This window comes from Cydia fagiglandana, chromosome 24 (assembly GCF_963556715.1).
Source record: "Cydia fagiglandana chromosome 24, ilCydFagi1.1, whole genome shotgun sequence".
In the NCBI taxonomy this organism is placed as follows: Eukaryota; Metazoa; Arthropoda; class Insecta; order Lepidoptera; family Tortricidae; genus Cydia; species Cydia fagiglandana.
Window position 1 is genome coordinate 71,796 of NC_085955.1, and position 472,321 is coordinate 544,116.

Sequence of the window (472,321 nt, forward strand, 5' to 3'; positions counted from 1 at the left end):
AGAACCCCATTTTCAAAATAATAGGTAGCCGTTTTCTTTTTAAAATGTGCTTCATAAATGGTATCCAATATAATAATTCAGTTGCCAAAAAAATATTTGGTACCTGCCTAAAAATAAACAAAAGCCGTAACGCCATTAAAATGTTGTCTCATATTGTAAATTTTGAGGCTCTGTTTTTGTTGCCAATCTATTAATTTTAGTATTTAACCCATTTCTAGTTTTTTAAACTGCTTATATATATTAATTAATAATAATAGTTGACCGGTTAAATACGTGCTTTAACAATTTTCTATGGTATTTTCACGGAAACACACGAACGTGTCTTGCTTTTTCAGTCAGTTTCGGTACAAAAATACTGACGTGGACTGATGTAGCACGACAAATACGAACGTTTCCGAGAAAATACAATTGAGAACATTTATGCACCTACATATCGTTTCTGTATTGGTATAATTTCCATTGGTGTTCTCAAAGTAATAGTTATGTTGATATAGAAGTATTTAGTCACCCATAAATAATGTTATGATGCATGCCATACCATACAGCTGTTTTTGACGAAATAACGTGGCCGCAATTTCAAAGCTTTTTTTTTTGCAGACGGTGGGCAGGTGGCCACCGACGAGCCTTCCAACAGTCCAAATAGCGTGGCTGCAATCCAAAATCGGTCCGTGAATGTCAAAAACGTACAATGTTTAATTTAGGATGCCGTCCATTTGGATGAATCCATTGTACCTAAGGGCATCCATTTGGAAGGCTCGTCAGTGGCCTGCTCTCTTCAATCTTGAGAGTTTGCCGATGCCCGTATCTTTAAGATATTTTTAAACAGTTTTAAGCTTCCACATTAGAACGGTTCTCGTGACCTCTCCTCTCTGTAAGATTTCGTGACTCAGCGGACCGTCATGTTCTTAATCGGTATCTCTCAGGAAATAATCTGTGAAAATTTCAACTGTCTAGGTATCATGGTTCGTGAGATACAGCCTGGTGACAGACGGACGGACGGACGGACGGACGGACAGCGAAGTCTTAATAATAGGGTCCCGTTTTACCCTTTGGGTACGGAACCCTAAAAAAGGCAAAAAAAAAACGGTCACCCATCCAAGTACAGTCAAGGAATTTAAATTCCGACCCATTTCGTACTTTGTCACAGTGACAATCAATATGAAAGCCGCTAGAGACCTCATACGGTTGTCACTGTGACAAAGTACGAAATGGGTCGGAATTTAAATTCCTTGACTGTACTTTCCCCGCCCGACGTTGCTTAACTTCGGTCAAAAATCACGTTTGTTGTATGGGAGCCCCACTTAAATCTTTATTTTATTCTGTTTGTAGTATTTGTTGTTATAGCGGCAACAGAAATACATCATCTGCGAAAATTTCAACTGTCTAGCTATCACGGTTCGTGAGATACAGCCTGGTGACAGACGGACGGACGGACGGACGGACGGACCTACGTACAGCAGAGTCTTAGTAATAGGGTCCCGTTTTACCCTTTGGGTACGGAACCCTAAAAAAGGACGCATAGGTACATATTATTAACAGACCTTTAGCTCTAACCCGCTTCCATAAAATCTTCCATTATCTTCGCTTTTTGCCATGGAGAATTATTTAAGTAGTACTGGAGAAATTACATACAGTTTAACGACGTTGGACATAATTTTTAAGAGAAATAAAATAATCCAATGCCTACGAAATTTACTAGAGTAATTGACATATAGCGGGTGTGGCCTGTACGTAACACGAGCAAATAATTAAAACAAAGATTGTACTCCCTCCTCAAACGGTGACACTTTTGTTCAACAACTTTTAAAAATTATGAATTATTTAGACTCCCTATTTTTCATGCAAAATAAATATTATCTTCAATGGACGCCATCGCAACGCCAAATCATTGTGATTGACGTTGCTTGTCAGTGTCACGCCTTAAAAATAACAAAATTCGCAATTCATTGCGTCTTAGAATAACTTTAAAGTGTATTAAAAATCAAACCACAACTTATTTTTAAAAGTCGCTGAATAAATGTTGGTCAGTATGAGGAGTACAGCCTACAGTTTAATTTTTTGCTCATATTACAGGCCACACCCGGTATATATATGTTAGGGCTCGGCTTACTTTTGAGCGCTAATCGTGGTAACTCGTAGTAGGAGGGCTGAGGTCTTCGTTGTAGAAAAGAAACTTCGTTGTAAAATACTCATATTTATCGTTTATTTATAACTTTACACAGCACACTTTTAAAACTATCAGCATTTTAACTATTTATAGTAATATTAATAGCACCATCGTACAATAAATAATAAAAATACACTTTTAGGGCACTTTTTGTCAGCATAGGCTGTTAAGGTCTTACTCCTAAGGCTGCTCAGATAATAATCGTCGCTTTAATGAGGTGCAAGGCCTTTTATTAGACCATCGCCCCTCCAATCTCGACCACTTCCACCTGTCCGTCAAGTGAGGGTGGGCTGACCGGTAGTGACGTCACAATTGTTTAATTATTTTAACTAAAGTAAAATTGCCAAGTTCAATCACCTTACTTTTTATAAATGAACACAAGTAAATAAAAATGCGGTATTATTACTCTTATTTTTGGAAAGCCGCTAACACGGCCATACTGACCAGTGGCTCGTGCTCAGAGACACTTAAAGTGTTCGTATTAATTAAGTTTTAATTAATAAAAGTACAGATTGATTTAAAACAATTACAACAGATCAATGAGTTTACTGCTTGATTTTTATGTCAGATACAGCAGGTATCATATTGTTATTTTTTTTTCTAATGAATTATCGATAATTTTAACTTATGTTAACAAAGATTCAACATAATTAATGTTTCTGTCTTATGTACGATCATGATTTGTTCTTATGATTTTAGATTAATGCTACATTTAACTGTAAATGAATTATACTTTGAAATAAAAATTAAATGTATTTTAAACAGTCTAATAAAATTATTGATTAGTTCCCGCTAACACGGCTATTTATGACTGCTTTGCTTCGGTCATTCTGACATCAAGTGATAATTTAATAATAGAATTGATCCTGGGGGTTTGAATGTTTTAATTATTTTTAATCCATTTTAATTCACAAGTACTTTAAAAAATAAATTTACTTGCTTGAACCTTTAAATTAATGTTCATCATCATTATCATCTCAGCCATAACACGTCCACTGCTAAACATAGGCCTCCCCCTTGGACCTCCATATGTGCCGGTTGGAAGCAACCCGCATCCAGCGTCTTCCGGCGACCTTAACAAGGTCGTCTATCCATGTCTGTTAAATTAATGTTGTTTTTTTTTTTTAATATTTTTTTGTATGTTTTTATTTTTGCCAAAGGAAAAATCAGTTTACCGACGCTTCGGAAAGGCTCTGGTGGAAAAAAAAGCGCCAAGAAAAACCTCCAGGTTGCCTTCTTTTATAATGCATTTAGTTAAATTTTTATGAAAGTGTAGTTAATTATGTTTTGACATATTTTGTTGGTTAATACCGATTATTGTGATTGATTAAATTTGATGAATTGTAAATCTTGGGTTTACTTATATTTAGTGACATTACGCAGCATACTTTTTATTTACGAAAGGTAAGTGAAATTCTATTAAAATTAGTTCTTTGGTATCTGAAGTGATTAAATGATCATAATTTGATTATGGAATTTTATTTATGGACATTATTGATTCAATATAACTCTTTAATATATATGAGAACCAACCATGAAGTTTAACGCTTCTAAACAAAGATTAGGTAAGCATCATAAGCTTAACATAAGATGAGAATTCAAAAAAAAAAATAGTGGTTTTAAGTCTCCACCTTATCCAAAAAGCGTTAGTAATATTTTGAAATCAATTGACTAGACGAAACTAATGATCAATTAAAAAAAATAAGAAAAGGAACACATGGGATTTTCACGATGGGGTAGTTTACGTGCTTTTAATTTAATATTATATTATCATAAAAGCTATTTTTAATAATTTCTAATAGATGCTGTTATTAATTTGTTTAAGTTCAAATGAAAGCTATAGTATTTCTTTGATGTTTGAAATGATAGATTGTTCGTATTATTGTTTATGCTATTTAAATTTCTGGACTTTATTTCTTAACTCATATTAAACACATGAAAACCAAACACGAAGTTGAACCTGTCTTGACCGTTGTTAAACATAGATTAATTTGAATTTAGGATGAGGAGGATCAATTGATGACCCGAAACTCGTGCTCGAGTAATCGGTTTAAAAATAAGGAATGCAGTTGTTGTACTAAATCTGTATGACCGATCCAAACAAGTGGCAGATAAAATAAAGTCTGAGCTTAGGGAACCAGTTAGTTGGACGGCCCAGTCACTGAAGCCCTTCAGATTCATTACAGCAAGTGGCCGGCAGACTATGGTTCCCATTTATTGAACGGCCCAGTTATTGGATTAATTCCTCTGAACCATCCATATAAGTGGCAACTTTTATCCTTTTAATGGCCCAGTTGTTGGAGTAGTCCCTCTGAACCATCCAAACAAGTGGCAACTGTTTATACTTTCAAATCTTTCAATAGCCCAGTTACTAGACTAGATCCTTCTGATGAATCTAAGTAAGTGGCACACACATTACTTAACGTGGTTGTTTTTATAGATAGTTGTTAGCGCAGGATCTTAAATTGAATTTGCAAAAAATATGCAATAGGTAGTAAACGTTCAAAAAGTGGTATTCACTCAATCACTCTGTTCGGATTTTTATTTTGGGTGGAATTTTCATATTTTCATTCATGGCAACCTAAATAACCAATAATAATAATGAATTAATATTACCTAACGGCTCGATTCGGAAAATGAATTAGATATCTACTAGACTTCAACAAGTTACGATATGGATAATTTAAAGATATTTGTAAGATAAATATGTCACATTTGACGTTTCCGTTATTCTGGAGGTCCTTTTGAACGATTTTGACAAGTTATGACTTGTAATAAACGGTGTTCTTCATTAAATGGTCTCTACATTTTTTTTGTAATAAGTCTCATTATAGCAAAAGATTGCGTGTTTTAAAGAGATGACAATATTGTGGTTTTGTACTTTGTCCTTAATGAATCGATTTTTGATTTGTCATTTTGAGTTACCACGTAAAGGACGTCTGTCAGATTTCGATTGGCTTCATGATAATTTGTAACTTGATAAGTACTACTATTGTAACTTAGTACCTAGTGTAGTTGAATAATACGAGATAAGTACATAATCACAAATCACAAGTACAACATATCATTATGTCTCCTCTGATTACTTGAATCATTGCTCCTTAAATACGTACTTACATAACGTTAATTTTAAACACTCGTAAATTAATGTCTCTTTTGCGTCTTTGTATTTAAATCGGCTTCCTTCTGTTGTAAATCCTGTGTGTTAGAATCCAAAAGCAGGGCGGCGCCACAACAACACGTACTTCTACAACAAAACACAGAAAGCTGAGGCTACTATTTATCACACATGTTATTTCTGTTAATAAAATATTAATTATTTACTTAAGGTACAACTAATGTTATTACCGTACATACAAATAAAGTATGATTAATACTGATTACAGGTATATACATTTTAGAAATTTTGTATTCTTATATATTTTTATATGAATGAAATTAATGATATTCATAACATTGCCATATATCAAAGTAAAAGTATTTGGACTTGATAACTTTCAACAACAGTACAGCTACTTACAGCGTGAAATGAATCGTAGTTCAGCAAAATGAAATAAGCAGAATTTTGACATTTCTACGTACGTTTTGGTTGTACCGTTTTATTTAAACGTTTGACTTTCAAGCTGTATTCTGATGGATTTTACTGGGAGATATTGATTTACGCGGTATAATAAATATGTATCAGTTATGTAATTTGATATTATGTTACTTTTTGTGGATTCATTTTCAAAATTCATACTTAATAAATTGATTCGAAAATATGCGAAAAAATTTCATAATTATGCAATGATTTCGCTCGTAAAGTATGGCGAATTACTAATAAACGTAATATAATATTAATTCACGTAGAATAAATATTTTGTTAGCGTTGTATAGAATAAATGATATTTATTAACAAGAAAATATGTTTAATTTCTTCATCACCCTCATCATAAAAACTGGATTCGAAATAAATATTTAAAAGTTGTCCGTTAAATTATCTTAATGTCATTCATAAAAAAAAATCAAAAAGCTTGTAATCACGGTTACAATTAAGATTGATTAGGTATTACTTTACTATTATCATTCAAGTTAGCAATTCTAGGATCATGTGGGTAGATAACTTGTTTGCGCTATGTGCCTTCATAATTCCATGTTAAATGTTTACTTAAATGTGAGTGGCTGGCGATGTAGTGATATAAAGTTACATTATCTCTTTTTATCATTAAATAACTGTTTGAAAGATTTTGATTGCTTTTATTACTCGATGACTTTTTGTGTGTATACGGAATTTAGAATGCATTACAAGAATAACAACCACTGGCTATGATTTTAGTAAGTTTTCTTTGTGTAGATAAGTATTTAGATGTCCTAGGACCATTTTTGTGGTTACTTTAAGTATATTTAATCAAAACGCTCATTGCACATGCATTATTTTCTTCTAAAATAAATCAATTCAAACTTAAATTTTGTCAAAATGAAAGCGTCTCACCAGATAATATTGTGTACAAAAACGTTTACTAAAACGTTCTCCAAATGATGAGTAACTGCTCGTGTCGAAAATTGGCCACCGATAATTGGCAACACGTTGATTCTTCTTCGGTTGTTGAATTGTGTTTTAATGTATGCAGCAAATATAACTTGTTGCTCATCCAATCCACATGGCGTTTCAGGTTCTCTTGCGCACTTCTGATGTTAGGGCTCGGCTTACTTTTGAGCGCTAATCGTGGTAACTCGTAGTAGGAGGGCTGAGGTCTTCGTTGTAGAAAAGAAACTTCGTTGTAAAATACTCATATTTATCGTTTATTTATAACTTTACACAGCACACTTTTAAAACTATCAGCATTTTAACTATTTATAGTAATATTAATAGCACCATCGTACAATAAATAATAAAAATACACTTTTAGGGCACTTTTTGTCAGCATAGGCTGTTAAGGTCTTACTCCTAAGGCTGCTCAGATAATAATCGTCGCTTTAATGAGGTGCAAGGCCTTTTATTAGACCATCGCCCCTCCAATCTCGACCACTTCCACCTGTCCGTCAAGTGAGGGTGGGCTGACCGGTAGTGACGTCACAATTGTTTAATTATTTTAACTAAAGTAAAATTGCCAAGTTCAATCACCTTACTTTTTATAAATGAACACAAGTAAATAAAAATGCGGTATTATTACTCTTATTTTTGGAAAGCCGCTAACATATATATAACGTAATTCTAATAACCGTTCCATTTATACCTAATTAAATCCTAATGCCGATGCGGAACGAAGTCTAGACAAAGTTGTACACGAATTTTAGAATTACATTATAAAAAGACATTTTGTTGGCCAATTCCGCGATTCAATTTGATTTACTGAATACGTAATAAGGAGGTTATATAGGTTAACTAACATATGTATGTCCACGTCACTAGACACAGGGGTTTGCCGTTGTCGACATCCTTATTGCATTGCCACAAGGCTTACTTTCACTTAAACGCTGAGGTTTTTCAAAAAAAAAACTTATTATAAGAAAAAAAGTCCAATTTACAACATATATTTAGCATAATCTACATTTATATAGATTGCTAGCTAAGGTATTAAAAGTTTTATTTTTAAAAATATGTAATTACATGACGGTTAATTTTTATCACTTATTTAATTTAATTTTCACCACATCAGCTGGTAAAGGCTTTCTTCATTGTCCAAAACTGATAATAAAGTTGCATTTTATTCACATGCGAAGCAAAATAATCAAATGCAAATGTTTAGTTGTTTTATGTTTCGTTTGAATCGACTTTTAAATGATGACTTTGAATGTTACATAATATATTTAATATCATTAATTTTGAATATATTTGCTGATGTTTGATAGGTATTATACAGTTACCTAGTAGGTATTTGTGTTGTCGTGGTGAAAAATGTTGTGTTTCACTCTGTGGCAAAATTTGTTTAACCCTCGTGCCTTGAAACCCTCGCAACGCTCAAGATTCCATTTTTCGAAGAACTCGGTCGTGGTTCAATACTTTAATATTTCGCTTCATCATCATCATCTCAGCCATAAGACGGCCATCTTCTCTGCGCACAATGTGGCCTGCCCATTGCCACTTCAGCTTGCTAATCCGGTGGGCTATGTCGGTGACTTTAGTTCGTTTACGGATCTCCTCATTCGATCACGCAGAGAAACTCCGAACATAGCCTTCTCCATAGCTCGTTGAGCGACTTTGAATTTTGAGATGAGGCCGATAGTGAAAGACCACGTTTCGGAGCCGTAAGTCATCACTGGTAACACACATTGATTAAAGACTTTCGTCTTGAGGCACTGAGGTATTTCGGACGAAAAGACATTACGTAGTTTCCCGAACTATATTTCGAACGAAATATTTCGCTTGACTATTACTTATTTTATTTTACTTTTAAGATTTAGATGTGCTCAAAATAGGCAGCATCATACTCCTTTTATGTACAACGAAACGCCTCCATCTTCTTCAATCTGTCAAATATTGGCAAGCCACGACACGACCACCTTATATCTGCGCCTTATCTCGTTGTTGGAACAAGTGTTACAAATCGTCAGTTAATCAATCTGTGCACGTCATTAAAAATTACAATGAACTATACTATATTTATACACACTACATGTTAAATTCGATTATATCTTATCTAATCTGTTTATTTATTCATATTTATATAACGGGGATCTCGGAAACGGCTCTAACGATTTCGAAGAAATTTGCTATATGGGGGTTTTCGGGGGCTAAAAATCAATCTAGCTAGGTCTTATCTCTGGGAAAACGCGCATTTTTAAGTATTTATATGTTTTTCGAGCAAAGCTCGGTTTCCTATTATTTTCTTTTAAAAAGCTGCATGCGCTTAATTTTACACATAATATATTTTTCATATTATAGTATTATGATTTCGTTTATATATTTTTTTCTTGTTGGTTCTAGTTTTTACAAGGTTTTTACCTAGGTACAAGCTTGCCCTGTTAATATTTATGTGAGTCAAATGTCCCATTTCCCGATTTCTAATTTAGCTGAAATTTTGGTATGCAATATGTCAATCGGATGACAATTAGATATTATGCTGACATTGGAGCTGATCTGATGATGGAGACTCCTGTGGGCACGGGAACTCTGTGATAAAACGACGCAAAATAATTGAAAGCGAAATAGTAGGTAATTAACAAAATAAATAAACATTAAACATTAAAATTAAAACTAAACTCTAACAACTATATGTATATACACATATTTAAAAGTAAAAAATGGGAGCTAGCTCGGCACCGGATGGTAGGGTGCCCAGGAGGCTGGTAGCATTGCTGATGGCAAAGAAGTAACCAGCCCGCTGGTCACCCGTAGCATCAGTGAGACGCTTCGCTAGCTCACTATAGTTATTTGTTTTACAAGGGGGCAAAGTTGTTGTTTAACCGCTCGTGCTATTATTGATACCCGAGCAAGCGAAAGATTCCAAAATTGAACCACGAGCGTAGCGAGTGGTTCGAAAAATGGAATCTTGAGCGTTGCGAGGGTTTCAAAGCACGAGGGTTAAACAAAATTTGCCCCCGAGTGAAACACAAAATTTTTCACCACACCAACCCGAAGCAAATATTAAAAATGTAAAATATCAAACAAAATCAACCCAATCCAAACCCAAATGAATGTTATTAAATATTTATCATCCACAATCATCATTTAAAAGTCAATTCTACCAGCAAACATAAGAAAACAACTCAAAATTTGCATTTGATTACTTTGCCTCACATGTGGATAAAATGCAACTTTGCTATTCGTTTTTGAAGTGCAAAGTAATTATTTCCGAGCTGGTGTGGTGAAAAATAATATACAATGTGCTCCGGATCCCCAAGGCCCGAGGATCTCCACCCCGGCTCGAACATGGAACCAGAATCATTGGCTGCATATTTGCGCCGCTTGAGATGCTCGGCCGTTGCGGCGGCCGTCCCGGCCTTGGTCGAGGTACCTGGGAGGTGGGACGACGCAGAGTGTCGACACACGTGGCGTCCCAGAGTAGGGGCGGGCCCAGCTTCCGTATACCGTCGTCCCTGGTCAGGCCTGTGGGTTCCAGGACGGCTGGTGCTCCGGCACTGGTAAAGGCCCGGCGCAGAATGTCGTTGATGCTGGCGTGGCGTGCGATGCGGCCCGCGCTTCTGCTGCAAGACAGACCATGCAGGCCCTTTGTGTTTAGGGTTGTTAGAATTGTCTCGATGAGTTTACCTAGTTGCCTGTGAAAAGAAAAGTAAAGTCGGCTTATACCAAAAATATTTCTTTGCCTAAAACTTATTTGTGATGGTGTCACGTGCGCCGGGGCACAGGAGAGAGGAGAGATCTCACAGGAGAGTGGGAACGCAGGGTGATCAAAAGATGATGATTTATTTTTAGAATTTCTATGATCTGTACACACTTCCCTTAGCGCTGGAAATTACATTTTATTTATTAATATATTATTTAAACTTTATTTCTTCCTACATCTAATATTACGAACAGTATATAGATCTCAACGACGCTCGAGTGACTACTTTAGAATAGCCGGCTCCCCTGCTATTATAAATGGGTAAACGTATTTCCACGGCAATCATATATATAATTCGAACAATTTAATTGTAGTCGATCTAATCGAACCGTGGGCACTCCGCGTGTAAGTATATAAAAGTTTGACAACCGTTGACTATGCGCCATAATAAATGTATGTATGCATGTATGTAGGAACCCTAAGTAGTGCACGCACTGCACGACAACCGCTCGCGACTCTCGACGGCGCGGTCGGGACTTGAGGTGCAAGGAAATTACGACCTTGTTCTCCAACAAATAACGTTCATATTAAAATGTAAGTATACAATATGGGAACAAATCAAATTATTTTAATAAAATATTTTGACTTGTTTTTTAAGCAGTTCCACTGCTATACACTTATACAGTACTGTGTTTACACAGGGGGTCCGAAGACTAATCAAATCAACTCAAAATCAAAATTATTTATTTCATGTGATTTAGGTACACACATAGTTAGCAATACACAACAATAAACTTACAAGATTTACACATAAACACAAGATATACAGTGGTAGCCAAACTCTCAATTTTACCACTGTATCACACTTGTAGGGGAATGTAGCCCCTCACAGTGGAGCATTATGGGACAGTCTAGTTTTTCCAATATGGGGCGTCAAGGAAAAGTACCTTAAATATCATAGATAGGCTATTTTGCTGAAAGAAGACATTATTTTAATATAGAAAACAATTTAAACTGCATTCATAGATTTTTAAATGATTACATAGTTGAACCGGAAATCGAACCCGCTACACGAGAAAAAAAATAAGGCTCATCATAAGGATTATTTTTTGCAAAATAACAGTGTCAGAAATAAAGAGAAGACCACAAATTTTAACATTTTTAATTCAAAATTACCTAATCAATTTAATTTATCAAATGCTCATTCAGTTGCATACAAAGTCGCACTCTTTTATTCTTTCGCAAAATTTCAGATCAAATGTTAAAATTTATGGTCTTCCTTTTATTTCTGACACTATGTTATTTAGCAAAAAATAATCCTTAATGATGAAGCCCTTCGATCGGTATGATAAAGCTACAGGTTAAATTTTTTTCTCGTGTAGCGGGTTCAATTCCCAGTTCTTCAACCATGTAATTATTTAAAATTCTATGAATGAAGTTTAAATTGTTTTTTGAATTATAATACCTAATGTCTTCTTTTAGTAAAATATCGTCGCCATAGCGATATCTGTCTTAATTTCTCGACCTTATGCCAAAAATATAAATTAATTAATAATCGTAGGCATTTACACTTTTCATTTTTAAACTTATTCGTAAATGCAATAAATGCTGGATGCATTTATTGCTGAAATTTTTACTTTTATTTGTTTCTTATAGTACTAAATAATATGTTGACGGCATGATATAAATTCTTTTAAGGACCTACCTATTACGTAGTTATGTATTTTGGTTTGCCAAAAATCACCAATATTTCACTCTCTCTTATAGTAATAAATTATTACAATAAAGGGTTATTAGACTTATAGACCTACAGTTTCCTTAATAAGAATATATAACCATACAACTTACATAAGTAGTACTAAAACTAAATGGAATTTCAAAGTTGAAATGAAATTAAAGTTACAAAAATACTCAATGGAATTTCAATTTATTCTTTTAGAAATGTGCAAAAGGGATCTGTTTAATTTTAATTAAGTATTTATGAACAAACATAACCTACCACTATTCAGAATAATAATTATGTTGAATAATAAAAGTGAAAAAACCAGATAATATGCAACTTACTGAACGTTCTTAAATTTGATTTCTTTAACAGGAAAATTACGAAACAAGAAAAGTAAGTATTTATCTAATATACAAAATATAAAATAATCCCATTATGTATTGACCTATATGTTATGTTATGTTATGAATAATAAATTTCATTTCATTTCGAATGCAAGCGTCATATCATTTGATAAATAGGTAACTTTTACAAAGTAACCTACCTAACATTATTAATGACCGTAACGTTAATTATGAAGACAACAACTTCACTTAGCCGTTTCTTTGGTATTATATTTTTATTTCAAAATTACACATGTGTTTAATTAGTGATTTAATAAGGTACACATTTCGTCCTGGGAGCTCGACGTAAAGCACATGGTTTGAACGAAATTTACCCAATCCTCTCGAGTAACAATAACGACTACTGACAAATACTACAAGAAAAATTACGGTTTGCGAACAAGACAATATCACACAAAAAAAATCGTACTATGTAAACAGCAATTACACATGATTCGTATAGCGAAACATCTGGACATCGTCTAAGCATATCTTTTCCTTTAAAATGAGTTTAGGATCTGTGCATGGTGGCCTTTTCGAGAATATGGCATGCTGGCATGTTACTTAAGACATCCTGACTTTGACATCTAATATATAACTATCATGGAGCGTTTCTATCGACCTGCTCTAGCGATGGATCAACACCATGAATGTCCGTTAAGCTTTGGTTTTAAGCTTATTCTTCTAGCTGTCTCCGTCATTTCGCTTGCATCAGACGTTGAAGGAAAACCAAGGCGTAGAGTAAAAAATCGCTTTTAAGTAAAAATATAAATTCACCACATTTATTCCGCAGCTGCTCAATTGAACAATCATGAAGAGGATACTTAGATAACATGGTTTGGCAGCTTATTAACCTGTTGTTACTTTTAATCATACCAAAGTGTCAGTGAAATAGTCTCAAATTCAGCTCGATAGGCTTGTCCAGACCGTATTTGCTATACGGTATTAAAAGCATCATAAAGTCCCTAAAATAAAAAAATGACAACCTTCTTAAATCAGATTCAGCTTAAAAATACCCTTAGATCAAACTCTTACAACATAGTAATACAAAATAAAAAATAATACACATGCCAACAGTTAGTCTAGGTTTTATTTCAAATACAAATACAAATGTTTAGGTTTTATTTGTCCCTATAAGGGCCCCCCCACATCTGGCGTCTTTCGAGCGTCGGCAGCTACAACTCTATGGCCGCTGCTCGACGCAACGTCGACGCCGCGTCGACGCAACTGCGCAGCGACGTCATTTTCCATAGCGCTGACCAGACGCCGACAGACGCCGACGCTCGAAAGACGCTGGATGTGGGGGGGCCCTAATTAACGACACGGTCTTTAGCATGCTGTACAAATGAAATCAAAATGTGATTGAGAATTAGTTTTTGGGTTTTTTATCATTGACGCGGAGTCTTAATTAAATAAATAATAAATTATTTAATTAGCTTAAATTGCTTCTCTAGTAGTCTCACCCAACTCTACCTTTTCTATTGTTAACCTAAATGGGGACTAAAAAATAAAACAAATATATAATACAAAAACCGGTCAAGTGCGAGTCGGACTCACGTTCCAAGGGTTCCGTACATAAGTCCGACTCACGCTTGACTGCACTAAAAAGAAACAATAAAAATGTGTAGGTATATAAAAAACTAAATTACTACATTTTTTTAGCGGACTGATTCCGCCAGAAAGTAATTAAATGATAAACAATAAAATAATAAAGTAAGTATAAGTCCAAATGCCTGCTGTGCAATGTTGCCAACTTGGCATAAATGATGCCAGATATGGCATATTTTCACTCGCTTTGGCACCAAAATTTTCCATTTAGCATCTGGCATATTTTTAAGCATAATTTAGTCTAAGCCAATTAAAACCAAAATATTACTTTGCTAATCCGCGTAAAAACTTTTACGCGGATTAGCAAAGTAATATTTTGGTTTTAATTAATATGGATTTCCGCAAAGTAACGCCTGATTCTATTCACTATTAGTCTAAGCCAAGTTTGCACCAACTTGGCAGCAACAATCGCTTGCAAATGCGCCATCGCCTTATGTGGTTCATATTTTCATATGAATTTTGACTTTTGTGGACGGATGGACGTCGACGGTCTATATAAAGTTGGTCAAGCAGATCTTGTCAGTAGAAAAAGGTGAAAAATTTTAAAAATGTATGTGTTTTAAGTGTATAATTTCAAGTGACATTTTAGCATTTTTTTTAGCATAATATATCAAAAATATTTGGCATAATTTTGGCATAATCTAGACATTAGTCTGGCATTTTTTCAAAATCCCAGTTGGCAACACTGCTGCTGCGACCGGTTCATGGGTGTCATTGTTGCGCCAGTGGACGGGTTCCAGCAGGCGTCCTACATTAAAGCTCTCCATGGGGCCTCTACGTGTTGGATCTTTATCCTCATGAACGCAAGCCTATCAAGAGGTCGGGATCGGGATTTATACGCCCATGAACTCCAAGAAAAATAAAATATATCTTTAAACGAGCAATTCTGGTTTATTTTTTCGAGGATCTCGGAAACGGCTCTAACGATTTCGATGTGCTATATGAGGGTTTTCGGGGGTGATAAATCGATCTGGCTAAGCGTTATCTATTGTTAAAAACACGCATTTTTGAGTTTTCATACGTTTTCCGAGCAAAGCTGGGTTTCCCAAATATTTAATAATAAATGTGGGTTAATTTTAGGGTTCCGTACATCAAAAGGAGTAGGAACCCTTATAGGATCACTCGTGCGTCTGTCTGTCTGTCTATCCAACCATTCCCCCCTTTATCTCTGAAACTACTGGGCCTAAAATTTAAAAATAATAAACAAAAAATAGTACTTTACCTATAGATGACAGGAAAACCTATTAGATATACGGACTAATTACTTAGTTTTTGATCCGACTCCTACTAGTTTTTTAAAGGCAATTCACTCGCGTTGCACGTATAATTAATACATTGTTAAAATGGGCTGGGCCTATGCCAGCAGTGGGACGTTTATAGGCTGAACTATTATTACATAATCAAATTAATTTTGTATCAAGCCGAAACGTCTGGGAACGGTGCTATTAATCTTAGTAAGTAGTAGTAACTCACTTAATGTACAAAAATCAAAACAAAACAGGAAAAATAACATTTGTCATTAGTACACAGGCGAACTTATCCCTTTAAGGGATCTCTTCCAGTTAACCTTTGAGCAATTGAGGGAGAATTGAAGAGGGTAGACATCCGTACTGAACCAACAGCGTAAATAAAAGAAAAAGCAAAAGAAAATAACAATATACACGAAAAGTTTAGAAACAATAAAAAAGTGGAGAAATTCACTGTATTGAGTAGTTCAGATGGCAGTCACTGGGCTAGCGATCCAGTGGTCGTGGGTTCAAGTCCCACCAAAGACAGTGAATTTTTCCACTTTAAATTTGTTTTATTATCAAGTTCGAGTAACGGTTTTAGCGTACCTACCTATACTTATGATGAAGGCCATGCGATGCGATGCGCATTCGTTTCAAATAATTAAGTTGTTTTTTAACTATTTGCGTAATTAGAGTACGTATATTCCACTGGCTGTCTGTGACCCTTGCCCCTTGCCCCTTGCACAATGAAATTTTAAGTCGGAAATTATCGGAAGTGCCAATCAGATATCGGATGCCGGGTGGATGAGAAATACAGATGTAAGAGAGTGCCCTATAGCACGTAGTCCGCCTTTTTAGGGTTCCGTACCCAAAGGGTAAAACGGGGCCCTATTACTAAGACTTCGCTGTCCGTCCGTCCGTCCGTCCGTCTGTCACCAGGCTGTATCTCACGAACCGTGATAGCTAGACAGTTGAAATTTTTCACAGATGATGTATTTCTGTTGCCGCTATAACAACAAATACTAAAAACAGAATAAAATAAAGATTTAAATGGGGTTCCCATACAACAAACGTGATTTTTGACCAAAGTTAAGCAACGTCGGGAGTGTTCAGTACTTGGATGGGTGACCGTTTTTTTTTTTTGCTTTTTTTTTGTTTTTTTTTTGCATTATGGTACGGAACCCTTCGTGCGCGAGTCCGACTCGCACTTGCCCGGTTTTTTGGGTTGTTTTCTTGCGGATTTTTCAAATGAATAAATAAATACAAAAACACACAATCACTGGTTATTTTATACTATAATTACGGCTATAGTATGCGGGTAACGATATACAACTGAAAATAAATAAAAATAAGACATGTTCTCGTATTACGTATCTCGTATTTATTTATTTTCACAATAAACGTGACTTTTTTCTATCACTTCAAGACAAATTTAACATCTTATGGTTTTGCTTAGTCTGCCCTCGAAAATATAGTTTAGTTTCCCAATGAATATTTTCATGGCATTCATTCATTGCCCTCGATTAAAACGCGTAAAAATCAGTATAAAAATACAATTTAGTGTACCACCTCTTCATATAACTATATTACCTATTCCTCCTTAGAAAGATCGGCATTGCCCCGTAACAGCAAGCGCTCAAGCAGCCATGTTGTGGTGGCTTCTCCTCGTGGCGGCGGCCATCGCGGTCGCGCTGTACATGCGACAGAGGCGACCTCTGTACGAGTTCAGCAAAGCTTACCCTATCGATTTGGCGAGCTACCCTCTCATCGGCCAGTCGTATATATTCTGGGGCACGGATGAAGGTAAGACGAGATTATTTGGATAAGTTTACGGCCCATTTAGATGGTGCGAGTTTCTCAGCTCGACCATACGATTATCGTAGCACGAGAAAAAATATACGTAGTATCATGTAAACTATATATACGTACGATATCGTACGAGAAGGATTGATAATCGCCTCACCCTTGGATATTGGATTGGATGTCTCCGGTAAACAAATTCGTTCTCGTATGACATTTTTTCACGTACGTGCGAGTATCGCGCGAATCGATTCGAACGAATTTTCATACGAGTTTTACCATTCATTCAATTTACGTGATTATTTGCTAAAATCATTACCACTATACTGTCTATATTTAAAATTATTTTTTCTTGTTTCTCACGTTAGTTTTAAGAAACTCGCACCATATTTAAGTAAGTAAATGGACCTTTACTTTCTCGGGCAAGATCTCTCGTATATTGATATTGATATTTATTGAAATTAAATTTTACAGCATTACAGCTGACACCAATGCACTGTAAAATTAAGTAGTAAAATTAAGTACCTAAGTAATAATAGAGCGATATATACGTCGCCCCGTATATGTTTATACGGGGCAACGTACGACACTCGGACTATACAAACTATAATAGATTCAATCCTGCGCTGCCGACCTTTTGTAAGTGGGATATGTGTACAAAGGCAAGTGTTAAAAGTGACGAAATAGCTTGTAGACGGTCTTCTCCACATTGTCTTTATGATACAATTATTACAATAGGTTCCTACTAAGGTGCACCATTAGGTACAGTCAGCTCTTAGCTTTACTCCCCTGCATATGCAATTGTAGACATTAATCGCTTGTCACTCTTTCCAGACCGAATGAACGCATTAATAAAAATGGGCGACGAGTCACTCAAAAACGGAGGTATCTCAACGATGTGGATGGGGACCAAGCCATACGCAAGTAAGTTAATGTACACCATTTGAGGTAATAGGTAACTCATGCTTTTCGTAATAAGTGATTAACTTTGAGCATTTCGGCAGGCATTAGCGACCCTGAGCTGCTGGAGGTGGTGGCCAAGGCGTGTCTGGAGAAGGACGCCACAACCATGAAGTACCTGAGGTTAGTCCTCGGCAACGGACTCATATTCGCACCGAGTAAGTAACACCCTTTGTGGCCTTTGTAGCCACCCCACAGTAAGTATATAGCGTCCTCTTTTGAGCGTCAGTGTCTAGTCAGCGCTATGGAAAATGGCGTCGCTGCGCAACGCCAACGTGCGTCCAACAGCCACAGACTTTGACTAGACGCCGGCGCTCAAGTATGGAATGGCCCTTGACATCCTATACACGGTCTGCAATTAAGAAATTTGAATCTCTATGACCATGGAATAAGTTCAGAGGAGAGGATTTTTTGTCTGCGGTAAGGTGTGGCTAGCCGTGACATTGGAGTTTTTTACGCAATGATTATTTATCGCGAATTCATTGCCACTAAATGCAAGTATATGTTCCTCCAACCTATCTACCTTCACCTGAACAAGAAGTACAAAAATACAGAACCTTCCAAAAATGCACTTGCGGCTAAGACGAGGTACCCCTAATTTTGAATGTAAGTAATAAAATCCAAACTTTCTTTTTTCCTTTTTGCCAAGTCATACACCCATACGGAGTGCGCCTTGTCTGCGTACCACTCTTACGTTCAAGCCTGGTTACGCTATGGCATCACCCATACAACCATTTCCAGTCGCCGTTACGACGCGGTGTAGACACATCTTGTGTCGACACCGTCTGTTTCGGTCACAATTCCAGTCGCAGAGTCGTCGCCGTGTCGACACAGTTACCAGAAATGGGGAAGGGTCGACACATGACACAAAGTGACATAAAGTGTGGTCGCCGTGTGCACACATTGTTTCGAGTTTGCGACTACTTTATGCCAATATCATTCGTTCATTCGTTCATTTTGTTCCTGTCAAATGGAAACTGTCAGATGGAAAAATAGTTAAATAAAAATAAGTGACATTAATACGCCATCTCTAAAACGGATTACAAGACGTAATTATATATTGTTTGCATTTATATTACAATAGGACTTAAATTATAATGGGGAATTAAACTGCTCGAGTGATTTGATAAACTAAGTGTAATATAATCAACGCGCCACCACATTGTTTTAGTTTAGCCGGAAATGAAATTGTTTACTTCTCAGTGCCTGTGTTCATAAATATATTATTTGATGCATTTTTAGTACTTCGATGCGTATACTATACTTAAATAACAGAAATAACGCTTTACATACTACGAAACTTGTTAATTATGATGTATAAATATGGTTTAAGGCTGAGAAATATTGCAGTCACAAAGTAGTCGCAAATGTTTCGACTTTGTGTCGACTCTGTGTAGACACATGACACGCGCTGTCAAAAGTAATAACAAAGTTACTGGATTTGCAAAATGGCTCCTTGTGTTCATTTGTTTTCAGATATTCTCAAAGTGTAAAAATGCCGTGGTCAGAGATGGGACTTAATAGATTAACTGTTTATTCGACTAATTAATGGAATAAAAAAGTTAATCCTCAAATTTTAATCGCGATTAGTTTAGTCGACCTAACATATATTGAAATTGAATTAATCTGAATATTAATCGAATAAATTATCGATTAAATCTCGGTTGGAAGTTGACAGGGGGCCATTTTTGTACGTAAAAATAATAGAAATGTCTTGCATGCAGATGGTAGCCAAACAGTTTGTCATAAAAGTCGAGATAGGTGTCGATTTATAGGTTTTAGGGAGTGCCGATTTCGAAAATGATGACCATTTTGGAATCCAAAATGGCGACCATGCACTGTGTCATAAAAGTCGTCATGGATGTCGTTTTATACGTTTTAGGGGGCCCCAATTTTGAAAATGATGACCATTTTGTAATCCAAAATGGCGGCCATGCACTATGCCATAAAAGTCGTCATGGGTGTCGTTTTATAGGTTTTAGGAGGCGCAGATTTAAAAAATGATGACCATTTTGGATTCCAAGATGGCGGCCATGCACTATGTCATAAAAGTCGTCATGGATGTCGTTTTATAGGTTTTAGGGGGCCCCGATTTAGAAAATGATGACCATTTTGAAATCCAAAATGGCGGCCATGCACTATGTCATAAAAGTCGTCACGGGTGTCGTTTTATAGGTTTTGGGGGGCGCAGATTTAGAAAATGATGACCATTTTGGATTCCAAAATGGTGGCCATGCACTATGTCATAAAAGTCGTCATGGGTGTCGTTTTATAGGTTTTAGGGGGCGCAGATTTCGAAAACGATGACCATTTTGGATTCCAAGATGGCGGCCATGCACTATGTCATAAAAGTCGTCATGGATGTCGTTTTATAGGTTTTAGGGGGCCCCGCTTTCGAAAATGATGACCATTTTGGAATCCAGAATGGCGGCCATGCACTATGTCATAAAAGTCGTCATGGGGGTCGTTTTATAGGTTTTGGGGGGCGCAGATTTCGAAAATGATAACCATTTTTGATTCCAAAATGGCGGCCATGCACTATGTCATAAAAGTCGTCATGGATGTCGTTTTATGGGTTTTAGGGGGCCCCTATTTAGAAAATGATGACCATTTTGAAATCCAAAATGGCGGCTATGCACTATATCATAAAAGTTGTCATGGGTGTCGTTTTTTAGGTTTTGGGGGGCGCAGATTTAGAAAATGATGACCATTTTGGATTCCAAAATGGTGGCCATGCACTATGTCATAAAAGTCGTCATGGGTGTCGTTTTATAGGTTTTAGGGGGCGCAGATTTCGAAAACGATGACCATTTTGGATTCCAAGATGGCGGCCATGCACTATGTCATAAAAGTCGTCATGGATGTCGTTTTATAGGTTTTAGGGGGCCCGCTTTCGAAAATGATGACCATTTTATAATCCAGAATGGCGGCCATGCACTATGTCATAAAAGTCGTCATGGGTGTCGTTTTATAGGTTTTGGGGGGCGCAGATTTCGAAAATAATAACTATTTTGGAATCCAAGATGGCGGCCATGCACTATGTTAAAAGTCGACATGGATGTCGTTTTATTGGTCATGGTCATCATTTTCGAAATCTGCTCTTCCTAACACCTATAAATCAACATCTATGACGGCTTATATGACAAAGTGCACGGCAGACATCTTGGAATCCAAAATGGTCATCATTTTCGAATTCTGCACTCCCTAAAACCTATAAAACGATATCCATGACGACTTTTATGACAAAGTGCACGGCACACATCTTGGATTCCAAACTGGTCATCATTTTCGAAATCGGCACTTCCTAAAACCTATAAAACGATATTCATGACGACTTTTATGACAAAATACGTAGCCGCCATCTTGGATTATAAAATGATCATCGTTTTCGAATTCTGCACTCCCTAAAACCTATAAATCGACATCCGTGACGACGCAAGTTATCTTTATTTTCAGATCTAACAAATTGCTACAGAATACAAAGGACAAAAAAAGAAGCGAGGAGGTAATGAAACAATCAAAAATACAGATGATTCCTCGACGCAATTGTATGCTTCTTAAATTGTGTCCAGATTTTTTTGTCATAAAAGTTTTTATTTTTCACATATTACTCTCACAAGTTCCGTGGCATTTCGACCTTGTAATTTTTAAGTAAATGTTTTTGTTTATCTATGAGGATCTCACTAGAATAATATAATCAAGCTATGTTTATATTTGATGATTGAAATAGTAACGCAAAAATAAAAATTATATTTGTGTCTTTTATTCCTGCCGAAGACTTTTATTTTTCCTTTTCCTTCTACACAAGTTTGGCCAAGTAATAAGAATTTAGGGCTCTCAATTTTATTTTGACTTCTACAACAGTAAAGCTACGAGGCCATGTTTGGTATCATTTTCGTATAAATTCGCAGTACCAAATTTAGTTATGGTATCACATTGACACCATTCCAAATTAAAAACATATAAACTTATTAAAATACTTTCTTCTAAACTCCTCTTCACGCTTAAACTGCTGAACAGTTTTAATTTAAATTTAGTACGCACATATATTTTGAGTCCCGAGACAGGACATAAAAAGTTATCTCAAAAATCATCTTTTAAAGGTGTGAAATGAGGTGTAGGGGGGAATTCAGAATTGACTTCTTGAAGTTAATACTGTTTAAGTTTAGGTTTGAAGTCATGTTTTTTTTATAATTTTTAACTAAATCAAAGATGTAGACCATCCCAAATTTAATATAAATCGGTTTAGCGGTTATTGATTTCCCGTACAAATTTCCACGCCACTTTTCACACCTTCAAAAGATGATTTTGGTTATAAGATCTATCCTATGTCCTGTTCCGGGACGCAAACTATTTCTATACCAAATTTCAACGAAATCGGTTCAGCGGTTAAGCGTCAAGAGGAGTTTAAAAAAAACCGGCCAAGTGCGAGTCGGACTCGCGTATTAAGGGTTCCGTACATTAAGTCCGACTCGCGCTTGACTGCACATTTCTAATAGGTTTTCCTGTCATCTATAGGTAAAGAACTATTTTGTGTATTCAGACGAATAGACATACAGACGCACGAGTGATCCTATAAGGATTCCGTTTTTTGTTTGAGGTACGGAACCCTAAAAAGATTTTTTTTAATTTTGTGGAATGGTGTCAATGTGATACCTTAAATGGATTCAGCAACCCAGATTTATGCGAAAACGATACCATACACGGCCTAGCACTTTCACTGATGTAGATATATCAAGATAAAATTGAGAGTCCTAAATAAACTTTCAAGAGGGGATATCTCAAAAACTATTCAACATATCGAAAAAATTGACTGAATAAACTTGTAACAAATTAAATTAACTTTCATTTTGTATAAGTGGCCATGTCGCTAAGATGCATAGTTTCCGAGATATAATCGAAAAACCGGAAAATGGGACCTTCAAAGCCCCCTCTCTTCCCCCCGCTCAAGGGCTACGGCCGGGGACTTTTGATATGTTCACCTCCTAACTTGTACTAACCAAGTTACAGAGTCAAAAATTGTGTTCCGAGCATTTCCCTCTACAACTTTTTGGAGCATTCGTTGGCTGACCTAAGTAGCTTATTGCATTTCTTTAAAAAAAAATCTGTAAAAGGTTGACGGTCGTTGGGTGTTTATATGGTTTTGGTCGATTATTATCATTTGCATCGCCCATGATGACTTACTAGAATTACTTACGAGCACACGAGACACTAATAGTAGTTTGACAAACCTTGGTTTTCAAGAGGTATTTTATATTGACATTTGCTGTCACAAATTTGCTGTCAGATTTAGTCGCAAACCGCACGCAAAGTGCACACAAATGTGTCGACACCTTGTTACGGAAAAGTGTACACACGGCGACGACACTTTGTTTCGAAACAATTCTAGACACATTGTGTGGACTCTGTTACGACACATCTGACATTTAGTTACCACTTTGATGATTCTGCGACTGGAATGGTTATATGGGCACCTATGGGGACCTGCTGCTTCCTACAGTTCATGCATCCCTACCTTTTTCCCGGCCTTTATACTTATAATGTAATCTTGCACAGCTAAGATCTGGCGTCCCCGCCGCAAGGTAATGGCGCCGACGTTCAACATGAAGAATCTGCAAGAGTTCGTGACGGTGTTCGACAAGCAGAGCAGCATCATGGTGGCGCAGCTGCGCGCGCATGACGGCGGGGGGGACTTCTCCTTCTGGGAGTTCATTACTGCCTACACCTTCGACGCTATTTGCGGTAAATCATTCAATCAAGCAATTCCTTTAGAGGGCCTTCCGCGAACGCCTTTGTTTGTTTGTTCATCTATTTGCTGTCCACACAAGCTAAGGTTTGCCAATTAAAAGTAAGCACGATAGCAAGGCAGATGATTTTTTTGTTGTATGACTTTGAGATTCCAAAAACTGATGATTTCTACTGCGGTTGCCTCTAGGATTTAAACGTTTGCCGACCCCTGTTCTAGACGGTACTCGGTTTTCAGAGACAGTCCTAGGCATGGAGCTGAACGCGCAGAAGGAGCGGCACCACCTGTTCATCGAGGCCTTCGACGTGCTCGTCCAGATCCTCGCCAAGCGCATGCTGTCGCCCTGGCTCTACTGGGACTGGGTCTTCAGGCTCACGCCCCACTACAAACCTTTCATCACGCAGAGAAAAATAGGCTTCGACTTCTTTGATAAGGTCGGATATTTTTTTTTCTAAAATTATTCTCATGGACCTCATGGTGGTGTAAAGTCTACTTGACAAAACTTCCTATTATTAATGCTGGCAAAGACACGATTCCTTTCATTAGAGGACTTGACTTGGGACTTAAATGACTCTGAAGTTTTTTAGGGCAGTCTCGTAAAACTGGTCAAGTTCTTTAGACGAGATGTTTAGACTCAAAATACACAAGTTCCTACCAACAATACCTATCACCGTAATGGCAAATTTGTGTTTGTTGTAGGTTATACTTGACAGAAGAAAAGAACTGGCAGAACGAGGGGCTGATGACGGTGAGTGATTGAGTTCTAAAGATGAATAAGATCGTCTGGTCTTTTTTCTGTGCATTAAGCCGCGTGTTGCTATTTCTATTGCACCCGCATAATTATATTGCTGTTCCGTTTGCACAATTATATTGACGGCCGGCATCATGGGTGGGTCGGCAGTGTACGAACTTCCTAGAACTAAGCGCTTCGTAAATTTTGCCACCTTTTTCTACCGGCTTAAATTTCCACTGTATTTAATTTAATTTTGCATGCACTTCTTAGATCTCAAGGACCGCAAGTCGTTCCTCGACATGATGATCGTGGCTAGCGGAAGAGGCCGGGGCTACACGAACATCGAGCTGCGCGAGGAGATTATCTCCATCGTGTCGGCCGGCACGGACACCTCGGCCGTTGGCACCGCCTTCGTCGCGCTCATGCTGTCCAGGCATCCCAGGGTTCAGGACAAGGTCTACGAAGAGTAAGTATCTTTGTCATTTTTAGCAAATGTTCACAAAACTATCTGTCATTTAATGTAATGTAAAATTATAAAATGTGACTAGATTGAAGGAGGTGTTCGGCGGGTCGGACCGGCCGGTAACGTGGCAGGACCTGCCGCGGCTGAGGTACATGGAGGCCGTCATCAAGGAGACCCTGCGGCTGTACCCGCCCGCGCCCGTCGTCGTCAGGGATGTGCATGAGACGGTTGTATTACGTGCGTATCAAATTCAATTTCAATATTGCAACACATCTCTACAATAAACTGTAAAGTTCCGCTGGCGAATCCAAAGAAGCAACCTAACAGCCAGTGTGCTCGACTCCCCTCTCTGCGTCCGAAAGACAGTGTATATAAAGAAATCGGTACCCTAACACACATCCGAACCAATTACGTGGGAAACTCGGATGCAATAAGGTAATAAGACTTGCAGTTTATGGTACTATATCAATCACAACAAAGTCACTCCGCCCCCCTAAAGTCCAACAAGACTTGCCACCGATGTTGGTAAAAAGGAAGGCGCAAGTCTTCCCAACTTGAAACCAAAGACTCCTTAAACATCTCCCATTATCAGCACTAGACGAAGGATAATACTCACTAGGGTGTGAACCCGAATAACGGGATTTGATATATTTTTAGTTTACTTCTGTGTTTCCAGCAAACGGCGCGACCCTACGCCCCGGGATGGGCCTGGTGCTGCACTTCTGGGCCACGCACCGCAACACCAAGTACTGGGGCGATGACGTGGAAGAGTTCAGGCCTGAGAGGTTCCTGGAAGGGCCGCTGAAGCACCCCGCGCAGTTCGCGGCCTTCAGCTACTCGCTAAGGAACTGCATCGGTGCGTACATGTTGGTCTCTTGCACCGCAACACCAAGTATCGCAGACGACGTGGAGCTCCAGAAAACCGATAACCAACAGAAATTTATATCACATACCGTTATACCATAACTTTATCATGCTAAATATCGACTTCTTAGCTCTATCAGAAGTGATAAAAAATTATAAAAAGATGGGGGCCCATCTCCATTTGTCGGATGATGTAAGTAGCTTAAGGGCAGCAATTGGAATTTGGAATACATCGGTAGTTCTTCGACTCTACAATTTAGTTAACGCAGGAGTTGAGAACAGCTACTTGCGTGCCGCATGCAGCTCTTCAAGTCACTCAAAATATTAACTGAAGTTTCCACACCAAGGAAACAACGTTTGCGGCTCTTTGAGGTTCCTAGAACTAGTGAATTCTATTGCGGTTGGCTCTTCTTTTTAAAAGTTTCCTGAGCTAGAGCATGAGATCATTTGAGAGTAGGCCTTTGCCCAATAGTGGAGCGTATAGGTACTTGATGGTGGAGCCTTCGAAAGAGATCGGTGGTTCATACATGTCGTTGGTGTTGCGAACGCGTAGGTAAATGATAATTTAAATTATTAGTAACTGTGACAATTTCAGGAGGTAACTACGCCATAATGTCAACGAAGACGAACCTGTCGAACCTGCTGCGCCGCTACGAAGTGCTGCCGCCGCTGAGCGTGCCGCCCGACCAGCTGCTGGCGCCCTTCAGGGTGAAGTTCGACGTCATGATGAAGCACTGCGACAACTTCGAGCTCAGGATACGGAGCAGACACAACGGACGAGGGAAAAAGTGATCCAGCAAAACAAAGTGCGCAAGAATGAGGGTCTGTGATGGATGTGCTTTTATAGTCTGTGCAAATAAGTGCCATTTTAAAGAAGTAGAGAGAGTGCACACTAGACAACACACAATTGGCAATAAAAGGGCAGCCATCCTTGAGCCATCCTATCCTCGAGGGTAAAATGACTATGTAGCGTTCGGTAAAAGTTTTGAATAGGCTGCAGTAAAAGTTACTATTTTACCGGTTGAGGACCTGTAACACGAGCAATAAATTAAACAGTAGATTGTACTCCTCATACTGACCAACATTTGTTCAGCGACTTTTAAAAATAACTTGTGTTTTGATTTTTAGCACACTTTAAAGTTTATTCTAAGACGCAATGTATACGGAGGGCTGGCAGCTACCTCGGCCAGAGGATAAGCCTGGCCATCCAAAAAGGTAACGCTGCCAGCCTTCTGGGCACCATAAAGCATGAAGGTGACCTGGGGAGCATTTATTATTTATAAGTTTAGTTTATTCACTGATTTCACGACGCTTACAAAGAGATTCTATGTATGTATAGGGAGTATTTACTGCAATGTTCTGCCGCCAGAGTGCAGCTCTAATTTCATAATTTGTTTAGTAAACCATAGAGTAACTTATACACCGTGAAATTTTAGTGGTTGTTTTCCCGCAACGAAATGATTCTGCTATCGATATACAGTCGATGTGTAATCTTTTACTTATTTAAATAATGTTAAGAAATGCCAGATTTATAAATATGTCGAACGAAACTCGAAAGTGACCTAACACCAGTAGTAGCACTGCAGTAGTACCCATAGAGTTATATATTTGACAGAGGTAATGTCACTGAAGACAAACTGTGACACTGCAATGGCGGACGGTTTGAAGGTGTGCGTGTAGACGAGTGATACCATGTAACACAAATTCTCCCCTAATGCGGAAACAAATATTTTCAATATCGTCCTTGTTTTTAAATATTAAAATAGGGCAGTTTTACGTTACACAAAAAAAAGTGTGTACCTAACTGATTTTATAGGTCTTGAAAATGCACATTGTTGCACAATTACTTTGCGGAAATATTATTTTAAATACCTAATGATATTTAACTTGTAACATATCTGGTTTTAAACAAAAAATAAAGGTAAATTTACTAGTGCTCGACATGTTAATGCCCAATAGATGACACTTTGCTGTCACCTCTATTGACAATGACTTAAGACTAGTTTTAAGATGACATGTATGGGACTGGGACCGCGTCGAGCACCATGAATATGTTTATCTTACATAACAAATAAACTTTAACTATCAAACATTACTCATGTTACCGTCCTTAATCTCCTTATTATCGGGAAATTACCATACGGACCTAGTTTGAAATGCAAAATCAATAATTTAGCTATTTAACTAAATATCATAATGATCTCTTATATACATAATGATTTAATAAGAAGGGCATCAATTATCCTACTTTCGGGAAATTACCCTATTCAACTTACTGGTCACACTCCTGTTTCGCATTTATAAACAATGAAATATGGAGATTTTATGTACTATACCGTGATAATTGGTAAAATTATCTATGAAAAGTTATTCCGTCACTTTTTTTCTTTCGATCAGTACAATTCTTGCAGGATTTAACTACGCATGCCGGCATATTTTATATTTTTCTTGGACAAATTTACTTTACTGACGTTTCGATATGTCTGACGGCAAATTGGTGGATGAGGGCATTGAGATAACTGTCAATGTGTGTGTGTCACGCGTAAATACTAGGAAATTGGTGGATGATGGAATCACAGTTTTTGTCTTAGCAAAACTACGTCCGTAGTATTCTAGGTCCATGGTAGTACCTACCTAATTCTTTTGAGTGAATGGAACAAAATAACCTAAAAAGTAGTTCCATTTATTTTTCCTTCACACATTTTACGTGCAGTTAGTTTGCAGATCCTTAAAAGTAAACATAACAAGTTAAGATCAAGCTTTTAATGATCAAAAACTTAAACAAACACTTAAACTTCCCGATACCGCAATAATTGTTCGAACTGCAATCCGCCACGTTCAACGTACGACGTACACAATCACCTCTGCCCTGTGCATGCTGTGCTGGCGTTGAAACTGCCCGTGGTTAAGCAGCCGCTGTGTTGCGGCGACAATTGTTCGTCCGTGTGGAACTTGGGGGTTTAAAATCCCCCGAAGACGCAGCGACTGTAAATGGTCCGGTTCCGCGTAAAGTCGCCGGGCGGCGTGGGAGTCGTAGTTAGCCCTAGCGTACAGCTGCACCATCGCGACGTACTCTGAATTAGAATATTCGTAATGTCGATCCATTTTACTAGAAATAGCAGTGATGACATTGACAGGATCTGTTATCATATCAAGCGAAGAGGATGTAATTATTCGATTTACCAAAGTTGACACAACGTAATGGCAATCATCAAGCTAATAAAAAGGTTTTATTTCAACTGTTAATCGTGAAGGAACAGTCTAAGTAAATTTTAATTTCAGTTGTCAAACAGTAAAGGACTCTAGCCTGTTACACAGTTTAAAAAAGTAACATGTGCTTGTTTATTTGTTTATTTGTTTACAATATCGGGAACTGTCGTCGACTTGCAGTTTTAGTGTGTTACTATTGTTTTTCGCTTGTTCGAGTTTAGGTAATTTTTTTGTAATTTTTTTTTTTTGGAAAACTTTATTTATTTGTTTGTCTATCATAATTCGAAAGTACTACCGATAGCAAATCGCCCTGCCGCGGGAAAACAACCACTAAAATTTCACGGTGTATATACTAGGCCTAAAACAGTTTTTTTAAGTTTTCACTATGACATTGATGCATCAAGGCGATTTGTATACAGGTGGCCTACCGCGAAAGGCGAAAATCGAAATTTCTTTATCTGCCTCTCTACCGATCGAATAGGCAAGAGTGGCAGAGAGGCAGAGGGCCTACCGCGAACCACGTTCGAAGTGTTGCCTCCCTGTCAACCTTACGGACAAATTTACAAGTGCGATAGAGGGGCAACACGTCAGCCCTCAGAAACCGAATTTTCGACTGTCGTGTTTCACGGTAGGCCATGTGATTGACCTAGTGACGCCCTCTACGCAGAGTTTTGCGTGATATTCCCTATTGCGAGTTTCGTTGTATGTTAAGGCGTGACAAGCAACATCAATATAGATGATGGCGTACATTGAAGATAATATTTATTTTGTATGAAAAATGGACTGCGCGTCATTCAATTTTATAGTTTTTAATTTTAATCTTTTAATAATCAATGAATTTTATTATTACCTATCAATTAATTGACAAGTTATTTTATACATTATCTTATTTTTATCGTAAATGATTATGTTGTCTAGAAAAAATGATTTATTATATTTAAAAAAGTCATTGAACAAAAGTTCCACCGTTTGAGGAGTACAATCCAAGTTTCCATTACTTGCTCGTGTTACAGGCTACACCCGGTAGGTATAAGATCGCACAGGGGGCCGATGTTTTAAATTTCGTCTGCTTGATTTCGTATATTTCAATCAATAAATTCTCCACTACTAGGCATTAAAATTCTACTAATAGAATTGAAAACGAGCGGTTAATACTACTGAATTCCCAATTTCTATCGCTCGTATTTCAAAAATTAGCACTTCGCCGTTTTCCACCGATTTACGAGTGACGAAATCGAGTGCTCGAAATTCAAAAATCGGCCCCCAGGCAGCTTACAGCTGGTATGTATGTCACATCAATGTCCACTTGTGTTTTGTCCATTTGCAGATTAGAATAATGTTTATATGTACACGAATATGCCCAGTAATTAATGAAGAAAGTAAAAGTTTCTTGGTCTTCGAGATAACCGAACTTTCAATCAATCTTTTCATACCTAGCACCTCACGTAACTTTAGTCACCATATTTTTTAGCATTAGAAAGAACTTAAAAGAAGGTAAGAGATCTTGAAATGTCTTTTAATTGGAAAACCCTTTTTTAAAATCAGTAACTATTAATTATGAAAGCAGAAGAGTATAAATTATAGTATTAGATTCATAATTGTTACATATTTGCCATAACTTATTTTTAAAATGTGTTTTTCAATTAAAAGACACATTAAGATTGTTTACTTTATTTCTAATGATAAAAAAAACGAACTATAGGCCATATCTTTGTAAAGATGTAATATTTTACAGCATATGTTACTGATGTTTAACCTACCTCTGGTTTAACTCGCATCAGTCTCCACTTCCTAAATGGGAAGGGCAGGATTTGCATTCAGCACGCGCTTGCTGCCCGCAACTGCTGTAGTTAGTTATGTACCTATGCGAGGTTTATCATTATACAACTTACTTGCACATGCCATACAATAAAATTGAGACGAAAATGAATTGCTCAGTTTAAAACTAACCTGATATTCTTGCATATTGAAACCTATTTGATTTCAATTCTGCAACTTGCAACAAAAATGGTAATTTTAATTAAAACTTAAAACAATTAAAGACAACCTAAATATTCTATTAATATTGACTAGGACAACAAAAATTGACAAATTAATTAAAACCCAAAGAAAATCAAATTAAACAAAAACTAATTAAAAATTCAATAAACATAAATCTATTATACCGATAATTATTCCGATATTTATTCTGTCTAATTATATAAATTAATTTCAGAAAGAAAAATAATAGTATTTAATAAATCTGCTAACTGCATGGTATCCTAACAGCCTTAGCTCTTATATGAGGGTTCGAAAATAATATAAAACGCGTCCAGAAAAGATAGATAGTGCCCTTCGCCTTGTGTTGGCTGGGGCACGGCCGTGCCTAGGTACCTCACACTCACACTGTGATTTGATTACTTACATAATTGCCTGCAACACTTCTAATACACATAATCTGTAGTGCATAATTGTTTTCCATTGTATTTTCTCGGAAACGTTCGTATTAGTCATGATTCAGTCAACTTAGGTACTTTTTGTACCGATACTGACTGAAATAGCAAGACACGTTCGTACATTTCCGTTAAAATTCGATGGAAAATAATTATGAACTACATCGGTACTCCGTTTTTGCGCCAATTTTTAACGTTTAAGAGATGCACCATATTTCTTAATAAGTATACTCTTAATAAATCTAAATCTATGATCCAGACTTGAACAGGTACCGCAGATGTAAGGGGCCTAGATGACAATCACCGACAACCGCCAAATGAAAAGAAAATGTATCAGGATGACAGATGCTGGGAAAAGTCACGAGACAATTGGCACATTATATGTATAATTACAGCATGGTGATGAACGAAGGTCTTACGTTGCTCTGCGCATTCAGCTCAAACGAATTAAGTTGTTTTTTAACTATGTATTTGCGTAATTAGGGTAGGTATTCCATTGACCGCCTGTGACCCCGGCCAACGAATACACTCTGCAGAGAAGCGACATTTCTAACACATCGGAGAGACGTACCATCATCATAGTCTGTTCGAGATCCTGAAAACGGTGAAAAATAAAGATACTACTGCTAAAAATACGTGTGATACCTCATTAGATTCGTCATGATGTCTAGAAAAATGTATTCGAAGCGTGTATTAGCACACAAAAAATATCAAAAGTTATAAACAAAAAAGGAGGGAAAAAGTAGTTATTTTTTATTTCCCCTATATCTCAAATAGTATTAATATTTAAGAAACCAAAATTAATATTATAAAAGAGGAGGATACACGCTTTCAATACATTTTTCTAGACACCATGACGAATCGAATGAGGTATCACACGTATTTTTAGGAGTAGTATCTTTATTTTTCACCGTTATCAAGATCTCGAACAGACTAATCAGCCGTAACAGTGCATGACGAATTTATCAATGAATTCATTCATAATTTATGGATGCCATTTCGCAGCTCACTGTATACCAGTGGCGGCGCGTCCATAAAAGCCGATTCCCACCGGCTTGCCTGTTTTTGGACGGTTGAGCAGAGTTGTAAAGGAAATATGTAAGCCAAATAAGCCCCGGCTTGCCTATGGATATGTTTGACGCGCCGCCACTGCTGTATACCCCATCACTACTCCTATTGTTTACGCCTAATGACCGTTTCAAGTGCAATCCCGCAATTGATTATGAAATGGGGATGGGGTATATAGTAGGGTCAGTAAGGTCATTTAGCATGCACTTTAGTCTCAGGCGATGCCGCTTGGCACGATTGTTCCTTAGGTCAAACAAAGTTGATCTGGCCCGGTAGACAGGAGATCGTACCATGCAGACCCCCCAAAAAGGGGGGGTGAAAGGGTCGGCTCCCCAGGTCCAATCTATGCTATTTTCCTTCCTAGTTTTAGCAACTAGGTCAAATTATATATCATTTTCGCATAAATTAGGGACGAGGAATTCATTTTTGAAAGAATTATTATGCCTTTCCATACAAAAAAAAATATTTTCGTATAAAACATGAAAATGTTATGTAATTTTTTGTGACAATTTTGGATGGTACAATCACAATGTGACGATTTGCAATAATAAAAAATTGGACGATGTAGCCCATGTATTCTTTATTCTGGAAAATATCACTTTAAAGTAGGCATTCATACATTTTTTTGTAGTAAAAAAATAATTTATAGCGCGTGGCGGTAACGATTTCCATACAAATGGAACTATGCCCAAAGTCAAAGATTAAAAATGTTTACTAAAACACTGAATTTGACATTTTAAAAGTTTAAATATAATGTTTGAATAATTTTTCCATGCGTTTTTGCCCTTTTTTGGTACAAATTTGTTGTTTTTATTTTTCTTCCATACAAACTTTCTCCCCCCGATTTCCCCCCTTAAGGGTAGATATTACGTAACATTTTCATGTTTTGTACAAAAATCATTTTTTTTTTGTATGGAAAGGCATAATAATTATTTCAAAAATGAATTCCTCGTCCCTAATTTATACGAAAATGATATATAACTTGCCCTAGTTGCTAAGACTAGGAAGGAATATAGCATAGATTGGACCTGGGAGCCGACCCTTTCACCCCCCCCCCCCCCTTTTTGGGGGTCTGCATGGTACGATCTCCTGGCTACCGGGCCAGATCAACTTTGTTTGACCTAAGGAACAATCGTGCCAAGCGGCATCGCCTGAGACTAAAGTGCATGCACTTCCATACATTTGTGTTCCTTACTAACCCTACTACATACAATGTAATGTGTAGTGCATTGGGGTAATTGTGACAAGACGTTAATTTTTAACCAAGATACATTGATTGAGTATGATGCGTAAAATCTAAGATATCGTGCTTCGAATTTGAAAAGTTAACGAGATGGCGCTGTACAGCTCCATACATTATGCGGTAACTCTGAATGTCAAAAGTTGACGTTTGACAATTCACGAGCCGCGTGCTTGTTGCCCCCATTCTATAAAAAAGTGTCACGCCTTTCCAAATAATCTATGTCGAAAATGGTGCGTCGATGGTAACTGGCGTATATTCCACAGTGACGTTTTCTTCGTCTCATTACACTTGCGTCTTTAGTGGAGTTTTTGACAGCTGTGGAAAAGCACGTCTCATTGTTTTGTGAAATCAATGTAAGTGGCCTATCTATTACCAAAGATCTAAGAAGTGTATAAGATAAATAATGTCTAAGAAAAAAACGTGCCTCGGAAAATCAAGACAAATTTATGCTCGAGGAGATGGCGCCATATCTTTGGCCTATTCTCGTGTAGATGGCGACACCGCTTGGTCTTTAACAATTTTAACACATATCAATAAAATAACATGGGACAAAATCATATGGCGTTCTAAAAGTTTTAATCCTGTGTCGAAAGATGGCAGTAAATTTATTGTGACTAGCAAATTTACTATGACAATAAGCCTCTACACCTACTCAATTCTCTTTGGTATTGGTATGTGGTGCATGTAACGTAAGAGGTGTAATAGTAAGCAAGATGCATCGGTGAGCGTTACTGTAGTGTAAGGGTTGCCAAAGTATATGTAAAGAATGACTTACGCTAGACCGGGCCAGGGCCCACGTAACCACCGATCTGCCGTCATAGAAAATGATGTCAGGCGCCTCGATCCGGGCCCAGCCCGGTCTAGTGTGAGTCATCCTTAATGTGTAAGTGCTTCTGGGGGCCTAGCCAAGATGCAAATCTTTTGCGCGACGCCGACGAAACGCGTCTTATCTCTCTATCACTCTTACATATTAGTGCGAGAGACAGATAGCGTTTCCTTGTGATTTTCCAAATTACCTCGCTTTCGAACTTACCCTAATGCACAGCTTTTGCAACTTACTCCTTTGTAATACGGCGAAAGATGTAAATATATTCGACGACGACTGTACACCAATTTGTAGTACAAAAGTACAAACGTCACTGGTATTTGGTATCCAGAATCTAAGGTACCTAAGCGTCGTAAACTGATTTAACCTTATGTGTGTGCTGGTCAAATGAGTAGCTAGGTCTCGGTTGCCTGGTTGCCTTGGTTGTGCCATGTAGAGAATAGTGCAGAAAAAATCGTTATCGAGAAAATGCAAAAAGATGACTGAGAATTCGGTCAGGCACCTCATCATACAGGTGAGAAGTTAAAAACGAATATGAATCTCTCCTGTGTGAAATAGTAAGTGTAATATACTACACCGTATAGTCAACCGATTTGATTCGTGGGTCACTATAGAAACATTAGAACCTTTTCGCTTTAACTACTAGATACATGACATACATACGAGTATATGTATATATATCACTCAAGAAGGACTGTGGTAGAAAATAACAAATTGATTCATTTATGACATGGTAATATAGTGGCCTAGGAATCAAATTGGTCGACTGTACCACACGAAGGGTTCTAGCTATAGTCCGTTTTTTTTAGCATTAGAAAAAACTTCGCAGAAGTAAGCTTGTGGTTCCAAATCCGGCACTTTTAGCGGTAATAATTTGAAGTAAATTACATCTATTGACCATGCTACATTAGACAATTCAATAATTATTAACAATTAAAAAGCCTGATAAATTTGCACGCTTGCTTCTGTGGAGTTCTTTCTAATGCTAAAAAAAACGAACTATAAATTGGACATTCCATAGCGCAAGCTAGGAACCAATTTAGCTAGGAACCTAAATGGCATAACAATCAACAATCGTGGAGCGGGTTGGTACCTAGTGTTTAGTCATTAGCCATTTTGTATAGTGGGAAGTAATAAGGTAGGTCATACTGAGCAACTATTAGCCTAATGAACGACCTAGTCTAGTCGGTAGTGACGACCCTGTCTACGAAGCAAGAGGTTCCGGGTTCAAATCCTGGTACGAGCAATCATTTGTGTGTTCAACACAGATAATTATTCCTGAATCGAGATTTATTATTAAAACAGATATAAAAGAATTAACAAAATAATTAAACTAAAAATTAAAATTAAAACTAAAACTAAACTCTAACAACTATATACACATATTTACAGATAAAAAATGGGCGCTAGCTCGGCGCCGGATGGTAGGGTGCCCAGAAGGCTGGTGGCATTGCCGCGCTGAATGGCAATGCCTGAATTATGTTTTTTTTTCTATACACGGTGGCAAAAAAATAACAGCATTCCCGTTGCCAGGGAGGTTTTGGGATTATACGGAGCAACTTTTATCATGGGACCAACCCCGAAATCGCGCAAAAAACTTTTACCCTGAACCTCTTCAACTCCCTCCCATACCTCCCATAGAAATGGACCAACCAAAATGTATGAAACAGCCAAATTTTTTTTTGCGTTTTCGGGTTTGGTCCCATAGTAAAAGTTTCTCAGTATAGTCCCGAAACCTCCCTGGCAAGGGGAATGCAGTAATTTTTAGCCATCCTGTATACCGTGTGTGGCCTGTATAACGTGTGTGTATACGAGCAAAAAATTTAACTGTAGGCTTTACTCCTCAATCTCCTCATACTGGCCAACATTTGTTCAGCAACTTTTAAAAATAACTTGTGGTTTGATTTTTAATACACTTTAAAATTTATTCTAAGACGCAATGTATTGCGAATTTTGTTATGTTTAAGGTGGTTCTCCTTGCTCGATTTTCATACAACTTTCTTGGCACCCTAGCTCCTATTATATAGGGTTTCTTCACTTGTATATGTAATGTTTGGGTAGTATATATATTTCTGTTTTCGCTTAACGTAAAAAAATACTAGATTTTGATTACAATTATTAAGAAAAAAGCCTTTGAATATTGGTAAAATTTTGCCTCATTGCTTGTTTGTGTGAGTGATGCTTATAGTATCGGTGTAATTCTAACATGGCGACTTCATTTGACAAGCAATCATTTTTAATTTGTCAAAGGTGTAACAGATGGCACTTTAAAACCGCAACACAGATTACCTGTGTATTTTGTTTTATTTTCACTCAATAGAGGGAGGTATATTTAATGCACAAAGCATGTTACGAGTATACCTACTCATTTAAGAATCTCCTTTCTGATATAATTTCATTCCCAGATTTAATATAACTTAATAATTATTATGATTATTACACAATAAAATACATTTATATATTTATAGAAAGGTCAGTCCAAACAATTATTCGCGTTACGGTCGTCCACCGAAAACCCTTGTGAATTCTGCTTTCGTTTCGGTAAATGTTCTCTGGAAACGCCTATATTTATTGTAACAATGATTTTTAAACTAAAATACCTAGCTATACATATTTTTCTCAAAAATATATAGGTATGTGGAGAAAAATGTCATCTTCTTGTAAATAAACAAGATTCTATAATATCTTCTGCTTGTGCATAACAATAACATTAGTAGATGATATTTTTAGGGTTCCGTACCCAAAGGGTAAAACGGGACCCTATTACTAAGACTTCGCTGTCCGTCCGTCTGACCGTCTGTCTGTCACCAGGCTGTATCTCACGAACCGTGATAGCTAGAAAGTTGAAATTTTCACAGATGATGTATTTCTGTTGCCGCTATAACAACAAATACTAAAAACAGAATAAAATAAAGATTTAAATGGGGCTCCCATACAACAAACGTGATTTTTGACCAAAGTTAAGCAACGTCGGGAGTGGTCAGTACTTGGATGGGTGACCGTTTTTTTTTGCATTATGGTACGGAACCCTTCGTCCGCGAGTCCGACTCGCACTTGCCTGGTTTTTTTCAAAAATGCTGCCTTTCACCCGAGTTAAAACACTCTACTTTTCATTTCGCATACGAGGAAAGTAAAATGCATGTGTTTTTTTAAATACATTTTTATAGTAGGCATTTTTGAGAGTAGGTATTTTCAATTAACAATTTGGCCAAAAGTAATTTATGGAATGGGGAGTCAAATATCAGAATGGAAATTGTATAACAAATCCATTTATACCCAAATTTCAATTGCTTATTGTAAAAAGAATAATAAAATCGTACTTGGAATTGGAACCTAAACTGCTCTAGTGCAGAAACGTATCATTTCCTGCACACCTTTTACAACAACAATGACCAACAACTTTCATATATTCGGTCAAATTGTGCTTTTTGAAAAACTAATTATATCCAGCCTTTTATGAATGTAGTATGATACCTTAGGGTATGGTGCTTTACGCACACTAGCGTCCCTTCCCCTCCCCCTGACGCAACCCCCCCTTTTTGCATGAAATATGTCCCGGTTCACAGTTTTTTACATTTTTTGAGGAAAGTATACATTTTAGGAAAAAAGTGTCAATGAAAGAAATAATTTTGCTGGTTGCTACTATGGGATTTAGTCTAAATATCCTTATTGATATGTCAAAAAGTGACAAGTAACACTTTGCAAAAACTAAGTTTTACGAAAAAAAAACCATTTTAAGTGACAAGTTTACCAATAGCATTTAATTTTTATATACAAATTCATTCATAAAATTAAAAAAAAAACCAAACAAAATTTTTTTTTGGCGAAATTGACCTAAACACATATTACATCTTTTCCTTTTTTTTGACCTCATGTATACATTTTAGGATAAAAGTGTCAATGAAAGAAATAGTTCCTTATTAAATTCTTAGTAAAAAAGGTTATATTCATTTTGTAACACTTATTATACAAGGTGTCCTCAAGAAATGCGAAAGATTTTATTTCTGAGGTCAAATTAAAAGGAGGAAAAAATGTTTGTATGAGTTTAGGTCAATTTCGCCGAAAACAATTTTTTTTATTGTTTTTAGGGTTCCGTACCTCAAAAGGAAAAAACGGAACCCTTATAGGATCACTCGTGCGTCTGTCTGTCTGTCCGTCTGTCACAGCCGATTTTCTCCGGAACTACTGGACCAATCAAGTTGAAATCTGGTACACATATGTAAGTTTGTAAACAAATGAATTTTAAACATGGGGGCCACTTTTGGGGGGTAAATGAAAAAATTAAAAAATTAAAATTTTCAAACTATATCATGTTACATATCAAATGAAAGAGCTTATTGTAAGGATCTCAAATATATATTTTTTATAATTTTCGAATAAACAGTTTAGAAGTTATTCAAGAAAATAGGCAAAAAATGACTATTCCCCCCTCCCCCTTTATCTCCGAAACTACTAGGTTTAAAATTTTGAAAAAATACATAAAATAGGTCTATACCTATAGATGACAGGAAAACCTATTAGAAATGTACAGTCAAGCGTGAGTCGGACTTAATTACAGTTTTTGATCCGACTCCTACGGATTTTTTAAAGATTTCACTCACGTTTCGCATAAATAATGTTTAGTTTTAAGTTTATAAAATACATATGTATGTTAGTCTGTAAGGTATTTGTAATATGGGCCTTGTTCCCTGAATTAAATATCTAAATAAATAAAATAAAAAATACATTGTTAAAAATTGTGTAATATACGGAATCCTTTGAACGCGAGTCCGACTCGCACTTGGCCGCCATTTTTAAATTTTTTGAATATATATGTATGTACATAAAAAGTAAATGTTATTGGTAAACTTGTCAGTTAACATGGATTTTTACTTTTTTTTCGTAAAACATAGTTTTTGCAACGTGTTACTTAATTGTCACTTTTTGACATATCAATAAGGATATTTAGACTAAATCCCATAGTAACAACATCGCCATCAAAAAGGCGTTTTGAACTATGTAACAATAAAAACTTGTTTTATTTTTTTAAATTGGTATTAACTCTGAAACTAGCCGCATTTCAAAAAAGTTTATAGGACATTTTTGTCTCTAAATATGATCAGGAATACGCTGTCAAAATTATTCGGTTTCCTCGTGTTACACCGTGTATAATAAATGAGTTTCGAATCCTAAGTAAAAACCATGTTATTTCGAATTTTAACAAGCTAATACATGAATGTGCATCATGTAAAAAAATCAATATGACCTTTTTTAGTAAGAATTTATTAAGGATTATTTCTTTCAATGACACTTTTTTCCTAAAATATATTCTTTCCTCAAAAAATGTAAAAAACTGTGAACAGGGACATATTTCATGCAAAAAGGGGGGGTTGCGTCAGGGGGAGGGGAAGGGACGCTAGTAAAAGTAAAGCACCATACCCTATGGTATCATACTACATTCATAAAAGGCTGGCTATAATTAGTTTGTCTTCCCCATACATTAGAACACAATTTAACCGAATCAATAGCATGAGAAATGAAACGGATATTTCTTGTTTTCTTTGCATTAGCATTTTTCTCTCGATAATTTAATCAATTTGCAACATAAGTAGAAGAATCCTCATATATCCATAAATATCAAAATATAAAAGGACATACATTTTCAGAAGAATTCCCCGTGCGACGTTGCCAAATGGTTTAAAGTACAACATGCTCGCAACGTTTGGATGTCAATAAGTTGACAATGAAAAATTATATTTCAAATCAATTCAAACTTGATATTTTTGACAGTAATAGGTTACTTAAATAAGAAAGCATTTTTCGCCCGGGTCTACTATGGTCAAATGGTCTAGTGGCTTTAAGCTACTGAGTATAAGTCTAACAAGTTGAATAGCATGACAGGGTTCAAACCACGAACAAAGACTCATTTCTTTTTGTATTTATTTATTTATTTTGTTTCATCTTTTTGGTAATTTTATATGCCTTATTTTAAGTAAATGTGTTGTATTTGATTATTTCATGTAGGTATATCATTTCAATAAAATTTTGGAAACTTTTATTTTATACCTGGTCAAGCAAATCTTGTCAGTAAAAAAACCGGGCAAGTGCGAGTCGGACTCGCGCACGAAGGGTTCCGTACCATAATGCAAAAAAAAAACGGTCACCCATCCAAGTACTGACCACTCCCGACGTTGCTTAACTTTGGTCAAAAATCACGTTTGTTGTATGGGAGCCCCATTTAAATCTTTATTTTATTCTGTTTTTAGTATTTGTTGTTATAGCGGCAACAGAAATACATCATCTGTAAAAATTTCAACTGTTCTAGCTACCTACTAGCTATCACGGTTCGTGAGATACAGCCTGGTGACAGACGGACGGACGGACGGACAGCGAAGTCTTAGTAATAGGGTCCCGTTTTACCCTTTGGGTACGGAACCCTAAAAAGGCGCGAAATCCAAATGTTCTATGAACGATATCCCTTCGCGCCTACATTTTTCAAATTTGCCGCCTTTTTCTACTGACAAGATCTGCTTGACCAGCTATACTTCGTCGATAGTTGACTTCTTATGTACCTATTCTGCGATCCTAATTAGCCTCATGCATGACTTTTTTTTAATTATTTTAATCATATCCTTTGAAAACCGGAAAATAAAAATACTTTTATAAATCTTCCCATAATATTATTAAAAAATAATTAAAATACTGAAAATGTTTTACTCACGTAAATTTAGTTTCGAAGAATAACATACGCTTAAAATTATTCAAAAGAGAATGCTAAAATTATAAAATAAAAAAAAACTGGCATTGTCGGGGTTTGAACCATGTATCTTAGCTACAATCAGATTTTTTTCAAAATAGAGGCTACGGGTGCCACGAGCACATGACAGTTGATGGTCGAAAACATTAGTTGCTTCTGAATGCCTTGTAATTCTTAATCGTTGCTCAAACAAGAATTTATTATTTAATTTCCAATCTTTTTTCAACAATAAACATTTCATCCGCTGCGCCCTCTAGGTTACTTTACTGTAACATTACGAATCTGCTGACATTTGACACTGACTAATCTCAATGGATGTCTGTCAGTTCTGGAGTGCCTCAGGGCTCTCACTTAGGTCCTTTGCTTTTTACTCTTTATGTGAATGACATGACTAATCACATCCAGAACTCTAAAGTATTACTTTACGCAGATGACACAAAGATTTTTAGGATAGTTAAAAATATTAGCGATTGCGAAAAATTGCAAGATGATTTAAACAACTTAGTTAGCTACTGTGAAATAAATAACCTGTTTCTTAACTTAGATAAATGCAATGTCATCACTTTCTCAAAAAAGAAAAATGTAATTAATTATTCCTACACTCTATCCGGTAAAACCTTAAACAGAGTAACCGAAATCAGAGATCTCGGTGTGATTATGGATAGCAAACTCACTTTTATCCCACACATTGACAAAATGCTAGCAAAATCATACAAACAGTTAGGATTCATTATGCGTGTTGGCAAACCATTTAAAAGCCGCCTAACATATAAAATTCTTTACAATAGTTTTGTTCGAAGTCACCTTGAATTTTGTAGCTCAGTATGGAAACCTTTTTACAAAGTACACATTGACAGAATTGAGCGACTCCAGAAAAGATTTATTAAATCACTGGCCTTCAGGACTGGACTAACCTATACCGCTGACTATACTGATACTTGTAAACGTCTAAATATACAAACTCTTAGTGACCGTCGTGATGCTAATGATTCCGTTTTGCTCTTCAAAATTTTCCGTTCACAATTAGATGCCCCTATTCTTTTACATAAAATCTGTTTTAGAGTTCCGCGAAGACGAGAGCGCCGTTGTCGTAAAAGAAACTTATTTTCTATACCATTCTGCAGGACTGGCTACGGTAGAAACGTATTCATTAAACGCGCATGTAAACTATTTAATGAAAACCTTAAACTTAATGATGTAGACTTCTTTCACTGTACACTAACACAACTTAAGAATGCATTTAAATATTGAATTTAACTAAATTTATAACTTGCTTAACGCACTTAAAATGTATTTTTTGACAAAGTATCAAATCATAGATTTACAAATTTCTAGTATATAGTAATTGCAATAATACAAATTAAGTTTTTCTCTTATATAGTTAATAGCCACGGACCTATTTATATGTTTTTCTGTTATGAAACTATAGGTCTATTCTTATTGTCTTTAAAATATGTTCATAATCCATGTATGACTGTTTGTTTCTGAATAAATAATAAAAAAAATATAAAAAAAAGACTTTAAGGTGACTTTAAGTACGTAAGTGTGCGTGAATGCAAGAAATTGCAATATTTTGCAGTTGGATTCCGGTAATAACGAAATGAGACAATGTTGAGTTGAACATGTCTCGATTTGGATGTAGTATTTTTTATAGTTTTCGCACATATCAACACATCTTATGAAACTTTGTATTTTGGGAGAAATAGTGAAAATCCACAATTCGTGCACAGTGACGCCATCTTTTGGCTGATAATCGGCATCCCATCCCTAGACATCCACCTTAAGGCGTGACAAGCAACGTCAATCACAAATGATCTGATATGGCATGGCGATGGCGTCCATTGAAGATAATATTTATTCTGTATTGAAAATAGGACGTCTAAATAAGTACTTCATAATTTTTGAAAGTTGTTGAACAAAAGTGTCAATTATTTGCTCGTGTTACAGGCCACACCCGGTATATATATCTATCTAATAAGAGCCTTTCTGGACTAAGTATTACATTGTGTAGTGAATTTTCGTACTAAGTTGCGCAATCTTTAGTTAATTAGTGGATGACCCCTAGCTACTCTAGCGACCCGTCCTCATTATCATACGGATCATGGAATACATACATTAATTATACTCACGCACGCACGCACGCACATATTCATTAAATCTACGAAGGCTGTCAGTAATAAGCAAAACAATTGGAATTTGTAAAATAATTGATTGTTACTATGTAGATGTTTTCTATGAACCTCAGACAAATATTTGTATACAGAGCAAACTGAGGTGTTATGTAATTTGTAACACTGAGTAGCGTTAGTTTTACTCGTGGTAGTTCCGCCAAGGCGTCACAGAGCGCGCTGTCATCACAGTAGAAATATGACATCGAATGGTGTATTACCATTTGTCCCCGCTCCATGTGAGCTCCACCATACATGGGAATGATTTATATGAAGCGCCTATTCCCATCTATGCCCGGAGACAAATTAATGAATGTAGTCATTGATCACCATGCACTTTTGCGGCTGATGGTACATGGTACGATAGAAAATGCTCTATAAAATTGTATTATGAATGTATTTTGTCCGTAGATCGTCATCGCCCTGCGACAATAAGCCGCCATGTTTTGGCCGCTGCTCCTCCTAGCCGCGGCCATTGCGCTCGCGCAGTACGCGTGGCGGAGGCGGCCGCTTTACGAATTCGCCAGGAAGTACCCTCTCGGCATACCGACATATCCTCTCATCGGCCAGTCGTACATATTCGCGGGAACGGATGAAGGTAAGATGAAATCTATTTGATTTATTGTATCTATATAATGGAATCTTTACACTGAACAAAAGTTGCCGAATTCATTGAGTAATTAAAAAAATTAATGGACTCAGGAAACAAACCCTTTTTGACTATCGACTTCCATAAACGAAGTAATTTAAGAATGATCGTTCAGATTCCGTTTTAATGTTATTTATACGACATTATATTAATACTTTTACTTTAACCCGGTTAAATCAATTTGTAGGTTGTTAATTTTTAGGTTTAGATTATGTACATATTTAAATTATTTGGTGTTATTTCTTACTTTTTCAGACCGAATGAACGCATTTATAAAAATGGGCTACAAGGCCCTTCAAAACGGAGGTACCTCTTCGTTGTGGCTGGGGCCGAAGTTGTATGCAGGCAAGTTGTAAACAAACCTTAATACCAAAACACAATTATTGTACACGATACGACGACGGCGACGCGTCGTCGCGCGATGCGACGTCATTGGCAACGTTGCGACGTCGTGTCGGAAGCCGGTGTTGCTCGAAGCGTTGCGACGTCGTGTCGGAAGCCGGTGTTGCTCGAAGCGTTGCGACGTCGTGTCGGAAGCCGGTGTTGCTCGAAGCGTTGCGACGTCGTGTCGTGGCACGATACCGATCAAAAAGTTTAATAATATTGGGCGAAAAATAGTAGTGTCAGTTTATATAGACCACGAGCTCTGTAAAATTATTAGATTAGATAATTTATATCTTGTTAATAATTGCATGATATTTTACAAATGTCACAATGTACCTAAGCTTAATAAAGTGAAATCCAACAGCGCTTGGCAATAAACGTGCAGGAAAAGATCTAGAATTTTCCATGAGAATTTTGCATATTTTTTAAATTCTCTTTGACGCATTGCTAGCTCAGCCATACATTTTAATGTAAGGTTAAAGGTGGACCGCAGTTCTCGGTGAATAATACCCATAATATTTATAATGAAGGTGTTAAGGTTTATGCGAGGTCCCAGATAATTATCTCTCATTCCGAGGTCGACCCCTTTTTAGGGTGCGGTACCCAAAGGATAAAAACGGGACCCTATTACTAAGACTCCACTGTCCATCTGGCCGTCTGTCCGTCCGTCTGTCTATCAACAGGCTGGATCTGATGAACCGCCAGTGGCGTGCAGTGGAGATAAGACTTAAATCGGGCTCTAGAAGAGTCATTCTTGAAGGAATGTAACGCAAACTATAAAAATCGGCAACTTTTTTTTTGGTCATTTTGTATGGACTGCCTACCCTAGTGCCTACCTTTTTTTGTATGCACTGCACGCCACTGTGAACCGCGATAGCTAGACAGTTGTTCACATATGATGTATTTTTCTGTTGCCGCTATAACAACAAATACAAAAAACAGTATAATATAAATATTTAAGTGAGAAAGATACAACAAACGTGATTTTTTGCCGTTATTTGCGTACCTAAATGGCGCGAGCCCTTTCCCATATAACCATTCCAGTCGCAGAATCATCAAAGTGGTAACTAAATGTCAGATGTGTCGTAACAGAGTCCACACAATGTGTCTAGAATTGTTTCGAAACAAAGTGTCGTCGCCGTGTCTACACTTTTCCGTAACAAGGTGTCGACACATTTGTGTGCACTTTGCGTGCGGTTTGCGACTAAATCTGACAGCAAATTTGTGACAGCAAATGTCAATATAAAATACCTCTTGAAAACCAAGGTTTGTCAAACTACTATTAGTGTCTCGTGTGCTCGTAATTCTAGTAAGTCATCATGGGCGATGCGAATGATAAAAATCGACCAAAACCATATAAACACCCAACACCCGTCAACCTTTTACAGAAAAGTTTTTAAAGAAATGCAATACGCTACTAGGTCAGGCAACGAATGCTCAATAAAGTTGTAGAGGGAAATGCTCAGAACACAATTTTTGGCTCCTTAACTTGGTTTGGACAAGTTAGGAGGTGAACATATCAAAAGTCCTCGGCCGTAGCCTTTGAGCGGGGGGGAGAGAGGGGGCTTTGAAGGTCCCATTTTCCGGTTTTTCGATTATATCTCGGAAACTATGCATCGTAGCGACATGGCCACTTATAGAAAATGAAAGTTAATTTAATTTGTTACAAGTTTATTTAGTCAATTTTTTCCATATATTGAATAGTTTTTGAGATATCCGCTCTTGAAACTTTATTTAGGGCTCTCAATTTTATCTTGATCTCTACATCAGTGAAGGTGCTAGGCCGTGTTCCACAAAATTTAAAAACAATTTTTTTAGGGTTCCGTACCTCAAAAGGAAAAAATTGAACCCTTATAGGATCACTCGTGCGTCTGTATGTCTGTCCGTCTGTCACAGCCTATTTTCTCGGAAACTACTGGACCAATTAAGTTGAAATTTGGTACATATATGTAAATTAGAGACCCAAAGACGGACATATAACGTAAACAAATTGATTTTACACCCAAAAAATGACCATTGCCCCCCCCCCCCTTTATCTCCGAAACTACTAGGTCATAAATTTTGAAAAAAATACACAAAATAGTCCTTTACCTATCACGATTATTAAGATGACAGGAAAACCTATTAGAAATGTGCAGCCAAGCGCGAGGCGGACTTAATGTACGGAACCCTTAATACGCGAGTCCGGCTCGCACTTGGCCGGTATTTTTTAAACTCCTCTTGACGCTTAACCGCTGAACCGATTTCGTTGAAATTTGGTATAGAAATAGTTTGCGTCCCGGAACAGGACATAGGATAGATCTTATGACCAAAATCATCTTTTGAAGGTGTGAAAAGTGGCGTGAAAATTTGTACGGACAATCAATAACCGCTGAACCGATTTATATGAAATTTGGGATGGTCTACAATTCTACATCTTTGATTTAGTTGAAAATGATAAAAAACATGACTTCAAACCTAAACTTAAACAGTAAGTATTAACTTCAAGAATTCAATTCTGAATTCCGCCCTGCACCACATTTCACACCTTTAAAGGATGATTTTTGACATAACTTATCATGTCCTGTCTCGGGACTCAAAATATATGTGTACCTTTAAATTAAAACTGTTCAGCAGTTTAAGCGTGAAGAGGAGTTTAAAAGAAAGTATTTTAATAAGTTTATATGTTTTTACTTCGGAATGGTGTCAATGTGATACCATAACTAAATTTGGTACTGTGAATTTATACGAAAACGATACCAAACATGGCCTCGTAGCTTTACTGATGTAGAAGTCAAGATAAAATTGAGAGCCCTAAATTCTTATTACTTGGCCTAACTTGTGTAGAAGGAAAAGGAAAAATAAAAGTCTTCGGCAGGAATATAAGACACAAATATAATTTTTAGAGTTACTATTTCAACCATCAAACATAAACATACCTTGATTATATTATTCTAGTGAGATACGCATATATAAACAAAAACATTAAAAAAATTACAAGGTCGAAATGTCACGGAGCTTGTGTGAGTTATATGTGAAAAATAAAAACTTTTATGACAAGAAAATCTGGACACAATTTAAGAATCATCCAATTGCGTCGAGGAATCATCAGTATTTTTGCTTGTTTCATTACCTCCTTGCTTCTTTTTTTGTCCTTTGTATTCTGTAGCAATTGGTTAGATCTGAAAATAAAGATAACTTGCGTCGTCACGGATGTCGATTTATAGGTTTTAGGGAGTGCAGAATTCGAAAATGATGACCATTTTATAATCCAAGATGGCGGCTACGCATGTTGTCATAAAAGTCGTCATGAATATTGTATTATAGGTTTTAGGACGTGACAGGTCCAACAATAGGGTATATTACTGCAATGTTCTGCCGCCAGAGTGCAGCACTACCGACTCAGTAAATTCATAGACTAACTTATACATACTGTGCCTTAAACTGTTTTTTGACAAGTTTTCAAAGACAATAAAATATGACATTGATGCATCAAGGCGGTTTGTTAACAAGTGCCTACCGGTAAACGCGAAAATCGAAATTTAGTTATGCGCCTCTTTATCGCTCGAATATGCGAGAGTGATAGAGAGGCAGAAACCGAACCCTCGATTGTCGTGTTTCACGATAGGCGATATGTGAGTGACATAGTGACGCATGTTTGTTTACTGTATGTGTACTACTAGTGCCACCTACGCAGAGCTTTGCCTAATATTCCCTATTGTCTACATCACTGTAATTGAAGTCACAGGCCTCCATGGGCTACGGTAAACGCTTACCATCAGACGGGCGGTGTGGTTGTTTGCCACCAACATGTTAATTAAAAAAAAACTCCACCATATCGCCAGTTAATAAGTACTTATTTTGCGAAGCTAATGACATTTGTCACAAGAAATACGACAATTGTCACGAAATTCCGACACAGAACTCAAGAATTACCGAAAGTTCTTTGAAATCTTGTGACAATTTCCATCATTATCATCATAAACATCGCAAAAGAAATACATGTTTTTGCCGATATAATAAAGTTTTTAAAAATAATACAATGATGGTGACAAACAGGAATACGGCCCGCCCGATGGTAAGCGATAACCGTAGCCCATGGATGCCTGTGACGTCAGCAACAATGAGACTTGTCGAAATGTCGCACCTGTCACGTTACGTCACATTGTCACGCCAGGGAGTACATCTGAAAATTGTGTGTTCCCATTTGTCCCCATACCGATAAGGTGGGAAAAAATGGGAAATATTTACATGCAAATCCTATTCCATCTGTTCCCTACGGAGATAAATGGGAATACATCCGAAAATTGTGTGTTCCCATTTGTCCCCACCCCGATAAGGTGGAAAAAATGGGAAATATTTACATGCAAATCCTATTCCATCTGTTCCCTGCGAGGATAAATGGGATTACATCCGAAAATTGTGTGTTCCCATTTGTCCCCACCCCGATAAGGTGGGAAAAAATGGGAAATATTTACATGCAAATACTATTCCATCTGTTCCCTGCGGGGATAAATGGGATTACATCTGAAAATTGTGTGTTCCCATTTGTCCCCACCCCGAAAAGGTGGGAAAATTGGGAAATATTTACATGCAAATCCTATTCCATCTGTTCCCAACGGGGATAAATGGGAATACATCCGAAAATTGTGTGTTCCCATTTGTCCCCACCCCGATAAGGTGGAAAAAATGGGAAATATTTACATGCAAATCCTATTCCATCTGTTCCCTACGGAGATAAATGGGAATACATCCGAAAATTGTGTGTTCCCATTTGTCCCCACCCTGATAAGGTGGAAAAAATGGGAAATATTTACATGCAAATCCTATTCCATCTGTTCCCTGCGATGATAAATGGGATTACATCCGAAAATTGTGTGTTCCCATTTGTCCCCACCCCGATAAGGTGGGAAAAAATGGGAAATATTTACATGCAAATACTATTCCATCTGTTCCCTGCGGGGATAAATGGGATTACATCTGAAAATTGTGTGTTCCCATTTGTCCCCACCCCGAAAAGGTGGGAAAATTGGGAAATATTTACATGCAAATCCTATTCCATCTGTTCCCAACGGGGATAAATGGGAATACATCCGAAAATTGTGTGTTCCCATTTGTCCCCACCCCGATAAGGTGGAAAAAATGGGAAATATTTACATGCAAATCCTATTCCATCTGTTCCCTACGGAGATAAATGGGAATACATCCGAAAATTGTGTGTTCCCATTTGTCCCCACCCTGATAAGGTGGAAAAAATGGGAAATATTTACATGCAAATCCTATTCCATCTGTTCCCTGCGATGATAAATGGGATTACATCCGAAAATTGTGTGTTCCCATTTGTCCCCACCCCGATAAGGTGGGAAAAAATGGGAAATATTTACATGCAAATACTATTCCATCTGTTCCCTGCGGGGATAAATGGGATTACATCTGAAAATTGTGTGTTCCCATTTGTCCCCACCCCGAAAAGGTGGGAAAATTGGGAAATATTTACCTGCAAAGCCTATTCCATCTGTTCCCTGCGGGGATAAATGGGATTACATCTGAAAATTGTGTGTTCCCATTTGTCCCCACCCCGAAAAGGTGGGAAAATTGGGAAATATTTACATGCAAAGCCTATTCCATCTGTTCCCTACGGGGATAAATGGGAATACATCCGAAAATTGTGTGTTCCCATTTGTCCCCACCCCGATAAGGTGGAAAAAATGGTAAATATTTACATGCAAATCCTATTCCATCTGTTCCCTACGGAGATAAATGGGAATACATCCGAAAATTGTGTGTTCCCATTTGTCCCCACCCTGATAAGGTGGAAAAAATGGGAAATATTTACATGCAAATCCTATTCCATCTGTTCCCTGCGAGGATAAATGGGATTACGTCCGAAAATTGTGTGTTCCCATTTGTCCCCACCCCGATAAGGTGGGAAAAAATGGGAAATATTTACATGCAAATACTATTCCATTTGTTCCCTGTGTGGATAAATGGGATTACATCTGAAAATTGTATGTTCCCATTTGTCCCCACCCCGAAAAGGTGGGAAAATTGGGAAATATTTACATGCAAATCCTATTCCATCTGTTCCCTACGGGGATAAATGGGAATACATCTGAAAATTGTGTGTTCCCATTTGTCCCCACCCCGATAAGGTGGAATAAATGGGAAATATTTACATGCAAATCTTATTCCATCTGTTTCCTGCGAGGATAAATGATAAATGGGATTACATCCGAAAATTGTGTGTTCCCATTTGTCCCCAGCCCGATAAGGGGGGGAAAATGGGAAATATTTACTTTCAAATCCTATTCCATCTGTTCCCTGCGGGAATAAATGGGAATACATCCAAAAATTGTGTGTTCCCATTTGTCCCCGCCCCGAAAAGGTGGGAAATATTTACATGCAAATCCTATTCCATTTACGTACAAAAATGTCCCCCTGTCAACTTTCAATCGAGATTTAATCGATAATTTATTCGATTAATATTCAGATTAATGCAATTTCAATCTATGTTAGGTCGACTAAATTAATCGCGATTAAAATATGAGGATTAACTTTTTTTTATTCCACGGCATGGCTCTTACACTTTGAGAATATCTGAAAACGAATGAACACAAGGAGCCATTTTGCAAATCCAGTAACTTTGTTATTACTTTTGACAGCGCGTGTCATGTGTCAACACAGAGTCGACACAAAGTCGAAACATTTGCGACTACTTTGTGACTGCAATATTTCTCAGCCTTAAACCATATTTATACATCATAATTAACAAGTTTCGTAGTATATAAGGCGTTATTTCTGTTATTTAAGTATAGTATACGCATCGAAGTACTAAAAATGCATCAAATAATATAGTTATGAACACAGGCACTGAGAAGTAAACAATTTCATTTCCGGCTAAACTAAAACAATGTGGTGGCGCGTTGATTATATTACACTTAGTTTATCAAATCACTCGAGCAGTTTAATTCCCCATAATAATTTAAGTCCTATTGTAATATAAATGCAAACAATATATAATTACGTCTTGTAATCCGTTTTAGAGATGGCGTATTAATGTCACTTATTTTTATTTAAGCATTTTTCCATCTGACAGTTTCCATTTGACAGGAACGAAATGAACGAATGAACGAATGATTTTGGCATAAAGTAGTCGCAAACCCGAAACAATGTGTGCACACGGCGACCACACTTTATGTCACTTTGTGTCATGTGTCGACCCTTCCCCATTTCTGGTAACTGTGTCGACACGGCGACGACTCTGCGACTGGAATTGTGACCGAAACAGACGGTGTCGACACAAGATGTGTCAACACCGCGTCGTAACGGCGACTAGAAATGGTTGTATGGGTTGTGCGCCAGGCCGACTCAAACTTGGCCAGTTTTTTTTTCGATCACTGAAGCATGAAGTAAAAATCGCATGCGAACACATTTTTAGCCACTAAACGTTTTCACATTGTCCGATCCGAAATCGGCTGTCGGATACGACTACGGCGAAGCAAAAAGTAAACAGTGCAGTCAGTGTATTAACCAGCAGCCATTTTTCTTGAAAGGTCATACGACATCCGATATCGGATCGGACAATCTGAAAAAGCTCATATCGGCTTACACTTAACAAAATTGCAAACTCGAGTCTTTCATTCAATTTATTTATTTTATTTATTTAATCGTATGGTAAAATATATTTGATTTTAAAAATAGAAACAAATATGAAACAAATATAATCAAATGTCCATATCACCATACCAAGACCATTCAGCCACTTTATGGCTTCGTCGCTCATGGTGATTAGTGTCTTCGGGAGGACCGGCGACATAGCGCGTTATAGGGCACTCTTGGATAATATGCTGGATGGTTTGGGCTTCCGCACCGCAGCCGCAGGCCGGGGAGTCCACCCACCCACAGCGGTGTTTGTAATAGGCGCATCGACCGTGGCCAGTACGGAGTCTGTTCAGTTTGCACCAGTCTCGTCAAGCGAGGTCCGAACCCATTATTCTGGAGCCCGGCGCAATTTCACAACCTAGTTTCCCTGCCATTAACAAGCCCCAAGATTTCGTCCACTCGTTCATTCAATTTATAGACTCGACATTATTTCACTTACCCCACTCGTTGCATTATGTCGGTACTGCATTACTGTAAGTACTATTGTATTGAATGTGAACTTGTCGGCAGTGATCAGCGAGCCCGAGCTGCTGGAGGTGGTCTCCAAGACGTGTCTGGAGAAGGACTCCATGACTATGAAGTTCCTGAGGCTGATTCTAGGGAACGGACTCATATTTGCTCCGGGTAAGTCAACCCTTACATATACCTCGTCGTCCGTGAGCGCTCTGAGCAGACGTGTCGCAAAATTTATTTAAAATTGAATAAATCGTAATCAATCTAAAATCAACTAAGTGTGACGAGCATAAGTTATAATTTACCTTATTTACAACGACGCTTATACGCTGTATCAACTGTGCGTAACTTCGCTAATCACCTCGAGAAAAAAGGACAGGTTGTTATTTTTTATCCCTCTCCCTCGCCGGTAGCTGCGTGTAAGTGCATCCGATATTATACCCTAACTACTCAAAAACGAAGAATGTCTGGAAGAAATTCGCCCGCTTTAACTACAAACAGCACGTCGAACCCCGAACTCTCGAAGTTGACGGATGACGAAGGCAAGTTAACTGCACTTAGAAAACGTAAGACGCCACCAGGTCCGGACTGTGAATGCCAAAAAGAACTATCATTAATACGGCAAGATATAAGAGACATGCTTAAGGAATTCACTAATAACCAAAACCAATTCTTTAGTTCGATGCGTGAAGACGTGTCTCAAATAAAATCAAAAATAGAAAATATAGAATTAGCAACGCAACAGCTTACTTCTGAAAATGAGTTGATACGTGCTGAGATATCACAACTCAAACAACACAATACTGCTACAGAAGAGAAAATGCAACACCTAGAGAGTGACATAAATCAATTAATTAACGGATCAACAAGTGCTTCTGCTGAACCTCAACCTTTAAATGAACACTTAATCCGCGAAATACGAGATCGAGCTGAACGTGAAAAGAACTTAATTATGTACGGTGTCACGGAATCTACTGATGAAGAGCAAGCAATGAGACGAGAATACGACAAAAATAAGGTTATCGAGATAATTCAAGCTGCAATCAATAACTTACCAGATCCTGTAGCTGTGATAAGACTAGGGAAACCGAGCACCGGAAAAAATAGACCAATCAAATTATGTTTCGCCTCTCCAGAAATTGCTAAACAAGTGTTAAGAAACAAGAGCCGAATTGACAAAGATGGAATAAAAATATTTTCCGACTTAACAGTCTCTCAACAGTCTTACTTAAAGAAATTACGTGAAGAGCTTCAGCGACGGCATGATAATGGTGAAACGAATCTCACAATAAAATATATTAAAGGTACCCCAACAATAATAGAAAAGAGTTCGCCGCCAAAAAACTAAAACATTTTGCTACAAACCACAAAGCCCATGTACAGACTGACACTGACGTCAAGTTTCAGTTATTAAGCTCATATGAAGACTTAAAATTAAATGCAAATTCCTTAAATTTCTTCTATACTAATATTCGCAGTATAGTTACACCTGGCAAGCTAGAAGAACTAAAGTGTATATTAAAATCGACTGGCAATAAAATTCACTTGATCGTTTTGACAGAAACATGGATTAAATCTGAACAAGAGGCACTATCTATACAAATACCAAACTACACTCATCATTTTAATTATCGCACAGATGCAAGAGGAGGTGGAGTATCCATATTTGTACGGAATGATTTAAAACATGACGTGAAAGAAGAAAAATATGCAAATGGGAATAACTACTTATGGATTCATTTAACTAAACCGGCTTTCGACATTGGCGTTACATATAAACCAGGTGATACAAACTTTAATAATTTTTTAGAGGACTTTGAACACCAGTTATTACAAAATCATCGAGCAATTGTTTTTGGAGACTTTAACATAAATCTGTTAACACCGTTGGATGCAAAGACTGAAAAATATACAACTATGTTGCATGAAGTCGGATATTATACCCTCAACCAAATTGACGATAAATATTCTACACGAACAACGACTACAACGAAAACTATCTTAGACCACATCCACACCAACATAATGAATATCAACTACAATTTATCTTTATTGGATTCCTCACTATCTGATCACGCACAAATGTTCCTAGAAATACAGAAACAGAAACCTAAAACAATCCAGCGCACACAGTATGAGACTCTTGATTATGAAAATTTGAATAAATCAGCAGAGACATGTGACTTCCAATCTTCTGCGCAGGATTATTTGAAGCTGAAGACGACGATAAAAAACATAATTGGTAATAATACAATAAAGAAGACAAAGATTTTAAATGCTCCTCGCAGAGACTGGATTAACAAAAATATAATCACTGACATAAACAAAAGGAATAGCTTATGGCAACTAGCGAAGAAAAATCCAAGAAATGAAGATTTACAGGAAAAACTTAGGCAGAAAAGGAACGAAGTAACTCAGCTTATAACAAAAACAAAGGACAAATACTACTACGAACTGTTTACCAAGTGCAAAAACAACCCTAAGAAAACCTGGAATTTAATAAACGAGTTGTCCCAAAATAAAATAAAATGTAACCGTGCCCCTCCAAAGATCTTGACACAAACCGGTCTAATTACTGATGGCCATGAGGTATGCGAATATTTTAATAATTTCTTTGCAAATATAGGATCACAATTGGCAAATCAAATACCAGCTCAATATCATAACAACAAAACTTATACACTTATCCACACTCAAGTCACAAATAAACTACAGATTTTTCCCCCATGTTCTGAAAATGAAATTTGTAAAATAATTGATGATTTGGATCCTAATTCTAGTGTTGGTATTGATTCTATAAGTACAAAAGCATTGAAATGTTTGAAAAACCATATTGTCAAAAGTCTTACCATCTGTATTAATAATCATCTATCAAATGGCACCTTTCCAGACGATCTTAAAGTTGCAAAGGTTAGTCCAATTTATAAATCTGGCGTCAAAAATGATCCTAGTAATTATCGACCGATTTCAGTTTTGCCAGTAATCTCAAAGGTATTTGAGAAAATCATTTATATTAGACTTAATAACTATTTAACTGAAATTAATTTCTTATTCGGGCGACAATATGGCTTTCGTAAACAATCTAGTACTCTTTCGGCCACAATTGATTTAGTAACTAAAATTAAATCCAACATCGACTCTAAAAACGTTGGCCTTGGAATATTTATAGATCTAAAAAAGGCATTTGACACGGTCAGCCACTCTATACTATTAAACAAACTAGAAGACATTGGAATTACTGGCAAAGCTCATGAACTGATTAAATCGTATCTAACAAATAGGCGTCAAATAGTCAAGATAGGAAGCTACCAAAGCACATCACAACTCTTGAATTACGGCGTTCCGCAAGGATCTATACTGGGGCCATTATTATACTTAATTTACGTTAATAATATCAGTGAACTCAAACTACACGGTGAAATTTCATTATACGCAGACGACACGTGCATTTTCTACTTTGGTCATTCGCTGGAAAACATTTTAGCACTCGCTCAAGAAGACCTTGATAATATACACAGATGGTTCCAGTGCAATTTACTTACAGTTAATATATCTAAAACTTCTTATATCATATTTAAATCCAAAAACAAGAAAATTAATAGCCATGTAGATTTAAGCATAAATAATACCAAACTAAAACATTCTTCTGAAGAAAAATATCTAGGATTGATTTTGGATAGTAATCTCACATGGAAACCTCACATCGCCAAAATTCGATCAAAGTTATCATCCCTCTTGGGATCACTTCGTGGTATTGTGAAATGTCTTCCGCGCCAAATTAGATACAATATTTATAATTCACTTGTCAAATCTCATCTAGATCATTTAATCGAAATATGGGGACACGCTGCGAAAACGACTCTAAAGGATCTTCAAGTCATACAAAATAAGATTGTCAAGGTACTTTTCCACTACGATTTTCTTACACCTACTAAAAAAGTATACGAAGAAACTAAGATCCTATCTCTTAACCAAATATATAATTTTAATACATGTATGTTAATAAGAAAAATAATTAAAAAACAGATACACAGTGAAACTGTTTTTTTCACTAACAGAGAAAAAGGACGGTGTAGGCTTCGCAACGCAGACCATCTAGTAGTACAGTTTCCCCGCACAAAAAATTTTGGCACCAAAAATATAAAATTTGAAGGGGCACGGATGTATAATAAGTTACCGAAACATATAAAAGAATCTCACACCATGAGCACTTTCAAAACTAACCTGAAAACTTATATTGTAAATAACATCCCTATAATCCAAACCTAAATGCGGCCCTGGCGAGTTACCGCTGACCATTACTTAGTGCAGTTGTACAGCGGTGCGCGTATGAATTTAACTTAAGTATGTATTTAAACTTACTTCTACCCACTTATACTGTAACTCAAAACAACTTTTGGTATTTAGTTATTGTTACTTACTATTACTTACCTACTTGTATATACTTACTAACTACTTAGTGTAATAAATTTAAAAATTGTAAATAGAATCAAATTGTCGCTCACGGGCGCAAACTAACAAATTAGCATAGAATATTATTAGTGCATGTATCTCATTAAGTGAAATGTAAATTTCTTTTGAGATGAATAAAAAATTCTTTAACCACATACCTACTAAATTATGTCGCACGAATTTTCAGATTTTTTCAAATTATTTATTTTTATCTCCATTTTGGATTTCACAGGCCTATTAATCCCGGTCTTTTGATAGACTTGCGTGGGGATATCCAACTACCTTTGGAAAGCTTTAATGTCATGTAGAACGCCTGCTGAGACCCGTTCGCAGGCGCAACAATTAGACACCCATGAAACGGTCTCAGTAGGCATTGGGACTATTGTAGTAAGTGAACAGTATACCGGTCTATGGATTGTAGTTTTATTTTATCATCTTAATACGATACGATATAGGCCTGGACGGGCCTTTACGATTTTAAAATTGGAATAGGCTGACACCAGTTTGAAATGTTGCTTCACAGTCAAGATCTGGCGCCCCCGCCGCAAGATAATGGCGCCGACGTTTAGCATGAAGAACCTGCACGAGTTCGTGACGGTGTTCGACAAGCAGAGCCGCTTTATGGTGTCGCAGCTGCGAGCGCACGACGGCGGCGGGGACTTCTCCTTCTGGGAGTACGTCACTTCCTACACGTTTGATGCTATCTGCGGTGAGTCAAGATATTTTTCAACAACGCCTAGTCTTACTAAGGGCCATAAGGGGAACCGGTTAGTCTGAAGTTACCATGGGAACAATTTTACACTGGATTAACGGTTTAACCGGTTAACCTCGGGTTAGTGGGATGGTGCAAGTGCTGCTAAAATGGCATATTGCGAAGAACACCTGGGAAACGGAAGCCCTTAAATGAGTAAACCTTTCACATGGCGGCGTAGCGAAGCAAGACGAAGTCTGGCTCGATGAATTAAAGCAGAAAAGACTTCGGGCTGCACAGAAACCATCAACAGATTCGCGTTTCACCTGCGATCTTTGTGGCAGGAAGTGCCGTGCGGCGATTGGACTGTGCAGCCACAGGAAAAGATGTGCCGCACCTCCGATCTCCAACGCCGCACAGACCTCTGCATGAAGGTTCCGCCGTCGCGGGGTGGCCTGGGGATTCAAGGCGTTAGCTAAAGACGCCGATTCGAATCTTTTTCTATAATATATCGTCAAGACAAAGTTTACCGCCACGTTAGGGCATTTTATAATCCGGATAAGAATTGTTGATGGAGTCGCCATTGCCGGATACGGCAAGGGAAGGAAGGCTAGAATAATATGACATCTATTTGAGTTTATAAATGATCTGCGTTGTAAAATTCCAGAGACAGTCCTGGGCATGGAGCTGAACGCGCAGAAGGAGCGGCACCACCTGTTCATCGAAGCCTTCGACGTGATCATCCAGATCCTCTCCAAGCGCATGCTGTCGCCCTGGCTCTACTGGGACTGGGTCTTCAGGCTCACCTCCAACTACAAGCCCTTCATCGAGCAGAGGACGAAAGGTTACGCCTTTTTTGACAAGGTACACTTTTAGAACAATACCTATTATAGTTAAGCTAAGCCAGCAGTACTGTTATGGCCCTATGCTCTAGTGTCTAGTATCATAATGTAATGTGTCATGATTGAAAATCTACCCCACTTTTAACAAGCTATTAGTAATGGCTAATTTGTGTTTGTTACAGATTATAAGTGATAGAAGAAGAGAATTGGCAGAACAAGGGACTGACTACGGTAAGCAATTGAGAATAGTTGAGTTCACAAAAATCTTTACAGTACTACATTCAAAATAGTAGATTGTGTCACAAGGGAACAAAATTACATATTTAGTGGGCGTACCTACATTGAATCCTGAACGAAGCGACGGATTCTAAATTCCCAAGGTTAGCGCCCCAGGTTGAAATAATTTTGCTACCATCTGAAACCTATGAGGAAATTATCAAACAGCTGCAACTTCAAACAGCTGCAGGATCTTTTTGATCTCGAGAGACGTTAACTCCTCCGGTCGCAATATGTATCCGCCCAGGATTAAGTCAAGAGTACGCATTAGGCAAGGGCACTCTGCGAGGATGTGCAAGGGCGTCTCCTCTGCCTTCATACAGAGTCTGCACCGCCCCATGTCACGTACGTTTCCCCATAGTGTAGTTTCCCCACGTTTCACCCTTACCAAGTTGCGCAGTTGGTTCCTAGACAGCGCTAAGGCATTCGAAGACGCCTTTTTGCTGAAGGGGTTGATAAGCGCTTTAGAATGGTTCAAACCTGCTGTTTCTCTCCAGAGTTTAATGGTTTTGTAGTGACAGTATTAGGTCTTTAGTGTGAGCCGCGTTAGGCTTTTGGGAATACCACAAAACGGCTCAGGACTGTAGTTCTTCCCCTTAGCCCCTGCTCGCGCGAGTTCGTCGGCCTTCTCGTTTCCTACGATACCCGCATGCCCCGGGACCCAACGTAGAACAACCTTGTTCCTAGCTCCAAGGTTGTTCAATAGTTGCCTGCAATAGTTTGCCCACCTTTGTCTACCTACAATTGCCTAATATATATATTTAATTCTTTGCGAACTTTTCAGATCCCAAGGACCGCAACAGAACGTTCCTGGACATGATGATATTGGCTCCCGGCGGCTACACGGACATCGAGCTGAGGGAAGAGATCATCTCCATCGTGTGTGCCGGCACGGACACCTCGGCCGTCGGCACCGCCTTCGTCGCGCTCATGCTGTCCAGGTATCCCCGGGTGCAGGACAAGGTCTACGAAGAGTAAGTATCTTTGTAATTTTTAACAAATGTTCACAAAACTAACTGTCATTTAATGTAATATAATATTATAATATATTGTCACTAGATTGCAGGAGGTGTTCGGCGGGTCAGACCGGCCGGTGACGTGGCAGGACCTCCCGCGGCTGAAGTACATGGAGGCCGTCATCAAGGAGACCCTTCGGCTGTACCCGCCCGCGCCCGTCGTCGTCAGGGACGTGCACGAGACGGTTGCTCTGCGTGCGTATTCAAACAATCAATCAAATGGGTTAAAAAATTAACGTAGTTAAAAAATTGTGTCAGTGGTGCCAATCTTTGAGATTGTTTTTTATTTAGATAACCAGGATCCACATATTGTAACTACATTGACTCAGGCTTCATTCGCACGAGAGATTAAAAAGTGTCGCGTTAGAAACTGACGTTAGAAGTTCTACGATAAATTCGGTTTAATGGCCAACAAAGTCGAAAATCCAATAACGCTCTATAAAAATTCGCCACTGCCATCGATCGTGTGAATAAATATACCTACACTTGTATCCATTTGTGTCATGCAACACTTTTTTTAACGCGCGTTGTAAAAGCGCTCATGCATGAGCCGAGGCGTTACATATAATAGCGGTTGAGTTTGTCCTTGTATGTTTCCAGCAAACGGCGCGACGCTACGCCCCGGGATGGCCCTGATCCTGCACTTCTGGGCCGCGCACCGCGACACCAAGTACTGGGGCGACGACGTGGAGCAGTTCCGGCCCGAGAGGTTCCTGGAAGGGCCGCTGAAGCACCCCGCGCAGTTCGTGGCCTTCAGCTACTCGCAGCGGAACTGCATCGGTACGTATCTATTGGCCTCCTGCACCGCAACACCATGTATTATTATTAGTAGTAGCGTCGTGGAGGAGTTTTGGCCCGAGAGGTTCCTGGAAGGACCCCTAAAGCACTCGCTGAGGACCTGCATTGATAACCAATGACCTCATATTGCTTGCACCTAAAACATGAAAGCTTGGCAAGATTCTGTTTGACCTTCAGTCGCGTATTAGTCAAATAAACGGTCTTGCCAACCAAAACACTTATATACCGGTCCTCTCCTTGACCTTAACTGCAACCGTTAATTTCAGGAGGCAACTACGCCATAATGTCAACGAAGACGAACCTTTCGAACCTGCTGCGCCGCTACGAAGTGCTGCCGCCGCTGAGCGTGCCGCCCGACCAGCTGCTGGCGCCCTTCAGGGTGAAGTTCGACGTCATGATGAAGCACTGCGACAACTTCGAGCTCAGGATACGGAGCAGACACAACGGACAACGGAAAAAGTGATCCACCAAAATAGTGCGCGCGAATGAGGGTCTAAGATGGATGTGCTTTTACCGGCATTTATAAAACGGGCGAGAGCGTTCGCGTGTTGCTAATTACAAAAATTTGCCTCGATCCAGTGAGCTCAGCTCCGGCCCCTCACACAGATAATCAATTATTTAAGATTCCTTATCTTAATATTGAAAAACTATGAAAAGGCTAAAGGCAGGCGATGAGACAAACAACAGGTAGTAAGGTCATTTTATTGGTTGTTTGGGCTTTCTTATTGGTTATCTGTATGAGGAGGCGAAGTTTCCTCCTCATACAGATGCATTTGGGATTCCTCATCTTAGTTTGTAAATACTCTAGATTGCATCCTCATTGGTTACCTGTATGGGGGTTTAACTTTAAGGAACGAGGCTAATTTTTTCGCCGTCAACGCTCCCGATGGTACGTAAGCAAGAGAGTGCATACTATTACGTAGATGATAAACCTGTGTTCGCGTCTTTCCTGTAGACATACCCAAAAGTTAAGGGCTATAAAAGTTAATTTTCTTATTTTACCCTTATCCAGATGAAGAGGTACCTTTTATTTGGATAAGTATGATAAAATCATTACCTACACGCCCAAAAGCTGTCACAGGAGAGAAAACTTGTGTGTTCGTCCGAACTGTACAGTTTTCTGATAATATTACGCAAAACTCTGCGTAGAGGGCGTCACTAGCGCAATCACAGGGCCTACCGCGAAACACGAAAATCGAAAGTTCGGTTTCTGCCTCTCTATCACTCTTGCCTATTCCATCAATAGAGAGATTTTCGCGTTTCGCTGTAACCATGTAAACAAACCACCTTGATGTGTCAATGTCATAGTCAAAATTTTATCAAAAACTGTTTAAAGTCAGACCAAGAATAGTCTGCAGCGGATTTGATAGCCCACGCAGTGAAAGTGTTATTTTAAACTATGACGAACTATGAAACGACTTCTATGAAATTATGACGTATTTTAAATGACACTTGCACTGCGTGAGCTATTAAATCCGCTGCAGATTTTTTTTGGTTCGACTCTAATTCCTAGTATGTATAAGTTACTCTATGGTTTACATGTGCACTAGTGCTGCACTCCGGCGGCAGAACATTGAAGTATAAATTTTAAGATTTAAGTGTATAATTGTATAAGGAATAATTCAATTCTAAAATAAGATTTATAATATTTATATCTTTATTCATAGGCTAGGGTTTTTATAATATGAATATAAAAATAAAATATAAAAACACTTACAAAACAATAAAAAATACATATAAGCACATTATAAAAAACCTAACCTAGGGTGCCGCCGGCAGCGGGGCAGGGCCCAAGCTGCCGGTGGTCAGGGCTGCAGAGTGAGGAACCGACGTACTATACGCGCCGTGTCCAAAATTACCGCCTTCTGCATTATTATATTATTATTTTCTTTATTTATTTTTCGACTTAAGTTAGGTTTGTTATAATATGAATATAAAAGTAAAATACAAAATTAAAAACACTTACAAAACAATAAAAATTAACATTATTAAAAATATTTTGACAGTTTGTTGTATATCAACCAAAGCTATGCCCGTCGTACGCCTGATTTTTTCGAATATTGAATTATTAGGTAGGTACTTATAAGAGTTAGGAGCATTTAATATGAAATCTGTTTTTCGCTCCTAATTTTTACAGAAATAAAAAAATCAAAATAAGTCAATCATAGGGGCATGGATAGCCATAGGGATTAACCATAGGGTTAATATACATCAAAATACGTTAAAACATTTTCTATAATGTCAATATCCAGAGAGGAAAATGGGAAATACGTTTGTATGGAGAATCGGCCGGAGTGCATCTTGTTAACTGCGGTGTGGACGCATCTTTAAGCGCCACTTGCATCATCTCACTAACCAGGGGTTAACCGGTTAAACCTGGAGTTACCATGGTTACCCTCACAATTTCACACTGGGTTGACGGTTAAGCCGTTTAACCCCGGGTTAGTGGGACGGTGCTAGTGGCCCTAAGTGTTTAATTATGTGGTAATATAAACCGAAGAGTCCAAAGAGGATTATCAGTTGTATTACTAAAGTTAATGTACTGACTGGCGATTGGTCGCCCTTGTACAGTTTCATCAAGGGTCACATACGGTCAGTTAACAATGTCGAAGATAGATAGAGTTTTAGACCGTAAAAAGTCTGCAGCGATTTTGCTAGGCCACGCAGTGCAAGTGTCATTTTAAACGTTAAACTTCTATGAAATTATGACGTATAAATAACACTTACACTGCGTGGGCTATCAAATCCGCTGCAGACTTTTATTGGTGCGACTATAGTAATTGTTTGTTCAATAAATAAAAATCTTTGTACATAAAACGCGACTTTTATTTTTGTCAAATTTACCCTCCCCCGTAAAAAACGAACAAGCCAAAATGTATAAAACAGCTAATTATATTTCGCGATTTCGGAGTGGGTATAAAAGTTGTTCAACATAATCCCAAAACCTCCCTGGCAACGGAAATGCACTTATTTTTAGCCATCCTGTATAAAACTTCTGTTAGTCTTCACGAACGACTGCATTCTAAAATTTTCAATTTTAATTTATTTCCATTTGAATTAGTCAAGTCACTTATAAAATCTCCAAAATCCACTGAACTATGATTACTACGTATAGAACCGGCACAGAGAACCAGTATTTTGCGCCATGAGTCGATATTGTTATGACGTCAAACCATAGAAGCGGAGCGTGAAGCTCGCGACCTAAACGCGTAAGCGACATAAATTTAACGGCACTTACGACGTTTCAGTCGCGTGGTACAAGTAGCGATTGCGACAATCTCATGGCTTCTCTATGGTAATAACACCTCAATGCTAAAATCTGACAAATCTGTAGTTATTCTTAAAAGTATTAACCTTTTCGACGCCGTGCCAAACACAAAAGCCGTCACTCGGACGCCACGTCACCGAAGTGTCAAAACTGAAATTGAGCTTTATGCATATGCACGTAGGTCTATGTCGCTCTGTGGCCTGTGACGCATTAATCTGTCTTCGGCGTTGGATCTGCGGGGCGGATATATCCGTCATTGGCATTGAAAAGGTTTAGGTTTTCCCCGAAGAACGAAACAGGGCATATGACGTACGAAACATCTTTGAAATGCAATTAAACATAAGTACAATTTATAGCAAATATATTGAGCTACTAAAGAGGGATAAAATTAAATAAAAAAATTTGCCTTTGTTTTATTTTTTATTTGAAAACTTCATTTTTATTTCGTAAAAGTTTGAATAAAATCTTTTAGCTCACTATCGTAAGCAGATAATTACAGGATTTACAGGCTATAGTGGCATCGACACGGCATTCAATTAAAACCTTCGTGATTTGTTAAAAGAACATTTTATTCACACTCCAACAGTTTTACCTCGTGTGAGTTCGTTTATGCCTTCTTAGACCGCTCAATTCCCTAAAGTCTTTATTACATAAATCACACACGTAAGGCTTTTCACCGGTATGGATTCGTAAATGATCCTTTAAACTACTCGTTTGCCTGAACTCCTTATGGCAAATCTCGCACGAATACGGCTTCTCCCCTGTGTGAACTAGTTTATGCCTGTGATAACTGCTCGAGCCCGTAAACTCTTTTTTACAGATTTCACATGAGTACGGCTTTTCACCAGTGTGTATTCGCCGATGCTTTTTTAAATCACTGGAATTAGTAAACTCTTTTTGACAGACTTCACAGCAGTACAGTTTTTCGCCTGTGTGAATTCGTTCATGTCGCTTCAAAGTATTCGGTCGTGTAAACTCCTTGTCGCATGTTCCGCACACGTAGGGTCTGTCACCCGTGTGTATACGGACATGTATTTGTAGATCTCCCTGTAGCACAAACTGCTTGCTACAAAAACCACAGGCGTATGGTTTTTCTTCCATGTGAACTCTTTTATGTTTAGTTAACATACTCGATAACCGGAACTCTCTTCTACATATTTCGCACGAATACGGCTTTTCACCAGTGTGAATACGCTCATGTTTTTTCAAACTACTCGTCTCCGCAAATTCTTTATTGCATATTTTACAGGAGTGTGGTTTGTCGCCCGTGTGTGTCCGCTCGTGTGTCTTTAAATTTCCCAATTGTGAAAATACTTTTTTACAGATCTTACACATGTAGGGTTTTTCCCCGGTGTGCGTCCGTTCGTGTGTCTTCAGGTCGCGCGGCGTCATGAAGCGTTTGTCGCACATATCGCAGGCGTAGGGTTTGTCGCCGCTGTGTATTCTCATGTGAGCCTTGATGTTGTAGGATTGCTTGAACTCCTTGCCGCAGATCTCGCACGAGTTGGGCCCGCGGCTCACATGACCGTGATTGGTCGGTTGCGAGTCGCGCGCTTGCTCTTGTGCTTGACCAGACTCTGGAACAAGCGTCACACATCAGCTTCCAGTACTGCTTTTAAACGCCATTTTTATTCAAGCCAGATCAAATCGTAAAAGTGAGTGCATAATAACTGAGAAGCCACACTGTACACTATACAGGGTGATACATAAGACGTGAGCAAGACGAATCCTGCACACTCAGTAACTGTTAAGTTAATTGATCGGTCACCAACATTTCGTATTTATGTGAAAGAACCACACTTCATCCTATTTTTTAATATTTGGTGAGAACAAACAATCTTTCTCTACAATCATGGTCACCCTACAACACTTAAGTAATAATCATAAAAACCCCTTTAACCGTAAGGGGCTGTCCATAAATTACGTCATCGATTTTTATCGATTTTTGACCCCCTAAAATCATGCTTTGAATGATCCCGTTTCCTCCTACGTTATACCATCATCCGAAGTCCAGACATAGGGTAATTCGCCAGTAACTGGCCACTGTTAGTAATTGGCCACCAAATGAATTCTATTAAACAGAGATCATTTTAGTATAGGGTTTCAATAACTGGTCAGCCTTCAATAACTAGCCGCCTTATACTAAAATCAATTCTGTTTATAGGTGAATAGAATTCATTTTTAGGGTTCCGTAGTCAAATGGCAAAAAACGGAACCCTTATTCGTCATGTCTGTCCGTCTGTCTGTCTGTCTGTCTATCTGTCCGTGTATGTCACAGCCACTTTTTTCTGAACTATAATGTATAAACTTGGTAAGTAGATGTATTCTGTGAACCACATTAAGATATTCACATAAATGTAGAAAAAAAACAAAAAATTTTCGGGGTTCCCCATACTTAGAACTGAAACTCTAATTTTATTTTTTCATCGAACCCCTACGTTTCTAATATCATATTTTTCTAAACTAAATAGTTTGCGCGAGACACACTTCCAAAGTGGTAAAATGTGAGCCCCCCCCCCCTTGTAACTTCTAAAATAAGAGAATGATAAAAATAAAAAAAATATATGATGTACATTAACATGAAAACTTCCACCGAAAATTGGTTTGAACGAGATCTAGTAAGTAGTTTTTTTAATACGTCATAAATCGTAAACCGCAATTTTATTATGTTACTTGCTGCTACGGAACCCTTCATGGGCGAGTCCGACTCGCACTTGGCCGCTTTTTTTAGTTTAGGGCGGCCAGTTACTAAAACCGGCCAGTTCCTGGCGAATGACCCTAATTTACTAATAATTTAATAATAAACTACGTATGTTCCTCTTACCCTACCTGACAAGTTTAATATTTACCTTGCGGTGTTTGTGTCCCTTCCTGCGCGGTCTCCTTCTCGCCCTCGCTGGCTGTCCGGCTCCCACCCTCCGCCTCCTCCCCCTGCCCCTCTCCCTCCCCCGCGGACTCCCGCTTCACACACTCCACTTCAATCTTGACTCGAACTGGAACAACAGGCAAGTACAGTCGCCATCAGATATATCGGAGCGGCCAAGGTGTTCAGATATTTGTGAGCACCTTGGCCGCTCCGATATATCTGATGGCGACTGTACCACTACCTACACTGAGGACAATTTCATTTTTGGTACAAGTTTTCATCGCTGATCATCCAGTAATTACGTCACACGAATTTCTAGGTTTTTTGACCCCTCCCCCCCTCCTTGTCACACTTGATCACATTTTGCAAATCCCTCCCCACCTGGTGTGACGTCACATTTTAGGCAATTTTGTTTTCAACGAAATCGGCAATACTAACTTGGCATTATTTTTTTAATAAAAAAATATTATTGGTAAAAGAAATATTAGTAATTTTATAACATAAAACCAATTAGGAACGAAAATTACCTACTTCCAAAACCTCATTATTTAAATGTACAGTGAATAAAAAAAATATAAATTACTTTTCGGTTACTGATGAATAGTGATGAAGTTAAAATGACGTCACAATGCTTGTGACTCCCCCCTCCCCCATGTCACAACATGTCACATTTTCTTGACCCCCCCCCCCCCTAAACGTGTGACGTAATTAATGGATGACCCCAGACAACTATTAATGCCTAGATAAAGTGCAATGGCAATCATATGCCTACATCAGTTATAAGGTGGTGCATCAATTATCTCTCTTCCACCCCACTTTTCACCCTCTTAAGGGATGGTTCCTGGGATAAAATCTATTACGAGTATATGTCCTTCCCCATGATTAAAACTATCTCTGTACCAAATTTTTACTAAATCGGTTCAGCAGTTTAAGCGTGAAGAGGTAACATACGGACAGACACACTTTCGCATTAAAATATGGATAGTATGGAAGTATGGATTGATTGGATTGCTTACCGTGTTCCTGAACCAGCTCATCCTGTGGCTGCACTCCACACTGGGCCTCGCCGGGCTCGCCTGTGGCGTCCTCTGATACGGGCTCCTGCTTTACTGACACGATTCCAGACTCCGGCTGTGGGGCGGCTGCAACATCGTCTGCAAATAATGTACATTTATAGTGATCAAGTGATCCATTTAAGTATTGCAACACCACCCAACTCTGGTCCAATACTACAATTGCTATACTATAGCTTAGAGTAATATAAGCATAGAGAAAAAAGTACAAGAGTGCTCACTCCATACATCAGTTTTGGACTGTACCAAAAATATTAGTATTTTCGTCAACATCTAGCATCGAGTAGCGAAATTATCAGTACTGCTACTTGACAATAGATGTAGCGGCGACCGAAAAGTCTAATGCTCAACAATTTTCAGCTAATATTTTAAACGGACTAACCGGAACTCTATTTTCAACTCCTTCTGCTTCTAATATTAGTTGTAAATTGTTGTTCAATACCATTTTCGTTGGTCGCCACTCGAGAGACATCTAGTATCGAGTAGCAGTACTGACAATTCCGCTACTCGATGCTAGATGTCGACTATGAAAATACTAATATTTTTGGTACCAAAACTGATGTATGGAGTGAGCACTCTTGTCTTACTATATTTCTCAATGATATAAGTAAAGACAGAGTGGTAGCTCTATACATCAAGTTTCTTACCAAAACGCGAGTTATTTCGGTGAACACTTTGGTGGCAGATGCTGGAGTCAAATACAGCTTATGTGGCTAGTATGATACTTTTTATGATTTAAAGTTACTTTTATTTATGTGATGCCATACCATCTCAATCATTATTTTACTCCTAATAGTCCTAATTCTGAATATTAATTATAAAAATGTAATGAATGTGTCTCATGACAATGTAATGCGACTCACCATGCGGGGCTGGGTTCTCTGCGCGTCCCGGGGAGCCCTCGGGCTCCGCCGCGGCTTCCCACAGAGGCTCCTCCTTCACCCACACCATCTCCATGCTGAGGATAGTCAGTTTCAGGCTACTGCATTATTGTGAAGATTGCCACGGATATGATACAATACATTAACAAAAGGTATATTCATAAATGAAACTAACGATAAACTGAATAAAAGCTGAGTAATCAGAGAACCAAGGACAATAACATAATAATTATTAATATTATAACGAGCTCAGGGACTTCCAGTAGTTCCAGTTCAAGCTATTGATTGACAGTTGAAAGTGACGTTTTCAGTGTGACCGGCTTAGCAATTTATAATAAAATCTAAAAATTGGTTATTAAATTTGTGTATTCTATAAAATAGCATATTATTATAGCACATGGGCGCTAGATTAGGCCAAGCGCGCACCACGACTTTTTGTCGCGCCATAATTTAGTCGCAGAAATGTAACGTATGTGTTTATATGGCAGTGCGCGCATAAGCTACAAAAAAATCGCAGCGATTTTAAAATTGTGATTTGTCACATTTTTCCGCGATTGCTCGCGACGCGATTGTCGCAAAGTGAATTGCAGCATGTGGAGTTGTATGGCCCCGCGCGCACTGCGATAATAAAATCGCACTCCGGCCGGACCTCAGTCGGCATTTCGCTCTCCAAGCCTCAACATCTCGGCACCTGCTTCTCCAATGGAGTCTCATAATGAGACGCTAGATGTTGACCATTTCATTATGGAAATAGACGGGGATCACTTTTGTGTTATAAATGCTCCAAGTCATACAGCGATCGCATATCACGACAAGCAACTGGTACGAAATCCATGTTGAGAATGAACAAATCGTCGACTTTTTCATCGCAGTGCGCGCAGTGAATTTTCTGCGATGTATTACAGCGCGATTCTAAAATCGTGTCGCAAAAATTAAAATCGTGGTGCGCGCTTGGCCTTAAAGCCGTAACGTGAGAGCGAGAAAGAGATATTTCTTTCTCGCTCTCACTTATGGGTGCAGCGCACTAAGGTCGCGGTGCGGTGCGTTAGTCTGTTACGGTTTTTAGATTGACGCCAATAAATTTTCTGATCAAATCAGCCGATTTGATCATCCCGTCTGAACTGGCCATTCGCCGTACATCCGTTAAGGACGCAGCTATGAATGAAAGCGAGAAAAAGAAAAGCAGACCAAATCAAGGTCGTGGTCCGGTTCGCCCGTCTTTTGCACTATTATGAATACCTTCAAGAGTATTTTCTTTCTTATCTGTGACATCTCCACTCATCTGACATTGACTTGGATTTGACACTTGACAGTGACAAAATGACAATCCGAATACTGCCAAGTGTCGTATAATCGTATACTAAGCGCCCTGTAAAATTTTATTTTCATTATTTGTTTCATGAAAAATAATTTCAAGTTTTATACATTGACATAGATATAACATTTATTTAGTTGACTCGCGATTTACGATAAGTTGTGGCAAATAAAAGGAAGACGTAGCGGAATGTCGCTGGAGCTGGAATGTCGCATCAAGCAGGAGCCTGGTCTTGAGCCCGACCACCAGGGTAAGTGGTCGCCCGTCAGAGCGTTGCCACATTGCGGATGTAGTGTCCACAATGTCTGGGCGCGTCTCGCTTCAGCGACACCCTACCTTGTATTTTTGCACCTAACTCCGACTTGTTTGCCGACGAAAGTCATAAACTTTTTAAAGATTTTTTACGTTTTTGCGAATCAAACATGCAATAGGTAGCTTATTAATCGCTTTATTATTACTTAGGTACTTAATTTTACAGTGCATTGGTGTTAACTGTAATGCTGTAAAATTTGATTTCAATAAATATCAAATATCAATGTATCACTTGTCATGCCATGTCGTTGCTTTGCAACTGGTAGCTACAAGTACATCCGTCCCACACCAATTTTGGTGGCTAGCCATAAGCCGCGCGTGGTGCTGTCGCCACCTGGCGGTTATATCTGTCCTAATCGTAACAGACGCGTTTTGTTAGAAAGTGAGTCTTCTGTACCTAGTACTATTATTTATTCTGTGACACTTAGGGTTGCCAACTTTTTTTTTGGTGGAATATAGTATTTTCCAGAATAAGGCATCAAAAATATAGTACATTTCAAAAAAATATAGTACTTTTCCCACCCACAAGATGGACGGACGACCTTGTTAAGGCCACCGGAAGACGCTGGATGCGGGTCGCTTCCAACCGATGCAAATGGAGGTCCAAGGGGGAGGCCTATGTTCAGCAGTGGACGTCTTATGGCTGAGATGATGATGATGATGATAGTACTTTTAGATAAAATACTAAACATGAGTGTAATATACGTTTAATCGGAAATATAGTATTTTAAGAATAAGAATAAGAATAAGAATAAGAATGGTTTATTGCCACATACATGAAAATAACATAGAGTTAGAATTACTTACATAATAAAATACAACCGTTAAATTATCAAATTATACAGAGCAAAAGGTGAGAAGATTTTTGTATTAGGCAAAGGGTTCCAGTCTCAGCGTGTGCCAGGCCTAGATGCCCGGCGCTGGTTTTCAGACCGGTCCCAGACTAAGGACGGTCGGAGAATGTTACATAATTTATGAGTTTTATGACAAATTCAGTACTTTGGTGCTCGTTTAAATTTTACTACTAACATTTAAAATTTTACTACTAACATTTCGAATGTATTTAACATTACCTATTGATTTTAGCAGATAAGTTACAAGTTAACAGTAATATATTAAAAAATATTAAAAAGTTGAATTGACATGAGAGAAAAAATGATACGCTTGCTTACATTGTACACTTAGAAGTAACAGTCATACTATATTGCAACACTGGATTTATAATAAATGGAAAATAATATTATGAGAATACACATGCTCGCGATTATGTTTGTATGTCGGCGTGTGTGTGTGTGTGTGTGTGTGTGTGTGCGTGTGTGTGTGTGTGTGTGTGTGTGTGTGTGTGTGTGTGTGTGTGTGTGTGTATAATATTTATATTTATATATATATATATATATGCCTGTGTGTGGAGGCGGGGATTGTACGTTTGTCTATGTGTATGTGATGTGTGGACACTTACGTGGTTAAAAACTTTAGTAGGGAGGGAAAGTTCCACTCTGTTTGTCTAATAAGTGAGCGTGTACTAAACATTTGTATTTAAACAGCGGCATAGGCTCACGGAGAGGTGGAGGCAAGTCATTCCACACTTTGGCAGCAGCAAATTTAAAACTCCCTCTAAAGAATGCTGTTTTATGTTTAGGGATAGCAAGTTTAGTGCAGCTTCTTAGCGACCTAGTGCGTGTGTCTTTTATCCATTTTAGCTTTTCATATAGATAGTAGGGCTCCTGGAGATCCAAAACCTTTCTAACTGTATAAGCCAAATGTTGATGCCTACGGTTCTCCATGTTTAGTAGTTTCTTGTCATTAAGAAATGGGGTGATGTGTGCTCGTTTAGGCACCTCATAACAGAAGCGAATACATGCATTTTGTACGCGTTGTATAGCTTTTTTAGTTTCTGCTAACAGTCTTGGCCCGTACACCACATCTGCGTAGTTAAAATGAGAGAGTACCAGCGATTCCACTAGTATCTCTCTCACTTTGACTGATAGGTATTTCCGGATATTATATAGTACCTTGAGTCGGTAGTAGGCATTACGGATTTTTAAATTAACATGCTCTACATAACGCAGCTCGCCGTCCAAAACGAGACCCAGATTTTTTGTACTTTCGACTTGGGTGATAGGCTCGTTACCAATTTGTACGCTTGGGTTCTGTTCTTTAATAGCTGCGCGCTGCCATTTATTTCCTAGAACTATATACTGTGACTTCGATGGGTTTAACACAAGATTGTTTTTCTGCGACCACTTTGCTATAGCTAGTAAGTCTTCGTTTATCTTATTAAGGGACTCATTCAGATTTTTTGGATCAAATGAATGATATAATTGCGTGTCATCTGCGTATAAGTGTACGTTGCAGTGTTTTAGGTTACTAATCATATCAGCTGTGTACAGAATGAAGAGCAACGGACTCAAAATTGATCCCTGCGGTGTGCCGCGGTTGATTATTTCCGTTCTCGATTTTATCAACTTGCCTTGTTCCGTTGGTATTTCTACGTACTGTTTTCGACCTGTGAGGAATGATTGAAACCATGTACATGAAGATGCGCTCACGCCATAGTAATCCATTTTAGAGAGCAGCAGTGTCGGGTTAAGGCAGTCAAATGCGCGGGAAAAATCCAGTAGGACGAGGACAGATCCCATACCCCTGTCTGTCGCTGTAATGATGTCATCTGTGACCTTGGCCAATGCCGTGGCCGTTCCGTGTTTGCTCCGAAAACCTGACTGCGTACACGGTAGTAGATTGTTTACCTCCAAGTACTTTGTGAGTTGATCGCAGACTGCTTTTTCAATAATTTTTGAAAGTACCGGGAGGATACTAATCGGGCGTAAATCTTTATAGTCTTCGGTTCTATTCGATTTGGGTATTGGCTTTACCCGAGCAAGCTTCCAAGCCTCCGGAAAGGTACTAGATGCAATAGATGCATTGATTATATGTGTTATTATTGGCAGGGTAACATGCAGCGTGAGGCGGATCATTTCTATTGTAATATTATCAAAGCCACTAGCGTTTGTTTTTATTGAGTTAATAATTTTGAGGATTTGGTCTTCGGTACAGCTTTTTAATATAAATACATTTTCCTGATTATTATGCTCAAACAACGCTTGCATGTCACGGTCCGTCTCGGGAGTTCCTGGGAGTGTTAAAAAGAAATTATTGATCTTGTCAGCGTCGCATAGATGTGGAGGAATTGAGTGTGCTTCGGTTTCACCTATAATTAAGGAGCTTCTTAGGTAGTTCCACATTTGTTTTGGGTGTGACTTGTTTTTATTGACGTAAAAGGTGAAGTACGCCGTTTTTTCACGTTCCAGGGCCCCCGTAGTGAAATTTCGTAAGTCTTTATAGTGGTTATAGTGCGATTCTTTTTTAGTTCGTTGAGCTCTCTTTAAGGCGTTATCACGGAGACGCATCATAGTTTTAATTGTGTCGGTAACCCAGGGAAGAGATCCACGATTGACCTGAGTTCGGCGAACCGGGGCATGCTTGTCGAATATACTCGTGACAAGACAATTAAAACGGTTGACCTTACAATTGATATTCATCAATTCCCTAATTTCCCACCAAGGCATATTTTCCAGATCTACTTTAAATTTAGTCATATCTATTTGGTTCAGACGTCGTTTATATATGTATTGAGGATGTTTCTTTGGTTTTTTTATTAACAACTCTACCAATATCATCGCATGATCACTAAGCTTAGGGTTGTGATGTACCTGGATGGTTTTACAAACTTCAGGGCAGTCTGTTATTACCAAGTCCAAAATGGTTGAACTTTCTGGTGTAATCCTCGTTGGCTCATTCACGAGTTGCACAAGGCTACGGTGTGATAAGAAAGTTGTTAATTTTTTTACGTTAGTTTTATCCTTCAATTGTACATCAATATTGAAATCGGTTAATATAAACAAGTTCTTACAAGACGCAAACAAGTCTAGTGAATCGTTAAGCGCGTCGACTGCACTTTCGACCGATACCGACTCTGGTCTGTATGCCGTGCCGATAGCAAACCGACCTACACCTAGGACGTGCAATTCCAACCACATTTGCTCTAAAGATGAGGCAGGGTGCTGTCTTACCCGGGTTCGCAAGGTTTTTCGTATATAAAAACCAACACCACCTCCCTTGGCACCGTTTGGGCGCGGGTTGCTTTTCAGAGTGTAACCTGGTATTTTTGGTATATATTTGTCTTCATTCTCACGAAGCCATGTTTCATTTAAAGCCAAGATATCAGGGTTATACCTGTCCAAAGCTGCCACCAGCTCGTCCCGGCCGGTATTTAAGGAGCGCACGTTCAATAGACCTAAAGTTAAATTATATGTTTTTTTGCGATTCATTTCGGTTTGTATATATAAATACAACGCAGGAGGTGCAGGTTGAAACGGGAGACAGGAGAAGGATTGTATAATTTGTATATCAAGGTCGACAGTTTCAATTCAAGTAGGACATTAGGTATCATACTCCATAAAATACTAAAGGCACCAAGATGATGGCTATATTTGATGTAAACTAGCCCACTACATAAATGCGTAACGTGATCGTAGAAATGTTTACTTCTATTTACATAAAATAATACGTGTGTTAAATGTATGTTGAAATATGTCATATGGAAAAAAGTATTGTTTTGTGTAAGAGTATTGAAGTAATGCATGTGTATGTGTTCGCGGCAGTAATTTAAAATTGATATTAGTAACATTAATAAAACTATAATACTTATAAGGTGACTATACCAAATAAACATAACGCTATCCTTATGGATTAGGATGGATTTTGGCGTACTATATATTTTTTCAAAAGTATATAGTACAGAGAGCCAAAATATAATACAATACTATATAATATAGTACGGTTGGCAACCCTAGTGACACTACCTATAGCAAACATTACCTATACCTATAGCCTACACAATTATACATATCTTTATATTTATTTATTTAATATATTGTGTTCATCATCATTTATTTAAGAGTTACTCTTATTGGTGGAGCGATTTTTCCATTTTCCATGCATGTCGGTCCTCTGCCTGCCTTATTGTGTTGCAAATAAATAAATAATGGTTACTCATTCAGTTGTCAATGGCCGAGTACTCGTGAAGCATGAATTGGTGGTGTACATAAAGGAGGAGCCCCAATGCTCGGCCAGCGAGGGCTCAGTTGTCTCGCTAACTAGCCGTCAGAACAACCTTCCAGTCAAGGAGCTAATGGCAGGATCAGGAACCCTACAGCAATCAGGTGATGGACTCTGTGGTAAGTCATTTAGTTTATAGGCTGGTTTATTAGGGTTCCATACCCAAGGGGTAAAAACGGGACCCTATTACTAAGACTCCGCTGTCCGTCTGTCTGTCACTAAACTGTATCTCATGAACTGTGATAGCTAGACAGTTGAAATTTTCGCAGATGATGTATTTCTGTTGCTGCTATAACAACAAACATTAAAAACAAAATAAAATAAATAGTATATATAAGTGGGGCTCCCATACAATGTGATTTTTTAATCGGTTTTTGCGCAATGGTATAGAACTTCGTGCGCCAGTCCGACTCGCACTTGACCGGTTTTTATAATTTTTTTATAAAATGGGTTCTGTCCATTGGGACAATTTCGCCAGTAGCAAGGTAGAGCAAAATCAAAAGAGTGGTCGTAAGGCCCCAGTACACAGTAGCTAACGATGGACCATGCAGAGCCACTACCATGGGCGACCGTGTGAACACCACAGGCCATGTTCCAAGTTTCAAAGAATCCGACAACTTCCCGATTGCTCACCACCATAGAAAACTGATGGTCAGTCATCCGCCATTGTATACCATTGCTCCTTATACATAATGACGATGGCTTTGTCAGGGATATTTATTATTTATAATTTATTTGTTGATGTTTCATTTAAGCGGACACCAGAGAAGCTAAACCGGAGATCGCCACAGTTCGCGTCAAGCAAGAGCTGATCGATCAGGGGGACTTAAAGCAGGAGATATCGCCAGACGTAGTCTATCAGATCAAAGTTGAGCGCATAGACGACGCCGGAGAGGGATGCCAGCTGGAGATACCTGTGGAGCAAGGTGGACTGGATACAAGCCCTGATGTGAAGGTTTTTGGAACAGATACAAGCCCTGGTGTGAAGGTCATTGGAACGGATACAAGCCCTGGTGTGAAGGTCATAGGACTGAATACTAGCCCTGATATGAAGGTTGTTGGACCGGATTCAAGCCCTGGTGTGAAGGTCATTGAAACGGATACAAGCCCTGGTGTGAAGCAGGTCATGAGACCGGATTCAAGTTCTGGTGTGAGGATCACTGGAACGGATACAAACCCTGTGAAGGTCGTGCAACCCACACAGGGGAGCATGCAGGGAAAGCAGGCCCGCACTCAATTCAAAGGTAAATTATCTCTTCTCTTACCAGCATCCACATGGTTATTTTTTTCTAGCTATTCGATTCTCACCAAAAAATTTAACAGTTTGTTATAAACCTGTGTTAAATATTGTCCCTGTGACGAAATGACGGATAGGTAATGACTAACGATTATCAATTAGAGTTGACAGACGTTTTTGAATAACGCCAGTAACACTGACACTAAGGTCAGTTAAGGCAGACAACAGTTAAGGTAATTCTACCAGCCAACATAAAGAAACAACTCGAAATTGGCATCAACTTGCTTTGCCGCTCTTCTGGATAAAATGTAACTTTTTATTATTATGTATTTGTTATGTTAGTGTGTAAATCAGCTTTTTTTGTCTAGTGCGTGATAATTCCGCTGCGAAGGCGTCTCCCGAGCGACGGCAGAAAACAAAAGAAAACGGTGAAGCGTCTACAAAGAAACGAATAAAAAGGCAACCCGGGCCTCACCTGTGTGACGTATGTAACAAGGAGTTCAAGAAAGCGAACAAGTTAGTAATACACAAGCGAACACACACAGGGGAGAGGCCCTACGCCTGCAACATATGCCACAAACAGTTCTCGTATTCGAACGGTTTGAAAGTACACTTAAGAACACACACCGGGGAAAAGCCACACGTGTGCCAAACGTGCAACAAAAGATTTGGGCAGTGGAGCTCTTTGAAAGCCCACGAAAGAATTCACACAGGTGAGAAACCATATTCATGCGAAATCTGTAAAAAAGAATTTGCGCAACTGAATAACCTGAACAAACATCAGCTCGTTCACACTGAAATAAAGCAATATTCGTGCGAAGTATGTAAAAAAGAGTTCAAAGATAATAATAGTTTAAAAAGACATGAACCGATTCACATAGATGAAAAACTTTTTCCATGTGGGAAATGTAATAAACACTTTGCAACGGCGCGCCATTTAAGGGACCATGAGCGGGCGCACACAAGGAAGAGAAGACGCCATTCTAGCGGGACGAGTTAACATGTTGTTATTATCCATCTGTTATATGAACATGGGAGAGAAACCATTCTTGCAAAATATGTAATTTACAGAGAAAATAACTAACTTATGCCAAAGAAGTAGATGACGATTGAGAGTAAACACTGAATAACCGTCTTTTTATTTCATTCAATAATATCTCCACTACTATGCATTTAAATTCTACTAATAGAATTGAAAACGTGGTCAATACCACTCGATTCCCAATTTCTATCGCTCGTATTTCTAAAATTAGCATTTTGCCGTTTTCCGAGTGACGAATTCGGCACCCAGATCGGCCTTCGCTGCGTTACACAACGAATACATACCCTTTTTTACATTTTCATAAAAAAAAACATCATTATTAAAAATTACGTTATTTTTTGCGAACCTGAATCTGCTCTGAAATATGGCGAGAAGTGTTATCATACACCTTATCTGTCTGTATGTTCGCGATAAACTCAAAAACTACTGATAACCCTTTTCCATAGTACGATTTATCGACCACATACGCGTCAATAGAACTTCAACTTTGGCATTATCCGAATGCTTAAGGTTTAAATTCGATTGTACAAATCCCTCCTGCCACAGAATAAATAATAGTACTAGGTACAGAAGTCTCACTCTCTAACAAAACGCGTCTGATACGATCAGCACAGATATGGCCGCTAGGTGGCGACAGCGCCACGCGCGGCTTATGGCAAACCCCAAAATTGGAGCCGAATGCACTTTTAGCTACTTGTAGCAAAGCGACGAAATCGCGGAGTGAGACACGCCTGCTCCTGCCAATACAAGAGGGGAAAGCCATAAAAAAAATACTTTCTAGGAATGAACCTTGGCTTCAATTACATCCATATAGGTGGACGTTTAAAATAAAAATAATTATAATATATTTGTTGAGCATAACTTCGGCCAATCTATATACCGTTTGTGCCGTGTCCGATATTGGGTTGCTGAGAATGTGTATAATTTCTGGAGATATGGTATCGTCTTGGGTCGTCCCATTCGTTTTTCGTCAAGTTCTTAAATCGTCACTCATTCTTCATTGAAAGCCACCGACGATTGTGACGAATGTAGAATGAGTGACGAAAGCAGAATAGGACTAATTTAAGAACTTGACGAAAAACGAATGGGACGACCCAAGACGATACCAATGTAGCGGATATGATAGGGCCGATGTATACAAGGGTATAAAGGCCCTGTAAAATAATAAATTAAAAAAAAACACAAGTAAACAACAAGTTTAGTCAAAAATTTCATTTTTAATACAAACTTGTATCACTGACTGTACCACAGAATAAATAATAGTACTACCATACAGAAGGGAAAGTTCCTACAACACCGAAGTTTAGCAGCGGTTCAGGGTATTCATGCAATTTTCAGCTTAATTGGAAGTCGGGAAGTGGGTCTTTAGCCGCCCATACGTCAAACCTTGCCAAGCAAATATAAATTTTATTTTGACAACACAAAGTTCAAATTAGAATGGAACTGGAGACCTTTTTATAGGTCTCTGGGCGGCTAGAGGTTAACTTGCAAGATTTGACCCGTACACAATTGTAAGGTGAGTCGGGACAAGGCATACGAAAGGTTAAAGGCCTGTGCACACCGGCTTGCGTGTGATGTGCGCGTGCGCTAAAATGTTGGAGCCGCACACGCACACGGCACGCAAGCGGTGCATGTGCCATCTCTCGTAATCTGTATACTACAACGCCGCACGCGCACATCACTCACAAGCAGTCGGTGTGCACAGGCCTTAATCTTTTGGATGCCAATGACCGATATATCCGCACCGTAGGTCCATCGCCAGACGGATTAATCGGTCACAGACCACAGAGCAACATAGACCTACGTGCATATGTATAAAGTATTTCAATTTTGACACTTCGGTGACGTGGCGTCCGACTGACAGCTTTTGTTTGACACGGCGTCGAAAAGGTTAATAATTGTGACGTTCCACGGCAAAAGGTACCTTACGGCGGCTGGCGCTTACGTCGCAATAATATTGGAGCGGCGTTAATAATAGCGTAAGCGCCAACCGCCATAAGGTACCTTTCCCGTGGGACGTCACAATTAGGGTTAAATAGAAACAACACCCCTCGTCGTGATGAACTTTTATTACCGTTTTCATTCAACGATCAACTACTTACATTATCGCAGCCATCAAATAAACGGAAATACATAAATAAATAAAAATATAATTTATTTAACAATAAATTAACATGATCGTTCACTTATACTGCAGAATGGTAATTAATTATAATCACATCGGGTCTATTAATACAGTGTGTGGTACGGAATCCTCGGCGCGATGATTTTTAATTAGCTGCAGTAAACTTACTGTTTAAAAGAATTCACGGACCGTTTCTAAAAAGTTCCCGAACACTTCAGGTAAATTTCACTAGAAATGGAAAATTTCGGTCCCCATACAAAAATGAGATTTTTCTGAAATCATACCATGTGGAAATGTCGCATTTTCCAACGGCACAGTAGGCACGGACATATATATAATATAACATTAAATTTACTTCAGCTAATAAAACATATTATCATTCATCGATTGGCGAGGCTACCCTAGAGTACTAAAGTCTTGTCCATAATTTAGTACAGTGGGCGGTGTGTGGTTTAGTTGAGTTTGCCCTCGGCCTCGAGCCGCTTGCGCATGGACTCGGGCATCTCGGCGGGCGGCGGCCTCGGCATGCGCAGCCACACCTGCAAGATGAAGTTTTAGTTAGTATTTGTTGGGGAAATGTTGTAAATATAAATATGAGTCGTAGAAGAGTACTCATAGTAATGTTGTCCACAGAATTGTCGGTAGGAACAATTGGGTAAATTTATTAATCATTGAAATAACTGGAGTTAGGTTATAGTTAGTTTTTTTTTTGGGGTTCCGTACCCAAAGGGTAAAACGGGACCCTATTACTAAGACTTCGCTGTCCGTCCGTCCGTCCGTCTGTCACCAGGCTGTATCTCACGAACCGTGATAGCTAGACAGTTGAAATTTTCACAGATGATGTATTTCTGTTGCCGCTATAACAACAAATACTAAAAACAGAATAAAATAATGATTTAAATGGGGCTCCCATACAACAAACGTGATTTTTGACCAAAGTTAAGCAACGTCGGGAGGGGTCAGTACTTGGATGGGTGACCGTTTTTTTTTTGCTTTTTTTTTTGTTTTTTTTTGCATTATGGTACGGAACCCTTCGTGCGCGAGTCCAACTCGCACTTGCCCGGTTTTTTTAGCACTAGAAATATGATAAACAATCTTGATGTGTCTTTTTATTGAAAAACACATTTTAAAAATAAATTTCGGCAAATATGTAACAGTTCTGAATCTAATACGATCATTTATATTCTTCTGCTTTTATAAGTAAAAGTTTTTGATTATTAAAAAGCGTTTTTCAATTAAAAGACATGTCAAGATCGCTTACCTTCTAGCAAGTTCTTTCTAATGCTAAAAAAAACTAACTATAGTTAGTTTTTTTTAGCATTAGAAAGAACTTGCTAGAAGGTAAGGTAAGCGCTATAGCGCCAATGTTTTTTAAAGGTTGCGTTTTCACCAAAGATGTACGAGGATGCGTAGCGAGAGTTGTTTGTTAAGAACCAATAGAATCATTTTATCTCGACAAACACATCTCTGGTGCAAACGCAGCCTTAGGCACTGGTCCCACCGCGAGCTAGTAAGCTATGAGCTATTGGCTATAAACACGAACAAAAGATAAGCACTCCCGTGTAAATAAAAGAGACACGGCGATATTTATAGTTACTCGCCCAGCGGTGAGCTATAAATATCGCCGTGTCTCTTTTATTTACACGGGAGTGTTTATCTTTTGTTCGTGTTTATAGCCGATAGCTCATAGCTTACTAGCTCGCGGTAGGACCAGTGCCTTAAGCAGCGATACTGTCGACGCTTTAGTGAATTCGGGAACAAATAAGTAATTTTTATTATGCAATTTGCTGCGAGATTGCGAGTTTGAGGCTCTTGAGATACCCGCTTCAAGTTGCCGACGAGAATCCAGCAGAATCTAGAAGATCCAGCTCTTAACACATTCAACACCAAGAACCCGACTGTCGGGTACACTGTTCGTAGCGACTACGCGCTACATACGACGAAACCGTGGCTACGCGCTACGAGCGTAACCCGTAGCACTTAGTAGTATTGAATGTATTAATAGAAAAAAAAAATGAGTTGCCGTCTGCATACACAACTTCCTTTATGGAATTTGACTGTATGAAATTTGACAAACTATTCGTAGGCCATGTAGTAGTTCTGTTGGATGACCTGACTTGCACCATCCTACTAACCCGGAGTTACCGGTTAAACCATTAACCTAGTGTCAAATTGTGCTGGTAACCATGGTAACTCCAGATTTAACCAGTTAACCCCGGGTTAGTGAATGGTGCAAGTGGCCCTTAACTGATAAGTTATGTTTACCTTGACGGCGTCGTAGATGAACCACTGCAGCGCGGTGAGGGTACCGATCATGATGATCCTGGGGCCGAGACCCTTCCACACTCCGGCGAAGCCGAGCTTGCTCACGATGGAGCCGACGGTAGCGGTCTTGTCCTGTCAAAGTAACATAACACGTCAGTTCATGTAAGGAGATCATATCATAATACGTCAGTTCATGTAAGGAGATCATATCATAATACCTCAGTTCATGTAAGGAGATCATATCATAACACGTCAGTTCATGTAAGGAGATCATATCATAATACGTCAGTTCATGTAAGGAGATCATATCATAACACGTCAGTTCATGTAAGGAGATCATATCATAATACCTTGTAGCGATGCTACGTATTTGCCTAGGATAAATACATGTTTTTCCATACAAGATAACCGGTACAACATGACTGTCGCATTTCCAACAAAATAACATACACCATTCTTGTTGGCAAAGGGGCGAGAGATGATGACGGATGGCATGCTGCATTCCATTAGGGGCGGTATTCCAAATTCGTTAGACGACCTCCAAATTTCCAACCGGTCCGACAGAGCAACTGCTCTCAACGAGATGGCAGATATTTTCCAGCGCGTCACTGATGCTTTGACCAAAGCGTACAAACAAAACGCGGTACGATATAACCTGCGCCGTAAGGAACTGCGGCTAAGCGTAGGCGATATCGTATGGAGGCGTAATTTTGTACAGTCAAATGCAGCACACTTCTTCTCCGCAAAATTGGCACCGCGCTTCCTGAAATGCAAAGTCATTAAGAAGCATTCGGATGTCGTATATGATCTTCAGGAGATAGACACGGGTAAAATTGGAAAGTATCATGTCAAGGACATAATTAAAGTCCCACAAGGTGTATGTCACACGTAACAATTTATTTTATATTATTAGGGCATATTAAGATTTAGCCCATTCTTTTTTTTCAAGCATACATGCTTCTTTGACCCAACTGGTCAACATTTGTTCCAAGCATTTCCTAGGAAATCAAATTTTATAAGTAACTACATACCCTAAGGGCCCAGGGTGACTCAATTATGGTGGATATAATACACTAAGTAGGACATGGAAAAGGAAACCAAGTTTTTTCTTTTTCAATTAATGCAAGCCCATTGGCTGCATATAGGAGTTTGATTTAAGTGCGGGTTACAAGTAACTTCCACTATTGCTAGTATAAGTAATAAATAAGAACTACCAACTAGTAACCACATTATATTAAGGTACTAGTGGCTTTGTATTTGTAGGAATATAGGCATAGTAGAGCATGCTATAGTAAAACATAACTATTAGTATATCAATAGGTAGCATTACATTAGGAATAGAAATACATGTAATATACTAATTAATTAGAATAAATTAGCCTAATCAAAGATAACTAATATTTTTGTTAGCATTAAAAGATATCAATTAGCCTCAAAATGAGAGTTAACTCATTATTAACTATAGCGACTACATTATACAACTTAAGACTATTTCAAAGGAAATCTAGGTTATATTTTTTAGTTGAGTAGCAGAAACCACAGTGTGGTGGCCACACGCTGTGATTTCTAATGTGAAACACGTGATAGTCATGATCTGACCACAGCATAGTGTTAAGAGGTATACGTCTACGTTATAGTTCTAGAACATAATATAGGTAAATCAAAGATAAATATTAAGTAGCATACTAAATAAATAAATATAGGTTTAGTGTCAAACGATAATAAATATGGAGCGCATGTGTATGTCCGCATGTATAGTTAACGTCCTACTGGACCAGATGATTTTTTGGGAAAAGATTTTTTTTTCTCCGGTTACCCCGGCTGCCTCGGTTAAGCGGCGCTTAACCTCTTTGCCGAGAGAGGGGATATTGTAGCGATGCTACGTATTTGCCTAGGATAAATACATGTTTTTCCATACAAGATAACCGGTACAACATGACTGTCGCATTTCCAACAAAATAACATACACCAGAGTATGACACTTAGGTAAAACTATAATGTACCTTCTCAGCTGTAGGTTGGTTGGCGTATCCTGCCTCCTGGTTAACTGGTTTCGAAGAAACAAGGCTAAAGAGTATGCCACTTGAACGGAACTTGTCACCCAGATTGCGCGGAGATTGGTGAACCAAACCTGGCTTCATGCGTATCAAAATGATCCCCCTGGTCTACCCCAACTGCTCAAATAGGTCACTTCCTAATTTAATTAGTATTTTAGAATCATTTTCGGAATTTTTATGAAACATAAATAGTGAATATGAAGGTGTGAAAAGGTTGAAATTTTGACAGGAGAACTGTCAGAGAGTAGACTATGCGTTTAGTTACCGCATCGGAAAGAAGGTATTCTGAATGAAACAAGGTAGGAAACGTACGATAGAAATATAATTATTAGTAATTATTATTAACCACTTAAAATATTACAAGTATTAATGAGCATTAATATTTTTTAGAGAGTCATATGATTTGGAAAAGGTTTAAGTTGGTTTGACGTTTGATGCGTCGATATGGATCGAAACGGAGGGCTGGGGATTTTGCTAGAATTGACGATGGATGGGGAGTTGGTACTGGGGCACGCTAGCATTTATACAGCTCCTAATTGAATATCGAAATAAACCGCCTCGCCCCCTTCCGCCGCCTGCCCTGGCCGGTGGAAGATTGGGATATATGTAAAGTGCGCCGTGTGTGTGTGTGTTGTGCGCGAAAAGGGCGTAGCCCACCGAGTGCTTTCCGTGCCGCCGGCGAGCGCAAGCATGGCCGACGGTCGCGTTGCTCCGAGCGCCGTTGCGCGCTCCCTGATGTGCTGAGCGTCGTGGGGACGCTGGTTTTCACCGCAGGGCGCAGTTTCCAAGGCCTGTGGACTGCGTGCCGCCTGGCGATCCCGAGGTGCTTCACACAGGCCTCCCCTTCACTTGCGTGGCCTGTCGACTCCGAGGCGCGACACGTTGGCGCCACCATCAAGCCGTAGGGCACGGCCTTGACCCGCGAGCCGTGTTTCGGACAGCCTTGCCGCGGTCCGACGACCCCAAGGTCTCATCGCGCGGGTCCTTCTTGTGGAACTCCTGAGCGCCGCGGGTTGTTCTCGCCCGGGCTTGCCAAAGCCGGAGCTTGAGGAACGCCCGCCGCCCACCGTCAGCGATCCGCCTGCTGCGTTAAATACCAGCGGGCCTGTGGATGAAAGCTACGTTCGGTACCCGTGAGTGCACTAGACTTTTATCCCAGGTTTTGGCCAAAACCCCGCGTCTCGTTCATCTCGCGATCGTAGATTAAGGTTTACTATAGTGTCACCCCATAACCGCCGACAGTTTAGAGAAACCGATTGTATTCCGAGCAGCGCCCGCCCTAAAGCGGAGTGCATTGTAGTAGTTAGCGAATTGTATTAAATTGCATGTCATATATTTGGTCTTATCTTTTCAATATCCTATCAAGTTCCCATTAACCAGGTTAGAGTAACAAGAGGACCCTTGCACTCCAAAGGTGAAATGTTTTACTGCGGATCTTATCCGGGGCATCACTTCCATTAATCATTTAGACATCTTAAAAACCTTATTATTTCTTAACAACAACAACATTATTTTTTATATACGACAACCTCAGTTCATGTAAGGAGATCATATCATAACACGTCAGTTCATGTAAGGAGATCATATAATACGTCAGTTCATGTAAGAAGATCATATCATAACACGTCAGTTCATGTAAGGAGATCATATCATAATACCTCAGTTCATGTAAGGAGATCATATCATAACACGTCAGTTCATGTAAGGAGATCATATCATAATACGTCAGTTCATGTAAGAAGATCATATCATAACACGTCAGTTCATGTAAGGAGATCATATCATAATACGTCAGTTCATGTAAGGAGATCATATCATAATATTTCAGTTCATGTAAGGAGATCATATCATAATACGTCAGTTTATGTAATTAGATCATATCATAATACGTCAGTTCATGTAAGGAGATCATATCATAATATTTCAGTTCATGTAAGGAGATCATATCATAATACGTCAGTTCATGTAAGGAGATCATATCATAATATTTCAGTTCATGTAAGGAGATCATATCATAATACGTCAGTTTATGTAATTAGATCATATCATAATACGTCAGTTCATGTAAGGAGATCATATCATAATATTTCAGTTCATGTAAGGAGATCATATCATAATACGTCAGTTCATGTAAGGAGATCATATCATAATACCTCAGTTCATGTAAGGAGATCATATCATAACACGTCAGTTCATGTAAGGAGATCATATCATAATGCGTCAGTTCATGTAAGAAGATCATATCATAACACGTCAGTTCATGTAAGGAGATCATATCATAATACCTCAGTTCATGTAAGGAGATCATATCATAACACGTCAGTTCATGTAAGGAGATCATATCATAATACGTCAGTTCATGTAAGAAGATCATATCATAACACGTCAGTTCATGTAAGGAGATCATATCATAACACGTCAGTTCATGTAAGGAGATCATATCATAACACGTCAGTTCATGTAAGGAGATCATATCATAATACCTCAGTTCATGTAAGGAGATCATATCATAATACGTCAGTTTATGTAAGGAGATCATATCATAATACGTCAGTTCATGTAAGGAGATCATATCATAACACGTCAGTTCATGTAAGGAGATCATATCATAATACCTCAGTTCATGTAAGGAGATCATATCATAATACGTCAGTTTATGTAAGGAGATCATATCATAATATTTCAGTTCATGTAAGGAGATCATATCATAATACGCCAGTTCATGTAAGGAGATCATATCATAATACGTCAGTTTATGTAATTAGATCATATCATAATACATACGTCAGTTCATGTAAGGAGATCATATCATAATACGTCAGTTTATGTAATTAGATCATATCATAATACATACGTCAGTTCATGTAAGGAGATCATATCATAATATTTCAGTTCATGTAAGGAGATCATATCATAATACGTCAGTTCATGTAAGGAGATCATATCATGATACGTCAGTTCATGTAAGGAGATCATATCATAATATTTCAGTTCATGTAAGGAGATCATATCATAATACGCCAGTTCATGTAAGGAGATCATATCATAATACGTCAGTTCATGTAAGGAGAAAACTTTTAGATCATACCTAAGATACATTGGTTGGGTCGGAAAATCTAAAACAATGTCGTGTTTTGAATTCGACAGGTAAACGAGGTGGCGCTGCACAGCTCCATACATTTTGCGGTAACTCTGATTGTCTAAATTTTACGTAATAGGGAGTATTACTGCAATGTTCTGCCGCCAGAGTGCAGCACTAATTTGTTTAGTAAACCATAGAGTAACTTATACATACTAGGCCTTCAGTTTTTTGACAAGTTTTCACTATGAAATTGATGCATCGAGGCGGTTTAGAGGTGGCCTACCGCGAAACGCGAAACCGAAATTTCTTTATCTGCCAGTCTATCGATCGAATTGGCAAGAGTGATAAAGTTGTACCAAGAAAAGTCTGCAGCCGATTTTGATAGCCCACGCAGTGTAAGTGTTATTTATACGTCATAATTCATAGAAGTTTGACGGTTAAAATGACACTTGCACTGCGTGGGCTATCAAAACCGCTGCAGACTTTTCACGGTCTGACTCTCAGAGAGTCAGAAACCAAACTTTCGACTGTCGTGTTTCACGGTAGGCCATGTGATTGACCTAGTGACGCCCTCTACGCTTAGTACCGAAAACGCTGGCAGCATTTCCACACATACTTAGGTATGTACAGACCTGGTTGAGCTTGGAGACGACCGTGTCGGCGGGGTGGGAGACGATGGCGCAGAACACGCCGGCGATGTATCCGGCCGCGAACGTCACCACCAGCTGCTCGCCCTTCGAGCACGCAGCGCGGGGCTTCGGCACCACATACTGGAACACATAACGATTAGTATTTAGATCGATCATTTAAGATCTTAAGTACGCAAACTAAACCTGATTACTGACACCTGTTTTCCTCAAATATTGCTTTTGACTGGTTTGACTAGGCATAGTTTTTATTAATTTATACGCATGAAGGGGCTGTCCATAAATTACGTCATCGATTTGTCCCAAAAATCATGCTTCAAATGACCCCATTTCCTCCTACTTCACGCTACCGTCATCCGATGTCCAGACCCCCCCCCCCCCCCTAATTTGAAATGACGTAAGTTTTGAATAGCCCCCAAGTACAAAGTAGGGACAGGGACAGTAATAAAAATGTTCCTAATGGTTCCAGATGCAATGCTGGCTTTTGTTCCGAAAGATTCTTTTTTTTTTTTTTTTTATTATGAATGGGCTTACTCATGGCCACAGACTAGCCGAGGCGTAGACGTGGCCTACGATGGAGCGAGCGATATTCTGTATTAAATACCTTATAGAGCAGCTCCACAGTCTTCTCGAAGCAGGCGAACTTCATCATGGTGTAGGGGATCTGCCGGCCCCACAGCGGGGCCAGGCCCTTGTAGAAGGTCCCGTAGCCCTCGTTCTGGACCATCTTGGGCCACGCCTCGCGGAGCGTGTTGGCGAAGCCGGGCATAGTCTGGATGCGGACCTACACAGTACACACAAACATACATTATTATGCTTGTATTTTTAGCCAATATGAGGTGGTGGTACTAGTGCTCGACATGCTAATGCCCAATAGATGACACTCTGCTGTCACTTCTGTTGACAATGACTTAAGTTTCAAGATGACATGTACTGGGACCGCGTTGAGCACCAGTACCACCAGACCACCACCTTAAGTGTATGAGTTTTTTTTACTTTTTAATTACATACTTACTAAAATACCATATAGGCCCCGTGTATGAACTATAGGGGGCAGCATAGGAGCCGTCACATTTTCGGCGCGGGGCGTAAATGTGACGTTTATGCTTCCGATGTTACTCACAAAATGGCAGAACCTACTATGCACAAGGAAACGTACCGACGAGAACGGTAGATGGTAGCACTTGCTTTGGCAATGTACATGTGCACATATACTTAAGTTGGGCTTAAGTCGAGAACCTCGTAACTCCATTTTAAGGAAATTAGTAATTGCTACCTTGGACACAGTGGCGGATTTGCAGTCTTTGCCGCCCTAGGCCCCAGGCCCTGTAGCCGCCCCTTCCTCAGCACCCATCATATTGACTACATTTTGAGTTATTTCTTATTATCATCAGCGAATTTTGTGTCACAATTTGCCGCCCCTAATATCTTGCTGCCCTAGGCCCGGGCCTACTTGGCCTTAGGGCAAATCCGCCACTGCTTGGACAACAATACTTACAAGTCGTAAACCTCGTAACTCCCCCGGAGGAGTTCCGAGGTTTACGACTTAAGCCGACGACATGTTTCCGATTCAGGCCACAAGATGGCAGACCTTCCAACGCGCACGGTCCCTACTGCAAAAGTTATATTATTATACCTTAGCGGCCTCTAGGGGCGAGAGCGCGATGTCGGCGAAGAACTCGGCCGACGCCGAAGCGGCGAGGTAGACGAACGTGCGGTAGGTGTAGGCGGTCTCCTCGTCCAGCAGGTTGTTGTACCCGACCTTGAAGACCTCGTACAGACCGAACTTGCACAGACCCTGGAAGGAAGAGGGGTGTTAGAGGGGGGTTGCGGTGGGGGGTGTCACGTTACGTATGAACACACTCATAGAAAGTTTGTCTACATGGTTCTTCAGTAGGAACAATTGGTATTTTATTTTAATCACTGTATGTATGTACTGTATTAAATGGGGTTGGCAACTGTCAAAGGTTTGCATAGATGGCGCCATCATAGCTTGCCCCTTTTTCTATGAGATTTGGCTTAAAGAGCTGGCATCCAGGGTATTAAAAAAACAAAAATTTGACACAATTCTAGGGATTGACAGGGCAAGCTATGATGGCGCCATCTGCTAAAAACTTCCACCGGCCAACCCCATTGAGTAAATATGAAAACAGTGTATTGACCTCGACCTCAGGCGAGTTTCGAACCCAAATCTCTGTAAAGTAGCGATTCCCAAGTTTCAAGTTTGCAGATTGGTATTGCACTTTTCATTTAGATACCCAGATCATCGTCTGGGCTGGGTCTGGTTAATCTCACAGGACATACATTACGGCACAGAATAAATAATAGTACTAGGTACAGAAGACTCACTCTAACAAAACGCGTCTGTTACGATCAGGACAGATATGGCCGATAGGTGGCGACAGTGCCACGCGCGGCTTATGGCAAACCCCAAAATTGGGGTCGAACGGATGTACTTTTAGCTACCTGTAGCAAAGCGACGAAATCGCGTAGTGAGCCACGCCTGATTACGGTGAGTAAACAGATAGATTATGCTGAACCTGAACAACTTTATTCTCTGAGGAATCTAAAATGTTTGATGTGCGAGGGATGTGTTTATTGAGAACCAGCACACATCTCTGGTGGAAACGAAGCCTTAACCGATTCGTTGCTGATGACCCGCCTGCCGTGTCATCAATGTTTTTTACGTGTGGCGCATGACACGGGAGGAGTGTCATCATATTCTATGGCGCATGGCACGGGTGCCATGTCATGAAATGATTGTTCCGCGCCACAGCTTAAAGGTTTCGAAAATGGAACACGCAACGAATCGGTTATCGCCCTATTCCCATCCCCTCGCAGTGAGCTTTCAATGCGAGCTGTATTTAAGGGTTGAATTCAAATGATCTCTTATCAAGCCACCAAACTAACTCAACTAACGCTTAAGATCTCCAACCATCCCCTTTCCATACTTCATCAGGCGTGGCTCACTCCGCGATTTCGTCGCGTCGCAACAAGTAGCTACAAGTATATCGGTTCCACACCAATTTTGGTTGCTACTGTTGCTAGCCATAAGCCGCGTGTGGCGCTTGCGCCACCTAGCAGTCATATCTGTCGTGATCGTAACAGACGCGTTTTGTTAGAGTGAGTTTTCTGTACCTATAGTTCGTTTTTTTAGCATTAGAAATAAGGTAAACAATCTTGATGTGTCTTTTAATTGAAAAACAAATTAGGGCAAATATGTAACAATTATGAATTTAATACGATCATTTATATTCTTCTGTGTTCATAAGTAATAGTTACTGATATTAAAAAAGCGTTTTTCTATTAAAAGACATGTCAAGATCGCTTACCTTCTTGCAAGTTCTTTCTAATGCTAAAAAAAACGAACTATAGTACTATTATTTATTCTGTGACTTCATATCATCTTTATTTCGTTCCTTATAAGAGGAATAACAAAGACTGGCACTGTACCTGCAGGGAGTATCCGATGAAGGTGGGCGCCCAGCCCTTGGCCAGCCCTCTCATGCCCTCCTCCCGCACGGAGACCTTGAACCCGTGCACCACATTCTTGTATTTATCGGCGTCCACCTGCAGCCGACACTTGACCAGGTCGAGCGGCACCACGGCCGTGTGGGTGATGCCTGCGGACAGACGGGTGTTGTTAGTGATGTTTGGTAGAGAATGGTTGAGGTGAGAGGGAAGGGGGCTCATAAGATGTGTGTCTACATGGTCGTTCGGTAGGAACAATTGGTATTTATTATAATCATTGAAAATGATTTTTTATAATGCGGACTGACAAATTGAATTGTCAATTTAGTATCTGGCATATAACTGCCAAAAAATGTTTATGACCACTCTGAGTGTACTTCTGTAATGAGCCTAAGCTTGATGTGTTTGTGTATTTACATCAAGGAGTTCCGTTTGCTTCCAATTGCGACATCAGATCAGCTCCATGTTAGCATATTATCGCATTGTCATCAGAATAAATTAAATACTCCAAATTTCAACTGAATTAGGTACATATATACGCGCAGTGTGTAAAAACAAACTTTAGTTCTAAACAGTTGACAGATTACATTGCCCAAATTTACAGAAGTCTGTAGATAACGTATCTATGTCTGTAGATGACCTTGCCAGTGATTGAGCGCGGGATTATTTCTATCCGGTTATCGCCACACGTTCTTATCGGCCATTATCGGGGAACAAGTGACTAGTGAGTATGCAGTGCACGAAAATTATCCACTGATAATACTATCCTGATTATATTTACATTGCATTGAATTTCTTAAGGTAATTGCAATTGATTAAATTGGTTGCATGGAATTGATTCAATTATCTCCTTGGCTCAGATTGAACTGGGTATTTAACAATGATAATATTGATAATATAGCTATTTGAAATGGAATGCAAAATAGGCTTTGACACATTTTTTTATGAATTAAAGTAATTTGAATCTTAAATTTAAGTAATAAAATTAATTTGTAACCAAAAATTCAATTTTTTCTTCCCTTTAAGACTGCCTGTTATGTATATTAATACTTTTTTTCTATAGATGCTTATATGACATCATTATTGTGAGTTTGAAACAACATGAACGCATATATTATGTGTAGTGGGCCAGTATCAGTAAGACAATGTTTGCCTAGTGAGATAAATTGCCATACGTAATATATTATACGCATCGTAAATAATACAATACAATACAAATACTCTTTATTGCACACCTCATAATAATACCTCATAATACTAAGTGCCAGTTGGCTATGTTGGCTCGTGTAAAGCATTATACACATTTCTTAGATAAAACTACAGAACTAGAAGTACTGTCGCCATCAGATGTATTGGAGCGGCCAAGGTGCTCACAAATATCTGAACACGCCTACAGCCCAATATCAACCTTGGTGCATTCCGCCAAGGTTTACAATGACGCGCCGCGCGCGATAGGCGGGGCGTTCAAAGTGTTAATGTATATGTCGGCGGCCGATCGTAAGATCAGGCATATCGTGAAATTCCTAGGCATATCGTGAAACGTGAAAATCTTTGACTCGTTCCCTGAGTCGACGGAGCCCCGCTACGCGGAGCTCCTATTTCTGGGCAGTTTGCCCTTCGGGCATATGAAGCAACCTAACGAACCTAGATAGGTTAAACCAATATACAGGGCGTCCCACGGCGATGCCACATGGAGGGAAAGTACCTTAAATATCATAGATAGCATATTTTGCTGAAAGAAGACTTCATTTTATTTTTAAAACTTAGTAAAGTTGCATTCATACTTTTTTAATTTTTTTTGAAAAAAAATGTATGGAAAAAAATTATCGCGTCATTGGAGGAAAAGTACCTTAATTATTGTAAATGAACATCTTACTGAAAGAAGACATTATTTCGATTTAAAAAAACAAGTTGAATTGCATTTTAAATAATTTCATGGTTAAACCGGGAATCGAACCCGCTACACGAGAAAAAAAAATACCTGAAATACCTGAAAAATACCTATAAGATACCTATATATTGGTTTAATGTGACTATCCTCAAAACAATACACAGGAACATTACGATGTGCCCGATCTTACGATCGGCCGCCGACATGTATATATTTTTGTGCAACCTAGCTGCTCTGATATACCTGATAGCGACTATATTCACAAAGCAAGCCTTGTTCAGCTATGGGTATAAGTCGATTAATGTAATACTTTTCCATCACTATGTACACCTTAAAAAACAAAGACCGCACCGCGTCTGCCTGTTTGTGTGTTTGTCCGCGATAAACTCAAAAACTACTGAACGGATTTTCATGCGGTTTTCACCTATCAATAGAGTGATTCTTGAGGGTTTAGGTGTATAATTTAACCCGTGCGAAGCCGGGGCGGGTCACTAGTTTATTTATAAAGTTAGATATCATCATCATCATTTCAGCCTATATACGTCCCACTGCTGAGCACAGGCCTCCTCTCATGCGCGAGAGGGCTTGGGCTGTAGTCCCCACGCTAGCCCAATGGAGCATTCCACGGGCTGTCCCGTACAAACGCATTTTATTTCCTGTGTTGCGACTTTTTTCTCGGCATTTAAAGCAGGCAATTATTTTTCTGTGCATATTTTTGACCATTTGTCATAGAAAAGGAACCTCTTATACCTTTAAATCTTCAGAAATTTCGCGTTTGTACGGGACAACGGTAGACAATTTCATGGAATGCTCCAATGCGGATTGGATTGGAGTTAGATATTACTCTATCGTATTTGCAAGGCCAAATAACTTCCAAGTTCCATTGGCTATTATATTGTCTCGTGTATCATTATCCGCATTGCTTAGCTACAAAACCTAACTACAAGTACATCGTAGTTGTCAGTGACTTTGTACCACTAACATCATTGAATGATGGCAGCCGCCCAAAAGTTCACGGCCGCATACCGTTACGTGAGCGTCGCGTGAACGTTGCGTCACACTTGTACGATACTAAAATAGCTGGACGTAACCGCCACACGATTAAGACGCCATTGATTAGACGTGTTTACCCCTTTGATTGCCGTCTGACGCGCGCGGACACCCCAATATCAACCGACCATTCCTACAAGGTTCACGATTACCGCGCACGATAGGCGGGGCGTTCAGCGGGTTAAGTGTTAACAAAGACATATGTAACTCCATTTTAGATTAGGTGCAAAAACGTGCCTCGGAAAATCGTGGAAAACTTATGCTCCATGCCTTTAGTCTATACTCGTGTAGATGGCGACACCGTTTGATATTTAACAATTTTAACACATATCAGTAAAAAAAACGTGGGTCAAGGTCATATGGCGTTCTACAAATAATAATTAAAAATTAAAAATCATTTATGTATACATTTTTTATACATTTTCATTTTTAGTTTTATTCCTGTGTCGATAAATGGCGGTAAATTTAGTGTGACTACAAAATTTATTATGACAATAACCCTCAGCCATTCTAGACCTGTGATTAGACTTTAACAACTGATGCTCGTCAGTCTCATGATTCATTAGTTAATAGACATAACATCGAGACAGCGGCCGCGTATCACCCGCTTGGACATTAACCTTATGAACTAAGCGAAAGTTGTGTTGAGATTGTCGAGAACCGTACAATACCGTAAAATGTGTCTACTTTGCTCCACAATTCGAAAATTTTGATTATTTAATTTTTTTCCCTAGCCTATTTGAGTGTCCCACTGCTGGGCAAAGGCATCTCCCCTTAATTTCCATGACTCCCGATTTGGTGTATCCTCCTCCGGCCAGTTATTCAGGAAGCTGTCCAGGTCATCCCGCCATCTCCGTTTGGGCCTGTCGCGTCCACCTCCCTCTACCGGCATCCACTTGGTGGCTAAGCTAGCCCACCTTTCCGGATGCTTGCGGTAAACGTGGCCTAGTCCCATTTGAGCCTAGCGGTTTTCCCGCCTACGTCAGCTACCGGGTTTTAGAGCGCAGCGTGGTGAATTGAAAATTTAAAATTATTATACTGTGGTAAGTATGTTGATACATATGATAATTTAGCTCTTTGAAAGCCACGCCTATCGTGCGCGGCGCGTCATCGTGAATTTTGTCGGAATGCACGAGCGTGTCAGTTTCTTTTCTTGTCAAATACGTTTTTGGATTTTTTTTGTAATGGTAACCAATGGGAGTTCGTAGGGTCATCTTCAGCTTACAGAGCCACTATTGTTGTATTAAATAAAGGCCTCACCGCAGGACAGGATGCCTCCGAGGCCGCAGAGCGCGAAGTACTTCATGGAGCCGAACTCGCAGGAGTCACCCAGCTCCGCCGCCGCGTTGGCGGCCATGGCCTGCCAACATCACAAAACATTTATTACTACAAATAATTAAATTTAAGTGAGTTTTCTTGTATTTTCTTAACGAAAAATACATACGCAATTATACATAGTGTTGCTTTAAGCATGGTCCACATGGAGTACTGGAGTCAGTTATGTAACGCTGCCATACATGACCCAAAATTTTTTTATTAAGCTATGAGCTTCACCACATCTGATATTTGAGTAATTCTAAGCATTTCTAGCCTGAAGTGGGGGGGAGGGTGGGGTGCAAAGACGGCCGCCATCCGTCATCTTTAAAAAAAATCTACTCTGATCCTGGTGGGTACTAGGGCAAGTTTGGTATCATTTTCGTATAAACCAAAGACGTAGAATTCATTGCTGATATTTGTTTTTTCAATTTCATAGTAATTTTACAAGAAAAACGTAAAAAGGTGAAAAATTTGGTTGGAGGTTTTTGCTACGCGGAGCCGAAACTACAAAAGATATAAAGTTGAAATTTGCACACTAGATTACATTTATAAAGTGTACAAGAGATAAGAAGCGATTTTGCGAAATTCAACCCCTAAGGGGGTTAAAAAGGGGATGAAAGTTTGTATGGGGTTCAAGTTTTATTTTAAGCTAGGAATTTGAAACTTCTTAAAACGATATATTATAAAAATACAAGAAAACTAATTTCAGCGTTTTTGAAAATTCATCCCCTAAGGTGGTGAAAAAGGAGTTGAAAGTTTGTATGGATTACAAAAAAATTTTCGAACGCGGGACTTGAATCTTTGTATTTGGGGATATTATTAAAAGACAGGAAAAGTAATTTCAGCGTTTTGTAAAATTCATCCCCTAACAGGGTTAAAAAGGGGTTGAAAGTTTGAATCCATTACAAATCCGAGTAGACACACATTTCTTATTGCCTCCCAGGCTTGAAATGCTTAGAATTACTCAAGGAACATATGTGATGAAGCTCATAGCTTAATAAAAAATTTTTGGGTCAACTTTATAACTGCTTCCGCTAGAGCCAACAATGTGGGCCGTAAATAGGGTAGATATTCGCTGAGGGTCGAATGGATTTACCAGAGTTTGAAGTTAAGCAACACACGTATGACCCACTGAACGCAACAACATTTACACTGGCGTTTAAAAGTGCATGGAGATTTTTCAATTGTAATATGAAGGCATTAAGATCGACATCTATCCATACACTTTTGAACGCCACTGTACAATAGTCACATTATTATAAGCTAGCCCTCAGCTCTCATAATCATTGGTCACGGGGCCTCTCGCCGCGCCGCGCCCCGAGCTCGGCTCGGTGTGCGGGCGAGAGACAGTAGAGACAGACTCCAGAAGAAATGAGACCACGACAAGAGACGCGGCGGGCGGCGCCGAGCGCGGCCGAGCGGCGCGGCGCTGGCCCTCTGGCATGACTTCTCATCATCGGGCCACTGGTTAACACTTAGGGTCACCCCACATTTAGCGTCTTTCGAGCGTCGGTAGTCAGCGCTATGGAAAATGACGTCGCTGCGCAGTTGCGTCGACGTTGCGTCGAGCAGCGGCCATAGAATTGTAGACGCCGACGCTCGAAAGACTAAATGTGGGGTGGCCCTTATTATTTTCCTAATGAGATTCCATTCAATTTGAGGATATAAACTTTTAAAAAAGGTGTGCATTTAGGGTACAACTACAATCTACATAAGTAAACTTCAACAATTATTTTTTGTTTAGGTATAAGTGACATTTCTAAAGGCTAAATACTAAAAAATACTTAGAACTTATAACAAAACAAATTATTCATCATCCTCCTCGCGTTATCCCGGCATTTAATAATCCCAAGAATTGGCGTAGGCACTAGTTTTCAAAACTGTCACTGTCAGCAGTTTCAGCCTGTTCAATCTAATCTTAAAGCAACAGTGTTGTCTTTCCAACAAAAATAATTACCAATGATAGTTATTTTTAAATTAACTCGCATTTATAAACGGGTCTAACGCGAATTTTATTCAATTACCTTTATTTACCGGCGTGTGCGTGCGTGTGTGTTCAAAACGCGAAAGTTTTAAGTATTAATTACCTTAGGCCCACTTGCACCATTCCGCTAACCCGGGATTAATCAGTTAAACCATTAACCTAATGTCAAATTCTACTGGTAACCAAGGTAACGCCAAGTTTAACCGGTTAACGGGTTAGTGGAATAGTGCAAGTGGGCCTTACAGTTACAAACCTTATAGCAAAGACATAAAGTCCAATAGTCAGTTACGGATGTTGCTGTTAGTATGAATATACAGTACACACCTGTGAGGGGGCGGCGATGGCATCACATTTAGCAGGAGTGAGCGGGCCGTGGAACGGCGAGCTGCGCGCCGCCTCCAGCAGTGAGGAGAACATTATTCTGGAACACCAACCAACACTTCTAAATCACAGTTCAACATCTATCAACTTACATCTGTATGTACCACGTCAGTTTCTAAATACAGTGTAAACTCCAACTTCACTCAATATAATGTTTCACTCCCTATGACATCAACATTATTGGTGCTAGTTGGTCAACTTTAATATTAATTTCTCTCTGATGATGATGATGATGTATTCCTGTTATCCCTCAATACTGACATAGGGCTCTCAGAAGAATTCTATTTTGTAATTTCTCTCTATTAACGAAAATTTCCCATATCATCAATAAGAGTCTTGAGTGCCACTATAGAGTTAACACAAAAAATAAATGCCATATCTAAATTCTTAAATACCATATAGATAACTAAGTTAAAACCTGCTTTTAGTGTAGATATACAAAGCTACTCTGCCCTATCTTGTATAACCACTCTATTTTTTGTGAATAGGTATGGTAAATAATTGTTGTGAATTTCTAATAATTGCATTACTTGAACCATATTTTTGCAAGAATTCTTTAAAGCTACGAGTGTTGACTATAATTGCAAGCACCACTTGTAACTAAACATGACAAATCTGGACTTTGGAATTATTATCTACTGTCTAAAATTGAAATGTAAATCTCTAAATAAATTATTTTTACAAAGGCTTTTCCTCTTGCAATTTTATCTGTAGGCATTTTAAATGTGTGTTTTAGAAACTGTTTCATTTACTATGACTTGCTTAGTGGTTCCATTTCATTACAATGTAAATAAACATTATTGACACCTTTAGTTTAGTACCTAAGTCACATGGTACCTATTTCCTACACAGATACTGTGGTAAGCCTAGTTTCTTCTTCTATGTAATTTTATTTATGTATTGAATACTTTAATTACAACATTATGAGTACTAAGAACTACTATATGCATCACCGTACAATATCCTGCCTCTACGAGACTCCACAAATAGTCATGAAATCGATTTGACACACTAACATTGAAGGAAACCTTTCGTGTCGTCACCGTAAAGACATTCTGTCAAAATGTTAGGTAATTAGAATAAGTAACCTTCTTTTGTTAATATTAACTTATACGTATTTCACTAAAACACTGTTTAAAGCTTGGTGATTCATTTCCCGAACTCAATTGGTTAAGTAATGTGATTAAAAAAGAAAAACTTATGAGAAAAAAATATTGGCGTTAAATCAATACTGCTTGTAACCGGGTCGAGCCAGTGACCGTCTAGATATTGCGCCAATTGAAGACATTGACCGTCAAATCATTTAAAGGTATTTTATAAAAATAGTTACAATATTAAAATTAATAAAACCCTAAAATATAGGGCAAGGTCACGTGAGAATAAGTCCATTTACACATTACGTAAGGAAAAACTCAAGTTTACACTAAAAATACCTCAATCACTGACTTAAACTTGATCCCGTGCTATTCTCAGACTTGCCACGCAATAAAAATAAAGGAAATTTCGTTACTTACATGTCTTAAAATCCTATTTTCACCGTTCAACACTCCACACCGCGCCTGACGCACAGTGCTAAAGGAAATGCAGGGGCGAAGCGAGCGCCATTGACGGAAGTTATGTAATCACGTGGAACCATTTTGACGTTTAGTTATGGATGCGTTCAATATCAAGATAAAATACAATAAGGAGAAAATATTAAATACGCTTACTAAATATAATAATTATCTCATTGAATAAATAATAAGATGTCATTTAAAAACACGAAATTAAAATTTTGCTAAAATATAAAATATTTTGAACACATGTGAAATATTTGACAATTCTGACATCTGTTGGCGAGTAGCAGTACTACAGTGTCGGAAAGCCCATATTAGTCTACTGCACAACGCCATCTAGTCGCGAATTGAATAACTTAATTTCAACAAACGTTTCTTGTGATACAGACTCGCAGAGTAAATTATTAAAAAAAAAAAATAGGGTGTTTTTTTTGGCACACCAGCCCGTAGAGGCTCTTTATTCTACATAAAGTAATGATGAAGTAGCATTTTATCCACAAGAGTGTCAAAGTAATTTAAAGCTAATTCAGAAGTTTCCTCGTGTTGGCTGGTGAAATTGTTAAAAGTCAATTATGATTTATATTGATAAATACTTGTGTTGCAAAGTTTGTTTAACCCTGTTGCCTTGAAGCCCCCGCAACGCTCAAGATTCCATTATACGAAACACTCGCTACGCTCTTGGTTTAATTTTGGAGTCTTGCGCTTGCTCGAGTATAAATAGTAGCTCGATAAGAACAACACCTTTGCTCCCTTGTAAAACAAATAACATTTTTTGATTTATTTATGAAAGTAGTTTCTTAAAAAGAGAGCCATTGTTACGAGCGGGTCTGATGAAAAATGAAATCTGGTTTATCTATTTCTATTTTCGATTTTTTTTCTCGAGGATATTTTTAATGCCTTTTATGTTGAGAATAAAACCAAAATTACGAACATAAATGGATTATTCAAATATAAACATACGTTACGTTCACACTATAATATATTTTTCTTATGCAAATTCAACATAATAATTGTACGAATTAAACACAATTTAATACAGAATACAAAATGTTTATATTGCTATTTCATAGTATCTTAGTACAGTATGTTCAGCGCTACATTTTTCATCTTTATATTTTAAAACTAAATTTTATCGTGTTTCAACCGTGGTACCACGGCTTTTGTACCACAGGGGACCACGGGTAATTTTTTTCCCCGTAGACCCACTGCACCAAAATGGGACTACGGGTAATTGAAAAGAACTGTCTCTTACCCGTGGACCACCGTTGTCATATTTGGAAGGTTATATAGGTAGGTAGGTTTAATTATTACATTCTCTTACATTTAATTATTACAAACGGCGTCGTCATTTTACAAACGTGAAACGTTATGTAAATTGCCGTAAGCAAATTGCAAATTTAGTGTTTCTTCTCCAAAAACATTGTCTTAACAACGTAACTAGACGGAGCCCCGCTTCGCGGGCTTTTCGGGCATCTGAAGCTACCTAACGAACCAACCTAACCTACCTACTCGTACCTACCAACCTACGCTTAAAAAATTGAAGTGGGTCTATGGGGAAATAAATTATCTGAGGAATGACCCGTGGGCCCACGGAAAGTTTCGTATTCAAAAAGATAACTTAAAACTGGAGCCTAACCTAAAAAATTACCCGTGGTCCCCTGTGGTACAAAAGCCGTGGTACCACGGTTAAAACACGAATTTTATGTACAGAGGCAAATCCATATGGTACGTCAGGCACATGCAATAGTTATTTACGATACAAGTGCGGAAAAGAGGAAATTCGAATTATCTATTCGCACGTGTATCGTACATCGTTTTACAGTACATATTATGGCCCTGTAAACTTTTGACATACGCACGAAAAGTGCTATTTCACGCACTAGTGCGGGAAAATAGGACCATATGTACTGTAAAAATAGTTTTTAGGGTAATACTGCGTGGGATGATGATGAAAGAGTGATAAAAACTATTCTAAGTCCTTCCCCGGGCTTCAAACTAGCTCCATACAAAATTTCATCGAAATCTGTTCAGCGGAATGAGTGAATTTATGATATTAGTAAGGATAGGTGATGTTAGTATAAAGTATATTTAACAATCAGTCTTGTGAATAAATTTAAAAGTGGAAAAATTACTGTCTTGGGTGAGACTTGAACTCACGGCCTCTGGATCGATACTCCAGCGCTCTGCCATCTGAGCCACCAAGACCTCATCCCTAGCCAGCAAATCTTTCCACCATATTATAGGTCAAGGGGACCCTTATCGATCCAGAGGCCGTGAGTTCAAGTCTCACCCAAGACAGTAATTTTTCCACTTTTAAATTTATTCTAAGCTTAATAGCATCGTTCGCAGACGTTTCTGCTTGTTAAAAATTAAAATCAGTCTTGTGGTCGTAGCTTATATCTTCCGCTTAAGTTTATATCACTAACTTCTAAAATCTAAACTAATATGTATGTATGTGGGTATGTTATGGCCGTGTGTACCACCGTAGCCAAAATTACTGTACCAATTTGGGTACGGTACCATACGACGAAAGAATGAGTGACCAAGGTCTCCAGTACCTTAGACTGGAAATGAACCTGCATATTACCATATAGTAACAGTAATAACTTGTAGTAAATTTCGTCAGTCATCGTATTCCGGGCGGTAACCTCTGAAGTTAAGGGTGATGCGTAATGACTTCTCGTGGACGTCAGCTGCCGCTCCGTCGGTGAGTCGAGGTCGCGGAAGGCAGTTTTTGTACCGCAGTGTAGTATAGCATGTTTTGTCGTGTAGTCGTTTGCGTGTGTATGTGTGTGCGTTACATGATGAACAGGTCGTCCTCCGGCTTCTTGTTCTTCAGATATTTGAATACTTTCCTGCAATTAGAAAAATAAATAGAGTTAGTCCTGTAATTAATTTCATATTAATGAATACACGGTGTAACATGAGGAAACCGAATAACCTTAACCACGCGTTTCTGAGGTCAAAAGAAGGAAAAAATGTAATATGGGTTTAGGTCAATTTCGCCAAAAAAAAATTTTTTTTTGTTTAGTTTTTTAAATTTTTTGAATGTACATAAAAAATAAATGTTATTGGTAAAGTTGTCCCTTAAAATTGATTTTTACATTTTTTTTTCGTAATACCTACTTTTTGCAAAGTGTTACTTGTCACTTTTTGACATCTATCAATAAGGATATGTAGACTATGTCGCATAGCAGCAACATCACCCTCAAAAAGGCCTTTTACACTATGTAACAATAAAAACTTGATTTTTTTTTAAATCAATATTATCTCTGAAACTAGGCGAATTTCAAAAAAGTTTATAGGACATTTCTTGGCTCTAAATATGATCAGGGATACGTTGTTTAAATTATTCGGTTTCCTCATGTTACACCGTGTATAATGGCCAGAGATGTGACTTATTTGAAATACTTGTATTTAAAATGCAAATACAAAATGCAACGGCCAGCACGGGCGTGTGTGTGTGTGTGTGGACGGTACCATATGGTGCGCGGCACGTGTCCCCAGTCCTCGGGCACGGCGGCGAGCAGCGCGCGCAGCTCGGCGGGGGTGGGGGTGGGGGGGAGGGCGGCCAGCACGGGCGTGTGTGTGTGTGTGTGTTGACGGTACCATATGGTGCGCGGCACGTGTCCCCAGTCCTCGGGCACGGCGGCGAGCAGCGCGCGCAGCTCGGCGGGGGTGGGGGTGGGGGGGAGGGCGGCCAGCACGGGCGTGTGTGTGTGTGTGTGGACGGTACCATATGGTGCGCGGCACGTGTCCCCAGTCCTCGGGCACGGCGGCGAGCAGCGCGCGCAGCTCGGCGGGGGTGGGGGTGGGGGGAGGGCGGCCAGCACGGGCGTGTGTGTGTGTGTGTGTGTGGACGGTACCATATGGTGCGCGGCACGTGTCCCCAGTCCTCGGGCACGGCGGCGAGCAGCGCGCGCAGCTCGGCGGGGGTGGGGGTGGGGGGGAGGGCGGCCAGCACGGGCGTGTGTGTGTGTGTGTGTGGACGGTACCATATGGTGCGCGGCACGTGTCCCCAGTCCTCGGGCACGGCGGCGAGCAGCGCGCGCAGCTCGGCGGGGGTGGGGGTGGGGGGGAGGGCGGCCAGCACGGGCGTGTGTGTGTGTGTGTGTGGACGGTACCATATGGTGCGCGGCACGTGTCCCCAGTCCTCGGGCACGGCGGCGAGCAGCGCGCGCAGCTCGGCGGGGGTGGGGGTGGGGGGGGAGGGCGGCCAGCACGGGCGTGTGTGTGTGTGTGTGGACGGTACCATATGGTGCGCGGCACGTGTCCCCAGTCCTCGGGCACGGCGGCGAGCAGCGCGCGCAGCTCGGCGGGGGTGGGGGTGGGGGGGAGGGCGGCCAGCACGGGCGTGTGTGTGTGTGTGTGTGTGTGTGGACGGTACCATATGGTGCGCGGCACGTGTCCCCAGTCCTCGGGCACGGCGGCGAGCAGCGCGCGCAGCTCGGCGGGGGTGGGGGTGGGGGGGAGGGCGGCCAGCACGGGCGTGTGTGTGTGTGTGTGTGGACGGTACCATATGGTGCGCGGCACGTGTCCCCAGTCCTCGGGCACGGCGGCGAGCAGCGCGCGCAGCTCGGCGGGGGTGGGGGTGGGGGGGAGGGCGGCCAGCACGGGCGTGTGTGTGTGTGTGTGTGGACGGTACCATATGGTGCGCGGCACGTGTCCCCAGTCCTCGGGCACGGCGGCGAGCAGCGCGCGCAGCTCGGCGGGGGTGGGGGTGGGGGGGAGGGCGGCCAGCACGGGCGTGTGTGTGTGTGTGTGGACGGTACCATATGGTGCGCGGCACGTGTCCCCAGTCCTCGGGCACGGCGGCGAGCAGCGCGCGCAGCTCGGCGGGGGTGGGGGTGGGGGGATGGGCGGCCAGCACGGGCGTGTGTGTGTGTGTGTGGACGGTACCATATGGTGCGCGGCACGTGTCCCCAGTCCTCGGGCACGGCGGCGAGCAGCGCGCGCAGCTCGGCGGGGGTGGGGGTGGGGGGATGGGCGGCCAGCACGGGCGTGTGTGTGTGTGTGTGGACGGTACCATATGGTGCGCGGCACGTGTCCCCAGTCCTCGGGCACGGCGGCGAGCAGCGCGCGCAGCTCGGCGGGGGTGGGGGTGGGGGGATGGGCGGCCAGCACGGGCGTGTGTGTGTGTGTGTGGACGGTACCATATGGTGCGCGGCACGTGTCCCCAGTCCTCGGGCACGGCGGCGAGCAGCGCGCGCAGCTCGGCGGGGGTGGGGGTGGGGGGATGGGCGGCCAGCACGGGCGTCACGCTCACGCCGGCCGCGCGCGGGTGCGGCGCGCCGCGACCGTCGTCGAACAGCTCCACGCGCAGCGTCACCTCCCAGATCGAGCGCAGAGGGATGTTCGCCACCTGGGGATCGGACGGGATGTGTGTCGCTTAAGGGGCCCACTGATTAACAGTCCGCCAGACGGTATCGGCCTATCAGTCAGAACAAAATGTATGTATGCTAGTATGTATTTTATGTATTTTATTCGATAATATTATTTATGTATTTTATGAGTTGACAATACGTTAGTTTACTTTTTCTAAATATTACTGTACATCCCGTAAGTTTGTCTATCTGACCTGACTGGAGTTTTCCTCTCATCTAATCGAAGGTTAGCTGGAAGAGATCCCTTATAGGGATAAGTTCGCCTTTGTACTTCCATTACTGTAATTTATTTTTGTAAACCTGTGTTGTGTACAATAAAGTGATTACTACTACTACTACTACTACTACAAAATTTTGACAGTTTCGAACAACTGACAGGCCGACACCTTGCGATAGGCAGACACTCATATTGGCACGTCTGTGCATATTGAGTGATCAGCACATTTAATGTAGATCTTGCGCCTCCACTCGATAAGGGATTTCCTCTTCGATCACGTAGAATAAGTATATATAATGTTAGTATAACAAGTATTAGGGGATTAGAGTGTAGAAGCTGGAAGGTATTACATCTGTCAACCGGTATACTGTGTTTACTGAATCGCCCCTTCCCACCCTGGCGCTCCGCCTATTACATGGCGACCGTGACACGTGAGGACTCTGCGTGAGGATACTGCGAGTATAAGATCATCATGGACGACGACAGTGAAGAGGACTTTGAGGACGAGGCGGCGGCGTCGAACTTATCCAGTGATTTGTCTTGTTAGTTGGTAATCAACAGTACCAAAATGAGAGTTAATAAACTGAAGAATGTGGTCATAATAGTGACCGTGGCCAGTATCAACATCGCTTCATTGGCTTCAGCGGGTTTGGATTTGACGGAGGTCCAAGATGTATATCGTCGGCTGCGCGTGTGCTTACGCATTGCTGCCGGGTGCTGGGAGCGTCGTGTCGAGCGAGGTGAAAATTTTTAAGGGTATTTTGCGTGTTATGTATTTTTTTTTTATCTGTGTGAATTATTTTTCTACTTAGTTAACTTTAAGGATTTATTAGAAGTATTACGTGGTTTAAAGTAGGAATAAGTTAATGACAGGAGATAAGTGAATTTATTAGTTAAAGATTGTTGTAAAGAAGTTGCAGCTGTGGATTTTAAAAATCGCGTTAATAACGGTAGGAAGATTTGAGTATTTACTCTTGGAGATTGAGGGTAGGTAATATTCAGGGTAGTATGGTCGGATAATTACCGATTTTTATTAAAGACGTCTCTTTCTATGCATTCTAAAAATGATTGTAACGAATTTATTTTTGCACACTCAAACTATAATCGCGGTACGATTAGTGCGAGTCAGCAAGGTCGAGGACGGGTGTATTTTCGCGAGTAGACAGAAATCAAACAGTTGCTGTAGGTAAGAGGGATAGTGTAATGTCAATGTTATTCAGCACGTGACTTAGATGACAAACGTAATTAATTTGTTTTTTTTGCGTGTCTAACGAAGATTATGTAAATATGTGGTCTTATAATACTAGTAATCACGTAGTGGTAACTTGTTCAAATAAGGAATTTATCAGATATGAGTTAAGAGTTGCTAGTTTAGGATTCTAACGGATTATACTTAAACAAATAAACTGGACACGACACTCTGGTACTACGTCTTTAAAGCTTGGCCAGCCTAGAGTAGTAGATATCATAAATAGGACACAGGAAGATACAGAATTAATAATTTGCGCGAGTAAATAATGACGAGATTGATGGAAGATGCGTAATAGCGAACCGGTAAAAATGATACTGATAATGTTGTTGGTGTGAGCTCTACAATTTATAAAAATCAAGATTCTCCATGAACGAAGGCACGCTTAGACGTATCGTTACGAGACTTGATTATGTTATGGGAAGGTCCCAATGCAGACATTAGGGTTATGGCTCATTGTGGAAAAGGTTGAATATAGTAGAGTTGTTATGTATTAAAAATGAGCTCAAATAAAAAGTATGTTACGAGGTGAACTAAGTAAGGTTTTTCGCGCGGGACAAGATGAATTACCTAGGTTATGTATGAATTATTTCGTTGTTAACGAAAATTACCGATCGGGAAATGATTGAAGTTATACTAAAGGATTATTATTGTTACTAACTAGTGGACATGCTGGTAGTACTAAACGGATTGACGGTATCTATGAGTACGAGTATTATTGGAAAAAACTACATTATATAAAACGATGTATAGATTCTCATAAGCAGGATTTTAGCAGTAGACGTTTGTCGAGAGATAATATTTCTATAATTTTTTAGATTACTTGGACTTGGATAAAGCAGACCCAACACTGTGAAACGAAAATTATGATTGTTTGTTATTGTTATTTTATATTGAACTATAATTGTTTTATCACTTGTATAATTTGTATTTTATTCTGACTTGTAAAATGTACTTGTATTTTTACCAATAAAAATCTGTATTCTGCAGGATGTAAGACAAGTATATTATAACTTTGGAATGTGAAATATTAATTGTGAAATGCAATGTTTGTGTTACAAATAGTTTTTTAAATCAAAGTATGTAGGTAACATATAAAATACTACATTATAAGTCAAACATTGTTAATTTTAAGATAGGTGATTTGGTATTAGTTAAGAATGAATGTTACAATAAAGTAAATGACCTATATTTAGGACCATATTAAATAAAATAAATGATAGGGTCAAATTTAGAGGTAATTAAAAATAATACAGATTATTTAGTACATAAGAATAGAGTAAAGTTGTATCACCGATAGTGTTCTTTTCAGGGGAGGGAACCCCCTACCTTTTCAGGGGAGGTGCGATAGGCAGACACTCATATTGGCACGTCTGTGCATATTGAGTGATCAGCACATTTAATGTAGATCTTGCGCCTCCACTCGATAAGGGATTTCCTCTTCGATCACGTAGAATAAGTATATATAATGTTAGTATAACAAGTATTAGGGGATTAGAGTGTAGAAGCTGGAAGGTATTACATCTGTCAACCGGTATACTGTGTTTACTGAATCGCCCCTTCCCACCCTGGCGCTCCGCCTATTACACCGGCGGACTGTTAACCTTTTGGCCGCCGGACCTAGTCCGCAAAGACGCTCACTCACACGCCAGAGTAAATTCTAAGTAACAGCTAATAAAAAGTTTAGGGATTGCAAAATGTGATATCGATATTTACAATTTATGGTAAAAATCTTCTCAATTTGGCTTTGTTCTTAACCAACTTTAATTTATTTCGAGAATGCCAAAAATTAACATATTTTTTACACACGACAATGTTAAAAATAAAGGTCTTTATTATTAAAACAACCACTAAACAATATCGATTCATGACGTAATATCACCGCACTAGGCTCTACGAGAAGTCTTGTATACATGACAACGGCGCGCATGGACTGCCCGCAGTGCAGACCGACAAGGACCGTTTCCGCGCGGATTAAGTAATAATAGTCTCTAGGTCAACGGCGTAAGCGCTTGTTGGTACGTAAACTTTATAAGCGTATGGTTAGAGCCGCGCATCGTGTGTCGATAATATAAATGTACCGGAACTGCATTGGGGAAAATGACACGTGGGTTGAATTGTCAATGAGTGAAGAACAATAATATTGGAAAAGGGTGGGGATCAGAAATGTTCGGGAATGCATGTTTCACATTCGACATGTTCCTTAGAAGAGCTTGTCAGTTCCCGTATTACACCATAATAATTTTTCGTCAATTTCAAATACATAACATTCTCATAGTTAGGCGACACTGACTAGTCCGAGCGTCCGCCTGTAGGTACCATTCTTGTGCGAAGCGGTCACTGCAGGGTATCACTCCCCACTACACTATCATCTCAAAATGAATCATTTGTTCTGCAAATAGACCACAAGGACAGATTTACTTGTCTGACTCTACTATGGACAGCTGAACAAGTTCCCTGAACTCCAGCTATAGTTATGCCTGTCTCTCTCTCGTTTAACGTATTCTAGTTACTAGTTATCACCAATTGGCATTTAACAGGTGTTCAAATGCTTAAATAAAACCAGATTGGCCACTTGATATTTATTTTGCATATTCTCTAGAGATGCACCGGATATTCGGTTACTATCCGGTATCCGCCCTATCCGGCCAGTATTTTAATATCCGGCCGGATACCGGATAGTGCCCTACTATCCGGCCGAATACCGGATAGTACCATTGCTTGATTTCGGAGTAAACAAATTGGATTTAAGAAACAGTCACGGTCATAATCGTACTTGTTTATTATTTTAAAACAATTTAGAGATTCAACTGACTTGCAAAACTGCAGAATGCGCATCTGAAAAACCGAAATGTAGGTGCAGCTCTGCTGGCCGATATTCGGCGGCCGGATACCGGATATTCGGCCGATGGTCAGGCCGAATATCCAGTATCCGGCCAAACAACTATCCGTTGCATCTCTAATATTCTCATATCGAGTTAACATTCCCATCCCTAGCTGTCTTGTATACAAGACAACGGCGACGAGGAACATGAAAAATGTTGAAAACTGGAGCAATTTTTTTGATTGCCTTATTATAAAAGAATGGATTTGTTTATCTGCTTTAAATGCAATTATTTTAAAAATCAAAGACCTAAAACATTAACACGAGTGTAAAAAAATACTACAATTGATGTTTTTTCACATTTACCGAGCGGTTGAATTTGTGTCTTGTATACAAGACAGCGGCGCCAGTGTATCGTTCTATCGTTGTCTTGTATACATGCCAACGGCGGTCAAAGGGTTAATCAGTGGACCCCTTTAGGGCTAATTTAGACGGTGCGCGAACTCGTATGCGGTTTTCACAGACAAAACATCCTCCAGACTGAGCATAGTCGCGCTACCCCCTCTGTCCCGCCGCATACGGTAATTTTACTCCATGTTCGAGTCGAAAGTGTCTTTGTGTGACGTCCGTGTCTTTGAACAGACCAATCACGGCACGGAACTTCGCTCACCTCGTCCCGCGCACCCCAGCATTTTTGGCATCATCGGTTGCATGAAATAATTACTCTAAACTCGGTCTAGAGGATTCCTAGTGTATGGCGGTTTTAGTTACATCGAAGACTATTGGTTACATCCAATTCAACCGGCCGATCTAACACCGCAATGTAATGAAACTGGCATGCGAGTTCTAGCACCATGTAAATAGGCCCGCTTCAAACTCGGGTAAATCCATTCGACCCTCTCAAAAATACCTTTTCTTAATACCAAAATCGCATAATCTGACAAATCTGACAAATGGTATCAGTCAGGGGTCCAACTTGGGACCATTTCTTTTTGTGCTGCTGATAAACGATCTGCCTGTCGAAGTGCATCACTGCACAGTGCTAATGTTCGCTGATGATGTGAAATTGATTAAACCGATCCAAAGCCAAAGGGATTGCGAGGAGCTGCAACGGGACATAGAGGCAGTTTATCGTTGGAGTGTTGAAAATGAACTCTATTTCAATGCAAGTAAATGCGAAATGATGTCTTTCACCCGGTCCCATACACCTCAAATATTTAGTTACAATATTGGCGGCGCCGGCATATCGCGCTCGGAACAGGTACGGGATTTAGGAGTTCTCTTTGACTCAAATATAACGTTTCGCGAACATGTCCAGGCCGTGGCTAAGACTGCGTACAGCAGACTGGGTTTCGTTCTGCGCAATTCAGCGCCCCTGACTGTGGAAGCCATGTGCGTGTTGTATGCGGCACTCGTGCGCAGCATTCTCGAAACGAATGCAGTGGTGTGGAGTCCGCATGAAAGCAAATATACACTTATGCTGGAGCAAGTCCAAAAGTCGTATCTTAGGGCATTATACAAAAAAACACACACCTATTATCCGTATATGTACCCTACTCTGTTTCTGCAGGGACACCTAGGGTACGACTCGCTCCAGTTACGGAGGATGCTCTCTTTGGCGAAATTCACGATCGGTGTTATTAGAAACAGAATAGATAGCGTAGCCCTTGTCGAGGCCTTCATGCGATTATTTGTGCCTAACCAGTACACTCTTGGGCGGCGCCACCCGCTGCTGGCGGAGGGCACCGCGCGCACGCGCAGGCGCCGGTCGCGCGCGCGCACGCTCTGCTCAACTCCGTGCTCGAGGCACACCCGGAGTGTGATTTGTTTGTAAGTGCAATTGGACGACTGATGATTGAGTGTAAGAGAGTGATAGAGCGAGAGATGCCTGTAAGTAGTATTTTATAATATTGTTATGTAAATACTTGTGTACCCTAGGTATAAGTATTACTGTCTCCCAATTTGTGCCGCTGTGGCTTTAGCTGTTAAGGTACAATTGTCAACTTAAATAATAAACAATAAACAATAAATGGATTTACCCGAATTTAAAGCTATACGACTCATGTATACTTTTTATTTTATAAAACTATAAACGCTAAACATTAATTTAAACCGATTTATACTGATACAGCACAGAAGCCGTAATTTTTTTTACGCGAGACGAAAACATAAAATTCTGCTTCAATGCGATTTAGCCCACGAAACAGTAAAACCTACTATACACAAGAAAACGTACGAGAACAATAAATTATGTTTCCGATTCTGGCCACAAGATGGCAGACCCTTCAACACGCACGATACCTATTCCTATTATATTAGTAACTCTTATTACTAAGTGCATATTATGATTAACCCATGTTAGTGATATGTCACATATTTTATCTTTATTCTGATTATCTTTAATAAAAAAATCTACCACTTACAAATGTATTTGCTACCACCAGTGTTGGCATCAATCTGAACTAAATCAATCCGGATTGATCAATCGAATTGACGCGTCAATCCGAATTGATCAATCCGAATTGATCAATTCGAATTGATTCAATTCAGATTGACGCGTCAATCCGATTGAATCAATCGGAATTAACGCATCAATCCTCAATTCGGATTAAATTAATTCTCAATCTAGATTAACGATAGTCCCTAAGATTACTTTTCAAAGGTGTCCTTTTTTGGGACTTACTTACTGGACTTAAAGTCGATATCTAAGGTTCCCAGAGGTTCGAAAACATGTTCCTGATGTCAGTATTGACTGATGTCCCTTTTTGGGACATTTTTCGAAATTGGCCGATTACGTTCATATTCGTAATCGATGTCGAATTGTCGACCATAGGTCCCGAAAACTGTTTCCGACGTCAGTATTGAAAGATGTCCCTTCCATTTCGGGACATTTTTTTTAAATTGTTCGTTGGCACTTTAAAACGATATCTGAGATTTCCTAAGGTTCACATGGTAGGTAACATGTTTCCGACGGCAATACAGACGTGCCCAAAGGTTTCGAAACATGTTTCTGACGGCAATACCGAGAAATGACCTTTTACCTACGCTAAGGTTCCGAATCATGTTTCCGACGGTAATATTCCGAGATGCCCTGTTCTGGGACATTTTGGGACATTTCTTGAAACCAACCGATTGCGTTCAAAATTTATATCTGTGGTGCCCAGAGGTTGCCCAAAAGAATGATTTATTTTTATTGAATGCCTTGCGAGTATTACAGTAAGTATCGGGATATCCCCCGGTATTCACTGTAATACTGGCAAGGCTTTATATATTGAACTTTACTTGTTATTATGGATATTATTTATTCATTTATCTCACAATAACAATCTGTCATAAAAACATAACAAGCATCAAATGAAATCGAAGGGAGCCCGAAATATGATATTTTTTTTATTGATTTAGACATAATTATAATATCGTATAGAAGTTATCTTACAGATGTATTCTCATAATTATTTTTTATCCATTAATCTTGCACACGAAAATAACAAAGAGAAATTTTTAAACCCACATAACATTGTTCTAGAATAAAAAAAATGTACCCATAGATATTCAATGTTAACCTTTACGACAAATAATAGTTGGTAAATGTTACTTACCGTAAGAACAACTGCGATGTCTAATCCTCAAAGTCACGCCAAGTTAATCGTATGAAGCAGTCCAGAAGTAAATCCAAAAGTCCGTATAGCAAGCCAACGCCAAAAGAAAACCCACAGTCCAATTTAAAACAAACACACACAGTCACACACCAACAAACAACAAGGGTTGAAGACCGAATGTCTTATCTCTACTGGACTCAAACTGGACACCACTAGAACAATAAAAGGATTAGAATCATGCTATCTCTTTCGCACTCGTACGTTTTTAGAACGCATCTTGTTATCAGCAGGGTGGCGTAATGCAGGTAGTAAAGTAAGTACGCGGCTAAAGTGTAGAATCTAAATATTGCCGTTAAAACCATGTTTTGCACCTCAGATATCGATTTTGAATACAAGCAGTCACTTTCAAAGAATGTCACTAAAATGTCCCAAAACAGGACACCTTTCAATAGTGCAGTTGAAAAGATGTTTAGAAACCTCTGGTTACCTCAGATATCGATTTTAAACGCAATCGGGTAATTTATAGAAATGTCCCAAAAAAGGACATCTCTCAATATTTCCCTCGGAACCAAGTTTCGAAACCTTTGGGCACCCCAGATATCGATTTTGAACGCTATTGGTTAATTTCAAGGAAAGTCCCGAAAATGTTCCAAAAAGGACATCCTTCATATTGCCGTCGGAAACATGTTTCGGAACCTTTGGTAAACTCAGACACCGCTTTTGAACGTATTTGGCTAGTTTCGAAAAATGGCCTAAATAAAAAGGACATTAGGTAGGTACATACAAAGTAATCGTCAATCCGAATTGACGATTGAGGATTGAGGATTGACCGATCAATTCGAATTAACGATTAGTAATCGTCAATCTTCAATCAGTAGATTTAGAATTAGTTTCGTCAATCGTCAATTCGGATTGATCGGTCAATCGTCAATCGTCAATTCGAATTGATTTTTTGCCAACACTGCCTACCACTTTACCTTGAGAGAGAGACAGCCATCTTCGGAGAGCGAGAAGGCGAGTGCAGCGCTCGCTTGCCGCATGCAGCGGCCCCAGTGCAGCGCCACCTATATACACAAACGTCACTTTAATAATAATAATAATCGAGAAGGAGGCACAGGCACAGCGCCGCCACCGGCTCCGTGCGCTCTGTATGTAGTACTCACCCTGGCGATGGCGGCGCAGCGGCGCAGTAGCGCGGGCACGGCGCCGGCGCGCGCCACGCCGCGCGCGCACACGCGCTGCAGCGCCTGCGCCGCCAGGCACAGGCATAGCGCCGCCACCGGCTCCGTGCGCTCTGCAAACATACATTCATACGTTACCAGCGACCAGTGTTGCCAACTTGCCATAAATGATGCCAGATCTGCCATATTTTCACCCCCTTTGGCACCAAAATTTTCCATTTAGCATCTGGCATATTTTTGAGCATAATTTAGTCTAAACCGAGTAGGGATTGCAAACCGGATTGATTTTCAATCCGGCCGGATCCAGTTAAGTATAAGGATATTAAAGTTAATTAAATGACATATTTTTCAAGTTTTATGCGTTATATGAGAAATAAAGGGTCTTTTTACAAATTTATTCATAAAGCAACAATTTGAAGTTAATAAGAAGTAACTTTTCAACAGTTAAATAAAACTATGTATGTATTAAAAAGTATCACATAATCAATCTCAAAATAAAAATAAATATTAGAAATCTAAGTCATTTATTAATTTTATTATATTCAATCATGCACATTCTGCTTACATTTACAATAAAATTATAAATTTGATTAGATTCCAAAGCCTGTTAATGGGATAATTATGGGATGGAAAATGGAACTCCTTGAAAGGACAAGTTTTCGTAACTGTTCTTTGATGGAATTATTTGTAACGCTGCCATCCATTCTAGTAACAAGCTATTTTACTTTTAACCAAAATTGTATGATTTGCGCTCCAATATTATCTTGCTTTCATTTTTATCCGTGAAAATAGTTTTATAGCCTAAATCACAAATAAATAAATAATTCATGAATAAACATTTAGGGACAATCTTATACAGATCGACCTATTCGTAGCCCCAAACCAAGTAAAGCTTGTAATATGGGTATTAGCTAGCTTTAGGTAGTACTACTAGGCGACGTTAAATATACTTATAGTGTATTGATAAATACATGCTTATAAATATACATAGAAAACACCCATAACTCAGGAACAAATATCTATGTTCATCACACAAATAAATGCCCTTACCGGTATTTAAACCCAGGACCATCGGCTTCATGGGCACTATGGGCAGGGTCACTGAATTGTCACTACCCACTAGGCCAGACCGGTCGTTCCAAATGCCTTCCATGAGATCTCCATCCTTTAATTTTTACTTCTAATTATTTAAGTAACCATCGCATCGTGCCGATTCGTGCCACCAACATGAAAGAAAAGGAAATCCTCATCTGTTCTCAAACATCGTCATATTAAAAATCTTCGTATTTTACTAAATTTAGATTTTTTCATTCGTTCTTTATTCTGTTTAACTTCTTTCTTCTATCCGTCGCCTTTATCTCACCTAAAACGCGCAGTGTGTGCTGCGTGCGGTCTTTTATTTCTATTTTCCCGGATCCGGTGATTTTAACCGGATCCGGTAGCTTCTAAAAAGTACCGGATCCGGCCGGATTACCGGATCCGCCGGACCGGATTGCAATCCCTAAAACCGAGTTTGCACCAACTAGGCAGCAACAATATGCGCCATCGCCTTGTGTGGTTCTTATTTTCATATGAATATTGACTTTTGTGGACGGATGGACGTCGACGGTCTATACACCGTGTTTTTATTGAATTCCGTTAACTTCGGGGTATGGTTAAGTACATTTAAGATAACTAAATGGCATAGTTAATTTAAAAAAAAAAAATTTTTTTTGTTTTTTTTCCAAAAGAATTAAGTTTAAATAGTAATTAAATGTAGCATATAGCATTGTTATAACACGGACATTACATTTAACTCAACCAAACAATTGAAATCTTTGACATATCAATGTCATTTCGAACATCGATCGGCCGAGATTGTACTTAAGGCGCGGTGTGTAGTAAAATGCGCTTTTTTGTAACCATATTTACAGACTTTTACAAGGATTTCATGCATTATTTTCTAGTATGTATAACTTTAGTCCTTGAACTACGTTATTGCTTGTCAGAAACACAACGGCTCATTATTTTTTCGATAGAATCTTAAGTTGAAAACATGCTTAAAGCTGTCTTTTGATCCATATTTTAGAAGTACTACGACGAAAATGGATATGAAACTTACCTCATTCGATAGCTTTTAAGTAAATCTTCGTTATTGCTGGTCCTTTTATCGATACGTTAATCTTTTCATTCATAATTTTATGAATTCAAATTTTGCCTACTAAATTACACCCTACGCGGCAATACCTTGCGCCCATTCCCCGCGCCAGTACGCCCGTGGCCACTGCCAGCGTCGGACCTATGCTAGTTTAGTGGACGTTTCATAAAATGGGTAACCACTGTATAAATATGCAAATATGTTATACACACAATGTTTTTCAACATAATTACGAAGAAAAGCAAAATAATTCTCAATTACTGTGACATTTCAGACATTCGCCCGTCATATTGTCATTTTATAACAAGTTGGGAAGCAAAGGCACACGCCCATCTAACCAATCCGGAATTCAGTCACGATTGATAAATTGTGTAAACATATTTTATTAAAGGCTATTAAATTAATCAAATTGAATCATTTTTAAACATATGTGTACGGGATTCAAATACCTATGAGGGGGGAGTGTTTAGTGTATGGTGGTAACCATTTCACCGCTTTTAGTTTCCGAGATACCTACATGCGTTTTAAGGGAAGTGGTCGAAAAATGCCTAAACTGGTTTTATGTTTAATATTAGGGAAGGTAGAAGTACTAGTGCTCGACGCTGCACTAGTATTCGACATGGGTATAGAGTGTAGCTTTCAAATAGAGCTCGACGGCTAATCCTATTGTCTATTATTAAGTAAAACCGCTCGTGCCACGTGCCACAACCACCTGCATAAAAATACGTACTTCGGTTACTGAGTGCCGGCGAGTCGAACGCTACAGAACCAGTCTAAAATGTGTCATCGAGATGCCTAACAAAGGCACGTTATCGAAGAGCGCACCTACACTGGTTTTTTGAGCGTTGGCCTAGCCCGCCCTCAGGTGCAAAATAACATAATTAAGACCCTTTTTTGCAGGTACACAGTAGCACGTGCTGTTTTACTTAACAATAGACAATAGGATTAGCCGTTGACATCTATTTGAAAGCTACACACTATACTTTATGTCAAAGTAATATAGGTTAAATATGAACGGCGACGATCTTTTTGTATTCAAATTTAATTTGACATAAAGTGCCCGAGTCGAATACTAGTGCAGCGTTGAGCACTAGTACTTCTACCTTATTTCCACCTAGTCCGTACCGTGCTATATGGAAATTTATTTAAAAAAAATCTGTTTTTATATACCACACTGGTGGCAAGCAAGCATACGACCCGCATTCACCATAACTTATGGACGCCTGCAGCTACGGGGATACACATCATGCCAAATGTTGATTGATTTTATATAAAATAAAAGTCCTAATATATAAAAATAGAATAGAATTTAACGTACCTATATTAACATAACAAAAAGTACAAATTTAAATAGAGATGCCTATCAAATTTGCGAAGTGACAATTTTGACCAAACATCTTTTTGGAATATAATATTAGACAATAAAAAACGTTTGCTAAATAAGTTTTTGTTCCAATAACATTTGACAAAGTAAAATCATGCCAAATGATAATTTGACCAAATAAATTATATGCGAAGTGTAACTTTGCTAAAGGTTCCTTTGGGAAATGAAACTATTGCGATAAGTTTGTTGGGAAGTGAAATTTGGCGAAATGTATTTGGCCGAAACGAAAGTACACCATAAAATAAGCTTTCATAAGTAATAGTTACTGATTTTAAAAAAGCGCTTTTCAATTAAAAGACATGTCAAGATCGCTTACCTTCTTTCAAGTACTTTCTAATGCTAAAAAAAAACGAACTACAGTATTCTTCCTTATTTTCAATACCTACTTGCCCGAAATTGACTTCTAGAATTAGACCGAGTCTGCGACGATTTTGATTGCACACTCAGAGCAAGTGTTAATCATAAATTCATAAAGGTTTGTCGTTCAAAATAACACTTGCACTGCGTGTGCAATAAAAATCGTTGCTATTATATTTTTAAGGTAAGTAAGTACTAATTTCTGTCTCATAATAATTGGGTATAATTTGATTGATTAGGTTCTTAGTTTGTCGGGGTATCCTCCCATATTGTATTTCATTAAGTACTCATTAAAATACGAATTTGCTAATAAACCTTATTCGATATTAATTGCCGGAAAAAATCCCGGAACTTACAAATCAGAATATTCAGAATACCGATGGCGCCAGAATAAGGATGTAGACGTGCTGCGCGGGAATGGTGCGGCGGGGCGCGCGGGGCGCCCGCCCGCCTGTTCTACCACCCGTCTGCTTCACCCCCTCGGAAACGTAAAACTCAAGTATAAGAGCGCCTTAAGTTTAGTAGCAAATGTATGAACTCATTCTAAACACTAATCAATATGTAAACCAGCCCTAAGGCAAGTGTACACGCTTGTAGAGGCCTTATAGAAAAAAAAAATATTCATTATCTCCGAAATGGAGTTAATTAGAATATCTGTGTCTTTGAGAAAGTTACTTGATTTAAGCTCAGGAATGCACCCTTGAAATTAACGGAAATAAAAAAACACGGTGTATAAAGTTGGTCAAGCGGATCTTGTCAGTAGAAAAAGGCGGCAAATTTGAATGATGTATGTGTTTTAAGTGTCTAATTTCAAGTGACATTTTAGCATTTAATTAGCATATTTCATAAATCTTTGGCATAATCTAGACATTAGTCAAGCATTTTTTCAAAATCCGAGTTGGCAACACTGCTAGCGACCCGCCCCGGCATCACACGGACAGTTCCACAAATTTACACAAACCTCAAATTATATAACCGAACCTTTCTTAAAAATCACTCTATTGATAGGTGAAAACCGCATGAAAAACCGAAGTTCAAGATATTATTTAAGGTGGTTCGCCTAGGTTACTCAAAACTTAACTCTCGCTAGATGGCACCACTTTTGCAAAATTTCAGATTTTATTTTTTTGTGAAATGGTCTTGGTATTTGTATACTTAAAAGTATGTTTCGCGCACTTTTTAAGTAAATATTGAACTATTAGAATAAACATTGAATACTTCATTGTGCAAAAACCACCTTTTTAATTCGACGGAGTGTTGCTGTCACGCTTTTTCCTACTATTACTCACACATGCAAACAGTGTTTCCGTGATCCTTGTAGTAGACAATTTCACACAACGTAAGTATGTTGCAATAGCGTAACGGTATGTTCGTGGAAATACGTGCAAGAGGATTGGGGTTCAAGACTGGTGCGAGTAGGTAATTTCTTTTCGTTTCTCCTTTGTGTTATCTTACCTTTAAACGAGCAATTATTATATATATAATTATTTATTTATATACATATTTGGATGGTATCAGAAACGGCTCTAACGATTTCGATGAAATTTGCTATAAGGGGTTTGATCTCTTAGCTAGGTCTATGAGAAAACGCGCATTTTTGAGTTTTTATGTTTTCTAAGCTTTGGTCGGTCTCCCAGATATTCAATATCCGCTTGGCAACTAATCCCAGAATTGGCATGCGCACTAGTTTTTACGAAAGCGACTGCCCTGACCTTCCAACCCAGAGAGTAAACTTATTTGGATTAGTCCGGTTTCCTCACATTGTTTTCTTTCACCGAAAAATAGGTATCGGTGTGTAAATAGGTAGGTATCAAATGCTATTTCGTACAAAAGTTCGAAAAATCATTGGTACGAACCGGGGTTAGAACCCGTGACCTCCGAATTGCTTTCGGCTAGGCCAGCAGCGCTTCCCCCACATACTCAGTGTTATCAGGTTTTTTAAAAATCAAAAACGATTACTTATGAAAGCAGAAGAATATAAATGATCGTATTAGATTTATAATTGTTACATATTTGCCGTAACTAATTTTTAAAATGTGTATTTCAATTAAAAGACACGTCAAGATTGTTTACCTTATTTCTAATGCTAAAAAAAACAAACTATAGTAATAATTGTGTTTTTCATTCATAGACAAAATCCATTATTTTTAACCACAGGAAATTTTATACACTACTTTTTAGGGTTCCGTACCCAAAGGGTAAAACGGGACCCTATTACTAAGACTTCGCTGTCCGTCCGTCCGTCCGTCCGTCCGTCCGTCCGTCCGTCTGTCACCAGGCTGTATCTCACGAACCGTAATAGTCCGTAATAGACAGTTGAAATTTTCACAGATGATGTATTTCTGTTGCCGCTATAACAACAAATACTAAAAACAGAATAAAATAAAGATTTGAATGGGGCTCCCATACAACAAACGTGATTTTTGACCAAAGTTAAGCAACGTCGGGAGTGGTCAGTACTTGGATGGGTGACCGTTTTTTTTTTGCTTTTTTTTGTTTTTTTTTTTTTGCATTATGGCACGGAACCTTTCGTGCGCGAGTCCGACTCGCACTTGCCCGGTTTTTATTGCAGTGAAGATGTCCTGATTGTAAAAATCAGAGAGATTAGGTAGAGTATAATTACTAATTATCTTTGTAAAAATAAAACAATACGTGTAGCCCATACTTAATAATCGATTTATGATAATAAGAAAAATTAAATAAAAATAAAAAAACAATACGAAATTTAGGTGTAACAAAAATACAAAAAGTTATGTTTCAGCATACAATGACTGGGGATCGAACCGGGAATCTTCCGTTTGCAAGCAAAAAAGCGACTGTTTGCATAACACGCCATGATAGTTCTTAGCTAAGCTGACGAACTTCTCGCTTAGGTCAATTAACTACCTGTCAAATATCAGTGTCAACAAAATTGCACTAAACATGACGGCACTCCAAATTCGAGCCGTGGTCAGCCCGGCAACGTCGGAAATGGAATGGCAACGTCGCAAATGTATCTGTACACGACATTTGTGACACACACATACGTAAAATTGATGAAAAGTTAACTATGATTTTTGCATGATTTCTGTATGAAACATTGTTTTCCTGTTAATTTCGCGCAAACGAATATTCGAAAGAAGATAAATGCGAAAATATTTGTGTACTAATAGTGTGTAGTTACTTAATGAGCTTTGATTGAATTTTGTATGAAAAGCGAACCACCTAGTAATATTGTATGCAAAAAAGAAAAAAAAATCATGTGTAGCAGATCCCTTTTCCGAATTGGTGATGTATTAAATTAATTTTTAAGAACTAGGTTGTATCACTGACTGTATGTACTTTTCTTTTCACAGACAACTACTCATCGAGAGAATTCTACCAACCCCAAACACAATTAGGTTGCGTTGTTTCATCACAGAGTTCCTATGGCCACCTCCTGTCTCCATCATCAGATTAGCTCGATAGTACCATAATATTGCAATGCGTGCGTGGCGTGTCGGCCCGCACTAGCGCTCTAGTGGTGTTAGTCGCTCGGTACTCTAGTCGTATCAGCAGCCGTAGTCGCTAGTATAAGTGTATCCTACCTTGGTCGAGGGGGGCATGTTGCATGGTCACTAGTCTGACGGGCGTGTCGGCCCGCACTAGCGCTCTAGTGGTGTTAGTCGCTCGGTGCTCTAGTCGTATCAGCAGCCGTAGCCGCTAGTATAAGTGTATCCTACCTTGGTCGATGGTGGCATGTTGCATGGTCACTAGTCTGACGGGCGTGTCGGCCCGCACTAGCGCTCTAGTGGTGTTAGTCGCTCGGTGCTCTAGTCGTATCAGCAGCCGTAGTCGCTAGTATAAGTGTATCCTACCTTGGTCGATGGTGGCATGTTGCATGGTCACTAGTCTGACGGGCGTGTCGGCCCGCACTAGCGCTCTAGTGGTGTTAGTCGCTCGGTGCTCTAGTCGTATCAGCAGCCGTAGTCGCTAGTATAAGTGTATCCTACCTTGGTCGAGGGTGGCATGTTGCACGGTCACTAGTCTGACGGGCGTGTCGGCTCGCACTAGCGCTCTAGTGGTGTTAGTCGCTCGGTGCTCTAGTCGTATCAGCAGCCGTAGCCGCTAGTATAAGTGTATCCTACCTTGGTCGATGGTGGCATGTTGCATGGTCACTAGTCTGACGGGCGTGTCGGCCCGCACTAGCGCTCTAGTGGTGTTAGTCGCTCGGTGCTCTAGTCGTATCAGCAGCCGTAGTCGCTAGTATAAGTGTATCCTACCTTGGTCGATGGTGGCATGTTGCATGGTCACTAGTCTGACGGGCGTGTCGGCCCGCACTAGCGCTCTAGTGGTGTTAGTCGCTCGGTGCTCTAGTCGTATCAGCAGCCGTAGTCGCTAGTATAAGTGTATCCTACCTTGGTCGAGGGTGGCATGTTGCACGGTCACTAGTCTGACGGGCGTGTCGGCTCGCACTAGCGCTCTAGTGGTGTTAGTCGCTCGGTGCTCTAGTCGTATCAGCAGCAGCCGTAGCCGCTAGTATAAGTGTATCCTACCTTGGTCGATGGTGGCATGTTGCATGGTCACTAGTCTGACGGGCGTGTCGGCCCGCACTAGCGCTCTAGTGGTGTTAGTCGCTCGGTGCTCTAGTCGTATCAGCAGCCGTAGTCGCTAGTATAAGTGTATCCTACCTTGGTCGATGGTGGCATGTTGCATGGTCACTAGTCTGACGGGCGTGTCGGCCCGCACTAGCGCTCTAGTGGTGTTAGTCGCTCGGTGCTCTAGTCGTATCAGCAGCCGTAGTCGCTAGTATAAGTGTATCCTACCTTGGTCGAGGGTGGCATGTTGCACGGTCACTAGTCTGACGGGCGTGTCGGCTCGCACTAGCGCTCTAGTGGTGTTAGTCGCTCGGTGCTCTAGTCGTATCAGCAGCCGTAGCCGCTAGTATAAGTGTATCCTACCTTGGTCGAGGGTGGCATGTTGCACGGTCACTAGTCTGACGGGCGTGTCGGCCCGCACTAGCGCTCTAGTGGTGTTAGTCGCTCGGTGCTCTAGTCGTATCAGCAGCCGTAGTCGCTAGTATAAGTGTATCCTACCTTGGTCGAGGGTGGCATGTTGCACGGTCACTAGTCTGACGGGCGTGTCGGCTCGCACTAGCGCTCTAGTGGTGTTAGTCGCTCGGTGCTCTAGTCGTATCAGCAGCCGTAGCCGCTAGTATAAGTGTATCCTACCTTGGTCGAGGGTGGCATGTTGCACGGTCACTAGTCTGACGGGCGTGTCGGCCCGCACTAGCGATCTAGTGTTGTTAGTCGCGCGGTGCTCTAGTCGGATCAGCAGCCGTAGTCGCGAGCGCAGCAGCCGGAACGACCACGTGTCGCCCGCACGGGACTCCCACTCGCATTCGTAGGTGCTACAATTTGAAATAGAAATGTGAAATAAGCCCCCATTTATGCTTTAGCTAGAATAATCCAATAATTATAGGTCATAATTCGGGCCGCCTTACATGTCATTTCTTAACACAAGAGACATGATTGGAACGTTTCCGATAACGAAACAAAAGAAATTTATTCGTTACATCTGGTAAGTACAGTCGCCATCAGATATATCGGAGCGGCCAAGGTGCTCACAAATATCTGAGCACGCCTTTATTGTCAAGGCGTTAGAGCGCGTGTTCAGATGTTGTGAACACCTTGGCCGCTCCGATATATCTGATGGCGACTGTACATGGTCTCATTATGATGATTATGAAATATTGGGAACTTTTCAAACTCTCATAATTTATAATATTTTAAACTTTCGCGTTTTGAATACATATTAACTCACATTATAGACGGGTCTAACGCGAATTATATTCAATTACCTTGATTTACCGACGTTTCGACACAGGTTTCACAGGTCGTGGTCGCGGCTGACTGATGTCCCAGCAAAATGTCAAAACAGAGATTTGTGCATCTACCCGACGAAAAGTGTATGGAAAAGTTTGGGGTAGACATCACATTTTCAAACCACCCACCACACATAATGTTAATTATTGTCAATAGTCCGACACGAAACACTCACAATATCCACGCACCCGTCCGAAGATAGATCCTTTGATCCTTTGATCTCATAATTTAGTTATTTATTTACAGAATAATTCGGTTATTTATTTATAGTACCTCATACATAATGTACTATTCTGAGAATTCACTGCTAATGAAGGCCACGAATAAGTGGGACCATAGAGAAAGTACGTTACCATAACGCCTATTATTTTCCTAGTCGACATCTAGCGTCAAGTAGCGGAATTATCAGTACTGCTACTCAACAATAGATGTCACGTGTGTCGCGACTGACATAAAGTGTATAGCTCAACAATTTACAACTAATATTACAAGTAGAAGGAGTTGAAAATAAAGTACCGGTTTATCCGGTTATAATATTAGCTGATTAGCTGAAAATTGTTGAGCATTAGACTTTCCGTTCTTCGCGACATCTATTGTTGAGTAGCAGTACTGATAATTCCGCTACTTGACGCTAGATGTCGACTACGAAAATAATAGTCGTTTTGATAACATAATTGATGTAATGAATAGAATCAGGCGTGACTGCAGAAATTCGTATGAATTAAAACGATACGTTATCTTTTCGCGGATTAGCAAAGTAATATTTTGGTTTTAATTTTTAATCACTGATGTATGGAGTACGTAATCTATGCTTAGTTATTTGTCTATGGTGGGTCGGACTTACCCCATGAAGGGCAGCACGTCGATCTTGGCCACCACGTTGACGCCGGACTCCTGCTCGGCCACCAGGTTCTTGGAGCTCGCCTCGTGGAGCAGCTCGGGCCGCCAGTCTGACACGAACAACAGAAAAAAAGTTCATATTGATAACCGATTATGTGGTTTGCTCGAACGCAGCCCTACGGTCGGTGCCAATGGTGACACTACGACTGGCGCGGCCCGGACTGTCAGACGGGGATCGCCCGCCATTACTGCGTCGGAGTGTGATTTACTTGAAGCTACGCCTGTTTTCCGTGTTTTATGTATTAAATCCTTTATTTAATGATGTATGGTGTTTTCTTTCTTAACAATATATGCTCTTTTGAAGAAAACGGATATCTAGAGTTAGACCAAGATATGTCTGCAACGATTTTGATAGCACACGCAGTGCAAGTGTTATTTTAAACATCAAACTTCTATGAAATTATGATATTTAAATAACACTTGCACTGCGTATGTTATGTAGTTTAACTCTTGCAGTTCATGCAGTTGTTCATAGCGGATGGTGCTGGAGCTAACATACGGCGTTGCATGAACAAGAGATTTCCTTTGGCAGGATTGGTCCTTAGGACCCAAGGATGGATTCAAGAAGTGGAACCACCGAGATTTTTGATGTAAATTTTTAGGGGGGGGGCTCTCAACTTGATCTTGATATCTGTATCATTTAAGCTACTAGGCCAAGTTTGGTATCGTTTTCGTATAAATCGGGGGTGCCGAATTCATTTCTGATATCATAATGACACCATTCCGAAGTAAAAATACATAAAATATGAAAAAAATGCTATTTTTTAAATTCCTCTTCACGCTTAAACTGCTGAACCAATTTAGTTAAAATTTGGTACAGAGATAGTTTGAGTCCCGGGGAATAACATAGCAAACATTTAATCTCAAAAATCATCCCTTAAGGGTGTGAAAAGGGAGGAGGAAATTTGTATGGGGATTCAATAACCGCTGAACGAAACGCTTTTTAAAAATCAAAAACTATTACTTATTAAAGCAGAAGAATATAAATGATCGTATTAGAATCATAATTGTTACATATTTATCTTAAATTATTTTTATAATGTGTTTTTCAATTAAAAGCCACATCAAGATTGTTTACCTTATTTCTAATGCTAAAAAAAACGTACTATAAGCAGGCGTGTCTCACTCCGCGATTTCGTCGCTTTGCTGCAGGTAGCTTAAAGTACATCCGTTCGCCCCAATTTTGGGGTTTTCCATAAGCCGCGCGTGGCGCTGTCGCCACCTAGCGGCCATATCTGTGCTGATCGTGACAGACGCGTTTTGTTAGAGAGTGAGTCTTCTGTACCTAGTACTATTATTTATTCTGTGCTATAAGTGAAAGAAAGCAGGCCGCTTGTCGAGACTGACCTCTGCTGCAGCGCGAGTCGGTGGCGGACGACGCGCTGCGCTCGCTCGCGTACAAGTGCGCCACAGTCACCGTCGACCCTGCCATATATTACACACATTACTTTATTGAAACATTTAGGGCTGATTTAGACTAAAAGGGGCTCTCGGGGTCGGAGACGGTCGCAGCTAGGGACTGCGACTGAAAGAAGAGGGGGCCCACAAAGGGGCATAGCGCTACGACGGCACTGGCGCGTTCATTGGAGATCCCAGAGCCGTCCGAAATGCGCCGCGGCGGACAACTGGGACGAGGGCTGATTTAGAGGATGCGAGAACTCGCACGTGAGTTTCATACCATTGCGGGTTTTGATCGGTCGGTTGAATTGGATGTAACCAACAGTCCGCAATGCGGGCAAAAGCTGGTAATATAATAAAGTACAAACCTTTGCTGCTCGACACAGAGCTGTACTTCCCTTTAGGAGACGGGCTTCGTGGACTTCTTGAAACTTTTGTGTTTCTGGACACTTTCTGCACTTTCATGGCTGGCTTCGGCGTTACCTGTACACAAGTATAAGTTAATAATAAGAATAACATTTTTTAATTAAGCTGGTATCATCATTTCATCATAGAGTAATTATAAGTGAAGAAAGAGTAGTAACTCCATACATCAGTTTTCTTGCCAAAACGCGCGTTATTTTGTAGTCGACATCTAGCGCCAAGTAGCGGAATATATCAGTACTGCTAGTCGACAATAGATGTCGCGGGGAATAAAAAATCTATTGCTTAACAATTTTCAGCTAATATTATAACCGTATTACTCGAAACTCTATACTGATAGTGATAGTTCCTCTATTTGACGTTAGATGTCGACTACGAAATAACGCGCGTTTTGGCAAGAAAACTGATATATCGAGTTACCAGTCTTTCTTTACTTATATTACTCTATGGCACCGGTCGGCAACCTCTGCGGCCCGCGGGCCGCATGCGGCTCGTGAACCTGTCACTTGCGGCTCGAGTGCCGCTTTGGCTATTTTGTATGTAATAGTGAGAAACGACAATGTCTCATAAAGTCATACATATTAACAAAGTACGGCCCGCGTCATCTCCGTTAACTACTATGTGGCCCTTGGCTGCTAAAAGGTTGCCGACCGCTGCTCTATGGTATCATACCTCCGGGCCTCGAGCCGCGACATGTCCCCTCTTCCGGCCGGGCTCGGACGAGTCGTGCACGGACGTCAGGTCCGAGTCGAGCATGACCGACGAGTACGGCTCGTCCAGCTTGAAGATGACGCGGACAGGCGACCGGGGCAGGGCGACCACTAGTGTTAGTGGTGTATAGCCGACAGCGAGTATCTTACCTCCGGGCCTTGAGCCGCGACACGTCCCCTCTTCCGGCCGGGCTCGGACTAGTCGTGCACGGACGTCAGGTCCGAGTCGAGCATGACCGACGAGTACAGCTCGTCCAGCTTGAAGATGACGCGGACAGGCGACCGGGGCAGGGCGACCACTAGTGTTAGTCATGTATAGCCGACAGCGAGTATCTTACCTCCGGGCCTTGAGCCGCGACATGTCCCCTCTTCCGGCCGGGCTCGGACGAGTGGTGCACGGACGTCAGGTCCGAGTCGAGCATGACCGACGAGTACGGCTCGTCCAGCTTGGAGATGACGCGGACAGGCGACCGGGGCAGGGCGACCACTAGTGTTAGTCGTGTATAGCCGACAGCGAGTCTCTTACCTCCGGGCCTTGAGCCGCGACACGTCCCCTCTTCCGGCCGGGCTCGGACGAGTCGTGCACGGACGTCAGGTCCGAGTCGAGCATGACCGACGAGTACGGCTCGTCCAGCTTGGAGATGACGCGGACAGGCGACCGGGGCAGGGCGACCACTAGTGTTAGTCGTGTATAGCCGACAGCGAGTCTCTTACCTCCGGGCCTTGAGCCGCGACACGTCCCCTCTTCCGGCCGGGCTCGGACTAGTCGTGCACGGACGTCAGGTCCGAGTCGAGCATGACCGACGAGTACGGCTCGTCCAGCTTGAAGATGACGCGGACAGGCGACCGGGGCAGGGCGACCACTAGTGTTAGTCGTGTATAGAGAGCGAGTCTCTTACCTCCGGGCCTTGAGCCGCGACATGTCCCCTCTTCCGGCCGGGCTCGGACGAGTGGTGCACGGACGTCAGGTCCGAGTCGAGCATGACCGACGAGTACGGCTCGTCCAGCTTGGAGATGACGCGGACAGGCGACCGGGGCAGGGCGACCACTAGTGTTAGTCGTGTATAGCCGACAGCGAGTCTCTTACCTCCGGGCCTTGAGCCGCGACACGTCCCCTCTTCCGGCCGGGCTCGGACGAGTCGTGCACGGACGTCAGGTCCGAGTCGAGCATGACCGACGAGTACGGCTCGTCCAGCTTGAAGATGACGCGGACAGGCGACCGGGGCAGGGCGACCACTAGTGTTAGTCGTGTATAGCCGACAGCGAGTCTCTTACCTCCGGGCCTTGAGCCGCGACACGTCCCCTCTTCCGGCCGGGCTCGGACGAGTCGTGCACGGACGTCAGGTCCGAGTCGAGCATGACCGACGAGTACGGCTCGTCCAGCTTGAAGATGACGCGGACAGGCGACCGGGGCAGGGCGTCGTCCACTAGTGTGAGGGAAGAGCTGTCAGCTAGGAGCTCGCGGTTGCCTTGAAATAGAAATTAGTTATTGTAACAAAATATTACTGCCAAGTTTGTACGGTCATAGTCTATTTCTATAGTTCGTTGTTTTTAGCATTAGAAAGAACTTGAAAGAAGGTAAGCGATCTTGACATGTCTTTTAATTAAAAAACGCGTTTTAAAAATCATTCACTATTACTTATGAAAGCAGAAGAATATAAATGATCGTATTCGATTCATAATTGTTACATATTTGCCCTAACTTATTTTTAAAATGTGTTTTTCAATTAAAAGACACATCAAGATTGTTTACCTTATTTCTAACGCTAAAAAACGAACTATATACATACAATGACGCCTATTTCCCGGATGGGTAGGTAAAGACCACGGATTTCCACTTGCTACGATCCTTCCTGGCATACCTCTTTCGCTTCCTTCACTTTCATAACATTCCTCATACACGCACGCCGGTCTAGGGTACTCTTGACCTGGCCTTTCTTCAGTCCTAGTCTATTTCTTTTATCAAATAATTGCGTACGTAATGATGCGAATACTAAACTATGCAACGAACCGCGCATGCGAGTTCTCGCACCGTCTAAATGAGTAAAACAATAGTAGATTGTTACCAGGGAATGAAGGGCACTCATTTCTGCCGAGGTAGTTTAGCCGCCAATAGTCCGAGGCTAAATGATGCCTTTCACCCGAGTTAAACACTCTACTTTTCATTTCGAATACAAAGTAAAATACATGTGTTTTTTTAAGACATTCAATTAACAATTTAGGCAAAAGTATCGTCATTATTTATGGAATGAGGAGTCAAATATCAGAATGGAAATTGTATAACAAATCCATTTATAACCAAATTTCAATTGCTTATCGTAAAATAAATCGTACTTGGTACCTAAAATGCTCTAGTGCAGAAACGTATCATTTACTGCACACCTTTTAGAACAACAATGACCCTCTTTCAGAGCATGAGAAATAAAAATGTAATTACCTTTCATAACTATAGACGTATTAACTTCACAGTTTTTAACAGCAGGGTCAGTGGCGACTCCTCGATCCACCAAGCCGCCTCCCAGCAGCGCGCTGGGAGCCACTCCGCGGTCCACCGTGGGCCTCACCAGCGCCATGCCCACCTCCATGTTCCTCGGCCCCGGGGCCTCTGTCTGGCAACACTGACTCTCAAAGCTGATGCTTGAACTGATGCTAGGTGCCGGCTGGATCGGATTATACTTGTGGACCACCGCTTGATCCACCGGTGGAATAAGAACATTGTTCAGCGGATTGGACGGATCGAAGACTATTACAGGTGCCGGTTCTCTCTGTGGTGACACCACATGCGTTTCTGAGTGAGCGACCTCTTTTTCACTCTTTCTTAAACAGGAGCGAGGAGATATGATAGGTTTGGTAGAAATTAAATCGATCTGGCTGGAATCTAAATGGTTCGCTTGGGAGCTTTGACAAGGCCGGCTCAGTGGGGGTTGCTCCACATCCGCCAGCGGTTTTATAAGTTCCTTCATAAGCTCTTTCACCGGATCGCTGATTTCGTATGTCGGTATGACTGTGGAAGTTCGGACAGAGGGACAATCAGTTGATACAGGTTTTTGAAGGAGTTTAGGCTCTAGAATAGAATCATCGTCATCGAAACGTAGAGTTTTGACGACCTCTCCACTAAGGCGCGGTGGACTAGGCTCCTGTTCATCTGAACTGCCTTCGGTCGCATCTAATTCCATCTCCGTCTGTGCCATTTCCGTTTTCATGAGCGCTTGGGCCATGGAGATCCCTCGAAGCAGGTCTTCTCTTGATATGACCATGGATTTTCTATCCGGAGCGGAGCTGCGTTTAGTATTATTTTGGTTATGAGCGGCTTCAAAGTCTCCCGAGCGTCTTGTATCAGTAAAGTCGGACAAAGCATCTAAAATTGCTTTAGTATCATTCGCTTGGCATCTATTTGTGTTTGGTTGTTCCTCATCTTCAATAGAAGTCAAATCCACCTGTATCTGATTATCTAACACAGATTCTTCCTCGTCATATATAAACATTTCGGAAAGCAAATCAATACTCATTGACTTGTTTTTTTCTTGAACATCCTTATTCGGAGAACTTGGAGATTTTAAGGCTTTAAGCTTTAAAGAAGGCTTTAGCATTTTACTTTTTTCAAAACTCTCATTAATTTTCAGAGTATCCAAATTTGAACTTCTAGAATTTAAAGAAGGCTTTGGCACTTTACTCTTTTCATAACTCTCATTAATTTTAGGAGAATCCAAATTTGAAGTTCTAGAATTTAAAGAAGGCTTTAGCAATTTACTCTTTTCAAAACTCTCATTAATTTTAGGAGTATCCAAATTTGATCCTCTAGACTTTAAAGACGGCTTTGGCAATTTTTTCTTTTCGAAACTATCAGTAGTTTTGGGTGTATCCAAATTTGGAGTGATATGCGTCAGATCCTGATATTCACTTTTATTTTTTATTTTTTTGGGAGATTTCTGTCTGACATGGAGCATGTTTTTTAGCTCGCTGAGTTTCTTTTGAAGGTTACAAACTATACCATGCTTTTGCTTCTTGTATTCTATGGCTAAAGGTTGGGTGACTTCCAACGCTGGTTCATCTGGTACATCGTCCTTGACCAGGACGTCGCTATCGGAAGTAAAGACAGTATCGGTCGCAGTCACAGTTATATTGCTGACAGGTTCAGTTACAGTGGTACTTTCGGTTGCAGTCACAGTTATACTACTGACAGATTCAGTTACAGTAGTACTTTGTGGTTTATTCCACGTATCTTCTCCTGAAGCCTGCGACATATCAAGTAATACATCGAGGACAGATCCTTTTGGTGGTGTCATTACTGCTTCTATCCGAGACCTGGCCAACTGCTCAGCGGAGCTCTTAGATAGAGCCAGTGAGGCGTTTGTGGATTCTTGAGATTGGTTATCCGCTAAATTCAACCCGTCCATGTATGAATTATCACTAACCTTGGCTTTACGCTCGGTTGTGGCGCCGTAGACTAAAACGTTGCTGGTTAGAATTTTATTCATTGACTTTGAAGGAACAGTTAAAGTTTTATTGACTGTGGATTCCTGCCCAGCCACAGACTTGTTCAATGTGGCTGGTTCTTGGCCAGCCAATGATTTGGTTGTGGCTAACTCCTGGTTGGCCAAAGATTTGTTAAATGTGGCTGAATGTGGATCGACCTGCGATTTTTCTGCGGTTGTTACGTCAGCTGATTTCTTATTGAACGCGGTGGAAAGGACCGGATCAGCCAAAGATTTGTTGAAAGTTTGTGTTGTGTCGACCGATTTATCAAATGTTTGGTCAGCTAAAGTGTTATCTATGGTGAAATTAATTTGGCCGGCCAAAGATTTGTTGAGTGATGTTATATCCTGATTAGCCAATGACTTATTAAATGTAGCTGAACGAAGATTCTTTGGCGACTGCGGTCCATCAGCTTGTGTCATAGAAACATCACCTTCATCAGATTCTATTAGTTTTGGTATTATAAATGCCTCTATCATTTCAACCTGTTCATCCTTTTCATCAAAAACCTCGAGTTCATTCTGTTGAGTTTCAGTATTTTCACATATAATACTTGTGTGTGTCTTTCTCTCTTTGAAACTTCTCATTGAAACATCACTATCTTCGTAAACGATAGTTATTCTGCGTTCATTTGGAGCACGCGTAGATTTTGCTTCATCAATAATATTGGGAATATCTCCTGTAATTGACATATTTGTACCATCATCTTCATGAACTTCATGAGTAATTTTAACTCCATCTTCTTGGTCAAGCATATTGGCAAGCAGAATTTCTATTACAGACTTACTTTTATCTTCAACGCCATAACCGCTTTTACGACTGGTTTCAGGCTGTTTTTTATCACTTTCCTTATCTATTATATTCTCTGGTGTGTCTCCAGTCGCAGATACGTTTGCATCTTCATTCCCATAGGCGATAGTTTTTCTGCGTTCTTCATTTAGAGACTGGATCAATTTAGCTTCGTCTTGAATAATATTAGCCGGTATTATTCCAGTTACAGACACATTGTTATCATCATCACCAAAAACAGTTTTTCTGCGTTCATTGGCATCCTCAAGTAGCTCTGATGCTGCTGCACTCAGAGGCAAATTTCCATTATCAGTCATATATACCGTTTTATGTTCTGTTTGCTTATTTGCTTCATCAAGTATATTAATCGCCGCGACACCAGTCTTGCATAAATTTCCGTTGTCTCTGTCATAAACGACTGTTATTCTGCGTATTGCATCTAGAGGTTGCTTGTTTGCGCCATCATCATTAGTTGAGACATCAGTCTTAGCCACATTATCATCATCTAAACCATACCCCATAGTTTTTCTACAATCTGTAGGAAGTTGTTTTGCTTCATCAAGTATATTGACTGGGACTACTCCAGTTACAGAAATATTACCCTCATCATTATCATAAACAATTGTTTTTCTGCGATCTGCATTAGGTTCTTGGGTTTCCTTTGCTACATCAAATATGTTTACGGGCACTACCCCAGTGATAGAAATATTTCCGTCATCATTATTATAAACTATGGTTTTTCGACGATCTGTATTCATTTCTTGAGTTTCTTTTGCTCCGTTAAGTATATTGGCAGGTACTACTCCAGTCATTGAGATATTACCCCCATCATTTTCATAAACTATGGTTTTTCTACGCTCTGCATTAGGATCTTTTGCTCCATCAAGTTTATTAATTGGTGCTATACCAGTCATAGATAGATTTCCATCATCATTTCCAAAAACAACAGTTTTTTTGCTATCCATGCTTTGTTGAATTGCTTTTGGTGCATCAATAATATTGGCTGGTAAAACACTAGTTATAGAAACATTTCCGTCATCATTATCGTAAACTATGGTCTTTCTGCGTTCAATTGCCTGTTGTACTTTTGCTTCATCAATAATATTGACTGGTAGAACCCCAGTCATGGACACATTTCCCTCAGCATTATTATATACAATGGTTTTTCTTCGGTCAGTATGAGGTTCTTGAGTAACTTTGGCTCCATCAAGTATATTCACTGGTGCTACACCAGTCATTGACAGGTTTCCATCATCATTTCCAAAAACTACTGTCCTTCTGCGGTCTGTATTAAGTTGTGTTAATTTCGTTTCATTGATTATCTTAGTTGGCAAAACGCCAGTTACAGACAAATTACCATTATCATTTCCATAGACAATAATTTTTCTTTGTTCCGTATTTGGTGGTGGAACTAATTTAGCTTCATCAATTATATTTGCCGGTAAAACTCCAGTCATAGAGACATGTCCATCTTCATCGGCAAAACCTATAGCTTTTCTTTGTTCCATGTTAGGTTGAATTTTTACTTCATCAATTATATTAGCTGGCAGTACGCCAGTTACGGAAACATTACCATCATCATTGCCAAAAACAATAGTTTTTCTCCGATCTTCACTGCCTTTTACTTCTTGTATAACTCCCGAAACCTCGAGAGTCATGGACACATCGGCGTTTTCATAGACAATAGGTCTTTTATTTTCTAAGTTTGCTTCTAGAGTAAGGTTTTCAGGCCCTGCGAGGACGCGAGCTGGCACAGCTTCGGTCATGGATATATGTGCGTCATCTTCGTATAAGATGGTTTTGAGCTGGGGTTCGTTTTGAATGATGTCCGCTGGTAGAGCCTGTAAAAATATTAGAAGGATAATAAATAAACTTTTTTTTTTTCAAGTAGGCTCCACTTTTGAACGTCAAATAAAAGTACACCGGCTCTAACCCTACACCTCTGCCTGAGAAGATTTAAATACCTCCTAAATTGAAGGAGGGTATCCCAATATGGGACCGGCTAGAAACTCGGCTAGGTGGAACACATAATTATTATAATTAACACGCATTAAATTAAAAAAAATACAATTTTAATTATTATAGAAAGAATAATGACTAATGACTTATTATAAATTTATGGTGTAATGTATGTTACACCATAAATTCTCTGCAATACATAGATGCAAAGGCCAATGGAGAAAGAATTGAATTTTTAGAAAAAAGGTGGTTATTTTCTTTTCATTTTCGCCTCACCTGTTTCTAGTAGTCAATTAACTGTAAAAAAAAGTTTCAACACTTACTTGTGTAACTGACATGTCAGGCAAATCATTGAAATACATAGTTCTCTGATTCTCTTTATCCTCATGTACAGCTTTTGCAGCTATAATATTATTAGCAACACCCTGAGTTACCGACATGTCCCCATCATCGCCAAACACTACGGTCCGTCCCCGCGCTGTATTGAGGACACTCTTATCTTGTATATTTGCTTGTAAACGCACGGGTATAGCTTGTGTCATATCACCAACCACTGTCTTCGGAGAAATATTCTCTCCCACAGACTCTAAAGGCGCATCACTAATGTCCAATTTCGATTGAAATTTGCACTTTTTGCCATCAAACACTAATATATCATCCTCGCAAGGGAATTCTGCTGGCGGAGGCGCTATGTACGGATTGATAACTATATTCTCTTTATCAACCGTCCAATCTTCGACTTGCTTTTTAGTCGCAGCGACTGCTGGGCTGCGGATAGTGTCGGTAATGGACATGTCATCTTCATCAGCTTTGAGGCTGAAGTGTGTAGCGTTGAAGTCTAAGTCGATGCTGATTTCTGAGATGTTGGCGCGCTGGGGCTCGCGCTCCAGGTCCCGGCGCAGCGCCTCCAGGTCGTCGGCGAGCGGCGCCACGGCGGAGAAGTCCACAGCGAGGTTGTCCGTGACCTCGCGGTGCCCCGGGTTCGATTCTAGGCGAAAGAGCTGGAATAAATTAAATATGTTTATACAACGCGTCATATTTATACAAATTAAATATGTCTTAGTGTTATGCGTATGACAAATATTTTACTATCTGGCGATCTGTCTGCTCGTTTGCTTCCTATATCATTAAAAAAAACCGGACAAGTGCGAGTCGGAGTCGCCCACCGAGGGTTCCGTACTTTTTAGTATTTGTTGTTATAGCGGCAACAGCAATACATCATCTGTGAAAATTTCAACTGTCTAGCTATCACGGTTTGTGAGATACAGCCTGGTGACAGACGGACGGACGGACGGACAGCGGAGTCTTAGTAATAGGGTCCCGTTTTACCCTTTGGGCACGGAACCCTAAAAGCTGGACCATATATGAGCTTGCAGGACTTGGGTCTTGATCACTTTTTCTTTAGTATACTACATTACAGGTCATATTAAACCAAGTGATCCGCCAGAGAACCAAGGTGACCGACATAGCTTTGAAAGTTAGTACGTTGAAATGGCAACGGGGTGGCCACATATGTCGCAGGACCGATAATCGCTAGAGTAAGCGCGTTCTGGAGTGGAGACCGCGTCTGGGCCGACGTAGCGTGGGACGCGCTCTGGCCAGACGGCGAGATGACTTGCACAGGAGGGCCGGCAGCGACTGGATTTATTTATTTATTTATTTATTATTTCAAATAACAAATTGCACCTTACAGCTAATGCCAAAGCGGCACAAATTGGAACACATTAACAAGATAAAGCACTTTTAACATTATTTATAACAATACAATATACAGCTCAGACACTTGTATTAATTATGGTATGGTACTCTTAGGCATCTCTCTTTCTAACATCCTCTTGCATTCCATCGTCACTCGCCCCATCGCACTCACAAATAAATCGCACTGCGGCTGTGCCTCGAGCAGGGAGTTGAGCAGCGCGTGCGCGCGCGCGACCGGCGCCTGCGCGTGCGCCTGCGTGCGCGCGGAGCCCCCCGCCAGCAGCGGGTGCCGGCGCGCGCGGGTGTATTGGTTAGGTACGAACAGGCGCACGCAGACTTCGACAAGTTTTATACTGTCGATTTTATTCCTAAAGATTGCCAATATAAATTTGGCTAATGAGAGCGACCTTCGTAACTGTAAGGAGTCATACCCGAGTTGACCCTGCAAGAATAAGGTAGGGTACATGTACGGATAATAGCCGTATAGCCTCTTATACAAAGCCCTTAGATACATTTTCTGGACCTGTTCTAACATGAGAATATATTTATTCTCATGCGGACTCCAGACTACAGAATTCGTCTCCAGTACGGTCCGGACGAGTGCAGCATAGAGCACGCGAGTGGCGTATACGCTCAGGGACCCAGAATTACGCAAAACGAATCCCAGCCTCTTGTAAGCCGCATCCGTCACTGCCTGAACATGATCTCGAAATGAGAGTGCAGGATCGAAAAGCACACCTAGATCACGGACGCGGGCCGAACGTGCTATACAAGCATCACCGATTGCATACTCATACTCCATAGGCCCCTGCGATCGCGAAAAGGTCATCACCTCACACTTACTAGAGTTAAAATATAATTTGTTTTTGAGGCTCCAACGGTACACCGCATCGACATCTATTTGTAATTCCTGACAATCCTTCCGGCTCTCGACCGATTTAATTAGCTTTAGGTCGTCCGCGAATAACAGTAATGTGGAATTATGCACTTCTAATGGTAAGTCATTTATGAGCAGTACAAAGAGGAATGGTCCCAAGTTAGACCCCTGACTAATGCCGGAACGCGTGCCGTAATTCTCAGATATATAGGGTCCGTACTTCACGTACTGAGTTCGACCGGAGAGATAGCTCGCAAACAACTTAAGCAACCTTGGAGCAAAGCCCATTGCGCCTAACTTCATAAGAAGAATGTCATTGTCTACGCGGTCGAAGGCTTTTTGGAAGTCTAGGTAGACGACGTCGACTTGAGCCTTCCTATCTAGCTCGCGCGACAAGATCTGGGTTAAGGTTAGCAAATTAGTTGCCACAGATCTTTTGGGTAAGAACGCGTGTTGCGCATCGGTAATATGAGCCAGACATTGTGGGAGCAGTCTTCCTTGAATAGCTGACTCGAAAATTTTAGCTAAGACGCTTAAGATGGCAATTGGACGGTAGTTCTCCACTTTTAGTTTCGAGCCCGCTTTAGGAATAGGTGTTACCCTAGATCTTTTCCATACCGCAGGGTAGACTCCAGAATCCAGGAGAAGGTTGAACATAAACTTAATCGGAGCGACTAAGTCATCAATGCAGGCCTTGATTAGAAACGCCGGTATCGCGTCAGGTCCAGGTGCGGCACTAGACTTTAACTTTTTCACAGCGTTTCTTATATCTGTCGAAGTAAGACATTTAACGTCCACGTGCCTAGCATCGGCCGGCAAGCTGGCGCTGGCCACTTGGGGATCCAGAGCTGGCTCGTCCGGCAAAAACACAGAGCTGAAGTGATCTGCAAACGCAGTCGCAGCAGCAGCGCCTGAGTGCTCTATATCTCCGCGGGTTACTTTTGGCTCCACGCCACCTCTACAACGAAGAGAGTTCACGTAAGACCAAAACTGCGCTGGCTTGCAGGATAGCTTTTCAGATATCTGTCTCATATAACTGGTATGCGCATCAGCTATGCCGGTTTTTATTTTGGTACGGAGAAGACTAAAACGCTCGTACACTAACCGGTCTCCAGATTGCTTCCACTGACGGTGAAGATGCGATTTTAATTCGATGTCGCGGATTATAGTATTTGTGAAAAACACAGGATATGCTCGACTCCTTCCTCGCCTTCTACTTTTTTGTGGAAAGCACTTGTTAAAAATCTCATAAAGGGAATCATTGAAGTACTTTACCGCATCGTCGGTTTGACGGATTTTATATAATAATTCCCAGTCTTTATCCCTGATTTCGTAATATAGCTTTAGGTAATCCCCCTTGCCAAAATTCCAATCATTGTGGTCTCCGATATTAGAAGGCTCCAGAACAACTTTACTAATAGCAAAGATATAGCTAAGCTCGACTATGATAGGTGGATGGTGAGGGTCGATTTTTGTTAGCACCTCATGTGTGTCGGCAGAACGCACAGACACCGCACTTCTCAACTCCTTACTCGTCAGCACTACATCTAAGATCCTTTCATTCACATTTAACACGGATGCATAAAGCGGCAGACCGGGCCACGTGGCGTACCTTGGGAGAGACCTATGTCCAGCAGTGGACTGAAACGGGCTGATGATGATGATTATAGATCTTCTTTGTCCTTCAGTGGACGTCTTTCGGCTGAGATGATTGTAATTAAAATAATACCTGTACCAAGCCTGTACAGTGTTAGTGTTGGTGGGCAGTTCATCCAGTTGGGGGCGGGGCCTGGGGTTCGGTAGTGTAAGATCTGCCTCGTGAGTGCCTCACACAAGGGGCCAGAGGGGCCTCGTGAGGTGTTACCTGTATAGTATTGGTGTTGGTGGGCAGTTCGTCCAGTTGTGCAGTGGGCGGGGCCTGGGGCTCGGTGTTGTATCATCTGCCTCGTGAGTGCCTCACACGAGGTGCCTCGTGAGGTGTTACCTGTATAGTGTTAGTGGGCAGTTTATCCAGTTGTGGGCGGGGCCTGGGGCTCCGTGGTATAACATCTGCCTCGTGAGTGCCTCACACGAGGTGCTTCGTGAGGTGTTACCTGTATAGTGTTAGTGTTGGTGGGCAGTTCGTCCAGTTGTGCAGTGGGCGGGGCCTGGGGCTCCGTGGCGTCGATGACGTCGGCCTCATCGTCCTCAAACTGCGACGCGCGCGCGCCGAGGTGCCCCACGCGTCGCGGCGGCGCCTGCAATATGTACAACAATCTTTAGTACAAAATATACAAATACAAGACAAATCCCTTTGAACGCTGTAGCGATTGGGCTGTAGCCGCCGCGCGCTCGCCAGTTGATATTTTTGGCGGTCAAATAAATATTTCTTCCTAGCAATTCTATTAAGCTTGCCGTATTTTGCCGCTTGAAAACAGTGTGCAAAATCCGATTTTGACCATGATACGAAATTCCATCTCTTAAAACTTGTACTTAGACATGAAATGCAATAAAGCGGGCTTGAGTTTCTTGTGGGCCGTGAGTGGGAGTGCTAGTGCAATGCGAGTAAGTGGGCTTGTTACAAGAGGTTTACATTCGCGCGAGCCACGAGCCGAGCCGTGAGCGCCACGAGACGCGAGTGTAAGCAGTGGGCTTCGTGGCTCGTCTCGCGGCTCGGCTCGCGTGGAGGAGCGGTTTTTTAGGTACGAGCCAAAAGGGCTCGCGTAGGACACGCGCTTGCGTTTACACTCGCGTTCGGCTTGTCATTCGGTTATAAACCTTATGCCGTTCCGTTAATGTTTAAAATATATTAGCTCGATGAGCTTACGAGCCACGAGCCGAGCTACGAGGCGAGAGTGTAATCATTAGCTCGACGGGCTTCTAAGCCGGGGCTGCCTCGAGCAGCCCGACTGGCAGGGTCGCCATGAAATGTGGGGCGTTCGGGTAGTAATTAATACTAAGAAAGTCTGCTGAATACTGAACATATTTATTAAGTAAAATCGGGCTTATATACTAGTGGTCTACGTGAGTGGCATTTAGGTGACCTTTACATAAATGTAATTAGAATTATTGTTCATATTAATAAAATATATTTTCTATTTCTTAAATGTCACATGGCGTGTTGACCCTAATACTCATCACGTCATGTGCCTACTCACCGTACACTTACGCGCTCGCGGCGCCATGAGCCGCGAATCTAAACAGGCCATTAGACGGATTACTAGTGGGGTGAGAGTGATGGTGGAAGTGGAATTGGTAGTAGGAGTATATGATGGCTCCTCTACACGATGGGCCAACGCCGGCCACACTCAAAGGGAGGCATTTATGCGTTAGTGTTAGTGGAGGCGTTTATCCGCATGGCAGCGTCCCTTGGAATAGCCCGCGTTGGCCCATCGTGTAGAGGAACCATGAGACTATTTGCCCATGACACCATGTTGTTGAATGTTGAACCATGACAGTATTTACCTTTACGCCGGACTCGTTGGCCGACGACTCCAGCGACTTGTTGTGCTCCTCGTACACATTCTTCCACGCGGTCGTCGCTTCGCTGATCTCGAACTCTCTACAACCAGACAAATTACGTCATCATCATCATCATCTCAGCCATAAGACGTCCACTGCTGAACATAGGTCTCCCCCTTGGACCTCCATACGTGCCGGTTGGAAGCGACCCACATCCAGCGTCTTCCGGCGGCCTTAACAAGGTCGTCGGTCCATCTTGTGCGTGGACGTCCTACGCTGCGAAAAATTACGTATTGTCATGTTATTAAAGGCAGGCGTGGCTCACTCCGCGATTTCGTCGCGTTGCTATAGGTAGCTAAAAGTACATCGGTCCGACCCCAATTTTGGAGTTTGCCATAAGCCGCACGTGACGCTGTCGCCACCTAGCGGCCATATCTGCGCTGATCGTGACAGACGCGTTTTGTTAGAGAGTGAGTCTTCTGTACCTAGTACCTACTATTATTTATTCTGTGTTAAAGGCTAGATTTGACAAATACACTTTGAAACATGGGGATCTTTTGTGCAAAACGTGTGTAACAGTAGTGTACTCACGCCACGCCGGTGCGGCGGCTGAAGCTCACACGGCGGCTCTTGGCCTGGCCGGGGGTGGCCACAGCTCAGACAGCGGCTCATTGTCTGTAACAGTATGGTACTCACGCCACGCCGTTGCGGCGGCTGAAGCTCACACGGCGGCTCTTGGCCTGGCCGGGGGTGGCCACAGCTCAGACAGCGGCTCATTGTCTGTAACAGTAGGGTACTCACGCCACGCCGGTGCGGCGGCTGAAGCTCACACGGCGGCTCTTGGCCTGGCCGGGGGTGGCCACAGCTCAGACAGCGGCTCACTGTCGCCTGTAACAGTAGTGTACTCATGCCACGCCAGTGCGGCGGCTGAAGCTCACACGGCGGCTCTTGGCCTGGCCGGGGGCGGCCACAGCTCAGGCAGCGGCTCACTGTCGCCTGTAACAGTAGTGTACTCACGCCACGCCGGTGCGGCGGCTGAAGCTCATACGGCGGCTCTTGGCCTGGCCGGGGGTGGCCACAGCTCAGACAGCGGCTCATTGTCGCCTGTAACAGTAGTGTACTCACGCCACGCCGGTGCGGCGGCTGAAGCTCACACGGCGGCTCTTGGCCTGGTCGGGGGTAGCCACGTTGAACTCTAGTTCAGACAGCGGCGCGCGCACGTTCCGCTGGCTCTTTAGGATCGACGAGCGACGTTTTCTCCTGCAATAAATAGTTGTATACTTAAATCTTCTCGAGACATCTTGATAACAGCCTCCTTAGTCTTTGCAGTAGTGATCCTGCCCGTGAAGCAGAAGGTTCCAGGTTCAAATCCTGGTATGGGCATTTTTTTGTGTTTGGGCAGTCATCTGATATGTTATGGTCTTAGAAGTTGAAAATGTATCTAAATTGATCCAATAATTGGGGACATTTTTTCTCGATTAAAATGGAAAAAGCTCCTGATTCAGAGTAGAAATAAAGTATGAATTTTAAATTTAGGTATAAAATTTAATAGAGATGCCTATTTGCTTGAAGAAGCGGCTCCAGGTTGCACAAGACCGTGATAAATGGCGTAAAATGAAGGAGGCCTACACCCAAAGGGTAGAAAAAGGCTAAATAGAGAGAGAGAGAGAGAGAGAGAGAGAGAGAGAGAGAGAGAGAGCCTATTTGCCAAATTTGCGAAGTGAAAATTTGATCCAACATTTTTTTTGGAATATAATTAGTTTTTTTTTTTTTTTAATAGCCGATTTGAGTGTCCCACTGCTGGGCAAAGGCCTCTCCCCTTAATTTCCACGACTCCCGATTTGGTGCTTCCTCCGGCCAGTTGTTCAGGAAGCTGTCCAGGTCATCTCGCCATCTCCGTTTGGGCCTACCGCGGCCACGTCCCTCTACCGGCATCCACTTGGTGGCTAAGCTAGCCCACCTCTCCGGATGCATACGGTAGACGTGACCGGCCCAGTCCCATTTGAGCCTAGCGGTTTTTTCGCCTACGTCAGCAATGCGGGTTTTGAAGCGCAGCGTGGTGTTTCTTATGCGATCAGTTAGTTTGACACCTAGAATACTGCGCTCCATGGCGCGTTGGCAAACCTTCAGTTTGGACTTCTGAATCTCTGTGAGTGACCAAGTTTGAGCGCCGTAGGTTAGAACAGGCAGAATACACATGTCAACGAGTTTGCGCTTCAGTGACATAGGAAGGTCGCCCTTCATCAGCTCCTTCATGGACCAGTAGCTCTTCCAGGCATTTTGAACACGGCGCTCAACTTCCTTGTCTTGCCTGTTACTGAAAGAGACTAGCTGGCCCAAGTAGATGTACTCGTCAACATAGTGTATGATCTGCCCGTCCACCTCGACACTACTACGTTCCTTGCTATTGGTCATCACTTGAGTCTTTGCGCGGTTCATTTGAAGTCCAACCTGAAGGCTTGCGTTGCTCAGATCTTGGAGCATTTGCTGTAGTTCTGCTGCAGAAGGGGCAAAGAGAACAATGTCGTCGGCGAAACGAAGATTTGATAGCCTTCTGTCACCGACGACTATTCCCCTAGCCTCCCAGGAAACCGCCAGGCTCTTGAAAACTTATATAATTAGTAGCCAATAAATAAACATTTGGTAAATAAATTTTTGTCTTAAGCAAATTTGACAAAGTAAATTCTTTCTAAATGATATTTTGACCAAATATATTAAATGTGAAGTGTAAATGAGTTGGGTCCATTTCGTGATGCACACTCATTAATTTCTTATTTCCTTGCTGTTGTTGTCTGTACATGTTTGTACATGTTTTGTGAATGTCACAAATAAAAATCTTTTAGCATTATCTTTTATCTAAATTTGCTAAAGATTCATTTGGGAAATGAAACTACTGCAATAAGTTTGTTGGGAAGTGAAATCAGGCGAGAGTAGGGAATGCAATACCGGGATACCAGGATCCCGAAATACCGGGATCCCGCATGCAATTTGCGGGATTAATCCCGCTCGTAAATTAAGCGGGATCCCGCGGGATTTGCGGGATCGAAGAGCGACGTGGTTCTTACGTGTTACTACAAGGAACACAGGCTCGGGCACGTGCCTACTGGCGAAAATTCTTCACGGAGCCTAAATGCATCTACAGAGGAAAGGGGCAATGACACGGAAGAGCATTTTACCCGAATTTGTCTATTTATTTCATCACACTTGCTCGTAAAAGGTGTTATTTTACGTAGGCGACGCGGTCCGTAAATCTTAAATTTGTACCCAGGGAATTTTTTTATGTAGGTACGTCCGAAATTAGGCAGATTTTTTATTGTTTTCCCTCTTTTTTCCTCACAGGTGTGATGAAAAACATTGTGTGTGCCACGAGTGGTACAGGACTTACGCAATCGCGTTAATTAAGCCTTTACACACGTTCTTAAATTCTTGATTACTGTCATTATACCGTATTCTTTTAATACAAAATGTACTATTTCTAATTTTAGTTTACTTTTTGTTTTCAACCTTCATATTTAGTACTAATTCGTAAAATTGTATACTAACTTGCGGGATCCCGCAAATACCGGGATCCCGCGGGACTTCAAATGGCAATCCCGCGGAATACCGGGATTGAGTTCCTCATGCGGGATTGCATTCCCTAGGCGAGAGGTATTTGGCCCAAATGGAAGTACACCGGGCAACCCACAACACAAGCTACATTTGTTTTTTTAATTATGAATGGGCTTACTCATGGCCACAGACTAGCCTACTACTGTGGGGCAAGGTTACCAATTTAAACCAGGGCTCTGTTTCTAGCGTAAATTCTATATGTAAAGGTAAAAGATTCATATGACAACTAAATTACCGGTACAGAGATTTTATAGAGACTATTTTATACCTTTAAACGAGCAATTCTTGTATTTTAAATATATATTTATATTTCGGGGATCTCGGAAACGGCTCTAACGATATCGATGAAATTTGCTTGAAATTCGGGGGCGAAAAATCGATCTAGCTAGTCTAGATCTAGCCTCATCTCTGGGAAAACGCTCGTTTTGAGTTTTTTTATGTCCCAGATATTGTTTTATATCACGGATAAAAGTTATAATGTGATAAACCACTTACGTCGCCGCAGCATCGGACTTCCTTGACTTTGAGCCGTCCATTTTATTTAAGAACCAATAAAACAAAAACTATACAGTGACCACTAAAGCATTGTTCAACACTCCTCTCTCTTTTATTTGAAACTTTAAACTAGTTTTAACATAAATAACAAAGTATAAACAAAGTAATTCAATAAGAAGCACGCACAACACAAACATCGACGATCAACGTACAATTTTCAAATCATTTTGACAGCGCTGCTGGCATTTGTTTTTTTTTCATGCCTCACATGCAGAGAATTTGAGCCAGTGTGATTCGTGACATGTATAGTTGGTCAAGCAAATCTCGACAGTAGAAAAAGGCGGCAAATTTAAAAAATGTAGGCGTGAAGGGTTATCGTCTCATAGAAAACTTGAACTTCACGCCTTTTTCTACTTGCTTGACCAGCTATACAAGCTGTTTTTCTAGTCAAATAATTATAACAAAAATGTAATACCTATTAAAAAAAAATCATAACTCTAAGGCTAAGCGCGCACCACGATTTTAATTTTTGCGACACGATTTTAGAATCGCGCTGTAATTTATCGCAGAAAATTCACTGCGCGCACTGCGATGAAAAGTCGACGATTTGTTCATTCTCGACTTGGATTTCGTACCAGTCGCTTGTCGTGAAACAATATGCAATCGCTGTATGACTTTGAGTATTTATACCACAAAGGTGATATAAATCTCCTTCTATTTCTATAATTAAACGGTCAACATCTAGCGTCTCATCTTGTAACTCCATTGGAGAAGCAGGTTCCGATATGTTGACGCTTAGAGAGCGAAATGCCGACTGAGGTCCGGGGTGCGATTTTATTATCGCAGTGCGCGCGGGGCCATACAACTCCGTATGCTGCAATTCACTTTGCGACAATCGCGTCGCGAGCAGTCGCGGAAAAATGTGACAAATCACAATTTTAAAATCGCTGCGATTTTTTTGTCGCATATGCGTGCACTGCCATATAAACACATACGTTACATTTCTACGACTAAATTATAGCGCGACAAAAAGTCGTGGTGCGCGCTTGGCCTAACCACAAACTTAGGAAAAATTACTGTCTTGGGTGAGACTTGAACTCACGGCCTCTGGATCGATACTCCAGCGCTCTGCCATCTGAGCCACCAAGACCTCACCCCTAATTTTTCCACATTTAAATTTATTCTAAGCTTAAGCTTCGTTTCATTTCAGAAGGCTGAGAAAATCTACATGATTTTTAGATTTTTAGTGTTTTGTTACCCCAATGCTACCCCATAGTTAGCTATGGAGTAGCAAAAGGAAGGTTATTGTAATAAGAGTAAGCAAGTTAGTATAGTTGGTCAAACCAAATTGTCAGTCAGGAAAACTATCATTTTCTTTTGGATGCTAGTTCTGGTGTAAGACAAAGATAGAATGATTCTCTCTGTTTATGATAAGACAGTCCTTTGACAAACTCTAGTACCAATATTTCTACAGTAATACTTACAAACAGTAAATAACAATAAGTGCAGTAACAACGAGAAGTGTTGTATAAACACCGAAAATTTGAAGCCAGAAAAGGAATAAGGTGTAGTAACAATCTACGTCTACACCCAGTAGGTTAAACATTAGATATCACGTTAAATTTACGCCTTTTCATGTCACTGTTATTTTTTGAGATTTTAATTTAATTTAAATTACATTTTTAAATATTGAATTTTGACAGCCAAAATTACATCATTTTTATGACTTCTGTCCATAGAATTTTTTGACAGATTTTTTCTTCTTTAATTTTATCCTAAAGAGGATTTATAATATTCTATAGCTGGTCAAGCTAATCTTGTCAGTAGAAAAAGGCACGAAATTCAAATTTTCTATGACACAATAATCCTTCGCGCCTACATTTTTTAAATTTGACGCCTTTTTCTACTGTCAAGATTTGCTTTACCCAAGCCCCCTACTCTGTCTGTTCTCTTTCACGGCGCAGCAACTAGTATCATTTCTCTCTCCTTGCTCTTTTAAAAATGCCGTTTGTCAAAAAAGGACAACCATACTGTTGACAAGATGGACTTCAAATCCAAGTGGCCCCTTTTTAGGCGACCCAGGTTGTGCATGTGTGCGTAAAAACGTATATGTGTGCTCTTTTAGGGATGTGAAAAGTCGATTTTAATCATGTTATATATCGATAAATGCTACACAGCGGAACGAAATAGCGATTAATTGAAGCTTCAATATCTTCGTTAAACATAAGCATAATTGAAATGCTAATGGATAATGAATATATTATGATGTAATAAAATATTTCAATTATTGCGGACCACCTATTTTAGTAGGTATTTATGTATTTTAATTAAATATCTGAACTTTCCCTTGGTTCTCTCCTGGGGCGTGACTATAAAATTGTGATCTGATAACCACAATAAAGAATAAAAGCGTTTTTGTTCATTTTAGGTATAGTTAAACCTTTGAAGTAAAATTAAAATTGCAAGAAATGTCGATAGTTTATCGATATGACTTTATCGACATCGTTACAGCAAAGTGGGTCGCTTTGTTAATCGTACACTAAACAAAAAGTGGTCCCACTGACAGCTCGCTTGGAAGGCATCTGTATATATTTTTATATCTATGGCTTTACCCAAGGGCCCAACCTTTTCTGTTCTCTTTCACGACGCAGCAACTAGTATCATTTCTCTCTCCTCGCTCTTTTAAAATGCCGTTTGTCAAAAAAGGACAACCATACTGTTGACAAGGTGGACTTCCAATCAAGTGTTGCCTTTCTTGATGCGCCCAGGCTGTGTATGTGTGCGTAAAAACGTATATGTGTGCTCTTTTAGGGATGTGAAAAGTCGATTTTAATCATGTTATATATCGATAAACGCTACACAGCGGAACGAAATAGCGATTAAGTGAAGCTTCAATATCTTCGTTAAACATAAACATAATTGAAATGCTAATGGATAATGAATATATTATAATATAATAATATAATTCAATTATTGCGGAACACCTATTTTAGGAGGTATTTATGTATTTTAATTAAATATCTGAACTTTCCCTTGGTTCCCTGCTGGGGCGTGACTATAAAATTGTGATTTGATAACCACAATAAAGAATAAAAGCGTTTTTGGTCATTTTAGGTATCGTTAAGCCTTTGAAGTAAAATTAAAATTGCAAGAAATGTCGATAGTTTATCGATATGACTTTATCGACATGGCTACAGCAACGTGGGCCTCATTGTTAATCGTACACTAAACAAAAGTGGCAACAGCTCGGAGTAATTAACAACGGAGACGCCATGTCTAAAATTTTCGGTACAAAATAGTCTGCCGTTTTTTGCGGGGGAGGGGCACATCAAATGTATAGGTACGTCATGTCAGATAAACGTCAGTCCATACATATGGTTGACCATTGGCCGCCTATTTTCGACAGAGGGGAAAGCCTGTTAATGGCGGCTCCATTGTTAATTACTCCGAGGGCAACAGTGACAGCTCGCTGAGACACCGTCTATATATATATTATGTCTATGGCTTTACCAAATTTATATATATATATATCAAAGAATATAATACTCACTAGGAGAAGAACGGTAACTCCATACAAAAAAATGTCCCCAACCGTTTATACGTTTATACTAGTGGCGCCGTCTTTGTGTACCAATGGAACTAAAGTTGACAACTACCAACTATTGGTAGGTAGTAATTCTGTTGCATGGACTTATAAGATGGACTGCATTGTCACTTTTTTTGCCATACTAAATTGAACTTTATCACCGAGCCAGAAAGACGTTCGTACCAGACTAGAGAAAACGGTCCACTTGAGATAGCAAAGGTGGGTCGCGGTGTCTCACTCGCACGTGTTGCCAATATTAAAAATATACCATTGTGGTAGTATTTATATAAATATACTACTCAAATTAAATAACTTCTTATATTATTTAAATGCTATATTCAGAGTAAGGTTCTGATATCTTTTAAGAAATTTGTAAATAAGTATGATGTCAATATTATTACCTGATTTAACCAAGCATGTGGACAACAAAAAAAAACCTTTTATTTTGGTGTGGTAGACATTGTAGAAACTTTGAATGTTAATTGGTATCCCTATCGTCATGACATGTTATCAAAACACGTGAATGCAAAATTTCCTAAAAATGGTGAATAAATGTTGCGTTAAAGGTTGTGGGAGTGAAAGAATTTCTAATTGTGGAATATTGTTATACCAGGAAGCCACAATTATTACATTTTGCGATAAAAATACAAGACAACATTGTCAAACTCATTAGGGTGACTATGATGTCGGCACGATGAGAATCAGTGTTACACAATTTTTATTAGGTACTTAAGTAAGTTTATATAAATAGGTATGTATTTATTTCGGCATGTTTAAATTGGTGAAATGAGAGCCAATACAGAATAAATAATTGCCAAAATTGAAATCCAAAGTCCTTAAACATTACAGACACATTTATGCATTGTTATAATAATAATAAACACATTGATAATAAAAGAAAAATAGAACTTTATCGTAATTTACTGACTTTTGGGACGATACCAGAAACGTTACTGGGAATTTACCCTCTTTGGAAAATTAACTAAGAACGGCACATCACTAATTTCTTTACATTTCACGACTCTTCTCTTTTCGCATACGTGGCCTAGCACCGTGAACATAAAGGAGTAATTACAGTAACAGAGAAAGATGCTCGCAATTTGCAAACTTCGATGTCTATGGTCCAGTGACAAGCGTCCTAGTTAAAAACGATAGCAAGCGGGCGTAGCGGACCCACGCGACCCTCAGGCAGTTACGAATTTGCCCTAAGACCGAGTAGGCCCGGGCCTAGGGCGGCCAGATATTCTGGGCGGCAGTCTATATGATGGGTGCTGAGAAAGGGGGGGGGCGGCTAGAGCTTGCTATGTTGGGCTTGGGGCCTAAGGCGGCAAATACTGTATGTAATTCCTCCACTGTCCTGAGAGCCGACCCCGTTGCGACTTTGTCGCACTTGTAAATTCGTACGTAAGTGTGACAGAGAGGCAACACGTCGAACATGGTTCACAGTAGACCCTCTGGTTCTGTCAGCATATTTGTCTCTCTATCTCTCTCACTCATACCTGTGTTCTTGACAGACGTTACGGCGGACCACCTTCCTGACGATCGACCATGTTCGTGGTCCAGTACCTACGCCTACTAGTAAGAGCTTTTCTTCTTCACTTGGTCCCTCAATACTGAGGATCGTGACATCATATCCTTCTGTTGAAGACCAGGTTCCTCCATAGGGTTCTCTTCCTCGCCAAGCGCATGGCCTCGTGCAGTTTTAAGTGCATAGGTGCCGTAATGTGAACACACCATTTAGAACAACTAAATTAAGTACCTAAGGTTGTGTGAAGCGTTTTACAGAAGAGAAAAAACTATATCCATCCCTTTTTAGGCGAAAAGACAGTATGATTTCTATTACTAATATAACTATGCACGATTAAGAAAAGATCCTGGTCAAACTATATATTTCAATGTTATCCTAATATCCCACATACATAAGACGTATGGTCACCCTAATTAGAAAGAGATACAACGGCCCACCTTGACTATCTCATGTGGACACACTTTTTGGCCAATGTCCGCCATCCAGTTATGTTTAATGTCCATGTTCTGTTGATAAACATATTTGTTATCTTCATATGCAAGATGCAAATATTACCCCTTGTTTGTGGTATTATCAATTGATTTAAATAAAAGGCATGTTTATGTTTATAACATTATATATATTATTTATTAAAAAATGTTTTACATATAAAAATATACACTGAAAACTGGCAACTGGCAACTTAATAAAAAAATAGACATTAATAAAGCGTATTCACAAAGTTTTCAGTACCTTTTATACAAATAACATTAGGCATGCCTACCTATTACACTTTACACACAGATACACTACACTTTACACACGGCATTTTACACAGATTTCCAACTTGTATTCATACATTTCTTCACGGTTAATTAATACGCTTTCCAGATACGTTATGACTCGGTTCCTTCTGAACCCACTAAAGTTGTAAATTTCACTCTGGCTGCTTCAACAGCCGTTACTCCGCATTTAGCACATTTTCTATGTGCATTGCTGTAATCCATGTAGGTACAGACGTACAGTCTTAAGTGGTACGTAGCGGTACACGTTGTATGTATTATTTAAAGAGTTAATAAATAAAATTTTCGTTATGAACTTTAACCACAGCAGTTGGACAGAGTCATTGACAAATATATTTTTTATTATGGTGGGTAGACGTACCTACCCTCCATATATTTTATGAACATTGATAAAGACAGTTGGAAGCAAATATTCATTATAAAACTTAATCGCATGTAATTAAGTTTTAAGCGTTTTAAGTCCCGTTTTATGATTAATATTGTATAAAATTCGTGATAATTTAAATCAGAGTTGGGAGCAATGTTGCTGTAGAAAAATGTTTTTATTTTTATTACTCGCAACTTTTTCCCGGAGGCCAACGCACACATAGAAGCTTAAGGCGCACACATGCGCAATTATTTGGGGACATAACTTTCTTAGGAAGTGAACAGGCCTTGATATATATATATATACTTGGTCAAGCAGATTATGTCAGTAGAAAAAGGCGGCAAATTTGAAAACTGTAGGCGCGAAGGGATATCTTCTCATAGAAAATTTGAATTTCGCGCCTTTCTCTACTGTCAAGATTTGCTTTACCAACTATATATATTTTTTTTTAATATTATAAATTGATTTTATTTTGCATAGTAAGATTTCGCAGTTACGTGCAGTATCAAAACGTCGAATTGTCATATGACTATGAACAGTAATACCAACATTACAGGCGTCCTCCATCTTGCTGGGGGCAGCTGACATTTGTTTGCGAGAGAAAAACCTCGGGAATATAGCAAACACTCGCTCAAAATGGGTGCCTCTGCGATTCCTATTGCTGTTTTCACCATCCTATGGGGCGTCGTTGGTATTGTGTGCCCCTTCTTTGCCCCTAAGGGTCCCAACAGAGGGTAAGTTTTACGTATATCCAGGCACTTAATGATTCACCTATATTTGGCTCTCAAAGTGATTAAACTAACGTTTCACCACTATATTCCAGGATTATCCAGGTGGTGTTGATGCTAACAGCTGCCACATGTTGGTTATTGTAAGTATTCTTACATTTCTCGTTTGATAAAGTTGATAGTCTTGTTACAAAGACACTCTTCGTTTTGTCTCTTTACGGTTTATGGCTAACTACTAATACACCTTCTACGGTGCAAATATTTGAAATATGTTAGAAATATTATAAGTCCATGCTATCTTTCAAACATCATGCTATTTTTATGCTAGAAACCCGTCCATATCAACCATAACTAATTTCTGACCCATTAATGTGTTTTATAAATTATTCTTGATACTGTTAACTCATAGATAAAAGGAGAAAGAAAAGAAGAAGTGTGTTAAGTAGTAATTGAGGCCAGGAAAACAAATCTTGTCTATACCTTATTGGTTCATTAAACCACAGAAATCATTCTGCATTAAGTCGCCTGCAATCTTTAGTATTGTCCAGTGTAGTGTGTAAATATCTTGAAACAAACTAATTGCATAGTTATAATACTCCTACAAAAATGTCAGTAACCCGCATACATATCCATGTGGTTCAGTGAAGGGGACGGACTGGAAATCAGCACTGCGCCATAGAGAAATAATGTAATACAAAAGTGCTCACTCCATACATCAGTTTTGGGGCCAGAAATATTAGTATTTCCATAGCAACTTTCATAGTCGACATCTAGCATCGAGTAGTGGAATTATCAGCACTGCTAAGTAGCAGTAGTAGTACTGTCAAGTGACAATAGATGTAGCACCGACCGGAAACTCTAATCTCAACAATATAAGACTTTCCGATCGGTGACTGCGCTGACAATTTCTAATGAAATGGTTGACACAATGTATGCTGAGCCCATTCCTTTTGTCGCACATGCAAATCTTTTAATGTTGTAATCTCTCTGATTACTTTTTGTGCGGCAATAAATGGTGTCTTAATCTTTAAGAGTAAGCTATATATCTTTTGCACTTTGTTGCAAGTGGCCGTAGGCTGTAATGACTGTGGTTATTACTTATCTATTTTATTATTCACCAACTTGTACAGCCATGTAGATTGTACAAGTCATACAATACAGGCCATTACTCCAGATTGCTCAGTGACCAATGTAATGGCATTATCCAAATATTTTTCCTTAAAACCTATAATGTGTCACCTATTGGGGCTTGTGCACAAATCACGCGAGGTCCGATGGGGGAGGGGGGGTCACGAAAAAATCACGATAGATCACGTTGGGGCAGGGGGGGTATAAAGGAAACCTCACGTGTATTTTTCTACAGTGAACGAAACTAAGAAAAAAAACCTACCATATAAGTAGATACTTTTTCTCGGTTTCTTTAAACATGGATCTTCACTCTGCACTTCAAAATAGCGAGTCTATTTAACGAAAATATAAAAATAAACACGATTTTCTATGTACAGTCGACGTCAAAGAGAAATTTACAGCCAAAGTAACAAAAAAATGTTTACACGACCTAAATGCTATGAAAATAAACTCGTGTAAATAATTTTTTGTAACGTTAGTCGTAAAGATCTCTTTGACGTCGACTGTACAAGACAATTTCTCTTAAAATTAGGTCAAATGAAAAAACTTCAAAAAAATACACGTGAGGTTGTGTAGGGGGAGGGGGGTAGCCAAAAACCTCACCAAATATCACCATAGGGGGGGGGGGGTCAAAAAGTAGCCGAAAACACCTCGCGTGATTTGTGCACAACCCCTTGACTGTAAGTTGCTAAAAGATTATACTGTTGTATTGAAATCCACTCAATGTCAAATGTAAGGTCAGTTTACTTACTGTTAGCTGTTTCCTGCTTAATATTTTTCTGGTTCTTGTTATATTACAAAAGTCCTGTTCTATTACAATAAAATGTACTTTATTTTACACGTAAAAGAATTGGTTTGTACTTGTCACAAGACATGAGAAAGAATGGCTGGTCCAAATTGGAAAAGAATAACACAAGACCGTGAAAAATGGATGTCTTTGGAAGAGAAAATGGATGCCTTCACCTACGGGTTCCTACAAATTAAATTAACAAAATTATATTAACAAACTTTATGTATAATGAAAGGAAATAAAAGGCTTTTTATTTTATTTACTTGTCACAAGTTAATTGTATCCCTGTATCATTCCAGCTGGCTGTGCGCGTACATGGCGCAGATGAACCCGCTCATCGGGCCCAGACTCAGCAACGAGACCCTCATCTGGATGGCGCGCAAATGGGTAAATAACATCATAATTTAGTCTATAGTTCGTTTTTTCAGCATTAGAAAGAAGGTAGGCGATCTTGACATGTATTCTAATTGAAAAACCGGGCAAGTGCGAGTCGGACTCGCGCACGAAGTGTTCCGTACCATAAGCGAAGTCTTAGTAATAGGGTCCCGTTTTACCCTTTGGGTACGGAACCCTAAAAACGCTTTTTAAAAATCAATAACTATTACTCATGAAAGCAGAAGAATATAAATGATCGTATTAGATTTATAAATGTTACGTATTTGCCGTGACTTATTTATAAAACGTGTTTTTTAATCAATAGACTCGCTATTTTGAAGTGCAGAGTGAAGATTTATGTTTAACGAAACCGAGAAAAAGTATCAACTCATGTGGTAGGTTTTTTAGTGTTCCGTACAAAACTTTGTTTACGGAACACTTATGGGATCACTTCGGTCTTGCAAATTTTGTCTTAGTTTCGTTCACTGTAGAAAGATACACGTGAGGTTTCCTTATACCCCTCTCCCCCAACGTGATCTATCGTGATTTTTTCGTGACCCCATCCCCCCACGAACCTCGCGTGATTTGTGCACAAGCCCTAATATTACAAGCAGAAGGAGTTGAGAATCGAGTTCCGGTTAGTTTGGTTATAATATTAGCTGAAAATGTTTCGGTCGTCGCAACATGTATTGTCAAGTAGCAGTACTGGTAATTCCGCTACTCGACGCTAGATGTCGACTACGAAATAACAGTCGTTTTGTTACCATGTATGGAGTGAGCAATCAATGTACTTTTTAGGGTTCCGTACCCAAAGGGTAAAACGGGACCCTATTACTAAGACTTCGCTGTCCGTCCGTCCGTCCGTCCGTCCGTCCGTCTGTCTGTCACCAGGCTGTATCTCACGAACCGTGATAGCTAGACAGTTGAAATTTTCACAGATGATGTATTTCTGTTGCCGCTATAACAACAAATAGTAAAAACAGAATAAAATAAAGATTTAAATGGGGCTCCCATACAACAAACGTGATTTTTGACCAAAGTTAAGCAACGTCGGGCGGGGTCAGTACTTGGATGGGTGACCGTTTTTTTTTTTTGCTTTTTTTTTTGCATTATGGTACGGAACCCTTCGTGCGCGAGTCCGACTCGCACTTGCCCGGTTTTTTCTCTATGCCGACGCTCTGGAAACTCTTCTCTCTTAAAAACGACCAAATATGAGTCGGATATGCGCACCAAGCCTACATCACATTTATTTAAGTATTTTTTTTTGTTAGTTCGTCTCACGCTTGAACTTCTTACAGGTTTTCCTGTAACCTATAGTTTTCGTACAAATTGGCTGCGATGCGACAGACGGACGCACAGACAGACATTCGTGACTCGAGTGATCCAATAAGGGTTCCGTTTTTTCCTTTCGGACGGAACCCTAAAAACGAGATTTAGGTACTTCCATCTTCCGCCCGTGCGAAGCTGGGGCGGGTCGCTAGTATCATAAAAGAAACTTATAGTTTATAGTTCGTTTTTTTAGCATTAGAAAAAAAGGTAAGCGATCTTGACAAGTCTTTTAATTGGAAAATGCTTTTTAAAAATCAGTAACTGTTACTTATGAAAGCAGAAGAATATAAATGATCGTATTAGATTCATAATTGTTACATATTTGCCGTGACTTATTTTTAAAACGGAGGCCGCCGGAAGACGCTGGATGCGGATCGCTTCCAACCGGTACGAATGGAGGTCCAAGGGGGAGGCCTATGTTCAGCAGTGGACGTCTTATGGCTGAGATGATGATGATAATGATTTTTAAAACGTGTTTTTTAATTAAAAGTCACATCAAGATTGTTTACCTTTTTTCTAATGCAAAAAAAAACGAACTATAGTGGCAACGTGCACGTGTTAGTAAACAAGCACACGTGCCAGTCACCGCGGCCCGTTTACTAGATGCCCTGATAACCCGCGACCCGCGCTGGAATGCACCACACTTACTACGCTGCAATAGGATGACACATGATGAAGTTTATAACAACAGATCGTTTAGAAGTTCGGTTTATTTTCCTTATTGGAGAATGGTGCCATCATATCATCATATGTGACGTTCCACGACAAAAGGTACCTTATGGCGGCTAGCGCTTACGTCGCATAGCGTAGCAAAAATATTGGAGCGGCGTTAATAATAGCGTAAGCGCCAACCGCCAGAAGGTACCTTTAACCGTGAGACGTCACATATGGTGGTGGTATCATTTGATATTTGCCAGTCGCTTTTCGATGAAGGAAACCATCGTGAGGAAACCGGAATAATCCCGATAAGGCCTTGTTTCCCCTCTGGGTTGGAAGGTCAGATGGCAGTCGCTTTCGTAAAAACTAGTGCCTACGTCAAATCATGGGATTAGTTGTCAACCGGACCCGCTTGACAACTAATCCCGGGGTCCGCTTGACAACTAATCCCATGATTTGACGTAGGCACTAGTTTTTACGAAAGCGACTGCCATCTGACCTTCCAACCCAGAGGGTAAACTAGGCCTTATTGGGATTAGTCCGGTTTCCTCACGATGTTTTCCTTCACCGTAAAGCGACTGGTAAATATCAAATGATATTTCGTACATAAGTTCCGAATAACTCATTGGTACGAGCCGAGGTTTGAACCCGCGACCTCCGGATTGCAAGTCGCACGCTCTCACCGCTAGGCCACCAGCGCTTCAACAATCGATTGACACTGGTCTTCATCAAAATTCTACGAGTTCTCAGCACCCTCTATTTATAAAACCATTGGCGCACTTGTCATCTCATAACGTCTACAGATCCCTTGCATGAACTATAGGGGGCAGCATAGGAGCCGTCGATTTTTGGCGCGAGGCGTAAATGTGTCGCTTATTTATTTATTTAATCTTTATTGCACAAAAGTAAATCTTATAGTACAAAAGGCGGACTTAATGCCATAAGGCATTCTCTACCAGTCAACCTTAAGGCTAAGCAGAGAGCTTATGCTTCCGATGTAGCCTAAATACAAGATGGCAGAAGTGGCAGAACCTACTATGCATAAGGACACGTACCGACGAGAACGGTAGCACTTGCTTTGGCAATGTACATGTGCACAGCATATGTTTCCGATTCAGGCCACAATTTATGGCAGACCCTCCAACGCGCACGGTTCCTTAGAGAATATTCACTTCTTTCCTTCAAAACTGCGTAGCGAGCTTCGCGTATTATTCCCTATTCGGGAAGCCCCAATGCTTTTCTCGTTACTTTACGAAGCACGAAGTCAAGTTCGACATTGTACGTGCTATAAACTATAAATGACGCCACAACACGTGTAAGTGTCTCCACGTGTGTCGTCCATTCACGCCACGCACGCGGAAGCGCAGCACGCCAAAATTGTAGACCAATTTAAAGTTATCAGTTTAGGCAGATGTCCCACCGCCGACGAGAGCTGAGTAGAGATTTATTTATTTATTGATCAAATAAGTTACAATAAAACCAAGGCACTGTGAAACTACAAAATAAATAAATATTAGGGGACATCTTACCCAGATCAACCTAGTCCCAAACTAAGCAAGGCTTGTACTATGGGTGCTAGGCGACGATATGCATACTAAAAGAAAATACCAGGAGAGGAATTTAGCAAATATTTGTGACAGTTCTACAGCAGAATCTAACACTCAAATAAAACACACACACACACATCTAACACTAATTAAACCTAAACTACACACACGTCAAATAATTTAAAGAAAAAATATTACACAATATTAATACCCTCAAAATAAATTCTTAAAATAAATATATAATCAATGTCCATAAAATTCATTAATGCTATAAAAGGCCTTTATCATTAAATATTTTTTGAGAACTGACACATCTCATAAGAAGTTGCCTCTTTAATTTCCGGGCTCAAGCTATACAGAGGGGCTTAGTTATCTTTATCTCTGTACTCTCTCTGCAGTTTACAGTACATAGGTAAACAAGCACACTTTTTGAACGCTATATATTATAATAATGGAGCTAGATTTTTTGCAAATGATACAACAGCTGTCTCAACGTAGCCATGATCTTACGAGGGCTGCTACTTATGTATCCGGAAACACAAAAAATAAGAAATATCTATAGTTATAAATGGTTTTATTGCATTTGTATTTGTCCACCAAGATGAATGATGCACTTTTGCAAATGTTGAAACGACTTTTCATAGCACTTTTTCCATTCTGATCTTGGTATACAAGACGTGCATTTTGTAGGCAAGAACGGCTCTTTCGCGAGTTTTTCTTTTTTTTTTAACCAAATGTTCATGTTATATCTTACAAATGCTCGTCATATTATTGCCATGAGATGCCTCTATCTTGCGATATGTACTAAAACCATCTTGCATTATGAGCTCGTTCACAGCATCTATATTTTGTGGGATGACAGCCGATTTTGAGTGTTTTTTTTTAAATTCGTCCTACTGTAAATACCGTAATATACTACGACCACAATTTATTCACTAAAACATTGACCTTCGATGGAACTTACTCCCCAAAAGTCGAAAAAAGTCGATCCATGCACTATTTTTGAGTTTATCCACTCCGAACATCGTAAAAAAAACATCTGCACGAAAATTTTCACAAGTAAATCCGTTGAAGGTGCAACAAAGAATTTTTAAAAATAATGCTACAATGTAAAACCAATTGATAGACATGTGAAACAAACTGTATTTTGCTTCCAAAGAGTTCCATTTTTATATGTTATATATATATATATTTAATATAGTTCCAGTAAGTGACCCATTCCGGATACATAAGTAGCAGCCTATGTAATTACATGTTTGAGCGTGCCAAAGAAATTGCCATAAACTCGAATAATTGCTCATTTTGCTGTTGAAATTCCTCACTTTATCATCCATAAATACATTGCGGCCTATTTCGACTGCGCGTTCATATAGCAGCGCGTTATAGCACCCACTTTGCTGCCAAAATTGGCGCGCCGACTGCCAAGTCTGTTGAGGGGCAATTTGGGAAGCTATGTACTGTAGGGCCACTGACATTTGTTAATGGGAGAAACGCGCAAAGTTAAGCGCAGATGGCGCGGCTATCGGTAAAAAATAGTCGTTGGATGTGCCAAAACTGGGGCCGATTTTTGAATTCCGATCGCTCGATTTCGGCACTCGAAAATCGGTGGAAAACGGAGAAATGCAAATTTAGAAATACGAGGGATAGAAATTGGGAATCGAGTGGTATTGACCGCTCGTTTTCAATTCTATTTGTAGAATTTAAGTGCCTAGTATTGGAGATTGAACGAAATACTCACGAAATCCAGCGGTAGAAATTCAAAAATCGGGCTCCTGTGGGACTTTCAATCTTGGAGGTCGCGGGTGAATGCGAATGTCCAATGATATCATACCTAAGTTCCGGCAGGCGTGGCTCACTCCACGATTTCGTCGCTTTGCAACAAGTACAGGTAGCTATAAGTACATCCGTCCCACACCAACTTTGGTGGCTACCAATAAGCCGCGCGTGGCGCTGTCGCCACCTAGCGGTCATATCTGTCCTAATCGTAACAGACGCGTTTTGTTAGAGAGAGAATCTTCTGTACCTAGTACTATTATTTATTCTGTGGTTCCGGTAAGAAAGAACCATGGTTTGGACACTTTGAACCCGCGACCTCCGGATTGAAAGTTGCGCGCCTTCACCGCTAGGCTTCGCTGTAAAGAAAATAAAAAAATATTGTTGATATGCGTGCCGTGTAGGCCGGGCTTCACCAATTGTAAGTGTTGTCTGCGGAGCATAATGCCAACTCTTAAATAAATGCTCTCGTTTTAAAATACGGTACGCCTTTCCCGAAATACACTCAAAATATTCGGTGAGTTTCGCCTGAAAATCTTTTAAATATGTCCCATCCGATAGCTCGTATTGCCTATTTAGAACTACATATTTGGAGTAAGTAGGTATTACTACTCAATTTCCTTCCATTTTCCATCCTTATTTTTACATTTGACTGTACACAATGAAACTTGACTGATACTTAAGGCCCCCCCCCCCCACATCTAGCGTCTTTCGAGCGTCGGCGTCTGTCGGCGTCTGGTCAGCGCTATGGAAAATGACGTCGCTGCGCAGTTGCGTCGACGTTGCGTCGAGCAGCGGCCATAGAGTTGTAGACGCCGACACTCGAAAGACGCTAGATCTGGGGGGGGGGCCTAAATACAGCAAATGTCAGTTGTGTACAACTCAGGCCAATTAAAGAATACCCCTACCAAAGAGAATTACTAGCCTTCAGTCAGAAGTGCATATACTTGGAAAAATTCGACCTATGCCGCTGTGGCCCGGTGGCCGAATGGCACAGGCACCTGCCGCGATAGCAGAGGACGCTGGTTCGATTCCAGCCTGGGGCAATGGAGGCCTTGGTCACTTTTACTTAGTATAAGTATAGGACATTTATTTCAGTTTATAATCTTGAGGAAGGTTTAGTTACGTATCTAATTTGTTAAGGTTTGCCCGAGCAAAGCCGGGCCGGGTCTCTAGTATATCATAAAACAAATTAATTTAGCAAACTAGTTATGTTTATTAAGACACTTTAATTTTAAATGTTTATTTTTACTTTTATTCTATTTTAATTGAATCCGTTTTTGTTCCAGGGCAACCCCATCAATATGACTGCGTAGATCAGCGGCCACTTCTTATTTAATTCCACCTCTATTTGATGTGATATCTCCCTAACATCGAGGGACTATTCAATAACATCAAAAACATTATGTATTATTCCTTATGTATTGTGAAAACCTGTAACATCTTGGGACTTTATTTATTATTAAAAATAATACAAACACCTTTAATATTTGTGAATATATCTCCCTAACATCGAGGGACCTGTTGAATTTAATGTAATAATAAAATAATATGGAACATTAATTGTAAGCCCGTTCAAGTGAAAAGTATTTAAAGATCATTCCGCGTTCTCGACTGTCGAAGTGTAAACTGTGTGAAGCTCTGTTTAAATGTATTGTAGATATTTTATTTCAATAAAGTTATGTGAGTTAAGACGTTTCTGTTTTATTGCCAACTTTATAGATTAACCTCTCCTAGGATAGCGGTGCCGCCATACAGCGGCTGTCTCCATACAAAATAATAAGGCTAAAATATGCATGGAGTATAGTATTTTATATGGAGAAGGCCGCTATATGTCGGCACCGCTATCCTAGGAAACAAAGCTTAAGAGACTTTAATGGTAACATTCCATTTCTAGCCGCAGCTGCACTACCGGTACTGAACGCGTCGCTGCATGTCATTGTCAATTTCCATAGTAAAATTAACAGTGCAGCTGTCGTTGGAAATGGACTGTCACCTTAAATCGTTTTAATTGTGACTTAGCTATGTCTTGTATTTGTAAGAAGGACCAGAATAAATGACAAATTAAGTAATTGAGGCTTTTAGGACGTTTATGGGGAAAGTATTAAAGTTATAAGTTTTTTTATGGTTTCATAACAAAAAGGTAAAAAGGCCACCCTTATCGCACGACTCTGCCAATGTAGATTACACACTGATAGCAGTATGTCACATCGCGGGGACAACTTAAGCTAGGGTCTGTGCCACTCTGTGCGGAAAGAGAAGAGTCGTAGAATATAGTCTGTGTCTGGGGCATGGGGCTTTAAATCCAGGGCTTGATTTTTACTCGCTAAACTGAGTTACTTTTACTATGGGACTAACCCTAAAATCGGGGATTTTTTTTTGGCTTTTCCATAGAAAACGACGACATCTGATGAGCCAAAATGTATGAAAAACTGAAAAAAAAATTCGCGATTTAGGGGTTGGTGCCATAATAAAAGTTGCTCAGTTTAGCGAGCAGAATCGAGCCCTGGCGGCGTAGCACGGTCGCGTTTTTATCCCTTGTCACCATGCCTGTCACGTTCTAACAAGTATGTAAGTGCGAAAGGGACGCGCATAGTGATAGTCGATAAAAATGGAACCGTGCTGCGCCCGCTGGATTTAAAGTCCCATGGTCAGACACACCCTGTATGGGCTCCCCTACATTTCACGGCTCTTTCCGCACAGACTAACGATTTGAAATACCTTAGTTAATGTAAACAAGGCTAACCCAGACGCATTGAGTTCAGACAACACGTTTTACATCATGCAACTCTCGTGTGCCGAGATTATCGTATCAAAGAGTTTCCTCATACCATCGCACACACTCGTAACTGTCCGTGGACCTTATGCCTTTTGTAATAAGGTTCACCGATGGACAGTTATAATTAAGTGTTGCTGTTTATACGCGGATCCGCGTTCCGGCCTACGAGCGCATAAAACTATCTTCGCCTCAGCTATAGCTATGAATAGAACTATCGATATTATAGTTATATACCTATCTTTAACGTAAGGCACATGCCGTAGGTAGGTACGGTCAGCCAAGAAAGTGCTACCACTTTTCGACTCTATCAATCAGACGATAGAGTCGAAAAATGGTAGACCACTTTCTTGGCTGACTGTACGAGTAGATAATAGGTACGTAAGATACGTGACAGCCGTAATCAGCATCGGTATTTTCTCGGCCTCTTTATCTTGACTTGAAACAGATTTGCATGCGCGTGACATTTGTTTTAAATTGACTCAATATATATGTATAATACCAACCTACATTATATATGTACATTGTGTATTATAAGGGCGGTAAACAAGAATTAGAAAGAAACGAACGAGTGTGAATTGAAGCCAGAAACCGAAGGCCCTCGCCTTCGTATTAATTCCCGTACAGTCACCTGCATTAATATGTTACACTTTGAAAGCCGCAACAATATGTGACATGTATATAAGTAGGTACTCATATCGCTCTACAAATAAGATTGTGCTATATATATATTATTGCGAGATGAGGCACTTGTCCCACCAAGAGCAGTGGCGTAGCTAGAGGATATGGCGCCCGGGGCAGGCACCAAATTTGCGCCCCACCCCCCCTCCCAAACGAAATGAACTAACAAAAGGGTTACTTTTTTACTTATTAAAGTTTACTTTTAATTGAGACAAATAAGTGTTTTTTAGTACATCGGTGGCTAACAAGCTTACGACCCACCTGATAGTAAGCGGTCACCGCATCCTATGGACGTCTATATACACTCCAGAGGCGTTACATGCGCGTTGCCGACCATTTTAAAACTTATACACTTATTTTTTGGAGATCTCCTTAGACTTAAAGGTTCAATATCGCTTGTGAGTTTGGGATCGTAGACTATTAATAGGTACAGCGCACCTTTGAACTGATTTGAAGGGTCCAAGGTGGCATTCAGATGCTCCTGCCCAAAGGTGACAGCAGTACTCAATAAATGGGATCTGTTTACCCCAGAGTAAAGTATCGCCTCCCTTTATTGAGCACACCGAGTTTTTTGGGATACGAGCGCAGCCTACCCAGCAAGGTGGCTACGAAATCATTGGACGTCACTGATAGAGATGTCAACACCGAGGCTCCCAATACTCTCTGACATGGGAAGGCTTGTGCCTTGAAAAATTAGGTTTTCTTAGCGCTAAACGCGCAAAATTGAGTCTTGGTGGGATTGAATTGGACTAAATTGTCCCGATCCCACACCGAAACTCTGGATAGAATGCTCTCAATACCTGACACAGGTTTTTCACGACATTCTAGTATCACAGAACGAGCGATGTTAGCACGGCATGTCTTATACAGGGTGGCCCAAACCTTGACGTCCATAATTTTTTTAAATTTCTCACGCTGTGGGCTATCAGAATAAGTATGTATGTTAGCCGACGTTTCGTAGTTTTCGAATTATGATTTTTATTACTTTTAACTTTTGTTAAGAAATTCCGGGGTGAAAATTTAATTTATAAAAAAAACTATTGAACTTTATTAAATGTTCCTTTTTGTAACATAATCCTTGACAAACGGCGCAGTTGCTAAAAAAACAGCATCCTCACTTCGCTGAGTTGGGAAAAAAAGACAAACTTTTACGTCCAAGCATGTCAAGCTTAGATATTGCCCTTACCTAAATAAATAAAAAATACAAGCGATTTCAAGGACTTTTTGTTATTTTAGAAACAGCTAGACCCTAAGTTTTTTAAAAGGTCAAAAAAATTATACTTAATTGTCCAAATTTTTGAGAGTCGCCGGTCAAAGGAACTGAGGTGGAAAGCTTCCAAATTAGTAACTCTTTAAAAAAAGTCCTCTTTTGTGGGGTCACTTCCCCATTGCTATTTCATGTTATCAGTGCAAATACCACGAACAATTATTAGAAGACATAAAAGCAAAGCAAAGCTGCACCCAGGAATTTCTTAACAAACTCGTAAACTACGAAAAATCGGCTAACATACATGGGGTATACGGGGTGTCCCAAGACTATGGGACATCAAGGGAAAGTACCTTAAATATCGTAGATAGGATATTTTGCTGAAAGAAGACTTTATTTTAATTTAAAAAACAATTTAAACTGCATGAATCCTTTCGATCGGTATAATAAAACTACAGGCTGATTTTTTTTTCTCGTGTAGCGGGTTCGATTCCCGGTTCAACCATGTAATTATTTAAAAATCTATGAATGCAGTTTAAATTTTATTTTAAATTAAAATAAAGTCTTCTTTCAGCAAAATATCCTATCTACGATATTTAAAGTACTTTCCCTTGATGTCCTATAGTCTTGGGACGCCCTGTATTCCGATAAACCCACGACGACGATTCTATAAAAAAATATTGGAGGTCAAGGTTTGGACCATCCTGTATACAGGGTGGCCAAAAATAACTGCATTTCCGTTGCCAGGGAAAGTCGTGAAAAAAAATTTGGCTGTGTCCTACATTTTGGCTGGTCCATTTTCTATGGGAGGTATTTTGCCCATTTTGGCGCCCCCCTTGGACGGCGCCCGGGGCACGTGCCCCCTCCAACCCCCCCCTAGTTACGCCTCTGACCAAGAGCGAGTAAGCGATTAACTATCAGCGATTTTCTCGCCCAAGAAACGAACAAAAGATTAGGATCCTGTGTTAGTAAAAGAGACACATCTATTAATAATTCATCGCTGGCTGTTCACAATGCCGGCGAGAACACTCGCTCTACTAGTTTGTCGCCGCGATAAGATAAAACTAGCTCAGCGGTACTCGCTCGGCGATGCTCGCTTCGTAGTTTAAATAAGTCTGCGACGTCTGCGTGTTCGGCTACGCTGCACCGCCCGAGCGAGTGATGCGAGTAATAGCCCATCGCTCTCGAACACTCGCCTATAGCCGAGCGACAAAACTATTGGAGCTAACACTCGCTTCTCGCCGCTCGCCTTCTCCACCACTCGTTTCTAATAGTTTATCGTTCTACTCGCTCATCGTCGGCGGTGGGACAAGTGCCTGACTGTACCGTCCGTGGCACACACAAAGTTTATAAATGCAAAGGTGCTAAGCGAATAGTATTGCTGACTATACATTCCAACCTTAGGATTCGGATTTACGGACCGCTTTGCCTAGCAAGTGTGATGAAAAACTATACCTACTTGTAAATGTGAAAGATATTCTGTTAGAACTATTGAGGGTAACGCAATGATGCTGACTGTACCCGTTACGAAACAATACGACAAATCCCCTCGTTTTCCCATTATATAAGTAATTATTTTAAAATATCGGTTGACCTACGAGCTATACGACCTTGCGCTAGTTATGTCGGCGTCCGTTGGCGGCGCGCCAGCCGAGCGTTCCCTTATGTAACCCTAATTCCCTGATATTTTGGGCGCGTACTTGACACTACCAAGTGCGTAGCGGCCTTGGGATTTAAATATCGAAGTCCTTTCTTCGGCAGGATAGAGATGGAGATACATTTTCTTTTTTTTTTTAAACCATTATGGCCTGGATGCGAGATACGTCATCTTCATTTAATGCCTCCTCTACACGATGGCTCAGCGCTGGTCCGAGATGGCCATGCGATAGTATGGCACCTCTACACGATGGCCCATCAGCACTGGACCCTTCATCGCCAGTGATTCTTGGTTGGATTGGAATAGTGCGGACGTCTGCTGCCATCAATTAACACATTTGTGCTAAACGTTCTGCTACGTCAACTACGTCCTATCGCTATCGCCTAAGAGCGGTTTCACATTGTCCGGTCCGATATCGGGTGACCTTTGAAAACGGCTGCTAGAAAATGCCCTATGGCTGAGGTCTCCAAACTTTTTTACCCGAGGGCCATTGCGCCTCAAGAAACTTTCGCGCGGCCAAGGAATACAGTAACAACCCAACTGGGATAAGCAGGGGCCGTATTCGACACATTTAATAGGTATGTGCCTTGTCGAAAACGATTCACCCACATCCACTGGATATCTAGTTGATAGGTACGTCTAAATTTGACTTTTTGATTTGTGAGTGGATGTGGATGAATCGTGACTCAGCTCTATGGGAAAACTTTGATGTCCCTCATCATCATCATCATCTCAGCCATAAGACGTCCACTGCTGAACATAGGCCTCCCCCTTTTTTCCCTGCATGATTAATAAGTATGCTTAACCTAATTGATAATTTAGTGACGATCATAAGCTCATATTTTAAATACCTAATAAATTACCTACAGTTACCAGGCGCCGTTTGTCACTTATCATTTCGGTGAACATTATCAGCAGACGTGACTGTTACACAATCAGTGCTAGCGCCGTCTACAGAACTCTAGGAAATTGGCTTATTTTACCAATTTATATGTATAAATTATCATTTATATTTATTTATATGTTTCCTGTATAATTATAAAACAGCGATTATGTAGAATAGAATAGAATAGAAATCATTTATTCAGACAACACATCAATACAAATAACACATCTATAAACAAGCACAGGGCAAAGATAAACAAAACAGTGGAAATAGAGATGTGAAGCCGAAATGGTCTCCACTCAGCAATGCAGCTGGCACGACTAGCGTGGTCAACGGCGCTGGTTTTCTGTGGAGCCAGCGGAGTGTGCGGGACAGCACAGTGCGGGACACGTGGACGACGTGAATAAATAATAATATTTAATACTATTATAAATATATATAAATATAAATAACTTACTTAACTGGTGAGTAACTAAGGTGCTAGATAGGTAATAATGACGGGATCGGGTTTTTTTTTTTTGGTTTAGGCCTTCTCTGTAGGCCAAGTACATCATTGGCGCGACAGTATCTCGCGGCGAGGTAGACTGCTGGTCTTTTTCTAACTATGTTAACAAAAGAGGGATGGGTAGCTACCCATCTATCTCGCCGCGAGATACTGTCGCGCCAATCATGTGCTAACCCGGCTGCTGTACCTATTATAGGTACAGTCAACGGTAAAAATATGGGTGTACAAATCATTTCAAAAATATGTCACATAACTCTTATGTCAGTGAATTAAGAACTATGGGACATATTTTTGAGTAAGTTGTCTACACCCATATTTTTACCGTTGACTGTACCTAATATACCAACACATTTTTTATGATAAGATTTGTAGGGAAATTAACGAGCAAGCGAATCGACTGATGATAAGCAATCTCATTAGACATCTGCAACAGAGGAGTGCCAAGTGCGTTGCCGGACTGGTGATTAGGGTTTCTGGTTTCTCGACCTTTTTTATTTCTCGAGGCACGGGAATTCTCGACCAGGATTTCTCGAGTTTCTCGAGTACCTCGAGAAATTTTGAAAGTTTCAAAAACACTGTTATTTTAAATTTAGTGCTTTATTTCGTTGCTTCAATATGTATAAATTCATTATGTACAAATGATAAATTTTTTGTTACCATAAATTGCACTAAATAATCAAAAATTCGACAAAAAAAACTATAGGTGCAGCATTCGCACGCGCCAACGGTGACATTCTATAGTGTATTTCTTTAAAAATTTAACTAAATGTAAACAAACCACAATATGGTATTTTATTAGGCAAGAATATTAAAGTCAATTAATTTTAATCGATGTGACTAACTTACACTTTTACTACGTAATATTAATACTTAGTCAATGTAACAATCAAGCTGCTAAAACTCTTCTTTACTTTTATATTGACTACCTAAAGAAATACACTATAGACACATCACGTGTTATATGCCTGTGTTTTTACTTACCTATAACAAGATATTTATTTCTCGAGTTCTCGAGACATTGAGTTTTTATTTCCCGTCTCGACAAAGGACAAATTTCTCGAGATTTCTCGCCTCGAGAATTCTCGAGCAGAAACCCTACTGGTGATAAGCAATCTCATAGACATCTGCAACAGAGGCAGTGCCAAGTGCGTTGCCGGCATTTAAGACGGGAGTTCTCTTGAAGGTTAATTGGTCGTAGTGGTCTGCAAAGACCGCAGGCGAGGCGACAGTTCATTCCGCAGTTTAGTTTAGTTGTGTGAGGCTGAAAGTTTCTGGAGAAACGTACAGTTGAGGAGATGACGACTGCCGAAGTGCCAACCATTTTAACCTTCGTTTTTTTTAGCATTAGAAATAAGGTAAACAATCTTGATGTGTCTTTTTATTGAAATGCACGTTTAAAAAATAAGTCACGGCAAATATGTAACAATTATGAATCTATTACAATCATTTATATTCTTATGCTTTCATTAAGTAATAGTTAAAAAGCGTATTTCAATTAAAAGACATGTCAAGATCGCTTACCTTCTTGCAAGTTCTTTCTAATGCTAAAAAAACGAACTATAGATTAGAGCAATGAACCGCCAAAATCGCCATAGATACCTCAAGATTCGCGAACCTAAGGGCCGGTCGGTACAGACGGACGGACAGACGGAAATTGCAGGATGACTGCAACCCGACTGCAATTTGTACTGCTCGCCGATTCCCATACAAGTTGCAGTCGTGCAGTTTGTCCGTACCGACCGGCCCTAAATGGTGCATTGCGGATTGCGGGAAATAGCAGTAGGTATATACGTTAATAGATACCCTATTTATTACTATGGGCCACCATTTACGAGTCATTTACGGAAACTAAACTTACACGTGCAGACACAACAATAGGTAAGTACTTTACCTCCATTATGTAACGAAGGGGGTGTGAAATATTGCAAACGAGGTCTTTAGATTCACGACAGCCGCAGGCTGTAGGTGAATTAGAGATTCGAGTTTACAATATTCTTACTCCGCTACGCATTATGACAAAAAAAATATTATGCCAAAAATATGCCTCACATCATTTTGGACAAGAGCTGATAATAATGATCTTCAAACTGCTGGAACGATTTTTATCAAACAAAGCATACCTAGCATTATACCTAATAGCTATGTAAGAAGTAGTATACCTACTACCTAGTAAGAGCCACTGCAAGGAAACTCATACAGTCAGCAGCAGAAGTTGCTAAGCGGTCGAAGTGTTCAAAATTACCTTGACACGCTCTTATTCTCTTAACAATAAAGTCGCGTCAAGATCATTTTGAACACCTGGCCCGCTTAGCAACTTCTGCTGCTGACTGTACGTTAAAAAAAACCTCCATCGGTAATTATTGAGTTTACCAAATTCCAGAAAGAATTATCTCTTCTCCCTTCGTGTCATTTAAGTTTGCCACCTGAAATCCAAATGTCTAAGTAGTACGTAGGTACTGCAAACAGAACAGGTAGAGATGTTTCCACGTGGTCATACGCCAACATTAAACAATTAGCACCACGTGCTATACGTCTACTTACTCACATATTCACACATTCCGACGTATACTCCTTTATCTGATAACGTGACCCAGCGCCCCAGAGCACACACGGGCTGGCACTTACGTCTCTTTAACACGTACGAGTACTAAATGGGAGGTAGAAAGGGCGTATGTAAAAGGACGTATATCGCATTCGCTATCATTTGAGTCGTTTTGACGCAATACGGCAATTAAATCTTGAATTAATTTTGAAAGGCATTTATTTCTTTTAGAATTTCTACAAATGTGTTATGAACTTTTGAGTAATAATTATGACATTTATGACTTAGACAAATTGCGTCAATGACGATTTAAGAGTTTATTGAAACACCGGAAACACCATACTTTAAGTACATATAGGTATTATATACTTTAAGAACTAAATAAATAAAGCATATGTTTGTTAGTTTCAACATAATTTGGAAATATTTTAGGTAATTAATATTAGTAGGTATTACTTTAATGCAAGAAATTCGAGAGAGTGCAATGTATACAGCGTGGGCCCTAATAACCCGTCAAACTTTACGCATGTACCTACATACTACTGAAGGTATTTTTACTATGTAGTGTATTACCTACATATTTAAATACATACCTAATTTTAACATTTTTATTCATAATTTTTCATTGGTTAACGGAAATAACTACCTAGTAAATTATTAAATGTAGGTATTTTAGGTAACCTTTATACCTACTCGCAATCTTCCATTAAACTTATTGATTTTTTCGGGCGCTCCCAGCTCTTAGGGACTACGTCTAGGGGCACCAAAATCCCAGGAATCAATAGAATCTGACGGATGACTCCAGGACAGGAGAAAGGAATCCCCAATGGTCTAAGCTATTAATTGCTAGGCGTTTCTTAAGAAGAAAAAGTGCCCGTTTTACAGTTTTACTCATATACATTTGAATCTTTAGAAAAACAAAAGAATATGATGGTACCTACAATCGAGCCGATCTGAAGATGGAGACAGTTGGCCATGGGTCTATGGGCCTACTCTGTGATAACTGATAAAATAAAACAACGCAACCTAACTGTGGAAAGAAAAGTACAGTCAGTGATTAAAGCTTGTACCAGAAATGATTTTTTGCCTAAAACTTTTTATATTTATCGTGTTAAATAGTACAATAGAGCAACAATGTAATTTTGTCGTGAAGGTTAGCCCTTTGACAGTTTCTGAAACGTTTGGGCGCAACTCAAGAATCCAGAGGTCAAGAAGTGGCATGGCGGATGGAAACATTAAAAATAATACAGTACCTACTCATACGAATGCGGCAGCCATTTTGTCTTATTGTCGTTTATGATGTCAACGGAAGTAACTAACGGGTCTAACAACAACACAATTATTTGACCATGAAATCTTGTCATTGCAGTATTTAGTACCAATATTATACACGGTTTTTTAGGGTTCCCCGTACACAAAGGATAAAAACGGGACCCTATTACTAAGACTCCGGTGTCCGTTCGTCTCGCCGTCTACCTGTCTATCTGTCTGTCACCAGGCTGTATCTGATGAACCGTGATAGCTAGACAGTTGAGATTTTCCTAGATGATGTATTTCTGTTGCCACTATAACAACAAATACTAAAAACAGAATAGAATAATTTAAGTGGGGCTCCCATACAACAAACGTGATTTTTTACCATTTTTTGCGCGACGACGTTCATCTCGCACTTTTTTTTGCGCCGGTTTTTTTAACCCTTGATATTAAAAGAGGTAAAAAAACACAGCATGTTTGTAAAAGTGTTTATTTCAAATCGTCAGGGTATACCAAAAGGGACCCAACTTAATTGTAAATAGACCGATGATAGAATATTGACATTACTCGGGCCCCTCCTAGATCGTAGCCAAAAGCCAAACTGGAAAAAGTACTGTATTTAACACAAATAGATAAGTGTTTATTGAAAAGGCTTCAAGAACTTGTGTGCAAATGCCTGGGCCTGACGAGTGTAACACCGGACGGGACGGGTCGGGTCGATGCTACCAAGGCCGCGTGACCTAATAATCTAGACCACCGTCCTGGGCTACCTACCTAATATCGAAACTCGGAGATCGGCTAAGTATAGTCTAACGCACCTAAGAAGTCAATTTTGACTTGAATTGTATTGATCCTTACAGGTACATTATACAGTATGTGTCTGATGAACATCGGGCTTTAATTCCAGGGCTTGATTTTACTCGCTAAACTGAGCTACTTTTACTATGGGACCAACCATAAAATCGGGGAAAAATTTATGGCTTTTCCATAGAAAACGTCGACATCTGATCAGCCAAAATGTATGAAAAGTAAAATTTTTTTTTTGGATTTCGGGGTTGGTGCCGTAATAAAAGTAGCTCAGTTTAGCGAGTAGAATCGAGCCCTGGATTTAAAGCCCCATGGTCAGTAACACCCTGTATATGACACTTAAGGCTATCAGTTAAACGGTAGGTCTTAGCTTCGTAAAATGTATTAGGTAACGGCAATAACGTTAGGTAACCTCGAAGGTGTCATCGTGTTTTCCTATAGGTGATCAGTATAAACGCAAACGAGACAATGTGTAACGTTACCCTTTGTAATGTGTAAAACTAAAGTTACACAACGGTTCGACGCAGACACCTGATAGGTCTCCAGCCGTACCTGTACCGGCTGTACCCTATTGACAGCCTATAATAGCTTAAACTTTATAGCCAAGCTCGCGGAACTAGGTATTTCTTAAGAATTTCGAACAAAAATGCCCGCTTTGCAAAAGTTTAAGCGTTTTCTATGCACATTTTTCTTGGTGTTAATGATAAGGTAGAGTTAGACCAACCAAAGTCTGCAGAAATTTTGATAGCCCACGCAGTGCAAGTGTTATTTTAAACGTCAAACTTCTATGATATTATGACGTAATAATAACACTTACACTGCGTGGGCTATCAAAATCGCTGCAGACTTTACTTGGTCTAACTCTATCTGGAATATAAACAAAGTTTATTATTTCTTATAACATTGGCTTAAGTAGTTCGAAAAAAGGATGAGCGTCGATAATACGCAATCCGGTAAACGTATAAGTAGTAAATCAGCTGATAACTTAGCATCGTCAACACAGTTAAATGGCAATTTTAAACCTTACTGCATCGAGATAAGGTCTATCCACGTACGTGTTATTGAGTACCTGTACCGCGACCTAGTATCGACTGCCTCAACCTTGCCCTACTTAACGCTTATCTACTACATCTGTAATAGAACTTTCCTACATTCGTAGGTTTTTTACATACAGTCGCGGTCAGAATTCATCAGATATATCGGAGCGGCCAAGGCGCTCACAAATATCTGAATATGCCTCTATTGTCAAGGCGTTAGAGTGCGTGTTCAGATATTTTTGAGCACCTCTGCAGCTCCGATATATCTGATGACGACTGTACAGGTATTGAAGCACATTCGTGTACTAAAAGGGAGTTCTTTAAAAATATTACTTTCGGGTCAGCTTTCGGGCGAGTACGCTGGTAGCCTCTAACGGTTATAGCCCCTAGCGTGTGACTTTCAATTCGGAGGTTGCGAGACTTGCGAGTTCAAACCCCGGCTAGTTCAAAGCTGTATTCGGCTAATATTATTAAACTTATAAATAAACCAATTAAGGTATGTACCTAGCGAAATCTATGATTAAATAATTTCGATTTATTCGGGCCCACCTTGTATACATGATGTTAATAAAGATAATACATATAATATGCCTCTCAAGATATCTAGGCACTATTTTGACTAAGTCTTGAACTAACTACTTTGGCGTAGGAAAATACCTAATATTAGCTAAAACAACGAACGTCAATCGTTGTACGGATTGCCTTGAAAAACTATTTATAGCCACCACGCCACAATAACGGTCGTAGTACCATCCATCCTTCGAGGCAGGTATAAAATGTAATATTTAATAATCAACTGTTCTTTAGAAAGATAATACCACCTGTCTCTGTCGGATTTGGTTGAATTTCGGATGCTACCTGGGATAAAGTCAAACCAAGCTAAGTTGGCAGCGATTTTGGTAGACCCCCAATTATTATAATTATTAAGGATAATTCACGCTAGAACGGTCCAGGCTAGGGCCGACACTTCTTTTTCTATGACAGATCCCATACAACCATTTCCAGTCGCCGTTACGACGCGGTGTAGACACATCTTGTGTCGACACCGTCTGTTTCGGTCACAATTCCAGTCGCAGAGTCGTCGCCGTGTCGACACAGTTACCAGAAATGGGGAAGGGTCGACACATGACACAAAGTGACATAAAGTGTGGTCGCCGTGTGCACACATTGTTACTAGTTTGCGACTACTTTATGCCAAAATCATTCGTTCATTCGTTCATTTTGTTCCTGTCAAATGGAAACTGTCAGATGGAAAAATAGTTAAATAAAAATAAGTGACATTAATACGCCATCTCTAAAACGGATTACAAGACGTAATTATATATTGTTTGCATTTATATTACAATAGGACTTAAATTATTATGGGGAATTAAACTGCTCGAGTGATTTGATAAACTAAGTGTAATATAATCAACGCGCCACCAAATTGTTTTAGTTTAGCCGGAAATGAAATTGTTTACTTCTCAGTGCCTGTGTTCATAAATATATTATTTGATGCATTTTTAGTACTTCGATGCGTATACTATACTTAAATAACAGAAATAACGCTTTACATACTACGAAACTTGTTAATTATGATGTATAAATATGGTTTAAGGCTGAGAAATATTGCAGTCACAAAGTAGTCGCAAATGTTTCGACTTTGTGTCGACTCTGTGTAGACACATGACACGCGCTGTCAAAAGTAATAACAAAGTTATTGGATTTGCAAAATGGCTCCTTGTGTTCATTTGTTTTCAGATATTCTCAAAGTGTAAAAATGCCGTGGTCAGAGATGGGACTTAATAGATTAACTGTTTATTCGACTAATTAATGGAATAAAAAAAGTTAATTCTCAAATTTTAATCACGATTAGTTTAGTCGACCTAACATAGATTGAAATTGAATTAATCTGAACATTAATCGAATAAATTATCGATTAAATCTCGGTTGGAAGTTGACAGGGGGCCATTTATGTACGTAAAAATAATAGAAATGTCTTGCATGCAGATGGTAGCCAAACACTTTGTCATAAAAGTCGAGATGGGTGTCGATTTATAGCTTTTAGGGAGTGCCGATTTCGAAAATGATGACCATTTTGGAATCCAAAATGGCCGCCATGCACTGTGTCATAAAAGTCGTCATGGATGTTGTTTTATACGTTTTAGGGGGCCCCAATTTTGAAAATGATGACCATTTTGGAGTCCAAAATGGCGGCCATGCACTATGCCATAAAAGTCGTCATGGGTGTCGTTTTATAGGTTTTAGGAGGCGCAGATTTCAAAAATGATGACCATTTTGGATTCCAAGATGGCGGCCATGCACTATGTCATAAAAGTCGTCATGGGTGTCATTTTATAGGTTTTGGGGGGCGCAGATTTCAAAAATGATGACCATTTTGGATTCCAAGATGGCGGCCATGCACTATGTCATAAAAGTCGTCATGGATGTCGTTTTATAGGTTTTGGGGGGCGCAGATTTAGAAAATGATGACCATTTTAAAATCCAATATGGCGGCCATGCACTATGTCATAAAAGTCGTCATGGGTGTCATTTTATAGGTTTTGGGGGGCGCAGATTTCAAAAATGATGACCATTTTGGATTCCAAGATGGCGGCCATGCACTATGTCATAAAAGTCGTCATGGATGTCGTTTTATAGGTTTTGGGGGGCGCAGATTTAGAAAATGATGACCATTTTGGAATCCAGAATGGCGGCCATGCACTATGTCATAAAAGTCGTCATGGGTGTCGTTTTATAGGTTTTGGGGGGCGCAGATTTAGAAAATGATGACCATTTTGGAATCCAGAATGGCGGCCATGCACTATGTCATAAAAGTCGTCATGGGTGTCGTTTTATAGGTTTTGGGGGGCGCAGATTTCGAAAATGATAACCATTTTCGATTCCAAAATGGCGGCCATGCACTATGTCATAAAATTCGTCATGGATGTCGTTTTATGGGTTTTAGGGGGCCCCGATTTAGAAAATGATGACCATTTTGTAATCCAGAATGGCGGCCATGCACTATGTCATAAAAGTCGTCATGGGTGTCGTTTTATAGGTTTTGGGGGGCGCAGATTTCGAAAATGATGTCCATTTTGGAATCCAAAATTGCGGCCATGCACTATGTCATAAAAGTCGTCATGGATGTCGTTTTATAGGTTTTGGGGGGCTCCAATTTTGAAAATGATGACCATTTTGGAATCCAAAATGGCGGCCATGCACTATGCCACAAAAGTCGTCATGGGTGTCGTTTTGTTGGTCATGGTCATCATTTTCGAAATCTGCTTTTCCTAACACCTATAAATCAACATCTATGACGGCATATATGACAAAGTGCACGGCAGACATCTTGGAATCCAAAATGGTCATCATTTTCGAATTCTGCACTCCCTAAAACCTATAAAACGATATCCATGACGACTTTTATGACAAAATACGTAGCCGCCATCTTGGAATATAAAATGATCATAGTTTTCGAATTCTGCACTCCCTAAAACCTATAAATCGACATCCGTGACGACGCAAGTTATCTTTATTTTCAGATCTAACAAATTGCTACAGAATACAAAGGACAAAAAAAGAAGCGAGGAGGTAATGAAACAAGCAAAAATACAGATGATTCCTCGACGCAATTGGATGCTTCTTAAATTGTGTCCAGATTTTTTTGTCATAAAAGTTTTTATTTTTCACATATTACTCTCACAAGTTCCGTGACATTTCGACCTTGTAATTTTTTAAGTAAATGTTTTTGTTTATCTGCCCCCCAAAACCTATAAAACGACACCCATGACGACTTTTATGACATAGTGCATGGCCGCCATTCTGGATTCCAAAATGGTCATCATTTTCTAAATCTGCGCCCCCCAAAACCTATAAAACGACATCCATGACGACTTTTATGACATAGTGCATGGCCACCATTTTGGAATCCAAAATGGTCATCATTTTCTAAATCTGCGCCCCCCAAAACCTATAAAACGACACCCATGACGACTTTTATGACATAGTGCATGGCCGCCATTTTGGATTCCAAAATGGCCATCATTTTCGAAATCTGCGTCCCCTAAAACCTATAAAACGACATCCATGACGACTTTTATGACATAGTGCATGGCCGCCATCTTGGAATCCAAAATGGTCATCGTTTTCGAAATCTGCGCCCCCTAAATCCTATAAAACGACACCCATGACGACTTATATGACATAGTGCATGGCCACCATTTTGGAATCCAAAATGGTCATCATTTTCTAAATCTGCGCCCCCCAAAACCTATAAAACGATATCCATGACGACTTTTATGACAAAATACGTAGCCGCCATCTTGGAATATAAAATGATCATAGTTTTCGAATTCTGCACTCCCTAAAACCTATAAATCGACATCCGTGACGACGCAAGTTATCTTTATTTTCAGATCTAACAAATTGCTACAGAATACAAAGGACAAAAAAAGAAGCGAGGAGGTAATGAAACAAGCAAAAATACAGATGATTCCTCGACGCAATTGGATGCTTCTTAAATTGTGTCCAGATTTTTTTGTCATAAAAGTTTTTATTTTTCACATATTACTCTCACAAGTTCCGTGACATTTCGACCTTGTAATTTTTTAAGTAAATGTTTTTGTTTATCTATGAGGATCTCAATAGAATAATATAATCAAGGTATGTTTATATTTGATGATTGAAATAGTAACGCAAAAAAAAAAAAATATATTTGTGTTTATATTCCTGCCGAAGACTTTTATTTTTCCTTTTCCTTCTACACAAGTTTGGTCAAGTAATAAGAATTTAGGGCTCTCAATTTTATTTTGACTTCTACAACAGTAAAGCTACGAGGCCATGTTTGGTATCGTTTTCGTATAAATGCGCAGTACCAAATTTAGTTATGGTATCACATTGACACCATTCCAAAGTAAAAACATATAAACTTACTTTCTTTTAAACTCCTCTTCACGCTTAAACTGCTGAACAGTTTTAATTTAAATTTAGTACACATATATTTTGAGTCCCGAGACAGGACATAAAAAGTTATCTCAAAAATCATCCTTTAAAGGTGTGAAATGAGGTGTAGGGGGGAATTCAGAATTGACTTCTTGAAGTTAATACTGTTTAAGTTTAGGTTTGAAGTCATGTTTTTTTTATCATTTTTAACTAAATCAAAGATGTAGACCATCCCAAATTTAATATAAATCGGTTCAGCGGTTATTGATTTCCCGTACAAATTTCCACGCCACTTTTCACACCTTCAAAAGGTTGCTTGGTTATAAGATCTATCCTATGTCCTGTTCCGGGACGCAAACTATTTCTATACCAAATTTCAACGAAATCGGTTCAGCGGTTAAGCGTCAAGAGGAGTTTAAAAAAAACCGGCCAAGTGCGAGTCGGACGAGCGTATTAAGGGTTCCGTACATTAAGTCCGACGCGCGCTTAACTGCACATTTCTAATAGGTTTTCCTGTCATCTATAGGTAAAGAACTATTTTGTGTATTCAGACGGACAGACATACAGACGCACGAGTGATCCTATAAGGATTCCGTTTTTTGCTTTTGAGGTACGGAACCCTAAAAAGATTTTTTTTAATTTTGTGGAATGGTGTCAATGTGATACCTTAAATGGATTCAGCAACCCAGATTTATACGAAAACGATACCATACACGGCCTAGCACCTTCACTGATGTAGATATATCAAGATAATATTGAGAGCCCTAAATAAACTTTCAAGAGCGGATATCTCAAAAACTATTCAACATATCGAAAAAATTGACTGAATAAACTTGTAACAAATTAAATTAACTTTCATTTTGTATAAGTGGCCATGTCGCTAAGATGCATAGTTTCCGAGATATAATCGAAAAACCGGAAAATGGGACCATCAAAGCCCCCTCTCTTCCCCCTGCTCAAGGGCTACGGCCGGGGACTTTTGATATGTTCACCTCCTAACTTGTCCAAACCAAGTTACAGAGTCAAAAATTGTGTTCCGAGCATTTCCCTCTACAACGTTTTGGAGCATTCGTTGGCTGACCTAAGTAGCTTATTGCATTTCTTTAAAAACTTTTCTGTAAAAGGTTGACGGGTGTTGGGTGTTTATATGGTGTTCATTTGCATCGCCCATGATGACTTACTAGAATTACTTACGAGCACACGAGACACTAATAGTAGTTTGACAAACCTTGGTTTTCAAGAGGTATTTTATATTGACATTTGCTGTCACAAATTTTCTGTCAGATTTAGTCGCAAACCGCACGCAAAGTGCACACAAATGTGTCGACACCTTGTTACGGAAAAGTGTACACACGGCGACGACACTTTGTTTCGAAACAATTCTAGACACATTGTGTGGACTCTGTTACGACACATCTGACATTTAGTTACCACTTTGATGATTCTGCGACTGGAATGGTTATATGGGATGATCGGTGATCACTGGAGTGACGGGGGCCGGGCCTGGATGTTGTAGCGTGAATCATCCTTTTCCTTTAACTGGTTTACAATAAATTAATTACATGGTGACTAAGAAGCATTTTATAAAGTAAGGTCAAAGTCCATCACAGAACTCGGGTTCAGATAATTACAGTAAGTTACGAACAATTGTATACTCTATTACATATTCCACAGAGTTCAAATTCAAACTCGTAGAAGCCGAGCTGGAATCAAAACTCTTAGTGCTGTAGGTACGTTGACCAGCATAATCCTGGTCCCCAATTTAACACAGTTCGTATATATTTAGGGCTCTAATTACACCAGTACCTTGCTCTGAAGGGAAGGGAAGTTGTTTGTAATAGGGTCATTTTGTGTGGTGTTTAAATTGATAAGGCCACCTGTGGTCGGTAACGGCCGGTTCGGGCGAGTGCAGACGCGGAGGGTTTTGTTCGACTCAATCAAATGAATATGCCGGATTTGCATGTTAGGTCGGTTTAATCTAAACAGAAGTTAATGTGGAGCGTTTGGTTTCTCATTGCGGACAATTATGTTTTAGGACGACCTCTGTATTTAAAATAATCTATATAATATATCATATAGTGAAAGTTTAAATCAATGTTGTATATTTTTTTTAAGTTTTACAATTGAATTTTGTAAAATAAAGAACCTACTATTAGTTAAGTACACAAAACAGTCTAAAAATGCCAAAATGTATTTTTACTCGTAAGTAATTCCACCAGGAAAAAAATGTATCGTCTATATTCTTTCCCTCAATAATTCGGGTTATTGGCGCACACCTTGTATATCTCGAATATCTCGATGCAATAAGCCTAACCTAAGTGTTTACGATTTGCAATAGGATGTTGTCAAAAAATAAAAGGATTTGACTAACTAAAGTCATAAAAGGAGAGATTATTAAATAATTCAAATAGTTACCTATAATAAAAATCTGCACTTTCCGCATGCATTGTAGACGATGTACTTACCTAATACCTATACCCTCCTACTGGGACCCCTGAACATATTTCGGGAACGGGAAAACTAATTAAATTTAAATTCATAATTTATATTTGACATGGCCACTATCCGAGCAACTCTGAGCGTCATCTTGTGGCTTGTAATAGTGATGTGTTGTAAGTTGGTAAGGTTCACTAGCCGGCCGCCACGTGGGTACTTAAAAAAGGTTCGCAGCTTGGCCGAGGTCAGCGATGCCGTTGACCTCAGCTTCCATCAAGCACGCTCAACTTGCATGACGTATCTACTTATGGCTCCTCTACACGATGGGCCAACGCCGGCCACTCCAAGGGACCCAGCCATCCGGTAGAATGAGATAGCAATATCACTTGCTCCCTCTAACGCATAAATGCGTCCCTTGGAGTAGCCGGCGCTGGGCCGCTGGCCCATCGAGTAGAGGAGCCATTACATGCGGTAAGTTAATCTACTTACTCGAAAGCAAGACAAGTAAGTAGGTATGTTAGGAGTTCGTTGGGTTGAATTTCCCCGTCACGTGACAGGATTTTTGGCCTTCTGTGACGATTGAATGGGGTCTTCGGGGTTTTTTACAAACCTCAACTTAAAGAAATTCGCTACGATTGGGCAAACCCAATTTGTCAAAAGTAGAGGTAGGTAGAAGAAGGGATTAGGCATGGTTATAACTGTAAAATTTGTAAACCAGAGAGAGCACGAATGTAACATCTGCCTCTCGAACCAATTTTAGGTTCAAAAATATAATCTACCTAAATTGTTTCTTGGCAAAAAGGCTGTTTGATACAGTTAACTGAGTTAACCCCTCGTAGGCCTCGTATGCTTAGACACGGGCACGGATCCGGATATAAATCTATCGTTGTAAATGACAAGGTTACTTTTTCAATGATCAAATTTGACATGCCACATACAATTTTTATACTTCGAGATGGGTCAAACAGAAAACTGTGTTACGTCTTCCCTGTCGACATACACAAGAGTTAAGGGATATAAAGGTTAATTTTCTTATTTAACCCTTATCCACGAGAAAAGGTCCTCCTTTTATTTAGAGAACTATGATAAAATAGGAGAGAGAACTAATAGTGTGTTCGCGCGAACTGTACATTTTTCTCTCCTGTGGGCAATAGTTAACAGCTTGTGGAGATGTAAGTAATGATTTTATCATAGTTCTCTAAATAAAAGGAGGATCTTTTCACGTGGATAAGGGTTAAATAAGAAAATTAACCTTTATAGCCCTTGACTCTTGTGTATGTCTACAGGAAAGACGTAACACAGTTTTCTGTTTGGCCCAGATACGGATTCGGACCATTGGATATTGGATGTTTGGAAAAGTGATCGTCGGAAATGTATAGTCATACGTAACTGCCTTACTAATGCTACGCTCCAGCGCGGCTAGTAACCGGCCAAGTTACGTAACCTTCGTGACAATCGTGACTCAGTGCATGGGGAGGTACCTACTGGAGATTCACGGAATTCTATTGAGACAGTCTCTCAGCTTGCTATACATATGTACTGACATTGGACAAAGAAATTGGACAAGTGGAATACCATTATACCACCCTTAGTTACATATAAGCAGTCGCCGCTTTTAGGTAAAAATATACTAGCTACCTACAACCTACATAAAGTAAAGCCAATACAGGTGATCCAGCTAAACATGGTAACTGTGGTAAGTAGGTACCTAAGGGAGGAAGAATTTGAACTTCTAGACGGCCATATAAAATAGGTGTCGGAGAAAAATATTTAGGTACTTAGAAATTTACAAGAAACGGGTAGGTGGACTTTTATGCTGGCGCTTTCTATAAAAACCTTTAACAATTGCAAAACTCGGAATGGGAAAGTATCCGAGAAAGCAAAAAAGCAGAATTCCACTTGTCCAATGTGTATTTTGTCTCACAATTTGCTTAGTGAGGTGAGATGCGATTACATTGGATCATCAAGATATTTGGACGGATGGAATGCCACCCTTAGGTAAAGTAGGTCAATAGCAAAACAGATGACGATTGCCGCAGCCATCGGTTACGTAAGGCGCCCCGCCGACTGGGGCTGAAAACAGCAAACCTGTGGGCTTACCGCGAGCCACGTTCGATGACTTCGAAGTGTTGCCTTCCCTGTCACACTTACGTACTAATTTACTAGTGCTACAGAGAGGCAACTCGTCGAACGTGGTTCGCGGTAGGCCCTCTGCCTTCATTCGGGCAGATTTTTAATAACCCCCGATGCTTAAAGAGGGATGCTATATGTTTGTACGCCATTCAAAAATGTACTGAACCTCTAGCCGCCCAGAGACCTAAAAAAAAGGTCTCCCGTTCCATTCTAATTTGAACTTTGTGTTGACTAAATAAAATTTAATTTTGCTTGACAAGGTTTGACGTATGGGCGCCATGGGCGGCTAAAGGTTAACCATTTCTACTCGAGAGTCGAGAGTAGACACCGCCATAGCCAGACACAAAACGAATGAATATTGTAGCATTATAAAAAAAGTCTGTTTGACTACGGAACCCGAAAAAGGGGTCAAGGTGATCCAGAGGATAGCGGTGTCATGCTCCTTGGGGCCGGGCCGAGGCCCAGGGACTAAGTACTAGGTGTTGCACCGTGTGGAATGTATGAAACTCATAGCTGTCGAACCCATTCAGCTCAGCTGGATTGCCACTGACTACCCATGAGATGACTGACCCCCCATTTGACCAAAATTTTATGTTACATATGAGATACAATTTAAAAAACTTCAATAGCGCGATGCAGAACCGCAAAATTAGTTTCGTAAGTGGTAAAATTTGGAACTAGAATGCGACTTAGTGATGTGCGTAGACGGTGGCGCCACATTTTTATTTTAATAATTGTTAGGGCTTGGCAGATTACGAATTTTGAGTCTACCTTCTTTTGTGTAATAAAATTTACAGCAACCTACCTACAAACGCTGCAGCTAAAATTAATTAGTTTATCTCGAGAATGCTGCGCTTTCTTTATCAAAAAACAATATCAATTTGCCCTCTACTCTACCACATTAACAACAATTGATAGCAGATAGATAGTTCGAAATTATGAGGATGCGTGTAGGAAGTAGGTATCCTACACACGTCAAGTGCCTATGGCGCAAGGCCGCAGCAATCATATTTTTCTTATCTATTCAATAGGAAGTGCTAGATTACTGGCTAAAATATATGTGACATTCCCAAAAAGGTACCTTATGGCGGCCGGTGCTTACGTCGCATGGCGCCGCAATATTGCAGTGGCGTTAATAATAGCGTAAGTGCCAACCGCCATAAGGTACCTTTACCCGTGAGCCGTCATATATTTCATTTCCTAAAATCCTGAATAATCCTGATACAAAGTCACCTTATCCTTACCAATTCCATATGCTAACTCCGAACATAATTCATTTTCATTACATTAAAGTCTCGCTAAACCCAGTTCGGGGCAGTTCACTGCAGTTGTATGTATCAGCAAAGTACGTTACCCAAGTATTGTGACGTCACTCGGCGGCCATTCACTCAGCGTGACGTCGCGATGACGTCATCACTCAATGACCAGTTGCATAAGTGATCTATGAAACTTATGTAATTAGCTAGAAAAGAGTTTTGGCTAGACCTAATAAGTAGCTGAAATTTTAGTCACTTTTTGTAGCATGGTAGTTTCTTTTAAAAATAAGCACCTTATAACGTGACAGGCAAAAGGCACAGCAAATATTCATATAAATACAAGAAAAGTAGGAAATTTTAGCTACTTGCTAGGTTTTGACAGAGCAATTGAATTAATTCTTTTAGGTTTCTGTCCTTAGCTTTAATAGTTATTTTTCAAAGTTCGATTCAATGATTTTATTGTAAGAATATTATTTTTTAGGTTAATCCTTTTTGTACATAAGGGCACTTTAATTTATTTACTATACTCTTTGGGGCACTGGCAGTTGCAGTTCTTTTTACTTCATGTCAATATGTCAGATATGACAGAATGGACAAGTAATTAATTGAAATCTAATATAGATGATAAATTAATTGATTTAATAATTAATTATGATGTGGTTAAGCAAGAGGAACTGCTATGGAGCTGCCTGGAGTACCTGAATGTAAGAAATCACAGGAATAAAAGAAAATCAAAGTTATTTTTAACATTATCTATATTATAATCACTCGTAATTTCGCATGAATTTTTCTTACAAAAAACTCACACCGAGGAAACAAGATTGTTCTTAAAATCGAGATGTTTTCGACAATTCGACCTACAGCTTCGACTGAATGTTACCTACAGATACAGAGTGCTGTCTCGAGCGTTCAGAACGCGACAAGAATAGTTCCTCCCTAGCCATTCACACTGCAGACACTACCGTTACATAACAGCTTGAGAATCACATGATTTAAAACAAATCACAGAAGTATGTTAGCATTACATAACACAGTTAAAATACACTTCCAAAGTACAAGGACACACTCACTCAGTGTTCATGCGGAGATACAATAATATATTGCTAGCACTTCTTTAACTCACAACACAACACTGGAAATAGATCTCCGGCCTTGCCCTCAATGAGTGGAATGAAATGAGGCCGTTACATAATGTCACTGGCTCTGAAAGTGATCGCTCTGAACCAAATTATAGTACAAATTATGTGATTCCAAAGTCTACGACTTGCCTTGTAAGCGCAAATATAACTGAGCGAGGTGGAGCAAGCTTATGTAACACTCGACATTTACATAATTTAATAAAACAATACATATTGGAATCAATGTATAACACTTTATTTAACTAAAAATAAGTCACTAGGTTCGTTTTTCGCTTCTAATAATACATGATTTTCAGGGAGCGGTTTGCGGTGATCGGAATCACAATAGAGATGGTAACAATTCTTAGAGTAGATTTACAGGACCTTCTTGATCTCTTCGTATAGGACGAGCACGAAGGCGCCGCCGGTGCCTCGGAGCACGTTGGAGAAGGCGCCCTTGAAGAAGGCGGAGGGACCCTCGGACTTGGCGATGGTGGCCCAGCAGTGCAGCGTGTTCTTGTACAGGATGTCGCCCTTGGCGCGGCCCGACTGCATCATCATGCGCCTGCGGACCGTGTCGAAGGGATACGACATGATGCCGGCCACGGTGGTGACGACCTGGGCGATGGCCCAGCTGATGACGATGGGGGTGTTCTTGGGGTCGGGCAACATGCCGCGCGCCGTGTCGTAGAAGCCGAAGTAGGAGGCGCGGTAGATGATGATACCCTGCACCGACACGCCGAAGCCTCTGTACAGGCCGACGAGGCCGTCGGACTTGAAGATCTTGGTGAGGCAGTTGCCGAGGCCGCTGAACTCGCGCTGGCCGGCGCCCTTGCCGACGTCGGCGGCGAGGCGGGTACGCGCGAAGTCGAGCGGGTACACGAAGCACAGCGAGGTGGCTCCGGCGGCGCCGCCGGACGCCAGGTTACCGGCGAACCAGCGCCAGAACTGGGTCTTCTTGTCTACGCCGCCGAGGAACACCTGCTTGTACTTGTCCTTGAAGGCGAAGTTGAGCGCCTGCGTGGGGAAGTACCTGATGACGTTGGCGAGGTTACCGCGCCAGAAGGAGGAGAAGCCCTGCTCCTTGGGGATGCGCACGAAGGCATCGACGATACCCTTGTAGCGCTGGTCCTCGGTGATCTGCTTGCTCACGTGCTGCACCTGCAGGAGCAGCTTGACGCGCTCGATGGGCGCTACGGCGGTCTTGGAGACTGCGGCGGACACGCCTCCGGCGATAAAGTCCTTCGCGAACGCGACCGGATCGGCGAGGTTCGACATTTTGAATAGGTAGGGTTCTACACTGGTTGAATGCCTCGCAGGCGTAGAGGTGTAATCTACTTAGGTCACACACGGGATGGTGGAGTCACGAAACACTAACTCCCGATATATGTTATCAGGAGATTTTGAGTAATTTCGTGATCGCGGGAGCACAGGGGTAGGTGTGTGCCTTTTTTGAAATTCGATCGATCACGTTCTCTCGCTGTTCTGCCCGTGGAGCGGCGCAAAAGAAGGAGGAAGGGGGCCGATGTTACCAACCTAGCGACGAAGTACCACGAGGCCGGTGTGGCCATTACAAAAAGTATCAATCTCCCTGCAACTAAATTTGCATTTAATTATTTTTTAAGAAGTTTTATCCATAAATATTTTAAGGATAAATAATATTCAAATATTTGCATGCATCTCTATTTTTTTCTTATTAGTAAGCACAGAAATCAGTAACACTAGCTATGATTTATTTTTTATTTTCGTAGCTTTCATAATTTTTCTTTGAATTATATTTTTAGTGGTACGTATATAATAAATCATAAAAAACATAAATCTTGAAATTATAAAGTTTAAAATATTTTTTCCTTTAAGTCCGGGTAAACATGATTATAATGGAAACACTTCCGTGACGAGCACAAAATGCGTTTTGTTATTGCTTGAAAAATAAGATCAATAAGATCGTTATGCAATCATTTCATCGATGCGTTGGCTGTAAAGTTGCGTTCCAAATTATTTAAAAACAAATAAGTTGGCTCCGTTCTAATTTTTAAATAAATTTAGTTTCTACATGGCCTATAATAAAAATATAGCGTGCAGTGTTGTAGTTGGTATTTCCCATATTAAAATCAAAATTTCAACTGTAACTTGTACACTGCATTTTGCTTCCTCGTTTGATTTGAATCCATCGCTGCGCTCAGGATTCAATATTTTGGCAACCATTCCAGTCCAGTAGTGTATTAATATTACTACTTTTCCGTAAATCTAATCGGATGTTCGCTGTAGCTGGCTATAGGTATATATTGATTGATTCATATTCATATCCTTTACAATTCCTTGACATTGTCATTTCCCAATTTAATGTATTTTAGAATTATTAATGGACTACTTTATTTTATTTTATTTTAACAGAATAATATTTGATTGTGGCGCCATCTCTTGTGGAGTAGCGAACAACGCTTAGCCAATGACAATGACGTCAGTTTGACACTGTCAAATTGCGTTATTTACAAAGAGCATATAATCACTACGTTTTAAGAGTCGGCACTCTCGAACAATCCTCGAACCGAATTATGAACGTACATATCCCAACACACCAAATACAGGCTTAAAGATCTCGCATCCAGGCCATAATTGTAAAAAAAAAACACACACACAATACTACCAACACAAAAAAAACAACGCTAGGGCTCGACACTTCCAGTACCTACTGTTTATCGATATCGATAAATGTGCGATACGTGCTGCTGTACTATTTACCTACAGTACTACTGTAACAGTACATTTTGAGAATCACGTGGATTAATAAAATAATAGTACATTACTACAGAGGCCGGGACAAAAGGGGTTGCCGGCCGAAGACATATAGACGGCCGAGCGAAGCGAGGCCGGATAGGTCTGAGCGCGGGCAACCCCATTTCCCGCCGAGGTATGTATAGTGCTTTTCTCAAACATGCAATGAAATAAATAAAATAAAAAATCCACGAAACCCAAGTTTTATTTATAGAAAAAACTAAAAGTAAACTACACCCAAAATATAACTAAACACGTACCTATATCTTTATCACGCGTATGTTTTACACGAGTCGTGAATTTTTACTACCCGTATATTTTCATGTATCTTTGATTTTTTTGCCTTGTATCCGTCTGACTGTCGTTTTCGTCACATAAGTTTACATAGTCTTTCATGTTGATATCATGTTTCACATACATCGTTGCTTTATGCATGGAGAAAATAAGTATAATTTCCACAGTGTTCACGATTTTGTAGTTACTTTCATTTCTTTAAAATATGCCACAAAACTGTTTCTAATAAACTGTAAGCCATTTTTCTTAGATTCTAAAATAATAAAATTGCCATAAGCAACCATATAGATACTTCGTCTTTGACTTGGCGGCAGAGGCAGCAAGTTATTTAAAATCAATTCTGGTTACGCTGCCAATTCCAACTCCTACGATTACAATTAAAATTAATTTCATTATTTTCTCGGGACCCATATTAAAGTAAAAAAATCAACAACGCACCATAAATCCAATAAAACAGAAATACAGAATGAAAATTTTTCAACTTTGCCTCCATAACAATTAAAAAAAATAACTACGCGTGTTTGAGTAGACCTTTTTACCGCTAGCGTTTAGATGAAATATTTTAAATGTATTTATTTGTGTAGTTAAATTTATAATTTAAAATTACAGAATTTGGTTAATAATGTATTATTTATTAAGTTCATGTTGATTTTATACAAATAAAACTGCAAATTGTAGCAAACATTGTTTTTGTTTTTTTTTTTATAGGCGTAGTGGCAGAGTGTCATTACGAACCATAAAGCAAATACTGCCTCTAGTTTTTTTTAATGGCTGAATGTCACGATGCTGTGTCACAAATATCTGTGAAATGGAAATTAAAAAAGAGGACTTTGCCGGCCTAGGCCTGCAAGATTTGTATGAAATTCCATTAAATACCTCTTGTCCTAGCCGAACCTGAAACATCATACTTCGCAGCCTATTATAAGGAACATAACATCAATATTTCATTGCATGTTTGAGAAAAAGAACATTATATGTATAAACAATTTTATTTTACATGATAAAAATAACATAGTTTATTATTCAAGTAGGCATATTACACTATGCTGAATTCGCGCGCATTCTTTTTTAATCTGGTCCCTTTTTATTGACGGCACTGGATGGAGAATGATTTCCACAAATGAACTTGTTTCCATTCAGCTTTTGAATAGGTAAATAAATACGCCAAATCCTCATTTCCTTTTCCTCAGCTTTGCCCATAATCGACATCTGAAATAAAGAGATTATCGATAAATTGGTCGTACACTATTCGTGTCATGGGTTACTTAGTTTTTTACTTTAAAATACTTTATTCACTAAATATTTTCGTTTTAATCATGGATTGTACACGACTAAAACTAATTAAATTAGTAACTATTAACGATTCAAAGTAAAAAATGAAAATATTGCATACAAACATCAGTTTACCGACCTGTTCGGATCAAGAGGAAATTTGGCCAAAAATGCGTCAGTATAGTTAGTCTTCTTACACACCCACTACAAACTTCACATTTCCTTAAACATTTGGCCCCCATTTAAATAACATCTAAAGTTATTTTACCAATTACAATAAAAAATAACCACGTATTTCCACGTTCACGACAATTCAAATGACGTTTGACGTTTTACTACCAATCATACCAACCTAAAGAAAAGTAAGTATAATACGTCTATGTTAAAATCAAGTATGGTATGTGCCACCAAAATGCAACAGCAGTCATTTTAATTCGATAAGATTATTTCTATGCCTCAATGTTGGTAACAAGTACGTTCTTAATTTATCAAAGTATGGGCACAGAATAAATAATAGTACTACCGTACAGAAAGGAAGCTTCCTACAAAACCGAAGTTTGACAGCGGTTCAGGGTCGAATCATGCTATCCCTTTCTAATACATGGCACTATCCCTTTCGGCCAATTAGGGTTGTCAAAATTCAAGTGATTATCTTATCTGTGGTCGTGCACGCAAAAGGAAGTCAAGTGGTGCCAACCCTAATAATTGCTCGGAGCAATGCTGAGCCGAGCGGAGCCGAGTTTGGCCGAAGTCAGGAGCTTCGCACCCCGGTATGGGGTGTCGATGGGCTGGTTATTTATTTATCTGTGGTTATGATCATTTGCTTGCTTCACTGATTCTAGCGATTTCAATTTCTGAAAACGAGTGTTAGTTTCCAATTTTCACGAGTATCTTCTCGTAGTTGGAATCTATTGGATGGAATTTAAGTTTAATAATATGCAGATGGGTCGCATGGGTTCTCCGTCCGTCGGGATGGACGAGGACAGCGGCGCGGGACATGCCCTCAGCGATTTTCTTTTGCAGCTCGAGAATTACAATCCTTCTATTCCTGATTCAGTCGTTGCTCATTACCTGAATATGGCTGGTTTCGAGTCTCAAGACCCTAGGTGAGTACGTGACCCGACCAAGGCATGAATTAACCCAACTAAAATTATCTACCTAACATATTGACAAAACAAACTGCAAACAGGTAAAGGTCCCATGACTTTTCTGTTTCTATTTTTGGGTAATAATCTAATAATTTACAATATGGACCGTCGATTTTGGGGGGAGGGGGCTACCCTCCAGTTCAACCCCCATAGTTCAAATATACTTTCTTCATGTAGACCTAGCAACAAGCACTTATGAATAGTGAGTGTAATAAATATTTATCTTAAGCTAATTATCAGAGCAATTTATTGATGTTAATATTATTCCATAATATTGAATTATTATACAGATCAAATTAAATACTAAGCAATCTAAGCATTCCACAAAAATATTGTCAAACATAAAAAAAAAAATTGTGTATAAATATTAGTCAGTCTAGGCCATAGCCTCGCCATAGGGCGGCAGCAAAATTTTGAGATAAAATCCCTGGCAACCTCACCTCTGAAACCCTCTCATTTCAGAGGTGAGGTTGCCGGGGTTTTTCACTGAATAGTGGCATACTATAGGATGGCTGATGGCTTATTACAGGTTGGTTCGGCTGATAGCCCTGGCTTCCCAAAAGTTCCTGTCAGACGTGGCCAATGACGCACTACAACATAGCAAGATGCGCACCTCCAGTCAGGTAATATTTTTCTAAGCAATCTTTTGAATACCAAGAATAATCATTTTATATGATATCTTTGTTGTTTATATCTATAACAATTTTACTGTTGTATGTTTTTGATTCGTTTCTTTTATAATTTACTATCTACTTCCATAATGAAAACTATCGGCATTTACTCATCTCTACACCCCGTTATCTAATGCTCAGTTTGGGGGCAAATAGTGATGTTGCTTCACATTATTAGTCGATTCATTCATTTATCTATAAAGGGTTGTTTGTCAAAATAAAATTCTTATTTTGTGAACGCTCTAGACATTCATTCTAGATATTGATTATCGCAACTGCCCCATCACTTGTCCCCAAACTGAGCATTAGATAACGGGGTGTACTCAATACTCATCTCTAGAGAAAAGGAGTACATTGACATAATAAAAGAAAATCTAAATATGTCCCACTGCTGGGCACGGGCCTCCTCCCATGCGCTAGAGGGTTTGGGCTATAGTCCCCACGCTAGCCTGATGAATATTGGAGCGGCGTTAATAATAGCGTAAGCGCCAGCCGCCATAAGGTACCTTTTGCCGTAGAACGTCACATATCTTTACTATTTCATATCTGATTCATTCATATGAATCTAACGGCTAGCGCCGCGATACAGGAAATTAATTAGAGATTCACTAGATATGAAATAGTAAAGTTATGTGACTTTCCACGACAAAAGGTACCTTATGGCGGCTGGCGCTTACGTCGCATAGCGCCGCAATAGTATTGGAGCGACGTTAATAATCGTAAGCGTCTATCGCCATAAGGTACCTTTATCCGTGGGACCAGTGGCGGACTTGCCCTAAGGCCAAGTAGGCCCGGGCCTAGGGCGGCAAGATATTAGGGGCGGCAAATTGTGACAAAACATTCGCTGATGATAACAAGAAATAACTCAAAATGTAGTCAATATGATGGGTGCTGAGAAAGGGGCGGCTACATGGGCCTAGGGCGCCAAAGACTGCAAATCCGCCACTGCGTGGGACGTCACATATCTTTACTATATCGTATCTAATCGTCGTCTAATTCACTTTCCGAATCGCGCCGTAATTCATTTCCCGAATGGCACCGTTAGTTTGTTCTTGTTTGCAAATTGCATCGTTTACCTGTCTGTCCCAGGCCAGCTCGAGCTCCAAGAGCCAGAAGGGCCCGAAGGAGAAGAAGTACATCATGACGATGGAGGACCTGGTGCCAGCGCTCCAGGAGTACGGCATCGTGGCGCGCAAGCCGCACTACTACGTCTAGGGCTCCGTATTACCATAGAGAGATATAGTAAGACAAGAGTGCTCACTCCATACATAGAGAAATATAGCAAGACAAGGGTGCTCACTCCATACATAGAGAATAATTCCGCTACTCGATGCTAGATGTCGACTATGAAAATACTAATATTTTTGGTACCAAAACTGATGTATGGAGTGAGCACTCTTGTCTTACTATATTGCTCTATGGTATTATTGTATTGTACCATCGCTCACACTGTTTACTTTCCAGAGGTGAACCTTATTACAAAAGGCATAAGGTCCACTGATGGACAGATAAGAGTGTGGGCGATGGCAAGAGTCGGTCCAAGCTAACTCTGCATGGCATTTGCGATGACAATGTGTGGCTATGTCATCGTTAATGTCAAATTTCTATGAAAATATGACGTTTATAATGACGCTCAGTCGTTTTGTCCTGTTCAAGTCGGTGCAAACTTAGCTTAGACGGCCTCTGGTGATCAGGGGTCATCCATTAATGACGTCACACCAATTTCCAGGTTTTTTGACCCCTCCCCCCCCTTGTCACACTTGGTCACATTTAGCAAACCCCTCCCCCTCTAGTGTGACGTCACATTTTTTCTACGAAATCGCCAAATCGAATTAAGTAAGTACCTAAGTATTATTAATATTTTATCAAAATATTTTTGACGATATAAATATTAGTAATTTTATAACCCAAAACTCCTTAGGAAAGAAAATTAAACGATTAAAAACTATTTTCGTTTTAAAAACTTGTTATTTAAATGTACAGCGAACTAAATAATTTAAATAAATTTTCGGTTACTGATGAAGTTAAAGTGACGTCACAAAGTTTGTGTCTCCCCCCTCCCCCATGTCACGATATGTCACATTTTCTTGACCCCCTCCCCCATGTCACAATATGTCATATTTTCTTGACCCCCTCCCACCCCCTAAACGTGTGACGTAATAAATGGATGACCCCTCAGTTATCTCGTTTAATTTTCATGGCAGTTGAGTTCAATGAATCAGTAGAGCTAAATTCAACAAATTGGTACAGTAGAACTCAGAGTTAATTAAAATCTAAATAATAAAAGATAGAGTTTTGTTCGGAGTTCGTCAATTGCGGGAATTTTTCTGTCACTCTATTTTCGTCTTAATGAAAGTTAAAGAGAAAGATCCCCGCAATTCGCGAATTTCGGTTTTTGCGGTTGACTCTTAGGTTAATTTTTTTTCAACTGAGATGATTCAAAATAATAAATTTAACCCTTTATAAGGCAGAGGCGATATATCGACCACATACGCTCAATCAGAAATTCAACCATACTGTTTTAATAATAGGGCTCAAAATCGTTTGCATTAATTGAATATTCAACTTGCTTTTAAAATAGATTTTTGAAATGTAGGCTTCTGATAGCTGCAACAAATTCTGCGATAGCACGTCCCTGTCAACGGGCCTTATAAAGGGTTAATAATAAATAAATTTTATGGAAATTAATCGACAATCCCACTTAAAATTTTGTACCTTTTCCTTGAATACCAAGAAAATTAAACGAGATGTTATTATAGATAATATAGATCATTAATCACTAGATAATAATTATTGAAAATGGGGTAATAATTGTCAAAAACGTTAAACAGTTAAAGCTTAGTGCAGATGGCGCTCGAGTGCATTAGAGTCTAGTATCGTGACAATTATTGGGAAAAAAACCGGGCAAGTGCGAGTCGGACTCGCGCACGAAGGGTTCCGTACCATAATGCAAAAAAAAACAAAAAAAAAGCAAAAAAGAAAACGGTCACCCATCCAAGTACTGACCCCTCCCGACGTTGCTTAACTTTGGTCAAAAATCACGTTTGTTGTATGGGAGCCCCATTTAAATCTTTATTTTATTCTGTTTTTAGTATTTGTTGTTATAGCGGCAACAGAAATACATCATCTGTGAAAATTTCAACTGTCTAGCTATCACGTTTCGTGAGATACAGCCTGGTGACAGACGGACGGACGGACGGACGGACAGCGAAGTCTTAGTAATAGGGTCCCGTTTTACCCTTTGGGTACGGAACCCTAAAAAACAGCCTTGAATATTTAAATAAAACTACTTGGTTTTTGTTCTTTTAAGGTTCAGTATAGGGTTCAAATTCGCCAAAACAAATGATTATACTTATAAATGTAACATTTTATAAATATACAGTGTTATTATCGCCTGGCTTTAAGTGGAAAAAGTGTTAAAAGTTGAACACCGAAATTAATTTTGAAATATTGAAAAATTACTTAAATGATTATCAATTTATTACAAAAATGCCTTCAAGTAAATACTACTGCCACTAGAATAGATGATTACTTGCTGTAGTATTTCGATTTCGAATAGTATTTAATAAATATAGCAGTGGATAATGTTCGATTAAAAAAAATACGGTGTTTTCCGCTTTTAATCCGGTCGCCTAATCTAATAATCCATTGCGCGCGGCTGCCTCGCGAGCCAAATGTTCGATAGTTTGCCGCGCAATATGGAGACAGGCCTTAATATCCAACACTAAGAAAAACTAAAAAAAATAGTTATTTGTTTTACAAGGGGGCAAAGTTGTTGTTTAACCGCTCGTGCTAATATTGATACCCGAGCAAGCGAAAGATTCCAAAATTGAACCACGAGCGTAGCGAGTGGTTCGAAAAAATGGAATCTTGAGCGTTGTGAGGGTTTTAAAGCACGAGGGTTAAACAAAATTTGCCCCCGAGTGAAACACAAAATTTTTCACCACACCAACCCGAAGCAAATATCAAACAAAATCAAGCCAAATCAAATCCAAATGATTGTTATTAAATATTTATCATCGAAAATCATCATTTAAAAGTCATTTCTACCAGCAAACATAAGAAAACAACTCAAAATTTGCATTTGATTACTTTGCCTCACATGTGAATAAAATGCAACTTTGCTATCCGTTTTTGAAGTGCAAAGTAAGCCTTTCCGAGCTGGTGTGGTAAAAAAATATTTAAAGTTGTACACTACTTTTTATTTCAGGTTTTTTATGACATTTCTAGATAAAATGGCCCGTATTAGCAGTCATTGTATTTACCAAGGAGTGCAATAGGAAGCAATATTGTGTTGCCGTATTCAATGCTCAATATATACCCATGTTACATGACAATACATACATGTGACGTTCCACGAGTAAAGGTACCTTATGGCGGTTGGCGCTTACGCTATTATTAAAGCCGCTCAAATATTATTGCGGTGCTATGCGACGTAACCGCCAGCCGCCATAAGGTATCTTTTGCCGTGGAATGTCACGTATGTATGTTACTTGAGCAACTAATTAAAATACATAAGCTTAGCAGATAAGGAGAAAATTATTAATAAACTCAAAACTTCCTTTTCATTAAAAAATCTTCATTTCTTCACATTAATCTGCTATCATTTAAATAAATACCCTCGGCGAATCTTCACTTTTTTATAAATACCAGTCTTATTATTATAAGAACAGGGATCGATAGTTAATAGGTCTCAAATAGCAATAATATTGTAATATTTTAGTTATTATTTATGTGAATGTACTAACTTAACACCAATTAAGAAATAAAACAAGGGATAAACAGATACGTCTTTCATTTATTCAGAGGTCAAGTCCTTCCAGAATACGGTATCGTCTGGTCGTCCCATTCGGTTTTCTTCAAGTTCTTAAATTAGTTCTTTTCTGCTTTCGTCACGCATTCTACATTGAAAGCCACGATTGTGACGAATGTAGAATGAGTGAAGAAAGCAGAATAGGACTAATTTAAGAACTTGACGAAAAACGAATGGGATGACCCAAGACGATACCCAGAATACTGAGAGTGCTACAATAATTTGAAACCTAATATAGTGCAAGGAGTTTATGTTTTGATCAAAGGATCATCACTTCATCAGATCTAAAATCAGATTAGAGGGCAGGGATGTAGATGTAGATGTAGTGTAGGGACGCCCGGCCGGAAGCAGGCGGGCTGTCGATCGCTTGTCGCGTTCATTCAGCCCGGTTCCCTGGAGTTGGAGCTGCAGGTTACTGTCCCGGCGGCATTCCCACACTATTCTCCTCAAATCTTCTTGTTTTCCTGCAGAACAGAAGGACATCTTTGAGTTCGACGTCCTTTAGTTCGCTTTCTTCTAGTGTGTCTCTACCGAATGTGTTATATCGCGGTGCCGCGTACATAGCACATTCTGCTAGTAAGTGTAAGCTGGTCTCCTCCTTACCACAATGTGGACAGGAGGCGTCTCTACTAATTTCCATTATCTTAAGGTGTCTGTTGAGAGTATTGTGACCTGTAATGATACCTGTCAGTAGTCTCAGACTGCTCTTACCTAGTTTCAAAAGATACCTGGTTCTCCTGTGGTCTATACCTTTGATCATCATCTTCGACTGTCTGCATCCAGTCTCTTCTACCCATTACACTAGGCTCTAGTGACTAGGGGTAAAATGTCCCACGACACGTGTCATGTTCGGCGAAGTCGTACGAGAAACTTCGCCACAGTGACGCCACAGGTGCCAAACATGTTGAGTGAAGTTCGGTAATGTTGTGCCACTTCAGCCGTCGATGGCAACATGACAACATGTGTTGTGCAACATTTAGTCACCTAGTGTATCACTGGTACGCAAGTTTGTGCACAGACAAAACACCCTCCAGACTGAGCATATAGTCGCGCTGCCACGCATACGGTAATTTTACTCCATGTTCCGAGTCGATTGTGTCTTTGTGTGACGTCCGTGTCTTTGAACGGACCAATCACGTCACGGGACTTTGCTAACGTCGTCCCGCGCACCCCCGCATTTTTGGCATCATCCGTTGCATGAAATAATTGCTCTAACCCCTTACTGCATATAATAAAAAATATTTGTTGAAATTTGAACTTTAATAGCTGTCAATAGAGTTAAATATCATATCGGCCATATATAGCTTCATATGCGGTAAGGGGATAAACTCTAGGTCTAGAGGATTCCTAGGCTATGAGTTTGTGTGAATACATTGAGAGCTATTCATCTGCTTTTGTGAACTTACTTCCTAAACACTATTAAGATTCTTTGGTATAAACAGCCTTCAGATGCTCGGTAAGCGGCGTATCATCCGTCTCCATATAAACCGTCACTTCCAGAGTGCCAGCGTCCAGGAGCTTCCACACCCGCTTCAAGCTCTTAACAAACGGCTGCTTCGCGAACGACATCCGTGAGATACTAGTCGAAGTCAAAACAACTTGCTGAGTCTCTGGCTCGACTTGGCCTTCCTCGAGTGATGTTAGTCCGAAGTTGTGGCTGACGATGAAGGCGAGCTGGTGGGAGCCGGGCTTGATGCGGAGGAAGCCGCGCTCCTGGTGCATTGGGGTCTGCTTCTCTGGGTGCCGAGACGTGGACGTGAAGTTCAACATTGGTTGACCTGTAGGACATGTAATCAATACTATACTTTATTTTACTAGTGATTCCAATCAGCAGTTACGTTAAAACAAGTTAAATACTCTTGTTTAATTACACAATAAAATATCAAGTTACTTATGAAAATTACACCTAATTTTTAATACCCAACACAAGCAGTAGGTAGGAGCCGGCAAAGGAAGTTATTAATAACAATACCAATGCAGGTGAACTCCAAGACTTCGTGGTAATGAAACTCCGGGATGTTCGGGTACTTTCCGGAGCCGCTTTCCGTCTTCCAGCGGCCGGCGAGCCAGCTGATCGGCTTCAAGGCTTCAGGCATTTCTACAGATGCCATTATCACGTTCTCGCCTTTTAAAAGTAGGCTTTTTCTCGTAAAGGCAGTTGATTTATTTAAACACCGGCAGAATCGCAATTTTATTACGACTTTCGTAAACAACATCAAGATGTGTTGACAGTGACAGCTCACCTTAGAAGAGCGTTCGAATTCCTGTATTTATTTCAGAGTTTTTGTATTTTATTTAACAACGCATTATAACATTTAGAAAGATAACAATTAATTAAAAAACTAAAACAAAAGCTACAAATTATAGTTGGTCAAGCAAATTTCGTCAGTAGAAAAAGGCGTCAAATATAAAAAATATTAAGGCGCGAAGGGTTATCGTCCCATAGAAAATTTGAATTTCGCGCCTTTTTCTACTGACAAGATTTGCTTGATCAACTATAATTTAAGGGTTGCTGGTTGACCGCTGTTTTAGCCTAGGTAATAAAATTCAAATGTTCGCTTATTCATTTTCATTTAATCCTCTGCGAAATCTTTCTCATGAATACATTTACATTAATAATCACAAACTAGGTAGGTGACTGTTACGGCTATAAATTATTTGGTTGTTGGACGGCGCGGCACCGGCAACAGCGTCGCGGCGGTTATCTCGACGACGGGCTGCGAGCTGAGCGCGGAGCCGAGCGCGCGCATGGCCTCGAACGTGCGCGACGGGAGCACCACCTGCGAACGACGTGCCTCATCAGCAGTGGCGTAGCATGGGTGGCACCCGGTGCGGAAATTGTGGGTGTCACCCCAAAATTCAATCAAACTTGTAAAATATATTTAAAAATTTGTAATTTATGTTAAATAGCTCAGGATTTACTCCATCGCTTTCATTTTACATGATTTTACGAATTTTTATAGGTGGCACTACTGATGTTCACGGTCGGGTGTCACCCCTAAATGAGTGACACCCGGGGCGGACCGCCCCCGCCGCCCCCTCCTAGCTACGCCACTGCTCATCAGAGAGCCTACCGAACACCGAAGTTCGCAAATCACGGGCATCTTTCTCTTTTACTCCAATTAAGGCGTTATTAGAGTGACAGAGATAGTTGTTAGAAATATAAGAACTTCGATTTTAGCGGTTATAGCAGCTTCAAAAGAACAATAGTTGGGGACGAATACAGTCAAAGCCCGGAGAGCTATGCTATTATGTGGCCGAAAACACCTCGCGCAATTTATGCACCACCCCTTTTCAAAAGCCGCATGAGATAGCTACACTCCTTTGATCAGTTCGGTCATGTTCGGTACACAAAATAGGCAACAATAAGAATGTGCAATTCTACCATTTAATTTACATAAAAGAAAAAACTACTACCACCATCCGTCGATGAGTAGCAGCACTAGTTAGTAGTGTCCTAGTGTCATACCCGACCGAAGACAACGCTGCGCAGATCGAACCATGATAGAACTAGTTGCAGTGGATAATAAGTTTTTGGCAAAAATTTCATTTTTGGTACAAGCTTTTATCGCTGACTGTACTTTTTTTTCCACAGGCAACTAATACTCATCGAGACAATTCTAAGAACCCCAAACACAATTAGGTTTCGTTGTTTTATCACAGAGTCCCTAATTCCCTATGGTCATGCACCTTCGGTCTCCATCATCAGATCAGCTCGATGACACCATAATATTGCATTGTCACCCGACTTACATATGTATGCAAAATTTCAGCTCAATCAAATTAAAGTTCAGAACTATAGTTCGTTTTTTTTAGCATTAGAAATAAGGTAAACAATCTTGATGTGTCTTTTAATTGAAAAACACATTTTAAAAATAAGTTAAGGCAAATATGTAACAATTATGAATCTAATACGATCATTTATATTCTTCTGCTTTCATAAGTAATGGTTTTTGATTTTTAGAAAGCGTTTTTCAATTAAAAGACATGTCAAGATCGCTTACCTTCTTGCAAGTTCTTTCTAATGCTAAAAAAACGAACTATAGTTGCAGTGGATAAAACAATATGAAAGTATCATCGATAGTAAACCTCTGCCACTTAAACTATAAACGCCACCTGTCGGCGAGTAGCAGCGCTAGTAAGTGAAGATCCGTACCCGGCCGAACACGACGCTGCGGAGGTCGAACTGGTGCAGCGGCTTAAAGATGACGCTGAAGATGCCGCATATCTCGTCGTCGGGCGACACCTGCATCGTCACCAAACCTGACAGAAGTACATTCTTTAATACTTTTAGGCCCACTTGCACCATTACACTAACCCGGGGTTAACCGGTTAAACCTGGAGTTGCCATGGTTACCCATACACTTTGACACTAGGTTTGGTGTCATCATTATCATTTCATCACTCACCAGGTGCGCTGTGAGCAAAGTGGAAGTTCTCCGGCGGGAAGGCGCAGGCGCGGCACACGGCGCCACCGGTCCAGAACAGCCCGGGCACCTTTCTGCATTCACGAGGGATGGTTTAAAACATCTGGTCAACTTATAAAGTCTTTATGCAGGTTTACCACTGATTTTTATTTAAATTAGGACTTGGAGGAGATTCGTTGAATGAATTTTATCGTATAAATGTAGAAGTACCTACCCACCCAAATTAACAAAATAGCAAACATCTACATACCTTGAGGTGATCATTGTGATCAAAATGTGACAATTAGACCTAGAAGTAATAAAGTAGATCATTTTTTTATTGAGCTAAGAATCAAAAGTCATACCAATTAAATAAATTATTGACTATGTTGGCCATAAATTAGTATTAAGTCCGAGTTTGTTGTAGAATAAATCAGCAGTATAAAAACTCAATTAATTAATCATCATTAAATTTTGATTAAAGCGCCCTCTGTTAGCGAGTAGACGAACTGCTAAAAACAGTTCTCTATAAGTTCTTCTACATTGCAGTAGGCTCTTGTAAGTCATCGTTGTCGCGATGTAGACGGGCGTGTGTTGTGTTCCTCGCTAAACTGGTTGACGGCGAGGCAGTACTTCTCGGAGTGGTAGGTGCGCGAGATCTGCGACAGGAGGGGGGAGCCGCGGGGGGAGGCGAGCCAGAGCGCGGCGCTGTTGGCCGGCCCCACCATCCCGATGAACGCCACCAGCATGCGCGTGTTCAGCAACCCGCGCTGGATCTGGACAATAAACAATCATTATTGGAACCAATAGATTCAGAAACTTAAATGGTTGGTCAAAAACATAAATAACTAAGAACTTAGAGTAATATAAGTAAAGAAAGACAAAACTCCATAGATCATCGTTCGTCACACGGCGACTATTCGATTCGATATTTTCTCGCATACAGTTTTATCGTATCCTCTTCCTACCCCGTCGCGCCCGTACCGCGCAGGCGAGGACTCATTTAAGCGGTCGGTCTATAGCAGAAGACCACTCCAGCGGAGGCTTCCGGACACACCTGCGGCTGCTTGAGCAGCGCTTGCAGCACGGCGCCGTCGGGCAGCCCGTCCACCAGCTCGCAGACGCTGGCGCCGCGCTCGCCCAGCAGCCAGGCGGCGGCGGCGGGCGGGGCTCCGCCGGTGGCCCGCAGACACACACCTGCGGCTGCTTGAGCAGCGCTTGCAGCACGGCGCCGTCGGGCAGCCCGTCCACCAGCTCGCAGACGCTGGCGCCGCGCTCGCCCAGCAGCCAGGCGGCGGCGGCGGGCGGGGCTCCGCCGGTGGCCCGCAGACACACACCTGCGGCTGCTTGAGCAGCGCTTGCAGCACGGCGCCGTCGGGCAGCCCGTCCACCAGCTCGCAGACGCTGGCGCCGCGCTCGCCCAGCAGCCAGGCGGCGGCGGCGGGCGGGGCTCCGCCGGTGGCCCGCAGACACACACCTGCGGCTGCTTGAGCAGCGCTTGCAGCACGGCGCCGTCGGGCAGCCCGTCCACCAGCTCGCAGACGCTGGCGCCGCGCTCGCCCAGCAGCCAGGCGGCGGCGGCGGGCGGGGCTCCGCCGGTGGCCCGCAGACACACACCTGCGGCTGCTTGAGCAGCGCTTGCAGCACGGCGCCGTCGGGCAGCCCGTCCACCAGCTCGCAGACGCTGGCGCCGCGCTCGCCCAGCAGCCAGGCGGCGGCGGCGGGCGGGGCGCCGCCGGTGGCCCGCAGACACACACCTGCGGCTGCTTGAGCAGCGCTTGCAGCACGGCGCCGTCGGGCAGCCCGTCCACCAGCTCGCAGACGCTGGCGCCGCGCTCGCCCAGCAGCCAGGCGGCGGCGGCGGGCGGGGCTCCGCCGGTGGCCCGCAGACACACACCTGCGGCTGCTTGAGCAGCGCTTGCAGCACGGCGCCGTCGGGCAGCCCGTCCACCAGCTCGCAGACGCTGGCGCCGCGCTCGCCCAGCAGCCAGGCGGCGGCGGCGGGCGGGGCTCCGCCGGTGGCCCGCAGACACACACCTGCGGCTGCTTGAGCAGCGCTTGCAGCACGGCGCCGTCGGGCAGCCCGTCCACCAGCTCGCAGACGCTGGCGCCGCGCTCGCCCAGCAGCCAGGCGGCGGCGGCGGGCGGGGCTCCGCCGGTGGCCCGCAGACACACACCTGCGGCTGCTTGAGCAGCGCTTGCAGCACGGCGCCGTCGGGCAGCCCGTCCACCAGCTCGCAGACGCTGGCGCCGCGCTCGCCCAGCAGCCAGACGGCGGCGGCGGGCGGGGCGCCGCCGGTGGCCCGCAGACACACACCTGCGGCTGCTTGAGCAGCGCTTGCAGCACGGCGCCGTCGGGCAGCCCGTCCACCAGCTCGCAGACGCTGGCGCCGCGCTCGCCCAGCAGCCAGGCGGCGGCGGCGGGCGGGGCTCCGCCGGTGGCCCGCAGACACACACCTGCGGCTGCTTGAGCAGCGCTTGCAGCACGGCGCCGTCGGGCAGCCCGTCCACCAGCTCGCAGACGCTGGCGCCGCGCTCGCCCAGCAGCCAGGCGGCGGCGGCGGGCGGGGCTCCGCCGGTGGCCCGCAGACACACACCTGCGGCTGCTTGAGCAGCGCTTGCAGCACGGCGCCGTCGGGCAGCCCGTCCACCAGCTCGCAGACGCTGGCGCCGCGCTCGCCCAGCAGCCAGGCGGCGGGGGCGGGCGGGGCTCCGCCGGTGGCCCGCAGACACACACCTGCGGCTGCTTGAGCAGCGCTTGCAGCACGGCGCCGTCGGGCAGCCCGTCCACCAGCTCGCAGACGCTGGCGCCGCGCTCGCCCAGCAGCCAGGCGGCGGCGGCGGGCGGGGCTCCGCCGGTGGCCCGCAGACACACACCTGCGGCTGCTTGAGCAGCGCTTGCAGCACGGCGCCGTCGGGCAGCCCGTCCACCAGCTCGCAGACGCTGGCGCCGCGCTCGCCCAGCAGCCAGACGGCGGCGGCGGGCGGGGCGCCGCCGGTGGCCCGCAGACACACACCTGCGGCTGCTTGAGCAGCGCTTGCAGCACGGCGCCGTCGGGCAGCCCGTCCACCAGCTCGCAGACGCTGGCGCCGCGCTCGCCCAGCAGCCAGGCGGCGGCGGCGGGCGGGGCTCCGCCGGTGGCCCGCAGACACACACCTGCGGCTGCTTGAGCAGCGCTTGCAGCACGGCGCCGTCGGGCAGCCCGTCCACCAGCTCGCAGACGCTGGCGCCGCGCTCGCCCAGCAGCCAGGCGGCGGCGGCGGGCGGGGCTCCGCCGGTGGCCCGCAGACACACACCTGCGGCTGCTTGAGCAGCGCGTGCGGCACGGCGCCGTCGGGCAGCCCGTCCACCAGCTCGCAGACGCTGGCGCCGCGCTCGCCCAGCAGCCAGGCGGCGGCGGCGGGCGGGGCTCCGCCGGTGGCCCGCAGACACACACCTGCGGCTGCTTGAGCAGCGCTTGCGGCACGGCGCCGTCGGGCAGCCCGTCCACCAGCAGCCAGGCGGCGGCGGCGGGCGGGGCTCCGCCGGTGGCCCGCAGACACACACCTGCGGCTGCTTGAGCAGCGCGTGCGGCACGGCGCCGTCGGGCAGCCCGTCCACCAGCTCGCAGACGCTGGCGCCGCGCTCGCCCAGCAGCCAGGCGGCGGCGGCGGGCGGGGCTCCGCCGGTGGCCCGCAGACACACACCTGCGGCTGCTTGAGCAGCGCTTGCGGCACGGCGCCGTCGGGCAGCCCGTCCACCAGCTCGCAGACGCTGGCGCCGCGCTCGCCCAGCAGCCAGGCGGCGGCGGCGGGCGGGGCTCCGCCGGTGGCCCGCAGACACACACCTGCGGCTGCTTGAGCAGCGCTTGCGGCACGGCGCCGTCGGGCAGCCCGTCCACCAGCTCGCAGACGCTGGCGCCGCGCTCGCCCAGCAGCCAGGCGGCGGCGGCGGGCGGGGCTCCGCCGGTGGCCCGCAGACACACACCTGCGGCTGCTTGAGCAGCGCTTGCAGCACGGCGCCGTCGGGCAGCCCGTCCACCAGCTCGCAGACGCTGGCGCCGCGCTCGCCCAGCAGCCAGGCGGCGGCGGCGGGCGGGGCGCCGCCGGTGGCCCGCAGACACACACCTGCGGCTGCTTGAGCAGCGCTTGCAGCACGGCGCCGTCGGGCAGCCCGTCCACCAGCTCGCAGACGCTGGCGCCGCGCTCGCCCAGCAGCCAGGCGGCGGCGGCGGGCGGGGCTCCGCCGGTGGCCCGCAGACACACACCTGCGGCTGCTTGAGCAGCGCTTGCAGCACGGCGCCGTCGGGCAGCCCGTCCACCAGCTCGCAGACGCTGGCGCCGCGCTCGCCCAGCAGCCAGGCGGCGGCGGCGGGCGGGGCTCCGCCGGTGGCCCGCAGACACACACCTGCGGCTGCTTGAGCAGCGCTTGCGGCACGGCGCCGTCGGGCAGCCCGTCCACCAGCTCGCAGACGCTGGCGCCGAGCTCGCCCAGCAGCCAGGCGGCGGCGGCGGGCGGGGCTCCGCCGGTGGCCCGCAGACACACACCTGCGGCTGCTTGAGCAGCGCTTGCGGCACGGCGCCGTCGGGCAGCCCGTCCACCAGCTCGCAGACGCTGGCGCCGAGCTCGCCCAGCAGCCAGGCGGCGGCGGCGGGCGGGGCTCCGCCGGTGGCCCGCAGACACACACCTGCGGCTGCTTGAGCAGCGCTTGCGGCACGGCGCCGTCGGGCAGCCCGTCCACCAGCTCGCAGACGCTGGCGCCGCGCTCGCCCAGCAGCCAGGCGGCGGCGGCGGGCGGGGCTCCGCCGGTGGCCCGCAGACACACACCTGCGGCTGCTTGAGCAGCGCTTGCGGCACGGCGCCGTCGGGCAGCCCGTCCACCAGCTCGCAGACGCTGGCGCCGCGCTCGCCCAGCAGCCAGGCGGCGGCGGCGGGCGGGGCGCCGCCGGTGGCCCGCAGACACACACCTGCGGCTGCTTGAGCAGCGCTTGCAGCACGGCGCCGTCGGGCAGCCCGTCCACCAGCTCGCAGACGCTGGCGCCGCGCTCGCCCAGCAGCCAGGCGGCGGCGGCGGGCGGGGCTCCGCCGGTGGCCCGCAGACACACACCTGCGGCTGCTTGAGCAGCGCTTGCAGCACGGCGCCGTCGGGCAGCCCGTCCACCAGCTCGCAGACGCTGGCGCCGCGCTCGCCCAGCAGCCAGGCGGCGGCGGCGGGCGGGGCTCCGCCGGTGGCCCGCAGACACACACCTGCGGCTGCTTGAGCAGCGCTTGCAGCACGGCGCCGTCGGGCAGCCCGTCCACCAGCTCGCAGACGCTGGCGCCGCGCTCGCCCAGCAGCCAGGCGGCGGCGGCGGGCGGGGCTCCGCCGGTGGCCCGCAGACACACACCTGCGGCTGCTTGAGCAGCGCTTGCAGCACGGCGCCGTCGGGCAGCCCGTCCACCAGCTCGCAGACGCTGGCGCCGCGCTCGCCCAGCAGCCAGGCGGCGGCGGCGGGCGGGGCTCCGCCGGTGGCCCGCAGACACACACCTGCGGCTGCTTGAGCAGCGCTTGCAGCACGGCGCCGTCGGGCAGCCCGTCCACCAGCTCGCAGACGCTGGCGCCGCGCTCGCCCAGCAGCCAGGCGGCGGCGGCGGGCGGGGCTCCGCCGGTGGCCCGCAGACACACACCTGCGGCTGCTTGAGCAGCGCTTGCAGCACGGCGCCGTCGGGCAGCCCGTCCACCAGCTCGCAGACGCTGGCGCCGCGCTCGCCCAGCAGCCAGGCGGCGGCGGCGGGCGGGGCTCCGCCGGTGGCCCGCAGACACACACCTGCGGCTGCTTGAGCAGCGCTTGCAGCACGGCGCCGTCGGGCAGCCCGTCCACCAGCTCGCAGACGCTGGCGCCGCGCTCGCCCAGCAGCCAGGCGGCGGCGGCGGGCGGGGCTCCGCCGGTGGCCCGCAGACACACACCTGCGGCTGCTTGAGCAGCGCTTGCAGCACGGCGCCGTCGGGCAGCCCGTCCACCAGCTCGCAGACGCTGGCGCCGCGCTCGCCCAGCAGCCAGGCGGCGGCGGCGGGCGGGGCTCCGCCGGTGGCCCGCAGACACACACCTGCGGCTGCTTGAGCAGCGCTTGCAGCACGGCGCCGTCGGGCAGCCCGTCCACCAGCTCGCAGACGCTGGCGCCGAGCTCGCCCAGCAGCCAGGCGGCGGCGGCGGGCGGGGCTCCGCCGGTGGCCCGCAGACACACACCTGCGGCTGCTTGAGCAGCGCTTGCAGCACGGCGCCGTCGGGCAGCCCGTCCACCAGCTCGCAGACGCTGGCGCCGCGCTCGCCCAGCAGCCAGGCGGCGGCGGCGGGCGGGGCTCCGCCGGTGGCCCGCAGACACACACCTGCGGCTGCTTGAGCAGCGCTTGCAGCACGGCGCCGTCGGGCAGCCCGTCCACCAGCTCGCAGACGCTGGCGCCGCGCTCGCCCAGCAGCCAGGCGGCGGCGGCGGGCGGGGCTCCGCCGGTGGCCCGCAGACACACACCTGCGGCTGCTTGAGCAGCGCTTGCAGCACGGCGCCGTCGGGCAGCCCGTCCACCAGCTCGCAGACGCTGGCGCCGCGCTCGCCCAGCAGCCAGGCGGCGGCGGCGGGCGGGGCTCCGCCGGTGGCCCGCAGACACACACCTGCGGCTGCTTGAGCAGCGCTTGCAGCACGGCGCCGTCGGGCAGCCCGTCCACCAGCTCGCAGACGCTGGCGCCGCGCTCGCCCAGCAGCCAGGCGGCGGCGGCGGGCGGGGCTCCGCCGGTGGCCCGCAGACACACACCTGCGGCTGCTTGAGCAGCGCTTGCAGCACGGCGCCGTCGGGCAGCCCGTCCACCAGCTCGCAGACGCTGGCGCCGCGCTCGCCCAGCAGCCAGGCGGCGGCGGCGGGCGGGGCTCCGCCGGTGGCCCGCAGACACACACCTGCGGCTGCTTGAGCAGCGCTTGCAGCACGGCGCCGTCGGGCAGCCCGTCCACCAGCTCGCAGACGCTGGCGCCGCGCTCGCCCAGCAGCCAGGCGGCGGCGGCGGGCGGGGCTCCGCCGGTGGCCCGCAGACACACACCTGCGGCTGCTTGAGCAGCGCTTGCAGCACGGCGCCGTCGGGCAGCCCGTCCACCAGCTCGCAGACGCTGGCGCCGCGCTCGCCCAGCAGCCAGGCGGCGGCGGCGGGCGGGGCTCCGCCGGTGGCCCGCAGACACACACCTGCGGCTGCTTGAGCAGCGCTTGCAGCACGGCGCCGTCGGGCAGCCCGTCCACCAGCTCGCAGACGCTGGCGCCGCGCTCGCCCAGCAGCCAGGCGGCGGCGGCGGGCGGGGCTCCGCCGGTGGCCCGCAGACACACACCTGCGGCTGCTTGAGCAGCGCTTGCAGCACGGCGCCGTCGGGCAGCCCGTCCACCAGCTCGCAGACGCTGGCGCCGCGCTCGCCCAGCAGCCAGGCGGCGGCGGCGGGCGGGGCTCCGCCGGTGGCCCGCAGACACACACCTGCGGCTGCTTGAGCAGCGCTTGCAGCACGGCGCCGTCGGGCAGCCCGTCCACCAGCTCGCAGACGCTGGCGCCGCGCTCGCCCAGCAGCCAGGCGGCGGCGGCGGGCGGGGCTCCGCCGGTGGCCCGCAGACACACACCTGCGGCTGCTTGAGCAGCGCTTGCAGCACGGCGCCGTCGGGCAGCCCGTCCACCAGCTCGCAGACGCTGGCGCCGCGCTCGCCCAGCAGCCAGGCGGCGGCGGCGGGCGGGGCTCCGCCGGTGGCCCGCAGACACACACCTGCGGCTGCTTGAGCAGCGCTTGCAGCACGGCGCCGTCGGGCAGCCCGTCCACCAGCTCGCAGACGCTGGCGCCGCGCTCGCCCAGCAGCCAGGCGGCGGCGGCGGGCGGGGCTCCGCCGGTGGCCCGCAGACACACACCTGCGGCTGCTTGAGCAGCGCTTGCAGCACGGCGCCGTCGGGCAGCCCGTCCACCAGCTCGCAGACGCTGGCGCCGCGCTCGCCCAGCAGCCAGGCGGCGGCGGCGGGCGGGGCTCCGCCGGTGGCCCGCAGACACACACCTGCGGCTGCTTGAGCAGCGCTTGCAGCACGGCGCCGTCGGGCAGCCCGTCCACCAGCTCGCAGACGCTGGCGCCGCGCTCGCCCAGCAGCCAGGCGGCGGCGGCGGGCGGGGCTCCGCCGGTGGCCCGCAGACACACACCTGCGGCTGCTTGAGCAGCGCTTGCAGCACGGCGCCGTCGGGCAGCCCGTCCACCAGCTCGCAGACGCTGGCGCCGCGCTCGCCCAGCAGCCAGGCGGCGGCGGCGGGCGGGGCTCCGCCGGTGGCCCGCAGACACACACCTGCGGCTGCTTGAGCAGCGCTTGCAGCACGGCGCCGTCGGGCAGCCCGTCCACCAGCTCGCAGACGCTGGCGCCGCGCTCGCCCAGCAGCCAGGCGGCGGCGGCGGGCGGGGCGCCGCCGGTGGCCCGCAGACACACACCTGCGGCTGCTTGAGCAGCGCTTGCAGCACGGCGCCGTCGGGCAGCCCGTCCACCAGCTCGCAGACGCTGGCGCCGCGCTCGCCCAGCAGCCAGGCGGCGGCGGCGGGCGGGGCTCCGCCGGTGGCCCGCAGACACACACCTGCGGCTGCTTGAGCAGCGCTTGCAGCACGGCGCCGTCGGGCAGCCCGTCCACCAGCTCGCAGACGCTGGCGCCGCGCTCGCCCAGCAGCCAGGCGGCGGCGGCGGGCGGGGCTCCGCCGGTGGCCCGCAGACACACACCTGCGGCTGCTTGAGCAGCGCTTGCAGCACGGCGCCGTCGGGCAGCCCGTCCACCAGCTCGCAGACGCTGGCGCCGCGCTCGCCCAGCAGCCAGGCGGCGGCGGCGGGCGGGGCTCCGCCGGTGGCCCGCAGACACACACCTGCGGCTGCTTGAGCAGCGCTTGCAGCACGGCGCCGTCGGGCAGCCCGTCCACCAGCTCGCAGACGCTGGCGCCGCGCTCGCCCAGCAGCCAGGCGGCGGCGGCGGGCGGGGCTCCGCCGGTGGCCCGCAGACACACACCTGCGGCTGCTTGAGCAGCGCTTGCAGCACGGCGCCGTCGGGCAGCCCGTCCACCAGCTCGCAGACGCTGGCGCCGCGCTCGCCCAGCAGCCAGGCGGCGGCGGCGGGCGGGGCGCCGCCGGTGGCCCGCAGACACACACCTGCGGCTGCTTGAGCAGCGCTTGCAGCACGGCGCCGTCGGGCAGCCCGTCCACCAGCTCGCAGACGCTGGCGCCGCGCTCGCCCAGCAGCCAGGCGGCGGCGGCGGGCGGGGCTCCGCCGGTGGCCCGCAGACACACACCTGCGGCTGCTTGAGCAGCGCTTGCAGCACGGCGCCGTCGGGCAGCCCGTCCACCAGCTCGCAGACGCTGGCGCCGCGCTCGCCCAGCAGCCAGGCGGCGGCGGCGGGCGGGGCTCCGCCGGTGGCCCGCAGACACACACCTGCGGCTGCTTGAGCAGCGCTTGCAGCACGGCGCCGTCGGGCAGCCCGTCCACCAGCTCGCAGACGCTGGCGCCGCGCTCGCCCAGCAGCCAGGCGGCGGCGGCGGGCGGGGCTCCGCCGGTGGCCCGCAGACACACACCTGCGGCTGCTTGAGCAGCGCTTGCAGCACGGCGCCGTCGGGCAGCCCGTCCACCAGCTCGCAGACGCTGGCGCCGCGCTCGCCCAGCAGCCAGGCGGCGGCGGCGGGCGGGGCTCCGCCGGTGGCCCGCAGACACACACCTGCGGCTGCTTGAGCAGCGCTTGCAGCACGGCGCCGTCGGGCAGCCCGTCCACCAGCTCGCAGACGCTGGCGCCGCGCTCGCCCAGCAGCCAGGCGGCGGCGGCGGGCGGGGCGCCGCCGGTGGCCCGCAGACACACACCTGCGGCTGCTTGAGCAGCGCTTGCAGCACGGCGCCGTCGGGCAGCCCGTCCACCAGCTCGCAGACGCTGGCGCCGCGCTCGCCCAGCAGCCAGGCGGCGGCGGCGGGCGGGGCTCCGCCGGTGGCCCGCAGACACACACCTGCGGCTGCTTGAGCAGCGCTTGCAGCACGGCGCCGTCGGGCAGCCCGTCCACCAGCTCGCAGACGCTGGCGCCGCGCTCGCCCAGCAGCCAGGCGGCGGCGGCGGGCGGGGCGCCGCCGGTGGCCCGCAGCGCGCGCTCGGCCGCCGCGCCCGCCCAGCCCAGCTCCCGCAGCGCCGCCAGCGCCTCCGCGCCCGCCGCCGGCGCGCACGACACGCGCCACGCACGGAACTCCTCCAGGAACCTGATAAATATCCACCATTCATTCTGTTTGTATAGTGTAGTGTGTGTGTGCAACGCCGCTCACACTCCCGTAGTGTAGCCTTATATATTGTGTCATTAAAGCCCAACCTCACATGGCGATCCTGCCAGTGCGGCCTTGTGCTGCACTGGCGGTGCGCCGCGCCAGCGAGTGAAGGTCAAGAAGAATATTGAAGAATAAAAAAATAAACAATAAACTAAATGCTAAATGGAAAACAAAACGGACTGCAACTATTCTACGAGAAGGTCAGCCTATTATTGTGACAGAACGCCCTGATAAACAGACCTCTGCAGATGTTCCGCGCGGCGGAAGGCGTCGCTGCCGCCGACGGGGGGCGGGGTGCGGGGCGCCTCCTGCTCCTCGGCGATGCGCTGCGCGATGTCCTCCGGCGTGATCACCTGCACACACACACACACTCCACGAAACACGAATTTCAAGCGTATGCTGTGCAAGAGTTGAAAAGATTGATTCGTATCTTTCGCTCGAGGAGATATATGTCACTCAGTGGATGTGTAGACTATATTCTTCACGAGTGAGTAGAGAGAGATGACCATCAATCAGACACACAAAGCTATAGGAGTGACTAAGATAGCCAGTGGCGGATTTGCAGTCTTTGCCGCCCTAGGCCCCAGGCCCTGTAGCCGCCCCTTTCAAGGCACCCATAATATTTACTACATATATTTAAATAAATAATAAAATTTGAGTTTTTTCTTGTTACCATCAGCGAATATTTTGTCACAATTTGCCGCCTCTAAATATTTTGCCGCCCTAGGCCCGGGCCTACTGTGCCTTAGGGCAAATCCGCCACTGAAGATAGCGAATCTACGCAATACAATTCCGTCATGTTTTCCCGACACCCTCCGAATTATTCCGAACCGCCTCGAAACATATTCGCATCGCCGCACGCACTCGCTCTTCGCTCGTCACGCTCGGCCGGCTGGGAAAGAGAGCGCAACGAACACTGCATGAGATAGATGAGCGACTGAGCGAGTTAAATCCTCAGTGAGGAGTGAGTCAGTTAGTTCGATCAAAAGATAAAGTTCATTTAAATCACTTACTCGTGGACACATGTCGAATGTCTAATGCTGTGGGACGATAAACGTCTCTCTCTATATAGCACAGAGATGTCTGACATCTCTCCTCCCGGATATTCGAAATTTGTATGTATGCAGCAGAGATAATATATAACTCCGTATAAGATAAATAAAGTGTAAGAAAAAAACGTGCCTCGGAAATTAAGAAAAAGTCATTCTCGAATAGATGGCGCACACACCTTTGGCCTATTCTCGGTTAGATGGCGTTGACGACACCGCACCGTTTGATATTTAACAATTTTAACACATATCAGTGAAAGAACATGGGTCAGTATGGAACAATAAAAATTAAAAATCATTTATCCGTAAACATATTTTGATTAATTTATACATTTTCAATTTTATTTTAAGTTTTAATCGTGTGTCGATAGATGGCAGTAAATGTACCGTGTCTACAAAATTTACTTTGGCAATAGCCCTCCTTACTATCTATTCTCTTTGGTATGCAGCGGGTCAACTATGTAACGTTATGCGTTACACGAACTATTATTATTAAAATAAAATACAAATATTGATAAAAATACCACTTAAAACTAATTTTACGAGCTAATATTTACAATTAAAACTATATTAAAACATAAAAAATGCAACAAGTATTCGTCAGCGCCGTCTTAGCGCTCCGATAGATTTGTGAATGCAACATTTTAGAGCTCACAGAAACAAGTTCTTTTGTTTGTCGTATGGTCAGTTGCATTAGCGGATCGCCCGTCCACCATTCCCGATCTTCATTCGAAATAGAACGCACGTCACACTAATCATCGGTCTCTGATACGTACATCAATTTATAAAAATGTAACCGATATAACTTAATATGTTGTCGTCCCTAACGTTCCTCGAAATGTTTTTCCTTAACGTCGTAATACGTTAACTTGTACTATCGCGAGTGAAAGTAAACCCCAAATTGGGTAAGTGGTAAATTTATTAACGCAAATGTAGATTTTCCATGCTAATTAGATATTAAGATAATTTTAGTGCTTTTACTTTACTTCATCAAACCATTTCACAATTAAATACTAAGTGTATAATGATTTTGCTCGATCATGCTGCTGTAACGATATTGCATCAGAAATTATTTCCACCCTCATTTTGAAATAGTAAATTATTGCATCATCTTTACAAATTGTAATCTCCGACTCTGATTGTGAACATCCACGGCATCACTGCTACATTTTAGGTGCTTTCTTTTCCTGCCGCTCGCCGGAGATGCTCACAAATTACGTAGCCGGACTGTAATCTCATGCGTTTGGATGACGCGTTCCAGGGTCCAAAGTTCGGGCTGAATTTTGTGGTGGAGGATCCACCGCAGCCTACTACTACGTTGGGTAGTACACTCGCCGCAGCCACACCTACACTACGCTACACTTCTCTCGTCAGTCGGAAGACCACCCCGTCTCAAGCACCGGGCGGCCCTGAGTACAGTCGGCCACAGTTCAGCGCCCGCGCACACCCAGGCGAGAGTACCTAACCGCAGAGTAAAGGGATATTGTGTGGATTTATAAAACCAAACTTACGACCCACTTGGCCATTTAGTTTTTTTTAGTTAAATTAAATATTCTTTTGCACGAATCGAGATTACTCATTTCTCTCTTCTAAAAGGTAATTAAGATCCTAAACGTGACACTGGCGCCCTCTAACGTGGTTAAATTCACACAAATCCTATTTATTTCTCGGCTTTTGTAGTTAGTGTATGTTTGTGGCTTATTCTTTTTTCTGTGCAACGTTTTTTTTGGTTTCATTTGCTACTAAGGTGTACTATTAGTAGAAAGTAATTTGGTAATTTTGTAAGGTGTTTCGTAAATTGATTTCTACCCACATATGGTCAAATTCTATAATTTATTTTATGTTAGTGTTAAATTACGCTTAGTATCACAAATATAGTGAAATTAGTATTAATTGTTTCTATCGAGTGGAAAGTACACATTAGTAGCACGCTTTTCTTCTTTTTATTTGCAACTAACCTGTTTTTATTTTTATTTCTACTAATTGGGAAAACCAAACGTTCATCATTCATCAACTTTTAGTTCAAGTGTCACGTTTAGGATCTTAATTACCTTTTAGAAGAGAGAAATGAGTAATCTCGATTCGTGCAAAAGAATATTTAATTTAACTAAAAAAAACTAAATGGCCAAGTGGGTCGTAAGTTTGGTTTTATAAATCCACACAATATCCCTTTACTCTGCGGTTAGGTACTCTCGCCTGGGTGTGCGCGGGCGCTGAACTGTGGCCGACTGTACTCAGGGCCGCCCGGTGCTTGAGACGGGGTGGTCTTCCGACTGACGAGAGAAGTGTAGCGTAGTGTAGGTGTGGCTGCGGCGAGTGTACTACCCAACGTAGTAGTAGGCTGCGGTGGATCCTCCACCACAAAATTCAGCCCGAACTTTGGACCCTGGAACGCGTCATCCAAACGCATGAGATTACAGTCCGGCTACGTAATTTGTGAGCATCTCCGGCGAGCGGCAGGAAAAGAAAGCACCTAAAATGTAGCAGTGATGCCGTGGATGTTCACAATCAGAGTCGGAGATTACAATTTGTAAAGATGATGCAATAATTTACTATTTCAAAATGAGGGTGGAAATAATTTCTGATGCAATATCGTTACAGCAGCATGATCGAGCAAAATCATTATACACTTAGTATTTAATTGTGAAATGGTTTGATGAAGTAAAGTAAAAGCACTAAAATTATCTTAATATCTAATTAGCATGGAAAATCTACATTTGCGTTAATAAATTTACCACTTACCCAATTTGGGGTTTACTTTCACTCGCGATAGTACAAGTTAACGTATTACGACGTTAAGGAAAAACATTTCGAGGAACGTTAGGGACGACAACATATTAAGTTATATCGGTTACATTTTTATAAATTGATGTACGTATCAGAGACCGATGATTAGTGTGACGTGCGTTCTATTTCGAATGAAGATCGGGAATGGTGGACGGGCGATCCGCTAATGCAACTGACCATACGACAAACAAAAGAACTTGTTTCTGTGAGCTCTAAAATGTTGCATTCACAAATCTATCGGAGCGCTAAGACGGCGCTGACGAATACTTGTTGCATTTTTTATGTTTTAATATAGTTTTAATTGTAAATATTAGCTCGTAAAATTAGTTTTAAGTGGTATTTTTATCAATATTTGTATTTTATTTTAATAATAATAGTTCGTGTAACGCATAACGTTACAACTATAGATCCTGAACGGCCTTGTTACCTCGACGACGGGCCTGGTGGCGGGCCGCGGCGGCTGCAGCGCGGCGCGCAGCTCCGCCAGCGCGCGCTCGTAGTGCGGCCCGCCCGCCGCCAGCCGCGCGCCCGCCTCCACCAGGCTGATCAGGATCTACCACAAAAAAACCGGGCAAGTGCGAGTCGGACTCGCGCACGAAGGGTTCCGTACCATAATGCAAAAAAAAAAGCAAAAACAAAAACGGTCACCCATCCAAGTACTGACCACTCCCGACGTTGCTTAACTTTGGTCAAAAATCACGTTTGTTGTATGGGAGCCCCATTTAAATCTTTATTTTATTCTGTTTTTAGTATTTGTTATAGCGGCAACAGAAATACATCATCTGTGAAAATTTCAACTGTCTAGCTACAACAGATACAGCCTGGTGACAGACGGACGGACGGACGGACGGACGGACGGACAGCGAAGTCTTAGTAATAGGGTCCCGTTTTACCCTTTGGGTACGGAACCCTAAAAAGGAAACCAGTCGACAAACTATTAGGGCCACGTGCACCATCCCACCCCCGTACGTGTTAAGGGGCCCACTGATTAACAGTCCCCCGGACGATATCGGCCTGTCAGTTAGAACAAAATTTTGACAGTTCCGAACAACTGACAGACTGTTAATCAGTGGGCCCCTTTAGGGTCGGTTGCACCAAACTGTTCGTATCGCTAAAGAGTTCGCTAAATTTTTATGTATGGAAAGTTTCATAGTAAAGTGCCGGGGCGCGCCGGCTGACGTTGATCAGTCTGTCAAATGTGGTTGCCTGGTTGGTGCAACTGGCCCTTAATCTGTTAAACTCGGAGTTATCATGGTTACCAGTACAATTTGACACTGGGTTAACGGGTTAACAAGTTAACCCCGGGTTAGTGGGATGGTGTAAGTGGTCCCAGTGGTGTAAGTCCTTACATGGGTACTCGTACTGTGTCTCGCTCGCAGGATAGACCACCCGACATTTTGTAACTGTACTTATTATCATAGCCAATCTCGCGGGCGAGATACGATCTCGCCGCTCCTGTGCTAGGCCCACTGTACCTACAACCTTCTTAACTGTCCAATGGTGGACCTTATGCTTTATGTCATAAAGTCCACCGATGGACAGTTAACCGAAGCACAGACATAAGACATATCCTCTAACTAAACGGACCTTAGAGCAATTATTTCATGAAACCGATTCTGCCAAAAATTCAGGGGAGCGGGGGACGGGGTGAGCGAGTCCCGTGCCGTGATTGGTCCGTTCAAAGACACTTGGGCGTCACCCAAAGCACAGAATAAATAATAGTACTAAGTACAGAAGACTCACTCTCTAACAAAACGCGCCTGTTACGATCAGCACAGATATGGCCGCTAGGTGGCGACAGCGCCACGCGCGGCTTATGGCAAACCCCAAAATTGGGGCCGAACGGATGCACTTTTAGCTACCTGTAGCAAAGCGACGAAATCGCGGAGTGAGACACGCTTGCCCAAAGACACTTGATCGAAAATGAAGTTAAACTACCGTATATTTGTGGCAGAGGGGGTAGCGCGACTATGCTCAGTCTGGAGGATGTCTTTGCCTGTGGGTAGCATGTGAGCGACGGTACCTTCCTCAGCTCGTGGGACAGCTCGTTGGTGGACAGCAGCGCCTGCAGGTTGGGCTGCCTCGGCTGGTGGCGGGGCGGCGGCAGCGCGGCGGTGGCGGCGGCCACGGCGGCCGGCGCGGGCGCGCGCACCGCGCCCAGGTCCAGCGCGCCCGCCATCGGCACGCGCAGCTCCACCAGGAGCAACTCCTCCTGCCAAACGAATGTAGTGTTATATTATAAGTAGGTATTATACCCCATTACATGTCTGCATGTATACTCTTTGTGTACCCTCTATGTGCTACTAATCTATGATGCTAGATAACACTTGTATTGGCCCATATATAGCAGTTGCAATAAACATCCTAAAGGTAACGAGTCGTTTCAATTACTTCCCACATCGCTCGAAACAGGAGGAACAGCTCACTCCAGATAACGATACGATCAAGAAGCAAATAGACTGAACCAGCAGGACAAAGAAAATCTAGGACGTAAACGATGTGGACTGCGTGAGATCATAAAATTCATAAGATGTCTATGTCGTAGCCAAAAATGATCATTTCTTGAAATAGTCGCGACTATTTCAAGAAATGATCATTTTTGACTTGGACACGTCATGAAAAACCTAATAACCTAACTATTATCATGAAGAGATCAATTCTAAAATTGCATTTCATTTAATGATCAAAATCTATGACCTGGTCAAGTGGTCACGATATCTGTTGTGTCATGCAGTTAGCTTCGGAAATGGTGAATGATAGTACACAGTCAAATGTAAAAATATGGGTGTAGCCAACTTATTCAAAAATATGTCCCATAGTTCTTAATTCGCATTTCTACAGTTGACTAATAATATGGGTGCACAAATCATCTCAAAATATGTCCCATAGTTCTTAATTCGCATTTCTACAGTTGACTAATAATATGGGTGCACAAATCATCTCAAAATATGTCCCATAGTTCTTAATTCGCATTTCTACAGTTGACTAATAATATGGGTGCACAAATCATCTCAAAATATGTCCCATAGTTCTTAATTCGCATTTCTACAGTTGACTAATAATATGGGTGCACAAATCATCTCGCGAATTAAGAACTATGGGACATATTTTTGAATAAGTTGGCTACACCCATATTTTTAAAGTTGACTGTACGTTAGGTTAGGCTCAACAGTGCGGTAGTCTGACCTGCGGCTGCGGCTGCAGTGCAGTCGTGCAGCGTCGAGGAGTCGCAGACGCGCACCAGCTTGTAGCGCGCCGCGCCCGCCTCGCCGCGGTAGAAGTGCTCGATGGTAGACTGACCTGCGGCTGCAGCTGCTGCTGCGCCAGGGTCAGGAAGTCGTGCAGCGTGGAGGAGTCGCAGACGCGCACCAGCTTGTAGCGCGCCGCGCCCGCCTCGCCGCGGTAGAAGTGCTCGATGGCCCTAACACACGCAATATTAACTTCATTAAGGTTTCAGACACACGGCAGGGATTAGAGCCAGAGATTGTCCATTCTCGCCGATATCTGGAAGATACCTAGACATGTCTGTGATGGTCTATATTAGTCTATAAGACTATCGAGCTACACCGAAAGGGACAGCAATCAAACCTACATCCTTGGTTTGAAGATATATACCTGATAATGATGATGATGATGCATTCCTGTTATCCCTCATTAGGGACATAGGGCCCGCAGAAGAATCCTCCATTTATCACGATCTTGAGCGGTTACTTTCAACTCTTTCCAGCCGAGTCCAGTTGAGCCAGCCTCTTTCTCAACTGACCGCCTCCACGTGTACAAGGCCTCCCCGACCGATATATACCTACCTACCTGAAGTATATTTTACCCCGCCCATCCAAGACTGAACGTAGAGTCGTAAAAGCCTGAATCATAAAATATTTTCTTCATTTTAACAGTCTCTTATATACTATTAGAACAAATTTTCAGAAAATTTGTTAAATTTGTTTTTATCAAGCAGAAACACTGCCAAAAAAATGGACCAATGCCGCTGTGGGCCGGTGGCCGAATGGCACAGGGCCCGTAGCCAAATTACATTCGCTCCGTGTCGATTCGATCTCTACGTTCGCGAGCGACTGGTCGATAATGTTTATAATAACCTAGCCAAGAGGCAATCTTTTTAGTTAACGCTCAAGCTACGCGCCAAGTCGGTAAAAATTAATTTTTGTCTGTGGTTCTCGTTCAAAACCGTCAAGAAACGTCATCTGTCAGCTGTCAAGAGTGTCAAGTGAACAGCGAATCTAATTTTGGAGAAAATAATTGTTTTATCGGTAAGCAAATTAAATATTTTGGTATTTGTCTAACTTAGTTAATCACAATTTCGTGATAAAATAACTCTATATAGTGTAATATTTGAAAAGTGTGTTGTTAATTGCATATAATTTTGACCTAAAGTTTAACAATTTCAGACAGCCGTCGTCCCCGCAGCCCCAACCAAGGCGGCGGCGCAGCCAGAGCGGGCAAGAGCGGGCAAGAGCGGGCAAGAGCGGGCTCTTCTTCCACGCTGAGAAGTCCTCGCCAAGTTGGCAGTACAGTACAGTCAAAGCTGCCGCTGCAATCTTCATGACAGTTACCAGTGCTAAGGACATGCACTGCTGGCTTACTTGACCAGAAGAGACAATACTTTAAGCGTTAGTAATGATTCAAACCGTGAAGTGAAATTGTGGACAGGTTTGCCCGAATCAGTGTAACCTCAGTGAAATCATTTACTTCATAGACTTCAAACATTTTCGAAACTAACAAAAGTCAAGCGGACATTGAATACATAGATGTTATGCATTAGATAAGATAAAAGCTGCCTGTGAAACCAAAACTAATAAATCATATTGTTACTTAATATTATTGTTTTATTACCTACTGTCTTTGCTTTTTGTTCATATTTAACCTTTTGTATGCTCCTGTCAAAAATTTGTAATTTATATATCAATCATAATTAAATTAAATAAAATAAATAACTTACACATACTTATATAGACAAATACATACTTATATACATAGAAAACACCCATGACTCAGGAACAAATATTAGTGTTCATCACACAAATAAATGCCCTTACTGGGATTCGAACCCAGGACCATCGGCTTAGCAGGCAGGGTCAATACCCACTAGGCCAGACCGGTCGTTTTTTAAAGACAACTTTTAAAAATTAATGCATTTTTTTAAAGTTGAATATAGGTAAGTATATACATGGGAGCAGATCTGCTCCTAAGCATACCAAAAGTTAAGGTGGTAACCACCATAAATAAATGAAACAATGATTGGGTTAAAAAGTTAATTTATTTTATTGAAAATCTGTTAATGAAAGATGCAGCAGGTATTTTTTGCCGGCAGCATGAAATCAGTAGCCAAGCATTCTTGTTTGTACATATATTATGTACAGTGTTTTAAAACAGTAAAACAACACTCAATATATTTTTGTGGTTGTACATGTGACATAGTTTCTTCCCTTGACCCTGGCTTTGGAGCACCATAAAGTATTGGTTCATATGCCAAGGCTGCAATGAATATCCAAGTCACCTGAAACAAAATGAATGCTTAGTTTTTCAACAAACTTTGTAACATTTGGTTATAATACTTATTCTCTACCAGTCACATGACAAAAAAAACTAAATGTTTTGTGTAAGTATATGTTAAGATTATTTTTATATAGTGTGTAGGTACAGTCAGCTGCAGAGAAAAGTTACCACCGCTACATAGAAGTTTGTATGCAGGGTTGGTACCTTTTCTCTTCAGCTGACTGTACCTGTGCCTGCCAAAAGAAGTCATATACAATATGTTTCATAATATGAAAAAGTTTCAATACTATGGTTGATAATTGATATGTATGACAACAGCCCGTCTGGCCTAGTTGGTAGTGACTATAGTGACCCTGCCGGTTAAGCTGATAATCCTGAGTTTGAATCCCCGGTAAGGAAATTTGTGTAATGAGCACAGATATTTTGTACCTGAGTCATGGGTGTTGTCTATGTATTTAAGTATAGTTTGTCAAAGGACTGTCTCATTTCAAACAAAGACGGAGAGAATCATACTAGCTTTGTCATATACTAGTACTAGCACCCAAAAGATAACTATGAGTAGAGTTTTCCTGGTTCTTACTTACTGACAAATTGGTTTGACCATCTTTATATAGTTATCTAAGTACCCTAAGTACCCACAACACAAGTCTTCTTGAGCTTACTGTACAGTCCGACAAGAAATTGTAGAAATTAAAAAGTAGCAACACTGTAGTCTCGTCCCTTTCAAATCAATTTAAGAAAATGGGATGACACTACAATATTGCTAGTTGTTAGTGACCTTGCCTATGAAGGTGATGGTTTTGCGTCCCGGGAAGGGCATTTATTTGTGTGAAGAACATTTGTTCCCGAGTCTTTATCTATATTTGTAAAGCCTTTACCTATATACCTTTGCCTTTACACATTCAATTCACTTTCCTATTGAAAAACAAGTGCTTGCCATTGTGCATATGGGTACCAAATTTAATCTACACCGTTCATCGGTTTATATTTGATGACGTAACAGGAACACATTTGTTATTTTAGCATTAATAACATATTTTATATACTTTTTAGTAGGTATAGTAGGGATAAGTTATTGACTCACTCTTACCTTTGTAGGGACGTTGTTACGTGTTGCATTTGTGGGTGCATAATCCATTTTTCCATGACACTGTCACTATAGATAGGTAGATATTCAGCGCCTCGGTCACATTGGATTCTTTGGGTGAAATGCTGCGTACGGCCCACAATCCTTTGATCGTAGCAGTCCTTTCCTAAGCAGTTTCAATAGAGGCGATTTTTCAGACGGCGCCTGCGTCTAAGCGACACTTCCGCGTTGTTCGCCGCCCACAATGATGTTGAAGTATGCTTTTTACTACAAATTCTAATTTACAAACACTATTATTCGGTATTTTCTTGTGCTTCGATAAGTTATCTGCAAGGGGATAGCTCGCGCTACGTAGCTACACCTAGGAGGCGATAACGATTTGATTTCGCTTGTCAAAAGTGTCACTTGGCTAGACAATGTATGACACATGGCGAATCCCGGTAACGAAAGTTTTGCGTTTCGTTACAACATTGCAACTTGGCTAACATTTTTGTATTCGTTAATATTTTTCGACAGACTCATCTACGGTACCTGTCATTCCCATACATTTTTTATCGATTCGTTAGCGATATCTTTTTTCGAAATGTGTTTTGGCTAGGCCCCCAGGTAGTTATTACCTAAACTATACGAGAGACTTTAAAATTGCGGAGCATGTGCTCCGACATCACTTGCACAGTTATAAAAACATAATACGTGGAAATTAAAAATCAGAAAACGACACCGTGACGGACGAATGCGGACGTATAGCTAGGGTTCTAAGTGACAAAAAAAGGTCGAACCTTTTTTTTCTTGATTAAAGCATGAAACTTGGCACAGTTGTTCCTTATATCAAAACAAGCCGATTTCGATCGGTAGCCCGAAGGAGCCTCCCCTCTGGGGCCAGGGAGGGGGGGTCAAAGTACCGCTCCGCCCGGCTTCATTCTTAAAATTCTAACAGGCCCCGTTTAGCTAATAGGTCATAATTGGTATCAATTTCGGATAAATCAATAACGTAGAATTCATTTCTGGTATAAAAATTTAGCGATTTGTAGAAAAATAAAAAATAAAACTCATAGTATCTAATTTTTCAAGTGTAATTTTTGTTTCTTATTTATTGTCAAAATTAAACTGCCTGGTTTTTCTACATTAAAAAAATATCATGATAAAGCCTATTTAATGCAGATTTTAAAAACATAACTTTTACATACCTTTATTTAGAGGAAATTGCATAAAAAAAACTTATATCGTCTCGCGCCGGTGAATATCTTTTTACTGACATCGGCATCGATATAGACAACATCCGAAGTACACACTCTGGAGACCGATTAAAAGTATTGTTTATTGTTGTAGATCCTATTATAAAGATAGAAAAGCGTACAAATATGTTTTTATGTGTCGTTCAGTGAAAAACGGACCTTGGAACAAATTATCACAGAGCCTCGCGTTTGTATAGAAGCATACTCGTATTTAGTTAGTGCCAACCACTCCATGGACTCCATAGTCGCTGTTCTCAATATGGGATATTACTGCAATGTTCTGCCGCCAGAGTGCAGCACTACCGACTCTAGTAAATTCATAGACTAACTTATACATGTAGATGTAGATGTAGTGTAGGGTCGCCCGGTCAGAAGCAGGCGGGCTGTCGATCGCTTGTCGCGTTCATTCAGCCCAGTTCCCTGGAGTTGGAGCTTCAGGTTACTGTCCCGGCGGCATTCCCACACTATTCTCCTCAAATCTTCTTGTTTTCCTGCAGAATAAAAGGACATCTTTGAGTTCGACGTCCTTTAGTTCGGTTTCTTTTAGTGTGTCTCTACCGAATGTATTATATCGCGGTGCCGCGTACATAGTACATTCTGCTAGTAAGTGTAAGCTAGTCTCCTCCTTACCACAATGTGGATAGGAGGCGTCTCTACTAATTTCCATTATCTTGAGGTGTCTGTGGAGAGTATTGTGACCTGTAATGATACCTGTCAATAGTCTCAGACTGCTCTTACCTATACCTTTGATCTATACCTTTGATCATCATCTTCGACTGTCTGCATCCCATTCTCTCTGTGCTTCCATCTCTTTTACCTTCTCTATGACTCCCTTCGTGACATCCGCTGACATAGGCAGAGCCGGTTCCTGACCTATGTATTCCGTCTCCGCCCTTATCCTCGCCAGCTCGTCAGCTTTCTCGTTTCCCGTTACTCCCTGGTGTCCTGGAAGCCTGGAACCCATGCCACCGTGACACTTCTTTGCTTGCCTATCAAGTTGAGCTCCTCTCGACATTCTCTCACGAGAGATGAGGTAACTGATATTTTCTTTAGTGCCTTTAGTGCTGCCTGGCTGTCTGTGTATATTACGACAGTGCCCTCTTGTTTTACGCTCTTCTTGATTATGCTTGCGCAGCGCGTTATAGCACATACCTCGGCTTGGAACACGCTAGCATATCTACCCAGTGGTACTGATTCTCTCCCAGTTTGAGGATCACTATGCCCGCTCCTGCTAGTTTCATCGAGCTTCTTCTTGAGCCATCCGTGAAGCAGATGGTCGTCGGGTGTCCGACTTCCACCTTCCAGTTATCTCTGTCTCCTATGTGTATTCTATATTTCTTGTCAAATATCTCCTGCCTCTTTATAAGGCCATTATTGGCCATCAACATTTCAAGTTTTGATAGTGCCTCTCTTTGTATCAGCGCGTGTCTCTTGTCTACGCAGCTTCCTCTCCATTCGTTGCATGCTTTCATTCTGTACCACTGTTCGGTGGCTCTTTTCTCTACCTCAATCCAGAGTGGCTTCAAGCCTAGCATTACCTACATTGCGTGTGTCGGGGTTATTCTCATACCCCCCGTCATCATGAGGCACGCTAATCTCTGGACTTTGGTTAGGTCTTAGGTCTCTTTGGTTTTCTTTAATATGTGCTCTATACCACCATGTCACGGCTCCATATAGCACCCTGGGTAGTATTATCGCCTTGTAGATCCAGTGGATCATTCCTGGCTTCAGTCCCCAGTTCTTTCCTACTGCCCTTTTGCATTGGAACAGTGTTCTTATAGCTTTAGCCGTCTGCTCCTTGATGTGAGTTTTGTACCTGAGTTTACTGTCTAAAGTAACGCCCAGATATTTCAACTCCTCCACCATGTCTAGTTCTATACCTTGTATCTTTATGGGTTTCATCTCCTTTATTCTTCTATTAGTGAATAGCACCAGCTTTGTTTTCGATGGATTGAGATCCAACCCTCTCTCTCTACACCATCTCAGTACCTGTCTGAGACCTCTTATCATTATATCTCTTATCGCAGTGACAACCATTCCTCTCTCTAACAGCACTCCATCATCAGAGTAAGCCTGCATGTACATGCCTCCTCTGTTGAGCTCTTTTACCATTGAGTCTAGAAGTGGGCCTCCCAGCTCCGCCGTAATGGATCTACCTTTTAGCATTTTCCCTATCCATTGCGCTATTGCCGGTCAGATGCCCTCACTCTTCAGACTTTCCTCTACGGCCTCGAAGGTTGCTGTATCAAAAGCCCCCTCAACGCTCAGTCTGTCTTCTTGGGAATGGAAGCAAAAAGCAAATGACTGTTTCCAAACTGTTCTGACAACCCTACTGTGGCCAGAATATGATTGAAACTGACATATATATACTTACAGTTTACTTCTTATTCATTGAGAATTGAGAACAGCGACCATGGAGTCCTTGGAGTGGTTGGCACTAATTAAATACGAGTATGCTTCTATACAAACGCGAGGCTCTGTGATAATTTTTTCCTAGGTCCCTTTTTTCACTGAACGACACATAAATAATAATATATTTACGCTTTTCTATCTTTATAATAGGATCTACAACAATAAACATTACATTTAATCGGTCTCCACAGTGTGTACTTCGGATGTTGTCTATAACGATGCCGATGTCGGTAAAAAGATATTCACCGGCGCGAGACGGTATAAGTTTTTTTATGCGATTTTCTTTTAATAAAGGTAAATAAAAGTTATGTTTTTAAAATCTGCATTAAATAGGCTTTATTGTCATATTTTTTGTATGTAGAAAAACCAGGCAGTTTAATTTTGACACCAAATAAAACATAAAAATTACACTTGAAAAATTAGATTATTTTTAATTTTTTTTAATTTTGTTCGACAAATTGCAATTTTTTAATAACAGAAATGAATTCTACGTTATTGATTTATCCGAAATTGATACCAAATATGACCTATTAGCTAAACGGGGCCTGTTAGATTTTTTAGAATGAAGCCGGGCGGAGCGGTTCTTTGACCCCCCCTCCCTGGCCCCAGAGGGGGGGGTCCTTCGGGCTACCGATCTAAATCGGCTTATTTTGATATAAGGAACTGCTGTGCCAAGTTTCATGCTTTAATCAAACAAAAAAAGGTTGTTGCACTTAACATCCTCACTAGTAGGTATCTTAGGTATTGTCAATAGGCTGAAATAGGAATGTTATCTCACCGGTTCTTCAGCTCTTCCACCAGAGTGTCCTCCGGGTAGTAGGCGACGAGCGCCTGCCCCTCCGGCCCGATCACCTTCAGCACCAGCTCGCCCGTGGCGCCCGCCTCCGGCACCAGCATCTCAAGCTCACTTCAAACACTGCTGTCACGCTTTCTTTATCCACTCTACTTTTGTACAAAACTCGCACTGGGTTGACTAGGTATTTATTTTTAAATCGATTTAAAATTGTTAGTTCGCTAAAAGTTTATAAAGTTAGCAAATATTAGTTATAAAATGTAAATGTCGTTTGATTTGATTGGCATTGTCATTATTGTCATTAATGTGTTTTTTTTTAATCGATGGTCGCGGTACTTACCTATTCAATGTAAAAAGGTTTTACATAAGAAGAATTTTATCGACGAATGAATATGAATAGAAAATGTTGTTTTATTAGAAAATGTATGTTAAAACATGATTCAAACTATATAACGTACGAATCTCCTCCAATTTTCATAGGACTAAAAGTGACTTCTAAAAGAATATTTGTACTATGTAGTGCAATACATAAGTGTTTTCCATCGTATTTCCTCGGAAACGTTCGTATTTGTCGCGTTACTTCAGTCAACCTCAGTACTTTTTGTACCGACTGACTGCAATTAGCAAGACACGTTCGTACGTTTCCGTGAAAATACGATGGACCACTATGTCTTAAATTGTACATAATATATAAGCATAAGCATCTCCCCAGACTTGGCAGTGACAAACTAAATATATTTTTATAGAAATTTGAAGTTCACAGTGGCATTGCGCACTCTGCTGCTTACGAAGTCGGTACAGACTTGGAGAGTTAGCTTGGCCTGACTACCTGTGGAATGCTGAGCCGACGTAGGCGGGCAGCAGGGCCGTAAAGATGGCCGCCGTGCGCGCGCACGCCTCCGAGAACAGCTCCAGCTTTAGGTCACCCAGCGCCGCGCCGCCGCGGATACGCAGCGATAGCGACACCCTGCACACATATTCATATTTTACAACCTTAACACAACATTATAAAATGACTAGCGATCCGCCCCGCCTACGCACGGGTTAATGGAATCATGAATCACTCTATTGATAGGTGAAAGCTGCATGAAAATACGTTTAGTAGTTTTTGAGTTTATCGCGAACAAACAAACACAAACAGACAGACGCGGCGGGGAACTTTGGTTTATAAAGTGTAGTGATATGATACGTGTAACAAGAGTAAAGGCCAGTTGCACCAACCACAAGGACTGACAACGTCGTTCAGCAAATAATTAATGAAACTTTCCATGTAATACAATTTTGCTAGCGAAAGTTTTAACGGTGACAAACGGTTTGGTGCAAAACGACCCTTAAAGCGTAAGTAGGTACTTCAATCGGCCAACCCCATTGGTTGGAGAGATGAAAAAAAATGATAAATGGAAAAATATTTATTATTGCACATATAAAATGGATTAAACAGTGGGTACATACATGAAGTTGAGGTTACATGCATACAGCGATGCTTTTATAGAAAACGGAATAAACAGGGGTCCCCAAACTAGGCATAGTCTGTATCTTGGGCAACCAGTTAATGAATTGTAGGTACCTTGGTCGTATGACTCCCTCCGGGCGCGTGGAAGGCGGTGTCTGAGGGCGGCGCGGGCGACGCGAGCAGCCAGGGACTCGATTACCACTCTTCTAGCTGATGGGGCGGAGAGGCTGTCAACAACACGTGGTCCTGTTTTGTATTCTCTAGCTAGACTAGCCTTGGTCGTGTGACTCCCTCCGGCGCGTGGAAGGCGGTGTCTGAGGGCGGCGCGGGCGACGCGAGCAGCCAGGGACTCGATTACCACTCTTCTAGCTGATGGGGCGGAGAGGCTGTCAACAACACGTGGTCCTGTTTTGTATTCTCTAGCTAGACTAGCCTTGGTCGTGTGACTCCCTCCGGCGCGTGGAAGGCGGGGTCAAAGGCGGCGCGGGCGACGCGAGCAGCCAGGGACTCGATTACCACTCTTCTAGCTGATGGGGCGGAGAGGCTGTCAACAACACGTGGTCCTGTTTTGTATTCTCTAGCTAGACTAGCCTTGGTCGTGTGACTCCCTCCGGCGCGTGGAAGGCGGGGTCTAAAGGCGGTGCGGGCGGCGCGAGCAGCCAGGGACTCGATTATCACTCTTCTAGCTGCTGGGGCGGAGGGGCTGTCAACAAGACGTGGTCCTGTTTTGTATTCTCTAGCTAGACTAGCCTTGGTCGTGTGACTCCCTCCGGCGCGTGGAAGGCGGGGTCGAGCGGCGGCGCGGGCGGCGCGAGCAGCCACCCGCCGCGGCGCTCGCGCTCGCGCACGATGCGCGACCACCACTGCTCCAGCTCCGCCGTCGGCGTCAGACGCGGGGGCTACAACACAACAAACAAATTATATGATACTCTTCTGTTTTTATAGGGTAAACAATACAATCTAAGATGCTCCCCTCAGACACTGACAACGAATGCTAGCTCCATAGAGTCAGACCACGAAAAGTCTGCAACGGATTTAATAGCCTACGCAGTGCAAGTGTAATTTTAAACGTCAAACTTCTATGAAATTATGACTTATAAGTAACACTTGCACTGCGTGGGCTATCAAATTCGTTGCAGAGTTTTCTTGGTCCGACTCTACATTCGTTTTCTTACCAAAACGCGTATTATTTTCGTAGTCGACATCCAGCGTCAAGTAGTGGATTTATCAGTACTGTTACTTTGGCAATAGAGACTTGATTTTTCGTCAGTTTGCCCCTATCAATAATAGAGAACCTTTTAGTATAGATCGACTACTCGCTAACAGAGGGCGCTTTAATCAATTTTAATTTTAAGCCGTTTTATATTACTTTGTCGTGAGGTTTCTTTCGCTATTCGGTGGACATTGAATACCGACCGCTGTGGTGAATATCTTGTACAAGCGTTTGTTCTCCGCGTGCGTCCTCTTGCTGAATTGGACCCTGGTCGCGTGGTATTGAGGGCTGCCGGGCGGCAGGGCGCGCCATCGACTGTCCACACGACCCTGTCGATGACGAATAACATTAGTGTAAGGTCTGAGTTTCAATCCGGAGGTCGGGGGTTCAAATCCTGGCTCGTACCAATGAGTTTTTCGGAACTTATGTACGAAATATCATTTGATATTTACCACTAGCTTTTCGGTGAAGGAAAACATCGTGAGGAAACCTGCATACATCTGCGAAGAAATTCAAAGGTGTATGTGAAGTCCCCAATCCGCAGTGGGCTAGCGTGGGGACTATAGCCCAAGCCCTCTCGCGCATGAGAGGAGGCCTTTGCTCAGCAGTGGGACGTATATAGGCTGAAATGATGATGATGATGATGAAGGCCTGAGTGGACGCTCGATTTGGGCGTGCAGCGGGGCGGGGCGTGCGGCGTGCTTGTTAAACAAATGCAAACGTATAGGAGCGGCCTTAGTGCACGCTGCTCACATCACTCGTGAGCCCGACGCCACGCTGCACGCCCCGCCGAACGCTCCGCTCCGAGCGTCCCCTCAGGCCTTACACTTATGTACAACTTTTGAAATACTTTGACGGTTCATAGCGACCTCTATGTCAATGTCAAGTTAAACAATAAGGTCTGTACATTTTATTTTTTTGCTGCGAATGTGAAATAGCATAGATACAGTCAGTAGGTACCATGGTACTCTTCGAAAGCCGCAAAAATATGTGACATGCTTTTATGGATATTTTTGCAGCCTTCGTTGTGTAACATGAGCGCGGCCGCCGTGCCGCGCACCGCCAGCGGCGCCGCGTCCACCTCGCAGTGGACGTGGGGGACTGAAGGATACGGACCCGGGTGAAGTGGCTGTCCCTGATGGTGCGCAGCAGCACCATGTTGTCTCTATGTAGCCGGAGCGCAGCCGCCGTGCCGCGCACGGCCAGCGGCGGTGCCATCCGCAGCAGCGGAGCCGACGTGTCCACCTTACAGCGGACGTGGCCGAACTAAAGAAAAATTTAAATATAATTCTTATTTCGACAAAAAATCCTGAAATCCTGAAGAAAGGCCAGTCAAGGGCACCCTAAACCGGCAAGCGAGTATGAGGGATGTTATGAAAGTGAAGGACAAACCTGGTTATTATATGGTCAGTAGGATCGTGGCAAGCGGAAATCCGTGGTCTCAGCCTACCCCGCCAGGAAATAGGCGTGATTATATGTATGTATATATATGTATGTATTACGACAAATTGTATAGATTCCATCAAAACTTATTTTATATCCGCAACGCATGCTTCGTTAGGTGAACACAAACTCGCGATCAGCCACAGAGGCTTCGTCACACAACAATACAACGGTAAAATCTGCAACAGGTTTCGTCAATTTACTTACCCTAAAATTTTATCAAAACTTTGCTTTCTGTATTATGGACGAAGGTAAATTTAAAAAAAAGCGCCACCTGTTAGCAAGTTGAACGTCAGAGTTTTCCAAGGGGCTGGCCAAGATGCCGATCATTTGCGCCGTAGCGAACGAAACAGTAATATTACTCTTCCATATTATTGCGACAGTGAGACGTTAGCGTTTCGTTCGCTACGGCGCAAACGATTGGCATCATAACCAGGCCCTTAGAAAACTCTGAAGTTGAACTTTCCAACAGGTGGCGATTTTTTATATGTACAACATTTCTCTATGCCCCAGATATCGTTGTAATAAACTACCACTAGTGGGTGCTGGTTCTATTTCGAACTAGTGAAATCGTTGTAAAAAAAAGCGCCCATTACAACAATTTACATATAATACAGAACTTTTTAGCGTACTTCATCTACTCGCTAACAGAGGGCGCTTTAATCAAATTTAATTGTAAGTTGTTTATTTCGTGGCCTTACTTTATCTCGTGGCTTCTTTCTCTTCTTGAGAGCGAGGGGCTCGGTGGGCGGCGGGGACCGGATCGACTCGTGGGACTGCACCGTCTTTAGTATCGTGTCTAGCTTCATGTCTAACGCTGCCGGCAACCGTGGATTAAGGCATATTAAGACAGTCTTGCACCATCCCACTAACTCTGAGTTAAGCGGTTAAACCGTTAACCCAGTGTCAAGTACTGGTAACCATGGTAACTCCAGGTTTAACCGGTTAACCCCAAAATAGTGTGATGGTGCAAGTGGCCCTAAGGAGCTTTAAGGACGGCATTCCATCTGTCCAATATCTTGGACCAATGTGTATTTGCGTCTCTCATTTAGCTTTATGAGAGAGTGAGACGCAATGCACATTGGACAAAGAAATTGGACAGTTGGAATACCACCCTTAGTTAAATATTTAACTTAAATAAGACCAGGGGGCCGATTATTGAAATTCGACCGCTCGATTTTGTGTATTTCGTTCAACAATATCTCCACTACTAGGCATTCAAATTCTACTAATAGAATTGAAAACGAGTGGTCAATACCACTAGATTCCGAAGTTCTATCGCTCGCATTAAAAAAATTAGCATTTCTCCGTTTTCCACCGATTTAAGAGTGCCGAAATCGAGCGATCGGAATTCATAAATCGGCTCCCTGTTGGGTTCCAATCAGTGCCTCTGCCACGGAAGCGCTGTTGTAGCGTAGCTAGGCCAGGCGTGGCTCACTCCGCGATTTCGTCGCTTTGCTACAGGTAGCTACAAGTACATCCGTTCCACACCAATTTTGGTGGCTAGCCATAAGCCGCGCGTGGCGCTGTCACCACCTGGCGGCCATATCTGTCCTGATCGTGACAGACGCGCTTTGTTAGAGAGTGAGTCTTCTGTACCTAGTACTATTATTTATTCTGTGGTACTTCTATAAATACTATTGATTAGTGATTACTCACAGTTTACCCTTAGAACACGCTTACAAGTGGCGCTGACTGCACAAGTGTACACAGCCCGTTAAAAATAATAAAATAAGTAAAATGAATAATTATTAATTATTATGCACTGGAATTTATGTCATTGCAACAAGAAATCTATGTGGCTCAGCTTTAGCTCTGCTTGGTTTTGAGTTATGTATAATGTATGTCAAGTTTAAGATAGTCAAGGTCATACCACAGAATAAATAATAGTACTAGGTACAAGAGACTCACTCTCTAACAAAACGCGTCTGTCACGATCAGCACAGATACGGCTGCTAGGTGGCGACAGCGCCACGCGCGGCTTATGGTTGGCCACCAAAATTGGTGTGGAACGGATGTACTTTTAGCTACCTGTAGCAAAGCGACGAAATCGCCGAGTGAGCCATGCCTGGTCATCATAGACAACCGAATCAGCCGTACGATTTCTCTCATTTCAATTCTTCATATTTTTTTTAAATCTAACCACCTTTACGATAATAGAGGGTTACTTAATAAAACAACTAGAGTACGTTATTTAAATTAATATTTATTGAATATATTAGTGTGTTACAGTTAAAAGTGTAAAAATACAAATCTATCGTGCGAAATCACATAATAAAATCAAAATCACAAACAATAGAGATCATTAATCTTCATATCCGATATTGATGACAATCTTCAATTTATTAAATTAGATAAGTTAAAATATAACAAAAACGAGATAACAATATAATCACTGGAATGCGACTAGTAGTAGAATACTAAAGATAAACAGTTAATTCTAGTAATACAAATGTCATTTGATTATGTATAAAAATACTTTTACATTGACTAATCATTTTGTTTTAAATACAATTAAAAAAGTGCCATAGAGTAATAAGTAAAGAAAAAGTGGTAACTCCAAAAACGCGCGTTATTTCGTAGTCGACATCTAGCGTTAAGTAGCGGAATTTATCAGTACTGCTAGTTGACAACAGATGTCGCGGCGAACGAAAACTCTAATGCTTAACAATTTTCAGCTAATATTATAACTGGATCAACTGGAAGTCTATTTTGATTATTTTCAACCCCTTCTGCTTATATTTAGCTGTAAATCGTTTTAGTAGTAGATTTTTCGTCAGTAGCTACACTTGTGACGTTTGGTGTCAAGTAGGGGTACTGATAGTTCCACTACTTGACGTTAGATGTCGATGTAAGAAAACTGATGTATGGAGTTACTCGTACCACTCTTTCTTTACTTATATTACTTTATACTCTATGGTTTTACTCATCGAACATAATACAGATCACGTGTTTCAAATACTACATGCGGTTGTTAAATAGCCTCTGCTATGGCTGTGCTCAATTCTAACCGGCGAATACCGAATATCATAATTTTTTTTTATTAAAAGCCGCCACCCAATTTTGAGCTTTAATGCACAAGTAATAGGGCTCAAACTCTTCAAACTAGACACGGCCTTCAGCGATGAAGACGCCGACTAAGAAGAAGAAGAATAGGGCTTAAGTCCCTACGAATACGGAGTCTCGTAACTTTTTTATTAAAAGCTGCTACCCAATTTTGAGCTTTATTACATAGCTAATAGGGCTGAAATAGTTCCCTACTGCCTGGGGCGGGGCGCGGCGGTGTGCGGGCGCGGCACGGCGGAGGCGGCGGGGCGCGCGCGCGCGGTGACGGCCGCGTACGACAGGTAGCGGCACGACAGGTCGGGCGGCTCCATCTGTACACAAGGATAGACAGGTAACAGATACGTTCGGAAATGACGAATCTTATGTGAAATATACGGGCATTTCCACTTAATAGTGTATCATTTACTTTTTTTCAACAACCCTTTGACTTTTGGAGTATTTCTACTTGGACGAGGACTATCGTTTTGAAAAGAAAAAAAATATGTCCCATAAACAATGTCAGTTTTGTGACGCATTTTCGCATATATTTTGTAAGGACCGTCACAAAACTGACACCCAAAATTAGTATGAAAACTGGGGATACTTTTTTTCTTTGTCTCATTCAATAGTACTCGTGATTCTAAGTCTAAATAATCGAAAAGTTGATGATTTTTTTAAACCCCCATAATCTGGAACACCCAATGTCAGTAAATAAGAAAAAAAAACTTTACTCATCCCTTTTTTTGGATGCAGGTAATGCGTAAAAAAACCCGGGCAAGTGCGAGTCGGACTTGCACACGAAGGATTCCGTACCATAACGCAAAAAAAAAAACAAAAAAAGGCAAAAAATAAAACGATCACCCATCCAAGTACATACTGACCACTCCCGACATTGCTTAACTTTGTTCAAAAATCACGTTTGTTGTATGGGAGCCACATTTCAATCTTTATTTTATTCTGTTTTTAGTATTTGTTGTTATAGCGGCAACAGAAATACATCATCTGTGAAAATTTCAACTGTCTAGCTATCACGGTTCGTGAGATACAGCCTGGTGACAGACGGACGGACGGACGGACAGCGGAGTCTTAGTAATAGAACCCTAAAAAGACAGTATGATTCTCTCTGTCTATGTTTGAAAGGAGACAGTCCCTAGCCAACCTATTATTTAGGTGCTTTCACCCTAGTTAAACATTCTACTTTCATTTCGGAATCTACTTTGCACGAGGAAAGTAAAATAACAGAATTGAATGCGTTAAACATATTTTATAGCTCCTAATCCTATTATACTACTAAATTATTAGGAACTGTCGAAATCAATTTCTTCTATTGAAATCTGTTGGTAATAAGTAGTCACATAATAGTTATTAACGATACAAGTGCGAAAAATAGGAAAACCGCAACGAGTGGTTAATTTTAAAACACAACCGAAGAGTGTTTTCAAATTATCGACGTAGTTACGTAATGTGCTTATTATAGCACCTGGTGTCGTAATGTAGCACCGGATGTACTGTAAAGAATATTTTGCATATGAAACTCCTTGTATCGGAAACGCGTTAAAGTGGGAAAATGGAGCTAACCCAATAAAAACTTCGTTACCGCCACGTATAGTTCGTTTTTTTTAGCATTAGAAATAAGGTAAACAATCATGATGTGTCTTTTAATTGAAAAACACATTTTAAAAATAAGTTACGGCAAATATGTAACAATTATGAATCTAATACGATCATTTATATTCTTCTGCTTTCATTAAGTAATAGTTTTAGATTTTTAAAAAGCGTTTTTCAATTAAAAGACATGTCTAGATCGCTTACCTTCTTGCAAGTTCTTTCTAATGCTAGAAAAAACGAACTTATAGGAATCGCCGCGCTCGGTTCAGCGCCATCTAGCGTGATATTGGTTTGTATGAACGTACGTGTCTGTGGTGGCGCGGCGGGGCGGGCGCGCTCATATTATTCCCGGTGTACGCGACGCATTTCACCTGCCACTCGCCCAGCTGCTCGTTCCAGTGCACGTACTGCTCTATCAGCGCCTGTACAGACAAACATACACTCAGTTTTCCCTTCTATTGGTTATAATAATCTTCAACAAATCGTATGACAAAACCTTATCCTAACCATATAATAATATAAGCAAAGAAAGAGTGGTAACTCCATACATCGGTTTTCTAACCAAAACGCGCGTTATTTCGTAGTCGACATCTAACGTCAAGTAGTGGAACTATCAGTACCCCTACTTGACACCAGATGTCAAGAGTGTCGCGACGCGACTGACGTAAAATGTATCACTAAAACAATTTACAATAACTAATATTACAAGCAGAAGGAGTTGAAAATAGAGTTCTGGTTAATCCGTTTATAATATTAGCGGATAATTGTTGAACATTAGATTTTTCGGTCCGATAATTCCGCTACTCGATGATAGATGTCGACTGTGAAAATAATAGTCGTTATAGTACTAAAATTTATGTATGGAGTGAGCACTATGTATTTTTTTTCCTATGGCCCCAGCTATATGGCTTGTTTCAGCAGCATGCTAAAACAAGGATGCCCCCATCTCACCTGGTACTCCTTGGGTATGTACGAGTCCAGCACCAGGTCTGCCAGCTGTATCTCCCTCCTCAGAGCCCTGACGGAGTCCAGGATGCCCTCCATCTCCCTCTGCTGCTCCCGCTGCTGGTCAGCCAGCTCCGCTTTGGCGGAGTTGAGGAGTTGGACGGCGCGCTTCAGTTTCCTGGTCTTGGCTGCGTTCTCTTCTTGGAGGGAGGAGTAACGCTCTTCTATGTCCAGACGTTCGGCCTGTTCATAAACAAACAAAAAGTTAAAGAGGAGCGAACAAAAAGTTAACTACTCGCACTTACTTGTACAATCTAGCTCCTTCATTCATAAAACTTAGAAAACCTCTGGGCCTAACGTTCAGAGCGTCACCTTTAAGGCTCAATCGCCAAGTCCCCATGCGAGTCCAAAGGCCGAAGGCCCGCACGGCGAGGCCACGCATACAACTAACCTTACTAAAATGCTCCGCGTAGAATCGTCGATCGTTGACTCGAAGCGCCACCTATGAGAATCGCCCCATGCGGTTCTAAGCAGACAATTACAACCAAAGTGTCCAACAAACTCTGCGAAGGTCAAATACAGGTTTCGTCTAAGCCAGCGGTCGGCAACCTGCGGCCCGCGGGCCGCATGCGGCTCATGAACCTGTCACTTGCGGCCTGAGTGCCGCCTTGGCTATTTTGTATAAATATTAACAAAGTACTGCCCGTGTCACCTCCGTTAACTACTATGTGGCCCTTGGCTGCTAAAAGGTTGCCGACCGCTGGTGGTGGTGGCGCGAGACGTGCTTGCGAGGCCGAAGGCCGAGTTGGCCGAGCTAAAGGAGGATAGAACAGCTCTGGACACTGGAATCGTCCAGCAGGTCCAGCATACCTCCTTCTTCTGCAGATCCTCCTGCAGGCGCAGCTCGATGAGTCGCCGCTGCTCCAGCTCGCGGGCGGCCTGCTCCAGCAGCCTGCGCTGGGCGTCGGCCTCGTCCAGCAGGTCCAGCATACCTCCTTCTTCTGCAGGTCCTCCTGCAGGCGCAGCTCGATGAGTCGCCGCTGCTCCAGCTCGCGGGCGGCCTGCTCCAGCAGCCTGCGCTGGGCGTCGGCCTTGTCCAGCAGGTTCTCGCCGCCGACGAGCACCTTGGACTCCAGGCGTTGCAGCTTGTCCTTCAGCTCCTCCTGCTGTTTCCTGGGGAGATAAAAATGGGGATAAACGCGTGAAGCGTCACGCAGATGGCGTTGCAATAGTTTAAAGTAATATTATCTAGCCTAATAGAAACTAAAGTCATCCCTAGACGGCAGGCCTTATCGCTGAAACGGAGCCCTTCGCTGACGCTCGGTCAACTATAATCTAGTATTAAAATATTCATTCTGTGAGTAACTTTGGTAGGCCTTTTTGTATTTTTCCTGCTTGAAAATAGTCCGAATTGGAAGATGTGAAAAAACCACTCGTCAAATTGTTGTATTTTCTACATTTGTGCCCCAGTTTTTCAACATTTTTAGAAAAAAAAATGAAGTTACAAAAAACTTCCAATGAGATTTAATATATTCTTCATAAAATTCTCTACAATTAGTTGTGTTGAAAGGGAATGGGATAGTTACTTGGTCCTCTGCAACTCTGCCTTCTTCTCTTCCAGCACTTTCCTCGCTTGGTTCGCTTTCTCTCGGTTCAGTTTCTCCTAGGCAAACAAAATAATTTACAATTATATTTCAAGTAGAGTTTGAACACTTTGTAGGTATATAAATTACAATGAGGATTTGATTTTGAGTGCCAGAACGCAACCTTTTGCGACCAAAAACTATGACACGTGTGTAACGGAAAATTTACATGTTTTTTTTTTATGTGCTTTCATTATTAACCCCTCGTATGCTTAGACACGGATCCGTGCGTGTGAATCTATTGTTTTAAATGTCAAGGTCACGGTTAGGTGTCATGTCATGTCAAGGTCAGGTGAGGGTGTCGTCGGTGAGCTCGCCCTCGCTCAGCTCGGCCTCATCTTCCAACTCTGTATACAAGATGACAACATAATGTATGTTTACCTTCTCCTCCCTCCTCAGCCTCCGCAGCTCCTTGCGCTGCTCGGGGCCGAGCGAGTCCAGCTCGGACTCGGTGAGGGTGTCGTCGGTGAGCTCGCCCTCGCTCAGCTCGGCCTCCTCCTCTTCCAACTCTGTATACAAGTTGACAACATAATGTATGTTTACCTTCTCCTCCCTCCTCAGCCTCCGCAGCTCCTTGCGCTGCTCGGGGCCGAGCGAGTCCAGCTCGGACTCGGTGAGGGTGTCGTCGGTGAGCTCGCCCTCGCTCAGCTCGGCCTCCTCCTCTTCCAACTCTGTATACAAGTTGACAACATAATGTATGTTTACCTTCTCCTCCCTCCTCAGCCTCCGCAGCTCCTTGCGCTGCTCGGGGCCGAGCGAGTCCAGCTCGGACTCGGTGAGAGTGTCGTCGGTGAGCTCGCCCTCGCTCAGCTCGGCCTCCTCCTCTTCCAACTCTGTATACAAGTTGACAACATAATGTATGTTTACCTTCTCCTCCCTCCTCAGCCTCCGCAGCTCCTTGCGCTGCTCGGGGCCGAGTGAGTCCAGCTCGGACTCGGTGAGGGTGTCGTCGGTGAGCTCGCCCTCGCTCAGCTCGGCCTCCTCCTCTTCCAACTCTGTATACAAGTTGACAACATAATGTATGTTTACCTTCTCCTCCCTCCTCAGCCTCCGCAGCTCCTTGCGCTGCTCGGGGCCGAGCGAGTCCAGCTCGGACTCGGTGAGGGTGTCGTCGGTGAGCTCGCCCTCGCTCAGCTCGGCCTCCTCCTCCAACTCTGTATACAAGTTGGCAACATAACGTATGTTTACCTTCTCCTCCCTCCTCAGCCTCCGCAGCTCCTTGCGCTGCTCGGGGCCGAGCGAGTCCAGCTCGGACTCGGTGAGGGTGTCGTCGGTGAGCTCGCCCTCGCTCAGCTCGGCCTCCTCCTCCAACTCTGTATACAAGTTGGCAACATAACGTATGTTTACCTTCTCCTCCCTCCTCAGCCTCCGCAGCTCCTTGCGCTGCTCGGGGCCGAGCGAGTCCAGCTCGGACTCGGTGAGGGTGTCGTCGGTGAGCTCGCCCTCGCTCAGCTCGGCCTCCTCCTCCAACTCTGTATACAAGTTGGCAACATAACGTATGTTTACATTCTCCTCCCTCCTCAGCCACCGCAGCTCCTTGCGCTGCTCGGGGCCGAGCGAGTCCAGCTCGGACTCGGTGAGGGTGTCGTCGGTGAGCTCGCCCTCGCTCAGCTCGGCCTCCTCCTCTTCCAACTCTGTATACAAGTTGACAACATAATGTATGTTTACCTTCTCCTCCCTCCTCAGCCTCCGCAGCTCCTTGCGCTGCTCGGGGCCGAGTGAGTCCAGCTCGGACTCGGTGAGGGTGTCGTCGGTGAGCTCGCCCTCGCTCAGCTCGGCCTCCTCCTCTTCCAACTCTGTATACAAGTTGACAACATAATGTATGTTTACCTTCTCCTCCCTCCTCAGCCTCCGCAGCTCCTTGCGCTGCTCGGGGCCGAGCGAGTCCAGCTCGGACTCGGTGAGGGTGTCGTCGGTGAGCTCGCCCTCGCTCAGCTCGGCCTCCTCCTCTTCCAACTCTGTGTAACAAGTTGACAATAGAGTCCCGGTTAATCCGGCTATAATATTAGCTGAAAATTGTTAAGCATTAGCCTTTCCGTTAGTCGCGACATCTGGTGTCGAGTAGCAGCACTGATAAATCCGCTACTTGACGTTAGATGTCGACTACGAAAACAATAGTCGTTTTGATAGCTGTGTACGGATGTGCACAAAGAGATCGAGGTGTGCAAGATTTGTCTTGGACGTGTGTAATTTTCTGTCGTCATTACATATTGGATTTTGTATGGAGTGAGTGAGAAGTGTGACTGTGTGCAAACAATGGCAGAACGGTTTGTACGGTAAGATATCGCTTAGGCTCCTCCCTTCCGACGTGTCGGAAGCTGGTGTTGCCCGAAGAATACGAGCTACCACTTGCGAAAATTTCACAGAAATTAAAATATACTAGATATATTTTAATCTACATCTTGGAAAGTTTCAAAGGGAGTTATTTCCGCTTACCATTTTCGTTCTCTTCCAACTGTTTCTTGAGTTGATCGATCTCTTGTTGGAACCTGCAACATACAATTAAGTTCAGAATTAAGACGAAACAGGAGCTGAGTTTTAAATATTTTAGGTAAATATACCCGTTTCGCTAACGGAAGCGGCTCCTAAAACTAGTGCGATAAGGACAAGGCGAAAAATCCTGCGTAAAAATCTCAAAAATCGAGGATTCGTACTCGACTGTTTCCTCCTCCAAAATTTAGAAATCTAAATGATTATGAAATTATCTGTGTCGGAACGTGTTGCTTTTTTGGCTAATTGATATCAGTTTTGAATACTACGCCTCTCATTGCGCCATAGTCAATGAGGCCATTTTGGCCATTTTTGAAGGGCTCTAGCGCCTTAAAAAACAAAAATATCAAAAAAAGCAAAACGGTCCGACACAGACATTGACAATATTAATCTGTGTTGAAAAAATCATTGCTCTAGCATCAAAATCCACGGAGGAAACAGTCGAGTACGTTTGTATGGAGAAATTACCACTCCTGTTGGCTCTTAAGTCAGTCACTTGGTTCATTGTTAACGTGTTCTGTTCTCGAAGTGTGGGCGCGGTGGTAACTACACGTTAAACATTACAACAGCCCATACCTTGTATACAAAACGTTGCCTGATTCACTGTTGACACCTGGCTCACTGTTGAGGTGCGTCTTGTTTTCAATGTTCATTTTTTTTTTATTATGAATGGGCTTACTCATGGCCACAGACTAGCCGAGGCGTAGACGTGGCCTACGATGGAGCGAGCTCGCCCAGAAGGTGCCTGTTCACTCTTGATTTGAAGGTTGCCGGGTTATAAGAACACGGAAGTATAGACGCCGGTAAGGAATTCCATTCCTTGGGAGTGTACATAAGGAAAGAAGAAGCAAAGCACACGTTAAATACTACAAAGCCAATTTTAGCCCATACCTTGTAAGCAGCGCGTCGCCTGGTTCGCTGTTGACGTGGGTTTTATTCTCGATGTTCTTGGCGCGGTTGGCGTAGCGGAGAGTGCTGATTGTCTCTACATAGTTGCTCTCTGCCGGCCCGATCGTTGCAATCTGTACAAAAATTATTAAACATATTTAATATTATAACACAAAATTAAAAAAAAAAATTGGCCCAAATTCATCAATATCCAATTTGGCTGGTTGTAATACAGCCATTTAATTGGATGACGGTTGTTAATGACCGGTCTACGCAATTATCTGCTTATTTAACCGATTCGGGGCTGATGACACGCCTGCCGTGTCATCAATGTTTTTTACGTGTGGCGTATGAAACGGGAGGAGTGTCATCATATTCTATGGCGCATGGCACGGGTGCCGTGTCATGAAATGATTGCTCCGCGCCACAGCCAAAAGTTTTCGAAAATGAAAAACGCAGCGAATCGGTTAACTAAATGGCTACTGGCTGCTACATACTGACCATGACGGTCTTGGAGTTCCCTCCGAGCGAGTCTTGCAGCAGCCTGGTGAGCTTGGAGTTCCGGTAGGGGATGTGGGTGCTCTTGCCGTCGACCAGAGCGGATATCACGTGGCCGAGCACGGACAGGGATTGGTTGACGGTTGATGTACTGACCATGACAGTCTTGGAGTTCCCTCCGAGCGAGTCTTGCAGCAGCCTGGTGAGCTTGGAGTTCCGGTAGGGGATGTGGGTGCTCTTGCCGTCGACCAGAGCGGATATCACGTGGCCGAGCACGGACAGGGATTGGTTGACGGTTGATGTACTGACCATGACAGTCTTGGAGTTCCCTCCGAGCGAGTCTTGCAGCAGCCTGGTGAGCTTGGAGTTCCGGTAGGGGATGTGGGTGCTCTTGCCGTCGACCAGAGCGGATATCACGTGGCCGAGCACGGACAGGGATTGGTTGACGGTTGATGTACTGACCATGACAGTCTTGGAGTTCCCTCCGAGCGAGTCTTGCAGCAGCCTGGTGAGCTTGGAGTTCCGGTAGGGGATGTGGGTGCTCTTGCCGTCGACCAGAGCGGATATGACGTTGCCGAGCACGGACAGGGATTGGTTGACGGTTGATGTACTGACCATGACAGTCTTGGAGTTCCCTCCGAGCGAGTCTTGCAGCAGCCTGGTGAGCTTGGAGTTCCGGTAGGGGATGTGGGTGCTCTTGCCGTCGACCAGAGCGGATATCACGTGGCCGAGCACGGACAGGGATTGGTTGACGGTTGATGTACTGACCATGACAGTCTTGGAGTTCCCTCCGAGCGAGTCTTGCAGCAGCCTGGTGAGCTTGGAGTTCCGGTAGGGGATGTGGGTGCTCTTGCCGTCGACCAGAGCGGATATGACGTTGCCGAGCACGGACAGGGATTGGTTGACGGTTGATGTACTGACCATGACAGTCTTGGAGTTCCCTCCGAGCGAGTCTTGCAGCAGCCTGGTGAGCTTGGAGTTCCGGTAGGGGATGTGGGTGCTCTTGCCGTCGACCAGAGCGGATATCACGTGGCCGAGCACGGACAGGGATTGGTTGACGGTTGATGTACTGACCATGACAGTCTTGGAGTTCCCTCCGAGCGAGTCTTGCAGCAGCCTGGTGAGCTTGGAGTTCCGGTAGGGGATGTGGGGGCTCTTGCCGTCGACCAGAGCGGATATCACGTGGCCGAGCACGGACAGGGATTGGTTGACGGTTGATGTACTGACCATGACAGTCTTGGAGTTCCCTCCGAGCGAGTCTTGCAGCAGCCTGGTGAGCTTGGAGTTCCGGTAGGGGATGTGGGTGCTCTTGCCGTCGACCAGAGCGGATATGACGTTGCCGAGCACGGACAGGGATTGGTTGACGGTTGATGTACTGACCATGACAGTCTTGGAGTTCCCTCCGAGCGAGTCTTGCAGCAGCCTGGTGAGCTTGGAGTTCCGGTAGGGGATGTGGGTGCTCTTGCCGTCGACCAGAGCGGATATGACGTTGCCGAGCACGGACAGGGATTGGTTGATCTTGGTCGCTTCTTTGAGACGGGTGCCGGTGGCTTGCGTCTTGCTTTGGCGCTCGGAGCCCTGGAAAAAAAGATTTATCAAAATCGGACTACACTGTAAAAAGTAATGCGTGGACATACATAAAAAAAATACGCGTCGACTTGAGAAACCTCCTCCGTTTTTCGTCGGTTAAAAATGACAAGTATCCATTTGGAGCATCTCACTAAAGCGCCCACAAATTTCCCCATTTGAACATGAGTCTTGTTGTCGGCGCCCTTCTTGCTGCTCTCCACGGTGATGCTGAAGATGGCGTGGCTCCTGGAGGACTGTGTTCATGGCGGTGGCGCCGATGTGGCGGCTCTTGTTATATGTTATACTCACGGCGAGGTCCACGAGGTGCAGTTTCCCCATCTGAACGTGAGTCTTGTTGTCGGCGCCCTTCTTGCTGCTCTCCACGGTGATGCTGAAGATGGCGTGGCTCCTGGACGACTCCGTGTTCATGGCGGTGGCGCCGATGTGGCGGTTCTTGTTGCCAACGAACATGATCTTTTCCAGCTCGTCTGCGTTGTGGACCACGTAGCCTGCGATCGATAAAATAAATAAATATTAGGGAGACATCTTACACAGATCAACCTAGCCCCAAACTAAGCAAAGCTCGTACTATGGGTGCTAGGCGACGATATATGTACATACTTATATAGATAAATACATACTTATATACATAGAATACACCCATGACATGACTCAGGAACAAATTTGTGTTCATCACACAAGCAAATGTCCTTACCGGGGTTCGAACCCAAGACCATCGGGCTTCGCAGGCATGGTCACAACCCACTAGGCCAGACCGGTCGTCAAATAATAAAAAAGGTCGTTAAATTAGTCTATATTTTGGCAAAGAGAATTTAAATAGAGTTTTTGTCAAAGTAAATTTTGTAGTCACAGTAAATTTGCTGCAATCTTTCGACAGATGATTAAAACTTTTAGAACGCCTTTTGACTTTGATCCTTGTTCTTTCACAGATATGTATTAAATATCAAAGTCTTGCCATCTACTCGAATATAGGGTAAAGGTATGGTGCCATGTTTTCGAGTGATGGTGCCATACCTTTGAGAGTAACTTTTTGGTGAAGGAAAACATCGTGAGAAAAGCGGAATAATCCCAATAAGGCCTAGTTTTCCCTCTGGGTTGGAAGGTCAGATGGCAGTCGCTTTCGTAAAAACTAGTGCTTACGTCAAATCATGGGATTAGATGTCAAGCGGACCCCAGGCTGCCATGAGCCTTGAAAAAATGCCGGGACAACGCGAGGAAGAAGATTCTTAGAAGGCACTAACCTGTGAGGTCCTTGACGAAGACCCCAATGTCCGGTCTCTCCTTGACCTCGAGCGACTGGTGCGGGTTGGTCCCCAGCAGGTCGCGCACCTCTTCGTTGTAGATCTCCAAGTAGGTCACGCACACCAGGAACCTTTGACAAAATATTAAGTTTAGTAATCATCATCATCATTTCAGCCTATATACGTCCCACTGCTGAGCACAGGCCTCCTCTCATGCGCGAGAGGGCTTGGGCTATAGTCCCCACGCTAGCCCAATGCGGATTGGGGACTTCACATACACCTACGAATTTCTTCGCAGATGTATGCAGGTTTCCTCACGATGTTTTCCTTCACCGAAAAGCTAGTGGTAAATATCAAATGATATTTCGTACATAAGTTCCGAAAAACTCATTGGTACGAGCCAGGATTTGAACCCGCGACCTCCGGATTGAAAGTCGGGCGTCATATCCACTCGGCCACCACTGCTTCCTACCTACCTACCAGTTTAGTAATAGAGTAATATTAAGTAAAGAGTGGTAACTCCATACATCAGTTTTCTTGCCAAAACTAGAATTATTTCGTAGTCGACATCTAACGTCAAGTATTGGAATTATTAGTACTGGTACCGCTACTTGACACCAGATGTCAAAGTGGCGCTACTGACGAAAAATGTACTGCTAAAACAATTTACAACTAATATTACAAGCAGTTAGGCAAGATTTATATTATTAATATCTGTCTGTATTATCCAGACAGATGGGCTAGTGTAGCTACCAAGTGGATGCCAGAAGGAGAGCGCGGATGCGGAAGGCCCAGACGGAGATGGCGGGATGACCTAGACACCTTTCTCAGTAACTGGCCAGAGCAGGCGCTATGTCGGGAGTCGTGGAAGAAAAGGGGAGAGGCCTTTGCCCAGCAGTGGGGCACCTTAATAAGCTAGCAAAAAAAAAATTACAGGCAGAGTTGAAAATAGAGTTCCGGTTAATCCGTATTAGTATATTAGTTGAATCGCGACATCTATTGTCGAGTAGCAGTACTGATAATTCCGCTACTTGTCGACTACGAAAATAAAAAAACCGGGCAAGTGCGAGTCGGACTCGCGCACGAAGGGTTCCGTACCGTAATGCAAAAAAAAAAAAACAAAAAAAAGCAAAAAGAAAACGGTCACCCATCCAAGTACTGACCCCTCCCGACGTTACTTAACTTTGGTCAAAAATCACGTTTGTTGTATGGGAGCCCCATATAAATCTTTATTTTATTCTGTTTTTAGTATTTGTTGTTATAGCGGCAACAGAAATACATCATCTGTGAAAATTTCAACTGTCTAGCTATCACGGTTCGTGAGATACAGCCTGGTGACAGACGGACGGACGGACAGCGAAGTCTTAGTAATAGGGTCCCGTTTTACCCTTTGGGTACGGAACCCTAATAGTAGTTTTGGAAACAAAAGTGATGTATAGAGTGAGCACTCTGTGCTTTCTTATTTCTCTATGGCCGTAGCGATATGAACTGAATATAGGGACCGTGAGCGTTGGAGGATCTGCCATCTTGTGACATTGACACTTCACGCTTAAGCAAACGCTTTCTACAGTTCTCATACGTTTTCTTGTGCATAGTAGGCCTATAGGCATCACGGCGTATTATACTCACTTCTCATCGTCCTTAGCCGTGGCGATGTGACTGAATATATGCGCGAACGAGTTGGGTATGATGCCCCTCAGCTCGGGCGCGGCCGTGGCGCCGGCCATGGTGTAAGTCTTGCCGGTGCCGGTCTGACCGTACGCGAAGATGGTGCCATTGTAGCCCTTCAGGACCTGCTCGACGATAGGGCTCGCGGTTTGCACGTAGATGTCCATCTGGAAAGTTATGTTTTTTTTACTGAAGAAAAATGGCAAGTCTGTCGCCTAGGATGGGATTCCAAAAGGTCATTTATAACCTCCTAAGTCCCTGCGTACAATTTTTTGTACATATTTCAAAATCTATTTTGAACTTTTATTGTGGAAGTAAGGGTTCCAATTTCAAAAACAAAACAATTGCTTCTGGGTCTCGGGAGGATAAGGGTGAAATTATTTAGACCCTCATATTTGCTTAACAACCTGTGTTTTAGAGCACCTTGACTGCTTAGCTTCATCTGCTCTTAACTGTATATTCTGTCATTATTTGTGTATATTTCATTTTAGGTGTCAGTCTGGTATATGCAGCAGTTTTAAAATGGCGATTAATAATGTAAGTACCAAAGAAAGTTCTAATGCTTACAGTTTTTGAAGATCCTATCAAAAACAAAATTCATATTTTCATGAGCTGATGACAATGCATTTTATACAATTAAGCTAAATACTTATTACTTAACGTAATATAATATGCTTACAGAAACATAACGCATTTAAAAAATACTTTATCTACACACATATCATAAACTGTCTATGATGCCTTCAAAATTCGTAAATAATGGCCCACATTACGATAAACTGTTTTGTTACAGCAAATTTCTTATCTGTGAAAATGTGGTAATAGCTCATTACTATATCAAAATCGATTTGGTAATGCATTTCAAATTTCTAACATCTCTGAAAAAAAAAGCAATTTGATTTGACCCCTATTCTAATATCCGTTGAGATGACGTTTTATTCGAAATCAAATGACAATTGCATACAATATTGACAAATCTCGCACGTAAGTTGGTATCGGACGATATGGTAATCGACCCCGACTCTAGTTTGTCTCTGAATTAAAAAAAAACTACGGATGCGTGACGTGCGTGAAAAAAGTTTTCATTTGCCGCCATTTAACGTACAGTTTATCTTTTAATTAGTTTATAAGTAAAAAATAATTTGTTTTGTTGTTTTTAAAGGAACTATAACAAAAGTTTCGTGTAAAATGTGCGATAAAGATATTTCGGAGACGCCATGTCATATCCGCGAGTTCCGCCAGAGAGCAAAATCGGCTGTAATATCAAGTTAGTGAATATATCATAGAAAGTTTATAATATGTGTGTAGATAAAGCAGTGTATGTAACTGTACATAATTAGGCATTAAAACACTCGTGTGATACTATTATGAAACTCATTTCATTCGTTTCATAAACCCACACTCGTATTTTAATGCCTTTCATTATGTAGCAGTCACATAAACTACTATTAACATCTTGAAGATGAGATGATACCTAATTACTACCATTCTAATTTAAAAGTGGAAAAACTACTGTCTTGGGTGAGACTTGAACTCACGGCCTCTGGATCGGCACTCCAGCGCCCTGCCGAGCCACCAGGACCTCATCCATAGCCAGCGAACCTTTCCACCATAGTCTACCTAGAGTCTAGGGGACCCTAGCGACATCTACCGTAAGAGCGTTACACTTCTTACTAGTACAACATAGGTGGGCCTGGGCTATAACCGCGAAAATCGAAGTTCGCAAATTGCGAGCATTTTTCTCTGTCACTCTAATTACGCCTTCATTGCATTAAAAGAGAAAGATCCCCGCAATTTGCGAATTTCGGTTTTCGCGGTAGCCGCTGTTTTCAAGAAATGATAAACTAATTTCTGCTGACGTATAGGGATCGTGCGCGTTGGAGGATCTGCCATCTTGTGGCCTGAATCGGAAACATTATGTGCACATGTACATTGCCAAAGCAAGTGCTACCATCTACCGTTCTCGTCGGTACGTTTCCTTGTGCATAGTAGGTTCTGGGGGCTACATCGGAAGCATAAACGACACATTTACGCCTCGAGCCAAAAATCTGACGGGTCCTATGGTCTCCCCTATAGTTCATGCACGGGGCCTATGCTTTTCAATTTTGCTCAACAATTTTCAGCTAATATTATAACCGGATTATTTTTATTTATTTATTTAATTATTTATTATACTAGAAGTTACAACTTTATTGTTACATACAATGCTCCACAAAACTACATTTAGTTTGACTGTGGAGTCTCAGTATACTATATATAGTCTCAGTATATTATATATTTAATTAAGTATAGTATTATAATACTATACTTAATTAAATTTAAAAATTAGAATAGGTTTACATTCGTAGTTGAAATAGGTAGGTATATCATGAATACACTATAGGGTAACACATCCCCTATAGAGTATTCAGGAGATACCTTTTTAGACTGATTTTAAATCTATTTATTTTGGGCTCTTTTACTATATCCGTGGGCAAAGTGTTTAGTAAATAGGGTAAACGTTTCTTTAGTGTCCTATCGCCATAATAATTATACACCCTAGGTACTTCATATTTGCCCGCAGTTAGTGCTCTGGTATTATGACTATGATTGACTAGATCCCTGTGTTCCTGGCTGCCATGACTGTTTACAGCTAACATATATTTGAGTTTTAATCCCACTGGTAAAATTTTACATACTTTAAATAATTGTCTATAGTCAGATTTGCAACTGTGTTTTATCTTTTTATTAACTAGTAACTTTAGAAAACGAATTTGTAACATTTCTAATTTATCTATGTTAGTTTTAAACGTGAGGCCATAGCAGTCAAGACCGTAACTAATAATAGACTCTACTAAAGAAGTATAAATACATTTCAACGTGCTAACAGGAACTTTAAAACTAAGATGGTAAAATATGCTTAAAAGTATTCTTAATTTATTACTAATGTAATCTACATGAGTCGTCCAGGAGAAATTTTCGTCGATTTTCATGCCAAGATATGTAAAACTATTAACTCTTTCTATGGGCTGACATTTACAAGTTCCGGAGTTATTAATACTATGAAAACATTGGAAACTATGAGTGAAAATGGATGGGATATCATTTTTAGGTACCAGAACTCTATTTGCAACTCCTTATGCTTTTAATATTAATTGTAAATTGTTGTTCAATACAATTTTCGTGAGTCGTGACACTAGAGAATTCTAGTATCAAGGGGCTATTCATAAATTACGTCATTTCAATTTAGGGGGGGGTCTGGGCATCGGATGACGGTAGCATGAAGTAGGAGGAAATGGGGTCATTTGAAGCATGATTTTTGGATGATTATAGGGAGGGTGGGGGTCAAAAATCGTCAAAAATCAATGACGTAATTTATGGACAGCCCCCAAGTACCGGTACTGATAATTCCGCTACTCGATGCTAGATGTCGACTGCGAAAATACTAATATTTTAGTGAGCACTCTATTCTTACTATATTTCTCTATGACTGTACAGTCAGCAGCAGTAGTTGCTAAGCGGGCCAGGCGTTGATGAACTTGACGCGATTTTATTGTTAAGAGAATAAGAGGGTGTCAAGGTAATTTTGCACACCTCGCCAGCTTAGCAACTTCTGCTGCTGACTGTACGATCTAGTCACTAGTGTAAAAACTAGAGATGCCACGAATATTCGGCAACTATTCGGTATTCGGTCACTTTGCCGAATATTCGGTATTCGGCCGAATGTTGCCTACTACTCGGCCGAAAACCGAATATCTGTTGCACCCACGAGTACCTAAAAAGAAAAAAATCACAAAATAGTAATCAAAAACTATAAGGTATATTTAATACATATTTAAAATGTACTCTTTTGAAAGTGGTTAAATACGAAGGCACGTTTTAGAGCGTTTGTTGTTACTTAAATATTTTATTTTTATCATGGGTCTGATTTGATTGACTTTAACTACATTCATTAATTCTGTTCAACATAGAAATATATCTTAGCAAACCTTGTGTTTTGTTGGCAGTTTTCGTAATAATTGTGACTCAAAATGTACGCATGTCATGCCGAATATTCGGTATTCGGCCGAGAGGGGGGCCGAATATTCGGTATTCGGTATTAGGCCAAATTCACTATTCGGGGCATCTCTAGTAAAAACTACAACCACGTGCGGGGTCAGATATCAAGGCGTGTGCCACTTCCAACTAGGTCACTCGGCCGACCAACTAGGTCACGTCACGGCCGTCTCGCTCGCACCCGCACACACCCGGCCCAGGTGGGAGGGGGACGCGAGAACAAAGAGATGCGAGTATCGATCGCGAGGATGCACGTTATGATGAATTTGGTCTTTTGTCTCTGTGTGACAAGGCTGGAGGATTAGGAATAAAGATATACACTTGAGAGGAATATTTGTGTCGCTTAACTTCAAACTCGCGTAAATCCATTGGACCCTCTCAGCAAATATCTATATACCCTATTAAGTTTTCTTAATACCAAAATCGCATAATTTGACAGATGGATTTACCCGAGTTTGAAGTTAAGCGACTCATTTAAAAATGGGTCTCTTTGTATAGTACAGTCACCTGCAATATGTTACTCTTCGAAGGCAGAAGAAATATGTGACACGCTCTTATGGCTCTACAAATAAGATCGTGTCAGATATTTTTGCGGCCTTCGTTGTGTAACATATTATTGCAGGTGGCTGTACGTAGTAGTAGTAAACTCTTTTAAAGACATATTAAAAATAACATACAATTACCTAGTATTATTTTAAACGTCAAACTTCTATGAAATTTTCCCCATTCCTTTTTGTGTAATCTTCTTCTTCCTCGCGTTATCCCGGCATTTCGCCACGGCTCATGAGAGCCTGGGGTCCGCTTGTCAACTAATCCCATGATTTGACGTAGGCAACTAGTTTTTACGAAAGCGACTGCCATCTGACCTTCCAACCCAGAGGGTAAACTAGGCCTTAATGGGACTAGTCCGGTTTCCTCACGATGTTTTCCTTCACCGAAAAGCGACTGGTAAATATCAAATGATATTTCGTACATAAGTTCCGAAAAACTCATTGGTACGAGCCGGGGTTTGAACCCGCGACCTCCAGATTGCAAGTCGCACGCTCTCACCGCTAGGCCACCAGCGTTTTTGTGTAATATAATTATGTTTATCCTATAAATTTTGTATGTATTTATTGCCTTTACATCTACTCTAGTGTGAATTTTGTTTGATTTCAGCATTGAAATATTAGCCAGCCAGTGATGTCATGCATTACGTCACTTCCGCTCCCTTTGTTACCGGAAATAGTAGGATTAGGCTGCGTTTCCACCAGAGGTGTGTGAGGATGCGTAGCGAGTTATGTGTTTTTATTTTTATGAACCAATAGAATCACTCAAATCAATCACCGGGGTAGACCTCGGCGGACTTTCTCTGATCAGATCGGGGAAATCCTGAAGAAAGGCCAGGTCAAGAGCACCCTAAACCGGCGAGCGTGTATGCTGAGGAATGTTATGAATGTGAAGGAAGCGAAAGAGGTATGTCAAGATCGTATCAAGTGGAAATCCGTGGTCTCTGCCTACCCCTCCGGGAAATAGGCGTGATTATATGTATGTAATGGAATCACTTCACTCACGGCCTCCTCCTAGCCTAGTCGGCCTACGAAGCAGGAGGACCCGGGTTCCAATCCCGGTAAGGTTAGAGTATACATGTATTTTATGTGTATACCCATCCCATACCCACAACACAAGCCTTATTGAGCTTACTGTGGGACTAGTTCGATCTGTGTAAAATTGTCCTAAAATATTTATTTATTTTTTTACATACCTATTACCCTCGCTCAGGCAGCAATTTTCTATAGGTTCTTAACATGCACCTTGCTAGGCATCCTTACACATCTCTGGTGTAAACGCAGCCTTAACAGGCACAGTAAGCTGCAAAGATGGCCGCAGGTAGGGTTGCCAACTTTTTTTTGGTGGAATATAGTATTTTCCAGAAAAAGGCATCAAAAATATAGTACATTTCAAAAAAATATAGTACTCTTAGAAAAAAAACTAAACATGAGTGTAATATACGTTTAATCGGAAATATAGTATTTTAGCGTACTATATATTTTTCCAAGAGTATATAGTACAGAGAGCCAAAATATAGTACAATACTATATAATATAGTACGGTTGGCAACCCTAGCCGCAGGGCCTAAAGCATAATACAACTTCTCATAATGCATACTTGGAAGAGATCGCTCTTAAGCGATAAGACCGCCTGTTGTTACCTCTATTGTCTTTATGTTACTGTACATTTATTGTAAACTACGAGTACCTACTTGAGGTCAGGGTGCGAAACTCCTGACTTCGGTCGAACTCGGCTCCGCTCGGCTCAGCATTGCTCCGAGCAATTATTAGGGCACCACTTGACTTCCTTGTGCGCGCACGACCACAGATAAGATAATCACTTGATTTTTAACAACCCTAAATAGCCGAAAGGGATAGTGCCATATATTATAAAGAGACAGCATGATTCGACCCTCTGAACCGCTGTCAACTTCGTTTTTGTAGGAAGTTTCCTTTCTGTACGGTAGTACTATTAATTATTCTGTGGTGAGGTGTGCAATAAATTGTATTGTAACTTCTGTGCAGAGATTAACTCTCTCCGCAGAAACCATAAATCATTTTCATCGAATTATTTTACAATTTTTAATAACTATAAAATTCATACATATGTATATGAAAAAAAGAACAAATAGGATGGGTAATTGGGTATCTATTCAATCCGGGGCACCGCGGCCTCAGCGCTGAAACTAGGCCACACCGCCGGACGGGTGTTTAATACGACCACAGAATAAATAATAGTACTACCGTACAGAAAGGACACTTCCTACAAAACCGAAGCTTACAGCAGTTCAGGGTCGAATCATGTTCATCATCATCATCATCTCAGCCATGACGTCCACTGCTGAACATAGGCCTCCCCCTTGGACCTCCATTCGTACCGGTTGGAAGCGACCCGCATCCAGCGTCCTCCGGCGACCTTAACAAGGTCGTCCGTCCATCTTGTGGGTGGACGTCCTACGCTGCGCTTGCTAGTCCGTGGTCTCCACTCGAGCACTTTTTGACCCCATCGGCCATCGAATCATGTTATCCCTTTATAATATATGGCACTATCCCTTTCAGCTAGGGTTGACAAAATTCAAGCCATTATCTTATCTGTGGTCGTGCACGCAAAAGGAAGTCAAGTGGTGCAAACCCTAATAATGGGGTTGGCAACTGTCAGAGGCTTGCATAGATGGCGCCATCATAGCTTGCCCCTTTTTCTATGAGATTTGGCTTAGAGCTTGCATCCAGGGTATTAAAAAAAAACAAAAACTTGACACAATTCTAGGGATTGACAGGGCAAGCTATATGATGGCGCCATCTGCTAAAACCTTCCACCGGCTAACCCCATTGCTCGGAGCAATGCCGAGCCGAACGGAGCCGAGTTTGACCGAAGTGAGGAGTGTCTCTCGACTGATACGACATAGCTCCACTACGGCCTCGCTGGCCGTTGGTGGCAAGTACTTTAATAACTGGGATAGAGGTTCATCCACATCATAGTTTTGTCGAGCAAATTCGTTATTTTACTTCGTACTTAAAATGTTAAACAAAAGTTAACTGCGGTGTGGAAGCACCTTAGGGGCTGTCCTTAAATTACGTCATCGTTTTTTGTCAATTTTTGACCCCCCCCCCCCCTAAAATCATCCAAAAATCTTGCTTCGAATGATCCCGTTTCCTCCTACGTCATGCTACCATCATCCGATGTTCAGCCCCGCCCCCCTAATTTGAAATGACGTAATTTATGAATAGCCCAAACACAACACGCTCTAGACTCTCTCAAGGCTCCCAGTTATTCTTACCAGGTTTATGTAATTCTAAATACCCTTGTAGAATCAGCCGCGGCAACACCACGGTCAACAGTTACCTGTGCAAATATCAACCTTAATCCACCGACATACGGTCTACCCGAACAGTTCATACAAACAACAGCACTCCTGATTATCTGAACATTTAACTGGACCATTTTAAACCTTATTTTAAAGGTTATGAAGTCCAAATTGTAATTACGCATAAGCAGTGTCATGATGGTTGTGCAAATATCAACCTTAATCCACCGACATACGGTCTACCCGAACAGTTCATACAAACAACAGCACTCCTGATTATCTGAACATTTAACTGGACCATTTTAAACCTTATTTTAAAGGTTATGAAGTCCAAATTGTAATTACGCATACGCAGTGTCATGATGGTACCATGACTAAAGGGTCATTGAGCCATTTTAAACTTTGCTACATTGACATAAGGTTCAGCTAGTAACTGCGTAGTGTGCAAGGTTGCAGATGGCAAGCACAGTCGACACCGTCGACAGTCATCTGAGCAAATATCAACCATACCGCACCGACATAAAGTTCAAATTCTAACAACCTAGCGGGTCACGTCACGATGGTACCATAATAGTTAACTGAGCCATTTTGGACTTTACTGCATCGAGATAAGGTTGAGGTAGTAACTAGGTAGCGTGCAAGGTTGGTGTTGCGGAAGTGGGCGAGGACACTACAATGCCATCTATTGCGGCAGGTGCTAGCTATTTACTACAGTTATTGTAGTTACTATTTGTTGAACATTTTTCGACTCCGTTTCAGAGCGGCTACCGCCGCGAAAACCGTAATTCGCAAATTACAGGGATCTTTCTCTTTTACTCCAACGAAGGCGTAATTAGAGTGACAGAGAAAAATCCCAGATAGGCTAATAGGTCCACAAGATGGACGGACGACCTTGTTAAGGCCGTCGGAAGACGCTGGATGCGGGTCGCTTCCAACCGGTACGAATGGAGGTCCAAGGGGGAGGCCTATGTTCAGCAGTGGACGTCGTATGGCTGAAATGATGATGATGAGGCTAATAGGTAAAACTAGAAACATACATTACAGTCAGCAGCAGAAGTTGCTAAGCGGGCGAGGTGTTCAAAATGTACTTTACGCGATTTATTGTTAAGAAAATAAGAGCGTATCAAGTACAGCGAGGAAATGCGGCCAGCCTCCGGGCACCTTGTCCATTGACGGCGATCTGGGCCAAATTTTTTATCTGTAGGTTAACCTACTAATATTACGGGTCCCATTGCTGAGTCGCTTTGGTATGCATGTGTAAAAATATAATAAATAATATGCAGAAGGCGGTAATTTTGGACACGGCGCGTATAGTACGTCGATTCCTCACTCTGCGGCCCTGACACAGAATAAATAATAGTACTAAGTACAGAAGACTCATTCTAGCTCTAACAAAACGCGGCTGTTACGATCAGCACAGATATGGCCGCTAGGTGGCGACAGCGCCACGCGCGGCTTATGGCAAACCCCAAAATTGGGGCCGAAAGGATGTACTTTTAGCTACCTGTAGCAAAGCGACGAAATCGAGGAGCTAGACACGCCTGGCCCTGACCACCGGTAGCTTGGGCCCTGCCCCGCTGCCGGCGGCACCCTAGGTTAGGTTTTTTATAATGTGTTTATATGTATTTTTTATTGTTTTTTAAGTGCTTTTGTATTTTACTTTTATATTCATGTTATAAACAACCTAACTTAAGATGAAAAATAAATAAAGAATATTTATTGAATAATAACGAATATTTTATTTATTATTCAATAAATAATATATTTATCACTAGCCGAACTCCACTGCATCGGCGCCAGTAGTAGATCTTTTTGGAGCGTGGCCTAGTTCCCCGGCCTGACCTATTTGGAGCGCCCCAATAACACACTTATTGCCTATTACAACCAACTGGAGATGCTATTAGAAATATTAGAACAAATTAAATTATTTTCAGAAAATATTTTAATTTGTTTTGATTTCATAAGCCTTCAGTAAGAAGTGCATATACTTGGACAAATTCGACCTATGCCACTGTGGCCCGGTGGCCGAGTGGTTCAGGCACCTGCCGCGATAGCAGAGGACGCTGGTTCGATTTCAGCCTGGGGCACTGAAGGCCTTGGTCAGTTTTTCTTAGTATATGACATTTATTTCAGTTTACAACTGGAGATGGTTCATAATCTAAGTGACTAATTGCATGTTGTCGTTGTTCAAATCCTGGTAAGGGCATTTAATTGTGTGTTCAACTGTTCATCAGTTCTATTACCCATTACCCCCTTATTTATTAACAACCTCTTACAAACCTTTGTTAGTCTCTTTCTAACAGAATTCTAGGCAGATAGAAACAAACGATTATCAACAGTTTTTTAGATTCGACAGACATGCATATTGCCACTATTCTCTTAAGAGCCAACAGGAGTGGTCATTTCTCCATACAAAACGTACTCGACTGTTTCCTCCGTAGGTTTTGAAGCTAGAGCAATGATTTTTTCAACACAGATTAATAATGTCAATATTTGTGTCGGACCGTTTAGTTTTTTTGATATATTTGTTTTTACGGCTCTAGCCCTTCAAAAAAGCAAAACAGTCCGACACAGATAATTTCATAATCATTTAGATTTCCAAATTTGGTTACGATTGGTTAAGTTTTGGAGGAGGAAACAGTCGAGTACGAAACCTCGATTTTTGAGATTTTTACGCAGGATTTTTCGCCTTGTCCTTATGGCACTCGATTTAGGAGCCGCTTCCGTTAGCGAGACGGGTATATTTACCTAAAATATTTAAATCTCAGCTCCTCTTTCGTCTTAACAAAAGGTTCGCCCCGTTCGCCAAGATCATTTTGAACTTTCGCTTGCTCAGCTACTTCTGCTGTTGGCCCCCCTACACTACGACTCCTATCCTATCCTCATTCAGCGCAGCTCTAGTCGCTGATTTTCTATTGGTCCTTAGACACATCCCTTAGCTACGCGTTCTCGCATATATCAGGTGGAAACGTAGCCTTTTATACATATAATTTCCGATCGCAATATTTAAGTCCCAGCGTCTAACTCAAACCAAGGTTATTTACCGTTAAAACGCGCACATTAGTTTGGTACCCAATTACACCGCTCATAGCAACGCCACTACGCATATAATTCACCTCATTTCCAACCTTATTGCAAGTACATACGGTACACTAATAGTCAGTGTATATAGCTGTTCGATCGGATTTTTTTCGACTGATATTATACCTTATTCCAACGAGGTACGGTCTAGTGTAAGCAGGGCGTAGTGGCAGCCATGGTATATAGCTGTTCGATCGGATTTTTTCGACTGATATTATACCTTATTCCAACGAGATACGGTCTAGTATAAGCAGGGCGTAGTGGCGGCCATTTTGAGTCGGCCGTGAGCGTGCTCGCCAAGGCCGCTACGCAAGTACGCATTATCTCTTATCTCCATTATTCAATAGACACTTTTATGTACTTGGACTTCGGGTTATGTACCTACGTTTAACTGGGCTATAAACGCGAAAATCGAAAATTGCGGGCATCTTTCTCTGTCACTCGTTTTACGCCTTCATTGGAAAAAAAGAGAAAGATCCCGCAATTTGCGAACCTAGCCAAGGGAGGAATGATGAAGTAAAACTACACGCCTAGTTTACGTGTTTTCAGGCAAAAAGATAAACTACTCATTATCGGAAACGGTTTCTGATCATAGAGCTAGGGTAATTCGCCAGTAACTGGTCAGCCCAAACCAAAAATGAATTCTATTCGCCTATAAATAGAATTCATTTTAGTATAAGGTGGCCAGTTATTTAATTCAATTGCGAATTACCCTATCGGTTTTGAAGCTAATTTTGTCTAAAGCGCAGTTTTTGTAAAACTGACAAGGAAAGGTAGCCAATTTATTTATATTATGTTATAGAGTAGCCTAAAATAACAGACATGTATTTTATTAAGCTGCCTAAACTCAAGCTATGGGGTCATCCATTAATTACGTCACGTTTAGGGGGAGGGAGGGATCAAGAAAATGTGACATATTGTGACATGGGGGAGGGGGGAGACACAAACTTTGTGACGTCACTTTAACTTCATCAGCAACCGAAAATTTATTTAAATTATTTAGTTCGCTGTACATTTAAATAACAAGTTTTTAAAACGAAAATAGTTTTTAATCGTTTAATTTTCTTTCCTAAGCAGTTTTGGGTTATAAAATTACTAATATTTATATCGTCAAAAATATTTTGATAAAATATTAATAATACTTAGGTAGGTACTTACTTAATTCGATTTGGCGATTTCGTAGAAAAAATGTGACGTCACACTAGGGGGGGAGGGGTTTGCCAAATGTGACCAAGTGTGACAAGGGGGGGGGAGGGGTCAAAAAACCTAGAAATTGGCGTGACGTAATTAATGGATGACCCCTATTGCGTGAAATTGTCCTTCAAAGTACTGAAAAGTGACTTGTGTACTGACGACGCAAAAGACTGATTCAAAGCTTGTAAAATTTAATCAAGTTCTATTCTCAATAATCTGGCAACAAAGACACAATAAGCAAGAGGTCACCGTGTTAAGTTATTATATTAACCATACCTAGCAGCAGTGAGTAAATAGGAGCAGTAAATATTGTATTAGGGCGTCGCAAATAGGTCGGGCCGGGGAACTGGGACACGGCCGGCGCGGCCCCGCCCGCGCCCGAGCGGCCTCATTGGACAACATGTTTGGACGTTGCAGCAATGAGCACAAAGAAAAACTAAAAGTGGCTAATATAATACTGCTGTCAGTCTTTACTTTAGTATAGTCTCTTCTCCAGAACGGCACAACTCCAGTCACAGCTTATCCTACTACTTATAAAGATAGTTTATTATTCAAGTAGGCATATTACAATGCGCATATGAACGTCATATAAAGCTGCACCAGTGGCGGCGCGTCCATAAAAGCCGATTCCCACCGGCTTGCCTGTTTTTGGACGTTTGAGCAGAGTTTGTAAAGGAAATATGTAAGTCAAATTAACCCCGGCTTGCCTGTGGATATGTTTGACGCGCCACCACTGAGCTGCACCGGCTCTAACTCTACACCTCTGCCTCGAGAAGATTTAAAATATTTAAATCCCCCTCAATTGGAGGAGTGTATCCCAATATGGGACCGGCCACAAACTCGGCGGGGCACATCTTTTCACAACATTACATCATATAATTAACATGCATTACGAGTAAATAAGAAAAAATACATATGTGTTGTCTTAATAAGTATGTGTTGTCTTCTCTCGTCGTGTTAGACGTAACATTCTGGACGCAACGTCGGCAGACGCCGTGACGCTGGTGCGTTCGGAACGTAGCGTCAAAAGTGCTGCTACACACAAACATACACAAAAACATAATGGAAATATTCATCGGCGTCGAGCGGAGACTCGGTAGCTTAGTTGGTTCAGCGAATGTCCCAACAGCGGGTGGAATCACACTTGAAACGATTTTTTTAATTCTAAATCTAAACACACCGCGTCACACAAGTATCCATTATATGCTAATTATCACTAACGGCTCGGCCACGACATTGAGCGACTTGCGACGGCGGCAGGTGTGAACGAAAGGTCCGATCGCTGTGTCTCACTCCAACCTATGGTTATCGCCGCCGCCGTCGCCAGTCGCGCAAAGACGTGGCCGAGCCGTAAGGATGAAAGTTAATGGCGACGTACGAAAATCACCGAGAGTTCTGAGTCAAAGTAAATTGCTTGGTCTTTCGATAGTTTGGTTTGGATAGGTACTTCTGTAAAACTTATAAAAACAAGCAAATTTTGTATGGGATTTTGAATTTCCAAAACGTCCCGCTTGGCGCGCTGTTCAAAATCCCATACCAGTGGGGAGACTCTCCTGACTTTGGTCGAACTCGGCTCCGTTCGGCTCAGCATTGCTCCGAGCAATTATTAGGGTTGGCACCACTTGACTTCCTTGTGCGCGCACGACCACAGATAAGATAATCACTTGAATTTTGACAATCCTAAATAACCGAAACGGATAATGCCATATATTAGAAAGGGATAGCATGATTCTACCCTGAATCGCTGTCAAACTTCGGGTTTGTAGGAAGTGTCCTTTCTGTACGGTAGTACTATTATTTCTTCTGTGCCCGTACAAAAATAGACATAACGCAAACGTCACGCTATCGAATGAAATTTACACTTGAGGTTCTATCCTCCGAAGGCCCAAGGTCCTACCTATAGTACTTATTCAGTTCGCTGAAATTTAAATCATATTCAATTTGAACAGAGTCGCATTTGTTTTGTTTCGATCAATTTTCAAATAAAATCAAAATCAACTCTATTCCGTGCACTAATGGTTCAAATTTCGGTGGCTAATTCTGGATTTTTCATTTGTATGACTGGGCCTTAGGAGGCTATGAGATAATTATGTTCGTGGGAGTGATTTAAATGTAGTAATAGTTAAATCACTCCGAGGTCATGGTGAAGTCGACCAAGCACGCAAACAAAGGGAGTCGAAGGTTCTTTCTTGCTCAATATCAGTTCAGATCGAAACTAATGTACATTGCGTGTCAGGGGTACTGTGTCGGCCATGGGGTTGACCGGTAGAAGTATTTTGCATGGGGCTAGCATAGGTTTTACCCATTAATCCCTAGAATTGTCTATTTAATATTTTGTCCAAATAATAATTTATCCCAAGCCAAATCTCATGGAATAAAACTAGAGGAAGGGAAAACCCATTCTGGCGTCCTCGGAGTAATTAACAATGGAGCCGCCATTAACAGGCGTTCCCCTCTGTCGAAAATAGGCGGCCAATGGTCAACCACATGTCAACCATATGTATGGACTGACGTTTATCTGACATGACGTACCTATACATTTGATGTGCCCCTCCCCCGCAAAAAACGGCAGACTATTTTGTACCGAAAATTTTAGACATGGCGTCTCCGTTGGTTATATCCTCTAAGCTGGCGTCTAATATACTAACCTTTAACAGTTGCCTAACCCATCGTAGACCTTAATACAAGGTACAGAGTTGCTGTTAGTGTATCCAGACAGACAATATTTTAAATTTTAGTAGGAGTAAAACTGGCAATTTTAGGTGACTTTGACATCTAAACGTACTAGTACATCATTTATACACATTTTAACAAAAGTACATTTTCTTAGTTTGACTGAAAACTTTAAATAGAAAAGTAACACAATTATCATCATTTTTATCGTAACTGTTTGACGTAATAAGTAGATATATAGTTGGTCGAGCAGATCTTGTCAGTAGAAAAAGGCAGCAAATTTGAAAAATGTATTATAAGCTTAGAGGATATAACCAATGGAGACGCCATGTCTAAAATTTTCGGTACAAAATAGTCTGCCGTTTTTTGCGGGGGAGGGGCACATCAAATGTATTGGTAGTACGTCATGTTAGATAAACGTCAGTCCATACATATGGTTGACATGTGGTTGACCATTGGCCGCCTATTTTCGACAGAGGGGAATGTTGTGGCGCCTGTTAATGGCGGCTCCATTGTTAATTACTCCGAGATTATAAGCGCGAAGCGATATCGTCTCATAGAAAATTTGAATTTCGCGCCTTTTTCTACTGACAAGATTTGCTTGACCATCTATAATTCGTATTCATATAAAACACAGTAATATTCGCATTCAGCTGAACGAGCTTATAATAACAGAGACTCGACACTGCACTCGGTGACGTCATAGCCATGACTAAACACTAAACAGTTGAACACATGAAATAGTTATTACCAGCACGCACAACATTGTATGTTTATACTTTACCAGTAACATAATATTGACCTAGTAACTGAAATCTGTATTCCAACGAACTTGCAATTGAAACTCTCGGTCCTTGGTCGTCAGACACCAAAAAACTAGTAAAAGAAATTTCTACCAAACTAGTCTGGGTGGGTGGGTGCAATTCTACCAGCAAACATAAGAAAACAACTCAAAATATGCATTCGATTACTTTGTCTCACATTTGAATAAAATGCAACTTTGCTATCAGTTTTTGAAGTTCAAAGTAAGCCTTTTCGAGCTGGTGTGGTGAAAATTATATGATTCCGTTTGACTGATATCATATATATAACTGAATAAGGCGTAGTGTTTAGAAATGACTCACAAAGACCGGACGCGGTAGGAAGTAGGTTTCGAGTGTTATTATGACGTCATAGAAATACCGCGCAAATTAGGTAATCCATATGAAAATTATCATATAAATTGGTTTGAGATCGTTTGCCCACTTTATTTACATAAAACAGTTCGCTTTTTAACAATAGTATTTTAGCATCTTCACTGGACAGCACCTTTCATCTTTTTATTTTATACCTAAGATATTTTATATAGTACAGTCAAGGAATTTAAATTCCGACCCATTTCGTACTTTGTCACAGTGACAACCGTATGAGGTCTCTAGCGGCTTTCATATTGATTGTCACTGTGACAAAGTACGAAATGGGTCGGAATTTAAATTCCTTGACTGTACCTCTTCAGTTCGATGAAATTTAAATCCTATTCAATTGTACAGTCGCCATCAGATATATCGGAGCGGCCAAGCTGTTCACAATATCTGAACACGCACTCTAACGCATTGACAATAGAGGCGTGTTCAGATATTTGTGAACGCCTTGGCCGCTCCGATATATCTGATGGCGACTGTAACAGAGTCGCTTTTGCTTTGTTTCGTTCTAGCGAATTAACGAAATGTCAACTCATTGTAGGTTCAAATTTCAGTGGCAAGTTTTGGATCTTTCATTTGTATGGCTGGCTTTAGGAGGATAGGAAAACCGTAGCCTTGATAACTTTTTCCACTCTTTATGTGCCCTGCCCATTGCCACTTCAGCTTGCTAATCCGGTGGGCTATGTCGGTGACTTTTTAGTTCGTCTACGGATCTCCTCATGTTTGATTCGATCACGTAGAGAAACTCCGAGCATAGCCCTCTCCATAACTCGTTGAGCGACTTTGAGTTTTGAGATGAGTCTCTTTACCTACTTGTTATTTATTAGCATAGAATCGATACACATGATGGTGACTCTCACCATCTGCCATGTCACCATGTTGAAAATCTATAAAGCCTTCGCGGCACCCTAATACATAATGAATGAATCACCTGAACCAGACTAAGGCCGCACCAGATAAATAATTCCATTGTTGGAGGCGCGCCAACTCGCCAACACAAATATAACGCGCCGTAGTTACTACACGACAACTATGCGAGAGGAATTTTACTTCAGTAGCTAAAATCCTGGCATTATTTATGACACTAGGTTCTTTAGCCCAGCGGTTCTCAGTCTTTTTTTTTGACGGAACTCTTTTGGGAAGCGAAATACTTGATGGAACCCTACATTGTACAGTCACCTGCAATAATATGTTACTCATTGAACGCCGCAAAAATATGTGACACGCTCTTATGGCTCTACAAATAAGATCGTGTCAGATATTTTCGCTGCCTTCTTTGTGTACCATATTATTGCAGGTGACTGTACATAAAATTTAACCTAACCCTACATAAAATTCGAATTTTTTCGAGGCGACTAAAGCATAGTGTTCTAAATTCTTGCGGAACCCCTGCAGGGTTCCCTAGGGTTCCGCGGAACACACTTACAGAATGGCTGCTTTAGCCTTTTCCACAAGTCACTCGGACGCCATTTCACCGAAGAGTCAAAACTGAAATTGAACTTAATGCATATGCACGTAGGTCTATGTTGCTCTGTGGTCTGTGACGGATTAATCCGTCTTTGGTGTTGGACCTGGGATTCGGATATATCCGTCGCAAAAGGTTAAAAAAAGCAGTGTGCAGGATCCCAGAGGGCCTAGTCAAGACAATCGTTGATATAAAACGTCCATCCAAACTTAGTATACGCAAACAGTCACGTCGCTTTTCGTAACATCTGCCATACCGATGCATTTTTGCAAATTTTCAAAAGAACTAGTCACATATACACAAACGTAAACTTCCAATATAATTAATTACAAATAAACTATTCTTTTTTTAGGGTTCCATCCGAATCCTCTGTCCGTCTGTCTGTCCTCAGGCTGTATCCCATGAACCATGATAGCTACAGTTGAAATTTTCACAGATGATGTAGTTCTGTTGCCGTTATAGCAACATAAAATATAAATACTAAAAAGTACGGAACCCTCGGTGGGCGAGTACGACTCGCACGTGTCCGGGTTTTTTAATTTAGTATTCAAAACACCCATTTTTCTAAGTTAATAATTAAAACAGCAAGACAATAGTGTTTAAACATACAAATAATTTTGTATTGGTAATACTGGAGTCAGTTATGTAACGCTGCCATACATGACCCAAAAAATTTTTATTAAGCTATGAGCTTCATCACATCTGACTTTTGAGTAATTCTAAGCATTTCTAGCCTGAAGTGGGGGGGAGGGTGGGGTACAAAGACGGCCGCCATCCGTCATCTTTAAAAAAAATCTACTCTGATCCTGGTGGGTACTAGGGCAAGTATGGTATCATTTTCGTATAAACCAAAGACGTAGAATTCATTGCTGATATTTGTTTTTTCAATTTCATAGTAATTTTACAAGAAAAACGTAAAAAGGTGAAAAATTTGGTTGGAGATTTTTGCTACGCGGAGCCGAAACTACAAAAGATAGAAAGTTGAAATTTGCACACTAGATTACATTTATAAAGTGTACAAGAGATAAGAAGCGATTTTGAGAAATTCAACCCCTAAGGGGGTTAAAAAGGGGATGAAAGTTTGTATGGGGTTCAAGTTTTATTTTAAGCTAGGAATTTGAAACTTCGTAAAACGATATATTATTAAAATACAAGAAAACTAATTTCAGCGTTTTTGAAAATTCATCCCCTAAGGTGGTGAAAAAGGAGTTGAAAGTTTGTATGGATATCAAAAAAATTTTCGAACGCGGGACTTGAATCTTTGTATTTGGGGATATTATTAAAAGACAGGAAAAGTAATTTCAGCGTTTTGTAAAATTCATCCCCTAACAGGGTTAAAAAGGGGTTGAAAGTTTGAATCCATTACAAATCCGAGTAGACACACATTTCTTATTGCCTCCCAGGCTTGAAATGCTTAGAATTACTCAAGGAACATATGTGATGAAGCTCATAGCTTAATAAAAAATTTTTGGGTCAACTTTATAACTGCTTCCGCTATAATAACTACAGCATGTTGTGCAACTGACAACCTTGTTGCACACAACAATGTCAACACACCGTGCAAATTAACTAACACAATAAAAACCTCACGATGCAAGATTACCCGACAAGGATAATTCTTTGCTTTACATAAGTATGGTTTGAGGAAAATCTTCACAAGAAACAGAAAGACACGATTGTAAAATAGTTTAGCATTTTTAAGTATTAAATTTAAAAAAAAAATTTTATTCTTTCAAATTTATGAAATGATCGCTTCTTCAAAAGATTTCCCTCGAAATTAAAGTAGTTGGTAATAAGTAGCTGAAATAAAATGACAAATATTATGGCTCCTCTACACGATGGGCCAACGCCGGCCACTCCAAGGGACGCAGCCATGCGGTAGAATGAGATAGCAATATCACTTGCTCCCTCTAACGCATAAATGCGTCCCTTGGAGTGGCCGGCGTTGGCCCATCGTGTAGAGGAAGCCTTACATAAAATACTTAAAGAAAAACTTTGTTATTATATCTCAGAAAATACTAAAATTACAGTAAGATATTGCATGATATAAAATTGTAGAAATGGCAGACTTAATGCCTTAAGGCATTCTCCACCAGGCAACCATTTTGGATCAAACAGAAACCTAAGGGCCCCCCCACATCTGGCGTCTTTCGAGCGTCGGCGTCTACAATTCTATGGCCGACGTCGACGCAACGTCGACGCAGCGTCGACGCAACTGCGCAGCGACATCATTTTCCATAGCGCTGGACCGACGCCGACAGACGCCGACGCTCGAAAGACGCCAGATGTGGGGGGGCCCTTAAAGTAGTTAGTAATAAGAAGTTGAAATAAAATGACAAATATTACTTAAAATACTTAAAGAAAAACTTTGTTATTATATCCAAAAAAATACTAAAATGACAGTAAGATATTGCATGATATAAAATTGTAGAAATGGCAGACTTAATGCATTCTCCGCCAGCCAACCATTTTGGATCAAACAGAAACCTAAACCAATCTGTCATTAAGTTCAAAAACAAGATGGCGATCTGAAAATTAACTGTCATTTTACTAATTTACTTTACTTCAGCTAATTGTGCCGCTTAACTTCAAACTCGGGTAAATCCATTCGACCCTCTCAGCAAATATCTACCCTATTACCTTTTCTTAATACCAAAATCGCATAATCTGACAGATGGATTTACCAGAGTTTGAAGTTAAGCGACTCAAAAACAAAAACATAAAAATGTTGTTGAAGTAGATACCCGTAGTATGAGGCACCACCCACCCACCATTCGACAAGACTGATGCATGGACAGCAGCAGTCAAGCCAAATGATGGACAGGGGACGCCAAGTCTCCGACACTCTGCAGATGAACAGGACCCAGGATGCTGGCTTTGGAGCTAATCTAGATGTACTGGATCTTTATTTCAGAAGAAATAAAGAGCTAGAATATCTAGCAATCCATGACTTCAAGTCAATGTATAGTGTTCCTAAAATACCTAAAAGAATACTTAGAAAGTAGACCTAGGGATACATAGAGAAGACCATAAATGAACAGCATGTATTGCCTATTAATTCTATTAAGCTTAGAATAAATTTAAGTGGGAAAAATTACTGTCTTGGGTGAGACTTGAACTCACGGCCTCTGGATCTATACCCCAGCGCCCTGCCATCATCGAAAGTAGGTATAAGTATAAAAGTAGGTCCAATAATTGAGTTTTGAAAGTTTAATGTAAATTTGACTCGTTTCATCCCTAAAATAAGTATCAGGTAGCCACTATAGTTCGTTTTTTTTAGCATTAGAAAGAACTTGCAAGAAGGTAAGCGATCTTGACATGTCTTTTAATTGAAAAACGCTTTTTAAAAATCAATAACTATTACTTATGAAAGCAGAAGAATATAAATGATCGTATTAGATTCATAATTGTTAAATATTTGCCGTGACTTATTTTTAAAATGTGTTTTTCAATTAAAAGACACATCAAGATTGTTTACCTTATTTCTAATGCTAAAAAAAACGAACTATAGGTGTTAGTTTTTTATCAATTAGTAGTTTTTGTTTAAATATAAAAAAATAATAAAGTATCACTATAATTCATTTGATTGTATTATAATTACTTGTATAATTTTATATAGTTAGTGTTAAGTAAATATATATTATTTTTTTATAAAAGCATAAATTAAAATATAATTAAAATAAAATAAAATAAATAAATAAACTTAATTTTTAATACAACTTAGTAATTGAATAGAATAGAAATATTTATATTTGACAACACATTAAACAATCAAAAACATAGTAAAAGGTTAAAAATATAAAGTGTCACGACATGGCACTCATAAAGAATGAAACATTTGACAGGCACTCCTTAGTGTAGTAGATTCTTATTGGAAAGTGAAAACATTCACAAGTTGATGTAATGATGTAACAGTCAGCCAAATGAAAGTGAAATCTGGAGCATGAACTAAAGGTGCATCCACACAGTAATTCACTTTTGTGAAGCATGATGTGCAACATGACATTCTTTTTTTAATAAAAAATAATTCATTTATTTTTTTAATGAAATGAAAAGGTGAACACATTTAGCACGAGCTACGCGCTAGGAGCGTAGCTGATAACACGGAAAAACCGTATGTAAAGAAAAGCACCTACAAACAAAGAACAAATCGCTGGCAGTGAATATGTTAACTGGAAAAGATCCCTCAAAGGGGTAAGTTCGTCTTTGTTCTTAACTTTTCCTAATTGTAAGTTACAATTATTTTTGTACAATAAAATATAAAATTGGAGTAAGAGAGAAAGATGCCCGAAATTTGCAAACTTAGCTGTTTGTGATAGGCCCTCTGTATCAAGGATGGATCACTAGTTAAACGATGTCACTGGCAGAACTGTGTCAAATGTGTGATATACTATCAGCAAGTACGTACTCGGTCTACAACCACTGATAACGTATCATACTACAAAGAACCGCTTTATTAGATAATATGTAGTACTTGTTTAAAATAACCTAAAGGTGTTAATTATACGTATTATGTAAATTCCTAATGTACTAATGCTTTGTCATCAGATTCACATTATGATTGAAAATCTAATAGGAAATAAAGATTTGTAAGTTGATGCAAATTCATATAAGACTTAAATATGATCGTCAGGTTTATGTTATAGTCCTATTAAAATTAACTTAGAAATTTTACCATTTACCAGACTGAATTCTAATAAAGTCTAGAATGCTCTAGAATGTTCTTAGGTCCTATAGAGCAGCCGTATCACGTACCTGGCTAGTGGTCGAGTCGAACACGGCATCATAGGCGTAGACTCTCGGTGGCTCGGGCGGCACGGCGTTGGAGCGCGTCACGGCCACCGTGCCGTGCACGGCGTCCACGGACACGCAGCACGGCGCGCCCTCCAGTTTCTCCCGCTCATCCATCGGCCGCACCCGCACCACCACGCGGACATTCTCCACCGTCGCCCCTGACTGAGCTTCCCCATCCTGCCAACAGATAATACGTCAACACTCGACACGTCCGCCCCGCACGGGCCCCTGCTACGTTCTAAACCGAATCAATCGCCAGTGCGCAGTTACTATGTCGCAAACGTAGGCGGTTTGTAAGTGACCCTGAAACGCGAAATACGTTATGACTCATTCCCAGAAAAGCTATAATTACTATTATTACTAATACTATTTGAAAGAGACTAGAGAATTTGCAAAAAAACGTGCAATTTTAATCCTCCATGTGGTTTTTGCAAATGAAAGGAAACGAGTTATGAAATCATCGTGACATGATTTCCGGAAATCACATGATAGTCAACGGTTATACTTACGGGCATTTTGGACGACTCCGCCTCGACGCGAACACGAACACAATAAATCGGTTTGCACAAAGCCAAAGCCGCGCAACGCGTACGTTTGTCGGATATTAGGTAAAAATCAATACTCACGACCTAGTTTTTCAGGGTTTCCCATTTCCTTTTGAAATGATGAAATCGGAATGACAAGACGTTTTCGGTTCTGTTGCCATGTACAATGAAAAAAAAAAGGATGCTGCAAACAAGCTGTTTCTTATAAGATTAATATGAATTAAAACCAATAAGAATAAAATTATATGTCAAACCACAATATATAATTGTTCTTACTTTAGCCTACTTTAGTTATTAATCTAAAAGTTCCTGATTTGTAATGATTATTCCTAAAGATAAGAATCGTTTCTTCTCTAAAATGGCAACACTCACACCGGAAGTTTGTATTTGTACTTGGATCCGCCCGTATGTGGGGCCCATAAAGCATCGATCACACAAGCGGACATTTAATTAAATATTGAAATAGTAATTAAAACGAAAATCAATGTCAATTTTGTATTTATGATAATTTTTTATCAATTCAGTAAACTATTGAAAGATTTTATACTGAAATAAAATAGCGAATATTATTAGAAAAACTAATTTATTCTACATACTTGTGTACGGACCCTTAGAAATAGGTATTTTATATAGCATTATTAAGTATAACCCAAAAACTATCCAAAAATTTTAAAATTAACAAATGTAGTCAAAACTGAACATCATATTTATATTTTTTTTGTCAATTATGTATAAAATAAATATGTTAAAAGAGATTTATAAGTAAGAAATAAACTAGCGATGTTACGATTCGACTTCACAAATCGGTTCAAACCGATTTAGGTCTGAAGTCGACTAAATCGACGTGAGTGTTCCGTAAATCGACTTAAGATACGTTCACCCGCTCTAAACGCATCCTTTCATATTTGTTGATGCGTCACTTTCATTTGACATATTGAGGATTAAAATGTACGCAAATCGATTTCAAACCACGAAAAAAAATGTTGCCTTGCACATTGCCGCCATTATTGAGTCGAGTCGAAACTTGGTATCTACCTACAGGTAAAGTAAAATGAAACTTATTGTTTATGTTGTAAGGTTCAATTTCGCATGGGCTTACAGCGATTGATTTGGCGGTATACTTGGATCGGTTTGGCAGTTTTGCGCCGCGTCTATTTGCTAACTCAACGATTCGCGGCAATGACACGATGCTTGCTCGTATAGTGCTTTCCCGTTTTAGCTTTAGAAATTATAAAATTGTGATTTACCGCGCAACAAAACTAAAAAAATATTACAAAACTTTTAAGTCAAAATTTTTGCTGTCGATCTGATCGAACAAAGCGTAAAATTGACAATTCAATTTCCTCAACTCAAAGACTACGGAGCGGTTTGAACTACTGATACTTAAAAAGTAGAAGTTAAATCGACTTGGCCAAATCGGTTTGCAAACCGATTTGGGTTTAAATCGGAGTCGACTTATTCGGTTTGAAAATTTTTCGATTTGGCCCATCACTAAAATAAACGCAAATATGTTTTGATTTTTATCATCGTGTAGGTAATCGAGTATCTTATCTACTAAAATACCTCTGAAAGAAAATGTCAAATTGTCAAACTAGATGTTTATTTTCGTTCACAAAAAGTTAGTCTAAATCTTAGCTTAAATGGCTTACGCGTTTTATCCTATACTTTTAAAATTACGAGTTCGACGGTTCAATTAATTAGATGCCATAGCAATGTCCTCTGGAGACGCGGCGGTCCAGCAGGACCCGGCCCATATTGCGGATGTCGACGTCGACGAAACCACTAAAGGAGATGGCTCTGAACGCGATCTGGTGACTGATTCTGGACTGGAGGCGAACTCCTCCGGATTTACAGAGGATGTGACTTCTTTCGAGTCAGCTATCTCAGCCAGGGAGCTAAAATATAATGACGAAAAAGGCGAGACAAAAGTGCTGGTGGATGTGACTGACACCGGAGTTTCGTCTCCTATTTCGTCATCTGGTGCTAGCTCTCCTGGTGCTAATACGTCTGACAACGTCTCCAACTTTGAAGAGCTCTCAGCCAGCCAACATGACAATTTAAATAACTCAAAAGAGTCAGCTCACAAATCAGTAACGTCACATAACGAGGATAGTTTAGAAACTCAAATTACCATGGATAACAATACAAACAGTGCTTCTAATGATTCTTTAAGTAATCAAAATCTTGACACAAATAAGACCTTAGCGACATCAACAGTAAGTTTGAATGACACAATAGAAACTAATGTAACAATAAATAAGTCACCGTACAGTCGGAGCGCAGAAAACATATCAGTGGACATTAAAATGGAACAAAGTGTAGATAAGGATGCAGTATTGTCTCAATTCACAAGCCAGAAGAATAAAGTTAGCGCTACACAGGCAATCCCAGACCCAAATGCTAATATAAATCTAGATGTACGATACACACGGCTACCTAAAGAACTACTGTCACAAGACCTTGGCAGTATCGTTAAGAATGTCCACGGGATCTTCTCATCTGTGAGCGGCAGTTTGAAGAACGCTTACACACACAGAACTGGCCATATACCGTATATGAAAACAGTCAAACCGATGCCGAACGGGAAAGTAATGAATGATATATTTGAAGACGAACAACATGATGAGAAGATTACGAACGGGATAGAGAACACAAAAGTGGAGATTTCTAATGAGACTGAGACGTTAAATATGAATTTAGAGGAGGATGTAAAGGGAGACGTGTTACGGCTGCAGATAGAGTCATTGGAGCGAGTGTTGGCAGAGCAGAGGAGAGAGAACACGGCGCTGAGGGAGACGGTGAAACAGCAGGCAGACAAGCTCACGGAGAGAGACCAGACTTTTAGAGAGTTGGAGACTAAAATGGATTCCGTGAGTTATTTGTTGAACAAACTTGATTTGAACTTTGTTACTATGTTAATTAGCTATCTTCATGGAAACCATTTTTTAACCACTTTAAATATTTGAATCAACATATTTGACACAGCCCTGTAATTAGTACCGAGCTACTAACAATGGCATTGTATGCAGCTCGGGTGCCATCACTCGACGACGGCTTTGTCGAATGACAGTATTGTTTTATAGACTGTTGAAAGAGTGCAAAGTGCGTAATAAAAGCAGTAGCATTGAATCTAAACCAAGCAAACAAGTGCAAGGAAGCAAGCAAGCAAGTGAGTCTAAACCGTAAAATTATTCAATGCTAGTATGTCTCACAACAGTTTAAATTCGATTAAAGCAGTAGGAAACATAAAAGGATAAAACATAAATTAACTAATTGAGGCTTGTAAAGTTTTATGAATAAGGTGCTAGTTCCTTGTAGTTGATAGCAATAGAAACCAAGTTTCATTGTCACAGACTCATTTTTAGGGTTCCGTACCCAAAGGGTAAAACGGGACCCTATTACTAAGACTTCGCTGTCCGTCCGTCCGTCCGTCTGTCACCAGGCTGTATCTCACGAACCGTGATAGTATGTATGTATGTATTTCTGTTGCCGCTATAACAACAAATACTAAAAACAGAATAAAATAAAGATTTGAATGGGGCTCCCATACAACAAACGTGATTTTTGACCAAAGTTAAGCAACGTCGGGAGTGGTCAGTACTTGGATGGGTGACCGTTTTTTTTATGCTTTTTTTTTTGTTTTTTTTTTTGCATTATGGTACGGAACCCTTCGTGCGCGAGTCCGACTCGCACTTGCCCAGTTTTTACAAGTTACATATTTAGTTTCACCTGACCATTGTCTGTCTGTGTGTAATCAAATCTTGCAAGTTAAATTTGATCCACTTCCCGGTTTCCGATTGAGCTGAAATTTTGCATACATACATAAGTCGGGTGACAATGCAATATTATGGTGTCATCGAGCTGATCTGATTATGGAGACCGGAGGTAGCCATAGGAACTATGTGATAAAACAACAAAACCTAATTGTGTTGGGGTTTTTAGAATTGTCTCAATGAGCATTAGTTGCATGTGGAAAGAAAAGTACAGTCAGCGATAAAAGCTTGTACCAAAAATGAAATTTTTGCCAAAGACTTATTTCAATTTCTTGTTATCAGATGTCAAAGCGCGTAGAGCATGCAGAGCGCGAAAAGGACGCAGCCGTGATGCGCTACGCGAGCGTCGAGCGAGCCGCCATCGAGGCCCGCAAGATGGCGGAGCAGGGGGCGGTGAGGGAGCGCGCGGCCACCGCGGAGGCCGAGCTGGCGGCCAGCAAGCTGAAGGCCGCTAGGGAGGACAAACTGCGCGTCTGCCAGATGTATGATGACAAGGTACTGTAGCATCTTCTTTGTCGTATCCTCGACAGTCTTCACCAGTGCTGGCAGTCTCGAGCCGCCATCGAGGCCCGCAAGATGGCGGAGCAGGGGGCGGATGTATGATGACAAGGTACCATCGCTCACAATGTTAACTGTACATCGGTGGACCTTATGCCTTTTGTAATAAGGTCCACCGATGTACAGTCGCCTGCGCTCGCGGTGTTCCACCCTTAGTGTAAGGCCTAAGTGGACGCTCGAGTTGGGCGTGCAGCGGGGCGGGGCGTGCGGCGTGCATGTTAGACAAATGCAAACGTATAGGAGCGGCCTTAGTGCACGCTGCTCAAATCACTTGTGAGCACGCCGAGTGTCCACTCAGGCCTTACACTTAGGGCGATACTCGTTTTAACGCCTTGCAGGTAGCGAGGTAGCCGCTAGGTTGCAAGGATTAAGGCAATATTTTCTTAACTGGAACACCGCGAGCGCAGGCGATTGTAGAGTTCAGCATTTCTCAAAAAGTTTGTACATTTCGATCACCTCTTAGATTTCTATAAAAATAGGTATGCTGGTAAAGTACATGAAGCTGAACAACTTCCACCACATTTCCCAAAATGTCCCAGAAAGTTTCTATGAAACATTCCTTTTTTGTTACCAGATTTCTTTACCCCGGTTAGACACGTTAACTATAAATCGTAGCGATTAATCTGTGCAGTCCAATCTGCGCAGTTTTATCTACCGTGTGTATGACAAATCGTTACGATAATTGACAACGTTAACGTGTGTAGCCGGCATTACACATTTGGATCTCAGATCTGAGAAATGCTCAGTTAGGAGTGTTGCTGTTTTTATTCAAATTGATTAAATTGTTGGCAGTGCCATGAGCTGGCGAACAGCGAGCGCGAGCTGGCGAAGGTTCGGGAGGAGGTGAAGGAACTGGAGGGGAGGCTCAAGTGGACGCAGAGCAAGCTTCGCATGGAGATGGACGCGTATAAGGTACGCTAACTAAAACATATACTGAGATATATAGACAGATAGAATACTCTTTCTTTCTTCTTCACCAAGGCTCTCCATTCTGCGCGATTTTCCGCCTTCCTAATAATAGGCGCCTACGCCTGTGTAGATGATTGGCAGGCCTTTACAGTGTCCACCCAGCACTCTTTCTTTATTACACACCTTCATCACTACACTTTATAAAATTATAAAACAAAGCCCCCCCCCCCCCCCCGCTGTCTGCCTATGTTCGCGATAAACTCAAAAACTAGTGAACGGATTTTCACGCGGTTTTCACCTTTCAATTTCAGGACAGCGCAGAGCGCGCGGAGAGGCTCACGGCGCAGGTGGCGGAGCTGGAGGCGGCCGCCGCCGGCGCCTGCGACTCGCACGCCGCTAAACAGATGGGTAGGTAATAGGGTTGTTGACACATGTTCAATTTTATAACTATATCTGGTTATATAGATAGAAAATTAGCAATTCATCACAACACATTGGAAAATTAACAAATATATGGGAATAATAATAAAATACAAGACAAAGTTTCCAAAAAAAATTTTTTTTTAACTTTCAAATAGGAAAATATTAATGGTACCATTCGATTCCTTACATTTTATTAAAAAAATATTGTATAGCAACAATTACATAAACGCGATGACCTTTTATTTATGTAGACGTGTGACGTTTATAGTTGACAAAACTAAAATTTGATCCAACGATTTTGACAACTTGACTGGTTGGCGTCGCCCATACGACTAACTAAATATAGGTTCCGGAATAATGGCCCACGATCGTGCGCCTGGTACAATATCTACCTCAATTTACTTACATCTATGCATAAACGCAACATTTCACATAGGTACATCGAAACGGTTTCTAACGTTACATGGTGACGTCAGGATGTATTGCCATTTTGTTATAAATGTTTCGCCAGTAAAGGGGCTATTCATAAATTACGTCATTTCAAATTAGGGGGGAGGTCTGGACATCGGATGACGGTAGCATGAAGTAGGAGGAAATGGTGTCATTTGAAGCATGATTTTTGGATGATTATAGGGGGGGGGGGGGGGGTCAAAAATCGATGACGTAATTTATGGACAGCCCCTAAATTGCGGATGCCAGACTTTTGATTTTTGTAGATCATTTGTGACTTTTGTATTGCTTTAAGACAGTGGGTCCCATACAGACATTTGATCCTCAAAACAAACCTGATCGACTGATACCATTCATAAAAGAATGTCAAATACCCTATTCTCATTCTAATTCTTGCCTTATAGGGAAAGGGAGATCATTCCACAGACGAATTGCCTGACGATATCTTACACACGCGGGAAACATATTTGACAAACAAATAGTTTTGACAGTGTGTTGATATTTCCGAAGGTTTTACCGGTCATTTATATTTCAGAGACCGAGTTAAAGGAAAGTATGGCTGCCCTGATCCTGTGTCGCCACGAGCGCGACTCGCTGGAGCGGCGTCTCGCTCACACCACCCAACAGCTCGACAGTACCGTGAAGGAGCGAGATGCGGCTGTCGCCAGTAACACCAGTAACTTGGCTGAGGTGACTGATAGAGACAGAGATAAAAAAAACAACGGGTTCCACTCCGGGAGTGCCGGCAGAAGTGAAAACTCAATGGCATTGTAACAATTTTTCGAGGTTACGTGTCCGTCTTACGAAGCATCTTACGTCTTACGTCAAAATATTAATTACAGCGCCATCTAGTGCAAAATGTCTGCAGCACTATGTATAATTGAGGTTAACGCCATCTAGCGTTATTTCGTCGCATTACTTGAAACCCCTAAGCACATCGCTGTTAGCACTCGAGTTATATTAGTATCAGTTAGAGGGAAACTCACTAGATGGCATTTAAATCAATAAATAAAAACTAAATGACATTGTAATTGTTGTTTTTCGATTAGGGGCCGATTTTATAACAATCTCCAACTAATATTACAAGCGGAACTCCTTATTTAATAAGTGAAATTAGAAAAGGAGTTCCGCTTGTAATATTAGTTGTAGTTTGTTATGCAATCGGCCCCAGGTCACGTGTCCGTCTTTCGTCTTAAGCCTTGTTCGGACTAGGCTAGTATTTTAGTCTAGTGGCGAGTAATTTAGTAGCTAAACGTGTCTGAACACCAAAAAATTAGTCGAGTGGATTAGTAAGTAATTTAGTCGAGTCAATCCATTTTATTCTATTTTTTTAGTAGTTTAGTAGCGAGTAGCACCCCCCACCACGCGTCCGTGCTCACTCGGCCGCCGGCTAAACAAGTCCGAACCTGTCGATTTAGTCGAGTTCATTAGTGATTTTTAGGCAGTAGCGAATAGTTTAAGCTACTAAATTACTCGCCACTAGACTAAAATACTAGCCTAGTCCGAACAAGGCTTTACGGTCATGTGACACCTGTTACGAGTTTAACATTTTTTCTGCATCACAAAAAGTGCACAGCGCCGCTAAAGAAGTTTTCACTTCATAAATCGAAATATGTGTGAAGTTAAAAATCAAAAAAAAATCAAAATCAAAATATACTTTATTCATGTAGGCCTAGCAACAAGCTCTTATGAATCGTAATTAATCTTAATCTAATTATCAGAGCAATTTATTGATGTTAATATTATTCCATAATAAAATTGGATTATTATACATGTCAAATTTAACACTAAGAATTTCACAAAAGGATCGTCAAACATTAAAAAAAAATTGTATAAAAAAATACTAGTCTAGAATTTCTAGAATAAAATCTAAATGTCAAAAAAAAGCATAAGTAACAAACAAGTAGATAATATTACATCGGAATATCCATTTCCTCATCAATAATCAAATATACCTAATAAATAAATAATCATTTCGAATAACAATTAATCCCACGTTGTATTATCATTCATGTAGTCCTGTGTGGTATAATAAGCTTTGGAAATAAGTTTACGCTTTACATAATTCTTAAATTTATTAATAGATAATTCAGTAATATGGTTTGGAAGTTTATTATAAAATCTTACACAATTACCCACGAATGATTTTTTAATTTTATGGAGCCGAGTGAAGGGCACTGCGAACTTATGTTTATTTCTAGTATTAATATTATGGATTTCACAATTTTTCCTAAAATTTACAATATTTTTATGTACATACAGAATATTCTCATAAATGTATTGACAGTGCACTGTCATTATGTCAATTTCCTTAAATTTATCTCTAAGTGAGTCTCTATGGTTCATTTTGTATATTGCTCGAATAGCCCTCTTCTGCAGAACAAAAATGGTATTTATCTCTGAAGCACCGCCCCACAGTAAAATACCATATGCCATAATGCTATGGAAGTAACTAAAATATACTAATCGAGCTGTTTTCACATCAGTTAACTGACGGATTTTGCTCACTGCAAAAGCTGCAGAGCTCAGTCTATTCGAAAGAGTAGCAATATGGGGACCCCACTGGAGTTTAGAATCTAAAGTTATACCAAGAAAAACTGTACTATCAACTAATTCCAATTCCTCATCCTTCACAATGACACTTGCTTGCACATGCCTTACGTTACTACTAGTGACAAACTTAATACATTTAGTTTTTTTCTCATTTAACATTAAATTATTAACATTGAACCAATTTACTACTTTTGAAATAGCATTGTTTACATCATTGTAAGCTTGTTGCTGTCGTTTGACTTTGAAAATAAGTGAGGTGTCGTCTGCAAACAATACTATATCATGGTGGGTCTTAACAAGGAATGGCAAGTCATTTATGTAGATAAGGAACAGGAAAGGCCCCAATATTGACCCCTGTGGTACACCCATAGAGACCAATGACCCAGGTGATCGCTGTCCATTCATATCGACCCTTTGTATTCTACCATTTAAGTAGGACTTAAGTAAATTCAGTGCCGATCCTCTAACGCCGTAATAATGAAGTTTCCTGATTAATGTTTCATGACAAACACAGTCGAAGGCCTTAGATAAATCACAGAAGACACCTAAAGCATCTCGTGACTCCTCCCAGGCATCGAAAATATGCTTAATTAGCTCAACACCAGCATCGGTTGTTGAGCGACCCCGTGTAAAACCAAACTGCTTATTATGCATCAAATTATTAACGTTAAAATGTCGTACTAATTGAGAAAGAACTAATTTTTCAAAAATCTTGCTAAATGTTGGTAGCACAGATATCGGTCTAAAGTTAGTGGGGTCAGAGCTGCTACCAGATTTAAATAAAGGAATTACTTTACTATGTTTCATTAGATCAGGAAACTCGCCGCAATCAACACTGTTGTTAAATATAACTACCAAGTCAGGCGCTACAATTTCTACTAAGGATTTGACAGCATGGACAGAGACTCCCCAGAGGTCATTCGTTTTTTTGACATTAATTGATTTAAACGCCTTTATTACATCTGAGGTACAAACATGTTCAAAATGAAGGTCTCTACAACACTCTGGAGCGTTATCTTTTAATAATGTAACAGCAGATGAGGGTGATGAATTTAAAGGTTTACCCTTGAATTGCCGACAGACATTTCATCGAATGTTATTTCGAAGACAACGTTTCAAGTATTTTCATTTCATCGACAAGTCATTGCGTCGAAGAATTGATACTAGTAAATTTAAATCTGGGACTTTTAATTGGCACTCGAGTTATTTCGTATATAGTTTATATCGTGGTATTTCTTTACGGGTTTTCTTATTTCATTTTGGATTGCATTTAATAAAATTTACTACGCATAAAATTATTCCAATATGTATTATTTGACTTTGATAGCCGTTCGTTTCTGTGTGGGGTCGCAGTTCTATCCTAACCTAAACCTACTTTGAAAGCCGTTCGTTTCTGTGTGGGATCGCAGTTCTAACCTAACCTTAACCTACTTTGATAGCCGTTCGTTTCTGTGTGGAGTCGCAGTTCTAACCTAACCTAAACCTACTTTGAAAGCCGTTCGTTTCTGTGTGGGGTCGCAGTTCTAACCTAACCTAAACCTACTTTTAAAGCCGTTCGTTTTTGTGTGGGGTCGCAGTTCTAACCTAACCTAAACCGACTTTGATAGCCGTTCGTTTCTGTGTGGGGTCGCAGTTCTAACCTAACCGAAACTTAAAATTGTTACAACAGAAAAATGTATAAATGACTACTCATTTATACATTTATACATACGACATATAAAAATGTATGAAAGTAATACGTCGAACAAATGAATTGCAATGTTTAGTAGTTGTGCCAATTAAAATAATTTGAATCGAATCAGCGATCAAGTAATATTCGTTGAATAGTATTTCTACGCAGTAAGAAAAATTGAAATAAATAGTACGTGAAACAAAATAACGCCAAACAATATTACTAGTACTAACGTTTCGATGAATCGTTGTCGATGAAATAATATTCGATGAAAAGTTTGTCGGCAAAACAAGGGTACACCGAATTTAAATCCTTAGTTGTAGATACTGGTACCTCGGTGAAAAATTTTTCAAATTCTGTAGCTACTTCTAAATTAGAATCTATAATTTTGTTATCAATGTTTAGTTTAAGTTCTTTAATTGTGTGTTTCGAACGACCAGTCTCCACATTTATTACTTTCCAGGTTGCTTTAATAATGTCTGAACTACTTTTTATTTTCTGACTTAGATAATTTCGCTTAGCTATATGACAATCTACTTTAAACTTCTTCGAATACGCCTTCACATGTTCTTTAAATTCATCACTCTGATTAAACCGCCGTTCCTCATATAAGGCATACAGTTCACGTCTTCTTTGATGTAAGTCCGCAGTAGCCCACTCACTAAAAACTGATGCACCACTAACTACGACCGATTTTGAGGTGAATATCGCATTATAATGATTCATAAAAGTGTGAAAGAATGAATTATACATACTATTAGGACTCATATCGGTGAACTAAACTTAGCTTCATTCTTTCCACGCGGTCCGAGGTTACTGGTACAAAAGTTATTTGTTTTCTCATGGTATTTTTCCTAAATGCCTCAAATACCATTAATTGACCTAAGTGGTCAGATTCTAAATTGCTGATAACTTTTTTAGCAATAGGAAAAATATCTGTGAAAATATTATCTATACAGGTTGCACTAGTAGCAGTCACTCTAGTGGGCTCCATAAACATTTATGAATGAATGGCCCCTTTATTTAATGAGTGTTGTTTTAGATTGAGCGGCTACTTGCGCACAACGCGCGCCTCTCGGAGGAGGCGGCCGAGCTGGCCGCGCTGCGCGCGCAGGCCGCGCTCGCCGACTCGCTCAGCGCGCAGCTGCACAGGTGACACCTTGATTACAGTCTGGTGCTCTATTACAACACCCTGTTCTATAATAAGCACATTACGTAACTACGTCGAAAAGGACCCCGCAGCAAACATAGGGAAAAAGTGGTTTCAGTTAAATCTCACGAAATTTTAGTGTGATGTTAATTTGGCTCTCCTGGTTGTTTTTTTGTATGGGCACAACTCTCTCAGAAGTATACTTTCAGAAGTTATCAAGTATGTAATTTTCTATTTACGCGACATGTTTTCTAAAATCGATATAAGTATTGTTATGACACGCACTGACAGTTACTGACATTATAAGGTGCAGACACCAACTGTCAGGAGGACGAATTACGTAAAAATGGCTAACTAACACATATTTTGTATAAAAAAATTACATTAATTATTTCTGAAAGTATACTTCTGAGAGAGTTGTGCCCATACAAAAAAATAATCAGGAGAGCCAAATTAACATCATACTAAAATTTCGTGAGATTTAACTGAAACCACTTTTTCCCTATGTTTGCTGCGGGGTCCTTTAAAGGGCCACATGTACTGAAACGTTGTACGATACACATGCGAATTTACAATTTTTTCGCACTTGTGTCGTAAATAACTGTTAAGAGGATAACGGACGACCGCTTCATTAGTCAGAAAGTAGAAAAGGTCATTCTCGAATAGATGGCGCCATATACCTTTGGCCTATTCTCGGCTAGATGGCGTTGACGACACCGTTTGATATTTAACAATTTTAACACATATCAATGAAAGAACATGGGTCCGTATGGAACAATAAAAATTAAAAATCATTTATCCGTAAACATGTTTTAATTAATTTATACTTTTTCCATTTTATTTTAAGTTTTAATCGTGTGTCGATAGATGGCAGTAAATGTACCGTGACTACAAAATTTACTTTGGCAATAGCCCTCTATACTACCTATTCTCTTTGGTAATATCCTAATATCAAAGATACATTGATTGAGTAAGATGCGTAAAATCTACGACAATTTCGTGCTTCGAATTTGACAGGTAAACGAGATGGCGCTGCACAAACAGCATCACTCAATTGTCCATCGGTCATAGAAGTAGCATCCTATAGAAGTGGTGTGCGCGTGCCTCCGTGAGGGACAAAACATACGCAATGTGACAATATTAAAAACACGTTTTAACATTCCTGACAATATACCAAAAACAATCTACGTAATTCGGTCGGGTTATTTGTCTCCCACCATAGCCCATACTAACAAAAAGGTGGGGAACAAACAAAAAGTGAGACTGTGACAAGGACAAGCAATAGTACCGCTTTCTCTGCTACACCTACTGAAAGTTCTATAAGTGTTTCTCGTTCGGTCATTTGGCCACTCCCCCGTGTCTTCTCTATATTATTGTACCTCTATGCCATCGGTGGACCTTATTACAATAGGGACACCGATGGACAGTTAACTCTGGTTGTGAAAATTTGACGTTTGACAATTCAGTGACGGCAAAAAATATGGCGCAGTACAGCGCCATCTGTTTTGTATGTAACTAAGATGCACGTTTTTTTCTTAGATTTTACCTCTTTATTCAATTCTCTTTGGTAATATAAATATACATTAAATATACGCTTTTGTTTTTTGTAGTTACTAGAACATTTTATCGATCTAATTATGACAGGGAAACGGAACGAGCAGCCGCCGCGGAAGAAGCCCTGGGCCGCGAGCGAGCGCGGGCCGAGACGTGCGCGCGGCGCGAGGCGGCCGCGCTGGAGCACGCCGCCAGGCTCACGGCGCAACACGTCGCCATACAGCAGCAGAGACAACACACCGACGATCAGGTATATTATGACAGGGAAACGGAACGAGCAGCCGCCGCGGAAGAAGCCCTGGGCCGCGAGCGAGCGCGGGCCGAGACCTGCGCGCGGCGCGAGGCGGCCGCGCTGGAGCACGCCGCCAGGCTCACGGCGCAACACGTCGCCATACAGCAGCAGAGACAACACACCGACGATCAGGTATATTATGACAGGGAAACGGAACGAGCAGCCGCCGCGGAAGAAGCCCTGGGCCGCGAGCGAGCGCGGGCCGAGACCTGCGCGCGGCGCGAGGCGGCCGCGCTGGAGCACGCCGCCAGGCTCACGGCGCAACACGTCGCCATACAGCAGCAGAGACAACACACCGACGATCAGGTATATTGCATTCACTTTAACATTTCAAACAAGAGATTTTAACATTATTGGCTTCATGCTAAATGATCTAAATTAATTGAAAAAAAAAATCTCTAAAATCACTAAAGCAAAGACGTTTTCCATAAACTGAGATACTTTTACTATGGGACCGACCCCAAAATCGGGGAATTTTGTTTGTCTTTTCCATAGAAAACGTCGACATCTGATCAGCCAAAATGTATGAAAAAGTAAAAAAAAATTCGGGATTTCGGCGTTGGTGCCATAATAAAAGTAGCTCAGTTTTGCGAGTAGAATCGAGCCCTGGATTTAAAGCCCTGTAGATTTTCGTACATCAGTTGGATTCGTTTTGGGCCGGTCTCTGTGGCGCAGCGGAAGCTAGTCTTCAAACAAAGCTGAACGGTGCGCCAGAACAATCACGTTAGGGCCCCGGCGTCTGTCGGCGTCGGTCCAGCGCTATGGAAAATGACGTCGCTGTGCAGTTGCGTCGACGCTGCGTCGACGTCGGCCATAGAATTGTAGACGCCGACGCTCGAAAGACGCCAGACGTGGCCCTAACCGGGTTGCGAGGTGATTTGGTTACATTTTTTGGTGGCCCATGAGGGGACAGAGCAAATTATGAATTCTCAACATTGTTGATCAAGTTAAGTTTTCGGCAACTACTCAGAAATCATTTATTGTGTCGTTCAAAGGGTTAAAGGAATGCGTACATTTCGAAATTACCCTGTATGTGTAGATTATATTTTAAAAAATCTATTGTTTCCAGGCCTCTGCATTAAGTGCAGATAACTCTGCACTTCGCGAACGCATCTCGGAGCTTGAATTAGAAGTGGGCAAACTGCAGACTTCACTCGCGGAGGAGGTGGAAAGGAGGCACAAGGAGAGCCGGGTGCTCGCGAGAAAGGTAGGAAAAGAAAAATAATATATTTAATTTTGTAGGCTCAGTGGTTTTCACAATTTTCGTCTAGTTTCTTAAATATAGTTGGTCAAGCAGATCTTGTCAGTAAAAAAGGCGGCAAAATTGTAAAACGTAGGCGAGAAGGGATATAGTCTCATAGAAAATTTTAACTTCGCGCCTTTTTCTACTGACAAGATTTGATTGACCATCTATAACTTTAAGATTATCGTAGACAGATCTACTTTAAAATTGCACCAAATTTCAAATCGATCGGTCCAAGAATTGCGGAATACATTAGCTGTAACAGACAGACAGACAGACACTTAGGGTCAGTTGTCACTTGCACCAATCATAATCGGACTTCTGGCCGAAGGGTGCGATATTTCGGCGGTTCAGATCTGTCGAATCCTACACCAAAGCATGATTGTGACGCCGCAACAGAAAACTGCGTCACGAAAATGATTTTTTTGGGGTCCCTTTGTTTCCCATAAAGTTTTAAGTCATAATGTATTGTTTGTCATATTATCGTTAGTCATAAAACTGAAACCGTTAACTTTTCAGGATTTTCGTAAGGTCATTCTATAGATGGGTTAGGTTAGGTTTGTTTTATGGCAATCCTGAAAAGTTACGCGTTTCTGAGAAAAAACAATTATGACTAACGAAAATTCGGACAAAGCCCAGTATTTTATATAAATCTAAGGGAATTTTTGTTAATATTATCGCTGTATTTTTCGGGATTCTTTCATTGTTTACATTTTGTAAGATGATTGACGTAACCCGTCAATCGGCTTTCAACTGTTCAGATTTCACCACTAAAAAGACTAGTATGTATACTTTCGGCAAAGGTTATTCAAAATTTTGGTAAAATCATAACTGGTACTCGACTATTTTTAAATTTCAAATCTTGTAAATCTGATTCTTTAGATGTTCTAAAGAATCAGGTATAAAAGCGGAACAACCGTCATTCTGTTCAGTTCTTCGTCAGCTCTCATCCGAGCATTTTCGAAATTAAGGGTCCGTGCGGGGCCAAGTCAGGCCCCGCACCCCGCACCTTCAAGAAACCCTCTCTTCCTGGCGTAATTTACTAAATAAATAATACCGCTATAAACTAAAGACACAAGCATACAAGTCGGCAAGTATACAAGTGGTGACCCTCGCTGAACGCCTGTGCGCGCCCTCCTTGACGCCGCGCGCCCTCTTCGACGCCGCGCGCCTGTGCGTGCCTGTGCGCGCCCTCCTCGACGCCGCGCGCCTGTGCGCGCCCTCCTCGACGCCGCGCGCCTGTGCGCGCCCTCCTCGACGCCGCGCGCCTGTGCGCGCCCTCCTTGACGCCGCGCGCCTGTTCGCGCCCTCTTCGACGCCGCGCGCCTGTGCGCGCCCTCCTCGACGCCGCGCGCCTGTGCGCGCCCTCCTCGACGCCGCGCGCCTGTGCGCGCCCTCCTTGACGCCGCGCGCCTGTTCGCGCCCTCTTCGACGCCGCGCGCCTGTGCGCGCCCTCCTCGACGCCGCGTGCCTGTGCGCGCCCTCCTCGACGCCGCGCGCCTGTGCGCGCCCTCCTTGACGCCGCGCGCCTGTTCGCGCCCTCTTCGACGCCGCGCGCCTGTGCGCGCCCTCCTCGACGCCGCGCGCCTGTGCGCGCCCTCCTTGACGCCGCGCGCCTGTTCGCGCCCTCTTCGACGCCGCGCGCCTGTGCGCGCCCTCCTTGACGCCGCGCGCCTGTTCGCGCCCTCTTCGACGCCGCGCGCCTGTGCGCGCCCTCCTTGACGCCGCGCGCCTGTTCGCGCCCTCTTCGACGCCGCGCGCCTGTGCGCGCCCTCCTTGACGCCGCGCGCCTGTTCGCGCCCTCTTCGACGCCGCGCGCCTGTTCGCGCCCTCCTTGACGCCGCGCGCCTGTTCGCGCCCTCCTCGACGCCGCGTGCCTGTGCGCGCCCTCCTCGACGCCGCGCGCCTGTGCGCGCCCTCCTTGACGCCGCGCGCCTGTTCGCGCCCTCTTCGACGCCGCGCGCCTGTGCGCGCCCTCCTTGACGCCGCGCGCCTGTTCGCGCCCTCTTCGACGCCGCGCGCCTGTGCGCGCCCTCCTTGACGCCGCGCGCCTGTTCGCGCCCTCTTCGACGCCGCGCGCCTGTGCGCGCCCTCCTTGACGCCGCGCGCCTGTTCGCGCCCTCTTCGACGCCGCGCGCCTGTGCGCGCCCTCCTTGACGCCGCGCGCCTGTTCGCGCCCTCTTCGACGCCGCGCGCCTGTTCGCGCCCTCCTTGACGCCGCGCGCCTGTTCGCGCCCTCCTCGACGCCGCGTGCCTGTGCGCGCCCTCCTCGACGCCGCGCGCCTGTGCGCGCCCTCCTTGACGCCGCGCGCCTGATCGCGCCCTCCTTGACGCCGCGCGCCTGAGCGTGGGAACGCGTTTCCCAGGCGCTGCACCCCGGAGCACCGTGCTACCACGCTACTACAACTTCCCGGTGTTGTTGGACAATTTAAGTTCCCAACCGTGCCATATTGACCCACCACTTATACCTGGAAAAATAAACGTTACCTACCCCTGAGTCTTTACTTTTCATTTCTTCACCCTTCATCCTTCCAGCTGCTCAGTTGCGTGCTCTACCAATTCATTGGCAGAGCACGTAACGCGACACAATACATTATGACTTAAAACTATTTGGGAAACAATAGAGACCCGATTTTTTTATTTAAGATTTTTATTATTGTATACCTTTATAAGTTAGTTTCAAAGGTATGTATTTATGGGCCTTAGTAGCCTGAAAATAAATGCTTGGATTGATTGATAATCGACGGGCTGATCAAAGGCAATCGGCTGTGAACTATGGAATTTGGCGAACGTTTTGACGGTGACGGGCGGTTGGATCCGATCGATGAGAACTGTTTTGAAGTTTGTTACAAAACACTGAATTGACTGGTAAAGGTTACGTATGGTGTACGGTAGGTTTGCTTTTGTGCCATATGAATTAAAATAACATAGAGTAACATAGAGTCCTATCATAATCATAATTAATGTTTGGAGGCAGTTGTTTTTGTAGCCAAAGGTTACCTACTTTCAGCATTAGTTAAATACAGTTAGACCAAGAAAATTCGGAAGCGATTTTGATAGCCCACGCAGTGCAAGTGTAATTTTAAACGTCAAACTTCTATGAACGTATAAATAACACTTGCACTGCGTGGGCTATCAAAATCGCTGCAGACTTCTCGGTCTAACACTAATTAAAATGATTGTTCAGGTGGCGGAGTTACAAGAGGAGGCGGCAGAGGCGGCCAAACAGCTCGAGTGGGAGAAGGGCGAGAACGGCGTGTTAAAAAAGAAACATGCAAGCCAAGTCAAGGTACATTTCCCTAGTAAAAACTATTTTGAAATAATATCTAGATAAATCTATTAGTCTATCTTAAAATTCGAATCGGGCAGTATTCGACGACCGGTCTGGCCTAGCGGGTAGTGACCCTGCCTTGGAAGGCGATGGTCCCGGGTTCGAATCCCAGTAAGGGCATTTATTTGTGTGATGACACAGATATTTGTCACTTTGGTTGTTTTCTACATGTATTTAAGTATTTATATATTATATATATCGTTGTCTGAGTACCCACAACACAAGCCATCTTGAGCTTACTGTGGGGCTTGGTCAATCTGTGTAAGAATGTCATATAATATTTATTTGTGTAAGATATTTCCGTAATATTTATGCAATTTAATTTTCACCTCAGCAGCTCGAACAAGGGTACTTTGCTTCTTAAAAACAGTGAGCAAAATGCGATTTTGCTCACTGAGTGAGACAAAATGACATTCAAGTGACCTTTATAGTCAAATGTCATTTCAACATGCGGGGTCTAATACAAGTTCGATATACTTGGGTTCTATTATCTCTGTCCCTCTAGGTATGTTCTCACTGCTTAGGGTGAAAAATTTTGTGTACTACACGAGATCAATAGTACATTATTGTCGAGGCTCGGAAGTAGCTACTTGCAGGCTGAGGATTCGTTTTAAACGGACGACCTTGGGAGTCTGTTTAATTGAATCCGAAGCCAGCAAGTAGCCTTCCAGCCGAGTCATATATAGTGCTTTTCTCAAAAATGGTGCAAGAAATATAAATATCACAGAAATATTATACAAAAGCAACTTCCTTACGTATATATTTTCACAGAAAAAAGCCCTTGCCGCCTTTTTATTTTTTTAATTAAAAAATAGAAGTGTATTTTTCTGCCGAAAATACGCCAACCTATTTGAGACAACTAAATAGTCGCGGTACTAATCATCTGTTTGGCTGTTTAATGGGCCTGTGCCTTCATTTGATATGGCCATTTCAACTTTTAAAAAGTTTGGAACTCGACAAATAATGGAATTTGTATGCAACATTGCAGTCCCAAAATCGAGACTGCAATGTTTTTAACTTTTTAATTTTTGACTGACCATAAACTACACACTTCGCGACCTATTTTTTAGACTGCAAAGTCGACTTTGCCGTCCATTTTTGAGAAAAGTTATTTACATCTCGTGAGCTTTTGAATCCCTTACTACGCTCAAGATTCTAAATTATTATTATAGAATCTTTCGCTTGCACGGGACTCAAAATAAGCACTCGAAGAAATATCAAACTTTGATCTCTTGTTGTACAAATAACTATTGTATTAGGAGCTGAACCGCGAGCTGGCGCGCGCGCTGAAGCGCGTGGAGGCGTTAGAAGCCAAGCAGCCTCCCACGCAGCCCTCCACCCGCACAGGTAATACAATACACGACATCACCCCTCTTAACCTTACCCCCTTATTCATAAACGTTTACTATAGTTCGTTTTTTTAGCATTAGAAAGAACTTGCAAGAAGGTAAGCGATCTTGACATGTCTTTTAATTGAAAAACCCTTTTTAAAAATCAAAAACTATTGCTTATGAAAGCAGAAGAATATAAATGATTGTATTAGATACATAATTGTTACATATATTTGCCGTAACTTGTTTTTAAAACGTGTTTTTCAACTAAAAGACACATCAAGATTGTTTACCTTATTTGTAATGCTAAAAAAAAACGAACTGTAAAGTTGACAAGCCGATAATAATCGTTTGTCCCTTTCCATCATACCAATACGTCGGACTGGTTTTTGAAGTGATAACTTCTTTAGCGGCGCTGTGCACTATTTGTGATGGGGAAAAATGTTAAATTCGCGACAGCGTAAGACGTAAGACGCTTCGTAAGACGGACACGTGACCTGAGCAAAAACTGTTACAATATCATTGAGTTTTCACTTCTGCCGGCACTTCCGAAGTGTAATCCATTGTTTTTAGGGTTCCGTACCCAAAGGGTAAAACGGGACCCTATTACTAAGACTCCGCTGTCCGTCCGTCCGTCTGTCACCAGGCTGTATCTCACGAACCGTGACAGCTAGCCAGTTGAAATTTTCACAGATGATGTATTTCTGTTGCCGCTATAACAACAAATACTAAAAAAGTACCTAACCCTCGGAGGGTGAGTCCGATACCTGTCCGGATTTTTTTATTTCCCCCTTTCGTAGTCAAAAGCCATTGGCTTTCCTATGGATGATATTGTTGGAACATTGTAATGTCAGGTTCGGTGACGTCGCTGAGCAGCGGCGAGAGCGCGCCGCCCGAGGACTGCGGCCGCGCCGACGGACACGAGGGGACACTGCCGGACGTACAGGTCAGAAAACGTACACACTCTGTATGTCTCTCATACTCACGTGCTTAAAGAATATATCTGGGAAACCGAGGATTGCTCAGAAAAATAAAATCTTAATAATTCTTTGGCAAAAATTATGTTTTTGATACGAGCTTTTATCGCTGACTGTACTTTTCTTACGACAAACAACTATTACTCATCGAGACAATTCTAAAAACTCCTAACACATTTAGGTTGCGTTGTTTCATCACAGAGTTCCTATGGCCACCTCCTGTCTCCATCATCAGATCAGCTCGATGGTACCATAATATTGCATTGTCATCCGATTTATACATGCATGCAAAATTTCAGCTCAATCGGAAACCGGGAAGTGGATCTAATTTAACTTGCAAAATTTGATTACAGACAACGGTCAGGTGAAACCAAATAAAAGCTTGTAAAAATGCGCGCTTTCCCAGAGATAAGACCTAGCTAGATCGATTTATCGACCACGAAAACCCCCATATAGCAAATTTCATCGAAATCGTTACAGCCGTTTCTATCAAATATATATATAAATAAACAAGAATTGCTTGATTAAATGTATTAGATAGATAGATAAAACAGATATTAAGTTTATTTATGTTCTTTTTCACGTTTTCAAGGAGTCTCCCCCGTCTACTACGGTAATATAATATTTATATTAATATTACCGTATTATACCGTTATTAATAATATTTTTCATCACACTCGCTCAGTAAATGTGGAATTGCACGCAGGTTTAGCGGGAGTTATGGAAAAAGCGTTCTCCCTAGGGAGTTATGAAGTTTCTAGTGCCATAATTAACAGTTTTTTGTCTTTATACTTAATTTTTGTATCGCAAGTGTGATGAAAAACATTACTATAAAGTAAACACTTTCTTTTGCAGATTAAACACTCGAATGTTTTCAATAAATTACTGCATAAGGTGTTGTGTTTTTTTCTTCTATAGTTAGAATAATGAAAAGTGTAATTTTGATTTAGGTTAATAACTTGTTTAACGTAATGTGAGTAATGTCGCGAGCTGGTAAAAATAAAGTAGAGTAGTGGAAGTATGAGGTAGTGACTATAGATCGTTCTTTTTAGCATTAGAAAGAACTCCACAGAAGGAAGCGTGCAGTTTTTATCAGTCTCTTTAATTGTTAATAATTATTGAATTATCTACTGTAACATGGTCAATACATATAATTTACTTCAAATTATTACCGCTAAATGTGCTGGATTTGAAACTACACGCTTACTTCTGCGAAGTTCTTTTTAAGCTAAAAAAACGGACTATACAGGATGGAAAGATAAGTCCGGCCCTGGAGGGAAACTACCTTAAATCCTTAAGCTGGCTCATTTTACTTAAAGGAGACATTCCTTTATTTTTAAAAAGAAACAAAACTACATTCAAAGATTTTCTAAAACTCGCTTGCCTCGCCCGGGACTCGAACCAACTAAAAATTCAAAAAAAAAATTCGCAATTTTATTCTACTAGTCGATACAGTTAATGTTAATGATAACATTTCTCCAAGAAACATTAGGTCTTACACTCGTCTGTCGTACAAAATATCCATAAAATCTAATATTTAGTACTTAAGATTTTTTTAGACAAAGCCAAATTGAAGAAAAAAAGAAAGATACTTTGAATGCAGTTTTGTTTCTTTTTAAAAATAACGGAATGTCTCCTTTAAGTAAAATGAGCCAGCTTAAGGATTTAAGGTAGTTTCCCTCCAGGGCCCGACTTATCTTTCCACCCTGTATAATAATATGATAGAGTTATCTATGGTTAAAATAAAAGTCAGTTGTCCATATAGATAAAGCACCTAAATGTTTTAGATTGATATGAGCATTCCAACATAGAGTAATAAAAGTAAAGAGAGAGTGATAACTCCATACAACGGGTTTCATACCAAAACGCGCGTTGTTTCGTAGTCGACATCTAGCGCCAAGTAGCGGAATTTATTAGTACTGCTACTTGACAATAGATGTCGCGGCGACCGAAAACTCTAATGCTCAACAATTTTCAGATAATATTATAAACGGATTAACCGGAACTCTATTTTCAACTCCTTCTGCTTCTAATATTAGTTGTAAATTGTTGTTCAATACAATTTTCGTGAGAGACATCTAGTATCGAGTAGTGGCACTGATAATTCCGCCACTCGATGCTAGATGTCGACTATGAAAATAATAATATTTTGGTACCAAAACTGATGTATGGAGTGAGCACTCTTGTCTTACTATATATGTATCTCTATGACGTAGGTAATAGGTTATAAGTTTCAAGTTATATTTGTTAAATTTTATTTATGTTGCTTTGCACTTATACTAAATTTAACTATGTACCTAACTTGTTACTAACATAATATGGGACTTGTCCTGAAATAAATATTATTCATTCATTCATTTATAGGTGCGAGAACCAGATCGGCAAGCGTTGGTAGAACGCATCGTATCATTACAGCGAGCGGCGGCGAGGCGCGCGGAACGATGCGAGTTCCTCGAGGAGCACGCGAGGCAACTGACGGACGAGCTGCGGGGGAAGGTACTGACATACATACTGTGGACCTTACGTCTGTGTGGTAAGGTTCAGAACAGCCCGGCAAGCGTTGGTAGAACGCATAGTATCTCTACAGCGAGCGGCGGCGAGGCGCGCGGAACGATGCGATGCGAGTTCCTTGAAGAGCATGCGAGGCAACTGACAGACGAGCTTCGGGGGAAGGTGTTTCTTTTCATTTCATCTTTCCACCAGTCCTAGGGGCCAAGGCTCGGGAAAGCCCGTCATATTGAGAACATAACCATAATTTAGGACCCATTTATCAGTAGAAAATGTTCGTTCAGTCTTCGGACGTCATTGGGTCATATTCAATAGATTTCTCAAAACAAACTTCTATGAAATTATGACGTATAAATGACACTTGCACTGCCTGGGCTATCAAAATCGCTGTAGACTTTTCTTGGTCTAACTCTACATATATTACATATATCTATTTTTTGATATATTTAATCATTTTGATGTTTAGTTTTAATCCTGTGTCGATAGATTGCAGTAAATTTACTATGACTACAACATTTACTATGACAGTAACCCTCTATACAATCTTTTTTTTATAAAGAAGTCTCTATTGTTTAATATTTGGTTTTATTCGGTTGCAGTCTCGTCTTCTTCGGCATTTGTTGCCCAACCTGCCCGCGCAGGCGCTCGCCTCCACCGCCAGCGACTCCAATAAGGTAAAACATGCTTTAATTCCTTGTAACACGGTTCAAGTTAGCTCTACTCAATCCTCAATAGCCTAAAAAATCTTTGCGTAACAAATTTGAACATAAAAAACCGGGCAAGTGCGAGTCGGACTCGCGCGCGAAGGGTTCCGTATCATAATGCAAAAAAAAAAGAAAAAAAAAGCAAAAAGAAAAACGGTCACCCATCCAAGTACTGACCACTCCCGACGGTATGGGAGCCCCATTTAAATCTTTATTTTATTCTGTTTTTAGTATTTGTTGTTATAGCGGCAACAGAAATACATCATCTGAAAATTTCAACTGTCTAGCTATCACGGTTCGTGAGATACAGCCTGGTGACAGACGGACGGACGGACAGCGAAGTCTTAGTAATAGGGTCCCGTTTTACCCTTTGGGTACGAAACCCTAAAAAATGGAAAATTGTCGTCTTTTTAAATTCAATAGAGCGGTGTACTGCTGTCAAGAGGCAGTAACTTTTATTTAACGTTTTTACTTTAGGGTTCCGTACCCAAAGGGTAAAAACGGGACCCTATTACTAAGACTCCGCTGTCCGTCTGTCCCTCACCAGGCTGTAACTCATGAACCATGATAGCTAGACAGTTGAAATTTTCACAGATGATGTGTTTCTGTTGCCGCTATAACAACAAATACTAAAAAGTACGGAACCCTCGGTGGGCGAGTCCGACTCGCACTTGTCCGGTTTTTTTTTTAATATAGCTTTTCTACAGTAATATACAGTATTTATTTATGACTTGTATTTAACAAACGAAGTTGCATACTACTTTGTAACATAATGTTATGAACATTCACGCTGCACTAATATTGGTAGCCGCCTCGGAGGTTAACCAAGGTGAGTAGCAGGGGTCCATATTGGCTCATATACAATTTATTATACGAATATTTCTAATAATACCGCTTTGTAGTCATAATCATTGTTTTTCCGAAAATTGTTACTCATATATTTTTTTTATAGTTTTTTGTGCTACTACCTACATTATTCATAACGATACATATTCAATTTTTTTTTACTCATAATATTGTCACTGAGAATGTATCTGTGCCCATAATGTTATTTGTAAGAATTTCTCGAAGACTAAGGCGGGAGCATTTGCTCTCGCTACGCTCGCTCACTGTGAGGGTCACAGGATTTCGGTTCTGTGAGGTTCGCAGTTCTAACCTAACCTAACCCACCATTCTGGCAGCATTTCGGTTCTGTGAGAGTCGCAGTTCTAACCTAACCTAACCCACCTTTCTGGCAGCATTTCGGTTCTGTGAGGGTCGCAGTTCTAACCTAACCTAACCCACCATTCTGGCAGCATTTCGGTTCTGTGAGGGTCGCAGTTCTAACCTAACCTAACCCACCTTTCTGGCAGCATTTCGGTTCTGTGAGGGTCGCAGTTCTAACCTAACCTAACCCACCTGTCTGGCAGCATTTCGGTTCTGTGAGGGTCACAGTTCTAACCTAACCTAACCCACCTTTCTGGCAGCATTTCGGTTCTGTGACGGTCGCAGTTCTAACCTAACCTAATCCACCTTTCTGGCAGCATTTCGGTTCTGTGAGGGTCGCAGTTCTAACCTAACCTAACCCACCTTTCTGTGCAGCATTTCGATTCTGTGAGGGTCGCAGTTCTAACCTAACCTAACCCACCTTTCTGGGAGCATTTCGGTTCTGTGAGGGTCGCAGTTCTAACCCAACCCACCTTTCTGGCAGGATTTTAACCTGACTTGACCTACAGGTGCATGCTGTTATAAATAAAATCAAATATGTCAAAATCGATATGTCGAGTAATAATATATGCATAAATTTTAGTAATAGAGATATTTATGTAGAATGACATTATGAATATAATAAATTCGAAGTTCCAATGAGTATTGTTTAAAATGAAAATGTACAATGATCATTAGGATGTAAAATTATATGAGATACATTTTCGGAGTTTCAATAATCGAATTTGCAATTTTATATGAACTTTGGCGCACCCGAGTAGCAGACATAGCTGGTCAAGCAGATTTTGTCAGTAAAAAAAGGCGCGAAATTCAAACTTTCTATGGGACGATATCCCTTCGCGCTTACATATTTCAAAGTTACCTCCTTTTTCTACTGACAAGATCTGCTTGACCAGCTATATTTTTTTTCCAATACTATAGGACATTCTGACACAGATTGACCAAGTCCTGCAACTCGGAAACAAATATCTGTGTCATCACACAAATAAATGCCCTTACCGGGATTTGAACCCAGGACCATCGGTTTCAAAGGCAGGGTCATTACCCACTAGGCCAGAACGGTCGTCAAAATTACTGCTATACTCAAATTTAGTGAAAACTGGTCACTTTGTATTGTATCATATACGAATATGCAATGAACCACCTTACCACCTTTTTGTACCACATTTTAAAGTGAAATAAAGATATTTGTATTTGTCATGAACGCGCTACAAACCTCGATTAGATAATAATAATCGTTTGTCTTTATCTGTCATTTTGACTTATGTATTTGTAAGGGATAAAACCTTTGGCGGAGGTGGGATCGACCCGGCGTCATCAGCTTACGCGGCTAAAATAGTACAGAATAGTCGGTTCCCTATCATAAGTATCCTTTCTATGCAATTACATTACGTGGGGTCCCTTTGTTTCCCATAAAGTTTTAAGTCATAATATATTGTTTGTCATATTATCGTTAGTCATAAAACTGAAACCGTTAACTTTTCAGGATTTTCGTAAGGTTATTCTATAGAAAGGTTAGGTTAGGTTTGTTTTATGGCAATCCTGAAAGATTACGCGTTTCTGAGAAAAACCAATTATGACTAACGAAAATTCGGACAAACAATACATTATGACTTAAAACTATTTGGGAAACAATAGAGACCCACATTACGTAGTATGGCAACATGGGCACTTAAGTTGGGGCACCGACCGTATTACTCCGGCGACGCCAGATGTGGACGGTTCTTAGACCTCGGTTACACGCTAATTCTGGCGTCATTTCAGTCCATCATGGACGATGGATGGAAGGTTGGGTGGATAGATGGATGGATGGATTGATGTATGGATGGATGGATGGCTTACCAACACTGTTACTGACGTATGACATTGATATTGGACAGAAAGAGATAGCGAAGTTGGGCGGCGGCGCCATGGCGGCGCTGTGGGGCGGAGACCCCGGCGGGCTGTCGCTGGAGCTGTCGCTGGAGATGAACAAGCGGCTGCAGAGCGTGCTGGAAGACACGCTACTCAAGAACATCACACTCAAGGTAACAATAAATGCTTTCTTCTTCTTCTTCTCAATACGATCTGGAACTTCACCGTCAATACCAAACTATGTAATAAATGTACTCGTGTAAACTACGAATAATAGTTATTTGTTTTACAAGGGAGCAAAATTGTTGTTTAACCGCTCGTGCTAATATTGATATCCGAGCAAGCGAATGATTCCAAAATTGAACCACGAGCGTAGCGAGTGGTTCGAAAAATGGGATCTTGAGCGTTGCGAGGGTTTCAAAGCACGAGGGTTTAACAAAATTTGCCCCCGAGTGAAACACAAAATTTTTCACCACACCAAGCCGAAGCAAATATTAAATGTAAAATATCAAACAAAATCAAACCATATCAAATCCAAATGAATGTTATTAAATATTTATCATCCAAAATCATCATTCAAACGTCAAATCTACCAGCAAATATAAGAAAACAACTCAAAATAGATCGCGGTCGTGTGCCTTCGGTCACAGAATAAATAATAGTACTAGGTACAGAAGACTCAGTCTCTAACAAAACGCGTCTGTTACGATCAGCACAGATATGGCCGCTAGGTGGCGACAGCGCCACGCGCGGCTTATGGCAAACCCCAAAATTGGGGTTGAACGGATGTACTTTTAGCTACCTGTAGCAAAGCGGCGAAATTGCGGAGTGAGCCACGCCTGCTTCGGTCGTGGTTTAATTTATCATTCACCATTCGTTGCGAATTTCCTATTTTTCGCCCTTATGTCGTAATGTACTCATTGTCAAATCCACTGACAAAGTAAGTTTAATAATTGCATTATTTTTCAGGAAAACATGGACACACTGGGAGAAGAGATCGCGCGGCTAAAAGCACAGAAGAACGGTAACACTAAATAACTTCAGTAATTATCATAAAACTGAACTATTTACACATGTGTGGAAAGTTTAACAAAAGGGAGTTGTGTAACAAAATACGAGACAACAAGAGTTATTATATTATACCGGGTGTGGCCTGTAACACGAGCAAATAATTAAAACATAGATTGTACTCCTCAAACGGTGACACTTTTGTTCAACAACTTTTAAAAATTATGAAGTGTTTAGACTCCCTATTTTTCATACAAAATAAATATTATCTTCAATGGACGCCATCGCCATGCCAATACATTGTGATTGACGTTGCTTGTCACTCCTAAATCATAACAAAATTCGCAATACATTGCGTCTTAGAATAAACTTTAAAGTGTATTAGAAATCAAATCACAGGTTATTTTTAAAAGTCGCTGAACAAATGTTGGTCAGTATGAGGAGTACATACAGCCTACAGTTTAATTTTTTGCTCATATTACAGGCCACACCCGGTATACTGAGACAAAAATAAATTATGAATTATTATCTATTATAAATTAAAAAAATGTAGTTAGGAGCATCTGATTTGGTATTTAAAGATGATTTAAAAGTAAATTAATATAAAATATCTCTTCTTTTGTTCAATTCTTTGGTTAAAAACTACGGTACTTGTACTTACTATGTTGCTTTAAATGTACTTGTATATTTTATTTGCATTTCTTGTGATTGTATGTAATATACTTCCGCCTTTACATTAACATTCGAACAAAATTACGTAATAAAATAAGTAAAAATGAAGTATTTATCAGTATTTAATTATATTTGTCAATGTTTGCGTATTCCGAATGAAATTGATTTCATTTGACATAGACTGCAAGTGTGTGTGTCATATATGTATGATGTTGTATTGATTTGTATATTCTTTATCTGTATAATTATTAAATTGTGTTTTTACAAATGTGTGAATCAACTTTTTCTTGTCACTAGTTGCCATGGTTACGGTCTCCGGGTCACTCTTCAAATACTAGTTATTTCGTATTTAAATGAGCCAAACTTGAATTTTTTGGTACTTATAAGGCCTTTCCATAATGGGACATCTACTAAGCGCGTTTGTAGAACATGGTACAACAGCTCTTTTAAGAAACTATGCTATTATTATCTCCTGGCTGATGGGACAGAATGACAACAAGAAATAGTTGATCGACCCAAATACTAAATTCACAGTTCGATTGGCTAATTTACTACCTATCCAATGATTTGATTCCAATCTGTCTCATTCTTTATTTTTGAAATGAATAAAATAATTTATTTAAGTGCGTTGCCGGCCTTTAAGATGGGCGTACGCTCTTTTCTTGAAGGTTTGAAGGTCGTATCGGTCCGGAAATACCGCGAGCGACAGTTCATTCCACAGTTTTAGCGATCTATGCCGATCGAACTGTCCTTTAGTATCTGCTTGGTATATAAAAACAGAATTTACGTTAAATTAAAACATTCCATTGCTTAATAAAATAATATTTATGATGATATTGATGACATTATCGTTAAAGGACGTTTTCCTACTCGTCGACTATAATTCTTGAATTAAGATTTCTTATACCAAACTTCAATTGGGTATTTTTAATGTATGGGCTCCCAACTCAACTATAATATTCATTACGATACAGTTTAGTCAACTATAATGAAATTGACCAATCACAGCTCGCCGCGGTCAAGAGGACGAAACCAAACCAAAGCTCAAATTAATTATTTATTTTAGGTTGTATAGTAGAAACAATTGGTTCATAAATCAGAAACGCGCATGTGACACCCTTAAAATAGCAACATCCATAGACTACGAAAACCACTTAGTGTTGCTTGTTAGTCTCCATAGGCTACGGTGGCCAAAATCGAGAAAACAACTGTCTAAAAATTTAACTTAGCGCGGAGCAAGTACCAGGGCCTCATGAGTATCGAGAAGGTGTCGTTGACCAACGCGCCGGGCGCGGCGGCGGGGGCGCGTACCAGTATGAAGGTATCGCGGCTGCTCGCGTATCTTAGCTGTGTATACTTTTGGTACTTAAGTATTATTTATGTTGGCTCGTAGAAAAAGTATTGTATACAATAGTGATATAATCAAGCTTTTCAATCTCGTACCTGACTTAGGCAACGAAGCTTGCTGAGTTGCCTCGATACTCGACAACGGTAAACACGGTACTCGACTGAAAAGCTCTCTATTATATCACGATTGTATAAAATACTATTTCAGAAATAAATATCGAAAACCCGATTCTCACAGATCCCGGTGTTTTTGGATTCTTTCAACTCAGAATCACTAGCATATTCAATTCTGATAATAAAATAAAATGTCCCAAAAATTTGTATGAAAATTGTACATTCTACTACGTCACGCACATACAAGTGAAACATTATTTCATACTAAAACGTGACGTAATGGAATGGACATTTTGGGACATCTTTTTTTAATGGTGGGATGGAGAATGCTGTCGATTCTGAGTAGAATGAGCCCAAGAACGTCCAGACGTGAAAGAATCAGGTTTTCAATATTTATTTCTGAAAACGCCCTAAAATGTCGTTCAGATAACTTATTTTAATTGTAAAAACTTTCAATGGAACTATTAATGGTAAAACTTTATAATGTATTAAAACAAATTAGTAATTATTAAATAAAATGGGACTTAACCTTTTCAACGCCATCGACTGATACATCCGTCACAGACCACAGTGCAAAATAGACCTACGTGAGTATACATATATAGTTCATTTTAGTTTTGACACTTCGGTGACGTGGCGTCAGGCGTGGCTCACTCCGCGATTTCGTCGCTTTGCTACAGGTAGCTAAAAGTACATCCGTTCCACACCAATTTTGGGGTTTGCCATAAGCCGCGCGTGGCGCTGTCGCCACCTAGCGGCCATAATTATCTGTGCTGATCGTAACAGACGCGTTTTGTTAGAGAGTGAGTCTTCTGTACCTAGTACTATTATTTATTCTGTGACGGCGTCGAAGGACAACTTTTGTTTGACACGGCGTCGACCAGTTTGATCGCGAAAAGCTTCGAAATTATCTCCGACATTTTTGATCGTGTGGTGAAAGACTGGCAATATATGGCTATAGCTGAGTATTCGAACTACCCGCATTTACCAGAGACACGTTGGTAGAAAAGACAATCAATCTTCATAGAATGATACGTTTCTGGTGCTTGTGTAACTTAGATCTACAATAATTTTTTTTCATCGGTGCTGTTCTTAAATTGACCTCATAATGTAACGAAATTGTTGATTATTTTTATTATATTATAGTATTAATAGCTCCTAGATATAAATTCAATGTCATTCTATACTATCTAAATCATCTCTAAGGCACTGGTCCCACCGCGAGCTAGTAAGCTATGAGCTATCGGCTATAAACACGAACAAAAGATAAGCACTCCCGTGTAAATAAAAGAGACACGGCGATAGTTACTCGCCCAGCGGTGAGCTATAAATATCGCCGTGTCTATTTTATTTACACGGGAGTGCTTATCTTTTGTTCGTGTTTATAGCCGATAGCTCATAGCTTACTAGCTCGCGGTGGGACCAGTGCCTAATGTATTAAAAATGTATGTTAATAATTGTAAATAAAAGGACAAGTATGTACAGAACGTAGCAGAAGTAGTGTTGGACTAACACAACTCTGCAACGATTTTGATACATTAGATGTATTTATTTCTTAAACAGTGGCCGATTTGCCCTAAGGCCCAAAAGGCCCGGGCGGCAAGATATTTAAGGGCGGCAAATTGTGACAAAAAATTCGCTGATGGTAACAAGAAATAACTCAAAATGTAGTCAATATGATGGGTGCTAAGGGGCGGCTACAGGGCCTGGGGTCTAGGGCGGCAAAAACTGCAAATCCGCCACTGTTCTTAAAAAAAGACAGTATTTTACACAAAAGCATAAAACAAAGGCTTTCACAAAAATATCGTCAACTTAACATTAAAAACAGAAAAGAAAAAATATAAAAGAATTTAAAATAAATAAATAAAATAGCGCTCACGGTGCATGTTATTTATAGGTCACCATTTCATAGAGAATTGACGTTTAAAATAACACTTGCACTGCGTTGTGCTATCAAAATCGTTGCAGACTTGTCTAGGCCCAACTCTAGCTAAGCGAGTGGTGTTCAAAATGACCTGTGCACGCTCTTATTCTCTTAGCGATAAAGCTGAGTTCAGGTCATTGAGAAAAACTTGTAGGTGTGAAATCAAATACAGATGTAGGTGCATAATTGTTTTCCATCGTATTTTCACGGAAACGTACGAACGGTTGACGTAAAAGGACAAGTATGTACAGAAGGTAGCAGAAGTAGATTTGGACCAAGACAAGTCTGCAGCGATTTTGATAAATCGCTGGCCCAATATTACAGCAGGCTTCTTTGTATGTTACATTTTCAAGATAGTTGAAATTCGACTTAGGCGCACTTGCACCATTCCACTAACCCGGGGTTAACCGATTAAACCTGGAGTTGCCATGGTTACCAGTACAATTTGACACTAGGTTAACGGTTTAACCGCTTAACCCCGGGTTAGTGGGATGGTGCAAGTGAGCCTTAATGTCACTATGACAATGTTCAGTTCGATAAAAGTGAAACATAGAACCTTACAGGCTATTGGGCCAGCGAAATGATAGCGCTCGTAGTGCAAGTGTTATTTATACGTCACAATTTCGTAGAAGTTTGACGTTTACAATAACACTTGCACTGCGTTGTGCTATCAAAATCGTTGCAGACTTGTCTAGGCCCAACTCTAGCTAAGCGAGTGGTGTTCAAAATGACCTGTGCACGCTCTTATTCTCTTAGCGATAAAGCTGAGTTCAGGTCATTGAGAAAAACTTGTAGGTGTGAAATCAAATGTGACGTCCCACTGGTAAAGGTACCTAATGGCGGTTGGCCATTAACGCCGCTCCAATATTATTGTGAAGCTATGCGACGTAAGCGCCAGCCGCCATAAGGTACCTTTTACCGTGGAACGTCACAAATACAGTTGTAGTGCATAATGGTTTTCCTTCGTATTTTCACGGAAACGTACGAACGTGTCTTGCTATTTCAGCCAGTCCCGGTACCAAAAGTACTGGGGGCCAATTTTTGAATTTCGACCGCTCGATTTCGTGTATTTCGTTCAATAATATCTCCACTAATAGGCCTTTAAATTCTACTAATAGAATTGAAAAAGAGTGGTCAATACCACTCGATTCCAAATTTCTATCGCTCGTATTTCAAAAGTTAGTAGATCACCGTTTTCCACCGATTTTCGTGTGACGAAATCGAGCGATCGAAATTCAAAAATCGGCTCCCTGTGGTTGACTGAAGTAGCATGACAAATACGAATGTTTCCGAGAAAATACGATGGAAAACAACTATGCATACGCCTACGTCTGTATGCCTGTATATAAAACCATTATTTGTGGATCATAAACTAGATGTAAAAAGCATTATAATGACATGTGTAATTGTGTATAACTTGTTGTATGTAACCCAGTGACGAAGTATTGTTGTATAATGTGGAATTTTAACGACATGGTTATATTTATGTGAATTATATTTTGAGCATTCCATCTGCATTTTATTTTCTCGTTTGCAACGTAAGAGTGCGTTGACCTCCGAGATGAATAGACTGAATTCTGGCAGGCGTGGCTCACTCCGCGATTTCGTCGCTTTGCAACGGGTAGCTAGTACTAACAAGTAAATCCGCTCCACACCAATTTTGGTGGCTAGACATAAGCCGCGCGTGGCTGTCGCCACCTAGCGGCCATATCTGTCCTGATCGTAACAGACGCGTTTTGTTAGAGAGTGAATCTTCTGTACCTAGTCATCATCATCATCATTTCAGCCTATATACGTCCCACTGCTGAGCACAGGCCTCCTCTCATGCGCGAGAGGGCTTGGGCTATAGTCCCCACGCTAGCCCAATGCGGATTGGGGACTTCACATACACCTATGAATTTCTTCGCAGATGTATGCAGGTTTCCGCACGATGTTTTCCTTCACCGAAAAGCTAGTGGTAAATATCAAATCATATTTCGTACATAAGTTCCGAAAAACTCATTGGTACGAGCCAGGATTTGAACCCGCGACCTCCGGATTGAAAGTCGGGCGTCATATCCACTCGGCCACCACCGCCTGTACCTAGTACTATTATTTATTCTGTGATTCCGGTAAGATATACAATGTCGCGTTAAACATAATATGCGTGCCATTCTAAGGGTTAAAACTGTTAACCCTCTGAACGGCTACCGTGCGCGGCGCGTCGTGGACTTGTCGGAAAGCCCGAAGGTGGAAGCGCTTTGGCTTGGGCGGTGAAAGGGATAAACGCACAGACAAGAGAAAAAACGTATTATGAAAATCAACCTTTATTATTAGTAAAAATGCTTACATTATAATCTTAATTATTTCACAGCTCAGATATTTTAGACGGTATCAGTGATACTTATTATGTCACTGGGGTTATTTTTTAATCAAATTGACGTAATTTATGGAAGAGGATATACAGATAATAAAACAACGGGTTGCACTCCGGGAGTGCCGGCAGAAGTGAAAACCGAATGACGCACTATGTATGATTGAGGTTAACGCCATCTAGCGTTATTTGGTCGCATCACTTGAAATCCCTAAGCACATCACTGTTAGTACTCGAGTTATGTTAGTACCAGTTAGAGCGAAACTCACTAGATGGCATTTAAATCAATAAAGAAAAACTCATTGTAACAGTTTTTCGATCAGGTCACGTGTCCGTCTTACGTCTTACGGTCACGTGACACCTGTTACGAGTTTAACATTTTTTCCCCATCACAAAAAGTGCACAGCGTCGCTATAGTAGTTTGTGTTACAAGGGATCAAAAGGATATATTTTCGTCAAGGGCGTGCATTGAATCCTGAATGAAGCGATGGATTCTATTGTAGAATCCTGAGCGTAATGAGGGATTCAAGTGTTAACGCCCAAGACGAAATAATTTTGATACCGTGTGACACATACTGCTTTTCACATCAACTATAATTCTGCAAATAATTTCTATTTCTATTTCTATTTCTATGAGGAAAATAAAGAAATCTCAATGACACAATCTGATGCTTAAACAGATTATTTAAGCTAATAAAATAATGTACAAAAAATGTAAAAATAGTGTGCTTGAACAGAAAAGTGTTACTTTGATCCCTCCTAGCAGGGAGGAAAAGTGCCACTTTGATCCCTCCTAGCAGGGAAGAAAAAGCTTATTTCCGAATAGGTGGTGTGAAATAGTACATTGTGCAACATGGGGCGTAAGTTGAATATTGCAAACTCGAGTCTATAAATCGCTCCGGCAAGCCGTCGCGATTTAACTTACTCTCGTTTGCAATATTATTACGCCCCGAGTTACACACAATGTTTTTCATCACACTTGCGATACAAAAATTAAGTATAAAGACAAAAAACTGTTAATCATGGCACTAGAAACTTCATAACTCCCTAGGGAGAACGCTTTTTCTATAACTCCCGCTAAATCTGCGTGCAATTCCAAATGTGCTGAGCGAGTGTGATGAAAAAGAAGTTTTCACTTCAATAATTAAACAGATGTAGTGCGTAATTGTTTTCCGTCGTATTTTCTCGGAAACGTTCGTACAAACAGCAACATTCATAACTATACATCGGTGGTCCTTATTACAAAAGGGATAAGGTCCACTGATGTACAGTTAACAGAGTGAGCGATGTATTTGTCATGCTACTTCAGTCAGCGTCAGTACTTTGGGGTCATCCATTAATTACGTCACACGAATTTCTAGGTTTTTTGACCCCCCCCCCCCCCTCCTTGTCACACTTGGTCACATTTGGCAAACCCCTCCCCCCCTAGTGTGACGTCACATTTTTTCTACGAAATCGCCATGTGGAATTAAGTAGGTACCTAAGTATTATTAATATTTTATCAAAATATTTTTGACGATATAAATATTAGTTATTTTATAACCCAAAACTGCTTAGGAAAGAAAATTAAACGAATAAAAACGATTATCGTTTTAAAAACTTGTTATTTAAATGTACAGCGAATAAAATAATTTAAATAAATTTTCGGTTACTGATGAAGTTAAAGTGACGTCACAAACTTTGTGTCTCCCCCCTCCCCCATGTCACATTTTCTTGACCCCCTCCCTCACCCTAAACGTGTGATGTAATTAATGGATGACCCCTTTGGGCTTGTGCACAAATCACGCGAGGTTCGATAGGGGGAGGGGGGTCACGAAAAAATCACGATAGGTCACGTTGGGGGAGGGGGGTATAAGGAAACCTCACGTATATTTATCTACAGTGAACGAAACTAAGAAAAAAAGACCTACCACATGACTAGATATTTTTTCTCGGTAATTTTTTTTAAATATGCGTGAGGTTGTGTGGGGGGAGGGGGGTAGCCAAAAACCTCACCAAATATCACCAAGGGGGAGGGGGGGTCAAAAAGTAGCCGAAAACACCTCGCGTGATTTGTGCACAACCCTTTTAGTACTGAAATAACACCTTTTAGTACTGTAATGCACGTTCGTGCATTTCCGTGTAAATACGATGAAAAATAATTATGCACTACATTTGTAGCTATCTTTAAAAAATTTAGTTTTGCCATATAAGATAAAAAAAGAAACTTCAAATTAAATTGACAGAATTCTTGGGTCGGATCCTTTTCCCTAAATACCGTCCAAATTATTTATTCGAATTTGGAGAGATAGAAATATAATTATGTATTAGTATAAAAATATGACCAGCGGCGTACCGTCTCGTCGCGGCATATGAGACCCAGTCTAACACATGCTTGCAATGAAACCAATAAAACAATTCAGCACTTTAATTAAGGGATAGAGTCGGACCAAAAAAAGTCTGCAGCGGATTTGATAGCCCACGCAGTGCAAGTGTCATTTATACGTCATAATTTCATAGAAGTTTGAAGTTTGAAATAACTTCACTGCGTGGGGTATCACATCCGCTGCAGACTATTCTTGGTCTGACTCTAAGTGCAAAATAGTAATACATATGTGGCTTTCCATCAGAGAAGGGTATTTAATATTTATGCTTCATCTGCAATAATGGTCTTTTTATCAGAATTTCTACTGGGATTTCAGATGGAAACTTCCTTATAGCACTTGAAGCCTAAGGACCTTTCTGTAATGGAAAGTCACATATTTTAAATTTTTACGATAAGTTAATATATCGTTCTAAACCAAAAGACGCTTCTCGTATAATTATAAAAGATGAAATGAAATATCGTTTTATCTAGCAACCGAAGTGTCTTTTGGTTAAAAACGTCACATTTGTTATTAACATGTGTACACATTAAACAAATGTGTCGTTTTCAAGCAAAAGGTGCCACTTTGTAGCTTGCCACAAGGACGCTCTGACAGGTTATTCGTTTAAAGATATTAGCAATTTTCGTCGTTACGGTAAGGGACAATGTGATACCTTTTACTTGAAAACGTCACAAATATTGTTCTTCGGTCACTATCGCTTGAGCACCATCATCGGTTGGTCGATGTTGAACGCCTTTATTAGGTCCTGAAACAAATAGATTTCTTTATTTGACCATGACGTGATATCACGTTATCGGGGAAGTTTCCTAGTCGTGCCGACGTCTAAACACGTCCAGATTTACTGGAAAACGAACTATACTAACTAGAGACCGAGGTCATATCACTGTCTCTCTCACTCCTACTATGACCACGTAAGCGTGAATGAGACTGCGGGCAAACTGCGGCCAGAAAGCTGGGCGTCCTAAATAAGGTGAAGCGATACTTCACACCTGGACAGCTTCTAACACTTTACAAAGCTCAAGTCCGGTCGTGTATGGAGTATTGCAGCCACCTGTGGGATGGCTCAGCTAAATACCAACTCGCCGCTTTGGACTCAGTGGAGCGCAGAGCCAGGAGGATGATTGGCGACAAGAAGCTAACGGCTAAGCTTCAGACTTTGGCCCATCGGCGGAAAGTCGCCAGCCTGTCGGTATTCTACAGGTTGCACTTCGGGGAGTGTGCCCAAGAGCTACACGAGCTCATTCCACCGTCCCCATTCTACCATCGGACTTTTAGACGCACGGCCGGTTTCCATCCTTACTTGGTAGATATTCCGCCAATTCGCACTAAGCGCTTTGCTTCTACTTTCCTTATGCGCACTGCCAAGGAATGGAATTCCTTGCCGGCGTCTATATTTCCGTGCTCTTATAACCCGGCAACCTTCAAATCAAGAGTGAACAGGCACCTTCTGGGCGAGCTCGCTCCATCGTAGGCCACGTCTACGCCTCGGCTAGTCTGTGGCCATGAGTAAACCCATGCATAATAAAAAAAAAAAAAAAAAAGAGACGTCAGATTAGTGTACGGCATACGGCAAGTATAGCTGCATGGCGAGCTTGACTATGAACCGTGCCAAGCTAAAGTAATCCTTACTACACCGACATAAGGCACACACCTGCCACCTCTGCATGTCCAGGCTGGCTATGAACCGTGCCAAGCTGAAGTAATCCTTACTACTACGAGATAAGGGACACACCTGCCACCTCTGCATGTCCAGGCTGGCTATGAACCGTGCCAAGCTGAAGTAATCCTTACTACTACGAGATAAGGCACACACCTGCCACCTCTGCATGTCCAGGCTGGCTATGAACCGTGCCAAGCTAAAGTGATCCTTACTACACCGACATAAGGCACACACCTGCCACCTCTGCATGTCCAGGCTGGCTATGAACCGTGCCAAGCTGAAGTAATCCTTACTACTACGAGATAAGGGACACACCTGCCACCTCTGCATGTCCAGGCTGGCTATGAACCGTGCCAAGCTGAAGTAATCCTTACTACTACGAGATAAGGCACACACCTGCCACCTCTGCATGTCCAGGCTGGCTATGAACCGTGCCAAGCTGAAGTAATCCTTACTACTACGAGATAAGGGACACACCTGCCACCTCTGCATGTCCAGGCTGACTATGAACCGTGCCAAGCTAAAGTGATCCTTACTACACCGACATAAGGCACGCACCTGCCACCTCTGCATGTCCAGGCTGAGTATGAACCGTGCCAAGCTAAAGTAGTCGTTACTACACCGACATAAGGCACACACCTGCCACCTCTGCATGTCCAGGCTGAGTATGAACCGTGCCAAGCTAAAGTAGTCGTTACTACACCGACATAAGGCACACACCTGCCACCTCTGCATGTCCAGGCTGACTATGAACCGTGCCAAGCTAAAGTGATCCTTACTACACCGACATAAGGCACACACCTGCCACCTCTGCACGTCCAGGCTGGCTATGAACCGTGCCAAGCTAAAGTGATCCTTACTACACCGACATAAGGCACACACCTGCCACCTCTGCATGTCCAGGCTGGCTATGAACCGTGCCAAGCTAAAGTGATCCTTACTACACCGACATAAGGCACACACCTGCCACCTCTGCACGTCCAGGCTGGCTATGAACCGTGCCAAGCTAAAGTGATCCTTACTACACCGACATAAGGCACACACCTGCCACCTCTGCATGTCCAGGCTGACTATGAACCGTGCCAAGCTAAAGTGATCCTTACTACACCGACATAAGGCACACACCTGCCACCTCTGCACGTCCAGGCTGGCTATGAACCGTGCCAAGCTAAAGTGATCCTTACTACACCGACATAAGGCACACACCTGCCACCTCTGCATGTCCAGGCTGACTATGAACCGTGCCAAGCTAAAGTGATCCTTACTACACCGACATAAGGCACACACCTGCCACCTCTGCATGTCCAGGCTGACTATGAACCGTGCCAAGCTAAAGTAGTCGTTACTACACCGACATAAGGCACACACCTGCCACCTCTGCATGTCCAGGCTGACTATGAACCGTGCCAAGCTAAAGTGATCCTTACTACACCGACATAAGGCACACACCTGCCACCTCTGCACGTCCAGGCTGGCTATGAACCGTGCCAAGCTAAAGTGATCCTTACTACACCGACATAAGGCACACACCTGCCATCTCTGCACGTCCAGGCTGGCTATGAACCGTGCCAAGCTAAAGTGATCCTTACTACACCGACATAAGGCACACACCTGCCACCTCTGCATGTCCAGGCTGGCTATGAACCGTGCCAAGCTGAAGTAATCCTTACTACTACGAGATAAGGGACACACCTGCCACCTCTGCATGTCCAGGCTGACTATGAACCGTGCCAAGCTAAAGTGATCCTTACTACACCGACATAAGGCACGCACCTGCCACCTCTGCATGTCCAGGCTGACTATGAACCGTGCCAAGCTAAAGTAGTCGTTACTACACCGACATAAGGCACACACCTGCCACCTCTGCATGTCCAGGCTGACTATGAACCGTGCCAAGCTAAAGTGATCCTTACTACACCGACATAAGGCACACACCTGCCACCTCTGCACGTCCAGGCTGGCTATGAACCGTGCCAAGCTAAAGTGATCCTTACTACACCGACATAAGGCACACACCTGCCACCTCTGCATGTCCAGGCTGACTATGAACCGTGCCAAGCTAAAGTGATCCTTACTACACCGACATAAGGCACACACCTGCCACCTCTGCATGTCCAGGCTGACTATGAACCGTGCCAAGCTAAAGTGATCCTTACTACACCGACATAAGGCACACACCTGCCACCTCTGCATGTCCAGGCTGACTATGAACCGTGCCAAGCTAAAGTGATCCTTACTACACCGACATAAGGCACACACCTGCCACCTCTGCATGTCCAGGCTGACTATGAACCGTGCCAAGCTAAAGTGATCCTTACTACACCGACATAAGGCACACACCTGCCACCTCTGCATGTCCAGGCTGACTATGAACCGTGCCAAGCTAAAGTGATCCTTACTACACCGACATAAGGCACACACCTGCCACCTCTGCATGTCCAGGCTGACTATGAACCGTGCCAAGCTAAAGTGATCCTTACTACACCGACATAAGGCACACACCTGCCACCTCTGCATGTCCAGGCTGGCTATGAACCGTGCCAAGCTAAAGTGATCCTTACTACTGCGACATAAGGCACACACCTGCCACCTCTGCATGTCCAGGCTGACTATGAACCGTGCCAAGCTAAAGTGATCCTTACTACTGCGACATAAGGCACACACCTGCCACCTCTGCACGTCCAGGCTGGCTATGAACCGTGCCAAGCTAAAGTGATCCTTACTACACCGACATAAGGCACACACCTGCCACCTCTGCATGTCCAGGCTGACTATGAACCGTGCCAAGCTAAAGTGATCCTTACTACACCGACATAAGGCACACACCTGCCACCTCTGCATGTCCAGGCTGACTATGAACCGTGCCAAGCTAAAGTAGTCGTTACTACACCGACATAAGGCACACACCTGCCACCTCTGCATGTCCAGGCTGACTATGAACCGTGCCAAGCTAAAGTGATCCTTACTACACCGACATAAGGCACACACCTGCCACCTCTGCACGTCCAGGCTGGCTATGAACCGTGCCAAGCTAAAGTGATCCTTACTACACCGACATAAGGCACACACCTGCCATCTCTGCACGTCCAGGCTGGCTATGAACCGTGCCAAGCTAAAGTGATCCTTACTACACCGACATAAGGCACACACCTGCCACCTCTGCATGTCCAGGCTGACTATGAACCGTGCCAAGCTAAAGTGATCCTTACTACACCGACATAAGGCACACACCTGCCACCTCTGCATGTCCAGGCTGACTATGAACCGTGCCAAGCTAAAGTGATCCTTACTACACCGACATAAGGCACACACCTGCCACCTCTGCATGTCCAGGCTGACTATGAACCGTGCCAAGCTAAAGTGATCCTTACTACACCGACATAAGGCACACACCTGCCACCTCTGCATGTCCAGGCTGGCTATGAACCGTGCCAAGCTAAAGTGATCCTTACTACTGCGACATAAGGCACACACCTGCCACCTCTGCATGTCCAGGCTGACTATGAACCGTGCCAAGCTAAAGTGATCCTTACTACTGCGACATAAGGCACACACCTGCCACCTCTGCATGTCCAGGCTGACTATGAACTGGTGCTCCTTGGCGAGGCCGCCGCCGCGGGCCTCCTCCGTCACCGGCGCTATGAACGGCAGCCCGTGCTCCTCGTCTGAAAACAACACCAATACATGGTTTAGCAGGAATGGATATTTGGCACATTTTTGACCCCCTCCCCCCCTCCACCTTGGTGATATTTGGTGATTTTAAAGCAAAACAATCGAAATTATGTCTGAAAATATGCCACCATCCATCACCACCATCCACCATCTACGCCCTCTTCCGTCTTATCCATCCTGTTACCATTTCCACCACGTACCATGCTCTCAACGGAGCGGCAGCTGCCCTTATGTAATGCTAAAAAGCAGAAGGTATTTACCCACGTGACAGGAGACAGCGCCCTCTCTGACCAGGAACGAGAGATGGTAGACGTTCTCCACCGAGCGCGCGAAGCTTTCCGGGTTGAGCACGGTGTGGAAGTAGCTGAGCGGGGCTCCGGTGCGCTGGAAGGTCTTACCCACGTGGCAGGAGACAGCGCCTTCTCTAACCAGGAACGAGAGATGGTAGACGTTCTCCACGGAGCGCGCGAAGCTCCCCGGGTCGAGCACGGTGTGGAAGTAGCTGAGCGGGGCTCCGGTGCGCTGGAAGGTCTTACCCACGTGGCAGGAGACAGCGCCTTCTCTAACCAGGAACGAGAGATGGTAGACGTTCTCCACGGAGCGCGCGAAGCTCCCCGGGTCGAGCACGGTGTGGAAGTAGCTGAGCGGGGCTCCGGTGCGCTGGAAGGTCTTACCCACGTGGCAGGAGACAGCGCCTTCTCTAACCAGGAACGAGAGATGGTAGACGTTCTCCACGGAGCGCGCGAAGCTCCCCGGGTCGAGCACGGTGTGGAAGTAGCTGAGCGGGGCTCCGGTGCGCTGGAAGGTCTTGGTGACGAAGCGCTTCACGCGGGCCACCATCTCCGCGCCCTCTTCGGTCTTGTCCATTCTGGAAAACGATATTCATAGTTATTATTTACTAATTTTACTATTAATGACGCAAAAACCGAAACATCTAAAATTGTCAGTAAAAGCTCGTATACACTGGCTTTTTGCAGGGACTCAATTTCATTACTGCATCGAGACTGAATCGCGACTGTATCGCTGCAAAAAATGGAAGTGTGGAAAAGGCTTAAAACTTCTGTTTTGTACATTCTAGAAATAGTGGCTTTATGAAATTTGTGAAATTCACATACTGGGGTCACTCGGGGAAAACTCTAATCTGCGTTTTTATCAATCTCAAGCTAAAGACAGGGTGTTGTTGCCAAGTAGAGGGACCAAACATGTCGACAGCGGCCGGTGGACTAAATATTTTGATGAGTTGGTGGCCGCTATTGGATGTGCGCCCGGTGTCCGTTAACTCGTCGGATGGTCGATATCGCGATCGCGGGGCACTATTCTATGAGAGTATCTCAAGACCGCGAGTACACGAAGAGAGGTTAAAATGTTGATATGTGACACACATTGGTCGCTTACTTGTCAACATTGGCCGGGGCCTTCTTCTCGGCGAGCGCCTGGCGCTCCACGCGGCGCCGCTCGGCGCGCGGGCGCTCCTCGGGCGCGGCGTCGAAGGCCCCGAACAGCGAGCACGTCACCGGCGCCTCCAGCGGGAACAGGACGTTCCAGAATTCTGGCTTCTCTTTCTGCGGAAAGAAATCTAAGCTAGAAAAAAGTTATTGGTGTCTTAAAACTAAGCGCTCGTAAGCGAATCCGCATAGAACGAGCCGCCTCGCGAAGAAAATGCCGCGCGAAACACCTCGGTCGGAGACGTGCCTCGCCCGAGACAATGTGGCCGAGACACGTCTACACAGACCGAGCTGCATCACGCGGCATTTTCTTCGCGAGGCGGCTCGTTCTGCGTGGACTTGTTTTAAAAAGACGCCAGTAGCAAGTGCTGCCCTCTACAGTTCACACACTGTTCCTTAATCCCCGTCCCCATATCGCGCGGCAAACCATCGAACATTCGATGGTTTGCCGCGCGATATGGAGACGGGGCTTTATACGTATGCTGCCTGTTATACTGCCCCTACAGCACCAACATTTTCAAACCGTTATCCCGTTCCACGCGTTATCCCGGCATTTTGCCACGGCTCATGGGAGCCTGGGGTCCGCTTGACAACTGATCCCGAGAATTGGCGTAGGTACAATAGTTTTTACGACATTTTATTATTTTTTATTAAGATGATGTAATCTCCAATAATCATAAATTTCGAGATGAGGTGCTACCATGTCTCACTCCGCTACAGGTAGCTAAAAGTACATCCGTTCCACCCCAATTTTGGGGTTTGCCATAAGCCGCGCGTGGCGCTGTCGCCACCTAACGGCCATATCTGTCCTGATCGTAACAGATGCGTTTTGTTAGAAAGTGAGTCTTCTGTACCTAGTACTATTATTTATTCTGTGGCGCTACTAACAATGTGCGCGGCGAGCTCCCGGCGGTCGTACACGTGCACGGCGCCGGAGACGCCGGCGGCGCACGTGGCCGCCATCTGGCTGGCCGCGCGGAGCACCCGGGACGCTAGGAAGCTCTCCGCTGCAACAAAACGACTAGCAATTAAAAGCGTTGTATAATATGTAGAGTTATAGGTGACTCAGCTCGGTAAGAAAGCGCATCCAATTTTATGAAGGCATCACATAACAATCAGTAAGATTCATATAATGGCTCCTCTACACGATGGGCCAACGCCGGCCACTCCAAGGGACGCATTTATGAGTTAGAGGGAGCAAGTGATATTGCTATGCTATCTCATTCTACCGCATGGCTGCGTCCCTTGGAGTGACCGGCATTGGCCCATCGTGTAGAGGAGCCATTATATGTATTCTCATTTCTTTTATTGACTTTATTTTCTTTTCCTTTTGTAAGAATTTGATATGTTTTCTGAAAGAGCTAAGTATTTGTATGATTTCATGTAGATATATGTTTTTTTTTATCAAATTTCTATACATCAACATCAACATCAACATTTATTCAGCAAATAGGCCACAAGGGCACTTTTACACGTCAACATTGAATTTACATAAAAGCAAAAATAATAACATCAACAATTTTATAAAATAAAACTAACAATTCAATCTAACGTATTACAATTACTAAGAGATGTATATGGTCTCTTAATGTCGAATTACATACAAAATACAGATAAAAAAACACACACAAAAAAAATCTATAATATTTAGAGGTGTAAATGTCTCTAGGTGTCAGAACTATAAGATTATATAGTTTATCAAGTTATCCTTAGAGATGTATAAGGTCTCCAAGAGTCAATATCCTGTATAATTAATACATTCATTAAAAGAAAAGAAACATACGAGAACAGAATCAGGCGTCTCACTGTAATTAGTTAATAAAAATTAAGTTACTAAGTATAATAGCTCGTGTTAGCTTAACAGACCAGTCTCCACAAACAGCACCCGTTCACGAGTATGACGCGTATCTCAGCCATCGCCTCCCTCAACCTTCATTCGGGAAAGTGGCGACCCGATCAACAACGCCACCGTAAGCAAAGACTTTTAAGCGAGCATGACATGTTCAAGCTACCGGCCTATATTAATATTAAAATAGTAATAACATGTAGCTGTAAGACACGGCATTTTGTGCTCATATGTTACATAAAAAGACAGTAATATAGCTTCACATAATTACTAGCCTAAGTTGACTTAGAGATGTAAAGGTCTCTAAGTGTCAGAAACATTAAAAATATAGGTAAGTATGTACAATCAAAAATAAAAATCAAATAAATAAATATGTACTTAGAGATGTATAAGGTCTCCAAGTGTCCAAAACTAAAATTAAATTAAACAATATAATCAAGCGAGAACATCATTGTCTCATGTGTCAATTCTACTGGACACTAGCATATTTAATTCACAATGTAAAAAAAAAAACAATATTTATTTAATTCTTATTATACTAATGAAATCAAGCTACCGGCTTAAAAGCATCTCTATCGTTTATAAAATCATTTACAGTGTAGTACGCCTTACGTAACAAGGAGTGCTTAATGTGCGACTTAAATTTATGAAGTGGTAAATTCACTACATCAGTGGGGACTTTGTTATAAAAACGTGTACAGTTCCCGACGAAAGACGTACTAACCTTACGGAGGCGGTGGGCGGGCACCGTATAAAGTTATATACCTACTGAGTATAATTGCATGAATTCTATAGTAATTTAAATTGTATTTTTAGCGAGAGAATTGAGGACCATGGCCACTTTATATTCTATTATAAAGGAGAAACGCCAGGTTTATATGGAACAGGATTCTTAATAAAAAATGAATTTAAACCACTTATTGATGAGTTCATTGGCGTCTCAGAGCGTATTGTAATACTTAATATAAAACTACCCCCGAAGAATGAAAAGTGGTCAATTATTCAGGTATATTCTCCTACCGAACAATCAAGCAGAACAGAAATCGACACCTTCTACTCCACGCTGCAACAGGCAATAAACAATCACTCACACAACAACTTAATAGTAATGGGTGACTTCAATGCAAGAACAGGGGCAAAAGGAGAAGGAGAACAAACAATACTGGGCCCATACTGCTCAGGCAAAAGAACAAGAAATGGGGAAAAACTTATACAACTGGCATACGAAAACAACTTAAAAATACTAAATACCCTATACAAAAGACGGGAAAGCAACAGATGGACATGGATATCTCCTGACGGCCAGCACAAAAACGAGATAGATTTTGTACTAACAAACAAAAGTAAACACTTTCGAGACTGCAGAGCTCTAAATAATATTAATTTTAACAGTAACCACAGAATGGTCAGAGCAAAGTTACAAGTAAACACACTAAAAAGTAGACCCTTTAAAGCAAAGCAAACCGACAGCATAATACTAGAAAATACAGAGCTACTAAAAGAAAAGCTAGAGCAGTTCATTGAAAAAACGAAGAATCTAGACATACAGAGTAAATACAACAAATTCCAAGAACTTCTGTACAGCAATAAAAAAGATAAACTAGAAAACAAAGGCGACAGGCAAAAATGGATGACAACCGAGACTAAAGAACTGATAAGAAATAGAGCAGACCTTATATCCAACCCTGAAAAGACAAAAACTACAAGAAAAGAAATAGCCGAAATAAGCAAGAAAATTAGAACACAGATGAGAAAAGACCGTCAGAGACACAGACTGAGACAGCTGGAAATGTGCATACAAAGAACAGGAGGCACTAAAAAAGCAGCAAAAATACTTTTGGAAAAACGAGACTGGATACCAAACTTAATAAATAAAAATCGTAAATGCGAAAAGCGACGCCCAGAAATAATATCAATAGCCACTGAATTTTTCAGAGAATTATATTCAAGTGAAAGTACTACACAGACAACAACCCTATCAGGAGACAGCAAAGTACCAGAAATACTATATGAAGAAATAGAAAAGGCTGTGAAAACTCAAAAAACAGAAACAGCTTCAGGATCAGATGGCATAAGTAACGAGTTCCTCATCCTAAATAAAAATCTCCTAATACCAATTCTAAAACACCTCTTCAATGAAATCTTACAAAAAGAGATAATCCCTTGCCAATGGACAACATCATCTATAATACTTCTACACAAAAAAGGTGATAAAAATAACATCAACAATTATAGACCTATAAGCCTATCCTCGAATATATATAAAATCTTCGCTAAAGTTATACTCCAAAGAATAACCAATAAGCTAGAGGAAAGTCAACCAAGAGAGCAAGCGGGCTTCAGGAGCGGGTACTCGACTGTGGACCACATTCATGTCATCAAACAATTGTTCGAAAAAGGCAAGGAATACAACATAACATTCTACTGCTGCTTCGTGGATTACAGTAAAGCTTTCGATACAATAGAGCACGAGAATATCTGGCAGGCACTCAAAAACCAAGGTATCGAAAATAAATACATCAGAATACTAAAAAACATTTACAACAACAGCAGGGCCACAATAAAACTAGAGCAGGAAGGCAAAGAGATCAGAATAGAAAGAGGCGTACGTCAGGGGGACCCACTATCGCCGAAACTCTTCACAGCCGTCCTAGAAGAAGTCTTTCGCCAATTAGACTGGGAGAAATGTGGACTATCTATTAACGGTGAAAACCTTTCACATTTGAGATTTGCGGATGACCTGATCATACTCTCATCATCAAGTGAGGAATTGCAAATAATGCTGAATGACCTAGTTATAGAAAGTGGGAAGGTGGGATTGGTTATGAACACACTAAAGACCAAGGCTATGACTAACGACAAGCAAAAACCTATTCTCATCAATAATAACCCAATTGATTACGTCAACGAGTACATCTATTTAGGCCAGATAATCTCTCCGGTAGATCTAACCTCAAAAGAAATAGATAGACGTATTGGAAATGCTTGGAAGACATATTGGAGCCTAAAGGAAATAATGAAAAATAAAGATATCAATGTAACTATCAAGCGGAAACTCTTTGATACCAGCATACTTCCTATACTTACCTACGGCTGCCAAACCTGGGCTCTCACTAAAACACACATTAGAAAGCTAGAAACTTGCCAAAACTCCATGGAAAGAAGTATGCTGGGGAAAAGACTATCGGATAAAATAAGAATAAAATCCATAAAGAAGATCACCAAAACAAAAGATGTCACAAAAACAATAAAAAAGTTAAAATGGAAATGGTCAGGACATACAATTAGAGGCAAAGAAAAATGGTCGAAATCGATAATGAACTGGTTCACAGGCCATAAGAAAAGGAAAAGAGGTAGACCATTTAGAAGATGGGTGGACGACATCAAAGCCACAGCAGGAACCACATGGACGAGAGTTGCCAAGGATAGAGAGGAATGGAGAAGGTTGGAGGAGGCCTTTTGCCAATAAATGGCACACAGACAGAAAAAAACGCAAGAACTGTAGAAAATAATGCAATCTACTGTCTGAAATAAAGGATTATTACATTATTACATTATTACATACTAATGAAATCAAGCTACCGGCTTAAAAGCATCTCTATCGTTTATAAAATCATTTACAGTGTAGTACGCCTTACGTAACAAGGAGTGCTTAATGTGCGACTTAAATTTATGAAGTGGTAAATTCACTACATCAGTGGGGACTTTGTTATAAAAACGTGTACAGTTCCCGACGAAAGACGTACTAACCTTACGGAGGCGGTGGGCGGGCACCGTATAAAGTTATATACCTACTGAGTATAATTGCATGAATTCTATAGTAATTTAAATTGTATTTTTCTTATTTACTCTTGATACATGTTAATTATAAGATGTGATAATGCTTTGAAAAGATCTGTCCCACCGAGTTTGTTGCCAGCTAAAGGGAGGACAACATTTGGAAGATTATAGGACACTTCTGAATGCAATTACCTCAGAAACAGGACAGGTGGAATACTCAAAATATTGTAATTAATTACTTGGGTTCTTGACTCGGTCCTCCATGGAACCCTGCTGCAGCAGCTCGTCGGCCTCCTTGATGACATTGGTTGTGTACTCCATCTTCTCATCCATGCTGGCACCTTCAAGTTCTGCAAATAAAAAAAAATTGAAAACAACTGATGATGAAGTCTTAGCTGATTTTGACTACAGCAACTGAGTACCGGACTTGGCTTTAAACATTATATCATAACTTTTGCTCAGATGCCAGGTTTGGTTCATGAATTACAGACTGACGGATGGACAGATGGATAGCGCAGTCTTAGTAATAGGGTCCCGTTTTTACCCTTTGGAAACCTAAAAATGAAGCTGAAGCTGGAATCAAACCAGTGTCCTGTGTTTGCCGGACAGACGCCTGAACAAAGTAATTTTTTCCTTCGTATATCCCATTTATTTACGTTTACAATTTAAATAGTACTGTGTCTACTTGAAATAACACAAATTAAAATATTTTAAAAGAAAGTAATTTAATTTGTTCTTAGGGAACAAAAGAGTTGTTCTGGTTACAAATTTACCACTTCAGGTGCTCCTAGGGAACACCAGTACCATACTTAAAAGTTATAAACCACTGATTTCAGAAATAACAGACCTTGGCGCGTTACTAGTTTGCTTACCGAGTTTTGAAAACCCTTCAAGGAAATTTCGATACTGCACTTTTCTGTCGACGCTCATCCTGCTCCGCGTCGTCATCGACGAGCTCGGGCTCGGCCCGGAGGAGCTCTTGTCCTTTCTTTTGCTCATCTTCTAAATTGTTTCAAATTCAATTTTTGTTTTGATACCAACAATGGCGGGCAGGCGGACACGATATCTTTTTTTTTTGACTTGACTGAAAAAAAAACTAGTGTGTGGCCACTGTGGCCAGCGTACTAGTTAAAATTCCCACAAATAATATACAAATACTACGCTTATACGCTACTGTCTGGCAAAAAAAGTAGAAATCAAAAAGCGGCAACACTGTAGTGTTGTCCTGTTTTCTTATATATATTGGTTTGAAAGGGACTACACTACAGTGTTGCCACATTTTAATTTCTAATCTTTTTTATCAGACTGTACAGCTCGTTGTATGCCTTTCTTTCTAAAAAAAATATGATTTTTGTAGGTACTTGTAGTTTTATAAAATGAAACCCTTGGGCCCTTAATAGGAATAAATTGAGACTTCAGTCCAATAAGCATATATAGTTCGTTTTTTTAGCATTAGAAAGAACTCCACAGAATCAAGCGTGCAGTTTTTGTCAGGCTCTTTAATTGTTAATAATTATTGAATTATATAATGTAGCATGGTCAATACATATAATTTACTTCAAATTATTACCGCTAAAAGTGCCGGATTTGGAATCACAAGCTTACTTCTGCGAAGTTCTTTCTAATGCTAAAAAACGGACTATAGACAGTGAGATAGCAAATGCTCTAGCGCTCATGGTCCCTAATAGGTAGATACTTATAGAAGCCCGAAAACATTATACTGTGTGACTTGAACTAGGTTTGTTAATCAGGATTTGCCCATTCTTGTAACATACATTTTAGTGTTCCGTATCTCAGAAAGAAAAAACGGAAACCTTATAGATGATACACTCGTACCTCTGTCTGTCCCTGTTTGTGATCTAAGGATACGAAGCGATAGTAATACCTAGGCATAACAGCTAATATGCAGCACAGTGTATTGACAACCAGAGATGTGACTTATTTGAAATACTTGTATTTAAAATGCAAATACAAAATGCAAAATACCTATTTTGTATTTTGTATTTAAATACCTTTTGAAGAAAACTATTTTGTATTTTATTTGAAATAGTTTTTGGGACCTATTTTCTATTTTCAAAATACAAAATACTTTATAGTAGGTAGGTAGGAGTTACAATCTCTTCTGATGTTACAATCCTGGCAACTCTCTCATTCTTTTAACATGGAACTGTTGAATCTGTTTAGTAACGTCGCACATGACCACAAGCGTAGCGAGTGGTTAAAAAAGTGGAATCTTGAGTGTTGGGAGGGTTTCAAGGCACGAGAGGAGAACAAACTTTTCTGCCCTGGTGAAACAAAAACGAGACGTTTTCATCACACTAACGAGAGGCATTATACTAGCTGTGAAACATTACAAATTAATGCTTTAAAAGTTGGCCGATAAAAACCATCATCCATACCTACATCCTACCGGTTAATATGAGCAAACAACTAGAAATTTGCACTTTAGATAGAGGATTGATTTCAAAGAATAAAGAGAGTCTTTTCAACTCGGACATTTAAAGTAATACTTTTTAACCTCGTAAGTCCCCGCGTACTTGTACAAGTACAAATTAAGGATAGCACTTCAGACCTGACATTTTAACCCACGTAGATGGCGTAACTGCCTAATGTACTTACTCAAGTACAATTTTTTTATTTCCCATTTACCGGGTAGTTTTTTTACAACGGCAACACTGACACGGTCATTCTCATTCTATATTCTATGGTCGATTTCGCCATGTTAGACAGGTAAAGTCAACTGTCAGTGTCAGTGTCATTTTTTCTCAAGATGGCCACATAGTCAGGTCGCTGGCCAGCACGAGGTAAAATAATCGGTTTATATTCAAGTAATCACTTGTTTTTTCTGTTGTCATACGAATGTATTAGTATAATTAAATAATAAATATTGTAAAATAAACAATATTTCAAAGAAACCTGTATATTTAAGGGGGTTCGTGATCGGTCAAAATAATTTGTACTTACGGTAGTACGTTCGGTCTAAATTACAAGTTTTTTTTTCTTATTCTAGCGTTTGATGAAAAGCAAATATTTCAATTTCTCAATGACTATGACTTCAAAGACTCTGATAATGAAGATATGTTTATATCTGAACCAGACCAAGCATCAAATAGGGACTTTTCTTCGTTTTCGGAATATGAAGATGGAGAAATAGAAGTTGCAGTACGCGGACGTGTATCTAGTCATCGATTTCAAAGTGCTCGTGGTCAATGAGGTGGGCGTAGCCGTGGTAGAAGCACAAATGCACAAGGGCGAGACGTGGGAAAAGTGCAAGGGATAGGCCTGGATATCTAGTCTAGGCTTTGAACACCCAAATCCAATCTCCTTGGATGTAGTATAGTATTAAAATAATGAAAAGAGGTTTTTTAATTCACCTTTTTATAAGAAGAAGATTAGTTATGTTGTAATAAAGTATTTTTTTTTTACTTTACTGATGTTTAGAGAAAATATATGATTTAATTTTAATATTAAATAAATCCTTTATTTTTTTTATTATACTGTGTAAAAACCTAATGTACTCACACAAGTACAAAATATTTTCAAAAATTTCCTTCATAAAAAGGTGCTATACATAATAAACATACCATAAAAATACTGAAAATAAACCTCACTTCAAAAAATCTCTAAAATCGACATCTTTTTGTCTCGGTCTGAAGCACTATTCTTAGTTTGTACTTGGTATAGTACAGCCGGCAGATATGACTACTGCCCTCGAAAAAACACAGGACTTACGAGGTTAATTCAGACTAGGTATTCACTACTCAGAGTACCTTTTATCGAAAAGTATTTGTATTTTAAAAAAGTATTTTGAAAATACCTATTTCGTATTTTGTATTTAAATACAAATTCAAAAACTATTTTGTATTTTGCATTTGAAATAGTATTATCAAGGAAGTATTTGTATTTTGTATTTAAATACTTTTTATAAAGTATTTTTCGCATCTCTGTTGACAACAAGAACAAGGCTGATTTAATATAATCTACAAATTGAGGATTTACCGTTTTTCCTGGCAACTTTACGAAGCAGTAGTGACATTTCAGGGGCGTTTTTCGGATTTTCCTTATAAAATTCTTTACACGAAATTACGCACTTTTAAGTTTTTGGTGATAAATGGAGGCAGAATGCCGTAGTTCCAGGGTCATTCGAACATGAAAAAAAAAAGAAGTACGCGGTATAAAGACAATGCGTTTGTGATTATAACGATAAAACGAATTTATTTGTAAAATAGGATATAATTATTATAATTTTATAAAATTGTAAATAAAATAATGTACAAATTAATTACACAAATCACTGTATACTAGGAAGGGTGACAAATAGTGTTTTCGTTTTTCATGTCCGTGACAGTTGTGAGCAAGGTTATAAATTGATAAATTTGTGAATTAGATACGTTCTAGTGGAAAATAATGGATTCGGCTCCAGCCCAGGAAGTCACGGAGCTGCTGAAGCAGTGGGAGGATCAGCATTTGACGCCGAACTACGATCCTATACCCACTTTGACGAGGTGAGATGTCTTCTGAGGGTACAGAGACAAACGTCAAAATTGGCACATTGTAAACGGAAATCAACGTGTGGGTTGTTATTTTTGGTCGCGGAGATGTACCCTGCTCTAGCTGGCCACATGTTCGCCAATTTACTGAAATGGAGCTCCATTATGCTTCATGGTCATACCATAGCTAGTTAACCCCAGTTTTCAGCTATATCCAATAATTACATTTTCAAAAGTAATGTTTTGTAAGACAAGTTAAAACTTGATTGAATTGCAGATATCAAATTATAACACCATATTGTGTAATTAAAGTATAGAAAAATCTAGAATATTCTTTTCATTACAGAAGACTGCAAATTATATGTATAATGTATTGGAGCAGCCAAAGTGCTCACAAATATGTATATTATGCCTCAATGTCAAGGCACTACGGCTCCTCTATACGACGGGCCAGCGCTGGCCACTCCAAGGGACGCAGCCATGCGGTAGAATGAGATAGCCATATCACTTGCTCCCTACAACGCATAAACGCGTCCCTTGAAGTGGCCGGTGCTGGATCGTGTGGAGATCGCTGCTCCATCGTGTAGAGGAGCCATTACAGGGCTTGTTCCGATATTTTTGAGCACCTCGGCCATTCCAATATATCTGATTGTGACTTTACTATGAAAGTACTACTACTTTTTATAATTGTTAGGCCAATACCAGACACCACCTGTCAGTTAAGCTGATACAAACATTCAGCTGCAAAGTCAAATAACTGTATGAATCTAACAGATGGCGTTAGGGAGCTAGAATGCAATTAGTATGAGACCTACATCGCGCTTACTGAGTTATAATGTCAGTTGCTATACAGGGCGTCCCACGGCGATGCCACATGGAGGGAAAGTACCTTAAATATCATAGATAGCATATTTTGCTGAAAGAAGACTTCATTTTATTTTTAAAACTTAGTAAAGTTGCATTCATACTTTTTTAATTTTTTTTTTTTAAATGTATGGAAAAAAATTATCGCGTCATTGGAGGAAAAGTACCTTAATTATTGTAAATGAACATCTTACTGAAAGAAGACATTATTTCGATTTAAAAAAACAAGTTGAATTGCATTTTAAATAATTTCATGGTTAAACCGGGAATCGAACCCGCTACACGAGAAAAAAAATACCTTGTACCAAAAAAATAATTCTCGCCTTTCGATCGGTATGACAAAGCTACAAGGTATTTTTTTTCTCGTGTAGCGGGTTCGATTCCCGGTTTAACCATGAAATTATTTAAAATGCAATTCAACTTGTTTTTTTAAATCGAAATAATGTCTTCTTTCAGTAAGATGTTCATTTACAATAATTAAGGTACTTTTCCTCCAATGACGCGATAATTTTTTTCCATACATTTTTTTTCAAAAAAAATTAAAAAAGTAAGAATGCAATTTAACTAAGTTTTAAAAATAAAATGAAGTCTTCTTTCAGCAAAATATGCTATCTATGATATTTAAGGTACTTTCCCTCCATGTGGCATCGCCGTGGGACGCCCTGTATACACTGCTGATATTGTGAATTCATTCAAAGAACATGAGAATATGTCAATATTTTCCGCTATTATATTGAGGATCCGCACAGTGCGCGTCAGTGGCGCCAGCCCTAGCAGGTTGGTGCGTATATAACTTCCGACCAACTCTCAGTGGACTTCGGTCTCCAGGCATAACACTCACCTGGAGAGAGTACTCTATTGCCTCTCTACCTTCCACAAAAACTTTTTTCAGCCATAAATAGGCTAGTTCTACCCCTCTAGTCCAAGTCATAGACAATGTCAAAAGCCTCTTAGGCTGCGTTTACTTCCACCAGAGATGTGGGAGAATGTGTAGTGAGGGATGTGTTTGTTAAGAGCCAATAGGATCTCTTCATTTACCTATCCTCGCTCAGTGCAGCTCCGGTGGGCCATTTCTATTGGTTCTTACAAACACATAAAACACATTTCTCACTAATAGTGCATAACATAATGCATCCTCACTTTTAGATTTTGCATCCATTATGTCTCAAATCATGTGTGACATGATATGGTGTATGTGGGACTCGCATATAAAACATCCTCCAGACTGAGCATAGTCGCGCTACGCCCTCTGCCACGCATACGGTAATTTTACTCCATGTTCGAGTCGAAAGTGTCTTTGTGTGACGTCCGTGTCTTTGTACGGACCAATCACGGCTCGGGATTTCGTTCACCTCGTGAAACTACATGAAATAATTGCTGTAAACTTGATCTAGAGGATTCCTGTACGGTTTATAAATAAAAATCAATAAATAAATAAATAAAATAGGCTTATCACTTATTGCTTCTAGGGTTCCATACCCAAAGGGTAAAAACGGGACCCTGTTACTAAGACTCCACTGTCCGTCTGTCTGTCACCAGGCTGTATCTCATGTACTGTGATAGCTAGACAGTTGAAATTTTCACAGATGATGTGTTTCTGTTGCCACTATAACAACAAATACTAAAAAGTACGGAAATCTCGGTGGGCAAGTCTGACTCTCACTGTCTGACTGTCTGGTTTTTCAATTCAGATTTTGTGTTTCCAGGATTGCGGAAATAATAGAAGCGGAGACGGAGAACTTCATGAAGAAGGATCCGGACCCGTTTGACGAGAGGCACCCGTCCCGGACGGACCCGGAGTGCGCGCTCGGGCATGCGCTCAAGGTCATGTTCAAGAAGGACTCCTTCATGACCAAGGTATGTGAATACTAGCAGAATTCCTGTGACCTATGATACGTTACACTAGACCCATATTTAAGTTTACTGGGCTATGACCGCAAATTGCGGGTACCTTACTCATCATCTCAGACATAAGACGTCCACTGTTGAACATAGGCCTCCCCCTTGGACCTCCATTCGTACCGGTTGGAAGCGACCCGCATCCAGCGTCTTCCGGCGGCCTTAACAAGGTCGTCCGTCCATCTTGTGGGTGGACGTCCTACACTGCGCTCGTAAGTCCGTGGTCTACACTCGAGCACTTTTCGACCCCATCAGCCATTTTCTCTGCGCGCAATGCGGGCGCCTTACTACATATGTCACTCTAATTACAGTAATTACACCTTCATTGGAGTAAAAGAGAAGGATCCCAGCAACTTGTGGATTTCGGTTTTCGCGGTAGGACCCCAGAACGCACGCATTTTGTCAATGCAGTTGTATTGATTTCTGTGTAAACGTTGTCTCTCTTTACATTCAGAGTAATGAGGACACGTGTAGATAATAGACCCTATACACGTATAAACCTATTTAGCAGTGTGATTCACATGACTAAAGTGTCATACTAAGGAACTTGCGAACTATGTAAATAAACCGCCACATAGAAATTGATTCTGAATGATGAATTTACTAGTGGCTTTTGATTACATAGTTAGCAAGACACTTTATATTCTGGCTATTTAATTTAATGCTTTGCCTATCCCAGCACTGATTGCGCATACTTGTATAATGAAATCATCACAATAACATGTTTACATTACAGCTAGTCAACGACTACGTACGCGACACGTACTACTCCCGCCAAAACATCACCGGCCGAGACGTGCACAAGCTGAACGTAGCGGCCTGCCGCCTCACACTAGACCTCATGCCTGGCCTCGAGATGAGCGTCGTGTTCCAGGTAACTGCTACATTACTACACAACATCACCGGCCGAGACGTGCACAAGCTTTAACTCTGCTGGGGCCCCTGGGCACATAAGTATTTGAGCTAATTAAACTAACATTTTTCTACTATGATCTTCTATTTATTATGGGTAATCAAATCGGGGGGCACGGCAGTGCCCCCGCCAAGTCGAGCGCGAAGCAAACACTGCCGTACCATCCTTTACTGGAACCATTTCGCCGCATTTTCAGGCCCCTATTTGAGAACCTCTGGATAAGACCAGAACGCAGAAATTTTGGTCATCCAGTAAGCTATAATCACATACTTAAAATCCAAAATTTCAAGTCTGTAGGTCATTTAGTTCCGAAGTTAAGCGAAAGCAAAGTTTCGCATTTATGAAACTCACTCATGATCATCAGAATAGAACTAGTACTTCCCATAAACTCAAAGAGCTGAAATTTGGTACAGAGTTAGGGTTTAATGGCCACATAAAGGGAAAACCTAAAAATATTGCAATATCAGTCACGTTTTAAAGATCTAAGAACTGCATAAGTAAGTTTGTAATCCCATATAAATATATGATATTACAAAGTTACTGTTGCAGTTCCTACAAATAGTATAGTCCGTTTTTTTTAGCATTAGAAAGAACTTCGCAGAAGTTTGCTTGTGGTTCTAAATCTGGCATTTTTAGCAGTACCAATTTGAAGTAAATTATATGTATTGACCATGCTACATTAGTATATTCACTAATTATTAACAATTAACGAGCCTGATAAAAACTGCACGCTTACTTCTGCGGAGTTCTTTCTAATGCTAAAAAAAACGAACTATAGGTAAAGTAAAGTAAAGGTACACTACGATGTACGATGTGAGTATGAATGAAGATATCAGGAAAACGAAAAACTGTTGCTACTGTACAAGAATCGGAACCGGAAAAAAAGAAAAGAAGGATTTGTAATAATAAAAACACTACTCCTAAAAAGAAAAAAAATGTGTTAATAAAGAAAATCTAATAAAATAAATCAATATGCCCACGTTTCTACAAAAAGAAGTGAAATCCCACCAAAAACATTCTGTAAAAAAATAGCCAAGTCTCGATGAAGCTGCTTGTTTATCTCTAAAAAGTTATGAAATCTAGACAAAGTCGTGCCAAGTCTAAGGTTCCTTACTGCGATTTCTTTATTATTATAGTTAATGTTGTGTGACTTGGCCGTTGAAGGGTACACAAGGGTACAAAACCAGGTGCTACATGACACCATTGCACCAATCTGCCATTGCACCAAAAAGAAGTGTTTGTTTCAGGCTCGCCCATACATAAGTATTATTGAAATACGCATCTTTATCAAGCCTACAATTGACTGGTTATTGAATCAACGTTTTCCAAGTGGCAATTTTCCATCGTCAATGGGTAGCGGTTCTGGCGAGAGATTGGTGCAATGGTGTCATGGAGCACCTGGTTTTGTACCCTTGTGTACCCTTCAACGGCCAAGTCACACAACATTAACTATAATAATAAAGAAATCGCAGTAAGGAACCTTAGACTTGGCACGACTTTGTCTAGATTTCATTACTTTTTAGAGATAAACAAGCAGCTTCATCGAGACTTGGCTATTTTTTTACAGAATGTTTTTGGTGGGATATACTGTTTCTGTCGGTCCTTCGGGGCCCCCTGAGGATGGGCCCTGGGCACGGGCCCCGTGTGCCCTTATGTTAAAGACGGTGCTGCTCATGCCTGGCCTCGCGATGAGCGTCGTGTCCCAGGTAATTACTACATATCACTGCAAAACTGACCTTCTAATCTTCAAAAAAAGAGCGTACTCTCAGCTTAAAACCAATGTACTGGCGTCCATGGGCGAAGGTAATAGCATACCATTAAGCGAGTCGTCTGCTTTTTTACCACCTGTATCTTAGAAAAATAAAAGTTCATATTTCACCAGCTATGGTTTACTTCGGTTATGTATATAATACTGTCACTTATGGCATTGTAATTTGGGGAAACTCTACTACCCCATTTCATGAAAATTTTAGTGTTTACTTAGCGGCTGTTGAGCGTCGGCGTTTAATCAACACTATGGTAAATGGTGTCGCTGGGCAGCCGCGCCAACGCTGCGTCGAGCAGCAGCCATAGAGTTGAGGATAGAGTTGAGGAGACACTATGGTGGAATCTCTAAGTATCTGTGTGTGCGTTTGTTCGCAGGACAACGACGCGCTGATCCACCGGCTGGTGGGGTGGGCGACGAGCTCGGCGGAGCCCCTGCAGTGCTACGCCACCGGGCTGCTCGCCGCCGCCATGGAGGTGCAGGAGATCGCCACCAACTTCAGGTACGGGCTCTATTTTGTTTTTTAAGAATAAGAAACCATTTATTGCAACACAAAAAACAGACAGGTTACAAAAAATAATAAGATTAAAAAATTGGTTTGTGCGGCAAAAGGCATCGTTTTCTATGGAAAGCATTACGTAATCACCTGTCATGTCATAGAAAAATATGCGCCGGAAGCTCCGGCCCGGACACGGCCCGGTCTAACGTGAGTCATCCTTAACTGTCGATTTCAAACTCTTTGATATTAACAGAGATGTATAGTCTGTATGGTTAATAATACATGAATGTGCAGTACCTATAGTTCGTTATTTTTAGCATTAGAAATAAGATAAACAATCTTGATGTGTCTTTTAATTGAAAAACACATTTTAAAAATAAGTTATGGCAAATATGTAACAATTATGAATCTAATACGATCATTTATATTCTTCTGCTTTCGTAAGTCATAGTTTTGGATTTTTAACAAGCGTTTTTCAATTAAAAGACATGTCAAGATCGCTTACTTTCTTGCAAGTTCTTTCTAATGCTAAAAAAAAACGAACTATAACTAGTAATGTAATGTTTTAGGGATATCAACGCGATGCTGGTGCCGCTCATGCTGCGCCGGCTGCACGTGCTGAGGAACAAGAACCAGGAGGAAAAGGTTGCCATCTTTTTAACGACCTCTTTTTTTTTTGGCGACCAGTCTGGCCTAGTGGGTAGTGACCCTGCCTGCGAAGCCGATGGTCCTGGGTTCGAATCCCAATAAGGGCATTTATTTGTGTGATGAACACTAATATTTGTTCCTGAGTCATGGGTGTTTTCTATGTATATAAGTATGTATATCGTCCCCTACCACCCATAGTACAAGCTTTGCTTAGTTTGGGGCTAGGTTGATCTGTGTAAGATGTCCGCAATATTTATTATTATTTATTATAAAGGGAATATTATGCATAACTGTGCGTAGGGAGCGCCACTAGCACGAACAGAGAGGTCCTACCGCGAAAAACGAAAATAGGCATTTCTCTATCTGCCTCTTTCTCGCTCGAATCAGTAGATCGATGGAGAGGTAGGTAGATAACGAAATTTAGATTTTCGTGTTTCAGGGTAGGCCCCCAGTAAACAAACCGCCTTGATGCATCAATGTAATTTTATTCTTAACAATCTGTAAAATAAAATAAATAATTGTTTAACATAGTATATATAAGTTCCTCTATGGTTTACGATTTTTGCTAGTGCTGCACTCTGGCGGCAAAACATTGCTGAAACACCCCCTACTCATGAGAACCTTTTTGGAACTGACATTTTAGCTTTCCATATGTGACGTTTTCAACCAAAAGGTTCCGCATTGTCGGTTGTGGATAAGGTTGATTTCAAATTGAAGCTATATGTAAACAGGGCCTTATTGACAACCGAAAATAAATGACCCTTTTGGATGAGAATGGCACGAATAAGGCACTTGTCCCACCAAGAGCGACTAAGCGATTAACTATCGGCGATTTTCTTTCTCGCCCAAGAAACGAACACAAGATTAGGATCCTGTGTTAGTAAAAGAGACACATATATTAATAGTTCATCGCTGGCCGTTCACACTGCCGGCGAGAACACTCGCTCTACTAGTTTGTCGCCGCGATAAGATAAAACTAGCTCAGCGGTACTCGCTCGGCGATGCTCGCTTCGTAGTTTGAACAAGTCTGCGACGTCTGCGTGTTCGCCTACGCTGCATCGCCCGAGCGAGTGACGCGAGTAATAGGCCGTCGCACTCGAACACTCGCCTATAGCCGAGCGACAAAACTATTGGAGCTAACACTCGCTTCTCGCCGCTCGCCCAGTTGTTTCTAGTTTATCGTTCTACTCGCTTATCGCTCATCGTCGGCGGTGGGACAAGTACCTAATTAATGGAAATAACAGTATCAGTAATCAAAACCAAAATATTACTTTGCAAATCCGCGAAAAGATAACGTGCTAACCCGTTATACTTACTTTCGTATTTTTTACATGAAATTGATGTCCCCACCCTCCCACCGCAAATACAGCAATAATATAGCGGTAATCAGTTTACCAAATTTCCTTTGCGGACATTTCGAAATTTTGATAATTTTCCGACGGCATCAGTATAGTACAGTTCCCTAAATTAAAAAGTTGTTTCAGCAAAGCAACCAAAACACGACGCCGCCGAGCCAGACGCGACACTTCGCGCGCTTCGACAAGAAGCGACAGGGCGACGTGAAGTGCAACGGGCCCAGCGACAAGCCCGGCAAGAAAGGTAACACACCACTAGCAGAGAGTTTAGTATAGAGGCCTATTGTCAGAACACGACGCCGCCGAGCCAGACGCGACACTTCGCGCGCTGCGACAAGAAGCGACAGGGCGACGTGAAGTGCAGCGGGCCCAGCGACAAGCCCGGCAAGAAAGGTAACACACCACTAGCAGGGAGTTTAGTATAGAGGCCTAATGTCAGAACACGACGCCGCCGAGCCAGACGCGACACTTCGCGCGCTGCGACAAGAAGCGACAGGGCGACGCGAAGTGCAACGGGCCCAGCGACAAGCCCGGCAAGAAAGGTAACACACCACTAGCAGGGAGTTTAGTATAGAGGCCTAATGTCAGAACACGACGCCGCCGAGCCAGACGCGACACTTCGAGCGCTGCGACAAGAAGCGACAGGGCGACGTGAAGTGCAGCGGGCCCAGCGACAAGCCCGGCAAGAAAGGTAACACACCACTAGCAGAGAGTTTAGTATAGAGGCCTATTGTCAGAACACGACGCCGCCGAGCCAGACGCGACACTTCGCGCGCTGCGACAAGAAGCGACAGGGCGACGTGAAGTGCAACGGGCCCAGCGACAAGCCCGGCAAGAAAGGTAACACACCACTAGCAGGGAGTTTAGTATAGAGGCCTAATGTCAGAACACGACGCCGCCGAGCCAGACGCGACACTTCGCGCGCTGCGACAAGAAGCGACAGGGCGACGTGAAGTGCAGCGGGCCCAGCGACAAGCCCGGCAAGAAAGGTAACACACCACTAGCAGAGAGTTTAGTATAGAGGCCTATTGTCAGAACACGACGCCGCCGAGCCAGACGCGACACTTCGCGCGCTGCGACAAGAAGCGACAGGGCGACGTGAAGTGCAACGGGCCCAGCGACAAGCCCGGCAAGAAAGGTAACACACCACTAGCAGGGAGTTTAGTATAGAGGCCTAATGTCAGAACACGACGCCGCCGAGCCAGACGCGACACTTCGCGCGCTGCGACAAGAAGCGACAGGGCGACGTGAAGTGCAGCGGGCCCAGCGACAAGCCCGGCAAGAAAGGTAACACACCACTAGCAGAGAGTTTAGTATAGAGGCCTGTTGTCAGAACACGACGCCGCCGAGCCAGACGCGACACTTCGCGCGCTTCGACAAGAAGCGACAGGGCGACGCGAAGTGCAACGGGCCCAGCGACAAGCCCGGCAAGAAAGGTAAACATAGGGAATATTACGCAAAACTCTGCGTAGGGGGCGCCACTACCACTATCCATCACAATCTGGGGGTCTACCGCGAAACAAGAAAATCAAAATTTCGTTATCTAACCTCTCTATCACTTGGGTATTCGAGCGATAAAGAGGCAGATAACTAAATGGGAATAGTGTCTGGTTTTGGCATAAAACCGAACACTGAATTAAATTCTCTTACTTTTCTTCTCGCACCATTTTTATTACATCTCTGTTTAGCCCTAGGGTTTACTGGTAGAGAATGCCCTTAGTCATCAAGTCCGCCATTTGTACATTTTATTTTAATTAAATAAAAATCATGGGTCGACCAAAAAAGAAAAAATAGGGAATATTACAAAAAACTCTGCGTAGTGAATAACGCCATAAATGTTTATTCTATGTTTAATTGTTTCCAGACCGGGAGAAAGACTCGGGCGGGGGCGACGTGGAGATGGAGCCACTGTCGCCGGCCGACCCCGCCACACCTGTCAAAAACTGCAACTGTGAGTTGGATAATATGTAATCTAATACCTTTAAACGAGTCATTCATCATTTTCAGCCTATATACGTCCCACTGCTGGGCACAGGCCTCCTATCATGCGCGAGAGGGCTTGGGCTATAGTCCCCACGCTAGCCCAATGCGGATTGGGGACTTCACATACACCTATGAATTTCTTCGCAGATGTATGCAGGTTTCCTCACGATGTTTTCCTTTACCTAAAAGCTAGTGGTAAATATCAAATGATATTTCGTACATAAGTTCCGAATAACTCATTGGTACGAGCCAGGATTTGAACCCGCGACCTCCGGATTGAAAGTCAGACGTCATATCCACTCGGCCACCACTTCTCCTTTTTTTAAACGAGTAATTCTTATATATTTACTACATATATGTTAATTCTTGTATATTTAATTTGCTATATGGGGGTTTTTGGGGCCGGAAAATCGATGTAGCTAGGTTTTATCTCTGGGAGAACGCGCATTTTTGAGTTTGTGTATTTTTTCCGAGCAAAGCTCGGTCTTCCAGGTATTAAGTTTTATACTAACCCCCTTATACTGGAGTCAGTTATGTAACGCTGCCATACATGACCCAAAAAAATTTTATTAAGCTATGAGCTTCATCACATCTGATATTTGAGTAATTCTAAGCATTTCTAGCGTGAAGTGGGGGGGAGGGTGGGGTACAAAGACGGCCGCCATCCGTCATCTTTAAAAAAAATCTACTCTGATCCTGGTGGGTACTAGGGCAAGTTTGGTATCATTTTCGTATAAACCAAAGACGTAGAATTCATTGCTGATATTTGTTTTTTCAATTTCATAGTAATTTTACAAGAAAAACGTAAAAAGGTGAAAAATTTGGTTGGAGATTTTTGCTACGCGGAGCCGAAACTACAAAAGATAGAAAGTTGAAATTTGCACACTAGATTACATTTATAAAGTGTACAAGAGATAAGAAGCGATTTTGAGAAATTCAACCCCTAAGGGGGTTAAAAAGGGGATGAAAGTTTGTATGGGGTTCAAGTTTTATTTTAAGCTAGGAATTTGAAACTTCGTAAAACGATATAGGGTACATCGCCAATTATTAGCCAGTTTTCAATTACTGGCCACCTATACTAAAATGAATTCTGTGTAGATTAGATTAGATTAGATTAATTTATTTCTTATTGAATATTCTGTGTATAGGTGAATAGAACTCATTTTTGTAAGAGGCGGCCAGTTATTGAACGAGTGGGTTGTGGATAAATTTCAGTTACTGGCCATTTTCCTTATACTGAAAATGAGTTTTATTTATCTGTAAATAGAATTCATTTTTGGAATAGGTGGCCAGTAATTGAAAACTGGCTAATAATTGGATTTTCGTACCTTATATACTAAAATGAACTTTGTTCACCTATAAATAGAAATCAAATTAAGTGGCCAGTAATTGGGGGGTGGCTAGTAATTGGCGATGTACCCTATTATTAAAATACAAGAAAACTAATTTCAGCGTTTTTGAAAATTCATCCCCTAAGGTGGTGAAAAAGGAGTTGAAAGTTTGTATGGATATCAAAAAAATTTTCGAACGCGGGACTTGAATCTTTGTATTTGGGGATATTATTAAAAGACAGGAAAAGTAATTTCAGCGTTTTGTAAAATTCATCCCCTAACAGGGTTAAAAAGGGGTTGAAAGTTTGAATCCATTACAAATCCGAGTAGACACACATTTCTTATTGGCTCCCAGGCTTGAAATGCTTAGAATTACTCAAGGAACATATGTGATGAAGCTCATAGCTTAATAAAAAATTTTTGGGTCAACTTTATAACTGCTTCCGCTATTATTCATAAACGTTTACTAAAGTTAGCAAGCCGATAATAATCGATTGTCCCTTTCCATCATACCAATATATCGGAAAGGGACAAACGATTATTATCGGCTTGTCAACTTTAGTAAACGTTTATGAATAAGGGGGTTAGTATTTTTCTTGCGTTGGTGTGGTTAAAAATTTTGTGTTTCATCAGGAGCAGTTTGTTCGACCCTTCAGCCTTGAAATCCTCGCAAAGCTTAATATTCCAATTATTTCTCTTGTTCACATATGATATGAAATTATGAATATTAGTATAATCGTCCACCCTATTAACTGAACATCGGTGGACCTTATGCCTTTTGTAAAAACCGGACAAGTGCGAGTCGGACTTGCGCACGAAGGGTTCCGTATCATAATGCAAAAAAAAAAACAAAAAAAAGCAAAAAAAAAAAAAACGGTCACCCATCCAAGTACTGACCCCGCCCGACGTTGCTTAACTTTGGTCAAACATCACGTTTGTTGTATGGGAGCCCCATTTAAATCTTTATTTTATTCTGTTTTTAGTATTTGTTGTTATAGCGGCAACAGAAATACATCATCTGTGAAAATTTCAACTGTCTAGCTATCACGGTTCGTGAGATACAGCCTGGTGACAGACGGACGGACGGACGGACGGACAGCGAAGTCTTAGTAATAGGGTCCCGTTTTACCCTTTGGGTACGGAACCCTAATAAGCAGAGCTCGGCGGGGGTGAGCTATGTCATGTCTTACGTCAAATTATAAGGTAAATAGCTCACCCCCGCCGAGCTCTGCTAATAAGGTCCACCGACGTACAGACATCCTCCAGACTGAGCATAGTAGCGCCACAAATATACGGTAGTTTTACTCCATTTTCGATCAAGTGTCTTTGTGTGACGCCCCGTGTCTTTGAACGGACCAATCACGGCACGGGACTCGCTCACCTCGTCCCCCGCTCCCCTGTATTTTTGGCAGCATCGGTTTCATGAAATAATTGCTCTATCTAGAGGATTCCTAGTCTTTTTTGAGAGGTAAAACAACAACATTGCTCCCTTGTGAAGCAATAGTTATTTGTACAACAAGAGATCAAAGTTTGATATTTCTTCGAGTGCTTATTTTGAGTCCCGTGCAAGCGAAAAATTCTTGAGCGTAGTAAGGGATTCAAAAGCGCACGAGATGTAAATAACTTTGATCTTGTGTAGTACACAAAATTTTTCACCCTAAGCAGTGAGAACATACCTAGAGGGACAGAGATAATAGAACCCAAGTATATCAAACTTGTATTAGACCCCGCATGTTGAAATGACATTATAAAGGTCACTTGAATGACATTTTGTCTCACTCAGTGAGCAAAATGCGATTTTGCTCACTAATTTTGTCTCACTCAGTTAGCAAAATGCGATTTTGCTCACTGAGTGAGACAAAATGACTCAATGAGCAAAATCGCATTTTGCTCACTGTTTTTAAGAAACAAAGTACCCTTGTTCGATCTGCTGAGGTGAAAATAACTATTGTTCCGTAGTGGTTAACTGGTAGTGTTTGTTGCAGCAAATGCATCTTCGCCCCTGCACTGCGGCATGATGTCCCCCCCGCCGCGGCCGCCGCCCCTCGCCCCTCCCCCCGTGCTGCACGAGACCGAGTCCAACTCCAGCTGGGCCGAGATGGAGACCTACGTCATAGGTACCTACATACTGCATACACTATTCTACCCCGGACCCCTGGACCCGGGTATGTCCTTAAACTACGTCCAGGACCCGGGTATGTCCTTAAAGGAGCATTCCATGAAATTGTCTACCGTTTGTCCCGTACAAACGCGAATTTTCTGAAGACTTGCAGTTATAAGAGTTTCCTTTTCTATGACAAATGGTCAAAAATGTGCACAGAAAAATAATTGCCCGCTTGAAATGCCGATAAAAACGTCGCAACACAGGAAATAAAATGCGTTTGTACGGGACCGCCCGTGGAATGCTACTAAACCTCTTCCAAGACCACCGGTGGACGGGCAGCAGCGTCCCTCAAATTCGGTGTACTCGACTGCGATCGCCAACCCGCCTGCCATGCGCGGCGATTATGGCATTCACCCCCCAAAAAAGGGGGAGGCCTATGTTCAGCAGTGGACGTCTTATGGCTGAGGTGATGATGACACTATTCTAGCTTACACCACAGAATAATTAATAGTACTACCGTACAGAAAGGAAACTGCCTACAAAAACGAAGTTTGACAGCGGTTCAGGGTCGTATCATGCTGTCTCTTTCTAATATATGGCACTATCCCTTTCGGCTATTTAGGGTTGTCAAAAATCAAGTGATTATCTTATCTGTGGTCGTGCATGCAAAAGGAAGTCAAATGGTGCCAACCCTAATAATTGCTCGGAGCAATGCTGAGCCGAGCGGATCCGAGTTTGACCGAAGTCAGAGGAGTTTCGCACCCCTGCTTACACCCGCTACACTACTATAGGCTCGGTGAGCAGTAGACTTCGAAAATTCCCGTAACTCCACCGTTGTGCCGCAAAAAAACTGCAAAAAAATCACGTTTATTGTATGGGAGATGTATACATATATATTAGTGAGTTTTGGTTGTCACCTGACGATATGCCTCAATATTGGTGATGTTGTGTGTTACAGGAAATATCCAAATCCACCCGCCGACGGACGCCACCAAGCAGATGCTCATACTGCGATACCTCACACCCATGGGCGAGTACCAAGAGGTAATTTCATTGTTTTTACCTTTAATTCCGACGTTTCAGCTGAGTTGCACCAGCTGTGGTCACGGAAAGACTAACAAATGTCAACGGAGATATTAATAAAACACCACGTTTTCAAAATGCCTAAATTTCAAATAGACGAGCTGTCACAATACCTAAAACTCAAATTACCTACATTAATGATTGCTGTGTTATCCTTTATTAAATAATTGACTTTAGTGTTTACATATATATATATCAGTTCACTTATAGTTTGTCTGTTTGCAGTTCCTATCGCACGTGTTCGCACAGAACGCGCTCGGGCTCATCCTCGGCTACCTCAACGTGCGCGAGTCCCGAGACTCGAGGCTAGCCTTCGAGGCTCTAAAGTATCTGGCGGCCTTGCTGTGCCACAAGAAGTTCTCCATCGACTTTATACACATGGGCGGGCTGCAGGTGAGAGAGAGATAGAAGCAGTAAAAGAAAAATAAGACCCAACCCTACGAGTCAGCAAACTATAGTCTGTATCTTGAGGTATTTTAATAAAAGTAAACCAAATCTACCCTCAAACGGCTCCTTAAGCCAGTTGAGGGTAGATGAAAACATTACATGATCAAATAATGTAGGTTAAAGTCAGGTCGTTCAGTGACAGTACCAGGTTGTTTTGTATTTGGTTGGTTAACCAATAAATGTTATAACTACCCGAAAATGTATTACACAAATTATTTGTTTACTTTTATTCAAATACCTAAAGATACAGACTAGCTGGCAGGGGCATTATAAAAATGGGTATTGACTACTTTTTACGAGAATAATTCCGTACCGTAAGTTGATAACTCGAGATATTCTAGCTAGAAATTTGAACTTGAAATAAACTTACATAAGGTTCAAATTTCTTCATTTTTTTCTCGCCAGATATCAACTTCTTCCCGCCGTGTACGGAATTGTGACGTTCTATGCCTAAAGGACCCCTATTGGATAATTGTACATGGAACATTGTCCGCATAATGCTAATTGTTTTGCATGTTTTCCAGAAATTTCTCGAAGTACCTCGACCGTCGGTGGCGGCGACGGGAGTGTCGATCTGTCTGTATTACTTGGCCTACTGCGAGGACGCCATGGAGCGAGTGTGCCTGCTGCCCCGAGCCACCCTTGCCGATCTTGTCAAGTGAGTACCAATATGATACACATAGATAGACCAATCGCCTGTTGCATTTTACCTTTTTTTTCATTGGGAGGAAAATCCGTTGTGGATACCTCCGCACCGCAGGGACAGCGCGGAGGTTATGTCGGACTTTCACCGACTAAAAACCTCCCAGTTGTCCTCCTCGGCGCATTTCGGACGGCTCTGGGATCTCCAATAAACGCGTCAGTGCCGTCCTAGCGCGATGCCCCTTTTATTTATTTTATTTTTTATTTAGAAATTTAATTCAGGCAACAATATGGCACATATTACAAATACCTTACAGACTAACATACATATGTATTTTATAAACTTAAAACTAAACACTATTTAGTCGGTAGCGTCACTATTTAGCGTTTTGTAACGCTTTGTGGGTCCCCTCTTTTTTCAGTCGCAGTCCCTAGTTGGGACCGTCTCCGACCCCGAGAACCCCTTTTAGTAGACATGCGCGAAACAGTGCTTCGAAAAGTGATGCTATATCACATCACTTTTCCGAACACGTAATGGTACACTGAGATATCACATCACTCATCACTCGAAACATGACCCGACCGTGAAACAGCGCTCGGGCGCGCGCGAGATGGCCACGTTACAGCTATCTCTTACATTACACAGCGCATCTACAGCACTCTAGTGATTCTAGGCGTCTCAGATCCGTATCGGCGATCGATCTAAGTATTTATTACGCGTTGCGTTTTGTCACCTTTATGTGAAAGATTTTTTGTTAGTTCTTATAAATTATAAAATTATGTAATATGTATGTAAGTTTCGGAGGTAGATAATTGCCTATGGAGCTTCCTGATATGGCGAGTATTCTATAACAATGCGTACATTTTGCTCGCTTTGGTTCTGTCTCCGTAAAGTGGTTCGTTTATAGCAATTTTTTTTAATAGGTCAAATCCGTGGGGCTTAGTCAATTTGGGTAAAAATGTCCTATAATATTTTTTATTTTTTATTTATTTATTTAATCAAGTTAAAGTCACCAATAGTCTGTAAAAAAGCGATTACTCACCAGCACTAATAAATTATCAGAATATTGCCATAACGAAACTATTATTTACACCTTTCACAATTTAATTTAAATATATTTGCAATTTAGTTCACTCAGTCTTTATAAACAACTCGAATTTCTACAGTCAGTCTCGATATGTACTAATTCACAATTAAATTAAAGGATAAACAAGTATTAACTCGTACTTAGTTTGCCGCGAACCGCGAAAGTCAAGCAAACTATCAAACATTTCACAACAATAATAATAAACGGTTTTCTTTACGTCAAATTTAAAATCGCAAATAAATTACTCCATTTGACCGCGTTCTTCTTGTATTACAAGAAAACATTTTAAGCTCTACGCGGACGCATTAGAGTTTTAAATCTATTGCAGAAAATCATATTCGTAAAAATATTAGTGAGTGACAACTTAAACCGCGGCGATCGGCCGAGCGGACCTATGCGAATGGTTCCGAAGATAGCCGAAAGCATCGCAGAGCGAGAGCGAGCGAGCACTGAGTGCGAGTGCGAGCGAGATAACAAAGCAATGATGGCATGGCATGGCGAACAAACATGACACTATCACAAGTGACATTACACATTACGCGCTCCGTGCGTAGACTTGAACTGACCATTCATATCGGCGAGTCAATGTATATGGAATTGAATCCATTTCGCGCGCTTCGGCTGGTCGTTGGCGTTCGCGCGCTCGGTGCGGCTCGCGTGATGCGTGATGTTTGAAGTACTGGTTGATTTCGCGGAGAGATACGTAATGCCATATTACGTGTTCGAGAGATATCTCATTTGTGATATTACGAGCATTACTTACACATGTCTACCTTTTAGTCGCCTTTTACGACAGGCAGGGGATACCGTAACCGTATTCTTACGCCCGGGCTACAGGGCGCTGTTGCAGTTCACCTAACACGCTCCTCCTCGCTTAGCTCGTCGTCGCACCTGTCATTCTTTGTTTTTTAGGGTTCCGTACCTAAAGGGTAAAACGGGACCCTATTACTAAGACTTCGCTGTCCGTCCGTCCGTCCGTCCGTCCGTCTGTCTGTCACCAGGCTGTATCTCACGAACCGTGATACCTAGACAGTTGAAATTTTCACAGATGACGTATTTCTGTTGCCGCTATAACAACAAACTAGTTTTGTGCGTTGTGCGCGGGGCCCGAGGGCCCCGCGGTCTTCTTGTTGTTGTTTTGTTGTTGGTGCTGTTGTTTGTGCTCTTGTTTTTGGTAATGTTGTTGTTGCTGTTGTAATTGTGTAGTAGTTTGTTTTCCAGAGGGAAAAGGAAATGAAGTTGTACTTTTGCTTGAAAGAAAAGGTCCGCATGCGAGCACTTCATTCCCGCAGCTCGGCCTTCGGCCTCGCGTGCTTGGGAAATCGTAAGGGACGCTCCGGGCCTTCGGCCCTACGCGGAGCTCGGCCTTCGGCCTTCGCTGGGCTTCGAAGCTCAGCGTCGGGCCTTCGGCCCGCCGCTTCGCTTATTAAAACACTTGGAGGGTTGGTTTTGCTTTGGGGCGTAAGCGGGAAGTTGGAGCTTAAACACGACCCAATAGTAAAAGTGTCTTGACAAGCTCACGTCGGGCCTACGGCCTTCGGCCTTCGGCCCGCCGTTTCGCTTGTCTAAGACACTTTTCCTATTGGGTCGTGTTTAAGCTCCAACTTCCCCCTCTCGTGTGACGCTTCGGGCCTTCGGCCCTACGCGGAGCTCGGCCTTCGGCCCGCCGGCTCCGCTTATCAAGACAGTTGCTTTTGAAGAACGCTTGGAGGCACCGCATTCACGCAGCTCGGCCTTCGGCCTCGCATGCTTGGGAAATCGTAAGGTCCGCATGCGAGCACTTCATTCCCGCAGCTCGGCCTTCGGCCTCGCGTGCTTGGGAAATCGTAAGGGACGCTCCGGGCCTTCGGCCCTACGCGGAGCTCGGCCTTCGGCCTTCGCTGGGTTTCGAAGCTCAGCGTCGGGCCTTCGGCCCGCCGCTTCGCTTATTAAAACACTTGGGGGGTTGGTTTTGCTTCGGGGCGCAAGCGGGAAGTTGGAGCTTAAACACGACCCAATAGTAAAAGTGTCTTGACAACCTCACGTCGGGCCTACGGCCTTCGGCCTTCGGCCCGCCGTTTCGCTTGTCTAAGACACTTTTCCTATTGGGTCGTGTTTAAGCTCCAACTTCCCCCTCTCGTGTGACGCTTCGGGCCTTCGGCCCTACGCGGAGCTCGGCCTTCGGCCTTCGCGAGCCTCGACGCTTCGCCGTCGGGCCTTCGGCCCGCCGGCTCCGCTTATCGAGACAGTTGACTTGGTAGAACTCTTGGAGGCACCGCATTCACGCAGCTCGGCCTTCGGCCTCGCGTGTTTGAGAGCTCGTGAGGGACGCTCCGGGCCTTCGGCCCTACGCGGAGCTCGGCCTTCGGCCTTCGCGAGCCTCGACGCTCCGCCGTCGGGCCTTCGGCCCGCCGGCTCCGCTTATCGAGACAGTTGACTTTGTAGAACGCTTGGAGGCACCGCATTCACGCAGCTCGGCCTTCGGCCTCGCGTTTCGGGAGTCGGGGTGGAGGCTCCGGGCCTGACGGCCCGTCGCGGGGTCGGCCTTCGGCCTCCCGGCCCGAAGCTCGCCCTTCGGGCTCGCTTAACACAGTTTTTGTATAGAATTTCGCTTTGTTCGTCATTCCCGCGGCGAGGCCTTCGGCCTCGCCCAAAATTACTGGGGGTAGGACACGCTTGGACATTCGGGGTGAAGCTCCGGGCCTGACGGCCCGTCGCGGGGTCGGCCTGCGGCCTCCCAGCCTGAAGCTCGCCCTTCGGGCTCGCTTAACGTACTTGGAAAATTTGTTTTGCCCGTGTCAGCCGCCATTTTGAATTTTTCCAAAAATTTTTTTTGACATGGTAATCTTGGGCCCCCAAGCTCGCCGCATGCCAAATTTCAGCGCGCTCGGACCAACTTGAAAAAAAAAAAAAAAAAAAGTCAGCCATTTTGAAAAATTTTAAATGCAGTTGTATTTCTCTCGAGGCCCTCTATGACATTTGGTCGAGCACCCCCCACCTATCACGCACCGTTTAAAAGTTGCCATACAAAATAAAAGTGGCCATTTTTTCCGCCATCTTGGATTTTTTCAAATTTTTTTTTTACTAAACGAATCCAGGGGACCCCGAGATTCCGTGACGAAAATTTCAGCGCGCTACGACAATTTTGAAAAAACGTCAAAAAAAAAAGTCGGCCATTTTGAAAAAACAATGGCGGCGTCAAAAACTGCCAGGGTCCCTCTATGACATTTGGTCGAGCACCCCCCCTCCAAGTCTTACCGTTTCGGCGTGCTCTTATGCAGAATCGTGGTCTTCCACTTGTCCAGGATATCCATATTTTTCTGGACCTACATTTTCGGCCCTCTATACGAATCACTTTTTTTTTTTAACCCAAGTCTTACAGTTTCCAAATAAAACAGGTACATTAGAAATCAGTCGGTTTGTAGCTATATATAATATTAATACTAAAAACAGTATAAAATAAAGATTTAAGTGGGGCTCCCATACAGCAAACGTGATTTTTGACCAAAGTTAAGCAACGTCGGGCGTGGTCAGTACTTGGATGGGTGACCGTTTTCTTTTTGCATTTTTTCCGTTTTTTTTTTGCTTTATGGTACGGAACCCTTCGTGCGCGAGTCCGACTCGCACTTGCCCGGTTTTTTGTTTGATTCTACGTAAATGTGTAAATGTTTGCAGATACGCTCTATGGCTGCTGGAGTGTTCGCACGACTCGGGCCGCTGCCACGCCACCATGTTCTTCGGCCTCTCCTTCCAGTTCAGGGTCATTCTAGAGGAGTTCGACAACCAGGTAATATCAGTGGGGAGACTTTCATTATTACCCATTACGACTATAGGTGAGAGCGAGAGACCGCGTTCCCATCTCTCGCTCCCACCTGTCACGTTCCGCTCGTGCAGGCTTTAATCTAAAATAAATAATATATTATAGTACATTATTACACAAATTGACTAAGTCGCACAGTAAGCTCAATAAAGCTTTTTCATCACACCAGCTCGGAAAGAATTACTTTGCACTTCAAAAACGAATAGCAAAGTTGCATTTTATCCACATGTGAGGCAAAGTAATCAAATGCAAATTTTGAGTTGTTTTCTTATGTTTTCTGGTAGAATTGACTTTTAAATGATGATTTTGGATGATAAATATTTAATAACATTCATTTGGATTTGATTTCGTTTGATTTTCTACCACTGTGTTGCCAGTAAAATGAAACGTTTTATTAATAGTAAATATATTATCGGCGGAAGAATGCACATAAGTAAATAATTTACTATTAATTTTAAATACAATATTTAAATGCTTATTTTAAATAATCAGTCTTCTAAAAAAAGCTGTCCTATTAATTAATATTGAATTATAACTCTTTTGAGGTAGAAAAGTTCGTATTGAATTGGTAACACTTCAGGTCTAAACAACATTTGGTATTCCGTTTTAATACAATAACATTATCGTCTTACGATGTGCGTATATTTTTATACCTTAAAACGTAAATTCGAAAACGACAAGTCCAGGATAGTGTAAAACGGCCTTATGGGTACCATGATGGATTTATGGCGGCCATGACACTTACTTGTCAAGTCAAGTTGTCACTTCATTCGGCATCTGAGGGGCTACCGCGAAAACCGAAAATCGCAAATTGCGGGGATCTTTCTCTTTTACTCCAATGAAGGCGTAATTAGAGTGACAGAGAAAAATGCCCGCAATTTGCGAACTTCGATGTTCGCGGTTCTAGGCCTGACGTCTGTCTTGAGCGCTCGAATGTTTTCCTATCCCGTCGTGGTGATTTCCTTTGTTAGGTTTTTGTTTCTTGTTAAGTTTTTCGTTAAGTTTGTGTTGTTTCTTTTTGTTGATACTAATACTGTGTTAAGTTTGTACCGCGAACGTGAATTTTAAATAATAAATAAAATAAATAAAAATAAATAAATAAATAAATATTACAGGACATTTTTTACACAAATTGACTGAGCCCCACGGTAAGCTCAAGAAGGCTTGTGTTGTGGGTACTCAGACAACGTTATATATAATATACAAGTACTTAAATACATAGAAAACACCCATGACTCAGGAACAAATATATGTATCATCATACAAATAAATGCCCTTACTGGGATTCGAACCCAGGACCATCGGCTTCGCAGGCAGGGTCACTACCCACTAGGCCAGATCGGTCGTCACCAATGGTCGTCAATTTTGCTTTCGGAACCTGTGGCAGGTCCCTCTCACATGAAGGAGAATATTTCTCTTTCCCCTATATATATTTACTGATGTAATTAAAAAAATATCTAAGAGTCGAAATATAGGCGACACATTTAACGAAAGCCCTGCATTAATGTCGTTGGCTGCGTTTCAGAAAAGGTATAAAAAATGGAGTCTATATTTTGACGTAGCTTCCATATTCCATACAAAAAGGGATTTTATTAAGTACGTTCTTTACCTTCAGTTAGATAATTATATTTTATATTATCACAAAAAGGTTGGTGACATCTGATCCGCCATACTGACGTTGACAGATGTCATTGTGACAGTGACATTTCTTGGTAGATTTGATGGAATTTAATGGTGAATGGAGGTTTAGTGGGAATAACCCGAACAGACGCATCGGTATATGGGTTCTAAACATGACGACCCGACGACCGGTCTGGCCTAGTGGGTAGTGACCCTGCCTGCGAAGCCGATGGTCCTGGGTTCGAATCCCAGTAAGGGCATTTATTTGTATGATGATACAGATATTTGTTCCTGAGTCATGGGTGTTTTCTATGTATTTAAGTATTTGTATATTATATATATCGTTGTCTGAGTACCCACAACACAAGCCTTCTTGAGCTTACTGTGGGACTTTGTCAATCTGTGTAAGAATGTCCTATAATATTTATTTATTTATTAAACATTATGTTGTGTTTCAGGACGGGCTCCGAAAGCTGTATAACGTAATTTCAACGCTACCAATACTGGGTTCAGACGAGGAGGAATCTCGCGTATCCGAGGACGAGACGTGCGCCGCCAGGCAGATCGTGCGGCACGTCTGTGTTGCGCTTAGAAGGTATTCCATTTCTATTTGTGTGCTGCGTTACCCCATTTAAGGTACGCCAAACAGTTAACAAATGAATTTTTTCACGACCAATAATTGGAATTAATAAATAAAGCACCTATACAATAAATAATATAATAAACATATATAATCACTAATATACTTAATCTAATTGTACAAAAAACTCGATCTCCTCTTGAATAAACTGTTTGCTGTGCCCTACAGGGTGTCATGTTGTACACAATTCTATGTAATAGGTTAAGATACAATGTGATATGCAATAAAGATTATGAGTATGAGTAACCTGATTAACAAAAAAAGCGCTGGTGGCCTAGCGTTAAGAGCGTGCGACTTGCAATCCGGAGGTCGCGGGTTGAAACCCCAGCTCACACCAATGAGTTTTTCGGAACTTATGTACGAAATATCATTTGATATTTACCAGTCGCTTTTCGGTGAAGGAAACCGGACCCCAATAAGGCCTAGTTTACTCTCTGGGTTGGAAGGTCAGATGGCAGTCGCTTTCGTAAATAGTAGTGCTTTCGCCAATTCTTGGGATTAGTTGCCAAGCGGACCCCAAGCTCCCATGGGCTGTGGCAAAATGCTGGGACAATGTGAGGAAGATGATGAAAACCTAATTTTTAATTTTGTTTTATCTTATTTTTATACATTCACAGGAAAACCTCGTATTAAGAACGTTTAATACGATGTCCCACGTAATACACTAATTTGCGATGGTTTTCGCAAGTTATTTGCGTTTGTTAAAGTTATTGAACGTTGTTTTAGAAGCGTTTTTGGTGCGGTTCAGAGTCTTTGCGGCAAGATGCCTCGCAATGGACTCTCTCCGACAACCGCGCATGCGGCGGCCGCCATTTTTTATTTTGTAGATTAGCCGCCTAGCGGCTGCGCGCCGATCGCAGCGAAATTTTAAAATATTTTTCACCACACCAGCTCGGGAAGGCTTACTTTGCACTTCAAAAACTGATAGCAAAGTTGCATTTTATCCACATGTGAGGCAAAGTAATCAAATGCAAATTTTGAGTTGTTTTCTTGTATTTGCTGGTAGAATTGACTTTTAAATGGTGATTTTGGATGACAAATATTTAATAACATTCATTTGGATTTGATTTTGTTTGATATTTTACATTTAATATTTGCTTCGGGTTCGTGTGGTGAAAAACCTTGTGTTTCACTCGGGGGCAAATTTTGTTTAACCCTCGTGCTTTGAAACCCTCGCAACGCTCAAGATTCCATTTTTAGAACCACTCGCTACGCTCGTGGTTCAATTTTGGAATCTTTCGCTTGCTCGGGTATCAATATTAGCACGAGCGGTTAAACAACAACTTTGCCCTCTTGTAAAACAAATAACTATTGTTTTAGCGCCTGAGGGGCTAAGCGGCTTCTAATGTATTTAGCATCGTTAAGTCTTTATAAGGCAGAGGGAACATATTTCCCACTTGATTTTGTACCTTATTTATTTCAGTGATAGGGTTCAATTTTGCATCATTTCTGTACCCTTATGCCTTTTAAAGTTAGGTTTGAATGCTATAAAAATACATGTTTATTCCAGGTACCTAGAGGCACACTTACGCCTGCGAGCAGCGCAAGTGGCACGCGCGCAGGGCGACGTCGTGCCGGAGCCGCCGCCATACAAGGTACGGTCACTGAATTTAATTATTGAGTCGTTTATTTATTTATTACTGTTCGGAGATCCAACAGCTGTTAACATATCTATAGCTTTTATAAATGTGATAGTAAAAGCCAATCAAAGGTTCTCACCACTAAATACAGATTAACAAAAAACAATTGGTACCACTATTGCACTATATAGTTTGTCAAAGGACTGTCTCATGACTCTCATGTCAATCATAGACAGAGAGAATCATACTATCTTTGTCTTACACTAGTACTAACACCCAAAAGAAAATAATGAATACTCATACTTTGGGTGTTAGGAAAACTATACAGTTTTCCTGGTTCTTACTGACTGACAAATTGGTTTGACCAACTATACCTATATTTTAACGCCAAAGGCAGAGTAACTATTTTTAATTCGGATTAACTAAAGAAGAAGCTCACTTTATACTGGACACTTCATAGCTTAGCTATTAAAATAACAAAATTAGTTTGACACCTAAATGGCTCAACAAAAGAATGTTAATTTATCTCTGTAGTGAATGTGAAATAATTCTCTAATTTTAGGCATCAAAATCATCCCCCGAAGAAATACAAGAGCAAATAGAACTGCTGCAGTCAGTGGCGTGGTCGCGTTGGGCGCCTGTTGACGAGCTAGTAGAGCTAGGAGGCATCTCCTTACTGCTGCAGGTGGTCGGGCTGGCCTACGAGTGGAACTTCAACGGCAGGTATATGCTCTATGTACATATATTGTATGTCATCCCCCGATACAAGAACAGATAGAACTACAGTCAGTGGCGTGGTCGCGCTGGGCGCCTGTTGACGAGCTAGTAGAGCTAGGAGGCATCTCCTTACTGCTGCAGGTGGTCGGGCTGGCCTACGAGTGGAACTTCAACGGCAGGTATATGCTCTATGTACATATATTGTATGTCATCCCCCGATACAAGAACAGATAGAACTACAGTCAGTGGCGTGGTCGCGCTGGGCGCCTGTTGACGAGCTAGTAGAGCTAGGAGGCATCTCCTTACTGCTGCAGGTGGTCGGGCTGGCCTACGAGTGGAACTTCAACGGCAGGTATATGCTCTATGTATATTGTATATCATCCCCCGATACAAGGACAGATATAACTACAGTCAGTGGCGTGGTCGCGCTGGGCGCCTGTTGACGAGCTAGTAGAGCTAGGAGGCATCTCCTTACTGCTGCAGGTGGTCGGGCTGGCCTACGAGTGGAACTTCAACGGCAGGTATATGCTCTATGTATATTGTATATCATCCCCCGATACAAGAACAGATAGAACTACAGTGAGTGGCGTGGTCGCGCTGGGCGCCTGTTGACGAGCTAGTAGAGCTAGGAGGCATCTCCTTACTGCTGCAGGTGGTCGGGCTGGCCTACGAGTGGAACTTCAACGGCAGGTATATGCTCTATGTATATTGTATATCATCCCCCGATACAAGGACAGATAGAACTGCTCCAGTCCTAGTGGAACTATGAGAGATCCTACTGCCACAGATCGTTAATGTGTTTTTTTTTTATTGTTCAGAACACATACAGTCATACATATAGATATCATACATATAGCTTAAAAAATATATAAAAACAAACCTGGAGGTTCATAATGTAAACATCAAAAAATATATTACCTAGGGCCCGTTTCTCAAAAGCTTGTAACATGTAATACAAGCGGTTGTCATCATTTGACAGCTGTTGTTAAAAAGGAACTTCCACTTGTATTACAAGTTACAAGCTTTTGAGAAACGGGGCCCTACTACTAATAATTATACTGATAATTTACTTTATAAATAACTGTGTGGTGTTGGTGGCCTATGAGGGGAACTTCAACGGGAGGCATGCCTTTCTATGTTATTTTTTTGACTTCGTATATTCATTACAAGTACAATTTTGTCTGAATAAATATGACTCCACTCCATTTTGCTTCAAAAGCAAAACATGCATCCTTCAATCTAAAATAAGCCTTATTTATTACCCCTCTAGATCGGAAACGGTCCGCTCAGCGCTAGACGTGGTGTCCGTATGCTGCGTCGCGCCAAGAGTCCAACTACTACTAACGGAAAAAGTGGACATGCGAGACGCAGACATGACGACTGGCGTCAACATCGTGCTAGGTAAATATGGACCTTAATTACAACGTGTACATTGAAAACGGTTCTACAAGTAACGGCTGATTTAGACGATGCGAGAACTCGCATGCGAGTTTCATTACATTACGGGTTTTGAGCGGTCGGGTGAATTGGACGTAACCAACAGTCCGCAATGTAACTAAAATAGCATGCGAGTTCGCGCGCCGTCTTAATCAGCCCTAATGCTTAACAAATGTGGGCAGGCGAGTTTTTGCTATATACGAAATATCATTTGATATTTACCACTTGTTTTTCGGTGAAGGAAAACATCGCGAGGAAACCTGCATACATCCGCGAAGAAATTCAAAGGTGTATGTGAACTCCCCAATCCGTATTGACTTATTGAGCCAGCGTGGGGACTATAGCCCAAGCCCTCTTGCGAGTGAGAGGAGGCCAGTGCCCAGCAGTTTATTATTATTTAGCCGAATTATTTAGTATGGAGACGGCCACTATATGACTGCACCGCTATCCTAGGAAAACCGATCTTAAGGGTAACTTACTGTCTTTGTTTTAGGCGCGGCGGACGGCGAGATCGCACCGGAACCGGAAGTGCAAAAAGCGGCGCTCAACGTGCTCGTCAACTGCGTGTGCGCACCCGTGCACAGAGTGAGTTATTTGTTATTATTATTGTTTGGGGGCAGTTGTTTTTGTAGCCAAAGCTTACCTACTTTCAGCCTTAGACTTTTAACAGATACAAATCAATGTAAATATGATTGTAAACAACATTTTTTTATTTGTAGGCAGGCACATCGACGACGCGCTTCTCAATATCGGGGTCCAGCAAGAAGAAAACAGCGCTCAAGTCTTATGAGGACGTCATACAGAAAGTCTGGGAGAGCGTGCGCTCCAACAACGGGATTATGGTGAGTCATATGTAGAGCGACATAGACCGAGCGAGACTTTGTCTAGAAAACAGCGCTCAAGTCGTACGAGGACGTCATACAGAGAGTCTGGGAGAGCGTGCGCTCCAACAACGGGATTATGGTGAGTCATATGTAGAGCGACATAGACAGAGCGAGACTTTGTGTAGAAAACAGCGTTCAAGTCGTACGAGGACGTCATACAGAGAGTCTGGGAGAGCGTGCGCTCCAACAACGGGATTATGGTGAGTCATATGTAGAGCGACATAGACAGAGCGAGACTTTGTGTAGAAAACAGCGTTCAAGTCGTACGAGGACGTCATACAGAGAGTCTGGGAGAGCGTGCGCTCCAACAACGGGATTATGGTGAGTCATATGTAGAGCGACATAGACCGAGCGAGACGGGTGTTTTTTTTAAATAAATAAAATAAGATGATAAAGAATAATTATTAATAATTTTAATAAAGATCCTAGAGATAGTTATGACTATGTATTAAGAGTATAAGTGTTTTGGCATATCAAGAGCTGTAAACTTATACATGTATTTATTTAAAGAATAAAGGACATCCTGACACATATTCAATAAGCTGTGGAGCTTAAGATGGCTCGTTGTTGGTACTCAGACAACGATATATATAATATATAAATACTTAAATACATACATAGACACAACACCTATCACTCAGGAACAAATATATGTGCTCATTACACAAATCAATGGCGTTTACTGAGATTCGAACCCAGGAACATCGGCTTCATAGGCAGGGTCACTACCGACCAGGCAAGCTCTGTTTGAATTATGGTGAGTCATATGTAGAGCAACACCGGCTGAGCGATACTTTGGGTGAACTAAGCTCGTGTTTTAGATCCAAGATACTCAGATAACAATTCGATTATTCAATTTGTTAATCACTCAACTTATGTTTATCAATCGCACAGGTGTTCGATTTGAAGCCCTTATTTGTCTGCAGGTGTTATTATCCCTGATGATGGTGAAACAGCCCATCACGGACGCGGACCGGCTGCGAGGGCTGGCGTGTCGCGCGCTGGCCGGGCTGGCGCGCTGCGCGACGGTGCGCCAGATCATCTCCAAGCTGCCTCTGTTCACCACCTCGCAGATACAAGGTACGCATAAACTACTATCTTTTTGTTTTAAGGAAAAGACATAATTCGGTCTCTATAGTTCGTTTTTTAGCATTTAAAAAAAGGTAAACAATCTTGACGTGTCTTTTTATTAAAAAACGTTTTTGAAAAAACGTTTATGTAACAATTATGCATCATACGATTCTTTTGCCTTCATAAGTATTGGTTACTGATTTTTAAAAAGTGTTTTTCATTTAAGAGAGCGTCGAGGAGGGTAAATTTTCAGATTCTGTCAAATTACCCCATTTCACACACAAACGCAGCTCACACACACTACCTCAATTTACTGGGACAGGTCAGTGACCCCTAATGTTTTTTTAAAGGTGCTGTTTCGAGTTTAGTGTTAACTACGGACCTTCTTTGAGGAATTTAAACTGTCAAAGCTTTCCTTTGTGAGAAGACAGAGAAAAATCACTTTTTATACATAGCTTTCCTTGTTTGTTCATGTCATGTCATAGGTATGTGACGTATTAGGTAATTAATTATTTTCGTTGTTGACTTTTATTTGTATTAAGATAGGTACAAACGGCGATGCTCTTAACTGTCCATCGGTGGACCTTATGCCTTTTGTAATAAGGTTTACGAACTGTCAGTTAACAGTGTGGTCATGGGCGATGGTATGCGGTTTGTAAACATAGTCCGAATTTACCTACTCGAAAAAAGTGGACTATATCTAAAATGATCCCCTCATTAGTTATAGGGCTTGTAATATTTTTTTACAACTAAAGACGCTTATTATATTTCACTTATAACTTAATTGATAATAAGGCTTTAAAAACCTCTAATAAAATTCAGGTACTACATATGTACTACATTTATACTTTTGTAAGTCAGTAAGTGATGCTTATCGGGAAATCAAAGAACTCATAATTACCTATATAAAAATAATTAAATTTACTATTTCGTCTCACGTTCAATAAGGCCCGGGGCCGGGCCTTGTCACCCGCACAGACAGAGGGCCTTTTTAGCCCAAGTACAAGTTCAAGAATAACAGAGAATATAGTAAGTATAATTTAGTTTATTTATCTCAATTATACAATTTTCACACAGGTAAAATGTACATACATTTCAGCTTGTAGGTACTTATCATATAACGATCGTTTTTGTTATAAAAAAATATTTATTTATTACACTGTGCTAAACATGAGAACAATATGTTATAATCTAGTTCCTTTTTATCCTATTCAGTTCACATACATTGTTCGTGGGTAATAAGGCCTACAAAATTTCCCTTTAGGCCTTATTATCCTTCATCTGGAATTAATTACGCCTTAAATTTAAAATGGTATACAGGGTGGAAAGATAAGTCGGGCCCTGGAGGGAGCCTTAAATCCTTAAGCTGGCTCATTTTACTTAAAGGAGACATTCCTTTATTTTTAAAAAGAAACAAAACTGCATTAAAAGTATTTTTCTTTTTTAATTCAATTTGGCTTGTCAAACGAAATCTTAAGTACTAAATATTAGATTTTATGGATATTTTGTACGACAGACGAGTGTAAGACCTAATGTTTCTTGGAGAAATGTTATCATTAACATTAACTGTATCGACTAGTAGAATAAACTTGCAAGTTTTTATTTTTTTGAATTTTTAGTCGGTTCGAGTCCCGGGCGAGGCCAGCGAGTTTTAGAAAATCTTTGAATGCAGTTTTGTTTCTTTTTAAAAATAAGGTATAATTAAGGTAATTTCCCTCCAGGGCCCGACTTATCTTTCCACCCTGTATAGTAAATTAAGGCCTAGATTTATAAACGGCAACTAAGCCACTAGTATTGGGTTACCTATAATCATTTTTCCGTGAATGTACTCGTAAACCTCTATCCGTTAGTATGCGATTCATTAATGGACGCACCATCGGGACACGGTTCTTTAACACGTAATGTCAATAATCAGTGAACATCTTTAATTACGCTCAAATGCTTAAGTTTCAGTACAGGTAAAAGTACATATGAGCTGTACTTTTAATTGTTAGTACAATCGGCATCAAATAGATAGTGACGGCCAAAGTGACCAAATATAGCTATAGGATCTAAATGTGGACGAATAAGGTCAGGTGAAGCATATAAGGCCCACCTTTATTTTAACTGAAATAGTTCTATTAATCAGGATATTATTACCAAATCAATTCAATATAGATTTCTCATTTGTTCATGTTTCTTCATATACCAAAATAGTTATATAAATATTCCAGCGCTTTAGAAAAATACACGTTTTATAAAAAAAAACCGGGCAAGTGCGAGTCGGACTCGCGCACGAAGGGTTCCGTACCATAATGTAAAAAAAAAAACAAAAAAAAAGCAAAAAAAAAAACGGTCATCCATCCAAGTACTGACCACTCCCGACGTTGCATAACTTTGGTCTAAAATCACGTTTGTGGTATGGGAGCCCCATTTAAATCTTTATTTTATTCTGTTTTTAGTATTTGTTGTTATAGCGGCAACAGAAATATATCATCTGTGAAAATTTCAACTGTCTAGCTATCACGGTTCGTGAGATACAGCGTGGTGACAGACAGACGGACGGACGGACGGACGGACAGCGAAGTCTTAGTAATAGGGTCCCGTTTTACCCTTTGGGTACGGAACCCTAAAACCATACCATGTTGGTTCGGAACCGGGCCTTGTTACTTGCACTGACAGTTGAACACTGACTTGAACAGAAGTTCAAGAATAACAGAAAATATTACCGGGCCTTATTAGCTTTTATCATGAATTAATTTCATCTTCAATTTAAAATGGTCTATAGTAAAATACGGCCTACATGAGTCATGGAAAAACAAATTGTATTTTATTTAGAAAGTACTTATATGTTGTTCATAATCTTCAGTAAGCTGACTTCTAGGAGTCTATCTATTATAATTAATGTAGATTGACAGTTTACTTAGCAAATTGTACTTTTATACCTTTAGGTTTTATGTCGGAAGTATTTCAGCCAATTTGTACTGAAACAAGCATTTGAGCGTAATTAATGATGTTTACTGATTGTTAATCTTAAATATACCTATTATGTAGGGCACTTAAATTATTTTAGCGGACCGAGCGGATATGTATGTTTGTATACCACTTATTTATTTAAATAATTAAATTGTAATTCATTCAAAAAAAGGTTATTAAATGAGGGATATAGATACCTCACCTACCTTATTACAAAGCATTACAAAAATGTCCAAAGGCCAAAGCCACGCTGATAAGACATAAGACCTCATAAATACCTATAAATAAACGTTCACTGAAAAAACTTTAAGGCATTTCTGATAACTAATTATTTTTCGTTACTGAGTTATCGTTTTGCACCGAATATCAATGAAATAAAAGCACGTTGTTATTTGATAGATACATTTATATAAACATCGTCACATGAAACCAATATAGGTACTCGTAAACCATACCACTGCGATGGAAATATCGTTCTTTCAACTGATAATATAGCCACAAAAACTCGCTGAGACTGCAGGTCGAGTCTTGGTTTCAATTTCTTGATGATATATCATTGAATTAACTTTCAAAGCACGTGATAGCTCTCAGAATAGCAACAAAACTGGTTGAAACTAAAAATTTTATTGCTGATATTATGTGAACAACATTGCTTCGTCTTCATAAATAAAATTTTAATAATTTATATTGTTTACGTTAAAATGTGAAGAAATTTGTTGATAAATTGTCTATCTAGTATATTGACATTATGTCATATATGTTTTTAAAATGACGTAATATGAATGCCAGCACAATGAAAATTTATTCCAATAAGATAAAACAAATCTTCAAACTTTTTTAATTTTTAGTGAATTAGGAAGAAACTAATTACACTGATTTGGTTGTGTTCGTATATATTTTAAATAATTTGTTATATTTTTAAAGTATTATGACTTATGAATAAAAACAAATCAAAATTTTAATGACTCTGGATCTCCGTGTGACATTATTCATTTACCCTATTTATTTTGAACACAGTTTTTCACTGGTATCATCATTCGTATACGGACATGAATTTCTGTCAATATATATGACAAATTGAACTGTCAATTTGGAAAAAGCATGTACGCGTCCGCTTCCAACGGCCCACAGCGGGCATCTGAGGAGAAGGAGAATTTGACAGATATGGCGGATGTATGGAAATTTTACGAAAGTTTACGTTTACGATTGAATTTCTCTGTAGCCTTTAAGAGGAAAAATAGGAAAAGCCTGATTCGTTGTAGTCTAGTTATCTGGCTTTCGAAATCACTCGATTTTGTAGCATGAGCATCGATTTTTTTATACAAATTTTACTAAACGCTGACACTCGTTCATCACGTTTTAGGTACAACTTTGCATGAGTGTATTTATTATATTGTAAAAGATTCCAAATTTTCAAGGGTGATTCGTTGTAAACACACTCTTTGGGATAATAATGATATTTATTATAATTTTTTTTATCAAGCGATGTGGACGCTAGCGACTAAACGGTGACTGCCTTTTTCGCTGATTTTGCACGACGCAGTCTTAAAAGACTCGTTAAGATCGCGTAGTCTTTTTTTAATGTTAAAAAAACGAACTATACTACATAGTGCTTTACATTATTTGTAATACATATTTCTATTCCTTTTCAGTGTTGATGCGAGATCCAATCTTACAAGAAAAGCGTCAGGAGCATGTGATGTTCCAAAAGTACGCGTTAGAATTGTTAGAGCGAGTCTCCGGGAAGAGCAAACACATGGGCGCCGAGTTCGAGACCTCTCTAGCTAATATACATCGGGTAAGATTCGACTTTAGTAGTATCATCTTGTTATTTGTGTTTTCGTTAAGTTTTGCAGGTAGCTACATGTACATCCGTTTTACACCAATTTTGGTGGCCAGCCGTAAGCCGCGCGTGGCGCTGTCGCCACCTAGCGGCCATATCTGTCCCGATCGTACAGACGCGTTTCGTTAGAGAGGGCGTCTTCTGTACCTAGTACTATTATTTATTCTGTGCTATTATATATATTGCAGGCGAACGTGGTAGCCCAAACCCGCATCCATTACAACGAGCGTCAACTCCTGCAACTAGTAGCGGCACACCTGGCAGCGCGTGGTCTAAGCGAGAGCGCCGCCACGCTACAGCGCGAGGCGGCGCTCCCCGCGCCCGCGCCCGCGCAGCTGGCGCCCCCGCCGCCGCCCGTGTACACGCCGGCCGCCCCCGCCACGCCCACCGCGGCTCCACACAGGGTGAGTGTACACAGAGCGCCGCCACGCTGCAGCGGGAAGCCGCCCTCCCCGCGCCCGCGCCCGCGCAGCTGGCGCCCCCGCCGCCGCCCGTGTACACGCCGGCCGCCCCCGCCACGCCCACCGCGGCTCCACACAGGGTGAGTGTACACAGAGCGCCGCCACGCTGCAGCGGGAAGCCGCCCTCCCCGCGCCCGCGCCCGCGCAGCTGGCGCCCCCGCCGCCGCCCGTGTACACGCCGGCCGCCCCCGCCACGCCCACCGCGGCTCCACACAGGGTGAGTGTACACAGAGCGCCGCCACGCTGCAGCGGGAAGCCGCCCTCCCCGCGCCCGCGCCCGCGCAGCTGGCGCCCCCGCCGCCGCCCGTGTACACGCCGGCCGCCCCCGCCACGCCCACCGCGGCTCCACACAGGGTGAGTGTACACAGAGCGCCGCCACGCTGCAGCGGGAAGCCGCCCTCCCCGCGCCCGCGCCCGCGCAGCTGGCGCCCCCGCCGCCGCCCGTGTACACGCCGGCCGCCCCCGCCACGCCCACCGCGGCTCCACACAGGGTGAGTGTACACAGAGCGCCGCCACGCTGCAGCGGGAAGCCGCCCTCCCCGCGCCCGCGCCCGCGCAGCTGGCGCCCCCGCCGCCGCCCGTGTACACGCCGGCCGCCCCCGCCACGCCCACCGCGGCTCCACACAGGGTGAGTGTACACAGAGCGCCGCCACGCTGCAGCGGGAAGCCGCCCTCCCCGCGCCCGCGCCCGCGCAGCTGGCGCCCCCGCCGCCGCCCGTGTACACGCCGGCCGCCCCCGCCACGCCCACCGCGGCTCCACACAGGGTGAGTGTACACAGAGCGCCGCCACGCTGCAGCGGGAAGCCGCCCTCCCCGCGCCCGCGCCCGCGCAGCTGGCGCCCCCGCCGCCGCCCGTGTACACGCCGGCCGCCCCCGCCACGCCCACCGCGGCTCCACACAGGGTGAGTGTACACAGAGCGCCGCCACGCTGCAGCGGGAAGCCGCCCTCCCCGCGCCCGCGCCCGCGCAGCTGGCGCCCCCGCCGCCGCCCGTGTACACGCCGGCCGCCCCCGCCACGCCCACCGCGGCTCCACACAGGGTGAGTGTACACAGAGCGCCGCCACGCTGCAGCGGGAAGCCGCCCTCCCCGCGCCCGCGCCCGCGCAGCTGGCGCCCCCGCCGCCGCCCGTGTACACGCCGGCCGCCCCCGCCACGCCCACCGCGGCTCCACACAGGGTGAGTGTACACAGAGCGCCGCCACGCTGCAGCGGGAAGCCGCCCTCCCCGCGCCCGCGCCCGCGCAGCTGGCGCCCCCGCCGCCGCCCGTGTACACGCCGGCCGCCCCCGCCACGCCCACCGCGGCTCCACACAGGGTGAGTGTACACAGAGCGCCGCCACGCTGCAGCGGGAAGCCGCCCTCCCCGCGCCCGCGCCCGCGCAGCTGGCGCCCCCGCCGCCGCCCGTGTACACGCCGGCCGCCCCCGCCACGCCCACCGCGGCTCCACACAGGGTGAGTGTACACAGAGCGCCGCCACGCTGCAGCGGGAAGCCGCCCTCCCCGCGCCCGCGCCCGCGCAGCTGGCGCCCCCGCCGCCGCCCGTGTACACGCCGGCCGCCCCCGCCACGCCCACCGCGGCTCCACACAGGGTGAGTGTACACAGAGCGCCGCCACGCTGCAGCGGGAAGCCGCCCTCCCCGCGCCCGCGCCCGCGCAGCTGGCGCCCCCGCCGCCGCCCGTGTACACGCCGGCCGCCCCCGCCACGCCCACCGCGGCTCCACACAGGGTGAGTGTACACAGAGCGCCGCCACGCTGCAGCGGGAAGCCGCCCTCCCCGCGCCCGCGCCCGCGCAGCTGGCGCCCCCGCCGCCGCCCGTGTACACGCCGGCCGCCCCCGCCACGCCCACCGCGGCTCCACACAGGGTGAGTGTACACAGAGCGCCGCCACGCTGCAGCGGGAAGCCGCCCTCCCCGCGCCCGCGCCCGCGCAGCTGGCGCCCCCGCCGCCGCCCGTGTACACGCCGGCCGCCCCCGCCACGCCCACCGCGGCTCCACACAGGGTGAGTGTACACAGAGCGCCGCCACGCTGCAGCGGGAAGCCGCCCTCCCCGCGCCCGCGCCCGCGCAGCTGGCGCCCCCGCCGCCGCCCGTGTACACGCCGGCCGCCCCCGCCACGCCCACCGCGGCTCCACACAGGGTGAGTGTACACAGAGCGCCGCCACGCTGCAGCGGGAAGCCGCCCTCCCCGCGCCCGCGCCCGCGCAGCTGGCGCCCCCGCCGCCGCCCGTGTACACGCCGGCCGCCCCCGCCACGCCCACCGCGGCTCCACACAGGGTGAGTGTACACAGAGCGCCGCCACGCTGCAGCGGGAAGCCGCCCTCCCCGCGCCCGCGCCCGCGCAGCTGGCGCCCCCGCCGCCGCCCGTGTACACGCCGGCCGCCCCCGCCACGCCCACCGCGGCTCCACACAGGGTGAGTGTACACAGAGCGCCGCCACGCTGCAGCGGGAAGCCGCCCTCCCCGCGCCCGCGCCCGCGCAGCTGGCGCCCCCGCCGCCGCCCGTGTACACGCCGGCCGCCCCCGCCACGCCCACCGCGGCTCCACACAGGGTGAGTGTACACAGAGCGCCGCCACGCTGCAGCGGGAAGCCGCCCTCCCCGCGCCCGCGCCCGCGCAGCTGGCGCCCCCGCCGCCGCCCGTGTACACGCCGGCCGCCCCCGCCACGCCCACCGCGGCTCCACACAGGGTGAGTGTACACAGAGCGCCGCCACGCTGCAGCGGGAAGCCGCCCTCCCCGCGCCCGCGCCCGCGCAGCTGGCGCCCCCGCCGCCGCCCGTGTACACGCCGGCCGCCCCCGCCACGCCCACCGCGGCTCCACACAGGGTGAGTGTACACAGAGCGCCGCCACGCTGCAGCGGGAAGCCGCCCTCCCCGCGCCCGCGCCCGCGCAGCTGGCGCCCCCGCCGCCGCCCGTGTACACGCCGGCCGCCCCCGCCACGCCCACCGCGGCTCCACACAGGGTGAGTGTACACAGAGCGCCGCCACGCTGCAGCGGGAAGCCGCCCTCCCCGCGCCCGCGCCCGCGCAGCTGGCGCCCCCGCCGCCGCCCGTGTACACGCCGGCCGCCCCCGCCACGCCCACCGCGGCTCCACACAGGGTGAGTGTACACAGAGCGCCGCCACGCTGCAGCGGGAAGCCGCCCTCCCCGCGCCCGCGCCCGCGCAGCTGGCGCCCCCGCCGCCGCCCGTGTACACGCCGGCCGCCCCCGCCACGCCCACCGCGGCTCCACACAGGGTGAGTGTACACAGAGCGCCGCCACGCTGCAGCGGGAAGCCGCCCTCCCCGCGCCCGCGCCCGCGCAGCTGGCGCCCCCGCCGCCGCCCGTGTACACGCCGGCCGCCCCCGCCACGCCCACCGCGGCTCCACACAGGGTGAGTGTACACAGAGCGCCGCCACGCTGCAGCGGGAAGCCGCCCTCCCCGCGCCCGCGCCCGCGCAGCTGGCGCCCCCGCCGCCGCCCGTGTACACGCCGGCCGCCCCCGCCACGCCCACCGCGGCTCCACACAGGGTGAGTGTACACAGAGCGCCGCCACGCTGCAGCGGGAAGCCGCCCTCCCCGCGCCCGCGCCCGCGCAGCTGGCGCCCCCGCCGCCGCCCGTGTACACGCCGGCCGCCCCCGCCACGCCCACCGCGGCTCCACACAGGGTGAGTGTACACAGAGCGCCGCCACGCTGCAGCGGGAAGCCGCCCTCCCCGCGCCCGCGCCCGCGCAGCTGGCGCCCCCGCCGCCGCCCGTGTACACGCCGGCCGCCCCCGCCACGCCCACCGCGGCTCCACACAGGGTGAGTGTACACAGAGCGCCGCCACGCTGCAGCGGGAAGCCGCCCTCCCCGCGCCCGCGCCCGCGCAGCTGGCGCCCCCGCCGCCGCCCGTGTACACGCCGGCCGCCCCCGCCACGCCCACCGCGGCTCCACACAGGGTGAGTGTACACAGAGCGCCGCCACGCTGCAGCGGGAAGCCGCCCTCCCCGCGCCCGCGCCCGCGCAGCTGGCGCCCCCGCCGCCGCCCGTGTACACGCCGGCCGCCCCCGCCACGCCCACCGCGGCTCCACACAGGGTGAGTGTACACAGAGCGCCGCCACGCTGCAGCGGGAAGCCGCCCTCCCCGCGCCCGCGCCCGCGCAGCTGGCGCCCCCGCCGCCGCCCGTGTACACGCCGGCCGCCCCCGCCACGCCCACCGCGGCTCCACACAGGGTGAGTGTACACAGAGCGCCGCCACGCTGCAGCGGGAAGCCGCCCTCCCCGCGCCCGCGCCCGCGCAGCTGGCGCCCCCGCCGCCGCCCGTGTACACGCCGGCCGCCCCCGCCACGCCCACCGCGGCTCCACACAGGGTGAGTGTACACAGAGCGCCGCCACGCTGCAGCGGGAAGCCGCCCTCCCCGCGCCCGCGCCCGCGCAGCTGGCGCCCCCGCCGCCGCCCGTGTACACGCCGGCCGCCCCCGCCACGCCCACCGCGGCTCCACACAGGGTGAGTGTACACAGAGCGCCGCCACGCTGCAGCGGGAAGCCGCCCTCCCCGCGCCCGCGCCCGCGCAGCTGGCGCCCCCGCCGCCGCCCGTGTACACGCCGGCCGCCCCCGCCACGCCCACCGCGGCTCCACACAGGGTGAGTGTACACAGAGCGCCGCCACGCTGCAGCGGGAAGCCGCCCTCCCCGCGCCCGCGCCCGCGCAGCTGGCGCCCCCGCCGCCGCCCGTGTACACGCCGGCCGCCCCCGCCACGCCCACCGCGGCTCCACACAGGGTGAGTGTACACAGAGCGCCGCCACGCTGCAGCGGGAAGCCGCCCTCCCCGCGCCCGCGCCCGCGCAGCTGGCGCCCCCGCCGCCGCCCGTGTACACGCCGGCCGCCCCCGCCACGCCCACCGCGGCTCCACACAGGGTGAGTGTACACAGAGCGCCGCCACGCTGCAGCGGGAAGCCGCCCTCCCCGCGCCCGCGCCCGCGCAGCTGGCGCCCCCGCCGCCGCCCGTGTACACGCCGGCCGCCCCCGCCACGCCCACCGCGGCTCCACACAGGGTGAGTGTACACAGAGCGCCGCCACGCTGCAGCGGGAAGCCGCCCTCCCCGCGCCCGCGCCCGCGCAGCTGGCGCCCCCGCCGCCGCCCGTGTACACGCCGGCCGCCCCCGCCACGCCCACCGCGGCTCCACACAGGGTGAGTGTACACAGAGCGCCGCCACGCTGCAGCGGGAAGCCGCCCTCCCCGCGCCCGCGCCCGCGCAGCTGGCGCCCCCGCCGCCGCCCGTGTACACGCCGGCCGCCCCCGCCACGCCCACCGCGGCTCCACACAGGGTGAGTGTACACAGAGCGCCGCCACGCTGCAGCGGGAAGCCGCCCTCCCCGCGCCCGCGCCCGCGCAGCTGGCGCCCCCGCCGCCGCCCGTGTACACGCCGGCCGCCCCCGCCACGCCCACCGCGGCTCCACACAGGGTGAGTGTACACAGAGCGCCGCCACGCTGCAGCGGGAAGCCGCCCTCCCCGCGCCCGCGCCCGCGCAGCTGGCGCCCCCGCCGCCGCCCGTGTACACGCCGGCCGCCCCCGCCACGCCCACCGCGGCTCCACACAGGGTGAGTGTACACAGAGCGCCGCCACGCTGCAGCGGGAAGCCGCCCTCCCCGCGCCCGCGCCCGCGCAGCTGGCGCCCCCGCCGCCGCCCGTGTACACGCCGGCCGCCCCCGCCACGCCCACCGCGGCTCCACACAGGGTGAGTGTACACAGAGCGCCGCCACGCTGCAGCGGGAAGCCGCCCTCCCCGCGCCCGCGCCCGCGCAGCTGGCGCCCCCGCCGCCGCCCGTGTACACGCCGGCCGCCCCCGCCACGCCCACCGCGGCTCCACACAGGGTGAGTGTACACAGAGCGCCGCCACGCTGCAGCGGGAAGCCGCCCTCCCCGCGCCCGCGCCCGCGCAGCTGGCGCCCCCGCCGCCGCCCGTGTACACGCCGGCCGCCCCCGCCACGCCCACCGCGGCTCCACACAGGGTGAGTGTACACAGAGCGCCGCCACGCTGCAGCGGGAAGCCGCCCTCCCCGCGCCCGCGCCCGCGCAGCTGGCGCCCCCGCCGCCGCCCGTGTACACGCCGGCCGCCCCCGCCACGCCCACCGCGGCTCCACACAGGGTGAGTGTACACAGAGCGCCGCCACGCTGCAGCGGGAAGCCGCCCTCCCCGCGCCCGCGCCCGCGCAGCTGGCGCCCCCGCCGCCGCCCGTGTACACGCCGGCCGCCCCCGCCACGCCCACCGCGGCTCCACACAGGGTGAGTGTACACAGAGCGCCGCCACGCTGCAGCGGGAAGCCGCCCTCCCCGCGCCCGCGCCCGCGCAGCTGGCGCCCCCGCCGCCGCCCGTGTACACGCCGGCCGCCCCCGCCACGCCCACCGCGGCTCCACACAGGGTGAGTGTACACAGAGCGCCGCCACGCTGCAGCGGGAAGCCGCCCTCCCCGCGCCCGCGCCCGCGCAGCTGGCGCCCCCGCCGCCGCCCGTGTACACGCCGGCCGCCCCCGCCACGCCCACCGCGGCTCCACACAGGGTGAGTGTACACAGAGCGCCGCCACGCTGCAGCGGGAAGCCGCCCTCCCCGCGCCCGCGCCCGCGCAGCTGGCGCCCCCCGCCGCCGCCCGTGTACACGCCGGCCGCCCCCGCCACGCCCACCGCGGCTCCACACAGGGTGAGTGTACACAGAGCGCCGCCACGCTGCAGCGGGAAGCCGCCCTCCCCGCGCCCGCGCCCGCGCAGCTGGCGCCCCCGCCGCCGCCCGTGTACACGCCGGCCGCCCCCGCCACGCCCACCGCGGCTCCACACAGGGTGAGTGTACACAGAGCGCCGCCACGCTGCAGCGGGAAGCCGCCCTCCCCGCGCCCGCGCCCGCGCAGCTGGCGCCCCCGCCGCCGCCCGTGTACACGCCGGCCGCCCCCGCCACGCCCACCGCGGCTCCACACAGGGTGAGTGTACACAGAGCGCCGCCACGCTGCAGCGGGAAGCCGCCCTCCCCGCGCCCGCGCCCGCGCAGCTGGCGCCCCCGCCGCCGCCCGTGTACACGCCGGCCGCCCCCGCCACGCCCACCGCGGCTCCACACAGGGTGAGTGTACACAGAGCGCCGCCACGCTGCAGCGGGAAGCCGCCCTCCCCGCGCCCGCGCCCGCGCAGCTGGCGCCCCCGCCGCCGCCCGTGTACACGCCGGCCGCCCCCGCCACGCCCACCGCCGCGCCGCACAGGGTGAGTGTACACAGAGCACCAGTCGCACCGACCATTATGGGGCCCCCGCATTGGCTGTTATTACTATATATTTTATACAATCGTGATATAATGGAGAGCTTTTCTGTCGAGTACCGTGTTCAGGCGACGAAGCTTGCCGAGTTGCCCGAGTGATTGAAAAGCTTCATTATAACACTATTGTATACAATACTTTTTCTATGACTAAACAAAAATAATATTTTAAACTAGTAGAATCATATAGGTAAACGAACCAAAAGTATACGACTAAAATACGCGAGCGGCCGCGATTCCCTCATACTCGTACACGACCCGACTGGTTGGTTGAAGACATCTTCTCGTAACTCATGAGGTCCTGGTACTGTGTAGCGCTAAATTCAATTTTTAGACAATTGTTTTCTCGATTTTGGCCACCGTAGCCTATGGAGACTAACAAGCGACTTTAAGTGGTGTTCGTAGTCTATTAATGTTACTATATTCAAGGTTATAGTAAGTATATTAAAGAAATTGTTTCTACAATACAACCTAAACAAATAACATTTCATAACAGCCAATGTGGGAGCACCATTACGGACTAATTGGCGGGTAATTTTGAAACTCCCTATACTATTGCTTTTTGGTGCACCTGGCATTTGAAACTCCATAAGCGCGCTATAAGGAATACCAACGCCATCTGTTAGAATTCCATAACACGATGTTGCCAGGTATCTAAACATAGCCATATTGATATATTCAACTCGAGATTTGCAATCTTTCGGAAACAGATTATGGAAGTTCTTTGCCGTCGATCACCATTACATTGTTTCATTAATGTCTTTAATTTCCTCATTATGTGAATTATTATGTTTTGTGCCTAAAATTGTATTATTGTGTAATTAAGTTTGTTTGTATAGTAGTCTTAGTATAGTTGTAGTTTTCGGTCTAATATTTGTTTCATGATGTGCATACATGCTTTGGATGGCATTCCCAACCAAAAACCTGCTCTGAAAAGAATTATTCCATGTAATAAATGTTATCTGTTTTGTGTGCCTAATAAATAAAATAAAATAAAAAATAAAAGCATCAGCCACAATTCTATCAATTTTGTTTTTTTTTCCAGTCGCGTCTATCCGGTGCGCGGTCTAGCACGAGCTCCCTGGCGCGCGACCACCACGACCTGTTCAACAACACTGCCGAGGAGAGCCCCGTGCCGCAAGTTATTAAACTAAGGTATAATATACTGTCATATGTGTGTGTGTGTGTGTGTATGTGTGTGTATGTGCGGGAGTCCGATCATTGTGGCACTCTTTGGGGGAGGCCATGTCCGGCAGTGGACATCCTCTGGCTGATATAATGATGATAATACTGTCATAATATCGAGAAAGTACAGTCAACATTAAATAGATAGGGTCAGCCAAAGTGTAAAAGTAATGAAAATATGTTACAGTATATAGTAATTAAATTATTTTTAGAAAATATTTTAACACATTCAACACCAAGAACCCGACTGTCGGGTACACTGTTCGTAGCGACTACGCGCCGTGGCTACGCGCTACGAGCGTAACCCGTAGCACTTAGTGGCAATGAATGTGTTAATTTGTTTTTATTTCAAGTAGAAACACTACCCACCACTAGCCCGGGGCACAGGAGGCCTTGGTCACTTTTTCTTAGCATATGACATTTATTTCAGTTTATAATTTGTTTATTCTAGAAAAGTCCAAAATCAGTGCATGTCCCCCGGAGCACAGAGCGGCGGCGAGCACCGGCGCTCCCTGCAGAAGCAGCTGAGCGCCGCCGCCGGCGACCCCGCGCTCACCGCGCACCGGGTCACCCTGCACTCCATCATCACCGAGTACCTCTACAACCAGCACGCCACCTGCAAGAACCCGGTGGTCACCTGCCCGCAGTTTAACCTGTTCGAGTGAGTACCTATAGCTGGCACTGTTAGGAGACTCCCTTCACACATCGCGTCTACACTCCATCATCACCGAGTACCTCTACAACCAGCACGCCACCTGCAAGAACCCGGTGGTCACCTGCCCGCAGTTTAACCTGTTCGAGTGAGTACCTATAGCTGGCACTGTTAGGAGACTCCCTTCACACATCGCGTCTACACTCCATCATCACCGAGTACCTCTACAACCAGCACGCCACCTGCAAGAACCCGGTGGTCACCTGCCCACAGTTTAACCTGTTCGAGTGAGTACCTATAGCTGGCACTGTTAGGAGACTCCCTTCACACATCGCGGCTACACTCCATCATCACCGAGTACCTCTACAACCAGCACGCCACCTGCAAGAACCCGGTGGTCACCTGCCCGCAGTTTAACCTGTTCGAGTGAGTACCTATAGCTGGCACTGTTAGGAGACTCCCTTCACACATCGCGTCTACACTCCATCATCACCGAGTACCTCTACAACCAGCACGCCACCTGCAAGAACCCGGTGGTCACCTGCCCGCAGTTTAACCTGTTCGAGTGAGTACCTATAGCTGGCACTGTTAGGAGACTCCCTTCACACATCGCGTCTACACTCCATCATCACCGAGTACCTCTACAACCAGCACGCCACCTGCAAGAACCCGGTGGTCACCTGCCCACAGTTTAACCTGTTCGAGTGAGTACCTATAGCTGGCACTGTTAGGAGACTCCCTTCACACATCGCGGCTACACTCCATCATCACCGAGTACCTCTACAACCAGCACGCCACCTGCAAGAACCCGGTGGTCACCTGCCCGCAGTTTAACCTGTTCGAGTGAGTACCTATAGCTGGCACTCTCGACCAATAGTTGGCATACATCAAATTATTAAATTGTATAACGGGACTTAATCGCGTAAAAACTCGCGCGGTTCGAAGATGTTGATGTCAACTTTAACCAGTCTTCTCAGAGACCACGGAGACAGCGCCGTCCTTGAAACGTCGGAGGTGAATCTTAAAATTTAAAAATGCGATTAAGTCTCGTTGTGTAATTTAATAATGTTTGATAATCATGAAAGTTTAAATCAGTATACCTCAAATTGTTGATATTGACTTATTTATGGTTGGCAACTTGACTGCAATATTAGGGTATTTTCCTACTAGTCAAATCGGTTATTTTTTAGAACTGTAAAAACGATTTGCCAATATGTAATTTATATGAAACATTACATCATGATGTCACGGTCAACTCACTTATTTTTTATATTTCTATCCGATTGATTAAATAGAATTTGTGTTTAAAAGTAACTTCTATCTGTGTTTTTCTAATAATTAGTTCGCACGTGTATCGTACAACGTTTTACAGTACATATGGCCCTTTAAACTTTTGACATACGCTCGAAAAGTGCTATTTTACGCACTAGTGCGGGTAAATACGTATTGTAAAATAATTGATTTTAAATACAGTATAGTATAATATCCTATTGAGCATTAGCAACCTATAGTTGGCATCTACAGCCAGTAGTTGACACGATCATGACCGTGAACATTTATGAATATGTTTTCCGTACAGGCCGCACAAGTGTCCCGACCCGCGCGGCGCGGGTTCCCTCCTCGCCGCGCCGGCGCCCAACGTGTGCGCGCGGCTCCTGCGCCGCGAGCTGGGCGCTCCGTGCGCCGCCAGTAGACGAGCCGACGCCAAGCTCGCGCACTCGCACTTCGCCGCCGCTCGCACGCTCAGGCTGCAGGACGACGACGCCTACTTCACGCACACCATCTTCCACGTGAGTACATATACACACACATATGTACAGCGAACAAAAAACAACCACCCAAAACCACAGAGAACTGTCTCAGCGGCGGCGAAAAAACGGCCAATAATCTAATGTGACGTCCCCACGAGAAAAGGTACCTTATGACGGTTGGCGCTTACACTATTATTGACGCCACTCCAATATCATTGCGGCGCTATGCGACGTAAGCACTGGCCGCCATAAGGTACCTTTTGCCGTGGAACGTCACATATTCACACCATCTTCCATGTTACATGTAAGGCCAAGGCAGGAACAATGGCTCGACGCGGTGGCTCAGTCACCCAAATATCGTTATTCACTGTAGCACTCTTGCTTGTTAAATTGCTCGAATTTATTCGATTACTGTATGTTTCTGCTGTATTATAGTTCAAGTTTATTAACATTACAAAGAACTCCACAGAAGCAAACGTGCAATTTTTATCAGACTCTTTAATTGTTAATAATTATTGAATGATCTAATATAGCATGGTCTATACATATAATTTACTTCAAATTATTACAGCTAAAAGTACCGAATTTCAAACCACAGGCTTACTTCTACGAAGTTCTTTCTAATGCTAAAAAAACGAACTTTATAGCAGGAAAGCTATTTTTCCGAGCCACTGTCTCCCTACTTAACCCTACACACATGCAACACGTCATAAACACACAAAGTCAGTCTGAATAAACATCTGGTGTCCTCTATCACCTTTACTCGCGTTTTCAACTTCTCATTTATCAATACCGATCATAAAAATGCCTAATTTATAAAGAACTTTAAACTACTTACGTGAATGAATGGTGATTCCCATCTAATATTCGGAACTATCCGACATACACCTAAATAAACGCTACTAAAACTTAAACATTCCATGCCATCTATTAAAAAAACCGGGCAAGTGCGAGTCGGACTCGCGCACGAAGGGTTCCGTACCATAAAGCAAAAAAAAAACGGAAAAAAATGCAAAAAGAAAACGGTCACCCATCCAAGTACTGACCACGTCCGACGTTGCTTAACTTTGGTCAAAAATCACGTATGCTTTATGGGAGCCCCACTTAAATCTTTATTTTATTCTGTTTTTAGTATTTGTTGTTATAGCGGCAACAGAAATACATCATCTGTGAAAATTTCAACTGTCTAGCTATCACGGTTCGTGAGATACAGCCTGGTGACAGACAGACGGACAGACGGACGGACAGCGAAGTCTTAGTAATAGGGTCCCGTTTTACCCTTTGGGTACGGAACCCTAAAAAACACAATCAACCTCGAAAGCTCGGTTTACCTAGGATAGCGGTGTCGTCATATAGCAACCGACCGCCGTCTCCATACAAAATATTACGGCTAAATATGGATGTCGTAGTATTTTGTATGAAGCCGGCCGCTATATGACGGGCACCGCTATCCTAGGAAACCAGAGCTTAATTATAAGATCTCTTGTTCTTCTTCCTCGCGTTATCCCGGCATTTTGCCACGGCTCATGGGAGCCTGGGGTCCGCTTGACAACTAATCCCATGATTTGCGAAGAAGCGACTGCCATCTGACCTTCCAACCCAGAGGGGAAACTAGGTCTTATTGGGATTAGTCCGGTTTCCTCGCGATGTTTTCCTTCACCGAAAAGCGACTGGTAAATATCAAATGACATTTCGTACATCAGTTCCGAAAAAGTCATTGGTACGAGCCGGGGTTTGAACCCGCGACCTCCGGATTGCAAGTTGCACGCTCTTACCGCTAGGCCACCAGCGCTTCAGCTTAAGGTGGTTCGCCTAGGTTACTCAAAACTTAACTCTCGCTAGATGGCACCACTTTTGCAAAATTTCAGGTTTTATTTTTTTGTGAAATAGTCATGGTATTTGTGTACTTAAAAGTATGTTTCGCGCACTCTTTAAATAAATATTGAACTATTAAAATAAACATTGAATACTTCATTGTGCAAAAACCACCTTTTTAATTCGACGGAGTGTTGCTGTCACGCTTTTTCCTACTATTACTCACACATGCAAACAGTGTTTCCGTGATCCTTGTAGTAGACAATTTCACACAACGTAAGTATGTTGCAATAGCGTAACGGTATGTTCGTGGAAATACGTGCAAGAGGATTGGGGTTCAAGACTGGTGCGAGTAGGTAATTTCTTTTTGTTTCTCCTTTGTGTTATCTTACCTTTAAACGAGCAATTATTATATATATGTTACTGTAAAAGCCCGAAGTACGGCAAAACCTAGGATTTACCGGTAAAACCTAGGTTTTACCGATGCCGATCGGTAAAAGCCCGAAATGTTAAATCTTACTAGTTTACTTCGGGCTTTTACCAACACCGCTATGATAAATCCTAGGTCTTACCACGGCGACCGGTAAAGTTTGAATCATGCACTGATTCTTGAGATTATTAGATGAAAAGTAGGTAGGTTTGGATCTCCCGGTTCTGCTGAAGGTGAAAGAGAACTCTACTAGCCTGCATCGTGGCTAGGCACCCAGGTTTAGGTATAGTTAACTTTAAAACCGGATCTGCAGCTGGCCACTGTATTGGGTAATAGAAACGCGTTCCGTATGTGTTTCGCTTTCCAGATGACCAGGGTGCCTAGCCAAGATGCCAATGGTGTACGCTCCGTAGCGAACGAAGCGCAACCGTGTCTGTCGCATTAATATGACAGAGTGATAGAGAGAGGTATTACCCTAACGTTCGCTACGGAGCGAACGACTGGCATCATGGCTAGGCACCCAGATTTAGGTATAGTTAAGATTACCGCCGAATCTGCAACTGGCCACTGTATTGAGTAATAGAAACGCGTTCCGTATATGTTTCGCTTTCCAGATGACCAGGGTGCCTAGCCAAGATGCCAATGGTTTACGCTCCGTAGCAACCGAAGCGCAGCCGTGTCTGTCGCATTAATATGGCAGAGTGATAGAGAGAGGTATTACCCTAACGTTCGCTACGGAGCGAACGACTGGCATCTTGGCTAGGCACACAGATTAAAACGCTTTTTAAAAATCAAAAACTATTACTTATGAAAGCAGAAGAATATAAATGATCGTATTTGATTTATAATTGTTACATATTTGCCGTAACTTATTTTTAAAATGTGTTTTTCAATTAAAAGACACGTCAAGATTGTTTACCTTATTTCTAATGCTAAAAAACAAACTATAGTAATAATTGTGTTTTTCATTCATAGAAAAAATCCATTATTTTTAACCACAGGAAATTTTATACATTTATTTTTTATTGCAGTGAGGATGTCCTGATTGTAAAAATAAGAGAGATTAGGTAGAGTATAATTTCTAATTTTCTTTGTCAAAAATAAACGAATACGTGTAGCCCATACGTAATCAATCGATTTATGATAATAAGAAAAATTAAATAAAAATAAAAAAACAATATGAAATTTATAGATGTAACAAAAATACAAAAAGTTATGTTCCAGCATACAATGACTGGGGATCGAACCGGGAATCTTCCGTTTGTAAGCAAAAAAGCGACTGTTTGCATAACACGCCATGATAGTTCTTAGCTAAGCTGACGAACTTCGGGTACTTATTCTCGCTTAGGTCAATTAAGTACCTGTCAAACGTCAGTGTCAACAAAATTGCACTAAACATGACGGCACTCCAAATTCGCGCCGTGGTCAGCCCGGCAACGTCGGAAAGGGTATGGCAACGTCGCAAATGTATCTGTACACGACATTTGTGACACACACATACGTAAAATTGATGAAAATTTAACTATGATTTTTGCATGATTTCTGTATGAAACATTGTTTTCCTGTTAATTTCGCGCAAACGAATATTCGAAGGAAGATAAATGCGGAAATATTTATGTACTAATAGTGTGTAGTTACTTAATGAGCTTTGATTGAATTTTGTATGAAAATCGAACCACCTTAATTACAAGATATTAATTTACAAATGTTTATTGCAGCCGACGCAACAGCAACTCCTAGCGGCGACGTCATCCGGCGACATCCGCATCTTCAACCTGTTCAGCGGCGCCGAGGAGAACACCTACCAAGTGCACGAATCCTACATCTACCACATGCAGGTCAGTCAACAATTAAAAACCGGCCAAGCGCGAGTCGGACTCGCTCACCGAGGGTTCCGTACAAATTTAACTTTTTTTTTTTAGTAATTTAGTTTTCAGATTATTCTCTGTACTTGTAGTGTAAGGCTATATGTGACGTCCCACAGGTATAGGTACCTTATGGCGGTTAGCGCTTACGCTATTATTAACGCCGCTCCAATATTATTGCGGCGCTATGCGACGTAAGCGCCAGCTGGGTTCTCTATTGTTTGCCAAATAGTTTTAAGTCATAATGTATTGTTTGTCCGAATTTTCGTTAGTCATAATTGGTTTTTCTCAGAAACGCGTAACTTTTCAGGATTGCCATGAAACAAACCTAACCTAACTTAACCTATCTACAGAATAACCTTACGAAAATCCTGAAAAGTTAACGGTTTCAGTATTATGACCAGGCCTCGGAGTTTTTTTAGCACGGTAAGACTAAGGAGAGCTATGGAGTCTTTGTTAACATTAAAATTAAGTTCATACTCATACTCATCCTCGTTAATTTAGTTCATAAAATAAATAATAGCTATAAAAAATACACCACCATCTTCATTGACGAGTAACAAATAATATGAAGGTAAACAACCCCATAGAATTAACAATCAATATCCATAGAACACGTAGCTATAGGAATGAGTTCTTCAAAATCTTCACATGGTACGTGTACGTTGTTTATTTCATCAGTCCAGTTGTAAAATGTGTAAATAATTGAGACTTTTTCCATGTTCTCTGGAGTGAAACATGTTCTATGTTGGTCAAAAATCCACTTATGACACGAAAAAGATCTTTCCACATCGACTGAAGTTAAAGTAGCATGTTTTAGAACTTCCTCAAATTGTTGTGAGCTTGCCATCGTTCGTATTTCATTAATATCTGGGTTCCTTTGGAGAACTTTTACAAATTTATCTCTAATCGTGTCAGGGCCGAAACATGTAAAAAATTGTGTAATGTCGTCTATTACTTGAAACGCTTGCTTTAATGGAATATTTGTACACTGTAATTTTGTAATAGATTCAACAATAACCTGATAATTGTCTTTAATAAAACTAAGCTCATTTGGCATGTTCATATCCATCAATGCGGTTTGGGCGTTTGCTATAGAGATGGCTTCTTTTCTTGAAAATTCAAAAATAATACTTTTTATTTGCTCATAATGATCCGCGTAGTAAAATGCAGCATTCAACCATGTCCCCCATCTGGTTATTACAGGCCGCGGCGGTAGGGGCACATCAGGGGCCATCGTCTTAAATATTCGTGTTCTCTGTGGCGATTTCAGAAATATCTTTTTTACATTTGATATTAAGGCGTTGACTCCTTCATGTTCTGATCTTATTTGTTCAGCAACACGATTTAGGGCATGCGCTAAACAAGTAACATGTTTCATGTTGATAAATTTCCGTTTTAAAATTTTGCCTGCGAGAAGCATATATGCAGCGCTGTCCGTGCAAAATATTAAAAATTTGCCAATGTTACCTTCGAAATTACCTTGCCACAAAAACATAAGACTATTTTCTACCACTTCAGCGATCGAGTTTCCATTGCCTTTTTCTAATACCTTACATGATAGTAAGAAGGGTCGACACGAGGATCCTTGTAATGACTTTACTATAACATTGACAACGCAATTACCAATAACATCTACTGTTTCGTCCACGGAAAGCCACAGGTAACAATCTTTAAATGAGTTCCTTATTTTGTCCATAACTGGGTTGTAAATTTTTTGGAGATAAAATTTTCTCAAAGTTGATTCGTGTGGAAGTCTTTTATTCGTTATTGGGCAGCAATATTTTTCCATGAATTTTCGGAATTCGGGATGATTAAGTCTGTTCCAAGGAATGTTGCAGGTAACCAGGAACAAGCAGAGATCAATATAGAAGTCGCTTATAGCTCCACATTTCTTTTGGTGCTTGTCAGAATTAACATGTTTCAGAACGTTGTCCTTTTTCAATCTAGTTATAGAACTTTCACACACAGTGCAGTATATAACTGCTTGATCGGTATTATACTCTAACTCTTCATAGGGTTCTATCCAGCGCTGTATAAACGAAGAACGTTGGCGAGATTTTGTATTGTGTAGAATGCTGTTGACATGCTTTAATATAAAAGTGTGTCTTAATTGCGTGAGATGTACGTCACAAGACACACACATTACTACACATTTTTCGTGATCGTATATAAGATCTTTGTACGGTTCAATCCAGTGCAAAATTTCAGATATTTGTGGATCCGTCATAATGAAATCAGCAATTTATTCCGAAATTTGCCTTAAATGAATATATTGAAGTAACAAATCATACGTCTTAATATGTTGATACATGACATATGATGTCATTAAGTGCATTATCTAAAGCGGCCAGTGACAACGTATAGTTCCTTATCTTAACAGTAATTATAGTATGTAGGTACGTTAAGTACTTAAATAAAATATTGGAGCGATGACACTGCAATATGGGTAATATAATAATATTAACATACACATATACATAGTATTACTTTTTTATAATATAACATTTAATTAAATATATGTAAACAGAATTAATTACATATAAGTAGTCTAAGTATTTATAAAACGATTCGGACGAACTTAATTAATGAGGATGAGTATGAGTATGAATTTAATTTTAATGTTAACAAAGACTCCATAGCTCTCCTTAGTCTTACCGTGCTAAAAATACTCCGAGGCCTGATTATGACTAACGTTAATATGACAAACAATACATTATGACTTGAAACTTTATGGGAAACAAAGGGGGTCCCTCCAGCTGCCATAAGGTACCTTTTGCCGTGGAACGTCACGTATTGCCTAATTTCATAGTTCTAACTCAACGGGAGAGTGTTAAAATATACGTTTTTTGAGGCATAAATCACTATTGTCAAGTAGCAGTATCCGGTCCGGTTATAATAGCGGATGGTGCTGGAGCTAACATACGGCGTTGCATCAACAAGAGATTTCCTTTGGCAGGATTGGTCCTTAGGACCCAAGGATGGAATTAAGAAGTGGAGCCACCCAGATTTTTGCTGCAGGGTGCAACGCCTTGGTTGACCTTTTTATGCTCTGAGCAAACACAACTATAATATTAGCTAAATATATGTGATACAACTATTTTCACCACACCAGCTCGGAAAGGTTTACTTTGCACTTCAAAAACTGATAGCAAAGTTGCATTTTATTCACATGTGAGGCAAAGTAATCAAATGCAAATTTTGAGTTGTTTTGTTATGTTTGCTGGTAGAATTGACTTTTAAATGATGATTTTGGATGATAAATATTTAAAAACATTCATTTGGATTTGTTTGGTTTGATTTTCTTTGATATTTTACGTTTAATATTTGCTTTGGGTTTAGGGAATGCAAATCGGTTATTTTTTGTATGGAAATAACCGCGGTTTCGAAAATAACCGATTTGCATTCCCTATTTGGGTTGGTGTGGTGAAAAATTTTGTGTTTCACTCGGGGGCAAATTTTGTTTAACCCTCGTGCTTTGAAACCCTCGCATCGCTCAAGATTCCAATTTTCAATTTTGGAATCTTTCGCTTTCTCGGGTATCAATATTAGCACGAGCGTTTAAACAACAACTTTGCCCCCGAGTGAAACAAATAACTATTGTTTGAGTGGACAGGCGAGTCGCGACGGGCTGCTGCTGCTGGCGTCCGCCACCACCACGTGGCGGCCGCTCTCCGCGCTCTGGAACATGAAAGAGTTCGAACAAATGTAAGTAACAGCCTGACTTGAAACTTTAAGGGGCTCCCTGGCTCTAACCTTCGATCTGAATCCTTTAGTGCCACTTGCACCATCCCACTAACCCGGAGGTTAACCGGTTAAACCGTTTACCCAGTGTCAAATTGTACTGGTAACCAAGGTAACTCCAGTGGCCTATTTTATAAAGCTACTAGTTACAATTTACAAGTGGAAGTCTCTTTCTAACTCCATGTATTAGAACGAGACTTCCGCTTGTAAATTGTAACTTGTAGCTTTATAAAATAGGCCACAGGTTTAACCGGTTAACCCTGGGTTATTGGAATGGAGCAAGTGGCCCTTAGTTTTCTATTTTTTTTGTAGCTTAGCATATTAACAGCAACGACTTTAAGCAACATTGTATCCCATATTTACTTCAAACTTCATTGTCTTCGAGATAAATATTTAAAACTATAGAATCAACTAAACAAATGCTTCCAACAATAGCGTGTTTTGCAATTACAAAGTTGTATCTAGAACCTAACTTTTACGAGTAAGTACAGCGGTTTCCCCAGATGATCGTGCCGTATATAAGGTTAGACAAAACATTACCAAAATACGCCAAAATTACCGCTGTTTTTGTTGCATCAAGTTTAAGCTTCCGTATCGATAGATCTACTAGTATACACCTACACCTACACTATGAAAGTATACACCTATATGGAACCGCACGTTTGCCGCCTCGCACATAGGCCGGACGGTCCGGGCGGGAGCGGCGGCTGAGTTAGCGGCGCTTCGGAAGCGCGATAAGTACTCGGCCCTGCTGACAATAGTACATTATTGTCGAGGCTCGGAAGTAGCTACTTGCAGGCTGAGGATTCGTTTTAAACGGACGACCTTGGGAGTCCGTTTAATTGAATCCGAAGCCAGCAAGTAGCCTTCCAGCCGAGTCATATATAGTGCTTTTCTCAAAAATGGTGCAAGAAATATAAATATCATAGAAATATTTTACAAAACCAACGTTCTTACGTATATATTTTCACAGAAAAAAGCCCTTGCCGCCTTTTTTTTTTTTAATAAAAAAATAGAAGTGTATTTTTCTGCCGAAAATACGCCAACCTATTTGAGACAACTAAATAGTCGCGGTACAAATCATCTGTTTGGCTGTTTAATGGGCCTGTGCCTTCATTTAATATGGCCATTTCAAATTTTAAAAAGTCTGGAACTCGACAAATAATGGAATTTGTATGCAACATTGCAGTCCCAAAAGCGAGACTGCAATGTTTTTAACTTTTTAATTTTTGAGTGACCATAAACTACGCGCTTCGCGACCTATTTTTTAGACGGCAAAGTCGACTATGCCGTCCATTTTTGAGAAAAATATCTTTTTGTCCCTTTGGCAGTGGAGACGTCCGGGTGTTGGTGTGCCGAGGCCAAAATTTTTTTGAGCGAATTGGGGCAACGTTTGAGGGAGGGAGGTCATGACCCTCGTTCCGGGTCATTCCTGATGCAGAGGCTGTCTATCGCGGTCCAGCGTGGCAACGCGGCGAGCGTGATGGGCACCTTTGCATCTGGAAGGGCGCGGGACGAGTTGTTTGATTGAGTTCTCGGTTGTGGCTTTATTTAGCTTAGTTTTAATTTAGTTTAATTTAGAGTTAATTTATTCATTTAATAATTGATCGAGTGTGTTTAGGTATAAGTTTTAATTTGTAATAGGTTTAGTAAAAAAAAAAATATGGAACTAGGTACCAATTACTGAAACATCCGCGGGTTGTGTCAGAAAGGCTAGAAAGTAATAAATGGTTCTATTTCTAGGTTCCAACTGGATAACGAGGAATACGTAGAATTTTCCAAAATGTCCGACGACCGCATAATCGGCACGAAGGGCGAGACGGCCACCATCTTCGACACCCGCACGGGAAGAGAACTGCTGACCCTCGCGCCGAGCATCTCGAACCAGTACGCCAAGAACAGAGCCACCTTCAACCCCACCGACGAGCTGGTGCTGTCAGGTACACACACGGACAGACAGACAGACAGACAGACAGACACCATCTCCAACCAGTACGCCAAGAACAGAGCCACCTTCAACCCCACCGACGAGTTGGTGCTGTCAGGTACACACACGGACAGACAGACAGACAGACAGACACCATCTCCAACCAGTACGCCAAAAACCTTCTCAATTCAAGATCTCACAATTTGATTTTGACGCTTTGAGCGTAAAAAATACAAAACCCTTTCTATCCGTAATTCCCCATTGTCTGAGGGGTAAATACGGACAACATCAGCGTTGGTCTCCGGTATTAACATGCAACAGTGTCCCCTAGCGGTTTATATATAAAGCTAATATCTTATTAAGAGTACTTTCTGATATGATATTCATATAGCGTGTATAACAATTCCAAAGCTTATAACAGGCAGGCAGGCACAGGTAGTTCAATTCAAAATATATGAAAATTACATGAAACCTCGCAAAAATACACATTATAATAGACGACACCTAACTTGAAGTAGGTTCGCAGCCTCCTCATCACTACCTACTACGGGAGTAAGGGCCGTCGTATCGCCCAAGACATGAACGTCCGCAATTGCCCGCTGTCCGGGATTATCCTACTCTCCCCTAACAAAGATCGGGATAATGAACTATAAGCTATATTTGGTGGAAATGGGATGAGATTAAAATGTGTATCTAGTTCAATGTTGACCTGTTCTTTTCTTGTTGTTGTTGTCTGTACATGTTCGTACATGTTTGTTTTGTGATCGTCACTTATAAAAAAACCGGGCAAGTGCGAATCGGACTCGCGCACGCAGGGTTCCGTACCATAATGCAAAAAAAGGCAAAAAAAAAATCGGTCACCCATCCAAGTACTGACCCCGCCCGACGTTGCTTAACTTTGGTCAAAAAACACGTTTATTGTATGGGAGCCCCACTTAAATCTTTATTTTATTCTGTTTTTATTTTATTTGTTGTTATAGCGGCAACAGAAATACATCATCATCAGTGAAAATTTCAACTGTCTAGCTATCACAGATCACGAGATACAGCCTGGTGACAGACGGACGGACGGACGGACGGACGGACAGCAGAGTCTTAGTAATAGGGTCCCGTTTTACCCTTTGGGTACGGTACCCTAAAAATCTTTTATCTTATCTGTATGTATGTTGTGTTGCAGACGGCGTGCTGTGGGACGTGAACTCCGGCAAGGAGATCCACAAGTTCGACAAGCTCAACCAGACGCACAGCGGCGTCTTCCATCCGAACTCACTAGAAGTAAGCATTGCTCATTGATTACTTTACTCACGCAAGCCCAGAGTTGCAATTACAGCGTCATCTATTGTTTACCCTTTCCGAGATCACGAAAGGGGCTATTCATAAATTACGTCATTTCAAATTAGGGGGGGGGGGTCTGGACATCGGATGACGGTAGCATGAAGTAGGAGGAAATGGGGTCATTTGAAGCATGATTTTTGGATGATTATAGGGGGGGGGGGGTCAAAAATCGATGACGTAATTTATGGACAGCCCCAAAGGGTAAACAATAGGGTAAGAAAGTGTAAACAAACTCTGTACTTCAATGCTTCTTTTATGGCCTTGCACCTGCGACAACATTTAAGCAAATCCAATTTTACGTTTTGAATTAATACGTGTCAGTAAAATGGTTTTTTCATCCCACCTATTCGGAAAAGGGCTTTTTCTTCGCTGCTAGGAGGGATCAAAGTAACACTTTTCTGTTCTAGGATTATTATCAGTTTTTCCATACTAGTTTTTTAGCTTATATAATTTTTTAAACATCATAAGTTTATAGGTGATGTGAAAAGCAGTATGTGTCACATGGTAGAAAAATTATTTCCATCTTGGGCGTAACACACTTGAATCCCTCACTACGCTCAGGATTCTATAATAGAATCCTTCGCTTCGTTTAGGATTCAATCTACGCCCTCACCGTAAATATGTAATTTTGCTACCTTGTGACACAATCTAGGTACTATTTATACTAACAAAGCTAAAACGCAATTGTGATAAATACTATCAGAAGTATTAGAACAAATTTAATTATTTTCCGAAAATTCATTGAATTCAATTCAATTTTTAAATTCATTGAAAATTTTTCATTGAATGTACCTACAAATAATGTTTATGAATAAATGATTTTCCGAAAATATTTTAATTTGTTTTTATTTGAAGTAGATACTACTACGACGACTTGTGATTAATACTTACATGTATAACTTTTTGTTGTTACAGGTAATATCAAATACAGAAGTATGGGATTTAAGGACATTCCATCTACTTAGGACAGTGCCAACTTTAGATAAATCAGAGGTGAGTCTAAATTTATTATTTATCACGCCACTGTTCGGAAATGTGGCAATAGATGGTCTAAAACCAAGCTGGAAAGTAGGCAATGCTGTAGCACCTGAACCACCACTACTACAATGTTTCATTGTTATCATCATCTGTCATAGGTGACAGTTCGCTACAGCAATGAGTATAATTTAAAACATAAAAATCAATAAAAGCATATATATTGCGCAACTTTTTCCTTCAAAAATAGAATTAGGTTATTCATAGAACCAATTTCTTGTTTAAAAAAAAAGAAATGTCAAAACCATTCACTTAATTTTTTTAACAATTATCCATTCAGTTCACGCTTAAGGCGTTTTTTACTTTTGTAGCTGTTTGTGTTTTTTTTAGCAAAAACGCTTCTAAGTTTAGAGTCGGTTTGAAGCAAATAACAGAAAAACGCCTCTTAAAAGTAATAAAAAAGTAAAAAACCGGGCAAGTGCGAGTCGGACTCGCGCACGAAGGGTTCCGTACCATAAAGCAAAAAAAAAAACGGAAAAAATGCAAAAAGGTCAAAAATCACGTTTGCTGTATGGGAGCCCCACTTAAATCTTTATTTTATTCTGTTTTTAGTATTTGTTGTTATAGCGGCAACAGAAATACATCATCTGTGAAAATTTCAACTGTCTAGCTATAACGGTTCGTGAGATACAGCCTGGTGACAGACAGACGGACGGACGGACGGACGGACAGCGAAGTCTTAGTAATAGGATCCCGTTTTACCCTTTGGGTACGGAACCCTAAAAAAGGCGGGACCTGAAAATACTAGTTCTTCTAGTGAAGAAAATGTTATTCTTACGCTGACGCCTGTCGCCTACCGAAATTCAAGAGACAGTACAGGCAGTGGCTAGTAATTTGCTACCAGAGAAATCGCGAGCTAGTACTTATAGTATAGTTATGCAAATGTTTTCTTATTTCCTCGCAGCAGTCGTGAAAAGCACTATGTAATGCCTCGGCCGGAAACGCTAAATATGGCTCAAACGCACTCGTCCATCTTTTAGCGGTTTTCCGACCTCTTCTACAATGTACTATAGTTACGGCGTTTTAAACTTGTCAATACGTCAAAGAAAAATTACATTCATGAAAGGGTTTTCAATAATGTAATTTTTTTTGACGTGATAACGTCTTATAAATCGATGAACACCGCTAGCATGCACGAAAAAGTGTCACGTTGTGGACAAATCTCCATGGTAACGTTGTGGACGGATCTCCATGGTAACGTTACGGCCACGTTTTCTTATGACGTTATCACGCATAATTATCGTCCGTAACCCGACTTTACAGACAACCATATTTTTTTAATTGTATTATTACGTGTCCTCTGCACCTCACACGAGAGATTGTGCGATGACGCACACGTGTCGTTGTTGGCATTGACGTGTACTTGTGGTGTGGCAGGTGATCTTCAACCCGACGGTGTCGGCGCTGTACGCCGTGTGCTCCGACCAGGACTCGGAGGAGCGCAGCCAGTTCGACACCAGCTTCAAGACGCTCGACCCCTTCGACTACTCCAGCATAGGTAAAAACCGGGCAAGTGCGAGTCGGACTCGCGCACGAAGGGTTCCGTGCCATAATGCAAAAAAAAAAACAAAAAAAAGCAAAAAAAAACGGTCACCCATCCAAGTACTGACCACCCGACGTTGCTTAACTTTGGCCAAAAATCACGTTTGTTGTATGGGAGCCCCATTCAAATCTTTATTTTATTCTGTTTTTAGTATTTGTTGTTATAGCGGCAACAGAAATACATCATCTGTGAAAATTTCAACTGTCTAGCTATCACGGTTCGTGAGATACAGCCTGGTGACAGACGGACGGACGGACGGACGGACGGACAGCGAAGTCTTAGTAATAGGGTCCCGTTTTACCCTTTGGGTACGGAACCCTAAAAAAGCATAATGTGATTTTTCATTCGTTCACATTACCATTTCTCTAACTTTAGCAATGTGTAAAATCGCAATAAAATAAAGTAGGTATATAATATAAATGTATCGTCAAGTACCGATACATTAAAAATTTCTTCTACGGGGTTTAAAATGCTTCAATTCTTATTTACAGGTTGTATTTGTAGTGTATACTTTCGGTATTTGTTAACATATTTGGTTTACATTCGGCATTTCTAAAATTTCAATATGTGATACAAATTAAATAGCGATAAATAAATAAATATTAAAAATGGTTTAGCCTCATTACTACAGTTACTTACTTACTTACTTACTTAGGGGTCATCCATTAATTACGTCACACGAATTTCTAGGTTTTTTGACCCCTCCCCCCTCCTTGTCACACTTGGTCACATTTGGCAAACCCCTCCCCCCTAGTGTGACGTCACATTTTTTCTACGAAATCGCCAAATCGAATTAAGTAAGTACCTAAGTATTATTAAGAGCGCTCTTACAAGAAAAGTCGAAATAATGCAAAATTGATGATACTAGTCGACGAAATTCAGGACTTTGTGCTCCTTATTAGAAACAATGAGTACTTGTTCCAGTAAAAGCGTCTTCTTATCTTTTTAAATATCGTTGTAAATATTAGAAAAAGGACTTATTAAATAAGTAATGAATTTTTTTCTGATGGTCGTTTCCGAAAAACCGCGTGAAGCACTGAACGGCAAGCTTTTATTTGGAAATGTTGAGAAGTTTTCTCTGCTAAACCTGGCTATTTTGTATTACTAATACCCTGTACTTTAAGCATATCAAACGATATTTTTCCTACATACCTTTGAGAAAGAGAAAATCAAAGTAAAACGAACTCAATTTTCTCTCCGAAACAAGTGTCAATTTCTACGAAAATCTACTTAATATCGAAGTCATTTTCATACTCAAGCAATCTGCAACGTTTGCTTATACTGTTGGTATACATTAGTGTTTATGAAATTCTACTATAATTTTTTGGCAATTTTTTGAAAACTACTCTATATTACCGATGACGCGCGCTCACCAGCTCAGTGCCGCGGCAGAGCTTGTACAGGCAGGACGTGTGTCGGTCGGCTCCGCACATTTTCAACGGCGACGACGAGGTTTTTTATCATTGTGTGCGGCGGGCGCCGTGTAAAACGCTATACTGTGTGCGTGTAAACCGCAACGAGAGACTTTGATCCTAGCACTGTTTTTATAGTATTATAATTTATAATGGTACAGTTTAATAAACTACCGGACAGGATTAAAAATATTTGAAACGACCTGACATTCTATATGTATTTATTTGACTCAAGATAGTACTCAGGGTCTGATGATGGAGCCGGAAGGTGGTCACCGGTACCAATCAACCATGCAACTAAACCACTTCGTGTTTGGGCACGTTTGATTCGGCTCAACAAGATCTTTGACTCAGGGTCTGATGATGGAGCCGGAAGGTGGTCACCAGTACCAGTCAACCATGCAACTAAACCACTTCGTGTTTGGGCTCGTTTGATTCGTCACAACAAGATCTTTGACACAAGATAGTACTCAGGGTCTGATGATGGAGCCGAAAGGTGGTCACCGGTGCCAATCAACCAGGCAACTAAACCACTTCGTGTTTGGGCTCGTTTGATTCGGCTCAACAAGATCTTTGACTTAAGATAGTACTCAGGGTCTGATGATGGAGCCGGAAGGTGGTCACCAGTACCAATCAACCATGCAACTAAACCACTTCGTGTTTAGGCTCGTTTTATTCGTCTCAACAAGATCTTTGACACAAGATAGTACTCAGGGTCTGATGATGGAGCCGGAAGGTGGTCACCGGTACCAATCAACCATGCAACTAAACCACTTCGTGTTTAGGCTCGTTTTATTCGTCTTAACAAGATCTTTGACACAAGATAGTACTCAGGGTCTGATGATGGAGCCGGAATTTGGTCACCGGTACTAATCAACCATGCAACTAAACCATTTCGTGTTTGGGCTCGTTTGATTCGTCTCAACAAGATCTTTGACACAAGATGGTACTCAGGGTCTGATGATGGAGCCGGAAGGTGGTCACCGGTACCAATCAACCATGCAACAAAACCACTTCGTGTTTGGGCTCGTTTGATTCGTCTCAACAAGATCTTTGACACAAGATAGTACTCAGGGTCTGATGATGGAGCCGGAATGTGGTCACCGGTACTAATCAACCATGCAACTAAACCAATTCGTGTTTGGGCTCGTTTGATTCGTCTCAACAAGATCTTTGACACAAGATAGTACTCAGGGTCTGATGATGGAGCTGGAAGGTGGTCACCGGTACCAATCAACCATGCAACTAAACCACTTCGTGTTTAGGCTCGTTTTATTCGTCTTAACAAGATCTTTGACACAAGATAGTACTCAGGGTCTGATGATGGAGCCGGAATGTGGTCACCGGTACTAATCAACCATGCAACTAAACCAATTCGTGTTTGGGCTCGTTTGATTCGTCTCAACAAGATCTTTGACACAAGATAGTACTCAGGGTCTGATGATGGAGTTGGAAGGTGGTCACCGGTACCAATCAACCATGCAACTAAACCACTTCGTGTTTAGGCTCGTTTTATTCGTCTCAACAAGATCTTTGACACAAGATAGTACTCAGGGTCTGATGATGGAGCCGGAAGGTGGTCACCGGTACCAATCAACCATGCAACTAAACCACTTCGTGTTTAGGCTCGTTTTATTCGTCTTAACAAGATCTTTGACACAAGATAATAATCAGGGTCTGATGATGGAGCCGGAAGGTGGTCACCGGTACCAATCAACCATGCAACAAAACCACTTCGTGTTTGGGCTCGTTTGATTCGTCTCAACAAGATCTTTGACACAAGATAGTACTCAGGGTCTGATGATGGAGCCGGAAGGTGGTCACCGGTACCAATCAACCATGCAACTAAACCACTTCGTGTTTAGGCTCGTTTTATTCGTCTCAACAAGATCTTTGACACAAGATAGTACTCAGGGTCTGATGATGGAGCCGGAAGATTGGATAATTGGATTTTCGTACCTTATATACTGAAATGAACTTTGTTCACCTATAAATAGAAATCAAATTAAGTGGCCAGTAATTAGGGGGTGGCTGGTAGTTGGCGATGTACCCTATATGTTAACTATTTAATGACGTATAAAATGTAAATTTTATGAATAAATAATTGAAATTGAAATTGAAATTGAAGGTGGTCACCGGTACCAATCAACCGTGCAATGAAACCACTTCGTGTTTAGGCTCGTTTTATTCGTCTCAACAAGATCTTTGACACAAGATAGTACTCAGGGTCTGATGATGGAGCCGGAAGGTGGTCACCGGTACCAATCAACCATACAACTAAACCACTTCGTGTTTGGGCTCGTTTGATTAGTCTCAACAAGATCTTTGACACTGAAGATACACAAGGTTTGATTATGGAACTGAAAGGTGGCCATGGGTACCAGTCTATCATGTAACTGAACTACTTCGTGTTTAGGCACGTTTTATTCATCTCAACAAGATCTTTGACACAAGAAAGTACTCAGGATCTGATGATGGAGCTCGAAGGTGGCGACGGGTACCTGTCTATCACATAACTGAACCACTTCGTGTTTGGGCTCCGTGTTTGGGCTTCGTGTTTGGTTTATCACCTAGTGTCAAAGATCTTTTTGAGACGAATCAAACGAGCCTAAACACGAAGTGGTTTAGTTGCATGGTTGATTGGTACCGGTGACCACCTTCCAGCTCCATCATCAGACTCTGAGTATCACCTAGTGTCAAAGATCTTGTTGAGACTAATCAAACGAGCCTAAACATGAAGTGGTTTAGTTGCATGGTTGATTGGTACCGGTGGCCACCTTCCGGCTCCATCATCAGACTCTGAGTATCACCTAGTGTCAAAGATCTTGTTGAGACTAGTCAAACGAGCCTAAACATGAAGTGGTTTAGTTGCATGGTTGATTGGTACCGGTAACCAACTTCCAGCTCCATCATCAGACTCTGAGTATCACCTATATAGTGTCAAAGATCTTGTTGAGATGAATAAAACGAGCCTAAACACGATGTGGTTTAGTTTTATGGTTGATTGGTAATGGTGACCACCTTCCAGCTCCATCATCAGACCCTGAGTACTGTCTTGTGTCAAAGATCTTGTTGAGACGAATCAAACGAGCCCAAACACGAAATTGTTTAGTTACATGAGAGACTGGTACCCGTGACCACCTTCCAGCTCCATCATCAGACCCTGTGTATCTTCAGTGTCAAAGATCTTGTTTAGACGAATCAAACGAGCCCAAACACGAAGTGGTTTAGTTACATGATAGACTGGTACCCGTGGCCACCTTCCAGCTCCATCATCAGACCCTGTGTATCTTCAGTTTCTTGTAACTTGTTTCTTGTAAATAAGCGAGTACCTATAATTTCTTTCGAGTAATATACGTTCATAAGTACGAGTATGGGGCTATTCATAAATTACGTCGTTTCAAATGGGAGGAGGGGGGGAGGGGGTCATGGACATCGGATGATGGTAGCATGACGTAGGAGGAAACAGAGTCATCCGAAGCATGATTTTTGGATGATTTGAGGGATGGGGGGGTCAAAAATAGACGACGTAATTTATGAACAGCCCCTATGTACATTTGCACTGCATTTAGTATTTTCGTACTGCATTTAGTATTTTCGTACTTACCAAATAACAGTTTTAGGACTTTATAAGTTAAGTACACAGTTAGTGTTGTTATGGTTGATTTCAATATGCTTCGCGAAGGATCAAGAATGTTTAATCCATCATTGTAGTGCGAGTGTGGTAGAAGGGATCGGAATACTGAGCTCGCACGGCCTGCCGCAGCGCGTAAAATACCTAAACTCGCTCAACCCCGAAATGTAATAGCACTCTTAATATTTTATCAAAATATTTTTGACGATATAAATATTAGTAATTTTATAACCCAAAACTGCTTAGGAAAGAAAATTAAACGAATAAAAACGATTATCGTTTTAAAAACTTGTTATATAAATGTACAGCGAATAAAATAATTTCAATAAATTTTCGGTTACTGATGAAGTTAAAGTGACTTCACAAAGTTTGTGTTTCCCCCCTCCCCCATGTCACAATATGTCACATTTTCTTGACCCCCTCCCTCCCCCTAAACGTGTGATGTAATTAATGGATGACCCCTTACTCCTCTGGCGCAGCGACCCGAAGTGTGTCTTGGCCTCATTACTAGAGTTAGACCAAGAAAAGTCTACAGCGATTTTGATAACCCACGCAGTGCCAGTGTTATTTTAAACGTCAAAATTCACACTTACACTGCGTGGGCTATCAAAATCACTGCAGAATTTTCTTGGTCTAACTCTAATTGATGATAATGGTTTATGCTGTTTGTTCGACAGCGACGATCGATGTGAAGCGCAACATCTACGCGCTGAGCGTGAACCGGTGGGGCACGCAGATCAGCGTGGTCGAGAACATGGGCGACTTCGACCAGATGCAGGAGTCGGCCGTCAAGATATACGACGTGGGCCGCAAGCGGGACCACGACGACGACGCGGTGAGTGCAGCGCCGAGAACGACCCGCGGCGTGGACATGGCCACATCGACCAGATACATGATGCGTATTGCTCAAACACCTAAGAAGTCCCTGTATGGGGTCCCATACATTCCACGACACTTCTCTTTCTGAACAAACTCTAAGATAGAAGTAATACTAGTGCTCGACGCTGCACTAGTATTCGATATGGGCATTTTATGTCAAAGTATTATAGGTTAAATTTGAACGGCGAAGATTTTTCTGCATTCAAATTTAATCCTTGTCACTTTGACATAAAGTGCCCACCATGTCGAATACTAGTGCAGCGTCGAGCACTAGTACTTCTACCTTATGTGATATTGATATTGTGCAAATTGTGGCGGAAGTAACAGTGAGGGAAATGAACAATACTATTGTGTGTGTGTGTGTGCAGGAGGAGGAGGAGGAGGAGGAGATGGCGGGCGGCTCCGAGAACGACGACAACTCCGACTCCGGTTCCGGCGACGACGAAGGTCAGTACTATACTTTATCACGTCACTTATACGGAAAAGGGCTTTTTCTTCCCTGCTAGGAGGGATCAAAGTGGCACTTTTCTGTTCTAGGGCACTATTTGATTATACGAAATTCTAGCGGAATAGGAATATACTACTTAACATTAATACGTTAAATATTGTAAGAAAATTTCATACAGTTCGACCTAGTACCACGGCAAGCTCGATATGGTGTGTTGTTTAAACAGTAACTAAAAGGTTTAGATGTGTTTGGCCCGATAGTTGACTGGTAGAGAATACCATAAGGCATTAAGTCCGCCATTTGTACATTATTTTTATGTTTTGTGCAATATTGTTTAAATAAAAATGTAAATAAATAAAAGACAACTTGAAAACGTATGAGTTTTGACCCGTGGTTGACTGGACTTAAATCATTGCTAATGACTCGTGGAATAACGCCTTTCACGGAATACGGCGAATTTCCAATCACGCTGTATAGAAAACATCGAATCTTCGAATGGATGACGACCGCTTGCCTAAAGCTGTCCTCTACTCTGAGTTGGCAGTGGGTAAGGCCCCCCCCACATCTGGCGTCTTTCGAGCGTCGGCGTCTGTCGGCGTCGGTCCAGCGCTATGGAAAATGACGTCGCTGCGCAGTTGCGTCGACGCTGCGTCGACGTTGCGTCGTCGTCGGCCATAGAATTGTAGCCGCCGACGCTCGAAAGACGCCATATGTGGGGGGGCCCTAAGCGGAAGCACGGTGGTCAGCACCTGCGCTACAAGGACGTGCTCAAACGGCATCTGAGCGCTTGCGCCATCGACCCTGAGCATTGGGAGGAGCTTTCTGGAAGAAGGTCATCTTGGCGTTCTACCATCCATAACGGTGTCAAAATGTTTGAGGATAACCGCCTCACAAGCTTAGACACAAAACGCCAATTACGGAAAGAGAGACCTAAGCCCTCCTACGTATACACGCTCAACGAAGCTGGCCAACTTTATTGTCACACGTGCAATAGAGTGTTTAAGACCAAGTTCAGCCTGGCCAGCCACATAAGGGCTCACGCTAGACAGCGTCCATGATGTTTATCTGGGGTCGCCGTCATCGAAAACGATGAGGAGGACTATATATAGAAAACATCCATAACTTTGGAATAAATATTTTTGATGAACACACAAATAAATGCCCGCACCAAGGTTCGAACCCGGAGCCTCCTGTTTCGTAAGCAGGGTCACTTAACGATTTTTCTCATAATATGTAATGTGTCCAGCTTCCAACCTGCTCCGCAACGCGGTGATGGAACTAGCCGGCGGGAGCTCCGGCGAGAGCAGCCACGACGACAACGACCGCCCGCGGCGACGCCGCCGCCAGCGCCGGAGACGGGTGAGTACCTACGCTGTGTTACCTTAAACAACGGTTTTCCTAGGATAGCGGTGCCGTCATATAGCGGCCGTCTCCATACTATAGTTCATCTTTTTTTAGCATTAGAAAAAAGTTAAACAATCTTGATGTGTCTTTTAATTGAAAAACAGATTTTAAAAATAAGTTACGGCAAATATGTAACAATTATGAATCTAATACGATCATTTATATTCTTCTGCTTGCATAAGTAATAGTTACTGATTTTTAAAAAGCGTTTTTCAATTAAAAGACATGGCCAGATCGCTTACCTTCTTGCAAGTTCTTTCTAATGCTAAAAAAAAATGACGCTTTATAACGGCACCGCTATCCTAGAAAACCAGAACATAACGGCTCGGCCAAGACATTGCGCGACTGGCGACGGCGGCAACCATAGACGGGACTAAAGGTCTGATCGCTGTATCTCGCTCCTATGGTTACCGCTGCCGCCAGCGGCGGAGACGGGTGAGTGCGCTGTGCTACTTTAACACATACATTGCCACTAACAATAAGTGCTACGGGTTACGCTCGCAGCGCGTAGTCACGGTTTCGCCGTATGTAGCGCGTAGTCGCTACGAACAGTGTACCCGACAATCGGGTTCTTGAAACTGAATGTGTTTAAGGCATAGAGCAATATACATTAATTAAGAGTGGTAACTCCATACAACAGTTTTCTTACCAAAACGCGCGTTATTTCGTAGTCGACGTCTAGCGTCAAGTAGCGGAATTTATCAGTACTGCTAGTTGACAGTAGATGTCACGGCGAACGATAACTCCAATGCTTAACAGTTTTCAGCTAATATTGTAACCGAATTAACTGATAACTTAACATTTTTCTTCAGTATCTACACTTGTGACATGGTGTCAAGTGTGTAGCTGTGTTTTAAGCGCCTATTGTATAATTAATTATTTAAGTTCTGCAGGATAGAGTACCGGGATAAACCATTCTGGTTTAACGATGCTTTTGGATCAAAATATTATGTAATTGTCATTTATCTCTAATAAATAAAAATAAATAATAAAATAGGGGTACTGATACTTACGCTACATGACGTTAGATGTCGACTACGAAATAACTCGCGTTTTGGCAAGAAAACTGTTGTATGGTTATCACTACCGCTCTTTGTTTACTTATATATCTCTATGATCTATAGACAAGTAGTAATTTTGGTTGCTTAAAATATAATTCCAATTATTTTTTTAATTCTAATAAACCCCCATAGTAGGGATGTTTATTATATCAACTAACCCGTACTACACATAAAAAAAATTGAAAGTTTGTTTTAAATTTGATAGCTGTCAATAGAGTTTAATATTATATCCGCCATAAATGGCTTCGTATGTGGTAAAGGGTTAAAAAAATGTATAAATGTAGCATATTTACATATGTAAGTACAATTAACCTAGTTTATAAGCAACAGACTAACAAATGTGGACTGTATTTGTCTGAATAAAGAAATTATTTATTATTTATAATTCAAAAAAGACAGCGAATAAAAGTTGTACCTACTCTAAGACATTAGCCCCAGCTACTCGCCGCTAGATGGCGCTATAGGTTTCATCTCTCCCGTTTACATGCGTTTACTAACTTGACCCACGTTTCCAGCCGACAGATGGCGGCAGCAGCGACAGCGACGACGACGACGTGCGCCTCGACGACATCATCCAGTTCGAGCTCGACTAGCAAACAATACACGTGTTCACTTTACTGCCTGACGCCTTTCATTTACTACCCTTTTCCGTACTTTACTACACAGTACAGCGCCAGCTACTCGCCGCTAGATGGTGCCACTAGCTTGTACTTCTGTGTGTTAATTTCCTCCATAGTCATAGAGAAATATAGTAAGACAAGAGTGCTCACTCCATATATAAGTTTTGGTAGTTTTGGTATTTTCATAGTCGACATCTAGCATCGAGTAGCGGAATTATCAGTATTTTAAGTAGCAGTAGTAGTACTGTCAAGTGACGATAGATAGAAGTTGAACTTAAGAGTTTGCGATTGCGTTACGACATGCATGGAAATGGACGACGCTAAAATGAAACTACGATTTTATAACGCCCTCTGTTGTACATAATATAGATATAAGCGCCCTCTTGTAGAACTACTTCTGATCTATGTTTGTGTCAAGTTATAATACTACGACTACTCGTCAACAGATGGCACTTTTAATGTATCCATAAACATTTTTTCGTATGTTTTCACTACTCGATAATAGATGGCTTCTTGTCATTCATTTTCATTGAAGGAAAATATGATGGCAGTAAATTTACTGTGGCTTCATAATTTACTTTGACAATCCGCCTCTATTTCAAATTCTCTTTGGTTGTAATTGTAACCACCTCACCTTGACCTCCATAATGTTGATGTTTTTGCTTCATCGGGAATTCAGAATTAAACACGTTTGTTATTGTATTATGTTCATTTAATGCACTTTATTATTATTTCGTATCATAAATAATATGTTTGGTATATCACAATTTGTTTGTTCGTTACTCGCCGAAATACGTAAATACATTTAGGTACAGTCAGCAGCAGAAGTTGCTAAGCGGGCGAGGTGTTCAAAGTTTCCTTGACGCGCTCTTATTCTCTTGACAATAAACTTGTGATAAGATTATTTTGAACACCTCGCCCGCTTAGCAACTATTGCTGCTGACTGTATACTTAAGTAAGAAAAATAAAATAAGTAGCTACTGTTTACATAGAGTTCTATAAAAATCTTAAAAACTACGTTTGATACAATATTTAAATGTACAGTTTTTGATGAAAACAAAAAGTAAATTTTCTTTTCCGTTATTTATCTATACGGATGCTATATCAACCGTCCATCCGCTCCATGCTTTTCTAAAAGTCTTAGTAAGTATAAGTTCTTGACCAAATAAATTGGTTTTTGAAAGGATTGATGTTATACAGGATGTTTGGTACATCGTTTGCCAACTTAAAACGGCAGATAGATTGAGTCATTTGCTATCTACTATGTACCAAACATCCTGTATATTTTTTTAAGAAAAACTTGGATATTAGAAGTGTTTTGTTGGCAGGCATAGTGACGAGAAATCATGTATAAAATTAACTGTTACCGACTAGGAGACTCGCCTCAACATGGCACTTGTTCTATTCACCCAACGCAAGGATCGTGCTACGTAATGACATAGAGAAAAAAAACATAGAGTGCTCACTCTATACATCAGTTTTAGTACCGGAAGTACCGGAACGGAACTCAATTTTTAACTCCTTCTGCTTTTAATATTAGTTGTAAATTGTTGTTCAATACAATTTTCGTGAGTCGCGACCCTAGAGAATTCTAGTATCAAGTAGCGGTACTGATAATTCCGCTACTCGATGCTAGATGTCGACTACGAAAATAATAGTCGTTTCGGTATCAAAACTGATGTATGGAGTGAGCACTCTATGTATTTTCTTCTCTATGGCAATGATTACATATATTAGTAACACATTGATTCTGATTCACAGATACTGACACGAGATTTTTATTAAACCACTTTTGGTATACGCTATCAAAGCGCATAACTACCTTCCAGTGTGTACTGTTGGATATGTTGTCACATCGCGCTTAAAAGTTGTCTACAAGAAAACATTCAGTGCCAGTTTCTGTGAAACGTCTATCTTTACACGTACAATTTTATACCAATACAAAGCTCCGGAAATTGTCTACGGTCTAGAGTTATGTATGTACATGTACACTACGATAAATACACTATTATTGTCTATGCTTAGTTTGACCGCGATCTTCAGTAAATCCACGATACCCCTTATAAGTATTATTGTGAGCGGAAATATCTCTCATATGAAGAGTAAAAAGCAGAGTGTAAACACTCGCTGCGCTTTTTGGATTTTCTACGAAATACATTATTGTAGGTACATAGGTATATCGTATACCACTCTATTTCTTTAGGATTGCATAATACCATGTTAGCGAATAAATGAGAAACACCACGTAGTGTGATGTCTTGGCTTAGAGTTGTCCTCTCCTGAGCTGTGAGCGCAAACCTTCCTAACATCACTTTCGATGCTACTTATTTAATAAACATATTACATTTAAAATTACAAATCGCTGCTATTACGGATTTAAACTCGGCAATTCCCTGCCAGCTTTTTACAAAAGCTGTAACCCTATTCAGATGTACAACTTGTTAAGGTTTTGAACTTATTTCGGTACCTCACGCCGATTGCACGCGAAAGTCAAAGCCATGCGTGAGATGGACGTCAACCACCAAGACGATCGTGAACGTATCAAAACCAGTCCATAACCGTAACAAATTTTTAAATTAGAATTCTCTACTTTCTCTTTAAAGAAATAGGTAACTAGTTATGCTGCGATTTGTTCGCACTTTTATTGTATTTTTTATTCAGTCCTAATTATATTATATTTTATTTCTATAAATATATGGCTTATATTATTATTTAACCTAAAATATATTTACAACACTATTTACATTTCACTTACACGTTACAACAATCAGGCAAGATAAAAGATATATTTTAAAATATAATGCGATACAATAAAACTACATTTTCGCACATACCTACATTACATTATATTTGTAACCTATATTTTCAGTTACACAACCGATTTTTCCTTTGGAAAAGGTTACTATCTAACTGTATCCAAATAAAAAAAATCGTAGTACTTTTAAAATTAGGTTTCTAAATTTCTTCCTAAATCAATACCTATGAAAACTAAGAAGAATACATTTTGGCAAGTTTGTAAGTCTGTAGGTATAATTGTCGCGTCGTCTTTCGACACATAGCCTCAAATATCTCGATAATTCGTGCTTAGAGTCCGTTCTAGCCAACTTTGGGACTTGCAGAGAACAAAGTGTGACAGTGTCATCATAAATGATAAATTTGGCATTAATGATGACAATACCTCACTTTGCCAAGTCTCTACCTCAAATTTTATAACCTCAAAACTAATTTCCGCGTCATCAGTGCACGAACTCATTCACTCCTCCGCCATGATGGTGGAACTGCTGTGTGTTGTCAACAATGACAGACGTGTAACCTTCGGTGACAGCGGGGCTCGCCGCCATCTTGCTAAAGTTCCCGCCAAAATTGTCAAGCGGTCGGCCATTTTGAGGCTGGTTCGGGTAGAACGATATTAAGTTCGTGTAGTTATACTGCTGATTCGCGACTTCAGTTGAACTCTCCATTGAGGAGCATGACGAGGAACTGGCTGAATACGGCCGCTGGTTTTGTGGGAGCATATAATTCGGTGTGACCTCTGGTTCCGTATAGTTTTCGTTGTAGAACAGTTCATGGTACGTACCATTCTGTTGATACTCTTCCTCGTACGGAGGTAACACAGGCAAGTACTCGGAGTACTGGTACCCTGTACTCGAATCCCCGTTGAACTCGTTTTCTAGTTGGACGTGGTTGAGCTTGTCTGGCCGGAGGAGGTGGGGGGAGGGGGTGGGGGGCGCGGGGTGCGCGGGGGGCTCCGCGTGCAGCTTGGGCGGGCCCTGCTCCAGGTTCAGAATCAGGTGCTTCTCCTCGATGTCGCTGGAATTAAAGGTGCTGTTAGACAATTTGCAGACGCTGTCGCAGCGTAATCTAACTAAATGTTTTTGAATCATTAAGGGGCCCACTGATTAACAGTCCGCCGGACGGTATCGGCCTGTAAGTTGTTCGGAACTGTCAAAATTTTGTTCTAACTGACAGGCCGATACCGTTCGGCGGACTGTTAATCAGTGGGCCCCTTTACTATTGCCTATGGACATGGACACACGCAACTCCAGAGGGGCCTTCCGGGCTTTAAGATGGGAGTACGGTCCTTTCTTGGAGGTTTGAAGGTCTTAGGTCAGGAAATTCCACAGGCTACAGTTCATTCCATAGTTTTGTTGTGCGAGGCAGGAAGTTTCTGGAGAAACGCACGTTGAGGACTGCCAACCCTCTTAGCTTAACAACCATCTTAACGGTGAAGATGGAAATGTAGTCATTAGCTAGTCTGGTAGCTGTAGTTACCTGAGCACATAGTTGACGGAGACTATACAGTGTGGCCGGGAGGAGCGGCTGTTGTGGACTATGGTCGCGTAGCTCTGCATCCACACCCAGCCCCCGCCTTACCGGTAGTAGCCCCTACAGTAGCCTGGTAGCTGTAGTTACCTGAGCACATAGTTGACGGACACTATACAGTGTGGCCGGGAGGAGCGGCTGTTGTGGACTATGGTCGCGTAGCTCTGCATCCACACCCAGCCGCCCGCCTTCGTCAGGAACCGGTAGTAGCGGGACGTTACTTGGCCCTTTGTTAATACTGTGGACAGAAATGTAAATAAATAAATAAATATTATAGGGACATTCTTACACAAATTGACTAAGTCCCAAGGTAAGCTCAAGAAGGCTTGTGTTGTGGGTACTCAGACAACGATATATATAATATACAAAAACTTAAATACATAGAAAACATCCATGACTCAGGAACAAATATCTGTGCTCATCACACAAATAAGGCAGGCAGGGTCACTACCCGCTAGGCCAGACAGGTCGTCAAAAATGTAAAAATGTAAATGTAATGTTATATAATTATAGCATGAAATTATTATAGGCTAATCTCTAAAGGTTAAAGATACTTATAAATTTTCAACCAGCTCAGACACAAAAGAGGCATACTAAAGGGTAATATTGAATAACGCCGCGGAAAGGGATAGCTAAGGAAACGTTGGGTTACATAAAGACACGAAAAGGTAGATGTATAGTGGAGTAAAAAAAATACACTTGCTTTGAGACGAAAAGACTAGCCATCAGAGAAGCTCTAGAAATGTGTCGTACCCCTGCATATTCATTACACCACAATTTGACTTGATCCTTGTAGTGGTGTTCCTAATAAGCTTGAAGAAACTTGCCATCAGGCTGAAAAGTGGTGCTATTTCCAACACCAGTCCCTTGGATTTCCCCTTGCAATGAATAATCCTACGTGTTGTAAAAATTACACCCTTTTCACTTGCTTTTCACAAATCAGACTTATAGTTCGTTTTTTTTTAGCATTATAAATAAAGGTAAACAATCTTGATGTGTCTTATAATTGAAAAACACATTTTAAAAATAAGTTACGGCAAATATGTAACAATTATGAATCTATTACGATCCTTTATATTCTTCTGCTTTCATAAGTAATAGTTACTGATTTTTAAAAAGCGTTTTTCAATTAAAAGACATGTCAAGATCGCTTACCTTCTTTGAAGTTCTTTCTAATGCTAAAAAAAAACGAAATATAATGTGAGAAGTACTTACGTGTGCAGTGCGAGTACCGCATGTGCAGCACGTCCGTGCCGTGGATGTAGTGGTACAGCGTCTTCTCGATCAGGTCCTGTGGCTCGTAGCCCGTCAGCGACGCCACCCTGTATACAAACAAGACAGTTACGATCATTACGTATAGACTGGGTTAGTGTGGGACTACTAGCGCCATCTAGTGACGAGTAGCACTCATAACCACTTTTGAGAAATTTTTTTTATATAATGTTAGAACCACTTGTTACAAGGGTTTTTTTTTTCTAAATCGAACATAGGTATTATTCTTAAATTTAAGGAAATAAATTAAGTAGGTACAGTCAGCAGCAGAGGTTGCTAAGGGGGCGAGGTGTACAAAATTACCTTGACGCGCCCTGTTCTCTTAACAATAAAGTCGCGTCAAGATCATTTTGAACACCTCGCCCGCTTAGCGACTATTGCTGCTGACTGTACTTGTTCATGTTCTTTAATTATGTGTATTATTGTTAACGTAATCATAGATTATAAAAAAATCAGAATTTGCAATGACCCACTAAGCACTATGGTGTAATAAAAATCAAAATTGCTATCAAATTCTATTCAATTGAAAAACAATCACACATCCCTTCCGCGCGATCACCCAACTCACAAGAGTTAGGGGTTGCTACCCCGGCCGGGGTTGCAATATGGGGTTTAATTGGCGGAAGCTCTGTCAACAGTTTTTCCGGTCGAGGGCTGAGGGGTTGCATTGTTCTTTAATCACCGCTTGTTAACGATCTTTTGATGCCTCTATTGTCGCTTTTAAAGCGAAAAATCTGTAAAATAAGCGTTTAGGAGGCCTAAGTATTTTACTAATTTATAGAGAAATAAGTAAGCAAGGTAAACGTACTGGTGCTCGGTAGCGGTCCCAGTACATGTCATCTTGAAACTTAAGTCATTGTCAATGGAGGTGACAGCAACGTGTCATCTATCGGGCATTAGCATGTCGAGCACTAGTACGTTTACCTTATAGAGTGCTCCATAGATCAGTTTTCTTACCAAAACGCTTATTATTTTCGTAGTGCATACCTAGACAATGGGAGTCCGCCACTCCGTCATTGTTTCTAAGGTACCTAAGCTTTTCATACCTATGTCTAGGTATATTACAATTTTATTTCTACTTTTCGAATTTTACTTACGCCTACAAAACAAGGTTGTCCTTTGTTCTCACAACCTTTACCAATGAGTGCTACCGATTGTAATATTATCTGTCGGCTCTAGTTTCAAAACAATGGCGTCGGCTATCAACAATATTGAACAAGACCCGAAAAAGGCAACTCTACAGGCCACGTGTGTTGCCAGATGTTCCGATACTTCGTCAGCATTGGCCATGGATTCCCTCCACTAGATACACTAAGAATCATTAACCGAAAAAGGCAACTCTACTGTTACAGGCCACGTGTGTTGCCAGATGTTCCGATACTTCGTCAGCAATGTTCGTGGATTTCTTCCATTGGATACTGCAATGAACTGCAGCAAAAACACAACTGTGTCAGAGACAACTTGTAGCTCTAATCGGAAAGCGCTTCCGATAAATTCAGCCATGTTGGAGCCTCCTGTCTGCTGTCGGATCGGATAATATTTTTTTGTAGTGTAGTGTAGTGTAGGCATAATGCCTTTTGTAGTGTGGGTGACCGCTAAAGGCAGCGCCCGGGCGCGCTTCCACGGCCTGACTACGCGGATTCGAGTATGATCCTACATCCGATATCGGTTCAGACAATATGAAAACGCTTTAAGGGTAGTAAGGGCGCTTTAAGGGTAAACGATGACTCACGTTAGACCGGGCCGTGTCCGGGCCGGAGCTTATGGAGCTTACTTTTCTATGATATGACAGGCGATAACGTGATGCTTTCAATAGAAAACCATGTGCCGGAAGCTCCGGCCAGGACACGGCCCGGCCTAACGTGAGTCATCCATAATAATGCACTATTGTGTATGAGGCGATCTATATTACCAACAAAGATCTGCCACCTTAATCCAACTACATAAAGCATACAATCGTATGGCAAATTATGGTCCTAGGTATACAAAATGTAAAGTTTTGAAATATTATCCGTGAGTTGTGTCACAGTTCGCGGTAATCACCGATACCTACAGCTGTTGTAAAGGACAATTTGTTTATATATTAAGGGACAATTTTAATTTACTACGTATTAAACGAATATTCTTAGAAGCTTAAGCCCTTTTATTTGGTACCCGTCGTGGTATGGTACCCGACCCTACGTGGTTCGCTGTAGAGGCCCTCTGCTCCTTAACATGCGGATTATGGACTCTGATTAAAATTTTAGTTTTAACATAATTCCAAAGTCCATTACATATAACCTTGAATATAAATATAGTCAGCAAATTATTTATAAAACAAACACAACATTATCTAATATCTTTAGGTACGTGCGAAATGCCTTGAAAGCCTTCCGCGCAATCAGCAATGTTGCCAGCTGATGACGCGAATGATGACAAGTCGAATGTGGCCACTCGGTGACTCATTTCGGGGATGACCTGAATATGGTTCGGTGTGTATAGTAAAAATTGGTATATACAGGGTGCTTCCTGTAACAGGAGCAATAAATTAAACTAAAGGCTGTACTCCTCAAACTGACCAACATTAGTTCAGCAACTTTTAAAAATTATGAATCCTTTAGACTTCTTCTTTTTCATACAAAATAAATATATTTTTTTATTTATTTATTTATTTAATCTTTATTGCACATAAGGAAATACACTGTACAAAAGGCGAACTTAATGCCATAAGGCATTCTCTACCAGTCTTGCCAGTTCTCTACAATATTGCCTTCAATGTACGCTGACATCGGTGTGTTTGACGTTACTTGTCACGCTTTTAACATAACAAAAATTGCAATACATTGCGTCTTAGAATAAACTTTAGTGTAATAAAAATCAAAACATGAGTTATTTTCAAAAGTTGCTGAACAAATGTTGGTCAGTTTGAGGAGTACAGCCTACAGTTTAATTTATTGCTCCTGTTACAGAAAACACACTGTATAATTTAATAATTCGCCAGTAACTGGCCACTGGTAGTAATTGGCCACCCTAAACTAAAAATGTATTCTATACACGAATAAACAGAAGTTATTGAAACCTTATACTAAAATGAATTCTGTATACACCGTGAAATTTTAGTGGTTGTTTTCCCGCGGCAGGGCGATTTGCTATCGGTAGTACTTTCGAATTATGATAGACAAACTTATAAATAAACTGTTTTCCAAAAAAAAAAAAATTACAAGAAAATAACCTAAACTCGAACAAGCGAAAAACAATAGTAACACACTAAAACTGCAAGTCGACGACAGTTCCCGATATTGTAAACAGATAAACAAATAAACAAGCACATGTTACTTTTTTAAACTGTGTAACAGGCTAGAGTGCTTTACTGTTTGACAACTGAAATTAAAATTTACTAGACTGTTCCTTCACGATTAACAGTTGAAATAAAACCTTTTTATTAGTTTGATCGTTGTGTCAACTTTGGTAAATCGAATAATTACATCCTCTTCGCTTATTAAACTAATGTGATAACAGATCCTGTCAATGACATCACTGCTATTTCTAGTAAAATGGAATCGACATTACGAATATTCTAATTTAGAGTACGTCGCGATGGTGCAGCTGTACGCTAGGGCTAACTACGACTCCCACGCCGCCCAGCGACTTTACGCGGAACCGGACCATTTACAGTCGCTGCGTCTCCGGGGGATTTTAAACCCCCAAGTTCCACACGGACGAACAATTGTCGCCGCAACACAGCGGCTGCTTAACCACGGGCAGTTTCAAACGCCAGCACATGCACAGGGCAGAGGTGATTGTGTATTGAACGTGGCGGATTGCAGTTCGAACAATTATTGCGGTATCGGGAAGTTTAAGTGTTTGTTTAAGTTTTTGATCATTAAAAGCTTGATCTTAACTTGTTATGTTTACTTTTAAGGATCTGCAAACTAACTGCACGTAAAATGTGTGAAGGAAAAATAAATGGAACTACTTTTTAGGTTATTTTGTTTCATTCACTCAAAAGAATTAGGTAGGTACTACTGCAGTGCTACTACTGGTGTTGGGTCACTTTCGAGTTTCGTTCGACACATTTATAAATCTGGCATTTCTTAACATTATTTAAAAAAAAAGATTACACATCGACTGTATATCGATAGCAGAATCATTTCGTTGCGGGAAAACAACCACTAAAATTTCACGGTGTATAGGTGAATAGAATTCATTTTTAGTTTAGGGTGGCCAGTTACTAACAGTGCATGGCCAGTTACTGGCGATTTACCCTATCAGGTGCATTGGGGTAACTTCGATAACGGGGTAATTTTAACATTGCACTACTTACATGTAGGTTAGCCGCGTCTGTCGCTACAAAATATGATTTTTTTTTGTCTATTATGAGGTTGTGCAATATAAAGGATTTGTAAGTATTTTATTGATTGCAACACCGTCGTTATTCTAACTAATCTTACTAGAATAATATCAGCTTGCGAAATCATAAGATTGCACAACCAACTCCCGAAAACTATTTCCAACTAACCAAACAACAGTAATGTGAAATCAGCAGAGACACACGAATAATAAAGACAACACATGTCTAGAAATTCGTATGCTTCTCTAATTTAACTAGTGAAACCCGTGATACAAGTTCGGTTATCTTGTAACAATATTCGTGACGTTCCACGGGTAAAAGTACTTTATGGAAGTCGGCGCTTACATCTCGTAGCACTGTTTTAGTATTGGAGCTTCCTTAATATAATATACAGTAAAATTATACATTTTGCGTTTGCGTCAAATCCGGTAGTTCTGATTTTTTGCAGGCTTGTTTATGATGTTGGCCCAATGAATATTCCAAGTTTGTGACCTCGAGCGCCGAACGCAACTTTGTCAAAAATCGAATAAACCGCAATTTTTTTTAGATTTGGGCGATTATAACCCTAAAGTACTAGTTTTGATAGTAACTTCCTAGGGCGTTTTTAAAGTAGACTAAATCTGCTATAATAAGACACTAAAATTGTCTCTGTACATCTAATATTTTCCGAGATAAAGCCTTTCAAAATTTTATAATTATACATCAGTTCTTAGCTATAATATAAGGGTTAGGTAGGTAATTTATATGGAATTCATCACCGCCACGTTCTACAAAATATTTATATTCCATAAAAAAAATGTATGAGTGCGTATTTTGAAAAAAAAAAAAAATTATAGTAGGTGTTGCAAAAACCATATGAAGCCCACTATTAGGTATCTGTGTACCTAACTCATTGCGCTATTATTGTGTGTTGTGTGTTAGTAGGCATCGTCATCTAACAAGTTTGTGACGCTCGAAATTTTTGTTAATATTGCCAGTCTTTATCATTTCCTAGTCGCCATTGTTAGTCCAAGGCTTATTCTACCCCAGTAGACCAAAAGTAATATGTCACTGTACACTACCGTCACTTAGGGTGTTCTGTGCGGGGAGTTTCGACTAAGAGATGCCACGAATATTCGGCAACTATTCGGTATTCGGCCTATTCGGCCACTTTGCCGAATATTCGGTATACGGCCGAATGTTGTTTACTATTCGGCCGAATACCGAATATCTGTTGCACCTACTTAAAAAGAAAAATTACACAAAAAAATAACCTAAAATTAGGTATATTTCATATTAAGAATGTCTTTTTGGAAAGTAGTTAGACACGGAGGTACGTTTTTGAGCATTTGTTGATTACAAAATATTTTATTTTTATCATGGTTCTAATTTGATTGACTCTAACTACCTACTTTAATTAATTCTGTTCAACATGAAAATATATCTTAGCAAACGTTGTGCTTTCTTGGCGAACAGCTTTCATGATAATTGTGACTCACAATGTTCGCATGTCATGCCGAATATTCGGTCGCCGAATATTCGGTATTCGGCCGAGAGAGAAGCCGAATATTCGATATTCGGTATTCGGCCAAATTCACTATTCGGGGCATCTCTAGTTTCGACCCCTCGTGGGGGGTGTTCGGGTAATTGCCTCTTGTTTGAGTGTCGGATGTCCGATTGATAAAGAATACAAAGCAAATTGATACAGGCGCAAAAAATAGTAAATTGATGTAAAAAAGTTTACAAAAAGTACTCGATGGTTTTTATAGTGTCAGGTGTGTGGGGTTTGTAGAGTCCGTCTATGCTAACTTTATAGGCCCCGTGCATGAACTATAGGAGGGAGCATAGGAGCCGTCAGATTTTTGGCGCGAGGCGTAAATGTGTCGTTTATGCTTCCGATGTAGCCCACAAGATGGCAGAAACTACTATGCACAAGGAGGAAACGTACCGACGAGAATGTTAGATGTGGTTGCACTTGCTTTGGCAATGTACATATGCGCAAGATGTTTCCGATTCAGGCCACAAGATGGCAGACCTCCAACGTGCACGGTCCCTATGCTATTGCTATATGCTAAGCCAAACATGTAAATAACGTTGCAGGCGTCCATAGGCTGCAGCGACCGCTTTCAATCAGGCCGGCCGTAGCCTGTATGCCACCAACGTTATTTTATTTGGTCAGCGGGCCTCGTATAAATCCCGTAAAGGCTGTATGTATGTCTGTTTCTGCGAAACGACGACGCTGATTGGCGTGAACTAATAAAGGGAAGGCGCGCTCCACACTCCACTTGAATCACTTGAAACTTATTAAATAGGTACATATTAAAGACAGGTCACTCACGTATTTACGTATTTCACGTACGTATGTGAAATACTTAAATACGTGAGTGATCCGTTCTTAATATATTAATATGTCTGTGTCTCACGGAAGTTTTGTTATTATAGTAACAGCACCAGTTATGGGACATTTAAGAGGAAATTTGGAGTATTTATGATATTTCCCATATACATGTAAATGGTCTACCGCTTAGCGTGTTAAAAGATGAAAGTCCTATCCGTCTTTCATGTTTTAGGCGTGTTGTATGAAAGATACAGCAATTAGTTTCCACATATTTAACAAATTAAATCTATGCTTTTTTTCTCCAGTCATGGACACCAAAGTTCCAGTAATGGGCCCCCGGTAATGGACGTGGATCCAGTAATGGGCCCCCTATAATGGACATTGCTCTATCAGTATAAAATATTGAAATGGGGAATAAGTTACGACAAAAAAATCAATTTTTGGTATAAGCTTTTATCGCTGAATGTATTTTTCTTTCCACAGCCAATTATTATTGTATTAGATCCATGGAGACAATTCTAATATACCCAAACACAATTAGTTAGGGTTTATTGCGATAAAGTTCCCATGGCCACCTCCTGTCTCCATCATCAGATTAGGTCCATGTTATCATGATATTGCATTATCATCCAATTTGCATACTTAATTACGTACTTACACAAAATTTCAACTGAATCGGAAATCGAAAAGTGGCTCAAATTCAGCTACCAAGATTGGACCCACACTAACTAACAGGGCAAGTTAAATAAAAGTTTGGAAAAACGATATTAATTTATCCGAAGTCCGAGAATACCTCCTGATTGACATATTTCGTAACTACATTTTACTTCATGTACATATCTAGCGCAGCGGATCAGCATTGCCATACAACGTGGCAATGCTGCCAGCCTTCTGGGCACGCTGCCAATAGACGGCGATTTGGGACAAATTTTCTATTTATAGTTTATAGTTTATTTTTAAGCTTAGTTTTTAATTTTAGTTTGTATTTTCTATTTTAAGGCTTTTTATTGTTTAATAATTCTTTTTTATTCTAAATGAAATAAACTTATGGCATTTTACTTCTGTATTGTTTAAACATGAAATTATGGCATGGCAAGCATCATTCTGTCAATTGTCCCATCATAGGAGGTACGCAGTTTTACAGCTCCTATAATGGGATTGGGCCAAATACCACTATTTTTTTACATCTGTGGAGTCACAACATAGTGTGTTGTATACCTTATCTCATGGTAAATTCAATTAACAAAACACATTCTAGTTTTCATCAAGTATTAATTAGTTGAAATTTAATAAATTAACTCACCTCTCTTAGCGAAGTTGTTAAGAATTCGTAGTGGTATTTTTTTTTCAGTGACACGACAACTTTTGGGTTGACGCCAATTTCTTAAAAAGCAACCAAATTTTATTTGTATACTTGACAAAAAACATACAACTAAGGCTTACAAATAAAAATTAAAACTATAAATTTAAGAAAACAAACCGCTCCCTGCCGTTCCCGGTGCAAAGGTGCCCATGATGCCAAATTTAATGAAACTTCAAACTGAAACAGCTCTAGGACTCTTATTTATGATAATATACAGCCAGTGTTTATAAACTACTTTTAGATACTTATTTTAGAGGAATTATGTTTTTTTGTCCCATTACTGGTTCCACGCCCATTATAGGGTATACTACTATAAATTTGAAACTTAGGTATAAAATATGTACATGTTTTTTTAATTTAATAAACTGCTATAGTTCCCCACTACTTCGAGTCTATTTTGAAAGTACGTTTCAATACGACCTTCAAACCTTCAAGAAAAGAGCGTACTCCTATCTTAAATTCCGGAAACGCACTTACAACCCCTCTGGTGTTGCAAGTGTATTGGATAGTAGGTGGATATATTGGCAAATCGATCTGCCATATCGTCGGGTGACAAGCAAAAGTCACTAAGATACAATCAAAAAATTAAAGTAACAATGCACTTCATTACGCTTGTAACACAGTTTACTTATTGTCCAATAATTTCAATGGTGTTAGTTAGTGACTTTTGCTTGTTACCCGACGATATCAGTATTTGGAATAGAATAAACATGAGAAAAAGTTAACTTATGATAGTACAGTATTACTTATGCTAATCTTAATCTTAAATAATTATGTTTTATTGTAATACATTGTGGCGTTAAATACAGGGTTACTTTTTTACCAGTACAATAAATCAACATACGTAATTGTTGCCAAAAATAAAACATACCAGCATTCTTTGTTACTACTATTTGGGAACAAAAAAAAAAATACCAATGCCCGAACTTATCCGCTAAAGTACTAGAAAATGTGGATGCCTTACGCATCAATTAGCAAACGCACGAACTGGCAACTGTTTGTTTACGTCATCGCGCGCGATTTCATACCGTTGACACCTTGTAATTAGTGCAACCAGAAGTTACTAAATTGGTGAAGGATAAATTAATTGATGCGAAATTAAAAAAAAATTTTTTTTATTTGTGCAATGTGATCTATTATCGATACCAATGATGTGGTAAAATTTATTGTACCGGTAAAAAAGTAACCCTGTAATTGTATTTTTAATATTTTTTTTAAATGTGAGAGCAGTAGAGAGCGGAGCAGGCCGCCGGTATTGTTGCCGGTTCCCGGAACGGTTTTCCACGGCCAGTGCCGGACCCAGCATCCATTCTAAAGTCTTGAAAATGCTTTTAACTACTTTATAATGATATAATGTTATAATATATGGTAGTGTAAACCAAGCCATATAACTTAAGTATACAGGATGTTACTGACCATCGGGCTTTAAATCCAGGGCCCGATTCTACTCGCTAAACTGAGCTACTATTATTATGGCACCAACCCCGAAATCCCGAAATGTTTTTTTACTTTTTCATACATTTTGGCTGATCAGATGTCGACGTTTTCTATGGAAAAGCCAACATTTTTCCCCGATTTTAGGGTTGGACCCATAGTAAAAGTAACTCAGTTTAGCGAGTAAAATCAAGCCCTGGAATTAAAGCCCCATGGCCAGACACATACTGTATATATACGATATTAAGAACCTTCTACCAGGCGGGCTCACTCCGCGATTTTGTAGTTTTGCTACAGGTAGCTAAAAGTACATCCGTTCGACACCAATTTTGGTGGTTAGCCATAAGCCGCGCGTGGCGCTGTCACCACAAAGCGGCCATATCTGTCCATCGTAACAGACGCGTTTTGTTAGAAAGTGAGACTTCTGTACCTAGTACTATTATTTATTCTGTGTTTCTACTTCAAGTAACCACCTAAAGAACTAAGTTTTTTCCGTCTCGTCTATTTAATTAAAAAAAAAATACTTGGATTTTGGAGCCAAGGATCATGATGCGAGGGTTAGGAGCTTTTAAAATTTTGTATCGCATTTGTTTTGGCAAATGTTAATTGATATACATACATCCAATTGTGTGTAGCAATTGTATAGTAACACACTCGCCATAAGAAACCGCACGTGACATGTCACATCGCTAGCGTGTAATCGGTTTGCGCCGGCGCACGATTAGTGCCGCTTAAATCATTCGCTAACGGCGTCAGCGGGACGTTTAACTTAACTTGATAGTACATTAAGTTAAATAATAAATGTATTTTGCAATTAGTTCTTTTTAACGCTAACTTAACCTTTATTGACGTTTTGTCGTCTAAATAGTGTTTAGTTTTAAGTTTATAAAATACATATGTATGTTAGTCTGTAAGGTATTTGTAATATGGGCCTTGTTGCCTGAATTAAATATCTAAATAAATAAATAAATTAACCTATGACACTATACTTATGGCTAATTTCTACTCTCTACTATCTTATGTGCAAGTTGCAGAACTAGCAAAACATTCAAAATTTCCGTAATATTTGGAAACTTTCATAAGAAAATTCTCATGCAAGTTTCTATTACTACTACTACTACTAGTTTAGTTGGTAGTTTCTAGTCTGGGCGTCCCGGATACCGCTGGAGTGACGAAGCCCAAAAAAACCTGTCCGCCCTCGGAATACCCAACCGGCGTGAAGTGGCGCAGAATAGGGCAGAGTGGCGCTCTCTTGTGTCAGAGACCAAGATCATCTTTGGATCACTGAGCCAGTGATGTATGTATGTACATATGTAAGTTTCTACTAAGAAAGTTCCCGTTCAGATCACTCCATATTCTTCACTCTCGACGATTGTTTCAGAAAATTTACGTCTCTCATTAACGTTTATTTCATTTGTCCTCGCAATCGAGACTAGTTTAAGTGGGTTTGGCAATAAACGTACAAAAAGAAATACCGAGAACATTTCATGAAAAGTTTGTAATTTCATGAAATTTTTTAAAGCACACTGCTACTCAGCATATATGGATTGTAGGGTTCGCTGGCACTTTAAAATAGTGTAAACATAGACTTATACAGGGTGGAAAGGCACGACGATCCTTTCCGCAAAAGGGGGATTGTTTAGCCTAAGCTCTATATTTTCTCCATAGAAACTATGTTAATATGGGCAACCGTTTCTAAATTATGGCCTTTTAAACATCCATGCAAAAAACTACTTTGTTCTAACCCTAACAGGTGACAGGGTCAATGAACTTACTAGTAAACAATCAGTATACGACAGCAAATTATGCTAATTTGTTGTCATCTAACCATTCTTAGGTCTGCTAACAACACGCTAAGAATCGTTGCAGGATTTTCGCTTTCTTAGTGGTTCCACTTGTTGAATACCTACTTGAATGAAGTAGTTATGTTATTCCTTAATATTAATAATACTAACCACAATATTGTTTACAACGACAGTTCAAATTGCGACATTGACAACCACTCAAAAGTACGCAATCGTCTTATAAATATCTCTGGTTTCCTTGACTGATAAAAAGGTTTTAGTTTCTTAACACGTTTCACAAAATTATTTTCGAATAATTGGAAACTATCTAAAATAATAAAAAATTACAAGTAGGTCGTGTTTGATGCACCAAATGAACTATAAGGGGGAGGCCTATGTTCAGTAAGGGGGAGGCCTATGTTCAGCAGTGGACGTCTTATGGCTGAGATGATGATGATGATGAAGCATATAGACTTACCTACATGACATCAAGGATTAGAAGCTTCATGTCCACACTAGCTTTGAACATGAAAATTTTACTGTGTAGCTTGAGTTCAGTGACGGCAGATGGCGGTAGGGAGTGTCCTACAGTTCACTCTAGACACTAAATATCTACCACGCAAAGCCGAGACTCACCTGGCATCGAGGAATATAAGCCGCATGTCCAGACTGGCTCTAAACATGAACATATTGCTGTGAAGTTTGACTTCAGTGACGGCAGATGGCAGTAGGAGTGTCCTACAGTCGACTCTAGACACTAATATCTACCACGCAAAGCCGAGATTCACCTGGCATCGAGGAATATAAGCCGCATGTCAAAACTGGCTCTAAACATGAACATGTTGGAGTGTAGTTTGAGCTCCGTGACGGCAGATGGCGGTAGGAGTGCCCTACAGTCGACTCTAGACACTAATATCTACCACGCAAGGCCGAGACTTACCTGGCATCAAGGAATATGAGTCGCATGTCCAGACTGGCTCTAAACATGAACATGTTGGAGTGTAGTTTCAGTTCAGTGACGGCAGATGGCGGTAGGAAGTGTCCTACAGTCGACTCTAGACACTAATATGTACCACACAAGGTTGAAACTCACCTGGCATCGAGGAATATAAGCCGCATGTCCAGACTAGCTCTAAACATGAACATGTTGGAGTGTAGTTTGAGTTCAGTGACGGCAGATGGCGGTAGCGAGTGGCCGACGGCGACGAGGCCGAGCGGCGCCGCGCCCTCGCCGAAGCGGCGCGCGCGCAGGTACCCGGAGCAGTGGATCACCTGGAAATATACTTGTGTAACAAGTGCTGGTTCGATTCTAACCCTAGGCAGTGAATTGTCAGATTATATTTTAGACCATGAAATCTTTTTTAGGGTTCCGTATCCAAAGGGTAAAAACGGGACCCTATTACTAAGACTCCGCTGTCCGTCCGTCCGTCTGTCACCAGGCTGTATCTCACGAACCGTGATAGCTAGACAGTTGAAATTTTCACAGGTGATGTATTTCTGTTGCCGCTATAACAAAACAACAAATACTAAAAACAGAATAAAATAAAATATTTAAGTGAGGCTCCCATGCAACAATCGTGATATTTTTCAGTTTTTTGCGTAATAGTACGGAACCCTTCGTGCGCGAGTCCGACTCGCACTTGGCCAGTTTTTGGTTATACATATGAGCTGTGCAGCGCAGTAGGTAGGTATAATACCTACCTACTGCTAGTTAGTTTTCAGCGACTCTTTAGAATATCAGCTGTAAATACATAGTATAGGTACTACATGTGTATTCTTGCAGAGTATCAACAGTTGCCTTCTGTTCCCGGAATAATGTAAAATTCAATAGAAAGTCTTAGCCGGTACAATATGTCTCCTAGATTGAGATATACCAACGTGTAAATAGACATACATACGCTCCGCGCGAAAATTATACAGGCTGCTCTTCAACCACCTAATTATACAGTGTGCTCGATTATACAAACAATGCGAGAGCTTATTAACATCGCACGCGACACGCTAGGGGGGCTTGGTACAGCCATTAAAGCTCTTATTGGTATAGCTTTAGAGTTCATTTTACAAATACATGGACATTGGAATAATTATAGGGTACGTGTTAGGTATGTGTTGGAAATATCATTCACGGCAATATTTGAAGATGGACTTAGTGTCGTAATGTTATCACAATTTGTGCAGACAAGGACTAAAAAATTTTCCTCGTATTTTTCCTGTAATAGGGGTTCCTTCCTACACCTACCTTTTTTCAGGATTCTTCCTGCTGAGAAGGATAGACAAATATATTTTCATCACATAGGTGAAATAGGCTCGCTTTATTCTTCATTAATTGATGAGAAAGTTACATTTTAACCATAAGAGTGAAAAAGTAATGCATAAAAAGTTTGCGCCTTGAAAGTCGAAACCTTTCTAATTTCCAAACCATTCGCGAAAGTTCAATTTTGGAATCTTTGGAATCAATAGCAATAATACGCTGCACGAGGGATTAAACAACAACTTTTGCCCCCATTGTAAAATAAATAGTACCTAATTAAAAAATATTGTTTTCCTGCCTACCTTATAGCCAGAAGTGGTGAGTCCGGCGTTCCGCTTCGCCAGCACACACTTCATTCTTATAAAAAAGGCTCGTTCGCACTCGATGTCCACGGAGGGGCCCCACGTACCGCCCACGGGGTACCTGCCACAAAAATATACAAGATTACTTGTATTCTGTACATGTGTATGTGTGTGGGTGTGTGTATGTACGAAATATAATTTGATACTAGTCGCTTTTCGGTAAAGGAAAACATCGTGAGGAAACCGGACTAATCCCAATAAGGTCTAGTTTCCCTTCTGGGTTGGAAGGTCAGATGGCAGTCGCTTTCGTAAAAACTAGTGCCTACGCCAAATCATGGGATTAGTTGTCAAGCGGACCCCAGGCCCCTATGTGAGCCGTGGCAAAATGCCGGGATAACGCGAGGAAGAAGATTCTGTACATGTGTATGGGAATTTAAACAAGTCTGGGAGTGTAACAGTAAGTTCCCAGCCTCATGGGGATACCATGGCGACGTTGCCGTTAGATTAGCTGGCAGCCAATTTATACTGAGATGTGTAAAGGATCATTAGCGTTTCGGACCAATGTTTCGATCTTGGAAGAACTCAAAGTGAAGGAGAGATTATCGTCGACTGTTCAAATACGAATCCTCAAATACTTCGGGCACGTTACACGAAACCAAAACTCCATGGAACGTCTCGTTGTCCAAGGACGAGTTGAAGGCAAGCGGTCACGAGGTCGGTCACCTACGCGCTGGACAGACCTGATAAAATCTGCGACACAAACCACCATAGTCCAATGTTCCCGTAACGCCGAAGACCGTGGCAAATGGAGGCACATTGCGAGGGCTGCGTTATCCACAATAGATACGACTCATCATACAACCACGACCACTCTGTCAAGAGTGAACGACTGAGGAGGAGGTAAAGGATCATATGTCATAGAAAAGTAAGACCCGAAACGCTTACTTTTCTATGTCAGATGACCGGTGATCACGTGGAGCTTTCCATAGAAAACGAAGCTCTGGAAGCTCCGGCCCGGTCTAGCATGAGTTATCCTTAGGGACTTACCCTAGGCTCGGGTACTGGTGTCCGAGGTAGGAGTGGGGGTGTTGTAAGCTGAGCACGGCGCTCATCTCCTCGTGGTCATTCTGGTGGATGTACTCGTATATCGAGTTGCCCGTCAGCTCCACCTGAATTCAAGAGTTTTAGTCATTGTTATGTGTTACCGTATACTATAGCGTATTTTAGTAGTTCTGCGTCTGTCAGCTATTGCAGTAGCTTTTTAGGCCCATACTGCATGTTAAAATTTGGAGATTATAGTAAGGAAATACACGACATAACTAATGCTAAATTATATATTCAAGTCTTTACCCCTCTTAAGGTGACATTCCATTTCTAACCGCAGCTGCACTACCGGTACTGAACGCGTCGCTGTCATTGTCAATTTCCATAGGAAAATGAACAGTAGTGCAGCTGTCGTTGGAAATGGACTGTCACCTTTACTCGTATGACGACAATTTCGGCTCTTTAAGTATGACCATTGACCAATGACTAATTCGCGCCAAATGCTTAACACAGTTTGGCATCAAGAAAATAAAGCCATTCAGAATCTGAGTGCAGCAGATACCAAGCTTCTAGTAGGAAAACCCTCACACTACTTCACTGACCTGACTAAGTCCTAGATGTACTGACGCCGTTTCACTGATGTACATGATCTTGCCATCGGGCGCCACCACGAAGATGAACCCGTCCAGGGTCTGGAGCAGATGGCTGCCCAGCTCCCGGATGGACAGTTCTCTAGGTTGAGGTGGTGGCGGAGACGCGCCCCACGCGTCTCCCAGACCTATGGTTGAAAATGTTGTGATATTGACACAGGTACAAATTTGTAAGCATATTTGGAGTGAGAATAAAACCAACTCAGAAAGAACCGTAAGTATATATTATTCTGTAGGTCCTAGAATTGTGTATTTCTTTGGGAAGCTAGAGACTCTCTACAGCAGTGTAGTTAATGCTAACAGAAGGTAAAGTACGAGGGTTGCACTGAAAATGTCGGGAATAGAGAAAACTGTCGCATCTAGACAGTCAATCTTTATTTTAATGCATACTTAAACTCAAACTGACCACGCATATAAATTTTCTTTTGAAAGTAATCATTCTGTAATGCACACGGCTCATAATCCCAAAGTCCTTTTTGTATGGCGATTTTGGGGCCTTAGTGGTTTTGTATGAAATTCGTAGAGTAGCCAACGGAATTGAAGTTTTTTTTACATATATCTATATATAAAAGATTTTTTTACCGTTGTCATATGAATATTTAGGAATGTCGAAATCTGCCGATATGCAACTTTTTTGGCAGTCTTTTTAATTAACAGCACAAATGCGATCTTAAATTTTGACGTCGCTTTGGAATGACATGCTTCTTTAAGATCACCCATGGGATAAAATGAAAGTGACTTTCATATATAATTTTAACTGCAAACGAGCGTACGATGAACTCTAGTTCATAAAAAAATAACAGAAGCCCATTGTAACTTTTATTTGTTCGCTGAGGGCATATTGAAAACCGTTTAAAAATGTGATCCGAAAAATCACTTGGCCAAAAATTCAAATAATGTTCGACATACAATTTTCAAATTGTCAGTAAATTTTAAATATAAATGACAACCAAATGGAATATACCTTAAAAGTTTTATAAAGAGTTACATTTTTATAAATTATATGCCTCATTCTATTATGTTATTTCTAAGTGTCCCATTCCCGAATATTTCAGTGCGACCCTCGTACAGCTGAAACTCTCGGTCCTTGGTCGTCAGACACCAAAAAACTGGTTAAAGAAATTTCTACCAAACTAGTCTGGGTGTCTGGCGACCTACGAGCTGCCCCTTTTTTCGCACAAAAACTCAGCCTCGCTGTGCTGAGGGGGAACGCGGCTAGCGTCCTGGGAACAATGCTTCAGGCTAATTTAGGGCTAGATTTATGATTTATTTATTTCGTTATTTAATATCTGTTTACAATATATATACAGTGGTACAACCAAACGAAACTAATAACTAGCTTAAATCTAAAATAGGCCCCTGAGGCATTGTACCAAGGATGCTGGCGGCATTTCCCCGCTGTATCGCAATACTGATACGTTGTGCGAGGTAGCCGCCAGCTCTTCGGTCACCAGTTACGTCAACCAGACGCTTCGCGATTTCTGCGAACAACTTATGCGCGCTGGGACCCCATGGACCTAGAGTTTCAACTCCAAATGGTACAAAATGGTACTCTCTACCGAGGCTCTTATATTTGTTACGTTAATATATCTGTTTTAATAAAAGCTTAATATTGAAGGGCTGTCGCAACTTGGGACTGGAGTGCTATACTAGAACTACTTGCTAAAACTGAAATATGTATAATTCTACGGTTTCTCGTTCGCATTATTTGGTAATTTATCTGGTTGCATCGTTAGGTAAGTCTGAGGATGGAGGCTATATCCATCTGTTGAGTAATGGCAACCGGAAAAGGAAACAACTTTCTGCTTCATCTTAGAGCTCTCTTGCTCGAGGAATGCTAATGCTAATGCTGCGTTCTCTTACTCTCTTCTGGACCGTGACATTCTTACTCTTTCTTTCATCATGGCCACCAGTAGACTAGAAACTTACCATCTGGGAAGACTTGTCGCGTCTTCAGATAACTGGTGGTCAGTCTGATGACGGAGGCCTTATCCAACTGTGATGTAATAGCAGCTAGGAGGGGGAGGAGCTTGGCCAGCTCCAGGAACTCGGCGTTCTCTTTCTCTCTTCGGGACCGTGACATTCTTACTCTTTCTTTCATCATGGCCACCAGTAGACTAGAAACTTACCATCTGGGAAGACTTGTCGCATCTTCAGATAACTGGTGGTCAGTCTGATGACAGAAGCCTTATCCAACTGTGATGTAATGGCGGCCGGGAGTGGGAGGAGCTTGGCTAGCTCGAGGAATTCTGCGTTCTCTTTCTCTCTTCGGGACCGTGACATTCTTAATCTTTCTTTCATCATAGCCACCAGTAGACTAGAAACTTACCATCTGGGAAGACTTGTCGCATCTTCAGATAACTGGTGGTCAGTCTGATGACGGAAGCCTTATCTAACTGTGATGTAATGGCGGCCGGGAGTGGGAGGAGCTTGGCTAGCTCGAGGAATTCTGCGTTCTCTTTCTCTCTTCGGGAGCATGACATTCTTACTCTCTCTTTCATCATGGCCACCAGTAGACTAGAAACTTACCATCTGGGAAGACTTGTCGCATCTTCTGATAACTGGTGGTCAGTCTGATGACGGAAGCCTTATCCAACTGTGATGTAATGGCGGCCGGGAGTGGGAGGAGCTTGGCTAGCTCGAGGAATTCTGCTTTCTCTTTCTCTCTTCGGGAGCATGACATTCTTACTCTCTCTTTCATCATGGCCACCAGTAGACTAGAAACTTACCATCTGGGAAGACTTGTCGCATCTTCAGATAACTGGTGGTCAGTCTGATGACAGAAGCCTTATCCAACTGTGATGTAATGGCGGCCGGGAGTGGGAGGAGCTTGGCTAGCTCGAGGAATTCTGCGTTCTCTTTCTCTCTTCGGGAGCGGGCAGCATTCTTGCTCTTTTCTTTCATGATGGCCGCCGCGTCGAGCGGCGCGGGCCGCTGGTCTTTGCGGCAAGCTGCGGAGGACGTGTAAGGTTGTACATATTGTATGGCGATTAATACCTTAACCACAATAAATAATATTAATAGGTACAGGAGATTCACTCTCTAACAAAACGCATCTGTTACTATTAGGACAGATATGGCCGCTAGGTGGCGACAGCGCCACGCGCGGCTTATGGCTAGCCACCAAATTGGTGTGGGATGGATGTACTTGTAGCTACCTGTTACAAAGTGACGATATCGCGGAGTGAGCCACGTCTGCCTTAACATAATAGATGCAAACAATATGTTGCCTATAATTTGTCTCTTTTACCAAGATATTATCTTGGTTATGAAAGCATTTTTAAAAGGATCGTCTGTAAAATAATATGTTCAAGTGCATGAGGCCATGAGGCTTTGGAATTACGTAGCCGTAAATACCTAAAATTCCAGATAATTATTACAATAGCTGTACTTAAAATACTGTACTTTAAAGACAATCCTATAAAATACTTAATGAGCAACTCTTTTGTTCTGAAGCAGAGATAAGGCACGTTGGCTCTATGATTTAGCTATAACATAACATAATATGTCAATATGGTAAAACGAAACATACGTTTACTAATAAAAATAGGTACTTGTAAATATTTCGCAGAACATCGTTGAATATAGGTATATACGTATGTACAGTCAGCGTCAGATATATCGGAGCGGCCAAGGTGCTCACTAATATCTGAGCACGCATCCATTGTCAAGGCTTTAGAGGGCGTGTTCAGATATTGTGAACACCTTGGCCGCTCCGATATATCTGATGGCGACTGTACCTATATATTTGCAGAAGGTTGGTACTTCAGAGTACCGCAGTTTCCAGCCAGTGTTTTGTTTTTATTTTTTTATTTTACAACACGGCCGTCCTGACCTACCCCACGCCCCAGCGCATTACAAATTCAGGAATTATTCGCGTAACGTAACGGGATGCATATTCATGCGCCCGCGCGTACCTCACTTCAACAGCTTGCTAGGGTTGCCAAAATTGTGAAATTGCAAGCTCAAATAAATTGTAGTCATCATGCAAGAATTTTGCCAAGATTAAAATGAATAATAATACCTAGGTGTCTTCTTACATCCGTTTTAATTTCTGTATATTCAATAATTCCAAACGTAATTGTAAACTCAGAATTAAGATGTTAAAATGCAAGTAACCATCTTACCAATACCTACACTTATTAAATCACATCTAATTCAATGACAAAAGTGATTTTAAGGTTTCTGAATATAGAGGTGCCGCCAATATTTCAGATTCATAAACTACATACGTAGTTTGAAAAAGCTTAGTAGTAAAATACCAACGTCTCTTAGGTTAGGGTGTACTTAAATGCAAAAGTCAAAAATGTATACCAACTGCGAAGTTCAATACAGATCGCAGCTGGAAAGGAATTCGTTGGGTCAGCCCTGACTCAGTAGTGATACTTCAACGCGGGCAACCCTAGCTCTCAGCACTCTACATTTGGCGGGAAAACAACAGCGCTGATGAATTATTCCGTCCAATAGCAACCCCGCCGTGTTCCGATTGGTCGAGCGATCTAGGTGATTCGACAACCAACGTAACGTGACCGTTAGTTTTAAATTCGATTTTCAATCGAAATATTTTAATTATTTTATTTTATTTGTTTGGATAACTTACAGCTAGAGTAACAGGTAAGGTAACATAGAAACAGCGAGGCAATTACAAGTTTCCACAGGTAGAAACTGACATAAATGGCGTGGGACATTACAAATCTAATAATATTTAGGTACTTTACTTATATTATAATTATAGTTTGCTTATCTTGCTAGTTATATTTTACTTATATGTAGGTATTATACTTATTTTCACAATTCTATTCGATTCTGTGTCAAAATGGGATTTTTTTTTCGAAATATAACAAAAACAAATCGACAATCAATTAAAATCGACCGCTCTATTAATTTTCGTTGGTAATCTGAGAGCCCACTAAAGCTCCACCACTTATTTTTAAAGTTAAAGTTGAAAGTGGCAACTATAGTGACAGTGGTCACTGGGACGTATTCATGTTACACTGGTTACTATGAGCCTTTGCCCCGGAAGCTTTTAGAACATCGGCTTAATACTTACAAATCACCTTACCGGCTTACACTCTACTTAGAACGAAACGAACAATTCCCCTTATAAGTTTAATGAACATACGACATTTTGGAGCGGAGTTGTTGACCGTAGAGTGCGACAATATACAACATATGGTAGCAATTTGTATGAAACCTCTGTTCCCATTGCACACCGATATCACCGTTTTTTGTATTAGATTGCGTTTCCACCAGAGCGTAGCGAGGGGTGTGTTTGTTAAGAAAGGAACCAATAAAATATTGTCCATTCTGTCCTCCTAAGCTAAAAAGCGGTATTTACATTAAATTTTCATTGAAAATACGTTCTTTTAGCTAAGGAGGGCAGCATTAGAGCTGCGTTGCGCTAGGATAAGTAAATGATGAGATTCTATTAGTTCTTATGAAACATATGTCTCGCTACGCTACGCATGCTTCTACGTCTCTAGTGAAAATGCAGCCTTAAATTGGTGGCAAACAAAAATAATTGAAGAATAAGAACATTATATTTTTCTTACAAGACCGATCGATAACAACAGTCACGATTTTTTTAAACCAATCGTAATTATTGCAAATAATTTAAAGTACGGTGGTAGTACATAGTACATAGTAGGTCATTAATATTAAAAAACTTACGTAAATCCACAAAAATATCGCTAGTGAATCGTGTCAAATTCTTCCTGCACGGGTACTTCATTTCGCAAATATTAATTTAAACTTAAAAAAATAAAATAAAAATTCACAACTTCCTAATCCGCGCTCACATACGTAACTGATTATTTCATAAATAGAATTGCACCTCACTCGAACAGGTTCAGTTGCATACTGGCTGAACACCTCCTTCCTATGTCCGTTTCCGTAAAAAAAAAACAAACGACAGGTACTATAATGGCGGACAATAACTTGTCAAAAGAGCCCGTATACCTGCGCGGCGATTGGTCGCCATTGTGGCTGATAGCTGATAGTATTGTTACGTCATGTTTCTTTAGGGCTTATAGATTGTTTGTTTTCATGGGGTTCCGATAAAGATGTTTACGATTGACAGGTCGTGTCATCAAAAGAATAACTGTAGATTCATATTCGCGGCCGTTAGATTGCAATCTGTCCCGCAGGATCCTTTCATAGTGCCGTTACTTTTTATATCCCAGCACATGTCATACTGAAATGAGAGCGCGATTGACCGATTTACTACCTCATCCCAAATCCTAATCCTGCTTCTGTACCAAACATTACTAGAATGACAGATTGATTGGACAATAGGTACAGACTGTCCGGAAAGAGAAGAGTCGTGGTGTCGTCTTCTTCTTCAACCTAGCGTTTTCCCGGCCTAGCGCCAGGGTCCGCTTTCCTGCTCAGTCTTCTCCACTTTGCCCGGTCTTCGGCATCCTCAGGTGTGAGATTGTTCTCTTCAATGTCCGCTGTCGTTCAGCCAGCGCTTTTCATGCCTTGGTCTTGGACAGTGAGATTGAGGCATCTATTTACAACGTAGTCTACCGGTCTGCGGCGTATATGGCCATACCATCGGAGGCGGCTTTCCGCTCAAACTCTACTAATTATATAAAATCGCATGGAATTTGTTGCGAGGTCTGTAGAAGCCTTAAGTTGTATGCTCGTCTTATCACCGAGTATAAAACAAAATTCAACAGCCCATTCAATAAACGTACAAAACATTAATCGCTCTATCAACCATTCAAATTGATCGTTAACAATAATAACTAAAATCAATGGTTCATTATGCGCCGTCACAACCATATTTAATACTCAACTCAAAAGGACAAATCGATAAAATGGCATGAATAAGATTTGCATATCTGCCATCTTGGCTGTTTGAGTCGTCACCCGAGTCACGGAAAAAATTAAAAATGAAACTTGAGTTGCGAAGTTGTCTATGGAATATGATTTTGAAGATAACGGTCGTAAATGTTGACCAGATGTCATTTTATTATGGCACGGTTTTTAATGAGAATGGATTTTAAAAGTAAGAAAAGCGAAATGGGTTTTTCATAAAAAATTAAAAAGTATGTACTATCAGAGTCAAACTTTATTCGACTATAGTATGGTTAAAAATTTAAGTGGGTTTACCTATGATAAAGTTCACAATGTCTCAACCTTACAACATTACACGTCAAACACAAATGGCGATGTAACGAGAATTCGAAAAGAATGCCGAATTGCGTTCCCGAGTGTGTATGGTAGAGGTCAAAATTCACAGTATTCAATGTATTCATACTAAACCTGTGTTCTAAAAAACGTAAAAAATTCTCAAAAGGAATAAAGAAAGTAAAAATCCTTTACAATAAAATTATTTATGGTCCCTTTATTATTTTAACTAAACACCGTCTCTAAGGGTCATGAAGGGACGCACTAAATCCAAAACATATTTAAGCACGATTAAATCCATTTAAAATAATCGGCACCATATTTTGAGAGCTCAAAAATTCCAGCTACCAGCTACAAAGATCTCTAAATATCAACCAGACGTCATCCTTATCGCATACGGAATAGAGTTCAAGTCATCAAAGCTGGCAAAAACTGGTCGCATCCAAAGCAAAGATATGCACGTGCGTCTAATCCTCGCATCCGAGGATCCGGGTCCTCCCGGTGGTCCCCTCCGTTCCCGTCACCCTCTCACCCCGCAGCTCTCGAGAGATGTCGTTCCTGTTGCTTATCAAACCAGTGATAGTCTGCCCTTGTTCAATACTAGGTACCTATGACATTATTAAACCGATTTTTTTGCCGAAACTCTAGTTTTGGCCGAAACCGAACCCTTTAGCCGAAACATGATTTTTATGCCGTGATTCAGTCGAGCAATACCGAAAATACAGTTTTGGACCGGCCGAAATGTTCGGCAGTTTTTTGGCCAAAACATGATTTTTGTGCAGAGATTCGGTCGGACAATACCGAAAATACAGTTTCGGCGAGGCCGAAAGATTGTTTAATGCCGAAAGCTGTCGAAATAGTAACTTCACTCGGATACTACTAAAATAACAGTTCGATTTCCTTAGTTTGCCCCACAGATCAGGCAAAAATAAGATGGCTAAATTAAAAAAAAAATCTAAAAAAATCCCTACACCCTCCACCTTTTAACATGCTTGAATTTGAAGGATTCCAAACACTTAGGCTTACGCCTTTACCAATACCAAATATTGCGTAAATATGACCGTATGTTCATGTTGTTGATTGTTAAATGTTCATGAGATCATTGTAGACTAGTTTTGTCAGAACTTAGACTCACATAGCGTCAGGAATAACGCCAGATTGACACGTATTGTTTTAAAGGGGAGACTATTATTATTGCGCACGAGTAATTTATGTTGTTTTCGGCAGTTTCGAGTGTTTATGTTGCATTTTGGAGCCGGATTATGAGGTTTAGTTGTAAAAAGAACGTTTGAGGGATGTGCTTTAAGTAAACATTAGAGATTTGTTGCGTTTTGTGCTCGTGTATGTCTCGTTTATTTAAAAAAGAACAGGCGAATGGAGTGAATGAATGAAGTTTAACGGACTGATAAAAAAATACCTATGGAGGTAATAGTTTCATGTCTGATGTATGACTATATGGTGCAATTTAAATATACGCATCTTCACTTAATTTATAAATACCTATAGGTAAGCCGTTATGTATTTAAGAAAGTTATTCTTTTACATAACCTCGCGTAGATCGTGGTTTATCAAACTTTCTTTTATAATCATATCATATCGATGGTCAATAATGAAGCGTGTGGTGCGTGAAAATTATTCCCTAAATATACACGCATTTTCCTTTTATGTGGGTAATAACATGCGAAGTATACACTATGAACTATGTAGTATTTTATAAGCAGGTACCTATTATATTATTTCCTTACCTACGGAAAAAAGCTAATTATTCGAAAGCAAAAGTAATACAATCATAAGACTCCACAGATGCTGTTGCGACATCCATCACCTGAAAAGGATTTTAAAAAGGATTACTATCCCAACACCTTAATCCTGGTAAGAAATCACAATTATCCACTATTCAACGAAGAAAGGCGTAATTCCTAAACTCTTTACAGTAAATACGTCCTAATTATGAAGAAAATAAAGGCTCTAATTGTAAATCGCCGTTAGAAACAATAAGTCTCATTCGAAAACCAAACTGAGTCGTGGGAAACGGACAAGTCAATAAAACGCGCCAAAAGTCATCTTTGTTTTTTTTCTAAACGCCATTGTCTCTTGCCGCAACGCACGTGTCTATGGTACGATTTTTTCTGTTTACGCCGTAAGGTTTAGACACCTGCTGTGTCATTCATTCGCTCATTTGTAATCGTTCAATAATTTGCATCGTGGGCATGGGAACCGGTGAGGGTGTAAGCTGTCTTTTGTTTCTGATTACGTGAATGGAGCGTAGTAATGAATGAATTGCGAATTTGTGGAGATATTTAATTGTTACGTTCCGTATTGTAAATTAATACATGCATGTTCAGGGGCTCGAACGATAAGTCGTCTCGTTGGCAATTATGTAATAAATAAATCATAACTTCGTTTGTAAGGTAACATAAAAACGAGTAAAAAGATTTCCTTAAACATAGAACTTACTAGTCAGATGAAGGTGCTTCAAGTAAAGCAAAATTAACATAAAATCCATATTAAAAGTTGTTACTAGTCGTATGTATATTTTCATGTATAAGTAATTTTACTTTTTTTACCTATATGTAGAAATTAAATATTTAAAAGCCTTATGTTCAAATTTCCAGTTATTTTGCAGACAGGAAGGGTCGAAACAGAGTTCTTTGATCTGTTTACAAACGTAACTTATTTAAAGTCACTTTACAAAATTGAATATGGAAAGCCCACAGCACGAATTGAAATAAAAACGTACGTACTCTCATTGTTAATAATATGTGCGACTGTGCGTCATTTCGGAAACATGACTCACGCCTTGCAATGTACAAATATTTCAAAAAACTGAATTTTGTTTTAAACCGAGAAAGTTTCTCACGAATTTTTTTTACATTTCGCACCTCTACGCGACAATTGTCAGCTATTCGCAACAAAACGTCGTTTTTAATTGTCTATGGGCGAACGGGTGACATTTCGGCGGGAGGGCCTTGTTTTGCGCGGGAACGGATCATAAACAAAGCCGCCTCCGCTTTTTTTTCGTAATCACTTCGGTTCTCACGATTTGCCTGGTTATTATGCGTATGATCCTGCATTTTGACAAGAATTTTAATAAACAAATAAGAGTAGGTATCTATGTATAGTTACAGTTTTCAAAAAAATATATTTTATTTTAATGTAAATAAAAATGATAGTAGTCTAGTACCTACTTATTCAACTAATTTAGGGGAAAACTTTCAACAAAGTTAATTTTATCTAGTACATACAGACACTTTTTTTTAATTTTTTTTTATATACTTAAAGTGGCATGGCATTATTTTATTATAAAGTAATTTGCAGACATAGGAATCCGCGGGCAAATTGTGAATTTTTGGCGTTTAAAAACGATTAGGCAATTAAAAACAAATTTTTAACTATTTCGTTGTAATTAATACCTTAAGTGCACAAACATAAAGTCTTAATTCACAATTTGCCCCGCGGATTCCTGTCTGGTAATTTGTATAAAAATAATTGCACTTTCCGAAAGTATAAGACAGCGGTTCTCAAACTTTTTTTGGTGACGGAACCCTTTTGGAAAGCGAAATATTAGACGGAACCCCAAATTAAATATTTCCGTTCGTCACTGTCGACCAGATATACCAATTGTTTTTTTCTTATTATTAGAAGTATTTTCGCGGAACCCCAACAGAGGCTTTGCGGAACGCTAGGGTTCCGCAGAACACACTTTGAGAATGGCTGGTATAAAAAAAAAGATATATCTTTATTTCAGAATATAAAAATTCCTTTGTACTTCCATTACTGTAATTTATTTTTGTAAACCTGTGTTGTGTACAATAAAGTGATTACTACTACTACTACTACTACTAAAAATTCCATACAATATTGTTAGCACCATAATACATTACAGCTAGATGTTAGTAAGTACATTAAAATTAATCATTAACACAATATTTTGACAATGAGATCAAGATTTATAATAAAATTAAAATTAATTGGAATCATGGATATATGTATAATAAATAATAAGTAAAATAAAATTGTCTAGAATTGAATTGAAGGATGTCACAATATTGTTATTCATATAAATAATGATTTCATGTCAAAAGTACAAATAGAAATAAACAAATGTCCTAAAAAATATTAAATATATCTTTTTAATTAAAAAAAGAAATAAAGAAATTAAGAAATATACCCATTTTTTATGATAGTTTATTTATTCTATATGCTTGCATTACATAGGTGTGTGCTGATTATGTTTAAATGCCTCACTGTACATAATGTACATTGTTATTCGAACCTCCGACCCTGACCCCGTTTAAAATGGGAACAAATAAACTTGTGCGCTAAATACTTCTTTATGGCTTGCGTGTGCGCACACAGCATTTTATTTTGTCGTTGAAAACGCTTATTTAAAGAGTAAGTTAATTATTTGCAGAAATAAGATGTGTGGGGCTGAAAAAAGTACTGCTTAATGGTTGGTTGAGCATCAGTTTTTTTTATATAAAAAAACAAAGTGGACCCTTACCTCTCTATCTCTATAAAAATAAAAAAAATATCACATCTGCTGGATTATGTATACTTACTTACCTACTTACTTTAAGATGGAAGTAGGTATATTTAGCACCACGTACTCGTCCATACAAAAAGAGAAAATGTTTTCCACGTTTAAATATTTTCCATTTACCATGATTTTTTGGTATGTTATTGACACAATGAAAAACTAAGTTTGGTTATAAGTTTTCCGTTTTTCAAAATCTACAATACAACTTTTTTTATAAAGCAAAACCTATAGACCTAGAATATATTAAATATGCTGAAGCGATCGACATCAAAACGGAACTGATTTATGTTATGATTTAGTAGGTAATTCAGTAGTAGTTGGTAGTGAGAACCGTTTTCTCCGGGTCTATATTAATTCGCATAAATTCGCATACTCCTAATTCAAATTAGCATAACGTATGTTACGCATAATTTCTAAATCGCATAACATTATTCCGCATAACTGAATACGCATAATGTTAATGCGCATAACGTAAATTGTCATAACGATGACTTGGGATAAATATAATAAGCATAAAGTTACTTTGCATAATTATTAAATGGTATAAATGTAAAAGGCAAATTAATAAAAATGTAGACAGTGTGACTTTTTTAAGGTTCAGTAGATTCAGAGAACGGAGTTTTAAATTAATGTAGCCCTTTTTTAGATCACAAATATCACAATACGGTTGCCAAAAATTTAATTAGCAATCTTGCGGTCTTTGGCTCGATAAAAAATCACTAAAATAGGTCTAAAAATGCACTTTAAAAAAATTTGCACAAAAAAATCAAAATATGAAAATTATTTCTACAACCTAAAAAAATCCTAGTTATTAAAAAAAAAGAACACGAACTTACTCCGCCTTAATAATGTATTACAGCAAAAACATTATTATTTGTTACAAAAGCTTGAACTTCGTTTCGCTCGATCCTGCCTTGGCCTTGTGAATCTGACCTAACCGAGTTGGTATTATCATCAGTTCATCTAATTCTCTTGCTTTATTAAATTATGCTAATTCATTTTGTGCCAAATAAAGTTATAGTTATTAATGTTATGCATATTTAAATTATGTGGATTCATTATTATGCGCAATAAGTGGTATGCTTTTTTAATATTATGCCTGTTCAATGTTATGCATAATTATGTTATGCCAAAACTGTTATGCGAATTCATATTATGCCAATTAATGTTAGGCGTATTAAGGGGCACCCGTTTTCTCCCGGTATGGAAATTGATGAAATAACTTCCTTTTGCCAGTAGCTAAGCTATAGTTCCCTCTTTAAGATCTATGTTTCTCACCCGACCACAGTACAGAAGTGCTCATAACTCATTCGAGCTGTAACGATGGATTAAGCTTAAGCTTAGGTATTAGAGCTGCGCGGGCGACGGGCGACGCACATCTGGCCCTCTGCGATAATTGCCTTCGATCTTACGGAATACGGAAACATTTACGAGAGTGGGTTAACTAAGTGTTAATATTGGTATTTATCCGCCACTTGTACAGTCGCCATCAGATATATCGGAGCGGCCAAGGTGTTCACAAATATCTGAACACGCCTCTATTGTCAAGGCGTTAGAGTGCGCGTTCAGATATTGTGAACACCTTGGCCGCTCCGATATATCTGATGGCGACTGTACACTATCAACTAGTTAAGACGAAACAGGAGCTGAATTTTAAATATTTTAGGTAAATATACCCGTCTCGCTAACGGAAGCGGCACCTAAAAGTAGTGCGATAAGGACAAGGCGAAAAATCCTGCGTCAAAATCTCAAAAATCGAGGTTTCGTACTCCTCTGTTTCCTCCTCCAAAACTTAACCAATCGTAACCAAATTTGGAAATCTAAATGATTATGAAATTATCTGTCTCGGACCGTTTTGCTTTTTTGGCTAATTGATATCGCTACGGCTCTCATTGCGGCATAGTCAATTAGGACATTTTGGCCATTTTTGAAGGGCTCTAGCGCCTTAAAAAACAAAAATATCAAAAAAAGCAAAACGGTCCGACACAGATATTGACAATATTAATCTGTGTTGAAAAAATCATTGCTCTAGCTTCAAAAACCACGGAGGAAAACGAGGAGTACGTTTGTATGGAGAAATGACCACTCCTGTTGGCTCTTAACTGAACAAAAATATTGATTAATGTAGCATATTTTTGTTTTTAAAATTGTAACTAGCTAAAAGACTTTTATTTGACAATTTAACACCAACATTTTTACAATAATTATAACTTCATTTTATTGTAATGTTTAATTTTAATCTTAGGTTAATATAATCTGTATAGTGCGAACCATTGTTGTCTGTAAATAAATAAATGATTATGATTATTGTTGTATTTTGTGCAATAAATTTTAAATAAATAAATATTTAAGTATTGACCGTTACTCTTAAAACTAATTTAGTCCACACCTATTGTACACACTGCAACAATTATTCTGTCAGGATAGTGACTGCAAATGAAATGTAATTTCATTGCCGGATGACTTCATTTACTACAAAATATTCGACAGAAAACATATAAAAACTAAAAATTGCGCGTTTTCCCAGAGATAAGACCTAGCTAGATCGATTTATAGCCCCCGAAACTCCCTAAATAGCAAATTTAATCGAAATCGTCAGAGCCGTTTCCGGGATCCCCGAAATAAGTAAAAATACAAAAATTGCTCATTTCAAGGTATTAGATTAGAAAAAATACTTAATGGTGTTGCATATTCATATTACAGAGACGGATTCTAGAGTCGTGTTATGATACTTATGAACACTTTGTGCTCTTACATGTATACACATGATGTTGAAGAATGAGTGTTTCCTGAGATTATGGGATTATGGTGTTGTGAGCGACGGCGGTGGGGTCCTAACGTCGTCTGCATCTGGCGTTTTTTGCCGACGCTACCGATACTGCAACAACTGTAGTTTATTGCTATTGTTTGAGAAAACACATAAGTCACATACTTAAGGCGCCCACTGATTAACAGTTCGCCGGACGGTATCGGCCTGTCAATTAGAACAAGATTTTGACAGTTCCGAACAACTGACAGGCCGTTACTGTCCGGCGGACTGTTAACCAGTGGGCCCCTTTACGTGCATGTATTAATAGGAAGTGTTTTGATGAGTAGGCAAGGTCTCCCTTGGGTCAAAAAATTTACTATGAGTTGTTATAGTTAAGGATGACTCACGCTAGAACGGCCCGGGCCCGGGCAGGGGCGCCCGACATTTCAGTTTTCTATAGAAAGCACTACGTGCTGATCGCCTGTCATAGATAAATAAGCGTCGGACGCCCCGGCCCGGGCCGTTCTAACGTGAGTCATCCTTTACATTTATTCGTTCAAACGGACTTGAAAGCCTTATTTTATTATTTTATAATTATCAGCATGTTAAAATCTACTTATTTTTACAACTTTATAGCAAAACACTAAAACTTATAAATAAAAAATTTGCCCTAAGTCATGGTCCGTAGGTAGGGTGCCCAGAAGGCTGGCCGCATTGCCCCGCTGGATGGCAATGCTGATCCTTTGGGCAAAATATAGGCCAGCCCTCTGGTCACCGGAGGCCTCTATGAGGCGCTTTGATAACTCCCCATAGAGGCGACGCGCGCTTGGTCCCCACGGCCCCAAGGTTTCCACACCAAACGCCGCAAATATGTAGCTACTACCTAGTGTTACATATTTGCGGCGTTTGAGGCTTTCGGCCGAGGATGCGGCCGCACCAGCGCCAACTTTGGTGCCTGGAATATGGGACGGCGCCAGGGTATCTTCGCACGTAGCGTCCCAGACAAGTGGCCGTCCCATACTCCAAGGCACCAGCGTCATTCCGTCAGGCCTCTTGCCATCGACCCTGGCCAGACCGTTGGGCTCGAGGACCGCCGGTACCTTGGCACTGACAAGGGCCCTTCGGATGACGTCGTTGAGGCTAGCGTGGCGGGGGATCCTTCCTTCCGCTTCCTTATTTTTTGTATGAGTCTGTAAAGCCTTAGAAAAATGTATCGAAATCTTTAACTTTTGTAATATCCACTATATCCACTTGTCTGCAGAAAGGACGCAGATTTTCCTGAACGTTTTCTTACCCCTCACATTCATAGACGGGTCTAACGCGAATTTTATTCAATTATCTTGATTAACCGACGTTTCGACATAGGTTTCACTGGTCGTGGTCGCGGCTGACTGATGTCCCAGCAAAATGTCAAAACAGAAATTTGTGCAACTACCCGACGAAAAGTGTATGGAAAAGTGAAAGTGAAATGTTGTTTTCTTACCCGTTACGCTACCCGACTACGTTTAAAAATGTTAGCGCATCTTGTAGGTATCCCGCTCTGGACCGATCAAAATAGCGTGCTCTTGTGTTGGAGGCCAAGACTCATTTTGGGTCACCGCGCCAACCAAGTAAGTAAGTAAGTAAGTTAAGTATCTTGTAGGTAGGTATTGTCTCACATAGGCTACATTTATTATACATACCTACGTAAAATACATGGGTAAAAAAATACAAATTTATTTTATTTAACTTCAATAAACGCACAAAAAAACATATAACCCTAAGTAAAAATCAATAGTTCGCCACATTAGCTCAGTAATCGCCGCAAACAATGTTCCTGCTAATCGACCGCCAGCCTTTTGTGTCTGCACGTTCCCTTTAACCCCACACCCAAAACGACGCACTTGCACCCAAAACACCCGCACTTACGCCCATTTATAACCCATACAACCCTTTACTCTCTCAACGCGAAATGACCTAACCGCTCTATACAAGTACTACGCTCATGCTCGTTTTGAATCCGCGTAGGGCGTGCTCATTGGGGAAACATTTACAATGTAAGCAGCACTTTGCGAGGTGAGGGTTCGTATTTAGGACGATGTTTACAAGCTAACGATGTGTGGAGCAATTTCCATTAGGTATACCCGTTGTTAGCAACTAACTTGCTTATGTAGGTTATGCACCTCGAGTGTTTAAAAAATGAAATCTAAAGATCAAAGCTTTCACCGATTCGACAATTGATTGTTTCGGTTTAATTCCATAAAAACAATTTCCGTCTAAAAGTAGATTAGCGATAGGTACTTACCTTCAATCTTCATACATTTCTGTAAGTCGAATCCGCGAGATTTTGTTTCGAATGTCATAACTAGCATCTCGGGATACTTTCGGATGCCTTGGCTTAGGTTGCTACTAAATATTTATTGTATACCTTTTGTAGGTATAGGTACTGTTACTTACAATACAAAAAGCGCAGTATGTAGACTACGACCCCCGCTACAAATGTAACGTCACCTCGCAACAATGCTTTAAACCAAGACGTCGTAAGTGCCATACAAAACGTCGTTTACGCCTTCGTGAGTGCAACAATGTGTGAAACGTATCGGACGTGCCGCGCGCGTAAATAGCGCAGGTTTATGGGGAAAGGCACGTACGCCAGTGCCCGCATCGCTGCAGTACGGAAACTGACATAAATATGCCACATTGGTATTTGTCTGAATGTGTTAACTGAGTTTTGTATGTACACAAGCAGACAAACTAGCAGATGGCTGTTGACGTCACCTAATATAAACGCTTGACACTTCAGAAGTGCAACATGAGCGTTGCCGATTTTTTTAGAAGACTTAGAGGAAACTTAACGGATCAGCCACACCTGTCCTGAATGATCTATACATATAACGTGAGCAGAAATTATACCGCGACTACCGCGTCTACTTTCAAAAGCTTTTAAATCCTATTTTTACCTTTAAAATTTTAGAATATATGGCAGAATTCACAGTTCCGCATCGGTACCTTAATAATTAAGGAGGTATAATTTACACACAATTTGTTAAGCATAATTTAAAAACCTTTTAGACAATGACATAACAATACTACTAGTACCTGTCGGAATGAAAGGTACAAAGTTAGTTTTTATAAACCGCCGTAGACAGCTCGGCGCCGAACGTGGGAAACATCATCAAAAGCCATTCCAATCTCCATTCATTCATTCATTCACTTATTTTAAATACATTCACTAAACAGGTTGAAACACACAAAATGGCGCAGCGGGCGGTGTAACGTAAATGAGTTTTTGCGAAGTTGTAAAATTTGGTGAGAGACGCGTAGTCACGTATCGAAATCCTAACAAGATACTGTGAGAAAATAAATGTAGAAATATGTGACAAGTAACAACTAAAAAGTAACACGTTTTGAACTATAAACGAAGACAGATTTTTTTCGTACATCGTAGATACAAATTTTTGGAAGTCAGTTAAAAGTTTTGCCTAAGTTGGCTATGTTATTTGGACATCATTTTTTGCCGATAATATTTAATGGTTGACAAAAACAGAGGTTTGTTGTATTATAAAACTTATAAACGTATAAAACTTTTATACTGTTTATGCATACAAATAAAATAATGCCATGCCACTTCACTTGCCTGTTGTATTACTGTCTAGGATTTTTCCAATGTTAGTTACATTGTAATTTGCACATAACACTTGCAAATAGAAAGAAAACACTATTTAGAACTATGATTTACTTGTAAACAGTTTCGCTTACCATTACATAGTGGCAAAGAGAATTTAGTATAGAAGCGTATAGTCATAGTAAATTTTGTAGTCACAGTAAATTTACTGCTACCTTTCGACACAGGCTTAAACCTTTTAGAACGCATTTGAATTTGATCCATGTTCTTTCACTGATATTTGTTAAAATTGTTAAATAACAAACGGTGACTCTTAAAATCAAAAATTGTGTTACAGATGTAGAGCATAAAAAATATTATTTTCCATCGTTTTTCACGAAAACGTACGAAACTGTCTTGGTATTTCAGTCAGTCTCGGTATAAAAAGTACGGAGGTTGACTGAATACGAACGTTGCCGAGAAAATACGAAGGAAAACAAATGCACTACATCTGTACTGTAGTTATTATTATTGCGTCAAATAGATACAATGCGCTGTGGATTTAGTATGTTGGTAGTGTTTAGACTTAGACAATACTTAGAAAAATGTCACGTATTAGAAACCAAATGACGTCACGCCAGTCCACAATACTCCACATCACGAAAGTAATTCGCCACCAAACTACCAATACTCGTAAACATTCCTGCAACACCCGCTAATGGCAACTCCGTGCCTCCTGAATGCATTCCAGTGCAATAAAATCAAATATAGACTCAAATACAAAAAAATATCCGAAAAGCGTCGCGCGCGCACGGGATCTTTATAGATCGCTTTCGTGCGTGACGTTACATGGATTTTTTCGATCTTTTTTTGGCGTTATGATCAATGAGCTATTTATGGGGGCGTTGGAGGCACGTAGGGGTGCTTAATTGTTTAATTTGACTATTTATTTTGTTATAGGATTAGCGAGTGTTAGGAAAATAGGATGGAGTGGGTTTTTTGCGTTTGACACTTATGGGCGTACGTGCTGGTGAGGGGTATACCTGGTATTAAATACATTGTGTATTGTATATTCGAAATTTAACCATTAATTGGGTTTAGGTTTAATGTAATTACATTAGTTATAAATTAAAATTATTATTATTATTTGTATGTCTTTGCCATATCTCGGGACCATGGGGTCCCGGACCTTTGGGCGCAGAGGCCCTTTAAGACACTTTAATCTAAAAGCATTATTATTATTAAATACAGCAACTATCCTTACAGGTAACCCTAATACAATAGTGCCTTAAATTAAATAATTTATAATTAAATTTATTTAAGACCAACACAGGATCAATTTCGTTAGTTGATTCGGTTAAATTATGTTCTAATGTATGGGCAAGAAAAACTAATTATAGCCAGCATTCTATGAATGTAGTATGATACCTTTGGGTATGGTGCTTTACGCACACTAGCGTCCCTCCCCCTCCCCCTGACGCAGCCCCCCCTTTTAGCATGAAATATGTCCCGGTTTACGGTTTTTTTTTATTTTTGAGAAAAGTGTTAGAGTTAGTAAATAAGTGTCAAGGTAAGAAATAATCCTTAATAAATTTTAAACAAAAAAGGTTATATACAACTTTTTAGTAAGACTCACCATATTCATGTATTAACTTGTTGAAGTTCATTATAAGTTAGTACGTGATAGTACTGAAAAAAATCTTATACGGAAAATAAGCTTGCAAGGTTATTGTCCTGTATGATTTCTTTTAGTACTATCACGTACTATGTTATATTGATCTTCTGCAAGTTTTTCAACGGTTAAATTTTGTCGAAGTTCATCTAGCCATAACATGAATATGGTGCGTCGTATCAAAAAAATGAATTTAACCTTTTTTGTTTAGAATTTAATAGGGAACATTTCTTTCATTGACACTTTTTTCCTGTATTGTATACTTTCCCCAAAAAACAAAAAAAACTCCCAACCGGGACATATTTATGCTAAAAGGGGGGGGTTGCGTCAGGGGGAGGGGACGGGACGCTAGCCTGCGTAAAGCACCATACCCAAAGGTATCATACTACATTCATAGAATGCTGGCTATAATTAGTTTTTCAAAAAACACAATTTGACCGAATCAAGTGACACATTTTAATCTTACAACTAATGTTAGTATGTATAATATCATTGCAATCATGTATGTACAACATTATAAGAAATCATGTATGTACAACATTTAGAGGTAGTAGGTATACACACACAACTTATTGAGTAACTATCTAACTACATATTTATTTATTAAGTTATGTTTCATGGTTAGGGCTTGTGCACAAATCACGCGAGGTTCGATGGGGAGAGGGGAGTCACGAAAAACTCGCGATAGATCACGTTGGGGGAGGGGAGGGGGATAAGGAAACCTCACGTGTATTTTTCTACAGTAAACGAAACTAAGAAAAAAAAACCTACCACATTAGAACTTAGATACTTTTTTATCGGTTTCGTTAAACATAAATCTTCACTCTACACTTCAAAATAGCGAGTCTATTTAACGAAAATAGATAAATAAACAATATTTTCTAAATACAACACTATTTATCTTAAAATTAGGTCGAAGGTAAATTAGTTTAAGTGTATTTTATTTCAAAATGAAAAAAATAAAAAATATACACTTGAGGTTGCGTGGGGGGAGGGGGGGTAGCCAAAAACCTCACCAAATATCACCAAGGGGCGAGGCGAGGGGGGTCAAAAAGGGCTACAAATATAATGACCACCAAAAAATACTTTGGTACCCTAAATAAAAAAATCATGCTCACCAAAAAAAACTACTGAACACCAAAAAAATAAGGCCTAAAATTACAAATGTACCACCATTTTAATTACGACTGCACTTCAAATTGTATTCGAATACCAAATATATTGAATGATTACCAAAAATCATTAATGATCACCAAATCTTGAAGACCAAATAAATGCGATATTTTCACCTAAATAAACCACTGTGATACCAAAAAATTTATACATATTACCAAATAAAGTAAAATGATGCCAAAATTACTAGCCCCTCCCGCTCAACCCCCGTACCCCGCACCGCATAACTTAGGTAGGCATACTGAAATGCTACTAGAAAAGTATGTTAGGTTAGGTTTGTACTGCTATCAGTTAAGTGGGCTAGGTTAACACTGCGACCCTTACAGAAACGAATTGCTACTAGAAAAGTGGGTTAGGTTAGGTTTGAACTGCGACCCTTACAGAAAAGAAATGCTACTAGAAAAGTGGGTTAGGTTAGGTTTGAACTGCGACCCTTACAGAAACGAAATGCTACTAGAAAAGTAGGTTAGGTTAGGTTTGAACTGTGACCCTTACAGAAACGAAATGCTACTAGAAAAGTGGGTTAGGTTAGGTTTGAACTCCGACCCACACAGAAACGAAATTCTACTAGAAAAGTGGGTTAGGTTAGGTTTGAACTGCGACCCTTCCAGATAAGAAATGCTACTAGAAAGTGGGTTAGGTTAGGTTTGAACTGCGAACCTTACAGAAACGAAATGTTACTAGAAAAGTGGGTTAGGTTAGGTTTGAACTGCAACCCATACAGAAACGAAATGCTACTAGAAAATTTTGCTTTGCTTTAATAGGATAGCAAGATTTAAAAATTTGGTTATAATTTTACATTAAAATCGAGGTCTAATTTTGGTGGTCAGTTACTATTTTTGGGTTTACAATGATTATTTTGGTGTCATGTTATTTAATAGGATAGCACGATGTAAAAGTTTGGTTATCAATTGACATTAAATTGGGGTTTGAAATTTGGTAATTATTTACAATTTTTGGGTTAATAATGATTAATTTGGTGTCATTTCCTTTAATAGGATAGTAAAATGTAATAAAATTGGTAATCATTTCACATTAAAATGGTGTTATAATTTTGGTGATCATTCATTATTTTAGGGTGGTAAAGTAGATTTTTTTGGTATTAAATTTTATTAAATCTGGTGATCAGTTAAATAGCAGCCGTCAAAAAGTAGCCGAAAATACCTCGCGTGATTTGTGCACAACCCCTTACCTATTCATACGAGTATTTATAGCCCATGCGTATCTAATAGATTTGTAGAATATTTATAGAAGCATTTTTTGCGCAAAAACTCAGCCTCACAGTGCAGAGGGGGAACGCGGCCAGTGTCCTGGGGACAATGTTTCAGGCTAATTTAGGTTTAGACTTATGATTATTTGTTTAATCTCTGTTTTAATAAATACCTATTTTAAAAAAAATATTTAAAAAAATTGTTTATAATTATATTAATTTTTGGCTTGGGTGTGATGTGTCATAGAGTCGCACCAATAAAAGACTGCAGCGGATTTGATAGCCCACGCAGTGTAAGTGTTATGTATACGTCATAATTTCATAGAAGTTTGACGTTTAAAATGACACTTGCACTGCGTGGGCTATCAAAATCACTGCAGACTTTTTACGGTCTGACTATACAGGTATTGTAAACAATTTGATGGAACTTCGGTGTTCGCGGTAGGCCCTCAGAATGGATCTTGAATGTGTTGATCGAGCCTCGAATTGGATCGGCCGATGGGCGGAGCGTAGCGCAGGCGGGCCGCGGGGCGTCCGTCGACGGAACGCGGCCTCGTGATTAACCGACCGAGATAAATACTAGTAGTGTGGAACGAAGATTTACACATTTGTATAGCTTACTTAGTTTGGTCGGTTAGCGTAATTAGGTTCTTGGTTGAAGCAGACAGATAAGGCCTAGTTTCCCCTCTGGGTTGGATTGGAAGATGGCAGTCGCTTTCGTAAAAATTGGTGGCTACGTCAAATCATGGGATTAGTTGGACGTAGTTACGCGAAAACGTTCCAACCCACAAGTCACTCGAAAATGAGTTACCATAACCAGGGTACTATTTTTGACATATTACATCATGTGCACACAAAGATGCTAGTATTTTTAGGTTAGTTTCATCAATAAAATTTGACCCAAATGTTCCAACCCACCATTATACCAAGGACGTGTACTCAAAATAAAGTAAAAACATTACATGCATACTGAATCATATTGTTAAAAACTCTTAATAGAATAACATATCGTTATAATGTTCCACTTGTCTTGAAACATTATACTAAATTCATAAAATGCGCATTTAATTTTTTCTTAAATGATCCATGTAGGTTGGAACGTTTTTGCAAAATCTTTATACATATTTTATTTCTGCAAAAATGTTCCATGTAATTTGAAACCTTTTAGATTAATCCATACTGTTTTTTTAAGCTGCGAAGACTGTTCTAAATAAATTGGAACATTTTATTATAATATATTATTGTCTAATTTTTTGCTATAAACGATCCACATATACTTGATCCATTTTTGCTATTAAATATGTTCGAGAGAAAAAAATTTTTTTTACCAAAATAAATAACTATGGTATATTTAAGTTTATGTATTAAGTCAAAACAATCAATGGACTATTTACAATAAAGGTGGCAACATTATTACTCTTTGCTCCCGTAAAATGACAGCACCAACGAAACGCACATGTGAAACGAAACGCCGCCGCGGACCTACCTGTCATTAAATGTCATGTAGCTGGTTTGTTAGCGCACACCGTTGTATGGGGACCTTGCACTTTGTGACTATGCGCTGAAACTTGGCACAGTTGATTCTTAGCTGGTCTTGAGCAGATACAGACCGGGGAGACATCGAGAGCCACCTCTCAATTAGTTTGGGGGGGGGGGGGAAGTTCAACACTGCCGCGCTTCACTTGGAGCTGCATTTCTCTAAAACTATACCTATTAGGGCATGTAATATATTATTTTCGGATAAATTAAGGACAAGGAATCTATTTTTAGAACAAAAAATGCCCTTTCGAACAAAAAAGGGAGTAAAGTAGAAAAGACTAAATAACGTATTTTAAATTTTTTTATAATTACAATTTTTTTTAAAAGAGTAGCAGGAATCTGAAAAAAAAATATGCCGGTGTGCCGCCGACACATTTATGAATATGGAATTCTTAGAGATTTTTGATTAAAATAACTCATTTTTAGTTACCTGTCAAATTCGATCTCGTCGAGATACCTATTAATCTCGATCTCGAAAGTGTGACTCTCGAGATCTCGAAACACCCAACCTCAAAAAAACAAAAAATTAAAAAATTATACCCAATCTCTATTCGGATATTTCGTGCGAGATTTCGAATCGCCAATCTTGTACCTAAAGAATTTTGTAAACCCATGACCATGCAAAAAATAAATTTCATATCAATTTCAATTTTGAAATATTAGAATCAAAAAGTTCAAAATAGATTTTATAGGTACATAACTTCAAAAATGTGTTCCCTCTCAACCCAAAACCCCTTGTCTCTCAGGATGATCTAGATATTTTCACACAAGACGGTTTATCGATAACTTCTTACATCACTAGATTCTTCTTCCTCGCGTTATCCCGGCATTTCGCCACGGCTCATGAGAACCCTGGGGTCCACTTGACAACTAATCCCATGATTTGACGTAGGAACTAGTTTTTACGTAAGCGACTGCCATCTGACCTTCTAACCCAGAGGATAAACTAGGCCTTATTGGGATTAGTCCGGTTTCCTCACGATGTTTTCATTCACCGAAAAGAGATTGGTAAATATCAAATGATATTTCGTACATAAGTTCCGAAAAACTCATTGGTACGAGCCGGGGTTTGAACCCGCGACCTCCAGATTGCAAGTCGCACGCTCTCACCGCTAGGCCACCAGCGCTTCTTACATCACTAGATTATCGACATTAAATGTCGACGATTGCCCATCACTTTTCTGTCTGTGTACTTATTTAGAAACTTGACTCCGCCCTTAAAATTAGTGCGATTAGTACAACTGCAGCACAGGCGAAACATACTTACTTACTTACTTACTTACTGCCGTGGCGCAGTGACCCGAAGTGGATCTTGGCCTCTGACACTAAGGAACGCCATGCTTCTCTGTCAAGCGCCGTTTCTGTCCAATCGACGGCACCGAGCTCGTTCAGATCTTTCACGACCTCATCGCTCCAGCGATACCTAGGACGCCCAACCGGTCGTCGACCCTCCGGACGGCCCGAGTACGCTCTCCAAACCGCTCGATCTTCACCCATACGGACCACGTGCCCGAGCCATCGGAGTCTTGAGGCTTTCGTTTCTCCGACTATATTGGGCTCGGCCACTAGATCTTCGATTTCCTGGTTCCTGCGTAGGTATCCTCCATGAGCCATCTTCTCCGCGAGTGGGTCCAAGTATCTTCTGGTAGATCCTCCGTTCAGCCACCAGCAGTGCGTATTCCTCTCTTTGTGTTAACCCTTAATCAAACGGAACACTTTTTATGAGATTTTTGAAAACTATGATTGGTTTTTGGGTGATTTGGGTACGTAGATTACGAAAAAATATATAAAAAGAATTTTAGTGGGGGGGAAAGGGGGGTTTTGCAGTGGGAAATAATTTCCCGTTATCCGTTACGGAATAGCAAAATTTTGAATGAAGTGGGAAATAATTTCCCATTGTCCGATACGGTAACGAACTTTTTACTAGTTAGTAGCTTCCCCCGGCTTTGCTTGGAATTCAAGTATGATCATTTAACGTTATCTTCAAAAATCAAAGAAATCAATAAAAGAAAAAAGAAAACAAAAACAGGCACAGATTTCTTTGTGTAATAGGCAAACGGACATATATTTTTATTTGTGGAAACCAATTAAAATTTAGGTGGAGAACAAACACTGGGAAATAACTTCCCACTTGATAAAACCTACCAATTTTTTTGTAAATCGTACGTTCAGGAACAAACAATGGGAAATAATTACCCACTTACTAAAACCTTAAAATCTTGGCTAAATCATATCGTTATCACAATTCTTTTCAAGCAAAATACAGGGAAAATAAGTCTAGTTTATGATAGTATTCAGTGTATGCACTCACAAGATTTTTTTTCGCACTTAACCTCAAAACACTAAAAAAAATGTCGTTATTGCAAAAAAAATCACAACAACTGACATTGACTTTGACGTATGGTCACAAATGGCGGCTATTGGAAAAGTGTTGCCATTTTTCAAATTCAAAATGTTACTGAGATTTTAAATCTGTATGGTTGGTATCGCTGAGTGCTGCCTTTAAAAAGATAAAAAATATTTCGTAAATTAGAATGAAGTGGGAAATAATTTCCCGATATTTGATTAAGGGTTAAGGTCCAGGCTTCGCATCCGTACATCAAGATCGGTCTGATTATAGTCTTGTATATACGGAGTTTCGTCTTTCTGGTCATTAGCCTGGACACCAACACTTTATGAAGAGCAGCTGTGCACCGGAACGCGTTCTGAATTCGGGTTTGGATCTCCTCTTCCCTCCGATTGCTGTCTGTGACGATACACCCAAGATATTTAAATTTCTCTACACCTTTGTAAGAGGTTTGTCCTATAGTGAGATCTTTCCTACGAATAGAGTTATTTCTGTATCGCTTCATATGAAGGTACTCAGTTTTCTCCCGACTAATTCGTAGGTCAACCTTCACTGCCTCTTCCTCAACAAGCAAAATGACGGTGAAAACGGGAGTCGGCCTAACAGACCAGTTTGATGTTGGTACGGGTCTCAAGCAAGGGGATGCGCTCTCTCCCATACTTTTCAACTTGGTGCTCGAATATGTCACCAAGAAAGTTATAGCCTCTGGTGGCGGAGTAGAGTTGAACGGTAGTCACCGAATTATTGGGTATGCAGACGACCTAGCCCTCCTGGGGGAAAACGAGGCGGATGTCCGTAGGGCTGCTCAGAGCCTAGAGGACAGGCGAAACATCCTGCGTAAAAATCTCAAAAATCGAGGTTTCGTACTCGACTGTTTCCTCCTCCAAAACTTAACCAATCAAACTTAAATAACCAAAAAGAAGAAAACAATGTTATATGCTTTAGGTCAATTTAAATTCATTACATACACTTAAATTCGTTTTGGAACGTTTATGCATAATTGCTATTTAACAAGTTTCATACAAAATTAAATTTAGCAAAAACGTTTCAAACTCGTTTTACCTATTTATATGCCCCTTGTATTATGTATTTACAAAAAATATGCATATCATTCAATAACCAGTTTGGCATTCCACAGTAAAACCAATAGTATTTGCCTGAAATAATTACAGGGAAAAAGTGTACCGCTAAAACACAAAATTGCGTTTATCTCAAAATGGGGTCGCTGTGGGTTGGAACGTTTTCGCGTAACTACGTCCAGTTGTCAAGCGGACCCCAGGCTCTCATAAGACGTGGCAAAATGCCGGGATAACGCGAGGAAGAAAAAGAAAAAATCGTTGACGCAGAAAATTAAAAGTAGGTATCAATTTTATGGCGTTCATCTGTAGGTAAATGCCGACTATAAACTTTAAATATATGTACTTTTTTTTAATTTATTGATTTTATACACATACATAAACAATAACAAAAATTTCGCCAAACTGTTCAACAGTTTGTTGGCGGTGCGCTCTTATTTATTTATTTTTATTTATTTAAACTTTATTGCACAAGCACAGGAAAAATGTACAAATGGCGGACTTAATGCCTAAAGGCATTCTCTACCAGTCAACCATTGGGTCAAACAGAGACAAATGTCTTATCTTTTATCTTAGATTAAAAGTAAGTACCTACATCTAAAACAAACTCAAATAGAAGTGTACAGAAATGCAAACAAGTATAACTTAGTTAACAGTTCACCTCGATGTACCTACACTATAAAAGTAATAATGATATGTATTGTACCTATACTAACAGTGATTTTTTGAATAATTAGTTAACAATATTTCTTTAAGCTTTGCCTTAAGATTACCTATTTTTAATTTATTTTTCTCCAGTAAGAGAGGGTATTTATTACAAATCTTGGGTGTTACGTATTCTTTACTAAGTGCCCAATTTTTGTACCGCAGCTGATCCCAGGTAAATAATCGTTCCTAGAGCATCTAGTCAAAATGAAAAGTAGAATAAAAATAGGCTGTGACGGACGGACAGCCAGATGCACGAGTGATCCTATAAAGGTTCCGTTTTTTCCTTGAGGTACGGAACTCATTTCAATCTTGAACTATTTTCGCATTGTACATATTTCTTGCAGCGCCAAAATATCTCGGGTGCAATGCACCACAACACAATCTTACAGGCCTATTCGGATTTCGAGATAATCACAAGATCTAGAGACGATTTAGAGATCAACTAGATCTACATTAAATATCGACTAGATGTGACTTTGATATCTAAGTCATAACTTGTCGAAATCGTTCAAGAGGACCTCCAGAATTGCGGAAACGTCAAATTTGACACATCTATCTTACAAATTATCCATATCATAACTTGTTGAAGTCTATAGTAGAAATCTAATTCATTTTCCGAATCGAGCCGTTTGTATATGTATCTGGAGCTACCGTCTCGGATCTGGGATCGGTCAAATCTCGACCACTTTATCAGTCTTATAATATTTGACTTCTTACTTTCCAGGCCTGTTGACTGAACGGAACATTTTTTCCAAAACAAGTAAGTTTTCTCGGAAAGGGCCCTCGGGCCAGACCGTCCGCCATGCTGCTACCGGGCGTGAGTTTGCTCAACGAACTGGTTTGGTTTTTGGGGAAAAAAAGAGTTTATTGTCTGTGGTTCTGTACTCTCAATACTCTGTATCTTTAGGTACCTATTTAAATAAAAGTAAACAAAATCTACCCTCAAATGGCTCCTTAAGCCAGTTGAGGGTAGATGAAAACATTACATGATCAAATAAAGTAGGTTAAAGTGAGGTCGTCCAGTGACGGATCAAGGCAGTTTCGTATTTGGTTGGTTAACCAATAAATGTTATAACTACCCGAAAATGTACAAATTATTTGTTTACTTTTATTTAAATACCTAAAGATACAGACTTTAGATGCATGTATCTTAATGAGACCAACTAACCTAGGAACTCGATTTAGATTTATCATGTTGCGGTTTTGACATTAATTTATTAGCGACCCGTCCCGGCTTCGCACGGGTTACACAAAACCTTAAATTATACCGCCTAAACTTTCCTCTAGAATCACTCTATTGATATATAGGTAAAAACCGCATGATAATCAGTTCTGTAGTTTTTGATATCGCGAACAAACAAACACAAACAGACGCGGTGGGGGGCTTTGTTTTATAAGGTGTATGAACGAAGATCGGTCACGTTAATTGAAAATCATGCGTGGCTGTATGTATGTATGTCAAACACTTTATATATTACACATAAGACAGGTTAAAATACAATGAAACAAAATATATAAAGTACAAAGTTGAACTTATCCCTATAAAGTATAATGGATCTCTCCCAATCAACCTTTGAGCAATTGAGAGTAAATTGAGATGCGCGCCAATCGCCGAGACGATCGTCCTGGTCGTATCAAAATCAGTTCAAAACCAAAACTAATTGTTTAATTAGAATCTACCTCTAATACCTACTGTCTACTCTATCAATTATATTTTAGATTTTTTTTATTTCCATTTCTCATCGGAATACTATTCTAGTATTTATACAAATAAACCATAATTGTCTTATAAACACAAAAAGTCAAAAGCACATACGTTTAAATTTGCACCTACCATATCAGTGGCGCGGAACCCTAAAACCGCTTTATTGTTATTATTCTGATCGCAGCGCTAATGGAAAGAAATGGTTTATAAACTCTGGCCCACGCAGCTTCGACACTCGAATCTCTACTCTACACCTTTCGCATTAAAGTTCAACATAACGAACCGGCCAGCAGTCACATTTACATTTAACAGGATTATGGTCATAGTAATTTAAACCGTATCGTTAACTGTTACGGTTTAAAATGGCGTGTGAGCCGATATAGAGGGTGTTTGGAATTTAAAGCCGGGTCCACATTTGTGACAATTCGCCGAACCGAACACTGTGATGTCGCCGCGGACTTGTTACGTATAGTGTGGACGGGTGGAAGTTTGCATCGGATCGGACGCTGGTGGTAGCTCCGTGACCGTGACAAAGCCCGATGTCTGTAACGATAGTGTGGACGGCATTTGTTACGCGTACAAATGTTACGATGGTCCTCTACAACCGATGGATGCCATTTTGAAACTTCAACCAACGCAGTCATGTCGTCTCCAGAAGAATTAGCCGAAATGTATTTAAATATTGCTCTTACAAGTGCATCATTTCCTGATTCCACTGCATATTTTATGAATCGAATCGTTTCAATGCCGCGTATTAAATGTATTAATACTTAAATTAAATACTTATCAACACAAATTGCCACCCATCTACCTTCAATATATTGTTGCAATGATTTCTCGGATACGTGCGAGGGGCGGGGGAGCGGGTGTTGTCTTGTCAAGACGTGCATTCGCCCGATCCATCAATCCCATGTAGGTACTAGCGTGATGACACGCGTGCTTGTACGCGTGACAAAAATCGCAGTGTGGACCTCTCCCGCACACCGAGACAGTACCGAACATCCTTTGAAAAAGACCGACTTTGGATGGATCGGCCCGTGCCGCGTGTCATTTGACCGTAACAAAACCAAAACATCGTCCACATTTATCATAACCACATTGTGGCAGTACGTACAATGTTTGGGTGTACGGATATTTTGTTCAGAGAATTGAACGGATAACTGATCGTAACATTTGTACGTGTAACAAATTCCGTCCACACTATCGGTACAAACTCCCGGCTCTGTCACGGCCACGGTGTTCGGTTCGGCGAATTGTCACAAATGTGGACCCGGCTTAACTGGACGGAATGGCCGGTTTCGGTAATACATAGTTATCCGCTTTGAGCGACTTATCATTCGACCATAACTTTTAGAGTACTGCTTTTATGTGATTCGGTTTAAACTCATCTATTAATTTACTCTTTTGTATGGTGTGGTGAAAATTGACAATAATATTAGCCCTCAGGCCCCAGCAGTCCCACTATCCCAGTCTCCGGCAGGAGTCCTGGCCACGAGGGGGGGGGGGGGGAAGGCAGAGGGTACTAACTTAGTACCTCTGCCCCTTACTACTAAGATTAGGCTGCAATTCGAACTACATTCAGGGGATCACGGGGCACTTGGATGAGACTAGACCAAGACCAAGACCGGGATATTATGACAATCGACATCGACGTCAAAGATATATTTACATTTTTGTACCTTACTCCTTTGCAATTAAGATATCTTTGACGTCGACTGCAATCATAACAAGCTTAATACGGTTTAACTCACGTTTTTTTAGACACTTGTGCGAGTTGTGCGTTAACTCTTGGTCTTATAAGGTCCTATACAATGACGCTCAAGTACTTAGTGTTCGGAAGCTCTATCTTCTGAGGGTGGCTCTGTCGGTACACAAAATGGTTCTAAACTCATCAAAAAGTCGAATATTTAAAATTCCCACGATTGCCGTCAAAACCATATTTGCACATCGTTTTTCAGTCTTTCTCCACCCCCGAATCTACAATCGTCTAGTTAATTTATACAATTTTAAAGATTACTCGCTACTCGAAACAAAAAAGCTCTTAACAGTTAATATGATAAACTTATCCTTTTTAGACACAGAAAACATTATTAGGATAATATCCTAATATAACACACACATACACACCACACACACAATAACACACACACACACACACACACATACACACAACGTGTCAACACTCAATTAGATTAATAGTTTTTACTTCAGGCTTTATATGTTTCTCTTATAAATTAATTTCCTTATTCTACTTTTATTTTTCTGTTCATCATGGTGCAATAGCCGCTTATGTAATACCTACCTTTAAGTTAATCGTATGTTTTCCCCCACGGGACAGGCTTATGCCTAGTGTGGGGGTCAGTATAAACTTAAACTGTAAACGTTCTTATGTTTTTTTGGAAATAAACTATTTGTATTTGTAACTATATTAAGCACACAGTATATTTATGAAATAAATGTTATTGTTTTTTTTTTAAGTCAAAAACACAGACATGTGATCAGCCATTTTGGATTTGCGTAAATGTTTTACAAACACATAATTATATTACGTAATACTGTGGACTTCGGTGCCCGCGTGGTGTGACGCATGGTGAGAATTGACAGTTGACGGGTTTTCTGCTGACCTCGGTGGCTGTTGATAGGTATTGTGCTGACTTCGGTGGCGCGTAGCCCAGTTTAAAGTGGAGTAGGTTAGTTGTAAGATTCAAGTTTACGTTACTCATAGCGCGTTTTAGTGTATATGTGTATATGTAAAAATTATAAAACACACATAAGATATAGGTAAGATAGAGTTTCTGTCGTGTGGTACGAGGGAGTTAAAAGGCTGGCGCAGCAAAAAAAAGAGTGGCGATTACGCCACCAACAAGAGCATAGCTCTTAAATATTGATAATGATATAAAACAAACGAGCAGGATCGCCTGATGTAAAGCAAATACCGCCACTTAGATGTTGCAGTGCAGCAGCAGGCGTGCAGTTCCCAGACAAATTGCAGTCGGGATGCAGTCCGTCTGTATCGGTCATTAGGGACGCCTGTAACACTAACGGGGTTGCATTGCAAGTGCGTAGCTATAGCCTTTAAGATCGGAGAACGCACTTTTCTTGAAGGTTGAAGGTCCTATCGGCCCGGAAATACCTACCTACCGCGGGACTCAAGGCACTTTGCGAAAATTTGTCATGAAAAAAAAATGTCATGAAAAAAATGACATGTTACCCATGTGTAGGTACAGATTAGTAAAAACTAGTTTAAACTAAAATTGATATTGAACAATTAGACAAAACTAGTATTCACCAAGTCAATTTGCAGATCTAGTTTTGATTTTGACTGAAAAATCGCAGTTAAAACTATAGTCATTGACAAATTTAGAAACACGCAAAAAAAGATGTAGGTATTTACTGGATTACAGCACCTAAAGTAATTATTTCAAAATTGGTAATTAAACTTTTTTTTTGCGTTCCTCTAAATTTGTCCATGAGTGTAGGGCATTTCTGAGAACTAGTTTTAACACTTTTAACCTCTATTGAAAACGCGTTCTCAACTTAAACGGGGTTTTACGGTAGCATAAATAATAAAGATAAGCCTGGCTTGTCTATGCAAGCTTCTATTAATGTCATAGATTCGTTGGGCAACCTCTGTTGCAAGTGCTACGAAACACGATGTCTAAACGAATATATTTGTTTCCATTATATAAAAAAATGATAATTAAAGTGCATACTTAATCTAGATTAGATAATTAATAGCAGTAGAAGCAACAATAAGTATTTATTTTTCTAAAAAATATGACTTAAACTTTCATCATTATTAATATCAGTAGGGTATATTCTAGGTTACAAGTTAACTGAACTTATCCCATTCTCATACAAAATGAGACTTAACGCAAACGAGTTCGTCCGCCACGCTATCGAGTCAAAACACTAGGAATTCTAAATGACAGAAAACTAACATATAAACTCACCCGACATTTTAATTTTCATTTGCCCGAAACCGTACACAACACCAAAACACACACAACCAAAAACAAAAGAACTTCGCTTCAACACGAATTTTAAATTTCAAAAACCGAACGTCCGATTATTCCGAATCATTGTCTAAACGCACCGAGATGTTTAAACCGATTGAAAAAACTGTGTCACAGATTTTCCAACTTGCTAAGTTGCAAATCTTAACCAATGTCACTGCATTTTGTATTGTCAGCACTTGTCACACAATGAAACTGCCGCCCTCAATAATGATATAGTGAATATATGCTTGGAACTCTTTTATTAATCATCTTTGTGCAATAGTATGCGGAAATACGGCATTATCGGCGTTTGAAGCCATATGTTTTTAATAATTGTGACCTGAATGCGAGCTGTTTTAGCCAAAAGGCGTATTTGGGATGACGGGTAATAAGTGGTTCAAAGTTATTAGCGATTTCCTCTAGTAGTACTCATGTTAAGTAATTAATATAAAAATTACTAGAAATACATAGAAAGAGAACTAGAAATAGAGACCCTCTGCTCTAACCTTTACCGTTCTTAAGAACCGTTACAAGTTAGGTACAATACAAACCTTAAATGTCCCTTACCGCGTTAAAGGTTCTTATTGAATACCTATGTTTTTTGCCTCTCTAATTGCTTAAAATACCTGGATATTTTTCATGCAATAAACGATATGTTATTCACAATTCTTGCTTAAATCGCCTGAAACTTAAACCAGCCTTCCACATTCTCTAAACTACCCACATTCGATTCATAGTCTCATTCCAAAAACTAACCTCATAATCGGATTGCCTACGTCACTATCGATTCCCGCCAAAACGAAATGGGTCATAGACAATAATGCGGCTCGCGCTTGCCGCGGCACGCACCGCGCGAACCTTTTCCCGCCACGAAATTAAAAAAGTAACATGCGCCAGGGATGTGTAGCCTTTTTGGAACGTGCTGGAGTGAGCACAGCAGTTTTGTCCTGAGTCTGATTTATCGGTCGGTGTTTTGTCTGATTTTAATGCGATGTGAATGAACGGATCGTGTAGGTCTTTGTAATGTATGTAATGTGATTAGTTTATGTGTTAAATGTCACGCCCTCGCTTTGTGGGCAGGGGTAGATCGTTTGGTATAGAATCCGCCTTAGGGGTCATCCATTAATTACGTCACACGAATTTCTAGGTTTTTTGACCCCTCCCCCCCCTTGTCACACTTGGTCACATTTGGCAAACCCCTCCCTCCTAGTGTGACGTCACATTTTTTCTACGAAATCGCCAAATCGAATTAAGTAAGTACCTAAGTATTATTAATATTTTATCAAAATATTTTTGATGATATAAATATTAAAATTTTTATAACCCAAAACTACTTAGGAAATAAAATTAAACGAATAAAAACGATTATCGTTTTAAAAACTTGTTATTTAAATGTACAGCGAATAAAATAATTTAAATAAATCTTCGGTTACTGATGAAGTTAAAGTGACGTCACAAAGTTTGTGTCTCGCCCCTCCCCCATGTCACACTATGTCACATTTTCTTGACCCCCTCCCTCCCCCTAAACGTGTGATGTAATTAATGGATGACCCCTTATGTACAGTCATCATTAATGTCAAATTTCTATATCTAAAGTATTACTTCCGACGTCTACCTTATGCAATAGAAAACGTTTTCTTAACGTTTGAGTACAGTCAGCTGCAGAGATAGTGGACCCCCCCCCCCCTCATGCATAGACTGTACCTATTAACTGTATACGTCATTTTATCATTGCTAATGCCATGTAGAGTTAGTTTGGTATGTCTCTACTCGTACCTCTCTATCGCATTTGTAAATTCGTACGTAAGTTTGACAGGGAAGTAACACGTCGAACGTGGTTCGCGGTAGGCCCTGAGGTCCGTAAGTACTTTATGCCAGGTCTTTCTCTCTATTTATGTTTAATGAAAGTAACACTGCACTGCACTGAAAAGAAGAAACTTCCTAAGTTCCTACCTTCACACCTAAACTGTTGAATCAACTGTCACCTGCGGTATTTCCGGACCGATACAACCTTCAGGAAAAGAGCATACTCCTATCTTAAATGCCGGCAACACTCTTATATTCCCGGCGTTGCGAGTCGCCAAGGGCGACGGTAATTGCTTACCACCAGGCGATTCGTCTATTCGTTTACCGCCTATATCATAAAAATATTTAGCACAGTGTTGCCAACTTGGCATAAATGATGCCAGATCTGGCATATTTTCACTGACGTTGGCACCGAACTATTCCATTTAGCATCTGGCATATTTTTTAGCATAATTTAGTCTAAGCCAACTTTGCACCAAATTGGCAGCAACAATATGCGCCATCGCCTTATGTGGTTCATATTTTTAACAAGCTTTTATTAGGTCGACCTGTATGTAACTAACTATGTAATGGAATCTAAGGTAACTAATTTAACCATCTTCCAAGGATCGTAGCGTCATGAAAATTGGCAGCTGTATGTAGTTCTGATGACAATACAACAATATGGTACTGTCGAACTGATCTGATGATGGAGACAGGAGGTGGCCGTGAACTCTCGACCTGTATGTAACTAACTATGTAATGGAATCTAAGATAACTAATTTAAGCATCTTCCAAGGATCGTAGCGTCATGAAAATTGGCAGCTGTATGTAGTTCTGATGACAATACAATAATATGGTACTGGCGAACTGATCTGATGATGGAGTCAGGAGGTGGCCATAGGAACTCTGTGATGAAACAACGCAACCTAATTGTGTTAGGGGTTTTTAGAATTGTCTCGATGAGTATTAGTTGTAGGTATATCGTAAGAAAAGTACAGTCAGCGATAAAAGCTTGTACCAAAAATGAAATTTTTGCCAAAAACTTATTATATGAATTTTGACTTTTGTGGACGGATGGACGTCGACGGACTATATAAAGTTGGTCAAGCAGATCTTGTCAGTAGAAAAAGGCGGCAAATTTATGTTTTAAGTGTCTAATTTCAAGTGACATTTTAGCATTTTTTTAGCATATTTAAAAAAAATTGGCAGAATTTTGGCATAATCTAGACATTAGTCTAGTATTTTTTCAAAATCCGAGTTGGCAACACTGATTTAGCAATGTGACAGACGGACAGAGTCGCACCTTAAGGGTCTCTTTTGTACCTTTTTGGTACGAAACCCTAAAAATGGTTAAAACCGAAAGTCACATCAAACTAACGGTAATTTTTTTTAACAAAATGAAATCTAAAACTATCTTATTGAGTTATTGCCTACAGATAGTCTTATTAAAAAGCAGTTTTTACTGTTTAGCTCACCTATCTTTAGCCACTCGCCCAACATGTTTCGGAGAGCCTTAAGTGCCCATATCATTGGTCTCTATATATTGTTTCCCAAAAAGTTTTGTCATAATGTATTGTTTGTTCGAATTTTTTTTTCTCAGAAACACAACTTTTCAGGATTGCAATGAAACAAACCTAACGTAACCTAACCTATCTATAGGATAACCTTACGAAAATCCTGTAAAGTATTCAGTTTTAGGACTAATAATTACTAACAGGCCTATTCGGATTTCGAGATAATCACAAGATCTAGAGACGATTTAGAGATCAACTAGATCTACATTAGATATCGACTAGATGTGACTTGGATATCTAAGTCATAACTTGTCGAAATCGTTCAAGAGGACCTCCAGATTCGCGGAAACGTCAAATTTGACATATCTATCTTACAAATATCTTTAAATTATCCATATCGTAACTTGTTGAAGTCTAGTAGAAATCTAATTCATTTTCCGAATCGAGCCGATTGGTTGCCCGAATGGCGCTGTAAGGGTCTCCCCAAATATATCGACGCGCATTCGGCAAAAGCCGATAGGAAAAAGCTTTATGTCCGCGCAATAAGAGCGAAAAATTCGTCGTTCGGCTCGGCTCGCATCGGCCGGCACCTGCCAACGCGTCGACGGCTTTTTCGCTCTTATTGCGCAAACATAAAGCTTTTTCCTATCGGCTTTTGCCGAATGCGCGTCGATATATTTGGGGAGACCCTAATACTCGTATGGTCAATAGCTTGTTCACCGAATTAGATTCCGATTTAACCCACTTAATGTTGTCAATTAGTAGCAAACAAATGAGAAGCATCGTTAAGGAGTCTGAGTCACATGGACCCCTGGAGGGGTATCCTGTGCTGTACGTGACGAGACAATGGCCGGGACGGTTCCCACGCGGGGGCGTAAAGAAAGACAATTGGTGGTTAGCACTAATGCACTACACATTCATTTAACTCCAAAAGCAGAGTAACAAATTTTGAATTCCTATTACTATTTATAGATAATAATATAAGGAAAGCCTTCATTCGATGACACAGGCTAAGATTTTCCAATAATTTCAAACGACAAATAGGACGTTATACAATTACATAATACATATAACATAAAATAAAAATATGTATAACTGTTTAAAATAATTAATATATCATGAGGTTTTAAATTTGAAGGGATTGTTAAGCAATTAACATAATATTGATTCAACTTCACATAACTTTACACTTTCTCTTTAATTATTAATAAATATTATTTGTAATTTTTTTTCTAGATCGGACCAAGAAAAGTTTAAAGCGGATTTGATAGCCCACCCAGTGCAAGTGTCATTTATTCGTCATAATTTCATAGAAGTTTGACGTTTAAAATAACACATGCACTGCGTGGGCTATCAAATCCGCTGCAGACTTTTCGTGGACTGACTCTATAAAAATACATCCTACAAGAGCATCTGTTACTACAGTGTTTAGGGTGTCTAACCTAAAAAAACTATCTACCAATGAGGCTTAAAAATATACCTTTCCAACCCAAAATTTAAATTTTAGACCGCACCACTTTTACCGCAATTAAAAAATGACGAGCACAGACAAAACCAGTTTATTTTTTAATCGTCGTTATGGTGCGATCATAAACGCACACAATGCCGTGCGTGCGGCCGAATAATGCGCCGTAGCCTCGTGACGTTTGCGAAAAAAAAACAAAGTTTCGACCTCTTGATAGCGATGTGCCAAAGAGAATTTTCAAATATTGTAAAGTTCTCATGAAATGTTCTCGGAATATTTTTCTGCAAGTTCATTACTAAACCTTCGAACAGTTAGGTTTCGAATTCTTTGACAATTGAAATAGACGCTAATGAGTGTGGTAAATGTTACTAAAACAGTCGTCAACAGTTAAGAACATTGATTAATCATTCCTAATCTGAACGGCAACTTTCTAACTGGAAAATTGCATGAGAATTTTCTCATAAAAGTTTCCAGAAATTTCGGATACCTACTGATACGACCTTAAAACCTTTCAATGAATGAATGAATGATCGTTTGTTTGCATTAAACAAGCGTGTATATATATACATAGGTGTTCCATATTTCATTACAGAATGATTCTTGTTTTGCCATGGCTGGCGTACAAATATTACTACTTACTAAGAAATGTGAGTACTCCCATCTTAAAGGCCTGCAACGCACTTAGGGGATCCACAGATTACCAGTTCACCGGACGACATCAGCCTGTCAGTTAATCGCAAAATATGACAGTTCCGAACAACTGACAGGCTGATCGTCCCGCCTGGTAATCTGTGGGCCCCTTTAGAAGTATAATATGAAGAATGGCATTTCGTAAGCGACATATATACTCGTGGAATGCCCTAACACGTAACAGTGACATCTACCGGGACAGTATCCAACACCATTCTATGCAGGGGCCTCACGCCCCCGCGTGGGAACCGTCCCGGCCATTGTCTCGTCACGTACAGCACAGGATACCCCTCCAGGGGTCCATGTGACTCAGACTCCTTAACGATGCTTCTCATTTGTTTGCTACTAATTGACAACATTAAGTGGGTTAAATCGGAATCTAATTCGGTGAACAAGCTATTGACCATACGAGTATTAGGGTCTCCCCAAATATATCGACGCGCATTCGGCAAAAGCCGATAGGAAAAAGCTTTATGTTTGCGCAATAAGAGCGAAAAAGCCGTCGACGCGTTGGCAGGTGCCGGCCGATGCGAGCCGAGCCGAACGACGAATTTTTGGTGCGGTCTAAAATTTAAATTTTGGGTTGGAAAGGTATATTTTTAAGCCTCATTGGTAGATAGTTTTTTTAGGTTAGACACCCTAAACACTGTAGTAACAGATGCTCTTGTAGGATGTATTTTTATAGAGTCAGTCCACGAAAAGTCTGCAGCGGATTTGATAGCCCACGCAGTGCATGTGTTATTTTAAACGTCAAACTTCTATGAAATTATGACGAATAAATGACACTTGCACTGGGTGGGCTATCAAATCCGCTTTAAACTTTTCTTGGTCCGATCTAGAAAAAAAATTACAAATAATATTTATTAATAATTAAAGAGAAAGTGTAAAGTTATGTGAAGTTGAATCAATATTATGTTAATTGCTTAACAATCCCTTCAAATTTAAAACCTCATGATATATTAATTATTTTAAACAGTTATACATATTTTTATTTTATGTTATATGTATTATGTAATTGTATAACGTCCTATTTGTCGTTTGAAATTATTGGAAAATCTTAGCCTGTGTCATCGAATGAAGGCTTTCCTTATATTATCTATAAATAGTAATAGGAATTCAAAATTTGTTACTCTGCTTTTGGAGTTAAATGAATGTGTAGTGCATTAGTGCTAACCACCAATTGTCTTTCTTTAATCTGTATTTACTGGTGAGAACCTGTAATTGGCTTTTTGTATCACATCTATAAAACCTATTAACATATATGTTAACAGCTGTTGGATCTCCGAATAGAAATAAATAAATAAATATAAATCCTTCAATGACAAAGCATTAAGCATACACACCGCTCGACCGCGTAACATAGACAAGGCCAGGTTAGTTTTTGAACGCGGGGCGGAGCCAGGGCCGCGCCCACCGCCCCGCACCTGACATCGATTGCAAATGTCTACCCGCGCCGCGCCGCGCCACCGAAATTCATGATTATTATAAGCATTACTGTAAATTATCGTTGATGTTTAATACATTACAGTTTTATCGTTAATGCAATGCAATTCTGTGGCAAGAGGTTGTTAAAATATTTCGAGATGATTAATAACGCTAAAAATCTCTGCATGGCCTTTACAATTTAGTTTACACGGCATTACAGCATAAAAATACCAATGCGCCGAGAAACTTAAGTAATCAAGCAATAAGGGAAGCTTAAGAAACTCAAGCAACGACAAAGTGTGTAAATGTCATCATTAATGTCAAATTTCTATGTAAATATGTTGTTTATAATGACTCTACCTCACTTTGTTTAGTTCAAATAGGTGCAAAGTTGGCATGGACGGACTCTAACTACTACAGTTGTTTACATTTCAAATTATTTAAACAACATGTTTGCCGATCCAGATGCCTGTTTTATTGATTGGTTTATATTCGCTTGGTTGGAGCAATATTTGACAACCGGCACGCGCTTACGCTTAAGTGGTCTCATAGTATGAGCTCGGCATAATAAGGTATTATTTACAAAAATAATTCTAGTGGTGTTTTATGAACCTCAGGGGCGATTTTTGAATTCCGACCGCTCGATTTTGTGTATTTCGTTCATTAATATCTCCACTACTAGGCATTTAAATTCTACTAATTAATAGAATTGAAAACGAGAAGTCAATACCACTCGATTTCAAATTTCTATACCTAACTCGTATTTCAAAAATTAGCATTACACCGTTTTCCACCGATTTTCGAGAGACGAAATTTAATAGAGCTATCTAAATTCAATAATCGCCCCCCTGTATCGTAAGACTTATAAGTTTTGGTTACCCATAATTAGATAAGCATCAGTCATGATTGTTATATAGATTTAAGAGCATGTAAGATGTATTATCTGTCGGTAATAATCTATATATATAAATGCAAGTGTCCTGACTGACTGACTGACTGACTGATTCATCAACGCAGAGCCGAAACTACAAAAGCCGGAAAGTTGAAATTTGCACACCAGATTGCATTTATAAAGTGTACAAGAGATAAGAAGCGATTTTGAGAAATTCAACCCCTAAGGGGGTTAAAAAGGGGATGAAAGTTTGTATGGGGTTAAAGTTTTCTTTTAAGCTAGGAATTTCAAACTTCGTAAAAAGATAAATTATTAAAATACAAGAAAACTAATTTCAGCGTTTTAGAAAATTCATCCCCCAAAGTGGTGAAAAAGGGGTTGAAAGTTTGTATGGATATTAAAAATTTTTTCGAGCGCGGGACTTGAATCTTTGTATTTGGGGATATTATTAGAAGACAATAAAAGTAATTTCAGCGTTTTGTAAAATTCATCCCCTAAGAGGGATAAAAAGGGGATGAAAGTTTGTATGGGGTTAAAGTTTTCTTTTGAGCTAGGAATTTGAAACTTCGTTAAAAGATATATTATTAAAATACAATAAAACTAATTTCAGCCTTTCTGAAAATTCATGCCCTAAGGTGGTGAAAAGGGGGTTGATAGTTTGTATGGATATCAAACATTTTTTCGAGTGTGGGGCTTGAATCTTTGTATTTAGGGATATTAATAGAAGACAGGAAAAGTAATTTCAGCGTTTTGTAAAATTCATCCCCTAACAGGGTTAAAAAGGTGTTGAAAGTTTGAATCCATTACAAATGGTTTTAAAACTTCTTAGAAAGGCATAATAGCCGATTACAAAAAAAAGTAATTGCAACGTTTTTGGAATTTCAACCCCTAAGGGGGTTAAAAAGGGGATGAAAGTTCGTCTGCGGGTGCAAATTTTATTTTAAGCAAGGAACTTGAAACTTTGTAAAAACGTTTTAAATTAAAATACAAGAAAACTAATTTCAGCGTTTTTGAAAATTCATCCCCTAAGGTGGTGAAAAAGGGGTTGAAAGTTTGTATGGATATCAAATAATTTTTCGAGCGCGGGACTTGAATCTTTGTATTTGGGGATATTATTAGAAGGCAATAAAAGTGATTTCAGCGATTTGTAAAATTCATCCCCTAACAGGGTTAAAATGGGGTTCAAAGTTTGAATCGATTACAAATGCTTTGAAACTTCTTAGAAATACATAATAGCCGATTACAAAAAAAAGTAAGTAATTGCAACGTTTTTGGAAATTAAACCCCTAAGGGGGTTAAAAAGGGGATGAAAGTTCGTGTTGGGGTGTAAATTTAACTTTCAGCTAGGAACATGAACTTTTTGCAAAAAAGGTATTAAAATAAAAAAACATGAAAACTAATTCAAGCATTTTTGAAAATCATCCCCCAAGGTGGTGAGAAAGGGGTTTAAAGTTTGTATGGAAATCAGATATTTTGTGAGTGCGGAACTTGAATCTTTGTATACAGGGTTACTTTTTTACCAGTACAATAAATCAACATACGTAATTGTTGCCAAAAATAAAAAATACTAGCATTCTTTGTTACTACTATTTGGGAACAAAAAAACAAAAATACCAATGCCCGAACTTATCCGCTAAAGTACTAGAAAATGTGGATGCCTTACGCATCAATTAGCAAACGCACGAACTGGCAACTGTTTGTTTACATCATCGCGCGCGATTTAGCGAGCGGCGGCGGCGCACGTATTGACATAAAAAAATACTACTTGATCCCAATTCTTCCTTCATACTTGCACGGTATTAGGACCGTCAAAATGAAGATGTTGCTTTGTGTGAAGTATGACAAAAGGTCTCGAAATCTGATAAAATTACGAAGTAAGTCTGCAACATTTTTCATTGAGGCGTATTTAAAAAATTGGAATCAACTATGTACAATGATTGAAATCTACCCTACATACCTAATTAATGGAGTCCATTTATCGTACTAATTCACATCCGCTGAGCTGCCACTGTATTTTCACCACTAAGAAAGTAACTACGAACCATTTCGTAGTACTCGCGGTTTGTAAACATCGCTAATCGTGTCGCGCGCGTAACTTTCGACTGTAGGGTAGGAATAGAAACTGCGTGCGTGCACTCACGAAGGACGATTCGCGCGGACTAGTCTATCTTATCGGTCAAAGGGTTGCACCTTGCATTCGCAGTTTCCCGGATGATTTGTTGTCAAATCGTGCGCCGCCGGCCGCTCGCCCCGCCCCGCCCCTTTTACGTCATACCGTTGACACCTTGTAATTAGTGCAACCAGAAGTTACTAAATTGGTGAAGGATAAATTAATTGATGCGAAATAAAAAAAAAATATTTTTTATTTGTGCAATGTGATCTATTATCGATACCAATGATGTGGTAAAATTTATTGTACCGGTAAAAAAGTAACCCTGTATAAGGGCATAGGTACCTATTATGAGAATACAAGAAAAGTAACTTCAGCAACCAACCACTTGACTTAAAACTTCATACAACTTGCTAAAAAAGAAAAGTACTTAATTTCAACATTGCTTGGATATGAAAATTATAGGTACTAAAGATGTAAAATGTTAAGGATAAGATTCCACGCGGACGAAGTCGCGGGCAACAGCTAGTCCTAAATAAAGAAAATAAAATTAAAAATGTGCACAAAACATACAACCTTGATACGGGAGCACAGGCAGGTCAGTGTCAATGTCACACAATTGACACCTGTCAACGTTATCTAATCGGCTGCTGCTGCTGCGGCTTATATCATACCCCGGTGTTTCGGTGGCAATAACGTACCAGTGTTAATACTCTGTATCTTTAGGTACCTATTTAAATGAAAGTACCTAATCAAAATCTACTTTTAAATGGCTTCTTAAGCCAGTTGAGGGTAGATGAAAACATTACACGATCAAATAATGTACTTACGTTAAAGTCACGTCGTTCACTGACAGGTCCAGGTGGTTTTGTATTTGGTTGGTTAACTAATAAAATGTTATAACTACCCGAAAATTTACAAATTATTTGTTTACTTTTATACATATAAATACCGAGTATAGTGTTTAATAAAATATCGACTCGAGTGTTATCGTATCGATATAGAGCAATTTCTAAGTCACAATAACAAACTTGTGTATGTCTACAGACAAAAGACGTAACTAACACAGTTTTCTGTTTGACCCTGTAAGTGATTAAAATATTACATAACGGTACTGTCTTACGTCAATGACGGTCTATTTAGTCCTGCAAGCCTATTATGGATCGCTTTATCCACATTTATCCACGTGATAAAACAACTGTCACTTTTTAACTCTGCGGGATAGAAAGAGACTGACACAGTTTTATCACGCTGTCACGTAGAGAAATACGACCATCATATCCGTACTGTTCTAAAAGTAGTAGGTTATACCTATTGGATTTTGTAAAGAGTTAGTTCCTGAAAAAAATAGTTTACAATACTTTACGAATTACGATCGTCCGGTTACTTAGCCGTCGGCAAATGGTTCTTTAAAATTCAATATAATATAGGTACCTGTTAGAGTCCGTCTAGAGTCAGACCAAGAAAAGTCTGCAGCGAATTTGATAGCCCACGCAGTGCATGTGTTATTTTAAGCGTCAACCTTCTATTAAATTATGACGTATAAATAACACTTACACTGTGTGGGCTATCAAATCCGCTGTAGACTTTCCTTGGTCCAACTCTAAGCTAATTTTATACCGACTTGAACAGAAAACAGACAGACTGCCGTATTCGAACTTCAAGATATTCACAAGAGACGACACGTACTAGATCCATTCTAGATACGTTATAGTTTAGATATCAACTAGTTCTCTTTTGCAGCGCAATTCGGGCAACCAATGTCTCTTTTACGTTAGATAGAGTAAGATATTTATTAGATGTGAATTGGATCTCTAAGTCATATGCTGTGGACATAGTTCAAGAGTATCTCCAGGATCGCGCAAATGTCAAATTTTACAGGTTAGATCTTAAACATATCGTTATCGTATCTTGGTGATGTCTAATAGATGTCTATTTCAAAATCGGAATCGGGCCCCGAGTGCAATTTAAAACATTTATAGATTGACACTATAGCCAAGAAAAATTAGAATAGCGGTCCAACTGTAACCATTACAACTCGCGCAAGACGCAGTGTGTCCCCAGCATAACCCGTCGTAAAAAGAACACCTTTAAAAATTAAAACGACAAACATTTTCAAAATCCTCGCACCCCAGGGTGGCGCGCGCCGATTGGTCCGCAGCGGGGCGCGGAGCTCGCGGCTCGACCAATCGCAGCCGCCGCTCGAACGTGCCCTATCTCCGCTTCCCCCTCGGATTTGAGGGCTCTAGGGTTGTGTTTACGCTGCATTTTCGTTGTTTGTCGATTTAATTGATGTTCGTTTTTTAAAAGGTATTTTAAGAGCCGTTGAAGTGACAGCGCTCGGGTGTCGAGCGGAGAGTGCGGATTAATATTAGGTTTCTTTGTAAAGGTGTTTCTTAGGTTGAGTTTCATAAAATTTTAGCTAAAGTAAAGCTATGTATTTACCTGATATGTATACCGTATATCGCTATATAGTTGCGAGTCAATTCTCGTACTACACAGCGTTTTTATTTATTAAAATTTAGACATACACAATTTTTATTCTTACAAACAGTGTAATGTAACATATTATTTTGACTTAGAAATGTAATAATTAAATTAAATAAATAAATCATCAACTTAACTTCACTAACTTAACTATCAATCATTTAACTTGGTCACTCACAGAGATTCAGAAGTCCAAACTGAAGGTTTGCCAACGCGCCATGGAGCGCAGTATTCTAGGTGTCAAACTAACTGGTCGCATAAGAAACACCACGCTGCGCTTCAAAACCCGCATTGCTGACGTAGGCGAGAAAACCGCTAGGCTCAAATGGGACTGGGCCGGTCACGTCTACCGCATGGGCGCATGCATCCGGAGAGGTGGGCTAGCTTAGCCACCAAGTGGATGCCGATAGAGGGACGTGGCCGCGGTAGGCCCAAACGGAGATGGCGAGATGACCTGGACAGCTTCCTGAACAACTGGCCGGAGGAAGCACCAAATCGGGAGTCGTGGAAATTAAGGGGAGAGGCCTTTGCCCAGCAGTGGGACACTCAAATAGGCTATTAAAAAAAAAAACATCAATGACACATTTCCATGATATGGGTTTTTAATGACACCCTCACTTTGTTCAATTCAAAACGGTGCACAGTTTCACACTAGGTACTAATGTATCCTGGGCCTCATAAATAAATCATTGTTATTTTTACTACTAATATAAAGATTTTTGACAAAAATGTATCGCTGACTATACGAGTCTTTCAACGGGCAACTAATACTTATCGAGACAATTCTAACAAACCAAAACACAATTACATACATTGTGTTGTTTTATGACAGAGTTCCTAAGGCCACCTCCTGTGTCCATCATCGGATCAGCTCGACGATACCATGCATTGCAAACAAAATTATTTATTCAATCAAGAGTAAGTTAGGGGCTGTCCATAAATTACGTCATCGATTTTTGATGATTTTTGACCCCCCCCCCCCCCCCCCCCCTATAATCATCCAAAAATCATGCTTCAAATGACCCCATTTCCTCCTACTTCATGCTACCGTCATCCGATGTCCAGACCCCCCCCCCCCCAATTTGAAATGACGTAATTTATGAATAGCCCCTTACAGATAACATTATAGTATTTAGTACCTCTTTTTAAGTAAATTGTTACCTGTGCATTGTGACTCAACTTACGTATGTAGGTACGTACGTAAAGTTTCAGCTCAATCAAATAATGGGAAAGTGGATTCAATTTAGCTTGCAAGATGTGATCCAAACAAACATATATTAGGTAGGTACCTACAAACAAGCTCGTAGCGACCATCATTCGGCGCTAGAGTTTTATAGAGAAATAATTAAACTTATCGTCATTACTGCCATTAGACGTGTTAACTACCCGCGGCAATAAATAAAATAACAAAATGCCAACCGACACCGTCTTTTATTAACGGCCACATTTAAAACAAAGAACAAAAGCGATAATTCAAATTGGAAATCGTTCTGAGCGAACAAAGGTTTGTTTTTAATTTTTTACGTTCGAAATACGAAACTGTTTTGACGTTGCGCCTGTTCGGGCCCGACGGATCGCGTGTTCCATTTTTAAGTTTTTATTGCTGCGCGGAGCATGAATAAAGGTATCGATACTTTTATTTGGTATCGATAAGCGTGAGATGCGGTCGGGGTGACGGATCGAGTTAATTGCACCCTCAATCAAGGACATAAATATTTTTCATGAAAAAAACAGTATCGAATTTAAAAATAAGAATATACCAATAATTTAAATTTAGATTAGCACAATCGCGTTGCGTGTAAAGTTTAAAGACTTATTTTTTATTCATTACTTTATCGTGTTAAGGATGACTCTCGCTAGACCGGACCGGAACCGGGCCGGAACTTTAAAAGCTTTTAAAAGCACCACGTGATCTCCCGTCATAGAAAATGACATGTCGGACGCCTCGGCTCTGCCCCGGCCCGGTGTAGACCGAGCCGGGATAGCGTGAGTCATCCTTTATACGACTGTGTGCCATCTTTGTTTTTTCGGAAGAGTAGCAAAAACTATATTCAGGTAACGGCTTGCTAAAATGTTATGGGTGAAAATTACATATAAAAGCTTCTACAGTCCTTGCAATAAATGGTATGCTATTTTAGATAATCGCTGGTCCAACGAATTCAATTGATCGAAAGCCGCAACGCATCGCAAAATGCATGCAATTACTAGTGATGACTAGATGAGTCATCAGAAGAATGCTTGGAGTATCGTGGACCGAACACCGCACCAACGTCTCCATACTCCAAGAGCTCGGCATCAAGCAGCGTCTATCCTCCATCGTTCAACCTCGCATCCTCACTTTCTTTGGACACGTTTCTCGACGTGGAGATGTATCCATAGAGCGACTGGTGGTGCAGGGCAGAGTAGAAAGTACCCGAGCGCGAGGAAGGTCGCCCATGAGGTGGACGGGCCAAATAAAGGCAGCAATGGACGGCCCCTTGCACGAATACGCTAAACGCGCAGCCGTCAGGGAGGAGTGGAGGCGAGCCGTCAAACGTGTCACAAAGGGAGACTTCCAATGATGACCACGACCGCTCTGTCAAGAGTGTCCCGATCAAGAAGAAGAAGATGAGTCATACCTAATATAATATATGTACATAAGAAATAATTTACCTTTAAAGTTAGACCGTAAAAAGTCTGCAGCGATTTTGATAGCCCACGCAGTGCAAGTGTCATTTTAAACGCCAAACTTCTATGAAATTATGACGTATAAAATAACACTTAGGTAAGTACATTGCGTGGGCTATCAAATCCGCTGCAGACTTTTATTGGTGCGACTATACCTATAATGTCACAGACACCTCCAGATCATAAACATTAAGCTAATAACAAATCTAATGATTTTTACCTTTGTTTTATAGTTTAATCACCCATTTATGCCTGTAACTAGAAGTACACTCAGCCCTTTTATTGGGATGATAGGTTGTTAGGTAATAAAACAGCTCTCAGAAAGTGTTTTAGTGACTAGTATTATTGTATTAAAGTACTAGTACTACTATTAGTGACTTGGGGTCCGATTCGGATTTAGAAAATTTGATATGACATCATTCTGGTTTTGATACGATGTCGATTGCGTCTGTCTGGCTGTCCGACTCGCACTTGACCGGTTTTTTTCCGTGATTGCGGTGGTCCTTAACTATGTTGTATTTTGGTATAAAATGGATTCCAAGACAATTTTAAAGGTCGTGTCAAAACGAGTATAAAACCATAACAGATTGTTAATATATGAATTAGGCTCTTGGTTGGAATAATTGAATATAGGTACTAATTTTGACGACCGGTCTGGCCTAGTGGGTAGTGACCCTGCCTATGAAGGCAGGCCGAATGAATCCTGGTAAATTTATTTGTATGATGATACAGATACTTGTTCCGGAGTCATGGTTGTTTTCTATGTATTTATATAAGTATGTATATATTAACTATATGGTTTTTTTATGAAATAGGAGGCAAACGAGCAGACGGATCACCTGGTGGTAAGCGATTACCGCCGCCCATGGACACCCGCAACACCAGAAGAGTTGCAAGCGCGTTGCCGGCCTTTAAGATGGGAGTACGCTCTTTTCTTGAAGGTTTGAAGGTCGTATCGGTCCGGAAATGCCGCAGGCGACAGTTCATTCCACAGTTTGGCTGATGGTTGTCTGAGTACCCACAACACAGGCCTTCTTGAGCTTACCGTGGGGCCTAGACAATTTGTGTAAAAAATGTCATATAATATTTATTATTTATTATAATTATTGTTTATGTCTGGCACGAATTTTAGTTGCTAAAAACTGTTATACAAAGAAAATAGAGCTAGTGGAAGTTTTGTATGTAAATTTCTACTCGCTCTGATTTGTTTGTAATTTGATTGTATCGGAGCGGCTTTTTAGAGGCAGTATGTAGTAGGTAGAGTCGGACCAAAACAAGTCTGTAGTGGATTTGATAGCCCACGCAGTGCAAGTGTTATTTATACATCATAATTTCATAGAAGTTTGACATTTAAAATGACACTTGCACTGCGTGGGCTATCAAATCCGCTGCAGACTATTCTTGGACTGACTCTACTCGCTCTAACTTTTTTGTAGCTTCGATTGTATCGGAGCGGCTTTTTAGTAGTTTTTAGCGGCAGTATACCTATATAAGTAAGTAGTTGATATAACAAAATGAATGTTGATATCACGCACAATTGCTACAAGCCAGACCAAACGTTAATGCTTCATACAGGTTAACGATCCGACGGCCGTTAACGTTGCTTGTTGTTGCAACGCGTTTGGTTGACAACCGTTCATACACACACAAGGTAGTGTGGCAGGTACTAAAATATTAATAGTCTGGCTAAATAAAGATAAATGCTGCCAAAATGCGGCAATTTCAAAAAATCTGTAGCAGACAGCTCTTATATTATCTACAAGGATTGCATCATTTTTATACTTTTGATTATTACTTGAATATGAAAATTATAAAAAATATGCAATCCTTGTAATCAAAGAGCCGCCTGCAGGTTCAACTTTTATTAGCCAGACTAAATCTCTTATAAATTTAGTAAGATATCAGAACTTATTTTATTTGTTCGCGTTGTATCGCGTTTTTTCTAAGGGTGTTTACAGAATATCAGCATCAGGGTACCATAAGATGCCATAACGTCGGTGCGAATAAAAAAATCGCTATGTGTTTTTTTACGATTTTTGGATTTTGGCATATTTGAATTCCTTTTTAAATTTCCCGTCGACCCACATAAATATTATTGTTATATCTTTATTAGTTTTGAAAATAAAAATTCCACTACCTGGTGAATGTCAATGTCAACTGTCACGAATAAATATTGTTCCCGTAAATAATAAATGTTTTAATTATATAAATAGTCAAATAGTGTTTACAACATCACCAAAAATAATAATTAAACACCTGGGAAGTATACCAGCGTTTTTACCAACGCAATAAACCGCAAACAGTGTCCTAAATGCGCGAGTGAAATTTTTAAAATTTTCCTGTCACCATGTCGAAAGATGACTCCACGAAACCTCCAGACCTGCGTACCGACGTAGCAACGTCCAGCACAGCGGATGTATGCGCCAAATGCCACGAGACACTACCGAAACGGGATCGTCTCACATGCTGTGTCTGTGAGCGTACTTACGACCTTCCCTGTGCCAATGTATATCATGGATTATTTGATTTAATGTCAACTGAAAGAAAATTAAATTGGACCTGCAAACTTTGTCGCAATGCTCCAAAAACAGGTAAAACGAGCACGCCAATTAAAAACACATTGCAAAATTACGTGTCAATGGACGATTGGCACCAACTTCCAGACACAGACTCGGATGACTCCAATGTAACAATACGGAATAAAGGTCACACATTACACAGCCTCGACGACAGTTTGTTAATAATCTCCCGTAAAGATCCGGATCTAAGTCTAAAAAAGAACAATGAAGTACTCTCTGATATCATACTTACCGAATTAAGAAGCTTCAGATCTCAAATGACCCTGCAGCTTGAACAACAAGAGCAACGATTTACCAACCTAGCTGATAAAATAGAAACTAATATATCTAACCTCTTTCAAAAATATGCTACATTAAAAACGGAATTAAATACAGTGGAACCTGGATAATTGCAATCTCAAGGGACCGGCCATTTTTTGTCAATTAACCAGGTTTTTCATTTAAGCAGGTCGTGTCAATTAACGAGGTTCAAAAAATTGTTGTGTCAATTATAGAGGTTTTCATTATTAGAGGTTACGTTCTGACAAATTTCTTTTATGGAGGTGCAAATAAGTATTGAAAGTAGATTTACACGCTTACGTTATGGTTTTCTGGTCTATATATTGCTTCTGACTATACTTGCACTTTTACACTATATTAATTACTACTTTATTTTCTTATCATTTGGGTTTAAAAAATTCCCTTGAATTGTAGAAGAAAGTTTTATTAGAATGTAAAAAGCATACTTTGTTTTTGATTTAATCTAAACTATTGCACCTATTTACTACAGGCTGTGATAGATACCCAATAAATAAATTGAATTCTGGATGGAGATATAAATAAAATGATCATTGCTATTAAAATATTGTTTCTGCTGTCTGCAACTACATTATTTCAATTACAGAGGTAATAAGTAAGACTCGTTTCAATAATAGAGGTAAAAAGAAGAGCAAAAATAACGGATTTTTTTAGCACAGTGTCAATTATAGAGGTCTTAGTTGCGATGTGGTCAATTACAGAGGCAAAATTACGAAAAGCACTAAAATCTAAATTGCAATTATAGAGGTTCCAAAATTTCAATTATAGAGGCCCTTTGGTCTCAAGGGACCGGGACCGGGCTTTTGGTTGCAATTATTGAGGTTTTCCATTTATCCAGGTGCCAATTAACCAGGTTTCACTGTAACATAAAACTATCAGTTGACGCTACAAATATTCAAACAGATAACATCTTAAGAAAATCTAACTCAAATTTCCAACGTATTGACGAAACAAACAAGAAAATCTTAACCCTTGAACATGAAATGGCGTCCTTAAAACTTCAAACTCAATTATTGGAAAATAAATTAAAATCCTCAGGCTCGGACCGAATAGTGCCTTCGAATAAAACCGAACAACCCAGCAACAATAACTATGTAAGAGACAGCCCAAATCATAATTTCACTGGACCAAGTCATACTGAATACGTGAGGAGGCTGGTTCTCTATGGCTTAAACGAACATGACCGTGAATCCGAACCCATACTGATAGATCAAGTACTAAATCTGTTCTATGACATCTACAACATCGACTTAACTGGGCAAATCGAGGAGATCTGGCGAATAGGGCGTAGAGGCTTCAGGCGCCCTATTGTCATAGAACTTCTAAGTAAGAGAATGACGAAGTATATTATAGAAAACGCCTCATACCTTAAATACACAGGACTCTTTGTGTCAGAGTTTCTTGATCGTGACAGCCTTCGAACCAGAAAATTACTCAGAGAAAAACTACGAGAAGTTAGACAAACCGGACAAAGCGCAGTGATACGCAATAACAAATTATTTGTCAATGGGAAAGAGATGCCCCTCCAAGAAGTATACGCCGATAACGAAGATAGAAACAAGACTATACCCGCAACAACCTTAAACTCAGAAACGTTACCTATTATGCGCCTCACCGGAGATGAACCACAACAGACGTTATTGAGAAACCATCCGCCGACACCAAACACACAGCCAGCGTCATCTGTCAAAACTTTTCGCCCCTAAACCGACCCAATCTACAATATTATACCAAAACACGCGTAGTATTAGAAATAAAATTTACCAAATTGAGTCACTTATAGATGATAAGCCGTTTATCGAAGCCTTATGTATTTGTGAAACGTGGATTTCAATGTCTAAGTTAGATTTGTTAAAACTAGAAGGATACAACTTAGCGAGTTATTACTGTAGGACAAACCACGAAGGAGGTGGAGTTTGCATATTCCTAAAGGATACAATAGAATACTTAGAGTTAACAGATATTAATAAATTATCCATAGAATGTATTTTTGAAACTTGTGCAATCAAGATTCGTAAACTAGATTTAATATTGATTGTAATTTATTGGCCAAATAACTCACGAAGACCCGACTTATTTTTTGAACAATTAGATAAACTCCTTCAACTCGTTAACATAAAGTACAGTAAAAAAGACGTGATTATTGGTGGAGACTTAAATGTCGATGTATTAAAAACATCAATTCTATCTCAAAACTTGTTAAACCTATTCAGAAACGCAAACTTTCATCAACACGTAAAAGAACCGACTAGAATATCACAGAATTCAAAGACATGTATAGATATTCTATTCACGAACTTTGATATCAATAATATAGTTGTTGACGTCGTTGAGCTTGGCCTTTCGGACCATAGAGGAGTTTTAGTGACTACTCAAAACATAACAAATAAGACAAAATGCTTACGTAATCAATACTCTTATATGACCCGTATTTATAACCAAAGAAACATATACAATTTCAAAACTGAATTACAAAATACAGACTTTACATCCATGATTAACCCTCAAAACACGATAATTGAAAATTTTGACCGATTTCATACTGAAGTTAAAAACCTACTTGATCGATGCATTCCAAAAATACAGTTTAAACCGAAACCTAAACCAAAAAGACAATGGTTAACTCGCGGCATCAAAATTTCATCTGAACACAAACGCCACCTAAAAATATTGATGACTCAAACTGACGACCCAGTTTTAAAAAAACATTCTAAAACATATGATAAAATTCTCAAACAATCTGTATATATCTCCAAAAAAATTAACAACATTAATAGAATAAACAAATCTAAAAACAAAGTAAAAACAGTTTGGCAAATCGTGAATGAACAAACAAATAAAACCAAGACAAAAAAAACCGAAAATATGAGCCTAAACATAAATGGTAGTATTACAAACGATCCGCAACTAGTAACGAATACTTTCAATACCTTTTTTGCCTCCGTAGGATCAACAACTAGTAATAGTATACCGCACGGCCGCCCTGTCATTAACCCAACCAGCAACACATTTTTCTTGTCGCCTGTAGATCCCTGCGAGACGTTCAAATGTATTAAACAGTTAAAGAATAAAACTAGTCATGGAATTGATGAAATTCCTCCCTCACTTGTCAAATTATGTGCCACTGAATTGACAAATCCTCTCACGGACCTAATAAACCAATCCTTTTCCTCAGGAATATTCCCAGAAAGCCTTAAAATCTCACTAATAAAACCGATATTTAAAAAGGGAGACCTTTCAGACACCCAAAATTATCGACCAATTGCTTTGCTCAATACCTTTTCGAAGATCTTTGAATCCATTATGACAAACCGACTTACATCCTTTTGTAACAAATTTAATGTGTTTGATGAACGACAATACGGATTTAGGAAACAAAGATCTACCACACTAACAGTATATAAATTTGTTCAAGAAGCGTTAAAATTAATTGATAATAAGAAATACGCGTTCGGGCTGCTCCTGGACATGAGTAAAGCATACGATCGAGTTCGACATGACATACTCCTAAATAAACTATACGGAATTGGTATTCGTGGCACCGCGCATAAATGGTTTACCTCTTACCTAATGAACCGCCAACAAATAGTCGAAATAGAATTCTATAATGACAATACTAAAACATTATCCAAAGTTCGGTCTTCCACAATTAACACAACTTGTTCTATCCCACAAGGTAGCGTGTTGGGCTGCATCTTATTTATACTATATATTAATGACTTACCAAAATTACTTAATACTAATATCAGATCCCTACTCTATGCAGATGATATTTCTATCATATTTCCCAGCGCGAACACCGCTGAAGTTACGAACACCTTAGACACAATATTTAATACAATTTTACCTTGGCTTGAAGATCATAATCTAATTATAAATCTGCAGAAAACGAACTTAATACAGTTTAGACCCTACCAAAGATTGGCCCTAGAAATAAATTATTCATACCTATCACAAAATCTAGAACTTACCAGCACTTGCCCACTACTTGGCTTGAGCATTGACGAAAACTTTAACTGGAAAGCCCATGTTGATAAAATCTCTGTTAAATTATCCAGATTTGCTTATGCTCTCAAACAAATATTAATAAATACCAACTTAAAAACTGCTGTATGTGCTTATCATGCTTTTGCCCAGTCATGGCTGCAATATGGTATCATTTTGTGGGGCAATAGTGTAAACGCTAAAGACCTATTTTTACTACAAAAAAGATGCATACGAGTTCTAACCAAGATAAGTAATGAGGAAAGTTGTAGACCACATTTTACGAAATTAAATATTCTCACCCTTACATCCTTATACATCATAGAAACCTGCAAATTTGTGCGAAAACACGAGAGCTTATTTGTAAAACCCCAAAATCCCATACCACAACTACATAACTTACGTATCCGCAATAAACTTGTACAAGCAGTTCCCGCTAACCTACATTTCTTCAACAAAGGCCCTTACTCAATGTCCATTCGAATATATAACCACATCCCTCAGTATATAAAAAATGAAAATAAATATAATAGCTTTGTAAATAAGCTCAAGACTTACCTTTTAACCAAATGCCCATACACTTTGCAAGAGTTTATGGACAATTAAATAGTAAAGTATATGGACTATAGCATATTGTGACCTATTTAATTAGTTTAATTACCTAAAATAATAAATATAGACAGTCAAACAAGTTTGTCAGTAGAAAAAGGCAAGAAATTTAAACCTTTTTTGGGATGCGAACTCCTCGCGCCTACATTTTTCCAAATTTACCGCTTTTCTCTACTGACGGAAATAGCTTGACAAATTATAAATAGTTATATAATGTATGAATGTTTAAATATCTTACTTTTTTTACGTATAATATGTTGCCACGCCCTAGTAGGGTCCATGCTGTACTGAATGAAACTTAAACACCTTTATAAACACCATGGATTGCATCGAATAAATGATTATGATTATGATTATGATTATGATTATGTGAACACAGAACATTTGTCCAAAAAAATAACAGAACAGAAACAAAAAATAGCTATGTGATTTTTTAGCACATAACGATATTAAATGCCTTGTTTTCCGTCGAGGGTGATGGCGATAATGTTGCACATGGCGATTTATTGTAAAATGGATTAGGTACCCGACATAGACCCTAAAATCCGCTATGTATCATCTCTCGTACTATGTTACTTTGGCAACAAATCGCTATGTGTACAAACTTCACACATTACGATTTTAATGAACCAAATTTAAGTCGCTATGTAGCAAAATTTGGTTAAAATAATAATATTGTAAAAAATTACATATAAATCTGTTTATTTTCTTCATGAGTGTAAAATAATAAAAATCATGTAAAAATAATAGATCTATCAGAAAAAAAATACAGGCGCAACGAATATATTACAAACAGGAAAATAAACAGTTATTTTTGTCTCCTGAAAAGTAGCTTAAAAATACATGGCGATTTTTTTATTCGCACCGACGATAAGGTACCTAAACCTACCTTGAAAAAAGGGAAAAAAAGAAAAGGTAAGTACTAACATGACAACAAGACTACTGGGACAACGCCGTCCTTGAAACGTCGATTGTAATTTAAAATCTTACTTATACGCGAATAATTTCCGTTTTTCGTAATAATAATTTTGCAACGTATGTCACCTAACTTATCAAGCTGGTTAGAATTGATAAACATAACTGTAAAACAAACTTAGTTAAAACATGTTTCTTGGATTTATAATTTTAGAATTACTATAATGTAGGTATACTTACTGTCATCGTAAACAAGTACCTACTGCTTTGTATTGCTTTGCTAATAATTGATTACATAGTATTCTAAGAATATATTACTAGCCCGATACAAATTATAAATTATGAAACGCATTACCTAAACATTACAAAACACTATTAAATTGTCTAGTAGGTATTTAAAATACAATATATGTATATAATTTAATAATTTTATACCTAAATAAACATGCATTGAATTAAATAAATTCAATGAAACGACTACCTACTCCTTATTGTCAAACTTTCATTATATTCTAAGGAAAAAAAAACAAATACTGCGGGTACCTAAGCATCTAGCTGTCCTATCGCTAAATAGCGACCTCTTCTAGGCAACCTGTGGGTAGCGGGAATAAGCTATGGAGTAATATTCACTCTGAGATCTTATTTGACGACCGGTCTGGCCTAGTGGGTAGTGACCCTGCCTATGAAGCCGATGGTCCCAGGTTCGAATCCTGGTAAGGGCATTTATTTTATTTATTTTATTTTATTTATTGAGAAACAAACGGTCATATACAAAAATGTGTACAAAAATATGTTGTATTATATACAAGACCTACAGTTTCCTTAAATTGTAACTGTGCTATACACTATATAACTACAAATACATTTTCAATACGAGTACTAGTTAAAAAAACAAACCAAAAAAGGTTTGAGAAGTTACACATTATGTCATAAAATTTAATATAAATTTTAATGTAATCTAAACGTTTAGAACATTTATTTGTATGATGATACAGATATTTGTTCCTGAGTCATGGTTGTTTTCTATGTACCTATTTAAGTATTTATATATTATATATATCGTTGTCTGAGTACCCATAACACAAGCCTTCTTGAGCTTCTGGGGCTTAGTCAATTGGTGTAAAAATGTCCTATAATATTTATTCATTTATTATCTATTAAAAAAATTAACTACGTTCGGTTGCAAGTTTCTCGTAAGTACTTACCTATCCATAGAATATAGTGCCAATTTATAGGTTACTAATTGCAGTAAGTACATATGCAAACATTTTTACAGTACATATGGTCCTATTTTTCCGCACTAGTGCGTAAAATAGCACTTTTCGTGCGATGTCAAAAGTTTAAAGGGCCATATGTACTGTAAAACGTAGTACGATACACGTGCGAATAGATAATTCGCAACTCGTGTCGATTTAAAACACTACCTTCGGTCGTGTTTTAATTTATCGCCTGTCGTTTCGAATTTTCTCTTTTACGCACTTGTATCGTAAATAACTATTTAAATACTGTCCCCAGTAGTGACAATTTTGGTTTTAAAATCTGTTTATGGGTATAAAATCTACAACAAATTTTTACCTTATAAGAATCCAATAGGCGCTGAAAAAGTCCGGCACGCGCAATCATCCCCGATCATCACACTCGCACCAAAACATCGACTCAGCACATCACTACACTCACAATTTCAAAATTCGAACGCGTCACATTTTAATTTTTTAAACATAGACAAAAGGATGCGTTCCGAAACGAGTATTTTACAGGTTAATTAATTATTTTAAGAGAAAGCTCGTGTCGCCAGGCGCGCGGTCGGCGGTTGACTGACAGCGAGCTTTCGTCTCGTTCGCGCTTATTCGCTCGCCCTGCCACACGTTACCGCGTTAGCTTTTATGGAAAGCTTGCGTTGTTCATTATTGATAACTACCTATTTTCCACACCGATTTTCTCGTAAACGTGATGGGAAGAATAGATTTTGGCTATTATCAGTATACAACGCATATGGTTCTTACTTTGTAATAAATATGTAAAATAATAAAATTAATATGTAAATAAGTACACTATTTACACATACACTTTTCACGATTAGGTACAGTGACAGTTACAATTTAAGATATTCATGTTTTGTGTTAGAATACCCATCCATTGTCTGAATTACAATAACTCAGTGATGGACTTTATTCCGTTGAGTTAGAAGCTAATATTGCATGTTCATCCATTTGTAAAAAAAACTATTCCATACGATACAATGATTAGAGTAATACGAGTGATTTTTTGAATTTTATTCAAAGAATTTTAGACTTAGAGCTCATTGATTTAATGTTGTTTTTAAAAGCATAGATTCATTGACAATAAAGACAGTAAGGTAAGGATGTTGCTTTACCTACACAGACAAAACATCCTCCAGACTTAGCATAGTCGCGCTACCCCCTCTGCCACGCATACGGTAATTTTACTCCATGTTCGAGTCGAAAGTGTCTTTGTGTGACGTCCGTGTCTTTGAACGGACCAATCACGGCACGGGACTTCGCTCACCTCGTCCCGCGCACCCCCGCATTTTTGGCATCGTCGGTTGCATGAAATAATTGCTCTAAACTCGGTCTAGAGGATTCCTAGTCTATTTTTACCTATAAATTTACACATTTGTGACTACACATTTGTGACGTTCCACGAGTAAAGGTACCTTATAGCGGTTGGCGCTTACGCTATTATTAACGCCGCCGGTCCAATGTTATTGCGGCGCTATGCGACGTAAGCGCCAGCTGCCATAAGGTACCTTTTGTCGTGGAACGTCACATTTAGGCTAATTGGAATTTTAGTTATTCGATTTGTTTCCGTTATGATACTGATTTGTCAGTGCCAGGGTGACGTTTTTGGTTGAAGTATTTTTACTTTTAACACTGTCAGAACAGTATCGTATCGGAAACGGATCGAATAACTAAAACGAATTGGCGAAATTGTTGACGTAGCATTGCAGATTTTTCTAAGATAGGTACATACTAACAAAAAATTAAAGAAAATTAATATCCCTGATGTATATTGCATATCAACATTTACAATGATTAAAAAGGTCAAAGAAGGAAATCGGTTTGAAATTTTGAAGGTAAAAAAAAAGATACTGGGTGCTGTGCTACGGCGTAGCTCAGCTGAGCTGGTAAAATAGTTCGTAGAGGCTCTACGAACTATTTTACCTAGCGCGGTAAAAATCTTACCAATGTTACTGGTGGTGTTATGTGGTGTACGGTGTGTGTTCGCGCTACGGGAACTTAGAACAAACAGAGTTATGATATGACCATAGTCATATCATAGGTACAGTCACCTGCAATAATATGTAACTCGCGAAGGCCGCAAAAATATGAGACACGCTCTTGTGGCTCTACAAATAAGATCGTGTCAGATATTTTTGCGGCCTTCGTTGTCTGCCATATTATTCTACACTGAAGTTTTTAACCGCTACTTTTTGTTCTCTTGTGGCAATAGAAATAAAAACATACCTATTACATATTTTGTAAGTGTAAACCCTAGGTACAATACAGTTCTTAAGATACGGCCCACATACAGACGGACGAACCGACAGACAGCCTTCGATACGGAATCCTAAAAACCATAGACAATAACTGTAACTTCTCAACTCAACGACAATTTCAACAAATGCGCAGTAAATCTGAATAAAATACCCATTTCCCCGCCATAACGCGGGAAACGGGTTTCTTAAAAAAAACACTTAATTTCCATCTGACGTTTGCCTCTTGCCGCCTCCTCCGCTCCCATTGGCCGCGGCGCCGCCAATAGATTCCAGGCGATTTAAATTTTGAATTTCGAACGTAAATTGACTCTTTCAGTATTTTTTCTTAATTTATTGTTATGGCGCGAACCAGACAGTATTATAGGTGATAAATTTTACAGATTTCTTTGTGTGTTTTACACTGAAATAAATTAAGTGTTCAGGTTTATTTATTGTTAAATGCATTTTATGACACAAACAACGATATTTTATGAAAATATACTGAGAAACGTCTCATTTTTTTCTGTTTTTTTTTTGTAATTCTCTCTTACATAGCTGTCTTTTTGATTTTTAAAAAATTTGGGATTGAAATTCACTAACACGAAATATACATAGAATTCAATATTAAACATGTTCACATTTAAAATTTTTGATACCATACAGCCGAAATATTAATTAAACAGGTATATTACGGTTTCATGTCTTAACTGTACATAAATAATAATCATAATAATCATGTATTTGTATGTGTTCATGTGTGTATCCAATTCGAAATGGTAAACATATATCAAAATACAAATCCTACATTGATTAAACATATGTTTTCCTAATAAATATGCCTGAACATTAACGAGATGAACAAACAGCAACTAATGTTAATCGCGCCCGCCATTTTGTTGATTGAACCTGATTGAACTAATTTTCGCCGAGTTTTCGCCCCTCGGCCCACCACGGGGGGCTATTGCGAGTATTGCGACACGCGGCATTTCGAGCGTAATTTGGCGTGTAAATGAGTGACTCTGACTTGTTAAAGTATTTTTTATTATAAACTTTATACGAATGCATTGTTTGAGAGGATATTGACACTTCTGTAACAGGTTTTTACTTACGAAATAAAACTGTAGGTCCGTCAGGCGGGACGTATGCTTGTTTGCTACCGATCACCAGCAGATCAGCGAGGCGGGGCCTAAGATAGGGCGCCTTTGCAATGTGCCAAGTTAGCAATCACTTAAAAAAACCGGCCAAGTGCGAGTTGGACTTGCGTTCCAAGGGTTCCGTACATTACAAAATTTTTAACAATATATTGTTTATATATATGTGAAACGCGAGTGATTTGCCTTTAAAATACCCGTAGGGGTTGGATCAAAAACCAAGTAATTGGTCCGACTCACGCTTGACTACATATTTCTAATAGATTTTCTTGTCATTTATAGGTAAAGACCTATTTTATGTATTTTTTTCAAAATTTTAGACCCAGTGGTTTCGGAGATAAAGGGGGGGGGGGGATGGTCATTTTTTATCTATTTTCTTGAATTACTTCTAAACTGTTTATTCTAAAATTATAAAAAAAATATGTTTGAGATTCTCACATTGAGCTCTTTTATTTGTTATGTAACACGATATAGTTTGAAAAACTTTATTTTTTTATTTTCTCATTTACCCCCCAAAAGTGGCCCCCATGTTTAAAATTCATTTTTTTACGATACATGTCCGTCTTTGGGTCACAAACTTACATATGTGTACCAAATTTCAACTTAATTGGTCCAGTAGTTTCGGAGAAAATAGGCTGTGACAGACGGACAGACAGACGCACGAGTGATCCTATAAGGGTTCCGTTTTTTTTTCCTTTTGAGGTACGGAACCCTAAAAAGGTACCTATAGTTGGCCAGTCAAACAACTTTGTCAGTAGAAAAAGGCGCGAATTTCTAATTTTCTATGGGACGATAACCCTTCGCACCTACATTTTTAAATTTGCCGCTTTTTACTACTGACGGAAATGGCTTGACAGACTATACCTATTATGCAACGCATTAACACCATAGACAATAAAAGGGTATAGAATAGTCTCCGGTGAGTTAAATGACAAAGTTTTAATGAGAAAACTGTAACCATCCACCCCCTAACCCCCCTCCCCCCTTTCTCATCGACTCGCATCAGCTCCGTCTGACTTTTGCACGGTTATACTCATTTTCATAATTACTTCTTGCTAAAGTCACTCGCTGAAAACTTTTAATAGGCAATAAGTTTTAGATATACAGTATGTATTAATTGAAGCTTCAATATCTTCGTTAAACATAACGTTTTTAAACGCGGAAGAAAATGAGATGTTTCATACATTTTCCAATTCCTGCGGGCGCAGCACGGTTCCATTTTTATCGACTATCACTATGTCCGTCCCTTTCGCACTTACATACTTGTTAGAAAGTGACAGGTATGGTGACAAGGGATAAAAACGCCACCGCGCTACGCCGCCTGGTCACATGTTGAAATTTCCTATGGGAGAGTCAATTTTTTTTCGCGATTTCGGGGTTGGTCCCATAGTAAAAGTTGCTTAGTATAGTACCTAAA

The 472,321-nt window shown here is 41.6% G+C and overlaps 16 protein-coding genes, 2 long non-coding RNA genes and 2 other non-coding genes across 20 annotated transcripts; 8 read left to right on the plus strand and 12 right to left on the minus strand.

The window, feature by feature from the left end:
- The first annotated feature begins 16,963 nt into the window (after window positions 1-16,963).
- LOC134676239 (cytochrome P450 4d8-like) lies at window positions 16,964-26,734 on the plus strand. Its single transcript, XM_063534561.1, has 10 exons — window positions 16,964-17,120; window positions 17,952-18,041; window positions 18,122-18,235; window positions 23,634-23,819; window positions 24,061-24,257; window positions 24,523-24,571; window positions 24,827-25,022; window positions 25,105-25,256; window positions 25,696-25,875; window positions 26,479-26,734. The coding sequence occupies exons 1-10, from the start codon at window positions 16,964-16,966 to the stop codon at window positions 26,673-26,675; spliced, it is 1,518 nt and encodes a 505-aa protein (XP_063390631.1). The 3' UTR covers window positions 26,676-26,734.
- A 17,273-nt stretch (window positions 26,735-44,007) lies between these two features.
- Window positions 44,008-61,275, plus strand: LOC134676238 (cytochrome P450 4d2-like). Its single transcript, XM_063534560.1, has 10 exons — window positions 44,008-44,164; window positions 44,471-44,560; window positions 52,751-52,864; window positions 57,669-57,854; window positions 58,504-58,700; window positions 58,861-58,909; window positions 59,739-59,928; window positions 60,014-60,165; window positions 60,571-60,750; window positions 61,035-61,275. Exons 1-10 carry the CDS (start codon window positions 44,008-44,010, stop codon window positions 61,229-61,231), a joined length of 1,512 nt encoding a protein of 503 aa, XP_063390630.1. The 3' UTR covers window positions 61,232-61,275.
- Window positions 61,276-64,537: 3,262 nt separating this feature from the next.
- Window positions 64,538-68,932, minus strand: LOC134676564 (zinc finger protein 664-like). Its single transcript, XM_063534955.1, has 4 exons — window positions 68,839-68,932; window positions 67,919-68,056; window positions 66,886-67,029; window positions 64,538-65,613 (listed from the first exon to the last, which is right to left on the minus strand). The coding sequence occupies exons 1-4, from the start codon at window positions 68,930-68,932 to the stop codon at window positions 64,625-64,627; spliced, it is 1,365 nt and encodes a 454-aa protein (XP_063391025.1). The 3' UTR covers window positions 64,538-64,624.
- Window positions 68,933-70,243: 1,311 nt separating this feature from the next.
- On the plus strand, window positions 70,244-77,972 carry LOC134676086 (zinc finger protein 835-like). The gene is made up of 4 exons (XM_063534369.1): window positions 70,244-70,421; window positions 75,544-75,720; window positions 76,357-76,845; window positions 77,207-77,972. Exons 1-4 carry the CDS (start codon window positions 70,361-70,363, stop codon window positions 77,836-77,838), a joined length of 1,359 nt encoding a protein of 452 aa, XP_063390439.1. The 5' UTR covers window positions 70,244-70,360; the 3' UTR covers window positions 77,839-77,972.
- Window positions 77,973-80,014: 2,042 nt separating this feature from the next.
- On the minus strand, window positions 80,015-99,692 carry LOC134676525 (phosphate carrier protein, mitochondrial). The gene is made up of 9 exons (XM_063534911.1): window positions 99,665-99,692; window positions 98,094-98,190; window positions 95,729-95,828; window positions 91,510-91,679; window positions 89,693-89,854; window positions 88,661-88,840; window positions 88,042-88,179; window positions 82,271-82,402; window positions 80,015-80,544 (listed from the first exon to the last, which is right to left on the minus strand). The coding sequence occupies exons 2-9, from the start codon at window positions 98,184-98,186 to the stop codon at window positions 80,458-80,460; spliced, it is 1,062 nt and encodes a 353-aa protein (XP_063390981.1). The 5' UTR covers window positions 98,187-98,190; window positions 99,665-99,692; the 3' UTR covers window positions 80,015-80,457.
- A 2,146-nt stretch (window positions 99,693-101,838) lies between these two features.
- On the minus strand, window positions 101,839-101,911 carry Trnad-auc (transfer RNA aspartic acid (anticodon AUC)). The gene has a single exon. It is a non-coding gene; the product is annotated as a tRNA-Asp (tRNA).
- Window positions 101,912-102,085: 174 nt separating this feature from the next.
- LOC134676565 (uncharacterized) lies at window positions 102,086-144,770 on the minus strand. Its single transcript, XM_063534956.1, has 23 exons — window positions 144,657-144,770; window positions 141,678-141,812; window positions 140,562-140,652; window positions 139,205-139,348; window positions 138,724-138,851; window positions 137,341-138,069; window positions 136,407-136,602; window positions 134,860-135,537; window positions 129,750-134,418; window positions 128,588-128,781; window positions 128,400-128,507; window positions 128,212-128,319; window positions 127,839-127,946; window positions 127,651-127,758; window positions 127,275-127,382; window positions 126,548-126,662; window positions 126,129-126,206; window positions 124,726-124,843; window positions 123,228-123,406; window positions 114,143-114,273; window positions 113,957-114,043; window positions 104,860-105,068; window positions 102,086-102,561 (listed from the first exon to the last, which is right to left on the minus strand). Exons 1-23 carry the CDS (start codon window positions 144,695-144,697, stop codon window positions 102,504-102,506), a joined length of 8,520 nt encoding a protein of 2,839 aa, XP_063391026.1. The 5' UTR covers window positions 144,698-144,770; the 3' UTR covers window positions 102,086-102,503.
- Window positions 144,771-145,733: 963 nt separating this feature from the next.
- Window positions 145,734-145,806, minus strand: Trnad-auc (transfer RNA aspartic acid (anticodon AUC)). The gene has a single exon. It is a non-coding gene; the product is annotated as a tRNA-Asp (tRNA).
- Window positions 145,807-151,451: 5,645 nt separating this feature from the next.
- LOC134676520 (V-type proton ATPase subunit e 2-like) lies at window positions 151,452-160,940 on the plus strand. The gene is made up of 4 exons (XM_063534904.1): window positions 151,452-151,653; window positions 151,743-151,790; window positions 153,865-153,952; window positions 160,536-160,940. The coding sequence occupies exons 1-4, from the start codon at window positions 151,556-151,558 to the stop codon at window positions 160,560-160,562; spliced, it is 261 nt and encodes an 86-aa protein (XP_063390974.1). The 5' UTR covers window positions 151,452-151,555; the 3' UTR covers window positions 160,563-160,940.
- A 23,758-nt stretch (window positions 160,941-184,698) lies between these two features.
- On the minus strand, window positions 184,699-185,984 carry LOC134676526 (ADP,ATP carrier protein). The gene has a single exon (XM_063534912.1). The coding sequence runs from the start codon at window positions 185,740-185,742 to the stop codon at window positions 184,840-184,842; it is 903 nt and encodes a 300-aa protein (XP_063390982.1). The 5' UTR covers window positions 185,743-185,984; the 3' UTR covers window positions 184,699-184,839.
- A 3,619-nt stretch (window positions 185,985-189,603) lies between these two features.
- On the plus strand, window positions 189,604-195,408 carry LOC134676528 (transcription initiation factor TFIID subunit 10-like). Its single transcript, XM_063534915.1, has 3 exons — window positions 189,604-189,911; window positions 190,483-190,576; window positions 191,714-195,408. The coding sequence occupies exons 1-3, from the start codon at window positions 189,721-189,723 to the stop codon at window positions 191,837-191,839; spliced, it is 411 nt and encodes a 136-aa protein (XP_063390985.1). The 5' UTR covers window positions 189,604-189,720; the 3' UTR covers window positions 191,840-195,408.
- LOC134676527 (peroxynitrite isomerase THAP4-like) lies at window positions 195,403-197,608 on the minus strand. The gene is made up of 2 exons (XM_063534913.1): window positions 197,410-197,608; window positions 195,403-197,215 (listed from the first exon to the last, which is right to left on the minus strand). The coding sequence occupies exons 1-2, from the start codon at window positions 197,546-197,548 to the stop codon at window positions 196,857-196,859; spliced, it is 498 nt and encodes a 165-aa protein (XP_063390983.1). The 5' UTR covers window positions 197,549-197,608; the 3' UTR covers window positions 195,403-196,856.
- A 483-nt stretch (window positions 197,609-198,091) lies between these two features.
- Window positions 198,092-225,152, minus strand: LOC134676566 (uncharacterized). Its single transcript, XM_063534957.1, has 10 exons — window positions 225,000-225,152; window positions 217,274-217,394; window positions 215,997-216,185; window positions 214,401-214,526; window positions 210,378-210,490; window positions 209,831-210,074; window positions 200,429-200,619; window positions 199,847-199,934; window positions 199,594-199,683; window positions 198,092-198,217 (listed from the first exon to the last, which is right to left on the minus strand). Exons 1-10 carry the CDS (start codon window positions 225,116-225,118, stop codon window positions 198,092-198,094), a joined length of 1,407 nt encoding a protein of 468 aa, XP_063391027.1. The 5' UTR covers window positions 225,119-225,152.
- On the minus strand, window positions 219,230-221,171 carry LOC134676230 (uncharacterized). Its single transcript, XR_010099892.1, has 2 exons — window positions 220,578-221,171; window positions 219,230-219,488 (listed from the first exon to the last, which is right to left on the minus strand). It is a non-coding gene; the product is annotated as an uncharacterized LOC134676230 (long non-coding RNA).
- A 6,157-nt stretch (window positions 225,153-231,309) lies between the features above and the next one.
- LOC134676529 (kinesin-like protein KIF3A) lies at window positions 231,310-267,668 on the minus strand. Its single transcript, XM_063534916.1, has 14 exons — window positions 267,503-267,668; window positions 266,959-267,164; window positions 244,701-244,906; window positions 243,072-243,202; window positions 242,119-242,318; window positions 241,621-241,818; window positions 239,746-239,876; window positions 238,801-238,853; window positions 238,195-238,322; window positions 236,308-236,384; window positions 235,714-235,894; window positions 234,728-234,964; window positions 234,082-234,198; window positions 231,310-232,500 (listed from the first exon to the last, which is right to left on the minus strand). Exons 1-14 carry the CDS (start codon window positions 267,510-267,512, stop codon window positions 232,381-232,383), a joined length of 1,995 nt encoding a protein of 664 aa, XP_063390986.1. The 5' UTR covers window positions 267,513-267,668; the 3' UTR covers window positions 231,310-232,380.
- Window positions 267,669-269,101: 1,433 nt separating this feature from the next.
- Window positions 269,102-295,174, plus strand: LOC134676304 (coiled-coil domain-containing protein 186). Its single transcript, XM_063534678.1, has 16 exons — window positions 269,102-270,412; window positions 271,598-271,810; window positions 272,666-272,785; window positions 273,094-273,190; window positions 274,191-274,345; window positions 278,923-279,032; window positions 280,675-280,834; window positions 281,946-282,083; window positions 285,307-285,408; window positions 286,710-286,797; window positions 287,636-287,727; window positions 288,614-288,652; window positions 290,123-290,254; window positions 290,866-290,940; window positions 294,057-294,203; window positions 295,000-295,174. Exons 1-16 carry the CDS (start codon window positions 269,255-269,257, stop codon window positions 295,066-295,068), a joined length of 2,895 nt encoding a protein of 964 aa, XP_063390748.1. The 5' UTR covers window positions 269,102-269,254; the 3' UTR covers window positions 295,069-295,174.
- A 3,256-nt stretch (window positions 295,175-298,430) lies between these two features.
- LOC134676336 (uncharacterized) lies at window positions 298,431-300,604 on the plus strand. Its single transcript, XR_010099911.1, has 2 exons — window positions 298,431-299,909; window positions 300,036-300,604. It is a non-coding gene; the product is annotated as an uncharacterized LOC134676336 (long non-coding RNA).
- A 781-nt stretch (window positions 300,605-301,385) lies between these two features.
- LOC134676271 (uncharacterized) lies at window positions 301,386-317,281 on the minus strand. Its single transcript, XM_063534641.1, has 7 exons — window positions 317,090-317,281; window positions 316,457-316,567; window positions 311,480-311,598; window positions 310,542-310,708; window positions 309,545-310,014; window positions 309,030-309,139; window positions 301,386-304,559 (listed from the first exon to the last, which is right to left on the minus strand). The coding sequence occupies exons 1-7, from the start codon at window positions 317,214-317,216 to the stop codon at window positions 304,506-304,508; spliced, it is 1,158 nt and encodes a 385-aa protein (XP_063390711.1). The 5' UTR covers window positions 317,217-317,281; the 3' UTR covers window positions 301,386-304,505.
- Window positions 317,282-320,318: 3,037 nt separating this feature from the next.
- Window positions 320,319-388,333, plus strand: LOC134676299 (protein mahjong). The gene is made up of 34 exons (XM_063534674.1): window positions 320,319-320,722; window positions 323,278-323,428; window positions 324,207-324,344; window positions 326,526-326,650; window positions 327,217-327,292; window positions 328,780-328,894; window positions 330,515-330,601; window positions 333,950-334,081; window positions 335,027-335,112; window positions 335,377-335,544; window positions 336,123-336,256; window positions 340,983-341,094; window positions 343,206-343,342; window positions 344,898-344,982; window positions 345,530-345,690; window positions 346,955-347,085; window positions 347,615-347,706; window positions 347,841-347,963; window positions 348,932-349,085; window positions 353,684-353,829; window positions 354,063-354,278; window positions 362,637-362,746; window positions 363,228-363,437; window positions 365,008-365,218; window positions 369,143-369,262; window positions 372,906-372,997; window positions 374,777-374,973; window positions 376,138-376,235; window positions 377,211-377,288; window positions 378,708-378,828; window positions 384,597-384,754; window positions 385,167-385,245; window positions 386,493-386,605; window positions 388,227-388,333. The coding sequence occupies exons 1-34, from the start codon at window positions 320,625-320,627 to the stop codon at window positions 388,302-388,304; spliced, it is 4,332 nt and encodes a 1,443-aa protein (XP_063390744.1). The 5' UTR covers window positions 320,319-320,624; the 3' UTR covers window positions 388,305-388,333.
- Window positions 388,334-391,528: 3,195 nt separating this feature from the next.
- Window positions 391,529-415,290, minus strand: LOC134676311 (single-minded homolog 1-like). Its single transcript, XM_063534686.1, has 9 exons — window positions 415,072-415,290; window positions 412,131-412,352; window positions 409,354-409,529; window positions 408,755-408,876; window positions 407,708-407,828; window positions 406,248-406,426; window positions 393,870-393,976; window positions 392,745-392,892; window positions 391,529-392,141 (listed from the first exon to the last, which is right to left on the minus strand). Exons 1-9 carry the CDS (start codon window positions 415,130-415,132, stop codon window positions 391,568-391,570), a joined length of 1,710 nt encoding a protein of 569 aa, XP_063390756.1. The 5' UTR covers window positions 415,133-415,290; the 3' UTR covers window positions 391,529-391,567.
- Window positions 415,291-472,321: the final 57,031 nt, after the last annotated feature.

What these genes read in the sequence shown, in the direction of transcription:
- LOC134676239 (XM_063534561.1), top strand. Translation starts at nt 16,964, where the DNA reads ATGTTGTGGTGGCTTCTCCTCGTGGCGGCGGCCATCGCGGTCGCGCTG. An exon ending in GCTTCGACTTCTTTGATAAG is followed by an intron (nt 24,258 to 24,522) that starts GTCGGATATTTT and finishes TGTTTGTTGTAG; the next exon opens with GTTATACTTGACAGAAGAAA. An exon ending in AGAACGAGGGGCTGATGACG is followed by an intron (nt 24,572 to 24,826) that starts GTGAGTGATTGA and finishes TGCACTTCTTAG; the next exon opens with ATCTCAAGGACCGCAAGTCG.
- LOC134676238 (XM_063534560.1), top strand. Translation starts at nt 44,008, where the DNA reads ATGTTTTGGCCGCTGCTCCTCCTAGCCGCGGCCATTGCGCTCGCGCAG. An exon ending in GTTACGCCTTTTTTGACAAG is followed by an intron (nt 58,701 to 58,860) that starts GTACACTTTTAG and finishes TGTTTGTTACAG; the next exon opens with ATTATAAGTGATAGAAGAAG. An exon ending in CTCGCAGCGGAACTGCATCG is followed by an intron (nt 60,751 to 61,034) that starts GTACGTATCTAT and finishes CGTTAATTTCAG; the next exon opens with GAGGCAACTACGCCATAATG.
- LOC134676564 (XM_063534955.1), bottom strand. Translation starts at nt 68,932, where the DNA reads ATGGAGATGGTGTGGGTGAAGGAGGAGCCTCTGTGGGAAGCCGCGGCG. An exon ending in AGAGAACCCAGCCCCGCATG is followed by an intron (nt 68,057 to 68,838) that starts GTGAGTCGCATT and finishes CATTATTTGCAG; the next exon opens with ACGATGTTGCAGCCGCCCCA. An exon ending in AGGGACACAAACACCGCAAG is followed by an intron (nt 65,614 to 66,885) that starts GTAAATATTAAA and finishes CGCTTGTTCCAG; the next exon opens with AGTCTGGTCAAGCACAAGAG.
- LOC134676086 (XM_063534369.1), top strand. Translation starts at nt 70,361, where the DNA reads ATGTCGCTGGAGCTGGAATGTCGCATCAAGCAGGAGCCTGGTCTTGAG. An exon ending in ATCAGGTGATGGACTCTGTG is followed by an intron (nt 75,721 to 76,356) that starts GTAAGTCATTTA and finishes GTTTCATTTAAG; the next exon opens with CGGACACCAGAGAAGCTAAA. An exon ending in GGCCCGCACTCAATTCAAAG is followed by an intron (nt 76,846 to 77,206) that starts GTAAATTATCTC and finishes TTTTTTGTCTAG; the next exon opens with TGCGTGATAATTCCGCTGCG.
- LOC134676525 (XM_063534911.1), bottom strand. Translation starts at nt 98,186, where the DNA reads ATGTTCTCCTCACTGCTGGAGGCGGCGCGCAGCTCGCCGTTCCACGGC. An exon ending in CTGTGGAGCTGCTCTATAAG is followed by an intron (nt 88,180 to 88,660) that starts GTATTTAATACA and finishes TATGTGTTCCAG; the next exon opens with TATGTGGTGCCGAAGCCCCG. An exon ending in TCATCTACGACGCCGTCAAG is followed by an intron (nt 80,545 to 82,270) that starts GTAAACATAACT and finishes TTCATCTTGCAG; the next exon opens with GTGTGGCTGCGCATGCCGAG.
- LOC134676565 (XM_063534956.1), bottom strand. Translation starts at nt 144,697, where the DNA reads ATGGACGGCTCAAAGTCAAGGAAGTCCGATGCTGCGGCGAC. An exon ending in AGCCGCCGCACCGGCGTGGC is followed by an intron (nt 140,653 to 141,677) that starts GTGAGTACACTA and finishes GTCTGGTTGTAG; the next exon opens with AGAGTTCGAGATCAGCGAAG. An exon ending in CTGACATGTCAGTTACACAA is followed by an intron (nt 134,419 to 134,859) that starts GTAAGTGTTGAA and finishes ATATTTTTACAG; the next exon opens with GCTCTACCAGCGGACATCAT.
- LOC134676520 (XM_063534904.1), top strand. Translation starts at nt 151,556, where the DNA reads ATGGGTGCCTCTGCGATTCCTATTGCTGTTTTCACCATCCTATGGGGC. An exon ending in CCTAAGGGTCCCAACAGAGG is followed by an intron (nt 151,654 to 151,742) that starts GTAAGTTTTACG and finishes ACTATATTCCAG; the next exon opens with GATTATCCAGGTGGTGTTGA. An exon ending in GCTGCCACATGTTGGTTATT is followed by an intron (nt 151,791 to 153,864) that starts GTAAGTATTCTT and finishes GTATCATTCCAG; the next exon opens with CTGGCTGTGCGCGTACATGG.
- LOC134676526 (XM_063534912.1), bottom strand. Translation starts at nt 185,742, where the DNA reads ATGTCGAACCTCGCCGATCCGGTCGCGTTCGCGAAGGACTTTATCGCC.
- LOC134676528 (XM_063534915.1), top strand. Translation starts at nt 189,721, where the DNA reads ATGGAATTTAAGTTTAATAATATGCAGATGGGTCGCATGGGTTCTCCG. An exon ending in TTCGAGTCTCAAGACCCTAG is followed by an intron (nt 189,912 to 190,482) that starts GTGAGTACGTGA and finishes GGCTTATTACAG; the next exon opens with GTTGGTTCGGCTGATAGCCC. An exon ending in AGATGCGCACCTCCAGTCAG is followed by an intron (nt 190,577 to 191,713) that starts GTAATATTTTTC and finishes TGTCTGTCCCAG; the next exon opens with GCCAGCTCGAGCTCCAAGAG.
- LOC134676527 (XM_063534913.1), bottom strand. Translation starts at nt 197,548, where the DNA reads ATGGCATCTGTAGAAATGCCTGAAGCCTTGAAGCCGATCAGCTGGCTC. An exon ending in CTTGGAGTTCACCTGCATTG is followed by an intron (nt 197,216 to 197,409) that starts GTATTGTTATTA and finishes CATGTCCTACAG; the next exon opens with GTCAACCAATGTTGAACTTC.
- LOC134676566 (XM_063534957.1), bottom strand. Translation starts at nt 225,118, where the DNA reads ATGCTGGTGCCGGAGGCGGGCGCCACGGGCGAGCTGGTGCTGAAGGTG. An exon ending in CTTTGCTCACAGCGCACCTG is followed by an intron (nt 199,684 to 199,846) that starts GTGAGTGATGAA and finishes GTGACGATGCAG; the next exon opens with GTGTCGCCCGACGACGAGAT. An exon ending in GCAGCGTCGTGTTCGGCCGG is followed by an intron (nt 198,218 to 199,593) that starts GTACGGATCTTC and finishes CGTCGTTCGCAG; the next exon opens with GTGGTGCTCCCGTCGCGCAC.
- LOC134676529 (XM_063534916.1), bottom strand. An exon ending in GTTGGAAGAGAACGAAAATG is followed by an intron (nt 238,323 to 238,800) that starts GTAAGCGGAAAT and finishes CTTGTTACACAG; the next exon opens with AGTTGGAAGAGGAGGAGGCC. An exon ending in ACATACCCAAGGAGTACCAG is followed by an intron (nt 234,199 to 234,727) that starts GTGAGATGGGGG and finishes TTGTCTGTACAG; the next exon opens with GCGCTGATAGAGCAGTACGT.
- LOC134676304 (XM_063534678.1), top strand. Translation starts at nt 269,255, where the DNA reads ATGTCCTCTGGAGACGCGGCGGTCCAGCAGGACCCGGCCCATATTGCG. An exon ending in CTCAGCGCGCAGCTGCACAG is followed by an intron (nt 279,033 to 280,674) that starts GTGACACCTTGA and finishes TAATTATGACAG; the next exon opens with GGAAACGGAACGAGCAGCCG. An exon ending in TCAAGAACATCACACTCAAG is followed by an intron (nt 294,204 to 294,999) that starts GTAACAATAAAT and finishes ATTATTTTTCAG; the next exon opens with GAAAACATGGACACACTGGG.
- LOC134676271 (XM_063534641.1), bottom strand. Translation starts at nt 317,216, where the DNA reads ATGAGCAAAAGAAAGGACAAGAGCTCCTCCGGGCCGAGCCCGAGCTCG. An exon ending in TGAAGGGTTTTCAAAACTCG is followed by an intron (nt 316,568 to 317,089) that starts GTAAGCAAACTA and finishes TTTTATTTGCAG; the next exon opens with AACTTGAAGGTGCCAGCATG. An exon ending in GCCCCGGCCAATGTTGACAA is followed by an intron (nt 310,015 to 310,541) that starts GTAAGCGACCAA and finishes ATCGTTTTCCAG; the next exon opens with AATGGACAAGACCGAAGAGG.
- LOC134676299 (XM_063534674.1), top strand. Translation starts at nt 320,625, where the DNA reads ATGGATTCGGCTCCAGCCCAGGAAGTCACGGAGCTGCTGAAGCAGTGG. An exon ending in ATGAAAGAGTTCGAACAAAT is followed by an intron (nt 372,998 to 374,776) that starts GTAAGTAACAGC and finishes TTCTATTTCTAG; the next exon opens with GTTCCAACTGGATAACGAGG. An exon ending in CGACGAGCTGGTGCTGTCAG is followed by an intron (nt 374,974 to 376,137) that starts GTACACACACGG and finishes GTTGTGTTGCAG; the next exon opens with ACGGCGTGCTGTGGGACGTG.
- LOC134676311 (XM_063534686.1), bottom strand. Translation starts at nt 415,132, where the DNA reads ATGAAGTACCCGTGCAGGAAGAATTTGACACGATTCACTAGCGATATT. An exon ending in CACCAGTACCCGAGCCTAGG is followed by an intron (nt 407,829 to 408,754) that starts GTAAGTCCCTAA and finishes TTTTTGTGGCAG; the next exon opens with GTACCCCGTGGGCGGTACGT. An exon ending in CTTATATTCCTCGATGCCAG is followed by an intron (nt 393,977 to 406,247) that starts GTGAGTTTCAAC and finishes GTTTGTATACAG; the next exon opens with GGTGGCGTCGCTGACGGGCT.